Source organism: Saccopteryx leptura, chromosome 11, assembly GCF_036850995.1.
Source record: "Saccopteryx leptura isolate mSacLep1 chromosome 11, mSacLep1_pri_phased_curated, whole genome shotgun sequence".
NCBI lineage: Eukaryota > Metazoa > Chordata > Mammalia > Chiroptera > Emballonuridae > Saccopteryx > Saccopteryx leptura.
Window position 1 is genome coordinate 21,315,930 of NC_089513.1, and position 488,912 is coordinate 21,804,841.

At 48.2% G+C, this 488,912-nt stretch overlaps 1 protein-coding gene and 1 non-coding gene across 5 annotated transcripts; one reads left to right on the forward strand and one right to left on the reverse strand.

The window, feature by feature from the left end:
• Positions 1-81,728: 81,728 nt before the first annotated feature.
• On the forward strand, positions 81,729-421,239 carry ZBTB7C (zinc finger and BTB domain containing 7C). Of its 4 annotated transcripts, XM_066352918.1 has the most exons (5): positions 81,729-81,869; positions 162,440-162,664; positions 281,893-281,954; positions 405,719-406,945; positions 418,748-421,239. In XM_066352918.1, exons 4-5 carry the CDS (start codon positions 405,735-405,737, stop codon positions 419,394-419,396), a joined length of 1,860 nt encoding a protein of 619 aa, XP_066209015.1. In that variant the 5' UTR covers positions 81,729-81,869; positions 162,440-162,664; positions 281,893-281,954; positions 405,719-405,734; the 3' UTR covers positions 419,397-421,239. The 4 variants fall into 4 exon arrangements, with proteins under 4 accessions (XP_066209015.1, XP_066209013.1, XP_066209016.1 ...); XM_066352916.1 differs by lacking the exons at positions 81,729-81,869; positions 162,440-162,664; positions 281,893-281,954 and adding exons at positions 327,583-327,836; positions 379,408-379,553; XM_066352919.1 differs by lacking the exons at positions 81,729-81,869; positions 162,440-162,664; positions 281,893-281,954 and adding an exon at positions 327,583-327,806.
• On the reverse strand, positions 268,603-268,678 carry TRNAA-AGC (transfer RNA alanine (anticodon AGC)). Its single transcript has one exon. It is a non-coding gene; the product is annotated as a tRNA-Ala (tRNA).
• Positions 421,240-488,912: the final 67,673 nt, after the last annotated feature.

The window sequence follows — 488,912 nt, forward strand, 5'->3', positions numbered from 1 at the left end:
CAGGAACAGACAGCCAGGCAATTGTCATGTGGTGCATTAAGTATGGTTGGCAGAACTACCAGTTGCCTGTCCAGATCCATTTTCTCCTTCAATAGTAACGGAATCCTGACTCTTAGCTGGGAACACTGTCACCAGGATAATGATATCTCTCCGGCTTCTTTATCAATGTGTGGTCCCTGGATTAGCTTCTGGCCGGTGTGATATGAATAGAAGCTCTGTGTGGACAATCCGGAAAAACGGCTTTAAAGGGAGGGCCACCTTCGGAACCGGGGCCCCTGCTGGTGTCTGTAATGTGGACCAGAAGGCTGAGTTACCAGCTGCCATTGGGGATCACATGGTGACCTTGAGGATGGAAAGCTTGCAGTGAGGCTGTTGGAGTGGAAAGAGACGGAGCGGATGGCTTTGGTGAGCCAGCCTCACACTGCCTGCCTTCCAACGGTTTCCTCTCCGATCGTGTCAACTTGTGAGCACCTAAGTCGTTGGGTTGCAGGTCTCTGTCACTCACAGCCTAACTAAGCACAAGGTAAGATAAAGGTAAATGCAAGGTGCCATGGGAGACATAGTAAGGTTCTATCTTAGTGTGGATGGTGGGCTGTCACTGGAGACGATTCTTAGACAAAATGCCACTTGAGCTGAGTCTTGAAGGATACTTAAAGTTTAACTAAGAGGTAATGAGTCCTTTAAAATGCTTTTATGAGAGTCCCATCTGGGTAGGAAAATTGTGAAGGATTTGTTCAAATCTAGCCAAAGAGACACTCTCTTACCTTCAAGGAGCTAATAATCGGATCTGCCTCTTAGATAAGTAGCAACTAGCAATAGCTTCCCTCTTCTTTTGTTTTTAGTGTTTATTCAAACACTTGTTAATAAAATGAGTAAGTGAAGCTTTATTGTTTTTATTTGATTTGGAATATACCCCAATAAAGATAAATGTTCTAAGCCCTGGCTGGTTGCTCAGTCAGTTAGAGCATCGTCCTGAAACACCAAGGTTGCAGGTTCGATCCCTGGTTAGGGAACATAAATTAAGTGGCCAATGAGTGCACAATTCAGTGGAACAACAAATAAGTGCTTTTCTCTCTCCTTTCCTCTCTCTATCACTCTAAAATCAATCAATAAAAAGAAAGAGAAAAATAAATCTCTAATTATGCTCAGAAAACATTATGGTGCAAGACATGTAAGACCTCTAGTCTAAAAATTACAAAACATTACTGAGGTATATTAAAGACCTAAGTAAATGGGTTGGGATGGTCAATATTGTTAAGATAGCCAAATTTTCCTCAAATTGAGACCTTTCCAAATTTTCTAACATGATCATTTAATGCGATAATTTTCCTATAAGTGCTGCATTAGGTGCATTCCACACATTTGATATGCTTTGTATTCATTTTAATTCTATTCCAGATATATTACAATTCCCATGTGACTTCTTTGACTCATGGATCACTTGGAAGCATGGTACACAATTTGCAGATATTTGGTGATTCTCCAGATATCTTTCTGTTATCTATTTCTAAGATAATTCCATTATGGTCCGAGATTATACTTTCTGCAATTTCAATTATTTTAAATTATTTTGAAGTTTGTTTTATACGCTATCTTGGTGAATGTTCTGTGTGCACTTGTAAGGAATGTGTATTCTGATGTATGTCATGGTTTGGAATGTAGTTTTAAGCCCAATTAGGTCAAGATGCTTGATATTGTTGTGCAGGTCTGCTAAGTTCTTATTGATTTTCTTTCCACTTGTCCTATTGATCAGCATCACCATGTGCTAACGGAAGGGTCTGGGATGCTAGAAGGGTGCTTCTTCCTATTCCTTCTCTATCGTCAGCTTCCCCTGAGCCTGCCCCCTGAGGGAGCTCTCTCCTTATTCTCTTACCCTCCCCTAGTGGCAGACAGTGTTGCTTGTTGCCTGGGGCTTGTTACCTGGGGCTTGCCAGCCTGGTGGAGGGGATGGAGGGGTGGCAGTAGGGTTATCTGCTGTTTTGTTTCAGCCCAGCCTTGGGCAGGCACTGATCTCTGTGTCTTGGAAGTGAGGTTTTCTCAGTGACCCTGACTTTCTTCCAATAACATGAGACCTAATGGTGTGATCCCAGGACGGCATCCTTCCCCTCCTTTCAGAGTAGAGATATTTTTCTCTTCTCTTTCTCCAGTTGCAATGTGTCTCCTTCACCTGTGTCCTAGGGGCCACGGGGTTGCTGCCCCTCCCCCAGTGGCATAAAGCCTTTCATAGAGTTATGTCCACTCCCCCCTTCCAACCACAAAGGATGGTTTTCTCTGGTCTCCCACCCTGCCCCAAACCTTCCCTGAGTGCCTGGTGGAGATCCCCGGTGAAGGGCTTCCTTGTGTCTGCAACTCACTCCCGGGAGCTCTGTGCTCTCACATCAGCCCACATTCGGCCTCTGCGAATCTTCAAACGTTTAGCTGGAGGCTTCTCGCTCACTTGTGTGGTGTCCCTGTCTTCCTCCTGTGCTCATGGGTGAGCCAGTGCTCAGGTCTTGTCTCCTTTTAGAGGAGGCTGTCTTTCCTTAAATCTCATGCTAATTGTGTTGCCCTGTGACATCAGTTTCTTGCTGTGCTCAAAGAAAGTTTTGATTAGGCAGATTTTTTTTTTTTTTTTGGCTGTCACTTTTTGTTAAGTCAGGAGTGACACTCCTTTCAGCTTTCTACATCCTAGGTGGAAGCCACAAGTCAAAATATATTTTTAGATGATTCATTTTTATCCTGCATCACTTTGGGTTCTTTTCAAAAATCATATTTATCCTTCATGGGTGAAAACTTAGTACCATAAAAATAATTCTCAAGAATATGTGCCTCACGAACTGTGGGATTTTTCAAAAGCACACCTCCAAACATGTTTGGTAATTAGCACCACTTGAGAGCAGTATAGTTTCTTAGGATGAGTACTCCCAACAAGAAGACCCATTTGAATGTTCAAGTTCTAAGGGTTCTTTACATTCTCATTACTGTGTGTGTACAGGAAAACTAAAACATATTGTCTCCTAGATTATGGTAAGATTAATTCACTTCTCCAAGCCTCAGTTTCCTCATCTATCAAATAGGGGTAATAATAATTCCTATACCATAAGAGTATAGTGAGTACATGAAAAACTGAGCACAGTTAATAAGTGCTGGACAAATATTATATTTATTATGTGTTACATGCTGTTGAATCGGCTGATTCTTGGTGACCTTGTGAATGAGTGATGTCCAAAACATCCTGTCCTCACCAGTCCTGCTCAGCTTCTATAAACGCAAATGGCTTCTTTTTTTTTCTTTTTTTTGTATTTTTCTGAAGTTGGAAATGGGGAGGCAGTCAGACAGACTCCCGCATGTGCCCGACTGGGATCCACCTGGCATGCCCACCAGGGGGCGATGCTCTGCCCATCTGGGGCATTGCTCTGTTGCAACCAGAGCCATTCTAGTGCCTGAGGCAGAGGCCACAGAGCCATCCTCAGCGCCCGGGCCAACTTTGCTCCAATGGAGCCTTGGCTGTGGAAGGGGAAGAGAGAGACAGAGAGGAAGGAGAGGGGGAGGGTGGAGAAGCAGATGGGCGCTTCTCCTGTGTGCCCTGGTGGGGAATCGAACCCGGGACTCCTGCACGCCAGGCCGACGCTCTACCACTGAGCCAGCTGGCCAGGGCCCGCATATGGCTTCTTTTATGGAGTCAATCTACTTCATGTTTGGTCTTCCTCTTTCCCTGCTGCTTTCTGTTTTCCCCAGTATTATTGTCTTTTCCAAAGATCCCTGCCTTCTCATGGTGTGCCCGTACTAGGACAGCTTCAGTTTTGTCACTTTTGCCCCCGACATTTCGGGCTTAACTTGCTCTAGGACTACTTGTTCATCTTTCCGATGATCTAGGGTATCCAAAGAGCTCTCCTCGAACACCACACTGCAAATGAGTCATATTTTCCCCTATCATTTTTCTTCAATGCCCAACTTTCGCATTCGTACGTAGTAATTGGAAATATGAGGGTGTGAATGATCTTAGCCTTGGTCTCTAATGACAGCTCTTTGGTCTTCGTGATCTTCCTAATTCTTCCATTGCTGCCCTCCTGAGTCTCAGCCTTCTCTTGGTTTCTTCTATTTACTGTTATGTGCCACTAAAAATGTAAGTTTTTATTATTTTGCTTGAGAGGAATGAACATATTATTATACTGACCTCGTGAAATCGTTAATAACATCCCCTTAGACCAGGGGTCTCAAACTTGCGGCCCGCCGAACAATTTTGTGCGGCCCGCAGACTAATCCACGAAGTTCAAAATATTTTGGATAAAATTAAGTAAGCCTAGGGGCCTACTTGTATTTTTCATTTCTCTAGCATCCTAGCTAGATATTAGCTTAGTTAACAGCAGTTGTGATGCGAACTACAGTTTCTGGTCGTTTTGTGACACTGAGTAAACTGCATGTACGATTGTGCTTGTTGTACTGATTTTTTTTTTGTTTTCAACTGCAGTGAGAAAAGTGTTGCGTAACAGTTGCCTTTTGTAGACCTAGTGCGGCCCCCCGAACGGCTGTGATCTTGCTCTGCGGCCCACATGCTGAGTTGAGTTTGAGACCCCTGCCTTAGACTTTTAAAAGTGTCCTGGCTTGAACAGTAAATTATATATTACTCCACCAAGATCAGATAGCTAGTAAGTTGGGGCAGTAGGATTTGAACCCTGGCACTCTGAGTCAGAACTATGGAAATCACAAGGTTAAAAGTAAGAAGACTCTCTAGGGCTGAAGCCAGGAATTCTCTTTTCTCCCCGCCCTCCGCACAGGCTTTATTTCAGGATGTTCCCCAGCCCGGGGATAAAGCCTCCAGTATACTCTGTATGCAGAAGCTCTCCCCCTCTTCTTATCGACTTCCTGTCCTGTTTTGTCTTGTGTTCCTTGCTCTTACCAGTCTGAGTAGTTCTCATTTTGATCCTGTCACAAAATTCTCATTTAGGATTTCACAATTAGCATTGAAAGGCGATGTTACTTCACCTCAAAGAATTGCCTGCCGTGGACCAGCACGACTAGTAATTGTCCAGGTCCTGAGTGAGAACGGTGGGGAATAAAGAAATAAACTCAGAGAAAAGAACTATGGGAGGGGGAGGTCTCGGCAAGCTGATAGCAAGCCAGACCCATTTGCTTTATTATATAGAGGAGGGCATACGCAAATAAGGAAGTCTCCCATACAAAGTTACATATCTGAGGCATAAACAGGAATCCTCTTAAGGCATTAGTAGGAATCCCCCCCACCATGCATAACTGAAATCAATCAACAGCAGAACAAAGGGTGAGAGGAAGGGCAAGTAAATTGCCTATATAGCAATTTAAGCAAGTGGGGATGGGATGGGAGAAGTAGAAACACTCAGCTGCAGGGCCAACACGGAGGTGTGGGGAACAGCTAAGCCTTTAGCAACTTAATGAAGCAAGCGAGGTGGGTGGATGGGCAGCAAGGACCCTGTCAGCTTACTGCCAGTCCCCTACACTTCTGTCCCCCCAAAATCTAAACTGCAAGGACCCTGTCAGCTTGCAGTCTCCCACAATTGCTCTTGACCTTTTTTTTCCAATGCTGTTTATTACTATTATTATTATTAAATTTAATGCAGTGACATTGATAAATCAGGGTACATATGTTGAGAGAAAACATCTCCAGATTATTTTGACATTTGATTGTGCTGTATACCCCTCCCTCAAAGTCAAATTGTCTTCTGTCGCCTTCTATCTGGTTTTCTTGACCTTTTTAACAAAAAAATACTTAAAATCTGGCTAGTACATTTTCACCTAGAAACTTTAAATAAGTATGGGGGCTCCAGGGACAGAGGGAGGGGATTCTCTGGGGGGTGAGAAAAGGCAGGTGGTTGACATCTATTGAGTGACTTTCTCAGTGCCCTCTGCCCCTTTCTTTCTTTTTTTTTTTTTCATTTTTTCCGAAGCTGGAATCGGGGAGGCAGTCAGACAGACTCCCGCATGCGCCTGACTGGGATCCACCCGGCATGCCCACCAGGGGTCGATGCTCTGCCCTTCTGGGGTGTCGCTCTGTTGCATCCAGAGCCATCCTAGCGCCTGAGGCAGAGGTCACAGAGCCATCCTCAGCGCCCAGGCCATCCTTGCTCCAATGGAGCCTTGGCTGCTGGAGGGGAAGAGAGAGACAGAGAAGAAGGAGAGGGGGAGGGGTGGAGAAGCAGATGGGCGCTTCTCCTGTGTGCCCTGGCCGGGAATCGAACCCAGGACTCCTGCATGCCAGGCCGACGCACTACCACTGAGCCAACCGGCCAGGGCTGCCCCTTTCTTGATAACAAATAGGGACCTTCCTCTTGGTGGGCACATCCCTCTCTCCTCATTCAAGAATGAAGCTGTGACTCAAACCTGGTCAATTAGTGACTTCAAGGACCTATGAGATGAGTCTGGGGACACCGCTGAACCAGTGGGAGTCATCCCAGTGCTTTATTGAAGGTGTTGGGACAGAGATATTCTCTTTGAGCCTTGGGGTTAAATGAGGGAGAGTGGGGCCTGGAGCTACTTGTGGTCATTGTGCCAGCTCACAGGGACATGAGAGAAGGATGCCATCCCAGAGGAAGTGAGAGCCAAAGATGGAGAAAGATGCCCACTGATTATGTTTCTACCCCCCTTGTAGCTGCAAGAGTCCTAATTACTATAAGAATTCTCTAGGGAATGTAGTAATTGTAGAGTAATTACCTGGGTTTGTCTGGGGCACATTGTCCAAAATATCTAACAGTAACACTGCCTACTGGCAGTGGGATAGATTGACTGCTCCTTAATAACTTCCCTGTCTCTCACCCTCTAATGGTCTTTTATAGCACCTCCTAACAGGAAATGGATCCTATTTCCCTACTTCTTGAATCTGGGCTGGTTTATGGCTTAATTGGAACAGAAGAATGGGTAAGAAGTGGCAGTGTACCCGTCCCAAGCCAAGGTCACTATCATGGAGAAAACCCCAGGCTGGCCTCCTGGAGGATGAGAGGCCGTGTGGAGGGGGCCATGGCTCTCCAGACCAGAGCCAGTCAACTCACGTAAGCAGAGCCGCTGAGCCACCTGCCACTGACTGTAGATGCATGAGGCAGCCCAGCAAAAAGCAGAACCACCAAGTGAGCCTAGCTTAAGTCACTGCCTATGAATTGTAGGCTAAATAAATAGTGGTTGTTTTAAGACACTAAGTTCTGGGGTGACCTGTTTCCCAACAGTTAGATAACCGATACTTTTGTTATGACTGAGGTACGTTATAAACATTAGTCAAGCACACTAGCTTTGGAGACAAATCTGATTTTGAGTCCTGGCTCTATAACTTACTAGCCATGTGATCTTTGGCAAGTTTTTTTAAAAAAATTGTCTCTGTTCAAATTTCTCACTTGTAAAATGGGTATAATAATAGTACTTATGGAGCTTTGTTAAGATAGATAAATGGATGATGTGTGTGAAGTACTTAGGACAGTGCCTTGGCACACAATACATCCTTATACTCACGATCTACCTTAGGAATTAGCAGCTGTTATATCCATTTCCACATGAGAACTGAAACTCAGAGGGATGATTTGATAATGCTAGATACCAGATATGGAGGGTGCGCTGTGTTCTGGGATTTTCCTAGGCTACATCTTCCCGGACTAGGGGCACAACCCAGGTGAGCCCAGGTGAGCAGAGACCTGGCCAGGGCCAGGGTGGAGAGAAAAGTCTGCCCTCCCACCTGGAGAGAGCGTGGCGGTGGGACGTGCGGGGTCTCCAGGCTGATGTTCTCAGGGAGGGGCTGAGCCGGGGACAGAAGAGTGAGGAAGGCCTGTCAGCTTCCCGGGAGGCGCCACTTCTTCCTCATTTCTGCTCTTCCCAAGTGCTGAGAAGAAAGGGGACCTGACGAGTGTAATTAACTGGTCACCTGCTCATTCAGCTTCCCACACAATCAGGTCATCTGCCACTGAGCCCCACGGGGCAGCTTGTCTAGACTGTCTCCCTGCCTCAGCCCAGACAAAGCCAGAACAATGGATCATAGAATAAATCAGTCTTGGACTCTATGGTCCTCCAAGAGTAAGAACAATTCCATCCTAATACTTACAGTCAAATTATACTTATACACTTATACATGTGCACTTCTTTTTTTTAAAAAAATATTTTATTTATTCATTTGAGAGAGGAGAGAGAGAGTGAGAGAGAGAAAGAAGGAAGACACAAGGGAGAGGAGCAGGAAGCATCAACTTCCCTATGTGCCTTGACCGGGTAAGCCCAGGGTTTTGAACGGGTGACTTCAGCTTTCCAGGTCGATGCTTTATCCACTGTGCCACCACAGGTCAGACCGATACATGTGTACTTCTATGGTGCTTCCACCTCCATCCCCAGCTCTCCTGCCTTCCCAATCCATCTCAGCACAAACACACACATGCACACGCACACGCACACACATGCACTATCTTTTACCCGAGTAGTGTTTAGACTTAGGGTTTTCATAGTATATTTTATTATTTTCTCTATATTATTTATTGTCTGTTTATTTGCTTCTTATCTATCCTTTCCCATTAAAATATAAGCTGCAAGAGTGATACTTTGTTTCTGATATAGCCTAGTGCCTAGAACTGAGCTTAGCACATTTTAGGTACTAAAAATTTTTTGTTGAATACATGAGTGAATGGATGAATGAATGGCGTGTAGGTGATACAGTCTGGGGGAGAATTGGGTGATGAGTAGGCAATCAACAGTATTATGTGGTTTTGAAGCACCTTTAACTTTTCCAAGCATTCTATGGATGGTATCCTCATCGGATGCTCAGGTCTACGGCCATACCACCCTGAACGCGCCCGGTCTCGTCTCATAGGATGCTCAGAACTACTCAGGAAGATGGCCTGAGACACTGTAAAGAAATCAAGACCCAGACAAGTGGAGTGTCTAAGACTCCAGAACCTGCTGGTGGAAAGTTGAGACTAGCTCCCATGTTCTCCTGAAGTGGAAATGAGCAGCCTGAGCACATAGATGGAAAGTGAAGCTGACAAGAGCAGTTGACAATTGTGCCACCATTTTGATTTTGTTGATCATTTATGTCCCGATCCCTCTCTTCTTGTAGGTTAATACTAACCCCCTGAACTAACTTGCCCACAAGCCAAGGTAGGCAGCACTGTCTTAAACATTTTTTTTTTTTTTTTGCACAAGACCAAGACTTAAGAAGAGATCCTCTGCCTCTATGCTGTCAAATCAAGGTGATGTGTTCTGCCTTCCAAAAAACTCTTGGAATAATGACAGCAAGAGATTTCTAGCTCATTTTCATATTTGAACGACTTTGAAGGCAGTAGCTTGACTGGAGCTATTTTTAGAAACACTAAAAAGAATGCTCTCCCCTCCTTTACCCTCCTTTGATGTTAAACTAACCTTCCCCGTCCTCCTTCCTCTCTCCTCTATCTTCTTCTGAAAGTGTTAGTTTCACTCTCCACCTAAATATTTATGGGAACTTCAGCTGGGAGAGGGGAGTGGTGTTCTGCCAACGTGGGACCAGAGCATTCAGCTGGCTCGGGCTCCTGCACACAGGGTTTGTGCCTGAGAACCTTCAAGAGAGCACAGACCATGTTACTGTGTCTCCTGCAGTTGACAGTATGCTGGCATTTATAGGTCATTTTGGAACTGGGATAAGGGCGTTTTTCTTGCGGCCCTTAGTGACATCTCACTTCTATCTCTTTGATCCAAGGTTTAATCATCTACCTGAAGAACTATGGAATTTATGCCCATTCTCATGTGATTTCAATTCAATTCCTATTTCATGAGCAAAATGTAAAGGAAAACTCTAATTTGGTCAAGGAGTAAGTTAATTAGAACAGTTAAATTACAAAACAATATGGTGTATACCCATCTTTGTCCTCAGTAATAATTCCCAATGATTAATATATTACCTGAGCCACGTTAGGGGCTTGATAAATATTTGTTGAATGAATAAATATGCTAGATGCTAGAAGGGCCAACACCCCAGTTCAGGCCTTCTTGGTGTCTCCCTGGATTACCACAGTACCTTCCCGATGGCTCCTCACTCCCAGCCCCTCCCACCCTAGTCCATTCTCCACCTCCTTACTGCCCCTGCAACCTCTCTAAACAGACATTTATCGTGTCGTGCCCAAGTCTAAAACAAGACTTGAAACAAGTGTAAAATACCTTAACATTCTTCATGGCTCTCCAGTGCCCTCAAGACAAAGTTTATTATGTCCTTCATTTATTCACTGAACTGAAGGCCTCCCTAGGCTGTTTTCTGAACTGTGCTTGAATGCTTCTAGTAGCAGGACCTTACGCTGAACTCATTGTGTATTTAGGCCACTCTGGTTATTAAAAAGTGAGTGAAGGAGCCGGGACTGGACACCAGCACTGTGTGTTAGGGTTCTCCAGAGACGCAGAGCTGATAGGAGACATCTGGTTATCTATCTGTCTGAGGCTTATTGTGGGAACGGGTTCCTGCAGTTGTGGAGGGCAAGAGGTCCCGCAAGGTATCATCTACAAGCCGAGGAACCAGGAACTCCGGTGATGAAGTTCAGTCTGAGTTCAAAGGCCCGAGAACCAGGAGCACCAATGTCTCCAAGGGCAGGAGGAGATGGATGTCCCAGCTTAAGCAGGGAGGACAAATCACCCTTCTCCACCTCTCTGTTCTGTGTGGGCCCACGATGGATTAGCCGATGCCCACGCACATTGGAGAGGGTCATCTGCTTTAGTCACCAGCTCAATGCTAATCTCTTCCAGAAACATCCTCACAGACACTAACTACAGCTAACATCACACCCTGGATCTCTTTCCAAGGCTCTGTCTTCTCAGGTGCAGCTCCCTTCTTTTGAGGAACCCTCAGGAGCAAAGAGTGCCAGAGGTCTGTCTACTTTCCTGGGGAGACAGGCTGTGAAAATTCAGAAGGGGCAGAGGGGAGACCTTCAGGCTCAGGAGAGAGCCCCCCGTGGTCTCTGACTCAGCTGGGGCATGGTTTTCCTAAAGGACAGAGACAGGAAGAGGGACAGGAGAGCAGAAACCCCATTTAAATCACTCCTTTACTAATGACACCTCAGAATGTGGGGGAGAGCACTGGTTTGGCACTCATTTGAGATACTTTGCTGTGTGTGGAACTCCTGGACTGGGCTGAGGGGCGGAGTCTGAGGGGCACGCGGCAGCCTCGCCCCCTGTGGTGGTGGGAGGAAGCAAACCATCACCTGCACGTTCACTGAGGGTCTATGGGTCCAGACTCCGCCCTCCGTTCTCTCTGTGCATACCACACCTGACGATAACCTTGTGATGTGTGGACTGTGATTCCATCTTCACCGATGGAGAAACTGAGACTCTCAATCTAAGTAAGTTCCCTAAGATTTCACAGTGACGGAAAGGAATAAGGGAGCAAGTTAGGGCAGTCAAGTTCCCAAGAGATGCAGGCTTCTCAGGACCTAGCCTTGGCTGCCCCAGAATACCATGTCCACCTCACTCTACTGGCCAAGCAAGTTCCTGCAGTGGCCCTGGATTCAAGGTCAGGGAACTGAGATTTCTCCTTTAGAGGTGAAAGGCATGTGTGTACCAGAAACCTGTCTTGTTTGGGACCATCTGTAGAGATGAACTAGTACAGATTTTTCTTTCTTTCTCCTCCCCCTCCCTTTCTGGTAAAGCTTCAGTTTTCCCAAAGTCTTGCCTCCATGGAAACTCACTAAAGTCTTAATGGCTGGCCACTGGATGAGTGTGCCCTGCTGGTGTATCAGTCAGGATGGACCAGGTTTTATACCATCCCACAGAGGCATTTCTCACTCACACCATGTGTCCATGGAGGTTGACATCTTTACCCTGGGGCCCAGACTGCGAGAGCTGACGCTGCCTAGAGCCCAGCTGGTCCCAGTGACGGAAGGAGAGAGAGTGCAGAAGTGGGTGCCGGCTGGCGAAACTCCGGGCTGGAAGTGACTCACAGTATGCCTACTCACGTTTCCACACCCAACTTTATGGGGACAGGGTGTGCCATCCGACTGGATGGACAACCAAGAATCGACGACACTGAAATGACCACAGGTGCTATTAGTATTTTAACAGAGGCCAATGCCTTAAGCCAAATAACTACATCTCTACTGGGTAACTTTAGACAACTGGGTAAAGGGAGAAATTTTGAGGCTTCCTGGAGACCCCGTCAGAGCCCACCTTACAGCAACTTCTGCTGGTGCTGATGGGGAACCGCCCCGCTAGGGCCAGGCGCCCGTGTCCCCCTGTGCTGGGGTGGGACAGGCTCCCTGTGCAGACTGTGGTGGAGAGGTGTTGCAGGTAAGACGACAGACTTTGTTGCTCCACTATTTCCTTTGAAGCAATTTCTGAAACAGTCCAGAACAGCTCGGCCCCATCTACATTGAAGGGTGGGCTGCACGATCCTTTCTGGGGTCTGCAAGCCTGTGCTTGTGACCACGTGGGGCTGAGGATGCCGGACCCTCCCTGTGAACGCAGGTCCTCTCCCTCTCAGGGAAGGGCTGAGTCTTATATCTTGTCCTGGGTCACTGTCTGGCTATGCACATGTGAGCCTCTGAACGTCTCTGAGCCTGGTTTCCTCATCTGTGAAGTACAAATGGTAACGCCTACCGTAAGGGGCTACCGTGAGGATGAAAGGATCCGAATGAATGACCATTCTCTCACTTGCGCTGCAACCCCGGGCAAGTTACTTAACCTCTCTGTACTTCTGTACTTACCTCCAGGATTGTAGTGAAGCCTAAGTGAGTTAATATTTGTATAGAGCCTACAGCAATGCTTTGCACACCCCTAGCTTTATTTAAGGCTATTGTTAATATTAAGGTATGCAGGGGGCCTCAAATAAACATGAGTGCGCTTCTCTCCTCCCTCTCATGCCCACAGCTTTGGCCGCAAAAGTCTAATTTCTCTGAAGACCACAGAAGTCCAAGCAGCCTGTGTAACTGGCTTCAAATGTTTTACATGGCTTTGCTTCGCCTTTAGGTGCCGGAAAAAAAAAGTAACAGAGACACCTAGTGGGACCTGGTAGCAAATGCTCAGGCACGTCTGAGTGCCTGACTGATGATGGGTCTGGAGCTGGTGGACAGTGTGGTGTCCCCACACTGGGGGCCACAGGGCTCAGGGGCCACGTCAGTGCAGCCTTCACTTGTAGGAAACCCTGCTCGTCCACATTGCAGCTGGCCTTGTCACAATGCTTGGTCCCACCAGAACAACACTCTTGTGGCAGTCTGTCCCTAAGTCAGTTGGCACTTGGATCTGGTCATGGGAGGCACAAGAGAGAAGACCAGTGAAGAGCAGGCAGAGAATGAACGGTCTCAGCACTTTTTGATGTGTATCTTGGAAAGTTAGTTAACATCTCTGGGCTCCAGTTCCCTGGCTGACAAAATGGAGTTAGTAATGCTAACCCTCAGGGTTGTTGTAAGGTTGGTTTACAACAGTGAGTGCTGAAAGTTAAGGGCCAGATTGGCACATACAGAGCATCCAAGAAATGGTCGATGCTGTCATTGTTGTTATTATTTTATGGTATATAAGTATACATGAAATAATTAGGGAATAAATCTATACAATATTGGGCCAGGTAGAAGCCACCATAGCTTAGAGAAGCTGAATGAGAAGCTCATCTGAGAGCCACAGTGGTCGCGTGAGGCCTCATGGGAGAGGCCCAACCCTTTAGGAGCCTTTGGTGGGTAACAGGAGATTGTACTTCTGCTGGTTGAATCAATTATGAGGCTGTATTGGCTCATATAACTCAGAAAGCTTTGATCTAGGAGCATGACCAAAGACCAAGTCTCTTTTTTATAAAAAAAAATTATTGTGATGTATATAAAACATAAAAAAAGATTTAGATAACAACATAACATTCATTTTAGGAACTGAAGCTTCCTAGCCTTTCTTTAATTGCATTTTCCTTCACACTCCACCCACAAAAGCAACTACTATCCTAAATTGGGTGTTTATCCCTCCCATGCATTAATTTACACCATCACCATATCTATATCTATATCTATATCTATATCTATATCTATATCTATATCTATATCTATATCTATATCTATATCTATATCTATATCTATCTATATCTATATAAGGTCTACCGGAAAGTTCTGTCTGTTTTTGGAATAAAACAAAATACAAATTTTTCTTACCATCAATAAACTTTATTAAGTAATATAATTGCCATTATTATTAATGATTTCTTGCCAGCATGAGGGCAATTTGTATATCCCATTTTTGAAAAATGTTTTATCTTTTGATGTGAAAAATTGAACCAGTGCTTGTTTGATATCTTCTTCATTTTTGAATTTTTTGCCCTTCAAAAAATTTTGTAAGGACAAAACCAAGTGATAGTCAGAAGGTGCTAACTTCTGTAACATTTCTTCCTTGTTGAAATTCGAAAAAATTACAGTGGCGTAAATGAACTTTATCAGTAGCCATGGGTACACTATCACTTCACACGTAAAACTAACGTGAATCAACTTTGTTTTAGTTAATTTGCTACATCAGTATGTATACATTAAGTGAAAAAAATAGAGAGGCACACATGCGCCAAATAAACATGTACTTACGTGTCGAAACTTGTGATAGAAACGGACAGAACTTTCCGGTAGACTATATACATATATATATATATATATATATTCCCAAACAACATATGGTAAAATTGCATATTTTAAAATTTTATATAAATATATCATAGAGTATGTATGTATCCTTCTGAAATTTGTAGTTTTTCTTTTTTTTTTTTTTTCCCATTTTTCTGAAGCTGGAAACAGGGAGAGACAGTCAGACAGACTCCCGCATGCGCCCGACCGGGATCCACCTGGCACGCCCACCAGGGGCGACGCTCTGCCCACCAGGGGGCGATGCTCTGCCCACCAGGGGGCGATGCTCTGCCCATCCTGGGCATTGCCATGTTGCGACCAGAGCCACTCTAGCGCCTGAGGCAGAGGCCACAGAGCCATCCCCAGCGCCCGGGCCATCTTTGCTCCAATGGAGCCTTGGCTGCGGGAGGGGAGGAGAGAGACAGAGAGGAAAGCGCTTCAGAGGGGTGGAGAAGCAAATGGGCGCTTCTCCTGTGTGCCCTGGCCGGGAATCGAACCCCGGTCCTCCGCACGCTAGGCCGACGCTCTACCGCTGAGCCAACCGGCCAGGGCCTGTAGTTTTTCTTAATGAATGTTAACTTCTTGAGATGTTCTTGTTGATCTGTGTAGGCTTAGTTTATTTTCACTGCTGTGTAATATTCCATTGTATAAATATCACTCTGACAGGTAATGGAATGTGTGCTTATATATTATTGTGTTTCTAGAAATTGTTAAGTAGTAGGAGTAAAGTGAAAGTATTGCATTCTCAGGACTTCTCTTACTACCTTTCTTTGGTTATACCTGCTATAGTCTCTGTGACTTCATTATTGTGTAATAAATCATTACTTTGAAATCCCAGAGTTTTCTCTGCATCTATGGAGAAACATAAGCAGTATGTACTTTTTGTTGTTTTGCAATAATATTTTTAAACTTTTTGGAAAACTTTCCTAAATTTTTAAATGTCATCTAAGGTATTTATTATTCTACTTTAATTATATTTTACCCTAAAATAAAAGAAAATGTACTTACAATATGCTTTTTTGTGTTTGAGGTTGGACCATTGGCTTAAGAGAGATTAGAAAATTCTCCTTTTCAACCAACAGCCACACTTTCTACATTTAAAGAAGATAAAAAAGATGAAACTGTGATACCAGATGGTTCCCTGACTCATGGAAGAGAGGACTATCTGCTGAAGGAACTAGGTGAGGTTGTAAATAAAAAATGACAGTAGAAAAACTATCTTTCCTTCAACGTTGTAGATATTTATAATCTACTGAGTCTTATACAACAGAAAAATTCTGAATAGTACTACAGCATTCTGTAATTTGTGGCACAATTTTAAGAACCATCATTCAGAGTTTTTTTGTTTTTTTAAAGAATTAACTATTTCAAATGTAGACATGATGGAAGTCTTGAAAAGCCAAAACTTGTTTGTTACGGCTTTTCAAACTAGAATTGAAAAAGCCATTGAAGCATCTTACAGGTGAGTTATCATGTGGTATTGGGAGAACAGATACATACAACAGCTAAAGACCAACAGAGCCCTGTGTGGCTGATGTCACTGGGTGCTCTGTATGAAAAGTCAGTGAGAGAAATCATGGCGGTGTTATTTTCCAATGGTATGGTAACCCGTCAAAGCAAAGATTTAGTTGTCAACAGGAAGTCTGAGTTAATACCTTGTTTGAGTTTCAAGTGGGAACCGAAGCAAGATCAACTTCTTCAGCAAGTCCAGGCTGTAGTATAACCTGCTCAGCCAATTGGGCCTATGACCCAGTGGACACAATGACACCGGAAGTGTCTGTGGCAGACAGGAATACTCTCTGGAGTCTCTGGACAGTGCCAGTAGGAGAATTACAGCACAGGCCTCAAGGATTTTTGAGCAGATTGTTAGTTTGAGAAAGTTTCTGGTTTGGTACTTGGCCTTGGTAGAGACAGAAAGCTTAGGCATGAGATGAAAAGTGACCATAAGGCTTTAACTTACCATTTTGAACCAGGGGTCACCTGACTCACAAAGCCGTAGACTTGGGTGTGTGCAGCAACAATCTAGGATCCAATAGAAATGACATACAGTTGACTCTTGGACAACGTGGTTGTGGGGCAGGGAGCTAGGGGTGCTCACTCCACACAGTCAAAAAGCAAGTAGAACTTTGACTCTCCAAACACTCAACTACATTCAGCCTTCACATCAGTGGATTCAGACAAAAGCAGACCAAAACCAGTATTTTTGTTTGTTTTTATTGAATTTATTGAGGTGACACTGGTTCTCAACATCATGCAGGTTTCAAGTGTACAACTCAATAAAACATCTGTACACTGCATGGTGCACCCACTGCCCCACACAAAGTCCTTTTCTGTCCCCATCCCCCCTCGGCCCTTTGCCCACCCCTACTCTGGTGTTCTGTCTGTGTCTATGTGATAGACATATGTTTTTCTGCTTAATCCCTTCACCTTTTTTCTTTTTTTCTTTTTTCTTCTGAAGCTGGAAATGGGGAGGCAGTCAGACAGACTCCCGCATGCGCCCGACCAGGATCCACCCGGCACGCCCACCAGGGGGCGATGCTCTGCCCACCAGGGGGCGATGCTCTGCCCCTCTGGGGCGTCGCTCTGCCGCGACCAGAGCCACTCTAGTGCCTGGGGCAGAGGCCAAGGAGCCATCCCCAGCGCCCGGGCCATCTTTTGCTCCAATGGAGCCTTGGCTGCGGGAGGGGAAGAGAGAGACAGAGAGGAAGGAGAGGGGGAGGGGTGGAGAAGCAGATGGGCGCTTCTCCTGTGTGCCCTGGCTGGGAATCGAACCCATGACTTCCACCTGCCAGGCCGATGCTCTACCACTGAGCCAACCGGCCAGGGCCTCCACCTTTTTCATGCAGCCCCCCAACACCCCACCCCTCTGACAGCTCTCAGTCTGCTCCATGTATCCATGCCTCCTTCTATTTTGATCTGCAGTTGGAAAACTGTGGTTGGGAATGCAAAAATACTGTTTTCCATCAGCAGCTGCTTGAATATGCTGACTTGAAACCCGCGGATATGAAGGGCTGACTGTATTTGCTGAGAAAAAGCTGAGTATGTGTGGACCTGTGCAGCTCAAGCCCTTGTTCAAGGGTTAACTGTGTGTTAGATCTCGGGCTCACGCGGGTCCAGAAAATGCAAGTAAGTTGCACAAGCAGATAGCTGAGCTTCCTACCGCACTGCTTCCTCTCCCTCAGTATACGAATGACCACTGCCTTGTGGGGAGTTCCTTACGGCCAGCTGAAGCGGAAAAAAAACTCGAGCCCGGGTTTACAGACGGGTCTGCATTCATTATAGTCCTACTTGTGAGTCATTCTGTAGGACAACGACCCCCCCACACTGGGCCGCTCTTACATGTGAGCTAGAGGGCTCCCGGGGCACAGGAGAAAGCCCTGGGGCGGAAAGCGAAAAGAGGCAGTATCCCATTAAGGAGGGGCTTTGCCAGGGTGAGCCGGGTCCGAGCGCGCATGCGTCTGCTGTCCTGTACAGTGGTGGCCTGAAATTCGGGGCACCGACCCAGGCACTAAAAACATCTGCCCAGCTTCAGGGTTCTCGTCTATCTCATCCTCGTCTCTGGAAAAGGAACTTGGTGTGGAGCGGGGCTTCAGTTCTCTTTCCTCTCGTGTTCAAAGCGGAAGACTTTGCCAGGCCCGTGGGAGGCAGCTCCAGCAGGAAGAGCAGGAGGGGGAAGAGAAGGGCCAGGGCTGTTTTCCCAGCTCAGGGCTCAAGGTCAGCTCTTCTGTGGGTGGTGTCGTAGTGGAATGAGTTAAAGTAAGGCCTGTCTCTATGGCCACATCTTTGTCTCTGAAGGACAGGTCCGGTTCTGGGGGACTCGCTGTCCCAGCTCCTGTCTCCGCCCTACAGCCCTGCAGGCCAGACTTCCCACGCCGGCTCTCTGAACCACGTGTGGCATTTGGGAATTCTCGGACACCTTCTTCCACTGGGCCCCTCTCTCCTACCATCCAAGCTTTCTCTTGCACGTTGTCATAGTGTTCCTGCCCAACTCAGTTTGGTTTCTGTTTCCAGTAATTTTTCCTCAAAACGAGGCTTTTTCCTTCTAGAATGCACCGACGGTCGGATCGATCTGAGATTTCCAAGGATATAAACCGACCCTGGCTTGTTCTGTCCATGTACATCCACAGTTAATCTGGCGGTCCACACAACTTGCAGCGGCTGGGACTTCTCTCCTCCACACAGGACACTCTCGGATCTGCTGGCCCAGGTGTCTTCCCAGTGCCACCTTTGTTTTGGGGGGTGAGCATCTGGGAGCGATGGTTTCATTTTTCTTGCCAAGTCCTGTGTGGCTGGCTTGATGCGTTTGTTCATATCCCGGGGTTTGATGGATTTCCTGTCACTCTTTTGGTTGAAGAGATTCTATGTGGTTTTGTTGTTGTTGATGATTTCTCTTATTTTGTTTTTGGAGAGGGGTATCTATTCTGGTCTGCTTGGTTGTCAGGAGATTAAAAAACTGAACTGCCACCATGACCACATTGCCCTTAGTTAATTGATTCTCAGTTAATTGATTCTCTTTCTAATTTTCTAATAAATGTGGATTTAAAGTTAAGGATTTCTCTTTAAATTCTGCTTTTGTTGAAGCCTACAGATTTGATGGGTAAGGCTCTCGTGTCATTTGTTTTGAAGGATTGGGTAATTTCAGTTTTGGTTTCTTTTTTTCTTTTCTTTTTTTGAACCCAATGAGACTTATTTTCTCTGCTAGCTAGCTGTGGAGATTGCAGCTGCCTGCTGTGCCACTGAGAGCCAGCCCTGCTGTTTGCAGAGGTTGAGAGGTTGCACTGTGTTCTCGTCGGTTCCTAGGCAAGAAGAGGGAAGATTATGTGATGACCCTGTGGACTGAACAGGAGGGTGGAGATGGGAGACAGGGAAGGAAAGGCTGTGGCTGTGACCAGGGAGAGGTGGCTTCAGCCACAGGGCCCTCTGTCCTGGGTTTGGTCCCCCACTGCCAACCTAGGATGGTTCCTGCTTCCCCAGGTGTGTCTTGGAACAGTTCCCAATGTCGTCACATCCATTCTCTTTCATTATTCCCAATAGCAGAAGGATCTGGTCCAAAAACTCCCCTGAAGTTGTGACCTGGCCCTACCGCGCAGCTGGCCACCATCCACACCGGTAAACCTCATCATCTCAAGCCGTTGTTCTTGAATCCTCTATATGCCTGGAGTTGTCCTTACTGATCAAATATTCTAGAGGTTTTCAACCAGTTCTAGCAAACTTTTATTTAAATTAAATCTTTGGTAAAATTTCAGTACAAAACAGGCTAAAAGAGGGTAAGGGATTCCCTCAGGAGCTCACCTTTTTTTAATTTGTGGAAATTATATGGCTGCTGTAGAGCTGATGAGGTACTTCCATGAGGCCCCAGGTTTCCCTGGAATAGTTAGAAAGCACGGATCTCTTCAAACTTCTCACTTTTCAGATGAGGAAACCCACCCAGAATGAAAGGAATGAACCAAAAGCACACCTAGAAGGGAAGATCTGAGGAAGAACTCCAGTGTCTTTGTACCTAGAACAACACTTTTTCTATTATAAGCACCTGCCCTCTGATAGCCAGGACCTTAATAGGAATGAGCTTATTAGTTGTTTAAGGAGTTACTTTTCAGGTGGATTCAAGAGATCTTTCAAGATGCCTTTTGAAAAGTAGGCTATGATGCTCATATAACATTTGGGAATGCCTTCCTAGAATCCCCTATAGCTGCACATTGGTGTGTTTAAGGCTCTGACAAGTCCTGCACTATAGAATTCTGTTTATTGTTGCTTAATCCAGTTTTCCCTTTTGGGAGAACAGGTGCTAACTTTGTCTAGATCTACTTGCATTCTACTTAGAATCCCAGAAAATACTTTTCTTGAGGAGTGAATGAATCTCTGTGGGTGGAGCAGGGGAGAACTCAAACATTATAGTAGTGGGTATAAGATTTTGGATATTGTCACCTCTACCATTTCTTTGCCTAGGAGTTAGTTGGCCAGCCTCTCTGGGTGGTACAGGGATGAGGGATAAAGGAGACAGATGAGGAAAAAGCAGCAGGGTAGGTGACGATGGTGCAGACTTCAAATTGCCCAGCAGAATTGTATCTTGTTTGTATCTTTGAGGGGGAAAGTAGCCTGGATGTAGCCAGTGGTCTGGAGTCAGGAAAGAATGCCTAGCCTACTTTTTAATTGTTTTTGCCTCTTTCCTCTCATTTGAGTTCATTTCCAAATACTGTGGTTTTCCCCACTGAAAGTCTTGTTTCTCTACATTCCTGCCAACCCCTCCCTGGCAGGCAGGTCCTCATCACCTCTCTTGTCTGCCTCCAGGCAGAGTACCCTGGCGTCTCTGCCAATCAGGTTGCACACACACAAGCCTGGTCTTCCTTAAAGAGTTTGTGTGGGCCCTGGCCGGTTGGCTCAGCGGTAGAGCGTCGGCCTAGCGTGCAGAGGACCCGGGTTCGATTCCCGGCCAGGGCACACAGGAGAAGCGCCCATTTGCTTCTCCACCCCTCCGCCGCACTTTCCTCTCTGTCTCTCTCTTCCCCTCCCGCAGCCAAGGCTCCATTGGAGCAAAGATGGCCCGGGCGCTGGGGATGGCTCTGTGGCCTCTGCCTCAGGCGCTAGAATGGCTCTGGTCGCAACATGGCGACGCCCAGGATGGGCAGAGCATCGCCCCCTGGTGGGCAGAGCGTCGCCCCCTGGTGGGCGTGCCGGGTGGATCCCGGTCGGGCACATGCGGGAGTCTGTCTGACTGTCTCTCCCTGTTTCCAGCTTCAGAAAAATGAAAAAAAAAAAAAGTTAAAAAAAAAAAAAAAAAAAAAAGAGTTTGTGTGTGCGAATGTGCTTACCTAGACCTTGTACAAGGGTGAGGTTCCCATGCATTTATTTCCATTACTTCTCCAAAGGCTAGGAGAGACAAACCAGATTAAATTCATCACCACAAGAGGGCGCAGCAATTAAGGAAGTTGAAAGGAGCCTGCAGAAACTTATCCCTGAAATGCTTTTTCCTTCCCTGTTCACAGATCTTTCACACCATCTCGGAAATAGGCAAAGTTTGACTGTGAACAGTGCAGAGTGGAGCACTGTAGCTTTGGCCACCATTTGTGACCTCTTCATCACCTTTATTCCAAATGCAGCAGGATTCTGTTAGGACAAAATTCATGGTCACACCATTTCAGTTATGCCTGTGCTTAATCCCAGTGCTTTGAGACCAAGAGTCTTTAGAAGAGGTGTTCAGTCTTGTATTCAGAAATTTGAATTCTAATGGGGGTTTCTTTATAACAGAAAGATGATCATTTGGTTGCAGCACAAAGCAGGGCTGGGGAAAACAGGGCGTGCAGTGAGGCTGTGCTGGGCAAGCCTTCAGGGTCATGGTGCTGACCCTGGCTCAGATCTGCCTCTATTTGCCAGGTCTAGATATATTTTTGATTATATGAATACAAGAGTAGTCTGATTGGTTGTCCATCAACCCTACTCCTAAGACACCATAGTCTATGAATTACTGCCATAGATTCCTGTGCATCGAGGAACCCTGACTGCCACTCCGACTTGCTGCCTATGAAGTTATAATGTTCATTGTGTCTCTGAGAGCCGCTACTGACCTTCTCCAAGATGCTGACATCTTTCTCATCAATGCATTTTTAACAGCCTTAGTGAAGAGTATGGCCTCTAAGTGGTAGGTTCTTGGACCATACCTGGTAAATCCATGGTTAATATTCCACTTCCATAAGCCTTCTGATCTCTCCTTTACCTCTATGTCAGGTCATTCTGGCATCTGCACTTTGTCTACTGGAGTCCAGGCATAATAGCCATCCCAGCAAACCATTCAGGTATTCTTGACACAAATTAAAGAATGCCATAAATGAATTACCCTTGCTTATAAATTCCCCTCTCTGCAGTCGCATAATCTGCCGCCCTCTTGGGCTAGCACCTTTAATATTCATTTCCATTTATATTCCCACATTCTTGCTTGGTTTTGTAATCTTTTTCCTATCTAGACCATTCCTTCGTGAAAGTGATTTTTCTTCTCTGTCTGAGCTTGCTGAGACTTGACCTTGGCTATCCATCAGGAGAATATGAGGGTTGGTGCAGGTTAGCTTGTCTTCAGGAGGACAAGCATCGTCATGTGAAGAAACTGTTTCCGGTGAAATCATTGCACATTCTCCGGGCAAGTAGCGTCTAGTTCCCTCTGGCAAAGGTGAAGGTGCTACCTCTTGGGAAGGAAGGCTTAGGGAATTTCAGAGTTTCAAGGTGCTCCTCAGGTTCATTCATCTAAGTGTCTCCCATCCCAGGACTCGGAGTCCCGTGCTTTCCCTTTCAGGGCTCTGACTCGACATTGACTGTTGGCCAAGGCTCTGCATTTCATCCTCACAGCAGCTCTGGAACCCTTAGCATCAGCTCCTTGCCCTGATTTTCAGCACAGTCTTCCCTTAGGTTGCATGAAGTCAAGACTTCCTGTAATACTGCCATGGAAGTTATCTGTCTAGATTATAACTTAAACTGATTTCCTTGAGGCTATTATTTATTTAAGTGTCTCTAATGCTGTCACAACTATCCATCTCAATCCACAGACCTTGTAATTAACATTGTTCCTATATTGGTTGACTGCCATGACCACTTGATCTCCCGATGCCTTGACCTCCCTCCACCTGCACTTTATCCCAATTAATTACAGTGGAAGTTGAAATCATGAGTCCACCAAATGCCAAGGGATTATTACCTTTCCATCTACCACCACCAATGTAGTACCTATTATTCTCAGACAGGTGGACCATTCAACTCCCTAATTCCATCGTGACAATTGTTCTCCAGAACCAGTCTTGGACAATTGTTTTAGCCTGTGCCTTCTAGAAAGCAGGGCATTAAGCAAGGATCAAAGTGCTGATATTCTATTGTGAAGTGCAAGACCAGGTAGATGAGGGTGAAGAAAAATGGGAAGTGGGTCCATGAAACAGGTAAAACTATACAATATGTTATTGTACTGGCCATTGCTTTACAACGAGCCATGAAAACACAAAAATCAATTGACCTACATGTTCATACTGCACATAAGATTGTCTCCAAAAGCATTTGAAGGAAAAACTTGTCCAAAGAGTAGTCTACTAGGGGAGAAGTGAGGAGAAATTATTTGGCAGTCCCCTTCCAACTTCTATTTTTAGCACATGCTAAATTCTCTGTTAATTATCTGCCTCCACCGTAGCTGCTCAGAAAGGCAGATACCATGCTTTGAGTGTGGCATCTTAACCACGTCTAGAAATGAAGGACACCTCAGCATGGCACATGATACATGTTGGCCTTGCCTGGTTTCCTGCCAGCTTGGGGGTGGGGGGTTGTTACAAGCAGCGGCAGCACCATCGTTCGGGAGACGGCAGAGCCTTGGGAAGGGAGCCAGGACGGTAATCCAAGGAGGCACAAGGTCTGCATCAGACACATTACGCTTCAGGATAACAGGGACAATTAGGTTCATGTTACTCAGTAATTCTTACCGTGGAGACTCTTTAGCCAGATGCAGTTTTGTTACTTTCAAGGGCTCTACATATTATAAATTAAGACATAATTGAACTCACATTGTCCATGAAAGAACCCAGGTGTGCCCCGTTTCATGCAGTAGCTCTGCTCCTGAGAAGTAAGGAGGAGCCCCATGTTTCAAGGTGCCCGGTGGATAACTTCTGTGAAGCGTAGATTTTTTATTTCGCTGATGTGAATGGTCATGCTCCAATAGCAGTGGGAAGAGTTTGGTTTCAGCAGAATAGGTTTTCATAAAGGCCCACATCATCCAATGCTGTTCCTTGATCTCAAAAATATACTTCACTATTTTCCCAGGTCAGACAGAATTTTAACTCATTAGGGATAAAGTCAATGGATTCTACATATTGTACATTCTATTTTTCAATTCTTTAGAAAAAATTTTTATTGAATTTGTTTGGGTGATATTGGTTAATAAAATTATATAGGTTTCAAGTGTACAATTCCATAATACTGATTAAAAAAAATTTTTGTATGCTATGAAGTGAAGTTGAAGGGCATGCATTTTTCTCACGAGATGGTTCCTGGCTTGCAGTTGTGGGCTGGTTTTGTGGCGCCGAGACAGTGACACATACCAGTGGAAGAAAACCAGAGTGAAGCCTTCAGCAACCTTTGATGGCCTCAGGACATGCCAATGACAAGATAAGGGTGAGTTAAGCTCATCAAACTCAGCAGTGTTGACCTCTTAGGGTTTAATGGAGGACATAATCATTGTAGTGACAGCTTCTCATTTCCACAGTACTTTCCACCATGCAGATGTTCTTTTAAAGGCTAAAATTTTTTTATTGATTGATTGATTTTTAGATAGAAAAAGGAAAGGAGAGACAGAAGGAAACATCAATTTATTGTGCCACTTATTTATGCATTCATTGGTTGATACTTACATGTGCCCTGACAGGGGATTGATCCTGCAACCTTACCATGTTGGGATGATGCTTTAACTGACCTACCTGGCCAGGGCTCATTGACTTACAGTGTTTTTTACTGTGCAAATATTAAACGCTTTCTCTATCACCCAGAGATTCATTTTCTCAGAGAGGGAGTTGTACATGAGATTTGATTAGAAACTATGGGTGAAGAATATGATGTTAGTATCAAATACTTGGAGAGCCACTTTAATATACTACTAGAGTCATGTACAACTCTCCTAGCACTCATCAGCAAATCAAGGTCTATTTGGAACCTGAAGCCCAATTCTATCTTTATATTAAAGGGGTAGAGGGAGCCCTGTTTTCTTCCTTGGCTGGTCTTATAAGCAAGTTTTCTGTCTTCCTTATGCTGACTCTTTGCCTGGACCTATGTGGTTTCCTACCCTCTCCTGCTGGAATGACCCCTAGACCTGGAAATCTGTCCTAATGGCTCTCAAACTCAACCGTGCATCAGAATAATCCCAGAAAATTAGAAAAAAAAAAATACAGATACCAAGGATTTACACCACCTTCACTGAATCAGCATCTCTAGAAAGGGAGGCTGAGGATCATTTGTGATTCTGAAAACTCCTCATGAAATTTTATTTTATTTGTATTTTTCCGAAGCCAGAAATGGGGAGGCAGTCAGACAGACTCCCGCATGTGCCCGACCGGGATCCACCCAGCACGCCCACCAGGGGGCGATGCTCTGCCCATCTGGGGTGTTGCTCTGTTGCAACCAGAGCCATTCTAGCACCTGAGGCAGAGGCCACAGAGCCATCCTCAGTGCTCGGGCCAACTTTGCTCCAATGGAGTCTTGGCTGCGGGAGGGGAAGAGAGAGACAGAGAGGAAGGAGAGGGGGAGGGGTGGAGAAGCAGATGGGCGCTTCTCCTGTCCTTATGAAATTTTAATGTTGCAGTACTATCAGGCAATGGTTAGTAATAACATATTTTTACTTGTACTGATCCCTTTGAGCTACTTTCTGGATTCAATTTATTTATTTATTTATTTATTCATTTTAGAGAGGAGAGAGAGAGACAGAGAGAGAGAGAGAGAGAGAGAGAGAGGAGAGACAGAGAGAGAGCAGGGGGGGGAGCTGGAAGCATCAACTCCCATATGTGCCTTGACCAGGCAAGCCCAGGGTTTCAAACCGGCAACCTCAGCATTTCCAGATCGACACTTTATCCACTGTGCCACCACAGGTCAGGCTGGATTCAATTTTTTTTTAAATTTATTTTTCTGAAGCTGGAAATAGGGAGAGACAGTCAGACAGACTTCTGCATGCGCCCAACCGGGATCCACCCGGCACGCCCACCAGGGGGCGACGCTCTGCCCACCAGGGGGCAATGCTCTGCCCCTCTGGGGTGTCGCTCTGTTGCGACCAGAGCCACTCTAGCGCCTGGGGCAGAGGCCAAGGAGCCATCCCCAGCGCCCGGGCCATCTTTGCTCCAATGGAGCCTTGCTGCGGGAGGGGAAGAGAGAGACAGAGAGGAAGGAGAGGGGGAGGGGTGGAGAAGCAGATGGGCACTTCTCCTGTGTGCCCTGGCCGGGAATCGAACCCAGGACTTCTGCATGCCAGGCCGACACTCTACCACTGAGCCAACCGGCCAGGGCCTGGATTCAATTTTTGAGGCCACCTCTAGATGCCTTGTTGGTAAATGAGAGATCCTCGTGGCTTTAATAGAGAAAAGACCATTTATCCATACATTCAACTATGTATGTATGTAACATCCTTCCATCCTTTTAGTGAACAAGTGTTTGTTTTTCTATGCCTACTACAGGGATGATGCAAGTAGAAACCAATGATTACTTGAGCCTTAGCTGTGTAAAACTCTATCAGTTAATGAGTGTCTGCTAGCTATGGAAAATGCTCAGCATTTTTTATAATTGAAATAGAATAAGAATAGAGTTACAGAGAGACAAGATGGTGATGGAGTAGGCAGACGTACCAACTTCCACCTCCCAGAACCAAAGTGGATTACAAACTAATTTTAAGAACCATCATCTGGATAAACCAACTTTGGACTAAACTAAGAGGACTCTTCAACCAAGGAACACTGAAGAAGCCACACTGAGACTGGTAGGAAATGCAGAGAGGGCTGCCCAGCTCTCCGGGGTGAATGGCAGCCGGGAGAGACTCGCGTGGCGGGAAGTGAGTTTAGCAGAGAGGGGAGGGTCCTGAGTCCCGGGAACAAAGCCCCAGCCTATAGTCCCAGACCCTAGAAGAGGCATATGGACAGTATTTAGCTGGAAACAAGACAGTCTCTTTGTGGGAAAGAGACTGATTTCTCAGACCCAGGATTCTTCTTAAAGAGACTGAGCAGAAAACCTCTCTTACAACCACTCACCCAGGGCTCCGGGGGATGGGGAGAGAGGAGAGGACAGGAGTAGCAGGAAGAGAGTGTAATATAGGAGGCACAGGGAGAAGCATTTTGAAAGACAGCCACCCTAACCCCTGGGCCGAGTCACTCCCCAAATCTGAAGTGAATATTTCCCCTGGAAACAGCAATACCAGCAAAGGGAAGCAGGACACCAGCCAAACAAGCTCTCCCGTGTCACTAGGGCAGAGTCACTTAGAAGGAGGGAGCTTTTGGGAGTACAGTAGTGAGTCTTAGGGTCTGAGCTGCAGCGCCCCCACCCACATGGCTGACGGCTCACCAGAGGGCGGGCAGCGGCGGGACATGGAAGCACGATTCTGTTGGCAAGGGTGGAAACTGGCTGACCACCACTGAGGCCCAGGTGTGAGCTCAGTCTTGCCCAGCTGGGGAGAGGAGACGTGCAAAAGTGGTCAAGCCCAGCTGTGGGCCGCTTGCAATCCAGCTGGCAGGGGAAAGGCAGGAGCCCTGGAAGGGGCAGAGACCTGCCCTTGAACAAGGGTGCAGGAGAGCAGCCTCACCCCACCGGTGGAACTGAGGCTTGTGGCCTGAAGCGGGAGCCGGCTCCTCTGTGGGGGTGGAGCCAAAAGCCCAGAACAGGCAGAGTCCCACTACTGAGCGTGGGCATGCAGTCCCACCTGGCCTGTGGAGCCAAGGCTTGTAGCCATCCCATGAGTGGGCTCCTCCTTCAGGGGTGGGGCAAAAGCCCAGAATCAGGCAGAGACCCGCAGCTGAGCAAAGGTGCTCACCCCTGCCCTCAGGGATGAGCATAACGCCACCTGCGGGGGCGGGGTGAAGGTCAAGGCCACCGAGGCTTGTACACCTGAGCACATGATCACAGCCACTCTGGTGAAGGAGAAGTGGAAACCACAGCAACAGCCCCCATGAGCAGGCACCAGCAATGCCCATACACAAACGCCCTAAGCAGCAACAGCAGAGGGGGTGGCGGGCCTGCAGACAGACCACACCTAGGGAACACAGAGGCCACACCCAGTGGACTCCAGTGGCCAAAACCTTCTTTTACACAAACAAAATGAGAAGGCAGAGAAATGAAACACAAAGGAATCAAGAGAAATCCCCAGAAAAGGACCTGAATGAGTCAGATATAACCAAATTACCAGATGCAGAGTTTAAAATAATGATTGTTAGGATGCTTAAAGATATTAGAACAACAATAGATGGTCATTATGAACACCTAAATAAAGAGATAGCAAATATAAAAAAGGACATTGAAATAATAAAAAAGATTCAGTCAGAAATGACAAATACAATATCAGAAATGAAGAACACAATGGAAGGAATTAAAAGCAGGATGGATGAAGCTGAGAATTGAATCAGCAAGTTAGAGGACAAGATAAATGAAGGCACAGAAGCAGAGCAGAAAAAAGAAAAGAGACTCAAAAAATCTGAGGAAACTCTAAGAGAGCTCTGTGACAACATGAAGAGAAATAACATCCGCATCATAGGGGTTTCTGAAGAAGAAGAGAAAGAACAAGGGATAGAGACTTTGTTCAAACATATCATAGCTGAAAACTTCCCTCAATTAAGGCAGGAAAATGTCTCACAAGTTCAAGAAGCACAGAGAACTCCATTAAAGAGAAACCCAAAGAAATCTACACCAAGACACATCATAATTAAAATACCAAAACTAAGTGATAAAGAGAAAATATTAAAAGCTGCTAGAGAAAAAAAGACTATCACCTACAAAGGAGCCCCCATAAGAATGACTTCCGACTTCTCAACAAAAACACTTGAGGCCAGAAGGGAATGGCAAGAAATATTCAAAGTAAAGCAGAACAAGAGCCTACAACCAAGACTACTTTATCCAGCAAGGCTATCATTTAAAACTGAAGGAGAAATAAAAAGCCTTACAGACAACAACAACAAAAAAACCTCAAGGAATTCACTACAACCAAACCAAGGCTGCAAGAAATGCTAAGGGGCCTGTTGTAAACAGATCAGAGGAGAAAAAGAATATAGCAAAAGAGGAATACAGTTTTAAAGAATAAAATGGCAACAAACAACTATATATCAATAATAACCTTGCCCTGGATGGTTAGCTCAGTGGTAGAGCACTGGCCTGGCGTGCAGGAGTCCCAGGTTTAATTCCCGGCCAGTGCCCATCTGCTTCTCCACCCCTCCCCCTCTCCTTCCTCTCTGTCTCTCTCTTCCCCTCCTTCAGCCAAGGCTCCATTGGAAGAAAAAGTTAGCCCGGGCGCTCTGGATGGCTCCATGGCCTTTGCCTCAGGCACTAGAATGGCTCTGGTTGCAACAGAGCAATGCCCCAGATGGGCAGAGCATCACCCCCGGGTGGATCCCGATCGGGCGCATGTGGGAGTCTGACTGCCTTCCCATTTCCAACTTCAGAAAATACAAAATAATAATAATAATGAAATAAATAATAATAACCTTAAATGTAAATGGATTAAATGATCCCATCAAAAGACATAGGGTAGCTGCGTGGATAAGAAAACAAGACCCATACATATGCTGTCTACAAGAGACACACCTTAAAAGAAAAGATGCACATAAGGCACATATGAGAAAGCAATCAACAAACAACTAAGGTGCCATAATGAAGAACTGATGCATCTCATTTCTCTCCCTTCCTGTCTGTCAATCCCACACCAAAAAACAAACCCAAAAGATGCACATAGACTGAAGATAAAAGGATGGAACAAAAATATTTCATGCAAATGGAAATGAAAAAAAAAACTGGGGTAGCAATACTTATATCAGACAAAATGGACTTTAAAACAAAGACTATATATAGTAAGAGATAAAGAAGGTCATTACATAATGATAAAGGGAGCAATCCAACAGGAAGATATAACCATTATAAATATCTACGTACCTAATATAGGAGCACCTAAATATATAAAGCAGACTTTGTTGGATTTAAAGAGCAAGATCAACAGCAATACTATAATAGTAGGGGATTTCAATACCTCACTAACATCACTAGATAGATCCTCAAGAAAGAAAATTAACAAAGAAACAGCTGACTTAAAGGACATACTGGATCAACTTGATTTAATAAATATCTTCAGAACCTTTCATCCTAAAGCAGCAGAATATACATTCTTTTCAAGTGCTCATGGTATATTCTCTAGGATGGAACATGTCCTAGAGAATAGGCACAAAAGCGGTCTCAACAAATTTAAGAAGATTGAAATCATATCGAGCACTTTCTCTGATCACAATAGCATTAAACTAGAAATCAACCACAACAGAAAAACTGAAAAATACTCAAACACTTGAAAACTAAATAGCATGTTATTAAATAATGAATGGGTTAACAATGAGATCAAAGAAGAAATAAAAAAATTCCTAGAAATGAATGATAACGAGCATACATCAAATCAAAATTTATAGGACACAGCAAAAGCAGTCCTGAGAGGGAAGTTCATAGCATTACAGGCATACCTTAAGAAGCTAGAAAAAGCTCAAATAAACAACTTGACCCTGCATCTAAAAGAACTAGAAAAAGAACAGCAAGTAAAGCCCAGAGCTAGTAGAAGGAAGGAAATAATAAAGATCAGAGCAGAAATAAATGACATAGAGGCTAAAGAAACAATACAGAGGATCAATGAAACCAGGAGCTGGTTCTTTGAAAAGGTAAACAAAGTCAATGAACCTTTAACCAGACTCACCAAGAAAAAAAGAGAGAGGACTCAAATAAATAAAATTAGAAACGAGAGTGGAGAAATAACAACTGATACAACAGAAATACAAAATATTTCTGTTGTAAGAAAATACTATGAAGAACTGTATGCCAAAAAACTAGACAACCTAGATGAAATGGACAAATTCCTTGAAACATATAATCTTTAAAATATTAATCTGGAAGAATCAAAAAACCTAAACAGACCAATTACAACAAATGAGATTGAAACAGTTATCAAAAAACTCCCAAAAAATGAAAGTCCTGGGCCTGATAGCTTCACAAGTGAATTCTACCAAATATTCAAAGAAGAACTAACTCCTATCCTTCTCAAGCTATTTCAAAAAATTCAAGAGGAAGGAAGACTTCCAAGCTTCTTTTATGAGGCGATAGTAATTCTGATTCTAAAACCAGGCAAAGACAACACAAAGAAAGAAAATTATAAGCCAATATCCCTGATTAATTTAGATGCTAAAATCCTCAACAAAATATTAGTAAACTGGATCCAGCAATATATGAAAAAGTCATACACCATGATCAAGTGGGATTTATTCTGGGGAGGCAAGGCTGGTACAATATTCGCAAACCAATCAATGTGATTCATCATATAAACTAAAGGAAGGAGAAAAACCACATGATAATTTCAATAAGTGCAGAAAAAAGCATTTGATAAAATCCAGCACCCATTCATGATCAAAACTCTCAGCAAAGTAGGAATACAGGGAACATACCTCAACATGATAAAGGCCATCTATGACAAACCCACAGCCAACATCATACTCAATGGGCAAAAATTAAAAGCAATCTCCTTAAGATCAGGAACAAGGCAGGGGTGCCCCCTTTCACCACTCTTATTCAACATAGTCCTGGAAGTCCTAGCCACAGCAATCAGACAAGAAGAAGAAATAAAAGGCATCCAAATTGGAAAAGAAGAAGTAAAACTATCATTATTTGCAGATGATATGATATTGTATATAGAAAACCCTAAAGTCTCAGTCAAAAAACTACTGGACCTGATAAATGAATTCAGCAAGGTGGCAGGATATAAAATTAATAATACTCAGAAATCAGAGGCATTTTTATACACTAAACAATGAACTATCAGAAAGAGAAATTATGGAAGCAATCCACTTCACCATTGCAACCAAAAAAATAAAGTACCTAGGAATAAATTTAACCAGGGAGATTAAAGGCTTGTACTCGGAAAATTATAAAACATTGATAAAAGAAATCAGGGAAGATACAAACAAGTGGAAGCATATACCATGCTCATGGTTAGGAAGAATAAACATCATTAAAATGTCTATATTACCCAAAGCAATTTATAAATTCAATGCAATACTGATTAAAATGCCAATGATTTACTTTAAAGATATAGAACACATATTCCAAAAATTTATATGGAACCAGAAGAGAACACGAATAGCCTCAGCAATCTTGAAAAGAAGAATAAAGTGGGAGGTATCACACTTCCGGATATCAAGTTATACTACAAGGCCATTGTACTCAAAACAGCCTGGTACTGGCATAAGAACAGGCATATAGATCAATGGAACAGAACAGAGAACCTGAAATAAACCCACACCTTTATGGACAACTGATATTTGACAAAGGAGGTAAGAGCATACATTGGAGTAAAGACAGCCTCTTCAACAAATGGTGTTGGGAAAGTTGGACAGCTACCTGCAAAAAAATGAATCTAGACCACCAACTTACACCATTCACAAAAATAAACTCAAAATGGATAAAAGACTTAAATGTAAACCGTGAAACCATAAGCATCTTAGAAGAAAACATAGGCAGTAAGCTCTCTGACATCTCTCGCAGCAATATATTTGCCGATTATCTCCATGAGCAAGTGAAATAAAAGACAGGATAAACAAATGGGACTGTATCAAACTAAAAAGCTTTTGCGCAACTAAAGACAATAAGAACAGAATAAAAAGACAAACTACACAATGGGAGAACATATTTGACAATGCGTCTGATAAGGGGTTAATAACCAAAATTTATAAAGAACTTGTAAAACTCAATACCAGAAAGACAAACAATCCAATCAAAAAATGGGCGAAGGAAATGAATAGACACTTTTCTCCAAAGAGACATACGGATGGCCAATAGGCATATGAAAAAATGCTCAACATCACTAATCATTAGAGAAATGCAAATTAAAACCACAATGAGATATCACCTCACACCAGTCAGAATGGCTCTCATCAACAAAACAACACAGAATAAGTGCTGGCGAGATGTGGAGAAAAGGGAACCCTCCTGCACTGCTGGTGGAAATGCAGACTGGTGCAGTCTCTGTGGAAAACAGTATGGAGATTCCTCAAAAAATTGAAAATCGAACTGCCTTTTGACCCAGCTATACCACTTTTAGGAATATATCCCAAGAACACCATAGCACTGTTTCAAAGGTGTTTTATCCATTTTGAGTTTATTTTTGTGAATGGTGTAAGTTGGTGGTCTAGTTTCATCTTTTTGCAGGTAGGTGTCCAACTTTCCCAACAGCATTTGTTGAAGAGGCTGTCTTTACTCCAATGTATGCTCTTACCTTCTTTGTCAAAGATGAAATGCACCCCCATGTTTATGGCAGCATTGTTCACAATAGTGAAGATCTGGAAACAGCCCAAGTGACTGTCAGTGGATGAGTGGATTAAAAAGCTTTGGTACATATATACTATGGAATACTACTCAGCCATAAGAAATGATGACATCGGATCATTTACAACAACATGGATGGACCTTGATAACATTATACTGAGCAAAATAAGTAAATCAGAAAAAAATAAGAACTATATGATTCCATACATAGGTGGGACATAAAAATGAGACTCAGAGGCCCTGGCCGGTTGGCTTAGCGGTAGAGCGTCGGCCTGGCGTGCGGGGGACCTGGGTTCGATTCCCGGCCAGGGCACATAGGAGAAGCGCCCATTTGCTTCTTCAGCCCCCTCCCCCTCCTTCCTCTCTGTCTCTCTCTTCCCCTCCCACAGCCAAGGCTCCATTGGAGCAAAGATGGCCCGGGCGCTGGGGATGGCTCCTTGGCCTCTGCCCCAGGCGCTGGAGTGGCTCTTGTCGCAGTAGAGCGACGCCCTGGAAGGGCAGAGCGTCGCCCCCTGGTGGGCAGAGCGTTGCCCCTGGTGGGCGTGCCGGGTGGATCCCGGTCGGGCGCATGCGGGAGTCTGTCTGACTGTCTCTCCCCGTTTCCAGCTTCAGAAAAATACAAAAAAAAATTATTAAAAAAAAAATGAGACTCAGAGACATGGACAAGAGTATGGGGGTTACGGGGTGGGGGTGAGGAGAGGGAGGGGGTTTGGGGAGGGGAGGGGCACAAAGAAAACCAGTTAGAAGGTGACAGAAGACAATTGGACTTTGGGTGATGGGAATGCAGCATAATCAAATGTCAAAATAACCTAGAGATGTTTGCTCTGAACATATGTACCCCAATTTATCAATGTCACCCCATTAAAATTAATTTAAAAAAAATAGAGTTACAAACTCCTATTCTCTATTTGCCCCAATATACAAATGACACAGTGTTGGAGGGTCTTTCAAAGTCCATTGCTTATGGGCCTGGGTGTTTAATAGGCCTTAATCTGTTAACTGAAAGTCCGAAAGTCAGGGTCGGTCACAAGGGGTTCCTGGGAGGCACTAGAGAGGAAGATGCGGGCAGGAGGAGCACTTGGGAGTAAGAACTTTATTGAGGTAGACTAGCGTATATTTTATTCTAGAAGAATAGCCTTTTCCCCTATTATAGTAGGTATGCTCTGTCTTAATGTTGTAGAATTTCTCTCATGAGCATAGATGCAAAAATTCAGAACAAATATTAACACATTAAATCCAACAATTTACAAAGCAATTATAAACCATGACCAAGTGGGATTTATCCCAGGTATGTTTCACAGTCCATGAGAGAAACAGTTCATGAGCTGGATGTTATTAATACCACAAACTTCTACTCTATGAAAAATACTGTCAAGAGGGTAAGAAGACAAGTCACAGCCTAGGAGAAAAAAATTGCTAAAACGTCTCGGATTAAGAGCTTCTATCCAAAACATACTAAGAAACTTAAAACTCAACAATAAGAAACCTGAATTAATTAATCTGAACCTAATTAAGAAACAGACAAAAGACCTGAACAGACACTTCACCAAAGATGATATACAGATGGCCAATAGCTCCACATCATAAGTCATAGGGGAAATTAAAATGAAAAAAAGGAGGTACCGGCCCTAGCCAGTTGCTCAGTGGTAGAGCATCAGCCCAGCGCGTGGAAGTCCCAGGATCGATTCCCGGCCAGGGCACACAGGAGAGATGCACATCTACTTCTCCACCCTTCCCTCTCTCCTTTCTCTCTACCTCTCTCTTCCCCTCCCATAGCCAAGGCTTCACTGGGGCAGGATTGGCCTGGGTGCTGAGGATGGCTCCATGGCCTCCGCCTCAGGTGCTAGAATGGCTCCGGCCACAGCAGAGCAACACCCCAGAGGGGCAGAGCATCACCCTCTGGTGGGCGTGCCGGGTGGATCCCAGTTGGGCTCATGCGGAGTCTGTCTATCTGCCTCCCCCCCACCCTGCTTTTCACTTAGGAAAAATACAAAAAAAAAAAAAAAATGAGATACCAGTACACAGCTACTAAAATAGCCAAAAATAGAAAATCCAGAACACTGACAACACCAAATGCTGGCAAGGATGTGGAGCAATGGGAGCTCCCATTCACTGCTGATGGGAAGCACAATGGTACGGCCACTTGGGAAGACAGTTTGGCAGTTTCTCACAGAACTAAACACGTTCTTACCATATGACCCAGCAACAGCTCTCCTGCATTTACCCAAAGGAATTGAAAAACTACATCTACACAAAACCTGCATGTGGATTCTTATAGCAGTTTTATGCATAATAAAACTTGGAAGCAAACAAGATGCCCTTCAGTAGGTGAATGAATAAACTATAGTACACCCAGACAATGGGATATTATTCAGTGCTAAAAAGAAATGAGCTGTCGAGCCATGAAAAGACATACAGGAACCTTGAATGCATATTACTTTAGTGAAAAAAGTGAATCTGAAATGGCTACATACCATATGATTTCAATTATAGGACATTTTGGAAAAATCTGAAACTATGGAAAAAGTAAAAAGCTCAGTGGTTGCCAAGGGTTAAGGGGGGAAGAGGAAAACGAACCTGTGGAGCACAGGGGCCTTTGGGCAGTGAAACTGTTGTGTTTGATACAATAACGGTAAATACAGGTCATTACACGTTTATCAATATTCATAGCATGTACAACACCAAGAGTGAACCCTAGTGTAAACTATAATTTTGGGTGACAATGACGTGTCAATGCAGGCTGATCAATTGTGACAAATATAGCATTTGATAGGGGATGTTGATGTTGGGTGAGGCCATGCATGTGTGGGGCTGTATGGGAACTCTTCTTTCTGCTCAGTTTTGCTGTGTACCTTTAATTGCTCCAAAAGTAAGGTATTTAAAAGGGGAAGAAAAAGATCTGAAATTTCCACAGAGAGCCTCAGCATTTCCACCCATCCCTCAGCAACTGTAAAAAAAAAAAAAAAAAAAGCAGCTCATGTTTCCTGTTCGGACTCCTAAGTGCCAGGTCTTTGTGAGCGCCAATGGAGTGGTGCCTTAATTACATGGTAATTGCCATTTTATTGCTTTGATTTGTATACATTTAAGAATCTTTGGAGTAGATTCCATCTCCGATGTTCTCTAAAAGTTCGGGCCCCGGGGCATCCAAGTATAAAGCTTCTCTCATTCTCTACTTTCCTTCAATTTTCCTAGTGCTCTTTATTTCTCGAAATTACCACACTGGGCAGGAGAAAGAAACAACAAATAAATCAGATTCCATCAGCTGCAGCACAGGACATTAAGGCATGGTACAGAGCCTTCTTTTGTTAAAACTGACCTCTCAAAACTCTGTCCGGCCAGCTCTATTCCCTGGTGCTTCCCTTACATTGTAATGATCATTGGTACATTCCACTGGACAGCCTAAAATGTGTCTCTGGACAAGTCAGATAGGGACACTTGGATCTGGACAATTCCATGGGGGTGTTCCTGCAACAGGATCCTGGCGAGAGAAAGAAGGGTAACAGATAGTGGGACTAGTGCGGCCCTGCAATCCACTCTCTTCCCTACCAATAACTCGGTCTGCCGAACTCCCATTCAGAACAGAGCTGGGTGCTCTTTACTTGTGTCCCGAGAATGGCCAGAAGACAGGAGGGTGTTTAGTATTGTATCTGGACACAAAATAGCACGTTTGAGCATATATTTCATTATGGATTTATCTCTATTACACAAACATATTCGCTCCCTTCTCCCCCCAAAACAGATCCTTTGACCCATATCAGTTCCAGGAAATACACATGGGTCTCCCTGGTAGTGGCAGGGCTGTGGGTGATATGGCAATGATACTATTTTAATAAGAATTTGAAGATATTTCTGAACTCAGACTTTCCTAGCTCACTTTTCTCATTCATACTTTCATTGACTCATCACATTTTTTAGTCTGTTAGATGCCAGACATGCAGACATGATCTCTGGACCCCTCTCCAATCTTTTCCATTCCAAGAATCTGGGCTTGGCCACTTGCTGGCCTGGGTGACCTTGAGAAAGTTCCTTCATCTCTATAGGTCTCATCTGAGTCTTCATCTTATTTCACAAGATAATAAGAAAACATATGTAAAGTGCTCATCCAAATTCTAGGCACATGTTATATTATTAACATTACTTCACAGCTTCAGTTTCCCTATCAGTAAACTCAGGGGTGGGTTGAGGTGGTCACAGAGACTATTAACTGGACACCTGCCCTGTGCCAGGCACGGTGCTCCGTGCTCTATGAGCAGAGCTCCTTTGAAATCCAACAGCAACCACTCAGGTGGGAATTTTTTTTTTTTTTTTTTTGTATTTTTCTGAAGCTGGAAACCGGGAGAGTCAGTCAGACAGACTTCCGCATGCGCCCGACCGGGATCCACCCGGCACGCCCACCAGGGGCGAGGCTCTGCCCACCAGGGGGCGATGCTCTGCCCCTCCGGGGCGTCGCTCTGCCGCGACCAGAGCCACTCTAGTGCCTGAGGCAGAGGCCAAGGAGCCATCCCCAGCGCCCGGGCCATCTTTGCTCCAATGGAGCCTTGGCTGCGGGAGGAGAAGAGAGAGACAGAGAGGAAGGAGGGGGTGGGGGTGGAGAAGCAGATGGGTGCTTCTCCTGTGTGCCCTGGCCGGGAATCGAACCCGGGTCCCCCGCATGCCAGGCCGACGCTCTACCGCTGAGCCAACCGGCCAGGGTCAGGTGGGAATTTTTATTGATATTTCGGAGAGCATAATGGTCTTTGGGACTCTAGAGTGGTCTCCACCAACTGTGCTGCTTCATGGAGCCCCATATGGTCACCAAGGTCGCTGTTGGCTTTAATAGCCTCTGTGATCTTCATGGCTGCTGGGGTGGAGTGGGAGTGAGGGGCCTGGTGCCCGGGTGCAGTTAGTTCCCACAGCACCTGGTGTGGCTGAAAGGAAATCCAATAGATCGGTGCTGGTGTTCAGTTCCATGACCTCCGTTCTGGTTCTGGTGAGAGCTACCCTAGTGGGATTGATCATAGCTCTGAGATTATTCTTTCATAGCTGTTTTAAGAAGTTTCCAGCAAACAATGAAAGCCAATGTGGTTTCCAATACCCAGAAAATTTCGATTTACTGGAAAACTCAAACCCTGGACATTGTAATCATAGTAGAGGTTTGGTTCAAAGGCTGCTTTGCATGGCATGGCTCTGACCTGTCACACTCATCACCCTTGCCAGAGCCGAGGCCTTACGTCTCAGTAGGGGACGGTATGCCTGACTCCCTTTGTCTTTCTCCAGGTTGAAAAAGCAAGGCATTGGCATCCCTGGGGTGTGGATATCTTTTTATGCCTGTGTGTGTGTCTGTATTGAGGTTGGGGTGGACAAAAGAAAGGGCGGGCTCTAGGGTCCTGTGCCTTGAAATCTCATATTTGGCCTCATCCTGGGCATTCTCACCCTCCAAAAATGAGCTAGAATATCATTAGGAGCATAGCTGTCAGAGCTCACTGCCTAGACTCACCATTTAGTAAGTCTGCTGACCTCTCTATGGTTTCCTTATGTATCAAATAGTAATAGTCATAGGTCCTTTATAACCTTGAAGAGGATCAAATGAGTTAATAGCATTTAGAATGGTGCCCACCAAATAAGTGTCACATAAACTTGATGTTGTTGAGCCCAAGAAGTAGGAAGAAAGACAGCACTCCTAAAAAGGGGTCTAGAATCTTATGAGCTGGAACTGTAAGCGACCTGGTCCCAGCTCTGAACCAGTGTCAGTGACTAGCAGAAGTAAAACCTACAGCCTCAGCTCAGGTCTTTCCCAATGGAGATTTTCTCTCCTGCTCCCCATGTCTGGGTCTCGTGTGGCACCATATTCTCTCTGAAACGTCCCTTGTACAGCATTGCCCCTGGTAGTTGCCCTCTCAGAGGAAGAAGAGCTCCTGTATGAATCATGCTGGTGCCAGCGTTTGGGGTAGACCAGAAGCCTGCACCCAGGGGCGGGATTGCACAGGTGAGTGGAGATGCCCTACCTTCTTGTTGCCTGCCTGTATCCCTGGGCAGGGCACCCTCAATTGACTCTTTGTTCTCAAGACTCTCCCCAGCCCTACCCAGTCTTTAACTGTCCCACAATCTGGGCACAGGGCTTTACTTAAGCCACCAAGCCCTTGCATCAACCACAAGAAGAAAACCACATGTCTTTTCAATTGGGCTCTTTTGTTTTGTATTTTTCCTTTCTTCTTCCCTTGCTTCCCTAACACACACACACACACACACACACACTCATTCTGTTTCTCCAAAGCAGTTTTCCAAAGGAAGTTATTTCATGAAACAAGGCTGCCTAGGTCCAAGGACACAGAAGTAAATGGGTGCCCACAGCCCTCAGGACGCCGAGCGGGCCAGCTAGCCCCTTTCTCCGATCTGGGGGCCTCGCCTCGGCTGCTGTTGGCATAGACTCAAGACATGGGGATGGGACTGCCTTGGGTTTGCAGTTTCTTGGGCCAAGTGGCAGTGACCCAGCCTTAGAGCCCAGAAGCTCTGGTCGCTGCCAGGCCCTGTGGGCTACTGGGTTCAGTGGAGACTGTGGAATTAGCGCTGGCAGCCTGACTGCCCTCTGAGCTGCCCACACTCACTGCACTTCTGGCTGTGGGAACAGGAGGTGGCCTGTCCAGGACTGCCCAGTCCTTTACAAGGCGGGCAGGGAAGGACAACGTGAGTGGGTTAGGGGCAAGGGACGAGCTGCATCAGTGTGGCTGGCTTCTCCGTGCATTCTCACTGCAGGGAAAGAAGGAGAAGGTGAGGTGCCCTCAGAACAGAAGGGTCCTTAGGCGCCAGCCTGAAGTCACAGAGGAAGGTGAGCTGGGCGTTCCGGAGGTCACAGATTTCAGTACTTTCTGGGGCCAGCCAGGCCGGCCCTGAAGTCACAGAGGAGGGTGAACTGGGCGTCCGGAGGTCACAGGTTCCAGTGCTTTCTGGGGCCAGCCAGGCCGGCCCTGAAGTCACAGAGGAAGGTGAGCTGGGCGTTCCGGAGGTCACAGATTTCAGTACTTTCTGGGGCCAGCCAAGTCATCAACATGGAAAATGCCAGATATAAAGCATAAGATACATGGCAGGCCAGCCATGAAATGTAAATTACGGTTTTTTTAAGTCCCTGGCCTGTTGCTCAGTCAGAGCATGGTCCTGAAACGACAAGGTTGCGGTTTTGATCCCTGGTCAGGGCACACACGGTAAGCAACCAGTGAATGCACAACTAAGTGGAACAACAAATGAATGCTTCTCTCTCTCCCTTCCTCTCTGTCTCGCTTAAAACAATCAATAAAAAATTAATTAATTAAGTTTTTTATTTAAAAAAATCTTCTAGGCAGTATATCTCCTGACCAGATACACCTCCAAGGCTGTGAGTTTCCAGCCCTCTTCTGCTGTTCTGACTTAGAAGGGGTGGTGAGGAGAAGTATCAGCGTCCCTTGGGGGATTCTAAAACACAGCTCCGGGTGGGGTGTTGGTAGAACCATGTTTAAAAACACAGGTTTTGGTGTCCAGCTCTGATGAACATCCCTCACTTGCTTCATTTTAGCTGTATGATTGTCGGACAGGTTACTAAACTTGGTCTCAGTTTCCTCATCTGTAAAATGGGGGTCATGAAAGAATCTATCTCTAGCATGATGAGCCACCCACACAGCAAGGTAGCTCAATAAATGATAGTGGGTCACAGTGCGTCCCCTTCTGCTAAACTCATGCAAGGGGCTGAATGCCTTTGGCTGAAGAGCAATCGTTCGGAGGACTGAGGGTTAATATTTTTTGTGGCTCTCTGTGCAAGGAGAGGGGTGAGAGTCAGAGCCAAGGTCAGATCTGTGCAGGCCATTTCCCTGTGAACACAGAACAAACACTCTCTTTGCAGCTGGGCTGTTAATTTTAAATTCAGTTAAGGAAGGCTGGTTGCGGCAGTTTTGCCCTGGGGTCTTGGAATTTCTCACCAGAGCTCTCACGCTCACGGCCAGCTGCTGGTTAGTAGAGGCCACCTTAGGAAGAGTGACCCATTTGCCTTTGATCTCAGCAGAAGGTCTGCTCAACACTCTGGGTTCTGGTGTGTGGGGGCATCCTTAGCAGTGCCTCCGAGATATTTCAGAGAGGGGCTGGACACGCTGGGCTTCCTGACATCCACTGGCCTTCCCTCCCCCACAGGACCAATGCCCTTGAACTGGCAAGTTCCTTGAGAGGTGACTGCCAGTCTCCCGGGACCGCAGCGTCTCCTAGCACAACATAAAGGGAGGCGATGCTGCTGAGCCAACCACACGGAGCTCAGACTTGAAAGGAAAACGGTGGCAGGTTCTTTTCTTCACTTTTTAAAAAAGAATTTTTATTTTACAAAACATTCTTTCACTCGAGTTCTTTAAAATAGAAACTTCTTTGGTTATTTAAAATGAGATTTTAATTTGAGTAGCTCACACCTAAACTGATGAGCTGTATCGATCGGTACCACCCTCCTGTGCCCTCCCTCCCCCTGCCATCCTTAGGACAGCGATGGTGACTGAGACTTGCTTTGCAGCCCACACACGCTCTATGCCGTGTGCGTGATCACAGTCCCTCATCATAGCCACGTCACGGTCAACTGTGTTCTTTTCCCCATTTCCCAGACGAGAACGCGCATGCTGGGAGAGTCTGCTTACTTGCTTGTGGGAGTGGCCCAGCCGAGACCCCCCACGGCCCGAGGGCTGACCCAGTGCTCAGTGCTGAGTCTCAAGACTGGCCAGCCCCTCCACAAAGGCCTTCCTGGCCCCACTAGGAGGGGATGTCCCAGAGCTCTGACTCCTACTGCTCTCCTGGTCAACCTCACACTTCACCCTGGGTGGCAGCCACCTCCCTGCCCCCTTCTTCCCCAGCGCTCACCCTGGACTGGAATCACCTGGAGAGCAGGACCTGTGTCCCACGCCCCTTTGTGTCCCCAACAGTGCCAGCCCCCAGGACGCTTCACCAAGCATTTATTTCAGTTTGATGAATCTTCTCTGTCCCTGAAGAGGGTGCTGACGCTCTCCCAGGGGAAGTCTAGCAGAGTCAGGCCTCTGAGGACCTGGGGTCTCTGGGGGAACTTATGCTATTCTAGTCCAGCCTGGGCAGCACTGTGAGGTGTCCTCTAGGGCTAGTCCCACTCGACCAGATCTGGGAACAAGCCAGAAAGCTTGTTCAAGTGGCCTTGTGGTCCCACAACCTCCTGCTCGGCCCACCTGCTTAGGTCCTTAAAGGCCCCCATCGCCCTGTGGCATAGCCCTGAGTTCAGGCTGTTCCCCTCTCTTAGCCAGTTGCACCACCTCTAAGGTACGGACCCATGCCTGCTTCCTGCGGCCCTGCTTGCAGACCTGTTGAAAGAGGGCAAACCACCGCAGCCGGGCCTCACCCTGCTGGCCGCAGGCTTGTCTGAGCACACGACGTCCTTCCCCCTTTTCTCGGCAGTGGAGCAGAGGTAATAATAATAATTAACCTGGAGCCCTTGGTGGTTTATCCCAGACCTCACACCCAATGTCTCCCTGGATTGTCTGCTGTCCCAGGTAGTAGGAGGAGGTCATTATAATTGTTCCATTGTCCACCTCCACAAATGGGGGCTCAAGTAGTTAAGGAAAGAAGCAGGGATGCCGCCTGGGCCCACCCATCAGGGAGAGGGGCCCTGTGGGCGGAGAGAGCCTGCCTGAGCTAAGAGCTGGCTGTGTTTTACCTGGCTGGCTGCGAGGGTGAGGCTTGGCAGCAATCCTTGGAAGCCCCTGGAGCACTGCTGGAAGGGACAAAGTTATAAAACTGGGGCGAGGGTGGCCTTGCCCGATCGTCCACCCCAGATCCTGCCCGGGGGCGAGGGTGGCCTCGCCCGATCGTCCACCCCAGATCCTGCCCGGGGGCGAGGGTGGCCTCGCCCGATCGTCCACCCCAGATCCTGCCCGGGCGCTCCACAGTTACGTGGGGCACGGGGGGAAAGGGCTGGCTCACTGCTGCTCTCCGGGCTGATGAACTTGGCAGCCAGTTTCCCGGGGAAGTCTCTGGCCGGCAGCACCTGCATCATCTGGTGACCCCACAGGGACTTTCCAGCAATGCAGACTGGGGTGGGGTGGGGGCAAATCTAACTGCTGTCTTCTCTTCTCTCTCTCTCTCTCTCTCTCTCTCTCTCTCTCTCTCTCTATCTCATTCTACTGGGGAAAGAGGTGTGGATGGAGGAAAGGTAACAGTATGTCTCCCTTTGCAGTAACTTTCCTGCATTTGGAATATTTTAGCTCAAACTACCTATGGATCAGATTCTCTGGAAGAAATTAGATTTTGCCATTCTGGGAACCAGGATGACCCACTGCTCACTAAGATGGATGAGCCTTGTGAGGCCTTCAGACAACTTGCCCTTGTCTCCCAACCAGACGCCACTCCGCCCATCCATCGTCACTTGGGTTACATGTCAGCCACGAGGGGCTGGGCTGGACTCCTCATCACTCGGCTGCAAGGGGACAGCCCTCACCTCTAGGGCTAGTGTATGACAGGCCTTCAGAACAAGTGCTGTATAGCTTGTACTTGACAAGGTGTGGTGCCTGAGACTTAGAATCCTTTTACTTCTGCAGAGCCTTAGGCTGCGGAACCTAGCCCAGAGGTTGAGGGCACTTTTGCTTGGGTTTCTGCTTCTGCACACATTTCCCCTAAACCCACAGTCTTGGATGTTCCAGTGTCGTGGGCTGCAAGATATTGAACAATGAGTTGGAGATCATGTATTCCATTCAACACGTATTCAGGAGGACCCTGCCATGTGCCAGGCGCTGTGCTGGGCTCTGGGGATTAAGGATGACCTCTGGGTGTGGATGTGGCTGGTACAGACATAGAATTGAGGCAGCAGGCCTAGTTTATTATGCCTCTGGGTGGATTTTTTCATTGTTAACCAGGTCTAATCTGAGAGGCCCTATCAGGGGAGTTGGACCACAATAAGAGCTTAATAAAATCTTAACCACAGTTATTCCTCCTGGAACTTTCTGGATTGCCTCATCCTGAAGGCCCAGTTTAAGTCCCATCTCTACCATGAAGTCTTCCATTAATTAATTAATTAATTTACTCATTCATCATTTATTCACTCAGCAAATAGTTACAGAGTGCTAACACTTTGATAGGTACAGGTAAGAATACAAAGAGTATAAAGCATGGCCCTGTGCATCTAGATATTGCATTCTGGTAGGGGCACTTACTTCATTCAACAAATATTGACTGAGGGCCTGTCATGGTCTAAGCACCACACTGTGCTAGGGGCATATGGCAATGAACTAAACCGATGTGCATTAGGCCTGGTGAGGGACACAGATGCCTAACCAGTAAATCCTGCTGTATTATGCTCAGTATACAATGGAGGGAGCAATGGAGCACAGACAGGCTTCCTGCCAGGGCCAGAGCAGGTTTCCTTGGGTGGGGGGTGATTCACCTGGTACCTGAATAATCACAGGAGAAGGTGGTGATGGCTCAGTACCTTCCCAGAGGTGCAGACTGGGACCAGCGCACTCAGAACTGCAGAGGCGACCTCTCCCTGCTGTGGAGAAGCCTCCTTAGGAGAAGTGGGCTTTGAGCTGGCCCTCAAAGCTTCCTGAATGGCACCAGCCCACCTGCTCCTTTTCTCTCCAGAAGCATGCCCAGGCTATCTCATAAAGTCAACTCAGCTGTTCCTGCTATGATTATAGACATAATAATTCTCTATCTTGCTTTGTTCTGTTTCATGAGAGTCCCCTGCCCACCTCTTGTTTACTCCTTGGAAGCCTCTGGGGACCATGGCTTCTCCTGGGTCCCCCCAGACCAGCTTGGTCTGGACATAGGGCACTAGTCTAGGAGCCTGGATGGATGGGCAGGTGCTTCTCGCTGTCCCTCCCCAGGACTCACTGCACCCAAGGGAAATCAGTGTAGTGCCTCGGGGTGGGGGACTCTAAAGTAGGTTTGGGGAAAGCTGAGCTTAGCTTTGCCCAGGAAGGGCCTTTAAATAGAGCAGAGGAACATCGTCAGCACAGCCTGCGAGAGAATTCGCTTATGCTTTAGATTATTCATTTATATTGGGAACATTAACTGAATTAAGCTTTGAATAAAAAGGACTCTACTCTCAGAACCGTTGTGAGGACAATTAAAGGGCTCCATACCCTCCCTCATCTCACAGAGATCTGCCATCAGACCACGTGGCTTCATTTTGGAAGCCACTGAGTATTCAAGTAATGCAGGGCAGAAGTAAGAAATAAAAAGAAGCACCCTGCCCACCGTGGAAAAACCCAGGCGGCCACCAGCCTCCTGTGGCTTCCCAGCACCTCTAGGGCTAATGGTGGGCAGGGTGGGCGTGGTGAGCCTATGCTGCCTCCTCTGTTGAGGCCTTGTAGGCAGGACCAGCAGCCATCAGGCCTAAAGTCGGGGCTCAGTCCCCCCAGGTGAGACGGGGCCTGAGCTAAATGGTTTTCCAAGGTCTCCTGTTCGTTGTGCTCACAGGTGGTGAGTACCATCCTCACGTCCTGGTCTAAGGACTTAGGCAAGGAATGCTTCCACTGCTCCTAAAATATCCCCCCCACCCATCTGTCTCCATGCCTGACATCACCTGTAAAAGAGGTTATTTTTTTCAGGTTAAGATATGTCTTCATTGGTGAGTTCCTTACAAAAACACAACTTTTTGTAGTAGGCAAGACAGCATCCTTCTGCACTCAACAATGTTTCTGGACCCCTTGCCTGTGCACAGCATGGCTTCAAGAGCTGGGGACTCAGTGGGGAGCCCAAGTCCCTGCCCTCTGGCTCCCCTGTGGGAGAGGAGACAGACCATAAACAGATATATAATCAATCAGGGACAGCAGGGCTGTTCATAAATGTAGAGTAGGGTGGGGGGCAGTGTGGTACATAGGCCGGTGGCCAGGAAAGACTCTAATATTCAAAGCTTCTGGAATGACTCCAGCCCCCGCTGACCCGTCTCCTTCTGCGGCTGCAGAAGCACTCCAGGCTTAATGAAGCTAAATCCATTGCTTCTGCTGTGGTTACATAGAAGTCTCCATCTTTCTCTGCCCTGTTTCGTGTGTCCCTTGCCCACCCCTTATATTATAAACCCCTTGACTTTGTCATTTCTTATTTATTGAACAGAGACCTGAAAAGGGTGAACCTGAGCCAAGCAGGCTCCAGACAGAGGGAACAGCAGGTGTAAAGACCCTGAGGCAGGAAAAGGTGGCATCTTGGGAATAACCAAGAGTCCGGAGTGCCGTGTGCAGGGAAGGAGAGAGAGAGTGGCCGGAGCTGGGTCAGGCTGTGGGGCTCAGCAGGCTGTGCCAAGGGCCTCTGAGCAGAGGACAGACATGGTATGATGATGCTTTATGAGACCACCTACCATCCAAGAGACAGTCGGGGGTTGGGGGCACCAGCAGCCTTACAGGCCAAGTGTAGGAACTGGGACTTTATCGTGAGGTCAATGGGAATCGGTGGAGGATTTTAGAGTAAGGAGTTAGTCCTACCCAGTACCTGGAATAGAGTGTCCTAGACACACAGAAGGGAGGCTCTACCCCAGAACACACAACTGGACAAAGGTGGAGCTGGATGAAAAGCCAGGTGTTCAGATTCCCATTCCAGTCCAGCAGGAGGTCTCTCCAGAATGATAATCTCAGCCCAGCAGGAGGTCTCTCCAGAATGGTGATCCCCAGCCCAGCAGGAGGTCTCTCCAGAATGATAATCTCAGCCCAGCAGGAGGTCTCTCCGGAATGATAATCTCAGCCCAGCAGGAGGTCTCTCCAGAATGGTGATCCCCAGCCCAGCAGGAGGTCTCTCCAGAATGATAATCTCAGCCCAGCAGGAGGTCTCTCCGGAATGATAATCTCAGCCCAGCAGGAGGTCTCTCCAGAATGATAATCTCAGCCCAGCAGGAGGTCTCTCCAGAATGATAATCTCAGCCCAGCAGGAGGTCTCTCCAGAATGGTGATCCTCAGCCCAGCAGGAGGTCTCTCCAGAATGGTGATCCTCAGCCCAGCAGGAGGTCTCTCCAGAATGATAATCTCAGCCCAGCAGGAGGTCTCTCCAGAATGATAATCTCAGCCCAGCAGGAGGTCTCTCCAGAATGATAATCTCAGCCCAGCAGGAGGTCTCTCCAGAATGGTGATCCTCAGCCCAGCAGGAGGTCTCTCCAGAATGATAATCTCAGCCCAGCAGGAGGTCTCTCCAGAATGATAATCTCAGCCCAGCAGGAGGTCTCTCCGGAATAATAATCTCAGCCCAGCAGGAGGTCTCTCCGGAATGATGATCTCTAGTACAGCAGGAGGTCTCTCCAGAATGGTGATCCCCAGCCCAGCAGGAGGTCTCTCCAGAATGATAATCTCAGCCCAGCAGGAGGTCTCTCCAGAATGGTGATCCCCAGCCCAGCAGGAGGTCTCTCCAGAATGATAATCTCAGCCCAGCAGGAGGTCTCTCCAGAATGATAATCTCAGCCCAGCAGGAGGTCTCTCCGGAATGATAATCTCAGCCCAGCAGGAGGTCTCTCCGGAATGATAATCTCTAGTACAGCAGGAGGTTCCCCACCCTCACTCCCAGCGTGTTCCAAGTGCTGCACACCTCTCAGGTACCATCCATTTAATTTTCAAAACAATCCTTAGATATAGAGTCTATTATTATTTCCATCTTACAAAGCACCGAGGGGTTAAGTAACACATCTGAGGCTACATGACTGATAAATGGTAGAGTTGGAGTTTGAGCCCAGGTAGCCTTGATCAGGGGGCCATGCGGTTAACCAGTGTGCTACAGGGCCTTGCTAAGTTTTCTGGATATGTGGAGAGGGGTGGCGGAAGAGGACCAGTTATCATGGTGTTTCCAGGCCCAAGCCAGCTCCGAATTTGTCTGGATTCAGGCCCCTGTACTTTTCCTGCAAACCCATCATTAGCTATAGGATGATCTAACTGCTAAATATGATGCTGGCTGCTGCCATTCACGCCAGATCTGATGGAGGCCACACCGCCATTCTGGAAGCCAGCAATGGCTCTGCTTCTCCTTAATTACTTCAAGCCTTACTGTCTGTGCTTTTCTCTTGGTTCCAGATGGCCTCTGCATGCATTTTCTGAATCCAGGGCTGGCTTTACATGCTGGCAAAGAATAGTGGACAGTACTGGGGACTGTCTTCAGAGACTTTCCCTTTCCTGCCCACCCGAACCGCTGATCTCCTGATGGTGGTGGTCCTTTGAACAGCTCAGGCTGACTCTATGTGCAAACTACCTACAGTTTCTAATGAATTCACGTGGCTGGGTGCTGTCTGGCACCAAATTAATCCGACTCTCTGGGGTTGGCCCCAGGCAACAAAGGGTACTTTAAAATGCTTCCTGGGGATTCTAATGTGCAGCCAAGTTGAAGACCAAGTTGAGAACCTATCCCAGTCATCTCATTCTATAGAAAATGGCTGTTCAAACTGACAGGGCCATCAGTAGGAGGACTGAAATTAAAATCCAGTACTTTCAACTCCTAGATTAATGTCACTTTCTAAAAGCAGCAAAGGCTGGGAAAGGCAAGTCTCCCTGGGGACAGGCACTTGAACATCAGTGCACACAGATGTTTGGATGACGAGGACGCATTATGAGACTGGACGAGTGGGTCCCAGGGGTGGGGATGTCAAGGAACGGGCTTTGAAAACTGGGCTGGAGGCTTGGTACAAAGGTGAGTAGCATCAACATTCTCGGCCAAGGATGGGTCCTGCCAGAGTCACAGATGTCATCAGTGCAGTTTAAAGGAATAGGTCACAGATCATGCCCTCTTTTTGAGAAAGAAAACATGTGGATGGCGGCCATTGAAGGTGAGGATTGTGCAACCTTCAGCTAGAACCACTATTGCATCAAAATGAGCGCATTCACCAGGAATGGCTCTCCTTGGTGCATTGAATACGTAGAAGAGGACTGTCCTTTCCCGTTGAAGAAGGAAGATTATCCTTTCCCATTGTGACCCCGGCTGTAGGAGACATTGATGAACAGGAGTTGGAGGGCAGTGACTCAGTGCTGGGGCAGTAGATGCAAAGGAGAAATGGCTCCTCACCAGGAAAATTTATCTGCAGCTTCCTTCCTTTGATCTGCTGGGCCAGGTGCCTTGAGAAGATCACCACTGTGCTCTCTCGGCCATAAGCAGTTCAGAATGCTAAGTCTCTTGGGTGGGTTGATGGTATGAATCACCGCATTGAAAGAACAGAGTATTGGATTAGGAATGAAAATTATTGCTTCTGCCAGCTCTGGATGTATTCTGATGTCCCCAGGGAGGCCTGAGTTTGTGTCTGTAAGTGGAGCTGGTAGAAATCTCTACAACGGAGCCTCCTGCCTTCCCTTCTTCCTGTTCTCAGGCAGAAGTCTTTTCAGCTGACAGGCCACCAGAGGGCACCCACAGACAGGGCCTAGGAGGGCACTGGGTTAGTCCGTGGTTGGTGTCATGACACCGAAGATGGAAAAGCAAACACACAGAGTGAAGTGTACTGAGCAGCCCAGGAACCGGGACTGTGGCATCTCAGCCACACCCAGCCCCTGGCCTTTCCCAGACAATGGCTGTGACCACCCTCCCTTCCTGGTTGATACCCCTGTGGCTCATGCACCAAAACAATACCTGCAGGATCTGGCTCAGTGACAAACTGGGATTATATTTGTCCTCGTTTCCAAGGTTAATTTAAAAAAAGTCAAGTCCTCTGTAGATGTGCAAAGACCATGGGTGGAAGATACCACTTCATTAACTCACCATGAATGACAGCTGACCTAGTCCCTAGACTAACCATCTGAATCTTGGGGGCAATGCCAGTGATGGTTTTATGCCAAAACCATACATATGTACCGACATGTCTTCTGAACGTATCACAGAATGCAAATTGTCTGTTTATTTACATGCCTCCAGACTCATGTGGGATCTGGAAAGCAGGAATCATATTACGAGTCTCTTCTAGCCAAACGGATATCTATGTCAAACATATGCAGGCACTTGTTCCCGTTTCTCTGAGGAGGCGTGGAAGACTCAGCACCGTGCTGCCGGATAAGATCTCACATAAAGCAAACCTTTGCGTTCTGTGGCCTGGAATTATTTCCAAGTAGACTGGACCATGACTCTAGAGGTCAGCAAACTACAGTTCCCAAGCCAAGCCTAGACCATTGCTTGCTTTTGTAAATAAAGTTTTATTGGACACAACCATGCTCATTCATTGAGGTATTGTCTGTGGTTGTGTTTGCGCTACTCGGCAGGCTTAAGTAGTTATAAAAAAGATCATGTTGCCCACAGAGCCTAAAACATTTACTGTCTGCCCCTTAAGAAAAAGTTTGCCTACCTGGGTTTTAGGCACATTAGGGTCTGGCTCTGTGCCCTGTGGCACACGAGGAAGGTGTTGCCATGGGTGCCCCCAGGTGTCCTGGGCATGGCAGATCTGCTCTTTGGGGACAGACAGCTCTTCTGGGGAGCCAAGGGCCTTGCGTGGGTCCTTCCAGTTTCCGGCGTTGGGCTGTAGCTCTGGAGTCTCCTAGCACGGCCTGGGAGGGGCTGGCTACCTCAGAGCAACGCTACTGTCTCTTTTCTCTAAAAAAAGAACAAAAACTTTTAAGTAGTTTTCTTGAGATATAATTCACATACCAATCATTCACCCATCTAAAGTATACAATTCAATCTGTTTTCTTTTAATCTTGTCTTGTGACATTTTTCTTCCTTGCTTCCTGTAGTTACACCTGTATAAACTTGTTCTCTATAAAGAGGTTCAGTGAATTCATTCAAGCTCAGGTGTGAGTGAATGATGACAGTGTGACCACCTAGGGACTCAGGGCAGCCTGTCCCATGCTGTGGCCTTCTGTCTCAGGTAGGGTTTCCAGAAGCAGACGCTGAGGGGACCTGGAGGGGCAGAGGAAGGCCCAGGATAGTGACGTATACTCAGCAGGGCCGGGGCCAGCCTAGCTCTGAAGGGAGTACTGTCCAGCGAGGTGTCCTGCAGCAGGCCCTGAGGTCCAGGGGTTTATATCCCCGCCCCTCCCAGTCACCTGGGTGAGCCCCGGGGAGAAGGTATCCTGTGGCTGAGGCCCACCCTGAACAGCTGACAAGGGGCTGTGTGTTGACTACGCCACACACAGCTGGGCAGCAAGTTCTTCCCTTAAGGGGACCTAGGATCCCATCCCTGTGTGTTCCTCACCTTCTCAAAGGCACCCATCACCCAGTGCTCAGCCAACGCCCACCGCCACGCCCCCAGGACCAGGCCTCTCACTGCCTGCTGAGACAGCCTGTCTCCATTCCACAAGGTTTCTTTTTTTTTTTTTTTTTTTTTTTTTTTCATTTTTCATTTTTCTGAAGCTGGAAACAGGGAGAGACAGTCAGACAGACTCCCGCATGCGCCCGACCGGGATCCACCCGTCACGCCCACCAGGGGCAATGCTCTGCCCACCAGGGGGCGATGCTCTGCCCATCCTGGGCGTCGCCATGTTGCGACCAGAGCCACTCTAGCGCCTGAGGCAGAGGCCACAGAGCCATCCCCAGCGCCCGGGCCATCTTTGCTCCAATGGAGCCTTGGCTGCGGGAGGGGAAGAGAGAGACAGAGAGGAAAGCGCGGCGGAGGGGTGGAGAAGCAAATGGGCGCTTCTCCTGTGTGCCCTGGCCGGGAATCGAACCCGGGTCCTCCGCACGCTAGGCCGACGCTCTACCGCTGAGCCAACCGGCCAGGGCTCCACAAGGTTTCTTGGCTTCCCTCTGCTGAGTCCACACTGAAACAGGTGAGCACCTATCTGGGTTCTGCCCACTGGGGCTCCGCAAACGGAAAACTCATCCCCGTGACGATTGGGAGTGTCCCCTCTCTGCTCCCACTCTGTTCTCTCTACCTGGTCTGCATGTGAGACACACCCAGCAGCTGTGTCCAGACTGTCTGGTGAGTCCAGGTCCCTCTGGGGGGCCGTCACAGCTCCCCATGCAGCTCTGTGAGGGTCCCTGCCCGGTGCTGACACCACAGGACTCTGTCCTTGTTCCGGAGGACATAGTTGAGTCATGGTGCTGACTTGATGCTTCACCTGTATCTTCAGCTGTTCCCATCATCTACTGCTAAGCCAAGCAGCCCAGACAGTCCCGCGGTGACTGGCTTCTCAGACCCAAGTATAGAATCTTGTCCTTGTCTTGGTTTGGTTCAGCTCTTACATGTTTCCCAGGGGAATTTTCATCTTAATAAGAAAGGATTAATATCTGATGAGAGATTTCCAGTTGGACCAAAAGTGAATGTTCAGCCCTGGAAGCAGTGGTGTCAGAGGTGGGTCAAGGTAGGTTGAGGCCCCGGGCGCAGAAGAAAATATTGGGTCCCTTTAAAAAAAGAGAGAGACAGAGAAAATAAAAATACATGTTAACCATATTTTTAAGTAAATAAAAAATATTATGTACTATTAATGTTAAAATTGCACATATGAAACCGAACTTGGTGTCATTAAAAAACAAGTGTAAAGTTGGGGTTTTGCGGGGTCCTTTAGAAGTCAGGGCCCAGGGTGCGCACCTGGTGCGCCCCCCAATAAATCTTCCTCTGGGTGGTGTCCCTAAAACACCTGTAAGTAGATAGGTACTTTGGCTCAAATGACTTTGGCACGAAGTCCCCTCCCAGAGAGTTACCTTATTCTAAGATTTGGGGGCAAAAATTTCTATTTTAAACACCTCAGTAACAATATAGAAAAGAACTCAAAATTTACATGAATTACTGAGAGAAATTAGACACTTCAAAAGTCATTTCACACCTCCTTTGGGCAGCCTGAGGCCCACCCAGGCCTCCCTGGAGAAGGGCACATAGTAACTCCCCAGGTAGGAAATACCTGTGTAGGTAATTGTATCATCCACCCAGGTAAAGATGGCCGTGCAGGGCCAAGACACAGATCAGGAAACCAACCAAAGGAGAACCAGACCAACACCCCACCTGCCATTCTAGACCACTCTATTTTTGGAGCAAGGGGCTTGTAAAGCCAGTAGCCACGGCCACCATCACAGCTGCCTGGCCCATGCAGGTTCGCATTTGATTCGGACAGACGGTAATGAAACAACGGATCCAAGACCTGGTGGGCCATCATCTTTATCCTAGCTTGCACCCAGCGGGCAAGAAATACACACAGTGGGAAAACACTTCCCTTTCCATTCAGGGCTCCCAAAGCCACTGACTTATCCGAGTTTCCTAGAATCAAAAATTTCTACCTCACCTGCCTTATTTACCTCTGTTCCCCATCTCCTTCTCCCTGCACAAATTCTGCACAAACTGGCTTCTCCCTCAGCACTCGGCCGTCTTGGCTGCTTCTCCTCTCTGCCACGTGGCCTTTCTCTGCTCTCTCCTCTAATGCTAATCTCAGGAACCGAGAGAGAGCAAGCTCCCAGTCTGCCCCATTTTATAGTGTAGAAATCAAAACCTTTAATCCAATATACAAACAAGGAAGTCTCTGATACAAAGTCACTTAGGGTGGGAAAGCCTTCGTCTTAAAACTAAGCCTTAGGCTATAACGACCTAGCCTGCTTACAGCCTGTCCCTCTCACCCAATGCAAACTATAAGCGAGCAAACATATATATCATATTTACAAACTGATTTGACCAACAGGGCTGCTCAGAGACCGGCTAGTCAGTTCCTTTGTTTTACAGACACAAATACTGAGACCCAGAGAAGAGGAATCACTTGCTCAAGGTCACAGATGGGACCAGATTCCTGGTGCTCTGGTTCTGAGTCTCCCTTGTGGTATTTAATACGGCTGATGCCAAGGAGGGAGGAACCCACTGGTGGGGGGCGGGGGGGGGGATTGCAGGGTTGGAATGTGAGGGTGGGGACGAGCTTCTCTGGTCTGTTCCTCGTGCTCATGGGGTAATGAACACAGATGGAAGTTTCCAGAAGGAGAGCTGCTGGAAAATCCTCATGTTTGGTGTGCTGGGCATTTCCCTGTGGGTTGCCTCCACCTGGGCCAGCTGACCAGTGGCTCATCCCAGGTCTATTCAGTATGTGTAAAGCTAATGGCTGAGCCACCTTCCCTGACTTGAAGAGAAAGCCACACTTCTTTGCCAACCGTTATCTCAGACATTGATTTTTTTTTTAACCCTTCTGATCTATTTGTATGGAAAATAAGACAGCTTCCCCCAAGTTCCAAATGACAGTTCTCTTTGATCCTTCCCCTGGGGCTGTGCTCTTGACCCTGTCATTTGTCAAACTCCTAGGAAACTGGGTGGGATTGGATTTCCAAATCTAGGGCATAGTCCCTGCCTTTGAGAAGCGGTTAGTAATGTAGCTGTGAGAAGCCTAAGCGAATCTGAGAACAGGAAAGAAGGAGAGTGTGGCTCGGGCTGTGTTAGGGAGAATGCTTCCTGGGCATACAGGATGACGGGACTAAGTACTTAGGGAACACTTCTAGAGTAGAGTCACTTGTGCTGCGTCTTAAGGCACCAATACAGAGTACCAGGTTTGGAGGCTGGGGTGCATGTTTAAATTTGGGGTTGATCAAGTTAATTTTGTCAAGGGACCCACCTCCAGTTTCTCTACCCTCCATATTCCTCACCATGGTGTCCCCAGTGCCTAACATTCACATAATTCCCTGAAGTCAGGAAGAGTGTCTACCCCATCAATGAGCATTTTCTTACACTGGCCCTGCTTTGCTGTTTTTCCTGGCTCTCTTCCCGTAGTTGTGAGTCTTTGTAGCTTCTTTTAGCCTCAGTTTCCCTACATATAGAGTAGACAAGAGGTGTATTCTCCTGACCCTTTCTAAGAAGCTTGGGCAGAGATGTGGTGTCATAAACCTGACCAATCTGGCACATAGCCAGTGAAGAATTACACAGCAAAACTTCATTCAGACCACTCTCACCCAGTCTGCCCAGCATGGACAGATAGACTGTGAATTTCAGACAACAGGGCAGAACTTTTTATTTTATCTTTTCATTTATTCCACAAAAACAAACATTTTTTGAGTTCCAAAGAAGGAAGGAAGGCCAACACCAGGCAAGTATAAAAGTGGGCTCCTTGTCACCTCCCCTGAGTGTCTTTGGGCTAGAGCAGCTGGTGGAGGACGTGGCAGTTGGCAATGTGGCATTTGGAGCCAGTTCGGCTGCTAGGGCAAACCTCAACCAAACCAGCAAGTGCTTTTCCAGATGCCGCAAACCGGCCTTTCCAGGCTGGGGAGCGCCAGCGGGCTGGAGGAGGGCCTGCAGTTTCCAGCGCTCTAACCTGGGTCAGGGGCCATCCGAAGACTGAGCTCCCCTTTCCGAGGAGGAGGTCAGGACACTTCCAGGACGAGAGCCCAGGAGGAGCCCGGCTTCTTCGGAGAACTTGGCAGGAGGTCTGCCTTCTGCCCCAGGGCCTGGATCTGAGCGTGGTCCCAGTGTCTTGGCAGGAGGCTGTGTTTCGGTTGGCACTCTCTGTGGTGGAGGAGGAAGCCGACCAGGCCTGGACATCCTGTGCCAGCTTGGGAGAGCTGGGAGCGCCTTTCACAGGAGCCCCGAGCCGAGAACACAATCCCGCCACTTTCATTCAGCACGAATGTCAATGTATTCAGAGCCAGATGTGGCTTTAAAAATGCACAAAAGGAATACAGGGTTTCACCTAACAGAACTTTGCTGGCATTCATCCTTAATGGAGCGGTCTTCACAGGCCATCCAACACAGGCTTCAATTAGCTTAGGCCACCTTCTGGGTAGAGGGGTCTTACTGCAGAGAAATCAGCCACTGGGTCTGGGCGCTTCCTGCTACAGCTGGCTTTGCAGGGGCTGAGTACTCAGTGCCATTGTGCAGTGATTGGCACTTGTTTCCCTGAGCGTAGAGATGGGGGGCCAGCTTGTGGCAAGATGCCTAGATTGGGAGTCAGGGGTTCTGGAACGGAGTCCTTTCCAGCCATTAAGTAGCACATGGCCGCAGGCAATCAATTCCCTCCCTGGCACAGTCTCAGGTCCCTTTAACTTCAAAATTCTAAACAGGGGTGTTTCAAGTGCAAGCGAAGATTATATTTTTAATATGAGAAGAAATTTTGTTGACAATCTCCTATAAAGGGAGAGATTTTTTTTTTGAGTCCATAGACATTTGATTTCCCTTAAAATGATTATAATAGATACAGTTCCAATTGGAGATGGGCAGGCAGAAGGACAGAAGTCCACTCAGACTTGTTCAAGAAACAAGGAGGTTTATTAGCTATCATGCAATCTGCAGTCAGGGCAGGTCTTGCACGGGCTGGAAAGTTATCAGAAATAGAGGCTGCCTCCGTGGTTCTTTCGTTCTGTCCCTCTATCACCAGCTGCTTCTTCTTACCCAAAGGCTCTGCCCCCTAATAAATGTCATATGGTGCTAGCTCAGGGCTTTGTCACATGGCCTTGGGTAGTCATGGGGCTGCTGACCCCCTCCCGCCCATTTGCTCTAGAAACCTCCCCACTGATGCACGGACAGAGCTGAAGGTCTGTGCATCCCTGGCATGTCAGCCTCTGTAGAGCAGGAGAGTAATGTGGCGTCTGCACGGCGGACTGGGAATTTCTCTAGAAAGAGTTGGGACAAGGCAGGTGGAAAACCTATCCAGGAAAGGAACATCTTGGCCACTCTAGACTCTCTCCATTTGGCTCCTGGAATGCACCAATGTGGTTCTCCTCGCTCTCTGATGGTTACTTAGCAACTCCTTTCATGGTCTTCCCTTGCTGGCTGTCCTGTAGGTTTTGCTGTTCCCAGAGGTTCTGTCCTTGATCATCTTCCCTTTGCTAGATCCTGAATAAAAGACCTTGTATGTGCCAGATACTATGGTTGCAACTGAGAACAAGCCACGGACGTTTTCCATCTTCCCAGGATTTATACCCTGGTGATGAAACAAGAAGTAGTTACTGTTGATTATGACAAATCTGTGATGGGACATGAGGAGAGGGGACACTAGCACATAACAGGGGGCTGAATTCCATCCACCCAGGACTCTCCAACTCTGTTTCCAGCTCCGATTCTCTCTTGAACTACAGACCTGTATTCACTGCTGCTTACTAGACATCTCCATCTATAAGCAGTCTTAGATTCAAGCATGTTCGCCATGGAAATAATTATATCCTACTGAAAGCTGTTCTTAATCCAGTAAGACTTACTAGCTATTAACCCTTTCAGTAGTGAGTTTATTTCATGCTTGCTGACCTCCAGGAGTAAGTTTGTTTTCAAAAAATAAAATGAAAGAAAACCAGTTAGAAGGTGACGGAAGACAATTGGACTTTGGGTGATGGGAATGCAGCATAATCAAATGTCAAAATAACCTAGAGATGTTTTCTCTGAACATATGTACCCTGATTTATCAATGTCACCCCATTAAAATTAATTAAAAAATAAAATAAAATTAGTTCCAGTGATAGTTTTATTAATTTAAAATCCTGTTTGTTTGATAACCAAGTTATGAAAATGAGAAGAACATACATTTGCCTTTTTTAAATGTTGCTTTACACATTTTTAAAATAAAAATTTTTGTTACAATCGTACTCTGTATGGTCAGGAGGCACAAAGACGTACATGAACTTTCGTACTACTCGAAGGGTTAATTAATACTGGCTCATATTTCCAGTCTTCCAGGCTGGGCACCTGAAGTCCATTGACTCTTCTTTTCTCTGATCAGCAAAATCCAGCCAGTCACTAGATCTAATCCAGTCTCCCTTAGAGACGTCTGCTGAACAAGCCGAAGCCATGTGATGTGGGACAAGTGTCTCTATCTTCACTGACACCATTTTTTTATTTAAATACACATCATCTCTTCTCCTTGCTATTGCAATGACTTTCAGTTGGTCTCCTTGGCTTAATCCCACTCCCATCCCTCACCCTCTAGTCTATCAACTAACCTGTGTTTACCCAGCTCTTAGCTTATAAAATCTGAAATCTTAATGTTTTGCTATTTGTTTCAGCTCTCTCCCCTCTTCCCAAAATTACATTTAACATTATTTTTTCCCTTTAGATAACCAGTCATCTCAACCCCATTCATTTAGAGTGTGTGCCTTCTTCAATGATTGTCACATTTTAGGGTTCCATTTAAGTTTCCGCTGGGCCCTCTGTTTGATTCTATTGGTGTATTTCTTTCCTCTGTGCCAACACTGCACTTAATTTATACAGTGTTTTGCAAAATCTTAATATTTGGTAAAACAAGTTCCCTGCCAGTTTGTTATTCAGTTGTTTTGGCTATTCTTAGATCTTGGGGGGGGGGGGTAGCATGAATGTTTCCTCAATTTTGTAACAACTTATGCTAAATAAGCACAAACAATTTGGAAGATTGAGCATGTATGACAGAGCTGTGACATTTCAAAATATCAACCCGATTATAAATCCTGACCTGCACAATTGTTCCCGTGCCTTATTAGCTATGAAACCCCTTCTCCTTGGATGGCACTTTGCGATTTTTCAAATCTGACAAAATGGTGAGAGCAGATATAAAATATATATATATATATATATATATATATATATATATATATATATATATATTTTTTTTTTTTTCCGACTCGGATCCACCCGGCACGCCCACCAGGGGGCGATGCTCTGCCCCTCTGGGGCCTCGCTCTGTTGCATCCAGAGCCATTCTAGCGCCTGAGGAGGAGGAAAAGTTTATATATATATATATATATATATATATATATATATTTTTTTTTTTTTTTTTTTTTTTTTTTTTTTTTTTGCATTTTTCTGAAGCTGGAAACAGGGAGAGACAGTCAGACAGACTCCCGCATGCGCCCCACCGGGATCCACCCGGCACGCCCACCATGGGGTGACGCTCTGCCCATCAGGGGGCGATGCTCTGCCCATCCTGGGCGTCGCCATGTTGCGACCAGAGCCACTCTAGCGCCTGGGGCAGAGGCCACAGAGCCATCCCCAGCCCGGGCCATCTTTGCTCCAATGGAGCCTTGGCTGCGGGAGGGGAAGAGAGAGACAGAGAGGAGGGCGCGGCGGAGGGGTGGAGAAGCAAATGGGTGCTTCTCCTATGTGCCCTGGCTGGGAATCGAACCCGGGTCCTCCGCACGCTAGGCCGACGCTCTACTGCTGAGCCAACCGGCCAGGGCCGAAAAGTTTATATTTTAACTCAAGTTTTGCATATGCATAATTTGTTTTATAGGCTGTCCCCCCTCCTCCCCCTCCACATCTCCCTCCCTATGGGCAACCATTTTCAGCTCTGATTATTTGGGTATTTATTTCCATGTTTCTAAATAATATGTCTAAACTTGTATTTCTACCTCATATATTTTTTTCAGTTTTGATTATTAATTTTTAAACAGTCTGCTGAGAATTCCTCTGCTCTGTCCACTCAGGTGCACCCTCCCTTCCCCAGCTTAGATCAATATTGGGAGTTAATGTGAATCTGATTACGTAACACTATGTAGTAAGCCACAGGGACTTTTCCTTCCGACTCAACTTTTTGCTTCTCCTGAAGGTAAAAAGTATCTTGCTTTTTTGTTTGCTTGGGTTTCTACTTAAGCATACCTAATTCAATCACAAAAGCTTCACCAGTTGTCTAACTCTTCCTTTCACAACCATCGGATATTTAATCAATTTTAGCTTCTGAGAAGTCTTCCCTGGAGATTTCTGATGTGTACTCTGATTTGAACTGGAAGTCTCTGGCCTGGTGAACAACAGTCATCCTGACCCCTTCCTTCACCAGGAAATTTCTTTCGTGTTGTATATCCTGCGTCCCATTTCTTCCTTATTAATGGTTTATTTCCAGGTTCTGGGGGGCACGTGTCCTTTGTAGCTTCCTGAGAAGGGATGGATGGGAGGTAAATATTGTGAGAGCTTCCATGTCTGATAAGATCTTTATTCCCTCTTCCTAATTGATTGGTACTTTGGGTGGTTATGAAAGTTTAGTACTTTACCTTCAGAATTTGGAAGGCATTCACCATTCTCTCCAAGCTTCTAGTAGTTAAGGTGACTAACGTTTTTACAATGAAAAGGAGGACAAAAATAAATTGAAGAAAACAATATCATAACTAAAAGAAACATTTTATTCATTGCACCAATAGTACACTATAATATGATAAATGCATAATAAAAACATTTATAATATTTTATGTTGTAATTATGCTTACATGCCTATTAATTTTTAATAATAATTATAAGAAAAAAGTACTCATTTAGATACAAATATGTCACATGACATGCAATGGATCGGCTCTGCATTATCGAATACGGACATTTACAGATTAGTCTTCCAATGTAAAAAAGGAGAACATGTAGGAGAACGCTTTTTGAGGTAGGACGGAACTTACAAAAGGACTGTCCTCCCTAAAGCAGGACAATTGGTCACCTTACTTGTAGTGCTATTAAGAAATTCAAAGCTATGCTGATTTTTGTATACTTATAGAATTTTTTTCTTGATAGATAATATTTGATAGATAATTCTCATATTTCTTAATATGTTTCACCATTGTTCGGAGTACCTGGTAGGTCATTTAAATTTGTCAACTTCAATCCTTCATTTCTGGGAAGTTTTCTCCCCTCCCCTCCCCTCCCCTCCCCTCCCCTCCCCTCCCCTCCCCTCCCCTCCCCTCCCCTCCCCTCCCCTCCCCTCCCCTCCCCTCCCCTCCCCTCCCCTCCCCTCCCTCCCTTCCTCCCTCCCTCCCTCCTTCCCTCCCTCCCTTCCTCCCTTCCTCCCTCCCTCCCTTCCTCCCTTCCTTGGTTGGATTTCTCTTCTCTTTTCCTCTGTTTTTCCCTGGAGCTGCTATTGTTTATATATTGTAACTGCTGGACTAGTCCTCTAATTTTCTTCTCTTTTCTATTTTCTATCCCTTTTGTCTTTGCCTTCTTTCTTCAACTTTGCCTTCTATTCTTCTACTGAAATTTTCATTTCCACTGTGATGCCTTTAATTCTCCAGAACACTTGTTTTTGTTCTCTGAATGTTCTTTTCCTAATCACCTCTCCTTGTCCTGTGGTTCCAATATCTCCTCTTGTATCTCTGAGGATATTAGTTGCAGCCCTTTTATTTTTTTAAATTAAAAAAAAAATTTTTTTTTGTATTTTTCCGAAGCTGGAAACAGGGAGAGACAGTCAGACAGACTCCCGCATGCGCCCCCACCAGGGGGCGACGCTCTGCCCACCAGGGGGCGATGCTCTGCCCCTCCGGGGCGTCGCTCTGCCGCGACCAGAGCCACTCTAGCGCCTGGGGCAGAGGCCAAGGAGCCATCCCCAGCGCCCGGGCCATTTTTGCTCCAATGGAGCCTCGCTGCGGGAGGGGAAGAGAGAGACAGAGAGGAAGGAGAGGGGGAGGGGTGGAGAAGCAGATGGGCGCTTCTCCTGTGTGCCCTGGCCGGGAATCGAACCCGGGAACCCTTGCACGCCAGGCCGACGCTCTACCACTGAGCCAACCGGCCAGGGCTAGTTGCAGCCTTTTTTGAGTTTTCTTTTCAAATCAACTTTGTTTCCTTTAAGTTGCTTTTTTCCCCACTTGATCATCTGGGCCTCTAACTTTCATGTTGTAGCTTTTCACATGTGTCTGGAGACCTTTGTTTGAGTCCTCAAGGGGAAGTAAAAAACAACTAATTGGGAGCTCTGCTTATGAGAGTAGAAATTGTCCGCAGATGATCAATATCAGTAGCTTGATGTTTTTCTTCTTGAGCTGGTCGGAATTGTTTCTGGTCTTGAGGGCGAATGCCTATGCCCAAGGGATCTTGTAGCGAGCTCTGAGCCCCAGTCGGCAGTGCACATGTACTTGCTAATGCTCTGGCTTTCAGTACGAGACTCCCACCCTCAACTACCTGGTGGTCCCCAGTCCGGAGACCTCCTGTTTGCTCCTCTCCAGAGAATAAACCTTCAGCTTTCTTCCACAGAGGCCAGGCAGTCGCCTAGCTGAGCAGAGCTGGGAGGCAGTTTGAGAATCTGTGTCTTGTTCAGAGTTTTGACTATTTTAGTTTCATTTCCCCCTTTATTGCCAAAGATTACTGATGGATGCCACCCCTTTTGGAGTCTTTGGAGAGTTCTATCACTTAATCATATTGTTTCTTGCATTTTCCACTGTTGACCTAGAATTCAGCCTTCTCAGTCCCGACACTGTTGGGCTCTGAGTGGGCTGCAAGGAGGGCTAGACAGGGTCCCCAACTTCACAGAACATACTGCCACTGGGAGGCAGGTCTGGGACAAGGTGGAGTTAAAACTGTGTTACTGGGAAGGAGCTAATTGGTGTTAATATGATGAGGGAGGACAGTTAGATCAGCAACTGCTGGACAGTTGGATCGTGGACCAGGGGATGTTGGTGGGAGATGGGGTCTATGGGGCAGGGAGAAGGGAAAGATTTGTGTTCTGGCTTCTGTCTGGGGCGGGCAGTTGGGCTCCCGGAAGGAAGAGTGGGTGGGATAGATCAGAAAGCAGAATGCCAGGGTTGGATAGAGTATGTGTGTGTGGATAGAGGGGAAGTGTGTTGGATAAAATGATGAAATGGAGGGAGTGACAACAGTGAAAACAAACTTTCCTACTGCACAGTTTTGCCCAGGGCCAGCCCCGGGCCTGCGAGCCATCTGGCAGGACCTGTAATTTCACTTGCATGAAATTGTCTACTTTCCTATCCCTTCCCTCTGCTCCCTTACGACCGCCCATGGGTGTGAGCATGATGGCACTGTGCAATTTACAAAATTAGTACATTCCTACTGACCCCACCCCGTGCTGCCTTCCTGGTGGCCCTGTGATTTCACGGGTGACGTGTTTGGCAGACTCCTGGAAGCCCACACTTTGCTGAGAGATGGCAGGGTCCTTAGGGCTGGAAACCCACAAAGGTTATAAATACCTTTCTTTCTCCCTTTCCAACCTCATGTCATCTCAGCAAGCATTTTACTGAGCACTGTAAAAGGGTGACCACAATCTGATCCCCATCCTCAAAGCTTTCCAGACCTTTCTTTTCCACCAAGAGTCGTGTGTGTTCAAGTGTGTAGGGCACTTTCCAGTTTACACAGAACTTCCCTTTTGAAGCTCACACTGTCCCTCTAAGGGAGGCTGGGAAGTTTCACTGATCCCATTTTACAGGTGAGGAAACCAAGCTGGATAGCCAAGATCATGTCACTGGTAAGTAGGAGGCTCAGGAAAGAATCCTGGATCTTCAAGTTCAAAACAGAGAGTGGTGATGTCTCAGAAAGGAAGAAATATTCAGATCTTAGTCTGAATGGCAGTCCATGGTTCATCATACCAACATTTTAGAAAACTTGGAGTACTTTCTTTATCTCACACTTGGTTTTGGGTATCTCTTAAAGAAAGGAATTAAACAGATCAAGAAACAAGAAGCTAAAATAAGGGGTTGTGAACATCAGGAAAATAGTCATATGTCTGCCTCTCTTGCATGGTACTAAGTCACAAGTACCATGTGACTTGGTCCCTCTGAAAGTTTTTCCACACCCAGTATTTCATGTGAGTCCTACAACCTATGAGATAATAGCCAACATTTATTGAGCTCTTATTCTATGGAAGGCTCTGGTTTGCACACCATTACCCATGTTACTTCATTTCATTCTCAACAACCCTATGAGGTAGGCATTGTATTATCCCCATTTTACAGTTGAGAGAACAGAGGTGTTGAGCATTTTCCCAGGGTCCCACAGCTAGTAAGTTAGGGAATCAGAATTTGATAGTCAGGTGGTCTGCCCAGGGGGTCCATGTTGGCCATGCCATAAAGTGATTGACAAGGAAGAGAGCACTTGAGCGTGGGGACTGGCTCGAAGCTCCATAGCAAGTACTAGGACCAGGGTTTCCCTGGTCTCTGCATGCCTCGTGTCTTCTCTGAAGCTCCATAGCAAGTACTAGGACCAGGGTTTCCCTGGTCTCTGCATGCCTCGTGTCTTCTCTGAAGCTCCATAGCAAGTACTAGGACCAGGGTTTCCCTGGTCTCTGCATGCCTCGTGTCTTCTCTGAAGCTCCATAGCAAGTACTAGGACCAGGGTTTCCTGGTCTCTGCATGCCTCGTGTCTTCTCTGCCCTTCCCATCGCACTGTGCCCAGGAGGAGAGAGCGTAGTGGGTCTGCAGGAGGCAACTCCAACTTCACCCAGTGGGGTAGGGGCTGCAGGGTGTCATATTAGGAGCACCCAGAGAGGCTTGCCTGATTAAAAAATGTCTTTTCTCCCACTTATTATCATAAGTACCTCCAAATTCACAATGAGTCCATCCCAATGCATATAGCTAACAGCAATGTACACTTGTGCACGTGCAAGAATGTTCATGGCAATGTTTTTGCCATAGCCCTGAATGACTCTTCACAACAGAACAGATAAGTGCACTGTGGTCTAGCCAGCAGTGGAGGACGACGTAGCATGAGTTATAAACTGTGGCCCTGTGTCTCTCTCACATGACGTGGAGTGGAAGAAGTCACACCTGAAAGGATAGATATTGAATCAGTGCATTTAGGCAAAGTTTGAGGCTGGTAGAGTTATCTATGGTGTCAGAAGTCAGGATAGGGGCTTGGGAAGGGGGATGTGTGTGGAAGGGGGAGTACGAGAGGGGCCCCCGGGGCACTGGCCGTGCATTGTTTCTTGACTTACATGGTGTATATGCAGGTGCTCACTTTGTGATCATCTATTGACCTGTATATGCATAATCTGTGCGTTTTAGATGTATTATAATTCATAATATAATTTTTTTTCAATCCACGAGTAGCAATTTCAGAAGGGCAGTATGTCAAAGAAAGTAATAATGTACTTGTCTTAGTCTGGGTTTCTCCAGGAGTAGATGCTGAGACAAAGCTTTCAAGGCAGAATCTAACTGGGAGATATTCCCAGGAAGCACTGCGAGAGGACTGGGCAGCGAGACAACAGAGGATGTGTTACGATGCAGGTTTGATCGCAAACGAGGTTTAGTCTCACCAGGAACTGTGGCAGACAGAATCAACATGCCCAGGTCCCCTATGAGGCTGAAATAAGCTCCTTACCCTCAAACTCCTGGCTACCAGCACTACTCCTGGGATGTTACCTTGTCGGCACTCGGGCTAAGAGAGAGCTCTCGGATGGAAAGTCAACGTGTTTTCAGGGAGACGTCATGGATGGGATGTGGAAGCCTGGGTATCTGGAACATGTGGGTGGGTCACTGACAGCTTGTGCTGCAAGAATCTAACATTATGTGTCTCAAACAAATTAGGTATCGGAAGTAGAGTGATCTGCGTGGATTTGAGACTAGAGGAGCCCCAAAGGCAGCGTCTTTGGTTTATTACCAAAACCCCTAGGGGAAGGAGTGCCTGGTTGGCTGACCTAGCACATTTACCTTTAGAATGACTAAGTGAATAAAAATAAAAAAACTGTTACAAAACTTAGCACAGTCCTTAGAGTTCAAGGTATCTGGGCTTTAAAGATACCACAGTGTGCTAGGAATTGTCACCCTAAATTGGATCACACTGTTCTATGTTCACATTTTACTTGTTTGACAAACATTCATTGAGACCTGGAATGTGGCGGGCACGCGCCAAGTGTGCGGATTCAGAGGAAAATGGCGCAGCGTCAACCCTAATGTGGTTTACGTCCAGGACGGGAGGCAGAAGAGAGGCCTCCACCACTTGCCAAGGCATTCTTTCATTCCACAGGTGTTTGTCAGGACACTTGACATACATCAGTGAACAGAACAGATGTAGAAAACCTGTGCTGTGGCCTCCACTCTAGCAGGGGAGACAGACCATAAAAATAAATGTCATAAATGAGTAATTTATAGTGTTTTAGAAGCTGATAAATCCTCTGAGACTGTACTTTTAAATGAAGTGGTCAGCTCAGGCCTCATTGAGACATTACCCTCCAGTGAGACCACCTACAGTTGAATCCTTCTTTTCATGTGTGATTTGTGGGGGGGGGGGGGAGGCAACTTAAATATCTAACACAGTATCATTTATAGAAAATGAACCCAGGAGGCAGCTTTGGAGGAGCGTGAACTGGCTTTGGACACATCGGGTTTGTGATGCTCGCGGTCCTCCAAGTGTAATTAATGTCCAGGAGGCATCTGGACATCTGGGTTCAGAAGGCAGACTTGGGGGTGTCAGGGCACTTGTGTCTCTGATCAAGTCACTCAGAGTGTTCAATGTGAGAAAGCCTCAGGAAGAGGGTGGAGCACTGAGAAACACATTCAAGGTTGTGCAGAAGGAAGTGGGGTGTGCAGAAAGGAGGGGTTCTGGGGACAGCCCGAGAAGGAGGGACCAGAGAGGTAGGTAGGGGGGATACATGCAGCTCAGCAAGTGGACAGACAGAGGGGCTCAAGGAGAAGGGAGATGTCAGAGCACCACACCTACCAAGAGCTGAGCAGGCTGGGGAGTCTGGCCTCCCAGTGTGGGACTCAGAGGCTCCTGGTGACATCAGTGGGAGCCGTCTCCATGGAGCAGTGAGGCAGGACCAGATGGCAGCCAGCTGAGAAGTGACTGGGAGGTGACGAAGGAGTCGGCAAGTGGCGAGGAGCCATTCGGGAAACTTGGCTGTGACCTTGGAGGCGGAGAGGCGCAGAAGACAGACTGGAGGGTGAGAAAGATGCTTGTATGTTCAGACCCGGAGTGGAAAAGCCATCCTGGGTGGGGAGTGCAGAATATTCAAAAGTGAGAGTAAATGATGACAGGGAACATTTGTTAAGGAAGAAAGCATGGAAATAGTGGAGAACGAGGTGGGGGTGGCAGGAGAAGACACGTCAGTGGCCTTTTGACTTTTCAGATCTCTTTGCCTCCAGTTAGGACCATCACTTGCTGTTACAACAATGACATGGGGTGGACAGGATTCGGGTGGGCTCTCTGTTTCCCATATGGGAACTAGAGCGCAGAGAAGTACTATATGCCTGGCCCCAAAACTCCTCAATCTGGGCACTGCCCCCCAGATACCTCACCTTCTGAATTCCTTCATGCACTTCCTCAGGTGCACTTGGGACCATGCGGATGGATGCTGACCAGTCTCCCATGATGCCTCCAAGAATGGACACATGAGGCAGCAAGTGACTTCAGAAGTGGCGCCCACATTTATCCAGATTGGCAGTCTCAGACTGAGAACCACGGAGTATGAGCTGGTGAGACAAGGAGACTTGATTTCTTTGATGACAAGAAGACTTTTCCAGGAGCCGGCATGGGTCGCCAGGATCATCCATCCATGCAACAAATGTTCATTGAGTGCCTCCCCTGCACCAGGCACTTCACCTGGACAAAGTTGGTGGAAGAAGGGAGCAAAGAGCTGTGGACCCTCGAGAGTGTGGAGGCCTAGGTGAGGGACTTAGGTCTGAGTTGGGGACACATCGGGGAGGCAGTGGGCAGGGGGCCTGTGCAGGGGCAGAGGCTCCAAGCCTTCCTTCAAGGCCCATTGTCCCAGAATTTACTCACAAAACCCAAATTCAAAGACAAAAGGATCAAAAATTTTAAGATGGTGCCCTCAGACCATTAGCCCCTCACTCATGGGCCCTTGGGTGACTGCTCTGGTCATTTGCCCATGAAATCCCCTGCCCACGTGTTGTAGCCCCTCACTCCCCTCACCCTCACCCTCACTGCCATAGTCACAGTCACAGTTCATTTAGTTCCTGGTCCTTGCTGATCTACTCGGAGGAATTAGACCAGTGGAAGTTCATTAGGGGTGATACCACCCGCCAGGTGGCACTTGAAAATGTGTGAGTTGTCTGATGTTGTCACAATGACTGGAGGAGTGCTTAAGAAATTCAACAGGCAGAGATAGGAGATGCTAAATGTTTTATTATGTTTACAACAGGCCTGAGCTAACTGATGATACTGTTCCCTACAGAAACACTGCCCTAATGCTGCTTTGTCCGACATGACACGCTGATCCTTCTTCCAGGATACCTGTTCCAGACTGCCTGCCTCATGTGACTCCTTACCTACGTGTCCCAAAGCCTTGTCTGGTCTAGCCCCTGGAAGCAGAGTCCCTGGCTCCTCTGTGTCTACCTTCCTTGGAGTCCCTGTCTCATTGCACTGTGGTCACTGACTCCTACCATCTCCTCCCCAGCTGTAAACTCTCTGTTTCAATCTGAGGGAAAAGCCCTGGGTGGGGAGCCGGCCCATTCCTGGCTCTAGTACTGTCCTTGCCACCATGAGCAGTGAGAACCTGGCAGTCATTCCTCCTCTCAGCCTTCCAGCTGCAAGTTCTATTCCCCCAATTCTGCCATCACCAGAAAACCCTCAAAAACCTCCCTGAAAACAACCCTTCAGCTGACACCATAACCTTGATGATAATGCTACATCCTTGCCTTTATTGCTCTGACTTTTGTCCTGTCCAGCCTTGAACTAAAGATGTAAATCACCTCTCCCTTCCTCTGGAACACCCCAGGTGCCCGCACAGATTAGCACTCCTACCTTATTCTTTCCAAATTGTGGTAAAATATACAAAACATACGTGTTACCACTTTATTTTTAAGTGTACATTTCAACAGCATTAAGTACATTCACAACATTGTACAATCTTCACCACCATCTCCTCCCAGAAGTCATTCATCATCCCAAACAGAAACTCTGTATCCATTAAACAGTGACTCCTCAATCACCCCTCCCTCTAGCTCCTGACAAGCACCATTCTGCTTTCTGTCTGTATGAATTTCTTATGTTAGAATCTTATATAAGTGGAATCATCTGGTATTTGTCCTTTTGTGCCTGACTTATTTCACTCAGCATAATGTCTTCAAGGTCCTTCCATGTTGTGGCACATGTCAAAGTTTCCTTCTGTTGAAAGGCTGAATTGCCCATTATGTGTGTAGACCCATTTTATTTATCTGTTCCTCTGTTGATGGACACTTGTGTGGCCCACCTGTTCTTTTTTTTTTTTTTTTTACAGAGACAGAGAGTCAGAGAGAGGGATAGATAGGGACAGACAGACAGGAATGGAGAGATGAGAAGCATCAATCATGAGTTTTTCATTGCAACACCTTAGTTGTTCATTGATTGCTTTCTCATATGTGCCTTGACCACGGGCCTTCAGCAGACTAAGTAACCCCTTGCTCGAGCCAGCAACCTTAGGTCCAAGCTGGTGAGCTTTTGCTCAAACCAGATGAGCCCACACTCAAGCTGGTGACCTCAGGGTCTCGAACCTGGGTCCTCGGCATCCCAGTCCGACGCTCTATCCACTGAGCCACCGCCTGGTCAGGCCCCACCTGTTCTTTTTTAAAGAAAAGCATTTCTGGATAACACACTGAGTCCAGAGGGATCGAGAGAAGAATAAGCATCAGATCTCCAAGTGCATGGGCTCTCTCAGGAGCCTTCCACTTTAGGAGGGAGAGAAGCCAGAGGGAAGCAGAGGACAGAGGGACTGGTTTGTGGGTGCTCCAGGGCAAAGGGTCATCGCCTCAGGATGCAAGAGGGGGTGAGGTGAGTGTGGTGAGCACAAGCCAGGAAGCAGGCTGTGGGCGTGGCTCCCAGCTGAGGAAGGAGGGTGAGGGAGGAGGTGAAGCTTGTCAAGGAAAGTGAAGAGATGGGGTAGTGATCTTGCTCTTGGTTCAGAAAAGGAAGAACAAGGCCCTGGCCGGTTGGCTCAGTGGTAGAGCGTCAGCCTGGCGTGCAGGAGTCCTGGGTTCGATTCCCAGCCAGGGCACACAGGAGAAGTGCCCATCTGCTTCTCCACCCCTCCTCCTCTCCTTCCTCTCTGTCTCTCTCTTCCCCTCCCGCAGCTGAGGCTCCATTGGAGCAAAGTTGGCCCGGGCGCTGAGGATGGCTCCATGACCTCTGCCTCAGGCGCTAGAATGGCCCTGGTTGCAACAGAGCAACGCCCCAGATGGGCAGAGTATCGTCCCCTGGTGGGCATGCCCAGTGGATCCGGGTCGGGCGCATGTCTGACTGCCTCCCCGTTTCCAACTTCAGAAAAATACCAAAAAATAAAATAAAATAAAATAAAATAAAAAAATAAAGAAAAGGAAGGACAGGAAGGAGGGAGAACAAGAAAGAAAGAGAAACACGAGGGAGAAGGAGTGATCGTGAACACGTGCTATGAGTGGTGAATGTGGACGCCGCAGAAGGAACCAGGGTGCAGGGACTGAGGGGATGTTGGTGGAAGGGGAGGACAGAACCAGCTACACCATTTGCAGGACCCGGTGGAAAATGAAATGCAAGGAAAATGCAGTCAAAGGTACTGAAATACACAGCCTTTTCCATTTCTCTGTGATCTCTCCCAATATATTTTTTAAAAATTTACTACTTAATATCATTATAAGTAAAAATTCCAACACTTAAATTATTAGCATGAATTTTGTCATTTATCCTTATATTGTGCCAGTTATGTACTTATTGTTTTTTATTGTGGGAAAATAATACATTATAGAACATAAAATTTACTATTTTAGTTATTTTTAAGAGTCAGTTTAATGGCATTAAGTACATTCATACTGTTCTATGACCATCACCACCATCCACCATGAACTGTTTTCATCTTGCAGAAATGAATAAAATTTGTATCCATTAGAGTAGCAACAGCCATTCTATTTTCTGTCTCTATGAATTTGTCCACTCTATGTGCCTCATTCACCCACCAAGGGACCCCTAAGTTACTTCTACCTTTTGGCTATTGTGAATAAGCAAAGTCAGTTTTAAATGCAAATGTAAAAGCAATGAACTTATATGCAGAATCACCAAAATTACCTAATTCATATTTCCTACTTCATACCATTCATTCATGTGTATTTTATTCTGACCACAACAGAGGACACACTGGATAAAACTAACTCAATTCTCTTTATTTCACTTGACATGCACACCTACCTCCCCTCCCCTTCAATTTACTGACAGGCAAGGAAGGAAGGACTTAAAGGAAAAGGAAGTTGGGTTGCCCTTTCTTTTATGTCATCATTTTTCACATTAGTGGTTAACTAATATATATATTAGCACACACACACACACACACATATATATATACACATATATATACATAAGTGCCATTGTCATCTTTCTGTATTGAATGCAAGTTCTGGTTTGAATGGAAAGAGTGGCCTCCCAGGCTGTCAGCATCCGCTCACTCAGTCAGAGCTGTGGACATGGAACATGAACACAGGATTTCTGCAGGCCTACAATGTGTGGGAGTTCAGCCCGATTCAAAGGAGGACAAGGTGAGGGTGTCACAGAGCCAAACGGTGAGCACAGCCCATACTATATGCAAATGGGACATTAAAGAGCAGAGGACACAGGTATTCAGCGTATCTCTTCTCTCACATCCATCAATTTGTAGCAAGAATGGAGGCAGATGTACTCCCACAGTTATAGAGAAGAACCAAGAATCCATGACTTTTAGGCCCATTTAATGTGAAAGAGCCCCATGAAGCTGTATGAACCTGAGCAGGTCAGGGCATGCAGCTGAGCCCGGGAACGCTCAGGAAGAGGTCAAGGCATCCTTAAGAGGAGGGAGAGTTATAGTGAAAACTCTCTGTTTTAAATAAGTGTATGTAGGCCCTGGCCAGTTGGCTCAGTGGTAGAGCATTGGTCTGGCATGTAGAAGTCCTGGGTTTGATTCCTGGTCAGAGCACACAGGACAAGTGACCCTCTGCTTCTCTACCCCTCCCCCTTTTCTTTCTTTCTCTCTTTCTCTCTCTCTCTCCTCCTCCTGCAGCCATGGCTCGAATGGTTTGAGCAAGTTGGCCCCGGGTGCGGAGGATGGCTCCATGGCCTCACCCCTGGCACTAAAATAGTTTGGTTGCTGAGGAACAGAACAGTAGCCCCAGATGGGCAGAACATTGCCTGGTAGGGGACTGGCCAAGTGGATCCTGGTCAGGGCACATGCGAGAGTCTGTTTCTTTGCTTCCCCACCTCTCACTTAATTAAAAAAAGTGTATATAATATGCTTTAGAAAGTTTTCTTTCTAATGTATATAATAATATGTATGCATTTTAAGTTCTGATGGCTGGAGGGTTAAACTTTAAATTTCTAGAAAACCTGATCTGTGGCATACCACATACATAAGATGCTATTGTAGCTTTGGCAGCCTATAGAATATGTTTAAGCTCTAGATAATTGCAAAGATAAGCACTAGGGGAGCATGGGCGGTATCTCTCACTTCTGTACAACTGGTGATACTTGGATAAGATACATGTTAGGTGGCAGGTAAATTCTTGTTGGCGGGCTGTGTATGGCTTGGGGAGCAACTTGAAATACTGTGTACCTGGTGGCAGGCCTCGCTAGTGCTACCTACATTTGGAATTGGTTTTCTCTAAAAGCTCACAGAAATGTAAACTAGACATCACAACATTAAGGAGCATGGTTTGCTCTGTGTTCTTCCACAAAATTATCTATAATACATTTTTATTAAATGTTAACTCTAAGAAATTATTGTTGAATGAATGAATGAAAAAGGTCAAGTGAAGATAGGAGACAGCAACTCTGTCAACAATTAGGCTTTCAGTCCCCCCCCCCCCGCCTCCAAACATAAGTGTCTTAAACTGTATGGTGCTTTCCAAGGTAAAGTTCTAGGATTCAGTTAATATTCATAAATTCAATTAAGATTGTCACGGCTTGATAAGAGGAAACGAAGCACATTTATGTAATGTGGAGATACATTTTTACCAGGTATTAAACCAACAGTGTTGACAAAATGGAAGAATGAATGGCAGGTAGAGAGTCAGAAGACACATTCATTCATTGACCAAGACTACTAGATGCCTATGTGTGCCAACATGCTAGGCACAGTGTGGCTTAAATTAGGAATCATGATCCCTAACTTCAAGTTATTAATGTGGAGACAAGTTGGAGACATATGAATAAAACTATAAAAAAGGCAATATTGCCTGACTTATGGTGCCACAGTGGATAAAGTGTTGACCTGGAATGCTGAGGTCACCAGTTCAAAACCCTGGGCTTACCTGGTCAAGGCACATATGGGAGTTGATGCTTCCTGCTCCTCCACCCTTCTCTTCCTGGTCCTGTCACTTCTCTCTCTCTCATTCTATCTCTCACTTTCTCTTCTTTCTCAAAAGTAAATAAAATCTAAAAAAAAAAATTAAAAAAGGCATTATCAGACACAATATTATTAAGAATAAGATTACAGGAGAGACTATGAGTGCCCAGAGAAGAAATGGTGCCTCTGGGAGCCAAAGTAAGTGTTGATATCACATTATTCCTGCTTGTCTACAGCCAGGATGGGCACATCTGCTTCTGCACTCCATGGAGGGGCTCATGGAGTCTTTTAACCAATCATTCATTAAGCAAAATAGTCCTTGAGCACCTACTAAGTCCCAGACACTGTGCAAGGCACTAGAGATACAAAGATGATCCAATAGAGTCCTATCCCCAGATTGCTCATATGGTGATGGGGCAGTCAAGGTAATGGAGAGCAGTGCAGTGTGGCAGTCTGGGTTGGCAGACATAGCTTCATGGTGCCTGGCAAGGACCCACTGCTGCTGCCTTTCCTAACTGGTGACAGCATGTTTCCCATTGTGTCCCAAGATGGCCTCAGCATCCTTCTAGACACAGCAACCAGACAATTGCTACCCATCAATCAGACCTGGCACAAAATATGGAACCTATTTGCTTCCCAGGCAACAGTGGTTATAGTAATACTGCACCCATTTGCTAGGGGAGCACAGAGAAGCAATTGGCTGGCACTTTTTGGTGAAATTTGAATAAGAAGTCATGGAGTGGATACAAATCAAATGGACCTCAGAGGATAAGTAGGTTAGAAATTTCTAGCTTCCTGTTCACTTCCTACACTGTTGCTGACTTATTTGCAACTGGGAGAAAAGATAATTGTCCCTGGGAAACATGACTTTTTTTGGAAATGAGGGTTGCTCAGATCAGGACCCAGATGGGAGTAGCAGAGTCCTGGAAGGGATGGAGCCTTGAGGTGGAGAATGAGGCTGGGCCAACCTGTTGGAGAAAGTCCAGGTCACTGGGCCAACCCTGGGTTTTCTTTGGCAGAAGAATGTCCAGTCTCTATGTACCGGTGCCAAGCAGGCCAGGCACAGTGAGCTCACGGTTCCCCAAGTCCAGGAGCTGGAGACTGAGGGTGGCGGGAAGTGAAGGGCTGGAGATACCTCTAATGGCTTCAGGCTTGCAGCAGGCAGGGCACCAGACCAATGGAGACAGGAAATCTTCTGGGTTTTCAGACATTGTGTCATATGATTGTTTATTTGGGAAGAGAAGCCATGCAGGAAGCATTGGTGCCCCATCACCACCTCGGAGAGAGAAGTCCAGCTGGGGCACGTGCTCCCCTCCACACCCACAAGCCCGTGGGCACACATACACAAAGGCCAATGTCCCTCATCATCCACTCCACTGCTCCCCACTCCATGCATGCAGGTGAGGAGAGCGCCATGTTTCTCTCCAAGGGACCCCGCTCTTCTGTCTCTCTTGGACTAGTTATGACTTGCTGAACCTCAGTTTCCCCATCTGCAAAATGAAGGAAGGAAAACTCCTTTAACCTATTACTTGAGAAAATAGATGGAAAAGGACTGTGAAGAGCAGAGCAGCTCCATCCACATAATGAGTAAATTTTGTCTTTATCACAACCATGCAGGATTGGAGTTACGGAGTCATAGCGTTCCCCCTTCCTGGAGGCTCTCAGTGAGAATCTGTTCCATGTTTCTCTCTTAGCTTCTGCGTTGCCAGCACTCCTTGGTGTTTCTTGGCTTGTAGATGACTCATTCCAATGTCTGCCTCCATCATCACATGGCATTACCCTCTATGTGTCTCTGAGTGTCCAAATTTTCCTCTTTTATAAGGACACAACTCATTGGATTTAGGGCCCAGATAATCTAATATGACTTTACCTTACCTTGATTACATCTGTAAAACTCCTATTTCCAAATAAAGCCACATTCACAGGTTTCAGGTGGACATGAATTTAAGAGGACACTTCAACCCAGTATCCAGGGATTTGGCCAAAATGGAAAGAGATCGCGTTCTAGGAATGCAGTGTTGACAGGCTAAAGGGTTTCAGAGAAGACATGGATAGCAAATGTATTGTTTTATGTTCATGCTATATCATTCCACATGGTAAAGTTAATATGATCTGAAAATGAATGATTGTTCACATTTTCCTGCATACTCTGGGTAAGACTTAGATTTGAGGTCCCCATCAATACAGTACAGGGACAACTTTTGAGAAGTGTTTTTCATGAACTGCAGGATGGATGATTCAATGTAATGAGTCAGTGGTATTAAGGAACTTCAGGGGTAATAACAGCCATATTGTTTCAATACAAGTAGGTTCTAAAGAGACATGATGTTGTGACTTATCAGATAACAGGTCTTCAAGCACAGTTCTTGGCTTACTGCTCCCCAAACCCTTGGAATTTCCTAAGTGTTGACAGAGACAAAAGTGTCTTCTGTTAATAATGTGACTTTTGGACCCTACTCAAGGATGAGGACTAGTTGCCAGAAGAACCCATCTTATGCTTAGAGGTTTAGAACTTTCAGTCTCAAGCCCTGACCTCTGGAGAGGGGAAAGGGGCTCAAGACTGAGTTCAATCATCAATGGCCAATAACTTAGTCAGCCATGAGTACATAATAAAGTCTCCATAAAAACCTGGGAGGACCCCTTGTTGGCCCTTTTTTCAGAGAGCTTCCACGTTGGGGAACAGTTCTAGGTGCACCATGCAGGGTCCCAAGTTCCACAAGGACAGAAGCTCTTTCATTTGGGACATCGCCGTATGTGGCTCTTCTTCTGGCTATTGATTCATATCCTTTTATATCCTTTGTCATAAATCAGTAATCCCGTGATTAAACAGGATTCTTGAATTTCATGAGTTGTTCAGCAAACTAATCGAACCTGAAGAGGGGGCTGTAAGAACCTCTGACTTAGAGCCAGTTGGTCAGAAGCACAGGTAACAACAACCTGGGCTTGTGATTGGCATCTGAAGCCGAGGGTGGCTTTGTGGGACTGAGCCCTTAACCTGTGGAATGTGATGCTATCTCCAGGTACATGGTGGCAGAATTGAAATGAATTCTTGGACACCCAGCTGGAATCCAAGAATTGTTTGTTGGTGCGAGGAAGCTTCCACACACACGCGAGAATTGGGTTCAAGATCCCTTTTCCCAGTGGCATGATGCTGCCTTTCCTCAAGGTGGGAGTTTTAACTAAGAACAGTGCACTTGACAATAGCGAACAAAAAAGAAAATGAAAAGATGGTTTTTGGACTTGAACAGGAAGAGATGGTGCCTGGACACTATGAAGAATCTTTATGTGCATGGCTAAAACAATAAATAAATATGTAAATACCTCTTCTTTACCCATTATTCTATGTCTTCATCATTAAGTCACTATACTTGACATGGGCCATGGTTGCTGTAATGTATTTTAAAGTGAAATTGTTTATGTAGAGAGGCACTCTGGTACTGCTGTTTGCCTAGTGCCCTGCACATTCTGAATAAAAGCAATTCTCTTCTCCTGCACAGACCCTGAGGAGGGTGAGGGCTCCCGATTTAATCGCCTCCTCAGGATAGAAGCACAGCTCTGACCTGGCACCTGGCTAACTAAGGGCCCAGTGAGGGCCCTGGCTCAGTGATAGGTCACTTCCATATTCTCATGGTGGGGGAATGGGGTAAGAAGACAGTATTAACTCAGGGACAAGAGTTATGTAATACTATGACATTTTGCAAAATTTGAGATAACTAGCAAACTGTTTTTCTGATCCTCATAGATTTAGACTGAATCATCCTTGAGAATTGTCCTTGGAAGTTGTGTGGGAGAAGTGTGCGTGTGTACACACTTGATTCAACAATTATTCTCTGAACAATTGGGAGAACACATAGGCACAGAGGCGACTCAGACTGCTAGGGAGCTCGTGAAGGGGGCTGAACTGAACTGGGGCCCCCACCTGCCCTGGCACGCTCAGCTTTGCAGCCATGCTTGGGGTGCCAGTGGCCATCATTCAGCGGCCCAGCTGGTGACTACTCAACTAACCCACAGTATTACTAGAGGCTTGGGAAATGTATGTTTGGGAGGACGGGTTAGGGGCTGGTTCTCCTGTGGAGAGTTGCATCAAAGGGTAGCTCAACAAAGTGTGGGGTAAGGACTCCTGAAAGCTGGGGAGACCAGGTTAGAAATGGGGTACACCATGGAGGGACCTACCTAGAGGGTTGAGCCCTGGTTGCTCTCCCCCAGAATATGGGGAAGTCCTACCTTGTGCACAGCTTCAAGCTGTCCAGTCTTACATTTAATTCCCACAACTCTTTTTATTTATTTATATATATATATATATATATATATATATATATATATTTTTTTTTTTTTTTTTTTTTTTTGGTATTTTTCTGAAGCTGGAAACGGGGAGAGACAGTCAGACAGACTCCCGCATGCGCCCGACCGGGATCCACCCGGCACGCCCACCAGGGGCGACGCTCTGCCCACCAGGGGACGATGCTCTGCCCCTCCGGGGCGTCGCTCTGCCGCGACCAGAGCCACTCTAGCACCTGGGGCAGAGGCCAAGGAGCCATCCCCAGCGCCCGGGCCATCTTTGCTCCAATGGAGCTTTGGCTGCGGGAGGGGAAGAGAGAGACAGAGAGGAAGGGGGGGGGGGTGGAGAAGCAAATGGGCGCTTCTCCTATGTGCCCTGGCCGGGAATCGAACCCGGGTCCCCCACACGCCAGGCCGACGCTCTACCACTGAGCCAACTGGCCAGGGCCTAATGGGTTATTTTCTGATGTAGCTAATACACCTAACCTACTGAGCACCGTAGCTTAACCTAACCTACCTTAAACATGCTCAGGAACACTCATATCAGGCTACAGGTGGACAAAATCAACTTTCTGCTTCGAGTCAGCATCATAAGGGAATATTGTACTGTATATCACTAGCCCAGAAAAAGATCAAAATCCAAAGTACAATTTCTACTGAGTGCTGGGCACTTTCACACTGTTTTAAAGTAAAAAAAAAAAAAAAAAATTAAGTCGAAACATTGTATGTAAAGGACTGCCTATAGCTACACCTATGTACAAATAAGCAAGTTGCAAATGAGTCTTAATAAATTCATTAGATCTCTGTCCTTATGTGTTTCCATACTTCACCATTCTAAAATGACTTTTCGTTCATTCATTAATCTCCTTTTTTTTTAATAGCTTCCATTTATTTTTTTATTCATTTATTTATTTATTTATTCATTTTTAGAGAGGAGAGAGAGAGAGGAGAGAGAGACAGACAGAGAGAAGGGGGGAGGAGCTGGAAGCATCAACTCCCATATGTGCCTTGACCAGGCAAGCCCAGGGTTTCGAACCGGCGACCTCAGCATTTCCAGGTCGACGCTTTATCCACTGCACCACCACAGGTCAGGCTCATTCATTAATCTCTTAATGAGCACTTACTAGGTGTTTAGTGTATGTTAGGCACTGAAGACACTAAGATGGGGAAGAAGCATGAAGTCTTGTGGGGAAAAAATAATTGAACAGAAATTATAAACACAGTATAATAAGTGCTGTCATTAAAATATTAACAATGCATGTTTACAATAGCCAAGATCTGGAAACAGCCCGTGTCTGTCAGTGGACGAGTGGATTAAAAAGCAGTGGTACATATACACAATGGAATACTACACGGCTGTGAAAAAGAAGGAAATCTTACCTTTTGCGACAACATGGATGGACCTGGAAACTATTATGCTAAGTGAAATAAGCCAGGGAGAGAAAGAAAATTATCATATGACCTCATTCATTTGAGGAATCTAATGAACAATGTGAACTGAGGAGCGGAATAGAGGCAGAGGCGAAATCAAAGGGACCAGAGGGAAAGCAGACAGAGGGAAAGGGGATGAGAAGATGGGATCAGAGAAGGGAAAGAGATTAGTGAAATTATATATACATAACACAGTGTTATAGAAAGCAGGAAAGCAAATCCTGGAGGGAAGGGGGGAAGATGTTGGGGGGTGGGAGGCAAGAGGGATGTCGAGGGGAACACGGGGGTTGGGGGGAGATATATTCGGTGGGACACTTGAATCTATGTAAACACAATAAATTAAAATAAAAAATATTAACAATGCAAACCATCCTCATCCTGATTGCTCTTAAATTTATAAGTTTTGTCTGTGGGAAGCAAACTGTCTGGAACATGGAATCCTCCTCCTATAGCTCATGGCATGGAAAGACATTGGACGACCTATAGCTATGGAACATCTTCTCTGAACCAGTTGTGCCTAGAGAAAGAAGAGAACCTTTCTGAGTTAGAGGCATTTCTACTTTAGTGCTCCTGTCTCTCTTTTCTCACCCCCCATGCATTCCTACAGTGCCTTGCTATTCCAGGGCTGGGAATCTCCGAGCACTCCCTAATGCACCTGGCCGCCCATGCTCTGGTTTAGAAGCCTGACCTTGTCAGCTGGGTCAGCAGCACTCCAAATGACTGAAGACCCTTTAATGAAAGGAAACTAGACAGACAACCTAATTTAGCAGGGAGACAGACAACTTAATTTGGAGGGAAGTGGCTTCCAGGGCTGCTGAGAGCAAGGATATTATTTTGCCCCTGGAAACTCTAACAACTTGGAAGACTGACATCCTGAATCTGAAAATCTTAGTTTCCAGGACAGATGTCTTTAGACTTGTACACTCTTTTGAACGGTTTTGGTAGGTGGTTGTTCAAACTTGAATGAATCATATTTGTTTACTAGAAAAAGCCAGACCTTTCTGGAAAAGGAAACACGATTGCACAGCTCTATGTTCCAGATCCCTCTTTCACTTGTGTGCCCAGCTTTGCGTTGTCACGTTCTGTTCCAGAGCGTTTTCCCTTGCCTTTGAGGCTCCCAATGGGTGGTGCCTTGTAGTGGTGCAATTACTACACGAATGAATGAAATGATTAAAAAATAAATCCTTATGAGCGACACGGGAAGAAGTGCCAAGCAAAAGGTCTACAAATTTATTTTTGTGAATTTTGTAAAAGAGGTCATCGATTATCTTCAACGTTAAAAGACACTACTCAGTCTGCAGCAACCCCGCTGCAGTTTCATTAGTCGATGGTCAGAATGGGGACAGGAAGGAAGGATTAGCTTTGTCTCCTGTCTTGGGCGCCGCGCGGCTCAGGTAAGTGCAGCCTGGAAGGCAAACTTTCCTGCGTCTGCGAGAGGAAGCCTGGAGAGAACCCGCTGACATCGAGGGTGCAGTTGCAGATGTCGTGCCAAGGTGAGCAAAAGCCTATGGTTTCCTGTGTCTGCAGGAAGCGCGGAGGGTGAGTTGCAATAGGGTAGAGGGTAAACCAGCTCCTGTTGGCCCTCGCCTGCTGGTGGACAGAACATCTGCGTTGTCTCACCCGCGACCACTCACGTCGTCCCTCTGGGGCGGAGACCCCCTTCTTCTCCCCTCGGAAGGACCCTTTCCAATGTCTGTCACAGCTAAGCGCTGCGCGTCCCGTAGAGCCGTGAGGTGTCCGCGGGGCGGGGCTCGGCGGGGCGGGGAGGATCCAGCCCTCCGGGAGCCCGCCCTTGGCTGCGGAGCTGGGGGACTGGATGCGTTGGAAGGCCTCCTTCTAGGCTGTCCCGCGTGGGAAGGGTGTCCCGGGGCGGGTCCGTAGCGCTCAGGGTGCGGGGTGCGGGGGATTCCCGCCGGCAAACTGTGAGGAGAACCCCGCGCCCGAACGGCCCTCAGTGCAGGTTGCACGCAGGGGTTTTGGCGCCCTGGAGTGACACAAGCCTCTAGTTTCTCGCGTCGGAGAGCTGCTCCCTGGGCTTGCTGGAATTCCGAGAACATTGGGGAAACTTCTCGCCCCCACTCCAAGCTCCTCACTTTACGGTGGTAAAGCAGTCGCTGAGTTGTTTTATTTTCTACCTTCATCGGACTCTGTAAAAATAGCCGTGCGCTGGGCCGACCGAGCCAAGCCCCGCTGCCCCGCTGCCCCGCGCCGGTGTTAAAGTAAAAATACCCGGCGGTCCGGAACCTGTGCTCCGGGTGCCGGAGGGTCCGGCCGGGCCGCAGAGGGCGTCTGGAGACCGGAGAAACGGCGGCCGCCTGGCCCCTTGCCTCGGCCGGGGCTGTCCCTTTAAATCCTGGAGGAGGCAAAGAGAAAAAAGGAAAGGAAGAAAAAAGACGCGGAGCCCCGAGCGGCTGGTGGCTCTGCCCGGCCCCCCACCCCGCCCCCGCGCCGGGGTCCCGCCTGCTGCCAGCCGCGTCTGGAGGTCCGGGGCGCCCCCCGCGGCGCCGCCCACCTCCACAGTTACTGTCAAAATAGAAATTAAGCGGAGCCAAGGAAGAGGTTGAACCGCAGCAAGTGCATGTGTGGCAGGGCGAGGAGGGGGCGGGCACGAGGGAGAGGCGACCACAGACATCCGGGCCCTTCAGCCCAGTGCGCCCCCCGAGCGGGTGGCGCGGGCAGCGCGGGCGCCCAGCGCGGGGCGCGGGGCTGACAGCAGCGGCGCGGGGGGCGGGGCGCCGGGAGGGCGGGGGCGCGGCGCGGGGAGGGAGGAGCTGCCCGCGCGCCCGCGGCCGCTCCGCTCCACACCCGCCAGCGCAGCCGGGCCACGAGACTCTGACAGCCGCGCGGCCCGCGCTGTTCGGGCGCACCGGACCGACAGACAGCGGCAGCGGCGGCGAAGGACGCGAGGACCGCGGCCCCGCGCCAAGTGCGGGAGGCGCGCGGCTGGGTCTGGCGGCGCGCAGAGGTGAGTTGGCTTCGCGCGCGATGCTCGGGCACCGGCTGTGAGTCTCCCTTGCACCTTAGCTGCCGAGGCGGGCCGGGGGTCGCGGGGCTCCGTGAGGGTAGCTGTGCGTCGCCACCGCCGGAAAGCGATGTCAGGGGGCTGTTGCTAAGAGGCCGGCGGTCCGCGCGCCTCGGGGCATCGGCGGGGGGCGGGGGCAGGGGCGCCCCAGCGCGGCTGGTAGGAGGCTGGGGGCTGCGGTGGCTATTCAGGGGCTCCGTGCGGCAGCCATGCAACGGGAGGAGGCGGAGGTGGGAGGGAGGGAGGAGGGGAGAGCCAGCGGAGAGCGAGCCGGAGAGCGGGCGCCGCGCCTCCTGGCTGGCACCGCGGCCCGGAGCGAAGTGGCGCGCGGGGCTGGAAGGGAACTTCTGCGGGCGCGTGCGGCCCAGGGCTTGGTGGCGCCTCCCGGCCGGGGCAGAGCGGGCCTGTTGGCAGCCACAGGTGGTTTCTGCCAAAAGTTTTACCACACATCTGTCGGGAAGGCGCGGGAGCATTTCGGAGGGTGACGGTTTCCTGAGACTACGGTATCCGCACCTCACGTTGTTTTACCTTGAAGATTAGAAAAGCGGCTGGAAGTCTGGAATCCAGCATCTCACAACGTGGCTCAAGGGCTTCCTGGTGGTACCTCCCCGAGGTGGCGCCCTTGCGGGACCCTAAGACCCCTGCTGCTGTTTGGAAGTTGCGGAAAATGGGCGCACGCAAACGGTTCCTCCGCGCCTCGGGAAAGTTAAGCCGAGGCCAACCTGTCGTCCGCCCGGGGCAGCGCAGGGTCTCTTCCTGGGGACCGCGCGCGTCTTAGCTCAGGGTGTGAGCATCTCGTGCTCCTTTGAAAGCGAATCGTCTCTGACCGCTGTGCTGCTTTGTTATTCCGGCTGGTTGTCTGGTTTCGTTAGGAAGAGGACCAGGAGGAGCCAGAGAAAGAGCGGATCGAGAGCAACTCGCGTTTCCTTTGAAACCAGCCGCATGGGATGGTACCCAAGCCCAGGCGTCGGGGGTCCCGGGCCGAAGGGCGCCGGTAGTCGGTGGGGTGTGCTGTCTGCCCGCAGAGCTTCCCAGACTACTCACAAGGCCCGAACTGGGTTTTCTGGAGCATCGGGGACAGAAGGGGAGAAGGGCGGGAAGGGAAGACCGCTCCGAAGAGGTAGATATGCTGTGGTCAGCTCCGGGAGAGTCTCCGAGAAGGCCTGTGGTTTGGCCCCGTTCCTCTTTGGCTGGGGTGAGGAAGCCAGGGTAGCGAGGTTAGAACCGCCCCGGTAGGTCCGTCCTGGCTGAAAGAAATCATTTTCTCCGCAGTGGGTCTGATACCCAGGTGTTGCATGTCGGCACAGAATGCCTGAGACTGGAAACACTCAGGCCTTCATTCTGGCTGGTCCTGCTCCCACTCCCTACTCCCCCGCCCCAAGAAGTCCCTGAGCAGAAGTGTGCCCTTTCTTTAAAGATGCCCACAGAGTTTTGAAGCTGAAAAAGACCCTAGATATTAGGAGTGCTCATTTCACAGATGAGCCAATTCCAGGCCCAAGGAATAGAAGTGAGCTGTCACAGTGTTAGAGGCCCAGGGACACTAGACTTGACATCAGCCTCTCCTGGGCCAGGGTGCAGAGAGATCCCTCAGCCAGGCCTCGAAGGACCTGAGGTCAGAAGTGACACCTACACACCCAAGTCCGCCCAGGGCTCATTATCTGGTACTGTCTATGTCCATGCGCGCTGGCAGATGTGTATTTCCAGGCCTCTGCCCCTGGCTTAAACACATCAGGACTGGCGCTGCACATTCCGGTCTGACACTACCCCAACTCTTCCTGCTCCCTGCTCACCCCAAAGTCCTCATCCTCCTTTTGAAACATAATGGGGCTTGATTAGCCAAGATGAGTCCGCAGCTTGTCTCACTCTGAAGCACCCACTTTCTGTAGGATGCCAGAACTCTGTTTTGCTGGTAATTAGGTTTTACAGATAGTTTTGAAAGGAAGCCCAATTCTGGATCAATTACACTTGGACACAAATGCTGTGCTGTTGTGGATACCAAATGAGAAAGATGAGCAATTATCTGGGAGTGTTGGAATAAATGTTGTTATGAGTATTTGACACAGCTATTAAGACATCAATGAGTGGGTTTTCAGTAAATGTTTTTTATGTTGTATTTTATTGAGCAAACAAAGTGTCTTAATTAAAAAGAACTGGGAGTTAGCCACTTAGATTTTAGCCACTTGTTTCTTACCAGTGTGTATAGGTGGGAAAGATTTGAATAATAAACAGAATGAGTGTTGAGAGAACTCCCCTCACCCCACCCCCAAACAAACATCCGAGGGCAATGCTTTTCCGTCAGTCTATAATGTCATGAACAGTCCAGCGGAATCATGTTAAACCAAAAGACGTCTGGATGCGGTGGGTGCGGTATGTGTCAATCTGTATTAGTCAGAAATGACTTGTAAGAGAGTATTTTGTAAGTTTTACTGCTTGCAAGGGCATGCAGTATTAAGATTTCAAGGCTAATGAAATGTCAGTGAGTATAATTCTGTTTTTGTGAACAGATTAGAATCAATGGCCATGCTTGGGGCTCACATAGAAGAAACCAAGATCTGATATCAGAAAGATATACAATGTTACATTTTGACAGTGCCTTTCACTGTTATGCATGCTCATCTCTCCACTTCCCTAAGGACTCCACAGTTCAGCTATTTGTCTGGGTTACAGGTGTGGAAACTGAGGCAGGGAGAGGGGAGAGTGTTATTTCTATAGTGGCATTCAATGCAGCTTGGGGTTTCTGGGTTGACCAGGGAGCAAGAAGCCTTCTAAAAATATTGCCTCTTGCCCCTTGTCAGCACCGCAAATAAAAAGGGGTGTAGAGGTATGATGGGCTTACAGTTACACCTCATGGGAGGCCAGTCACTCTGATGGGGGCCCAAAGACTTTCAGCACCCCTCCTGTGGGTGAGTAGTTCTCCTCCCTCGCGTAGCAGGCTGTGGGAACCAGGGCTGGGAGGGCCCAGCTGGCTGAGGCTGGGGCGGGGGTGTGGGATCTGTGCCTCTGTAGGGCTGGAGGAGTCCAGGCTATTTATAGCCCTCCGCCTCTCCTGGGAAGAGGAGACTCAAGGGTATGGAGGCATCCTCGGTGCTGACTACCCATGATGGCTGTGCCCCTCGGGAAACACCTGCCACCAAGTTCACCGCGGCGTTGGAGTGACGGGTGTGGAGGGTCCTGCAGGGCTCCCCAGACTTAAGCGGTTCGGGTGGATTTAGGATACAAGGACTTCCTGGAGCCAGTGTGTGCACTGTTCTCAGGCAATGACCCACCCCCCATTTGCACAAAATGAGGGATGCCCTAGAAATCTTCCAGAGCATAACTTAAGAACGTGCTAAGTTGGGGGTAGTTGGCTTTTCTGATAATGACAACAGTGATTTTTATGCAGGAGAAGATTCTGAAAGCGACATGTTATATGTGGTCCCTCTGACTCTGCGCTGTGCCATCTCCGTGTGGTGCTGGTTGAGGAGGTTTGAGGGATGCAGTGAAAGCCCTTTCTGCCCCCAGACCAGTCCCTGATGGTTCCCCTTAACCTCCCACTCTTTAAATCAATACCAGCATCCTCCTTTACCATCCAATAAATAGCAACTGCCACCCCACCAGTTACAACTTCATTCCTGAGACTGCGAATAGTTTCCCCTGGGTTGGTGGAATGAGGGAGGGTGGCAGAGGGAGCAGGGAAAACACTGAGCTTCTCTCTGTTTAGCTCTTCAGAGTGAATTAATCTACTTATGAGAACCATTGCAGAAGCTTACAGCAGGTTTTACCAGGGAGAGAAGACTTAAGCAGGCAGCTCTACACAGAAAGGTGGGCACTGGGCAGCTCCTGGTGAGCCTGGCACAGGCTTTGCATGCAGAAACTTTTAAGGGCTGGGCTTGTGTGTTGCTCACTTCACATCCTCAGCACCCAGCACAAGGCCTGGGCATGGACAGTGTTTGCTGAATGGATGCCGAGGGCGGAGAACAGGTGGATGGGTGGATGGCAGTCAGGATGCCATAAGCTGTGCTCCCTGGCAACGTGAGGGGGTGTCCAGAGGGTGAGGACATAGCAGCAGAGTGGAAGTGGGAGGAGACAGGTTGAATAGGCATTTTGAGAGCCCTGGGACAAGTTGATTGGCCAGTCCACACAACCAGAGATGCTGGGAGCCCCCGGCCATGGGTTCACCTGGCAGGGATGGAGTCCTTCTCTGTGGGCGGTCACAGCACAGTCCGGCCTCACAGAGCGGACAGTGAGTTTCCTTTATTAGCACAGATCGGCCACTTCTTTGCTATGGTCCTGTTGGTACTTAGGGGCTGGCCTCTGGCTGCCTCTCTGATCCCTTTCTATTCTCTCTACTCCACTTTCCTGGATCCTTTCATTTTTTGGATCCTTGGAAATACACCAAGCTCATGTATTTCCCCTGAGCTGTCCTTGTCTGGAGTGCCCTTCCCTCAGCTCTTCCCCTGGCTGGCTTCTCCTTGTCATCTAGGTCTCAATCAGAATAGCACCCTGTAATATATTCTTCATGGCACCCAACTCCATTGGGGTTAGAGTCTCAATTCTCTTCTTGTTTATTACTTGTGTCTTCCACTAGAATGGAAGCTCCATGAGCATGTCCTCAACACTAGAACAGTGCCTGGCATATAGCAGTGCCCAAAGAAATAGTAGATGGTGAGTGGCTAAGCCAGCGAGTGCTTGGGGATGTATGAGAGTGAGTCAAGTCTGCGATCATACCACCCTGAACTCGCCCGATCTCGTCAGAGAGTGGGTCAGCTAGGGGTCCAGTTCTCAGGATCTCCTCAGCCCAGAGCAGGAATAAAGCTTGCTCATACACACTCCGATGTGTAGCAGGAAGGGAAGGTGGTATTCAAGTGGGTATAGCCCAGGAGAGCCAGGGACAAGAGGTGTTAGCCCTGATTCCACAAGGCTGGTTGGCTTAGGTGGAGGGGTCTTCTTTCAGGTGTCATATTTACAGCTGGACCCTCTGGCAGCTGACTGACCTCCAGGACTGAAGTTCTTCTAGCATGCTTGGCCTCTCTCTCTCTCTCTCTCTCTCTCTGTTTATTTACTTCTTTGGTGAGCAAGAGTCCCAAGCATAATGCCATCCTTGGAGAGTCAGGAATGTTGTGTTTTTCCACCAGTTCCATTCATTCGCAGCCTCCTCAGCACAGCTGTGGACAGCTGGCTGCCAGCGTGGATGCCAGGAGGGTTCTCTCCAGGGCCAAGGGGTACACTCAGCTCTGCAGGAATGGGGAATTTCATTTGTGTTTCACACCCTGCTGATTTCCAAACCCACTGAAATGGTGCCTGTAAAAACAGATTCATGAGGAAATTAAAAAACTATTAGCATCCAGTTTACTGCTTATTTTTTTTATTGTAAAAGCAATCAGAGTCATGATAGAAAATTTGGAGAATATGGAAAGGTGTAAAATTAAAACAAAAAGCTGCTACAACATCCTGATTTTGGTGTATGTCCTTTCAGTCTTTTTTTTCTGTACCCACCAATGCCTATATCCATATGCACACACATACATGTACACACATGTACACACGTGTAAACAGAATTAGAGTTAGACATTATTTTCTAAATCTTTTAAACTGTGCCATCTTTTAATAAGCATAAAGGTTTTCTTTTCTCTTGGGAGTCCGAGACATTCTTACTATGAATCATTGATATTTGGAAGAGAATGTATTTTCCACATCTCCTCACCAGCTGAGGTTTCAGCCAACTTTACCTTCTGTAGTTTGAATTAGGAAAACAGCCTCCCCTCCACCCCCACTGCATCAGGCGTGCGGCTGTGGGGAGGAAGGGCCGGGGAAGATCTCATTCTGAGAAGCAGGTAGGAAAGGGGCAGCGTGGAAAGCAGGTCTCTGACTTAAAAGTTCAATGGGTTTTTGGAGGAGGCGAGGTTCTGGTGGAGTCTTGAGGTGCTACATTCCCTGAGACAGGAACTTGAGGGTGCCCAGGCAGGAGGAGCAGGCTGTGTGGACCTTGGAGTTAAGAGAAAGAAAACAGGCTTGCCAGTCCAAGAGGAGGGGGTGCAGCCCTGCCACGAAATGGCAAGAGATGGAGACCCTTCAAACTGGTAGCTTCTCAGGATTCCAGAACAGAGTCCCAGGGGAGGGTGGGTCCTGGGAGAGGATGAGGCCCCACCCTGCCGTGAGGCAGGTACCATCCTCATTAGAAAACTGAGGCCCGAGAAGTTAAGGAATGGTGAGGAGCATGAGTTCAGGAGCCGATCAGACCTGGTTCCTATGGTTCGGCCCCTTTTTTGGAGTCACTTTGGGCAGCTTACTCAACCTAAGCGTCAGTTTCCTCCTCTAGAAAGTGGTGAACACCAGCTTCCTCAGGTGGCTGGGAAAACGAGATGAGATGATATATAGAAACACCCAGCACAGCTCTTTCGATACCTGGAAACCACTCTTTTGTGAATTTCTATTACTCACCTGAAGAAAGAGGTGACAGAACACCAAGGATTAGTGCTGAGAACACTTGAGACTTTGTTTTCTTTCTCTTCCTCCTCCTCAGGCCTCCACCGTACTTATGTCAGGGCCTAAACACTCAGCCTGCGAGAAGGATGACTCTGGGAAGCCGCTGATCACGTGTAGGTAGAATTAAAGTCACTTGAGGGGTGCCACAGTCCTTCTCTCCTTTGCTACCTTCTTGAAACCATCCTGGGTCTTCAGAAGGTCCGTCTAGAAGCCCTGGCAGGGGCACACTGTTCACTCAGCCTGGGCACAGTGGCCTTTCGAATGGAAAGTGTCTGGCTACACAGAGAACAGGACACAGGCCAGGCCAGTCTTGTTGAACTGAGTATTTGGACATTGAATTCCTGGGAACTGAACAGGGTAAGCAGCATATTCCTGGAGGACAGCAACCCAGCGAAAAGGTAATGTGAGCCTTCCACGTGATTTAAATGTTTCTAGTAGCTATGTAAAGAAAAGAAAAGAAAAGAAAAAGGTAAAATAAGTTTTAGTAAGACATTTAACCTAGTATATCCAAAATATTACCATTTCAACCTGTGACACTAGTCACATTTCAAGTGCTTAGCAGTCCCCTAGCACAGTGTGGTGAGCTGGGGGCACAGGTCGGGAGGGCTGGTCTTGGGGTGGGGGCCAGTGCTGCTCGGGGGGCTCTGATGGTGTGGGAAGGCAGCTGGGCCTCTTGGAAGGGGTGTTTCAAAATCACGCAAATTGGGGAAGAAGGAAAGGGTTGTAGGAACCTGACTTTCATCCTGGCTCAGTGATAGTTGAATTGTGTTTTCCACTTTTATGGGCCTCAGTTTCCGCATCTGCAAAATGAGGTTGGATCATCCCTAAGGGCTATTCCGACTCTGGTGTTCTCTAATTCCTGAGTTGAAGATGTGGGAAGCAAATCTAGCCACTTTCTACTTTTGAAGAGGGTGGAGATGGGGCTGGAGAGAAAGTTCGGGCAGCAGAGAGGACTGCTGGGCCCCACATGTGAAAGCTTCTCTTTAGAAAGTCCTGTCGGGACAACTTAGAGAAACGTGAGCCTCTCGAAGAATGGACACTATCCAACCACCACCGTTAAGTTGCCCTTATCGAAAGGTATGTTTGCGGTGCGAGGGGAGCAGATAAGACATTCACTATTATTTTTAAAAAGTGACATGTTTTTATTGTTTCAAATCCTGGAGCTTCCTCTTGTTCCTGGGTCATCCCAGATGGCTGTGAATGGCAGCCATAATAGAGGGGAGGGGCCCGCAGGAAATATTAGAACAAAAAAGGAAATATTTCAGCTCTGTCATAAACCGGCACTTGGCCTTCCCAGAGAGGATGTGGGAAGAGAGAGGGGAAAGCAGCAGGTGTGTTTGGAGGGAAGGGTGTGTCCATGAATGTATTTTAAGCTCCTGAAGTCAGAGGCTCCGGTTTTATTGCACTCTGGCGGGGAGGGATTTGAGGCTTTATCTCCTTGGCACAGACTTCTGGGGAGGGGGTTGGGAGTGGGGGAGAAGGGAAACTCTGAATCTCGGTTTCAAGGGGTATCTCTTCTTTTTTTTTTTTTTTGTATTTTTCTGAAGCTGGAAACGGGGAGAGACAGTCAGACAGACTCCCGCATGCGCCCGACCGGGATCCACCCGGCACGCCCACCAGGGGCGACGCTCTGCCCACCAGGGGGCGATGCTCTGCCCCTCCAGGGCATCGTGGGGCAGAGGCCAAGGAGCCATCCCCAGCGCCCCGGCCATCTTTGCTCCAATGGAGCCTTGGCTGCGGGAGGGGAAGAGAGAGACAGAGAGGAAGGGGGGGGGGTGGAGAAGCAAATGGGCGCTTCTATGTGCCCTGGCCGGGAATCGAACCCGGGTCCCCCGCACGCCAGGCTGACGCTCTACCACTGAGCCAACCGGCCAGGGCCTATCTCTTCTTTTTAAATTAGGTTCTCAATAAGTAACTAGCTGTTACCTGAGGACCGTCCCCGGGACTTCCACATGCAGAGCCGACGCTCTACTGCTGAACTAACTGGCCAGGGCTACCTCGAACCCTTTTTACATGAGGATTTCTCTTTTATATTTTCTGAAACTAGATTTTTATTACTTTTTCACATATTGTTTGCTTTGAATTTTTAATTAATTTTTCCCCCAAATAGGTCAATACTTACATGGTTTAAAATTCAAAAAGTACAAAAGGGTATTCACAGTGAAACATCTTTCTCTCACCCCATCTCTTAGTGCCCTTGCCCCGAGGCAGACACCATTCCTGGTGGCTGCAGTTTGAAGACATTGGTGCATTTGCAGGATACGTATATGTGTGTGCACGTACAGGAGCATGTGTGTGGTCAAGTTTTTCTACCCAAATGGAAGCACGTCATATATATCACATTTCACTTCACATTTTCTACCAAATATTATAATATGTCTTGGAGATACCTGACTATCTGACAATAAAGAGTATCATTTCTTTTGTTTGTGTTGGTGCCATGGATTCCATTGTATGGCTATACCTTGACTTACCTAAGCATCCCTTACAGAGGGATATTCCGATTGTTTCCAGTCTTTTGTTTAGACAGTACCCTTGGTTTTTATCCTGTGATTTTTAATGAAAGTCATCCTTGAGTTTTTTCGAATCTAGACAAATTGATAGCAGTCTGAGCTTGCTGATTTATTGTTTGCAAGATGCTTCAAAGGATACAATTGCTTAAAAGTAGAATAAACAATTTTTGCATTGTACTTCCTGGAAAACGAATCACGGAGTCAACGTTCATTTGTGAAACCAGTGTTTCCTGAGTTGCTACATTGTGCTTGGTGCCGGGCACTGGGCGCTGGCCCAGGGGGTGGCCTGGGGGAGCCGAGGAGAAAGGGCATGCAGCGTGGCGCTCACGTCCTGGGCCTGGGCCTGGGGGCGGGTGGAGGGTGCCTGTCACAGGAGAAGAGGACATATACAGTGGCCCTGGGGGCAGCCTTGATGGAGGTCCATAAACACCACGGGAGTGTTGGGCCCTGTGACATGGGATGGCGAGCAGGGTGTCAGGGAGGGGGCTCTGGGCTGACTGGCATGTGTGAGTAGCAAGATTTCTTTTTTTTTTTTAAATAAAAAAACCTTTTTTATTGATTCTTTACACAGGATTGAGAAAAATATCCATTGTCCTTAGATACTATTGTTTATTTATTATTACTGCTTATTGCATAGGGCTGGGGGAAGGATCTCAGCTTCCTCCAACATCCTTCTGGAATGAGACAGTGACCAGTGCTGGCTGAGCCATCTCAAGGCCTGAGACAAACAGCAAGGTTTCTTGACTACAGCTTGCAGTGCCACGTCCTTGGTCCCTCTCAGCTCCCTCTCTGGGTCACTGCCTATCTGCAGAGCCCTCCGAAGGGCAGGGTCTGGGAGCCCGCTCAGTCGGGCAGACTGTGTGTCCTTGGTGTGTCCCTTCTGACCTTGAAGGCCGTGAAACTCCTCTTTATCCCAGACAAATGGGCTTTACTTCGGCCTGGAGAACAAGGCTCTCCCTCAGGCCATTCTCTTCTCAGCAAATGGGCCATGAGGGCCCAGTAGCCCTGTGGCCAGAGGGGCTGTGGTCCGTGGGGAGAAGTCAACCTACGATGTTGAAGGAAGTATCCTCGAGTGGCCTGAATTAGACACTCCTGGGTGTCCTGTGTGTACCGCTCCATGCTCCCCTCCTGGATGCAGGGGTGTCGCCCTCCCAGGAACGCTGGCCCAGCCCTGGCAGCCTGCCCTCCAGAGGGCTCAGGGTGCTCCCCAGCAGCAGCCCACAGGCTGAAGGTGAACCTTCATCAGCGGGTTTGAAGGCATCAAACTACAGTTGCCGAAGAGCTGCAGGTGGACCCAGGAAACTACCAGTCACAAAGCATCTTTGCTGCTTGTGTGTGTGTGCAAGGTGGGGAGCTGGGGTCCCCAGAGGACCCAGGCACACAGGAGCTCCCACTGCGTTTGCAGCCCTGAGGTGAGTTCTGTGCGGATCAGAGGAAGCCCAAGACACAGTCTTGACCTCAAGGATCCGAAAATCTATTTGGGAAGATGATGATGTTTATCAGACATATACTAGCCTTATGCTGAAGGCCTGAGTGATATAAGGGCTGTAAGACTTCAAAGAAAAGGGAGGCTGGCTGCCTGGAGTCAGCACAGTGTGAGGCTCCCGACGAGGCTCAGAAAGGGAGCTCCGCAGGAGAGCTGACGTCGCTTCAGCAGCTGCTCCGGGGCAGGCACTGCTCGGCTGGGACGCACCCACTGGTTCTCACCTCAGCTTTCAGTGAGAAGCTAGTAGTTCCGTCATAACAGATGAAGAGCTGGGGCTGGGAATGTGTAGGTTAACTTGCTTAAGGTGACCTGACTGCCAGGAGATGCAGAGCCCAGATTCCCGATCCCACGGTCTCTCCACTTCACCTGACCTGACGCTGAGGCTCCTGGAGATGACTCAGGGAGGCGTCCGCCTGTGCGGAGGCGGGGCGGTGGGACCAACGGCCTGTGTCGTGCTCAGGAGGCAGTATCCCCCAGCAGAAAGGCATGCGTGGGAAGCAAGAGGAAACACATGGAGTTAAGGGGGAATTGACTGGAGAATTAATTGCAGCAAATCTTAACTCTCAGAAGCTTGATCCCCTCTCTCCAGTTCACTCTGGTGTGCTCAGTCTGGGATGCTTCAGAGGATGTCACCCTGTCTGTTTCAGCATTCAATGATAAGAATTTAGAAAGAGATAAACCCCTTGATACCAATGATTAAAAAACTATGTATTTTAGTCCAGAACAAAACTGGGGTGATTTTTATTCATTGTCCCATATCTCCTTCCAGTGGCATTTTAGGAAATTGCTTTTGGAACCACTTAAAGCACTGTTGTAAAAACTCAACTGCCAGCACAAAGGAATATCATGACTCTAAAACCAGGTAGTAAGCTATCCTAGCGGTGTGCACTTTGTTTTATAATTCAGAGCAGACGGATGGTTCTTTTCTAAAATTAAATTTATTGGGGTAACATTGGTTAATAACATATAAACTTCGGGTGTGTAACTTTATAATATCTGTCTATTGTGTCTACTCTCTTTCCATCACCATGTATTTGACCCTCTTCATCCTCTCCCCACTCCTCCCTTCTGGATGGTCTTATACTTCAACTTGTATGAGAGCCACGTGACTAGCTAACGACATTGTGGTTCATGGTCAAGGATGATAATTCCTCTTCGTTATACTCGCTCTCTGTGTGGCGTGAGCCGTCATATGTGTTGTTACGGGTGGTGAATGGGCAGGGAACAGAGGAAGTCTCGGGTTTGAGGGCTTAGTAAATCCTGTGTAATGGTTAGGCTGGGAGATGTGCCGAACAGATCCAAGGACCCCATTCCAAGGTGTAAATTTGTATACGTGGATTTATATTCAGCTTTGTAATTGCAGGGTTTCTCTGTCCTAGTACTAACTTACAAATAAATACAAGTCACTTGAACAGAAGAGCCCACCTGTTATTTTTCTGCCTGCAGCCCTTGGGAATCTGTGCCTTAATGAAGTATTAATAGATCCAATCTCACCTGATAAGGTTGTGTCCAGCTCATGCTTCTTGCCTTGACTCTTGCAGAATATAGAAGCATGCACCCTGAGGGCAAGGAAAATGCCTCCTGTTTCTGACTTAGCTCTGCTGTGAGATGTGCCTGTGCCCATTCTGCAAATCGTCTCCTAACTTAGGTGGCAGCTAGTTTCCAGGAGCTCAGAAGTCGTGCTCACAAGCTGGGTGGTGCAGATGAGAAAGCAGAGGGCAGAATTCCAGTCCTTGCCTTGCCAGCCGTTGACAGATGCAGGAGCGGGTGCTTGCTTTTGTCTACCTGGAGCCCTGGGTGTTTTTTCCTAACTGCTTTGTGAGCGGGGCTGGGGGGGAAGAGAAAGGTTGTAAAAGTGAATTATTTGATAAAATAATATTTCTGCTTACATTATAGAAGACGAAATCACGCTATGTTCTATCTTCGTTGCTTTGCCAGAAATTCCTCATGACAGATTCTGATGCACCAGATTGAGCCACCTTGCTGAGTGTCGCTTATTTGCAGAAGTCATTAAAAGCTATTGTTTAACCAAAGGCTTTTCTTTTCCTTCCTTACAATTTTCAAGACCCTACATTTGTTATGGACCTGAGTCAGCAACATTTCTATTTTTGGAATTTTGTTACCTTTTTTCAGATTCTGGACTGCTCTTTGCTCAGAAATGCCTTTTGCCTAGATTTGGGTTGCATGTCTGAAATAATCTTACCACAAAAGGATACATCTTTGTACCAGGACTCGGCCACCTGGGTGACCTAGTTCCCCTTTCTGCCTGCCTGCCTCATGGACAAACCATTTATACCTCAGTCAATCCCTGAGAAAGTAGCCATTTGCCAGAAAAGTAAGGTATTTGAATAGAACACACACACTCTCTCTCCCCTTCCCTCCTTAAATGGGATCATGGGTGAAAAGCACCCAGCAGAGTGGCTGTCACAGAGCCCCGGACTCAATATTATTGACGACTGCTAATATTATAATTATCCTGTTCAAAAGGAAACTGTAGCCTCAGTCCTTTTGTGGTCACGCTCGAGAATCAGAAAGCTCTCTTAGCCTAGTGACCCATTCTGTTGTGTTTTTATACTGCATCTTTCATACACACACGGCACATTAAGAGTCTGTTCATTCTTCGGGTGTGTGTGAAATTCCAATTCCTTTCAGGAGAATTTATGTGTAGTTTTAGAGGGGATAATCGACCAGTTAGTATGTGCGCGCTGATTTTATACACACACGCGGCGCCATTTACAGCACACATTATAACATCTTCAGTCTCTGCCAAGAATGTGTATTTCTTAGCCCCGTGCATTTGCATATTATGGGTTCATAATTTCAAATAGCTATAAAGATCTCTGCAGAAAAATGTAGTCACTGTACTGGGATGTTTTAAATCTCATTGTCGTAGTAGGACCTGGCTAATTTTTGCCCCTGCTAATGTACCAGCCCTATAATTTTTATACACACACACACACACACACACACACACACTCACACACACACACACACACACACACACACTCACACACTCACACACACCCTTCTGACTTTATGCTACTCCTAAGCAAAGATTTAATAGTTGGAAGCTGTGTTAGGCTGTCCATTCCCCAGACGTCATTACCTCTTCAAAACATATCATACCCATGGTGCATTGTAGTATCTCATTACAGATGATCAAAAAGAAAGATTTGTCAAAATCAGTGAACCCGCTGCATCTAATCTTTCCCTGATTTGGGTTCCTCACTTCCCACCTCTCACTCCCACCTCTGGCTTTAGTCATCTGCCCCGGGGTTAGCTGAGCTCTGACAAGGCAGAGAGCACTTCAGAAATTGCTCTTTCAAGCTAACATCACCAGAAAATCCATCCGCCCACACCCACCCTCTAATCAATCATTAGAGAACTTGCCATTGGCTGTGCTTGGTTTGACCAAACAAAATGGAGCAACAGGAAGAAAAGAAACTTAGATGTTTTAAAGATCTTGCAGGTATAAGGCACCTGAATTTTAAAAACAGCCATGGCGGAGGTTTTCTTTTTGAAGTTCAGAAAAAAAGAAAAAAGGATGCCAAGTTGAAGTCTGTTTTACCCCATTTCAGTGTAGGGAGAATTAAATAGCTGAGCCATAGAAGTCTTCGAACGCGACGGATGCAGGGAGATGATGAAGAAACCCGGTCGTGTGGCGAGCCTGGGTGAGGCCAGGCTGGGACCCGCCAGGGCGGGAAGGGGCTCCAGTGGCTTCCGCACTGTGTGCTCTGCTTTGCTCTTTTGGTGTTCAGTCATGAAGTAAATGCAAACAGCACCCTGGAGTTGGGGAACCACGTGCCCTTTAGGGTATCTGGGAGGGTCCTGGCTTCCCAAAGGCAAAGGAACAGCATTTTCCAGCTGCTGGAAGAGCAGCTCTGTGACTCAGGTGCCTGAGGTTGCTGACCTCAGGACACTTGCAATTGTCCTGTGCCTCTCAGCTTCTTATTAAGGGGCATTAGGTTTAGTGTGTGTGTGTGTCTCCAACCAACACTTCCTTTAATTTTGACTTAAAGCTCAATTACAGAAGAAGCAAACACAATCTTCATATTCAAACAATCTTTCTTAATATGTTAAACAGTTTTGTTCCTTTATACGGAATAGAACCTACTTTGTTTTAGAGTTCTAATTCAATGACTAAATTTTAAACAACATATATTAAATTAATATGTGTAGTAATGGAAAGGGGGTGTGAGTGAAGCAGAGACTGGGGAAGGAGGTGGGTGGAAGGGAAAGGAATCCTTTTGTCCTGAGCCCATGCAGGTATATTCTCTTATTTCAGCTTCCCTGCAGAAGGAAGCCATGTGAGCAGGGGGTGTGGTGGTCAGCGCAGGCCCATGGGCTGGGGGGACACGCCCTGGTCAGGGCCCTTCCTATTCACTTAGGTCCCACCACCCTGGCAGGTGGGGCTCTTCAGTGCTTGGACAATAACAGTTCCTCCCTGGTCACCAACAGTTCCCAAATGCCAAGGTACTGTCACATCAAAAGCATATTCATTAGCACATTTGTCCCAAACCATTTCCGGTTCTCATTAGTAGATTGTGCTGAAGCGGATTTCTGAGGTCATCGAGGCCACTGCCCCTGTATACACAACACAGAATATTGTCCCTAGGGCTCAAGGAAGTGATCCAGAGACACTCAGTGGTCATCGGTACAGCTGCGACTGGATCCTGGTCTCTTAACTGTCCAGTCCAGTGGGTGGCCTTCCCATGGCCCTGTCCTGTCAGAATAGCCTGACATGGGTGTGGGAGGAAGTGGACAGAAAGGTGATGTGGAGATCACCAAAGACCCATCTCTCTCTGGCTAGGTTTCTTGTGGACCAGCTCCATAGTCCTGTTTTTCTATTGTAAAGTACCTTCAGTGAGGACACTGCACTATCCCAATCTGATTTTTAAACAGTTCTCATTGTCATCCCTTGCGGGGAGCAGACATCAAGTGGAGGCCCCTAATTTAGACCTCTGTTTCCGAGGCACCGGTCCTTTGACTATACCTGACAGCTCTGAGCAAGAAGTTAGGCCAGAGAGGATTCAGTGCACAAACCACTATTTTAAATCCTGGTAGCATCCTCTTGGCGTGAGTGTGTGTGTGATTAAAAGAAAGTTCTGAAAGACCCCAATATTTTGGGATAGAAAAGAGCATTTCATCTTGAAGAATTCAAAGCCTTAGAAAAAAGTTAGTGAAGACACAACTGTATGTAGATGCAAGTCCTTATTAGATACCCAATAGTGTGGTGAAAAGGGAAGATCTTACACTTTGAAAAGGGAACAGTCCTTCTCTCAGATTCAAGGGCCCATCACAGGGAATTCATCCTGCTGGGAGGCTGACTTGGCCTTTCCTTTCAGCCTTTGCCAGCTGGTGTGGAGCAGAAAGCCAACTAATGGGGCAGAAAGCCAAGCTTTTCTTGTGCTGAGAGCCAGACGGGGAGAAGTAGGTAGACAGAGACCATGAACAGAGGAGTAAAGTAGTGACAAGTAAAACAGTGGCAGTTACAGCTGGGACAGTTGAATGCTTGAGCCTGTAGGAACTAGATGAGCCAGAGGACTGGAGTGTGTTTGAGCAATGATTCTCTGAATGGGGTCCCTGAACAATATCAGTGTCCAACTGGGATCTTGTGAGAAATGCAAATTATTAGGCCCTGCCCCACAAACACCACCTGCACCAGAACTCGAAGGGTGGGCTCAGCAGTCTGGACTTTAGGAGCCTTCCTGGAGGTTCTGGTGAACTCTCAAGTTGAAGAATTGCAGCCGTAGAGAGAATGAGGGGTATGTTAAGCTACGACTGATCCATAACAGCTGAGGGTCAGGATACTGATTATGTATTGTTTTTGGTAATATGGTAATTTGTTAAGTTATGCCTGGTTAATTTAGCGACGAGTTTTAAGATTGTGTAGAATACATAATTCACTGAATTGCATATCAAAAGCCTAATAAATTGGACAATATACTTGGCATTATGACATTTTAAGCCAAAAATATTTTCATGCGTTTCTAATAATATTTAATTAGAGGTGCTTCAAAAAACCGAAACCAAACAGAAAGCCCAAATTCAGGATTGAGAGGCAGTCTCTCTTGGAGACGGGTAGCCCCTGGGCCGAAGAGGACGAGCCCCACCATCGGGATGGGGGAGGACAGACCTTACTCCTTCGGTGGAGAAGCGGAGGCTCAGAGAGGGCAGCTGCAGGAGGACTCGGCGTTCACTCTGAATGTAAGCTGCTGGAAGGTTTTAAGCAGGTGGATGATGTGCTCTGATTATAATTTTTTAAAATTAAAGTATAGTTGACATATTAGTTTCAGGTATACAACATAGTGATTTGACATTTATATACCTTAGAAAGTGATCACTCCGAAAAGACTACTATCTGTCAGTGTACAAGGTTATTACATTATGGACAGTATTCCCTGTGACGTACAGTTCATCCCCATGACTTATTTCTTGTATTCTCCTTCACCTTTGTTACCCATTCCCCCCCCCCCCCCCCCCCGCCTTCTCCCCTTTGGCAACCACAAGTTTGTTCTTTGTATGTTTCTGTTTTGTTTGTTCATTTAGTTTTTGGTTTAGGTTCCACATAATAAATGAAATTATGTGGCATTTGTCCTTCTTTGTCTGATATATTTCACGTAAAATGATACCCTCTACGTCCATTTATGTTGTTGCAGATATAAGATTTCATTCATTTTTATTTCTGTGTAATACCTGGTTGTATGTATGTGAGTATACTACCTTCCATATATGATATAAAATATATACCGTAACTTGACTATTGTAAATATTGTTGCAATGAATACAGGGGTGTATATATCTCTTCAAATTAGTGTGTGATTATAATTGTTAAACCATCGTCTTGTTATTTAAAATTGGCCTCTGAGTATTACCTCCCCGGAATGAGACTGGGCATGAGTAGGAGCAGCTTTTACTTTACATTTAATTTATTACACTTTGTTAGTGTTTGAATTTTTTGACCATGTCTTACTTTTATTATATGGGTGTTAAAAACTCATTAAAAATGAAGCTCTTTTCCAGATAAAGAAAAATTTATATGGAGAATATGTCATACTTTGGAAAAAAATGATCAACATAAATTGCTAAGCAAAAAAGGGACACTTTTTGGTAAGATTCCATTTTGACAAAAATGTATCTATGTGTGGAAAGAGCCTGGAATAATGAATATTAAAATATTATTAAGATTAAACTTTTCTTGTTTTAGCCTATGTGTGTTTTCTAATTTGAACTTATATTACTTTTGTAGTTAGAAAAAAAATAGATTCTAGTTAAAGTAGAAAAGAGCATGGGTGTCATTGGACAACCCAGCAGACTCCCTTGTAATGGGGGCACAGGCCAGCCCTGGGTCTCTTCCTGCGGATGTCCGTAGTTTCATCTAGTACTAGTTTTAAGTAAACTAGCAATGGTTTTCTGTTGAAAATCGTCTGGCTCCAGCTCATTAAATATGGAGCATTTCTGTAGGTGGAGAAGGGATTCTAGGGAAATCTACAAATAGAGGGATAGATAATTCATTCATTTAGTCATCCATGCACAAATATGTATGAAGCGCCCTGTGTGTGTGTGTGTCAGGCACTGTGCTGGGCTCTGCAGATTTAATAGTGCACTAAGGAGAATGTTAGTTGCCTTTGCTCTGGGCTCTCTCTTTTTCAGTATGGATCCAGTTCTTCAGTTTTTATCAGGAGAGAACCCCACTGCACGTGAATGTGGCTCTGGCAGTTGTCTTCAGGCTGGGGTTTGGACCTGGGGTGGCCTGGGTGGAGGTGAGGCTGGTAACCAGTTCAGAGGAATACCTGAGGGCAGTCTGGACCCTCACTACAATTTACTGATGTTTTCCCTAAGCCAGGCACTGTGCGAAGTGCTCATACATGTTTCTAATCTTTACAAAAACCCTTTAGAGGCATGAAAACCAGGCGTTGGAAATAAAGGGCCTGGCTCAGGATCACACAGCTAGGAAGCTGTAGAATTAGGAGCTGAATCCATAGCTTTCCATCTGTCTCCGAGGCCCACTATGTCCACCCTTCTCTCCTGCCACCAGCCTATACAGGTGGTATAGGTGAGCAAGTGCTCACAAGGCCCACAGGCAGACCCACCACACACACACGCACACAAACAGCGACACAGAGAAATGGCATTGAACATTATTCCATGAATAAATGACAAACAGTGATTTTGCAGCCTGCAAAGATAACCTGCTACTCCCAGCCTAAAGGTTCCACATTAATTCAGACTGCAGGGCAATTGTTTAGAAAGTGTGATGACTCAGGGCTGGGCTGAAGTGTTACTTGGTCCAAATAAAGACTGGAGACAGGGGAGGCCAAATGAGTCCTGTAAACAAGATGAGAGAGCACAATATTTGAACTCTCGGAGAACCTCGTTTTAAGTACCAATGTGCCCTTCTCAACAATCCTTTTATCTCCACTTGCTGTAGAACAGTTATAAGAATTACTTCCATGTGAGACGAACTAAGTTGCCCAAATGTCTCTCTCTTCCAGCTCCAACTTCTATGATATTAGTACCTGTCAGTCCAAATGACTTAAAATAGTTTTAAATCCGTTTGCTAAAGCCAGCTACTCTCATGGATCTCCTGGTATAGAAAAGAAAGCAATACAAAGAATGCACAAACACTTTAAAAAGTTCAGCTACTTGGCGGAAGTGTATTCTATTCTTTTTATATGCCCAACACCGACATATTAGTAGATGCTGCAGGGAAGTCTATGTGACAATATTAGACACAATACCTGACGTTAAGGAACATATTCCCTCATTGGGGAGAAAACATGAACGTATGTGAAAGATACAGGACATCCTTGGAACACGGTGGCACACTGCGGGTTCAGATGTTTTGGAAAGAGACAGCAAGGAGAGTGGGATATTGAGGACGGCGTTGTGGTTGAGGTGGGTTTAGAAGTGTGGTTGGTATTCTGATCAGGAGGAGGAAAGTCTTTTAAAACAAGCCGGGGATAGCTAATTAGACCAGTATTCAGGGTGAAAACCGTGCTTTCTGTATCCCTTTGCCAAGTGGTACTAGCCATGATATTACTCTGTCAGCTGATTCGCTACTTCTGACCAGGTTCCTTCCTTGTCTGTTTCCAGGACATGGGGAGCAGGCCTTCCCTCTAGCCCATCTCACTGCTTGTTTCTATGGCTTGAGAGAAGATAGAGGCAGAGACATGAAGGTCAGACCATTGTGTTTTGCAACTTACAGAAACAGGGACGAGATTTGCTGGAGGAGGCAGCTGGCCCTAAGTGATGCTGCAGTCAGACCTGAGAGTTATCTGTGGATTTCAGATAACCAAGTTTTCCAGTTGTCTCCATTACACCTGCCCCATTCAGTTTGAGCATCGATTAAAACGGAGGCTGGCTGATAGGGAGATGCAATGTATTCTTTACCTGTCTCATCCTCTCTAATTCTCCCGGTGGGTCTTTCTGGAATTTTCTTTGGTGCATCACATTTTTCTACCAAAAAATCTCCAAGGAATTCAGATATCTGACCTCCAAATCCACTCTTAACTAGGCTCCTCAGTCTTTCATTTCTGCATCTTTGCATACCCTTAGCCTACCCACATGTCCCTTTCTGGTTTGGCTCATTGTAGCCCCTCAATACAGAATGTCCTTTGTTTCTCTATTAAAATCCAACTCATCTTTAAAAATTCACCATATGTGCCGCCCACTCCAAGAAGTCTTCCTGGATCATCCCACTGGAATGAATTGCTCCCACGACATTGTAGGCTGAGAAAGGAGAGAAGGACGAAGCTGCACGCTGGGCATCCAGGAAGGTTTAGATTTGGCCAAGGAGAGGCTCCAGAGAGGTGTGGGGAATGGGAGGAGAGAAGGAACACCTTGAGAAGTGTTTCTGTAGGGTATCACGTGGTACCTGATGACATTCTTTGAGATGAGGCAAGATAAGACTGGAATCTTTTTTCAATTAGTTTTGGTTGCCAGACTCCACATCTTTGACAGGAGGCCTCACAGAGGTTGGGTGACAGGGATTTTCAGGTTCCCAATTGCATTCTTTCAGCACACTGGATCCCATCTCCCTGCACTCAAGGGTCTTCTGTATATTTCCTGCAATCCTGTGACCTCGATTTTCCAGAACAGCTTTGATTTGTGGTTTGGAAAATATGGTGACTGCGGGTACACCCAGCCCCTGTAGTTTCGATTGCATCCCCCTCTTTGGGACGCATCAGTGCCTCTCTGTTCACTTCCACTGTACTGGTGAGAGCCAGTACTTGTTAAAGGGGTAGCAGGAATGGGCTCTGAATCCAAGTTCACCTGGATGTTGGGTTCATGCATGCTCTTCCCCTGTGGACTCTTGGCATTTGCTCTCTGTTCTTCCCTCCATCTCTTCTTTTTGCCTTGCAGCATCTCGGCTAGAAGATTTTTGCTATTGGAGGTGGTGGGGCAGGGCTTCTTGACCAAGTACATCAGCATGGACTGTCCTTGGAGCAGATGGAGAAGCCTTCTCAATCAGAGTTCAGCTTATGGTGTGTTAACCAGGAGACCCTCCCACCCTTCCTAATTGCATGAGATGGGTGCTGCAATGGTAGACAAAGGGCGGGGAGTGAGAGGAAAGTGGGGGTTAGGTCTCTGAGATCCTTACCTTCTGTTTCAAGCATCATATGATGCTGTGACTCAACCATAAAGGGTTAAAAAAGAGTATATTTGTGGGGTCTGAGACAGGGAGAATCTCCTGGTCGTGGAATCAGGGCAGCTGTAAGACCACTGTGAGGGAGCTTTGTAGAGACACATGGGCCGTGTGTCTGCCACATGGACTGCCAGCAGCATCGCTGTGTGGGCTGATGAGGAGCGAGGGGCAGGCAGCGCTGTGCATGTTTCAAACCACAAATCACGGTTGCAAATATCAAGGGTTTCCTGTGTATTTCCAAACTGCTGGCTGAAGAGGGTAAAGGGAATTTTTGTATGCTTCAGTTGCTTCTGTAAGTCTGTCCATCTCTGCCCTTTTACCTTCCACTCCAAATGGTGAGTGCTTTCTGGGTAGGTCTGCCTCTGGAGGTCATGCTGCCCCTTTCATAATAGTGCATGCTTTTGGAATTGTAGTGAGGGTGACTTTGTATGGGGCCACCCACCCTCTCTGGCCACACCCCGAGATGTGATCTGTAATTGCAGGCTCTTCAAAACCAGGAACTGAAACCCTGACTTGGTCAGTCATGGTGCTGTAATTCAGTGGCCCCTCAGCCTCAGCAGAAGTCCTCAGTGGCTTCCTGTCACACACCGCAGGGCATTGTGGATACCAGTAGGGTCTGTGACTGTCTCAAAGGCCTACAGAAATACTTGAGACCCAAAAAGAAAAATATTGACTACAAATTGAAAAGTAGTAAACATTCACTAAAACCTCTACCAAATATAATATTAGCTTCCCTGTAGCTCACCTCAACTTTGCGATCTGGTAGCAATCCTATTCAGCGTAGGATGTGGATGCCTCGGGTACGGTGGCTCGGACGTGAGGTTGCATCTAGCACCATGATTTCCCCAGCTTCCTGACTACCCACTCCACTCTCCAACAGCTTCTCTGCTGAGGGGTGTGGTGACAGGAGGGGCAAGCCTCACCCATGGGGTTTTCAAGTCCTCAGTGCCAGTGTGATGGGAGCTCCAGGCAGTCTCACTGGTCGCAGGGCAGGCAGTCTGTCTTGAGGATGGGCTGGCCAAGCACACTTCATTAGACTGAGGCAATGAGAAGATGCCTTCTGCTGGGTCAGAGGCTCTGGGTAGACTTGTCCTGGGGTGGGGCTAAACCCCACGCTAACCCTTATTAAGCCTTGTTTCCTATTTCTATCCTTCTTCCCCTCACCTCCTTCTTTGAAGTAGTTCTCAAGTCTTGTTGATTTTACCACCCCAGTATCTTTTGATTTCATGCCTTTGACTCCACTTCCATTTTAACTGCTCTAGTTCAGGCTCTTGTGATTTCAGTGAGTCAGTACAAAAGGGACTGAAGACACTGATGGGTCCCTCCTGCCCACCAGTTCTGACCTCTATGATTACTCAGCCTCCAGGATTATCTTTCTAATATCTAAGCTTGAAGTCCAGCCTCTTCATCACAGCATGAAACCTTTTCAAGCCTGGCTCCCGGGACTCCCAGCCTCACCCAGATACCACAGCCCTGGTGATACTCAGCTGTTTGCTGCTCTTACAACACGCTCAACTCTCTGATGTCTCTGTTACCTCCCACCCCTTTTTCGTGCTTAAAAATATATCTGTAAATTTTTAAATTTTAGACAACGCAAACATCAAAAAGTATAAAAATAAACGCAATAAAGTATTCTCTTATTTTTAAAGCCCTATAGGTTTTCAAGAAGATTGTAATTGAATTAGTTTTCTATGAAAGTTTGTGGTTTGGAGTCATAGCCTGATGAGTGTGAGAACGGACAGGCTGACAATGGACTCCTGGTCTTTAGAGACCAAGGTGCTGTTATATCCAGTTTTGATTATGTCATGGAAGTCAATTGTGATGTAATGTCTATAAATGAAACTTTACATCTGGCCTAGCTAAGAAAATATTGGGCCACATTTGAGTTCCTGTTAAGCAATGATCACCGTTTTTACCTTGATTCCCATTTTTTACCTCTTTCAAGATGCAGGGTGTACCTGGGACATATAGAGGGGGAAAAGAATACTAATTTCTGGGCTGTTGCCTGTGTTTTATTGTTTTAGGCAAAATTTTATTTCCAAACTGTTATTCTGAAAGCTATTAGTATAATTTCTCCTATAACCTAATCTGTGTTTAGGAAAAAAAAAAATTAAGTGATGGCTGGAGTTACGCATCCTTGGTAAGCAACTCTGCACAGCAGTGACACGGATGCATCCTCAAGTCAGTCGTGTGGCTTCTGCGTTATATTCTGTCGGGTTTCTGTGTTACTCTTCTGCGGCTTGGGTACTAGAGAGCTGACTGAAAACAAGTAAAGGATACTTCGATTTCACTTATGTAAGGAGTGTCATCACTGAGGCTGTCTGACAGTAGGTGGTGGGTTTTGAAGGGGCGTTCATGTAATAATGGTAGCTGTCAACAATTTCAGTTTCTTTGAAAGTAAAAAGATTTATATACTCTCTCACTATCAAAAGTGGAGTGAAAAGTTAATCATAGCACAGTGCAGCTTAGCAGTTAAGAGCTGCTTGCCTCATTGTTATTTGTTATCTTTTATTGTTACCTACCCTCTACCTGACACTATAATACATATGTGTGTGTGTATATATCTTCATCAATTGTATGATTGTTTACAATTCAATCACTGACTCTCTGTAAATGGATAATATGCTGGTTTACATGACCATGTGACTAGCATCCCTATGGGAGGAATAATTTAATTGACGTTGAGCTTAGCTATGTGATTACCTTGGTCAGTGGAATGTGAGTGGGAATAATGTATGACATTTTTTTTATATAAATAAATTTTTATTTTAATGGGGTGACACCAATAAATCAGGGTACATATATACATATATTCAAAGAAAACATGTCCAGGTTATCTTGTCATTCAATTCTGTTGCATACCCATCACCCAAAGAGAGATTGTCCTCCGTCACCTTCTATCTAGTTTTCTTTGTACCCCTCCCCCTCCCTCTCCCCCCTTCCCCTCTCTCTTCTTCCCTCCCCCTGCCCCCCGTAACCACCACACTCTTGTCCATGTCTCTTAGTCTCGTTTTTATGTCCCACCAATGTATGGAATCCTGCAGTTCTTGTTTTTTTCTGATTTACTTATTTCACTCCATATAATGTTATCAAGATCCCACCATTTTGTTGTAAGTGATCCAATATCATCATTTCTTATGGCTGAATAGTATATCATGGTGTATATGTGCCAAATCTTCTTTATCTAGTCTTCTATTTTTTTTTTTACAGTGATTAAAGCCTTTAAGCAAACTCTTGGCCAATACAGCAAGAATCCATAAAAGAGTAGTGTCCTTAACATGTTCACCAAGTCCAAGTTGGCCCCAACACCATGCCAAATCCCTGAAAAATGCAACCCAACCCCAGTTCAGTCTGTTAGGAGCTGTCACAAGGAGCAGGAGTCCAGGAAAAGTCCACGTCCAGGAAAAGTCCGTATGGCACTGGAATTGTTGTCACAATTCTATACTTTGCAGCTCACGTCCAAGTCCCAATGACCGCTGCTTCTAGCTGGTAATGATTCAGGTAGACTGGAAAAGCCATCTGCAGCATTTGTGGATATGGAGCTTCTGTTCTCCTCTGCTTGGAGAGATGAGACCAGTTTGCTTTTCCCTGGAGCTCTGTGACTATGGCTTCGTAAAGAGAACCTTGGGATACACTAAGCTGGGTGGCAAAGGTTGATTCATAATAGAAATTGGCAAAAGGGGGAAAGAGAGCTCTAAATTAGGAGTAGGTCCCAGCCTGAAATATAGGTGGGGCATTGAGGTAGGAGGGATAAAGGAAACACTATATATTAAACAAAGCAGCAGAAAATAGGTCTATCAACACCCACAACAGAGGTCTTTGAGGGAAGAATAAAAAACCTGACTATTCAGGCAAGACATAATTAAGTGGCCCTTGTGCAAATGAGATCAGTTTACCTGCTTCTTGGAAGAAATACCCTAGGCTCGTCCACAGTGTCGTAGATGGGGCCGACGGCCCTGGGCACCTTCAGACTTCAGTGGCAAACCCCAGCATTCTGGGCAAGGTTAGGTCATAGGTGGCTGGAGCAGGGCTAGAAGAGACTGAACCCTCCCTTAGAGGAGCGAGGGGGAAGCCTACCTTCCAGTGTCCCTGTTTCCTCACAGCAGAGGCATGTAAGCCTGGCAGGCTTTAGCTCACTGACCTTCCTTTCCACTATTGAAGCAGGACCCAGATGGCATCCTAGGAGACCCATTTGGGGCATTGGAACCTTTAAGGGCGTGTCCTAAAAGCTGGTAGTTTCCCTGATCTCTATTGGGCTTTTTCTGCCTCTAGGTATCTTAAAAGCCATTCTCAGAAGATCTCGCTGAGGGGTTTGAGGATCCCCATCCACCTATATACATCTTTTCCATATATCTGGAGCTATTTGGAAAAAGACAAAACAGTGTTATTAGCTGGATCAAATAAAGAAGGTAGTAGTTTGCAGGCAAAAGAGATTTGGCATCTCCTGTTCATCAGCATTCAAAAGAAATTAAAAAAATTTTTTTAATTAAAAAGCATGATATGGTATACCCATAGGAATTCCAGGATATGACTACCCCCTTTTAAATTTTTTTAAATTGACCTTAAAATATTTGCTGGGTACACTTTAATAATACCTTAACTTTAAAGATTGTAAGAATGACAAAATACAGTAAATGCTTTTGCTCCATATGCAGGAGCATTTTCAGTTTAACTAGTTTAGGAAATCCAATAATAGAACAATGCATACAGACAATGAGCTCTAACATGCTTAGCAGCCTCTCCTGTTCTGACAGAGGTTACTATAAATCCAGAATAGGTATCCACTGTAACATAGGACAACATGTGGACATAGGACTGTTTGCCAAATGAAGGTATATGAGTAACACCTATTTGCCAAAGTTGTCCTGGTAGGGGTCCTTGAAGGTTAACTCCAAATGAAGGGGCAGATTGTAGTATAGGACCCCTTGGACAGGATTTCTCAATCTGCCGTGCTGCTTCCCAAGAAAGTTGAAACCGTTTACACAGGGCTGCAGCGTTCTGGTGATGAATAGTATGAGACTGAATTGCTCGATCTGTCATGGTTGCTCCAAAGAATTTTCTTTTGGGTAGCTTGATCAACAAGGGCATTCCTAGGCCCTGGCCGGTTGGCTCAGTGGTAGAGCATCGGCCTGGTGTGCAAGATTCCCGGGTTCGATTCCCGGCCAGAGCACACAGAAGAAGCGCCCATCTGCCTCTCCATTCTCCCCCCTCCTTCCTCTCTGTCTCTCTCTTCCCCTCCCGCAGCCAAGGCTCCACCGGAGCAAACCAACCCCCTAGTGCTAAGGATGGCCCCATGGCCTCTGCCTCAGGTGCTAGAATGGCTCTGGTTGCAACAGAGCAACACCCCAGATGGGCAGAGCATTCCCCCCTGGTAGGCGTGCCAGGTGGATCCCGGTCGGGCGCATGCGGGAGTCTGTCTGACTGCCTCCCCATTTCCAACTTCAGAAAAATACAAAAAATAATAATAATAAAAAAAAAAGAAAGAAAAGAAAAAAGAAAAAAAAAGGGGGGCATTCCCTTGTGCTAAAGCTCCAGGGAGCATGGAGTGAGCTTGAGTATGTCCTATGAAACATGGAGCTCTATGTTGACATACAAGTCTTTGAAGAAGGAGGAACTGCTGACATAGCTCATCAGCATTTGTCCCTAAGACAGCAGTCTTTATAGTGGAAACACCATAAGTAAATATTTGCTGTCTGTATATAGATTAAAGGGGGAATATGGCAAATGCTGAAAAGCCATGTTAATGGCATATAATTCTAGACTTTGAGCTGATTTTAAGTTGACAGTTTCAATATAAAGTTGTCCATTGATTTGCAGGAGCGATTTGCCATTTAGTGGAAGTTTCCCAGAGCCATTGTTGTTGATCCTTTAAAAAAAGGAACAACAATAATTTTGAGGCTCAAAACCTATAAGCTGTAAGGGTCGCCTATGCCCCTTGATAATCCAGGAGGCAACAAGATCAAAATATGGAAGTGTATTCCATGGGCTATTAGATGGTTCAATGTGCCCAAGCTGTAGCTGCTCTTGTACCAATTGAGCAACTGCCCTAAGGGTCTCCTGAGAAAGGGGCCATTGGTCTACCCATACAGGATTATCTGATTTCCAAGTAATTGGGTCTGCACAATGCATTATTGAGGTAACAGGAGCTACCAAGGCCCCTATGATAAATTTTGATATCCTAATCCACACCTTCTGTTATTGAGTACCACTTCTATGGGGGTGAGAATTCCTTGCTGTTCTTTCCCTAGACCCTTGGTGGGCAAGAATCCCCAATCAAGCATCTGAGTGCTGACTAAACCATTAGGACAGAGAAGCAACACTCCCATATTTTTCAAAACATCTCTACCTCACAAATTAATTGGCCATCTAGGGAGCACATAAGGCTTAAAAAATCCAGAATGACCTTCTTAATCTTCCCAATGTAGAAAACTAGAACTTTGTTGAGGGGATTTACACTGCCCTATACCTTGTAATTCTGTGGCTGCTGCATGAGTGGGCCAGGAAGGAGGCCAATGTAGCTTAGCGATAACAGATACATCAGCTCCAGTATCTAAAAGTCCTTTAAATTTATGCTCATGTATCGTTAGTTCCATTTCAGGGCGTTCCTGACCTATTTTTTTTAAATCCAATTGGCAAAATCAAAGGAGCCAAATCACCAATTTGCTTGGGGCCCCTTTTGCAGGATGTGGCCTGAGAAGCAGAATTAGCATCCTTATACTATTCTTCTGTCTGAATTAGCCGTGAGACACATTATTTTTTTTTTTGATTCATTTTGATGGGGTGACATTGATAAAATTGTCTTCTGTCACCTTCTAACTGGTTTTCTTTGTGCCCCTCCCCTCCCCCAGCCCCCTCCCTCTCCTCCCTCCCACCCTGTAACCCCAACACTGTTGTCTATGTTTTTGAGTCTCGTCTTTATGTCCCACCTATGTATGGAATCATATAGTTCTTAGTTTTTTCTGATTTACTTATTTCGCTCAGTATAATGTTATCAGGGTCCATCCATGTTGTTGTAAAAGATCCGATGTCATCATTTCTTATGGCTGAGTAGTATTCCATAGTATATATATACCAAAGCTTTTTAATCCACTTGTCCTCTGATGGACATTTGGGCTGTTTCCAGATCTTTGCTATTGTGAACAATGCTGCCATAAACATGGGGGGTGCATTTCTTCCTTTCAAACAGTGCTATGGTGTTCTTGGGGTATATTCCTAACAGTGGTATAGCTGGGTCAAAAGGCAGTTCGATTTTTAATTTCTTAAGGAATCTTCATACTGTTTTCCACAGAGGCTGTACCAGTCTGCATTCCCACCAGCAGTGCAGGAGGGTTCCTTTTTCTCCACATCCTCGCCAGCACTTATTCTGTGTTGTTTTATTGATGAGCGCCATTCTGACTGGTATGAGGTGATATCTCATTGTGGTTTTAATTTGCACTTCTCTAATCATTAGTGATGTTGAGCATTTTTTCATATGCCTATTGGCCATCTGTGTGTCCTCTTTGGAGAAGTGTCTATTCATTTCCTTCGCTCATTTTTTTTTTTTTTGTATTTTTCCGAAGCTAGAAACGGGGAGAGACAGTCAGACAGACTCCCGCATACGCCCGACCGGGGTCCACCGGGATCCACCTGGCACGCCCACGGGGGGGGGGGGCGACGCTCTGCCCACCAGGGGGCGATGCTCTGCCCCTCCCAGGCGTCGCTCTTCCACGACCAGAGCCACTCTAGCGCCTGGGGCAGAGGCCAAGGAGACATGCCCAGCGCCCGGGCCATCTTTGCTCCAATGGAGCCTCGGCTGCGGCTGCGGGAGGGGAAGAGAGAGACAGAGAGGAAGGAGAGGGGGAGGGGTGGAGAAGCAGATGGGCGCTTCTCCTGTGTGCCCTGGCCGGGAATCGAACCTGGGACTTCTGCACGCCAGGCCGACGCTCTACCACTGAGCCAACCAGCCAGGGCCCTTCGCCCATTTTTTGATTGGATTGTCTTCCTGGTATTAAGTTTTACAAGTTCTTTATAAATTTTGGTTATTAACCCCTTATCAGACGCATTGTCAAATATATTCTCCCATTGTGTAGTTTGTCTTTTTAGTCTGTTCTTATTGTCTTTAGCTGTGCAGAAGCTTTTTAGTTTGATAAAGTCCCATTTGTTTATCCTGTCTTTTATTTCACTTGCCTGTGGAGACAAATCAGCAAATATATTGCTGCGAGAGATGTCAGAGAGCTTACTGCCTATGTTTTCTTCTAAGATGCTTATGGTTTCACGGTTTACATTTAAGTCTTTTATCCATTTTGAGTTTATTTTTGTGAATGGTGTAAGTTGGTGGTCTAGTTTCATATTTTTGCAGGTAGCTATCCAATTTTCCCAACACCATTTGTTAAAGAGGCTATCTTTACTCCAATGTATGCTCTTATCTCCTTTGTCAAATATCAGTTGTTGATAAAAGTGTGGGTTTATTTCTGGGTTCTCTGTTCTGTTCCATTGATCTATATGCCTGTTCTTATGCCAATACCATGCTGTTTTGAGTACAATGGCCTTGTAGTATAACTTGATATCCGGAAGTGTGATACCTCCCACTTTATTCTTCCTTTTCAAGATTGCTGAGGCTATTCGTGTTCTGTTTTGGTTCCATATAAATTTTTGGAATATGTGTTCTATATCTTTGAAGTAAGTCATTGATATTTTCATTGGTATTGCATTGAATTTATAAATTGCTTTGGATAATATAGACATTTTAATGATGTTTATTCTTCCTAACCATGAGCACGGTATATGCCTCCACTTGTTCATATCTTCCCTGATTTCTTTTATCAATGTTTTATAATTTTCCGAGAACAAGTCTTTAATCTCCCTGATTAAATTTATTCCTAGGTACTTTATTTTTTTGGTTGCAGTGGTAAAGGGGATTGATTCCTTGATTTCTCTTTCTGACAGTTCATTGTTAGTGTATAAAAATGCCTCTGATTTCTGATTATTGATTTTATATCCTGCCACCTTGCCGAATTCATTTATCAGGTCTACTAGTTTTTTGACTGAGACTTTAGGGTTTTCTATATACAATATCATATCATCTGCAAATAATGATAGTTTTACTTCTTCTTTTCCAATTTGTATGCCTTTCATTTCTTTTTCTTGTCTGATTACTGTGGCTAGGACTTCCAGAATTATGTTGAATAAGAGTGGTGATTATTATAATAAGAGTGGAATAATCCCCTGCCTTATTCCTGATCTTAAGGGGATTGCTTTTAATTTTTGCCCATTGAGTATTATATTGGCTGTGGGTTTGTCATAGATAGCCTTTATCATGTTGAGGTATGTTCCCTGTATTCCCACTTTGTTGAGAGTTTTCATCATGAATGGGTGCTGGATTTTATCAAATGCTTTTTCTGCATCTATTGAAATTATCATGTGGTTTTTCTCCTTCCTTTTGTTTATGTGATGAATCACATTGATTGATTTGTGAATATTGTACCAGCCTTGCCTCCCCAGAATAAATCCCACTTGATCATGGTGTATGATTTTTTTAATATATTGCTGGATCCGGTTTGCTAATATTTTGTTGAGGATTTTAGCATCTAAATTCATCAGGGATATTGGCCTATAATTTTCTTTTTTTATGTTGTCTTTGCCTGGTTTTGGAATCAGAATTATGCTTGCCTCATAAAAGGAGCTTGGAAGTCTTTCTTCCTCTTGAATTTTTTGAAATAGCTTGAGAAGGATAGGAGTTAGTTCTTCTTTGAATATTTGGTAGAATTCACTTGTGAAGCCATCAGGCCCAAGGACTTTTCTTTTTTGGGAGTTTTTTGATAGCTGTTTCAATCTCATTTGTTGTAATTGGTCTGTTTAGGTTTTCTGATTCTTCCAGATTGATTTTTGGAAGAGTATATGTTTCAAGGAATTTATCCATTTCATCTAGGTTGTCTAGTTTTTTGCCGTACAGTTCTTCATAGTATTTTCTTACAATATTTTGTATTTCTGTTGTGTCAGTTGTTATTTCTCCACTCTCGTTTCTAATTTTATTTATTTGAGTCCTCTCTCTTTTTTTCTTGGTGAGTCTGGTTGAAGGTTCATCGATCTTGTTTACCTTTTCAAAGAACCAGCTCCTGGTTTCATTGATCCTCTGTATTGTTTCTTTAGCCTCTATGTCATTTATTTCTGCTCTGATCTTTATTATTTCCTTCCTTCTACTAGCTCTGGGCTTTACTTGCTGTTCTTTTTCTAGTTCTTTTAGATGCAGGGTCAAGTTGTTTACTTGAGCTTTTTCTAGCTTCTTGAGGTATGCCTGTAATGCTATAAACTTCCTCTCAGGACTGCTTTTGCTGTGTCCCATAAATTTTGAGTTGATGTATGCTCATTATCGTTTGTTTCTAGGAATTTTTAAATTTCTTCTTTGATTTCATTGTTAACCCATTTGTTATTTAATAACATGCTATTTAGTTTCCAAGTGTTTGAACGTTTTTCAGTTGTGGTTGATTTCTAGTTTAATGCCATTGTGATCAGAGAAAGTGCTCGATATGATTTCAATCTTCTTAAATTTGTTGAGACCGCTTTTGTTAGAGAATGTTACATGAGCGCTTGAAAAGAATGTATATTCTGCTGTTTTAGGGTGAAAGGTTCTGAAGATATCTATTAAATTGAGTTGATCTAATATGTCCTTTAAGTCTGCTGTTTCTTTGTTAATTTTCTTTCTTGAGGATCTATCTAATGATGTTAATGGGGTATTGAAATCTCCTACTATTATAGTATTGCTGTTGATCTCGCCCTTTAAGTCCATCAAAGTCTGCTTTATATATTTAGGTGCTCCTATATTAGGTGCATAGATATTTTTAACGGTTATATCTTCCTTTTGGATTGCTCCCTTTATTCATTATCTATTGACCTTCTTTATCTCTAAATATGGTCTTTGTTTTAAAGTCCATTTTGTCTGATATAGGTATTGCTACCCCAGCTTTTTTTTCATTTCCATTTGCGTGAAATATTTTTTTCCATCCTTTTATCTTCAGTCTGTGTGCATCTTTTGATTTAAGGTGTGTCTCTTGTAGACAGCATATGTACGGGTCCTGTTTTCTCATCCACGCAGTTACCCTATGTCTTTTGATCGGATCATTTAATCCATTAACATTTAAGGTTATTATTGATATGTAATTGTTTATTGCCATTTTATTCTTTAAAACTGTATTCCTCTTTTGCTATATTCTTTTTCTCCTTTGATCTGTTTACAACAGGTCCCTTAGCATTTCTTGCAGCCTTGGTTTGGTTGCAGTGAATTCCTTGAGTTTTTTTTTTTGTCTATAAAGCTTTTTATTTCTCCTTCAATTTTAAATGATAGCCTTGCTGGATAAAGTAGTCTTGGTTGTAGGCTCTTGTTCTGCATTACTTTGAGTATTTCTTGCCATTCCCTTCTGGCCTCAAGTGTTTCTGTTGAGAAGTCAAAAGTCATTCTTATGGGGGCTCCTTTGTAGGTGATAGTCTTTTTTTCTCTAGCAGCTTTTAATATTTTCTCTTTATCACTTAGCTTTGGTGTTTTAAGTATGATGTGTCTTGGTGTTGATTTTTTTGGGTTTCTCTTTAATGGAGTTCTCTGTGTTTCCTGAACATGTGAGATGTTTTCCTGCCTTAGTTGAGGAAAGTTTTCAGCTATGATATATTTGAACAAAGTCCTATCCCTTGTTCTTTCTCTTCTTCTTCAGGAACCCCTATGATGCGGATGTTATTTCTCTTCATGTTGTCACAGAGCTCTCTTAGAGTTTCCTCAGACTTTTTGAGTCTCTTTTCTTTTTTCTGCTCTGCTTCCGTGCCTTTATTTATCATGTCCTCTAACTCGCTGATTCAATTCTTCGCTTCATCTATCCTGCTTTTAATTCCTTCCATTGTATTCTTTTTTTTTTTTTTTTTTTTGTATTTTTCTGAAGCTGGAAACAGGGAGAGACAGTCAGACAGACTCCCGCATGCGCCCGACCGGGATCCACCCGGGGGGGGGCACTCTGCCCACCAGGGGGCAATGTTCTGCCCCTCCGGGGTGTTGCTCTGTCTTGACCAGAGCCACTCTAGCGCCTGAGGCAGAGGCCAAGGAGCCATCCCCAGTGCCTGGGCCATCTTTGCTCCAGTGGAGCCTCAGCTGCGGGAGGGGAAGAGAGAGACAGAGAGGAAGGAGAGGGGGAGGGGTGGAGAAGCAGATGGGCGCTTCTCCTGTGTGCCCTGGCCGGGAATCGAACCCGGGTCTTCTGCATGCCAGGCCAACGCTCTACCACTGAGCCAACCGGCCAGGGCCTCCATTGTATTCTTTATTTCAGATATTGTATTTGTCATTTCTGACTGATTCTTTTTTATTATTTCAATGTCCTTTTTTATATTTGCTATCTCTTTATTTAGGTTTTCGTAATGACCATCTATTGTTGTTCTAATATCTTTGAGCATCCTAACAATCATTATTTTAAACTCTGCATCTAGTAATTTGGTTATATCTGATTCATTTAGGTCCTTTTGTGGGGATTTCTCTTGGTTCATTTGTGTTGCATTTCTCTGCCTCTGCATTTTCTCTTCACAGGAATGGCTGTGATCACGTGCTCGGGTGCACAAGCCTTGGTGGCCTTGGCCTTTGCCTCGCCCATGTGGATGACATTATGCTCGGTCCTGAGGGTACTGGCAAGCACCTTTGCTCAGCTGCGGGTCTTCGCCTGTTTCCGGGCTTTCGCCCAGCCCCTGCAGGAGGAGCCCACTCGTGGAACGGCTGCTAGCCTTGGCTCGCTGGGCAGGACTGCATGCCCACGCTCAGCTCAGTAGCGGAACTCTGCCTGTTCTGGGCTTTTGGCTCCACCCCTGCAGGAGGAGCCGGCTCCCAAGTAAGGCCACAGCCTGGGTTGCACGGGTGGGCGGGGCAAGGCTGTGCTCCTGTACCCTTGCTCAGGGGCTGGTCTCCACCCTTTCCGGGGTTCCCGGCCTTCTCTTGCAGGTTGGATTACAGGCTGCTGGCAGCTGGTCTTCACTGCTTTTGAATGTCCCTTCCTCCTCAGCTGGGCAAGACTGAGCTCACACCTGAGTCCAGTGGTGGCCAGCCGGCTTCCGCCCCTGCCAACAGAACCGCGCTTCTGTCTCCCACTGCTGTCCGCCCTCCAGTGAGCCCTCAGCCACGTGGGTGTGGGCACTGCAGCTCAGACCCTAACACTCGCTACTGTAGACCCGAAAGCTCCCTCCTTCTAAGCAACTCTGCTCTGAGTGCCATGGGGGGAGCTTGTTTGGCTGCTCTCCTGCTTCCCTTTGCTGGTATTGCTGTTTCCAGGGGAAATATTCACTTCAGATTTGGGGAGTGACTTGTCCCAGGGGTTAGGGTGGCTATCTCCCCAAATGTTTCTCCCTGTGACTCCTAGATTACACTCTCTTCCTGCTACTCTGGTATTCTCCTCTCTCCCAGTCCCCCGGAGCCCCGGGTGAGTGGTTGTGGGAGAGGTGTTCTGCGTGGTCCCTTTAAGAAGAATCCTGGGTCTGAGAAATCAGACTCTTTCTCACAAACAGTATCCTGACTTGTTTCCAGCTAAATACTATCCTTACGCCTCTTCTGGGCTCTGGGGCTGCAGGCTGGGGCTTTGTTCCTGGGGCCCAGGACCCTCCCCTCTCTGCTAAACTCACTTCCCGCCATGCGAGTCTCTCTCAGCTGCCGTTCGCTCCGGGGAGCTGGGCAGCCCTCTCTGCATTTCTGCTTTTCCTACCAGTCTCGGTGTGGCTTCTTCAGTATTCCTTGGTTGAAGAGTCCTCTTAGTTTAGTCCAAAGTTGTTTTTTCCAGATGATAGTTCTTAAAATTAGTTTGTAATCCACTTTGGTTCTGGGAGGTAGATGTTGGTACATCTGCCTACTCCAGTGCCATCTTGTCTTCCTGTATGACGTTTTTGATCAGAAGCTTTAGAGCCATTGCTTGTCTGGGTGAGTTACTCTTTACCTCTGCCAAGAAAATGGATGTGTCTGAAAGAGGGTCTGATCTTTTATTCTCAATCCTAGAACGAAGGAGACATATGGTGTAGCCACAGCTGACCCACAACTGTGCTGCAATGTTACATGAGTGAGAACTCTTATTTTCCTAAGCCATCGAGATTTCTTTTATTACTTCAGTACAAACTAGCAAAATCTGATTGACACATCATCCCCTTTATCCTCCCAACATATTTATATAGTCATTTTTGTGAGATAAATATTGAGTGTTTATTTTGTTATGACTATATACATGCTCTTTCCCAGTGAACCATCTGGTATCTCCATGATGTTCCTTTCTTGACTCACTCTTTGTTTTCCCTAGAGTTGATCATTGCATTATTTTTCATTCCTTTATGATTTCATTTGCTTCTTATTACTAATTCAATGCCCAAATTTCTACCAATTGTCTATGTCTCTTTTCAAAATGTTCAAATTTCATTTCATTCAGAAATCTCTTTGTGTCTCTGACCTACTTCCAATCTAGACTGATCTCTAAGCCTGGTACATAGCTATCATCTTGGAGTCACCTTTCACCAGCATCCTTGAAATTCCCTTTGACTCTCTACCATGTTGGATCTTTTGTTTTACGTAATCCATGGCTTCTTGTCTCTTAGTTTACACCCCCGTACTGGTAGATCACATCCTCTAGTAGTTTCCTAAGGGGGTGCATGGGACATAAATTATTTGAAACTTTGTATGTTTGCCAGTATTTATTCTTCCATTACACTTAATTGACAGTTTGACTGGGTATAGCATTCTAGTTTCAAAATTGTTTTTCTTTAGAATTTTGAAGGAATTCTCTCATTCTTTAGATTTCACTGTTATTATTGAGAAATCTGAAATTATTCTGTTACCTGATCCTTACATGCCCTGTTTTTTCTCTCTGGAAGCTTGTAGGAGTTTTGGAAAATAAACATTAAATTCTACAAGTATAAATTTACAGAATTATCATGAAGACAGCACAGAGTTTTCCAAGATACCCCACACTTAGTTGTTTCTATTTTGAATTTCTTATATTAGTATGGTACATTCGTTACAATAAATTAATCCATATGGATATATTATTATTTATTAAATTCCATTCTTTATTCAGATGTCCTTAGTTTTCCCCTAATGTTCCTTTCTGTTCCAGGCTTCCATATAGGATACCACATTATATTTAGTAGTTGTATTTCCTTATATGCCTCTTGGTTGTGACAATTTTTCAGACTTTTGTTGTTTTTGCTGACCTTGACAGTTTTGAGGATCCGTGGTCATGTATTTTGTAGAATGTCCCTGAATTGGGATATATCTAATGTTTTTCTTATGATTAGACTGGGCTAATTGTTTTGAGGAAGAAGATCACAGAGGTAAAGTGCCATTGTCATCACATCATATCAAGGGTACATGCTATCAATATGATTTGTTATTGTTGATGTTCACTTTGATCACCTTACTTGAAAGAGGGTCAGATTTCTTCACTTTAAAGTGGAGCCCTTTACATAATTTTTTATTTGAAAGGAAGTCATGAAGCACAGCCCACACTTATGGAGTGGGAGTTATGTTCACCTCCTTAAGGACAGATTACCTACATAAATTATTTGGAATTTTTCCACACCAGAGATTTGTTGGTGTTATTGCCGATTCAGTTCCAGATTCAGTTCCATTTATGGAGTGGGAGTTATGTTCACTTCTTTAAGGACAGATTACCTACATAAATTATTTGGAATTCTTCCACACCAGAGATTTGTTGGCCATATTGCCAATTCGGTGCCAGACCACCACAATAAAGTAAATATCACAATAAAATGAGTCATACTTTGTTTTGTTTCCTAGCCCATATAAAAGTTATATTTACACTATACTATAGTATATGAAGTGTGAAATATCATAACTTATAAAAACATACATACCTTAGTTAAAATGTACTTTATTTTTTTAAAAAAATGCTAACCATCATCTGAGCCTTTAGTGAGTCATAATCTTTTTGTTGGTGGAGGGTCTTGTGAAAACATACAATATCTGAGAAGTGTCATAAAGAGAAGTGCAATAAAATGAAGTGTGCCTGTCTACATATCTGTAAATATTTCTTTATTAAGGAAAACACGAGCTTGTAACGATGTCTCTAATATTAACCCATTACCACATGGATAATTCTAGCCTTTGCTTCACTATAATTGCTCATGCCAACAGTGAGAAATGGCTGCTACCATTTGTCATCCACTTATTTACTATTCAGTTCCAGTGTCCGTGTGTAAGAATTTCAGAACTGCTAACCTAGACTTCTGTGGGAGACTTTATCAACTAGAGCACAATGCTATGTTCAGCTCCTTTGGCCTTTAGCCTTTGGTACTCTGCTTATATCCAAGGCAACTTAGGTCGGAACCTCATTCCCCACCCCTTTCGGTGAAGTTTCATGTATGCCATACATTTAGAGTCTGTTGTCACATTCTGTATTCTACCCTGGGATATCTCCACCTTCTAAATGATTTAAAATATTTTTTTCATATATTAAGTTTTACTCTGTGTGATGAAAAGTTCTATGGGTTTTGACAAATGCTTAATGTCTTGTGTTTACCATAACAATATCATACAGAATAGTTTCACCATGCTAAATATCCCCTGTGCTTCACTTGTTTCCTTCTTTCTTCCCCCGAACCCTTGCTAACCACTGACCTGTTTACACTCTCTATAGTTTTGCCTTTTCCAGAATATCATGTAATTAGAAATTATGTAGTAAGGAGCTTTTTCAAACTGGCTCCTTTTACTTAGCAATGTATGTCAAAGATTCATCCATAGCTTCTTGTGGCTTGGTAGCGCCTTTCTTTTTTTTTTGTTTTATTTTTTATTTATTTTATTTTTTGCATTTTTCTGAATTCAGAAGCTGGGAGGCAGTCAGACAGACTCCTGTATGTGCCCGACCGGGATCCACCTGGCATGCCCACCAGGGGGCAATGGTCAGCCCCTCTGGGGTGTTGCTCTGTTGTGGCTGGAGCCATTCTAGCACCTGAGGCGGAGGCCAAGGAGCTGTTCTCAGCACCAGGGCCAACTTTGCTCCAATGGAGCCTTGGCTGTGAGAGGGGAAGAGAGAGATAGAGAGGAAGGAAAGGGGGAATGATGGAGCCTGACCAGGCAGTGGTGCAGTGGATAGAGCATCAAACTGGGATGCGAAGGACCCAGGTTTGAGACCCTGAGGTCGCCAGCTTGAGTGCGGGCTCATCGAGTTTGAGTAAAGCTCACCAGCTTGGACCCAAGGTCACTGGCTTGAGCAAGGGGTTACTTGGTCTGCTGTAGCCCCACGGTCAAGGCACATATGAGAAAGCAAACAATGAACAACTAAGGTGTCGCAACAAAAAACTGATCATTGATGCTTCTCATCTCTCTCCGTTCCTGTCTGTTCCTATCTATTCCTCTCTCTGACTCTGTCTCTGTAAAAAAAAGGGGGGGGGGAAGGGTGGAGAAGCATATGGGTGCTTCTCCTATGTGCGGCACTTCTCCTGTGTGCCCTGACCAGGAATTGAACCCGGACTTCCACATGCCAGGCGGACGCTCTACCACTGAGCCAACTGGCCAGGGCCAGTAGCTCCTTTCTTATTGTTGCTGATTAATACCCCATGCTGTGGATACACTACAGCTTGTTTTTCAAGTCATCTCTTGAAAGACATCTTGGTTGCTTCCAGTTTTTAAAAATTGTGAATAAAGCTGCTATAGATATTCATGTACAGGTTTTTACATGGGCAATGGTTTTCAAATCATGCTCCTAGATATATACTGTTGAGTATATATCTAGGAGCATGATTGCTTGATTGTGTAGTAAGGCTATGTTTAGTTTTGTAAAAAAAATTTGCCAAAATGTCTTCCAAAGTGGTGCCATATTTCATTCTCTTCAGCATAAATAAGAGTTGTTGTTGCTTCATATCCTTGACAGCATTGATATTGTCAGTTTTGGGGTTTTAGCCATCAGATGCCATGTAATGATATTTCAGTGTTGTTTAAAATTTCAGTTTCTTAATGACAAATGATGTTAAGCATACTTTCATACTCTATTAGCCATCTATGTATCTTTTTTGGTGAGGTGTCTTTTTTTTTTTTAAAAAAAAAGACTATTCATTTTAGAGAGGAGAGAGAGAGAGTGAGAGAGAGAGAAGAGGGGAGGAGCAGGCAGCATCAACTCCCATATGTGCCTTGACTGGGTAAGCCCAGGGTTTTGTGCCTGCGACTTCAGCATTCCAGGTCAATGCTTTGTCCACTGCAGCACCACACGTCAGGTGGAGAGGTGTCTTTTGAGACCTGTTGCCCATTTCTTAACTGGAATATTTGCTTTCTTATTGTTGAGTTTTAAGAGTTGTTTGTGTATTTTGGATACAGGTCCTTTCTCAGATATGTGTTTTGCAATTATTTCTTTTTTCAGTCTAGGGCGTGTCTTTAATAGATTAGAAGATTTTAATTTAAATAACTTGCAACTTAACAATTTTTTTCTTTCGTATATCTGTGCTTTTCAATACCTTTGCTATTGGGGTTGTATTTTTTTTTAAAGAAGACATGTTTTATTTATTTTCTTTTTTTATTTTCTCTTTTTTTTTTTTTTTAACAGAGAGAGCCAGAGAGAGGGATAGATAGGGACAGACAGAAATGGAGAGAGATAAGAAGCATCAATCATTAGTTTTTCATTGTGACACCTTAGTTGTTCATTGATTGCTTTCTCATATGTGCCTTGACCGTGGGGCTACAGCAGACCAAGCTAGTGAGCTTTCCTCAAGCCAGATGAGTCCGTGCTCAAGCTGGTGACCTCAGGGTCTCGAACCTGGGTCCTCCACATCCCAGTCCGACGCTCTATCCACTACGCCACTGCCTGGTCAGGCTGGGGTTGTATTTTAAAACTCATTAGCAAACCAAAGTTCATGGACATTTTTTACTATGTTTTCAGCAAGAAGTTTTATATTATCATATTTTACATTTGAGTCTACAATCCATTTTGAGTTTTTGTGTAAGATGTAAAGTCTGTGCCTAGTTGGATGTTATATATATATATAAAATGAGTGTCTAATAGTTATAACATTATTTGTTGGTAAGACTGTCCATTCTCCATGAAGTTGCCTGTGCTCCTGTGTCAAAGACCAGTTGACTACATTTGTGTGGGCCTGTTTCCGGGCTCTTTCTTCTGTTATATTGACCTATGTGTTTGTATTTACACTAATGCCATCCTGTCTTGATTACTGCAGTCTTTTAATAAGTTTGGAGATTGGATAGTGTGATTCCTTTAACTTGGTTCTTCTGAATTGTGCTGTGTTATTCTAGGTCTTTGCTTTTTCATATATGCTGTAGAATCAGTTTGTCAGTAGCTACAAAATAGCTTCCTGGAATTTTGACTGATACTGTGTTGAATCTATACATAGAGTTAGAAAAAAAATGACATCTTACTGTTGAGTCTTCCAATCCAGGAACATGTTTTGTTCTTGATTTTGTTTTTATACCCCAGTATTCTGAGATGTCAGAATGATGTGCTTTGCCTTGAGTGGGTCTGTTTTTATCAGTGTGCTCATACTTTTGTCTAAGGGTCCATTTGGCAGGCCTTTTCGATCTGTAAACTCTGGGTCTTCAGTTCCATGACATTTTCTTGGTTTTGTAGATAATTTACTTTTCTTTTCTTTCTTATTTATTTATTTATTTATTTATTTATTTGTATTTGTCTGAAGTGAGAGGCGGGGAGGCAGTCAGACAAACTCCCGCATGAGTCCGACCGGGATCCACCTGGCATGCCCACCAGGGAGCAATGCTCTGCCTATCTGGGGTGTTGCTGCTCCATTGCAACGAGAGTCATTCTAGCGCCTGAGGTGGAGACCATGGAGCCATCCTCAGTGCCCAGGCCAACTTTGCTCCAATGGAGCCTTGGCTGCAGGAGGGGAAGAGAGAGACAGAGAGAAAGGAGAGGGGGAAGGGTGGAGAAGCAGATGGGTGCTTCTCCTGTGTGCCCTGGCTGGAAATTGAACCCGGGACTTCCACACGCCGGGCCGACACTCTATCACTGAGCAAACTGGCTAGGGCCGATAATTTACTTTTCTTGTTTATCTTTTCCCCTGTTTCCTCTTTCTAAGACTTTTATTTGACTAATAGACCTTCTGGACTGATTCTCTAGTTTTCAAAACTTAACTTTTCTCTTCCATCTCTTTGTCTTTTTGCTTTACTTCCTGGGAGGTTTCCTCAACTTTATCCTCCAACCCTCTGTGGTTATTTTTTAACTTATAAGAATTCTCTTTATTTGTTCTCTAAATGTTTCTTTTGATAACATCCTGCTTTATGATTGTAATGTTATTGCTCTGAAGAAATTAATCACACATTTTTCAACTTTTCTTTTTCCCACACAGTCTCTGTTTCTTCCAAGTTGTTTGTTTGGGTGTCTGTTGTTCAATTTGAAGCTTTCTTCAGTTGTCTCATTATTCTTGTTTATATACACATATTTGAGGATCTCAGTGCAGTTGCGATTTGATGTCCACGGGCTTCACCAGAGGATGAGTGACACTGGGCCTTTTTCTTGCAGAATCTTAAATGTCATGAAGTCTTCTTAAATTATGAAATCTTTTCCCATAGTTAGGTTGGGGTCCTCAGAAAGGGCTTATCCTGTCTCTCGTTGGAAGGTATGGTCCTGAGGTTTGATGCTCTGAGTGCCCAGTGGAGAATGCAAATGAATATTCTTTAATTCCCCCATTTTCAGTATAGTAGGTCTGTTCTCCATTCTGCCTGATGTCTTCCAGTCCAGAAAGCCTCTATTTCAAAGAGTAAACCTCCCTCTTCTGATGGGCTGAGCAAGGGACAGATACTAGTCAGGGAAAGAGCCTGGAATTCTAACTCATTCCTAAATATGCTGCCAACCAACCTTCCTCATTTTATTACTCTCCCCTTTTCTCTTGCGTTCAAGAGCAATTGGTACCACCAATTTCTAAGCTGTTAAGAGGGTTTTGCAGTATAAACTGGGTTGGTTCTCACTTCCCCCACTGCTGGCTTAGAATACAGCTGTTTTTTTGGGAGGATGCCCATGCCATTTACCAATTGTCCATCTGATTTCCAGCTTCTAAAATTCTGTTTCATATGTCGCCTCTGCAGTTCTTCCCATCCTTGTATGTTTGTACTTAATTTTCAGAAACTGTCATTCTAGTAGGGTCTGGGGAGAAAGCAGAAGTGAGTGCAGATGTCTAGCTGGCCATAGTTACCTGGTAAGGCTGACAGCTAGCCCGGCATATGTTCTGATGGGACTGGGCTTGGGCCATAGCAGTTGTTAAAGATGTTGACTATTACCTCTGTCCAGACACACGTACTCCTAATCACTCTTTGGGACCAGCTCAGATGTCACCCTTCTGTGGCGCTTTATCTTGTCCTTTCACCCTCTCCTTCGGCCCACCCCCCACAAGAAGTATTACTCATCTTCTCCTGAGCTCATTTTCCTCACTGCATTTACTGATGATAATTTGTACAGCTGTCTTGACCTCTTAGACAAAGAGCTTTGGGGGGGGGGAGGCTCCCTCTTGTTCGTCATTAGATCTCCCCCTACTTGCCCCAATGCTCAGCCTTCAAAATACTTACTAAATGTGTGCAGTGTGAACAGGAGCAAAGCCAGGTGCTTTGTAGGATGACGCTCTGTTGGGAGAGAGGCTTGTCCGGAAGCATCCCTCTCCTATCTGCTGTGACCTGCATGCTGGGCTGGAGTGGGGGGCAGGCGCAGCTGGGTCCCTGAGGGCTTGATCTCAGTCCTGCCTTCATTCCCTTCATTCTCTCTGGGAGCCATGAGCCCTTTTCTGAAGACTTTGTCCACGTGCCTGAGTTTGTGGTTAGAAACACTGAGGACACAGTGGGGATGGAAGGTGTTGCTACGGAAGGAAGTCTGTCCTCTCCATGTTCCTGGGCACCGAAGGCAGGGCCATGCCGGATGGGGGGCTGGTGCCAGTCATGGAGGAGGGTGTCATTCTCCTGTAATTGATGTGCAGGGCAGCTCTCTTCCCCGAGGCAGGCCCAGAGCGTTAGGGGAATGACAGCAGCACTCACAGGGCCCAGCCACCTGGCTGGACGGGTCTCGTGGTGACAGAGGCAGGGATGAAGCTCAGAGTGTACGCCACACTGTGGATATGCAGAGTGACAGCCTCTCGGGCTGCAGGCCCTCGGCTGGGCCACCTCCCCAGGCAGGAGGCTGCTCTCCCTGGCCCTGCAGAGGTGGGAGGGACCCAGAGTGTCATGGCTGAGTGACAGCCCTGCTTCCGCAGTGGGGCCTGGCCTTAGGCTGATTTTAGGCAACCAAGGAGCCTGTCCTCAACCTCAGATGTCTTACCCTCAAATGGAAATTAACCAAGTAGCCAAGTGCAACCGAGTCACTTGGGACGCTAGAGTTTTGCAAACAATCTGCTTTTTAGGTCACCTCTGTGTACTGTGACTGGAGAGACCTGGAAAGCCCTTCCCTCCAAGTCACCTTCTTGGTCGTCATCGTTTCGGTCATAGAGGCCCGGGCTAGACTGATACCCAGTTGAGAAGCAGGTGACTTCTTTGGGTTAAGGACACAGTAAACACGTTACGGTCACTAGTAATTTCATGCGGATTAGTTTAATGTACTGATTAAACTGCTAGAACTAGAAAGAGTTCTTAGACTACCTCTGTTTCAAAGCTTCTCAAAACGTGGTCTAGGGACCAGCAGCATCTACGTAACCTGGGAGCTCATTAGAAATGCACATTCTTAGCCTGTGGTGGCACAGCTGATAGATTGTTGATCTGGAATGCTAAGGTCTCTGGTTCAAAACCCTGGGCTTGCCCAGCCAAGGCGCATGCAACAAGCAGCCAGCGAACAACTAACATGAAGCAACTATGAGTTGATACTTCTTGCTCCACACCCACCTCTCCTCTCTCTTTAAAAATCAATAAATAAAATCTTAAAAAACAACAACAAAAAAGAATTGCACATTTTCCAGTTCTTCCCAGAACTGCCGGAGGGAACTGGGGAGAGGCCCAGCCACCTGCTTTGCAAGCCCTCCAGGTGGCTCGCACGCACACTCCAGTGCTCTTCAAGATTAGAAAACCAGGAAAGCCCAAGAGGGCAAGGGACTTGCCTGAGGTCACAAAGCTAGTTGATGGCAGAGCTGTCATTTTCAAATGACAACTGGAGGAATTAACATTCATGGAGGTCCCTCTCCATGCAAGTCCCAATAGGAGTGTCATCTCACTTAATCTTCACCACAATCTGCAAATTGTCTCCAGTTTGTAGAAGTCGCAGCTCAGTGTGGTTAAATAACACACTGAGATAGAGGTGGGATTTCAGTCCTGAGCTCTTTTTTTTCCCTCTTCCGCACTTTCCTGTATTTGCTGTGTGTGCACATGCGCGCGCATGCAGAGCGTGCTCAGTGGGAGTGGGGCACTCTGAAGGTCATGTTAGGATTCTGAGGGCACGCCTCTCTTGGGAAACAGGGAACTTGGAGGTCCTCTCCCTCCTACCACCTTCCCAGTTGTGCTTCCGGCTGGGTCCCATCTCCAGTCTAGAGGGAGAGACCCATCCAGGCTTTCCTCCCACTGTATCTCCAGCTCGGCCTGAGAACTGGAGTGTTCTTGCTGTTTAAGGAAGGGCCAGAGCCTCACCAAATGTGGCCAGCAGTCAGGACAGATGCGGGTGGGTGAGGGGTCTCCCACAATGTGGGATGGGAAGCAACTCTCCTTTGGAGTTAGAGCCCAAGGGCAGATGGTACACACGCGAAGCCAAACAGAAGAGGAAATTAAAGAGAGACTTGAGTCTCCCTCCAGCTTCCTTTGCTGCATTTTTGGCAGGGATCGGCAAAGCTGGCCTGTAACTTTCCAGTCTGTTTGCTCATTGTCTTGCCCAGAAATACCAGATAAAAGAAACCGTGGAATGAGGAGTGAGGAGCTGGTGTCCCACCCTCAGGATATTCCACCAACATGGACTCTCCCCCAGGCCAGGACTCTCCCTGCTGTCTGGTCGAGCTGTTCTAACAGCTCTCGCCTCTGCCATGGCGTGGGTGGGGTGGTTGGGGGCTGCAGGGAAGGTTGTCTCTGAAGAACCCCTCACCCCTGGCCAGATGTCTATTCCACTGCCTGTCTTATACCTGAAATCCCCTCGTGAGCACCATTCCATTGAGTCCTCAGTGGTCTTGCATTAAAGCAGAATGCCTGAGGAAGGGTAATACCTTGCCGGTGAACGCCTGATCAGATTTTAGTTAAACAGGCAAGGGGCTCAGTGGAAAAGGGCCAAGAGCTCTGAGTGGAGGCTACTGAGAAAGAGAGGGACCAGGCACACGAGGAGCAGGTAGGATGGCAGAGACAACTTTGTCGTGCTCAGAGTCGTGGTGGCGCTGGGAGTCACCCAGAGATGACTGAGAAGGCACTGCCTTGTTCAGTGACACGAGCCGACGGGGACTGAGCCAGCCAGAACTGGCCTGTTGGTTTCTGGGATATAGCTCTGTCTAGAGCCCAGTGTAATTATGGGTTGCTCCATTTCTTACTTCAGGCCTCCTCTTTTTGTAATGTATTCCTGAACTTTGGTTGAATTTTTCCTTCAAGCAGAGGTGACCATCTCTAGAAAGACTTTAAGGTGAGCTCTCTGTGTGGGGTCATTAAACATCTTTTGAGAATCTCCTGGGAACCGGATGCTGAGGAAAGGATGTGAGGGAGGTAAAGGCAAGGAAAACACTCTCCTTTCTCTTGTGGGGTCTACAGCCCTGTGGACAACACTGAAAAGCCAAACAAAGAAGCTGAGATGCAGTTGAGAAAGGGCTCTGCTGGAGCAGCAGGGGTCAGGGAGCAGTGGCCCCAAACTCATCTAGGGAAGGTCGGAGTTGGGGTGTGCGAACTAGGGATTGAGACAGAGTGAGAGGCTGCTAAGCGGACAGAGGAGGTGGGAGTGGGAGAGGTAAGGGCATTCCGGCTAGAGGGCACAGCTTGGGTGGGAAGGAGTGTGGCCCATCCCGGACCTGCAAATATAGCTGAATCATGGTTGACAGGCCGTGTTTAGGGGAGGACCAAGAGTCAGGACAGAGAGGAGGGGCTGGGCCAGGCCATAAAAGGCATTGAACATGGCTCCACTGATGGGTTTAAACTTTATATCCTAAGGGTAATGGGGAGCCACTGGAAAGTTTTATTAGTCAATCAATGCTAATTGTCCAATAAGCAACTCCTAACATCTTAATGGCTTAACCCCAATAAAGGTTTAATTCTACTCCTGAGAAGTCTGACAAGATCTCCAGAGCCACAGCGGAAAGGTGGAGAGGGCACACCAGCTCTTAGTGCCCTCAGCCTGGAAGCGACACCCCCGTTTCACTCACAGCCCACTGGGCAGAACGGGTCCCAGGGCCCAGCCTAACTGCGAAGGAGGCTGGGAAGTGTCTGGAGATGCGCCTATTCGGAGGGTGCACATCGCTGCTGGCTGCCACAGATCTTAGGAAGGTGACGTGGTCGGATGTGTGATTTGGCAACAGAGCGAAGAAGGGGTTAAAGGGCTTCAGGTGTGGAGACTGGGAAGCCAGCTGGAAGTTCTTCCAATTGTTTCTTGAAAGGGCTCTCCCTGTTCTAGAATTCTCTGCAGACTGCAGCCAGGTGAGCATTCAGGCTTTGAAGGAAGAGAGGTGGTGATAGCTGTGAGGGAAGCAGACAGCGCTGGGACTTTGGGAGTCAGGGGCAGGCCTGGTGACAGGTGCAGTCGGCAGTCACATGTAGGACGGTAGGGCCAGGCCCGAGCTGGGCCAGGAGATGTGATTGATGTCTTTAGAGTTTAGGTCCTTGCAAAGTGTGAGCCTGCCAAGGCGGGGCTTGTCTCCTCACCTGCATGTCCTTGGCACTCCTGGGGACCTCAGTTAGTGATTGTGCAGCGAGCGAGCCGTTGGGAAGTGAGTTGTGGGTCTGAGTGAAGTGGCTTGGAGGAAGAAGGGGGGCAGGGTGGCAACAGCCCTGGGAAACAGTGGCATTTAATGGCCTGTATTCCAAAGTAATAAAATCTCTCCAGTGTTCTTAACCTTCATTGCCACCTATTTGTGTCTCCCAGGAATAATGAAAGCTGCCACATCAGAAGACTGTCAGGTATTTTCAGACAAAGCTTTGCTCATTAACTTCTGCATATCTGTGCTCATGTTAATTCAGGGACTGGCTCTGTTCCCATGCCGTCTTCCACTGGTAATAACGAGAGGATGGCGGTCCTCCTGCCCAGATTTTGCCCTGGTTGCCCTGCCCAGTGTCAGGCTCTTACGCCAATCTAAGAGACAATGTTGCATGCAAAGCTGGCAGCAAGAAGGAGACGAGAGTTTGGTGTGAACTTGGCTCCTGTCTGGATGATCTTGGGAAGTCACCCCATATCTCTGGGCATCAGTTTCCTATTCTGTTGGGTGGATCTGGGGGTTTTAAATGAGATGATCTCCAAGTTCTGATTTTGCAGCTCCACAGGCTAGAAACTGAATAGCCAAAGGGTCCAGTTTCAGAACAGGGCTTTTCCAACAAGGCGCTGAAGTAGCAGGAGGCTTATTGGTCGGTGGTCGCCAGAAGATGGGCCTGGGGCTCTGCAGAGCTCACCAGTGGTTCCTGGGGCAGAAACTGGGGATTGTGGAATCTAGTGTGGACTTCTTCCTTCTCTTGCCTCTTTGGAAAATGAGCTTTTCTGAAAAATGGGTGAGAGCTAGATTGTCTCTCCAGAAAGACAAGTGCTACGCATGGGACCATGTACCAGACACCCCCCCCCCTTTATGTTTCATTTCAGGGGCTCATTGCCTCTACAAAATGCAGCTTGTGTCCCCTCCTGCTGCCTGCCTGCCTTCTCTCTCTCAGGTTCTGGGTTTCTTTTAGATTTGGTGCTTGCTCCTGTGTCACGCTGTGGAGGAGCCTCGGGAAGCCAAAGGAATGGCCTCTGGATTCCTGTGAGACTGCGTGAGGTCTTCCCAAAGAGAGGCAAATAGTCACATCAGAGTGAAAAATCAGTATAAACATATATGGTAATGGCTGCTGGCCCTTGATAGGGTGCAAGTGCACATGTGCGTGTGTGTGTGTGTGTGTGTGTGTGTGTTTGTGTGTGTTTGTGTGTGTGTATCTGGGGAGGGGTTTGCACTAGTACTTTGATAATATCTTCTAGAGGGATTCTCTACCTTTTTTTTCTTTTTCAATTAAACTTTTTATTTTGAGATAATTGGAGATTCTCATGCAATTGTAACAAATAATACAGAGGAATTCCTTGTGCCCATAACCTAGTTTTCCCCAAGGCAATAGCTGTCAGAATTATAGTCCAGTATCACTGTATCACCACCAGGTTGTTGTTGTTCATGCAGTCAAGATACAGAACATTCCACCACCACGCGGGTCCTCCCGCTGCCCTTTTCTACCCACCCCCACTTCCCTCCTGCCCTCACTCCCTGCTTAACCCCTGAAACCCACTCATCTCTTCTTCATTTCCATCATTTTATCATTTCAAGGATGTTATGTAAATCGAATCATACAGTATGTTTGTAACCTTTCGGGATTAGATTTTTTTCACTTAGTATAGTTCTCTGAAGGTTCATCCAGGTTGATACATGTATTGACAGTTAGTTCCTTTTTGTTGCTGAGTGGTATTCCATCCTGTGAGTGAAACACAGCTTATTTACTGTTCACCCATTCAAGGACATCTGGATTCCTCTTTGACTCATGGATTACTTAGAAGTATGTTGATTTGTTTCCAAGCATTTAGAGGTTTTCCTGTTATATGGCTGGGATTGATTTCTAGTTGGGTTCCATTGAGGTCAGGGAACATGCTCTGTATAATTTCTTTTCAATTCACTGAGGTTTGTTTTATGGCCCGGAATATAGTCTATCTTGGTGTATGTTCTGTAGGCACTTAAGAAGAATGTACATTGTGCTGTTAGTTGGAGTGTTCTTTAAGTGTTGACTAGGTTCTGTTGGTGGATGCTGCTCTTGAGTTTTTCTATAGCCTTACTGATTGTCTAGTTGTTGTATGAATTGTTGAGAGAGGAGTGTTGAAGTCTGCAAATATAACGGTGGATTTCTCTTTAGTTCTATCATTTTTTGCTTTGCATTGTTGTATTTCTATTATTTGGTGCATGCACATTTAGGATTGCTATGTTTCTCTGTGGACTGATCCTTTATCATCATATAATTCCCTCTCTGTTTCTGGTAATTTCTTTGCTCTGAAGTGTACATTATCTCATATTGATGTAATCACTCCTGCTTTCTTTTGATTGACATTTGCATGACATATCGTTTTTCATCCTTTTCCTTTCTGCCTGCCTGTGTTGTTATATTCAAAGTGAGTTTCTTGTAGGCAGCATATAATGGGTCATGTTTTTAATTGTTTTTAAATTATTTACATTTAATGTTAGTATTGATATGCTAGAGCTTAAGTGTGCAATTCATTTTTATGTTTTCTGTTCTCTCATTTGCGTTTTCTTTCTTCTGCCTCCTTGTGGGCTACTTAAACATTTTTTAGACCCCCACTTTGATATATATATATATATATATATATATATATATATATATATATATATATGGTATGTTTCATTTGATATGTTTTGTATATATGTATTTCAGTGGTTGTTCCACATATTACATTATGTGTGCATAAAACACCACAATCTACTATTGGTGCCATTTTACCAATTCAAGTGCGATGCAGAAAACCTACCGCCCTTATGTCTTTTTACCCTCCTCCTGTTTATAATGTAATTATCTCAAACTTACTTCTAATACATTTAAAACCACATCAGGCAGTGTGATAATTTTTGCTGTCAAATTTAATGTAGAAATGTAAAGGAGAAATAGTCCATTGTATTTGCCTATACTTTTGCTTAGCATGTTTCTTCCTTCCTAATGTTCCAAGGTTTCTTTGTTTATTGGTTCTTTTTGGTTTAAAGAACTTCCTTTAATCATTTTTCTGGGAATAGGTCTGTTGGCAACAAATTTGCTTCCTTTTTCTTCATCTTAGAATGTCTTAATTTCCCCTTCAACGCTGAAGAGCTCTTTCCACTGGATGTAGGGTTCTGGGTTGACAGTTCTTTTCACAGATGAAAAATGTGCTACTTCTTTTTGGTCCCTATGGTATCTGATGAGAAATCTGCTGTCATTCTTATTATGTTTCCCCCTGTAGGTAGGACTCATTACTCTGCCTGTTTTCAAGATTTTTTTCGTTGTCTTTAGTTTTCAGAAGTTTGACTATGATGTGTCGTGATGGGGATTTCTCTGAGGTTATTTTGTTTGAGATTCTTTCAGCTTCGTGAATCTATAGGTTTATGTCTTTTTCCAAAATTGAGAGGTTTTCCACTATTGAGCACCTTTTCAGCTCACCCTCTTTCTCCTCTCCTTCTGGGAGTTCAGTGACAAGAATGCTAGATCTTTTGTTATAGTACCGCAGGTCCTGACACTTGCTTTATTTGTTTTTTCAGTCCATTTTTTCTCTATTTCTTAGTATGAACAATTGATTTAAATGTTTATTTTTGTATTTTTCAATGACTGTTTACATTCAATATCACATTCATTTCAGGGGTACGACCTTATGGTCAGACATTCTATAACTGACAAAGTGATCACCCAGTAAGTCTAGTACTCACCTGGTTCTATACAATGTTATTACAATAGTTTGAGTAATTTCTGTTGTTCTTTCTTCTAGTTCACTCATTCTTTCCTCTGTTCCCCCTGTTCTGCTGTTGACTTTATTTTTGAATTTAGTATTTCAGTTATATATTTTTCAGTTCCAAAGTTTTCATTGGTTCTTTATATTTCACATTTCTTTGCTAGATTTTATTTTTTTCATTGGTTTCAAACATTCTCATTTTCCTTATCTAAAATTTGTTTTTTCTTTGGCATGTTGATAGTTGCTTGCTGAAGCATTTATATGATGGTTGCTTTAATATCTTTATCAGATAATTCTAACAACTCTGTCACCTTGGCACTGACATTCATTGATTATCTTTCTTCATTCAGTTGAGATCTTTCTGGTCCTTAATATAAGTGATTTTGGACATTTTTGAGACTCTAGATTTTACTTAAACTTTCTGCTTTAACTGACTTATTTTCTCCTCCTTCTCCTCCTCCTCCTCCTCCTCCTCCTCCTCCTCCTCCTCCTCCTCTTCCTCCTCCTCCTCCTCCCCTCCTCCTCCTCCTCCTCCTCCTCCTCCTCCTCCTTCTTCTTCTTCTTCTTCTTCTTCTTCTTCTTCTTCTTCTTCTTCTTCTTCTTCTTCTTCTTCTTCTTCTTCTTCTCCTTTTTTCGATATGGTCCAGTGGGAAGATTGGGGCCTCCGCCTCACTACTGCCAGGAAGGGGTTGAATCCAGGTTTCCTACTTGGCTTTCATAAATACACTTCTGGTTGAGAGGGTTTGGAGTGCTCAGTTACTACTCCCCATGTGACTCCCACTGACACCCTGTGGGCTGAGGGTGGGCTCATTACTGCTGAGCAGTGGTGAAAATTCTGACTTTCCATTAGGCCTCCTCTGACACGCTCCAGGGATGGTAAGGGGACTTCACTTCTGCTGGCTGGGAGTGGGAGCCAAGGCTCCACACCTGGCCTTTGCTGGCTTGGATCAGGGTGGGGGCCACAGTGTTTTCTGTGGTGTTTGGCAAGGTTAGAGCTGTTACTGTCTAGAAGTGGTGTCTTCCGAGGCTGCCCCTTTCCTAGTCTTTTTGTTAGAATGAGCAGTCTTTTGGGGGGCTTTTCTCAGTCTGTGCCCATTGATATTTCCAGGTGGCCAGCTTCTTCAGCCCCAAATCTGGAGTACACGAGGCCAAAAGAAAACCTAGGCCTAATGGTCCCCATCCAATTGCCTCTTGTTACCTTTCACATTCTTTTTATATTTGTTTTATAAAAATATCCACGTCTTTTAGGTGTATTTAGGGGAAGGCAGAGGGAAAACTACATCTAGTCTGCATTCTCAGAAGTAGAAGTTCTCTCTACTTCTTTTTCTTTATGACTTTTTAGAGTTGTTGAGAACAGAGTCCATGTACTGGGGAAATTTTTAAACAGTTCAAAGGAATACAGTGAAAAGTCGTCTTCTTTTTCTTTCTCTTTTTTATTTTCCTTAAAATGTCTTCTTTCTTACTGTTGCACCCTGGCAGCTGTCATATGATTCCTTGACCAAAGGCAGGCACTGTCACCAGTGCTCATGGTGTATGTGTGGGTGGTGGTGGGGGGACAGAGAGAGAGAGAGAGAGAGAGAGAGAGAGAGAGAGAGAGAGGGAGGGAGAGTCTCATACTCTGTGTGTGTTCTCTGTCCATACATGGTAGTGGCACCAGTTTAAATTCCTACCAACCATGGGTGAGAGTGGTTACACACCGGTTCAGCACAGTGTGTGTATTAGAACATACTCACTACCCTGATATTGGAGAACTGGATCTCATTCTAGTTTTAATTTGCATTTCCGGCATTGTGTGGGGCTGAGCATAAAATCATTTCATTTGTTTAAAATGCATGAGTGTTTTCTGTTTTGTGGACTGCCAATTCCATTTCTTCTTTATTGTACATTTCTCTGTTTGGTTTTTGGCATTTCTCGTGGACTTGCACATGTTTGCACATGCACATTATTTATAAGGAAATTAGCCCTTTGCCTGCCATATATGTTGAAAATATTCTTTCCTTATTTTTCATTTATCATTTGACTTTATTTTCCAGTGTTAGATATTTAACTCAAATGTAGCCTTTTATAGGAGATGACATTTGGATTTGGGTCATGCTTTAAAAGTTTTTCCTAGTTCAATATTATTACAAACATTCTCCCACATTTTTCTTCTAGCTCTTTTCACAGTTTCATTTTTTGTTTAGGACTTTGATACATGTGACCTAATTTTTTTTTTCAGATTCCTGAGTTGTTGCAATGCAATTAGTTGAAAAGTCTGTCTTATTTCCAGTGGTTTGAAATGGCACCTTGATTTATTATGGGTTTTCTCTGTGTGGGTGTCAACCAATTGCTGGTGGCAGCTGGTGGCCCGGGGAGGCTGTGCTGCCATCTCAGAGCCATCTGCAAGGGCAGGAGCACTCTCAGAATGGGAGGAGGAGCAAGGGTGTCTGCTCCTCCACACCCTGGACTGCTCTTGGTTTGAGGTCATGAAAATGGGCTGAGTTTGTTTCAGGGATGTTGTCCAATCATCTTGCCCCTTGATGGTAGGCGGCCCCTCTGTATGCTCTGTGCATGAACCCACAGGTCTGCTCTTTCCTGAAATAGCTCCTCCATCTACCTTTCGTCCCTATTTCCCTGTCGTATCCTTGACACCCATTCACTGCAGGCTTGTTTTTTTGAACACCCTCCTAAATGTTTGTTTTAGCTATCTCCTACTGCCAAAAATATCCCCATAACCTTAGTTGCTTAACATAACATACATTTATTATCTCACAGAGTTATAATTTCTAGGGGCCAGGGGTCCCAGCACAGTTTAGCTAGGGTCTCTCATGAGGCTGCAGTCAGGGTGTCATCCTGGACTCAGCTCTTATTTGGAAGCCCAGCTGGGGAAGGACCCACGTCCCCTTTCGTGTGGTCGATGGCAGCATTCAGTGGGATTTGTGGCAGCCTGCTTCTTCAAATCCAGAAAGGGAGAACTAGCCTCTAGTGCCAGTCTACTAGCACCATAGTCTTATATAATGTGACGTGATCGCAGGAGTGACATTGTTACCTTTGCCAAGTTGTGCTGGTTAGCAGTCCCAGGTCCCACCACACTCAAAGGAGGGACTCGAAGGTGTGGTGACCAGGAGGCAGAGCTCATGGGTGTCTCTAGCATTTGTCTGCCACAGTGGGTGTTTTCCCTTGGATTCTCTTCACTGTAGTCCACGCTTTTCCACGGAGTCAGGTTAATTTTCCTAAAGCATATCTTTGCTCTCACTAGCTTTTTGCTCAAAAGCCTGCCTCAGTTAAAATGCAAAATCCCTTATATTAGCATTCAAAGCTCCACCCCAGGGCTGCCTGCCAGTATCTGTCAAAATTGTCAGTGCCCAAAGCCTGTGACCCTGACTTTATCCCAAACTCTGCTTTCACGTGACTGAAGTAATGGATGCACAGGCATGATCACGGCACAACGGTCTGATGCAGCAAAGGACTGGTAACAACCTGAATCGGGGGAATGGTTAACCACGTGGCTGTATATCCAAATGATGAAACAGTACACAGACACGACCATAAACGAGGCAGCTCTTTATATTGTCACAGTCTGCACCAGTGGCGCTCCACGTGTGGTTCCTGGACTGGCAGCAACAGGCTCGTCTGGAAATTTGTTGGAAGTGCCCTTCTCCAGGCCCCAGCCCAGATCTGCTGAATCAGAGACCGGACTGGGGGGCCCAGCAGGCTGCGTTTCAGCAAGCTGGTCCGGTAGTTCTGATGCACGCTCCATTTTGACAATTGTTGGTTTACTATATATAATTACACAGAGAAGGGCAGGACAATGTATATAGTATGCCAGCCCTTGTACATGAAAGGTAAGAGAGTCATGTATTTACGTGTATCTGCGTAAACTACCTCTGTAAGGATACACAAAAGACACGGCTAACCCTGGCTGCCTTGAGCTGGACAGTAGGGTGGCTGGGGAGGGACGGAAGGTCACTTTTTGCTGTGTATCCTTTTGTACCTTTTGAGTTTGGACCACTTAATATATTTCTGATTTAAAATATAAAGCCCCCATCCATCTGACCTCAGCCTTTCTCATTCGCTTTCTCTCTCACCTCTGACGTGGCCTCTACATGCCAGTCAAACTTGCCTCTTCACTGTCCCTTGGGTTAGAGTCCCATTTCCTGGCCGCGGGTCTTTGTTGAATTCCCATCTGGAATTCCCTCGCTCTTCTCTGCATAATTAGAACCAGCTGGCCCTTGCAGGTCAGACCCAGAGGCTGCCCGCTTTGGGAAGATCTGCCTGGCCTCTGCCTGCCGTGAGGGTTAACAGCCCCTGTGGCTACCCCATCCTGTCCCTCTCTGACACTCGCTGCTGCACGCTTGTCTTCTTTATTCTAGATGTTGAGCTCTTTGCGGGCAGGGACTTGGACCCGCACATCTTTGGATCCCCAGCACTCAGCGCAGCTTGCAAGGTGATAGCTAAGAATCTCTTAGTAAATATCTAAGCGAACAAGTAAGTGATAGAGGTGGGGACATGGAGGCCTAGGAGGTCATGGACAGTGACTGCTGGTTGCCCAGGGAGGAGAAGCATGAATGTGGGAAGGAAAGATGGGGAGAGGCTGCAGGGAGCAGCTCCTGGTGACTGGCTTTCTATAGCTCTGCAGGGGGTGGGGAGAGGCACCCTTCACCTGGGAGGCCCTGGGATGTAGTTTTATTTGGGGGGGGGGGTGGATTAGTGGAAGAGGAGTTCTTTTAAAAGGACACACTTGCTTTGGGGGGAGGTCAGTCATTGGGTAGAATACATGTCTTAAAAAGACCTCACACAGACTGGCGGGAGGGCAAGCCGCTCCACCAGGGTCTTTTTCCAGATGAAAACCAAGTCAGGAGTGAAGCTATTTTTTAATATTAAAAAGAATATGCCCCTAATGGCCATGCTGCCCCAACCTCCCTCCATCCTGAGAAAGCATCTGACATTTCCTGCACATTTTAATTTTCTAACCAAATAATGAAATAATCATATTGGCTGCTCAGTCATAGGATTCATTTTCTCTTATTCCTGGGCTTCAAAATTCATCTCGTATTTTAATCTGTTTTGAGCTCTTTTCAATTGCCTTGGAGATGGAGCCAAAGGTCCCCTGAACTCCTGTTGCCTGGAGTTGTTTGGTTTGGGTTCCTGTGGGGTATTGCCTTTAATGACAAGCTCCATATTGCAGCAGCAGCAGCAGGAGTTGGGGCGGGGGGCGGTCAGTGGTGGTGGGTCCCACACCTCATGGCTCCCTGACAGCAAATCAAAGATCAAATTCTAAGTCCGGGGATCCTCACATTGTGTCTTATTCTTCAATGGCACCCTGCCCTCCCTTCTCAATTGTATTAATTCCTCAAAGCCCAGCCTCCCATGGAAACCCACTCCCTGCAGCTCTAGGCTGTGGGACCCCTCCCTCCCTGAGTGTCAGCAACACAGAACGCCCCGCCTCTGTGACAACCAGCCTTCCACCTCAGTGACAGCTGCCTCCCGGAGCCTGAATCCGTGTCAGTCTCCTTCTGAGCACTTTGTGTGGATTAACACATTCAGTCTTACACTCCCCTCTGAGGTAGTTATTTGTACGAGTGTCCCCATTATTTTGAGAAGGAGATTGAGGTAAAGAAAGATGAAATGGTTTGTCCAACAGCTGGAGTATATCTATGTTTAGTTTCAACCTGTTTAACTCTTGATTTTCCCGTTTTAGGTGTGTGTGTTGTTGCTTCTGAACCAGGCAGTGAGTCCTCTAGGGGGCACTTTGCCCTTCTAGGTGCTGTGCTGGGTGGCACGGTGGAGTCATTTCAGTGCCTATGGATTGTGGAGCTCCTTGTTGCTGAGAGACCAGAGAGAGGCACTGGGTTAGGACAGGGGGCATGGAGTTGTCTGCACCTTTCTTAGAGCCATAAGGCTGATTTGTGGAGGGGTCTGGGAGCAGGCGGAATTGTCTGAGAACTTACCTATGCTTTAGGTAGAAAGTATCAAGGTGACCCGATGATGCAGGTGACAAGGCTGCCCCTGGGGGGCATGAAAAGTATGGGTGGTAATATTGTTGGGATGAACTGGGTGTACCTTGTGACCACGGGCAGAGGTGAGCTCGCTGGAAAGGGTCCAGCTTTTGAAGATGAGAGAGACCCATATATGGGAAGGCCTGAGCAACGGGGTGTGGTTAGAATCCACTCTGTCCCTGGGTGGGGTTCTTGTCCTCCTGTTGGGCTGTCTTTGTCCCATGAAGATAACCAACCTTGGGGCAGGCATTCACACTTCAAGTCTCAGCTGTCTTATCTGTGTGAAGAGGGGAACTGCCCAGACGGTCGCTGCTGTGGGGGAGCATTGGGAAGGGGACACGGAGTGTGCCCGTGGGGTCAGAAGCTTCAAGGCCGGGCTACTGGAATCCCACGGTGGGAGGCGATTCCCCTGGTTTTCTCCTGGCGTATGGCTGATGGGCTTGTGTGTCTGACCACACTTGCTGAATCCGAGCAGCTTGGTCCTCCCTCTCTCTCTCTGCTTGTTCCATGAGCCCTCTTGGGGTTGTCCCTTCCCCCACATCAGGGTCGGAGCCCCCTCCCTGTGTGGCCTCCCTGGATGCCACTGATGTCCCCACCCTGGGAGATTCTGATTCCATGATCCTGAGTCAGCCTGGACTTGATGTTTCTTGAAAGACTCCCACGGATTCCAGCGAGCCCTGGGTGGGACCTGCTCTCCACGGCACAGCACAGGGCATGCGTGGAGAGAAGGGAGGGGGAGAAGGTCCATCAGAATCTCAAGGACAGCATATGGACCTAGAAAAAAAATGTTCAAGCATGTTTATTAGAAGCTATGCTGTTTTAAGCCCAACACTGGGTACATTTTGCGAGGTTAAATAAAACTAAAGGAGTACTTAAGATCTTTATGTCTATCGGAAGTCTGTACGGGTGAGGTAGCATGAGTCTTTTCTAGGATCTGAGAGTTGAGACTGAGGAGCTTGGAGTTAGGGCCGCAGCAGACTCAGAGCCTAAACACCTGGATGCTGAGGGTGGCTTTGTCATCGCTTGCTCTGTGGGCCTGGGGAAGTTACCTAACTTCTCTGAACTCAGCTTCCTCAACTGTCACATGGGAACATTAGTGCCTGACAGAACCATTGGGAAGAGCAAATGAGATCATTCATGAAAACATTCTGAGAAACTGACACTTCTATACAAATGAAAAACATTGCATAAGAAACAGTGTTTTCTTTCTGTATTTTATCAGCTATGACTCTGGACACTATCCCTTAGGGGTGTTGCCTGACACAGGGAGACCAGATGTCCCAAATTCCTGTGTGCATTCCAGACTTCATCCGCTCCTGGCACCGTGACCCCCTCTCCCCCACCCCGACCTTTAGATTTCATTCCTTCCACTGGCTCTTCGCCCTCAGGACACATGCAGCTCTCTCCCACAGTAGAATAAAACACACCTGTGACCTTCGGGCCCCCTCTGTCTTCCAGCCTTCCCCCTTTGCCTTATGGTCAGGTTTCTGGGACATGTGACTCATGTGGAGATGTCCCTTCTCCTCACCCCCTTCCACCTCTGCCCTAGCAGTGCCGCCAGTGACCCGTGGCCACCAGCTGCTCTGTCCTTGTGTACCTGGGTCCCTGCAGTATGTGCCCCGTGGACCATACCCTTCATGATGCGCTGTCCTGCCTCAGGCTCCTTCACACCCTCCCCTCCCCCTTCGGCTGACCACCTGGTCTACAGACTCCACTTCTGACACGTTTCTCAAACCTGCAGCCTCCGCTCAGTACCCACTACTGCTACCTCGGCTCAGTCCCTCATCTCTCACCTGGACTAGGGGTCTAGCCTCTTAGTGTCCTGACCTCCCTCCCCGGCTCCCTCTGCCTTCCAGGGTCAAGTTCAATACAACGCCCTTTGTGCTCTGACCCCTGCCTATTCCTCCAGCTCATCTCTTCCAACTCTCCCTCTTATGTTTGTGTTCGTTCCTCAAATCTGTCGTGGTGTGTTCTGTGAGTCCCACACTTTGTAACATCCCCCTTAAACCTCCCCTGCCCACTATCATCTAACCTTGTGCCAGAGAAATGTTTGTTGCGTAAATCCCAGCTCAGCTGTCAGATCCCCTCCAGGAGCCTCCCCTGGTTCCCGTGCTCCACCCCCAAACGGGGGTCATCTCTCCTGGCCTTGCGCTGGGCCTGGGCCGCAGCTCCTCACAGATTGCTGCTTTCACAGCTCGCCTCCTGCTCCCGCACGCACGGTCGTTCGTTTGCTTCCACAGGACCCGGGAGCTCACTGGGAGGAGGGTTCAGCACTGGTGTGCTCCCTTTCAAGCTCTTGCTCTCAAATTTGCAGAGCCCGGGGCAGAGTTGGCACTCAATGAATGTGTATAGAATCAGATTCAATCGATTGAGGTCTTATGGAGCAAAGAACGCCTTGGAGCATCTTGACGGGCCATAGTGCAAGGAAAAGTCCACTTACCTTCATATTGTTCATGTGTTTCACTGCCTGGAAGGGAGTTATCTTCACATGGGACTATTTCTAATTCACAGTTGGCAGGAGTCTTGACTTTTCCAGACTTTGCCATGTTCTGGTCTTGGCAGACAGCGGGGAGCTTCCTCCACGAAGGCCCCGTTCATGAAAAAGTCTGAATGTATGTACATCATAGGATGCTGTGCCTAGGCCTGTGGAAGCAGCCAGAATGCTGCAGCTCTGAGCCGGGGAGAAACTCCTGTGTCCTGTTGGCTTTTCTGGGTTCTTTTTCCCGCGTCTGGGTCCTTCTCGTGGTAAGCCCTCCTAGAGGATCGCTGGTTTCTGGTCTCGGGCCTCTCCCTGCCCCGCCTCTGCTCCTACATGGTCTCCCCTCAAGCTCAGCATAGATGATTTCTTGTTCCTATTTTGTAACCACCCTTAGCTTCCTTTCCATGTTCTATCCCACCCTTGTCTCTGGGCAAAAGGACAGGATGGCTAGTTGAAGCCACAAAGCATCATTACTGAAGGGATGCCTCTGGCTTTTGATGGATTTTCAAGGGGCCGCACTTGCAGAGGGGCCTTCTCCAGCCTCCCTGTATGCATATCCTTCATCTGTTGGAAGGCCCCACAGTTGTCAAACTCATTCTGGAAATTTTCCTTTGTACTTTCACATCTCGCTCTCACCATGACATCTGGTGTCTGTCATGTGGTCTTCTTTATAAAATCTTTACTTTTAATTTCCTGTTATACATGAATAAAATATATCTGTTACACAGTTGACCCTTGAACAACTGGGAGTTAGGAGCATTGAGCTCCCGTGCAATAAAATACATGAGTGTAACTTTTGACTTCTCAAAAACTTACGTGCTACTAACCTAACCTCGATTGGAAGGAAGCCGTACCAATGACATAAGACAGTCTAGTAACACATATTTGTATATATATGTATCATATACTGTATTCCAACAATAAAGTAACTTAGAGAAAAGGAAATGTTAATAAGAAAATCAGAAGGTTCATCAGCCAGTTTTTTCAAATTGTTGCAAATCTCTGAAAAATTTTTTTCCAATATATGTAGTAAAAAAAATTTGCCTGTAAGTGGACCCATGCAGTTCCAACCCACACTGAATGTTGTTGTATATTGTAAGATTCTACTGCTGTATAGTGTAATTAGATCACCCCCAAAGCTTTCCTTAGTCCTGGGTGCAAGTGACAAATAAGAGGAGCAAGTTTGGTTTGTCCCACAGGGGGGAGGGGATGAAGCTCTGGTGGAGGAATGTCAGGCACCAGCTGTGGTGGTTGTGCGTGTGCGTTTATGGGTGCTGTGGTCACAGCTCTCCGTCTGCTGGTCCTTGGCGGGGCTGTCCTTCCTGTGCCCCTCGCTGTGGGGCGTGGCTACGAGTTAAGTTCTGATCAGCCTGTGATTGGCAGGCGGGGTTTCACTTCCTGTTGAAGCACTGACTCACCAGGAAGGGCCTTCAGAGCTGGCAGGACAGTTGGCGACCTTGACGATGGTGGCTGCTGCACAGGTCTGAGGCCCTGGGTGACTGCAGCAGGCACAGTCCATGGTGGTTGGTTGTTGTTACTGCAGCCTAACCCACCCTATCCTGACTGGCATAGAGATTGTGCTGTGTAACAAAAATGTCAACTCTGTGCTGCCTGTGTAAGGCAAACATGAAAATGTAAAGGCTGGAGCATCAGTGGGTCGGTACTACAAGCATGAAATCCACCTGTCGCCTAGGCCATGCGATTTCTGAGTCTTTTGTTACTACTGGCCAGCTGGTTTGACACAGGAGGCGGGGAGAGCCTGGTCAGGGTGTGGCAGGGCAAGGTGGGAATACCAGCGAGAAGTCCTGGAGCCCAGTGCAAGGTCCTTGCCTTGGCAGCCACCTTCCGTGCCACTGGGAAGACTGGCCCCAAGCCCTGCACTGCCTGGCGCACCCCGTGAGGATTCCCTGGACCCTGTGAGGATTCCCTGCACCCTGTGAGGATTCCCTGGACCCTGTGGCCCAGAGACTGAGCAGGCTGTCTCCTCCTTGGAGCCTTTCTTTGTCTCTGTTTCACTGTCACCTTTTCTATGTGTCAGCATTGGGGCTCTTGAGAGGCAGAGGTGAGACAGTGGTGTGAGCTCTCTGTTCCCTTCCCCAGCTCTGTGTTTCCAGGGGTTGGACGGAGGGGAATTAAAAGGAAGATAAAGTTTGGCCCTGCCTCTAGACCAGGGGTCCCCAAACTTTTTACACAGGGGGCCAGTTCACTGTCCCTCAGACCGTTGGAGGGCCGGACTATAAAAAAAACTATGAACAAATTCCTATGCACACTGCACATATCTTATTTTAAAGTAAAGTAAAAAAACAAAACGGGAACAAATACAATATTTAAAATAAAGAACAAGTAAATTTAAATCAACAAACTGACCAATACTTCAATGGGAACTATGCTCCTCTCACTGACCACCAATGAAAGAGGTACCCTTCCAGAAGTGCGGCGGGGGCCGGATAAATGGCCTAAGGGGGCCGCATGTGGCCCGCAGGCCGTAGTTTGGGGACCCCTGCTCTAGACCCTTCCAGATCAATTGGGGGGGGGGTGCAGAGTTGAGCAGGCAGAGGGTTCAGAAGTGTGGTGTAGGGTGATGTGTGTTAGGAACCGGGGGTGGGACCCAGGCCGTGAGGGCAGGGGGGCTGAGAGGGTGGAGAGATTGCTCTGTGGCCTGGGCTCATCGGGGAATGCCAAGTCACCGCCCAGGAGCCTTAGTTTCCCCATCTGCTAGATAAAAGAGGGTGGGCTCATTGATTGTTTTTTGATTGCCTGATAATGAGAATGACCAGGGAGACTTATTCAACATCAGGACTTCCAGGCCCCTCCTAGAGGTTCGGATCCCGTGCGTCTGGAGTAGGGCTGGGCACCTGGCTCTTTATTTCTTGTCTGGCCTCCCCTTCCCACCTCCCTTTCGCCCCAGCAGCTGAGATGTTGGGGTGTTGGCCTGAGCAGGCTGTGAAAGGTGTGGGCGATTTGCAGGACGACCCGAGGGATGCCCAGCTCTGTCAGAAAATCACCTACCGCGGCTGGGGCAGGCCACTTGGAAGGGAGATGGGGACATTGTTAAACACTAATTGGTCACTGAATAATTTACCCACCCAGTTCGCAGGACCAGGGGAAGGCTGTTGAACGAGCATGCCCTTTGGAGGAGAGCTGCAGTCCGCCTGGCTGCTTGGAGTTTCCTGGTCAGCCCTGACGTGACAGTGCCTCAGGCTGCTGGAAGGCTGTCTGAAGAGGTTCACTGGTGATACTTTAGGACAAACATGGGAGTTGGGTCTTATGACAGACTGATGACAAGGGCAGCCTTAGTTGGCCTGGTTCCTTTCTTAGGTGGAAAGCCTGCTAATCGAGTCAGCAAACCCAGCAAGGTACCTGGAGGATTCTACACCTTGGGAGTTCTCAGACTTCCTCTGCTTGCTAAAAACGGTGCTGGGCCCACCGCCAGAGCATCCGATTGAAAATGTCGGGCCGTGGCGGGGGGTGGGGTGTGCGTGCAAGAATTTGTGTTCCTAACAGATGGCAGGGTGCTGTGCTGCCGCTGGCCCCAGGACTGCACTGAAAACCAGCGGTTCTGCAGAGTCTGGACTCAGTCACTGCCCCTGGGCACTTGTGCTCAAATTGGGACCTACTTCCACCAACGCAGATCAAGAGAATAGGAGACAGTGAGTGTCAGAGTCCTGACATGAGCTGGAGGTGTGAAGCACCGAGGAGGCTGGGGAGAGGGAGTGTGCGTGGGAGTGGGGGGGCTCCCAAAGCAGTGGGCCGTGAGAGTGGGCAGACCTGGGTAACTGTGCCATGCACTGTACTCACACGGCCTGGGATGGGAGTGGCGCCCCCTGGAGTTGTGCAGTGCAGGGGCTCTGGTGAGTGAGAGGGCCTTGGGGGCTGGGCCTATGTGCAAGGGCACAGACCGGAAAGCCCAGGGTCGGCCTGGGGTGTAGGGCGGAAGCCGGGGCCGGGTGGAGTTCCTGCTGGGGCAGGAGCGGGAGAAGGCTTTATAGGTGATGGTCCACGGAAGGCCTGAAATGCCCGGGTGAGGAGTTTTGGGTTTATTCCATAGTGAACTGGGGACAAATCAATAGCAGCTTGGCTTCCCAAGGCAGACATCTGGAAATGGACTCTTAAGTTTTGAAAAACAGATTTTCAGTAGTAGCTCACAGCCTGTTTGTGTGACATGATTTCCAGGCTTCATGAGATGTCTCTGTTGTTCCCACACAGTCCTTGAAATGTCACTACGAGAGATTATATCCTTTTGTTCTACATAGTACCCTCTCTAAGATGCTTGTTATGAACCAGAAATGCCCAAGAAGAAAAGTCACTAACCTTAGCATGCTATGCTAGGCCACCATACAGGAGGTTTAAGTGTCTGTCTTCTCCAAGAACGAATGGGCAGGGGACCCAGGACAGGTGAGCTTTGATGAACCTGGAGGTGGGGGTGGGGGGAGGACTATGTGTGACAGAGGTAGAGTCCCACAGTTACCTGTCAGAGAAGAAGGAAAGATAGAGTGGGTGTACGGATACCCTTTCACACCTGGTCAACAAGATTGTTCTTGGAGTGGGTGAGGCCGGGGTGCGGGAGGCTGGATGCCCGTGGCATTGAAGGCAGCAGTGTGCTTGGCAGGCTCACCATGGCTCAGCCCCATTTCTTTGGTCCCCCATTCCCCATCTTCCTTTCTCTCTTCAGAACATTGAGGGAGTGTACTGCCCCGGGTTGGACCCAGCCCTGACGCACCAGCCCTCTCCTCTCCTGCTTGCAGGCCAGGTGGGCTGGAGCTGGGGCTGGAGTTGCTGTCAGGAAGCAGGAAATAGGCACCCCCTCGGGTTGTCTTCCCAAGTCCACTAGATACATATGCTGCGAAAACTGAGTAGGAAGAGAAGCTCTGTCCTAATTTTATTTGGGGACAATGTGTTGACAAGGAGACCTCAGATAAGTCCTTTTGCCAGGTGATTAATCACCTCATTTTCCTGTTTCAGAGTCAGGTTTTTCCATATAAGATGGTCTGTAAGTGGGGACGTGGGAACAGTGCACCCAGTGCACGTGAAGTTCCAACAGGAAACGGCGATGAGCAAAGTCATCGATGGTGTTCGTGTTGGGGTTGGTTAGGTCAGCCTGCAGCATCTGTTTCATGGGTCTTGTCGAAGTAGAGTTTTGCCCATAGGTGTGAATTTTATAGATGTGTTCCGCGGTGACCTCACCCTCAGATGATTTTTTTTTTTTTTTTTGTATTTTTCCGAAGTAAGAAGCGGAGAGGCAGACAGACTCATGCTTGCTCCCGACCAGGATCCACCTGGCATGCCCACTGGGGGGTGATGCTCTGCTCATCTGGGGCATTGCTCCCCTGTAATCAGAGCTGTTCTAGTGCCTGAGGCAGAGGCCATGGAGCCATCCTCAGCGCCCGGGCCAACTTTGCTCCAATGGAGCCTTGGCTGCGGGAGGGGAAGAGAGAGATAGAGAGAAAAGAGAAGGGGAGGGGAGAGAAGCAGATGGGCACTTCTCCTGTGTGCCCTGGCTTGGAATCAAGCCCGGGACTTCCACACGCTGGACCGACACTCTACCACTGAGTCAACTGGCCAGGGCCCTCAGATGATGTCTTATAGAGTGATGGTATCTGAGAAACAGGAGGCTGATTTCTGCTCCCGCTTGAAATGTCCTCTCTTCCACGAATTCACTGAAAGAAGGAAAATTTGGAAAGCCCATGAGGTGGCTTGGAGCAGAGATAAAGCCTTTGGGGGAGGGAGACACATGGCCTGATGCCGTGCTGCAGTGGAAGGTGCAGCGACAGCCCTTTGGGCCCGACGCTGCCAGGCGGTGTGATGGCTGTGGGCAGGCCGTGCAACCACTCTGATCCTCGTCCACACTCAGGCCAACCTGATGTGATCATGAGGTAGCTTAGAAAACAGGTTTAGAGTGACAGGAACCTCATAGATCCCTCTCAGTGAAGGCCAGCTTTGCCTTGCTCTCGGCTTTGTCACAAAGGACCAAGACCCTTTGAGGAATGTCCTAAGTGCATTTTCCTGAAAATGCCTAAGATTAGGGTCATTAAGTGGTTTTAACATCAAAGATACATAGAATTAGAGGTAATTGGGGGACAGGGATTGTCTCACAGCCCCACAGTGGGTCAGAGGCTGATCCCAGCCTGCAACTGGATAAAGATGCTATGCCCACCTACTCCCTCCCTCCTTCCCCCCAACACTGCTGGTTACAGAGAGCCTGGGAAAGCTTATTCATTATTCAACAAATTGAGGGAAAGAGACAGGATTGAAGGAGGAGGAGGGTTTTGGGCACAGCTAGGGGCTGTGGTTTTAGGCAGTGTTAGGTGCTTCTTGGTGTGGTAAACAGAACACTCTATTTGAAGTTATAAGACCTGGATACTGCTTTCAGCTCAGCCTTCTGTTGTCTATGTGATTCTGGGCCTGAGCTCTCTGCACCTCAGTTTTCACATCTGTAAATTGGGTATGAGTATCCTTACCTGTCTCCAGCGTTGCTTTGAGGATCAGGAGGTACAGCAAGCTCTAGGCAGACTGAAGACATGGCAACAACAAACAATTATTATTATTATTATAACAGTTTCTGTTTCTCTGTTGCTCTCAGGCTTCCAGAGAACTTTCTCATCTTTTCTCTCACTTGATGTATAGCAGTTGATGATATGATTCGTATAAAGATGTCTAAGGCTGGCGGCTTGCCTGAAGCTCCCTGAGAGCGAGGGGGGAGGTAAGCCTGGGCCCGGGTTTCCAGACTCGGCGAACAGCTTTTCAGCTCACTTGGCATCACTTTGCTCACCTGCTTGTGTATCACTTCCCTTTTAACTTTGGTCACTTCTGTCTTCTCTAAAGTTCAGCTCTTACCTTGACATCCTCCGAGGTACATCTTCATTTCCTGGTGCCTGGTGACCCACCCCACGCTGCCCATCAGCTGCCCACTGCAGTGCCTGCCCCATCCCTGGCAGTATCCTGGGCCTAGAGTTAACCCTCTTGCTCCTATGCCCCATCCAGCTGACTGAGGAGCTAAAGAGGACCACTGCGTGACAGTGTGACTTATATTGGGGATGAGGACTTCCTGGAGGTGGTGTTTCTACTAAAAAGAGTGGCCCAAACAGTGGGCCTTTGGGGCTGTGGCAGGACAAGAAGCCCTACTGGAATTCCTTGGATGCCCCCAGTGCCTAACAGTGGTGGGTGCCCTGTAGGGCTGTGGACATTTGGAGAGGTTGGTGGGGATAGGGACACCATTCGGGCAGATAGCTACTCTGACTGCTTCTGGGCTCAGTTTTATTCCCCCATCAAGCATTTATTGAGCACTGAGTGAGCATCACGCCCGGTGCTTGTCCTGCCCTCAGAGTGCTCATAGTCCAGTGGCTGCCAAGCCAGGTGGACGGACAAGGTTATATATCAGCATCAGAGATGCTCTAGAAACATGCTGTAGAGTGCCCACCAAACCTGGCCTGTGGTTTTCTGGAAGAAGTGACCATTCAGCTGAACCTAGAGGGTCAAATAGAGTGAGAAAGAGGTTGGGCGGGGGCCATTGCACCACTGGTCCCTGCCCTCTGGCCTGTCAGGACCCGAAGGCTCACTTTCACAGACTGAGCGGTCTGGTCTCTGTTCCCAGCCTCCTCTGCGCTCTGCCAGACAGAGAGCCCCAGTGGCTAGGGTTCCGGGTCCTGTGCCCAGCCCAGTGTACCCTGTTGCGGAGGGCGGGGTGGACCAGGCTGGTGGGGAAAATGGGCACTTCTTGGAGACCCCAGGCCCCACAACTACTGCTGGGACCTCTTAATCCATCACTCTGATTGAAGGTTTTATGTCTTCCAGAATAAGTGATTTAACTTATCTTTTAGATCACAGTTGACTTCAGCACATAAAAGGTTCATTCAGTTTGAAGCAATATCTCTGCCAGGAATGGATTAAGAGTAAGAAAACAGTTCTTTCTTAACACGGGCCCAGCTGGGACTTTGGAAACCCAAAATCACTTGTAATCTCCTTTGGAGCATGTCAATGCTGAGAGGCCCTCCTGTAGTCAGTGGTAATATGCTCTCCCTGCTGGGGAAACCCATTGGCTCCCAACCTGGCGGGATGTCTGTGTGGGAGGAGCAGTTTGGCTGGTTGAGATGCACAAAGCCACGGTTCTTTTGAAGCCTTTGAACTTGGGCCCCTCCTTTCCTGGCTGCTGGTTCCCTCCTCCTATCCAGTTCCTGCCCCCATCACCAACAAGAGTCCAGGGACTTGTGAGCAGTGGTGAGTCCCAAGGGCTTCCCGAGTCTGTCCCTGGAATGAGGACCGTGAGGGATATGGAGGAAATGTGAGCTGTGGCTTCTATGCCAAAACGTGCCTATGTGTCACTCCTGTCCATGGTTGGAGGAGGGAGTGTGTGTCTAAGCTGATTCAGCTCTGTGGGGGGCAATTCAACAGTGGCCATGAAATTTTAATGCACAAATCCTTTGACCCAGGAGTTCCATTTTGATGAATTTATCCTACATATTCAGCACGTATAGGGAAGGACAAGGTTATTCATTGCAGTGATGTTTTTGTAAGATCAAAAGATTAGAAACAACAAATGTGTATTAGCAGGAGACTGGACTAACCAAACACAGTACAGCCACGCAGTGGAATAGTATGAAGTCGTGAAAAGGCAGGGGCTGCTTTTATAATACCGACCTGGGATGATTTCAAAGGTGTTGTGGAAAAAGCAAGTGCCTAACAGTGTTATGGTATGGTGCCACATGTATGCAAAAGGGTAAAAAGAATACATAGTGCTCTTTTTTAGGTATAAAGTCTTGAAGGATAGAAACACAAGGAAATATTAACAGAGAGGGACCTAGGTGGATGACAGGGACAGGAGAAAAATTCTTCATTCAATAGTCTTTTGTGTCATTTAAATTTTGAACAACCAAACACATTTCCTGTTTGTGGTAGGCAGAATAATACCTTCCAAATATGCCCACGCCCTAATCCCTAGAACCTGTAAATATGTTGCTTTATATGGCACAAGGGGCTTTGCAGATGTGATTAAAGTTATAGACCTTGAGATGGGGAGAGGATCTTGGAGTAGGCAGGTGGGCCCAGGAGAATCACATGAGTTCTCAAAAGCAGAGAACCCTTCCTGGCTGTGGTCCGAGAGGAAGACATGACCGTGGAAGAATGGTCAGAGAGATGCTATGTTATTGGCTCCAAAGATGCGGGGAAGGACCCACGAGCCAATGAGCGCAGGTGGCCCCGAAGCTTGAAAAGGTAAGGGATGTATTTTCCCTGACAGCTCCAAGAAGGAACACGGCCCAGCTGGTGCCTGTGTTGGACTGGGACCTACAGGGCTGCAAGTTAATAAACTGGTGTTGTTTCATCCACTAAGTCTGTGGTGATTTGTTACAGCGCTCATAGAAAATGAATATGCCAAATAAGAAATAAAACAACTTTTTGAAAGAAGCTCACAGTTCAGTTAGAGGGGAGCTCCCAGCATGTGCAGAGAGGAAGCAGGCCCTGATTTCACTGCAGTGTTGTGCAGTGCGGACTAAGTGCTGTGGAACCCACCTTACTTCTTGAAGGACATCTGGGATGCCCAGTATGGCCTGGCTATGTACAGAGACCAAACACACACACACAGACACACACACACACACACACACACACACACACACACACACACAGACACACACACACACACACACACACACACACACACACACACACACACACACACACACACACACACACCATGGTCCCCGCTCTAGTAGGGGCTTCATGGGAAGTTCTACAGTATCTTTCCTCGCCCTTTAAAACTGGCCCCCGAGCCTGACCAGGAGGTGGCGCAGTGGATGGAGCGTCGGACTGGGATGCAGAAGGACCCAGGTTCGAAACCCCGAGGTCGCCAGCTTGAGTGCAGACTCATCTGGTTTGAGCAAAAGCTCACCAGCTTGGACCCAAGGTCGCTGGCTCAAGCAAGGGGTTACTTGGTCTGCTGAAGGCCCGCGGTTAAGGCACGTATGAGAGAGCAATCAATGAACAACTAAGGTGTTGCAACACGCAATGAAAAACTAATGATTGATGCTTCTCATCTCTCTCCGTTCCTGTCTGTTCCTGTCTATCCCTCTCTCTGACTCACTCTCTGTCTCTGTAAAAAATAAATAAAATAAAAAAAAAAACAAAAAAAAAAACTGGCCCCCGGGATGTGTGTACTATGTCCTCTGGCCCCCACCCCATGGCCTGTTGGGCATGGCATTTCTAGGTCCTTTGCCATCTTGGGCCCCGATGGACTGACCTTCCCCTCATGCCCTGCTTGTGGCCAGCCAGCCTTGAATCCCTTCAGAACTGGAGGACCCAGAACCTCTGAAGAAGCTTGGTTCTGCTCTAAACTTTCATTCTGAAGCACTTCACATGGGCACCCTTCATTGCAGCCTCACTAGAGGGTGGGGTGACTCCGGGTGTCTGCTTTGGGAGGTGTTTGTCCCACCTCCTCTCCTCATAAAACCACACGCCCCATCCTGTAGGGTCTGTTGTAATATTGATATTTTGTTGTCTGCCCATCATCTCGACGGGACCTAACGTGTAACAGAGGCTCACCAAAACCTGTGGGGTGGAAGCATGTAGGCAGCTTCTGTAGTTGGCACTGGGTGGTGCCAGGTGGGCATTAGGAAGGATGCATGAAATAAAAAAAATTAAAAAAAAGAGGGAGACTTGGTCTTTGAGCCCTGTGATAAAGAGACAATTTATCATTGTTCTCCTCTGCCATTTCCTTTCTCCATGGCCACTTTATATAGAAAACGAAGGGGGAAAATGATTGTCTCCCTTAGTCCTCCCTCCCCTACCGTGTATTGCCTGGATGCTGTTGTGACTCTTTGATGAGAAGGAGCCACCGAGATGCTGAGAGGTGCTTCTCAGGTCCTGCCAGCGGCCCGCGGGCCAGCACTATACCCAGGCCGCACTGGAAGCCCCGCCCCAGAGCCCTCTCCTGCGTCTTGTCTCCTCTGCCCTCTCTGTCCCCAGCTTCCCATGTTCTCTGCTCCATCTCTTGAGTCTCCCCTCTCTTGGCTAAATGCACTGTGAGTGTCACGCAGAGGTGGCAGCGTGCACAGCCAGGTGACGTGTGTAGCTGCTGTAGCTCTTGGACACTGGCCCTACCTGAGGGAGTAATCCCACCATCACCTTTGCCTCTGCAGGAGACTCGAAGCAAGTGTCTTCACGCAGGGACACAGCAGGCTCCCTAGGACAGAGCAGCCGGCAGCCAGGGCCCCTGCCCCAGTGAGGAGGGGACTGGGGGCCTGCAGGGAAGTGTGGTGGCCAAGGGGCATTCTTAGGAGTTAGGCAGCCAAGGATTTGAGTCCAGACTCCTCATGTATGAGCTGGGTGACCGTGGGGGCTTTCCCGTGCTAAGCCTCAGTCTACTCGTCTAACAAAGTGGGAGCTGGACTCAGACCTGGGATATCACCGGGATGTGTAGAGTTGGGGTCCAGTTCTCAGCCCGAGCTTGCATTCTGGTCTGGCCCCTGGGGTAATGTCAGCTCTGACTGTGTCAAAGCCCCTGCTCCTGGAGAAGCAGACAGGAAGTGGAGGCAGGTGCCTGTTCGGGGGTGGCTGTGGTGACCTATCCCTGGGAAATGCCTGGCTCTAGGCGGCTGCCACTGTTTTTCAGGGGTTGTGCTCTTTTACTGTCCTGGCTTATTTCTTTGCTGCCAGACCCAGCAGAGATAGGGGTTTGCAGAAGCCCCTTCCTGACAGCCCTCTGGGTGGAATCTTGGGTCCAATTCATTTGTCAAGCAGGACTGGTCAACCCACCACACACATACCCTGCCGGCCTCCTCGACTGCCTTCCCTGCCGTGTATCCATCACTCAGCTGCTTTCCTCTGCAGCCTCCCACACGAGCCTCCCCGGCCTCCCCTGCCCCATCCCTGCCCCCTTCCCTGCCCTTTTTCTTGCTGACCTCAGCGTTTCGCAAACCATCTCCCACCTGAGTCTCAGAGCGCCTTGATGCTTTCCTCCCTGGAAGCCCCCCTCCTGTCGTCGGCAGCCTGGCCTTTCAGGAGCATCTCTTTTCAGCACTGCCCCCTCCCAGCCTGAAAATTCTGAAAGTCTCTTTTCTGACCTCAACGTCCGGGCCCTCTGCTGGCATCCTGCAGGGAATAGGGAAGCGGTGGGCTCATCATGCACAGGACAGGAAGTTCGCATGTTCCCAGGGACACGGAGGACTGGGGATGAAGCGGAGTTTACAGGGTCAGGAAGGAGAAGAGGCCACCAGGAGCTTGCTCTGCAAAGGGGACAGTAGAGCTGTTTGGTGGAAGCTGAGTCCCGCCTGGGACGGAGGAGCACAGGCAGGGGGTGAGGCTTCAAGCTGTCTGTGGGGAGGGGAGGGGAGGGACACAGAGGTTTCTGGTCCAGGGGTGAGCCTGCACCCGGCCTAGTGCCTCTAGCTGACTCCAGCCTGGGGTGGAGGAGCACAGGCAGGGGGTGAGGCTTCAAGCTGTCTGTGGGGAGGGGAGGGGAGGGACACAGAGGTTTCTGGTCCAGGGGTGAGCCTGCACCCGGCCTAGTGCCTCTAGCTGACTCCAGCCTGGGGTGGAGGAGCACAGGCAGGGGGTGAGGCTTCAAGCTGTCTGTGGGGAGGGGAGGGGAGGGACACAGAGGTTTCTGGTCCAGGGGTGAGCCTGCACCCGGCCTCGTGCCTCTAGCTGACTCCCGCCTGGGGTGGAGGAGCACAGGCAGGGGGGTGAGGCTTCAAGCTGTCTGTGGGGAGGGGAGGGGAGGGACACAGAGGTTTCTGGTCCAGGGGTGAGCCTGCACCCGGCCTAGTGCCTCTAGGTGGCTTCCTAGGGAAAGCCGGGAAAAGAACGCCTAATTTGGGAATTGTAGCATCTCTCAGGGGAAGAAGCCAGGCCAGGGCATATTGAAACCTGGGAATCAGTTTGCAGGACATTTCTTTCTGAAACCAGGACTGTATAGAGTTGCAGTGAAACTCTACATCTAAGCTTCCCTTCTAGTCTGGCCCCTGTGGTGATGTCGGCAACTCTGAGGGTCTCTAACCCCAGGGGGAAACCAGCCAGGGAGCAGAAGTGAGCGCCAGTTAAGGTGATGGCTCAAGACACAGACTTCACTTATCCAGGGGTCAGCCTGCAGTCACTCTCTGATCCAGAACGTCGCCGTCAAAGTGAGGGAGAGATGCCTCTGACCATGGAACCATAGCTCCTTATTCTTACGAACACCCCTCCCCTGGCCCTTGCTCAGAGTCCCGTGGTCGCCCGGCCTAGGAGGATCCCAAGCTGCACATCAGAAGCAGGGGGAGCTTCTGCAGGTACAACCAAGCAGGTGGATGGCCTGCGGGCGCCTGACTGGGGGGGCATGCAGAAGAGGAGAGAAGCCAGAGTAGCAGGGACAAATCGCCCGACACAGCAGGACACCTCAGAGAGATGTCAGAGGGCCATCAAGACAAGGCCACATTATGTTTATTTAGCACCTCAGCCACCGCAAGGAACAAAGCTGGAGTGTGTGTGTGTGTGGGGGGGGGGGCGAATAGCTCTTTTTTTTTTTCTGGTGGAACAAAGCTGTGGAGAGACATACACAAACAAATTTTAGGTTTTATATTCTTTGCCCCAAGAGGAAGAAAAATATGTAAACATAAAAAAAAATCTGTTGGTGCAGCAGTGTTGAAACAAAACACATTTTGTTGCTGGAAGGGCAATGTTTAGTTGTCTAGAAAATTCTTGCTTGTGAAATGCCTCATCTGTATGGCTAGATAATGCTTATTCCTGGTGGCATCATGGAGTGTTAAGACGGGAAGAGACCACGAGATTCCATAAACCCACTGACAAATGTTTGTAGGTGAGGCGGTCGAGGTTCAGAGATGTGAAGTGATTGCCCAAGGTTTTATGGCCAGTTGGTGGCAGAATGGGGGCTCACACTTGATTCACTAGAGTGCAGAATGGACTCGGGGGTGGGGGAGCAGGCCTGGGTTCAGACACTGTGTAGCTCAGGGAGGAGCAGCCGGACCGCAGCGGGGTCCCCTCCAGCCTCCTGGACGTCAGAGCCCAGGCCTGGGTGGGAGAGTGGGGGCCGGAAACATCTGCCCAAGGACAAGGTGAAGAGACAGTGTACAGAATGGGGTGGGTCTGGTGAATGGGGGTGGTGCTGGTCCGCCAGGGGAGCTGACCAGAGGTGCACAGGGCTGTCTGTGGCCAGGGACTTGGGAGGGGTGTGAACATGCCCAGTATGTAAGCCAGCCACAGGCATCCCCTGGCCTGAAGAGTTTGACACCTGTTCTAGAACAGCTCACCTTCAGGCATGTCAGGAACTGGTTTGAAAGGCAGCTTACAGCCCTGACGTGGGAAACAAAGAAGAAATGACAAGCTGCTCCTTGTACTCTTGTGAGAACTTGCTCCTGGAGTTGGGTTTTTGCTTTCTGTTTCATGCAAGAGAGGCGGAGAGGGCTCCAAACCTGACCCGTCCAGTGAGAGCCTGTGGCAGCTTCTTACTAAACATCTCCTCACAGACTTCTTATTTCTACTTTTAATAACCACGAGCTCGGGGTTACCAGGGTCTCCTTGTTGCTATAGTGACAGGTGATAGCGCCAGACTTCCAAAGCTCTGGACCCTTGGCTGAGAGGAAAAACAGAATCTGGGTTGCTTTATTTTTGGGTTTGACTGCAGACTTAATGCACCATTGTCCAGCCCTTCCAGCTACGCAGTGTGTGCTCGAAATGTGTCAGACCTCAGCATCACAGAGCAACTGACAGTCTGGGGAGGTGGGCATCTGAGAAGATAAGTTTTACATTACAAAATGATACTACTCCAGTAAGAACATCGAGAGAGTGACAAATAAATAATTATACATGGGGTTATATTGCTGTAACACAGCCTTTGTGGTCCTGAGCTGTAATTCTGTTCCCTTAAATGTGCACTTAGAGTGGAAAATGAGTGTGCGTGTGATTGGTGGTCTGCTCCTTCAGTTACGGTGTTGTAAGCTTCTTTCTGGGTTGTTGCATTACCTCAGTGAACATTATTTTTATTGGTTGGGTAATGTCACATCTTTTCATAAAACATTCTCCTGCTTTGCCCCTTCACTGTCTCTCGAACCTCCGGTTGGTCTCCGTCATGCCGTCCCTGTCAGAATTCTACTCCTGACTTGGACAACTGGCCAGCCTTGTCCCTGCTGCCCCCAGCCAGGATCTCCTCTGCTCTACAGCCTTGCTAATCAGAGGGTGGTGGCAGAGCCCGGGAGCTTGTTAGAAAGGCAGACTCTGAGACCCCATCTGGGACCGACTGAATCCGAATCTACGTCTGCATTTGGAAAAATCCCAGGTGATTCATAAGCACGTTAAAGCTTCATCTGAAACACACCTTCCGTTTGGCCCCAGGATAGAACCAGCACTCCCGGCCTGGTGTACGGCCTGCTGAGCAGAGACCAAAAGGCCCCACCAAATGGCCAGGGGCCAGGAGTGACTAGGGAAGGGCCAGGCCAGCGGACCCGTACAGGTAGTCGGGACAGTGGGCAGCTCTGGGCCAGGGGCCATAGGGAGGTTGGGGAGTGGGTGTGTGAAGGAAGTTCTAAACTCAAGTCCGGGAAGATGCGTGACTGAGAACCGAGGGCCCCGCGGACAGTGGGGTTGGGGTGTGGGCTGGGGCAGTCCCCCTCACTCCCGTCTTAGAGATGAGAAGCTGAGGCACAGAGAGATTAAGCTGCCTGCTCAAGGTCACCAGTGAACAGGTGGTGGAGCTGGGATCCACACCTGACTCTAGAGCCCACGTTCTCGCTGCCCTGCGGTGCAGCATAGGGTAACGGCAGGAGGGAGAAAAGAGTCAGAGGGTGTTAAGCTCCTATGAGGAGCCAGGTACTTTTTTACTTTACTACATAGAATATCCAGTTTGGATGTGGGTATTCTTACCCTATTTATAGCTGAGGGGATCGATTTGTACCAGAGATGAGCAGTTTCCTGAGTTCACATACATAGTTACTAATAACTGGAGTCAGGATTTGAAACCAGGACATTTTGGGTACTGAAGTGATGCCCTTTCTACCTTGCAAACTCCCATCAGCAAGGTATGGAGTTGATCTCTGCTCTCAGAACAGCTTCTCTTCTTCCTGCTTACCTTCTGCTTTAAAACCCACCTCTGCCCAGGGACACATCCCCCTTGCCCGTTGAGGACAAACACAGGATGTCGTAGATATTTTCTCTTATTCCCTACAATCGTGAAGTGCTTGGGTATCAGAAGTTACCTGACTTAGCATTTAATCCAACTGCCTCATTTTATAGGTAAGGAGACTAAAGCCCAGAGAGCTCTAGTGACTTGTCTGAGGTCACATAGCAGCTAGGTGCAGATCTGAGACTCTGGATTCAGCGCTCCACTCCTGACTTTGGGCTGTATTTGTATCTGGTGACTTGGGTACTGAGGGGTCAGCGCCCTGTCAGGTCAGCCAGCACTGGGCTGTTGGGTTGCTAGTCAGTGCAAATTTAGGCTTAAGTTTAGGCTCAAGGATACAATGGATGAACCTCCGTTTTATATAACAAGCTAATAAAAATAATGTCTGCTTGTTATTAAAATTCCACGCAGTGTAGAAGTATGTCCGGAAAGCCCCCCGAATCGGCCCTGGCCAGCCCACTCCCTGGGGTGACCACTTAGTGCTGTCTTCGATGTCTCCTTAACTTTCCTGCCAGCCACTGGATTTTGTAGGATCCATACCACAGCAAGGCTATTTTTAACAAGCATCCCAGGCTTCAGGGGGTTGAGGAGAGGGGAAGAAAAAATATTCCATTTGTATATTTTTAATGTGTGCACATTTGAGAAGGCAGTGGCTTTCCTGACCACCCTGCCAAAGATTTTGGGCAATTGATTAGACTTTCTGGGTGCAGTATAATCCTTTTTCTTCCCCTAATGAGGCTGGAAGGCCAGGGAAAGGTTCAGGTGGTGGTGTCGGCCATGGTGGCTGTCTCAGCTGCTCCCTCCTGCTCCCGCCTGCCTCCAGCTCTCCCTTTCCCGGCAGCTTTGGAAACCCTGGCCGGGTGTCCTGGGGCAGAGGAGCCCTGGGAATCTGACTCCGTGTGCCAGACTCACATTTAGAAATGTCTCCAGCCAGAGCTTGGCGTCTGTCCCTCTTGGGCTCTGGGCAGGGGGTGCAGTCACATGTGCTGCCTTCGAGTGGGCAGATTCTGAGTGGGCAGCAGCCTACTCTGAATATAAACACACTCCTTTTATACTGAGGAGCTGGCAGCCGAGTCTGTGCTCCTCGGGTACTGGGTGAGGCCAAGTGCCGGGCCAGCCGGGCGGTAGGGAGAGGGAAGAAAGATGTCACATGGTTTGAACTGGGCCTCATGGTGGTGGCGGATGGTCTCAGCTCCCTGCCCTCACCCCAGCCCCTATCTGTTTTGCTTCCTCAGGTGCCCAGAATGCTGCCTCTGCGTGAGTCGGGGGCCTGCAGCCCCATGGGGGGGCAGACAGTGCCCCATTCTGGACTTTCCTGTCCTTTCTGCCTCATGAGCTCCCCAGTTCATTCAGAGGCGATCCCGGGAGGAGTTACGGAGCGGGGCAGGGTAGGACCTGGATGTGGGGTCACCTGTGGCAGGTTCTCGCTCCATCTCTCTCTGTCTGTGAGTGGCCAGCCTTTCAGCGTCCCCAGATCACACCTGCAAAGTGTGACCTTAGGTGACCGCATCACTGAAGGCACTGACAGCGAAGGCTCTACAATTTCTTGGTTACCGTGCCGTTTCCCCCATGACGGTGCATGGCGGTGGGTGAATGAGCCTTATGTAGTAGACTGCTGGGTAACCAAAGCCATGCCTTAGCCTTTCCTTTAGAACAATTCCTTTAGGGCCCAGGCTGGGTGGCTCAGTTGGTTAAAGCGTTGTCCCAATACACCAAGGTTGTGGATTTGGTTCCCTGTCAGAACACATATAAGAGTCAACCAATGAAGGCATAAAATACTACATGGAACAAGTTCATGTTTCTTTTTCTCTCTTCCTCGCTCTATCTCTCTAAAATCAATTTTAAAAATTCCTCTAGTGAGGGGCATTCTGGTTCCTTCACTCATGCCTCAGTGTTTACTGAGCACCTCGGGCCCTGGGCTGTTGCTAGCCCCCTGCTAGGGGCTTTCAGCTCTCCTCGTATCCCACCTCTCCGCTCCTCTGCGGGCCCTGGGCTGTTGCTAGCCCCCTGCTAGGGGCTTTCAGCTCTCCTCGTATCCCACCTCTCCGCTCCTCTGTGGGCCCTGGGCTGTTGCTAGCCCCCTGCTAGGGGCTTTCAGCTCTCCTCGTATCCCACCTCTCCACTCCTCTGCAGGCTGCCCTGGGACCAGAGTGGCTTGCTCACCAAATTCAACTCTCTGGAGAGGGGGCTGCCTTCCTGCAGCCAAATCTTCAGAGAGAATCCAAATGTAGTGACAGCACTTCCTCCTACAGCTTGATGCCAGGCGAGTGCCAAGTCCTCACACCCCTGGCAGCCCCACCGCCCTGCCCTGGCCTTCCCTCTTCTCCCCACATCTCAGAGGAAGAAAGCTCCAAGCAGTGGTCAAGAAAGTTGAATAGGCCCTGGCTGGTTGGCTTAGTGGTAGAGTGTCAGCCACGGTGTGCATGTCCAGGGTTTGATTCTTGGGCTGGGCACACAGGAGAGGCACCCATCTGCTTCTCTACCCCTCCCCCTCTCGTTCTCTCTCTCTCCTCCTCCTGCAGCCATGGCTCGATTGGAGCAAAGTTGGTCCCAGGTACTGAGGATGGCTCCATGGCCTCCGCCTCAAGCTCTAAGAAAAATTCAGTTGCTGAGCAACAGAGCAATTTCCCAGATGGGCAGAGCATCGCCCCCTAGTGGGCATGCTGGGTGGATCCTGGTCAGGGCTCATGCGGAAATGTGTCTCTGCCTCCCCTCCTATCACTGAATAAAAAGAAGAAAAAAGAAAAGAAAGATGAATAGATATTTACTTTGTATTTTTCTGGGAAAAACATGGTAAATACACAGTGAATGAATGAATAAGTGAGTAAGTGAATGAAAGAAAGAACAAATGGAAATTCATTCTGCTCCAAAGAAAGTTAAAATTCAGAGGGAAAGAACCTGGCTTGTAGAATGGTGGCACTGTGGACGGCCGGGGACCCCAGGGATCCCGGGCTCAGGCTCACACCCTCCTTTTATGGGAAAGGCCATGCAGGCTCCGAGGCTGGAGGGCTGTGGGTGCCTGCGGCAGACCGTGGAGGTTAGAGGACGGTGAAATCACCAGGATGAGTGAGATCCAGAACCCAACGCAAGGCTGCCCTACTTTCCCTCTGCCATCGCCCTCAGTGTCCCTCGTCCTTGCAAAAAATTGCCTTTTCATATGGTTGGGAGTGGATGGTGCAATTTTTCTTTGAGGGTTAATTGTTTTGCTGACAGCACAGATAATTAGGAATGAGAATCCTGGAGTGAGGGCGACAGCACCATCTGCTGTGAATATGTTTCCACCCCACCTTGTAGGAGGGCTCGGAAGGGCTCCTGTCCTCACCCTCCCTGCCCCCAGCGAAAATTGATGGCTCTAGCCATTTACTTTGGGAGCTAGAGTTACCGGGTGACTGTGCAGCCAGCGGGATCAGCTGGTGACTGGCTTCTAAAGGGTGTAGCCTGTTCTCCCTCCCGCATGGCGCCCAGTGCACAGAGTAGGGCTAAGAGCTTCCAGGCTGAGCGAGGACTCACCATGCCATCTGGGACACGGTGCTAATACCAAGAGGATGCCTTTCTATCCCTCCTGTGACCTGATGTTCTGAGATCTGGTTCTCTGGTGACTGGAGGTGGGCGTGTGGGTTGGTTGCCCCAGCCTTCCATTGCCAGGCAGGAATTTCCCAGGTCGTGACTTCTCTATGTCACTAGGAGCAGGGCAGCTTTGGAATCAAGCAGAGGATCCCACTGTCTGGAGCAGCTGAGATCTTTCTTCAGATGGGTAGAACTTCATGGGCTTTCTTTTCCTTTCATTCTATTATTTAGAGATATGTCCTACATACAGAAGAGCACTGACCTGTCTATGTGCTTTTTGAAGGTAATAACAATTATTTCTTTATTCTTTCAAAGGGACTTCTAACCCCCAGTGCTGCCTTGCTCAGAAATGCCTCAGAGGCTAGAGCCATAGGGAGCCAGGTCACCCAGGAGGCCCAAGGTCAGCACAGCCCCCCACCCCCGAAGCTGTGGCTAGTTATCACAGACAATTTCCACTCTGCCTGAGCTGCTCCTGGTAGCTGGGAGCCTCCACAGCCCTGTCTTCCCAAGTTATCACTCTGTTCTCTCTGCTTTCTCCTCCTAGATCCTCCTATCAGGGAGAAACCTAAGGCATGGCTGTTCTCTCCTCCCCTTCCCCCCATAGCAGGCCGAACCTGCCTCTGTTCCCTTCCTCCTTCTCACTCCTGTTGGCTGGCCACCCCAGGGGTGACATGACATTACCCTAGGACCAGGGAGCTTTCTGGAAAGAATGATAATTGGAAATCAAGGATTCCAGTCTCAACTCTTTCACTAACTTACTGTGTGACCTTTAGCGAGATTCTTGACCTCTCTGTTCGTTGCCTCGTCTTTAAGATACCCTTTTACCTTGCTACTATGAAACCAAATGGGTCCAATGGATGCAGAATAGCTTGAAAGCTGTAAACCATTCTAGGTGTTGTAAGATACTGTCATCGTCGTGATTACAAAAGCCAGGGGACTTCATGTCCCTGCCTTCCTTTGCCACCCCCATCCCTGTTCACGGTGCTTTCTCTTACCTGCGGTGCTGGGTGCCCTGGCAGAGCTGTCCACCTGTCACAGTCCCTTCTCAGCACACTGGCTTCCGGCTGGAGTTTCTTGCCACCCGCCCCCACCACCCCAGGGTCTGAGCCACAGACCTGGCTATCTGTGTCCCTCACTCAGTGAGGTCTGCATCTCCACTCTTGTCTCTTGCTCTGAGTGGAGGTCTGAATAGAGGCTCACCACCAGCCGCAGCTAGGTGGCCTTCCTGGACCCTCCAAACAGCACCCGAAAGCCTTGTCCCAGCGACCTGCATGACAAGAGTTGAGAACTGTCCCCAGGAGACAGGTTCTTGTTCTTTGTGGTCCCAGTGGAGGAGGGAGCACCCAGGTCCAGTGGAGGAGGGAGCACCCAGGTCCAGTGGAGGAGGGAGCACCAGGTCCTCCCTCTTCCCTGCGCAGTGAGGTTCTGTTGGTGGGGATGAGCCAAGCTCTGAATGGCGGTTAGGATGGTGACTGAAGGCAGATCTTTCAGGAAGATGAAATTAACTATGAAGGACAAGAAGACAGGAATAAAGGTGTGTGTTTGCACGTGTGCACGCTGAGGCCCGGGGGTAGTGCTGGTGAGCCTGATATTGGTATTGAAGGAAGACTGGCTGAGGTAGAATTCATATAGTCACTAGGAATTGCAAGACCTACTAATAATAAAGAACAATGAGAGGATGGCTGGAAAGTTCTAGAACAGTTAAAACTTAGACATGTGTTTATGACCCCAGTAACAGAGACCTTTCTTCTTCCTTCAGGTCCCTCTGAAGCACCTGGGAGCTCAGACGGCCGCACCACCCTGGAGAGGTGGGCCAGCTGGGACGCAGTAAGGATGGCGGGGAGCCCTCCCAGGGCCTGACGAGCGTGTGTGATCCACAGCTCGTTGGGCGTGGAGCCTCCAAGTTGGGGAGCTGTACCAGCAAGGGGATTCAAGAAGAACCGATGCTTCAGCTCCCAGCGACATGTACACAGTGTAATGACAGGTAATGAACCTGAGGCTCATCTATTCTTTCTGAATATGACAGGTAGGAGAATAAATACATCAGCCTGCGGGAGACATACAGTGTCAACCCTTGGGAAGATAACTATGCAAACACACCTTGTGAGGCCTGATAACATGATAGGTGGATGCTTTCCAGTTATTCTTTCTGCCCATGTACTGGCTGGAGCCAGGCCCCGGAAGATTTAGGACCAGGTGGGTTCACTTCCTGTGTCTGACGGGAAGGCCTGATACCATTATGTATGTAACACCTCTTGGTTGAAGAACTCAGAGTAACAAGTCATGGAGTCATCATGTCCCGTCAGCTCCCTTGGGAATCAGGGACTCGATGGCAGTGGGGAGACAGGGGCGCAGGAGCTGCTTCGTGTGTGGGTGATTCCGGAGGGACAGACATGGAGACGCTCTGGATGGGAAGCCTTCCTATTGGTTCAGATTGTTCAAATGACAGGGTGAAGCAATACGTAGGTATTCTTGTAAAAAAAAAATACAAAAGAGAGAAAAATAAGGAAAGGGGGACTTTGTTGCTCCCTCCTTCATCCCTCCAAGGATGCCAGGGCAAGCAGCAGATGATCAGGGGCTGGGGAGGTCATGAGTAGGGCTCTTGAGAGCCCAGGAGGGGCTGGCAGACATGGTAGGGATGCCAGCCAAGGTAGGAAGCGTGGAGCAGGTCCCCAGAGCCTCGGAAGCAGGGCCCGAGGCTGTAAGGATGGAGGGGGGGGATGAGACTGGATACCCCAGAAGATGAGCTCCGTTTCATTGGTCCTCTGGTCTTCACTGTGTGTGTTTTACAGTATACCACTCTGGCAACTTCCATGAGGAGAACAGAAGGCTGGGGTGAGAGCAAAAATAGCCTGGGGCCTTGGGAAACTGACCAGGGCAGGGGGAGAGAGCCAATGGCCTGGGGCAGGAGGCCCGAGGGGGTGTGGCAAATTCCATTCCAGTGCAGGCCGCTGTCAGGGTCTACAGGGTTGAGCCAAGGGCTGGGGAGTGGCGGAGTATTAGACTTCTGGGTGGCCTTGATCTAAATCAGGCAGAAAGAGTAAGATGAAGAAGGAATCCAGAAATCTGAGCCCAGCTTTTGGAAATGGATCAACTAGAGGCACCAGGCGGGTTCAGGACTTGGCTTCTGTCTATATGAGAAAATGGAAGGGGAATTGAGTTCCTGGGACCCTGGCAAGGATAGTCAGGGGACTTGTTAGGCCTCAGGAGGCTTAGCTAGGGAGCTGGAAGCTCTTTAGGTGCCTGGGGCTAGCTGTGTCCCTGGGGACCCCAGACCATAGAGTACTGATCCTGGGCTGTTTCCAGAGCCCATCTCTCAGTGGGGCTGGTGGTCTCTGCATCTCAGACTTGACTGGGGACCTGAGCAGGGCTAACTCCGTGGGGCCTCATGGTGGGAGGCGATGGAGAGTACAAGGAGGCAGGAAAGGTCCAGCCTGGCAGGTGGGTGGGTGAGGACTTCCATTATGCGTGAGGCCAGAAAGGTAAGGGGTAACATACGCCTTGATCAAGGCAAGAAGGAGCAGAGGACTTGGTGTATCAGCAGGCTCTTCACCTTGTTTAGCCATATTTACCTAGTACCTATTGTGTGCTAGGCAGAGATGGGAGTCCGTTCCATGGGGAGGAAGTGAATAGGGCAGAGGAAGAATCACGGAGTAGAGACATCAGATCTACTCCTCTGAGCACCTAGGCTCCCTTCCAAATGGGACTATACTTCCAGGCTGGGTGGGAGAATTAAATAAAGTAAAACATGCAAAACACTTGGCACAGCAGCTGGCACCCTAACAAGTGATCGATACATTTAGTTTGCTCCCATTGTTTCACTTTTGGAGGAGCTCACAGTCTGGCAGGGGTGGGAGCAAAGAAGGCTGGGAGAAATGCATCCTGACTCCCAGAGCCGTCCATTGCTAACAGGGTTTGAGACGTGTGCATTGAAAACCTGGTTATCAGAATTCCCCTGGCCGTGGGCGATGTGGTCTAAGGTGGGTCTGAACACTCGGGACCCGTGCCTACACAACACGCAGTGCTTTGGCAGTTGGTGGGCCTGGGGATTCTTTGTTTGTAGGAACTGAGTAAGAGGGGTGAGTCCAGGAGCTTCCGGAAGTGTTTAAAGAGAGGACATTCTCAGAGCGCTTGAGAGGCTTGCCCCCTCGGTGTCCAGCACTGCTCTTGGGAGGAGGGCAGGGTGAGGTGGGTACAGAAACCCAGGCAAGGCTCGGCACCTGGAACAGGGTTGCCCAGGTCAGGCTAAGCATGAGCCACACATATCATTTTTAATTTTCTAGTAGCCATCTTAAAAAAGGTAAACATAGCAAGTGAAAGTATTTGTCATGTCTTTCATTTAACTCAACATGATCAAAGTGTTATCCTTGCAACATGTAATCAATATAAAAAGCATCAATGAGATGGTTTACATTTGTCTTTGAAGTTCAGTGTGTTTGACACTTGCTGCACATCTCGGTTTGGACTGGCCACATCTCAAGTGCTCAATAGCTCATGTGTGGTGGGGGCTCCTGTACTGAAGAGCTCAGGTCTAGAATCTAGGCTAGGATCTTGCTAAGGGGTCCCCAGAGGCAGGCGAATCCTGAGCTAAACAAGGGGATTTACTATTATGTCCTCTTTTTTAAAAATTTTATTTAGAAAATTAAATGTAATGGGGTAACATTGATCAATGAGAGTGCACAGGTTTCGGGTCAGCAGTTCTGTAGCATTTGAGCTGTTGGTTGTGTTGTGCCCATATGGCCTCTGTGTGTGACGCAGCGGGTGAACCCTTAGGGAAATTGGCTGGGCGACCAGAGAGGCATAGACTCGCACTGGCTGGGCTCCTAGCTGCTGCCGGTACTGGTTCTGGTTCTGGGGCTGACCTCAGGCAGTTCCTGAAGCTTCTGGGCCCAGAGGCTTCATTAGAAGTGGAGCTAATCATTCCTATCTTGTTGGGTAACTATCGGGACTAAATCAAATAATGAATAATTGCTCTGTGACATTTGATGACAAGAAATAATCCTTTTCATTTTCCTAAATCAAATGAAAACCCATTTGAGTTCCCCTACTGGCGAAGTTTGGCAAAATTTTCCTAGCAGGCCTTTCTGTTGTTTGTCTCTATCCTTCTGTGTATGAGAACCGGGGGGCTGTCCAGGTCAGGACAGCTAGGGAGGAGGGGAGGCTCAGGCCTTGGTCCAGGGGAGTGGCTGCTGCCTGTAGCCCCTCTTATCCAGACCTGGTCATCTGGAGGCACCAACCCCTGAGGAGCTTGTGCCCCTATGTCAGCTCTGCCGTAGAAAGTGCTGGAACCCCCCAGGCCCTCATCTTTAAGGTATGGACACCACCAAGGTGCTGTGTGTCTGTGGAGTGAGGGTTGTCAGCCACTCCAGACTTGTTACCTAAGCCATCCCAAGGATCTAGGGACCCAACCCAGGGATTCGACTCCAAAGGTAGCATGTCCTTCACCCCCCTCTCTTTTCTGTCCCCCAGCCTGGCCTCTGTAACAAAGGCCCATCCTTCCTTACTGCCCCCTTTCTTTCCCTGGTCATAACAATACAGGTGCCTCCCCCTTGGGGCCAGGCAGGGAGCCCACTGTCACAGACTATGGCTGCTGTTCAGCTGCTCCAGCCGCTGCCCCCCCCACACCAGCAGAAAAGTCACTGCAGTGTACATTGACTCGCAGCGCCCTGATGCCTGGAGCCGGCTCAGGGTCGGCACTGCACAGACTCAAGTTCTCCTGTGCCCAGCCCTCTCGGAAGAATGAATTACATAATTTCTGCCTTCGGGGTTTTTTCTGGGACTCAAATGAGATAGGGTATGTGCATGTCCTTTGTAAAGTTATAAAATGTTGTTGAGATTCTTCATTTGCTACCTGGGGGTGTTTTCTGGTCTGGGAGCTGGGTTGACTCTCAGGGTGCCCCTCCACTCAGCGTCACACGGCGCGTGGGCCGCCAAGCACTGTCCCCTCCCCAGCAGAGAGCCTCGTGCTCCTGGGGGTGCTCCTCCCCGCAGGCCCATGCCTCTGAATTAGCCCCTTGTCTCCTGCTCTCCTCTGGGAGAGGGCAGGGACCTGTGTGTCAACGGTGGCAGTATGTTTCCCGGACATCTGAGTTTGGAATCCACCCAGATTACTGGGAAAGTTCATAATTCTTCCTCTGGGCCTACGGGGAGCGAGGCAGCCACCTATGGACGTCCCATAGGCCCTTCTCTCTCACCTGGCTTGGATCTGGGGACGATTCTGTGATGGGGAAGGAGGTTTGAAGGGAGCGTGGACAGGTAGATCCCAGGTCCTCAGAGCTTGGTGTGGAGGGAGCAGGGTAAGGAGGTACAGGTGGGTGACAGGAAGCTGACTTGTGTGTCAGTGTGCTGGAATCAGTACAAAGTCTACAGAATGAGTGGAAGTTCTCCAGGCATGGGGACTGACATGGCGCATTCAAGGTCGGGTCAACATTACATGACGTGTGGCCGGATTAGGGGTCCCTGGATGCTCACTATAGTGGTTTGTGGGTCCCTGTTGCTGCTGTCTCTTCAGTCTGGGGTGGGGGGGTCTTCCCATTGGAGCAGCTGGATCCTGATTCCTAAGGCTTCTCCTGGGGCCTGAGTGCACAAGGCTATCACAAACCCCAAAAGACTCCTACAAACCAGTGTCATTATGACATCTATTTTAAAAGTTAATCTATGGCACATATGGGGGACAGTGAGGAGGAGATTTTACCGAACCAGGCACATTGAGATAGAGATGTCATCCTGGCTCTTCCTAAGCTCGCTCTGTGACCCCGTGCACATCTCTCAGCTCCCCCAGGTCTTCATGTTTTCATCTATTAAATGGGTATGAGGAAGGGTTGCAATGATTTCATCCTGTTGTTGGGTCTGTGTGCATTTATTTGAAAAGCAAGAGGTGTTATGAATCCTAATCTCTGAAGATTTGAGAGTATTATATGGCAACACCCTTTCCTTGCCAAGTCTGCACTGCGTAATTCTGTTCTTAGTCTCCTTATTGCTTCTGGGACCCACAGGGAACAGCTTATGATATATCACCTTAACATTTTGCAGCAGGGAGAGGCAGGAAGCCACACTGCCCTTGACTGACAACCTTCCTAGGAGTATTTAACAATTTTAATTTTCATGATTCCTCTGCCAAAAATAGTGCCCAACTCAAAACAAATACATTTGTATTTTCTATCTCCTTAATTCGTTTCTAATTTGGGGGTTCTTATTAGCTTAAAATCATCTTGCTGAAATGGTCCTTGGATGATAGAAAAAAAAATGTGAAAACCACAATCTAGAGTGATCGTACTATTTAATTATGCTGATTGGAGCACTACAGACCCCTGGCAAAACGAACCTCTCAGAATAAGCTTGATTTGTGTAATTTGGTTTTTAAAAATTTTGGATGCATATTTATCATGTTGAACTGTGTGTTCTTGTTCTCCTTGAGAGTCTGACTCATCCCCTGAGGGGTGGGTGGAGGAATCCGCAGGCTGAGGCCCTGGGACTCCCACTCAGCCCCTGGAGTCACTGGTGGGCCCGGACCGGAAGGGATGCGGGGTCTCCAGCTTGTCTGTCCATTAAAACGTCTTATTTTAAAGGAAAGGGAAAACAAGGAAAGGTAGAAGGTCACCTAGAGACAACCTAGGGAAGGGCAGGCTGGTAGAATTTTGGACCTTGGTGGTAGGAGAATCTTCCATAAAATCATAGAAAATGGGTAAACCCTGGGTTAGAAATGTGTTTAGAACAAAAATCTAGAGAGTCATAGAACTCTGGAAACACTGGGAGTATCTAGTTGTTCAAAAAGATCTGTGCCCCACCACCCAAACCCGTGGGTCAGTATCAGCTTCGCTACGGTTGGACAACTAGATGTAACGTGATAGGAAGGACACAGCACCACCAGCGAGGTGTTCTTGCCATGATGTTGAAATCTGTTGGAGTCTGTATATCTACCTGCCACTTTATGCAGGGACGACAGGAACATGTGAAACACCATGACAGGGGAGGCTGTCCCCAAATCCAGGCCGAGAGAACCTCCAAACTTCTCCAACAGGATGGTGAGGGGAAAGAAAAGGGGGTGGGGGGAGTGGTGATGGACTAACAGAGTCTTAAGAGACATACCCACCAAATGCACTCTGTGTGGCCGGTCTGAATCCTGATTCAAGCCTACCGGCTGTAGAAAGACACATTTGAGAGAATCAAGGAGGTTAGATGCAGGCTGGGTGTTCGATATTCAGGAATTACTGTTAATTTTTTTAGAGTGTATCAGATTGTGGCAGTGTTACATACCGAAGTGTTTACAGGTGACGTGATATCTGGGATTTTCTTTATAGTGTTCCAGAAAAAAGAGGGTAGGAGAGAAAAGCAAAACACAGATTGTTGAATATTGTTGAAGCTACTTTGGTGATTGCTGATGGGTCGCTGGGGGTTTATTGTGCTCTTCTATTTTTGTGTATTAGAAAATTTCAATAATAAAACATAAAAAAAAATAAAAAGAAATGTTCTTACTAGCTGGCTGAGCCCTGAAATTCCACCTTATTCACCATTAGTGCTTTTATTCATCTAGCTGAAGCCTTTCTTAGTCTGTAATTCACAGCTTCTCCTAGGAGTGTGGTTCACCCTTTAGCAAAGTCATAGGGGGGCAGTAGCCATTCCTCAAGCAAAAGCCCTAGGCAAAAGGGTTCCAGGTAAGGAAGGTTCGGAGAAGATTGTGTTCAACTAAGCCCAACAGTGTCTTCGGAGCCTTGGTTATGCTGATACATGCTGTGCATCTTGGGTGGAGGTGGGCTGTAGCAATGCAGTGTTCCCCCAAATCGTGTGCCATGTGCTTTGAAGGAGATAGAAACCTCCAGCCCCTCCCAAGAAAATCTGAAGAAGGGCAGAAACCTGGGTCCCAGAGCTGTTTTTGTTTACCAACTGGTCATTGGGCAATCACTAAAACTTTTGAACCTCAGTTTCTTTTTTTTTTTTAACCTATAAAATGAGCTTAGTATTACCTGCCACCTACCTTATCAGATTATGAAAGGGTTTCGTACAGTATAAAGCCCAAGGCCTCAGGCTCAGTGGTGCGATTATTCCTCAGTGCCGTTTTCTGAAACTTGATCCACAGCGTTTTCTTGGAAGCTCGTGGGTCTGTGCAGATGGAGTCTAACATCATCCAGAGTATGGACTAGTGTGGGTGCCACATGTGCAAAAGATACAGCGATGGTAAAAACCAGTTCTCTGCCCTTTAGGAGCTTACAATGGAATCGGGGAGGCGAGAAGAGGAAGCAGTAGTGGGGACCAGCAAAGCCATCAACCTCGGGATGAAGGAAAGGTTCAGGTTCAGAGGAAAGAGGATAGCTCCTAGTTGGGGTGGTCGTCAAAGGCCCCCTTGAGGAGGCACCTGACCCGGGCCCTGAGGCCTGGGGAGGATTCAGACAGGCCGTCCTGTGTTGGTTAGGGATCACTCAGTTGGAACACTTCCCTGGCTCCCGCCTCCACTCTCCCACATTCTGCAGCTGAGCACATAAACCTTGTTTGGATTGCAGTCTTATCTGACTTGGGAGCCCAAGTCCTCCCTATCCGGAACTGGGGTCGACGCTCCCCCTGTCCCCCTCCCAACCCTCTCCCTCTCAGTCTCCAGCCCTTGTTTTCCATTGTCCCACCAGAGCTGAGAGAGGCTGAGATTACTCATCCTATACACACTCACTCACTCCTGCCCTCTCTTTTTTTTTGTATTTTTCTGAAGTGAGAAGTGGGGGGGAGGCAGACAGACAGACTCCCACATGCACCTGACTGGTATCCACCCGGCACGCCCACCAGGAGGCGATGCTCTGCCCATCTGGGGCGTTGCTCAATTGCAACCAGAGCCATTCTAGCACCTGAGGCTGAGGCCATGGAGCCATCCCCAGCGCCCGGGGCCAACTTTGCTCCAATGGAGCCTTGGGAGGGGAAGAGAGAGACAGAGAGGAAGGAGAGGGGGAGGGGTGGAGAAGCAGGAGCTTCTCCTATGTGACCTGGCTGGGAATGGAACCCGGGACATCCACACGCCGGGCTGATGCTCTACCACTGAGCCAACCAGCCAGGGCTCTCCTGCACTCTCTTTTAAGTTTTAAAATATACATACAGTATATATAAACCACAGAAATAAAGTCATGAATTGTGACTCAGAGACACCCAAGTCTTCATGTAGAAATGCTTATCATTGTCACCAAATCATCCCTCATAGCAAAGAGAGAAGACAGCCTGAGAAGAAATCTTGGGAAAGGTGAGAGGCAGTTGCTTAAGTCAAGGTGAAAGGATTTGAGGTGCTTCTGGGAGCTGACTTGGTTTCGTGTGTGTGTGTGTGTGTGTGTATGTTTTTCCAAAGTTAGAAGTGGGGAGGCAGTCAGACAGACTCCTGCATGCGCCCGACCGGGATCCACCCGGCATGCCCACCAGGGGGTGATGGTTGGCCCCTCTGGGGCATTGCTCCATTTGCAGCTGGAGCCATTCTAGCACCTGAGGTGGAGGCCATGGAGCCATCCTCAGCACCCAGGCCGACTTTGCTTCAATGGAGCCTTGGCTGTGGGAGGGGAAGAGAGAGACAGAGAGAAAGGAGAAGGTAAAGGGTGGAGAAGCAGATGGGCGCTTCTTCTGTGTGCCTGACCAGGAATTGAACCCGGGACTTCCACACGCCAAGCAGACGCTCTACCACTGAGCCAATCAGCCAGGGCCTGACTTGGTTTCTTGGGTGCAGAGAGCTGGTTGGGGGGGTTCTGACTTCTGCCGCAAGGTGGGCATGGAGTTATTCAGGATGTGGAGAGCCACTCAGGTCTTGTTATCTAAAAACCCACAATGTCCTTTACCTTACACAGCAGGAGTGAAAGTAAGGGCCATAGGAAAGGACAGGGCTGTGGTGAACGCTTCAAGTCAACAAGGAGGCCCAGGTCTGTGCTACAGGAGGATTCAGAGACAAGCTGGGCATATGCCTTGTCCTCAAGAGTCCTGCATGGACAGATCTCAGCCTATTCCTGGCACATCTGAAGGCTCTGAAAGCTATTGTTAGTATTGATATTTTGAGAAAGAACTTACCCAGTGCCTGGAAAAAGTTGGCCCCACTGTGGACTCTCACAACAACCACAGACCTCAACTTCGGGCTCTAAGAGTCCTGGTGTTGAGTTCTGGCTCTGATGCTTGGGGCAGGTGACTTTGATTCTGAGTCCCAGTGTCAGATGGTGTACCAATGCCTCCCTCTTAGGGTGTTTGGGAGGACAAAATGAAGTGATGTAGAGAGAGCTTCTGGCCTCCATGGATCTTTAAAAACTTTTAGTTTTTATCTCTTCACTTTGTGGCACTGAGGAGTAACAAAGCATGGGGCAAGTCGTGCAGGGCCTCAGTTTTCTTATCTGTCAAATAGAAATGATCAGATTATGTGTCCTACTGACATTATTTAACTATGAAGAAATGGGCAATGTATATAGAAACACTTCAAGGAATATAAGGAGTTAGTCAAACATTAAAAAATGCACACCTATGTATTCATATATGGAAACCCACATATGCAAACCATACTCAGAAGACAACATCTGAGTGGCCAGATATGTCCACATCACAGTGCAGGTGGCCTGGGAGGGAGGGAGGGAGCACCTGACTCTACACTGGTCTGTCTTGTGGTTTTGGGCTGTTTCACTTTCCCAGAGGCTATTGGCCCACTTTTCTGGGCCTGCAGCCCTTGGCAGAGGGGGTGTGGGAGAAGCACGTGGCCAGGCCTGGAAGATCTAGCACCCAGCTCTGCCTCTGACAGCGCCCTATCCTATGTGACCCTGAGCAAGTCATGTAGCCGCTTCGTCAGACACAAAAATGAAGGTTGAAGATGGCTGGTCACAGGGCAGTCGGAGGATCCAGCAGCAGGCTGCCATTGTTTCCTGTCAGCCAGGCCTCCTGAACCCAGGGGAACACAAGATTTAATAATGCTCGTTCATTGATTAATATGCACCCTCCCATTCCAGCTGCTTTTTGGGGAGACAGTGATGATTACTTGTATATCAGAGAGGTGCCCTTTAAAGAAGCCTCCCCTGACCCTGGCCCTGCCTTTCTGAGTCAGACAGTCTGTGTTTTCCCGGCCTGCTGGGGACAGTTCAGTGAGCGTTGGGGCTGAGACCAGCCTTCCATTTACCCACTTAGTCTAATTTGCTTTGTAATTCAGCACTCACTCTGGGGCTTTGATTTACAGTTAATGTTCATCTTTAAATGAACACTTGTCTGGAATCTTCCATCAATCAATGGTGGTGACATTGACCTGGCAGCCAGGTTCTGGAGTCCCAAGTCTATTCTTTTCATTACTACTTTTGCCAGTATTTCCCCGACCGGCCACATGAGGAACCCTCCACAGATATACACTTGTTTTAGTTTCAGGCACATGGCAGAGTGGGAAGAGCACAGGGCTGAGTTGAGAGGTAGGAGCTGTCAGCCCCGCTTTGCTGTTAACTCGCTCTGTGACACCAAGAAAGTCGCCGGACCTCTCTGGGCTTCAGTTTCCCACCTGCCCGATGGCCCAGGGCTGGGAGTGGGTTCTTCTCCTGAGTCTCTGACTTAGCCCACACCAGCCCACCCTGTTACGCAGTGAATGAGGGACAGCTGTGTTCAGAATACAAAAATAACAGCTGCTTTGTGTAAGAAAAAAAAATTAAAACACTATAGAACTATTTAACCGAGAAAGCAAAGGAAATTGTGATACTCTCCCTCCTCTTCAGAGAGCATCCCTCTCAACAGTTTAGGGAGGTGTTGCATCCACATCACTGTCTGTATCTATGCTGTCACCATGGATGTGGGAAACTACACCCCTGTTACACAGAAATGGGACCAAGCTACATTTCATGTTCTGCAGCTGATGTTTTTACTTAATATCTTTTAAAATAAAAACTCCTCCTATACCTCACTCTATTTTTTTTATAATGTGGGTATAATTTATTAGTTAGCTAGAATGGATTTCACCTCCTCAATGGACATGGGGCGCTAACAGCCTGTTTTCGTTGTCTGATGGTTGGCCGCCTCCTCCTGCACCAGGAGCAGATCAGAGAGGAGCCCGGAGGGACGCGCATGTTTCGTTTACTCGAGAAGCCACCATCCTTTGCTCATGGTGCTGCCCTCTCTCCTCTTCAGATTCTCCTCCAGCAAGTACTGTGACTGAGCGACACCGAGGCCCAGGGCGCTGCCCCCCAGAACTGGGGGCACCAGGGCAGCACTGGGAGCTGAGTGAGGAAGGCTGGGGGGTGTGACGGAGCTGCAGGTCAGAGTGTGCCAGGTGGGCAGGCAAACCCAAGAATGTGAACCCTGTACTGCATGTGGTCCGGTTGTTCCTGGAACTACCGACTGTCAGGAGCTGAGGGAACAGCGATTCTGGGACGAGTCAGGGAGCAGACCTGGGCACAGCCTGCAGAGGTGGGCAAGCCTGGAGGGGCTCTGGCCTGTCACTGGCCCCATCTTTCCTCAGTCTCAGTTCCCTGCAGTGACGCGGAGGGGGCGGGGGGGCGGGACGGGCAGGCCACTGGGGCACCGGTTCCAGCCTCCCCCTGGCCAGAGGCTGCTGATGCACCCTCCTCCTCAGGCCCAGGCTTGGCTGTATAAGCATCCATTTCTCAGAGAGGGCAGAAGGAAGACATTTTTGGCTCTTGTGCCTGGAATTCTCATTTCCTTTTTCCTCTTGTGTTTAATTGAATTAGGGTTTTGAATAGGGAAAGGATTTATAGAGTTCAAAAGTCAAAATACGTACAGAGGTATACCCTGAACTTGCTCACTCCCATGTCCCCTCTGTCCCAGCCCTGCCCCCTGTCGCCCTCTATAGGCACCATTTATGTTACTTCCTGCTTTATTTTTCTAGTGTTTATGCTAAAATACATAAATTGGAATATATATTCTTAGTTTGCCACTTTACCATACACAAGATAGCCTAATGTTTATTCTGTATCTTGCTTTTTATTTTCTGAGATTTATGTTTTTGATATATCTCCATATTAATACATAGAGCACTGCCTCAGTTTTTTAATAGCTATGCATAGACAAAAATTTTTTTCTTTTATTCTTTTTTTTCTACAGTGAAACATTGGGTCATTTCTAGTTTTTTTTTCTGTTAAAAACAATTCTGCAATCTGATGTCAGTCTGAGTGGTTTTGTTGTATGTATTTGTTTTGAATTACAATCTACCCCAAATCCCTTCTAGAAGTAGGCAGAATATGCCTTATCTATAAAAAGATAAGTGAACAAGACTTGTCCCCAGATTTCTATGCCCAGTCCCCCTGTTCTCCAAGTGACTCTGTCCCCCAGCCCCTTAGCATCCCGTCATCACCAAAATGCCTGCCGGGATGCAATGTCCTCCGCCTGCCCGGACCGCGAGAAATAGTCTCTACTCTCGTTTCTTCCTCTGGGTTCAGGGAAGACTTGAACCCTGGGCCTGAGAGATGTGGAGTGTCTAGAAAGCTTTGCTGGGGTCCTGGATGCAGGGTAGAATAAGACCTGCCACTGAGGAACTTGTGACCCCGCTCGGCCCCTCCCCTCTGCCATCACACAGGGGAGCTGAATGCCTGAAGGTCCTTTTCTATCCTGACAGTCTGTGGTTCTAGGCTGCCACCACACAGTGTTAAATACACGTTTAAAATCCTCAGGTCCTGGTGCAATCAAGGGTCACTTTCTCAAGGAGGTGCTGGTGTTTCTGCATCTCCTGGGTGGCTGGAGTGCTTTCTTCACCTGAAATCAAAGCTTTGACGAAGCTGGCTTGTACGCAGTGATAAAATGACGACCACGTGCTGGCTCCCATTACTCACAAGTACTTTCATTTGGCTACAGATTTGTGCAGTCTTTTCATTGCTAGTGTATGAAGAAGGGATATTTCACACATGTTTCACATTAGCACCGTGATTTAGCTTCTGAGTGAAGAAGAATCAATGCACCAGCCAACTGCTACCCGAGAGCCCATTTATATTGTGTTACAGGCTGCGGCGGCCCCACCTTTGACTGCGATCTTGTCAGAGCTGATAAGGTAATGGTAATAATAACTTACATTTTCATTATGTGGACTCCTTCCCCAGGGGTTGGCTGCCTGCCCCCTGCACACATGCCGTCTCTGAGGTCTGTCTGTTCCTGTCCTGGGTGTGTCCTAAGTCAGTGCGGGGGGGGGGGGGGAGGCCATGGTGAGCCCCCTTAGGGAAGAGATCTCGGCATTGTTTATGAGTGAATCAGTAAATCAGTGAGTAGTTCAGTCCAATGTTGCCGGGCACAGCACCTCTCAAACACAAGGTGCCCACCAGAAACCGCTGACCTGGGCTCCACACCTGGACCCCTTCTCCTGTGAGGAGCACTGCCACGCAGTGTGTCCAGCAGGCCCCTGGCTTCAGCCTCACCCTGGCCCCTGTGCTCTGTGTGTTACATGTCACTGCAGCTGCCACTTCTCCCCACTCCCTCTGCCACTTCTCCCCACTCCCTCTGCCACTTCTCCCCACTCCCTCTGCCACTTCTCCCCACTCCCTCTGCCACTTCTCCCCACTCCCTCTGCCACTTCTCCCCACTCCCTCTGCCCCTTCTCCCCACTCCCTCTGCCCCTTCTCCCCACTCCCTCTGCCCCTTCTCCCCACTCCCTCTGCCACTGCTCCCCACTCCCTCTGCCACTTCTCCCCACTCCCTCTGCCCCTTCTCCCCACTCCCTCTGCCCCTTCTCCCCACTCCCTCTGCCCCTTCTCCCCACTCCCTCTGCCACTGCTCCCCACTCCCTCTGCCACTTCTCCCCACTCCCTCTGCCCCTTCTCCCCACTCCCTCTGCCCCTTCTCCCCACTCCCTCTGCCCCTTCTCCCCACTCCCTCTGCCACTGCTCCCCACTCCCTCTGCCCCTTCTCCCCACTCCCTCTGCCACTTCTCCCCACTCCCTCTGCCCCTTCTCCCCACTCCCTCTGCCCCTTCTCCCCACTCCCTCTGCCACTGCTCCCCACTCCCTCTGCCCCTTCTCCCCACTCCCTCTGCCCCTTCTCCCCACTCCCTCTGCCCCTTCTCCCCACTCCCTCTGCCCCTTCTCCCCACTCCCTCTGCCCCTTCTCCCCACTCCCTCTGCCACCGCTCCCCACTCCCTCTGCCCCTTCTCCCCACTCCCTCTGCCCCTTCTCCCCACTCCCTCTGCCACTGCTCCCCACTCCCTCTGCCACCTCTCCCCACTCCCTCTGCCACTTCTCCCCACTCCCTCTGCCACTTCTCCCCCACTCCCTCTGCCACTGCTCCCCACTCCCTCTGCCCCTTCTCCCCACTCCCTCTGCCCCTTCTCCCCACTCCCTCTGCCACTGCTCCCCACTCCCTCTGCCCCTTCTCCCCACTCCCTCTGCCCCTTCTCCCCACTCCCTCTGCCCCTTCTCCCCACTCCCTCTGCCACCGCTCCCCACTCCCTCTGCCCCTTCTCCCCACTCCCTCTGCCCCTTCTCCCCACTCCCTCTGCCACTTCTCCCCACTCCCTCTGCCCCTTCTCCCCACTCCCTCTGCCCCTTCTCCCCACTCCCTCTGCCCCTTCTCCCCACTCCCTCTGCCACCGCTCCCCACTCCCTCTGCCCCTTCTCCCCCACTCCCTCTGCCCCTTCTCCCCACTCCCTCTGCCCCTTCTCCCCACTCCCTCTGCCACCGCTCCCCACTCCCTCTGCCCCTTCTCCCCACTCCCTCTGCCCCTTCTCCCCACTCCCTCTGCCACCTCTCCCCACTCCCTCTGCCACTTCTCCCCACTCCCTCTGCCACTTCTCCCCACTCCCTCTGCCACTGCTCCCCCACTCCCTCTGCCACTGCTCCCCACTCCCTCTGCCCCTTCTCCCCACTCCCTCTGCCCCTTCTCCCCACTCCCTCTGCCACTTCTCCCCACTCCCTCTGCCCCTTCTCCCCACTCCCTCTGCCCCTTCTCCCCACTCCCTCTGCCCCTTCTCCCCACTCCCTCTGCCCCTTCTCCCCACTCCCTCTGCCACCGCTCCCCACTCCCTCTGCCCCTTCTCCCCACTCCCTCTGCCCCTTCTCCCCACTCCCTCTGCCCCTTCTCCCCACTCCCTCTGCCCCTTCTCCCCACTCCCTCTGCCACCGCTCCCCACTCCCTCTGCCCCTTCTCCCCACTCCCTCTGCCCCTTCTCCCCACTCCCTCTGCCACTGCTCCCCACTCCCTCTGCCACCTCTCCCCACTCCCTCTGCCACTTCTCCCCACTCCCTCTGCCACTTCTCCCCACTCCCTCTGCCACTGCTCCCCACTCCCTCTGCCCCTTCTCCCCACTCCCTCTGCCCCTTCTCCCCACTCCCTCTGCCCCTTCTCCCCACTCCCTCTGCCACTGCTCCCCACTCCCTCTGCCACTTCTCCCCACTCCCTCTGCCACTTCTCCCCACTCCCTCTGCCCCTTCTCCCCACTCCCTCTGCCACTGCTCCCCACTCCCGCTGCCCCTTCTCCCCACTCCCTCTGCCACCGCTCCCCACTCCCTCTGCCCCTTCTCCCCACTCCCTCTGCCCCTTCTCCCCACTCCCTCTGCCCCTTCTCCCCACTCCCTCTGCCCCTTCTCCCCACTCCCTCTGCCACTTCTCCGCACTCCCTCTGCCACCGTGCCGCCCAGCCCAGCCTCCCCTCGGCCAGCCAGCAGCCCAGCAGGTCTCCCTGCATTTCCTCTCACCCCAGTCTTCACACAGCACACTGCAGTTGCTCTCGTCGGTATACTCAGCTGATCACGCTGCTCGTTACTTACGGTAAATCCTCTAATGGCCTCTAGTTGCTTCTGGGATAAAGGTAGAAATTGCTACCAGGGCCCACAGGGCCTGTCCACCTCTGTGGACTCCTGCACCTCTTCCCTCTGGGTTCCAGAACCAGCAGAGCTCTTCCCTGCCCCAGACGGTGTGCACTGCTCTCCCACGGGGCAGGTCTGGCTTCCCTCACCTTCGGGGGTTAACTCCTGTGTGTCTGACCCTCTGTGCTGGGTCGGGCCCCTGTGGGTCCTTATCATAGTTTTAAATAAACATCCAACAGGCTGTTTACTAGCATGTAGTGGCTTGAAGCTAGTAGGGATGCTGCCCAACACCCTACAATGCACGGGGCAGCGCCCCACGATGAAGAAGCCCAAAATGTCAGCAGTGCCCACTGCCCTGGAGAAGGGCACCCTCCCTAACAGGCAGGACGAGGTGCCTAGTAAGCCTTGGTCCGGGAAAGTGGCCTTTCCTGTTTGGGGCCGAGCAGGGATGGAAGCCTGGAGGTGGAGCCTCGGGGCAGATGGGAGTCAAAGCTGTTGGGAGCAAGGAGGAAATTGAATGGGGGAGCCTGATTGGTGTGTATGGGGCTGGGGGGTGGTGGTAATTTCTCTGTGCAGTGTCTTTGCAGGAAACTTACAGATACCAGCATCCTTCTCCCTCTAATTGTTTTTGCAAAGGGCCTTGGGCTCGTTTGGGATTTCCGGCACTCAGGCAGAGATGTGACTAGGCTGGCAGGGCGCGGCCTGGGGCCAGTGTTGCTGCCCACCTGCCAGCAGCTGTGTGAGCAGGCTCCCTGCTCCTTCCTCTTCCAGCTGCCCTTGGGAGGTGTAAGGACTCGGTATGTGTAAATCACACTCCATCCCTCACCCCAGCCCGGCACCATTTCCACCTAGGAAAAGCCTCATAAAAATGCATTCTGAGTCTTAGTCCTGGAGGAGGAAGGATGGGAGAAGCTCAGGAGGGGAGCCAGCGCAGCCTTGGTTAAAGGCATCTGAGCCTCGGGGCTCTTCCCGGCCTCAGAGGCAGCCTCAGGGCCCCTGGCAGCGGGTGGTTCTGGGTACCCACTCCACTCTCCAGGCCTGCGGGGTGGCCCGCAGAAAGCCCCCGAGTCCCAGCCCACCGTGGGAGTTGGGCGGGTGCATGTTCTGCCCTGCTCGGTGGGTACTGTCCACTGAGTACTGCCCACATGGGTCCTGTCAGCTCGTCTCGGGACTGGTCGAGTTCTGCCAAGCGCCTTCCTCCCCTCAGCGGAGGATGCAGCAGCCAGGACTCGGCCTGGGAGGGCAGGTGGCAGAAAAGAGGCTTGTGGATATGGAGTACCTGCTCACGGGATGGGGGCAGGGAAGTGAGGCCAGGCCCCTGGCTGCACGGGAGCATCACCTGGAAGCTGAGAAATTCCCAGTGCCCAGGCGACATCCCAGACCCGTCACAGCCATCTCCGGGGTGGGACTCGGGCCCCAGTCATTCTTCAGTTTCTTCAGCTGACTTCAGCCAAGATTGAGAACCACTGATGTAAGCTTCCCTGGGCTCTCCGATAGCTGAGCCCCTTGGAGGCCTGGCCTATAAGAAGGGCACCAGGGAACCCTGTTGGGGTGCAGGGGAGGGCCTAGTCATGGGATGGCAACCCCTGCGCGGGGAGGAAATGTTGCCTGTCTGACCGCACAGGTGACCAGGGTTTCCATCCGGCTGGCTGCAAGAGGGTTTAGGGAAGAGCTTGAGGACCCAGAGGCGGAGGCTGCCCGGAGCCAGGGCCTGAGGCTGCTCGCACACTCCGTGCGCCAGGCTGGGTGTCTCCTGGTGAGAGGCAAGGGGAGTGGACGGTAGATTTTGTTGTGTGATGATTTGGATACCTGTCTGGTCGTTGCTGCCAGCCTGGGAGTCCCAGGGGAGCAACAGCTGGGTCATAATTATATGTGGGATTTGGGTACTTGTCGCCTTCTCGCTGTTCCCTCCCAGTGCCCAGTGCGAGCAGCCTCTTCTGTCGCCTGGATTATTACCGTAGCCTCCTGATTGGTGTCCCAGGCTCTGCTGCTGCCCCCACTGTCTGTTCTCAAGGCAGCAGCCTTTAGAGTGTGTCAGATGGTTTCCTCCTTTGCCCAGAACCTTCCTGTGGCTCCCCATGCCATCCCAAGTAAAAGCCAAAGTCCCCAGAGTGGCCTGCAAGGCGCCCGTGTCCCTCCTGACCCTCTGCCCACCTCTCCGCTCGCTCCCCCGCAGCCACACTGGCCTCTGGCCTCCAGGCACTCCTGTCTCAGGGCCTCTGCTCAGCTGCTCCCTCTGCCTGGAAGCTTGGCCCCCAGAACTCCGAAAGCCACCTCCTTCCTCTTCTTTAGCTCGAATGTCACTGTTTTGGTGAGGCCTTCCCAGACCACCTGCTTCCCATCTCCGTCTCCGGGCTCTTCACTTCTCTCCGGAGCATCACGTGCTGACACTGTATATGTTGTTTCCTGTCTGTCTCCCACAGTAGAATGTGAGCTCCAAGAAGGTGGGGGTTTTATTCTATTACATCCCCTGGCATAACCCCAGAGCCCGGGACAGTGTCTAGCCTGCAATGGGTGCCCAATATATTTGTTTCTGTTTCCCAGTTTTGGACTCTTGATGCTTAGTACTGGTTCACTCACAACCTTTGGCTCTTGACATTTTGTCCATTGTTTCATGCACAGTCTGCTTTTATTTAATTATGTAGTTATTTTTATAAATGTAATAAGCACCCAAGAGCTCATCACCCACAACAAAACTAGAATTTGACAAAACCTACACCCAGACATATGATCTTGCCTCAGGCACCCCCAGGCCTCCCCACCCAAGGTGATCATCTTCCTTAATTCTGTCCTTATTATTCTCCTGCATTTTCTTTATCTAGTTTTATTGCGTCCATATGTATTCCCAAGAGTTTATTTTCTTGAGGTTATTTTTAGCCTTATACAAAGTCTGTTATGCTGTGTATAATCTTTGGAGTCCTTTTCACCTAATGCTGTATTGTTAAGATCCACCTACGTTGCCGCGTGTGCTGTGGCTCATTGCTTGTGATGACAAAAAGTATTGGTGGAATGAATATGTTTAACTTTACGACCTGCCCCTTACAGTGCCAGGTTCATAATAACAGCTGACATCTATTAACTACTTCCTCTATGCAAGGTACTCTGCTAAGTGCTTTATTAACCCCACTTCCCAGATGGGAAAACTGGCATTCAGGAGGTGAGAGCCCAGCCTAAGGTCACACCTGCATGGCTCAGGGGACAGGGGCAGGATTTGAAGTTGCGTCGTGTGCCTCTAGAGGCCTTGCTCTTGCCACTGCCTCTGTGTGGCACTGTCTCTCTGAATGAATGAATGAGCTCATATACAGATTCACTATCACTGCCAGCCCTTTTGGAGCCCACTGAGGTTCAACACACACACACACACACACACACACACACATTTGGGAATTGCTCACCAATACTTGTTAATTGACAGAAATTTTTTTTTTTAATAATTTTATTTTTTTAATGGGGTGACATCAATAAATCAGGATACATATATTCAAAGATAACAAGTCCAGGTTATCTTGTCGTTCAATTATGTTGCATACCCATCACCCAAAGTCAGATTGTCCTCTGTCACCCTCTATCTTGTTTTCTTTGTGCCCCTCTCCCTCCCCCTTTCCCTCTCCCATTCCCCCCTCCCCCCCGTAACCACCACACTCTTTTCAATGTCTCTTAGTTTCACTTTTATGTCCCACCTACGTATGGAATAATGCAGTTCCTGTTTTTTTCTGATTTACTTATTTCGCTTCGTATCATGTTATCAAGATCCCACCATTTTGCTGTAAATGTTCCGATGTCATCATTTCTTATGGCTGAGTAGTATTCCATAGTGTATATGTGCCACATCTTCTTTATCCAGTCATCTATTGACGGGCTTTTTGGTTGTTTCCATGTCCTGGCCACTGTGAACAATGCTGCAATAAACATGGGGCTGCATGTGTCTTTACGTATCAATGTTTCTGAGTTTTGGGGGTATATACCCAGTAGAGGGATTGCTGGGTCATAAGGTAGTTCTATTTTCAGTTTTTTGAGGAACCACCATACTTTCTTCCATAATGGTTGTACTACTTTACATTCCCACCAACAGTGGATGAGGGTTCCTTTTTCTCCACAGCCTCTCCAACATTTGCTATTACCTGTCTTGCTAATAATAGCTAATCGAACAGGTGTGAGGTGGTATCTCATTGCAGTTTTGATTTGCATTTCTCTAATAGCTAAAGAAGGTGAGCATCTTTTCATATATCTATTGGCCATTTGTATTTCTTCCTGGGAGAAGTGTCTGTTCATATCCTCTTCCCATTTTTTTATTGGATTGTTTGTTTGTTTGTTATTGAGTTTTATGAGTTCTTTGTATATTTTGGATATTAGGCCCTTATCTGAGCTGTTGTTTGAAAATATCATTTCCCATTTAGTTGGCTTTCTGTTTATTTTGTTATCAGTTTCTCTTGCTGAGCAAAAACTTCTTAGTCTGATGTAGTCCCATTCATTAATTTTTGCCTTCACTTCTCTTGTCTGTGGAGTCAAATTCATAAAATGCTCTTTAAAACCCAGGTCCATGAGTTGAGTACCTATGTCTTCTTCTATGTACTTAATTGTTTCAGGTCTTATGTTTAGATCTTTGACCCATTTTGAGTTAATTTTTGTACAGGGGGACAAACTGTAGTCCAGTTTCATTCTTTTGCATGTGGCTTTCCAGTTTTCCCAGCACCATTTATTGAAGAGGCTTTCTTTTCTCCATTGTGTGTTGTTGGCCCCTTTATCAAAAATTATTTGACTATATATATGTGGTTTTATTTCTGGACTTTCTATTGACAGAAAATTTATAGTAGGAGAAATAGACCTTACCTTCTGATGCTTGCCAAGATCTGTCTGTCTGACCTTGTCTTTCTCTGTCTTCTCTCTATTAAAAGAAAAAGTCAACTGGGCCTGTACTCACAGGGGCTGGTGGCTCAGAACCTCTGCCTATATAGTCTGTGCCTTGGGCTTGGCTCCCTGGAGGCCAGCAGGCTGAGGCCCCTGCCCTTGGACTGTGGAAGAAAGAGGCCTGTTCAGGGCACAGTTTATCTCCCTCTACACCAGGGCCCAGTCTGACTGCAGAGGCCTCACTTGGCAAAGCTGGGCATGTGGTGACCAGAGAGGGCAAGGGCCGAATCTTTCAGGGGCCCCTGGCCACTGGGAGCATCTTTTCAGGGGTGAGACTTCTTTTTACATTAGGAACAAACAGAAGTGATTGGAAATGGGAGAGCTGGGAATGGGATGGAGCAAACATTAGAGAACGTCCCAAGAACAATTGCCCCTGATCCACGGGGTGTACTGAGCAGGGCCAAGGTCAGGCAAATAAATGACTGTTGGTGGCTTTGGTCCCAAACCCACCACTGAGCTCGAGTGACCCAGGGTTGGTCCCAGGGATTATGGGGCCATAGATTTTACTCTTCCGGTGTGCAGAATGGCCTGTCCACCATGCCAGCATTGCCCAGGCCTGGAGCAGAGCTGGACTGAAAGCAGCTGGTGGGGAGTTGCTTCATTGATTACTGGGGGAAGAAACAGGAGCCTCTCTAGGAAATCAGACACCCAAGAACAGGGTGGGTGGAAGAGGCCAGAGGCTTCACCTGGGCGGGATGAGGGGGCTGATGTATGGAAGCGGGTGTTTCTAGACCAATCTAGTGAGAGGAGGATGTGGAAGATGTGGCATATGCTTGGCTGGCTAGTATCAATAGGGGACGGCAAAGAGCAGAAGACAAACAGCTGGGGCTCCACAGGTGTTAGGTTTACCCAGCCTCAATTTCCCTCAGCCTCTGAGAGCTAAACCCTTCCAGCTAGGTGCCTGAGTGGCATTGTGGAAGGGGGCAAGGCCTATTGTTAGGGTGTATGCACTTAAGCGAGACCACTTGGAGGGGAGGCAGGGAATCTTCCAGAAGAGGGAAAGGACTGATTAAGGTCAGGGTGAGCTGTCTGAACCCAGGCTGCAGGGAGGTAGAATTCAAATCCTAGAATTGTCCAAGGGCACTTCTAAAATATTGAGGCCCCCAGCCCACCCCGACTAATGGCATCAGAAGTCAGGGTTGGGGACCCAGGAACAGGTCTGTTTTAAAACCTCCTTGGATGGCCCCCTCTTCAGCCAGGATTGAGAACTACAAGGACAGACACTGCTGTGCGAGTACTAGCGTCCCCCCCTGTAGCTGTAGGGCCTGGGCATTGACCTACATCGTCTGTATCAGTGGTCCCCAACCCCCGGGCCATGGACCGGTACCGGTCCGTGGGCCATTTGGTACCGGTCTGCAGAGAAAGAATAAATAACTTACATTATTTCCGTTTTATTTATATTTAAGTCTGAACGATGTTTTATTTTTTAAAAATGACCAGATTCCTTCTGTTACATTGTCTAAGACTCACACTTGACACTTGTCTCGGTCACGTGATACATTTATCCGTCCCACCCTAAAGGCCGGTCCGTGAAAATATTTTCTGACATTAAACTGGTCCGTGGCCCAAAAAAAGTTGGGGACCACTGGTCTCTATGATGGTGATGGTGACAGAATAAGCTGACAGTGTGAGGGCTGTCTTGAGGGTTGATGGAAGTATCAGGCCTGGGTGAAGCTGGCCAAAGGTCTGGGTCAAAATGGTGACTACTGTCTGTAGCAGAGCCTCAAGTCAGAGATGATGACGATGCCTGCTTCCCTTAAGGTCCTGGCTTTGATCGTGACATCCAGCTAGGGACAGTATTTTAACCAAAACTAGTGGACAACATTTGTGGAGTGCCTCTTATGTTCTAAACCAGTTCGCATTTATTATTTCACACAACAGTCATTTGTAATGGATACACATATCCCCATTATACGGCGTGAGTAACTGAGGCCCAGAGAGGTCTGGCAGCTTGCTCAAGGTCACACCAGAGAACCAGTCTCTGGACTTTCCACCACACCACTGTCACCTCCCTGCAGTCATAGCCTGTGTCTGTCTCCACAGGCTGGGGGCTGGGTTCTTTAGACACCCATGCCCCGACTTCGGTCAATTCCTATTCCTAAATCCTTTCATGGAAGGGTCATTCTTTTCAGAGTCTCCCCAGTGCTCCCCTCCACCCCTTTTAACATCCTCTGTTTATCTTCCCTGAAGTTTTCAGTAACATTCTTTTGAGAATTACAATTCTACCCATCTATGAGGTTGAGGAAAAATGAGTAAGGGAGTTGTAGAGCCGGTGGTCTAGGCCAGGCAGGTTCAGACTGGACTCAGGCAGACCATAGAAGAACCATGGAGCCGAAAGTCATTGGGCCATTCCAGTTTACTGGATTCTTGCAGAGGCGGGCGAGTGAACAGGCAGGGGAAACCGCTTTTCTCCTCAGCAGGCAAGTGATCAGGAAAACTGCCCCTCGCGGTGGCGGGTAAGTGATCCATGCCAAGGAATGTACCCTTAGCCTTATTATATAGACTATACACACATGTGGCTTTCTGCCATGTGCTCACGCACTAATCATGCAAAGTGCTTGCAGCCGAGAAACCAGCGAGCAAGCCTAACCACAGCTGTTTCCCCACCCATGGCCACTAGGAACTTCCATTCCTACAGGAGTGTTCTGCTGAGGCCCAGTGCAGGCAGTGGGTGTCCCGGGTGGTGGGTGGTGACAGCCGGGCTCTGGGTGAGAGAACTGGGGAGTTTGGTTGCTAGGTCTCTAGGGCAAGAGGACTCTCCAGAGGCATGAGGAGGGGAGCAATAGGAGCTGCTGGCCCTCCCTGCGTGGGGCTGGGCTGCAGGCTTCCAGGTGCTCAAGTTTTCATGAATGTCTACCCTCCGTCCACAGGGCTGGTCTTCAAGGCCTTTATAGCCCTCTTTCCATTCGTTACTCTTTGGTGGGGAAGGGCCATGAAGCTAATTGTGTTCCCCCCATATGTCAGAGCCTGGGGATTCTCTGGAGTGGGTTGAGTGGAGTGGGGAGGTCAAGTGTAGTGGCCCCCTGAAGAGGCTGACCCACCCATGGCCATTAGGAGCTTCCATTCCTACTGGGAGAGTGGGATTTGGGACCAAACACAGGCTCCAGTCTACCTGCTTATTTCTCACTTTGCCTGAGATGAGGAAACTGAGGACCAAAGCAGGAGGGGGGGTTCTTAGGGGTCCCGGGCTGGTAAGTGGCAGAGCTGGGGGCTCCTGAATACCAAGCCGGTGCTCTTTGCACTCAAACAGGATGGGAGTGAGAAGAGGGGAAGAGGGGGAAATGGCATGACCTTGGACATCATGAGCCTTTGCAGGGATGACCTTCACTCCATTGTGAATCCCAGCCTGTGATCCCCCAGGTTTGCCTTTCTTACCAGATCACAGAGAACCTTTGGTCATTTCCTGTAGCCTAATTCAGTACTGGTGTGCCAATTTACCTCCAACAACTTTCCAGCCACTGACAAGCGGCCGGTGCTTCTCCCCAGGTCAGCTCCCCAGGCACCCGCTTTATGCAGAAGTCGCAGTGTTCCAAGTGTCTGAACGCAACTGGCTTCTGCAATCACACACGTTATGTCCCAGCTCTAATTGGCACTCTTGAAGGCATTCCCCAGGCGATTGATAACATAGGCTTTGACAGCCCGAAAAAGGACAGCAGAGGGCTGCCATGCCCACAGTCACCATGCCCTCCATGAAGGGTTCCTTTTATTCCAAGTGGCTGTGCAGACCCCAGGTGAGGAGGGACAGTTGAGGGAAACCATAACCATTAATAGCCCTGCTCAGATCTCTTCTGCTGGCTGCAAATAATGCCGGCTTGCCTGCCTGCTTGTGAAGTCCTAGGAGAATGGCTCATTAAAGATGAAAGCCAGGGTCAGGGCCAGCACCTCGGGTGGCCTGCAACCTGGACCGTTCTCCCAGCTGTCAGGGGCTCTGCAGGGAGGGGCTTGGTCTGGAGGGGAGGGGCAACTGTGAGCTCTTCCTCCTCTGCTCTCCAAGGAAGCTCAGCTGGAGATACCGTTCTGAAAGAGATTTCTGGAAGGGCGGGGTCTCACACCTGACTGGGGACCCAGTGTCACCCATACCTGTCAACATCAGTCATCCCCTGCCCTGGCTCCAGCTGCTCTCTGAGCATTCAGCCGTTGTTCGCAATAATCCACCCCCTTGTCCCCTCTCCCCCCTTCACTAGACTCCACCACTGGGTAACATTGCCAGATAAGACACAGGACGCCCAGTTAAATCTGAATTTTGGATAAGCAATGAAATGTTTCATTTTTATATCCCACATAGTGGACAGAACATATACTAAAAATTCATTTTGTTATTTACCTGAAATTCAAGTTTAATTTGGCATCTTGTATTTTCACCCACAAATTCATAGGAACCTCACCCACAGAGAAATCTCCCCACATAGAGGGCTGGGCCCAAGAGAGGTGATATCTGTGCTCTGTGGCTCCCATCCTCTGCATGCTCAGCTCTACTTCCCACAGCCCTGGGGATTGTAATAGATGATGTAAGTCTGGGGCAGGCCTGAAACTCTGCATTTCTAACCAGCTTCTGGTCCAGTGCTGCTGGTCTAAGGACAGTACTCTGAGTAGCATAATCATAAAATACTTGTCTTTTTGTGACTGGTTTATCTCATTTAGCATTATGTCCTCCACATCCATTCATGATGTAGCACATGATAGAATTTCTTCTCTTTTTAAAGCTGAGTAACATTTTATTGTATGCATAGACCACCTTTTGCTTATTCATCCATCTGTCCTGGACACTTGGCTACTGTGGGTAGTGCTACTATGGACATGGCTGTGCAAGTATCTTTTGAAGCCCCTGCTTTCAATTTTTGAGGGGTATATACTCAGAACTAAGACTGCTGGATCATATGGTAGTTCTATTTGAACCTCCATACAATGTTCCATTGTGGTTAACACCAGTTTACAATATCACCAACAGTGCCCAAGAAATCCAGTTTTTCTACATCCTCTCCCCAGGGGATTCTGCTGTTGTGAGACTGAGGCCCTTGGGTACAGGGTGGATCTATTCCACAATTTTAGGGGGTCCTATATGTGAATGGGGCCCCCTGGAGCTGAGCATAACTGGCCTGGGAGCAAAAAGCCAAGCTTTGAATTAATTCACAGGTTAAGTACTGTGTGATCTTTGGCAAGTCACTCACCGTCTCTGAGCCTCAGGTCCACATTATAAAGAGGAGGGAGTATTAACTATATGTAACAAAGGGTGGATCAGGTGACCCGTGCATGTAAGAGCTTCTTGGATCTGTAAACAGCCATAGGAATGTCAGACGAGATGACAGTAGAGATCTAGTGAAGAAACTCCATGAAGTGTCAGCCGCTGTGGTTGAGAGGGTTCGAACAGAATCAGTTAACACTGAGCAGCCCTGCTCCATGGCATCACGGAGGAGCTGTCTGCTCACCACTGCCCAGCCTCAACCCAGCACCAGCTTTATATCTGACACATGGCTTAGTCAGTGATTGACTGAGACACTGTCCCAGGAGCCTAGGCACAGGCGAGTTCCCAGGGACAGGCACGTGACACGACCAGAGCTGACTCTTACAGAGCAGTTCCATGTGCCAGCGGTTCAGTTAAGCTCTTTATTTGTTTAATCCTCCCAACACTGCTGTGCGGTAGGTACTGTTTTTATCTCTGCTTTTTAGACGAGGCATAGAGGACTTAAGTAGCTTGCCCAAAGTTCCATGGCTGGAAGGCAGCAGAGCTGGGATTTGAACCCAGGCTAGTAAACATTGCTCTTATAAATAGCCACGTGGCTGTTAAACCATGACATAAATGAGTCAACACTTGGACACTTACTGGATGAATAGAATAGGCTGTGACAGAGGGAGTGACACGACTAATTGTGATGGTGTGGGCGGGAGGACTGGACGAAGCCAGTAGGGGAACTGGGCAGCCATTCTGGGGCAGGGCCAGTGCTGAATGGGGTGAGATGAACATGTGCCCCTGCCTGGCCTGCCTCAAGGAGATCTCATGGGCTGGGGACAGGAAGTCTGAGGACCAGGCAGGGATGTGGGCCAGTCGGTAGCAAGACCCAAGAGAGGACTGGGGCTCCGGGATGTGGCTGAAGCCCAGGCATGTAAGTTCCTCTGATGAGCCCTGGTGAGGGTCGGTCAGGTAGTGGCTCCCTCCTGGGCATCAGACTAACTCCACAGAGCTGGAAACCCTCATGCTGTCCTTGAGAGATGGACAGAAACTGGACGTGCAGATGGAGGGTCAACAGAAACTGGACATGCAGATGGAGGGTCAAGGGCGTCCTAAGTAGGCAGGTGAGCATCATCAGAAGTACAGAGATTCTTGCCCTAACCTGACAAAGTAACTCACTGAGGGTAACTCAGGAATCGAGGCAAGCTTGTTGGGGAGAAGTATGTGGTCTAAGCTGGCTGCCTTTTTTATTTGTGTTCATCTTATCAGTGAAGAAAGATCAGAATGAAGGCAAATTTAAATGGAATTAAACCATTTACCATGCATGCCTCTGGGATCCCTCTGTCCCTGGCTTTCCCTGTATGTGCTAACACCACTGACTTGCTGTCAGACCGATTTTAGTCCCAGTCCCCCCAGCCACTGAGCAGCTCTGTATTCTTGGGCAATGCACTTTACCTTCTGAACTCACTTTTTTCACCTATTGTGTGGAGATGGTCCTAAGCATTGTAGGATATTTGGCACCATCCTGGCCTCTCCTCTAGATACCAGGAGCACCCTCCCAACTCCTGACTTGGTGACAACCACAAATGTCTACAGAGATTGTGAGATGTCCCCTGGGAGGCAAAATTGCACATAATTGAGACATTATAATTGTCCCTGGCTGCCTGTTAGGCAGAGGAGGCTAAATTTCATTCATTCATTCCTTTTTTGATTCCTTTATTTTGTAGGTATTTACTGTGTACCTGCTATGTGCCGGGCACTGGGGGGTTCAGTGTTGAGCCAGACAGGTCACGTGCCCTCAGTCGCTCCTCCCGCAGGGAGGCCGTGGGGTGAGAAAGAGCAGGCATCCACCCCGCCTTGGGATATGCTACGTTGGGGAAGCAATGGTGCCCTGGGAACACAATGGTGCTTGATCTTGGATATTTCACTGGAAGGGGCAGGGGGCTGGGGGTGGAGGATGGTCAAAGGTACCACAGGGTGTCAGCCTGCAGGCGCCGGAAACTCTCCCATTCCTGTTGTTGAGTGAATGAATCTGGGAACAGTTGTTAAAAGGCTGCAAATGACATAATTTACTGTCCACATCAGCTAAAAAGATGTGCACACATTCATCACACAGAAGGGCAGTCACTTTGTGTTGACGTTTGGAGCCAGGGGCCTGCTGATGTGTCTCCCAGGAAGACCAATAATGCAGAGAACAGGTGAGTTTATCAGGTCACCCCGCAGCAGAATCCTGGTGCTACCAGCCTGATTTGCCAAGTGGGATGTTCCCCACCTCAGACTCACCAGAGACCTTGCCAGAGAAGGAGGGGGTACAAACCCTGGGCTTGGAGGCAGAAGTGTCAAAACACGTGTGCTAAAAGAAAACTCAGAAAAGCAGTTTGCCTGTCCAGGCCCGTGGGCTTGGGCGACAGCACCTCTCCGGGCATATTGCTGCTCACCATCTTTGGAGAAAAAAAAAATAGAAAAAGTCTTTTTCTCCCTTGCTTTTGTTAGCACTGGGAAAGAAAGGAAGGCTCTGTGTCCCCACAGTAGCCTTTCTTTGGAAGTCTTGCACGTAGTTCTTTTTTCCACTTGAATCTAACGTCTTAAATTTCTGGTTTTAAAATCCAGACCTCCCTGAACAGTTTGGAAAACAGAAAGTGGAAGGAATGGTTTTCACTTGCTCAGAAGTGGCAAGAAATGAAAGCTCCCCTCCCCCAAACCTAAGAGTAATAAAACAAAGGCAGTAGAACAAAGACAATGGGAATGACAAAGTGAAGCAAGTTTCGAGCACCTGGTGTGGCAGGCACTTTCCGTTTGCAGTTCCCACCAGATCCGTCTCATGGGTGGGAACCCCAAGTCTGACGTCACCCAGATCGCATGTGGTGAAGCCAGCATTCAGATCTTGGTCTAGGAAGAAATAAAAATAAATATCATGGAGTGAGTTTTAAGGTGAAATTTATCTCTCTGCAAAGGGTTGCCCTTGATTCTGAGATTTATGTTCTTTCAATATTTTTGACGAAAACTTACACTCTCTTTTATGATACTGTGGACACAGTAGATGCCGTAGCCCCACCGAGAACAACCCCGGCTGCCACATTCTATAAGTAGCCACTGTCCCCACTTCTCTGCTTCTCTCCCCTTTTTTTTTTTACACATTTGCTTAGGGTTGTGGATTTGTCAGAGAGGGAGGGTGAGGAGAAAGCAGGAAAAATGATAAGTGACAACCCTTAGGGCAGCAGTGGTTTTCTAAGAAAAGATCGTAATTCTGTTGAAAATTGCTGGAGAGGAGAGTGCAGTCCAAGTAGGCATATGCAAATCATATGCAAATTATGCACAGCCCTCCTATTTCATAACCTGGATGTAGCCCTTGGGAAAATGCTAATGGAGACCAGTGGTCTCCAGCAGCCTCCCTCCGTGATCTCCAGGAGTCTGGCCCTAATTAAAGAATATTTTCCCGGCAGTGAGTGGCTCCAATGATCTTTATTTTATAACTTTTTTCTCCTCCCTCATCTCCTCAGCTATGTGGCCCAGGCTGAGAGCGCTCTTCTAATTCCATGGGAAGTGGGGGTAAGGAAAGTTGCCAGAGACCTGCCTGGAAGGTTCTAGAAGCCTCAAGTGGACTTGACCTCTGGAGGGCTGCTGGGGCCACAGCCCAGCTGACTTTCAGAGAAGGGACTCGAGAATTGGCATTTCCATTAAGTTCCCAAGTGAGACCAAGGCTGCTCGCATGGAGACCGTACTTTTGAGAACCACCGGCCTGGAATGAGCAGTAATACTCTGGTTACTGGTATCAGTCTGTGATAGAAATTCAGAATAAACATTTAGAAACTTTTATTGAAGTTTGACCTTACACGGCAGCCAGCATGATTATTTTTCTGTTAACTCATTTCTATTGTCTTTCACAATATGTTGGTCTAAGATGGTTTAGTAGTTAAACAACAGCAAGTCTTGTCACAGATAGCAACGTGGTGACTCTGGCTGAGGGGACCCAGCCTAATGGCCAGGGCTTGGAGCAGCCCCAAGCTGGCGGGAGAATTGGTGTCCATCAAGATACAATGGCAGAAGGGCTCTGGATAGGCTGGGCATGTAGTGAACTGGCCCCAGAAGGTGTTTGGAAATGTTGGGGGGAAGGGTAGGGTGTTGGTTGTCACATAACTACTGGCACTGGGAAGAAAACTGGCATATAATGACTGAGTGCTGGGCACAGGCACCTCCAAGAACTGTACTGCCCTAAGTGCCAATGGAAGCTCTCCTGAGGAACAGTGGTAGCTGAGGAAGGGCTGAGCTAAGAAGCTGGCCTAACTCGAGACCCCCGTCTTCTCTTGGGAGTGGGGAGACTGGGAACAGGGAGGCAGGGGGCATACTGGCCAGAACCAGCTCAACCAGAGTCCCCTTGTTTGTACTTAGTAACCTTGTGGGTGTGTATGGCTTTGCATGGTGACATAGGTACATTGCTGGTACCTAATGGACATGTCCTGCTTTATGCAAAACCAGTATACAAAGGATCCTACGTAGTGAAGGAAAAGATTGGCAGGGGTGATGGGGATAATTCCTTTTTAAAAAGATTAATTGGGCCCTGGCTGGTTGGCTCAGTGGTAGAGTGTCGGCCTGGCGTGCAGGAGTCCTGGGTTCAACTCCCAGCCAGGGCACACAGGAGAGGTGCCCATCTGCTTCTCCACCCCTCCCCCTCTCCTTCCTCTCTGTTTCTCTCTTCCCCTCCCGCAGCCAAGGCTCCATTGGAGCAAAATTGGCCCAGGCACTGAGGATGGCTCCATGGCCTCTGCCTCAGGTGCTAGAATGGCTCTGGTTGCAACAGAGCAACGCCCCGGATGGGCAGAGCATCGCCCCCTGGTGGGCGTGCCGGGTGGATCCCGGTCGGGTGCATGTGGGAGTCTGTCTGACTGCCTCTCCATTTCCAGCTTCAGAAAAATACGGAAAAAAAAATTGTAGGTATCCCTGCTACCTAAAAAAAAAAAAAAAAAAAAAAGTACCAAAAACAGTTTTTGCATGACTTCCAGAACAGCTATTTGCATAAATAGAAAAACCTGTTCTTACAGAGGAAAGTGGCAGTACTATATGTAAAGGTAGTGCGATTTCAGATTGCATTATAAATTGTTTAGACAGTTTAATGGCAATGAATACCATGATAATAAGTAGTTCTAGGCGGAAGGAATCTGGCCTGAGTCTGGGACTTGGCAGCCTCACTAGCCCCTGGCCTGGGCAGGTCCTTTTTAGCTAGGAGAGTTCTGTGACTCTGACCTGCCATCTTTGTAGACAGTGTTCTGACATTATATGGTGACAGTGTGAGAAGTAATTAGTTGTCTTGTGCCTTTGGGCCTCTGGGGAGGCCACTGGCTCTTCAAGCTCAGAATCAGAGAGCATAGAGCCTGGAAAGGAAGGGGCTTAGCATTGATCAACCCCTCATTGTGTAGGGTGGAAGCTGAGGACCTGGAGGCCTCAGATCGGCCCCAAGTGGAGCTTGTGTTAAGGCAGGCAGCGGGCCTATTGTTGGAGGCTTACCGTGTAATGAATGGGATTTGGAGCAATTACAGGGACAGTAAAGCCCCTCATTTGTTTCTTGAGCCAGGCATGAGATTCCTTAGGAGGGTGGAGTGGGAGGGCGGCAGGGAGGTGGGAAGAAGGTAGCAGATAGTTGGCAGATCACCTCCTGCCAGGGCTGCTCTGCGGACTGCCGGTTTACATTTTTATACTGCATGCCTCCGATCCCTGTGCAGCCGTGCATTTTTGTCCAAGGCGCCCCACCTGTTTTTCCTCTGGGGCTCATTCTTGTTGGTTTTTAATGTTGGGCTCTAAAGAGCCTGCTTTTCTGTTTTCCCTTTCAGTGAATACCAACTAGGACATCGTAAAAGTTGCCATCATTCTAGGGAGGGGTGTGCCCACTTCTTCCTGGGCTTGGGGGACAGTTGCTGAGCTGGAGCTGAATAGTCACAGGTGGGGGAGAGAAGGAGGGCTGGTGTGTGGTAGGAAGAGCAACACGGCGAGGTCTGCAGCTCTGTGACATTCCGTGTCAGAGCCTGATCACTGCCAGCGCCGGCATCCTGGGTCATTCGTTCATTCCACAAACATCTATGGAACCCTTCTGCTAACTGGAGAAGGAGGGTGGTGGTGGCTGCACAAGAATGTGATTGTACTAAATGCCACTAACCTGTACACTTAAATATAGTTCAGTGGCAAGTTTTATGTCGTATTTGCAGAGTGGGGCAAAAGTAGATTTACAGTTGTTCATATGGAAATGATACAATAATAAATAATAACACAAGAATAAATTGTTTCATGCACTCACAACTGTAAACCTCCTGTTGCCCCATCCTATTTTTTACTGAGAGAAGGAGGGAGGGAAGGAGAGGCAGATAGACAGAAAGAAAAAATAAGGTCCCTGTTTCCGGGTAGTAGCTGATAGTCAGTCTGCAAACTCCCTCTAACTGTGACCTGAACAGTGGGGGTTACTGGCCACCCCTGGTGGGGATGTCTGGTTGAGCCGCTCGGAGGCCTGGCGTACCCAGGGCGGGCTGAGGAAGGGACCTGGCAGCGGCTACCTGTCTGCATCCCCGTTAAAGGAGACATCTGTGCAACCGAGGGTGCTGGCTGCTGTTAGACAGATTTTTTGCTAAAATGTGATTTTGAGATGTTGCCAGCACAGGGTCAGCGCTCAAGTGTGAATTTCTGTGTGGAACTAATGTTTGTTCACAGAAGTTTTAAGTGGTTAAAACCTTGGGTTGCAACCATGGTGACATCCAGAGCGCGGGCTCTGGTTTTGTTCTTTGCAGAGTGTGTTGCTGAGAGTTTCTCTCTCAAACCCATTGGCGAGCCGCGGCTGCATACACAGCACAAGGCTCGGCCTTCCTCGTGCTTCCTGGGGGTGGCCATTCGTGCTCGTGAGGCAGTGGCGCTGAGGGGAGCCTGGGCCAGTGACTTCAGCTTTCTGAGCCTCAGTTTCTCCGCTGTACCAAAACCCTTGTGAGGCTCTGAGCTCACAGGATGGAGGGCATGGGAAGGGTTTGATCACTGGCCTGGCATGCCGGCTCTCTGGAACTGTCAGCATTGAGTGTTACCAGTCATTGGCTGTTAGCATATCCTGTCTTACAGTGAACAATGGATTGTTATTTAGTGTTTCCCCATGTTAACATTCTCTCCACCCGGGTTAAGTAGCACACACGAGGGGTCCCGCCTCTTCATATGCACATGGGGTCTCTCACAGTGCAGGGCACATGGCAGTGCTGTACCGGTCTCAGTGGATGGCACAGTCTGCTCCGGAACCCCAGCCTGAGCAGTGTCTCCCAGGCAGCCCTGCTCTGGGCCCCCGAGCGGGGATTCTCTGGATGGGTGAGTCCCGCCCGAGTTACTCGCCGGCTGGTCCCGACAGCTCTAACAGTTTTATTTTGGAGCTGTAGCTCTGGCCGCTTCAGATGGGCCCAGGCAATGATGGCCGGGTCACCCAGCAACAGCCACCCAGATAATTACATGGGTTTCAAATTGTTCACCACTTTATGTCCTCAAAGCAATTTCAGAATCAATTTGAGGTTTGACAGGGAGCTGGTAGAGGTCTCACAGGCCTGGGACGGCGTGCTGGGCCTGCTTAGCACTTGTTATAATTCCAGTGGCAAGCCTTGCACACCTGGGGAGCAGGGGCGCTGTCCTCTGCTGCAACTTGGGGAAGAAAAATCAATCAATCAATCAATCAATGAGCACACACCTAATTAAAGGTAACAAAGGCCCTGGGCACTTTATCCCTCCCTGCAGTGTCAGGCCCGTAGAGTGCTAGAAGGAAAACCAGCCTGTCTCAAACAGGATGAAAATGAAGTCCCAGTGCCAGGAGTCAAATCTAGCGAGGTGATCTTTGTTAACCACAGGTGCCGTCCACACTGGAGTGGAGCACGCCTTCCCAGGGCAGTCTTAGCATGGATCTAGAGTTACTCTGCTCCCAGAAGACTAAAGATGCAAAGCTGCCCCTGCTTTGCAGCTGGAGGAACTGTACCCCCGTGCATGGGTGAGAGCCTCAGCAGCTGGAGGAACTGTACCCCCGTGCATGGGTGAGAGCCTCAGCAGCTGGAGGAACTGTACCCCCGTGCATGGGTGAGAGCCTCAGCAGCTGGAGGAACTGTACCCCCGTGCATGGGTGAGAGCTCAGCAGCGGAGGAACTGTACCCCCGTGCATGGGTGAGAGCTCAGCAGCTGGAGGAACTGTACCCCCGTGCATGGGTGAGAGCCTCAGCAGTGGAGGAACTGTACCCCCGTGCATGGGTGAGAGCCTCAGCAGTGGAGGAACACTGTACCCCCGTGCATGGGTGAGAGCTCAGCAGCGGAGGAACTGTACCCCCGTGCATGGGTGAGAGCTCAGCAGCTGGAGGAACTGTACCCCCGTGCATGGGTGAGAGCCTCAGCAGCTGGAGGAACTGTACCCCCGTGCATGGGTGAGAGCCTCAGCAGCTGGAGGAACACTGTACCCCCGTGCATGGGTGAGAGCCTCAGCAGTGGAGGAACACTGTACCCCCGTGCATGGGTGAGAGCTCAGCAGCTGGAGGAACTGTACCCCCGTGCATGGGTGAGAGCTCAGCAGCTGGAGGAACTGTACCCCCGTGCATGGGTGAGAGCCTCAGCAGCGGAGGAACTGTACCCCCGTGCATGGGTGAGAGCTCAGCAGCTGGAGGAACTGTACCCCCGTGCATGGGTGAGAGCTCAGCAGCTGGAGGAACTGTACCCCCGTGCATGGGTGAGAGCTCAGCAGCGGAGGAACACTGTACCCCCGTGCATGGGTGAGAGCTCAGCAGCTGGAGGAACACTGTACCCCCGTGCATGGGTGAGAGCTCAGCAGCTGGAGGAACACTGTACCCCCGTGCATGGGTGAGAGCCTCAGCAGCAGGCAGCCTGGAACACGCCCGGTGCTTGCAGCCCTGCAGGTGGAGAGGCCACAGAGTGCGGGGTCAAGGTGTGGGCTCTGGAGCCAGACTGCCTGGGTTCATTCCTGGCTCTGCCACTCACCGACCAGCTTCCCCCAACTGTTTGCCCCAAGATCTTTACCTGCAAAACGGGGGTGGTCATAGCGCTCACCTCTGGACTCACGGAAGGGTTACCTGAGTCGGCGCACCTGAAAGGCTGAGAAAGTACCTGGCACAGAGTGGTCTCGCTGCTCCTAGTATCCCAGAACCTTTCCCCAGCAAGGGAGCCGGCAAAGCCACCCTCCAATCTGCAAGGAGCAAGTGAAGTTTATTTTTGGTTTCATGTTGCAAAAAGGATATGGAGGCCCTGAGGGCTGAGTTAATCCAAGTTCACAGAGTGAAGTGGAAGCAGAGCGGAGCTGGGAGTCGAAGCCCTTGTTGCTGTCTGGACCTGTGGCCTCGCCGCCCCCTCCTGCCGGCACCCTGCGCTCTGTCTCCCGTCTTCTCCAGAGCCTTGTTCTGAGGCCTTCGGCCCACCTCTACGTTCATGGCCAAGAGAAGCTCGGACATCACCACTTGGTGTGCACTTTGTATTTTAACAGGGTCAACCCCACTGCTGAGGGCATGAACTTGTGGAGTGTCGGGAACCTGCTCACAGGTTTGAAAATATTTTGGGAGGCAGAGAACGTCCCTGGGCCCCTGCTCTCATACCAAATGGCATTTTGTCTACTCAGTCTTTCCGCTGACCCCGCCTTATAGCTCCTTGGGGTTAAAAGGTGCATCCAAGATCTTGTCAAAGGTGGGGCGGGGAGACTTTGGTGACGGTGAACTCACCACCTGGTTTGCTCTTGGCCGCCCAACCTTAGACACAGGCTATTAGGACCGGCCTGTCTTCCCGGCTCCTCCAAACCAGTGGAAGGGCAGGTCAAGAGGCAAGATGGAAACCATGATATCACTGAGTATTAAAGTATGCAGAAGTCGAGAAATTAAAAAAAAAGTTCTCCACAGGGGTTGCAAATCAGTTCCGATGCTCAAACACACGTGAAAGTGCTCCCCGGGGCAGAACAGGTGAGGGGAGGAAAGCCGGAAGCTTTGGTGGCCTGACCCCCCTGCGTGCTGACCTGCCGTCACGGAGCAGCCTTCCTTCTCCCTTCCCTGCGTCATCCTTGCTCCCGTGAACACTAATGGGACTAGTAGATAGACCCTTTAAAAACCAGAACCTGTGCTTGCATTGTGGGCTCTGGGGTTGCAGAGGGAAGTGGTCCTGACGACCCCAGGCCAGAGGACATAGCAGCAGAGTGCATCCAAAGAGTGGAACTGCACATACATGGTTCACAGACACCAGCCAGGTCCAGAGCTTTCCTGGAACTCAGCCATCAGCAGAACTCGATGTCACCTATGGCGTGTGGCTTTTTGGGAAGGGGCTTTTGTGGAGGAATGTTGTAAGAATCCACCTGAGACATCCAAGTTCAGATTTGTACATTCCCATCCTGCTAATCCATGCTAGCTCACCAGATAGAGAGCAGACATCGATCTGGCCAGACTTAGCCAGCTCTCTGTTATTGAACATGCAACAAGAAGAAAAATTGTTATTTTATCTGCTGGCATTAGTGCTCTCTTAGGGAAAGAACTACTTTCATTGAAGAACTACCTTGATAGGTCATTTGGGTGAGAGATGAAGCTTTGAGGGCATGTGCAGAAAGAGAAGAGAAGATACATATATATATGTAGCTATATGTAGGGCAGAACTCCTCTGTGTAAGTACGAGCGGGAATTGGGGTGAAAGGGGAGGGAGAGAGGGAAGGTCCTGGTTGGAGGCTGGGATTGAGTTAGCGGAAATGACCACGGGGGTGTCTGCTTTTCAGTTTATGATTCCTGAGGGCCCTTCCTTCTCCTGAACCCTGAATCTCCCGGGGTCTAGTCCTCTTCACCCAGCCTGTGTGCATCATGCTGGAGGCATGGAGGGACACCAAGGAGAGGGGCTTTGTGTGGGAGACTACAGGACGCAGCTAAAGGAGCATCCTCACTCCATGGGGAAGGGAGGGCATTTCTGCAGAAGCCAGAAATCAGAGGTGGAAGTAACGGAGAAATGCACGCCCCTGAGAATTCTCAGAAATCATGGCAGGATGCTGGCTTCTGCATAGGTCAAGAGATGGCAGCTGGAGCTGGTTTACAAATGTTTCCTGAAGAATCGCATCTTCATTCCCTTGAGGTCTGTCCATCAGGGCGCTGGCTGCTCTCCAGGCGGGTTGCTCTGCCTTCCTCGGAGTGGGCAGCCGTGAGCACCTGCCCTTACCGCCTAGCCCCGGTTCTTCCACGCCAGCAAAGACGGAGAAATCAGTAGTACAGCCTCCCGGGAAAGGTCAATATCATCTTAGATCTGGTAGAAAACACCCAGGGCTTCCACTCGCCATCCACAGCAGTCCGTTTTCCCAGTTTCCATGCGCGCTGGCCTTCCAGCCTCTGCTCACATATTCCCATGCCAGGGCACACTGTGCTGCATGGCAGCAGTTCTGCCCTCAGAAAGCTCATTGTTCGGGAATTCTTTGCAAGATGGAGCCACACTCTGCACCCGCCCCCCTGACCCCCCTCCATATCCACACTTATTACTGCTTTCCACTCTGGCCCCCTTCTTGAGGCCAACTGTCCTGCCCTTTGAATTCTTTTCTGCCTCAACATCTTCTGTCTCTTCCCCTTTCTAATCTGTCACGGGTGCCTGGGTGCCTGATGACAGACTAATAATGGCATTCCTCGCACATGACAAATAAATAACATTACTGCATCCTTGGAGGACATTTGTAGTGGATGATCAAGTAATGAGATGCTTTTTATTTTCTGAAAATTTCATGAAAACCAGGTCAGGCTATGCTCCACTGATATCCTCTGCAAGGTATGTCCTCAGCCTGAGAGGGTCCTGGCTTTGAGGCGAAGCTATTCCGTGGGCTCCTGGGCCTGGCATCCCTGTCCTGGCCATGCCTGTCCCATCCCTTCCCCTCGCTGTGCTCTACCCAGCCCAGCTCTGCCTGTTCCTTCACGGCCGTCTGCTGTGTGGGCAGAGAGATCGCTGCCTTACCCTGGGGTTTGAAAGGAACTGGGGTGGCCTCATCTACCTGTGTCCTCCCCAACATTTTCCCTTCATCCTTTCCTTTCTGGGAGTCACTTGTCACTTGTAATTCCCCCTGACCTCACTCCACCCCATCTAGGCCTGCATCTTTCAGGGGACCTTCCTTCTTAATGTTCCCATACCGAGTGGACAGAGTGCCGGACTGGGGCTGGGAGACCAGGGTTCTTGCTCTGGCCCTGCCACTCACCGGTTGTGTGGCCTCAGACCGCAGCACCCTCAGCTGCAAATGGAGGTTGAATGAGATGTCCAGCTCGGACAGTGCCTGGTTTCTACTGGGGCAGAAACAGCTCTTTCCTACTGCACAGCCTGCACACTCCCTGCAGTCAGGTTCTGTTCACGAGGAGATGTTTCCTACTGCACAGCCTGCACACTCCCTGCAGTCAGGTTCTGTTCACGAGGAGATGTTTCCTACTGCACAGCCTGTACACTCCCTGCAGTCAGCTTCTGTTCACGAGGAGATGTTTCCTTCTGCACAGCCTGCACACTCCCTGCAGTCAGCTTCTGTTCACGAGGAGATGTTTCCTACTGCACAGCCTGCACACTCCCTGCAGTCAGGTTCTGTTCACGAGGAGATGTTTCCTTCTGCACAGCCTGCACACTCCCTGCAGTCAGGTTCTGTTCACGAGGAGATGTTTCCTACTGCACAGCCTGCACACTCCCTGCAGTCAGGTTCTGTTCACGAGGAGATGTTTCCTACTGCACAGCCTGCACACTCCCTGCAGTCAGGTTCTGTTCACGAGGAGATGTTTCCTACTGCACAGCCTGCACACTCCCTGCAGTCAGGTTCTGTTCACGAGGAGATGTTTCCTACTGCACAGCCTGCACACTCCCTGCAGTCAGGTTCTGTTCACGAGGAGATGTTTCCTGCTGCACAGCCTGCACACTCCCTGCAGTCAGCTTCTGTTCACGAGGGAGATGTTTCCTACTGCACAGCCTGCACACTCCCTGCAGTCAGCTTCTGTTCACGAGGAGATGTTTCCTACTGCACAGCCTGTACACTCCCTGCAGTCAGCTTCTGTTCACGAGGAGATGTTTCCTTCTGCACAGCCTGCACACTCCCTGCAGTCAGCTTCTGTTCACGAGGAGATGTTTCCTACTGCACAGCCTGCACACTCCCTGCAGTCAGGTTCTGTTCACGAGGGAGATGTTTCCTACTGCACAGCCTGCACACTCCCTGCAGTCAGCTTCTGTTCACGAGGGAGATGTTTCCTACTGCACAGCCTGCACACTCCCTGCAGTCAGGTTCTGTTCATGAGGAGATGTTTCCTACTGCACAGCCTGCACACTCCCTGCAGTCAGCTTCTGTTCACGAGGGAGATGTTTCCTACTGCACAGCCTGCACACTCCCTGCAGTCAGCTTCTGTTCACGAGGAGATGTTTCCTACTGCACAGCCTGCACACTCCCTGCAGTCAGGTTCTGTTCACGAGGGAGATGTTTCCTACTGCACAGCCTGCACACTCCCTGCAGTCAGGTTCTGTTCACGAGGAGATGTTTCCTACTGCACAGCCTGCACACTCCCTGCAGTCAGGTTCTGTTCACGAGGAGATGTTTCCTACTGCACAGCCTGCACACTCCCTGCAGTCGGGTTCTGTTCACGAGGGAGATGTTTCCTACTGCACAGCCTGCACACTCCCTGCAGTCAGGTTCTGTTCACGAGGAGATGTTTCCTACTGCACAGCCTGCACACTCCCTGCAGTCAGGTTCTGTTCACGAGGAGATGTTTCCTACTGCACAGCCTGCACACTCCCTGCAGTCAGCTTCTGTTCACGAGGAGATGTTTCCTTCTGCACAGCCTGCACACTCCCTGCAGTCAGGTTCTGTTCATGAGGAGATGTTTCCTACTGCACAGCCCGCACACTCCCTGCAGTCAGGTTCTGTTCATGAGGAGATGTTTCCTACTGCACAGCCTGCACACTCCCTGCAGTCAGGTTCTGTTCACGAGGAGATGTTTCCTACTGCACAGCCTGCACACTCCCTGCAGTCAGCTTCTGTTCATGAGGGAGATGTTTCCTACTGCACAGCCTGCACACTCCCTGCAGTCAGCTTCTGTTCATGAGGGAGATGTTTCCTTCTGCACAGCCTGCACACTCCCTGCAGTCAGGTTCTGTTCACGAGGAGATGTTTCCTACTGCACAGCCTGCACACTCCCTGCAGTCAGGTTCTGTTCACGAGGAGATGTTTCCTACTGCACAGCCTGCACACTCCCTGCAGTCAGGTTCTGTTCACGAGGAGATGGAGCTCACAACTCATTTGCCAACTGAAGATGATTGATGTATAAATGGAAAATCAGGAAAGATCTGGTCTGGTGTTCTCAGCTCCGCTGCACACAGGATCGCTTGGGGAGCTTTAAAAATACACAGATGGCCTGACAGGCGGTGGCGCAGTGGATAGAGCGTCGAACTGGGATGCGGAGGACCCAGGTTCGAGACCCCGAGGTCGCCAGCTTGAGCATGGGCTCATCTGGCTTGAGCAAAGCTCACCAGCTTGAACCCAAGGTCGCTCGCTGGCTTGAGCAAGGGGTTACCCGGTCTGCTGTAGCCCCACGGTCAAGGCACATATGAGAAAGCAATCAATGAGCAACTAAGGTGTTGCAACAAAAAACTGATGATTGATGCTTCTCATCTCTCTCCATTCCTGTCTGTCTGTCCCTCTCTCTGACTCTCTCTCTGTCTCTGTAAAAAAAATACACAGATACTCAGGCCCTACCACCAGAGGTCTGATTCAATTGCACTGAGTGGGGCTCTGGCACCTTCGTGTTCTCAAAGCTCCTGGGAGACTCTGAGGTACAGCAAAGTTAGAGCCACTTCCCTACTACTTGCTACTTGAAATCCAGTTCTCAACACAGAGTGTCACAGGGAGCTGGTTAGGAATGCAGAATCTCAGGCCCGGTCCCACTCTTCCCAGCCAGAATGTGCATGTTAACAAGGTCCCAGGGGATTTCTTTGCCATTGAAGGGTTGAGAAGCATGGCAGTCACCCCATAAATGGTCTTCGAGGATTCCCTTTGCTTACAATATTCATTACTTTTACATAAGTGGTCACAAATCAATTTTGGATATAGTTGTGGCAGAAAAAATAATTATATCCAACGTCAGTTAATGTTAAGTAGGAAAATAGATATAACATCTATGCTCTAACCATTTTTGCTTATCAAAGGAGTTGAGCTCTCTCTCCCACAGGGCCTTTGCAAATGCTGTGCTCTGCCTGCTGTATTTCCTATCCTCCTCCCAGCCTTAGCCATTCTCCCTTTTACCTTTTACCTGGCTGATTCCTACTCCCCCACAACTGGACCTTTTGTCCAATTCACCTCCTTTGCCACCCTGATCTCACATTCCACCCACCTCTCTTCCTGTCTCTCCCACCCATTGGTTTCAGTCTTTCCGTGACAGCCCCCAGGGGTGGCTGGAGCAGAGTGCAGAGATCCAGCTTGACAGTTCAGTTCAGCTCTTCACCTCCTTTATCTCTTTCTTTATCTTCTTCATGTCTACGTCAGAAGAGGCCAAGAGAATACCTTTTCTGTCTACCTCACGGGGCTTTGTGGGGAATCGGATGAACTGTGGATGCTAAGATGCTTCCAAAAGTATGAAGAATCTGCACATACCAGTCCTAGTCGTTCTCACTAGTGGTGGTGGGAATGGGTGCTGGAGGGAGCTGTGAGGAGGCAACGAGTCAAAGCAAAGCACAACCCTTTGCCCACGAGAGTGGAAACCCACTTCTTTACCCCCACAAGTACTGCACAGTAGGTGCTCGGTTAGGTCCCCCACACAGGCCCTGGGGAGCCTTTCCCTCTCCTTTCAGTTACCCCCGCCCCGGCCCTTCATTCTTGTTGCCAAGTGACACCCTCCCAGGTCACTGTGTTCTGCCCCACAATGCTGCCCTGTGCCCCAGCCCTACCCCCACCCCACGTCTGTCTGCCCGCCCATCCCCACCCCGGGGCAGGATCTCTGCGGGATGCCTCTTGGAGGAGCGGACAGAACTGAAGCACTCATGTGTGTCTTGGGAGGAGAATGGGCAATGCTGAGTGGGGAGCCAGGAGGCCTCTTTTTCTCAAACCCATGCAGCCAGCTACCTAATTTTGCACTATTTGGACATAGCTGCAGTGAAAATTAAAAAAAAAAAAGAAAGCGAAAAGAAAAAAAAGGCACTGTAAAAGAAAGGCACTGCAAAAACACCCCCCGAAAAACAAAACCAAACCAGTGTGGAGCAAAAGTGCACACAGAAGTACTGTTTTTATTTTTACACTTCTTGTTCCCTGAGGGCAGCTTCTGATAGGAGCCCGAACGCTCAGAGACGGAGCTGCGGAGGGACCTGGGAGCCTCGGTGAGGCAGGGAAGGGGCCCGGACAGAGCCCGAGACTGCGCAGAACTTCCCCCTCCAGCCTGGCCCACCCCTGCTGCGGCCTGGCCCTGCCACAGGGTCCCCCTAGGGTCTCTGGGATGAGGACCAGCCTGCTGGGTGTCCTGAGCCGCTGGCTCCCTGTCTCTGGGTCTTGGTGGCCTCATTTGAAAATGATAAGTGTGTGGCTGGGATTGTTCCAGAAGTGCCCCCCAGCTCTGAGTGGTCATGGTGTGGCATTGGCCTGGGCCATCAGCAGAGAGGGGAGAGTGTGGATGGAGCGCTCAGACACTCCTGGCAGGGTCCCTGTGGGTTGGATTCCCAGCGTGGAGGTGACTGTCATGACAGGAGGACCCTCAACAGCTGAGTGTAGAGCACTGGACTGCCTCTGAGCCCCAGTCGCACATTAGTGCCCATAGCCATGCCCACCACCGAGGTGCCCACAGTGGGAAGAACAGCGGGCATGCCCACCGAGGTGCCCACAGTGGGAAGAACAGCGGGCATGCCCACCGAGGTGCCCACAGTGGGAAGAACAGCGGGCATGCCCACCGAGGTGCCCACAGTGGGAAGAACAGCGGGCATGCCCACCGAGGTGCCTACAGTGGGAAGAACAGCGGGCATGCCCACCGAGGTGCCCACAGTGGGAAGAACAGCGGGCATGCCCACCGAGGTGCCCACAGTGGGAAGAACAGCGGGCAGTGCCCAGCTCCACTCTACAGCAAGACAAACAAGGCAGTGCACTCACAGCTCTTTCCTGATCTTACAACACTTAGTGACTGAAGAAAAGAGATGGAGTTTGCATTTCGTAGGTGCCGCAGGCCTTTAACGTGTGACACAGGCCATACCGAAATTGAGGCATGTGTTTTCATAAAGCACCTCCTCTGGAGCTGCGGAGAGCTGGGCCCAATCGGAGTAACATTTTATCCTCCTAACCAGTGTGTAAACAGAGGGAGAATTCATGAAGTTAATGTTTCTGCCTTCCTGCAGGGACATTTGCAAGCATTGATTTTTAGCTGTGATGTATGCCGCTTGCAATGACTTCTGACTGAAGGGGACAATGCTGTTTGGGAGTCTGTGAGGTTTAAAACATCCTGCAGTTGCCTGGTGCTGTAGCAATGCCAAGGCCCACTCGGATAGCACCTCATTTATTAGGGTAACAGGGAAATGACTGTGAATGCTGCCGTATTCCACACAGACTGCATCAGTGGCTCTAAGCCCGCTGAGCCCACCCTAGCCCAGGAGGGATTTCCTTAGGTGGGAGCGGGCACAGGAGAGGGATCAGTAGGAAGGTCGGAGACTATAGACCAGGGGTCGGGAAACTTTTTGGCTGAGAGAGCCATAAATGCCACACATTTTAAAATGTAATTCCATGAGAGCCATACAACGACCCGTGTACCTTACGCATTATCCAATAAAAAATTTGGTGGTGTCCTGGAGGACAGCTGTGATTGGCTCTAGCCATCCGCAACCATGAACATGAGCGGCAGGAAATGAATGGATTGTAATACATGAGAATGTTTTATTTTATTTTATTTTTTGTATTTTTCTGAAGCTAGAAACGGGGAGAGAGAGTCAGACAGACTCCCACATGCGCCCGACCGGGATCCACCCGGCACGCCCACCAGGGGGTGATGCTCTGCCCACCAGGGGGCGATGCTCTGCCCCTCCGGGGCGTCGCTCTGTCGCGACCAGAGCCACTCTAGCGCCTGGGGCAGAGGCCAAGGAGCCATCCCCAGCGCCCGGGCCATCTTTGCTCCAATGGAGCCTCGGCTGCGGGAGGGGAAGAGAGAGACAGAGAGGAAGGAGAGGGGGAGGGGTGGAGAAGCAGATGGGTGCTTCTCCTGTGTGTCCTGGCCGGGAATCGAACCCGGGACTTCTGCATGCCAGGCCGATGCTCTACCACTAAGCCAACCGGCCAGGGCAGAATGTTTTATATTTTTAACATTATTATTTTTATTAAAGATTTGTCTGTGAGCCAGATGCAGCCACCAAAAGAGCCACATCTGGCTCGCGAGCCATAGGTTCCCGACCCCTGCTATAGACAGCCAGTGCATCAGAGAGCCTCTTTCTGGGGGGGGGGGGGAACGGGTCCACGGTCCCCCAACCATATGTTTCTCCTTTTGTTTTCCTACCTACCTTGCAGGTGCTGGAGAAGCTGTGTCGTTTTATTTCTAAAATCAAAATCTAACAGCAAACACAGCACGTGATGTGATCAGATAACATGTAATGATGCTGGAGGTGGGCTCAAGGATGTTATGGCTTGCTCTTTGTCAATATATCTGGGATATTTTACAATTTTAAACAAAAATATTAAAGAAAAAAGGCAAGCAGTTTGTGTAGTAAGCTGCTGTGTGTGTGAGAAAGTGATGCTTATGAGTATTCTGGCATACAGCCAGCCTGTTTCTAGAAGGACTCACAGGACATGGGGGCAGGGGCTCCCTCTGTGAGGAGACCCAGAGCGCTCAGTGCACCTTCCAGGAGAGAAACGCACATTCCAGTGGTCCCCCTTATCCATACGGGGTACGTCCCAGCATGCCCAGTGGGTTTCTGAAACCACAGATAGCACCAAATCCTGTATACATGTATATGTACTATTTTTTCCTATACAGACAAATCCATGATAAAGTTTAATTTATAAATTAGGCATAGTAAGAGGTTAACAACAGTGCGTAATAATAAAAATAGAAGTTATACAACAATGTACTGTAATAAAAGTTACGAGAATGGTTTTAGGGTCATTCTTAAATAAAACAAGAGTGACCTGAACACAAGCACTGTGACAGTTCATCTGATCACCCAGACGGCTACTAAGTGACTAATAGGCAGGGAGTGTCTACAGCGTGAAGATGCTGGACAAAGGGGCGACTCACATCCAGGTGGGATGGAGCGGATGGCGTGAGATTTCATCATGCTACTCGGGATGATGGGCAGTTTAAAATTTATAACTTGTTTATCTCTGGAACTTTGATTTAATATTTTTGGACTGTGGTTGACAGTGGATAACTGAAACCGTGGAAAGTGAAACCACAGATAAGGGGAAGACTACTGTATGTTCCTTCATGCTTTTCAAATGTTGTCCAGTGTGCCGATGTTACCTGATTTTTAGAACTACCATAATTATTTCCAAGAATGGGAAAAGATAAATAGAGAGGGGGAAGGAAAACAGAAGGAGAAAGTTGATAGAAAAAACAAATGGCCCTGGCCGGTTGGCTCAGTGGTAGAGCGCCGGCCTGGTGTGCAGAAGTCCTGGGTACGATTCCCGGCCAGGGCACACAGGAGAATCACCCATCTGCTTCTCCACCCCTCCCCCTCTCCTTCCTCTCTGTCTCTCTCTTCCCCTCCCGCAGCTGAGGCTCCATTGGAGCAAAGATGGCCCGGGCACTGGGGATGGCTCCTTGGCCTCTGCCCCAGGCGCTAGAGTGGCTCTGGTCGCGACAGAGCGACGCCCCGGAGGGGCAGAGCATCGCCCCCTGGTGGGCAGAGCATCGCCCCTGGTGGGCGTGCCGGGTGGATCCTGGTTGGGCGCATGCGGGAGTTTGTCTGACTATCTCTCCCAGTTTCTAGCTTCAGAAAAATACAAAAAAAAAAAGAAAGAAAGAAAAAGAAAAAACAAATAAAAGGAGGTGGGAAGAGACTCATGAAATGCTGGAACTCACTCTGGGCACTGGGTGGTAAGTTGAGCAGACCCGTGAAGGCTCCCCAGAAACGCAGCCTGGAGGGGAAGCTGCCTGCCGGGCTGGACAGGGCTCGGGGAGCAGCCCTGGGTCTGTTCTGCCCGCCTGGGCTCTCCGGACTCCCGCCAGCAATCCAGGAGGCCGCTGTTGGGGCCGGCAGACTGAGTGGGAACGTGGGCACCAGGAAGGTGGGAATGGAGGGTGGTTGGGAAGGGCCAGGTAACAGGCTCTCTCGGGGAGGAGGTCCTACAGCCCCATCAGGGCCCTTGATCGGAGGGAACCCACTGGCCCGGGTGTGCTTCCTTTCTGGGCACTGACTGTTGGGTGCCATGGAGAAGGACTTATCTGGGAGGGCAGAGTTAACTAGCACCTGATCCCAGGCTGTGCCCTAAGGGGCCCAACACCACACTCCTTCCTGGGATTTTCCAGGTACTCAGAAAAGCACTGTTTCCCCACCCCCTCGCCCCACCGGCCGCTAGCTCTGTCCTCCCCCGCGGATGGCCAGAACTGGGAGAGAGGTGGCTGGACTGTGCGGGGCTCTGCTCCTGCGCTGTCTCGGGCCTGCTAGTGAGACCTCCGGCTCCCTGTGGACTCGAGGCTGCTTTAGGTCTCCTAATGAGCACCAAATTGGGCCAGGTGCACAGAAGGCACTCCCGAAAGGCTTGTTGAATTGAATTTGACCCCCGAGAGCAGCTGCCTTCCTCAGGCTAGAAACATCGCAGCCTGGTTCTCCTTGGCCTTGGGTTCCAGAGGGCAGCTACTCAGTGGGCGGCCAGGGGAGGGAGGAGTGTCCAGTGTCCTGTCCCTGGATCCCCACCATGCTCACTGTCACTAACATGGAGGAAGCCTCTTAGAAGGAACACTGGACTGGAGGCCACCTGGGACCAGGAGTCTAGTCCTATTTCTGTCCCCACAAAACACTGCTCGGCAAGTCTAAAAAATTGTCAGGGATAAGCCCGGGTGACAGCCATCACCCAGAGATGCTGCTTTCAAAGTGTGGTCCCTGGACCTGCACCTTCAGCATCGCCTGGGAGCTTATTAGGGTGCAGATTCTCAGACCCCAGCCTGGACCCACTGAAGCAGAGATTCTGGGGCGGGGCCAGCACTCTGTATCTACCAAGCTTGCAGCTGGTCCCGAAGCACAGTGGAGTTCAAGACCTGAGCCTCTCCATTGTGCAGGAGGAAGGGAGGCCCAAGAGCAGGTTAGAGCGCTTCTGCAGTGACTTTCATGCTCCGCCCTGGGTCTCCTAATCCTGTTCAGTTGCTTATGTTTTATAAATGAAAAGGATGGTGGTGAATGGCGGGGTGGTGAGTTCAGGGCAAGTTACAGATTCTGAAGGGAAGGGTTTGAGTTGGAAATTTGGAAACCCTGGAAACCTCCCTGCCACGCCCATGGGGCTGCTCTGAGGTCAGCTGAGCTCACTGCTTTATGGGTGCTGGAGTGGCTGAAGACCTCTGCGTGGGGACAATGGCCAGGGAAGGGCCAGCTTTGGCCACAGGGAAGCCACAGCCCAGGCAGGTCAGCAGAACGCTTGCCCTGATGCGAGGGTCCTGCCCTGGGTGAGAGGTGGAGGGAGACCGAGCGTGGGGTCGGCAAGGCCTTGCCGATGGCCTTGCTCCAGGGTGCATTCTGTGCTGCAGGAGCGGCCAGCACAGCTGGGAATTGTGCCTCCTTCCCAGCACCGCACCAGAGGAGCTGGCCTGGGGCACCTGTCAAGGGGATCAATGTGCGGAGGCCCATGTTATAATGTTGAGCCAAGCCAGGCACAGAAAAAACCCACCTGGGAACGGGGCCTGGGGGGGAAGGGGGTGTGCAGGATTAATTTAATTAAGTCCTGCTTTGGGACCAAGCTAAATTTAGTATCTGCCTTGACTGCTGGTTTGATTCCTTCCCTGTAACTCCCTCCCATCTGCCCACTGTGCATCCTGCAGGTGATTAATTCAGAATTCTGGGCTGGAATGAGCAGACGCACCTGCTGATTGCCTAGTCCTCTCTCCAGCCTCTGCTCCCTTCTCGCTGGGTCTCAGGAGACAGTGCATTCTGAAACACCAGAGCCCCGTGCTCGCTCTACTCCGGGGACGTAAACACGTAGTCTCTTCTAATGACTCCTGCAGTGGCCACTGCAGGCCCAGCCCCAAGCCCCAGCACCTTGCCGAGAAAGCACCACCACCACAGGCCTGGGCCTCTAGAGTGTTTCATTTCAGTGTTCTAACTGGAGTTAAACAAACAAACAAACAAACAAAGACACGTTGATAAATCATAGCAGTTTTCTGGACCAAATGATGAGCAGTCCAAAGCCTTCGGTCCTGCACCTCCTAGGGAGAAGGCGAGAGGTTCTTTTGCTGTGATTTTTGTTTCAATTCTACCCTTTCCCACTTTGTTTCTTTTATTTTCTTTTTAGGAAATTAAACTTAATGGGGTGACATTGATCAATAAGAGTACGTAGGTTTCAGGTGAACATCTTATAGCATTTGAACTGATGATTGTATGGTGTGCCCATCACCCAGAGTCAAATCACTCTCTGTCACTGTATACTTGTCCCTCTTTGCTCCCCTCCCCCAGCCTTCCCCCACAACCCCCTCCCCCTGGTAGCCATTTCACTTTTCTGTATGTCCACGAGTCTCAGTTTTATATCCCACCTATGAGTGATACCATATAGTTCTTAGCTTTCTCTGATTTTCTCATTTCACTCAGGAGACATGGGCCTGGGTGTGGGGCTGACTAATGATCAGGGCACGCTGTTTTTCTTTGCCCGAGAAGCTTATTGCCTGCCCAGGGAAGGAAGCACAGGTGTCCCCTAGTCCCTTGCTGATGCTCCTAGTGAGCCCCCAAAACCGCTCAGGGGTCCAAACCACCTTAGCACACCCAGATAATGAGGGTCTGTCAGTCAGCCAGCCAGTCAGGGAGTAAACCACGTTCTCAGCTGGTGTGCTGCTTCCTGGCTGGACGTTTGCCAGCCCTTCCAACCACAGGAGCCATTGCCCAGCCCCTCCCCCCGCACGGGCTTGTCACCCTCAGGAGCTTGGGCAGCCCAAGGGGAGGGTACTTGTGTGCCTGGGGCCCTCACAAGGAGCATGGTTGGACCGGGGCCCTGTGGGTGGTTCAGGCCTCTTTTCTCCCTTTTGTGGGAATGCTAAGAGCTGTTATTTATGGAGCACCCACTACATGCTAAGTCCTCTAAATAAATGGCAGTTGTCCCTCGCCATATCACGGTTCACTTTCCGAGGTCTCACCTTACTGCGGATTTTTAAATTGTATATAGCTAATTTTGTATTGCAGATTTTTCACTATTATCACGAGATTGTGCGGTATATAGGTATTTTGTATATTTATTATTTTAATTATTTTTGTGGTAAAATAAGCATTTTCTAGCCCAAAAAATTGAAAACAATATAAAAATATTAATTAAAACATATTAAAAGAATATTACTGTATATTCACTGGTAAGTACCCATATAGAATTTTATGTGTTGTTAAAATTACGTAGGTTTAAGAGTGTAGAAAGTGTTTAAGAGCGTAGGAAGTGTTTATAAGAGTGTGGGAAAAGTTAATAACAGCGTGGAAAACGTTTATAAGAGTGTGGAGAGGGTTTATAAAGCCTTAAAATATATATAAATAATAGATATAAGGCCACTACTCTGTGGATTTTCGCCTATTGTGGGGGGTTCTGGAACCTAACCCCCGCAATAGATGAGGGACCACTGTATCTCTTTGAAAGCACACAACAACCCTGTAAGGAAAGTACTAGCATAACTATTATAGCCCTTATTTTAACAAGTGTGAGAACTGAGCCTTAGCAAGATTAGGTGACCAAAGCAGACAAAATACATCCATATTGCTACATCAACATCAAATTCCTTCATTTTAACTGCTATGTAGTAGTTCCCTATATGAATATCCATATTGTACCTGTCTTTGGTGATACTACTAAGGGCTAATGTGCATTGTTCTAGGAATTTTTCCATGTCCACACATACGCATAGGTCCACATAGACACAAAGGCCCATAATCATGTACCCTAGAATGTAAGCGCCATGTGGGTAGGAATTTTTTTTCTATATTTTAATCACTGTTGTATCCTTAGCACTTAAAAGCATGTCTGGCACTTAGTAGATGCTCAATAAATATTTGTTGAATGAATGTATATGCAAATATACAATTATGTTTTGTGTTTAAAAGATTACATTCTGAAGTGCTTGGTTTTCTTTGCTTAACCAAATGCCCTTCCATGTCAATCCATGTAGATCTGCCTCATTCTTTTCCATTGTTGCATACATTTCACAGATCATCAAACCACTCTTGTTGATAAACATTTAGGTTGCATCTACTTCTTTCACTGTTACAACTCTGTGATTAATAACCTTGAACTTGTCTCCCTGTACATGAAGAACTTATAGAGAACCTAGTTTGCTGGGTAATTGGAGACATGTTCTTATTTCTTTTGATCTCACTCAGTTGCTCCACAAGATTTTTTTAAAACCTATTTACACTCCCAGTAACAGTGTGTGAGCATTCCCACTTATCCTCATTAGTGCCTGGTACTATGTGTTGGATGCTAAGTGGTGTTGCATTGCACTGATTGATGAGTGAAGTTCAATCAACATTTACCACTTTTTTATTCCAATAGTCCAATAGATGTTGATTTTTTCTAAAACCAAATGATATCTATTTTTTAAACTATTTCTTTTTTAGGTATATAATACAATTGGTGTATATGTTGATCTTATAACTAGCAACCTTTCTATTCTTATTTATTCTAATATATTGCTATACTATTTTTTAGAGCACTGTAGAAGGTTATATTATATTTAAATAATGATAGTTTCATGTCTTCCTCTCCAATTTGTAACCCTTTATTTCTTTTTTCTTTTCTTGCCTAAATGTACTGGCTAGGCATGCACAGGACAGAGTTGAATAGAGGCAGAGATGATGGATAATCTTGTGTTGCTCCCAATATTAAAGGGAATACTCCCCATATGTCATTATTAAGTATCATGGCTGCAGTATGTTAGATAACCTTTATCAGGTTAAGGAAGCTCCATTCAATTTCTAGGTTGCTAAAAGTTTAATCTGGAATCACCATTACATTTTATCACATGCTTTCACCCCCTTTTCTGAGATGATTATATGATTAGTCTCCTTTCATCCATTACTCTGGTGAATTCTACCAGCAGATTTTCTAATGTTAAGCTATTATTTTCAATTATTTGAAAAAATTCAAACTGAAAATGATATATATTTTCAAAATATATTTCTTATTGATTTTTTTCAGCTTTACTCATGAATTACATCGGCCTGTAATTTCTTCTCTTTCATACTTTTGTGGTCTGAAGTTTTTATTAGTCTTACAAAATGGGCCTTCCTTTCTTTCTTTCTTTCTTTCTTTCTTTCTTTCTTTCTTTCTTTCTTTCTTTCTTTCTTTCTTTCTTTCTTTCTTTCTTTCTTCCTTCCTTCCTTCCTTCCTTCCTTCCTTCCTTCCTTCCTTCCTTCCTTCCTTCCTTCCTTCCTTCTTTCTTTCTTTCTTTCTTTCTTTCTTTCTTTCTTTCTTTCTTTCTTTCTTCTTTCTTTTTCTTTTTTAGAGAGAGAGACCAGAAGGGAGAGAAATGAGAAGCATCAATTCTTCGTTGCAGCACCTTAGTTGTTCATTGATTGCTTTCTCATATGTGCCTTGACTGGGGGGCTCCACCACAGCCAGTGACCCCTTGCTCAAGCCAGTGACCTTGGGCTAAAGCCAGTGACCATGGGGCCATGTCTATGATCCCACACTCAAGCTGGTGACTCTGCGCTCAAACTGGTGAATCCGTGCTCAAGCTGGCGACCTTGGGATTTCAAACCTGGGTCCTCAGCCTCCCAGGCTGATGCTCTATCCACTGAACCACTGCCTGGTCAGGCAAGCCTTCTTTTCTTATTCTCTAAGAGGATTATATAGAAGATAAAATGGTTTACTCATTGCATGTCAGGGACAACTTGCCTATAAAACCATCTGAACCTCTTGTTTTCTTTGTGGGAAGATTTTAAATTACTTATTAATGTATTTACTGATTAATGTATTTACTGATTATAAGACTATTTAGAAACCATTTTTGAAAAAAAATTTTTTTTTGTAAATCCATTATAGTCTTCTAGGAAATTGTCCTAGATTTTACTCAAGCTTTCAAATATATTGGCCTAAAGTTTTTTATATTATTATCTTTTAAAATCATTATAGCTTTTTAAGTTAGCCCCCCATTCTTTCTAATATTATTTGATTTTTTCTTTTCCTCCCTCTCTCTCTTTTTTTTAAATTTATTTATTTATTTATTTATTCATTTTAGAGAGGAGAGGGAGAGACAGAGAGAGAGAGAGGAGAGACAGAGAGAGAGAGAGAAGGGGGGAGGAGCTGGAAGCATCAACTCCCATATGTGCCTTGACCAGGCAAGCCCAGGGTTTCGAACCGGCGACCTCAGCATTTCCAGGTCGACGCTTTATCCACTGCGCCACCACAAGTCAGGCCTCCTCCCTCTCTCTTTAATCAATTTCACCAGAGGCTAGTCTATTAGAGAGACATCTATTTGCTTTGCTATTTTTCTCTATTGTATCTTTATTTTTTGTTGTTGTTGTTAATTTCTTTTTATATTTCTTTATATATTCTTTGGCTTTATTCTGATTATTTTTTCTAATTTAACTCTTTTTCTAATTATACCTCTTAATGGTATCAAAATTCAAGGATATAAATTTTCCTCTATATATTGCTTTGTCTTTATCCTTCAAGTTTGATAGGTACTATTTTCATTATTCAGCTCTAAGTATTTAAAATTTTCAATTTTTATTTTTGCTTTAATCAATATTTTTAAATTTACAAGTCTAATTTTTGTTTCTTTTTATTTTTTAGGGATAGCTGAAGCCAATGGCTCATAGGTATGGAGACCTAATATAGGTTAAAATGAATACAGACTGAGTTTCTAAATCCATTCAGGTGGGGGAGCTCAGGTCTGGGTCCCAGTGTTTGGGAAACTAATGGCCTAATTCTAGCAGACCTAATTATGAAGGACAGTTTTTCTTATAAAATGAGAACCATGAACACTCATCAGCCCAAGGAATCCACAAATGAATGTGTCATCTCCCAAGGACCAGGACTGAAAAACAAACAAAATTTTTTTTAAGAGTTTGAGAAAATAGTACCCCAAGCTAATATACCACGAACAGATAAAAATTTCTCACTAAAGAAAGAAGTGCTTGCATTAAAAAAATAATTTTTTTAAAAAGGACAAAATAGGCCCTGGCCTGTTGGCTCAGTGGTAGAGCATCCACCCAGTGTGTGGATGTTCTGGGTTCGATTCCCAGTCAGGGCACACAGGAGATGCGACCTTTTGCTTCTCCACTTCTTCCCCTCCTCCTTCTCTCTCTTTTTCTCTCTCTTCCCCTCCCACAGCCATAGCTTGATTGGTTTAAGCACATTGGCCCTGGGTGTTGAGGATGGCTCTGTGGAGCCTCTACCTAAGCTGCTAAAAATAGCTTCGTTGCAAGCATGGCCCCAGATGGGCAGAACGTCGGCCCCAGACGGGTTGCTGGGTGGATCTTGGTCAGGGTGCATGCAGAAGTTTGTCTATCTCACCTCCTCTCTCTTGGAAAAAGAAGGAAAAAATATGGACTAAATCTATATGGTATTTATAAGATGCACATACAATTTCATGACACAAAATATTGAAATCCAAGGGTTGGAAGAGTATTCGTATACCCTGAAGATACCAAAAGAAAGCTGGTGTTGCAATGTTAATTACAATGTAGAAATTAAGGAGAAAAGCATAAATAGAGAAAGAAGATTATTGCTTATTATGAAAGGGACAGTTCACTAGGACATGTAATCATATAATAATCACAAATCTATGCGCCTTACAACATAGCCTCAAAATAAGATGAGCGGAGATCGGAAGAATTGAAAGGAGAAAAGGACAAATCCGCGATTACTGTAGATATTTAGCACACCTTGTAGAAATAAGTGGATAAGGAAATATTGTACAAAGTGGTAAGGCTATAAAAGGTTCAAACAAGACAAGTAACAAGCATCAGCCAATGGATCTATTTATAACCCTGCACCCTATAAATAGAAACAATACTTCCTTCTCAGGTACACATTTATAGAAACAGAGCATAGACAATGCCATTAAGGAAATGATCAGCAAATGCCAAAGAACCAACATCACACAGACTACATTCTCTACCACCATGCAATGCAGTGAGAATTCAATGAGAACTCCCCTCTGCCTTTGACCACACAAGTCACTCTATCGTGGACGGGGCCAGCTCAAGGAAATGTGGAGTAACCCTGAGGTAGCAGGAAGGCTGGGGGCATGTTTCTTAATAGAACTAGAGACATGCCCTTAAGAACTAGAGACTTAATAGAACTAGTGCCCTTTTGTTCAAGACATGCATGATCACCTGATCATGATACTTAGCCAACATCTTCAGGGCATGCTCAGTAGTCTTCTTTGCAGCTGACTACATCAGTATGAGGTAGCCAGAGAGTTCTTACTATACTCATTTTACAGGGGAAGAAACTAATGAAGAGAGCGAAGAAGCTCCCTTACCAAGGTGCTGGAAAAAATGTAAATGGTGGAGCTGAGAGCGGATTAATGCACTTTGACGTCAGATTGGTTGCTTCTCCCATTGCGTTAGCTGTGAATAGTTCACATTCAACTTCAAGTCCGGCTAGACTAAGGTACTAGAGAGCAGACCCTAAGTTGTATTCCTTCCTCTCTCCACCTCCTGGCAATGGAATATTTCAGTGCATACATGTTCAGTGAATTTTGAATTAAGTAATTAATTCCTGAATGGCTATTTGCATTTATTCATGTATAAATAATTCTACTCGCATGTGATACATTGAAGGGAATTTGTGAAAAAACACAAAGCAAAAAGAAGAAAATTAAATCTCCAAATCCTTTCATTAAATACTTTACAAAACATATTATAGTGGCTGCACAATAAGTATACACATGCCCAACATTTATTCAGGTTATTTCCAAATTTTTCCTATCACAGAAAATCCTATGACAAGTGCTACTGCACACTCTCATTATTTCCTGAAGATAAATTCCTAGAGCTGGAGTTACTAGGTCAAAGGATATGAAGTACTATTTAAAGATTTCAACAAATATTGCCAGATTTCCTTCCTTAAAGCTATACTAATTTACAGTCCCCAATGTAAGAAAATACAGATTTCTGTGCACCCTCATTAATATTTTTTTCCTTTTTTCTTCTTTAAGGTAAACTTTTCTTTTTTTTTTCATTTTTCTGAAGCTGGAAACAGGGAGAGACAGTCAGACAGACTCCCGCATGCGCCCGAGCGGGATCCACCCGGCACGCCCACCATGGGGCAACGCTCTGCCCACACCAGGGGGCGATAAGGCAAACTTTTTATTAAAGTATTACATTCATAGAAAAGATGCAGACAGCCCTGGCCGGTTGGCTCAGCGGTAGAGCGTCGGCCTAGCGTGCGGAGGACCCGGGTTCAATTCCCGGCCAGGGCACACAGGAGAAGCACCCATTTGCTTCTCCACCCCTCCGCAGCGCTTTCCTCTCTGTCTCTCTCTTCCCCTCCCGCAGCCAAGGCTCCATTGGAGCAAAGATGGCCCGGGCGCTGGGGATGACTCTGTGGCCTCTGCCTCAGGCACTAGAGTGGCTCTGGTCGCAACATGGCGACGCCCAGGATGGGCAGAGCATCGCCCCCTGGTGGGCAGAGCGTCGCCCCTGGTGGGCGTGCCGGGTGGATCTCGGTCGGGCGCATGCGGGAGTCTGTCTGACTGTCCCTCCCTGTTTCCAGCTTCAAAAAAAAAAAAAATGAAAAAAAAAAAAAAAAAGAAAAGATGCAGACATCATTAGTGTTTGGCTCACAGAGTGAATATACTCACGAACCCAGCTTCTAGATCGTGACATAGAGTATGATCAGCATCCAAGAAAGCACCTTTCAGTCACTACTATCATGCTCCCAAGGGTAACCACTGTCATTTTAACATCATAGATTAGTCTCGACTGTATTTGAACTTTATGTAAACAGAAACATGTTTTGCTACTATGTGCCTGCCTGATTTCATGTGATACATGTTTAAGGATTCATCCTTATTGCTGTATGTAGTTGTATAGTTTATTCTTCTCATGTTGCATTTCATTATGTGAATGTGCCATACTTCATCCGTCTTACTGTAGATGGGCATTTGGATACTTTCTAGATTGGGACAATTACAGCCAGTGCTGCTGCCATGATACTCATGTACATGTCTTCTGGTGAATGATTTTAAGTATTTCTGTTTGCTCTATATCTAGGACTGGAATGACTGGGTCAAAGCACTAAGTATTTTTTATTAAAAAAATTTGCATAGGAAAGCTAAAATCAACAGATAATAGCTAATAGGAAATTCCAGACCATCTGGGTGTTGGGTGTTAGTTGGGTCTGGGGTCCTTCCCTAGCTTAGATATATCATGGTTGAGGACACCTGGCCTGAGTATGTGTAACTGTGAATACATAGACCCTTGTGTTTAAGGTTCATGTATAGAAAGGAGACATTCATAAATATGTAAGTAAATGTGGTCAGAGTTGGAGTGGAGCTAGTCACGTGGTTGTGAAGGTGACTGTGAATGGAGGTTGGGGGTCCCTTTGTGGGGACCTTTGGTTCCAGGTGTGCTCTGATGAATTGATGGGCTGGGGCAGATTGTGTAGGATGTGAGATGCCAGGACAAAATGTTGGGGAGTTTATTTTATAGGTAGTAGGTTGTTACAGAATGCTTTTGAGCAGGTTAGTGCCTTCATGGAAATGTTCTGGAAACATATGGGAAGATAGCCAGAATCCAGTTAATGCTGGATGCAATAGCGTGGACAGAGGAGTCCAGGTTGGGGAGCAAAGAGTGTCGTGGCCTCTGGGTGAAGTCACAGGAGCCTGTGAACCACCTGGGGCCACATTCCAGTGTGCTGCTCCTTTCTCCAGCCTCCACTGTGCCTTTCCTGCCCAAACTCCCTTTTCTGACACTAGCTGGTCTCAGTACCCTTGAGCAAGTGCACATCAGCAGGGTGTGAACTCCTTGGGGCAGGAACCATGTGTGTCCTGTTCACCACGCTATTCCTAGAACCTAGCACAGTGCCTGGCACATAGTAGGTGCTAGATAAACATCTGTGAAACCATGAATGTTTTTTTTTTTATATCACACCTGATTTTGCCTCTCCCCATTCTGCCAGCTCCTTTCAAACGACCTGGGTTTCCTTGTCTTTCAGTTCAGGCTTTGTCCCCAGCCACGATTTCCCTTGTTTCCTTTCTTTAAGGCTCTTGAAACCTGCGTACAGGTGAGGGTGACCAGGTAAACTCACTGCAGAGGCAGGTCCATTTCTTTTCTTCTTGCTTCTGTGAACGTGGGCCTGGGTCAACATGCGCACAGCCCCAGGCTCAAGGTTCCCGTGTTCTGAGCTACCCCCACCCATGACATTGCAGTGGGGAAGCTGCCAGAGGCTCCAGACTGGGGGCGAGGGGCTTCATTTTAGCAGCACCCAAGTGCAGGTTATTTGGATAGAGTGGCCCCTTGTCTCCCCCTAAACCCCTGCAAAAGCCAGGCAGCGCTTACCGCTCAGGAAGACAGAACACACCAGGCCCCATGAGGTCCTTTGTCTTCATTTTGTGTAGATGCTTTTTTCCCAGCAGAGTCTGGACATGATTCACTGGTGATAAAAGCTGCTGCGTCTTGCTGGGTCCGCCTGCAGCCAGATGTGGCGCGATGCCGGCCCCACCTGAAGCTTTGTGTGGAATGAGTTCAGCCTCGTTTCTCTTTCTTTCTTTTTCTTTTCTTTTTTTGCCATTTGACCATGAAATGACTGTGGGGAGACAGGGAGCCTGAAGTATCCAGGCAGGCTGATCTGCCAGCCCGTCTCTTCAGACTAGAGAGGGACCAGGAGCTGTGAGTACTGGATGTACCACGTGTCTTTCCAGGGCTTTCCTTATAACGGTGAAGCAGGAGCCTCTCGCTCACAGAGCAGTCAGTGGTCTGTGTTCCAAGGAGAGGCTCGGGCAGGGGCCCCAGCTCCGTGGGGCTGCCTTCCAGGTGCCAGGATGGGTCCATACCGTGCACTTCCTCCCTCTGAGCACAGGTGACACATGCATGATAGTGTCCTGGCAACCAATTCCTCCTCCAGATAGATTGAAGGGCTCTGTCAGTCTCAAATCAATTTTCTCTGTCCCCAGCAAGATTCTCCTGTTGATGAATTTAAAAACAAAACAGAAAACAAAATCAAAGCCAAAACATCAGAGTCCCTCAGGGGACAGATAGCCTGTGAGAAACCAGTTGGCAACAGAGAGCAGTTGGTTGGTGTTTTCACCGATTGCTACACAGCAAACGTCCCCAGGTATGTGGCTTGAAGCAGTCATTTGGGCACAGTCGCACGGTCCAGGAAGTTGGGCTGGACTCCGCGGGGTTGGGGCTTGCGTCTTCCATTTGGGCCACTCAGCTGGGGCTGGAGGATCCAAGATGGCACCTCTCCCTTGTCTGGGGCCTTGGTGCTGGCTCTTGGCTGGAGCCTCAGGCCTTTTCCTCATGGCCTACTTCTGTTCTCGTGGCCCTCATCCTTCAGGACCTGTCTCTCTCTCCTTGGCCTTTCTCTGTAGGAGGACAGCCTGACTTCTTTACATGGCTGAGACCTGCTTCTGCACAAGTGGAAGCTGTGTGGCTATTTTAAACCCAGAAGGTCACTTCTACCGCATGCTACAGGTCAGTCAAAACAAATCAGATGGCCAGTTGAGATTAAGGGGAAGCGAAATATCCACATATTGACAGGAGATGGTTGTGGTCGTATTTGGAAATAATCAGAGGGAGACATTGAAGTGCTTGCTTTCTGCAGCTGCCCCGCCTGAGCCTAGATTCCTTATCCCGCCCCTCTCCTGCTCCTACCCCCACCCGCACCCCTAGGGTCACGAAAGAGGCAATGCTGCTACCTGACAGGAAAGGGGTTAAATTTTTTTTTTAAAGCTCCAGTGCTATTGTAGTGGTTACAAATTGTGAGTGCTGGAACTCCGTTGCTCATTATCAACCTAATATGTCTGTCTATAAAATTAGCACCCGAAGGAGTGCTGTCTGATTCCTGTCGCAGGAACCTCCAGTGTTGCCGTGAAGCAGGGCTGAATCTAGGCCCCCCATTCCCTCGTTCCGTGTGTCCTCGCCAGCTGGTGTTGTCCTAATTATGCAGCCATAAAACTTGCACCTCACACATTGTTAAACAGCTTATTAGGAGTTCTAGCCTTTCTTAGAATAGCTGCAAATTCTCATTTCTCAAAATCTAAGTTGAATAGCTATTTATTTTGCATGTCTATTTGGGACAGAAAGTCTTCAAGTAAACTTAGGAACCTGCAGCCCTGTTAGGGTCATGTGCACAGCTGGAAAATAAGAACATGAGAACAGGAATGAGGAGGGTTATTTTTCATGAGGTCCAGGAAGAATTTTTATAATATGAGAATTCCGGTAGTCACTTTGGCTTATCCACTCGGAGGTCATTTATTGTCCCGGGGATCCTATGTGTCGTCATGGTTGCTGCCATTTTTGTCATCTGCCTTGTTCTCCTCCAGATCCTCAAATCCCATCCTTCTCTCCTCCTTCCTCCATATCCTGAGTCCATTTCTGGGATCCCATACCTGAGATGTTCCCAAAAGCAAATTTCCAAAATCAGATGAGCCTTCATGGCGAGAAAAGAGGTCTGTAGTTTGTGGGTTCCTGTTGTTTAATGTTCTCACCATCATGCTGTCTAGCAGATGATTGGAATTTCAAGGACTTCTGTTTTTCATTGATTTTAAATGTGATATCGTTAAGTGCTGAGGAAAGAAAGTGGAGGCTCACCAAGGGTGCACTCCTCACTGCCCTGTGCTGTGTATCTGCTTGTTGGAGAACGGTGCTGAGCAGTCCTTCTTAGGTCTTGTGTAGCTAGAAAAAGCACATGAAGTGCAGGGCAAAGAAAGTTCGAAATACTCTTTTTCCCCTTTGAGTGCATAAAATAGTGTGGCTTGGGGGTGAGGAGATCTGAGTGTGGGAACCTCACCTCAATCAAAAATGAATCCTGGCCCGGGCTGGTTGGCTCAGCAGTAGAGCATTGGCCCAGCATGTGGAAGTCCTGGGTTTGATTCCCAGTCAGGGCACACAGGAGAAGCGCCCATCTGCTTCTCCACCCCTCCCCCTCTCCTTCCTCTCTGTCTCTCTCTTCCCTTCCCACAGCCAAGGCTCCCTTGGAGCAGAGTTGGCCTGAGCACTGAGGATGGCTCCATGGCCTCCGCCTCAGGTGCTAGAGTGGCTCCGGCCCCAAAGGAGCAACGCTTCAGAGGGCCGAGCATCGCCCCCCCTGGTGGGCATGCTGGGTGGATTCTGGATTCCAGTCTGGTGCATGCAAGAATCTGTCTGACTGACGCCCTGCTTCTAATTTCGGGAAAATACAAATAAATTAATTAATTAATCCTGAAATTTTAGGCAAATCACCGACATCTCTGGGCTTCAACCTTTCTGTCTTTAATCAGATTTGTATTCCAATCATTTTGGCACATTCTGGGCTAGGCGTTGTGCTGAGCACTGGCCTTAGAGACAGGAAGCTAGGCTGTGTCCTGTGTGCAGGGAACTGAAGGTAATGAATGATGCCTAAGGCCCCATGATACTCGGAATTCCCCAATGCTGCATGTCCTGATGCTATGCAGAGCAGTGCAACAATACTGGCCACTACAGAGGGAAACCACACGGATTAGTAAGTAGTCTGACATCTTCTAGGAAACCATAGGTATAAGAAGTCTAGCATGACATTGGCCGTTAGCATTCATACATGTTTTTGCAAGGTTTGTTCATGTGAGCACTCTACCAGTTCAGCTAGGGCTGGTTTGGTGTCTGTTAATTAATCAATTAATTTTCCATTGCTAGAGACTGGGTCTTTCTATTAATCAGGTCATTGTTCTTGCTCACTTGTGACTCTTTTCTAGTAGTACATATGTCTTGTTGTTAGGAAAAATAACTTTGTTTTCAACTTGAAGGTGACAAAGGCCCAAGAGTAAGTCTCTGTGACAAGAACCAAGGTCCATGTGGGACGGAGTGAAGGGAGGTAGTGAGGACACTTTTGGAAATAGCTCCTCAGCCAGGACAAGATCAGATGCTCACTGAGTTAACAGACACCCCAAACATGAGAGTCAGGGCCCTTGTCTGGGGGCCAGACTCCTACTCTTTGCCTTCTGGCCAAGGGTTCCAGTGATTGTAAGCTAGAGTTTGGGGGAGAGAGGCTGCTGGCCTGGGTCATGTCAGTGACAAAGGCATGGGGAAAAGTGGGTGGAACTGAGATCTACTTTAGAGGCACACACAACAGAATGTGGTGATAGGTTGGATGTCAACAGCGGTGAGGTAGGGGCTAGGGAGGAAGAGGGGCGAGTCAGTGATAATGTCCCAAACTTTCTGGATTGAGCTACTGTGTGGGCCAAGGCAGGACTTACAAAAACAAGGAGAACTAGAGAAGGTTTGGGTGACATATAGACAGCTTAGTTTTGGAATGCAGTTTGACATGCCTGATGAATCATACTGGTGGAGACGATCCAAACCAATAGTTGATTGCAACTCTTCTTCCAAAAGAGGTCGGGTGGAGATGGTGATTTCTGTGAACCTTTGAATCTAACTTGCTATCAATACTATTTCTGTAATAAACTGAGATTCAAGTTTAAAAGAACTGATTTAACAGATATACCATAGAGCATAACTGTTTAGAAGCTGGGACCAGCTGTATACATTCATACCAAGGCTGGTATGGGTTGTTAAGGGGTTGTTTGTTGTAGCCAAAAAAGCGTGAGATTTGAGTCCTAAAATGCTAGTCCTTGACCCGGCCCCATCACTAATAACCATGTGTAACTGGAACAAACAATTTATCATAACGCTTTGCCGATCTGCTTCTCACACTTATCATGAGACAGATGGGTGGAAGTGTTATGTAAAGTATAACATGCCATGAAGTTTAGAGAAAGTTATCATTTTATTCAGGTTACAGTGTGTTACTTGGGGAGATAGCGACAGGGAGGATTGTTTCCCCTTTTGATAGCTTTAACGTTCTCCTTCTTAGCAAAATAACACCTGCTTATCGTAAAAAAAAAAAAAAGATGAAAATACAGAAGAAATAGAAAGAAGGAGAAAATCACCGACATTATTTTTACTACTCTGAAAAAAAAAATCATTCTTAATATTTTGGCATATTTCCTGCAGGTAATATTTTCATGAAAGTTTAAGAGTTAGGAATGATTTCAAATGTAGAAATGTACAGGAAAATTATGTAACTGCTATCCAAAAACCACGAGCCACAATTAACCAGCGTTAACATTTCTGCCACGTTTAACTCAGATCCTTTCTTTTTTTAGAAATAAAGTGATGCCAGTTACACATGGTTATTAGTGATGGGGCTGGGTCAAAGACTAGCATTTTAGGACTCAAATCTCATGCTTTTTTGGCTACAACAAACAACCCCTTAACAACCCTCTTTACTCTGCCCGTTCAAGTTTTCCCCCTTCTACAATATAACAACTATTGTATAATTTTTACTGATCTAAATGTGAAATGGTATTTTATTGTTGTTTTAAACTTTATTGGGATAAAATCTACTTTTCGGTAAATTAATTGAAGGGTCGATCCTTTTTGTACTGATTTCTAATGCCAACTTTACCTTATACCAAGTTTGCATCTATCTATAACTTTCTTTCTGGGATTGCTGTGTCTTTATGGCTCAATTGTCTATCCCTATAATAATAACCTATAAGTCTATTTCTAAGTTTTCTAAGAAGTCTTACTATGTAATAGATCAAGTATATTCAGTATTTTGTCTCCCAAATTCTTTTAGTAACTTGGCCCCCTTATATTTCCATATGAGTTGGATCATTTCTGTCACGCGTCGCAAAAAGACCTTGACAGTAATTTTAAAAATTTGAGATATAATTTACATACCATAAATTTCACTTTTAAAAAGTGTATAATTTGGTGATTTTAAATATATTCACAAAGTTGTGAAACCATCATTACTGTCTGATTCCAGAACATTTTCATCACCCCCAAAAGCAACTCCAAATCCATTAGCAGTCGCTTCTTGGTTCCCTCTACTTTGTTTCTGGAATACACAATCTACTCTGGTCTCCATGGACGTACCTGTCCTCCACATTTCATATAAATGGAATCATGCAACATATAGCCATTTGTGTCCTGCTTACTTCACTTAGCATAATATTTTCAAGTTCATCCATATTTTATCGGGAATCGTATTTTTTTATTATATGGATATACCATATTTTGTTTATCTGTTTGTGCTGATATGAACATTTGTGTGCAAGTTTGCCAGCTGACATATGTTTTTGTTTCTCTTGGGTACATCCCTAGGAGTCGAGTTGCTGGGTTATATGTGTTTAAACTTCTGGGAACTGCCAGACTATTTCCCAAAATGACTGTACTCTTTACATTCTAGTCTTTATGGTATTTTCATTGAAAGTGCATTGGTTTCCAGATGGATTTTGGGAGACTTAGCACCTCAATATTAATTCTTCTCATCCATGAGCCTGATACATATATCTCCATATGGTCAGATCTTCTCCAGGTGGTATGCCTTCCTAGTCATCTTGCTGAAGTGCTTTATGATCTTGGTTTTGGGTGCATCAGTAACAATGATATCATCTTAAATAATAAGAGTTTTGTCTCCAATTATGTTGCTTTGCTTTGTTATTCTTGTCTTATTGCACTGGATAGGACTTTGAATTCAGTGATGAATAATCCTGGTGATAGTCGAAGCCTTGTTAGACTTCTGACTTCAATAATAATGCATCTAAATTTTTATTTTCACATCTAATGTTTGCCATTAGTTTTTAATAAATATTTTTATCAAATTAAAGAAGTTCTTTTCTATTTCTATTTGCTAAGTTATCATGAATAGATATGGAATTTTGTCAAATTATTTTTGCACCATTTGCTAAGCTGATTATATATTTTTTTCGTCTTATCTGATAATGTGGCATATTATACTAGTACATTTTTCAATGATGAACATTCTGTCATTTCTAAGATAAATTGTAGTTGATCATGATGTAATTTCTATATACTGCTAAATTTGACTTGAGACCATTTTAACTAGGATTTTTGCATTTAGACTGAAGTGAGACTGCTCTATAGTTTTCTTTTATCTTCTGTCCTGCTATTTATTAAGGCTACAGTAACCTTTAGACCACTTTTCTAGTTTTCTTTTTTATTCTATTCTCTGAAACAGTTTGCTTGGGATGGAGATTATCTATACCATGAAGATTTGGCAAAACTTGTCTATGAAGCCTTTCTCAGTCTGTGACTTTGGGGAGGGAGGCTTATGTTTCTGACTATCATTTCTGACCATCTTCATTTTCTCTCGTGGTTATTAGTATATATGTAGTTTTTCTTGAATCAGTTATGCTCTCTCTCTCTATATATATATACACACACACACATGCACACACACACACACATGCACACACACACACACATGCACACACACACACACACACACACATATATATACACCCTGTTTCCCTGAAAATAAGACCTAGTGCAATTTTTTTCGAGTTTAGAAATATAAAGACTCCCCTGAAAATAAGACCTAATGCATCTTTAGGAGCAAAAATTAATATAGGACACTGTCTTTTTTGGGGGGGAAACAAACAAACAAACTATATAACTATATATATATATATATATATATATATGGTCTACCGGAAAGTTCTGTCCATTTCTATCACAAGTTTCAACACGTAAGCACATGTTTATTTGGCGCATGTGTGCCTCTCTATTTTTATCACTTAATGTATATATACTGACGTAGCAAATTAACTAAAACAAAGTTTATTCACGTTAGTCTTACGTGTGAAGTAATAGTGTACCCATGGCTACTGATGAAGTTCATTTACGCCACTGTAATTTTTACGAATTTCAACAAGGAAGAAATGCTACAGAAGCATGTCTGTCGCATCCACCATATTCCCTGGACTTAGCACCCTCTGACTATCACTTGTTTTTGTCCTTACAAAATTTTTTGAGGGCAAAAAATTCAAAAATGAAGAAGATATCAAACAAGCACTGGTTCAATTTTTCGCATCAAAAGATAAAATATTTTTCAAAAATGGGATATACAAATTGCCCTCACTCTGGCAAGAAATCATTAATAATAATGGCAATTATATTATTTAATAAAGTTTTTTGACAGTAAGAAAAATTTGTATTTTGTTTTATTCCAAAAACGGACAGAACTTTCCGGTAGACCATATATATATATATATATATATATATATATATATATATATATTTTTTTTTTTTTTTTTTTTAATTTTTTTTTTTTAAGAAAATTGCTTTGGTCCTACAGGGTGTTCCATCACCCTAGGGAGATGGAATGCTTGATGCCAGGAGATAGCTCACCCTGAATTCCAGTCCATTTCCAGGCCGGTGACACCCACTCTGCGACTATCTGCAGGATCGCTGACCCTTCAGAGTTTCCCAAACACTTGCCCTCTTTTCCTATGAGTTACCCCTTAAGTCTTCACCCATCTGAAGTGAAGTGAGAAAAGGAATTTTTTTACAGTCATACTTTGTTATATTGTACTCTGCTTTATTGAGCTTCACAGATGTTGCATTTTTTACAAACTGGAGGCAAGACCCTCAACCAGCAAAAAGATTACAAGTTGATTAATTGCAATTCTCACTTCATTCTAGTGGTCTGGACAGAATCCACACTATCTCCGAGGTATGCCTGTTATGCTAAATATATCCAATTAAAGGATTATTCTTTATTTTGAGATTATGCCCTTTCTATTTTGGGGGAGTTAAAGCATCCTCTTTTTTTAGGAAGTAATAGTGATCCTGGATGGTTTATAGTTGACAGAGAGTAGATAATACCTGGTTTTGAATGTAGCTACGGCAAACCTGGCAACTGTCTGTCAGAACTCCCAGTTTCACTTTTACGTTACTCAGATTAATCGGGAAGCCTAGGAACTCTAGCTCTTGCCCAGTCCTCCATTCCCCCCTTAATCAGAGCGGGTAAGTGAGATGCCCAGGTCACACAGTGATGTGGCACCACCGGGAGTAGAGCCTGCATCCCCTCCCTTCTCATCCCATTGTCCCCCTGCCACCCCCAGATAGGTGGGTGTCTCACCTGTGGACTCCCCAGAAGACTTCACCTCTCTGTCTTTTGCTTTCTCATCTGCAACCCCTGTCCTTGCACCACCCTCCTGCTAGTGGGGCTGAATTGAGACGACAGTGGAAAAGGGCTTTGCCAAGGCCTCTGTGAGGTGAAGGGTCAGAGGCCGCCCTGTCTCTCCTCATAGGCACACGCCAGTGGGGAGTGTCTGCCACATGGAGAAGCAGTTAGTCACAGTCCCTGTGAGAGCAGACCAGTTGGTGGGGGCTGGCCGGGTTAGGAGGGTGATGCCAGGAAGACTGTTGCCATGGTGACTTGGTGGTAGCCCTCCCCAGCTTCCCTAATCCCAACCCCTGCAGCCAGCTTTTTCGAAGCAGCGCTTCCAGCACATGGAAAAGCTGTTTCTCCACCTCTGGGAAACCGGGATTGTGTCTGACAGCTGGAACCCAGCCACTCCAGAGACCCCAGAAGGTCCTTCCGCAAGCTGAGCGTGGGAAGTGAGGCGAGCCTGGCTGGATGTGTGAGGATGTTCTGTGACACAGGGCCAGCTGCGTGAAGTGACATGTGGCGAGTGCTCCTTCCTTTGTTTCTCTCTGATTTAGCCCAGTTTTGTTTATAAAGGTGATTTGATTCTGTGGCCATTTTAAACAATGAGCAACTCAGTCTTATCCACCCCATGGTTACATCCCAGCCTCTGACTGTAATTGATGTTAGCCAGGCTGGCTAATGTTATATCTTACAAAGATGGGCTCATTAATTGACTGGAGAGATGTCACCCACACACTGGAGGTATTAACAATCAGCGGCCAGAAGCAGTGCTGATTCAGCAGCAGTGGGGCTACGGATGCTGTTCAGACCTTCAGGATGAAATCCCAGCAGTGGGATTACTAGGTCATAGGGCACGGATAGCTCTGTGGGTCTCGATATGTTTCGCTAAATATTTTCTCCCAAATGTCGCGCCAGCTCTTGATGTCATTAGCTATTTATGAATGTTCTCATTTCTCCACAGTCCTACAACATTTGATATATTGATTCCATTTTTCATGCTAATTTATAGGTATAAAATGGTACATTATGGCCTTACTTCGCATTTGAGGGAGCTTGAGTGGTTAATTTGCATATTGTTGATAACTGATTTCTTCTACGTGTTGGTTTATTATTTGTATTTCCTCCTGTGTATCATCTGTGTCCTTTGCTCCTTTCAGCTGAGTTTTTTGTTTTGTTTTGTTTTTTTTGCAGCTTTATTGTCACCTAAGCGTCAAGAGTCCCATGGACTGAACACACACACAGTACCCCAGCATTTAGAGCAGACAGCTCCCCAGTATCCCCAACACTGCTTACACCTCGGGGCTCTGCGGCAGTAGGTGGAGGGGGCCGAGCGAGGGTGGGTGCTGGTGTTGCAAGCGGGAGGATGCATGAGCATATCACAGTGTGTGCTGATGCTGTGTTGGTGGTTGTGTGTTAATGGGCTTCTATCTGTTGGGTACATCCAGGAAAACAAGGAAGACTGAGTAATGTTTTTGTGTATTCTATTAGGGGGTATTTATTTAAGAAGTGGACCCAGAGGGCCCACCCTAAAATATGACAATTCTAATGGTGCCATTTTCTTAGTATTTTCACATGCTCTGCCTTTCAAGTGATGTTTGATTTTACCTGCTGCCTGATGTTTCTTGCAGAGGGTTTCTTGTGGGTAAACCTCACCTCTTCAGTGAGAGACTAAGCTCTTTGAGGGCTGGGTGGCAAGTCTTTTCCCCACATTTCCCACAGAGCCTGTCTATAGGGTGGAGATGCAGTAAGTGTTTAAGTCACACCTGTTGCTTGACTTATATCCACCTCTCAGGTGTCTCATCTTTCAACTTCACTCACCTGCTGAAGGGCCGGAAGCACGATGTGACAGGATGGACCAGGAGGCAGGAACCGGGGGCCACATCCAGCTCTGCTTCCTCAAGCGGTATCGCCTTGAGCTGGTCATTGTATCCTCCCATGCTTGAGTTCCCTCAGCTCTAAACTGAGCATCATGGGAGTGAGGATATCTCAGATTCTTTTCTGTCTTCTTGTTCTTCCACATGCTCATGGGACTTCCCAGGGCTAGAACCCCAGCCCTGTAGCCAGACACATCAGGAATGGACCACAGGACAGAGAACGTCTCCTTTGTTGCTCCGGCTCTTCTTCTCTGTCCCCATTCACTGAACCTAAGATGGCACCTGTCCAAGGCATTCTGTCCAGACCACCCTCTCCCATTTGGTGCAGGAAACAGACCTTGATAAGATTTTGGAGACTCAGAGTGACTACATCACTAAAATGCCTTTTCAATACGACCACATCCTACTTAAGGGAGTGTTTGGGGAGCCGTCGGAGCCCAAGCTCAAGCCCTCTGACACTCACTCTGCAAGAAGAGGTGGCGGTCAGAGCTCAGGGTCTGTTTGCCAGCCTGGGCTCCATGACATGAAGACGTTCTGTGATGCAGGGAGTGACTCCAAGGAGAGGAGCCTCCGTGGGTGGGGGAGTCTAGGGTAGGAGGCATCCTTCAGATGAACTCTCATTTTCCAAAACATTGTCCTCTGAAAAAACAGCCCTCCAAAGCCTGTGACTTAGTGCTGTCTTTCCCACATAGCTCTGGCAGCTCCGGGTTGTTATTACAGACTACAGCAATAATCATCACCATGATAATAACAGCACTGAATTTGTTCAGTCTCTTAACTCGGAAATAAATAAGACAGCTGATCCAGGGTGAGTTCCAACTCCAGTCTCTCTACGCCATCATCACTTAATAATGATTATGGAGGCCCCCCTGGGCAAACGGCGCCCTGCCCAACACTCCAGATATTAAATCCACCTAGAAGTAGTGTAATAATGCTGACCCCGTAGGGATGTTTTAAGAATTAATTCCTGCGGGCTCTCCATTCCGGAAGCTCTTCTCGACGCATTCAATCTTAGGAACCCAAGAGTTGGTGACGTTTATGCCATGAATTAAGACATTCTGCTGTTGCCCCTGGAACTCTTCATTACAATCCTGAGTCGATCAATGGCAAAGAGGAATAGTATTTATTAGTTAAGTGGATGCTATTGAATTCTTAATTTAAGTGGCTTTTAATTCAGTGTTTTACTTGCTGTCCTTCATTTTGCCCCTGTTCATACAAATTTGCCCATTAAAGCCTGGTATGAGGCCATGCTGCTGTGTTTTATTATAATATTGTTTTTCTGGAGATTACTTTTCAGCTGGGAAGAAGGCAGAGATTCTCAGAGTGGGCAGACAGGCCAGACGTCCAGGGCTAGAACAGGCTTCTGTGCTATCTGCTGGGAGGAAGTGGGCGATTAGGGAGGGGGCGAGTCAGTCAAACCGCCTTCCAGATAAGCTCCGACAGCTCATTTGGCCTTCACTGTGTTTCTTGCTTTGGTTTTACTGGCTTGAAAACTTCACGGCAGTTCTCCCATTCAGATATGAGTCACAGAGATAGTAAGTGGGAGGCATGGACTGTCTCTGTGACCGGAAGGAGGCTCAGACTGGCTCCTGCATGGGGGCTGCTGGAGTCTGGCTTGACCCTCTTCAGCTGGACACCCAGTAGTAGCTGATAACAGGCACTCTTCATTGCAGGGTGCGCCGTTTATAACAGCTTTACTGATGTAGAATTGAAATACAATGAATTGTACTTGTTCAGGAGTACAGTTGGATAAGTTTTGACTTATACACAACTGTGGCATCAGCATCGTAGTGAAAATAACAGACAGCTCCTTCACCCTAGTGCCCCTTTTAATCATCTGCTCCCACTTCTTCCTGTCCCCAGGGACATGCTGAATGACAGATTTGCTTTCTGTCACTACATATTGCTTGTATTTTCTAGAATATTACATAAATAGAATCACACAGTATGTACTTACTCATTTTTATCTGGTTTCTTTCACTCAACACAATTATTTTAAAGTAATCCATGTTGTGGCAAGTATCAATAGTTCATTCATTTTTGTTGCTGACTGGTGTTCCATTGTGTGGTTATATTATGGTTGTTTACTCACTCACCTGATGGACACTTGGCTATGACAGATGAAATCGCTATGAATGTTCACGTATGGATCTTTTTTTTTTTTGTTTTACAGAGACAGAGAGAGAGTCAGAGAGAGGGATAGATAGGGACAGACAGACAGAAACAGAGAGAGATGAGAAGCATCAATCATTAGTTTTTTGTTGCAACACCTTAGTTGTTCATTGATTGCTTTCTCATATGTGCCTTGACCGTGGGCCTTCAGCAGACCGAGTAACCCCTTGCTCGAGCCAGTGACCTTGGGTCCAAGCTGGTGAGCTTTGCTCAAACCAGATGAGCCCGCGCTCAAGCTGGGGACCTCAGGGTCTCGAACCTGGGTCCTCCGCATCCCAGTCCGATGCTCTATCCACTGCGCCACCACCTGGTCAGGCCATGTATGAATCTTTGTGTACACATGTTTTCATTTGTCTTGCAGAGAGAGATTAAAATAACTGGACTACATCATAGGTGTATCTTCAACTTTTTAAATAACTGCCAAACTGTTTTCCAAAGTGGTTGTACCGTTTACCACTCCCTCCAGCCGTCTCTGATAGCTCTAGTTGTCCCACATCCTTCTCAACACTTGGTATGCTCGGTTTTCTTACTTTTAACCATTCTAATTGTTGTGTAGTGGTATCTTATGCTCTTAATTTTTATTTCCCTTTTCACTGATGACATCATCTTTTTATGTGTTTATTGGACGTGCACATACCTATAGCTACTCTAGCTTTCTTTTGATCAGTATTAGCTTAGAACATCTTTTTTTGATAGTTTTGTTTTCATCTATTTATTTCTTTATATCTATTTAAAGTGTGTTTGTGTAGGTGGCATATAACAGAGTCTTTTTTATCTACTCTAAGAGTCTCCACCTGCACTTACGTTTAATGTGATTATTGATGGTTCGGTTTGACTGACACTCTATTTGTTTTCTGTTCAGCCCATCTCGTTCATTGTTCCCACTTTTCTTTGGATCACTTTTTATTATTCTGTTTTATTTTCTTTGTTAACTTACTTATCTATAACTCTTTGCCTTGTTATTTTAATGACTGCTTTCAGGTTAATAATATAGATCATTAACATTGCATCTATCTTCAAATGCTATTTTGTCATTTTATGTATAGTATATAAAACTTACAATAGCACATGTTCATTTCTTCTCCATTTCTCCTCCTTCCATTTTTTCCAGAGAGGCCTCCTAGGCTTTATGATAATGTTGTCATGCATTTTTACTTTCACATATATTATAAACCCTGTACTAAATTGTTATTATTTTTTGTATAAATACTCAACTATTTCTTAAAATACAGCTATAATTGTAATTACCATTTCTGATACTGTCATTGCTTGATGTAAGTCCATATTTCCCCCTAGTATCATTTTTATTTTGCTTAAAGAATGTCCTTTAACATTCTTGTTATGTGGATGTGCTGATTATGATTTTTTGTTTCAGCTTTCATATGTCTCAAAAGTCTTTATTTTACTTACCTTTACTTTTTAAAGATGTTATCTCGGTGTAGAAAATTCTAGGTTGATAATTTTTTCTTTTAGTGCTTTAAAGATTTGCTCCACTGTTTTTTTGCCTGTGTTATTTTTTTATGAAAAATTAGCTATAATTCTTATATTTGTTGCTCTGAATGTAACATGACCTTCATCTCTGGCTGCTTTTAAGATTTTCTCTTTATTATTGGTTTTGAACAATTTAATTATAAAGTATCTCAGTATGATTTTTTTCATATTTCTTTTGTTTCATTTGTTGAGTCTCTTGGATCTGTGGTTTAAAAATTTCTGTTTTGTTTTTAAATTTAGTGATTTTCTGGTCATTATGTTTTCAAATACTTTTTTCTTTAGTCCTTTCTTTTAGGGACTCCAATTACGCATACATTAGGCTGCCTGAAGTTATCCCTACACTGCACTGATACTCTCTCTGTTCATTATTTTACATTCTTTTATTTTTCTCTGTGTGTTTCTTTTTTAGGTAGCTTTCATTGCTATGTGTTCTAGTTCTCTATTCTTCATCTTTTTCTTTTATTTTTTTAAGATATCTCATCATCCAGTACATTTTTTTGTTTTAGACATTGTAATTTTCATCTCTAGAAGTTTGATTTTGGTTTTTCTTTACATCTTAACTTTGTGAACTTCTGGAATACAGTTATTTAACTTTACTAATTATACTTCACAAATTCTAACTTCTATATTAGTTCTGGGTCTGTTTGGATTGATTGCTCTTTCCTCTTCATTGTGAATCATATTTTCTTGCTGCTTTTTATACCTGGCAAGTTTATGATTGGATATACAGCTATAAAGCCAGTAGCCAGGGCCAGGGCCACTATCAGAGCAGCCCAGCCCATGCAGGTTCGCATTGGATTTGGACAGTCAGTAAAGAAACAAAGGAGCCAAAAGCTGGTGGGCCTTCATCTTTAATCCTAGCTTGCACCCGGCGGGCAAGCAAAAACACACACTGGGCTCCAAAACCCACTCACATTCAGTGCTCACAAAGCTACTGATTTATCTGAGTTTCCTAGAATCAAAGGTTTCTAGCTCACCAGACTTATTCACCTCTGTTCCCCATCTCCTTCCTTCTCCCTGCACAAACTCTGCCCAAACTGGCTTCTCTCTCAGCACTCTGCCATCTTGGCTGCTTCCCCTGGCCACATGGCCTCTCTCTGCTCTCTCCTCTAATGATAATCTCAGGAACCAAGAGAGCAAGCTCCCGTTCTGCCCCCACTTTATATTGTAGCTTCACAACCTTTAATCCAATATACAAAATAGGGAAGTCTCTAATACAAAGTCACTTCTCCGAGGCATGATTGGATTGTACCACCCCACATCAAAAAGGGTGGGAAAGGCTTAATCCCAAAACCAAGCCCCAGGCTACAACAATCCTGCCTGCCCACAGAGACACACATTAATATCACCTGGGCAACGGCCTCCACGTGGGCAGCGCCACTTTAACAAAGTGAGCATAATACATTTTATCTGCCCAACAACAGCTTTATGACTTCTATCTTGTTATGTGCTAGATATTTTTGTATTCCTTTAAATATTCTTAAACTTTATTTTGGGAGTCAACTAAGTTATTGGGAATAGGTTGATCCTGTTGGACCTTACCCTTCAGAGTTGTGAGATGGGACCAGCTCTGTATATAGTCCAGAACTAATGACTTTCCATTACACTGTTAAGACCTTTTTGAGTACTCTAACCAATGCCCTGTGAGTTCTAAGGTTTTTTAGTCTGGCCAGTGGGAACAGCACTATTCCTGCTCCATGTGAGTGTCAGATACTGTTTCCTCTAGTCATTTTGGGTGGTTCTTTCCCTGGCTTTGGATGTGTTTTGTCACATGTGTGCATTGATCAGGACTCTGCTGAATCCTTGCAGGAAACTCTCTGGGGTTCTCTCCCTTTCTGCATCTCTTCTGCCTGGTACTCCAGCCTGTGAACTTCAATTGCTTTGGTCTCCCTGGACTCTCAGCTCTGTCTCCTCAGCTCAGGGAGAACACCAAGCTCTGCTCCAGCTCTACCCTCCTGCTCTTCAGCCTGGTACTCTCTCAAGGCTATCACTGGGGCAATTGTAGGGCTCACATGAATATTTTTTCTCATCTCTCAAGATGCCCAGAGTCTTAAAACTATTGTTTTCTGTCTTTTATCCAGTAACTTGTTTGTCTCAGGCAGGAGGGTGAATCTGGTTTCTGTTTCTCCATCTTGGCTGGAAGCAAAAGTCTGCTGCATTTAATTACTTTTTAAAGCATTTTTATATCCATTCTCTTATTTTGTCCTCACTGTATCCCTAGCCTGTGAGTGAGTTTTAAATTCTTACTGATGGATGAGGAAACTAAGGGCTAGAAAGAGGAAGTGACTTTCCCAGGGCCACAGAAGGAGTCATAGTGGCAAGAGAGGAATATAAAATGTACCTGACATTGTATTACAGTCTCTATACAAGTCCCAACTCATGACACCTCATATAATAGTATGATGAAGAAATGGAAGCCCAGGAAGATGAAGAAATGGTTTCCAAGCCACACAACTAAAAACAAAATTTAAAAAGTTGTTTTTTTAGTTATTGATTTTAGAGACAGAGGAGAAGTGTAAAGCCAGTAGCCACAGTCACAGCCGCCAGGCCAATGCAGGTTTGCATTAGATTAGACGGTAATAAAACAATGGAGCCATTAGCTTTAATCCTAACTTGCACGCAGCGGGCAAGTAAAAACACACACTGGGCTTCAAAATCCACTCATTCAGTGCCCACAAAGCTACTGACTTATCCGAGTTTCCTAGAATCAAAGGTGTCTACCTCACCAGCCTCATTCTCCTTTGTTCCCCATCCTTTGTTTCTCTCTGCACAAACTCTGCACTAACTGGCTTCTCTTTCAGCACTCGCCATTTTGGCTGCCTCTCCTGGCCTCCTCCACGTGGCATTTCTCTGCTCTCTTCTCTAAAGCTAATCTCAGAAACCGAGAGAGAGCAAGCTCCCAGTCTGCCCCACTTTATAGTGTAGAAATCAAAACCTTTAATCCAATATACAAACAAGGAAGTCTCTGATACAAAGTCATTTATCTGAGGCATACTGGGATTCCTCATGAGAGTGCACCACTCTACATCAAAAAGGGTGGGAAAGGCTTAGTCCTAAAACCAAGCCCCAGGATACAAGGATCCTGCCTGCCCACAGCCCGCCCCCAACACACATTAATATAATCACACCCATCCCAAGAAAGAAGGGCAATTAATATTATCACCTAGGCAATGGTCTTCCACATGGGCAGCGCCATCTTTAACAAAGTGAGCATAATATATTTTATCTGCCCAACAAGAAGGGAGGGAGAGAAAGAGAGAGAAACATTAGTCTGCTGCTCCACCTATTCATGCATTCATTGGTTGATTCTTTTTATTGTTTAATTTATTGGTTGATTTAGAGAGAGAGGAAAGGAAAGAGAAACATCAATTTGTCGTTCCACTTATTTATGCATTTACTGGCTGTTTCTTGTATGTACCCTGACTGAGGATTGAACCCACAGCCTATCAGGATGGTGCTCTGTTGGGCAGATAAAGTATATTATGCTCACTTTGTTAAATATGATGCTGCCCATGAGGAGGCCATTGCCCAGGTGATATTAATGTGTGTTGGGGGTGGGCTAAAGGCAGGCAGAATCCTTGTAGCCTGGGGCTTGGTTTTGGGACTAAGCCTTTGCCACCCTTTTTGATGTGGGGCGGTACAATCCAATCATGCCTCAGAGAAGTGACTTTGTCTTAGAGACTTCCCTATTTTGTATATTGGATTAAAGGTTGTGAAGCTACACTATAAAATAGGGGTAGAACGGGAGCTTGCGCTCTTGGTTCCTGGGATGACTAGCATGAGAGAGCAAAGAGCAGAAAGAGGCCATGTGGCCAGGAGAAGCAGCCAAGATGGCAGAGTGCTGAGTGAGATGCCAGTTTGTGTAGAGTTTGTATCTGGGATAAGGAAGGAGATGGGGAACTGAGGAGAATAAGGCTGGTGAGCTAGAAACCTTTGATTCTAGGAAACTCGGATAAGTCAGTGGCTTTGTGAGCACTGAATATGAGTGGGTTTTAGAGCCCAGTGTGTATTTTTACTTGCCCGCCGGGTGCAAGCTGGAATTAAAGACTATGGCCCACCAGTTTGTGGCTCCGTTGTTTCTTTACCGACTGTCCGAATCCAATGCGAACCTGCATGGGCCGGGCTGCTGTGATGGTGGCCCTGGCTGTGGCTTCTGGCTTTACATGCTCTAATCAACTAAGCTACCTAGCTAGTTGAATTTTAAATCTGTAGTTGAATCCATAGCCAGTAGTGCCTTATAATACAGTGTCTCCACTCTTCTAGATAAGTGATCTTTTCATTTGTTTTTAAAGGTTTTTGTTTTTTATTAATTTATTATCTTAAATAGTTATTGGCTATCTTTTATGTATTGGTTACTGTAAAGCCAGCAGCCAAGGCCACCATCACAGCAGCCTGGCCAGTGCAGGTTCGCATTGGATTCAGACAGTCGGTAAAGAAACAATGGAGCCAAGAACTGATGGGCCATTACCTTTAATTCTAACTTTACTAATTATACTTCACAAATTCTAACTTCTATATTAGTTCTGGGTCTGTTTGGATTGATTGCTCTTTCCTCTTCATTGTGAATCATATTTTCTTGCTCCATTTTATACCTGGCAAGTTTATGATTGGATATACAGCTATAAAGCCAGTAGCCAGGGCCAGGGCCACTATCAGAGCAGCCCAGCCCATGCAGGTTCGCATTGGATTCGGACAGTAAGTAAAGAAACAAAGGAGCCAAAAGCTGGTGGGCCTTCATCTTTAATCCTAGCTTGCACCCGGTGGGCAAGCAAAACACACACTGGGCTCCAAAACCCACTCACATTCAGTGCTCACAAAGCTACTGATTTATCTGAGTTTCCTAGAATCAAAGGTTTCTAGCTCACCAGACTTATTCACCTCTGTTCCCCATCTCCTTCCTTCTCCCTGCACAAACTCTGCCCAAACTGGCTTCTCTCTCAGCACTCTGCCATCTTGGCTGCTTCTCCTGGCCTACTCCACGTGGCCTTTCTCTGCTCTCCTCTGCTCTCTCTGCTCTCTCATGCTAATCTCAGGAACCAAGAGCAAGCTCCCGTTCTGCCCCTACTTTATAGTGTAGAAATCCAAACCTTTAATCCAATATACAAAATAGGGAAGTCTCTAATACAAAGTCACTTCTCTGAGGCATGATTGGATTGTACCACCCCACATCAAAAAGGGTGACAAAGGCTTAATCCCAAAACCAAGCCCCAGGCTACAAGGATTCTGCCTGCCTTTAGCCCACCCCAACACACATTAATATCACCTGGGCAACGGCCTCCACGTGGACAGCGCCATCTTTAACAAAGTGAGTATAATATACTTTATCCGCCCAACAGTTACTGTATAAGTTCAGATAAAATATATGGGTGAAAACAAGTATGATTTTGCCTCCCAGGGTCTTTTCTGTAATATGAAAATTAGAAAAGAGTACAAATAAATGCTATAAACTATGTGCTATAATAGTTTGTTCAGACATTCTCTGTTTAAACATGTATCGAAGTTTTAGTTTAAGCAGGTCACAAGCAAGGAGGCTTAAGCAAACCAATTCTAATAGATTATCACATAGAAAAATTTTATAGGAAACAGAATGATTAGGTTATCACTGTTAGACTGGATACAAGGAAAGGATTGTTTCCAGATCATTAGATTCTGACTGACAGTCAGCTGAGTGGGTGGGTAACTGACTTCCCAGAAGAGGTCTTAATCTCATTAAAGTTTATCAGAAAATTGCTTAAGCATTTTATCAATGCTAATTTCTTCCCAGAAGGAGGTTGGGGATTACATCATGCAAAAAGGTTCTGTCCCATACCAGGTTTGGGACTGTGTATCTTTATTAGAATGTGTACAGGATAGAGTAGAGAGAGGGGATGGTGAACTCACCCAGGGGCAACAACACTGTGATAACTAACACTGCGTGAGTGAGGGTTTACTGTATGGCAGACACTGTTCCTTTGCATATCAGATATTAACTCATTTAATTCTTGCATACCATTACGAGGTAGGGGCTTTGACTACCCCCGTTTTACAGAGGAAGAAAGTGAGGCACAGAGGTTAAGTAACTTAACCTCTCAAGGTCTCATGAGTAGGATGTGATGGAAAGGTCAGGAAGGTATCATGAGGAAAGCTGGAGAATCTGTTCTCTGGGTGGATGATGGGGAGGAAAGAATTCTGGGTAGATAGGACCTCCACCCCTTCTCTGCCATTAAGCCATGCTTGTCATCAGGGGTGCAGAGGGTCTGGGCTAGTGGGTCTACTTGCCTCCAGTGCATGACCGGGAAATCTGTTTGGGTTGTGTCTTTGGCTATAGAGATGGTGTAAAGCCAGTAGCCAGGGCTGCCAACACAGCAGCCCGGCCCATGTAGGTTGGCATTGGATTCAGACAGTCGGTAAAGAAACAACGGAGCCAAAAACTGGTGGGCCATAGTGTTTAATCCTAGCTTGCACCCGGCGGGCAAGTAAAAACATACACCGGGCTCCAAAACCCACTCACATTCAGTGCTCACAAAGCCACTGACTTATCCGAGTTTCCTAGAATCAAAGGTTTCTAGCTCACCAGCCTTATTCTCCTCAGTTCCCCATCTCCTTCCTTATCCCAGATACAAACTCTGCACAAACTGGCATCTCACTCAGCAGTCCGCCATCTTGGCTGCTTCTCCTAGCCACATGGCCTCTTTCTGCTCTCTGCTCTGCTCCCTCCACTCTCTGCTCTCTCATGCTAATCATCCCAGGAAACAAGAGAGCAAGCTCTCATTCTGCCCCTATTTTATAGTGTAGAAATCCAAACTCTTAATCCAATATACAAAATAGGGAAGTCTCTGATACAAAGTCACTTCTCTGAGGCATGATTAGATTGTACCACCCCCCCCCACACACACACACACACACACACATCAAAAAGGGTGGGAAAGGCTCAATCCCAAAACCAAGCCCCAGGCTACAAGGCTCCTGCCTGCCCCCAACACACATTAATATCACCTGGGCAATGGCCTCCACGTGGGCAGCATCATCTTTAACAAAGTGAGCATAATATATTTTATCTGCCCAACAGATGGCTAACTCAACCCCTAGCTGTGTTTGCAGACTATGTTTTCTGGTTTGGGCAGAGTGGAGACTGCCCTCCACCTAGACACTTTCAAAGGTACAAGCAAAGTTTCAGGCCAAGGCAAAACCACATTAGCCTAGCTAGCCATGAACGGGCAGCTTGAGTGGTTGCTCTAGCCTGAGTGTGGTTTTGTTTATTTGTTTGTTTGACAGGTTTTTGCATCTTTGCTACTAAGTGCCATAGCAGAGGGAGCGTTGAAAGTGGCGGGAACAGGGGTCCTACTATTGTAGTGTAAATACAGTAAAGATAATAAAGGTTTACAGGGATGCACACAAATTGGTAGTTTCTGCAGTGTTATTTCAGGCACAGGAAAAATCTAGCTTGTTAGAAATCACAGGAGCTTCTGGGAAGAAATTTAAAGAGAATGTTTAAAAAATAATATTTTTTATAATTCATATAAAATTCCACTAAACTCAATCCAACCAGTATATTATTTTTACATATTATCTTCTAAATGTATATAGATGCTGGTGTCTGGGCCATGGTACATACCGACTATTTTGTATTCTGCTTGTTTTCAACAACCAGTGGGTCATAAACATTTTTCATGTTTCTGCATAATTATCATTTTAATGACCACATAATATTCCATTGTGCTGAGGTACTGTAATTTATTAAACCATTCTCCTTAATGTTGGCCATTTATGTTTTCAGTTTGGAGCTTTTATAGATAACACTGCAGTAAGCATTGTCTTGTAAATAGTTTTTTGCTGCTATTGAATTTCTATGAGAATAATTCCTACCAGAGGAATTACTGGTAAAGGACACAGACATCTACATGGCTCTTTCTCTATATGGCTGAATTGCTTCCAAAAATATTGTTTAATACAGTGTCATCACTCTGAAATGTATCTACTAGTTTCATCTAGACTTGAATAGCAGTTAGCAAAAATGTATATACACATATGCAAATTTGACAGATAGAATGGTATCCCAATTTGCTTTAATTTATACTCCTTTGTTTACTAGTAAAGATTACTATTTCTTCATGTGTTTGTTTATAATGTATTGAGTTATCTGTGAATTATCTGTTCATTTATATATTATGGTCTTGGTGGGTTTTTTTTTATAAATTTAAATGGGCTTTTTATAGACTATAAGTATTAATCATTTTTGTCCTGTTTATTCAAATATTTATCCTAGTTTGTTGTCTTCTTTTTAATTTTCTTTATAGAGAAACTTTATATTGTTATGTATAGGAATTTTCATTCTCATTTTAACAAAGAGAAAGCAATTTCTCTACAAATCTTTTGAGTATTTTATATGCTTTCCATTTAATCATTTATTCGACACAGTTATCTAGTGTCTTTCATGGGCCAGATATCCCTCTAGGCTCCAAGGAGATATATGCTTCTCATTTTCTTGGAGTTTACATTCCATTGAGAAGAGCAGCAATAAGCAAATGTGTAACTAATAAGCCAGGTAGCAATAAGTGTTACAAAGAAGAATAAAGAATAACAAGGGGAAACTTTAGTGCTCAGGAAAGAGCACTCAAAGAATGACATTTGAGATAGAGAGGATTGCTGTCAACAGCTGTCATTTGAGCAGAAGCCTGAATAAGGTGGCAGAGGACACAGCAAGTGCAAAGGTCCTGGGATAGGGGACATACCTAGCATATTGAGGAAATAAGGAAGCCATGTGTTTGGAATGAAGCAGACAAGTAGAGAATGGGGGAAAATGAGGTTGTCACCAGATGATATGGAGCCCTGGTGAGAACACTGGATTTAATCTCAGTGAAATGGAAAGCCATTGGAGTTGAAAGAACATGGGAGATATAGATATAACCCGTTACACTTTAACAACATCACTAGATATTTTTATATTTCAATCATTTTGGCTCAATTAATTTTCTCTTTATTTATAATCACATCATATACAAGCAATATTTTTATCTCTTCCTTTTCAGTATTAAATTTTATTACACTGTCTTTGTCTCTTTTTTGACAAAAACTTTCAAGACAATGTTAAATATTTAAATATTTATTAATGATTTCAGTAACAATGATAGTAGCAGGTACCTTTATGTGTTCTGAAATTTAGAGGAATCATTACTAATTTAGTATAAATATGGAGGCTCTGTGTTACCAACAGAAATTCTTTTTATTCTAGGTCTTAAAGTTTTATTAGAAATGGTTGTTGAGTTCTGTAAAATATTTTTAAGTATACATTATAATTGTGATATGCTTTTCCTATTTAACATCCTGATATGATGTAGTATATTAATAGAAATCTTGTATGAAGCAATTGTTGCTTGTAGCCCTCAGGTAACCCTCCTCGTCATGGTGTAATTTTAATGTATTGAATATATTTCTATTCTTTTATGTCTGTACTATCTGTGCTGACAGTTAAGCCTGGTGTCCTCTATGACTATGGAAGATGGCAATTTTCTCTTTACCCTAGATCCACAACAGAAACACAGATTCCCGTATCCCCATCCTTATACCATGAGTGTGGCTAGATCAATATGTACTGTTTTCCTTATTGTAATTGTGTACACTGGTTGTAATGTCCAGCGTAATGGTTGTATGTATAGTTGTAATCATACTACCTGAACAATGTAGGATACTATATTGTTTCTTTCTGACACAACTTTTTATTTTCCCTGGAGTTCAAAATGTTTCTATATTTGATTAGTTTTCTGTGGATTTATCATTAATTCAGCCCCAGATGTTCCTTACTTAGCCAAATGCCTTCCCAATCTTTTCCCTATTATCAGGCAATCTGTCGGTTTCACCTCCTGGTGAAGTCTCTCTGCAGACTTCTGACCTGCTCCGTTCTTGTCCAGGGCTCTGCTACACAGATGTCAGTCAGCGTGGAACCATCAGTCACCGTCGTTTTAAGGATTCCCTTTCTCCCTCTTCTGTTTGAAACTCCTGTTTTCTGAATCCAGTATCTTCTTTCTTATTTTTTTGCTCCCTTCGTTTGACAGTACACATCCTCCACTAGCTTCTAAGAAAAGGTGCTGGAGACACTTCTGCCTCTACCCCTCCATTCTTCTTATTTTAGCTCTTTATTCTTAAACATATCACATAGAAAAGTGGATAAAATCGGCACGTACAATTTAGCGTATAGTTATAACGCAAACACCCAAGTAACCATCATCTATATTAAAAACCCCTGGAAACTCCTTCTCTCTCCTGAGATGTAACTATTAGCCTTAATTTACATGGTAATAATTTTCTTGCTTTCCTTTTATCAATTATGCTTTCATCTTTATCATTTAGACTTGCCGGGTTTTGAACCTACTACAAATGAAATCGTTATACATGTATCTTTTTAGGTCTTGTTTTTAAGTCAACGTTAGGTTTGTTAGACTCATCCATTTGGTTGTATATAGTTGCAGCTCATTCTCATTACTGTATTCCATTTCTGGATGTATAAGGATATACACTAATCTTATATTGCTTCTGTTTTTTGATTGGATCATTCCAGCTTTGAGCAAGTACATACAAACAAACTGCTGTAAATCTCCTTGGCATGTAACCACATGGTATACATTGCTATTGTGTATACAGCAAGGGGTGGAATTGTCTAACGTAGAGTATGCCTATCTTCCTTGTTACTAGACAACACCAAGCTATTTATTTTCAACCTATTCAACAAGGTTCTCAAGCTCCTGGATTATCAGGCTGGACCAAGAGCCTCCCTCAGCTGGTCCTCCTCCATGTCAGATCTCCCTGCTTATCTTTCCTGTACCAGCCTTCACTAAGTTGTCCTCTAAGCCCTGAGTCCAGGTGAGGTCACTTGATGGGCAGGGACTGTAGAGATGGGCACCTCCTAGTGTGGCCAGGGTGAGGGCTCCCTGCTTGCTGGCTTTGGGACACCCCTTCCTCTGGGAGCATCACTAGCTGCTCAGCTCACCCACTGGTAGTTCACATCCCTACACTGGCTATAGTGACGTCCCCACCTCCCCCCACACCCGTCCCCTCACTGGTCTGGCATGTTCCCTTCAATTCCCTTCAACACACACTTCCCGACTGTCCATTGTGGCCAGACACAAGCAGCACGCTGGTCACGGCACTGGGACCTGGAGAGCGACTGTAAGCTTCATTCTAGTTCACTGACTTTACCTGAGAGGGGAAACTGAAGACCAGAGAAGGGAGGAATATGTGGCGATTCAGCAGGAGAGCAGAGATTTAAGCTCAGCCACCTTCTGTTCCTTCTAGGGCCGCTTCCCAAACCGCTTAGGTTGGGGTGAACATTCTTCAAGCACTGCTGAACCCAGGCGGCTAGCTGAGGGTACCTGACGGGGTGGCCAGAGCATTGTGTGGGGCAGGGGGTGGCCAGATGGTGCTTCCAGGCCCTCTTTAGTGGAGAGTTTGATGAGCCCCTTAGAAGGAATATTGGTTCCTACGCTTAGTTCCTCTTTATTGATAATCTACACAAAGAAATGTTAATACTTTTAATTATGAGGTCAGATTAATACTTCATGTAAACGATTTTATTTAGAAAATGCAAACTAATCCCCTTTGCAGAAAGACTCTGTCTTGTGGGCCCTCTGACCTGCTTGCCTGGCTGGGTCTTGGGCCGGAAGAGGGACGGGGAGGTGGTTGCCTCCCAGGCCACATGTAGGACACATTCTGCACCCTGAGGAGGCCCACAGGGAAGGCTGGGTCGCCTAGCTGTGCCCCGAGCGCCTGTGCAGCCCTGCTCCTCAGACCGAAGGCCGGCGAGGGAGCCGGCGGGTCTCCGGAGGCTGCTGCCTCACCAAGTCTTCCCCGCTCCTTCCTGTGGACTCCGAGATGGTTCCCGCCAACAGGGCTGATTATTCCTCAATTTGCTCCAACCTGAAAATAAAGGCAGATAAAGTGAAAATATTCCGGGAACAATGCCAAGCCAAAGGCATTAAATTATTAAGCGATCTCTATCTGAGTAATGGATTTATGCCTTTTAACAACTTTAAAAGAAATATAATGTTTTTCAATACCCTCTTTTAGGGAACTTCTTATAAATGAACTGTCCATTTTATTAGTATTAAAGGAAATGCAGATTGAATCGGAGCTTCCAGAGCGGGTGATTATCTGCAGATTTCTCCTTAGAGCTGGGAAAATTAACAACATAGATTAATCCATGCATTTTTTTAAAGGGGCACTTACAAGATACTGTACAATAAATTGAAAAGTGTATAACTATCCATCAAGGTAAATCTTGGGAATATAATAATTAGAAATCACATAACCATAGCCAGGGAAGATAGGAGCTAAAATTAGATGTGTGTGGCTGTTAGATGTCACCAGAGTGAGTGCTGGCGGTAGAAAGGGGCAGGAGGGGTGGGTCAGCTGGACACAGGAAGAAAGTTGGGGTCAGAGCGAGCTGCCCAGATAGACGGGGTGCTGTGTGGGACACTTGGAGGTGCAGATTGGACGAGGAGCGAACAGGCTTTTTTGGTTGGAATCTGACAGCTGCCTTGTTTTCTCTCCTCCCCTCCTCTGACCCTGGCTGTCTTCACCTCCAGCCTGGCACAGTTCTCTGCTCGTAGTTCCAGATGGTTCGGAGTGCTGTGGTTGCCACCGGAGAGCCAGATGGATTCCTTTTGTGGGGGGTGGGGCATATAGGAAAGGGGGAGAAACACCCTGTTGTTAACTCTAGAGAGTGTGTGTCAGTGTTTGTGAGTCTGTGTACATGTATGTGAGGATATGCACACCTGTGTGGAAGTATGCACGTGTGTGAATATGAGGGCACTGTATGACTGTAGTATGTCTGTCTGTGTGAATGTATCCATGTGTGGGTGAGTGTGTATGTGTGTATATGTATGTATGTGGGGGGTGAGTGTTCCTGTCGAATGCCCTCTAAGCTGGAAAACTGCCTGCACGTCTGGTTTTCTGTTCAGAGCCTCCTGACTCCTGGCCTCCAAGGCAGGGGTGTGGCGGGCAGGGAGCGGCCACCACAACGCCCCAGCTGGGCAGCTCCTGCTCTTCCTGCCGCAGCCTCCACGCTTGGCAGTGCTGTGAGGCCGGTGGGTGGGGAGGGCAATGAGGAGGTGTCCGGCCAGGGAGGGGGTGTCAGGGGAGGGAAAGGCAGGGGAGGCCCCGCCCTGCCTGTTAGCAGCCAGGCCAGCATTCCCATAGCCCTCTCCCAGGGCAAGGACCCAGTGCCATCGGTGCCGGGCAGATGGCAAGCACAACCCTCCCTGCCAGAGGCAGGCTTGGGAAAGGATTTTTTTCCAAGGACTGACCCTTAACAAAGTTACCCCTGGTCAGAACCAGCAACTGGCCTTTGAAATATGGTTCATTTCTCCCATGATACAGATGGGAAAACTGAGGCCCACACAGGTGAAGTGCCAGGATGTGAGTGGAATGCCTGTCGATCACTGTGATTGTCCCTGGCCTTTATTGCCCGAGGTCCTACTGGGTGCCAGTCCTGTCTCCCTGGCCGAGGAGCCACAGTGGAGAACACTCCCTGCACATCTGATTGTGCCTAATGGCAACGACTTCCTTCGTGGAGGGCTGGGAGCGTCTGGCGGTTCCCTGGTGGCCCTCTGCACCCCCCTCTCAGCCCCCGAGCTCTCTCCGTGGCACCCACGCCTTTTCTCCTGTTGCCACATCACTGCACCCCACAGCGCCCGCCCCTGTCGAGAGCCTGTCCGAGTCAGGCTTTCTGTGTGGGCTAAGGAGCTGTGCCCTTCTATGCTCCCTCATCAGGATGCTTCGTTTTGACTCCTGCCCTCTCGCTTTGAGACGGAGGGGGAGAAGGAGAGGGAAGGGGGCCCTTCTCCCTGCCGTGTCCACAAACTCTATGATACCTTCCAGATGGCTTTTTCTTTCTTTTCTAAATTTTCTTATTTTTCCCTTTAGTTACTAGAAGGCAAAGACTAGTCCTGTGAAAATCCTTATGGTCATTACTGTCAATGTACACAGGCACTGTATCATGTAGAGAACTAAGCTAGCAACAGAGACCATAAACAGCAGTGGCTTAAATAATTTCAGTGTTTATTTTTCTTTAGTGCGAAGAAGGCCCAGAGATAGAAGTTCAGGGCTAGTGTGAAATTCCCACAGCCACCCTGGACTTGTGCACCACACCCTTCTCCTTTCCTCACCTGGGCATCTCCGTGGGCCTAGCTGGCGCCTAGAGCTCCAGCTATCATGACTTTTTTTCAGCTATTATGACTTTTAAAGAGCACTTTTTTTTTTATCATCCCACCCAGAAACAGCTGCATACATTTTATTAACCACCTCTCTGCAAAATTATCTTGGAAATGTACTTTTTCAGGTAGGTAAGTCACCCAAGTTTCTACATCATAAAGGGAGCATGCCGAGTAGGGTAAAAAAACAAAGCCGCCGCATCTGAGGCAGGGCCTCTTTCCTGTTCACACAGACCGGAGGGGAGGACAGCCAAGTCTCCCATTGTACAGGTGCACACCTCGAGGAGAAAACAGGTTCAATGGCATGCTCACAGAGCAGGAGGACTGGGACTAAGACCTGGGACTGTCGGTCACTTCTTTGGCCAGCCCATGGAGGAAGTAAGGAGAGATACCATCCCCACCCCTGCTATACACACACACACACACACACACACACACACACACACTCACACACGGAGGATCTGTGAGCAAAAACACACTGCGGTGTGTTCAAGCAGAAAAAATACTCTTGATCCGGTGAGTTCTCCCCCTCCCCACTCCCTTACCTGCAAAGGCTTGTTGACTGGTTGTCTCTGTTAAGCATGTACCGCCTGCTGGCTGGTGGTATGAGAGAGAGCCAGGGAGTCGAGCTGGAGCCCTTAGGGTTGTAGGGCGCACCGTGGTGGTGATTGGAGGAAAGGGTGTGGGTGGGGACACTCCTCACCTCTGTTCTAACACCTCTGCCTTTGCTGCACTGCTGGGTCTCAGGGCTGACCTGACCCTGCGTCTCATGCATCCTTTCTGCAAGCCCCATGTAAAACCATCCTCCAGCTCTTCCTGAAGGAAGCAGACAGCTCTGTGGTCCAGGGCCCAGTGTGCAAGCACGTGCAGTACTGGGCTGGGCTGGTCCTGTCGATTTAGTCTTCAAGATGTGTTGGTTTGGTTTTTATAATGCTGCCGGCACCGTGTCTGGGCTTGGGCTGCCATCTCCAGTGCAGCTCAGGGCTGCAGCCCAGAGGCAGGGGCCCTCGGAACCCAGGTTCTGGCTGCCCTGTCTTCCCCTCCCCTTCTCAGATTTCTAGCTGCGTCGTCTAGAGTTCCGTTGGGTGCAGCGCAGGCACAAGGTCCTGTGCAGATAACACTGACGGAGAGGCGTTCTCGTGCCCTGCAGTGTGGGGGCTGCTTGTAAATGCTGGTGGCGACCCTGTGCCAGTCACATATGTACGTATTAAAACGGGCAGTCCCTTGTGTCCTGTGTCTATGTGGCAAGGCACTCCCCTTCCTTCTGGAACACAGTGCGCTGGGAATTGCCCTGGGGGAGGCGTCCAGGACCAGCCTGGGGAGGTTTTGGGTAAGGCCCCAGCTTCCCCAACCTTGGATTTTTCTCATCAGAGGAAGGGGGATGATACCATTATTACCTGCCTTAGTTATACCCGGAGTGGGCCGAAAGAATAGACAGGAAAAGTACTTTTCAGTGTGGAAGATTCTTGTGCAAAGAGGGTCCTGCTCTCAGACCTGGCAGGTCCTCCTCCCACTCTCTTGCTCCCTTTGGCCAGAGTCCCTCCCTGCGCAAGCAACTCCCGTGCCTCAGTTTCTCTCCGGGTCACCCAGAGTAGAGGCTGGCAGGCAGCGGCCCCAGCCGTGCTCTTTCCTAACCAGCCTACCCTCGCCCCGAGCTCAGAGTGCTTGCTGGAGGCAGGGCGGAGGGAAGGCGGGGGTGGCGGGGTGGCCAGGGCACAGCCTTGGGTGCTGCCCCTACTCAGTGTGCAAGGCAAGCTGCTTTCCCTCTGTGCCTCTATTGTCTCACCTGGAAGGAGGAATAAAATATTTGCTTCCCTGAGTTGTTCCAGGGATTAAATGAGTTAACATCTACAAAGCACTTAGAAAAGTGCCTGGCAACTTAATAACTTTTAACTAGCTAGCTGCTATGGACTTGTTTATGTTTTTGCACGGTTGGATAAAGACCTTCTGAACCCAGTTTTAAGTCGGGACAGGTTGTGAGTCTGAAGGTTGGGTTCCGGGGTGCCTAGACGTGAGGCCAGCATGTAGGTGGAAATTGGAGCTCCGTGGGTCGGCCCTTGGCAGTCTGGGTCCCCAGTTACATCCCCCGCCCTCTGCATGGTGCCCGGCACTCAGGACTCAGTGAGTATGTGTTCCCTAGAGGCAGCCTCGCTGCTCCCACATCCGTAGGGAGGAAGTGAGGCATGGCCACTGCCTGAGCCTCAGCCCAGTGTCCTTGAGCAAATTCTAGGCTCCCAGTCAGGATGCCGGTACTAAGATTTCAGCCATAGCAAAGTGGTGCATTAGTTCATCTCCTCTGCACCCTGGGTGTGTGCCTGAGTTGAACATGATCCAGACTGTGCTCGCTACAGGCCAAGCCCACTCTGAGTGAACCTCACTGTGCTCTGCTTCAGAGGGGCTGGGGCTGGTGGCCCAGGGCGGGCTCCGGTCGGCACCTTCCCGAGTGGGCCTTCCATTTGTGAACATGGCTTTCTGGTCCAGCAGCAGATGTTGGGCTTACAAATGGGCCCAGTGATAAGACCCATGGGACCTGCACCGTGACAGAAACCCATGGAGCAAAGGCTGGCCAGCATCCCCAGCTGCCAGCGTGTCCTCTGGGGTCGTGACAGGAAACCTGGGGGCCTTCTCTTTACCTGCACTGCCTCAGTTCCAGGCTGCATTGCAGTCACCCCCTGGTCAGTCTCTGTGTGTCTCTCGCCATTCGTGCAACCCTCTGTTCTGACACCAGTTGCCAAGACAAGGACCTGGTCCAGGCTCTCTACTGCTTCAAAGCTGTGACCCGCTGTGGCCAAGCAAAGGGGGATGTCATGTGCTCCTCTTCCCCACCCTGCCACCCACTGTGCCCGCCTTTGCACCATTTGAGGTGTGCCTTCTACAGATGGAAGCATCGGCCCGCGTTACAGTGCAGACTCTGTGCAAGCCCGCAGCAGTCATCAGCCCCGTAGCAGACCGGTGCACGGAGTGCTGAGGCCACTGCCTGGATCTGCGTCCTTTCCCACCATCTACAGCAGGGGTCCCCAAACTTTTTACACAGGGGGCCAGTTCACTGTCCCTCAGACCGTTGAAGGGCCGGACTATAAAAAAAAAACTATGACCAAATCCCTATGAACACTGCACATACCTTATTTTAAAGTAAAAAAACAAAACAGGAACAAATACAATATTTAAAATAAAGAACAAGTAAATTTAAATCAACAAACTGACCAGTATTTCAATGGGAACTATGCTCCTCTCACTGACCACCAATGAAAGAGGTGCCCTTTCCGGAAGTGCGGCGGGGGCCGGATAAATGGCCTCAGGGGGCCGCATGTGGCCTGCAGGCCGTAGTTTGGGGACCCCTGATCTACGGGCTGTGTGACCTGGGGAGCCACTGACGCCGTGCACCTCAGTGCCCTGCCCTGGGACGAGGAGAAGCCCCTCATTACAGGGAGGTGGTGAGGAATCGGTGAATCACTCTGTGCGAGCGCTTAGACCAGGGCCTTGCACATATCAGTGCTCATTAGATGTCCATGCTGCCACCATCATTGTTGTTTTTTCTTTCTCCAGCTAGCGGAGGACACATTGTGGGGCAGTGTCTGGGGGCAGGAGCCGGCAGGTGTGCATCGCAGGAGGAGAGATTCAGTCTCAGAACGGGGACTCCGGGTCGGGAACAGCGCTGCCAGGGGCAGACAGCTCACCTTCCACTCTTGCTGCTGCATTTATGAAACAGAGATAATAGGAATCTTAACTCAGCCCCCCGGTCAGGTCCCACACTCGAGGGTCCACTGCGGCCATGGAAAGGGCCTCGTAGCAGAGACTGTTATTGTAAAGGAGGGATGACAGACAGTTCCTGTTAGCCGTAGGAAGGGGGGAGGGTCTTGCACACAGTGGGTGGGGGGTAGGGAGAGCCCTCGCCTGCCGTCTGCTGAGAGCTGACTGTGACAGGGCCTTCCCTTTGGACACCCCAGCAGCGGCCTCCAGCACGGAGGCCGAGTTCCTGCCCAGGCGGCCTCTGCAGCTGGGGGCCTGGGGTGGAGGGGAGGGGAGGACGCAGTGATGGGCCGGCCTGTGGGAGCTGCCTGGGCAGGAATGAAGCACAGGCCGTTGGGTGGGCGGCACAGGCTGGAGCGAAGGCTTGAGCCCGAAGGGAAGATCTCAGACAGAGGGGAACAGATCCAGGATGAGGGGGACACAACAAACTACTTTAAGGGAATAAAGGGAAAAGGTGCTTTTATATCATTTAAACAACACTGATGACAATAAACAATACAGATTTGTTACCAGCAGGGGCCTTGATGAAACTAGGCCCCCACAGGCGTCTTTGCAGGTGCCTGTCAGCCCTGTGTGGAGAGAGCCTGGGCCAGAGGACCCCAGCTTTCACCCAGCACTCACACATGCACTCCTGTGACAGGCCCTATGGAAGGGTTCCCCCGCCGGCTCCTGTGCGGGGTCCTCGGTCCTGGAGCGGCTTCTGTTACAGGAGGAGCATCAAGAAACGCAGTGTACTTCTGCCCTTGTCCCCCGTGGTGTGTGGGGGACAGAGGCAGTGCCCCTGGTGACAGAGCAAGGGATCAGCTGGGGCCTCTGGAGTGTGCCAGCCACCGTCTAGCATGGCTTTTGTGGCTCAGCGGCCCTTTGGGGGCAGTGATTCTCTGTAAAACACCGGGGATGCTACAGGGAGTGGGCTGTGACCCCGACCGCCCAGGCCCGGGGTGAGGGTTGAGGACCCAACTCCACAGGGGCAGCTGAAGCAGATGCTGCCAGCCCAGCGAGCCGCCCTGGGGCCCCCTGTTCAGATGCTGATTTTAGACCAGGCCCGAGGAGGAGCAGGGGCAGGACAGGAGAGAGGCCCCGTGCAGGCGCAGCGCCTGAGTCCTTGTCCACGGTGGGACAGCGGTCTCTCCGCCTGGGCCATCGCCTGTCCTTTGCCGAGGCTCTGTTTACCTCGGTGTATCAGGTTTGCAGCAATGTGGCTTCTCCTAGGGCCACCTCTGGGATGGAACATGGGACTGAAGGAGAGGGCATTTTAAAGTGACCCCTGGCTCCTGGCTGAGAAGTCAGTGCAGGGAGCCATGAGGAAAACACGTCCACTCGCTCTAGAAAACAGGCCTCACGCCCAGGAGAGGCGTCTGGCCTGGAGAGCAGGTGCAGAAGCCGTGGCGCCTCCTTTCTCGCGCATGCTTTGTCCCCCGAGAATAGTCACCCGTCTCTTTCTCCCTTCAACTCCTACCGACTGTGTAGCTCTGGCTACGCGTTTTTCTGAACAGCTCGGTTTGGTTATGTAACTTCCATTACATCGGCCATCATTCTCTCTATAACAAGGCTGCGCGCCCCGGAGACCGGATGGCATTTTCTACCCCCTCAGGCTTCGCCCATGCCAAGCGAATTCACAGAATAGCTCTGTCTCCTTACCGCTGACTGCAGAAAACAAATTTCTCTTCAGAGAAAGAACTTGGAGCGAATAAAAGCTGCCCACTGAGAAGCTGGCTGCCTGCTGAGGTAGCGAGCGCCCTGTCCCTGGGGGTACCCCCAGTCAGTGTGGAGGACCATGCATTGGGGGGCTGGGGAGGGCTCTGGCACCAAGTAGAAAGTTGGCTTGGATGTCTCCTTAGTGGCTGCTAGCATCTAGATAGAATAATGGTGGCAAGCAGGATCCCTTGAGCAGGATTGTTGGGACTGGTCTTTTAAACCCAAATCTTGGAGGAGACTTATTTACTCAATCAATTTATGTATTATTTTATACTGAGCCCACTTTGAAAAACACAAACAAAAATGGTGGCGTTCTGGCCCTGGCTGATTGGCTCAGCGGTAGAGCGTCGGCCTGGCGTGTGGAAGTCCCAGGTTCAATTCTTGGTCAGGGCACACAGAAGAAGCACCCATCTGCTTCTCCACCCATCTGCCTCTCCCTCCTCTCTATCACTCTCTTCCCCTCCTGCAGCCAGGGCTCCATTGGAGCGAAGTTGGCCTGGGCACTGAGGATGGCTCCATGGCCTCCACCCCAGGCACTAGAATGGCTCCAGCCACAACAGAGCAACGTGCCAATGGGCAGAGCATTGCTTCCTGGTGGGCATGCTGGGTGGATCCCGGTCAGGCGCACACGGGAGTCTGCCTCCCCACTTCTAAATTCAGAAAAATAATTTTTTAAAAAATGTTGGTGTTCTGAGTTTTAAAAACACATATGTAGAATAGGGCAGCTAAAAATAAACATGAAGACCATAGGGTCCAGCGATTCCAATTCTGAGTATAAAGAGAATTGGAAGCAGAGACTCAAACAGATGCTTGCACACCTATGTTTACAACAGTGGTATTCACAACAGGCGAGAGGTGGAAGCAGCCCAAGTGTCCATCAGCAGATGAATGGATAAGCAAAATATGCTCTATATATATAACAGAATGTTGTTCAGCCTTAAGAAGAAAGGAAATTCTGACACATGCTACCACAAGGATGAACCTTGTAGACATTATGAGTGAAATGAGCTAGTCACAAATATCATATATTCCTCCACTTACATAGATATCCAGAGTAGTCAGATTCATAGAGACAGAATGTTAAATGGTTGCCAGGGGCTGGGGGAGGGGTGGAATAGGGAGTTAGTATTTAATGGGTATAGACTTTCTGTTTGAGAAGCTGAGAAATCTCTGGAATGGTGGTGACAATTGCACAACTACATGAATGTACTTAATGCCACCAAACTGTAGGGTTAAAAATGGCTAAAATGGTGAACTTTATATTCTCTGCATTCTACCACAGTCACAGTAAGTGGACTTGTAGGGAAGGAAGCCACCAGGCTTTCCAGGCTGATACCACGCAGAGGCACGGGGAGTGCACCGCAGCCTGCTGGCACTCAACCCGGTCCCCGCTGTGCACAATGCTTGCTCTCACCACGGAACGGGCTGATGCGTGTCCAAGTACCTTTTGACTCACCTAGTCCTTCATTTGCCACACACGTCGTCGCAGCTGTGCAGTTTGGAGGCCATTTTTCATCCCAGCCCTACATTCTGACAGCTCCATGGATCCACACACACTTGGAAGCTCAACCCAGAGACAGACCCCTGCACTCTGACGTGGCCCACTAGCCAGTTCTGCTCTAAGTTTAGTGCCAGACCCCTATCTGGCTGTTCTTTAACCACAAGGGATTTGATAGTTTCATTCTGCATAGTCTGAACCAGTGCCCCAAAAAAGAGTTTATTGGATTTGGATAAATCACATGCATTTTGTGCCCTCTAGCTGCTTTCTTTTCAGATTTGACGCTGTTAGGTGTTTGCTTCATTTGTGTCAAGAGTAGTGAGATGTGAAAGAATGTGGGTGGTCTGTGGAAATATCAGCAGCCCTGGTGGAAGGAGCCATTGCCTCCCAGTGCACATGGGAGAGGCCACGACAGATGGGAAAACTCAGGTCAAGAGTGGGTCCCGCCCAACGCAAGCACAGGGTGCACTGGAGTGATTCGGCCCTCACTGAACATTCTGCGGCAAGCTCTCCTGGCCACAATCACTTCCTGACACGCTGTGATTTGGGGATAGAGAAACTATAGTGAAAAACCAAGCCCTGTCGATTGCACAAGTTAAGGACAATGGGATTTAAGATCACACCGGGGCATAAAGCCACCCTGGACGATGTTCTGGTCCTCGGACACACCAGCCGCATTCCTTCCGAAGGCCTTCGTGCCGGCAGCTCCTGCTGGTAGAACACTGCTCTGCCCTTGCTGCTGCTGCTGCTACTTCCCAGTATTCAGGGCTCTGTTCATCTGTGACCTGGGCCGTCCTGGACCACCGATCCAGAGTCGCCACCGTCAGCCTAGCACTGTTCTGCTTTGGGCCTTTGCAGGACACTTCACACCTCTGCTGTGTCCAAGGCCTCATATCTGTCCTTGCTGTGTTTACACCACCGTGAAGAGTGCCTGGCAAATAAGTGAGTCAGAGTCAACCCAGCTTTGCCTTTTCCAGAACGTCATATAGTTGTCATCATGCAGTAGTAACTTTTTCAGGTTGGCTTCCTTTACTTGTAATATATATTTAAGTTCTCTCCTTTTCATGAGTTGATAGCTCATTCCTTTTTAGAACTGAATAATATTCCATTGTCTAGATCAGTGGTAGTCAACCTGGTCCCTACTGCCCACTAGTGGGCGTTCCAGCTTTCATGGTGGGCGGTAGCGGAGCAACCAAAATATAAACAAAAAGATAGATTTAACTATAGTAAGTTGTTTTATAAAGATTTATTCTGCCAAACTTAGCAAATATCCGACATAAAGTACTTGGTAAGTAGTTATTATTATATGTTTTAACTTGCTGTAACTCTGCTTTATAAATTTTATAAAGTAAAGTTACTTCCCTACTTTATAAATCACCATTACTGTGGAACCGGTGGGCGGTTAGAAAATATTACTACTAACAGAGATACAAAAGTGGGCGGTAGGTATAAAAAGGTTGACTACCCCTGGTCTAGATGGACCACAGTTTATCCATTCACCTACTGAAGGACATCTTGATTACTTTTAAGTTTTGGCAATTATGAATAAAGCTCCCATAAACATCCATGTGCATGTGCTTGTGCGTGTGTGTGTGTGTGGGCAAAAGTTTTCAATGCATTGTGTAGATAGATGCTAAGGAACACAATGGCTGAATCATGTGGTGATAGTATATTTAGTTTTATACAGATTTGCCAAACTGTCTTCCAAAGTGTCTTCACCATTGTGCACTCCCACCGGCAGCGAATGGGAATTCCTGTTGCTCCACATCCTCACCAGCATTTGGTGTTGTCAGTGTCTGGATTTGGCCGTTCTGATAGGTGTGCAGTGCTATCTTGTTGTACTTTGACTTTGCATTTTCCTGATGACATGATTTAGAGCATCTTTTCTTATTCTTATTTGCCATCTATATATCTTCTTTGATGATGTGTCTGTTCAGGTCTGTCACCTATTTTTTAATCAGATTGTTCATTTTCTTGTTGAGGTTTAGGAGTTTTTTGTGTATTTCATATAACAGTCCTTTTTGTCGTATGTGACTTTAACAAATATTTTCTCCCAGTCTGTGGTCTGTCTTCTTATTCTCTTGACATTGTCTTTTGCAGAACAGAAAAATTGAATTTTAATGAAGTCCAGCTTACCAATTTTTAAAAATGAATTGTGTTTTTGGTAGAATCTCAAAAGCCATCGTGACACCCATGAGCATCTAAGGCTTCTCCTATATTATCTTCAGGTGGCTTGATAGTTTTGCATTTTACATTTAGGTTTATGGTCCATTTTTATTTAATTTTTGTGAAGGAGATAAGGCCTGTGTCTCGATTCATTTTTTCACATGGGGATGTTCAATTCTTCCAGCTTCATTTGTTGAAGAGACTATCTTTCTTTCTTGTATTGCCTTTGCTCCTTTGCCAAAGATCAGCTAACCGGATTTATGTGGGTCTATTTCTGGGCTCTTCATTCTGTTCCATTGAATTATTTGTCTAGTCGTTCACTGTTGTGATTACTGTAGCTTTATAGTGAAACTACAGGAAGTCTTGAATTCAGATAGTGTCTGTTGTCCTCCATCCAGCTTTGTCTTTTCCCCTCATACTAAGTTGGCTATTCTGGGTCTTTTGCCTCTCCATAAGAACTTTATGCATTAAAAAAAAAAAAAACAGCTTAATGAGATAAAATTTATATATCATGTAATTTATTCATCCAAAGCATATAATTCAATGGTTTTTAATATATTCACTAGCACCACTAATTCCAGAACACTTTCATTGCCCCTAAAAGATAACCCTTACCCATTAGCAGACACTCCCCATTCTCCCTTCCTTCAGCCCCTGACAACCAATTAATCTGCTTTCTGTCTCTATAAGATTTATCTATTCTAGAAATTTCATATAAATGGAATAATATGTGGCCTTTTGTGACTGACTTCTTTCACTTGGCATGTTTTCAAGGTTCATCCACGATGTAACGTATCAAAAAAATTTTTTTTTATGGCTGGATAATATTTCACTGTGTGAATATACCACAATTTATTTTATCCATTCATCAGTTGATGGGCATTTGTTTCCACATTTGGCTATTTTGAATAATGCTGCTGTGAATATTCAAGTACAAGCTTATGTGTCGGCATATGTTTTCATTCCTTTTGGATGTATATCTAGTAGAATTACTGCATCTGGTAACTCGCATTTACCGTTTTAAAGAACTGCCAGACTGTTTTCCAAAGTGGCTGCCCTATTTTATGTTCCTCCTAGCAGTGTATGAGGGCTCCAATGTTTCCACATCTTTGCCAACATTTGTTACTAGCTGATTTCTTGATTGTAGCCATCCTAATAGATAGCTGTGAAGTGGTGTCTCATTGTGGTTTTGATGTGCATTTCTCTACATGGTAATGGTATTGAGCATCTTCTCATGAGCTGATTGGCCCTTTGTTATATTCTTTGGAGAAATGTCCATTCAGATCCTTTGACCATGTCGTAAAAATTGGATTGTCTTTTATTTTTTAGTTCTAACAGGTTTTTATACATTCTAGACATAAGATATATATTTGCGAATTTTTCTCTCATTCTATCATCCTTTTACTTTCTTGATGATGTACACTGAAGCAAAAAAAAAATTTTCGATGAAGTCCCAATTTATTTCTTATTTTGCTACTTGTGCTTTTGGTGTTGTATGACTTGGATTTTTGAATAAATTTTGTTGTGAGCTTATGGTAGCTTTGCATCATGCTAAACTCAACTAAAATTTAAGTTTGTCAAGGGCAGAATTCATGTAAAATTCATCGTCATATCTGTTCCGGCGTCTGGGCTTGTTGACTTGATTTGGATCTGACTTGTACCTGGAGTCAGAATGCAAACACTCATCTCACAAAGGTTTCCAGACACCAGCTGCCTCTTCAGACTCTTCAGACGCTGTGCGCTCACATGCTGAACCTGCGGGCTGAGTCACCGGTGCCAGCGTGGAGCATCCATCAGCTCGTGGGCATCAGAGAGGGTTAAACGACACCGCGTTCGATGAGCCCCCTTTCTTCTCTCTCCCGCACTATAATAAATATCCCCATCTCTATATAAATATATCCAGGGGAATATATTCTATTTTGCCTTATGGGCAACAGCTGCTGTTTTTGCCAGGCTGTCATCTATTTAGTGGTTACTTTTTCGACTTTATTTTTAAACAGTATAACACGGAGTACAGCAACACTGAGCGTGGGACAGATGGAGAACAAATCCAAATAACAGACTTCCAGAGCCACCCTAATATAAGTGCCTGGGCTGGGGTGGGGGAACGGAACCAGACTGTCAGGTTGCTCACAGCAAACAAATATCAATAAATCACAACCTAAGTGGGGAACGGGGAGCAAATAAGGAAGCGGCACACCTAAGCCATTCTTCTGCTACCAGGAGTCTGGGGGGGTGGGGTGGTGGATGAGCCCAAGCTGCCAGGGGCTGCCCAATCGGGCTGAGATGAAAGAAAGTGCCGACAAGGCCCTCCTGGGGCGAGTGACAAGTCCCACATTCAGTGGGTGGAGATGTTAAGGAGCTGCAGGAGCAAACTGGAACGTAGAGCCACAGACATCTCTCTTATCTGGGTAAGGAGGCTCCAGGCTCAGTGCCAGCTAAGATATTTCCACCCCTTCATCTCCTGGGGAATAAGTAGAAGTTAGAGAGAAATGAGTTTGCAGATTGCGTTTTTTTGTTGTTTTTTTTTTTAAAGGAAGAAAGGAAAACTTGTTTTATTAATTTCCTCTAGAACCTCCAGCACTTGGTACAAGCTGGGGCGGGACAGAGGCCTCTGTCGTCCCCAGTGGCCACCTCTGTGCACAGTCCCTGCAGTGGTGGCTTCACTATGACCTCTCTCCAAAGGCTACTCCTGTTTACTTGTCTTTCCAAAGTCGACTAGGTGCTGGTGCGAGGTGCCTTTATATTTTTGGGACTGAACGTTGACATTGTGAACTCTTGACTGAAGTGCTGCCCCTTTCCTAAGGCTCTTGGGCACAGGAAAGCCACCAAGGATAGCTTCAGCTCCCGGCTGTAGCCTGGCTCGTCTTGCCTTATTCTCTCCCTTGTCTTCTGATGACCTATAATCTTGTCCTCCCCATCCCCAACCCATCCCCTTCTCCAAAAAGTGCCCAGATCGTCAGTGTTCAGCTTGATACTTCCATCAAACCACGATCATGTCATAGAACGTCACCTGCCCTCCAGATGGCTCCCTCGTGCCTCCTTCCAGTGAGTACCTTGTCAACAGTAACCGCTGCCCTGATTTCCATCATACAATAGTTTTGCTCTTTTGAACTCATATAAATGGAATCATCCATATTCACTCCATTTGTATTTCACTTGGTTGGCATTTATATTCATGAAATTTATCCATGTGGTAGAGTATGTCAAAAGTTCCTTCTTTTTCATTGCTGTGTAGTATTTCCGATGTGACTATACCACCATTTATTTACTCATTCTATTGTTTTTGTTTTTTGTTTTTTTTGTATTTTTCTGAAGCTGGAAACGGGGAGAGACAGTCAGACAGACTCCCGCATACGCCCGACCGGGATCCACCCGGCACGCCCACCAGGGGTGACGCTCTGCCCACCAGGGGGCGATGCTCTGCCGCGACCAGAGCCACTCTAGCGCCTGGGGCAGAGGCCAAGGAGCCATCCTCAGCGCCTGGGCCATCTTTGCTCCAATGGAGCCTTGGCTGCGGGAGGGGAAGAGAGAGACAGAGAGGAAGGGGGGGGTGGAGAAGCAAATGGGCGCTTCTCCTATGTGCCCTGGCCGGGAATCGAACCCGGGTCCCCCTCACGCCAGGCCGACGCTCTACCGCTGAGCCAACCGGCCAGGGCCTACTCATTTTATTGTTGATGGACATTTGATGCAGTTTTAGTTTGAGACTATTTTGAAAGGAGCCTCTGTGAACCTTCTTATTGATGTTTTTTGGTGTGCATAAGTACAATTTCTGTTGGGCATATAGTTAAGAGTGAAATTACTGGGTCACATGCTTACTTAGCTTTCATGGGTATTGTCAAACATTTTTTTGAAGAAGTTGTATAGCTGTGCAACCTAGCAGTAATTGAAGAGTTTAATTGCATTGGTGTGGTAAGGTGTCACTGTGGTCATACTTTTGCATTTGCAAGGTTTTATGTATATAGGTCATTTTGAAAACCTCTTTTGTGTGCTGCTTATTCAACTATTTTCCCAGTTTTTAGTGGGCTTTCTTTGTGTATTCTGGATGTCAGTCTCCTGTCATGTGTTTTCTGTTTATGGCTTGCTTTTTTGCTCTCTTAAGGGTGTCTATGAATTAACAAGTGTTCTTCATTTTAATGACGTCAAATCGATCAATCTTTTCCTTTTTGGTTAGTGCTTACCCTGTCCTGTTTAAGAAAGCTCTCTGCCTACCCAAGGTCATGAAGCTCTATTCTCCTATGTTTTCTTTTAGCAGCTCAATTGATTCACTTCTCATGTTTAGCTCTATGATTCATCTCAAATTATTATTTTTTTGTTTAGTGTGAGGTTGAGAACAAGGTTTATTTCTTAAAATACAGATATCTGGTTGACTCAGCTCCGTTTATTGTAAATACCATTCTTTTCTCACTGAATGGCGGTGGAGCCTATGCCAGCAGTGACCATGTATGAATGTATTTTATTTCTGGACTCCATTCATTGGCCTACTGTCTATCCTTGCAGTCTGCCTCATTGCTTAAACTTTATGGCTGAAGTCTGGTAGTGAACTTTCTCCAGCTTTGTTCTTTACTATTGCCTTGGCTATTGTAGGTCATTTCCATTTCCATATAATTTCAAACTCACCTGTCAGATTTCACACACACATACACAGACATATGTGGACAGCTCTGCTGGGATTCTAGTTGGACTTGCATTGAATCTATAGATGAAATTGGAGAAAACTGATATCTAAACACCACAGAGCCTTTCAACCCATGAACGTGATACTTCCATGTTAAGTTTTTGACCTCTCTCAGCATTGTTTCACACTTCTCAGGATAGAGGTGGTGCCAGTCTTTCATGGATATATTTCTTAGGTATTTAAATGTTTGCTATTGTAAGTGCTATTTAAAATATTTTATTCTTCCATTTGTTTGTTACTAGCTTGTAGAAAACATCGTTGATATTTGTTTCTTGACCTTGTATTCAGCAACCTTGAGAAATTCATTTACTGTTTCTGGTTGTCTTAACCAAGCAGGAAAATAACCTCTTCTGCAGAATGCTGGGCCTCAATGGATGCCTACAGGCTGTCCAGAAAACCTCTCCCAACAGAAGAGGGGGAAAGAGGGGTGTCCTGGGGGCCCCCAATCATTGGCCACTAGACAAAAGTCCCCCTAAGGTTGCTCTTCACGCACCCTCAAGCTGGGTTGCTTTTTTATTATTTATCGTCCCTTGTCACACTTAAAATGGACACTTACCTCTTTGTTTAGTGGCTAAGAAAATCCATGCAGATGCCACATGAAAATCACCAGTGGTCCCCAAGGAAATGAAATTGACATACCCTCTCTCCTCCAGGGATGTTGGCTGGGTTTCTTGGGGGAAGGGGACCCTCGTGGGGGCTGGGCTATGTTCGCAAGGAAAGGTGGCACTGACACTGAGGAGTGGGTGTGTGCGGTTATTTGAGACCTTGGAACACATGATACAACCACTTACCAACTATTCGCCAAGGTCCTCCTCTGGGCAGCCTCTTGCTTGGTCTTCAAGAGGGATACAGCAGGATATACAGCCCGGTCACTATCCTCCGGGATAATGAGGTAAGGGCCAGCCTACGTGAGACAGGAGGAGGCGGGATCCCTAAACCAGTCAGGAAACCTGGGTTGGTGTCTGGCTCTATCACCAAAGGGTTCAGAGCCTGCCAGCATATGCTTCCCCACTCTGTATGGGCCCTGCCTCCCAGTGAAATGGTAAGGGGAATCCTTGTTCTTCACAGTGCCACTCAGCTCTGAAGTCCTGAAGGAAATGCTCATGATCAGTAGCCAAGTGAGCCGCGGAGACAGTGAGAGCAGTGCATGTTTGGCGGGAAACGTGTGTGGGTTGGGACAGTGGGAGGGTTCAGAGGGAAGGTAGGGTGGGTCTTGAGCAAGAGAGCCTGGGCACGGGAAGGGCTGCAGCTGGAGAGGAGGGGCAGCACTCCAGTGTGACTACTCTCTCCTCAGAGACGCTCGCCCCACTGGAGACTCTGACCCGGTGGAGCGGCCTGGGTGTAAATCAGAAGGTGGAAAGGGCGCAGAAGAGGGTGGGTACCTCGGAGAGCATGCGTGAGGACCACGAGGTGAGGGCCCTATGTGTTTGACGGGCTGAGGCACCTGGTTCAGGCTCAGATGCCCAGGAAAAAGGATTGAAGAGGGTCTGCAGCTGTCCCTGAGAAATCACCAGAGAAATCCTGGGTGGAGGAGATGCCCCCTCAGAGACTCTCCTCCTTTAAACCCCGTCATGCAAAGGCCACTTGGGGATCGTCCTTCCTTCATTTAACCTTTATGGAGCCTTCTCCTGCGGCTGGATGCTGGGGATACACAATAAGTGAGATACAACCCCAGCCTTTGGGAATGACTTACAGGATGGTGCGATGGGTGCACTCAGATGGGAGGGATGAGGATGGGGTGGCCACAGGTCAGTGTAAGCAAGGGGTAGGGTCGGGTGGCTGTGGACAAGTGGCAGGGCCTTGCGGGGGACAGGCCAAGAGTGCAGGTGGGGCGGTGGTGGGGAACTCCAGGCTGGAAATACCTGCCGAGGTGAGGAAGGCACCCCCCTACCGAGCCCTGCCCCCCGCCAGGGCAGTAGGTGCCAGGTACGATGGGAGACTCTGGCTTCATGGACGCCCTTTGCTCCTGGGGTGGGCTGCAGGTGAGAAGCTAGGCAGCGAGTCATCTTCCGCCTCTGCCCAGGCCGTGCCAGTGTCAACAGTGTAGTCAGTGTCTGAGCTGCCCTTCCGTGTCCTCCCACAGGCTGTGTGCAGAGGGGCCAGGTGGGGCGGGTGGGTGTGGAAACAGTGACAAAGGGCTCCTAAAACACACACACCCTCCTCCCAGCCAGGGTCTGAGAACAAGGGCGGGCCGGGCACAGGTGGGGGCCCTAGCTTTCTTAGCACCAGCACCCCCACGCCCTGGGCCCACTGCCACCAAGGCCCTGCCAGCCTGCCTTGTCTCCATCCCCTGCAGCCTGGCTCGGCTCTCCTCCTCCGCTCCCTCTCCCCACCCCAACCCTCTCTATTGATTCACCTTCTCTCACCTGGGAGGTCCCAGCTTGTCCTTCTCTGTCCCTCCCAACCCCACCCACCCCTTGAGCTCAGGTGCAATCCTTCTCAGCCCCCCCAGTCCTCAGTGGCCCCACTCACTGCCAGGGGGACCCTCCAGATTCCAGCCCATCGACCTGGCCTTGGGCTACCTCTGTGCATGTGCCCCGTGCCCCCAAGAGCTGCGAGACCATGGACAGCAGTGTCCTGTCTCATCCCCTCTCCAGCCCCTCCACTGTGACTGATGCACAAAGGGGCCCTCAGTGCTGCCCAGAACACTAGTGTGGTAAGGAAGCATGTGGTCCAGCCTTGCAGTGTCACCCAGGTGTGACTTCTAACTAGGCAGGACCCCAAGCAAGTCACTTCCTTCTGGGATAGGGACTCACAGAGGAAGATGGCGGGCTGGAAGCTTGGGGGGGGGGGGGGGACAGTGCACGCAGCCACGAAGGTGGAGGGAGAATTAATACAGACAGTCCAGGTGACAGCTGGCTGCGCCTTGGATTTATTCAGCAACCTGGGCTCTTTCCAGGGAAAACTGGAACAAAGGCTGCTAGGAATTGTAGTGTCAGAGAGGGACATGGATTAGAATAGCTGCCTTTTATGCAGGCAGCCAGGTGATGGGGACACAGGTGTTTGTCATACGATTTTTTTGAGCCGTTTTGTATGCTGGGAATATTTCATAACAAATTTTTAAAAGAAAAAGGTGCCTGAGGCCAAGACAAAGGAGGAGGCTCTGGAAAAGATGGAGGGAAGGGGGGAGGAGCAGGAGGAGGAGAGGCAGGACACCTGGAGTGCAGGTGGAAGGAGGGGCAGGTTCCAGAAGAGGAAGGAGGAAGCTGCAGGGAAAACCAAAGGCGTGAGTCACTGGGCCCCCACCTGTGTGGACAGGGGCAGAGCCAGAGGTGATGTCATCGTGGGAATGGACAACAGATGAGATTCAATCAGGTTTATCAGAGTACAAAGGAGTCTGCTCCTGTGGCCAGCCTGTGGCCTGGATTGTGACCCCAGGCTTGGGACTGTGCTCCCAGGCACTTGAGCGTGGCTGTTGGGAGAGGGTGGAAAGTTCCTTTATTGTCGTTGTTATGATTTATAAGAAGAAAAAAAAAATTTAAAAGTAAGTGAATCTCCTTTTCAGCATGCTTGGTGTTCAAAGTCCGAATCTCTAAAGAACAGGAGGAGGGATTCACTTGCCCAAAATGTGGTACTTAAGGGACAGTGCCTCTGTGGGCTTCAGGGAGCCTGAGAGGTCAGGCAGGCTCGAGCCCATCTTGTGTGGAGAGAGAGTTCCCCTGCAGGGATGTGATGGCACATTCTACGCATGCGTTGGGCCCTGAGACAGCAGTGCCCAGGACAGTGGCCTGTGCTGAGCCACTCGCCGTTGGCCGCTCCTCAAGTGAATGGGACCACCTTTGTTGCTTTTCATGAATGTTGATCGCCCCGCAGGGTGCCCACCCACAATTTGCCTACCACCCAGGTAGCTTAGGTCATAGGGCCATTATTTAGATGGTTGTCTTATAAAGCCTAAGCCAACTGGGCTCAGATGGCCGGTGGCATCTCTGCACCATGCTTGTGAGGGGAGAGTGTGCCTGTCTCTTCTCTGAGGAATTTCTTATAAAAGGATCCATTTCCTACTAAAGGTCATCTTTTGCCCTGGCTGGTTGGCTCAGTGATAGAGTGTTGGCCCATCATGTGGATGTCCCAGGTTTGAATTCTGGTCAGGGAACACAGGAGACGTGCCCATCCTTGCTTCTCTCTCTTCTCCTGCAGCTATGGCTCGATTGGAGTGAGTTGGTCCCAGGTGCTGAGGATGGCTCCATGGCCTTTGCCATAGGCACTAAGAAGAGCTCGGTTGCTGAGCAATGGAGCAATGGCCCCAATGGGCAGAGCATTACCCCCTAGTGGGCTTGCCGGGTGGATCCCAGTCAGGGCGCATGTGGGAGTCCATCTGACTGCTTCCCCTCCTCTCAAATAAGAAGGAAAAAACAGGCCCTGGCCGGAAGGCTCAGTGGTAGAGCGTCGGCCTGGCGTGCGGAAGTCTCGGGTTCGATTCCAGCCAGGGCACACAGGAGAGGTGCCTATCTGCTTCTCCACCCCTCCCCCTCTCTTTCCTCTCTGTCTTTCTCTTCCCCTCCTGCAGCTGAGGCTCCATTGGAGCAAAGATGGCCCTGGCGCTGGGAATGGCTCTATGGCCTTTGCCTCAGGCGCTAGAATGGCTCTGGTTGCAACAGAGCAACGCCCCAGATGGGCAGAGCATCGCCCCCTGGTGGGCGTGCCAGGTGGATCCCGGTCAGGTGCATGCGGGAGTCTGTCTGACTGCCTCCCTGTTTCCAGCTTCAGAAAAATACAAAAAAAAAATTTAAAGAAAAAATTAAAAAAAAAAAAAAAAAGAAGGAAAAAACAAAGGTTATCTTTCCACTGGACAATGCTCTCCTAATGACTCTGTGGATTTTAATATTACTTATGACAAAAGAGCAGAAACAGGCTGGCAACCAGCCTCTGGCTGTAGATTTTACAGCTGGTGCCTGGTATTAGCTGTTTCACCGCTGCCTGCTTCTCGATGAGGCTGGTGTTGATGCGGAGCCTGTCTCCTTAGGCAGGGCTTGGGTTTGACACCCTGCTCTTGCCCAGCTGCAGCCTGTGCTATGAAGGGGTCACAGAGGACACCAGATGGGAGATGCGGGTGACTTTGTGTCGCCTGTACCTGTGAAAGAGTTCTTTGCTGGTTCTTCAGGACCGATCCATGCTGTAGAGCCTCTTGGAACCCCCGTGTCTGCGCCGTGGAGGAGTTGCTTGCTGTGGACAGGGGCATTTCAGTTATTGTACTCAACTCGACTGGGGAAGCACCTGCCCCTCAAGGGGAGCGGGTGCTGGGGGCCATGAACAAGGGTCGGCCCTGCAGCCAGAGACAGTGTGAGCCCTGGAGAGGGCCTGTGGACCCTGAAGTGGGCAGCATGCTGGGACCTGGCTGCCCAGGGTGGGCCGTGTGTGCTCCGAGCTGCAGAGTGGTAGCTGTGTTGCCGCGGTATGTGAAGCAGGGTGCTGTCTGGCTCATGGGAGTGGACACCCTGCCTAGAGCAGGCCAAAGATCAAAGACTTTCTCTTTAAACATGGTAACTTGGCCACGTCCATTTATCCCTGCGCCGGTCCCAGTCATCCCCTGCCCTTGGCAATGAAGACATTGACAAAGCCCAACTCCACAAGGACAATGAGAACAGGAGAAGAGCTGGCAGAAGGTAAGCGATGTCAACAAATCTGTGGAGGCCGGAAAGTCTAGGGGTGGGTAGTTGTTCATTTAGCAGAGGAGAGCTGAGGCCACTTGCTTCACGCTGGAGGAAACAAGTCATGAGCCGAGTGGGCGTCCTCTAGAAGCTGGAAAAGGCAGGAGAATGGGGTCTCTTCAGAGGGAATGCAGCCCTGCCTGTCCCTTGATGTTAGCCCAGTGAGACCCATTTCAGACTTCCAACCCCGAGAACGGAAAGATAATACATGTGTGTTGCTTTAAGCCACGTCGTAGGTGCGGAGAGCTGTGCAGAGGAGCAGGTGCAGGTGCAGGCTGGAGCCGGAGGCTGGGGAACTCTGGATGTGGTGACTCCCGGAGAAAAAGCAAAAAGGAACTGACAGATTTCTGAACTATTTGGGGAGGGATTTTGGCGGTTCAAGGAGTCAATTTGTATGTAAATAAGTATGAGGTGCATTTAAAGCCTTTTTTTTTTTTTTTTTGTATTTTTCCGAAGCTGGAAACGGGGAGAGACAGTCAGACAGACTCCCGCATGCGCCCGACCGGGATCCACCAGGCACGCCCACCAGGGGGCGACGCTCTGCCCACCAGGGGGCGACGCTCTGCCCACCAGGGGGCGATGCTCTGCCCCTCTGGGGCGTCGCTCTGTTGCCACCAGAGCCACTCCAGCGCCTGGGGCAGAGGCCAAGGAGCCATCCCCAGCACCCGGGCTATCCTTGCTCCAATGGAGCCTCGGCTACGGGAGGGGAAGAGAGAGACAGAGAGGAAGGAGAGGGGGAGGGGTGGAGAAGCAGATGAGTGCTTCTCCTGTGTGCCCTGGCCGGGAATCGAACCCGGGACTTCCGCACGCTAGGCCGACGCTCTACCACTGAGCCAACCGGCCAGGGCCTAAAGCCATTTTTAACATTAGAGAAAGTAAGTTATGCAAGAAAGGAAATAAATGCAGCTCGTCTGTGAGCAATAGCTACGTAGTCACAACACTGTGAACACTGACAATTGACTTAACCAAAAATGGTGGTGTCACTCCACCGGGAAGGCACAGGAAATACGAATGTGGGTTTGAAGGAGGTGGAGTCGAGGGCATAAGAGATAAAAATTCATCTTCCATTATGGGCACTAACAGATAATACTAAAAAGTGGAAATCTAGAAATAGTAGCACGTGCTATGAACTAAATTGTGTTCCTCCCAAATATATAGATTGAATCCCTAAACCTCCAGTATGGCTGTACTTGGTAGAAGTAGTTAAAGTTAAACAAGGTCAGAAGGGTGGAGCCCTGATCCATTTAGGATTATTGTCCTTATAAGAAGAGACGCCAGAGAGCTCACTCTGTCTTGACCATGTGAGGAATCAATGAGAAAGTGGCTGTCTGCAAGCCAGGGAGCAGGCTCTCACCAGATTAGCTGGCATCTTGACCTTGGACTTCCCAGCCTCTAGGACTGGACAAATTAAATTCGCATTGTTTAAGCCATCGAGCCTATGGTATTTGGTTATGGCAGCCCTAGCTAACTAACATTGCATGTTATTTAGAAATATGTTAGTAAAGAACGTAAGAGATATTTGAGAGTGGTTGTCTCTGGGAATTGGAACTCAGTATGGGAAGGGCTGGAGCAAGGACTGATATTTTTCATTGTTGGGCTCTTGCTCCTTTTGATTTCTCAAGCCATGTTAGGAAGTAATTTAATTCTCTTAAAGTTAATCAATTAAAAAACATTAAAGGGAATGTATCGGCTTAGGTAAATGAAAAGTTCAGAAACCCAGTGATCTTCAGGAGTAGTGTGGTAGGTCTCCAGCTCTGTTTTTCTGCTGCTCAGTGCTGCCCTCTGACCTGATGGTAACAAAATGGTTGCAGCAGCTCCGGGCCTTGCACATGCCCTCAACAACTCCAGCAATGGAGCTTCTTCCCCAGGAGATATCTCCTTGCATCTAATGTGACAGAGTTTGTTCCAATTACCGTGGCTGAGCTGAGCTGGTCAGCTTAAGCCAACCATGACCCACCCTGAAACACATTGGCTTCTGGGGGAAGGTAGTGGTCAGGGAGGAAATTAGGGTTCTCTTACCAAGAGGAAGGGGGAAAGACTGATGGGCGGTTGGTTCAACATAGCAAATGTCCCCTACACCTGTGTTCCTGCGGGAAGTGTTTTCCTTCTGCTCCTCGTGAGTTGTTGGTGCCTGCTGATACTTAACAATTGATTGGTGGGTTTGTTGGTTTGATGGCATTTAAGTTAAGTGTCAACTTATGCTCTGTGTGACCCATGAGATAGGGAAGACTGACTATAAAGAAAATGACTTTGATAAGACAGGTTAAGAGAGGGGAGGCACCCTATGCTACCATACAGGGGTTTGGGAAACAAAGAAAGCAGAGATGAATCCACAGCCCTATCTTCTTAGGGGAAGTGGGAACAACTGTGACTCGGCTAGATAATGTTCAAAAACTTCAGCCTTGGGAAGATGGTGTGATCAAGGGACGACTCCTAGACGTTCCCCTGACTCCAAATCTCTCCCAGCCAACCTACTTCAAATGTCTGCCGTGGCATTGTTAGAAACTCCTCTGTTGAAGAATTTTCCGTCACCTCTGGGAAAGTGGTACATTTGGCTATTGCTTAAGCTACGGTGTTAGTTTGCCAAATTCTTCCTAGACAGCTGTAATGAGGGGAGGCCTTGGGTGTGTGTGGTGAGGGGGGAGAGGGAGAAGTCATCCAGCGGGGCGGGGCCCATTCAACACAGGTAGATGTGGGAGGAAGCAGAAGCAGGTGAGGACCCAGGTGGAGGCAGGGCAGCAGCATCAGGCTTTCGTCCCAGGAGAATTACCCTCACCCTGGATCCTGATCAGGGGAGCACCAGACTGCTGTCTACACCGCAGTTACCGCTCTTGCCAAACTCGCCAGCTCTCCGCGTTCCCCCTGACGGATGCCCGCAGCTGGAGGACGCTTGGGGCAGGAAGGTAGCTGTCCAGAATACCCACCACGCCTGCTCCCAGCAGCTGAGCTGAATGCTTTCCTAGAGGCTTGGCTCCCAAACCTGTTTATGCCAGTGGAACTTGCTATTGTAATGATGCAGTTTAATTAAGTAGTATATAAACTAATTAAATACCATTGCAGAGAGAGAGAGAGAGAGAGAGAGAGAGAGAGGAAGTTTTTTCAATAAAAACTAAGTACTAAACAGGAAGTTGCAGGAGTCCATTCAACTCGATTCTGTTCAGCAACTTGAAGTCAGAGACCTCTTGTAAGCCAGGCACTGGGGTGGCAGGGAGAGGGAGGAACAGGAGGGTCCGGAGACCAAGGACACATGACAGTGCCTGCCTTCCAGAGATGATAAGCTGGTGGCAGAGATGGCCACATGCACAAGGAAATCAGACAGGTGAGAGACAGTGTGCTGAGAGAAATGGGGGATCTGGGCAGACCTCTTGCAGGAAGTAGTATCTGTGACGGGGAATCTTGAGGGTAGGCAGGGCTGGAAAGGAGAGTTCTTACATGTCACATGGATGCATGTAGTGCTTCCACTGGGGCTTAGATAGGCGTGGTGGCCTCTCTCAAGACAGTTCTGATACCTCTTCCTGGGACAGGAAGCTGGGTGGGTAGGGCAGTCATGCCATGGAAGTTCCAGAAAAGAGCTGTGACTGGGTTTTCCCAAGCCCCAAAGATTGATTGGCACTGCTGGGGTGGCACATCTCGCTTGGCCTTGAATAGCTACTTTATGCCTGCTGCCCCGGGTAACAATTAACAGTATCCCTTTGCCTCTCAAAAGTGTCCCGGTTGGGACAATAAAATTTATGGCTTTCTTACCAAGGCTCCATGTTGGGAGGGGTGGTCCAGTGCCAGGAGGGTAAGGGTCAGGGGCTGGAGGGGACAGATTTGGCAGCAGCCCTCTCTCAGGGGCTCCCCTTCTGCTTTAAGGGCTGCCTGCCCCCTTTCCCGACATCCATTACCCCATCCGCACTGCCTGTGTGTGACTTGTCATTGGATGTCACTGTCAGATTAGTCATCGTGATGTAAACAGTGGAATTCAAAACTGAAAAGTAAAGTGAATCTCTTTCCCAGGGGCTCAATGTTTCCTTCTACTTGAGAAGGGCCTGGAAATGTCTTTTCTCTGAAAGAAGGGCTGGCACTAAGTACTCCTGCCGCTTGGGGCACCAGGTGGAGATGGAACATTCTGGAAAGCAGGTTTAGATAGAGGGAAGAGTATGAGTCAGAGGACTCAGGGCACCAGGAAATAGGACAAGGGGCAAAATCCACAGAGGCAGGAGAAGGCTCCTGTGGTCACTGAAGACAGACCAGGCCTACCTCCCTGCTTTGCTGTCTGGAGCTCCAAACGCCACCATCCCCTGCCTGACACTGGTCCCTGTGAGGACTCACTGCCCCGCTGCCCGCTGGCGTGCTTCCCAGCAGTTGCCCATTGCCAGCCTTGCAGTCTCAGCCCTGCTCAGCAGCAGAACCGGGCAGGCTGGGCTGGGGGTACCACTGAGGCAGTCCCCAGCCTGTGCCTCCTCACACACCATCAGCCGGTGACACGGGGCACAGAGAGCCCACGTGAGGCCCGGGAGAGCCCGCTTCTCCCCTCACCCCTGCAGGGAGGAGCTCTCACTGAGCCCGTCTCCGAGGGCCCAGCAGACACGAAGACTTTCTTATGCTTGCTTTCCCTTGTGTTATAGAAAAACACGCCTTCCTTCTTCCAAACGGGAACTGTTAGTCAGTGTTATAATACTGACTATCCGTGGTCATTCCCCACACCCACCCGTGCTCTCGCTGAGAGTTATCCACCAGCTGTAGCAGGCAGAACGCAGGGGCAGGGCCCCTCACCGGGCATCGGGACAGGGGCCCCCGGCGGCCAGGGGGCCGAGCAACCATCGCTCTGTCCCAGCAGCTCCGGGCCAGTCCCGCTGCCAGTGCTCCCTCAGCCCTGCCTGCCAGTGCTCCCTCGGCCCCGCCCGCCAGTGCTCCCTCGGCCCCGCCCGCCAGTGCTCCCTCGGCCCCGCCCGCCAGTGCTCCCTCGGCCCTGCCCGCCAGTGCTCCCTCGGCCCTGCCCGCCGGTGCTCCCTCAGCCCTGCCCAGCCCCAGAACACTGCCCTGAGGTGGGACAAAGTGAGTCTGCTGGCTGAGCAGCTGGCTGGGCCTGCAGCCTGACGGGGGAGCTGAGGCCTTTGTTCCGGGCAGGCTCTCCCCTCCCCCTCTCCCAGGCCCCGGCCCCAACTGTTGGCTTTGACTCCTGGCTCAGCCCGCCTTCCTTCTCAGAGCTATTTTAAGATGCTAGGCCAAGGTCACAGATATTGGGACTTCAGGGGCCGTCACCCCCACAGCAATGACTGAAGGAGGGAAGATTTGGTTGTCTTAGGATGCCGCTTCCCAGCAACACACACACAGTTCCTTTCTTTCTGTCTTCCTGTCTCTGTCTGTCTCCTGTCTGTCTGTCTGTCTGTCCGTCTCTCTCTGAATCGGACCTGACCAAAGGGGCCTGGTACCCTGCTGGGCTAGGTGGGAAGGGCTGGACCCCAGTTCACTCTCTGCAGACACTTCCGGGCTCCTCCACGGGGGGCTGCTGAGCCCACGGCCTTCATTCCTCTTCGGGCTCCCTGCTGTCATCATAGGCTGCTTGGAAATGACTCCACACGCTTGCCACCCCATTTCAGGGCACACGGACCTCTGAGCCCCTTCCCAGCCAGGGCAGGGGTGCACCCACCCTCCCGGGTGGGGCTCAGGGTCGAGCAGCCAGCGTGTGCCAGGGGTGGCCCCTAGGAGATCCGCTCTCAGGGCTGTGGACAGCGGCCCCGCGGCCACAGACAAGGTCTCCCCAGGGGTGTCACTCCCACCTGAATGCTGCTCTTCATTCTGTTCAGCAAATACTTAGCTCAGGGTTTAGGGAGGTATACAGTCTGGTTCTCTCTTTAATGGGCAGAGCAGGAGGCATACAGTTGGTCACTGTTTAATTCGGCAAACGTTTACCGGTCACCTACTGTATCTGGATTGGGGGGGTGGAGGGAACAGGAAGTGGCTGGGTGTGGTCGGGCTGGCAGGCAGGGGGCTGAGCCTTTTCTTATTCTCCCTGCCCCCCCCCCTCTGGAAGGCAGGGGGCTGAGCCTTTTCTTATTCTCCCTGCCCCCCCCCTCTGGAAGGCAGGGGGCTGAGCCTTTTCTTATTCTCCCTGCCCCCCCCCACCTCTGGAAGGCAGGGGGCTGAGCCTTTTCTTATTCTCCCTGCCCCCCACCACCACCTCTGGAAGGCAGGAGGCCGAGCCTGGTGCCAGGCTTGTGCCTAGGGAGGACAGATGAAGGCTGAGTCACTGCCCAGTAGCCAGAGCTGTCCTAGTTACTGCGATCATGGCCCTTTTTGTGTCACTAGCTGGGGGTCCTGCTGGCTCCCCTACTTGGCTTTCCCACACTGTCTCTAACATTTTGGCCTGACACGGTTACACCTCCAGTTGGGAGGGTCGGGCTGGCCTCCTGCCCCCCCCCCCCAAGTCCCCAGAATGGGTCCTGGATGCCCTGTAGGGACACAGGATAGACTGTGTGCTGATTTACCTGAGGGTTGTGTTTGGGGGGGGGGGAGCTTAATATACTTTATTTTTTGGAGCAGTTTTAGATTCATGGAAAAAATGAGCATTAAGTACAGAGAGTTCTTATATACCCTCTTCCTCCCTTCTCCCTCCATTTCCCCTGTTTATTAATGTCCTGCAGTAGTGTGGTACATTTGTTACAATTGGAGAACTAATATTGGTACATCATAATCACCAAAGTCCATAGTTTACAGTCCATAGTTCACTCTTGGTGGTGTACAATCTATGGGTTTTGACAAATGTATAATGATGGGTATCCACCATTCCAGTATCATAAAGAGCAGTTTTACGGCCCTAAAATTCCTCTGTGCCACACCTATCCATCCGTCAGCTCTTCCCCCCGGGAGCCACTGATCTCTCACTGTCTCCTTGTGGTCTTTTCCAGAATGTCATATAGTTGTAATCATACGGTACGTAGCCTTTTCACATTGGCTTCTTTCACTTGTGATATATACATTTAAGTTGCCTCCATATTTTTTTGTGATTGATAGCTCACTTCATTTTAGTACTGAATAAAATTCCCTTGTCTGGATGTACTACAGTTTACTTATCCATTCACCTACAAAGGACATATTGGTTGCTTCCAGTTTGGAGCAGTTATGAATAAATTTGCTATAAACATCCATGTGCAAGCTTTTGTGTGGTCATAAGTTCTCAGCTCCTTTGGATAAAACAACTCCTAAGAGTGTGGTTGCTGGGTCCTATGCTAAGAGTGAGTTTTAGCTTTGTAAGAAAGTGTCAAACCATCTCCCAAAGTGGTTGTGCCATTGTGCATTCCACACACAGGGTATGGATTCCATTCCAGGGTATGGATTTTATATTTTTAATGTTAAATTTTTAATTGAATTTATTGGGGTGACATTGGTTAGTAAAATTATATAGGTTTCAGGTGTATAACTCTACGATACATCGTCTGTATACTGTATTATGTGGTCACCACCCCAAGTCAAGTCTCCCTCCATCACCATCTACCCCCTCCCCCTCCCCCACCTCCCTCCACCCCTTGCTCTCTTGCAATCCCTACAGGGTTGTCTGTGTCTATATGGTGTGTTCCTTTGTCTTAATCCTTTCACTTTTTCACCCAGCACCCCATCCCCCCAGGGTGTTGATTTTAATATCAGAGGAAAAGCTAACTGCACCCCGCCCAACGCAGCCCTGCGGGGGGGGGGGGGGGGGGGGTCCTGGGTCTTGAGAGGAGCAGCACAGCCTCTTTGTTACCACAGACCTGAGCTGACCAACCTGAGCCACCCGCCCTCAGTGACAGCTCATCCTACCAGGTCTCTTCTTGTCGGCTGCTGGGCAGCCACTGGTCCCAACGGCACTTTCCACAGGAGTGCAGTCAACTCTCTTTTATGTGCCAGTTCCACACTGGACACGGGGGACTTAGATCACCACAGACAGGGTCCCCCCTTATGGAGCTGGCTGCCCAGGGAAAAGCTGGTTGCAATGGCCTCATGTGAACGCACACAGATGGCAGGCGCTGTGCCAAGAGTGTCTCCACATTTTCTCACTTCATCCTTGCTTCCACCTGTGGGGTAGGAGGTAGGTACCATTATTCTGCCCATTTTGCTGGTGAAGATTTGCAGCAGAGAGAGGTTAAGTCACTTGCCCAAAGCCACACAGACGGTCAATGGCAGGACCAGTGTGACTTTAAACCACAGTGCATTATGGCTTCCTAGGAGTCAAGGGGCCCTACACAGAAATTATAACCTCACTGTCCGCTGGGTCACCTCTCCTGGCTTCCGCGCCTCTGTGAGGCTCAGCCCTAGAGATGAGAGGGCGGAGCCAGTCACTTCAGTGTCGTTGGGGGGAAGGAACACATCAAAGAGCCCCTTCCCAGCCACGTGTGCTTGCTGAGGGGCTGATGAGGGACCCCGAGTAAGCAGGACGCAGCGTGAACCTACCCTCCCACCGTGGCAATGTGGACGTGTGCAGGCCCTGGGCTGCGAGTCTGGAGACCCGGTTCTGGTTCTGGTCTCGTCTTTGGTGTGACTCTGGGCAAGTCATTTGCCCTGTCTGGGCTTGAGTGCCCCGACTGTAAAGGGAGGAATTTCTTGGGCTTCTCTAAGCAGGGATGTTTTATTTTTCAACAGTCAAGAGACTCCGAGAAGAACAATACAAATTTGCATCACATGCTGATTGTAAGTGCTGTGGCAGGTCCTAGAAGAGGAAAGTTAGGCGGATTAAAAAAGAAACCAGCCTGACTTGTGGTGGCGCAGTGGATAAAGCGTTGACCTGGAACGCTGAGGTCGCAGGTTCGAAACCCTGGGCTTGCCCAGTCAAGGCACATATGGGAGTTGATGCTTCCTGCTCCTCCCCCTCCTCTCTCTACCCCCTTCTCTAAAATGAATAAATAAAATTTAAAAAGAAAAAGAAACCAGAGGTTTTATGAGTTTGCATCAGCTCTCAAGGCAGCCTGTCTACAAAGGCTGCTGATAAGAGAACGGTGTTTTTGTTTTTGTTTTTGTTTTTACAGTGACAGAGAGAGGGACAGATAGGGACAAAAAGATAGGAACGGAGAGAGATGAGAAGCATCAATCATTAGTTTTTCATTGCGACACCTTAGTTGTTCATTGATTGCTTTCTCATATGTGCCTTGACCGTGGGGCTACAGCAGACCGAGTAACCCCTTGCTCGAGCCAGTGACCTTGGGTCCAAGCTGGTGAGCTTTGCTCAAACCAGATGAGCCCGCGCTCAAGCTGGTGACCTCAGGGGTCTCGAACCTGGGTCCTCCGCATCCCAGTCCGATGCTCTATCTACTGTGCCACCACCTGGTCAGGCGAGAATGGTCTTTATCGAAAGGCCATGAGGTGACAGGACATGTGTGCACCGGGCTGTGATCTGTCCCAAAGCCCAGGGCCTGTGCGTCTGGGCATCCAGGGCTAAACATCGCCTGACATGGGCATTATTTCAATTTGCACATAAACTCCCATTTGTTCCCAAACCATGCCATCCTCTGGCTGGTCCCTTCAGGGTGACATTGTATAGGCTAAACTTCATACTAAGTTTATAGGCCCTGCAGGAAGAGTTGGCAAAGGCCACTGAGTCCGAGGGCGTGGTGTGAGCATGGCTAATGCTAGCTGGATGACTCTGAGAAAGTCACCCAGTTCTCTGCCTCCGTCTTCCCAACCATAATGCTTCCTGGAGGGAATTTGCAGGCAGGATCCACACCTCTTCATGTCTGTCTGCATCCCAGCAGATATCAGAGACCCTGGGATACAGCAGGTGCTCAGTAAATGGGAGGAATCTATCCTACCTGCCTGACAAATATGTGGGAAAATACAGGTGATACCTGATTTAAGATTTTTCGACTTTACAGCACTGTGAAAGCGATATGCATTCAGTAGAAAACTGTACTTCAAATTTTGAATGTCAATCATTTCCTGGGCTAGCAATTTGTAAGACAATACTCCTCATAATGCTGGGCAGTGGCACAGTTCCTGGTCAGCCCCAGGATCACGAGGGTAAAGAACCGATACTCTGTTTTCAACTTACTAAAGGTTTACTAGACATAACCCTATCCTAAGTCCAGGAGCATCTGTACTTTTTTAAGTATAAAGCATCACACAAATACTGGTTAATATTAACTCATATTAATGCTAATGTTAATATTAGCATTAAGTTGTTAGTCATACAGGTTTGGTTTATACCTAGACTTCGTACTGCTAGGAGAAATCTGGAGGTGGAGCATAGGTGTTCGTGGGCACGTTTGCAGACACACGCAGGCCTCCCACTTTCCAGTCTATACTCGGGGCAGAGAGAGGAGGGACAAGGGTAGAGAAAGGGAGGAACGCTGGACTCACGGTCTGGTCCGGGGCTGTTTCTCCCCAGGAAGCAGGCTGGAGCCTGCAGGGCCCTCCGTTCTTTGGAGATTGCTTCTTTCCCTCCAAGGGGCAACCACAGGCACCTGCCTGCAGAGGTCAGGCCCTGGACAGACAGTGTGGACTGGGCACAAAGCTGGGGGTTGTGGAGATGGAGTCTAGATGATGCCTTTTGGCCCATTTCCAGCTTTTTTCTGGAGATTCGAGAAAACACGTTATTAGTCTGGAGCATTCCTTAATGATCTAACGAGAGTAAGGCAGCCAGGTTGTCGGATTTGGGAGCCCTCACGTCAGGGTCTGGGGAGCACCTGCAAGCACTGGGCTCTTGTCCCGGCTGAAGGGGTTAAGAACTGGCACCTTACCCCTCCAGAGGGGAGATGGGGCCCAACACCTGGTAGATGGGTGGGGTGGGGAGTAACTGTTAGCTTGGAAAGTTGCTAACTTGACATTCTCATCCCAGTTCATAACTTCTTGTTTGAGTTGGAAGGGACCTTAGTGTCCACGCCCTTCTTTTGCAGAGGATACCACGGCTTTGAGCGGGGGAAGAGGCTTATCCAAGTTCCCATCGGCGCTTCCTGTCTCGAGCCTGGTTCCCCTCCCCTGCTTTATACTTGTAACACTGGTTTTTTTTTTAAGGCATAAAAGACATTCCAAGAAAAGAATCAGGCCACTGAAAAAATAATCACACTCACTTGGAGAAGCTGTTATCTCTAATGACCTTTCCAAATTAATAAAATCTGTGAATGCTCAGTTGTTTGTTGCCCACACTGAGGGACAGCTCTGAGTGACTGGCAGGAACTGCACACCCATCTGGAATACTAAGCTGCGGGGCTCCAGGTGCAGCCTGCTGTGGCCCCAGCGCCCGGGAGCTGCTGGTCAGATTCCCTGAGAAAGGCCGCCTCCGAGAGCCTTGAGCAGCCAACTGTGTGCCCAGCCTTGAGCCAGGGCTTGTGGCAGACAAAATATTTAGTGACAATCCCTGACCAGCAGTCCTGCGAGGGACTTCTTGGGATAAGCGACACTTCAGACATGAACATAAGGTTGAACCTAGGCAAGTGTTTCATTGTGGACTCCAACGTTCAGAGAAAGCAGACGTGGGAGGTATCTAAAAAGGCTTGGTGGAAGAGGGGAACTTGATGGAGGTCCCCTAGAAAGAGTAGGACTAGGTCAGGTGGGCAGAGGAAAGGACTTTGTAGGCAGGGAGCACAGAATGAGCAAAGGGTAAGAATGGGGTTGCGATTGCAGCCCGTGTGACTAGGGGAGGAGGAAGCACAGGATAAGGTGAATAGGACTCTGGGTATTAGGAGGCCACATTCTAGAGAGTGATGGTGGAGGTGGGCACAAGAGAATTCTGTACTTTTTGTTTCTCCATCTTCAAACACCTCCGTCTGTGACTACACCGCACAAACACCGTGCTTACAAGCCACAGGTCTCCCTGGCCCAGAGTCACACTCTTCAGTTTGTCCTTAAACCCTGGTGACAGTGTCCCTGTCAAAGCCTGTGAATGGCATGGGCCAATTCGATAAATATAGACAAAAGTCTTGTAGAGAAATTCTATGAGGTTGTGCTATTATTGCAGGGGCATTAAAATATATGTAAAATATAATAACATAAAATTTACCATGTTATTTTTTTAAGGGGGAGGGGAGGAAGGGAGAGAGATGAGAAGCATCAGCTCATAGTTGTATTGCTTCAGTTGTTCACTGATTGCTTCTCATATGTGCCTTCACTGGAGAGCTCTAGCCGAGCCAGTGACCCATTGTTCAAGCCAGCGACTTTGGGCTCAAGCCCCAGTGATCTTAAGCTTCAAGTCAGAGACCTTTGGGCTCAGGCCAGGAACAATGGGGTCATGTCTATGATCCCATGCTCAAGCCAGCAACCCTGCGCTCAAGCTGGTGAGCCCGTGCTCAAGCCAGATGAGCTAGCACTCAATCCGGCGACCTCAGGATTTCAAACCTGGGTCCTCAGCATCCCAGGCTGATGCTCTATCCACTGAGCCACCACTGGTCCTTGTTAGCTATTTTTAAGTGTACAGTTTAGTGGCATTAAGTACATCACATTGTTGCATAATCTTTACCACCATCCATCTCCAGAATGTTTTCATCTTCCCAGGCTGAAGCTCTGTACCCATTAAGCCCTAACTCCCCGCTCCTCACTGCCCCAGCCCCTGGTACCTTCTCTTCTACTTTCTGTCTGTGAATTTGACTACTTAGGGACCTCATATAAGTGAAATCTTACAGTATTTGTCTTTTTGTGTCTGGCTTATTTGACTTTGCATAACACCCTCAAAATTCATCCATGTTGTAGCATATGTCTGAATTTCCTTTTTTTTTTTTAAGGCTGAATAACATTTCATTGTGGGCATATACCCCATTTTGTTTATTCATTCATCCATCAATGGACACTTGCGTTACGTCCATCTCTTGCTTACTATGAATAATGCTGCTATGAACATTGATGTGCACGTACCTGTTTAAGTCCCTTGCAGGAGCATTTTGTGCTTTAAAAAAAAGAGCTTTATACTTTCAAAATGCCAGGTCCGACCGCGGGCCCTTGCTGCTATCACTCCCCGAGACGCAGGTTGCCAGCTGCTGCCCCCTCTCTGAAGGCTCTTCGCCTTGAGCAGAGCTCTGCATTACCCTCTGCCAGGGGCACAGGCTGGAGGCTGCGCTCTGGCGTGTGTGGCCTTTCCCCACACCAGGCTCGGCCCCTTCAGTCTGCACGGTAGCCAGTGTCAATGCCTTTTTGCCTTCTCTCCTTATCCTTAAAGACATCAGTCATTTTGAATTTGTCCCCTACTAAGGTACTAAAGGAACAAGTGTTTTGTGCTCTTGCTAGGTAAGTTCTTCCTCCCATCTTCTAAACTGTATTTAGCCATGCTGGTGAACGACAAGGGGAATCACTCGTGCACTGTTTCCCTCCTTGTCCTGTATCCACCCCCCCATCCTGCATCCTCCCCCTGGCCTACTCCCCGCAGAAAGAAGAACTAACGGACGTCCTGTCTTGAAGCATCACTACCTCTGGGCATTAATTGCCTCTACAGATCCCAAAGTCACTTAAAACACATTAAAGTGGTGACACACTCAGACAGAAAGGCAGGAGAATTCACAGTTCAGGTTGGCATTGTCATTAGCTCAAGTCTTTGGTGTCAACTCCCTCCCGCACAGACCGTCCTGCCTGGCCTTAGTCAACCTCCGCAATGCGTACTCTGGCCTTTGTTGGTTTGTGTCAGCTCTTGAACGTTATTTAAATGTAGTTTGGGGCCCATGCATGCAATTACCATTGTGTTATTATTCAGAACCAGATTGTTAAGATTCAGGCAGCTGTACAAGGAGATGCCCTGTGCTGGGAGGTCCAATTTAGGAAGGCCTTCCGAGCTGGCGCACGGGGTTGCTAGGCAACCCCATGCTACTGAAGAGGAGGCCTCACTCCAGAGTGGGAAGAAGCCCAGTGCCTTCAGGGAATTGGAGGCAGTGGTCAATCTGAGACTGGCATGGCGCCGGGGAGGGGGAGGGAGGCGATGTGGACTGAGTCTCCTGCCTGGGAGGGGTGGAACCCCGCGGGGAGCCCTGGGCGCCCACCCAACTAGCACACTGTGTTCCTGGGAGGGGAGAGTGCTGCTGGGAGTGAGAATGCAGAGAAGGTGCCGAAGCGCGAGGTCAGCCAGGAAACTGCCGAAGGATGCTCAGAGCAGATGCTAATATGCTTCTCCGTCCGTTTCTTCTCTTTGCAGGAAATGAGCAGGTTTGCAGAGAAACTGCTCGCCTGAAATTTAAGACAAAGGCGCCGTTGCTTGTGAGTATGAATTTTGCTTTTTTAGGTCTGTGGTTTGACATGTTCCTCAGGAGTGGGGGGGGGGGTCCCTGTTTAGGGAAGGGGGTATGACTTTGATGGTACTGGCTTTTGGTTCTTCTTCCAGAAGGTGCCTCTGGCTGGGTGGGGCTGGACCCAGGACTGGAAGGCTTCGAGTTGAAGCACATGGTTTGAACCCTGGCTCTGCTCTCTAAGTAGAGAGCACTCCCACTGGCGTGGGAAAGAGCATGCTCCCTTCTGGTTGATTGGCCCAGGGAGAGCAGGATCCTCCAGGGATAAGGAAGGTGTGCATTTTTTTTTTACCCTGAAGCCACAAACAGTTTGTACAATTCTAAGTTTGCTGCTGTGTTGACCCTATTTAGAACAGTAAACTCTCATATAGGCCCTTTAACTGTGTGTTAAACTAAGATCAGTCATGTGACCCACTCCATTCCTTAATCTGAGACTAATTGGCACGTTGGAGCCTCTGAGGAATACAAGAGAAGCAGCAGGTTTGGGCTCTTATGGAGTTGCTGTCAGTCCTGTGTGGGAAGAGAAGACATCTGCACATGAGACCATTAAAAAACTATGGACAGGCAGACAGGCCTGCTCTGGCTCTCATGGCACAGGTGACATGCTAGTAACAAAGAGTGGCTAGGGAAGACTCCCTGGGGAAAGAGAAACTTGAATTGGGCTGATGGAGGAGGGGGAACAGGGCAGAGGGGCCAGGATGGGAATTCCCAAAGGCCTACATGGAGGAGGATGTCATAGACATGGGTCTGATGAGGAGCTGGTGAGGTTGGGCAGAGCCAGGAGGTAAAGGGCTTGAAATGGCTTCATAAGTAATTCATGTGCAGAGAATTAGATGGAATAAAGTGTCCCTCATCTATGTAAATAAAATTAAGTTCCTGCCAGTTTGTCTGTGACTCATGGCATGAAAATGGCCATAATGGATTTTTTGCGTTCACCAAATTCAAGGTTGTACTGATGTCAATATATACACTGGATAGATTGTAGGAAATTCACATTGGGGATCCTCCCTGTATTTCAGACACATACACACACAAACACACACACACACACACACACACACACACACACACACACACACACACACACACACGGCCTTCCCCAGATAGCTGCAAATGCAACCTGGGGCCACCAGACACCCAGGAGATCAGTGATGGTGACACACCCTGACCTCTGATGGACAGCCACCAGGACTGTCTTAGTGTTCTTAGTGTTTACGTACTTTTCCCTGGAGCTGCTTCTCCCACAGGGAGCTCTGTGGTACTAGGCCCAGGATGTGGGGAGCTGGGATTTATTTGTTTCACAAAGGTTAATTATTTGCTCCAAGCAACCAAAGGAAGCTAGTTGGTTCTAAAGCTCAAGAACAACCACCATCATTTACGTAACGTTGCCACTTTGCAGCGTGCTCCACAGGATTGACTTGTGTGAGCTCCACAGAGGCGCTGTCAGGTATTGCCATTTTACAGATGAGGAAACTGAGGCTCAGAGTAGGTAAACATTTTGTTCAATTCACTCAGCTAATGAGAGGTAGAGCTGAGGTTCACACTGACTTTCTGCTGCCCTTAACTCGATATCTGATTATGGGACAGGCCTTCTGGCTCTGCCCCTGCCTCCTGATCTTCATTCTGGGAAAGAGAAGTACTTGTGTGGTCCCACAGGGTCTGGTTGTGGGAACTCCCTGTTCCGGATGGTCCGCATTATGCTGTGCTGACTTTCATAGATATGTAATGTCAGCCGCTGGTCTTTGGGTGGATAAGAAGGTAATTATGGTTCTGCCCTAAAAGAAGGTGGTTCATGCGTGCTTCTGTCACCAGGGGCAACCCTCTGGAAAGACACCAGAGGGCTCCATTTTGAGCCATTGGTGACTGATTTTGGTTGGTTCCCTAGAGGCAGAGTTGAGACCAGGATTCAGGTGCACTGGATGTATCTAGGGAGAACGGAGGGAACACCTGTCAGGGAGAGAGGAAAGCAGGACGGGGAAGGAGTGACTGAGCGAGGATAGGCCAGGGCGAGTTCCTGCTTAGCATGACCCCTGTAAATTGTAGTGCAGTGAGGTCTGTATTGGAGGCAAGCGGCAGGCCTTAGGGGCCCCTCATTAGTCATCGGCGCCCGAACGGAGCTGCTGATGCAGCCTCTAGGGCGTCACCCTGACCATGAGAAGGGTCCAAGAACGTCACAGGTGAAGGCAGCTGGGAGGGGGTGCCCCAGCAGCAGAAGGGATCTGAGTGGGGCATCTGTTGCATTTTCCACAAGGTCTCTGGGCACCCCTGTTGTGAAGACAGCCAGATGTGGTTTCCGCCTGACCCAGCAGTGATTTTCATTCTAGTAAGTTTGCATGTTCAAGAGTATAGGCATTAAAATAGAAACCAATAGCATCAGCTGTGCACCTTTTAACTGTAATTTTATTCTTTATGTTCTTATACTTAGAAGTGCCAAAGGTAGACTGAAAAGTCTTATTCCCAATATTACTGGGGTTTTGTACGACTGACCAGGGGTAGTCTGTGCGCAACAGCAAAGGTGCGGTTAAGCTTCCCAAGGTTCCGTGAGTCTGATGCAGTAACGCCCCCCCCCCCCCCCCCCCCACTGCAGTTGAGGCTATTGCAAGGGGTGGAGCGGAAATGTGCCTTTTCTTTGGAGAGAGCAGTTCCCTGGGTCAGCTCTCGGTGGAGTGCTCAAAATTCATAAAAACTCTACAAACATCTTCAAACTCTTTAGAACCCCTACATGACCCATTGATCTAAGAATTGCAAATTATTATTTCCTCATTACAAGGAATCACATGCAAAGAGTTTGAGAGGCTGTATTACAGCCCTTGAAATGTCCAAATAGTTAAAATAATTTGAAATTTCACTAAGTCCACTTGTTAATCCCAATGACTGCAGTCTCACTGCATTTATCATATCACGCAATTTGCACGTTGCTCGGTGACTTACCGAGATGTGTTGTTCCCTGAGAGTGTTCTGATCTCCTGCAGGGTCAGACCTCGTGAGTCTTCACTGTGGCTTCCTTTCACAAAGTGACTGGGCTATATCATTTGGGGGTCCCTTCCCATCGCAGGGGCGGGTCAGTGATGGGACAGGCGTCTTTGTCGGCGAGCTCCCTGTCATACACGGAAGGTGTCGCAAGAGCGGCTGGGTCATCTGTCAGCAGTCACACAGGAAGTCTACCCTACGTGACAGGCAGGCCTAGGAGACATCCGAGGTCCTGTCATAACTAAGTCTGCTCTGAGCAGCTTCGTTATCGTGTTGCCTTTATAGGCCGTTGGCCTCGTTTGAAGTCCAGACTGTCAGGCTCACCCTGCACGCTTATCTTCGAAGTTTGGTTTTGTCGGTTTTGTCTAGTGTCCACGTAGAACTCACTGGGTAACCGCAGGCCTGGCACGTGTGTTTTTCTCTTACCGGGGAGCTCCCTCCTTCCATTTCTCCTTCATGTTGATGCTCTCTCTCTCGGGTTACAAGAAAATCCTCTAACGTGGGCGCAACCTGTTCAAGCCCCAAGACAGATGTTGGTGGTACCCCCACAAGGCAATGAAAAAAATCTCATTTCCATCCAAGAAATAGAATCATTATCTTGATTGAAATAATATCTTTCCTCAACCTGCAACCAGATAAAGCATCAAATTGGTGGAGTTTCCTTATCACTGCTCAGAGTCAGCAGGACACAGAATAATGGCCTGTCAGCTGCCTCTGGTGGGGCTGGTTTTGTAAGGCAGAGCCTGCAGCTCTTGGCCTGATTTGGATTATACCATGTCGGGTGCAATGTAAAATAATTCCACTAATGACAAATATTATATTAAAAGGGGAGGTTAGTGTAGAGCCTAGAACAGTGTAAACAATCAATGCAGCCATTATTATTACGGTGATTGTTTTTAGTTAGATAACATCTCACAAATGGGAAGTGGCAGGAGAGATTAAAAGCTGTTGATGTTCATATACTTTCAGGATGTGAGTGTTCCAGAACCCTGTGACCACTAGGCCTGAGCTTCCCAGGGCTGCAGTCGGCATCAGGGGCTGGCTGGGCATGAGAAGGCAGAACAGGTCCTAGTTTTGGGTGGAAAACAGGACTTCCAAAGGCCAGCAAACCAACATCGTGGGGAAGGAAACAGAAAGAGTGGTGGGCAGGGAGGCACCATTTCTGTCAGGCAGCTTTGGGCTCTTGGGACTCAGTCTCCTCTGTGTTCAGAGAGGATAATGGGTGTTAGAAGTAGGAGGTGAGGTGATACTTGTGCGAAATTTAGGGTACTGACTGTAGCCTCAATCCTCCCTGTCCCCTATCCACTGTGAGGGGAAGCTCTGCTTCATTCTGGGAATTTTTAAGTGACAGGTATGTTCTAACCATCTTACATGTCTTAATTCACTTAATCCTTACAAGATTGCTACACAGTCTGCCTTTTCTAAGTAAGAAGGAACAGAGAAGTGAAGTGACTTGCCAAGGTCACACAGCGAGTGAGTGGTGGATCTGGGATTTGAAGCCAAGCAGTCTGGTTAGAGCTCTTAAAAACAAAAGAGACTGCATCAGAACTAAATAATATAGTTCATATATGTTGGCTTTTCACCAGGCCTTCAACTATAACCCTGTGAGAGGTAGAAACAATAATAATAACATCTTTGTAATGTTTCAGGAGGCACAGAGGTGGTTCCTGTGGTAGAGGTGAAGTTGAATAACACCCTAGCCAAGCTTCCTGATCTCGGGCACCTGGGGGCTCAGATCCTTTCTTCCCATGGCACCCTGCAGAGCTGCCCCAGCCATACCACACTGCAGAGCAGCAAGGTCTGCAGGACTTGCCTCCATTTACCTGGCCCCTGTGTGGCCCATCCCCCACCTTCCTGCAGAACCCTCCTGGGCCCTTGGGGCTGTGCTGTCTGTGAAGACTTCCCCGGAGAAGGAGCCTCCCCCCCATTCCCGCTCCACTCTCCCGTTTCCCCAGGCAGACATAAGTGAAATGAAAGGCCCTATCTTCAGAATCTTGTTTTCCAGAGGAGTCCTGGTCTGTCAGGGAGCGTGCCTGATTACCATGGTAATCACCAGCCGAATGGAGTGATTTTATAATACATTTCCATCAGAAATATGAACAGGTGTGCAGGGAAATCAACATTTATCAACACGATAGGTGTTAGGAGATTAATAGTGAATTTAGGATTACTCAAGGAAGCAAAAAGAAAAGAAGAAATACTTTTGCTTGCAGTCGGGGTCCTTCCAGCTCTGCCTTGCTCACTTCCTGCCCCCGTCCCCTGACCTCTGAGCCCACCTTGCTCACTTCCTGCCCCCGTCCCCTGACCTCTGAGCCCACCTTGCTCACTTCCTGCCCCCGTCCCCTGACCTCTGAGCCCACCTTGCTCACTTCCTGCCCCCGTCCCCTGACCTCTGAGCCCAGCTCTCTCCTCTCTCCTTTCCACTGCTTGACCAGCAAAGCCCTCTTCGGTCCACTCAGCCCCCAGGAGTCTCTGCCTTCCCGGACCTTCTGCAGGCCTACACTGGGTCTGTGTCCCTGGCTCCCCAACCAGTCAGAAGGTCCCCTGAAGGACATACTTTAATTGACTGTAACCTGGGCCACCAGACACAGACCTGCTTAGCCATCTCTCAGTAGCTGGGTGCTCTGGTCTCTCCCTGGGCCTTAGCGACAGTGAGCCTAAAACACCCCTCCTTCTCAGGGCCCAGGGAGAAACACCACAGTGACTCCTCCCGGTGAGGCTGGAGCCAAGAGCCAGACTGTGCCATTCCCTCCAGAGGGGAGGGCAGCTGCGGCACAGACAATGCACTGGTGATCTCTAAGCCTCAGGGTCCCTGAGCCCCCACCCCCGCCACCCGCTTCTGAATCAGTTGTGCCTCTCCATACCGGAAGCCACACTCCTGGGGCCAGGAGAGGCCTTCTGGGGTGGAGGTGGGGGTTCTAGTGCAGGGTGGGCTAAGGAAGAGGCAGCCTTGCCCGCTGGCCCTGACACTGTGGGCTCCCACTTTGTCCTGGGCCTGCCAGTGTTTCAGACGCAGCGAGTCAGGATTTCTGTCACTGAAAGGCCTTCCTCTTCACTTTCAAGTGGGACAATGCATCAGAGAAGTCGCCAGGCTATTTTGATTTTAATAGAATGAATAATAAAGAGCCCCGAGTGTCTCTCATAACTAATATTGAAGAATGAGTTCTGCCACATGTTTCTCCAGTTGAATCGGCTCCTAAAGAGTTGATAACAAAAGGTTTAAACCCCAAAAAAAGGCATTTCTGCACCAACTTTCCTCTCTTTTAATTCCCTTCTTGTCATGCTTCTCAGTTAACAGTAACTTAAAAAAAAATTCCAGCTATATGAAAAATAGGAAAAGATGAAATGAAGCTAGAACGGGAAGCAGTGAACCCCAGAAGGAGGCTTGATGAGGAGCCCTTGCTTTTGTTCTGCAGTGTGAATGGCTTCATGGTGGGTCCCAGGCTGAGCCTGGTGACGTGGCAGCCGTGAGAGGCAGGGCACCGCCTCCCTCCACAGGTGTCCGCACCAGGCAGGGCCCTGGCAGCCGTGAGAGGCAGGGCACCGCCTCCCTCCACAGGTGTCCGCACCAGGCAGGGCCCTGGCAGGAGACACAAGGCACACTCAGAGGGCGGTGTGAACAGAGTGGGATCCAAAGGTCAGTGCAGGGTGCAGCACATCGGTCGGAGCCAGGTAGTGTCCCCCAACACTGAGTGCAGTTACACCCCTGAGGCCAAAGGAACATGCAAAGGGGGGTACTGTGGAAGGGGCCACCATACCTGGGCTGTGACCCGAGACACTCCGTGCAGACAGGAAGCCCAGGCATATACACCCGACATCCCCTCTGACCTGTCTCTCTCCTGGGACCCTACTGCTGAGCTGACAGGACAGAGGGCAGAGGGCAAGGGTCCCACCACTGTGGTCTGAAGGGGTCAGCCTCCAGGGCACAGGGTGGAGAGTGAGCTGGAAGGACAAAGGGAGGCAATGACACTGGCCTCTTTCTCAAATGAGAGACCAGGGGTGCAGGGGGTGGCCCAGTATTCTCATCTGGGCAGACCTGATATAAGGGCCCATTCAGGGCCTGCAAGCAAGTCCCCAGCCCAGGGAAACATGCCCCTCCCAGCCTGTTTTCCAGGGTTCCCAGTATGTACCAGAACAATACTGTACAGGGGTTCCCCTGGGAGGGAAGAGATGGGGCCACAGTGACTCCACACTGAAATGCCACATCGGATCCCTCACCAGAAAGAGCCGAAGGCGGGGACCGGAGCAGCTCCAGCAAGGTGCCCAGGGAGTGAGGAGTGGGCCTTGAGGAAGGTGCAAGCGGATGCGAAAGGACTCTGTAGGTGAGGAGAGGTATAGGTCAAGGCCCAGAGCACCAAGGCCCTGAGTTCAGCCGCCAGAGACTAGCCTTGGGACAGTTTGCTTGTCCTGGGCTCAGTCCTGTGGGAGCACACTGGGGCCCTTGGGATGGCAGGAAGCTCTCAGCCCTGTGGGAGCACACTGGGGCCCTTGGGATGGCAGGAAGTCTCAGCCCTGTGGGAGCACACTGGGGCCCTTGGGATGGCAGGAAGCTCTCAGCCCTGTGGGAGCACACTGGGGCCCTTGGGATGGCAGGAAGCTCTCAGCCCTGTGGGAGCACACTGGGGCCCTTAGAATGGCAGGAAGCTCTCAGTCCTGTGGGAGCACACTGGGGCCCTTGGGATGGCAGGAAGCTCTCAGTCCTGTGGGAGCACACTGGGGCCCTTGGGATGGCAGGAAGCTCTCAGCCCTGTGGGAGCACACTGGGGCCCTTAGAATGGCAGGAAGCTCTCAGTCCTGTGGGAGCACACTGGGGCCCTTGGGATGGCAGGAAGCTCTCAGTCCTGTGGGAGCACACTGGGGCCCTTGGGATGGCAGGAAGCTCTCAGTCCTGTGGGAGCACACTGGGGCCCTTGGGATGGCAGGAAGCTCTCAGCCCTGTGGGAGCACACTGGGGCCCTTGGGATGGCAGGAAGCTCTCAGCCCTGTGGGAGCACACTGGGGCCCTTGGGATGGCAGGAAGCTCTCAGTCCTGTGGGAGCACACTGGGGCCCTTGGGATGGCAGGAAGCTCTCAGCTCTGCACCCTCCCCCTTCGGGGTTTATGCTGGTGAAAAACTATGCCAGCCAGCAAAGTGACAGCTCGCGTTGATCCAGCCCTTGTGTGGCCCGGCCCGAGCCCAGCCCTTGCCAGTGTAATCTGTTATAATTGTCCAGTGGTCCCCGAGGGGGGTGTCAGAGATGAATGTCACTTGCTCAAGGCCACACTGAAACCCCGATGGCTTGATTGCAGAACTGCCCCCTGACCTGGCTGGCACCTGCCAAGGGTCCCCTTGCTGATGAGAGCCTGCCCCTGCCAAGAAGGGTGCACCATTCATACGTTGGCTTATACATTTAAAATGGTTTTATTCAGAAATAATTTTGAATTGTAGAAAAACTGCAAAAATAAAAATAATACAAAGAATACCCTTATATCCTAGACTCGTCTGCAGTTAAATTTTTACCCCATTTCCTTTATCATCTGCACTCTCTTTTAATTATTCACACACACACATTTTGTCTGAACCAGTTGAGGGTAAGTCACACCTAAATACTTCAGTACGTGTTTCCTAAGGACAGGTGTGTATTCTCTGACATATTCATAGTGTAGTTGGTCAGTAAATGTAACATGCTCACACATTTTGATCTAATTTACCAGTCTGCCGTTTGTGCCCATTTCATCAGTGAACTCAGAATGCTCTTACAGTCCCCTCCAGTAACAGATCCCGTCCAGGGTGGGCTGTTGCATTTAGTTGTTGTGTCTCTGGTCTCCTTTAATCTGGAACATTTTCACAGCCTCCCTTTGTCTTTTAGGACTTTGACATTTTTGAAGAGGACAATGTCCTCTGCTTGTTTTTAGTAAAATACTCCTCCTTTTGAGTCTGTGTGAGGTTTGTCACGAGGTCCAGGTTACGCACTCTTGGCCAGCATCCTGCGTAGACAATCTTGAGGTCTTCTCATGCAAGTCCCTCTGGAGGCAGTTGCTGCGTCGGTCCTCAGTGGTGGTGTTCATTTTGATCTCTCGGTTAAGGTATTGTCTGATTTCTCCACTATACAGTAATTGTCCTTTTCCTTCCTTGTAGCTAGTAAGTTGTCTATGGGGAGACACTTTAAAATCATGCAAGCACTCTGTTCTTTGTAGGTTTTCCCTTGGATGTAGCACCCATGGATGATGGTTAACAGGATGGTTGCCAAATGGTCCTTCTCCAGTTCCAGCGCTGCCTATGTTTACCAATCAGCACTTGGCATTCTACTGTAGCAGCAGAATATATTTATGTTGTAAGCAGTATGCATTTATTACTGTACGCAGTAAAATGTATTTATTTGTCTAACACCTGTGTGGACTGATGAATTCCTGTTTTCCCAAGAGTTTATGATTTCTTACTGTAGTCCATTGGTGCTTCAATTTCCCCAGATTTGATCTGTGGGAGCCCCTGCATGCTGACTCCCACGATATTTTGATAAACTACTGTCCCGGCCTTAGAGCACTTTCTTACTTTCTGGCATAATAAGAGGTTCCATGTTCATCCTGCACCTGCCTTGCACTAGCCTAGCAATCAGTCATGTTTCTGATTTCCTTTTAGTGGGAGTGGTATTAGAGACCAAGCTCTAGGCTCTGAGTGTGCTCACTGGTGCTGAGTGTCTTTGTTTCTAGTTCCTTTCAGGCAACTAAACTAGGAAATACTTGCATGTATATATACATATACATACACATACCTTTCATACAATATATGCATGCGTATACACGTGCACATAAACATTCACATACACTTATATTTTTGTATGTCAGAAATCATGAGTCCAATTCCAATCTAAGAGTGCTTCTTCTCTTCCCCCCCTTCCATATTTCTGTGTCTTTCTTCCTCAGTGAAAACCCAGGCTTGCAAAATATCAACACATTCACTCATTTGCTCCATCCTATATTAAATTTAAAGTAGTGTCAGAATTGCTTTACCCATACCACTGCAATCAACAGAGCTTTTATTCACCCCCAACCCACCCTGCAGTGTTCATAAATAATTTGAATTAATCCTTCCTTCCTTCCTTTTTTTATTTATTTTTTATTTTTCTGAAGTAAGAAGTGGGGAGGCAGAGAGACAGACATGTGGCAGACCGAGATCCACCCGGCAATGCCCACCAGGGGGCAATGCTCTGCCCATCTGGGGCATTGCTTTGGTTGCAACCAGAGCCATTCTAGCACCTGAGGTGGAGGCCATGGAGCCATCCTCAGTGCCTGGGCAAACTTTGCTCCAATGGAGCCTTGGCTGCAGGAAGGGAAGAGAGAGACAGAGAGAGATGGAGAGAAAGGAGAGGGGGAGGGGTAGAGAAGCAGATGGGTGCTTCTCCTATGTGCCCTGGCCGGAATCAAACCCGGGACCTCCACACACTAGGCCAACGCTCTACCACTGAGCTAACCAACCAAGGCCCTTCCTTCTTTTCTTGCCCTTCAGTGTGATTACAGTATTTATTTAAAATATAGTTAAGTCCAGTTTTTTAGTTTAAGTTTTAGGGATTTATTTTTCTTTCCCATTTGTGTTTTTATACATTTTTAATTTGATTTTTTAATACATAGAATAGTAACATACTTTCAAAAGTCAAAATTGGCCAAAAAGTATGCAAGAGATATATCATTCCCTCCTGTACTCCTTCTGCCCACTGATACCCACTTAATTATTTTATGCTTACACTTCTATTGCTTTTTGTAAAGATAAGCACATTTTTATATAGTTTAAATTTTTTCTTTTTTTACACAAAAGATAGCATTTATACATGCTTTTTTGTGCTTTGCATTATGCACTCAATATCTCCCAGAAAACACTTCATACCAGTTCTGATTCAAAGGGTCTTCCTTATTCTTTTTTATAGCTGCATAGTACTCCATGTGTGTGCATACCATGGTTTATTCTACTACTCTCCTTTGTATGACCATTTAGAATCTAAATTTTAGATGGTTTCCTATAGTATATATTTACAAATGATGCTGCAATGCTGTGTGTGTTTTTTATATAGTACTCAGAAGTTTATCTTCAGGTAAATTTCCAGGAATGGGATTACTGGGTTGAAGAATAAATGTGTAGTACTTTTGTTGGGTATTGCCAGCTACACCTTCAGGGGGTTGTGCCAGTTTGCATTCCAACCTGTTTCCTCCCAACCTTGCTGGCTGAAGGTGCTGTCAAGTTCTGAAATATGTGCCAATCTCAGGGGTATGGAGCAGTATTGTAGTGGAGGATTAATTTGCATTTCTCCTATTAGGAGTGAAGTTGAACATTTTTCATATGTTTAAAGATAATTTTTGTATTCCTTGTGTGAGTGGTCCCTTCTTTGGCCCATTTTTCTATTGCCCACCTTTGATTGGGTTTTTTGTTCTTTGTCCCTCAATTCTTAACAGCTGTTTTATGTACTAGTGATATTAACCCTTCAGCTGTGCTATACGTGGCAAATATTTTGTCCCAGCTTATCATTCACCTTTCCTTGCTTATGATGTTTGCCATAAAATTTTATATAGTCAAATTCATCAGTCTTTTATTTTATTGCCTCTGGATTTTCTGTCATAGTCAGAAAGCCTTTCCTTAACACCCAAGTTATATAAGCATTTGGCCACATGGGAACATCATTTTTAATGGTAACATATCATTGAAAAGATAAACCACCTTTTTACTATAAATTCTAAAAGATGGATCGGAGTGCCAGGGCAGAGGGCAGAGGAGTGCAGAGGGAGCGAGTTCCAGGCTGGAGGTGAGAAACCCCGAACCCTGCCGTTTCCAGGGCCGGGAGAGAGGGCATGTCGTCTCTGCCCTGCTGAGGGGGACGCTCGTGCAAGGAACTAAATTTGGCCCTGGGACAACATCTATGACAGGCCCACAGGGAGGGCTGTGGGAACTTCAGAGGAGGGACAGGTCCTTTGGCTGGGCAGGAGGACCTTGGGGCAGCTCGGCGGCAAGAGTGGGGCAGCTGAGGCACAGAGGGCAAATTTAAGGAGGCCTCACTTTTAAGGTCAAGCAAATGCCCGGTGGCACCTGGGAGGGAAGGCCTTCTTAAGTTTCGTACCCTGGGTTCTGCACTTGCCTCCCTGTGGCCCTGGCCTTTCTTTGGGGGTAAATAGGAATAGAGCCAGGGCTTGAGGAAAGGGGGAAATTAAATGGATGGGACTGGGGGGAAATGTCAGTCTGGGGCTGAATGTCGGGAGAGAAGCAAGTACCTTCTGTCCATCAGGGGATTGGCCAAGTCAGGGGGTGGAATGATGGGATGGGGACAAGTCTGGATTTCATTCTGGAGGTGTTGGGAAACTATAGCAGGACTTTTAGAAATTCTGTCCAGCCTGACTAGGCAGTGGCACAGTGGATAGAGCGTCAGACTGGGATGCAAAGGACCCAGGTTTGAAACCCTAAGGTTGCCGGCTTGAGCTCAGGCTTATCCAACTTGAGTGCAGGGTCGCTGGTTTAAATGTGAGATCATAGACATGACCCCATGGTCGCTGGCTTGAGCCCAAAGGTCGCTGGCTTAAGCAAGGGGTCACTTGCTCTGCTGTAGCTCCCCAGTCAATGCACATATGAGAAAGCAATCAGTGAATAAGTAGTCAACGAACAACTAAGATGCTGCAATGAAGAACTGATGCTTCTCATCTCTCTCCTGTCTCTCCCTCTCTCTGACTCTCTCCCTGTCTCTATCAAAACCAAACAAAAAAAAAATTCTGCCCAGTTGGGAGAAATGAGGATGATAATGACCTCTTCCCAGAGTTGATGTCAAGATTAAATACGATAATATAAACATTTTCAGTTGGCATAGGCCTGGCATGGAGGGAAGGCTCAATAAACATTAGTTTCTTATATTTTGAAGGGATTGACTGATTTTCTTTCTTTCTTTTTCTTTGGATTTTTCTGAAGTGAGAAGCAGGGGTGGGGATGGGGGGAGGCCGACAGACAGACTTCTGCATGTGCTTGACCAGGATCCACCCAGCATGCCCACCAAGGGGCGATGCTCTGCCCATCTGGGGCATTGCTCCTCTGCAACCAGAGCCATTCTAGTGCCTGAGGCAGAGGCCATGGAGCTGTCCCCAGCACCTGAGCCAACTTTGCTCCAATGGAGCCTTGGCTGCAGGAAGGGAAGAGAGAGACAGAGAAAAAGGAAAGGGGTAAAGGTGGAGATGCAGATTGGTGCTTCTCCTGTGTGCACTGGCCAGGAATCGAACCCAGGACTTCCACACACCGGGCCGATGCTCTACCTCTGAGCCAACCGGCCAGGGCCCTGATTTTCTTAATCAGGTATCAGGTCTAATGCCCTTGACCCAGTAGGACTGTTCAAATCATGATGTAGGAGTAAAAAATTGTAACAAACAAGACTTGCAGTAAATTAACTATTCACTCGTCTTGCAAAGAGAAGGAAGACAGCGTGGAGGGTTATAAGAAAGCAGGAACTAGAAGGCAGCTTCAGGCTGTCCACATCACAGAATACAAACTGAGGCCCAGGAAGGGGTGCCCAGCATATTAATGACGCACAGTACGTTGATGCTGGTGCTCCGACCTCCGCTCCACCTCACTTCCGCAGCCCGGGGCCGCACCTGCACCGTGTGCCTCCGCAGCGGCCTCTGCACCAGCCCAGTGCTTCCTCCCTGAACTGTGCAGACTGGGAAAGAGAAGAAGCAAAAACCTTGATGGAGGCAAGATACAGGTTAGGGAGAGAACAGCCCCACTTCTCCACCCAGAGACCACATCCCTGGGGGGGGGGCACCACAGGCCGCCAGACCTGTCATTTCCCTCCGCTTCTCCGCAGCGGGCCCAGGGAAGGTTATTCATCCTCTGTGGCCCTGTGTGTCGAGTCAGTCACGTTCAAGGGAAAACAGTAAGACTGCAGCCAGGTGGCCAGCGCTGCCCTCCAGCTCTCACCTACTTGCCTCTCCCGCCAGGCCCTGCTGATCGAGGCTAGGAGGCTGGCTGGCTCCCCTGACCACATCTGAGGAGGCAGGCATGTGTCTGACGGCTCCCTCTCCTGCCTCTCACACCGTCAGGGCCCCTCCTGCTCCCTGCGTTCCTGAGGCTCTCACTGGGAGAACTAAATGACCTTGCAGCAGAGTCCCCAGAGACCCGCCAGCCCTTCTTCCACCATGGCCTGCTCTGCTGGGCTTGTGTAAGTGGCCGCCCGGGTGACTGACATCCTGAAATTTAAGGGATAGTTGTGAACGAGACTGTCTGCCCCTTTCAGTATGAACTACCTGAGGGCCGGGGCTACTTCTCATTCAGCTTTGAATTGCCCGAAATGCTGAGCACGGAGCATCAGTGGTGACCCAGTTGCAGAAATGCGAATAGAAACAGCACAGTCTTTGGAGACAGGAAGATTAAGCTTGAACTCTGGCTGGACGCTTGTTGAGTGGCCTCAGGAAGGACACGTAACCTGTCTGACTTCCATATCCTCATCAGTTAAATGGGACGATCACGTCTGCCTTGCAGGGCCACTGCATCAGATAAGCAGGCAGTGTGTCCAGGACGGAGCCTGACACCCAGGAGACACGTCTGTTCATTCACAGACACTATGCGTCTATGATGCGTCCGGCTGTGGGGCAGCCAGAGGGCAACAAGCGGAGACTCAAGAGTAGTTTTGCAACTGATGTGGAGAGCCCACTCTGTCCAGGTGGTGCTGGGGCAGGGGCTGGGTGGGCAATGTAGCACCCCTGCCCACCAGGCATTGCCATCATTCTAATCATGGGGACAGCTCCTTCCCAGCTGGACAGTTGCGGAGATCAGCTACCAGAATTTGGTGATGGATGATTTGTGGGAAATTTCTCACAGAGTGGAGGGCCTGGCCTAGGTGGGGGATGGGAGAGCTGGGAGGGAGAAGGGGAATTAATTAATTTATAATTAATGAGTTATGTAGCCCTTAGAATATCGCGCCACCTTTTCGACTCTCGGCTTCCTCGCCCATAAATTTCATTCCTTCACTCTGCAGATACTATTTTGTGCCTTCCGCATGCGAGGCAATGTGTCAGGTACTGGGAGTTCAAATGTGATCATGCCAGGGCCCGGGCTTAGGCCAGCACTCTCAGACCTCTGGGGTCCCTGCCCCACCAGAGACACAGCCCTGGCCCGTGAAGTCATGTGGTCTGGTTTGGGGAGTGGAAACAAAGTTAAGAAACAGCAGGGTACGGTCCTCTCTGAAATATGTCCAAGTGCATAGACAATGGCAAGGAAAGGAGACCGGGAGGTAGGAGGCATGTGCCCATGTTGTGGACGAGGAACCTAGACTCAGAAGTGGAATAATGTGCTCAGCAGCATAGAGCTGAGAGGTGGTGGAGTTGAGATTCGACCCCAGTGCTTCCTGACTCTCGGGTCTGTGCTTTTTCCTTACCCCTCACCGTTCTATTGTCTAAGCCCACCTTGTCTCCCCTACCCATCCCCCACGTGGCCATCTGGTCAGCAGACTGTGACACAGACAGACCCCCACAAGAGCCCTGGACCACTTGTAACACTCACCAAGGGCTGCTGGGGGGGTCTGAGCTCAGCCACTTCCCTTCTGTGCTCTCAGATTCCACAGCTGAGAAGTGGACCCAATGAAACAGTTTCTGCCTGACCAGGCAGTGGCGTAGTGGATAGAGCATCGGACTAGGACACAGAGGACCCAGGTGCAAAACCCCATGGTCGCTGGCTTGAGCCCAAAGGTCACTGGCTTGAAGCCTAAGGTCACTGGCTTGAGCAAGGGGTCACTCTGGTGTAGCCCCCAGTCAAAGCACATATGAGAAAGCAATCAGTGAACAACTAACACTAAGGAGACGCAACAAAAAATTGATGCTTCTCATCTCTCTCCCTTTCTATCTGTCTGTTCCTTTCTGTCCCTTTCTCTGACTATCTCTCTGTCTCTGTCAAAAAACAGACAAAAAACCCCTGCTACTTCTAATCTTCCAGAGTGGAGAGGCTATGATAAACATTCTAGAACTGCTCAGAGAAGGGGAAGCTACAAGATGCCAATTTTATGTTTGATGCAGAAGACACAAGACCAATAAATACCATTCTTGATCCATCTTCCATTAAAATATTAACTAGAAAACCGTCGTAGGCAGAGAAAATAATTTTTAATCTTATATTTATTAATTTTAATGCAGTGACATTGATAAATCAGGGTACATATGTTCCGAGAAAATATCTCCAGATTATTTTGACTTTTGATTATGCTGCATACCCCTCACCCAAAGTCAAATTGTCTTCCGTCACCTTCTATCTGGTTTTCTTTGTGCCCCTACCCTCCCCCTCCCCCCTCCCTCTCCTTCCTCGCCTCCTCCCCACCCCTCCACCCCACCCCCTGTTACCATCACACTCTTGTCTCTGAGTCTCATTTTTATGTCCCATCTATGCATGGGTTCATATAGTTCTTAGTTTTTTCTGATTTACTTATTTCACTCCGATTAATGTTATCAAGGTCCATCCATGTTATTGTAAATGATCCGATGTCATCATTTCTTATGGCTGAGTAGTATTCCATAGTATATATGTACCAAAGCTTTTTAATCCACTCGTCCTCTGACGGACACTTGGGCTGTTTCCAGATCTTTGCTATTGTGAACAATGCTGCCATAAACATGGGGGTGCATTTCTCCTTCTGGAACCGTTCTATGGTGTTCTTGGGGTATATTCCTAAAAGTGGGATGGCTGGGTCAAAAGGCAGTTCGATTTTCAATTTTTTGAGGAATCTCCATACTGTTTTCCACAGTGGCTGCACCAGTCTGCATTCCTACCAGCAGTGCAGGAGGGTTCCCTTTTCTCCACATCCTCGCCAGCACTTATTCTGTGTTGTTTTGTTGATGAGCACCATTCTGACCGGTATGAGATGATATCTCATTGTGGTTTTAATTTGCATTAGAGAAAATAATTTGATGGAGGTCTTACAGGACAAGATGAGTAGATTTCAAGTCTTCTCTCTTTTAATCTAGTGCCCTTCCCTTGAAATATTGGCCACCCTCATTTCTTCATAAGCACCTAACAGTTGGTTTTTCTATATTTTTAAAAAAATCATTAGTGCCTGACCAGGTGGTGGCGCAGTGGATAGAGCATTGGACTGGGATGCGGAAGACCCAGGTTCGAGACCCCGAGGTCGCCAGATTGAGCGTGGGCTCATCTGGTTTGAGCAAAAGCTCACCAGCTTGAACCCAAGGTTTCTGGCTCCAGCAAGGGGTTACTCGGTCTGCTGAAGGCCCACGGGCAAGGCACATATGAGAAAGCAATCAATGAGCAACTCAGGTGTTGCAATGTGCAACGAAAAACTAATGATTGATGCTTCTCATCTCTTTGTTCCTGTCTGTCTGTCCCTATCTATCCCTCTCTCTGACTCTCTCTCTCTGTCTCTGTAAAAAAAAAAAAAAAAAAAAAAAATCATTAGCAAGAACGAGCAGTTTAAATAATTTTAGTAGACCTTTATACTTCATATTTTTCCTTGTTGATTTACAGAAGCTTTTTGTATTTGATAGATTTAAACCTATACCTGTTACATATAACGCAAATATTTTCTCCCAGTCTGTTAACTTTTAAGGTGGATTAATGTGGTACTTTTGTCATATAAAAGTCTTACCTTTTAATCAAATCCATCACTATTTTTCTTTTATGACTCATGGGGTTTGTGTCATGTTTGCGAAAACCTGCAAATTGACCGTGTATTTGTCAAAAATAAATTTTGCCAGAGCTGCAGGATCTGACAGCTTCGGTGCAGAGACCCAAGGAAGTTGTCTTGCAGTAAGCAAACCTTTTCTGAGGGCTTCTTTGCAGAGAGCCTCTGACCAGGAGGCCCACAATTAGCTGGTGACCAACCTAGCCCTCACCCTAGGACACTCCACACAGCACCCCAGGTTCTGTGCCAGGCTCTGCCCTTTGCTCCCACAGGGGGAGGCCTAGCTGCTAAGCTCGGTGAAATAAACATTGACCACTGAATTCTCAGAGTATGTTGTCCAGGTCACCAATGCCAAATCTAGGCCTGGGGACATTACATTTTTCCTTTCTGTCACCCTGTCCTCCCCATCTCTCTCTTCCGCACAATCTGAAAGGGATCTGAGAATCCCCTCAAACTGTTTCATGTGGGTGGGCACCTTTATTTGACTGTTGCTGTGTTTTGGGAAACTTTTTACAGAGCCAAATACAGACAATGATCTCTTCAAACATACCATTCAGTGTAATTTTATAAGATATGCAGTAATTGCCCTAGCATTTTCTGAGAAACCTTGAAATCCAGTGGCTGCTCCGTTATAAAAGAAGCAAGAAGCTTGGGAAACCAGAAAAGGACTACTAACCCTATTGGGGCTCATCCCTGCTAAGTCATTGTTTCTGGCAAGGGGGAGAAAGATTGCTTTGCAAAGCTTCTTAGAAGGACCCAGGGTTTCTTGGTGTGTGAGGGCACACACAACCTAGCAATGCAGGGGCTAGCCTTTAACATCCAGAGAGGTGACTCAAGCATGAGGCCTTGCTGCCTCTGTTGTCCCCACACCATAGTGCCACAGACTCTCGGGTACATCTTTTGGGCAGGGCAGAGTAGTGGTCAGTTCCAAAGAAAAGAGGCAAGAAATGGAGACTCTGGTAAGGGAGCAGCTGGCAAGGGGAAGGAGGTGGACCAGAGGCTCAGAATAGCTGGATCTGGCGCCAAGGGTGAAAAGGGCAGAGGAAATGGGTAGGCTGGGGCCTGTGGGAGGAGCAGCCCGACCAGGAGGGGAAGCGGGGAGGGTGTGCGGCTGGGGCCTGGAGAGCACTGGTCCATGGCCAGTTTTCAAAGCAGAGACTCGGGAGTGGGCGGGAGGCCTGTGAGGGTGGAGGGAGGGTCTGGTCTCTGCCTGGGGCCAAGGAGGGACTGGACACACGCCTACATCTGGACAGCCATTGCACAGAAAGCAGGCACGGACAGCTCTGGTAGAAGGGTGGAAGGGGATTCAGCTGGCCAGAGAGGCAGGGCTGAATGGGATTGGGTTGGGCTCAGCCCTGGGCTTCCAGCTGTGGACACCCCCCCCCCGAAGTAAAAGGAAGGGACTCTCGGGCTGAGGGTTGGAGAGGGGATACAGCATTAAGATCTCTCCTCTACCCTATTCAGTTTGGACAATGCTACTGAGCCAGCGCCTTGCTCAGTATACAGGTGCCCAGTAAGTGTTGGTGGCTTCACTGGCTGACTCTCAAAGGGTTTGTTATAATGTGGACAGCAGCTTCTAGGGCCGCTTCAGCAAAACCATTACCAAATAGTTATTGAGCACCTACTGGGTACTGTGTTCTGGACAAGCCTCTGCAGAAAAGAAACTAGAAGTGAGGTGAAATGACCACAAAGAGCAAATATGGAATCAGTGCCCTGAGCAGCCCCTCCCACTCTGACAGCCAACCCAGCATCTCAGCCCCTCCCACTCTGACAGCCAACCCAGCATCTCAGCCCCGCCCACTCTGATAGCCAACCCAGCATCTCAGCCCCTCCCACTCTGACAGCCAACCCAGCATCTCAGCCCCTCCCACTCTGACAGCCAACCCAGCATCTCAGCCCCTCCCACTCTGATAGCCAACCCAACATCTCAGCCCCTCCCACTCTGATAGCCAACCCAGCATCTCAGCTCCGCCCACTCTAATAGCCAACCCAGCATCTCAGCCCCGCCTACTCTGATAGCCAACCCAGCATCTCAGCCCCGCCCACTCTGATAGTCAACCCAGCATCTCAGCCCCTCCCACTCTGATAGCCAACCCAGCATCTCAGCCCCGCCCACTCTGATAGCCAACCCAGCATCTCAGCCCCTCCCACTCTGATAGCCAACCTAGCACCACAGCCGCGCACTTCCTCTCTGGGCAGCACTGACTGTTAGGAGGAGCGTGGTGGAGCGGAGGGAGCCTCACTGGGGTGAGAGAGGGGCTCCAGGCTCAGCTACTTGCCCTCCTGTTCCTCATGTCTAGAGCGCTCAGCACGGCCCCTGCCCCAATTGCCTCGCAGGGCTGTGGTAACAACACCTTACACTGGGGCTCCAGTCACCCTTCACAAAGTGCTTCACCTGCCCAACTTGCTTCCCCAAGCTGCCGTGGGGAGCAACGAAGAGCATGTGGAGGCTTCCTTGACCTGACTGTTTCCAGCAACATGTTCTGAGGTCATTCATCTGCACAGAGCCCTGCCTGGAAGCTGTGGTTAGGACATTTGTACAGTAGTAACCAGGTTCAACGAGGTTACGTGATGTGTCCAAGGATACACATCCAGCTTGTGATGATGGAGCAGAGACAAAATGTCTTCCCCCCTCTCTGCTTCTCATCACAGTGCTCTGCCTCTCCCAACAGAGATCAGGAGACCATGCCAACAGAAGGTTTATCAACTGGGAAGGGCCAGGGCAGTGCCATTGCCGTTAGCTCTTTCCCCCGAGACAGCTCAGGGAAACACCTGAGCTATGTTACTGAGGGCTAGGCCCTCGACACCCCCCCCCCACCTCCCCAGCTTGCTGCAGACGCACCCACTAGATGGGGGGCTGCGTGGTTCCAGGAGATTTGCTCATGTGGCTCCCAGGAAGCAAGACGTGCCCTGGAAGTGGCCTGTTTTGTCTTTAAAAACCTTGCCAGTTTTTCATTCTTCTCCATAATCATCCTAATAGTTTTTAATATAAAAGGAATGCATCTGCTCCAAATAGTTGAATAAAATTGAGCATAAGAAAGATCTGCCACACAGTATCCTGTGTCTTTGTAACTTCTGCCACACACCACAGTTTGCAAGGCAGGGACATGCATTCTGGTCACCCCGACAGCATCCCAGACTGCAGGCGTGCTCATGCCGTTCTACAGACTAAGCAGCTGAGGCTCCAGGTGTCCCAGGTCAGCTAGACGATGGCAGCACGGGGCCCGAATGCAGAACCCTCTCACCCTCCCCGAAGTGTGACATGGATTGAAAAGGACCTAGTGGGGCTGGAGAGGAGCCATCAGGGGAGGGAAGGCTTCCTGGAGGAGCTGGGCCTGAGCTGGGGCACTGCAGACAAAACACAAATGGGGCATGCATGATGCCTCAGAGTAAGAAGGAGGTGGCCTGGCTGGAACCACGGGGAGGGACAGATAACGAGGAGGAAAGAGGGAGAGAGCTGAAGAGTGCGGGCCCAGAATCAGGAGGACAGAACCAGCAAGCCTCTCTGGGCCACCCTGTTTCTCCTCAGGGGTACAGTACTACTACATATGGTTCATCCAAGGCCTGCCCTTGACCCCCTGTGACAATGCAGCGCCCATGCCCCAGAGGCACTGAAGTCCCTTCGTGCCACCTCTCTCTGCTAGGGACTTCGGTTTCTTTTCATCTCACAGGCTGTGTCATTGATCCTCTTGGTAATGCTGCTCAGGGCTGAATAAGACCCTTCTTTCTGCCTTTGGTAATGAGGGACGCTGAGCCTCTAGGGGTTGCCACCCCCCCTGCCATGATGACATCTCTCTACCCCCCATCTCTCCACAATACCCCTGCGAAGGAGGCTGGTCAGGGACCCTGTGTCCTTTGACAAATGAGAAACGGAGGGACTGAAAAGGCAGAGAGTCTGGCTTACTGCTGAAGAGACCTGGTGTTGCAGACCAAGGACAAGTGTCTGGCTCCACTTATATGAAATATCCGGAATAGGCAAACTGAGAGACGCAAACTAGATTAGAGGTTACCGGGGCTGGGGGCGGCAGGGCTTTGGTAAGTTAGTGCTTAATGGTTACAGAGTTTGTGTTTGACATAGTAACAATGATTGTACAACATTGTGAATATAATTAATGCCACTGAATCGTGCACCCAGATGGTTAAAATAGCAACTTTTATGTGGTGTGTATATTACCACAATTTTAAAAAATTGTTCGCAGAACAAGAGATAACCAGCAGAAAAATATAGAAAAAATGTATTATGCAGGTGCAGAGAGCTGGCTTTGAATCCAGGCCCCACTAGGTATTAGTTTTGTGTCCTTGAGCAAGAAGCTACTCACTTCCCTTTCCCTAAGTTTCCTCACCTGAAAAACGAGGTGGTGTGAGGATGAGGTGGGAGGCCATCTGTGCACCTGGCACAGAGCAGTGACCCCTGTGAAGAGGAGCCTACGTGGTCATGACAATCACGTTCATACTTATTATGAAGCGGCTCAAGTTCGCAGCGTTAGGGAGGGGATGCATGTTGGCTGGGGTCCAGGCCTCAGCTTTGAGGTTAATCCTGAGAGCAGCAGCAGAAGTGTTTAAGCGGGGAGAGGGCTGGTGGCAGGGCTCGGAAAGCTCAGTTGACTGCAAGAATAGAGAGGCAGATTTTGTCTCCTAAGGTGTCCTGGCAGGTTTTGGCAAAGACCTAGGTCCTGATGAAGCTACAGTTTTGGGGTTTGATTTCTAAAGGGCCAGGCCCCCTAACTCTGCCCTAGCTTGCTCCTTGAATATGCACAAGGCCACAGAAGGTGGGCACCTGCACAGGGTGACAAGCCCATCCCTGGATACTCCTTGTCTTCTCTAGGACAGCCTATTGGAGAGTTAGGTCCCACCCAGGACATGGATAATGGGAATAACTGGTAACTTTTTGCTCTGGGAAGTGTTGTTCAGAGCTGGAGGCCAACAGGAGACAGGGTGCTCTCTCTTCTGAATTGCTGTGTGACCTTGCACGAGGACCTTTCCCTCACTGGTCTCAAAATGTCCTCTTCTGTGAAATGAAGGGTTGGTGAGTGTCTACCAGGGATGCCGGGACTTTGTGACCTTATTTGTTTGTAAAATATCTTCAAATAAGTTGATGCCATCACTTGATGAACAGGGTTTATGGATTGGTTTGGTTTAAGATTTATTGAGAAGTGATATAGCTCTGCTCCCTTTACCAGCTGGGTGCCTGTTTATTCATCTGTAAAATAAGGACAACAGTCACAATTTCGGGTAGAGGTAGGGGGTCATGAGGAGGACTTAATGAGTTAATGCATGTTCAGTCATTTGATTAGTGCCAAGCATGCAGTAGGAGCTTAATAGATGTCTGCAGCTCCTTCCACATGCAGAGCACAGTGCTGAGCTTCCTGAGAGACCCAGAGAAGGCTAACACCCATTCTCTGCATTAAGAGGGCTTACTGTCCTTTGCTTAGTAATGCATACTTATCCCTTAGGAAAGAACAGCCGACAAGAAAGTGCACCATCCAAGTGTGTGAGTGTAAGTATTGGAGGGGTCAGAAAAGGAGGAAGAGTGAGAACAAGAGAGGAAAATTCTAGTTAGTGACTATGAGTGTGTGTGTGTGTGTGTGTGTGTGTGTGTGGACATGTGTGTGTTTGCCAAAACAACATGTACAACACTTCCCCCAGAACGGCTGTGTTGCCCGTGGCTGTGAGCAGAATGCACCAGCAGTGAGCACAGGAGCAAGCCCTTGAGCACAACCCAGGGTGTGATTAATTTAATTATTTCAGAAGCCCTCTTGGTATTTCATGAGGGTCAGGGCCCTGGCTGTGGGCTTGAATACAACTGCAGCAGGTTTCAATAAAATCAATTAATTTAATTTGATTTGGTTTTATGTACTTGGAGCTGGTGCCTCTTGAACTCTGTATGAAAATTATTGCAGAATAAAAATGCATATTAGTCCCCAAGCCCAGTGTCCTTGGACTCTCTTCAGGGAGCCTGCAGGCTGATCACAATAGCAAGTCCCCCCGGCCTGGCAGGAGCTGCTGCTGCCCATTGCCCGCTGCCCCGCTGGTTGCCCCTGCAGGGTTTATGGGGGCAGAGTGGGCTGTTTGTGTGGCTCTCTCACTTCCCGGAAGCACTTTCGTACCTGGTAGCAAAGTGAATGCATTTCCACTTTGCTTTCATGAAAGGTTCTGATTGGCCTTAGTCACCAGCTTAGTGAGGTCTTTTGTGGTGTTAACTAAATTAATTGAAGGCAATACGCTGCAGTAGACTGAGCCTCCCTGTGCCCCTGAAGAGACATATGAACTTGGACAAGTTCCTTGACTCCACTGGGCTATTGTTTTCTCATCTATAAGTGAGAGGCCTGGATGACTGCTTGCAAGGCTCCTTCAAGCTCCAAGAGTCATAGGTCATAGGACAGTTGGTCTTCTGTCATTTTATAGATGAGGGAACCCCATTCTAGAGTCACAGCCATAGCCACAGGCGGTGACCATACCCAACCACATTCACAGCCATTATAAAGGGTGGAGACATTTTTGCTCAGGCCTCATTTTCCAACCGTCCTTTTCATTTTTTTCCTGTCACAATGCGAGAGATGGCCAAACTGACCTTGGGGCCTCTCCAGTAAAGCGGGGGCTGGCGTCAGTTATTCTGGGGCACCTGCATCCCCTTTCAAGCTCAGTGGCTGTCCCCTAGATCCTCGTGGGAGAGGGCTAGGAGTGGGCCTGTCATTCAGAAACACCCCCCACCGATACCTGAGAATCACCCTTAGCAGTGTATTAATTCCTGCAGCTGCTGAGGGCATACCCTCCCCAGCCCTTCTCCTGGCCTGGCATTGGGAACTGAGCCTTATCTCCCCAGAACTCCCACGTGGCAGACACAGAGTCTGTCCTCTCTACTTTCTCCACACCCCTTACTCATGGAGAGGCACCTGTCGTGTGCTGAGAAGCGCCCTGGACACTCTCCTGACATGGTCTCAGCTAACGCCTGGGCTGGCTCTGCAAGGTTGGCGTGGCTGTCACTGCTTTACTGTTGGGGGACTATGATTCAGAAAGGAGTGATAACTTTTTCAGGGTCACACAGCCACTAAGTGACAGGGCTGTGATTCAAACCCACATCTCCTGAGACTCTTGCACCACATCAGGGGCCTCCCTTATACATAACAGGTGCTTAATAAATCTCTAATGACAGATTATACCATACTTACCAAACAGCAAATGCCACCCAGAATAATATAGTTAATGCATATTTATTAATTTAATTAGTAATTAATATATTCTATATTTTATATAATATATTATTTAGATAATGTATAATTAATTATATATTATAATTATATGCTATGCACAATTAATATAAACAAGTGATATTATTATTATTAATGAAGCAACTATATGTGCCAGGTAACAAAATTCACAAGATGCCATGAGGTGGGTACTTTGTTACCTCCATTTCACAAATGCAACTACTACTGAGGCCTAAAGAAATGACTTGCCTAAGGTCACGCAGAAAATCAGTGAGCTGGGTTTCTCTCCCGCTGCGCAGTGAGGCCCAGCCCCTAGCCTCCTTGTAAAGGAGATCTCAGAGTGGATTGGGGTCCCCTGCCGTCCTTCTCTGTGGCCCTAGGTTTCAGGTAGAAGGTGCTGCTGGCAGAGAAGGAGGGCTGGGGGTGGCGGGGGTGGTGCTTGTGCTTCAGGGACACCGGCAGCTGGCACTGCCCTCCACCCAGCTGATAGCTGCAGCCCTGCTGGCTGCCAGCCTGGCCCACATTGGGCCCTGGCACGAAGTCTTTCCTGGGAGGTGTTGGGGGCGCGCTCTGTTTTCTCCCTTCGTGGTCCCCAGGCCCCCTCCCCACTCGCCATGCTTCAGTGCCCCCCTCGGTAGGAGCAGTTCCTAGGACCACCCGCCCCACTTCCTCCCCAGCGTTAACCATCCGCAGGGGGGGCGCTGCGGCCCCAGGGGAGGCGCGGGGTGAGAAGGTCGGGCTGGGGCAGTGTGAGAATGCGGAGGAGAGGCCCTAGAAACTGGGAGAGAGGCTGGGGCCGCGGAGAGGGACTCCGGGAGGGCCGAGGGGTGGGGCCCCGGGAGGGCGGGGTCGAGGGTGCCGAGATGCCTCAGAGGAGAGGGGGAGGGAACAGGGACTTGGGAGGGCGCGCAGGGGTGAGGGGGCTGCACCGTGGCCCGGTGGAGCGGGTGTGGTTACATCACGTTCCTGACTCTGCTTTCTCAGGAACCAGGCCAGGGGGGTTGATGGAGGGGGGGGGGGGGGGTCCGGGAAGAGGTGGGTGAACCAGTCTGAACCGGCAAGGCAACTTGAGGGGCGTGGGCCCAGCAAATTGGGGTGCTGCCCAGCACCCTCTCCCCTCACCACCCTCGGAAATGTCTGGGAGCCCGCCCCGTTGGTTTTACAGCCCCCTCTCCCCATCCCTGCTCCACCCTCCCTCCTGACTTCCTCTCCCGGCCCTCCCCTCTCCCTGTTGGCTCCTCGGAGGAATAGGTTAGCCAAAGGGAGGCACCAAGCTCTTGCCCTCTGCTCTCCCGCTTCCGCCCCTCTTGGAGAATTCAAATCCTGTTCTCTCCCTTTCTCTTTCCCTGCCCTGCCCGCCCCTTTGCCCCAGGCCCTCTGGGACTTGGTGAAGGAGTTTAGTGAATTACCCCAGAGACCCGCCCGACCCCTCACAATGCCCTTAAGAGGCCTTTCAGGGTCCCCTCTCCTTCTCCTCCAGTCTTTGGAACCGGAGCCCACAGGCTGCCAGGCCTCTGCTGACAGGGAGGGAAGACCCAGACAGCCTTAGCAGGGTAACGAACCTCACCCATCTCCTGGATGTCTGCATTTTGCACAGGGATTCCTGCAATGGGATTATTCCACCCACCCTAACCCTGGCCTCCCAAGTAGTTGCTCTCAAATGTGCAGTTCCAAAGGCAAGACACCAGATTGGGGGGAGGACTTTCAGGGATCCCTTAGATCACATCAAGAAGGCCACCATAGTCACCCTTCGACCCTCCAGTGCCCTGCCCCTGTCTCTCTCCCTGTGGTCAGTTCAACTTCCACTTTATCCCCAAGGCTAGAGTTCTTATTTCCAGGTAGCAAACTAGAAACCCTCCCTGTGGCAATGGGGAGTTTCCTGAATTGCTGGGCTTGTGTCTTTCACAAGCTTGGAGCTCTTAGATCAAGATTGCCACTATCTATACATAAGGGCTGTTATCTAATAGATTAAATAATAGGGATCTTTAACAGAAGTGGACCACAGATATCATCAGTCCAGCCCTGGGTTTTATAGACTGAGACCTCTGAGACCCAGAGAGGGAAGTGACCTACCTGTGGTCATAGAAGTTGGAAGTCTAACCCAACTCCTGGCTCCCTTTCCAGTGTGCTTTAATGTTAGGGTAGCCCTGTGTTAGGACCTGCCTTAGCACCTGCATGGCACAGAGTAGATGCTCAGCAAATACTGGCGAGATGAATGAGCCCTCAGTGGGGAAACTGGAGAAATACATCATTTGGGAAAAGTGAGACGCCTTCCTCCCCCCACCCCCCACCCCGAATCCCCACAGGATTGGAACTCTAGCCCCTTCCCACTAAATGTGCGAGTGAAATGTTTCTCTGACCAGCAGTAACCACCATGAGGAGCCTGGCATCAGGCTGATCACTTCAAGCTCAGTCATTGTGCCCAAAGAGACTGACTGTAGGTCTGGAGGTAGGTCTAAGCCAAGTTGGCAACTGCAGGTCAGAGTGATTAATCCTGGGACTCTTTTCCATTCACTGCCCCCAGCCAGTATCTGAGCAAGTTGCAAAAGGCTGAGGCATGCCTGTTCCTGCAGGGGCTCTTGTCATCCTGGGGCCCGGCCAGGCATTGTGTCAGGAGACCAGCACCTCAGGGCTGGAGGGCCCTGCTGCCGGGCTCTGGGCTGCCCAGGGCTCGAGGGCCTGCCTGCTGAACCTGCGCTGTTCCCGAGGGCTGCTGTGACACTTGGGGCTGGAAAAGCAAAAGTGGGACAAATTCAAGTCAGTCAGCTCCTTTTATTAATTTTAATAAAGTGTGGGGAGAGGAAATAGGCTGAAATGAATGATTAAAGTAATACTTTCTGTTATAGTAGAAGCTCATGAAATTGGATCTTACTGATTTGGAATTTAAGATAGTTAAGCTTAGCTGTAGTAAGAGTTCACCTTTACACTGCCTGTAAACACAGGACCCAATAGTAAATTAACAGCACACATATGATTTAGAGTAGTAAAGATGGTGCGTGTGTGAGACTTTCGTATGATGACAAAGCATTTCCTATATGCCAGGCCCTGTGCTAAGTGCTCTCTATAAGATTAATTTTTTGAATCTTTGTGAGAACCCTATGAGATAGGAATTACTATTCTTCCCATTTAAATTTTTTTTATTTATTTATTCATTTTAGAGAGGGGAGAGGGGGGGAGAGAGAGAGAGAGGAGAGAGAGAAGGGGGGAGGAGCAGGAAGCATCAACTCCCATATGTGCCTTGACCAGGCAAGCCCAGGGTTTTGAACCGGCGACCTCAGCCTTTCCAGGTCGACGCTTTATCCACTGTGCCACCACAGGTCAGGCTATTCTTCCCATTTTAAAGACAGAAAACTGAGGCTGCTAATTGGAAGATGCCAGGATTCACACAAGGACAATCTGGCTCTAGGGTTTGTGCCTTTAAGCACCACATATGCAACTATTTTATGTGTTAAGACAAGGGGGATAAGACAGAAAAAAAACAACAACACACAGTACATGGCCCCTATTTCTCCAGATGCTTCTGATATGATGGGAGAGGTAAACACAGGGCCTGGCATATAGTAGGTACTCAATACGGGAATTAATTAGTTAAACAAGGAGAAGGACATGGATTGAACGTCTTGAGGGAAGAGTGGTTTTGAATCTCTCTGCATCCCTCAGTGATGACAGAGATGACATCTCTGTCGTATGATGACAAAGTGCTTGTGCATCATAAACATCAAATAACCAATAAAATGCCGGAACACAGGTCAGGAGAGGTCAGCAAGCCCAGTCTGGGCATTTCGCATAGAAGAAGACTGGCCAGTGAGAGGGAAAGGGTGTTCTCAAGGCGACAGGTCTTCCTGGGCTGCTGCTCCCTCCATTCATCATTCTGATACCCAGGAAGTGAGGTGCCCAGGAGGAGAAGGCTGTGCCTGACACTCTTCCCCTTGGCCTCTCCTTTCCATCCTTTGCCTTCAGTCTACCCTCTTCCCAACAGGGCAGAGCAAGGGATATGGGGACACGGGGACACTTACTCCTTGTGTTTGTTGAATGAGCAAGCAGCCTTTCCCACTGCCAAGTCAATAATGAAAACCGGAAGTCTTCCAGAAGAGAGCCCCGGAGCCAGGAGAAGGCAGGTCCACCAATAGCCATTTGGAATTTTGTAGCTCTGGCTCCAGAACGCTTCCTCCAAACTCACAGATAGGAGAGTTGAAAAGGGACTTTCAGGTTCATTATCCCCTGTCCACCTCCCAAGACCCTCATTTTGTTGATGAGAAGAGTGAGGACCTGGAAGAAAGTAGTGCTTGCCCAGCGACATGCAGCCCCTTCTCTGCAGAGCTGAATCTAGAAGCAGGACGCCTGCCTCCCACTTTGGACCTGCTCCTAAGTGTTTGGGCCCCTGGCTTTGGGGAAACACGGTTCAGTCCCATGGTCATCCTGTAACCTGTTAGGGCCAACATTATGAGAAAGCCAGCCAGGGCTTGTTTGCATGACACTTTCACAGCCGTCCCTGAAGGCAAACCACCATCATTTCTGATGTGTGCACTTGGCAGCAAGTAAAACAGATCCACCAAAGTAAAGAGGGAGGAGGAGGAGGAGGGGCCGAGAGCTGGTATTTGCGCCTGGTGGGAACCTGGGCATACTGACCTTGTTAGCTCATCTGGCCTAGATACCATCTTGTTCCTGCTTGGCACTGGTCTTTCCAGCCTCTGTGTTCTTCCTTGACAAAGTCCTTGAAGGGAGAGAAAGTGGCACTGTCCCCAGGGCGCTGGGGAAGGTTGCCAGGTCTCTGCTCCCCATCTCCCCTGTGGCTCCAGCCCCTCTCTCCACCCCCAGTGACGCCTCTGGCTGACGCTGAGTGGGATCAGGATTTCTCCCCCAGGATAGAGCACCCACACTTGGGCTCCTGCCATTGGTCAGTTTTGGTTGGGGGGGGCTGCAGATGTGGGCTTTGAGCTGGGAGTTTACGTGTTTAACATACTATATGACACTTTATATGTGTCAGGGACTGTTCTGAGCACTTTACAAATATTGGCTCACGTAATATTTATATGCCAATAACTTTTATGGGTGAGGAAACTGAAGCTGAGAGAGGCGAAAGAATTTGCCTGCGGTCAGACAGTGAGTGAGTATAGAGTCAGGGTGCACAGTCTGGCTCCAGGGTTTACACTCTCAGCCACAATTCCGGCTACCTTTCTGCTGGGACAGCCAGAGTCTTGCCATTTCAACAAATAATTTAACCAACCCAGTCTCAGTTTCCTCATCTATAAAATGGGGATAATAACCCTATATTAATCCCTCATATCGTAACTTTGGGAAATGTGAAGGGCTCTACAGACAGGAGGGCTGGTTCCTATCCAATGATGTCCCAGCTGAGGTTAATTCATCCCACTTCTTGCTTGTCACACCCCCTCCCCCCATGTCCCCAGATCAGCAGGTTCTGGCAGCATTGACCTTGTGGAACTAGTGATTTCCCAAGGAGAATGATGGACCCCTCCCCCCTTGCCCATTGTAATCTTCCTGAGCTCAACCCAAAATCAAACATATTGTCTCGGTGTTATTTAAATGATGTTTCTATTCTTATGATTGATATTTATTATTCTTCTTGCTAGTAATACACTTGTGTATTGGAGAGCTCTTCTTAGTGACTACAGCAAAAGCCACAGAGGGAACCCGGCTGAAGCCCCGCAGCTCTGCTCACCCAGATTTGGTGGTCCCTTTGTCCCTCTCCTCCCCCTCCCTTTGCAATCACAGCATGCCCATTGCAGACCAGGAAAGCTAATACTCCTGGCCTGTGTTCAGAAGGTGCATTATTGCACTCTCAACACCTAAGGCTGGGGAAGCCCTCTGAGTGACAGGTAGGGGCAGTGCCTGCCAAACTGCAGCTGGAGAGAACACTGAAGGGGCCCCTCTCCCCTTCCCCAACCTGCTCTCTTCTCTCCGTTATCTAGTGTCATTCCCACTGCAGAGAACAGAAATTTTCTTACTCTTAAACTTAAAATTTTCCCTGTTGAAGCAAGAAAAGGGGAAGAGGTATGATGGTGGAGATGGGTGTGATTTGAGCTCAGAAAATGTTGCAAGGCTTCCTCTCATCCTATGTTTGGACAGCTCTTGGTGTTCCTAAGAACACAGAGAATTAACTTTGACCGACTGAAACTGGTGGCCATGTCAGCCAATGGAAAATGAGTAGTGTTTAATCCATGACAAGGAGACAGTGAGATAATAAAATGGTAAGTCTTTTATGCCCTGTACTTTTTGGATGCTTTCTTTTACCTACAGGATTTAACTTGATTCTCACAAGGATCCTACAAGGCAAAATGTGCCCATTTGACAGACGAGAAGACTGATGCTGGGAGAGCAAAGTAGCGAGTCCTAGTGAACAAGAAAGCAGAGCCCCATGGGGCTAGTGTATTTCTCCCTAGTCTTGACTGCTGGGCATCTTGATACCAAATCTAGAGCCATGCTAGATTTAAGCACACAGCTCCTGCCGGCATCCCTTCTGGGAGCTGACCTTTAGCCTGACTCTGTCCTTTCTCTCTTACTTTTCCCTTGCCTCCTTTTCCTTTCTTATTTGTTATGTCTGTTTATCTTGCATTGTAGGCACATTCATAATGTCGTTCAAATTCTTCTGAAACAAGATGGGTTATAAGTGCACGAATTCCTACACAGGATGTTGTTGTTAATCATTTCATAAAGTCTCCTGTGGAGGAGATATTTGCAGATTGGCCAATAGCTTCTTTTGTAACCTTGGACACACCCTATTTCCTTAGAGGTAAAGTGAGGTGCAGGTCTGCAGGGGCTCCGGGGGCCCTTGCAGCTCTGACGGTCTGAGTATGCTGTTGTTTCCAACCCTGTTAGAGTCACACAGCTCTGTTTTATATAAAGTAAGATCTAAAAATCTGGTTCCTCTAGTACAGCCCTGTTTGCACTAAACCAGCGGTTCTCAGCCTGGGCAGAGGAGCAAATCCTGGAACCTGGGAGCATCCCCCTTCCCCGCCCAAGATGACTACAGCACACAAATGTCACAGCATCAAAAAGGAGATCCTTTCAAATTCCAAAGAAGTCAAGTCCATATAGCATAGGAAAATAATATTAGAAGTACAGGGAAACCTCATTTATTTGCCTACTTCCTCTATCTGGGACATAGCCAAGAACCAGAGAGAAAAATAAGACCATTTTGAACCACAAAAAAAGACACAGAGCACATGCCTTAGCGCTCATTCTTTGGGGCCTGTGTCACTTGGGGGCCTATTTGCTCTGGGTATATGCACAATTCTAGCATATTTCGTTTTCTGGTTTCACACCTGCGTAAGGCCATATGGGACAAATGAGAATATAGGGTAGGGGACTGCTGATGAAAATGTAGGTTAGTATCAACTCTCTCCACACCTGGTGGCTCTAAGTGACAGCCCAAGCTGATGACAGGCACTGTCTGGTGAGGGGTTCTCTGGCTTTCTGTTCTGCAAACGTCTGTCACATTGTTTAAGCAATTCACTTACAGAGACCAGGACTTCGGCATTTAGAAGTGACAGTGTGGCTCAGAGGTGTAGCACCCCCTGGGGAAGACTTGAAGTGAGGCGGGGAGAAGTGCAGGGTTGGGGGACCCGATGAGTTCATTGCAGAAACATGCCCACCATAAAATGGCCAGTGAGGAAAACGGGGAAAGAGCTGCCTTTGGAAAAGAATCACACATGTGGAATGTTTCTTCAGCACGTGTATATTACTTTCAAGATCAAGAAGCACAAAAGTTTTATTTTCTGAAATGAAAGGAAACACTAGCCCCAAGAGGATTGTAGAGTCAGGGAGGGAACCCTCTAAGGACTAAGCCGGGTGCATTGTGGAGACACGTTGGGAGAGAGGCAGCTCTGGGGTTGCCCTGGCTTCTGGGACGCAGTCACTAGCCATTGTCTCCTAGGGGTCCCGCTTTCTCTGCACAAACTTGGTCAGGCCTCGTCCTGCCCCGGAGAATAGACCCAAGACTTCGTGTGGAGCACCGCCCCACCCCTCAGAGAGCATCGCCCTTGCCTAGGTGTCCCTGAGACTCACTGTATCATTGGTGACAGGCTCCTCTCACCCCCATCAGGGCCTGGAGTCTACACCAGACTGTTTCCCCCTGCTCTGACTGACCTCCAGGCTGTTCAGGTGGACTCCTGACCTCTTGTTGTGCCTGCTTGTTAGGAGCTCAGGTGACAAGGCCACATGTCTGACACAGACATGCGGGACCTGGCTACGGCTTTCTTACTTGAAGCGCTGGCTGCATTCTCTGCCCTAAAGGCTTCTCTGACCCTGCCCCACACACTAAGTGGCCCCAGCAGAGAATACAGGCCCTTGTCCCACTGTGCCCTGCGTTATCTGGCAAGAGGCAGAGAGGCAGAAAGAGAGCGTGTGTAGTCCAGCCCCTTTCCACTCACTAGCTGACCTCACGCGGGTTATCTAAACCTCCTTGGACCTCAGTACCCCTGTCTGTAAAATGGACACACTGATACCTTGGTGGCTTGTAAGGATGAAATTTTTTAAATGTCTGCAAAGACTTTTGTATATGGTCTGACTCATATTAGATGCTCAATAAATGGGAGGCATTACTATAACCACTTCTACTATTACTATTTTTTAAACAAATGTAGATGAATAGTCTGGATAATTTCAAGTATATTCACTGAACTATCTCTTTAAAGGCAAAGAGACCAGTAGGGTGAAGATATTCAGGGTCCAGCCCTTTTGTGGAAGACCGAGATGAGGTTAATGACCACACAACAAGACTGCTCTGAAAGGCTGTGCCTAGCCCAGCTCCAGGATCCAGTCTGCCTAGCTCCCAGGACCTGCACTTCTGTGTGAAATCACTGTAGTGACTTCCCACCCCTGGGCCTCCATTTCCTTTCTGGTAGACGGGGAGGTACAGTGCCCAGAGTGCCGGGGCTTCTGGGAAGTAAACAAGCTAATACTTGTAAAGCACTTAGCGCAGTACCTGACACCCACAATGTGCTTGAGAAGGGCGCCCTGTCATTATTTTCAAGGGTGTCCCATCTTTCGCAAGAGATGGCTCTGGAAAAGCTGTGAAACCAAATCCCTCTTTCCCACTGACTGACTGTCACTTCATGAAGGTTTTATCTTTGCCTATGATCATCCTTAGAGGGTAGTGACTCCGCGCACCTGAGCACCAGGGTCACCATCTCCTCCCGGCTCTGCCGGCTCCTTGCCATGCAGTGGAAAAGAAGAAAAGTTAGGTGGTACAAATAATGATTCCTTATCTGTTTGCCGAATGTAGATTTTGTATCTATCTATCTATCTATCTATCTATCTATCTATCTATCATCTATCTGAAAAGGACCACCTATAATTAGTTCCTCTGTCATGGGAAAATATATATATATATAACTCACAGGATAAACAATTTATATTTCTAGTTGATTTATACCTTTTATCTGAATCTTATTTTGTGAACTCCTGGCCAGGGGCCAGGAGTGGTCAGAAATATTTTGAAAAACTGATGAACACATGGCCTGTCTCTCCAGAAAAAGGAACATGCTCACATACTCATACAACTTTACATATGATTTAGCTGGGGGTTTAAGGGTCCTCTGAAGACCCCCAAGACCCTGTTAAGGATCCTGCTAAAGCCAGAGCCCAGGTTTTCTGTGGAAACAACCCGTGTTCCAGTAGCAGTAGATGACTGGTTAGGCATGCGATCAAGGGTCCTTGTATATATACTCCCTAGTCTGACATGCCAGGCCCCAACCATCTTTCACTGTGTCTTTCCTCATGGGGTGACCACTGCTCTAGCCAGTCTGGCTGGCCTTGGTCCCTCCCCTTGGCTGTCACCTCGCCTTTGTCCCACTTCTCCTCCACCCTCTCATCTACATCTAGCCCGCAATTCAGGTACGTAGTGACCGCCTGTAAGTGATCAGAAGAGGGTTCACGGAGAATGTGGAGCCTGAGCAGAAAGAGGAGAGGCCCAGGCTTTACAGGCAGAGGAACAATGGAAAGCACTCAGACACGAGCTCCTATGGGGTTGAAGTCGGAGCTGGCAGGGAGAGCAGGAGGGAGAAAGAAGGATACACCAGGCTTAATTTTTCCCTCCTGCCTGGTTAAAGATTAAGGAAGCCAGTAGCAGCAGAACACCTTGGCCGGTGAATGAGAAATCCCCGGGTTCGTGTCCCAGTTCTGGCATTGCATGTATACCTTTGGAAGGTCACAGGTCAGTCAACAGACCAGCTTCAATTTCCTTATCTTTAAAATGAGGGGTGGAAATGCTGGCAGCTCTGTAGTAAAACTGACACTCCTGAGCATTGCAGGTGTCTGCTCAAATGTGCAGCCTTTTTGGAAAATGACATTTAGCACTATATGTTAGCAGCCATGAAAACGTACATACCCCTTTCATCTCTTCTCAGAATCTAATCGAAGGCAGTAATCCAAAATATAAGGGAAGTATGCATAAGGGTGTTCACCCCAACATTATCCATAATACAGAAAAGTCCCAATTGTCCACAAGTAGGGAATAGTTACACTTGTAATGGTGTGTTCATTCGGTGATGGTCTATGCAGCTATTAAAAATAGTTGATGCAGAGAACATTTTAAGGTGCAATCCAGCAGCTGGAGAAACTCCTCCTGTTCCCACTCACCCCCCACCTCACACCCGAAAACCTAAGTCAGTGACAATGGCTCTTCACAGCACAGAATCAACATTGGTGGGGGGGGGGGGGCACTAACCAGCAAGGCCAAACTAACAGATTACCAATCACCACTGCTCCTGCTGTGTCAGCAGGCATCCCCTGGGAAGTCTGTGAAAGTGGAAATTTGGGGTTTAGACTCTGAGCAGATCTGAGGTGAGACCCAGGACCCTGAATTGTCACCATTTTCCCAAGAGAGTCTAGCAGAGGATTAGAATTCTGAGAAACATCACCACACTTCAATCATTGCACCCCATGTGCCCGTAGAGCAGTGGTCCCCAACCTTTTTTGGGCCACGGACCGGTTTAATGTCAGAAAATATTTTCATGGACCGGCCTTTAGGGTGGGATGGATAAATGCACAAAATAAAATTATGCAACCGGTGTAAAAACTGTGGTATTTTTAAATATAATTGTCGAACTTACGAGACAAGCATGAAGAGTGAGTCTAAAAATACTCTGAACTACTACTATGTGCTGTTCCCTAGGATTAAAACTGACTTTTAGAGGTGGTCACTGTGACCTGAGTTCAAGTCCTGGCTCTGAGTTGCCATCTTATAAAAGGGGAATAATAATGTACTGACTTGTAGAATCCCTGAGGATTAAATAATGCATGCGAAGTTCTCAGCACAACACTTGCGGCTATGATTATTATGATTACTTTCCTGTCCTTGGGAGTTAATAGTGAGTCTTTTCTTTGATGTGGTCCTTGTAGGAGGCCAGGCCCCTTGTTTTGATCTCCATCATGGTCATTCAATTCTGCCCTGTTCCCCAGTCCAGCCTACAAGCCTCACTTTGAACTTATGGAAAACACCAGCTTCAATGAGAAGGTCCCTGCCACCTTAACAATGTGGTGAAGGTCACTGTGCTGACTCTCCCATCTGGCTGGTTTGGCCCTGGGGAAGGGCTGGGGACTGGCCTAGCCATCCTCAGCACCCCTGGCAATGGCACACTGGCCAGCACTGGGGTGGGGGTGGCAACCTCTGCTGGAATATACCAGAGCCAGTTAGAGCAGACAGTTTTCTGGAGGGTGTCGGGGCCCTGTTGGCTGCTTTATCCAACAGCAAGACCGCTGGCATGCAGCTCCGCCCCAGCAGACAATCGGCTCCCGGCCTGTCTGCTGCCCTTTCCTTACCATCTTCCTCACACAGGATACCCGAGCGAGCACGCCTGCATGCACACACGCACGGCCTGTCCTCGTCTTCCCCATCACTGTCACCAGGAGAGGTCAGACACCAGTGAGGGGACAAGTAGGTACTCAGAAGTATTTTGTTATGCCCAAAAGAGCCTAATCACCTGGTTGGCTGATGGGGCCCTCACACATTTGCAGGGACTCACGAGGGACAGGCCAATTTTCACAATATTTACCAGAGAGAACTTGGGTCAAGGCAAGAGTTTGCAGTTGGTATAGCCTAGACTTCAGCTCCCTGAGTTACCTAGTTCCACAGGGTCCTGTCTTGCAAGTGTCATTTAATATTAAAAGCGAGTTAGTTGTTTGTCTAGGTTGAGGTTCTCAGTTGTTTTGTTTTTGGTTTTCTATGTATAAACGTCCCCTTAAAAAAAGTTTCTCCAGGCCCTGGCCGGTTGGCTCAGTGGTAGAGCATCGGCCTGGCGTGCAGGAGTCCTGGGTTCGATTCCCGGCCAGGGCACACAGGAGAAGCGCCCGTCTGCTTCTCCACCCCTCCCCCTCTCCTTCCTCTCTGTCTCTCTCTTCCCCTCCCACAGCCAAGGCTCCATTGGAGCAAGGTTTGCCTGGGCGCTGAGGATGGCTCTGTGGCCTCTGCCTCAGGTGCTAGAATGGCTCTGGTCGCAACAGAGCAACGCCCCAGATGGGCAGAGCATCGCCCCCTGGTGGGTGTGCCGGGTGGATCCCGGTCGGGCGCATGCGGGAGTCTGTCTGACTGCCTCCCCGTTTCTGGCTTCGGGGGGAAAAAAAAAAAAAAGTTTCTCCAGAAGCAGAGTTCAGTCCTCCTTGTGCTTGCAGGTGAGTCTAGGTGACTCTGCTAAGGAAGAGGGACAGCTCTAGGGTCACTGGGCAAGGAGTCAGGTAGAGAGTGTCACATGGCAGTGTGTCCTTGGGCAGGTCACCTCCCTGCTCCCAACCCCATGTCCTCACTCTACGCAGGACAGGGACTTGGCCTCCTCCATCTGCCTTCATGGTAGATGGTTATCTGTTTATTGTCTTTCCCATGCTAGAAGGTCAGCTCCATGAGGGCTGACAGATGTAGTGTTTACCGCTTTATAGCTAAAGCCTAGAATAGTGGGGGGAGGGGTAGGCAAAGGCAATCAGTACATACCTATGAAGGGAAGGAGGGAGGGAGGAAAAAAGAGAGGGGAGGAGGGAGGGAGGGAAACAGAGAGGGAAAAAGGGAGGGAGGGAAGGAAGAAAGGGAGGCTAGAACTGCCTCCTCTGGCTGGTAGTGCCACCCATTCCTGGACATTGCCCCCACCCCACCCCCTACCCCTTCACTCCATCCCTCACCCCTCCTTGGCTAGGTCCTGGCTGAGCCATCCCCCTCCCCCAGATTCCCAGCCTGCTGGTGGTGACAGGCCCAGTCACCCAGAGCCCCAGCCAGAGCTAGCTGTAGCTCTTGGCACCCTCCCTACTCCCACTGTGGTGCCTGACTACACCGCCCCATATAATCTGGGAAGAAGGTGAGGCCCTCAGCAGCCCCGGGCCCTCAGGCCGAGGCGGAGGGCTGGGACCCTGCTTGCTCTCCTTGTCTATTGTGTGGCCAGCCCTGCTCGAGCCCTTCCCCACACCCCAGCCAGGCAGGGTGCTTTCCCCTCGCTTCCCCACAGAGAACAATCCGTGCACCCTCTGCTTAGCCAGCACCTCCCTCGGAGGTCAGGACAAGCTCCAGCTGGCCTCCCTGCGCACCTGAGAGGGGGAGGCTGCAGAGTATCGGGCCTCCCCCTGGGCCCGCCCTCCCCCCTGGGCCCGCCCTCCCCCTCCAGCTCCCACAGGACCTGTTGCCAGAGGTGGGCCAGCCACAGGACTTAGCTTCTCGGGCTCACCCTTGAAGAAATGGAGTTTGGTCAAGGCATCTGGCAAACTGCCAGTGGGTTCCGGATGACTGGGTCTGCCCCCTCTAAAATACAGTGGCAGGAATACGAAGAGCGTTGGCCACTAACAGATTTGGATAACCTTTGCCACCCTATAAAGGACTGTTAACACCTTGCTTAGACTCAGTTTGTAGCTCCTCTGTTGTTCATGCTAAACCTCAATGAGTTATTATTTCAAATCTGCATTTTAATACATTTCAGTGAAATCTGATCTGTAAATCAAAGGGAATAAAGTTCTCTGTGACAATATAGTACAGAGGACTTCAGAACAGTGAGGGCTTGGAAGTTAGAGGGCCACCACGGGTGAAGCTGGCATGTCCCTAAAGGTGCCACCTCCTCCTCTTGCTCCAGCCAGCTGAGTTTTCTGGGTTTTTTGTGTTTTTTTCCTCAAAATTTAATTAAGCATTTGTTGAGCTCCTAAGAAGTGCACAGTGGGATGTCAGATGGAAACTGACAGTTTTCAGTATGGACTGTTTACTCCAGCAAGACAGAGAAAGAGAGAGAAGGAGAGGGCCACCAACTGGAACCAACTGCCCTAAATTGCAGTGACACTCCTACTATTAGCCTGTCAAACGTGCTGAGATAATGAGTGACCTTCTCCACTCTGTCTCACAAATTTCCTCAAAGAGGGAAGAATTTCATGTACATATTTTTTCAAATACACTTCATATATATTAATATTTTCTTAAAATTATATATTCATATACAATATGTCAGTTTTTGAAAGAATTAATCTCACTAGAGTTTTTCACCCTTAATCGCAAAGGTCTCTATTCTGCCATTCACTCACTTTTTCATCTGGGTCTCAGTTTTCTCATCTGCAAAGTGGGAATAAAAATCCCTTCTTGGTTGTCATGCAAGTCAACCAGGCTAACAGGTTTAGAATGCCACCAAGGCTCTGCATGAATAGAAGCTGATGTCATTCAAGGTCAGGCCCTCAGACCTGGTGCGTTGGGGGAATCTGGCTGCTGGGGTGGAAATCCCCAAATGAAACCAGCCCTGACTTGGTCTTGACCTGGTTCTGTCCGATGTAGGAACTGCTTTTTCTGAACAAGCTTCCGTTTCCACGCTGGTGTAGCAGCAGGTGCTGCAGGGCTGGTTACAGTGTGAGAAGGCCTCAGTCCTCACAGGCTTATTTTTCTAAAAAGCCATCAGGGCCAACAACAGAAGGAAAGCCTCCTCAAAACCATCTCAAATGGCGTGACCAGGTGGTGGCTCAGTGGATAGAGCATCGGACTGGGATGCAGAGGAGCCAGGTTCAAGATCCCGAGGTCGCCAGCTTGAGCATGGGCTCATATGACTTGAGCAAAAAGCTCACCAGCTTGGACCCAAGGTCACTGGCTCGAGCAAGAGGTTACTCAGTCTGCTGAAGGCCCGTGGTCAAGACACATATGAGAAAGCAATCAGTGAACAACTAATGTGTCGCAACAAAAAACTGATGCTTGATGCTTCTCATCTCTCTTACCCTCTCTCTGACTCTCTCTCTGTCCCTGTAAAAAACAAACAAACAAACAAACAAACAAAACTCAAATGCATTATGGCCAGGGTTTTGTTCCTGTTTGCTTAGTAGCATCTGCAAGTTCTTGGAGAACGAAGGCAAATCTGACTGCAGAGCATCAGACCAAGCAGGGCTCTTGGCCATCCTTTCCATTGTCCGCTTTTACAGAGGATAGAGCTGAGGATCAGGGAGGGCATGGGCCATCCACACGGACATGCAGCCCACCAGTGTCAGAGCCAGGACTACATCTATTCTTCCTGTCTCCCAGATCTGGGAGCCTAGTGTACACCACGTACACACACAGAGAGAAAAACTTATTACATCCCTGCCCACAAGCAGCCACCATTCTAGTGGGAGGAACAGTCAAAAATAACTCAACAGGCCTGACCTGTGGTGGCGCAGTGGATAAAGCATCAACCTGGAATGCTGAGGTCGCCGGTTCAAAACCCTGGGCTTGCCTGGTCAAGGCACATATGGGAGTTGATGCTTCCTGCTCCTCCCTCTGTTCTCTCTCTATCTCTCCCTCCCCTCTCTCTCCCCTCTCTCTCTAATAAAAATGAATAAATAAAATCTAAAAACAAAAACAAAACTCAACAGCCTGGCCAGTCGGTAGCACAGTGGATAGAGCGTCGGACTGGGATGCGGAAGGACCCAGGTTCGAGACCCTGAGATGCCAGCTTGAGTGCGGGCTCATCTGGCTTGAACAAAAAAAAAGCTCACCAGCTTGGACCCAAGGTCACTGGCTCGAGCAGGGAGTTACTCAGTCTGCTGAAGGCCCGCGGTCAAGGCACATATGAGAAAGTAATCAATGTTGCAATGAAAAACTGATGAGTGATGCTTCTCATCTCTCTCTGTTCCTGTCTGTCCCTATCTATCCCTCTCTCTGACTCTCTCTCTCTCCCTGTAAAAATAAATAAATAAATAATTTTAAAAAATGAATTAAAAAATAACTCAACATAAGCATGTAATTAAATAAAAGTATGCAAGTTGAGGGTCTGAAATAGATAATTGGGGGGTGGTCCCAGTTTATCGGTGGTGGCCAAGAATGGCCCCTCTGAGGAGGTAACATTTCTGCAAGACTTGCAGTGGGGGGAGATCGTGTCAGGTCAGTGAATTCACACATGGGAAGTCCCAGAACAGGAAGGAGAAGGAGCTGGGAAAGGTCTGCCGGTGCCTGGAGATTGGGGGTGGGCGGCGGGCATATGTAGAGAGAAGCAGGAAGTTTGCTGTGCCTTCTAGGCCAAGGTGAACAGTTTAGGTTGCACTTGAAGTGCCCTGTGACACAACCAAATGCACATTTAAGAAGATTACTTGGGCAGCCTCGTGGCTCTGGGCTGAAGGAGCAGGACAGGAATGGGAGCAGGGGGACCAGTTAGGAGGTCTCTGCAGAAGTCAAGATGAAAGGAGGGTGGGGGGTTGCTCGGCCCAGGGCAGTGGTGGAGGAGGCAGCAGGAAGAGGACGGGAGGGAGATCTATTTTGGAGATAGTCTTACAGAGATGGATGGATCAGCCGGGGCAGGGTGTGGGGTGGGAAGGAGAGGGAGGCAGCAGGGGTGACTCTGAGTTTCCGGCTTGAATAACACTTCAGCCCAGTCCTGTGTGCATTCTCTAGGGAGGACTTGCTCGAGCGCTTTATCAAAGTTCAACCTCCATCTCAGCCTCCCCCTGGCTAATAATAGCTTCTCGGTTCAGAAAGGGTCATTGCCTTGCCTATTTAGCAGGTGGAGAAACTGAGGCACACATCGGCAAAGTAAACTGCTTCTTAGAGAATGAATTGTAGAAACAAGACAAAGAGCCAGAGCTGAACCCCAGGGTCAGCCTTTGGGCACCCGTATCATAAAGACCCTGGTGTCGTGTCCACTTTAACGATTTATCAAGCCGTGTGACCTTGAACACATGAATAGACCTCTCTGAGTCTGCTTCCTCCTCAGGAAAAGGAGAAATAAGAAAATCTACCTCTTGGGATGACTGCAAGGACTAAGTAAAGGGTAGACCCTCAACAGATAATAGTTTTATTACTTCTAGATTGCATGGATCATCTCTGCATCCGCCTGTTGACACAGGTGCATACAGACATTCTGGGTGTCTGTATGTGCTCCTACAGATGCCGTCTGTGTGCCTCTGTTACAGCTGATGCCCAGGCCACTAAGCTTTCAGGTGAAGGCAGTTGCAGATTTGCTCACTGTGCTTCTGTTCAGCTTCTGAGCAGATTGGGTGGTTGCAGTGGGAGCTTTCATCTTCCCTGGAACAAGAGTGAGTTGTGGGTTTGGAGGCAGATGTGAAAAGCCAGGCGCTGGTAAGCCAGACTGTTTCCCAGTGCTCTGACTGACCTGACCCTGGGAGCAGGGTGGGGTGGAAAGGAAGGGGGAGCAGAGGAGCGTGAGTAAGAGGGAGTAGGCCAGAGAGGGCCTAGGAGGGGACCATATCCCAACAGGAAATGCACAATAACAGATCTGGAGTCTGGCCTGCCCAGAGCCCCTTTGAGAGCCTCCCCTCTGTGACTCCTTTATGGTCCTATTCCCAGGAGGCAGCTGGCGTGGAGGCTGAGAACAGGGAGGTGAGGCTGACGGGGTGGTGGGGCAGGACTCCCCACTTTTTGCCCAGAGCCATTCTGAAGGGTGTGTCCCAACAGTGTACACACACACAGTGATTAAGGGGAGGAAGGAATGACATTCACTGTCCACTGTGGGACCAACCAGTGGGCTGGACAGGGGCCAGCTCTCCCCAGGCTCTGGCTGCAGGATCATCAGCCTTGGCACCACCCACAGGCCTACTCAAACACTCCTTCAGGTCCAGGGGTTGGAGCCTGCATGGCCAGTAGCCACGGCCACCATCACAGCCGCCTGGCCCATGCAGATTCACATTTGATTCGGACAGACGGTAATGAAACAACGGAGCCAAGAACTGGTGGGCCATCATCTTTATCCTAGCTTGCACCTGGCGGGCAAGAAATACACACAGTGGGAAAACCCTTCCCTTTCCATTCAAGGCTCCCAAAGCTACTGACTTATCCGAGTTTCCTAGAATCAAAGTTTTCTACCTCACCAGCCTTATTCACCTCTGTTCCCCATCTCCTTCTCCTTGCACAAACTCTGCACAAACTGGCTTCTACTTCAGCATTCCACCATCTTGGCTGCTTCTCCTCTCTTCCACGTGGCCTTTCTCTGCTCTCCTCTAGCATGGGCTCCTCTGCCCCATTTTGTAGTGTAGAAATCAAAACTTTTAATCCAATATACAAACAAGGAAGTCTCTGATACAAAGTCACTTATTTGAGGCATAAATGGGATTCCTCATGAGAGTGCACCACCCCCTATCATGCAACAGTCAAGGGTATGGGGTAAAGCTTAGTCTTAAAACTAAGCCTTAGGCTATAACGACCCTGCCTGCTTACAGCCTGTCCCCCACACCCAATGCAAACTATAAGCGAGCAAACATATGTATCATGTTTACTAACTTATTTGACCAACAGAGCCCCACTAGGAGCGGCTGCCTGGGGCAGGCTAGGCTGGCCACTGCAACTCCCCATTCCTACAGCCTCCCGCCTCCACTGTGCCCTCTGCCCACATCCAGCTCCACTGGGTTTGAAAGAGGTGCTTCAGTCCTCCCTCCCTCTGAAGCAGGCCCTGTCCTGCGCTATCTCCTTTCAGCCAGAAACTGTATTCGTAAACTGGTTCCACCCTGTAGACCCTAGCCTGATGCTTTGTCCACTGGGAGAACCCTGTAAACCAGCTGCCCTCCCCAAACCTTTCCTTCCCCCATCCGACCTGCCCTCCTGCTCACAGCAGCACGAAGTTCCAGGCCTGCCGAGCCCTCTCCCAATGAGCCCTGCCTTCATGATTTTTCTGGGCTCCTTGTCTGCTCTGCAGCAGGAGTCCTGTTCTTTAAGGGACCCCACACAGCGCAGTAGGTACCCTGCCCTACACTGACTGGTCTCCCGTGCTTTATCTCCCCACAAGACAGCAGGCTCTGAGGGTGGCACCCCACTGTACCCGGCCCACCCACCTCCGTCCACGCCATAGAGGCAAACCCGCAAGGTGCACACGAATACTTCTGGATAGATACTGCTTCCATCCAGGTCATGTGTTGGCACCTTTACCTGCCTGGTCATCTGGGAGTAGAGTGTAGAGTTACACTTGATTGGATGTTTGATTAGTGACTCGGTGAACAAAGGGATTTGACTTTTCATTCTTTAGCTTGGGTGTTCCAGGAATACATGGGTTTTGATAAAAAGCTATGGAGTCATCCAATCTTGGAAACTGTCCACCTATTCTGATTAAGTGCCTACCCTTCTGACCTTCAGTGCCTAGTTCCCTGATTTAGCACCCGCCTTGATTCCAAGCCTCTCTCTCCCCTCATAATACCATTCATGGCCTCCCACCATAGCAGGGAGGGTCTGGCCTCTTGTGGAGACCACACCCCACATCTCAGGGTCCGTGGATATGCACAGTTTTAGCACCACAAAGAGAGACCCTCCCCATCTTGCTGAAGCAATTTTTCCAGCCTGAAGCAGGCTCTGCGCAGGGCGTGCCCCTCAGAGGAATGAATCACTGCGCTGGGATTTCAGTCAGGGGCACCTGTTGGAGGAGATACTTTAGTTTGCTCCACTGTCTGAGAGTTCTACCAATCGGAACCCAGTCCTTGGCTTCCGTGGGCCTTCGGGGATTCCTGCTGGCTTTGGGGTGCTTTAAGGCTCATGGCCTGCCCCTGGAAGAGTGGCAGAGGCCACAGAGGTCAGGCCTCTCATTTGATTTGTGCGATAGGCCGGGGCATACAGGGAGATGTTACAAGGAAGAACTCCCCGACTCCTCCCCCATTTCTGAGAACTGCCAGCCTAAGTCCCAAGGAGTTAATGATGGTTTCTCCAAGGTGAAGGTCAGTTCCAGTAGAAAGGGAACTGACAGCAGCTGGAGCCTCCCCTCTGGTGGTTTTCAAGAAGGGTGTGGGGGTTTTAAGGAACAGCTTAGGAGAAGGTGTTCCAGCCGCACCTCTCTGTGATTGGCAGCAGGCCCACCCCGAATGTGAACTGTTGGATCTCTGGCTGGCATGTCTGAGTCAGTCTTAGCACCAAGACAAAGCAAAGGAAAGCCTGTATGATTTGTGTGTTTGTTGGGAGAGGATATGTTAGAGGGAGCCCCCACCTCAGGCCTCGTGACTCCACCTGGGCCAAGCCCAGCTGTGCACCCCTGCCAGGGAGACCTGTGCTTGAATGCTTTCTGTGCAGTGTTTGATTTGGTTAAGTTACACTCATGACCCTTTAAGGAGAAAACATATAATTCTAGTAATTTTATTGGGCTCAGGTTTCAGGCAAATGGAAATAAAATTGCCTCTAAAAATAAAAGACATGCAGAATTGAATAAAACAATAATAATAATAAAAAGCTGCCCTGACTTGAGATAAGTGGTAAGGCATTTTGTGAAATAGTAGAGAAAAAATAAATACACGGAGAACTCAGGAGAAAAGGGGAGGATTTCTTTGGGGGGGAGGACATCCTTCAGCACTCCTACTTTCATTTCAGCTTTACCTTTACAAAAGCTTCATTTGCCTGTTATAAAGTGAGGTATAAGGCGCGACTGGTGAAATTGATCCTTGTCCCGCGCTCAACAGTACAGGTGGACGAAAGCGGCTGCCTGCCAAATACTTCTGGTTGGAGGGAGGGGTGGGAGTGCTTTCTCAAAACCACTCCTGGAATGGCTTAACTCGCCCAGCACGAATCAATGACAACCTCCCGCCGGCTGCGGCAGGCTCCCCTGAGCTGCGCTGCCGCGTGGATTCCCAGCCCGGGACCCTGGCGGCGCTCAGGACACGACCCGGGCAAGAGCGCGGCGTCCCCCGGGCGGCCAGGTGGGTCTGCGGCCTCGGCCAGGAGCGTGGTGCGATCGGGGCTGAGGGAACCAGGCGGCCAGGCCGTGGGGTCGGGGTGGAGAGGACGCCCTGTGGGCGTCGAGGAGAGCTCGTGGGTACCTGGCAGCTGCGCCCCTACCTCGGGCACTGCAGGCATTCTTGCTCCCCGCAGCGGGGACCCTCTGGCCCGAGGGGGGTGGCAACCACTGGCGATCGCTGGGCGGCGTTTGCAAGAAATTTCAAACCCGCGCCAGAGCTGGAGCGTGCTAGGGAACCCGGGACTGGAGCCCCGGAGCTGATGGAGGAGCGTGCGGCCGTGTACCTCCCAGCCAAAGGCGAGAAAGAATCGGAACTCCGCACGAAGCACTCTCTTCGCTTTCTAGTTGCCCGTGTCCCTCTCCCGCAGGCTTTTGGGGTGGGGTGGGGTGCGAAGGGCACACCGTAAGTAATAGAGGATATACATCGTTAGTTTAAATCCCACCCCCCAAAAGCTGATCCTCTTCGGTGTCAAATGCAAAACTTAGTGTGTGTGTGTTGGGGGGGGGGGGGGGGTGGGCAGAAGCCATGGCAACTCCTGGCACAAGTCGAGGTAAAATTAAAAAATTAAAGGCGGGGAGGGAGTGTCAGACGGCTCCCTCCGTGAACCAGAGGGAGTCCCGTCTCGGTCCGGATTTCAGTCGCCTCCTGAGCTGGGCACCCTTCCCTTCGCTCCTGCCTGGGTGTGGGTGGGCAGTAACAACTCCCTCCCCGCAACCCAGTCAAGCCTTAGTCTCCGGGCTCCTTGGGTCCGAGTTCCCGAGGCAGCCTGGGGGTAGAAGTGGGGGAGGGGAGGGCAGGGACTGGCCCGTGCGCCCCCATACCCGCGTGGCAATCCCGGGCGCCTAGTTCCCCGCAGTTGGGCTGCGGCTGCGGGGCCGGGAAGGACTCTGGAAAGAGCTCGAACCCCCTCGCACCGCAGCGCAGAGCATTGGAGCGCGGGGACGGGGTGGGGGGTGGGGGCAGTAGTCTTCGTGCTGTACTCCGGGGGCGTCCCGGTTCTGTTGTCTCTCTCTGGCTTCTGTTGTCCCGGCTGTAGGCCGACGGGCAGGGGACGGCTGCCCTCTTTCTTATAACCCCTGGTACTGTGCTCTGCCCAGGAGGCAGGCAAATTCCCGCGATTCATTGGCCGGCTGGTGGCATACCGCTTCCAATCCTTCTAAATACAGAATTTTGAAAATGTAAAGGAGGTGGTTGAAACAATCAGGCAGTTTTCTCCGGATTCGAAAGATTTTGTAGAAAGGGAGGGGAAGGAAGGGTGAAGCCTGCCAGTTTCGAGTTTCAGCTCAATTCCTTCACCCAGTTAAGTCCTGGGGGATTAAAAGGGTTCGGAACCTCCTTTGGTTAGATCTCCAGGAAAGGAAAGTAGCTCCCCCTCCCTTAAGGCCCAGCCTGGGCAGAAAGGGGAAAGAAACCTACCTGCCCCCCACAAGGACGAGTGGGCTGCCTGTACTCAGCCCCTCCAGATACAGTGTCTGGCAGGTTCCTGCGCTCTCCCAAACTACCACACTGAGCACCACCCAGGGGCAGCCACCAAAGCCTTCATCACCCCCAGTTTATAGATGAGGGACTGAGGTCCATGAGGCCAGGTAAGTTCAGTGCTCCTTACACAGAACCACAGGACACCAGTGCCACACGGGCCCTGAGGCCACCAGCTTGGTCGCAGAACTGAAGGCTTACCCTGCTGTGTCAATGCTGGGAAATAAACCAGAGAGGAGACAGGAAGGGAAGAAAGGGATGGGACATTCAGGGGCCACCTGCCCTCTGCCAGACACTAGGTTTGGCATACATTATCTCCTCTAACCCACATAACCTGTAAGTTAGGAATCATCAGACCCACTTTGCAGATGAGGAAACTGAGGCCCAAAGGATAATTTACGTAAGCTGCCCACCTAGTTAGTGACAGAGCCGGAATCAAAGCTACCACACATCTTTTAGAATCTTACACTTTAGTAGAGGAGACAAGAATCACCCTAATATAACTATAGCACAACACAGAATAGTCTGCATATAGGATATTAACCTTTTTGAACCTCAATTGTTTTTTTTTTCATTCAATCAATCATTTATTTGAAAATGATTATATTGTCTAATATGTGGTTCTAGGCACCATGCTATAAATGCTGGGCATACACAGGTAAGAATATATACCTGGTTCCTGGCCTCTGCAAATGGGAATGGGAATAGCAATAGCAATAGTACATCCTTCAGTGGGTGTTGATTGAGTGAATGAGCTGAGACAGTATGTGGGATGGAGTTATGAAACCCTTTCCATGAAGGAGAAGCAGCAGGAGGCCTAGGAGAAGAGGAGGGGTAGGTAGTTGAAATGATGAGCTATCATATGCTATAGTCAAAACGACTCAGCTCTGGTTCCAGGGGACGCTAAAGTACACACAGTGCCCGTGGAGCTGTTTGAGTCTCTGCTGTTCAGGTTATTGGTTTACGATTGTAGGTTTCAAGATTGGCCATTGGATTGAGCAGGCATCCCCACTGGAGGTGACAAGAGCCCCTGTGCAGCCTCCTCTCTGGACAGTGCCAGCCAGGCTGAGACTCCCCAGGAGGGTGACCTTCCTAATGCATCAGCCACGTTCCTCAGTGGCCATGATGACTTGCCACACTTACAGGCCTGGAACTACAGCTCCAAGTCCCTCACCTTAGCATGGAGAAAGCTTGGCCATGTCTGCAAGACTTGATAGCAAAGCCAGTTCTAGAACCCATGTCTCTTGGCAGTCCACAGTTCTCAGAGCAGCTCCCACCGGCTTGCCAGCACGTTTTAGGGCTCAACTGAAAAGATTATGCTCCATTCGCTCGAATCCCCACTTCCAATGCCATTCCCAGGGCTCCTGTCCATCTCTGTTTCCGCTGACCTGACATATCTGTCCTAATAAAGTGGTGTCAGAGGGATCTTTGACAGAGAACAGCCATAAATATTCTGGGACATTTGGCCTGTTAACTCTCCTTCCATCTTGAGTGCTGTAATCGGTGTAACAAAACTACCTCTAAAATTAACTACCACTTTGGTGAGGAAGGTGCACTGATAAATCTTGCCTGGAAGCTAAGTCCATCTGAGTGATGCTCTAGGGCCTTCCTTGTTCAGAATTGACACCAGCTCCTTGGGGAGGACAGTTTTTCTTCTTCCTTAAAAAAAAAATCTCTTGGTTTGAGGTCACAAGATCAGGCCTGGCCTGTGGTGGCACAGTGTATAGAGAGCTGACCTGGAATGCTGAGGTCGCCAGTTTGAAACCCTGGGCCAGCCGGGTCAAGGCACATATGACAAGTGCCAAGCAACCAATGAACAGCTCAAGTGAAGCAACTACTTCTCATCCACCGCCTCTCCTCTCTCTGTAAAATCAATAAGTAAAATCTTAAAAAAGAAAGAAAAATTCTGAACTGCTTTATACAGCTAATAAAGAAAGTGCAGGTTAAAAAAAAAAAGAGATCATAAGATCATACTGTATTTCATATTGATGTCGTACTGTCAAAACGAAGGCACTTTTCTCCCAATAGTGAGATTATCAGTCTGACCCGAGTGGCTAGCGGCCGCCGGCTGTCCTGTGTTTACAGCGGTGACACAGGTGGATCTTGCGTGGCATGGGGACAGTTGTGTGCCCAGGCCTTGCTCAGCCGTGCAGCCCTACAGGTTGGGCCAGGGCGGGAGCTGCTGGGTTTATTTGCCTGTGGCTGGGAACAGCAGAGATGAATAGAGGGAGGGGAACTGGGGTTGGGAGATCATTGCCAAGAGCCATTTGGAGTCTCTTTCATATTAGTCAGAGATTGTGTTTTTCCTCTCTGGAGCCGCCTGCCTGCCTCGTAGTAACTTCCACGAAGGATTTTCCCCCCAATTTTTGAGTGAGTGGGCGTGTGTGTGTGTATGCTCGTTAGTTTTTGTTTTGATTTTTAACTTGATGGACTTCTCATGACTTAACACACACCAAAAAAAACTTGCTTATGGAATGAGGTGGCAAAATAGGCCCTTTTTATTGTACAATACATTCTTTATGTGATTGCTTAATAAATTACAATATTGATAGACCCTGAGGTACCATGATGGAGTGAGATGGGTAATTCCTTTGAAGGGAGAGTTTATCTTCAGTGGAGCAAAGTTGCAGCATAATTTCACTCTCCCTCTGCACCTCTTGAGGCTTTGTTGAGAAAAAGAGGAATGCATGCTCTCCACCGTCGTCGTACTTCCTTTTTTTCCATCTGGGAGGCCCCTCCATCTGGGCCTTGCTTGGAAAGGGACCAGCCAGAGTGGGCCTCCTTCTCTCTCTGACCCCCCTGCACTCTTCCACCCTGCAGGAAGCCAGCTAGGGAGAGGGAAGCTTCCCCCTCTGGGGAAGAGATCTTCCCCAGTGGTGGCCTGGCTTGGGGCCACATGGGGTGCAGAATAGGAAAGCTGGCATGACTGAAGCCTGCCCCTCCTTGGGCAGGAAACTGGGGCGGGTTATTCTGCATTAGTCTAGAAGTGAGTCCAACCTCTGAACAAATTCTGTGGGCCAACACCAAGGCTCTGGACTGGAAAAATGCCTGATGATAGAATACGTGATCTGTGCCGGCTTTCTCAAATCAGACCCAAACCAAGCAACTGTACACGTGACCCTCCCAAATGATAGCACAGAAATGAACTTGGCCTTCTGGAAAATTCTGTTTTACCTACACACACATACATGCATGCCCTGGGGCCCTTGCTTTTTTGGCTGTGATTCTGGATGACAGTTGTGTTCAGTCGTTTAGAGATAACAGGTTGGCCCATTGGTCTTTGTGAAGTTACTGGTAAAGGTCACTGGAGAGGTGGCAGTGACTCCAGTTCCTGTTGACACCTACCTTCCTTAAGCCCCAGGGAAGTCTCACAGAGGATGCCTCTATTTAGCAGAACCTAAATAACAGAAACTTTTCTAAGTTTCTTTTTATTTTTTAAATAGTAGCTTTATTGAGATGTAATTTACATACCATACAACTCACCCATTTAAAATGTATCACTCAATAGTTTTTAGTATACACACAGAGCCGTGTAACCATTATCACAATAAATTTTATAATATTTTTTCACACCAAAAAGAAGCCTGTACCCATAAGCATTTCACCCCAAATCGCCAGTCCCAGGTCATTAGTATTCTACTTTCTGTCCCTATATAGATTTGCCTATTCTGGACATTTCATATCTGTGGAATCAGATATGTGGCTCTTTATGACTGATTTCTTTTACTTCGCATAATGTTTTCAAGGTTCATCTACTTTGTAGCATGTCAGTGCTTCATTCCTTTTTATATCTGAATAATATTCCTGTATGGCTATACCACATTTTATTTATCACTTGATAGACATTTGGGTTGTTTTCATGTTTGACTCTTGCAAAAATACTGCTGTGATCATTAGTGAGCAAGTGTTTTTGTGGACGTAGCTTAGCATTTCTCTTGGGTGTATACCCAAGAGTAGAATTGCTGGGTCACATAACTATGTTCTACCATTTGGTAGACTGGTTTCACAGTGGCTGCACCATTTTACATTCCCACCAGCAATACATGAGGATTCTAGTTCCTCAACATCTGCATCAACACAAGTTTCTATGGGACAGTGCAGGGCCCCACAGTGTGACACAGGCATTGCTGCTCTCCTTCTGTTTTCCTGAGGAATGCTCTAGTGCTCCAGAGCTCTGGCTGTGGGGCCCACGCCCTGAGCCCCACTCTCTCCACATGTAGCGCTAATGAAAAGTCAGGCCCTGGAAAGGGGAGAAATTGACCTAAAGGGAACTGAATACAACATTCTTAGACATGCTGTTCAATTTGGGGACTTCAGAGACTTGAATAAGATTCTAACCTTTATATTGCCTTAAGTCACCCCTTTGGGGCCACAAAGACACCGTAGCCAGGTGGCAGCTGGTCAGTGCAAGGCTTCCTTGTCCCTTTCTTATGAGGGCCTCGAGCTGCTGGCACAATCCAGTGATTCATCCAGAATTGCTGGGTGCAGCTGGTTGTTCCATTTCACGCTGGTATTTCAGATCCACGATGAACTAATTTTATCCCATTGTTTTATCTGTGGGACTGACCAGGGTAACACTCTTAACAAAGATACATTTGAGCCAAGTGGTACAGGAACTCACCTAGCTTGAAAGACTCAACAATGACAAAGAATTACCCTTTCATCAGAACATGCTGAAATCCTGGTCAGTGATCATTCTGTGACATCATGCTCAATATAAGCAAACCTCGCTACCAGAAATCAATTCCAACAGCTTCTTGGAAGTCATTGTCGTAGAATTTGGCCTGTATGACCCCACGAGCAGCTGGCATCAGGCTCTGCTACTAATTTACTCTTCACCTTCAAACTAGTACTTCATCCAGTAATTCTCAAACCTCACTATAGGTTGTAATCGCTTACGAAACCCTTTAAAAAGATAACAGGTGCCTGGGCCCCACCCAAGAAGTACTGACGTACAATCTCAGGCGAGGAGGAGACCAGGCACCAGAAGGTAGTTGTGATGAAGTCTGAGAACACAGGTTGACCTCTCTGGGCCTCAGTTTCCTTACTCAAAACAAGGAGTTGGATTAGACTGGCCTTCTCCAAAGGGATTCATTGTCAAGCAGAACAGGTCTGTGTGGGTCGATTTTCTTAACAAATTTTATTTATACAGGGGGCTCTTAGCACTGAAAAAAATCAGAGAGCCCTGTAGGAGATGTTGTCTGAAGTTCATCTATGACAATTCTGAGTGTCACATTCTCTGAGGACCATTGTCCGAACTTCTTGGAGGAGCGTTTAGCAGGAGTCGTGCACGTGGCAGTTAACTTGATAATGGGGTCATGCTTTTGAGGGCAGGGCCCTGGCTGGCCAAGTGCACAACTGTGATGGGGCCGGATTTAGCTTGGCACCCCTTTCTCCTCCCAACCCCATTGGGGGCCTCTCTGCCTGCTTCTCTTGAAGTTCTCAGAACTTTCCTCCCCTTCTTCTGCTACTGTTCCTAATACTAGCCCAGTATTTCTTTATTTTTTTTTCTTTCATTCATCCATTTAACCAATATTTCCAAAATACCTCCTATAAATGACAAATTGACTAACACTTCATTTCTGTCCTCAAGGAATGTCCCAGCACACTTTAACCAGAGAGGCAGCCAGTCTGAGCCTAGTGCCTATAGGTGCAATTTCGGGGCTCCTTGATTTGAATGGAGGGTTTTAGAGACCTGAATTCATGGCCAGGATGAGCCATGCCACCTCCAGCCCTGTCTGCACGCTCTGCTCCTCCTCCCTCCCTGGGGCTCTGCCCTCAGCAGACTGCTAAAAAAATGCTTCTGTCTTCCCTGGCCTGAGCCAGAGATGTGCCTCCCCCCGCCCCCACCCTCAACTCCCACACGCTAGGGAGTGGGTGAGCAGGCAGGGTGGGGAGGGAGGGCCAGTTTATTCAGAGATCCGAGCTCCATGCTCTAGCCCTTGGCTCCCACCCCATAACCCTGACTGGACAATTCACAGGACAGCTGTGCTCTACGGACTGAAATAATCACTGTTATTGAAAGCTGTTGGAGGGTGGGGGAGCAGGCGGAAGGGGAAGGAAGGGTCGCGTTTCTGCCTTCCAACAGGAGAGGCAGGTGACGCTGGTGAGCTCCCCTCCCTTCCTGGTGAATGCACACATGATATTAGAGCCGCTGCTTTGGGTGTTTGGAGAGATTTTTTTTTTATATAATGAAGGAAGAACCTTGAAGATGCATTTGAATAGGGATTAATGTCTCTGTGGCTTGGACCTGCAGAAGAGGAGAAATTCTAGAAGGGTAGAGGTTGCAATAAAAGAAACCAGGCTTGATCTGCCGTCTCTCGCTGATTGGTGAGGCCTCCCTGGTCGGCAGTTTGGAAGGGAACAGACTTAGGGTAGATTTCTGGACATCGCTATATTTTCCTTTGAAGTGTGTGTGTGTGTGTGTGTGTGTGTGTGTGTTCGCGCGCATATCTGTCCCGCCGTCCCCTCAGTGAAAACTCTACTTTAAGAATATTCGCTGCCTGAGCTTTGGGGTTCTAACCAGGTGACAGGGACACTGGGAAGTTGTGAGCCGCCCTGAGTGTGTGCTCAACCTCTAGTCTTTCATCACTCCCTTAGGCATTATTTGCAGAGGGCAGAGACACAGACGTTTATTGACAGTAAACTTTTCCCCTGGTATTTTCATGTTCTCTTACTGCTCAAATCTCCCCCTCCCCCACCCGGCTTGCCTATCCAGGAATCCTTCTGTGTTTCAAAACCACACTACCCCCCCACCCCACCCACCCACACACACTTTTAGTATCCCTTCAAAACTCTTGCTTCCCCCTCTCTGATGACCTGACTTAGTTACTAGGAGAAAGCCAGTTCTTTCCACAAATTCACAGTAAGGTGTGTAAGACACTGACTACCATGTTCCCCTCTTTATAGGGTGCCTTTGAAAAAGGAGGCATATGGGTACAAATTTCTACTTCAGGCATGAGGAGAAAGCACAGTGAATCACTCTGAGCAGTCTGTGTGGGAATGGGGACCTTCTAGAAGCACTTTGATCAAGCGCATTGGTACCTGCTTATGAGGCCGGGCGCATGCGCAGAATTGGCCGGGTGGCGGGGGCGTGAATTTAAAGAAGGGTGAGTGAGCAGCCTTGGAGGGCCAGGAAAGCACTGCCCGTGGGTGCATTGCAGGGGAACCCGTGGCTTGGGAAGGATGAGCCGGACTAAATGACAGACCAGAGGTTGATGCTTATGATGTTTGGGAGTAAAAGCAAGAATGGTGCTCCGGAGGACGTGGGCCTTCGGGCTGTGGGCCCTCAGCGGGGCGGCCAGCCCATGTCCGGCCCTCAAGTGCAGCCCACTGTGGGTCCCCAGCTCTGCTGCCCCTCCCCATCTTCCCTCGCCAGGGCTCCTGCTGCGGGCCACTTCCCTGCAGCAGCCCTCCCACCCCCTGCCCGCTCCCGTGGTGCACCCTCTGAGTGACCCTGGCCTCCAGCTCTGGGAAGCTTTTCCAATAACATGGTGGTGAACTCTTAGCAGAAACAGGCGGAGGAGAGGGGCTGTCGGCCAACCCCGAGCCCACGCTGGGATGAATGTCCAGGCCCGGTGAGCCAGGAGAGGGCGGATGGGGCCCTGGGGGGAGAAACACTGACCTACTGGGCCCTCTCCACAGCCAGGGGGGCCATTGTAAGCAATGCCTCGTCAGGGAGGACAAAGGCAGCCCCTCCTGTGTGCCTGGCCTTTCTGGCCCCAGCTCTCTGGCCCCTGCCATCCAAAGGCTGTCATTTGTTTACCCAGTTAAGACCTGAACTTGAAAATGAAGCAAGATACTATAGGCTCAGTGTTACACTCAGCTAAGCAGTCTGGAAAGATGGCGCTGTTCAGAGCCAGAGCAGGGGGGGCGAGGGGCAGAGGCTCAGGGAGGCTTTGGGGCATGCTCCGAGCTGGGCTGAAGACAGCCACATGGCACAGCCTCATAGCACAGAGGCTCTGGAGCCCGGGCCGGTGCAAGTCCCAAGAGTCTGTGGCCTTTGGCTAGGTACTTAACCTCTCTGTGCTGTGGTTTTCCCCTTTGTAAAATGGAGATGAAACTTCGCGGGGTTGTGTGAGAACTGAAGGAGAACTGCTGTGCTCAGTGTGTAAGTGTCAGGAAAAACGGAGGTATCACAATGGCCCATTCCAGGCAGGTGTCCCCTGGTGGCACGAAGCTGGATGGGGGCATCTATTTGGCTGGGATCGTCCCAGGGGGCCAGAACTGTCTGAATTTTTGGCTATAAGCTGAGCATCACCTTGGAGAAACCCACGGAGGCATACTTCCACAACTGGTTTAAGGTGACTGAATTCAAGAGCCACCGTGGTCACAGGGTGGGCTCTGAGCCCTGCTATGACAGGGACAGCGAGAAGCAGCACACCAGAGCTGTCTTTAAGATCCAGGGTGTCAGGGGATAGATTAAAGATACAGTTATTTGGGTGTCTTTAATAAGAAACTCCTTAGACCTAACGATGATAAGATCCTGGCCTGCTCTTAGATTAAGTTCATTGTCAGTGATAGTGAAGAATGATCATATTCACAGTAATTATTAGCGGGTAATAATGGGGGGGGGGATCAACATGAGAGGTAATAAGAAAAAAATAGAAAACATCAGTATGTAAACTTTTAAGTGAGATATCCTTTGAGGATTATAAAAATGATGTGTCACCAAAGAGTAGCCCCCGCCAAGTTTGTAAAGCTTCCCGGAGCACATATGTGTCGCTCTTGGCACAGCCCTTTTGGAGTCACTTGCCCAAAGCACACTGGGGAAAGGTTCGCTATGTCACGCATTTTAATTTTAATTTTTATTTTACAGAGACACAGAGAGAGAGTCAGAGAGAGGGATAGACAGAGACAGACAGGAATGGAGAGAGATGAGAAGCATCGATCATCAGTTTTTTGTTGCGACACTTTAGTTGTTCATTGATTGCTTTCTCATATGTGCCTTGACTGTGGGCCTTCAGCAGACCGAGTGACCCCTTGCTCAAGCCAGCGACCTTGGGACCAAGCTGGTGAGCTTTGCTCAAACAAGATGAGCCTGTGCTCAAGCTGGCGACCTCAGGGTCTCAAACCTGGGTCCTCTGCGTCCCAGTCCGGCGCTCTATCCACTGCACCACCGCATGGTCTGGCATGTCACACATTTTTAGAATGCACCACTGGCTCTAGATTTCCTCCTGGTTGTCCCTATAGTGTCCAGTACTATTTGTATTGGTCCCCCTTCAAGAAGGACTGCTGGCCCCGCTGTTGGGAATGTGGTCAGCAGTCGGCCCTTTAAGGATTGCCTTGGCTGCAGTTAACCTGACCCAAAGTCATGCTGCCCACCCAAGGACACCCATATTCACATAGGGCTCCTCTTGCTCATTAGTTTGTAACTGCCCTGTATACATCAGGGGCTCTGTAAAGGCATGTGACAAATCTGAGGGTGCCGTGTCAGCTCCAGAGGTCCCTGTGGGGTTGGCTGAAACTGGGAGCCCTCATCAGCTTCTCCTCCTCCCTTCCTGTGCCCTCCCTCCGCCTTCTGAAGAACTTGAATGCCCAGGGCACTTCTAACATCCTCACACAGAACTGCCACCCAGTCACTGCCCAGAGCACTAGCCTTGGAGAAACAGGGACTAGAATAGCAAGTATAATCCCCACAGTAACAATCAGGGTTAATTCTGTAGTTCAGGCTCTAAGCTCCAGAAGAATGGTTGCTGTAGAAATAAATGCTGCAAGCTGCATCCTTGAAATAGGATGTTTGCCTAGGAAGTACTATGTAAGATTCTATTAATTTGTATAACACAAACATGTATATTACCGTCTTGTTTGTGAATGTGAAGAGTTGTTTCTCTTGTATTTTATGAATGATGCTCAGCTCTGCGGTCCCTGATGGACAGGAGGTGCTTTAGCCTGCGGACACTGAGATGGTGGCTTTCCTTCAGGGCTCAGCCGACCAGGAAACATGCCAATTAAGGCGAAGCTGTCTGTGAGGCAGCATTTCAGTTGTCACATTAACCCCACCACCTGGGGATCACAGGTTGGGTACTGTCTCCCAAACTCTCCAGGCAAACTGGGCCCCTTTAATTGGTATTCGTTCCTTTGGGGCACGGTGACCTCTACTTGTAATGGCCTCTGCAGGCTGTATAGGACTCCTCTTGCTCATTAGTTTGTAACTGCCCTGTATACAGGAAGTATATCCTATACTGCTCTCTCTGCCCCCTCAGTCCTGAATATGGAGCCAAGCACATAATAGGTGATCATAAATCAGTTCAGTGATCATGTTAAGGTATAGTCACAGGCAGCAGGTGTGCTGGAAGTCTCTGTGCCTGGGGACCAATCGCCCAGGCCACCGTGGCCAAGAGGGGGATGTTACAGCTCAGGTGTTGGTGGCCCCTCTGGACAGAGCCCCAGGGACAGGCTCCCCCAACCATGGATCCACACCCCTTTATTCTGCAGGGAGCCCCAGGAAGGAATAGTTCAACTTTCTTGGGAGTGGCAGTAAGACTATGGGAGTTATATAAGCTGCTCCGACCCCATCTGTTCATTCATTCATTCATTTGTTTACTGGCCACCTTCCATGAAGCTGTCACAGTGCCATAGAGGCACACAGTGTGGGCAGCTTTCCTGCATGGGGCGGACTGTATGAGCAGCTGAATGGGAATCCTGGGCTGTGAGAACTCTCACCTGGAGCCGCCCTCCCCCCCCAGGGAAATCTTACTCGTGTTCATTGACTCTGCCCCTCTCTGGTTCCACCCTTACATTCTGCTGCTCATTGCAGATGCTTCCTCAGAGTGTGTTGTCACCTGTGGACTCGGCTTACTCCCCATGCTCCCAGCCTCTCCCTGCTGTGGCCACTCTTGCCCTCTCAGTAAAATTGGCCATAACTGCATGATGCCCCCCCACACCCTGCTCCGGCAGCTATGTGCCTATAAAATAAAGAGAAAACAACCACTACATCTTCACAAGAAAGAAAAGAAATTACTAACAATCAGTGTAGCCAAAAATAGGACAACCGTAATATCCAGTGTCATATTGCAAACCATGGAGAGGACATGTGTGGACATTGCACAGCAACACAGAAGTGGGATCAGGAAGCACCGGGAAAAGCAGAAACGCTGCCCACATACTGCACCTCCCCGGGCTGCGCTGGCATCACCGTCAGTCCTTGTCGATCCTGGTTTCCAAGCCAGATCTTGTGGCTCCAGTCTCAGCTCTCCTGGCTACAGGACCCTGGTACCTCCCCCCACAGGGGCAGCAAACCTCCTGTTACTGCTGGAAGTTTCCAGGGGCCTCAGTGATTCACCAGGCCCAAGACACAGGTCCACTCAGGCTTCCACTCTCCCGCCTCTGCCACTGCATGGCAAGAGCACCACCTCCCTGGGGTCACCTGGAGCCCTCAGGACACCAGAGCCACCATGTGCCCATCACAGCCCTCCTCCTCTCTCTGTACCCCCTTTAGCCTCAGGGCCCCACAATCCTCAGCCTGTCCTGTAAGCCCTAATTTCACAGACTCGGAGCCCCCAGGTGGGGGATCAGACCCTCAATCTCCCGGTCTCTGCTGCCTGTCTCCAGCCCGGCAAGCTGAGCTCTCTCACTGAAGCCCAGGCTTCCATGCAAACCACTGCCCATCAGTTCCACACACAGCTAAGCCCAGAATCCAGTTTGTATAAATGGGAACATGTGGAATGACAGCTCAGAGGAAACTACGAAATGGAAACAGGTGTATTGAAGTATGAATATGGGGCAGGGGGTTCCAGTGTGCACTTTTCAAATCGCCCTTCAGTATTGTGACTCTGGATATGTATAACATATATACGTGAGCATTAAGCCAGTCTTAGAAAGGTAAAAAGGAGGGACAGAGTGACTGTAGAAGGCTCGGGATGTGCAGCAGGAGCAGGTGGCATGTGCTGGGGAAGGGGTGACAGTGGAAGGAGGCAGGCTGGCAGTGAAGATACAAACACCTGGGCACCAGGGAACTTTCGTAAGGATTTTGTCACCAGGTCATTTCTCTCTCTGCCCTACCCATCTTCTGGATCTCTGTGCCCGGGGTCGCTCTCTCTTACTGGAATGGAAGACAGGGCGAGAACTCTCGAGCATGGCTCTGCAGGAGGTACAGGACCGGGCAGTGGAAGCAGCTGCCTTCCCTGAGAAGAGCCCTGGGACCAGGGGACACCTCTGGGAGGGCCAGGCCAGCCCAAGAACCCTGGCAGAGCCCTGTGGTGCCCACTTGCTCTCTGGACTTCTCAAAGCCCATCTGCCATCTGCAGCCATGCTCCTTCCTCTCCTCAAGTGTGAAAACTTAGGCTGTGTCTTCCCAGCCTCCCCTGCGAGAAAGTCCGGGAAGGCCTGGGGCTCAGACTGTGCGTGTGCTGCCAAATGAGCCCCGGATCTCTGTCCCCAGGTGGGTCCCTGATGGTTGAGGGGAGGGTGGGGCTCAGCACCCCCTGTCCTTTGTTTGGGGTTATGCGGACCTATCAGCTGAGTGGCAGCTTAACTCTCCTTTGCTTCCCACTCTCCCTCCTCCCATCACCTCCCCACAAGTGTCCAGTCCCTCAGCTTGTCCTACCAGCCCTGGTTTCAACATATAGCCTGGACCTCCACTGCCAGCTCTGGTGGTCCAGTGCTCTGGGCACCCACCCAACTCCAGCCTCTCTGCTTCTGCTCTTGAACCTCCCATACAGTGTCTCTCTTAAGAAGCATCATCTCTTTAAAACATAAATAGGATCTATCACTCCCAGCCTTAGACTCAGTGGTTCCCTATTATAATTAGGTTGAATTTTAAACTCCTTACTATGGCCTGAGGCCTTGCTCAGAGGGTGGTCCCGGGACCAGCTCAGACCCCACCTGGGAGCTGCTGAAAACGCAGCATCTTGGGCCCCATCCCAGACCTACTGAATCGGGCAGTGTGCACATTACACAGCCTGAGGGGCCCAGTGAGGTCTGCCCTGTGTCCCTTTGACCTCACTTAGAACCTCACACGGCATACTCAGACGGCCTCTCTGAGCCCCCAACCAAAGGGCCATCCCCCACAGTCACTCACAACCTATTCCTCTGTTTTCTTTTCTTTGGAGTGCTCGTCCCCGTCAATGAAATCATTATTTCTGCTTTTGTGATATTGCATGTCTTCCCACTAGAATGTGAGCTTCGTGAAGGTAGGGCTCAGCCAATCCTCTCCACCACGTTCTCCCAGCCAACCCTGGAGTGGAGGAGGGCCCCGGTCACACCGCCACAGTCACGGGCACCTGTGAGGGATCTATGCCAGGTGCCCGGGCCCACCAGGAATTCACAGTTGGGTTGAGATGATCTACCTGTCACAGTGAAAGTTAGTGTAAAATATAGGAGCTAGCCCTGACCAAGTGGCTCAGATTGTTAGAGCATTGTCCCCGAACACCAAGGTTGCGGGTTTGATCCCCGGTCAGAGCACATGCAAAAATCAACCAATGAATGCATAAATAAGTGGAGCGACAAAACCGCATTTCTCTTTCTCCCTTCCTCTCTCTTTCTAAAATCAATATTTAAAAAAAAACAACAACAAAATATAGGAGCTAAATACTAATGAGAAATGACCCCATTCTCCAAAGGTTATTTGGTTGAAAAATGTGAAGGAAAGGGAGGTGCCCAGTGATTCCAAGGAGGGAATGCTTGGAACGCAGGTCTTCTGAGTGTGGGAATGAGGGCGTCTGCACCTGGGGCTTGTGGTGATGTTCTGGCTCCTCTCTCACCTGGTAGAAACAATCCGTTATCAAAGGTTAAGGAGATCAGACACCCTAGACGGAAACAAGGCAATGGGAGGAGAACAGCCTTCATACAGAGCATGGTTCTCACAGTGCGTTCGCTAGAGCAGCAGCAGCAGCTGGGAACTTGTTGGAAATGCAGAACTTCAGGCCCCACCTCAGACCTGTTGGGGGCAGGACCCAGCCATCTGTGTTTTGACAAGTTCCCAAGTGAGGCATCTCTGGGGCACTAGATTTTAAGAGAGTGATCTGATAAAAAGTATGTCTCTTTTTTCAGTTATAAATTAATACCTTTATTATAAAAATTTGGAAAATCAGAAAAGTACAAAGCAGATTAAGATATTCAGTAATTCCACCACTCATAAATAACTCCAATTAATACTATTAATATTTTGGTATATCTTCTTGCAACTTTTCAAAAAGTATAGATACATTTACTTGACCTAAATTGGGGTTATGCTGGGCATTCTGCTGCTTTGGTTACTTCGCATTTTAGCTGTGGACACGTCCTAATCATTCATAGAAAGTCTCATTTTAATGGCTTCGTACTATTCACTCACATTACTGTATCATAATAGGTATATATTTGGGTAGTTTCCAATTTTCTCTAACTTATATAGCACTACAATGAACAACCTTGGCTCAAAAAAGCTGATTATTTCCTTAGCCTAAAATGCTGGAAAAGGAATGACTAGGCAAAGACTAAATATTTTATTATTCCTATTAATTATTCATATTTCTCGAACTTTTTACTATTTAAAAAGTTTTAACAGGTATGTATGTATTTCTAACACATGTGGCAAAGAAATTCATGTATTAACCCTATAAAAAGAGCCTCCCTAAACCCTATGGAAAGTCATACCGCTCCGTGACTTTCATAAAATGGGAAAAGGACATAGAATTATATATGGCAAATGGCCAATTCGCATAGGAGGCAATGTTGAGCCTCGTTACTAGTGAAAAACTCAAGTTATAGCTCCAAGATACCACCTCTTTTTCTTTTTAACTCATCAATTTCACAAAACTTTGTTTAAAAAAGACAAATTAGACTGGCAAGGGAAAGTGCAGTGAAACGGATATTCCCACTCAGATCTTCTGGAGGAAATATAAGTCGGTAGTTCCTTTCGGGAGAGCAGTTAGTTATGTTTTACCAAAGATTTGTTCCACTAGGATAGCTCATTAGACGTCATACAGGCTCCACCCACAGGTCAGTGTTTTGTCGGGTGAAAGGAGCGAGTTATTTTGTTGTGCAAGAAGAGTGAACTCCGACTCAGGGCATACGATGGTCCAAGCACTGCTTTAACTGCTTCACTTGTGTTAACTTGTTGAACCTCCACAACCATCCAATGAGGGACTACTTATTATTTTTGTTTTAGAGATGAGAAAAATGAGGCCAGAGAGGTTGAGTAACTTGTGTACAGTCACACAGCAGGAGAGTGGCTGAGCTAGGATTCGAGCCCATAAATCTCCCTCTGACACCTGTGCTCTTAACCTCCATGGCAGTCTGCTTCTCAATATGGCAGAAACTGAGAAACAGAAAGGTTCAGTGACAGTCTCCCGAGCCACCTGAGACCAGGAGGGCCTTTTCTTGTCCATTAGCTCATCGTTCCTTCATCCCTTCTGTTACCATCCACATACTGACCTGCCTTTGGGGTCTGGTCAGCCCTGTCTCCAAGATGCTCTCTCTGCTTTTGAAGCGTCCACATTTCAGAGAATATAAGAAAAGGTTTGTGGTTTATAAAGAGCTGAAAACTTGCTTTGTCCCTAGAGGGACTGGTTTGTTCTGGTGTCACCCATTTTTTCTTGAAAATATACCTGCATTTTCTGTATATTGGCTGTTGGGTCATTGGGGCAAAGGGAAGCAGCTGGCTAGATTCATAGCTCTAACCCATTCCCAGGCCGGTTGTATCATGGGATCCTTCAGAAAGGTAAAGGTGAAGTTCTTTCTCAGGTCACAGCCTTTTCTCAGGGGCCCAGAGGTATGGCTGGTGCCATGGGAGGCATAAAAGAATTAGAAAGTAGAGTCTCTGCCCTTGAGGACTGTGACACCCATTGGGGCAGTTCAGACCTACTCTCACAGCGTGACTGGAAGAGAGTGAGTAAGACTCGGTGATGCAGGCCCTGCACTTTCTTCATTCAGACACCAGCTTCTGGTGGCTTAACCAGGAAGGCTTACAGGAGGAGGTGTCACCTGAATGGAGCCCTGAAGGATTTCAGCAGCAACAGATGAGGAACGACAGAAGGACATACCTGGTAGTGGCAGGCTCCGCTATCCTCAGATTAGATGTATGTAGGGGGAGGCAGGATCCAGCCAGAAATGTAGGTAGATCCCTATAGTAGAGGAATTCAAGAGACAGATCAAGGATTGTGGGTTGTGTTTTTTTTTCTGTTTTGTTTTGTTTTTTTACAGAGACAGAGTGAGAGTCAGAGAGAGGGATAGATAGGGACAGACAGACAGGAATGGAGAGAGATGAGAACCATCAATCATCAGTTTTTTGTTGCGACACCTTAGTTATTCATTGATTGCTTTTTCATATGTGCCTTGACCGTGGGACTACAGCAGACCGAGTAACCCCTTGCTTGAGCCAGCAACCTTAGGTCCAAGCTGGTGAGCTTTCTGCTTAAACCAGATGAACCTGCGCTCAAGCTGGCGACCTCAGGGTCTCGAATCTGGGTCCTCTGCATCCCAGTCCGACGCTCTATCCACTGTGCCTCCACCTGGTCAGGCTGTGTTTTGTGTTTTTGTAATCTTTGATTCTTTCTGTTCCCAGCACAGCTTGCAAGAGTCTTAGGACTTGCTGAGGGCTCTTTGTGTGTTTGTAAGTGAACAAATAGCTAAACTGAGGAGGTGACAGAGGACACGGAAGGTATTGTAGTCAGGGAGTGTCATGATTAAGGTGAAGTTTTGCTAAGACAAGTGTTTCTTAGCTCTTGATATGAAGAGAAGTCCTGAGCAGGGTGGTGAAGGACAGACAGGTAAGGTGATGCCCAGTGGGAAGGATTTCACGGCACCAGGACTGGAAAGAGAGCCTGCCAATGCTGGCAGAGGCTGCACCCATGGGAAACCATCGCCAGGTTGTCTTATCATTCCACACCTGCAAGGATCTCTGGGAGAATGGCCACACTCCTTTGGCCCAGGCATCCCAATCCTTGTCCAGGGATTAGGGGACTCTGATAGGCACAGTTTTACACCAAAGATTTGGTCTGGGTCCTGCCTGGCTCTCAGAGTGCTTGCTGGGCCGCCCCTGTGAAGCAGCCTCTGGACCCCGGTGCCTGGGACCTCTCCACCCTGGGTGGGAATGCCCAGGAGATGCGGCTGAGAGGAGAAGCGGAAAGGGCTGTAGGTGTCAGGGTCCTTGGCCAAGGGCACTGTGTTTGTGTTAGAAGAATTGGTTCCACGTGACATGCAGGATGCGCACCCTCCTGATGGGAACAGTGGCAGAGGGAGGCATGGAGTAAAAGCAAACCAAACTGTGCGGAGGCTGGCCAACTTTTTGTCACCCACCCCCAGCACTGTCAGCTGCTCATTGTGTTACAGCAACGCAGGAGTCAGGCTTGCCTGGTGTCCCCGGCCATTGGGCCATGAGAGCTTATTCAGCACGTAAGGGATTGCTCTAAGTATGAGCTAGGCCCAAAGGTGATACACACAGAAGGCTGAGGTCCAGACAGTGGCCAGGATGGCCAGCAAAGGTGAAGGGTCAGACAAGGCAGGAAAGAATTGGCATGAAGGAATCAGACGTGGTAGCCATAGGAAGATCAGCACTTGGCTGGCCCCAGAGCGACTGGCTTAACGATTGGAGGTGAGTGACAGAAAGCAGCAAACTCAGCAGAGAGGGGGCAGAAGCTGACTTTGGGCCTGTTTTTATGTGCCCTGAGGACTAAAGAGAGAGGTGGCCTCAAGATTGTGACTAGATACATGTGATGTGGATAGAAGGGATGGCTTTTTGAAAGCCACAGCTGGTAGCTTCTGAAAAGAGGCTGCTGAGAAATCTTGCCATATTCATTTATTCATAGAATAAGCATGTGTAGAGTAGGCAGCGTGTACCAGAGTCAAAAGATAAATTAGACTCCATTGCTGCCCTCCAGGAACTTGTAGTGGGAGAGACATACTGATATAGGGCTTCTGCCCTTGACTGGACCTTGCATGTGGTACGGGTCTCCCTCCTACCAGGAACTATGATACCAGGAAAAGTGTTTGTGTTGCTGGCCTATTGGGGTGCAGGGGAAAAACATTTTTTTCTTTTTTATCTAGCATTTGATATATGCAGAAGAGTAGCTATTATATACATGTGAGTGACTATATGTTACTTTACTAGAAATAGTAAATTCCCATGGACCCATCTCTTACTTTAAGAAATAGAACATGACTAAAAATATTAAGCTCCTTGGTCACCTTCTCCCATGGCACCCTTCCCTTTCTCCCCAGAAATCATATTGTCCTGGATCATGGGCCTGTCATTTCCTTGCTATTCAGATGGTCTCATCATGTATATAGGACTCTACAAGGTTTTGTGGGTCCTAAAACAATAAAATGTAACATTGCCATATGACTCAGCATTCTGATTCTAGATATATACCTGAAAGAATTGAAAACAGGGCCTGACCAGGCAGTGGCGCTGTGGATAGAGCATCAGACTGGGACGCGGAGGACCGAGGTTCGAGACCCCGAGGTTGCCAGCTTGAGCGCGGGCTCATCGGGTTTGAGCAAGGCTCACCAGCTTGAGCCCGAGGTCGCTGGCTCAAGGAATGGGTCATTTGGTCTGCTGTAGTGCCCCACCCCATCAAAGCACATATGAGAAAGCAATCAATGAACAACTAAGGAACCACAACGAAGAATTGATGTTTCTCATCTCTCTCCCTTCCTGTCTGTCTTTCCCTATCTGTACCCTAAGAAAGAATTGAAAACAGAGACTCAAACATATACTTGCATATGAATGCTGATAACAATGTTATCTCTAAAAGTCAAAAGGTGGAAACAACCCAGGCGTCTGTTAAGAATAGATCAAGCAGTAAACAAATACATATATGTATTTGGAGTATTTTGTGGGTGTGTATGTACATATATGCGTGTGCATATATAATGCAGTTAGTTGGTGTCACAGATGACTCTACCATGCAGTAGAACCAGGTACTTTTCCCTTATAACACAGTCCCATTGGCAACCAAATGCAAATTCTTAGGACCACAGAAAGGACATTTTCAAGGATTCCTCAAGAAAGACGACCCTATTAGCTTTCTGGTTTCTGCAGGCAGGTTTTCCCATGATGGGCACTCAGAGTCGGTGCCCGCACACATGTGCAGGGACTCCCTGCATGGACACCTGTATTCCCTTTTCCTAAGTCACTAAAGCCACTTGAAGCACTCAGTATTTGTGAGACTACAGAATGATCAAGTTCAAAACTTTTCACATTGAAATGTTCATTTTATAAAGAAAAAATTAAACAAGAAGAGGGGGAAGACACTCATAGTCCCACTACTTTGAAATGCAATTCTTAAAACTGTATTAGCTCTCTGTAGTATTTTCCTCACTTTTTCTCTTAGTGTTCTTGAACACACGCAAACATGAGATTTCTGCACGTATACTTTACAAACTCATTTTCTCAACCATCTATAAAACTCTTCTTTTCCTGGAAAAACCGTATATAATTTTAAACCTCTTTATAAGTATAAAGGTAAAACATGTCCATTTTTTTTTTGGAAGGAAAGGAAGGAGGGAGGGAGGGAATAAGAGAAAGAAAATTAAATTATTGTAATCCTGCTACTGGGTGTGATTGCTATAAATATATGTTACTCCAGATATTTTTCCATAAACATATATTTTATTACTATCTGTACAGCACTGCACACTCACAACATGGCATGTTTTCATGCCAGTAAAATATTTACCTGTATTATTTTATTGGCTACAAGTCATTTCATTACATAAATGTATAAGCTCATACTTTATTTCACCTTTTTGGTTGGCCATTTTTAATTTTTTTCATGGCATAACAATGCTGAGATTAATATTGGGTAATAAAACTGTAGCACATACTTAACGATTAGGATAACCAGGAAGTGGAATTGCTGCCTCAGACACAATGTATATAATCGTTTGAGGGTCCCAAATTGCTAACTTGCCTACCAAAAAAAAAAAAAAAAAAAAAAAAATTGCCCTGGCCAGTTGGCTCAGTGGTAGAGCGTCGGCCTGGCGTGCGGGAGTCCCGGTTTCGATTCCCGGCCAGGGCACACAGGAGAAGCGCCCATCTGCTTCTCCACCCCTCCCCCTCTCCTTCCTCTCTGTCTCTCTCTTCCCCTCCCGCAGCCAAGGCTCCATTGGAGCAAAGATGGCCCGGAGCGCTGGGGATGGCTCCTTGGCCTCTGCCCCAGGCACTAGAATGGCTCTGGTCGCAGCAGAGCGAAGCCCCGGAGGGGCAGAGCATCGCCCCCTGGTGGGCAGAGCGTCGCCCCCTGGTGGGCATGCTGGGTGGATCCCGGTCGGGCGTATGTGGAGTCTGTCTGACTGTCTCTCCCCGTTTCTAGCTTCAGAAAAATACAAAGACAAACAAAGAAACAAAAAAATTGTGGATTTGTGTTTCTCCTTTTTTCTTGACTGGCTGTGTCTGACTTTTTTTCTCTGGGTGCATGTGTGTGTGTGTTTTTCTGTTTTGACAAGGTTTGTCTTGAAAAATGAATGAGCATAGGAAACCCATTCACAAGAAGGCCGCCGACTCAGGGACACTGATGTGGCTAAGCTGCCTGTGCAGCCGCTTCACCATCTGTCACAGCTGAGGTTAAACAGAACCCGCCTCCCTGGATCCCCTTCCTGCCAACTCACCCATCCTGCAGGACTCATCCTCCCCTCTGCCTCCTCCCTGCCCTGGACAACGGCAGCAGGACCAGAACAGTCCTGCACGGCGCTCGCCTTGGGTCACCAAAGATTTAGAAGAAGGGGGGAAGTGCCATCTAAGGACGCTTTTGAAGTTTCATATTGAGTTTGTATAAATTAATTGTTAATTTCACAAATATTACATGAATTCATTCTACTCCTTGGAAAAAAGTAAAGCATGAGAAATAAGTTTCCACCGACATTTCCCTCCAGTCCAAATATTCCATTTTGTATCCATGTTGAACTTTTGATTTTGTTGAATCTGGGCTTGTTTTCTATTCTGACTCAAATCCACAAGTGTTCATTGAACCCTGTCCTAGGGGTTATGAGAGGGGCAGGGTCACAGGGATTAGTCAGGCACAGCCTTGGCCTCAGGTGGGGGTGGGTGCAGACTCAGGTCTGGACCCAGACACCTACAATCAGTTTAGAGAGGGATCTTCTTAGACCTCAGAGTTGGAGATCCAGCTACCAGAGGCTGGTTTGCCCCACTGACAGTTTGCACCATCCTTGGCACAGCTCTGTCAGAAAGTTATTCCATGAAATCCAAATTGAATCTCCATGTAGCATTCTGTCCATGGAGCAACAGAACAAGACTATTTCTTTTCTACCTGACAGCCCCATCAGATTGCTAGCAGCTGTGCTGTGCCGTTCCCCCTGCTCCCATCCAGGCTTCCTCCACCTCCCCCCTCCCACTCTGGGCCCCTCCCTGGGTCCTCCTGTCCAAGCACGCCCTCCACAGGACAGGGAACTGCACAGGGAGACCCCAGGCTCAGCAGCCTCCAGGCAGAAGGGAAGGCTGCTTAGCTAGATGGATCCCCTTTCCCGGTCACGCTGGAGAAGAAAGACATCCAGAGTTGTGTATTCTAGGAAGGCCAGACGATGAGGAAAATTATATCTCAGGGGTTCTGATGGGAAAAGGAGTGATTAAGAATCATAATTAATCATTTCACACAGACAACAAGCCTGACAGCAAGGAGCTGCCTAGCACAATTGTTTTGTGGGTTTTGCCTTGTTATCAGCCTCATAACTTAAGCCTTCCCCTAGATGCACTAATTAGGTAATTAGCTTCCCAAAGAGCATGCCTGTTAAAACCATACTGCAGGCTGCATGCAAGGTGCCAGCAACCAAGAGGCTTGTAGAGCTCTGCTCTTCCAACCAGGTGTGTGGCCAGGGCGGCCAGGGCGTGGACAGCAAATACAGGTGTGGTCAAAGAAGTCCCAAAGTGTCCCCTCTGATCAGTGTGGTATGGGACTGTGAGGAACCCCAAGGACTGTGTGTAAGAGACACATAAAAAATGGTCATTCTTGTGCTTGTGAGATAATAATATCGTTCCCATGGATGATGGTGATGATGGTGAGGATGGTGATGATGGTGATGATGATGATACCAATAAATTCAATAAATTCATAGGATAGAAATGATCGCTGAGTTGATATTAAGGATCTCCCACTAACCATGTCCTATAGGCTTGTGGTTATGTCATTTTATCTCTTTGTGCCTCAGTCTCTTAGTCTGTGAGGCAGGGCCACCCTTCCAGCCTGCAGTTCCATTTGTGCTCAGAGATGTGTGCCCGTTTACCATCATAGCTGGGGGATGAGAAGCAGTTAGGTTCCCTAAGTCAGGGGTACGGGAGAGAAGTGTGGGGAGGGTAGCTGCTTGTGAGTGATTTGCTATCTGCACAAGAAGGTGCCTCTTTTATTTATTTTTTTTAATGTAGTATTTTCTTTCTCCTTTCCATAAATAATATGTATTTGAGTCCATTAGCACAGTAACACAGCTCAGTATAGAGCTTCTAGAAAATATACAGCTACAGCCCTTGTCCTGCTCCTCCACTCAGCCCATCCCGGAGCCGGGGCCCTGCCCCATTCATCATCTGGCTGTGTCCCTCCTGCTGCGTGCGTGCGTGTGTGTGTGTGTGTGTGTGTGTCTGTGTGTCTGTGTGTGTGTGTCTGTGTGTATATATATTGCAACATAGTGATGATCATACGGTTTGCAATATTGTATCCTGCTTTTTCACGCATCTTCATGTGCATTTTCAAGTTATAAACTGTTCATAGACATCATTTTTAATGGCTCATGGATCTTTCCAATTCTAGAAAGGGAAAGGGCTCTATCCAGGAAGGGGCACAAGCTCCAGGTTTTCAAAATTGGGGAACCAAGGGTGAGACAGGGCCGGCTAGCTGGGTTCCCTCAGCTCAGGGGCTGCAGGCTTTGGCAGGCCCTTGACCCCTTGCTTCTCCCCTGGACACCCATTCGCCTGTGACGAACCCCGCTGGCCTGGGTCCCCACGGCTGTTGCGCGGACCACTTCCCCTCCCCTCCACCCACGCTGGGAACTACGTGGTCTTTCTCTCCAAGCTCTTCTCCTCTAGGGGGTCTCCCTAATCCAGAACCTTCTGAGGAATGTCTCCTGCCAGGGTCTGTCTAGCTACAGCTCACTGCCCCCTGCCACCCCTACCCAGAGATTCCCTCTCCCCACTTTTTTACACGAAATTTCAGAAACATTTAACAACTCTAGTCATTCCCACAGCAAGGAGCGAGTTCACCCTTGCTGAGAACATAAAAGGAGCAGGACAAATGGGTGGAGGGCTCTGGCCAAGCCCGGGAAGGCCCTGCCCACGGAGTTCAGTCTGAACAGGGTTGCTTTGCCATTGGGATCGTGCCATAAAGGCTCAATAAATACAGTGTGCAGAATACAATGCCTCAGTTTCCCTGGTGGTCAGCCCGGGAGTTCATTCTGGCATCCTTTGAGGGGCGCGCCTTCATTTTGGAGCTGCTGACCTCCCCGCTTACTCCCCTGTCCTTGCCCTGGGTCTTTTAACTTGCTGGCGCTGGGAGTGTGTGACCCTGACACAGAAAAACACTCAGGCAGTGAGTCCGAGAGCCTGTGGTCTGGCCCATCTGTCCCAGACCCACTGCGGGCACGTCCTCGCCTGTCTGAGCTTCAGTTTCCTCAACTTTAAAAGGGGGTCACTAAACTAAATGAGCCTCATGGCCTGTGCAGCTCCATGTGTGTGTCTTGCTCCGCTGACCTAACATTCCTGCTTCGCCAGGCCAGCTTCCTGTGCTTAAATCCATCCCCTGCAAGGTTCCTCTCATCCATTTCTTACTTCCCGCTTTCCTGCTCTTGGTTCTCCCGCATGAGAAAATTCCGGGCCCTGGCACCTTGCAGTCCCTCCACATCAGCCTGCTGCTCCTGTTCCTGGGCGCTTCACCCCTGAGGGCACCCCACTACTCCCCTCAGGTGCAAAGGGCATGGGCTCTGGACGCAGACACCTGTGACCATAAGCAAGTGACTTGCTTCACTTTCCTGGCTTCAGATGTACTCAAAGGAATGACTTTCTTTTTTTTTATTTTATTATTATTATTTTTTTTTTTCATTTTTCTGAAGCTGGAAACAGGGAGAGACAGTCAGACAGCCTCCCGTACGCACCCGACCGGGATCCACCCGGCACGCCCACCAGGGGCAACGCTCTGCCCACCAGGGGGCGATGCTCTGCCCATCCTGGGCGTCGCCATGTTGCGACCAGAGCCACTCCAGCGCCTGAGGCAGAGGCCACAGAGCCATCCCCAGCGCCCGGGCCATCTTTGCCCCAATGGAGCCTTGGCTGCGGGAGGGGAAGAGAGAGACAGAGAGGAAAGCGCGGCAGAGGGGTGGAGAAGCAAATGGGCGCTTCTCCTGTGTGCCCTGGCCGGGAATCGAACCCGGGTCCTCCGCACGCTAGGCCGACGCTCTACCGCTGAGCCAACCGGCCAGGGCCAGGAATGACTTTCTAATGGTGGAACTTCATGAGCTCTGACAAATATTTGGGGGGGAGGTTTTATCTTCCTCAGGGGAGGAGAAAGAGGTGACATTTGTCTAGGCATAAAATCAAACCCCAGGAACCTCTGGGCTTCTTTTGAGAGCAAAGGATGGGGACTAAGGAAGTCAGTTTTACCAACCAGTTCCCCAGCTATTCCCTGGATAGCCTGGGTTCCAGGGAATTTGCCTTTCACTTCATCAGGCCCTGAGCCAAGCTCCCGCTGGAGCCCAGAAGACTACTGATTTGAAAACCATCCCCCAGGGGGTGAGGGAAAGCTGCTTAGAACTGCCTGGGCAGGATCCCGCGTCCGTGCAGTTCAGAAACCTGCCACCTGACCCCAAGCACTCAGGTCCTGCCACGTACCCAGGACCCGGGTCCTCCCCAGCCCAGCCTCAGGCCTCTGCCCGAGCAGTGCTTATTCCCAGAAACACCTCGAGGCTCCCACTTCCATTCTGCCTGCTGGAAAGGTGTCCGGAACCTCCTGGAACCTTCTCGGGGAGCCCACTGTGCAAACTCCTCCTGGCCCTGCTGTGTCAGCCCTTTCCTGCCTACTCTCGGCCTTCCTCCCTCTCTCTTCCTCCTCCTCCTTCACCTCTTCCTCTGCCCCTTTCTGCATTCCCTGTACTCAGCCCTTCCCCACCCCTTCCCCTACTCACCCATCTTCTCCACCTCCCCCCCTCCTTCTCAGTCCTTACTCACCTCCTCTCCTCTCTGCCCTGACCCTTCCTCCCCCTCTCTTCCTCCTCCTCCTTCACCTCTTCCTCTGCCCCTTTCTGCATTCCCTGTACTCAGCCCTTCCCCACCCCTTCCCCTACTCACCCATCTTCTCCACCTCCCCCCCTCCTTCGCAGTCCTTCCTCACCCCCTCCTCTCCTCTCTGCCCTGACCCTTCCTCCCCCTCTCTTCTCTGCACAGCTCCCTCCCTGCATTCTTCACCTCCTCTCCCTCCTCCCTGTCCCCCCCTCTCCTATTTCTTTGGTAAACTTTGCATCCTGGTATTTAAATCTCCACTTGTTTCCTGGTTCAGCTGAGGCTCTGATTCCAATTATATCACCTTCATCCTCACTCCACAGTTCTGGGCAGCCTGACGCTTGCTGAGCCCGCTTATATAACCGTTTCCTCCCCTCCGCCCTTCACCCCTCCCCGGGCCCCTGCAATCCAGGCAGTTTGGAGGTGGGCAGCAAGAGAGGACCCGTCCCCCTACTTCCCCCACCCCCTGCCGCAGATTCCCCTTCCCCGGTTCTTCCTGAGGCAGGTTTGCTCCAGGCTGCCGAGTCCCTGGGTCCAGCCAAATGCCCATGTCCAGTGTCCCAGTGTGTCTGGGGGAGGTTTCACGGCTTCATTAAGGTATAACTGACATGCAGGTGATTGTGTACAGCTTATAGTTTGATAGGTTTGCTGGTGAGAGCAAGACCACAGACAGGGTAGTGGACAAATCAATTCCCCCAGGCACCTCCTGCCCCTCAGTAAGGCTCCCGGCCAGGTACCTCCACCCCCAACCTGGGGAATCATCTCAATACATTGCCCCTTTAGGGTTTTTCGTTTCTGGCTTGCACTGTCTTCCCCTCCTCCTCCCCTAAGCCTCCCTCATTGTAACAGGTTTGCAGCCCTTGTCTGTATGGCAGCTGCCATCTCTGCTCTGCTGGCCTTGCAGGGCTGCCCTTTGGTTGAAGTGCTGCCTTCTTCCTTTTGTTGCCACTTTCGGAACTGCTAGGTCCCCCGGGAGGAGGCCCCCAGGAGGTCTGCACCCTCTGGGGGTGAAGGAGCAGTCAGGTGTGTTCTGACAGTGAGAAGCCTGGGGGAGCTTCAAGCAGCAGGTTGGGAAAGGCTAGGGGGGTGGAGCTGGAGGTTGGGAAAGGCTAGGGGGGCGGAGCTGGAGGTTGGGAAAGGCTAGGGGGGCGGAGCTGGAGGTTGGGAAAGGCTAGGGGGGTGGAGCTGGAGGTTGGGAAAGGCTAGGGGGGTGGAGCTGGAGGTTGGGAAAGGCTAGGGGGGTGGAGCTGGAGGTTGGGAAAGGCTAGGGGGGTGGAGCTGGAGGTTGGGAAAGGCTAGGGGGGCGGAGCTGGAGGTTGGGAAAGGCTAGGGGGCTGGAGCTGGAGTCCTTCAGCCCCTCACAGTGTGTGTGTGTGGGGGGGGGTACCGAGTAGGGGTGGCGGGCGGGGAGCAGGCAGCTCGGCCTATGCCTACCTGGCGTTAACTCGGTGGCAATATTGCTGTCCAGTGAAACAGTTGTCATTTTTCCTTAGCCTGGTTCAGGTCGCAGGATGCCATCAGGATTTTTATCAGTAGGAGTAGTAGTATTAGGTTCTAAAAATGACCATAACAAGAATATTCCAGCTGAGTTCCTATCTCAGTGCCCCTTTTATGAGCACTTGGCGCTAGGCAGTGCCACATGATGTCAGGCGGTAGGTGGCCGGGTTGATCTGCATCAGTGTGTGAGCACCACGCATGTACACGTCAGGATTTCTGTAAACCAGTTAGTTGTTCAACGCAGCCATCTTTACAGTTGGCACAGTGGGAGGATCTCTTCTGGGAAGCTGCTGGTTTTCTTCCATCACACCGCTGATCAGGGCTGGACAATACCTCCTGTCCCCACACCCTGGGGTAGGATCTCCTCGGGGCATTTGGAAAGTGGACAGGGATCTTATTTGGGGCTGTCCCACCCTGGAGGACACTATTGGTATTAAGTGGGCCAGGACCATGATGCCAAGTGTCCTCCTACAAGGCCCTAAAATTGCTGCACCCAAGATGCAAAAGTGCCCCCATTGAGGAGCATTAGGATTCATCGCCGAGCTCCTGGCTTTGTGGAGAAGGTTCAGGAGTTGGTTTCGGTTCTGGCAAAGTGTATCAGGTGCTGAAGACAAGCAATGCTCAGCTCCTCCTCACCCTGGGCCTGCAGTCACCGTGCTCTGTAAGCTCTGCAGTGGGCATGGGTGCCAAGGTTGCCCATATCCAAAATCTCTTTCCAGACTCTGCCCATGTCAGCAGAATTGGGGGCTTGAAAGAAGGGCTTGTCTTCTGAGGAGAGGACAGAATTGAAGGGGACGGGGGCATACCACCTTTGCAAACTGGCCCCAGCTTAGCCTGTGACAGGTGAGCCGCCCTGTTGAAACATGTCTCCTGCAGAGCCGCTGAGACATTTCTCAACGCATCGCCAGCCAAGGCAAGCACTGTGGGAGTGTGGCTTTAGCAGAAGTGAAGGCCAAACCCTGTGATGGCTGGGCGTGGGCTCTTCTTATATAAGCCCCACACCCAGCCGCCTGTCGCTGCAGGGCTTGCCTGCCCAGGGCCTGGGCGGCACTGCAGGTGTGCCCAGGCATTGCACCACAATGCACCCACACCCCACTGGCCTGACTCCTTGTTCTTTGTACCCCAGCACGTCTCACTTGGGGAATGGGCCACCCAGGCAAACTTGAAGCTTGCTGCCTGTTGGAAGACTGACTTCGGAGGACATGTCAGTCCCCAAGTTGCTTGCTTCTCTGACATCCTCATAGCAGATATGAAGAAGGAAGGATCTTCTATTACCACGTACAGTCTATATGCTTTCTATATAGCAGCCACTGGCTGGACCTGATATATATATGTAGATAGATATGTCTTTATTGAATTAGAATTCACATACCATGCAATTCACCCATTAAAAGTATACAATTCAAAGTTTTTAGTATATTCACATAGCTCTGCAATCATCATGTCACCACCATTATTTTTTAGAATATATTCACCACCCTTAAAAGGAAACCCTGTAACTATTAGTGGTCTCTCCTCATTACCCCCTACAGCCCTGGCAGCCACTAATCTACTTTCTGTCTACAGATTTGCTAACTCTGGACTTTTCACAAAAATGGAACCACACAATAGATGGTCCTTTGTGATCAGCTTTGTGCACTTGGCACGATGTTTGGGGGTTCATCCGTGTTGTAGCAGGTGTCAGAGCTTTGTCCCATCTTATTGCCAAATAGTATCCTCTGTGTGGATCTACCACATTATTATTCAGTCATCAGTTGATGGGCATTTGAGATGCTTCCACTTTGGGGCTTTTATGAAGAGTAAAAGGCTGCTATGAACATTCATGTACTGCTTTTTTGGTGGAGAACTATTTTCATTTCTCTTGTGTAGATACCCAGGAGTGGGATTGCTTGGTCCTATGGGATCTCTACTTTACATATATTTTTTACCAATTTCTGCAACTTGCCAAGGCAGCTGTCATCATCCCGGTTTACAGAAAAGAAAGCAAGGCTCTGAAAGGTGAAGAAATATCCCAAGACTACAAAGCAAAAGAGCTGCCTGAGCTGAATTCAAACTGCGCTGTGTGACTTTGTCCTGCCCGGCCCTGTGCGTGCTGCTCTGGGTCAGGACCTTCTGCAGCCCCGCAGGCTGTCACTCACCTGTGCCTCTCCGGCCTTCTCCTCTCTCAGCTCGGGCCTTCTCCTCTCTCAACTCCGTAGTCCCTGATCCTTCTGTCCTTGCCAGAGGCCTTGGTTGCCCTTGATGTCTTTGTTGTTTCCTGGTAGGGTCAGATGCGGTCTCTCATCTCTCATACTGGGAATGTGTGTTTCTGAACTTTGGAAGCTGAAGGCTGGTCTGTGAGCCACTATGACCCTTGGAATTTTCTTCTACTGTATATACCTGCAACCAGGTCTTTCCTGTCATATATTTGCATTTTCTGCCTCCTTTATAAATTTAATTCGTTGAACTGACTCTGATACAATGTAAAACCAAACAGCATTGCTCTGAATTATGTTTTTTGAAAGGCTGGCATTCCTTCTCCATATGCCCCCTTTTTGTGTGTGTTTTGGGCAAATCTAGTGAAGGTGATTGACAGTGTGAGATATAAATGCGTCACAGCCACAAGTCATCACATTTTCTCCCTTCCTATCCTTACCCCCTACCAGAGACAGTGTTCTTCTTGCATGCAAACCTGTCTGCTGGTTTTGATAACCATTTTTGGTTGTGCTGGGATATAATCGTTAACACGGATTACTCATTCTATCAAGCAAGCCCTGTCTCCTTTCTCCAAGCAGACTAGGTTAGTTCATTCCTCCAGTCAGCATTTATTGAGCATCTGCTAGGCTGGAGTATGCTGCAGCTCTGTGATGAAGGTGTATCCTTGTGATGATGAGGTAACAGGAGCTGGGGAAACGGTGTGCTGTGATCATGTTCTCTTACTGTTTGATGGTGACTTTCAGGATGTTCTTCAGTGCTTCTCTGTCAGAAGTTGTCAGTGTCAGAAGTGTTTTTAAGTTGTTTTTTAAAGGCTATCTTTTTATAGCTAGCCTCTTAAGTTTCTTTTTTTCTTTTTTCAAAGTAAAGATTATCTGTTGGCAAGCTCCCGACTTGAGGAGGGTCTCCTGGTGTTAGATTCAGGCCCCCAGAGAGGGAACTGGTGGTTACCTGGGCCTTTCATGGCCAGGATGCCAGTCCCAGAGAGAGGAGCCAGCTGTTCCCAGGTGGCTTGATGTGGTCAGTACTTTTGTCAGGTCATCTAGGGCTCAACTGAATTAGGCATCAAATACATGCTGAGCCCACAGCTATAATGTGGCTCATTTGGGTGGTAACATACACCAGCTATGTGATGTAGAACAAGTTACTTCCCCTCTCTCTGTTTCCTCACCTGTAAAACAGGCATAATAGTAGTATCTACTAGATGAGGTGTTGTGCTGCTTAGAACAGTGCCTGGCATAGAATAAGTCATAGTTGGCTATTTGGAAAACCAAAGCTTATGCCTGCTCTGTCCAGAACAGGAGCCTCTACCCACATGTGGCTATTGAGCACTCGAACTGTGGCCAAGCCAATGCAAGATGTGCTGTAAGTGTAATACTTAGTATTTAAAAAGAATGTAAAATAGCTCATTAACCATTTAAAAAATATTGATTACATATTGAAATGATAATATTTATATTTGGACACACTGGTTTAAATGAAAACTATGTTGTTAAAATTAATCTACTTGTCTATTTTCACTTTCTAAATGTTGCTACTAGAAAATTTCAAATTACACACATGGCCCGCCATTGTGGCTGCCATTGTATTTCTACTGGACAGTACTGGTCCAGATCAATAAAATGTAGCCAAAAGTGATGGTAGGAGGCCAGTGGAGGGAGATAGGGCCTCTGATGAGCAGCAGAGGCTTGGGGAAGCCAGGAAGTGGGCTGGGTTCCCAGGCAGCAAGAAGGAGTCCAAGGACCTGGGCACAAAGTTGTGGCAACAGGTCAGGAAACTCCTAAATGATGCACAGTAAGGCCAGAACACCCCACGACCTGCCCTTCCCCTGCTCCGGACTAGGATGGCTCTTCAGTCCCCCACCATCCCAAAGACAGGGCCTTCCTCCACTCAGGTTCACAGATTTGCTCATCTGTGCCCCCTTTCCAGGTCTCTGGCTTGATCTGCAACCTTGTTTTCCAAAGGCAAGCCTGCGTCCCCCTCCCCCAGCCCCCAGGGGGTTGCTTCAGTCTCCATTACCAAATGAGTGACAAGAAATGCAGCCCCCTTATTAAAATAATGTAATGTCTAACTAAAATAGAAACCCAAGATAACAGTTTTTGATGTTTTAATGACTGGGCTCATTAGACAGACTTCCCACTTAAAATGTCTGTCTAGCAATTAAGGCTAAAAAATCATAAATGATGACCACACCTTCTGTGGTTTAATGGTTACTCTGAAGGCTGGTCTTATTATCTCGGTGATACAGTCTGTGATAAAAAAGAATTTAAGATACTCACCCAAGATTTATTTCCCCATTAGCAAGCTGGAGGAGGAAGGTTAAGAGTACTCTTAAGGTCAGAAACAGAAAGGAAAGGGAGAGGGTGAATAATAAGATGCCTAGAATTTCCCTCCCGCAGAACCAGCCTCCTCCTCGCCCCGTGGGGAGGTCCCGCACTCACTCGGAGGGGTTTAACTTTTGCCTGTCACAGGGAAGTCTGTGAATTGTTACTCCAAGTGACCCCAAGCAGTTTATTTAGTTAATTGTCAAGCATGCAAGGCTGAACTGCAGAATCACTACCTCCAGGAAAATTATTTGCCATCCTAATGTGCTGACGGTGGAGGAAAAGTAAAAGGGACCGCTTGATGGGAAAAGCCTGGGAGGGTGCATCCGCCTCCTCCAACCAAACGTCTGGGTGGGGGGTTGCTGATGGAGCAAAGGGAAGTGAAATCAGTGGTTTGCTGTTGCCAGAGCAAGCGGGGCGGGAGTGCCCCATCCCTGCGGGGACTGGCTCGGGCCTGAGGGAGGAACCTGAGAAGGCTGCAGCGCAGCTGCTTAGGGGACACGCATAATTGTGATCAGAAATAAGGTGGGAGGGGGCACCTTTAGCCTTTTATTAGGCTTGTCTTAAGTGATGAATGATATTTGGACAACTGAGGCCATTAACCGAGCCATTGTACCTGTCCTTGTGGGAGGGGACAGGCTGCCAGCTGCTTGAGATTGGAGTGTGATAACCAAGCTCCTTATCAGGGGGGCCCACTCAGAACCAGCGGGAGCTGCCTGGCCCCCTCCTGCACCCCAGCTAGCAGGAGGGGTTGGTGGGGGTGTACCTAGCCAGTCCAGTTCATTTTCGGATTGCACTTAATCTTCAGACTTGCCCAGTCCCCCTGCAAACTCTGTCAATGCCCTGGTGGAACAGGTGGGCCTGGGGCTTTACAAGATATGTATGGGGCACAGGGGGTGCTGGGTGGTCACGAAGTTTAACCTAAAGCCAGAGTGAGAGTGAGAGTTCACGTAAATACCATCTACAGCAGCGGTTCTCAACCTGCGGGTCGCGACCCCGGCGGGGGTCGAACGACCAAAACATAGGGGTCGCCTAAAGCCATAGGAAAATACATATTTATTATACAATACATTTTTAAATAAAATATGTATTTCCGATGGCTTTAGGCGACCCCTGTGTTTAGTCGTTCCACCCCCGCCGGGGTCGCGACCCCCAGGTTGAGAACCGCTGATCTGGGGCCTCCTTGGTCTGGCTTCACCCGGTACAGAAAGGTTGTGGAAGCCCACAGGGTCAGTGGCAAGGCATTGAGGTGTGTTTGTTCAACAACTTTCAACACTCGACCCTTAGTTATTAAGTATTGATTCTGTGCCAGGCATTGTGCTAGGGTAAACAGCGTGAAAGAGGAGACAGCGTACTTCACATTTATTTTTCTTTGGAGACTATTCAGTGCCCTTCCCTAACACCTTTTCTAAGCAGATCTTTCTAGAGCATCCTAAACAACAGTAACAAAAAAGGTATTCTGGGACCCAGAGACAGCCTGGTAATCTGTGATTAGGAAAACACTACTAAGGTGTGTGTTGGATTCATTCACCGTGCTGGAGCTGACCCATAAAGACCGCCCTTGTCTCCCTCAGCCTGGAGTGCATCCTGTTCATCTCTGCCTGGTGAAATCACACCCAGTGTCAGTTCATGTTCACAAGTTCCCGTCAGAATGAGTCACTTCCTCTCACGTTCTCATGTACTCATTTTGGTACACAGCCCATGGTAGACTTTGGGTTAGCCAACAGTTTGTGGGGTTTGTCTTTACCCATAGATTTTATCGTAGCTGTGAACTTGGCTCAGTTGGTGGAGATTGTCAGATGAAGGATTCTGAGACTTACCGGGAAGACTACTGCGATTGATTAGTGAGTGATGTCTGCTGAAAGGTGCCAGGTAGTAACCCTGTATTAATTAAGACGCTTTTGATTGCAAGTCAAGAAAACCAACTCAAAATAGTTTAAGCTGAAAATACCATTTGGTATAAGGATATAAGGATATGCCATGCATCTTAAAAGCAGGGAAAACACTACAGCCCAACCTCATGAAGGACGGAAACCAGGACAGCCATTGGAAACCAATTATTTCTTCACTGTTTTTCTGGGGCCATGTGCTATCTCATCTTGCTTCTCTCTGTACAACTTAATGATCCTTTCCTCTCTACAAATCAGCTCTCTTTGTTTCTCCTTGCACATGACAGAAGATGGTCACACGTGATCTATATTCATATGACCATCAAGTCTAGCAACATGTACAGCAGTGATTTTCAACCTTTTTGAGCCGCGGCACATTTTTTACATTTACAAAATCCTGGGGCACACCACCTACCAAAATTACACAAAATGACATTCTAACACAGTACATATTACACATATAGTTAATAATATAGTTTCTAAATGTATTTATACTCAGTGGGAAACCTGGGCCTGTTTCGATGAACACAAAAGGGATAGCCTGGCAGGAATGGTAGAAAGACACACACGAAGCTCTTCCTCAACAGTTCTCAGTCTCTCTCTGTTTTTAGTTTTTATGGCAGTGAAGCTTGAGAAGCTCAGCTCACATAGATATGTGGTTGAAAACGGAGCAATGTCAAAATAGCTTTGTTGGCCAGAATGGGGAACTCCTTGGCAACAGATAACCAAAAACTGTCCAAAGGAAGATCAGCAAACTTTAGCTTTAAAGTTAGATAACATTGTGATGCATTGTATATCACCCTCTGCGGGGGCCTCTTTTAAAAAGAAAAAGGTCAAATATCTATATACACCATCAGGATAGACATAACCAGCTGAGGCTGAGGCTTCATCTAGTGGTGGCAACATTTACCTCCAGTCCTGACCAGGATTAGAAATCGGGACCATGGGGAGGAGTAGCAGCTTCAACTACTCGCAGCGGCCACACAATGACAAGTGCGAGGCAGCTGGAGCGGGGACCTTCCTGGGTGTGGATGAGAGGCAGCCTACTATTGGTTCATCGTTAGTGGTCGGGATGAATCCTAGAAGGTGATTGGTCAGTGAGCATTCCCTGTGCCTCCACTCTTCCTGTCGCTGATAGCTGGAGGGATTGTGAGGGGAATGTTTATGTTCGGATGGAGGCAGCTGGCGGCGGGCCGGATAAATAGCCTCTGCTGGCTGAATCCGGCACGTAGGCCGTAGTTTGAGGACCCATGTTTAATTTCCCCACGGCACACCTGACCGTGCGTGTCTCACGGCACACTAGTATAGTATGCGCAGCACATTGGTTGAAAAACACTGATGTAGAGAAAGTCTTGGCTGGTCTAGCTTAAGTCAGATATCTACCTTTGATCCCATCAACTACAGTCAGTGAGTTGGGTTCCTTAATAACCAGGGGAACCCTAGGAGGTGAGAGAAGGGCCAGTTTTCAGGAAAAGAGGGTCATCAAGGGCTGAGCAGACAGGAAGGAGGCTCCTTCCTGTTTATTTGGTGTATTTGCTGAGCACACCTTGATAGTAGTGGTAGAAGCCATAGTGATAATGGTGGTGGCAAGGATACAGAAATAAGTAAGACTTAGACTTCCCTTGAGGGACTGGCAACCCAATAGGGAAAAGTGACATAGGGCCCACACTGACTGCTAATTTCCAACAAGCAGATTTGGGAGGTGTGTGTGTGGGGGGGGGGTAGGATCATTGAATTGAATTGCTTCACCCTACCTCCTTGCTCTCTCCTCACCCATTGCTCTCAAATGCTGCACAAGATGGGACAACATTTATTCATAAGCTTTGAGATCCAGATTTTTTACCTCAGATGAAAGCATCTTGTCAACTGTCCCTTCCCTACTCTCTCCTGCCCCCTAACAATTGGAGCAGCATCCTAGGCCCCCACCCAACCTGACATCCAGCCAGTCCCCTGCCCTCCCTCAAGGTCATCTCCCTGTCAAACATTGTCACATCCTGATAATTATTTTAAAAGAAAATAAAAATAAGGATAAAGTCATGCCAGAGCCCAGGAAGCGATCTGTGACACCACGCCCCCTGACATTATCAGGAGCCCTTATTTTCTTCAGTCAAGTACCCTGCCCAGAAAGCCCATCACGGCCTGAGAACTTGGCAGTTCAGAGCTTCTGTACAAAGTCACAACTCGCCTGACCAGGTGGTGGCACAGTGGATAGAGCGTCGACTGGGATGTCAAGGACCCAGTTTGAGACCTTGAGGTCGCCAGCTTGAGCGCGGGCTCATCTGGTTTAAGCAAAAAGCTCACCAGCTTGGACCCAAGGTCGCTGGCTCAAGCAAGGGGTTACTCAGTCTGCTGAAGGCCCATGGTCAAGGCACATATGAGAAAGCAATCAATGAACAACTAAGGTGTCGCAACAAAAAACTGATGATTGATGCTTCTCATCTCTCCGTTCCTGTCTGTCTGTCCCTGTCTATCCCTCTCTCTGACTCTCTCTCTGTCTCTGAAAAAAAAAAAAGTCACAACTCAGCGTGTGGCCTGCCTTCCAGGGATCAGACCTATGACTCAGTTTCTTCCCTCAGTCTCTCTTGCTTGCTCTTACACATTTTCTTAAAAAAACAAAATTATTTCTTTTGTTTGTTTTCCAATTAGATATTCACAAGTAGCACATTCTTCTCTTTGTCTTTGCTTCTAAAAGAATGTAGCTGTTTACCTGCCTGAATTAAAAGTCTCTTCTAACAAAGAAGTGGGAGAGCGTTCATGGGACCAGTGGCTGTGCCCCCAATAAAGGTAGAGCTGCAAGGTGCTATAGGACAGTGACAGAATTTTCCATAGTAAGTACAGCTTTGAGAAAAAAATGGGTGATTGCCTTGATTGCAATATGGCTTTAGGTGTATTGCTGGGTTCTACGTAAGAGGTATCCAGCTGCTTGACAATTTGCAGACCATGGGCTTTTCCCCATCTGGCTACTCAGGGGAAGCAAGGGTAGGAGACAGACATCGGGCCCTCAGCTGTGGGCTGCAGGAGGTCACCTTGGTGAGACCAACTTGTTCATTCCTTTCTTCACCCAGTAACCAGTTACTGAGATCCCTGCTGTTGACCCTGCCCCAAGACCCTCCCAGCTTACTTTATCCCTCTTTCATTTAGACCTCTGGCTTGATGATCGCGCAGGACTATAAATGGCTTTGCTTTTGCAGACCTCTGCTCACCTCTACATAAAATGGCAACACCACTGCTTGCCACGGACCTGCCTAAGAACGGCCGTGGGAATTCAAGGACTTGTTTTCCTCCAGACCCCAGCGAGCCTGAGTTCGGATGCACAGCATTTTAGGAGTATTGAGATCATCCATTACCTTGCCTAGCCAGCCAGAGTTAAATTACGGCCACTGCTAGGAGGGATTTGGGGGAGATTTTTTTTTTGCACCAAATTTACCTGCCCTAGAGTGAGAGGAATAACCTAGAAATGCCTCACCAAGTTGATATACGCTGTGGAGTGTGGTTGTAAATGCAATTACTGCCTCTCAGGTGGGGCAGCTAGTGTATGGTTGGATGCTGCTTTTCATCACCTTGACTGCCGTTTCCCCAGGGCTGTATCCAGGTGGAGCCATTCTGCTCTGTGCTCTCTTCTTCGTTTCTAAGTGTTCAATTTTAATAAAACAGATATGAGGTCAGGGAACAGAAGTCACTTAAGAAGTAACTGCATATGCAAACCACTGTGTAACTCACTGCAATTGAAAATGCAGTAAAACCTTGATTAACTATACCCCAAGTAACCAGAACTCTCAATTAACTAGGATTTATTTCTTAGAATTCTGCTTTTAGAGGGAAAAGCATATGATAAGAGGGGGAAAATCTCATCTGAGGGATTTTTTAAAAACTTTTTCCAAGGTCTGTCTAGTCTCAATCTTTCTTCTTTCTAATATCCCTTTCTTCTTCACCTCCATTTAAATGCCTATGTGATGAAAATGAATGACAGAGGGGTGACCCTGAAATGTATAATGTCAACTCAGCTCCATCGTTTTACAGACAAGGGCCCTGAGACCTTGGAGTGACTTGTCCTAAGACATGTAGCTGGCGTTTGCCTGCAGCAAAGTCTCTTAAATGCTAGTCAAATGCTACAACTCTGACATGCCAGCGGCCCCAACATTAGCTGCCTAGTCTTGGTAGTCACCAAAATGGCTGCACCTGTGCTAAAAACACGAGGGAACAAATGAGAGGCCCAGCCAGATGATAGCATCATTATCCAGGCAGCCATGACCACATTGCCCATGGGTCCAGAACATCTGACCTTGGGACAACAGTTGGACAGTAGTCAAAACAGTGTGCAGTGTCCATTTAAATTAGCCATCCTTTGGGTTTTGGGTATAATCAACAAGAAGCCTATTAAACTTTAAAAGCCTTAAATCTGACAAGGCTGGATGCACGGTGGCCATTGTCTCCTAGTAAAGACTTCTTCTGGTTTCCCTGGGCTCTTCATCACCTCCTCACCTGTGGACGCCTGTGTTCCCCTCTGAAGGAATCTCTGCCCTGTTTTTACCTTGTAGCCGCCCGTAAGGCCAGCCTCAGAGTAGCCAGTCACTTATGTAACACCATAGGGCGCCAGGAGGACAACCCTCTTCCTGCTCTGGTCCCAGATAGCCACTTGTCCATGATTAGTTTTAAAAGAGTCTTAAATTCCACTCTTTGAGTCATTCAGTGGAGACTTGGTGGATCTCAGGAGGTCTGGGCCAGGCCTGGGCCTGTTTGCCCTTACATGCATTTTTCCCTGCTCTGCTCTGTGTCCTTGTGCTGGCCCAGCCCCTGCGGGTCGACCCCCTGCTGGCCCACCCCCTGCTGGCCCACTGCTGCACTGCCCGAGATCTCTGGCCAGTGAGTTTCTGGCTAGGTTTGGCCACTGAGAGACACCAGCTCGGGGCAGGAGGAATGGAAAAGCTGGGAATCCTTTCCTCTCCCGCGATTCCTCTCTAAGACCAGTGGCATTGCCGTTATGCCTGTGCCCTCTCTGTGCTCCAGCTCCCTTCAGACACCCCACCATAGGTCTGGCACCTGTGGGAAAGCTCAAGTCAGCCCTCTGTTAACACTTTCTCCTCTCAATATTCTCGCAGCTTCCTGCCATTGTTAGTCATGAGTTCCCTCACATTGAATTCTCTGTTGTATGGCCTGGTCCTGACTGGTCCCTGACCAATGGGAGATCCCCATACATCTCCAACCTCAGTGTTCAGTGGAGACCGGCTATAGTTCATCACCTTCCCCCGTGAGCAATATTTGACCCAGGCAGTTTTTCTCTACTTGGTCAGAACCCATAGTTACTCAGTCAGCCCAAAAAGTCAAGTAAAGCAGTCATCGGAAATCAAAGGTATAGGAATACCTTAAATCTCTTATTTTAACTAAGACCATGTCAATGTACATTTCTTCACCAACCTTTTGAGGTCAGTCAGGGCCTTTTATTTGCATGTGAGTCTAGTGGTTAGGGTTCCCCACTGCTCTTGCATAAACCATTGCCATAAATGAGGTTTCTAAAGTAGATTTATTGAAGAACATATGCTAAGCATATTTGAGAGCAAAACCCTCCTTTGTTTCTGGTTTGTTTTCCAATATTTTATTAACTCATCCACACCCGATTCAACAGCATTTTTTAAATCAGTGGTTTTCAACCACTGGGTCCATGGACCAGTGCTAGTCCACCAGAAATTTCATACAGAGCCTATAATCTTCATGCAACATCAGGGTGGTTAACTCTTCGGTCCACGGACCAGCGGTTGAAAACCACTGTTTTAAATGACTCACCTTTAAGTTTGTCACTTTAGTTTGTGTGAAAACGTCAGCTTGCTTCACTTTTGTAGTTCTATTTCATCAGTTTACATTATATTTAATTAAACTGTGAAATAGTAACAAACACACCTGGCATGAACAAGTTTAGGCACAGGACAGTTGCTCAGCTGATAGGTGCAGAAGAGAGAGACCCAGTAGCCTTCAGTGTTCAGGGTGTGGAGCACGTGGTTCAGTAGGTTTGCAGAGGGGATGGGTGTGTTTATTAGTGCAATGAGCCTAGTAAACGGAGGCGACACTCCTGTAATTTAAGCCGGGGCTCTGTGGTTGGAGGTGTGGACCCACTATGGAGAAACAAGCTTTCAGGCTGGTTAGATTGATGGGTCCCTCATTATTGCAATATCATTGCATTAATGACTCCCAGAATGGCTTCTGCTGCCAAGAATTGTATGATTGGCACCTACGCCCTGCAAGTTTTCCAAAGTTCCTTCTTCCTGAGTCCTTATCTCTCCATGGCTTGACCCAAGACTGGAGGAATTGGAGATAAAGGGAGGTGCCGGCTTGAGTGTGGACACTTAGAGCACTGGACTCTTCCAAGTGGATAACAAAGACCACTTGAGTGGCCTCTAAGGTATCTCTGGGCACAGCCAATCAGTGCCTTTTTCAAGGATCCACAATGGGTGAGGAGGCAGAGTCTTCCTGCATGAAGAAGATTACACAGACTGAGACACAAAAATATTGGTCATTGGGTGTTAGGAAGATGAGAACTCTGGCCTGGCTAGATCTTCTCATTACTCTGATTTGGAACGAGTCACTCCCCTCACAAACTGAGGCTATTTCCACACCTGCAGAAGGGAGAAGTTGGACCAGGTGGTCCGAAGATTTCCTCCAGTTCTCCCATCCATTGTGTGTCCATGAGCTCTAATATATGATGCCTGCTCTCAAAGTGCATATAGTCTAGAGCTTGTCCAATACAATAGCCGTGAGCTGCCTGCAGCTATTGAGCACTTGAAATGTGGCCTCTCCAAATTGGGATGTGCCAGAAATATAAATATCAGATTTCAAAGACTTACTACAAAAAATAAAATAAAAATTAACATACCGCAAGATTGATACATCTTGAAACAGTCTTACCTTGAATATATCGGATTAAAATATAGTATTAAAATTAATCTCACATTTTTGAAACTTTTTTTGTGTGGCTACCAGACAATTTTAAGTCACATAGTCACATATGTGGTTTGTGATACACTAATAGAGAGCATGAGCCAGGCAGGGCCTATTGCAGGAGCTCACACAGGAAGGAGGGAGGTTGGCTGGAGTCATCCAACAAGGCTCATGGGAAGGTGGGTGGGCCTGATTCAGATAACAGAGGAGCAAGGGCGTGTCTGTCTGGCCTGAGTTCGAGTGCAGGAAATGCTCATCCTGCATGCAGCCAAGTGACCTGGTTGGCCAACCTTTCTAGAAGCCACTGCTTTGGGAGGGGACCAAAAAGAGCAAAGACTCAGAAGACAAGCTTCAGTCATGCTAAGCATTCATAGTCAACCTCTCTCCCTCCCCTCATGACCCCCTGTGCTCATCCTCCATCCCTCTGCTCCTCTCTTCTTTCTTTTTTGATGCTCCTCACTGAGCATGCTCAGCCCATCTGGGGCCTATAACTGAGAGTGAACTTGGTTTGTTCTTTAGCCTTGCTTGTCTATCTGACCAGTTCAGTGTGCTTACCTGGGGTCGATGATTGTTCGGAAAAGTGCAGAATGGCGCCTAGAGCTCTATAGCTGGCATGCAAATGACTTTTTATTCCCCTGGCAAGAACTCCTTTCAATAGAAACTCAAACCCCAGGATTAGGCTGGGTAGTCAAACAGCAAAGAGAAATCTGTTCCTGGTCGCCAACCAGCCAGCTGGTGGAGTTCAAGCAGTTGAGCACATTTCCGTGCCTGTGTCCTGGGCACCCATTCTTCATAAGTCAGCACACGGATGGCACATGTGACTGGCCTACTGTCTGCCACTGCCTGGCCTTCCCCATTTATGACCTGAGAAAATCCGGGGGCTCATAGGAAAAAGCTTATGCTGTCTCTGGATATGGGTGTTTTCCTGTCGGTTTCCATGCCTGCGTCCCACCCACGGCCCTTCCTGAGCGCCAGCCTTGGCCGTGGTGGGGAAGAGCTTGGGCTGCCCGCCTCAGTGATGGGCTCCCTGGCCTGCCTCTTCCTGCCTGTGTCCTTTTCTCAATCATCAGACTACCTTGATGGTCTTGGGAAGAGAGTAACGCTTAACTTCCCGAGTGGGAGGTGGTGGACCTCAATCTGGCCTGATCACCAGACGGACCTGGGGAGCTTTTAAATTCAGGCCTGGCTCCATCCCAGAGTCCAGTTCATTAGGCTGGAGTAGCCAGGTGGAAGTATATTTTTTAAAAGCTTTGAAGGGTGGACAAAACAATTCCTTAGCTTTAGGACAAAACTTGAATACCAGCGATCCAGATGATTCTAATTAATTGTATCAATATTAATAAGTTTAGGACTTTAGTCTTATCAAGCTCTTTTCTTCCCTCTATAATTAGTAAACTTAACCCGGGGAGATTTTATTCACAGCCTCACTAGGTGAATTGTTTTCAAACCATCACTGTTGTATCCAAATATCTTCTGTGGTTGCCCATTGCCAATCGAATTAAGCTCAACTTCCTTAGTCTGGCATTGAAGAAACTCCACCACCTGACCTCCCTCCTGTCCATTGCCAAGTCCACACCCACAGTTTCTATCACTCCATCGCACCAACCAAGATGGAAACCACCTGATACACCAAACACATCTTCTGTACTCATTTCTTTGTTCCTTTGTTCATACAGGTTTGGGGTTTTGTGCTGTTTCGTTTTGTTTTTTGATAGTTCATCTGCCCCAGTTCTTCTCTGCCTAAAACTTATCTACCTCTGCCTGTTGTTCCTCCGTCAACGCCCGGTGTTTCTGACAGCCCAGCCTCAGAGCAATGTGTCTCTCCTTTGAGCTCCTGTAGAGTCGATTTAAGACTGCATTGTTCACATGATGGAGCCCTTGCTGATTTTTCAGGGCACATGTTTTTTCTCCCTGTTAGACTGTGGCCTGCACATACATGGTCAGAGTTTCATTTGATTGAAAGTGATGTTCAGAGTAAAACCCCGATGAGAAGAATGTGAATGCTGGTGCTGATCACACACATCCCTTTATTTACATATTTATGTAAATCTGCTGCTTTTAGGCTTTTTGAAAAGTAAGTGGTAGCTTTAAAGCATAAAAAGGAAAGAGTGACGTAAATTCAGGAAAGAAGCCAAAAGCAATTCAGTAAGAAACAAGAAGAATCTGGGAAAATAACCCAACCCCTTTGGTTTCTGCCAGTCAATGGTCCTGGGTCCTGTATTGGCACCAGACAGCAACCATGAACAGCTCCCGGGAGCAGGTGGTGGGGGCGAGGGGCGGCACCCTTGAGACCACGCCCCAACCCCTGAGATCCAGCAGGGGCCCAGACACTAGGTAGGCCCTTGAGTTCGCCTGAGTTGATTTGAATGAACTCATTCATTCTGAGATGTGAGTGACTGATAAGATTTTAAAGACACCACTCCCAGGGATGGGCATTTTAATACGGGCTTAAGTCCAGGGTTGGCTTGCCCCAATGGAAGGAAGGTGTGATTGTGGAACTGTAGGCATCAGCCTGCCAGGGAGGTTGGGGGGCTAGTAGGAAAGGGGCTGGGGAACAGAGGCACTTCCTGGCACCAGCAGCCACTACTTCTGCCTGTGCCCTGCCAGCTGCTGCCAACCAATTACATACTTTTAGGTCCTGGTACACCTGAGGAGCTCCGGAAGCATGTGGGAGGGCTCAGCACAGCTGAGCATGATCTGGGAAGCCCGTGCTGACCATGCTGGGTCCGAGTCTGTGAGACCTGGGTCAGCGGTCGTGTTGAGGGGCCTGAGAAACCCTTCAGTCCCTGGCTGCCAGCTCTCCGTGGCCTCCAGGCGTGTGAGGAGTGCCCTATGGAGTGCCCACGTGCCGCCCCACTGGAGGCAGCCCTGAGGGGCACAGGAGCAGTGAGGGTAGGCTGGCGAGGACCCCGGAGCCACCTGCCATTGCTCCTAGGACTTACCCCAAAACCAAAGACAGAACCTCTTCTAATGCGACAGGTGAAATAAACGTGAGGTGAAGTCAGGTGAAACACGAGGGTGGGTGGAGGGTCACTAAAATGCCAGCATGGGGAGGGGGCGGCACAGATTGGGCAGGACCTCATTCCCTGTTGGCCCCATGACCTCTGCTCCAGGCTGCCAGTTCCCTTTCTCTGCCTTCTAAGAGCTGGGCCTCCGCTGGGCTCTGGCCTGCCCCAACGCCTTTCTCTGCCTTCCTAACTGCTCTGGCGCCGGGGCAGGTGCGCACTTCTAGCTTCCCAGTGCGGCACCTAAGCCCCGTGGGACATCCACCTGGAGCCTGGGTGCCGTGGAGGCTGTCTGCCCACAGAAGCTTCCAGAATGCTCAGGTGTGGAGACTTGCCTTAGGCACTTGGCAGGAAAGGGTTGAGGCTCTTCCTGCAATAACTCAGCCAGACGTCTAAGCCGTGTTTAGAGGTCTGCTTCGGCCACACAGTTCGCCATTCACCATGCGGGATTAGGGCACCTTTCCTTCTGGACACGTCCAGACACCTTTCCTTCTCCAGGGGCAAGATAGGAGGCAATAACAAGTTCCTGCTAAAATAAGGCTCTTCACTACCTCATAATCAGGACGGACAGAGGGGTTTCCTTATATGGCGCCATTTACAGTCAGGAGAACTTCTTCAATTTCATCTTTTCTCGGTTCTGAAATGTACTTTGCTGCCAGATTGGGTGGTAAAGCCCCATTACAACAAATTCTATTACAGAGACACATTTCTTTATAATAGATATCCGTGTCCCTGAAAACGGCTTACAGAAACGGGGATCTGCTGACGGCTTTGAGGCAGTATTTTGTACAGCAGGCTCCTCTCGTCCCCTTCCCTGGTTCTGGGGTGCCTTGGCCTGTCTGTGTCAGCAGGGTGGGGCGGGGGAACTCAAGGGCCACGGGTAAAGAGAAGATGGAGGATGCTGAGAGGGACAGGAAGCTGACCCGAGATCAAGGGGCTTACAGATTTTTAGTTTGGTGTCAGTAGCCCCTCAGGATGTTAGTTCTGAAAAGATGCTTGGAAATTAATAATTTTATTTGTTTTTTTTATATGATTTATTTTAGAGAGTGAGGGAGAGAGAAACATTGACTTGTTATTCCACTTATCTATGCATTCATTAGTTGACTCTTGTATGTGCCCTGACCAGGGATCTTGTATGGCATATTGGAATGGTGCTCTAACCAACTGAGCTGTCCGGCCAGGGCTAGAAACCACTTTAAAGCAGTGTTTTATATAGATATCTAGATATAAATAGAAAATACCATATGTATTATATAGAGTTAAAGTGATGTTGTCCAAACTTTTCTTTTGGTTTTACATCCTGGACATAGTTCTTAAAAAATTAAAGAAACACTGGTCTTATACACCAATACATACATTTTCTTTTATTTATTTTTTTAAAGACTTTATTTATTCATTTTAGAGAGGAGAGAGAGAGAGAGAGAGAGGGGAGGAGCAGGAAGCATCAACTCCCATATGTGCCTTGACCAGGCAAGCCCAGGATTTTGAACTGGAGACCTCAGCATTCCAGGTCGACACTTAATCCACTGCGCCACCACAGGTCAGGCCTGTGTACGTTTTCATTTTAAGAAGCTTGAGGTCCAGGGAGAGAAAGCCACTTGTCTGAGGTCATCCAACTCCTGAAATTTAACTCCAGGACATGTGGCCTAATTTCTAGTCCAGGTTTAATACACCCCAGCAGTTTTCTGCATCAGAGTCTTTCTGTGGAAAGTAGTCATAAGTAACATGCACTAGGCCCTGGGAGAGTCACTTAACCCTTGGAGACTCAGTTTTCCCATCTGTAAAATGGGCCACATTCACCCAACTGGGTCGTGGTGAGGACTGTGAATATATAAAACCCATGCCCAGCACATGAAAAGGACCCAGAGTATGCAATTTACTTCCTTTTCCTTCTTCTTCCTTTCCAAATGTCTAGTCACAGAATACAACTCCCCTAACCAATATCTCAACACAAGCAAACACCGTGGAGAGAAGGTGAAGAGCTGGGACTGTTTGCACAGGTCGCCTTTCTCAGCCATGTCTCTGAGCTTGCTGGTTCTCTGCAGAGGGCCTGAGGGACAGCTCTGTTCCATGCTGGGTCCCTGTACATAAGGAACATGATTTCTAGGAATGTAAGTGTGTTGAGAAAACTCCAAAATGACTTACAATTTGATTGCACCTGGAAACCACCATGGAAGAGTTTTACTTGTAGTCTCACCTGTGGAGAAAAATGATGGCTCAGATTCCGCCTCCTGCCCCAAATATTCTCGCACTCTGTTGCCCTGTTATAAGGCTCAATGTGCTGGAATCTTTTCTAAGCAGGTGGTGCCAGGGGATAGTGCATAATCATGTGGCAAATAAATGCTTTATGGGGACTGTTTTAATTTCAACTCACTTGGAACACCCCAGGGCCCCAAACCATCATGACGCTGGGAGGGTGAGGACCAGTTTTCTTCTCTGGAAACCCCTAGAGTACAGACCAGAGTTATCCTTTAGAAATAGCATGCAAGCACCCTGGCCGGTTGGCTCAGTGGTAGAGCGTCGGCCTGGCGTGCAGGAGTCCCGGGTTCGATTCCCGGCCAGGGCACACAGGAGAGGCGCCCATCTGCTTCTCCACCCCTTCCCCTCTCCTTCCTCTCTGTCTCTCTCTTCCCCTCCCGCAGCCGAGGCTCCATTGGAGCAAAGATGGCCCGGGTGCTGAGGATGGCTCCGTGGCCTCTGCCTCAGGCGCTAGAATGGCTCTGGATGCAACAGAGCGACGCCCCAGAGGGGCAGAGCATCGCACCCTGGTGGGCATGCCGGGTGGATCCCGGTCAGGCGCATGCAGGAGTCTGTCTGACTGCCTCCTGTTTCCAGCTTTGGAAAAATGCAAAAAATAAATAAATAAATAAATAAATAGCATGCAAGCCACATACTCCCAATATTCCTCATAGTCTCATTTGAAAAAGAAAGAGAAGTAGGTGACATTAATCTTAGTGATGTATTTTGTTTAACTCAGTATATCCAAAATATTATCATTTCAGTATATAAGTCATGTAAAATTTTGAGTGCTCTACTTAACATTGTTTTTGTACTGTCTTCAAATTCTGGTGGTGTATTTCACACTCATGGCTTATCTTCACTTGGCTAGCTGAGTTCCAGGTGCCCAGTGGCCGCCGATGGCTGGTGGCTTCCGTGCCGGATGGCTCAGGTGTAGTCTGTTGCTGGCCTGGACCTGATGCTGGACACTTGCTGAACTTAGGCGATTTGCTGAGATCTGAGGGGAGGGACTGAGAGGAGCAAAGGAGAGAAGGAGGGCTGTGATAGTGATATTAGAAAAAATCTTTTAGAATGAGCAAAATTATAGCCTTTAAAAATTTTTATTTATTAACTGATTTTTTTAAGAGAGAGAAGAAGGAAGAGAGAGAGAGAGAAAAACCATGGATTTGGTATTTCACCCATTCATGCACTCACTGGCTGATTCTTGCTGAGCCCTGATGGGGGATCAAACCCGTAACCTTGGCAATTCAGAACAACACTCTAACAAACTGAGCTACCCAGCCAGGGCCAACAAAATCACAGCCTGTAAAATGGTCACAAAATTGCCTCCCTTTCACAAGGCTGTTTCAGACTCGTTTGTTGGTCAGGACAGTCCAGAGGTGTGGAGAATCAGAAACCCCAGTCAAAGCACAGACTTGATGCCGCTGTGCTGTGTGCCTGTGGGGCAGGTGGTAATTTGGGGCAGTGGGGGGGGGCATATTAAGCCTCACTGGAAGTGTGGCTGTTCAGTTGGCTTGGGGTTGAGAGCTGGTCCCCTGAGATCTCATTTTCCTTGCAGGAGATATTTCTACTCCCCTTCTTGAATGAATACTTCCATCAAGAAGAAGCAAAATTTCAGCTTTCCTTATTCCTGCATTTCAAGGACTTGGCCCTAAATAAGAAGAGAAGCTCTGTGCTATCTTTGGAGAGGGCTAGTTCCCTGGGGAGAGTGGAATTCAGCTGCCCCCCAGCCCCCTTGTGGGCCGAAGTCCCACCCTCCTCCAGGAGAACATTGCTTTTCATTGTTGCAGCACCTAGCCCAGGGCCATCTGTTGCGCAGAAGGGACTCAGCTGGCATTTGTTGAGTTTGCCTGGGCCCACCTTGGGGAGGAAGGAGTTAAGGGAGGGAAGATGAGGGAGCAAGCATTCCCTTAGCACCTAGTTCGGGTGCCAGGCACTGCACTGGTGCGTGTAGATGGATTATGTGTTCAGCCCGCAGAGAACTGGGGTCTCTGGGGAGGCAGGAACATCTTTACCCGCTGTTTCTGATTTCTGCAGGTGTTGGGGGATTAGCCAACTGAGCACCAACCCGAACAGTCTCCTGTTCAGATGCAGGGAGAGAAAACCTCTGAGGGAAAGAGCAGAAGGGAGTTGTCTGCCCCGCCCCCGCTGGAAGCAGGCCTGAGGTTCTTGCTCTCCCGGAAGCTGCAGATGAAGCCCTCACATCTCCTCCTGGGAGTGAGGAGGTGGGAGGTGTAATAAATCAACTCAGATTGTGCCGTCATCATGTCATCATTGAGCAGACGACCTCAGCCAAGCCCCCAGGAGGGGAAGAGGGGCCTCTCTTGGGCTTCCTGGAACTCCAGGCACCAAACAAGGTCCCTGGAGGTGCAGGCACACGCCTCCTCTCTGGGCTGGCCATGGCCAGGTCCATCCTGCTTCCTGTTGTTGCCTCTGGGCAGGGCACCGGGCTAGAAACCCTCCCACATTGCCAGTCAACCCCAGGCAAGAATGTGAGAAGCTGCGACTAAAACCGGAGGGTCCCCCCTGTGTGCCTGGTCTCCCATAGAAGAAGGTGGGCACGGGCGGGGAGAGAAGGGCTAGGCAGGGAAAGCAAAGGTCTACTGGGTAGGTAGCAATGGGATCTGTGGCGGCACGCAGGCTGCTGAAGCTCAGGTGTGAATTTCTCAGACATGACACCACGTGCTGTGAGTTGGGGGAGTGGTGCCTGAGGACACACACAGCACAGGGGCCTGGACACTCGGGAAATTGTAAAGCACCCCGTTCCCTTCTTTCCTTGTACCTTGTGCAGCCTCCCTCGGCTCTGTGCCCTTTGATAGATGACCTATTTTAATGCTGGCAAAGATGTGATTAAATTAACTCGGAGGGGTCAAAGGATCAAGGAAAATTTGAGACTTTGAAAAAAAATTAAGTGCCAGTATGTGAATAAATCCATGACCCATCACAAAACCATCGCAGGACAGGAAGGGCTTCGGACCACAGGAGACCTGGGTTTCAGTTCCTCTGCTGAGGCAGGTGACTTTGACCACGCTATTTCCTCTCTCTTCCCCAGGCTTTGATTCTGTTTCCTGTACTGGGCCATACAGAGCATCTTTGAGAGTAGCCTCTTACTCTTGTTTTTATTCTATCACCAGAAGGTTTGAAGGGGTTGAGTAAACTGGGTCACTCTGTCCCAGAATGAGTTATATCTTTAATTGACCTGAGATAGCGTGTAAACCCTTCTTTATACAAGAAATGTGCTACTAAACCAGCGTCAGTGTGCGGTTCTCTGCACAGGGATGGAGAAATGTTCTAAGCTGCTATGCTCTCTTGGGGGTGGGGGTGGGGGTCCTTGGTGCTCAGTGGTACTCAGCCATTTATATGACAGACACTCACTGGGCCCCTACTTTGTGCCAGGCCTGCCCCTGGAGGGCTAGATGGCAGGGGAGGGCCCTGTTTCCGGGAGCTCATGTTCCAGGGGGCATTGTCACCAGCCCCTCCAGTAGGCCCAGCCAGGGCCCTGAGAGGCAGGGACAGGAGCTTATATTAGAGTGAAGAGAGAAAAGGGAGGACCGAGGAGAGGGAATGGAGCACAAGCCAGGACCGGGGTGCCAAGCACGGCAGGAGCCCGGGCAGCAGCTGAACCGCCCACACCAGCAGCAGGAAGGCCAGGCTCTCCACAGAGTGGGTGAGGGATCAAGGGTGGGGACCAGGCGGCCAGCCGGCAGCCACAGCCGGACTAGCCCTGCGAAGGGGAACTGCCAGGTCTTGTTGGGTGGGAGGGGAGGGAAGGAGAGGCCTCCTCTCTGTTCAGATTCAGGGCCTGTGTGAATTCTTTGGCCCACACGGGCAGCCTGCAGGGAGCCTGTCTGTACCTGCCTGTCACACTGTGCCTGTCCCAGCCCCAAGGACTCTTCTGTTCCCATTGTTTCCTAAACCCCACACCCCAGCCCAAGAATAAAGATAACCACCCCCTGCCCTGCACTGCCCTCCCTCTCCTCCGCCCGCCCTCTCCTCCGCCCGCCCTCTCCTCCGCCCTCCCTCTCCACCCGGGTGACTCAGGTTGGTGGCCGATGGCAGTGGTCCTCCTCAGCCTGGCTCTACTCAGCTGCCTACATCTGCTGTTGATTTGTGTTGGAACCAGTCGGCCTTCATGTCTCTGCAGCCTAAATTAGGGTGGGTTGTTTTTTTCCTGGATTAAAAAAAAAATGGTACCTTTCTCCCCCTGTGGTGTGCAGATTATTATAGTGTCTGCTTGCTTAGAGGGGACCAGAAAGAGCGTGAACTCGGACAAGTCTGGTTTAATTGCGACGTGTAGCTGCCCGAGGTCTCCTGTCCACTCTGGCTCATCCTGAGCCAAACCAGCTTTCCATGGCCAAATGGGGCCCGGTTTCCACAGCGCTTCCTGTCAGGAAGTTCCCTCGCCCAGTGTGTGCTGTTAAATAGGATCCTTTTCATTCCTTTTCCTCTTATAAACTTCCCTTTCAGGCCATCCTGAGGGAGTGTGGGATGTGGCCAGGCAGGGGGAAGGGATCTGCAGGCCCCGCTCCCCAAAGGGCAGTGGCTCAGGAAGGAAGGCCGGAAGGGCACTGGGCAGGGCCAAACACCTGGAGTCCCTGCCCCAGGACACAGCCCAGGGTGGTTTCCTCCTCTGCCAAGGGTGCCAGCTGCCTCGCCCATCAAATGAGGCTCCAGGGTGATCCCTCTTCTCCCTGCCACACAGAGGAGGTGGTTACCTGTGAAGTGGGATTTGAGGAGTCATGGGAAGAGTACCCCATCCTAAAAATACCTCCCTCCTGCTCCCATCCTAAAAATACACCTGCTGCAAACTTCCCACAGAGCGCGACTCTACCTTTCTCATTTCAGTCTGTGCGTGCATGCTTGCCGCAGCACCCGGGAGGTGCTAGCTCGGCTCTGCCAGCTGGCCCCCTGCATCTGTCCGTTGAGCCCCAGGAAGCTGGCTGCTGCCCTTGGGGAATGGGACATGGGAAGGCTGCAAATCGCTGGGAAAGGTGAGCTGGCCTTGGGTGCCAAAACCTGATCATCGGACAATTAATTGTCCAGGCCTGCGGGGGCAAGGGGGGGCAAGGGGGAGGTCATGTCAGAGTTCACTTCTCCTGGCCCTCGGTTGCAGACTTCATATCTGTCATCTCTGTCATCTCACTTAGTCCTTAGATCTGTTTTGTAACGTGGGTGTTTTTCCCCAACCCCCGTTTTGAGTATTCTTACCCCCTTTTACAGGTGAGGGACTTGAAATTCAGAGAAGTGTGCCCCCATCTCACACAGCTGGGCCTAGACATTACAGCTGTCTGATTCCAAAGATCTAATGCCTTCCTTATACCCCAGCCTGCCTCAAAGGGGCATGCATGCTTCATTCATTCATTGGTTGTCAAATATACATAACATAAATTTTACCGTTTAGGTGTGTAATTTCTGCATCTTAAATACATGAGTTGTTGTGCAACCATCAGCTTGATTCAACTCTCGGAACTGCTTCATCGTCCCAAGCTGAACTCCATACCCACTAAACAGGACTCCCATTACTCCCCCCACCCCACCCCTGACAGATGAGCGCAGGCTCATCTGGTTTGAGCAAAAAGCTCACCAGCTTGGACCCAAGGTCGCTGGCTCAAGCAAGGGGTTACTCAGTCTGTTGAAGGCCTGCGGTCAAGGCACATATGAGAAAGCAATCAATCAATGAACAACTAACAAAACTGATGATTGATGCTTCTCATCTCTCCATTCCTGTCTGTCTTTCCCTATCTATCCCTTTCTCTGACTCTCTCTCTCTCTCTGTCCCTGTAAAAAAAAAAAAAATTCACATATGAGGAGTTTTCCAGAGACTCTAAAGTCATCATTTATGAACCACAAGGACCCCTGGTTAAGCTGCTGTGCTCTCTGGATCTGCTAAATACTACATGCAGTGCTTTTATGTAAAGTGTGTTTTACTGCATGTGAAATAGCTGAAAAATCTCCAGCTCTTGTGAAATTTTCATTCATTTATCCCATGTGTATTAAGAACTTACTATGCACCAGCTACTGAACTGCAGGCATAAAAGGAAGATGACATGGTCCCTGCCCTTCAGTACCTTAGACCCTGCGAGGGAAAAGTAGCTGCAACACAAAGTGATACGAGCCCATTTTCTGAACCAGAAATCTCAAAGTATAATATGATGGGAATTTTGGGTGCACCTGGCTGGACTCTGAGATAGGCTGGGAAAGGGGAGAACTCTGGCTCAGGAAAATAAAGAAAAGATCAGCACAGAAACATCAGGAAAGAGGAGGATGGGGCAGGGAGTAGGGGTGGTGGTCTGGGTCTCTAGACTCTTCTTGTCCAGAAGCTGTTATGTTGGCATGTTTGTACCCCATCCTCCCAAAATGCACAGGTATCTGTTGCCCCTGGCTTCTCTGGGCCTCAGGTGTAGACTTTGAAGGGAGAAATGGGGTATATGAACGCAAAGGACAACTCAGAGGGAATCTGACCTCTTGGGGCTGTTTCAGGATGGGGGTTTCCCTTCTCCAGAACATTGTGTGGCAGAAGGGGTGGCCCCCGCGCTGAGATGGGGCGGGTTCTTTCCAGTTTTGCTGAGGCACTTGACTGGCACCCGCTGGGGTAGGGGGTCAGCAGCCTTCTTCCTCCACTTCCTCCTGCTGCCCCTGGACCTTGACGAACAAGGCAGCACCAATTCTTTTCTAAGGTGACACCATCTGATGAGAGTGTCCTTGTGGTTTTCACAGCTGGAGGCCAGGTACCTGTCAGCAGCCGGGGTTCATGTGCAAGGTCCTGGTGGGGATAATTTAGAACCAGGCAGGCAGGCCCAGTCTTGTTACCTTCCAGAATTCCAGGGCCTAAAAGAATTTCATCCTTCATTCACTAGACCGGAAACTCGTTGTGGACCTTTATTAGCTTCTCTGTGCCTGGCAGTGCCTGGTATACATCATACGTTACTCATTGAGTGGGTGAAAGAATGAGTCCTGGGCTGCCTCTTTGACGGTCCCCAGGTGCCCCCTTGAAGTCACACAGACCTGGGTTTGGGCCCTGGCTCTGCCACAACGAAGCCCTGATGCCTTGGGTAAGCTGATGCATCTCTGTGAGCTCCAGTTGCCTCGCCGATGGGATGGGAAGTGATTCCAGGGCCCTGGTCCGCAGACTGTGCTTCCAGGGCTGAGCGGAGTGCCTGCCACATCCCTTCCCTCCCCTCCTGGCCTTTTAGCAGACCCTCCTTCTAATCTACCACACTGACTCAAATCCTGCCCTTCTTTCTTGTCTTTCTCAGGAACAATAAACACCTCTTTTTTCTGCTTCACTCCCAGGACAATGGGGAGGTCTTATAATCTAGTGGTTAAGAGCATAGCCCTGGAATTGGAAGGAATAGGGTCCACGATAATGCGCATACTGCTCAAAGATGTGCGTCTGGTAATAGAGGCTCCCCCCCAATGGCGGGGGTAATGGTGGGGGAGGTCAGAGTGGCTGACTCGCTTTCTTGGGCCTCTGTTGACCACAGAGCGGATTTCTTCAGCATGCGCCATGAGTTCTCACAGCTGCCTGCTGTGTGCCAGCCCTGGGTAGACCCTGGAGCGTGGCCTGTTCTCTACCTGTTTACGGTCTGGGGACAACCCAGGAGACAGGCGGTGGAGATAGTGGCAGAGGGCTCTTGGCCTGCCCGTGAGTCCCATCAGGTGCAGCGGTAGGGAAGGGAAGAGTCAGTGAAGATCTTTGGAACGGAGGAGGTGTAAGCCGGACCCTGGAGAATGGCTAGGAGCTGAGACAACAGGAAGTGACAGGCCTTTTCAAATGGTAGCAGGGAAGAATTAGGAAACGGGAAAAGTATGCCACCCACAGAAACACCTGGACAGGGAAGAGCCAGTGGTAATGAGACAATGTGTTCATTTATTCAATGAAGCAACAAAAATGTATGAGCACCTCTCTGTGCCATGCTTGCACCAGGGCTGGGGACCCAGGGGTGGGTGGGATGCTGTGTGTGCCCTCCAGGAGTGTAGGTGACCTACCTGGCAGGTGATGTGTGCCCTTGGTGGAGGAGGGGAGGATACAGAATGTGTCCCCTTTTCAAATCATGGCGCCCTGCTGGCTTCTCTTGCTGTGATGTCCTTGGCCTCCACGAGAGGAGGGTCTGTGTGTTCCAGCCCCAAAATGTGGACCACAGAATGGTAGATTGTCATTAAGAGGGCCCTGAGAGGCGCTCCGTGCCCAGAGCTCAGCAATCTTCAGGGGCTCTGACCCGTGTGCTGGGGAGGTGGTTGAATCTAAAGACGACAAGAGCCCACCCCCAGAAGTTCTGATCTGCAGGTCCTGGGTGGAGCCTGGGGAACATGCATTTTTTAATAAGTTCCAAAGTAAGTCAACTGTGGTGATCAGGCTTGGCTTCACGTGGGATGTCCCCGGGGAGTTTAAAATACTGAAGGTCTGACCCCATCTTGGAAAGTCTGATTCAGCTGGTCTGGGGTTGGGGTCTATACACTGGTGGTTTTAATAGCTACTTCCATGATTCTTACATGCAGCCTGGGTATTAACCAAGGACTCTTCTTTATCTAAATATTTTCATTAGTCAGGGTTCTCCAGAAAAGCAGAACCAATAATGTGTGTATGTGTGTGTGTGTGTGTGCATGCGTGTATGTGTGCACACATTCAGAAAGAGAGGTTTATTTTAAGGAATTGGCCCTGATGATTGTAAAGGCTGGTGAGTACAAAATCTGCATGTAGACCAGCAAGCTGGAGACCCAGGGGAAAGTTGGCATTGCAGTTTGAGTCCAAAGGCAGTCAGGAGGTAGAATTCCCTGTTCTCCTGGGGAGCTCAGTCTTTTCTTTCTTAAGACCTTCAACTGCTTGGATGAGGCTCACCTATACCAGGTAGGATAATCTGCTTTACTCAAAGTCTACAGATGTAAATCTTAATTTCATCTGAAAAATACCTTTACAGCTACATTTAGATGGATGTTTGACCAACTATCTAGAAATCATGGCCTATCCAAGTTGGCACAGAAAATTAACCATCATACTCCTCGTTTTACAAATAAGAGAACTGAGACCCGGAGAAACAGAGCAACTCCTCCAGGGCTCCAGACCTGGTTCCTCTATCGCTGATTTACTTGTTGTAGACTTGTGCATCATAAAACCACGAAGAGGCCATCTAGGGAAACTCCGTTCCTCGTTCACAGCAGGAAGCTCTGACTCAAGGAGGCTGACCACCAGTTCCAAGTCCTGCATTCTGGCAGGGAAGAGAGCTGGATCTTAGACCCAAGACTCCCACTGCCCAGTGGCTGCTCTTTTCTCTACTCCAAAAGGCAACATAGTGAGGCTCAAAGAGAAGTACCTTTCTGTGGGGATGTGAACAAGCCCTGCCTCTCTCTCCAGCTGCAGACTCGCTCTTCGGGTCTCGGGAACAGAGGAGAGGGAGCTGTAAATTGACTCTGCTTCTAAGTAAAGGGAAGAGTTGGGAGGCCTCCCGGTGGTTGCTGACCCCCTGCATTTATGTCCAGGCCCCACTGGTATCTATAATTTTGTGGCTGCCTCCTTGATGCTCGGATTTGTGCACTTAATGCCTTCATCCACAGACATGGTCTCTGCACACCCGCCTCTTATTTAGAATTAAATATGGCTTTAAATCAAAGTCCAGCTCGATGGTTGAACTTGTTAATAGCACATCACCCTCCCCTAGGCCCCAAAGGGCTTGAGAGCATCCACATTGATGGGGTGTGCGGACCCCCTGAAATAAGCATGGGATGTTGGCCAGAGATTGTGATTCAGAGTCTGGATGGAGCAGGCTGTGGGCAGACAGAGAACTCCAGAGCAAGGTCAAAAATTATGGCTGGCGGAGCCAAGGTGGGCACTGGGCCAGGCCCCAGGGATGCCCTGCCATGATTGTGGGGCCTCAGAATGTGTGTGGAAGTTAAGGGTTCAGCTGGCTGGGAGATGATACCTGCTGGCAGATGGAGAGAACAGCCACTGCACGTTGGGGACGGCAGACCCCCAAAGGCAGGGCAGCCTTACAGGGGAGCTCCCATGGGCTGCCTGCTAGGGCAGGGTCCAGGCCTAGCTCTCAGGGAAAGGGAGGAGACAGCAGAAAGAGCTGGCAAGTCTTGACCCTGGGACAGTGGTTACCCACCCTGCTTTTTTTATCTGGTGACAGAAAGCAGGCGTTCTCGGATTAGACCCCTTCTCCAAGGGCTCTGGACAGGAAGCTGTGGGGTGTGATGGAAGAGGCCCAGACTGTGTGCTCAGACCCCCAGGCTAGGCCACAGCTACCTGTGTGACCTCGGGGAGGCTGGTGGGAGCCGGAGCCAGGGCAGGAGCTCCGGCCTCCAGGCTGCTGTTCCAGAGCTCTGTCCTCAGCCTCAGCTCGCCAACCAGCGGCTTGGGTTTGCTCCAGCTCAGAAAGTGACCCCTAAGCCCTCCAGTCCTGTGAGTGGGCTGGCAGCCTCCTAAGAGCCTTCCTACTGCTGTGTGCTGTGAAAATGGTATTTCTCTGGGGGTTCCAGGGGGTCCCAGGGCTGAAAAGTTTGGAAAGCACAGCTCCATACTGGTGTGCCCTGCAGGGGTCCTAGTCACACCAGTTCTGCAGGATATTGAAAGGTGTCAGGCAAAGCAGAAAGAGTAAACAAGGTTAGGAAATGGAGAGTTAAAGTAAAACAGTGGTCTGGGTTTTCTCAGAAGGAGGGAGGGAGGGAGGGAGGGAGGGGGTGTGTGTGTGTGTGTGTGTGTGTGTGTGTGTGTGTGTGTGTGTGTGTGTAAAATAGCCAATGTGAATCTCTAACAGGGCTTTGGTATTCAGGTATCTCAAACATTTGTGTCACTTGAAGTTCATAGTTGCAAGTAAGAGACAGGATCTGCTGCTGCTGGCTGTCACTCACCTGAGATTCCTAGTCTGGACAGCAGGGTTCAGCTGTCTGGGCCTGGGTTATGCGCTTGGAAGCTTGCTGCACTGCCACCCGGGGTGGGAGTAGGGGGAGTCCCCTCTTCCCCAGAGGGAGATGGGGTTCTGCTTCCCACCAAGGCTTTCATAATGGGGGCCCTTCCAACCCAAAAAGCCATGTCAGATCTTAGCAGTTGAAATCTTTGACTGTGGAGTCCTCTTCTTGGATGAAGGAGGGAGAATGCTTAATAACGCCCCCAACCCCCACCCAAGGAGCCAGCATCACAAGAGGCCCACCCATGCTGTGCCCTGCTGTGCCCCTTTCATTCCCTTCCCCGAGAGGTCCCCCCTACTCCGGCCCCCTGCCTCTCCCAGTTCCTGTCATGGTTAGTGGTGTGGACAGTGGGCTGAGGTCCACAGGGAAGGCCCCCTGGGTCTTCCCAGGAGACAAACAGTTCGCCTGAGGCTCTCACACCTACTACTCTCAGGCTAATCCAAAAATCCTTGAAAACTTGGGTGCAGGAGGAAAATGTCCTTGGGGGCTTCCCACCGCAGAGTTCCTGTTTAATCTCTCCCAGTGGGAATCCACAGGGCGGCATCAGCAAGCTGGTGGTGTCAGATGAGCTTGGCAGCAGAGACCTACGTTGGGTGGGTAGGGCTCAGTGAGGCGCCCTGCAGTCACCCTGGCCAGCAGCTGCCCAGAGACCTACGGCGGGGTGGGTAGGGCTCAGTGAGGCGCCCTCCAGTCACCCCGTCCATCAGCTGCCCAGAGACCTACGGCGGGGTGGGTAGGCCTCAGTGAGGTGCCCGCCAGTCACCCCGGCCAGCAGCTGCCCCGGCAGAGCCAGCCCTGCTCTGTTTCCCAATGGATCGGGGCCACCTTCTCATCCATAATGGTCATATTGCTCAAGTTTCCGAGATAATTATCCAACCTTGTGCTGACACTGCCTCGGAAAGACCTACTTAAGAGGACTGGATTGCCAGAGATGACTATCACTGTTGTCACCGTCCTTATTAATGAACATTTAAGAAGCTGCCACAAGCAAGATACCATGAAAGTTCTGGTTTGGGTGCAAGAAATAGTGCGGCATGACTTCTACCATAGAGGGTTTTACCTTCTAGTCCTGTAGACCTCAGTTTTCTCAAAATCTACAAAGTGAGGGCATGAAACCAGGTAGTTCCGTGCCTCGTATAACTCTAACTACAGTCCTGCCCAGTGGGCATTCTCTGAAACCTGGGCCACAGCTGGCCATGCAGTTGGCCCTTCCCTCGTTTATGTGGCCACGTCGCCACCTCTCCTTCTTCCTCCCCTCTTCCCTGCCTGCCTTGGCTCCCTTTATCCCGTCTCGGTTTCGACTTCCCTGCCCTCCCTTCTTCCCATCTTCATCACAGCTTTCTCCGCCCCCTCTGCCCCCTCTGCCCTGTGGGACCCTGGAGGCAGAGGGCTGTCCCCTCACCAGTAAAGCAGAAAGGTGCCAGGGTTGAGCAATCCATGGTGACAACAGAAATTCTTTCTCCAGAATTGACTGGGGCAGGGCCGTCCTCAAGCCTGTGGGCTGGGATCTTGAAGCCCTGCGCTGGGTCATGTGATCATGAAGGCCAGCAGAGGCAGGGGGTCTGTACAGGACAATGGAGTTAGTCTATGGTGACCAGATATCCCACTCCACCCGGGACCAGGGGGATTCCCAGAAGGCTGGACTATCAATGCCTAAACCAGGAAAGTGCTGGGAAAACCAAGACACATTAGTCCCACCTCTTGGCTTTGGGTGATAGAAGGAGTTAGGGTAATTTTCAGGATGAGAATGGTGTGTTGTGATCCTTTCTAGGGTTTTGGCTTCTCCCTACCCACTGTTGATTGGGCCGGCGCCCCACAGGAGAGCTGAGCGGTGGGCATCAGAACTCAGGCGTCGGCTGTTGCTGTGGCCCCTTGGTGGGCTGGGCACCGTGGCCATGGCTGGGTGTGCATGATGCATTTGCTGCCACCGTGAATCAGTGGTCTTTTCCCCTCTCCGGGCCTCAACGTCCTCAACTATAAAAGGTTCTGTTTGGTCCTGACATCCTAGAAACTACAGGTTGGCAGACAGTATTCCCAGCTCTTTTCACCTTTTGGATGCTTTCAGTTGGAGCTCCTAGAATGGAACACACCACTGACTCACTGCTTATCCTTCTTAACCCTCGGAGTAGTACGAATGTTCATGCATGTCCTCGTGCCTCCCGACCATCCAGAGCATGGTTGTAACAAAAATTTTTATTTTAAAAATGTGTAAGGCAACGTTAAAAAAAGGCAAATGTGTGTTCTTCTTGTTTCCATGAAATGGTTACCAAACAAACATGATTTTAAGTTAATAAAACTGGAACTGGAACTAATTTCTTTTTTTAAAAAAACCTCACTCCTGGGGGTCAGTGAGCATGCAAAGAACTCACCACTGAAAGGGTTAAAGGACATAGGACTTTACCATCCTGGCTTCATCTCCACATAAGAAAATGGGGGTCGAAGTAACCAGCTCACAGGGTTGTTGTAAAGATTGAGGAACTATATGTAAAAGCCAACTCAATACCTAGCAGATAGTAGGTGCTTAAAAATGGTGTATAAAATCAAAACTACTCCGGATGTGGTCTGACATGCTCAGGGTTCAGTGGTTCCATGAAGTGTGACAGGATGTGTGTTTAGCACAGTGGTGATGTCGTGTGGAAATCCAGTGTGGCACATGCTTCCAGCTCCCGATGTCCCCCCAGGAGTGGGGCAGGGAACCGCTGTCCTCTCCCTTCCCGGGGCACCAACCAGAGGCTCTCCTCAGCTCTCAGCTGTGAATACTCAGGAACAGGATGCAAAGTCTCATTGTGGCTGCATGTTTTATATTTTGAGATGATAGCAATTGCGAAGCAGTATTGGGCTGAAGGTTTTCAGAGAAAATCCTTTCTATTTCAAGTCGTAAGTTGTTGACTCAGAAGAAATAAGGTTCTCCCGTTTATCCCTTGGGAGATTTAACTCGTGAATTTTCTGGTTTCATATTTTGCTCTCCTTAGCTACATATAAGCACAGCTGTGCCCAGCATTACTAGGAACGTGAAGTATACACAAGTGTTAGCTACTCACCGAAGGCTTTGCCCTTCTTTATTACTTATGCTTCCAAGTTATTTCCTCCTTGGGAAACTCAAGGTGATACTGATCATTTTCAGCCAGGCCCATGTTTGCTCAATGAGTCACTCAACAAACACGTGTCAAATGCCTGTTAGTGTGAAGGTCCATGCTCCATCCTGTGGAGGGTTATAGAGAAGCAAATTATTCTTTCCATTGAAGGACTTATATTCGGTCCTGTGAACTCCATCCTTTGGAAGATGAGGAGCCTTTTTAAAGCTAAAAACATTTCATGGATGTTTACCTGGCTGTACCTGTCTTGTGTGATTCAGTAATGTTACATTTTGTACATCTGTGTTGAATGTATCACCACCCCATCTGCACACATGTGAAAACTAGCCACAAATGTGTGTGTTCAAAAGTATTTGTCCCATATCCTAATGGTGTTAAAGGTTTTTATGGGTCTATTGCCTGCCCTTATCTCCAACTGTCTGAGGGGCTTGAGTGTTCAGGACTACTGAAGGGAGATGGGGCTCAGCCTGGAGAAGGTGAGGGCCCCTCTGAGGACGGAGGCAGCTAAGAGGACCATGGTGGGAATGTGTTGAGTCGCTGGCCCCTCAGTGGCAGACCATAGTGAATGTTGGGGCGAAGGAGAAAGGGAGGAAATGGTACTTTCCTGGAGGGATATAAAATAATCCAACTTTTATCTAACCCAGCTCTTGTCTATTTTAGGAAACCTTCCTCACAACTCTTCTTTGCCCCTGGATTCACATTGTTCCTCTTATAATTTGATAACTGTAGCTTTGTAAATTGCCTATCGCCATTTCTAAAGGACCCTGCCTCTCTCACTGCATGGAAAAGTCCTTGGCCCCCAGAGACCGGGACAGGGTGGTGCCCTTGTCTCTGTCCCTGTCCTGTCCCACCCCAGTCCCAGCAATCCACGGCTGCTCAGCCACCACCTTTCACACACCTGGGGTTAGATCAAGCGGCATTTCGCTTCATTCCTGACACCCAATGCTTATCACAGTACTCACTGTGGTCTGTCTACATCTACCCTGACCCCCCAGTACCCCACATCCTGGTGTTACTTCTATCTCTTCTTCCCCACATCAATCATAATAGCTCTCATTTTCCAATGTTCACATGGTAAGGGCAGGAGAGAGGGAAGGAAGAGAACATGGAAGACAGGTACCTAATTCAGGAAGTCTTCCTGGAGGAGGTGATACCCAAGCTAAGTCTTAAAGGACGAGCAGGAGTTAGCCCAATAAAGGTGGATGAGGGCGAAGAAGTTGGGAGGGCACTGGGCTTCAGTGGTGGGGACAGAATGAGCAAGGCCAGGGTGGTGGGAGTGGGTGTGCCAGTAACACCTTCCGGTGGGTGGAGGCAGGCGAACAAGGGCACGAGGGGCCACATGATGGAGCCCAGCGTCAGGCCCCAGTGGTTAGGACAGACTCACTCCTGAGCAAGCGGCAGTGGGGAAGGAGAAGGGGGCACAGGTGAGGAAAGTGGTGCAGGAACCGCGGGCTGATGTCGGGAGCAAGGGAGTGAGAAAGGAAGCCCGCGACCTCAGCCGAGGAGTCAGGTGGGAGGCAGCGAAGGGTGGGCCACGAGTCCCTCCCTGCTCGGTCGCTCAGTGCTCTTCCTTTCTTCCAGGGAACTGGCCTGTTTGTCCCTTTATCCCTCTGCTTCATCCACTGGCACAAACTCCCCAGAAAAGCTAAAAATTCATCTCATCTGACCCAAATCAGAGGGTGGATGCGCTGGGGCTTTATTACACGCTGGTTAAAACGGGTCTTGTGGGAGGGGATGGGCTACATGATAATTGTATCTTTGGTCACCTCCACCCACCCGGCCAGAAAAATGGTGGCGCTGCCTCTGTTTAGACACCGTTTTACAAAAGGGCCCTCCTCCTCCCTGCTACTTTTTCTGATTAGTCTTGAAAACTCAGCCTGTAGGCCTGGGAAGGAGATGGGAGGAGGGAGGAAGCAGAGAAAAGGATCAAGCAGAGAAAGGATCGTGCCCTCCTACCCACCGGCAGCCTTTAGGGAAAACAGCCTGGGCGGATTTGGAGCTATTCTCTGGGGGGCAGGGCTGGCGGCTCGGCTCTGGCTCCTCCGGCTCCAGCTCCGGCTCCGGCTCCGGCTCCGGGCTCCGGGCTCCGGGCTCCGGCTTCCTGAGAGACTGGGGCAGGAGCTGTTTTAAAAGCAGGAGTAAGCAGCTCCCTTCACAGCAATTTCTTTTTATGATTCTTAAATTCCTAAATTGTTCGTTGGGTTTAAGCATACCGTCTATTTGGAACTGAGAGTCAGGAATACCGAAAGAGGGGGCCGTCACTCTGGCTTTGGAAGAAATATTTTTGGAAAGGGTGTGGAGCAAGCAAATAAATCATGAGTAGCATTCAGTATAATAAGTAGGAAGCAAAAGGCCTTTGCAGGCCCCCCTCTCCCACCCTCCCTCCCCGGAGCTGGGTGATGAGCCTGACTCACTGTGGAACAGTTGGACGGCTCACACATGAATGGTCTGGTGTGAAGGTGAGTTGTAGGTCTCAGGTGGCAGTTTTGCAGGGAGTCTGCATGCGAGTAGTTTGATACTTAGTGAGGGTACCAGTCAAGCAGGAAGCATTGTGCAATTGCATACTGTAGCCTTTCTTCTCACCTGCCTTCTCTTCTCTAAATAGTGAGCTGGCAAATCACTGTGGATCTTTCCTTTTCCCAGCCCCCCACTAGGCATGACGGGGTATATGACAGGAGATAAAGGGGGATTAGAAACCACACATGTTGCCTGACCAGGCAGTGGTGCAGTGGATAGAGCATCAGACTGGGAAGCGGAGGATCCAGATTTGAAACCTCAACGTCACCGGCTTGAGCGTGGGCTCATCCGGTTTGAGTGCAAGCTCACCAGCTTGAGCACGAAGTTGTTGGCTTGAGTGTGGGATCATAGACATGACCCATGGTTGCTGGCTTGAACAAGGGGTCACTACTATGACCCAGTCTGCTATAGCCCCCCAGTCAAGGCACATATGAGAAAGTAATCGATAAACAACTAAGGTGTCAAAACGAAGAATTGATGCTTCTCATCTCTTTCCCTTCCTGTTTGTCTGTCCCTTTCCCTGACTTTCTATCTCTATCAAAAAAAGAAACCACACATGTTTATTTGGGGGGGGGGGGTCGGGGAGAGAAGATTATACATGGAAAAGTTATTTGAGACAGTAAATGTGCAAGGGCCAAGGGGTAAGATCTTAACTCCTAAAGGGGTTAAGAGGAATGTGCATTAGTTAGCTGTTGCTGTGTAACAAAAATACTCCAAAACTTTAGCAGCTGAAAACAATACACATTTATTATCTTCATCATTTTTTAAAAATTTATTGATTGATTTTAGAGAGAGGGGAAGGGAGAAAGAGACACACACAGAAACATCAATCTGTTTCTGTATGTGCCCTGACCAGGGATTGAACTGGCAGCCTTTATGTATCAGGACAACACTCCAACCAACTAGCTATCTGGCCAGGGCTATCCTTATGATTTTTCTAGTCAGGAATTCAAGAGCAGCTTAGCAAGGGAGTTTTAGCTCAGTGTTTCCCATGAGATTGAAGTCATCTGAAGACTTGATCAGGACTGAAGGTTTTGCTCCCAAGATGTCTCATTCAGTAGCTGATGCTGGTGGTTAGTGGGTGTCTGGTCACTGCTTAAGTGTCTCTAAACAAGGTGACTGGATTCTCCCACAGCAAGAGTTCTAAGAGAAAGCAAAGCAAAGTGGCAATGTCTATTATAACCTAGCCTAGAAAGCTCGCACCATCAGTTCCCTGTATTCTGTGGTCACACAAATCAGCCTGATACAGTGTGTGTGTGGGGGAGACTACACAAGGAGTGACTACCTGGACATCAGGGTCATGAGGGCCATCCTGAGGCTGGCTGTTGACAGTCAAAGTCACCTTGGGTTAGAGGAGGAGGGTGTCAGAAAAGAAATGAGATTCCAATAGGGTCTGGAAGAGACTGGGATGACAAGACAGGTGGGACTTGAGGTGTGGCAGGTTGAAATAACAGGCGCAGAGGCTGAAATGAGCTTGGTGTGTTTGGAGGGTAGTGCACAGACCAGCTTTACAGAGAGCATCCGGGTCAGAGAGGACTGGGTAATAAGGTCAAGACCAGACTGTGGAGGACCATGATGGGCAGACTGGGACAGTGGGACTCCCTAAAGGGAGTCATTGAAAGTTCTATAGTAAAGAGATGACAGGGTCCAGGTGGGAGCCTCTTCCTTTCTGGGCATCTTGAGTGGCCACTTCAATTCTTTAGAACTCAGTAGCCACCTCTGTAAAGTGGGCAGAACAAATGAGTAACATATGTGAAATAGGTGTTCTGTTTCTTCCACTTTTGAAGAATACAGTTCTCCTGCATGGTCTGCCTTGCTAGTCACAGGAATATTGCTATACAGTTGGGTAGTGCTAAACAGATATGGGCCACCCCTGGTATCTTACAGTTGTGTTCTACAGGACTTGATGGCAGCCAAAGCCTGTTCTCATCCCATTCTCACCTGATCCTCACAACCACCTGTGAGATAGACAGCCCAGGGTCATTAACTCCATTTCATAGACAGAAAAACTGAGCTAGAGCAGCTGAAAGGCCCCAGGACAAATTGGTAGTGATCAGCCATTATCAAAAATCCCATGGCCCTGGCTGGTTGGTTCAGTGGATAGAGCGTCGGCCCTGCGTGCAGACATCCTACGTTCAATCCCTGGTCAGGGCGCACATGAGAAGCGACCACCCAGTCAGGGGACACATTAGAAGCAACCATCTGCTTCTTTTTGTCTCCCTCTCCCCTCCCCTTCCTCTTTCGTAGCCAGTGGCTCAATTGGTTTGAGCGTTGGCCTCGGTCACTGAGGATAGCTCAGTTGAATTGAGCATCGGCCCTAGACAGGGGTTGCTGGGTGGATCCTGGTCAGGGCACATGTGGGAGTCTGTCTCTCTATCTCCCCTCCTCTCACTTAAAAAAAAAATCCCAGCCCTAGCCGGTTGGCTCAGTGGTAGAGCGTCTGCCTGGTGTGCAGGAGTCCTGGGTTTGATTCCTGGCCAGGGCACACAGGAGAAGTGCCCATCTGCTTCTCCACCCCTCCCCCTCTCCTCCCTCTCTGTCTCTCTCTTCCCCTCCTGCAACCAAGGCTCCATTGAAGCAAAATTGGCCCGGGCACTGGGGATGGCTCTATGGCCTCTGCCTCAGGCGCTAGAATGGCTCTGGATGCAACAAAGCAACGCCCCAGATGGGCAGAGCATCACCCCCTGGTGGGCATGCCGGGTGGATCCCAATCAGGCACATGCAGGAGTCTGTCTGACTGCCTCCCTGTTTCCAACTTTGGAAAAATACACACACACAAAAAAAAAAATCCCAAAGATTTGGGAGTTTGTGAAAAAGGGAAGAGAATCCAAATCATTCACGATTTTAAATAGTAATGGCTTTCAAATTCAATATCACATCAGAGAACATACAGGAAAATAAATCTACTTTCCACCCTCAGGGGCAGCTGTCCAACCCCATCTCAGAAAGAACCAGTCACCAGTTTTTAGTATGCCTTCCCAAAGATAGCCCATGTATCTACAAACAAATATATGCATATGGTCATCTTTTTCTTTCCAAATGTGGTAACAAACCACACATGTTCCAGCACGCTGTTCAAACTGCAGTTCAAACTGCAGATAGTTATCTACATAGCCATATACAGATTGCCTCATTCTTTTTAATGGCTGCATAGTACTCCAGCATGTATCTGAACAGCCTCCCACTGCTGTCTTCTGGTCTCTGGGTATAGAATCAATGCTGCAAGGATAACCTTTTTACATAAGGTGGGTACATGTGCTAATAAAACTGTAATGGTAAATATAAGGAAAATTTCTAGATCATCAAATTGTTTTTATTTTGCCAATCTGATTGAAAAAAATTAAAATCTATTTAATTTTTATGATTTTTTTATGACTGAGTGATGCTGAATATTTTTCACTTTTTAAAAAGCTAATTGTATTTATTTTTCTGTGATCTCCCTGTTCATTTTGTTTGTTTGCTTGCTTTGGCCAATTTTTCTAGCAAGTTTTAAGTCTTTTCCTGATTTAATATAAACTCTCTATAAAAGAACTCTATTTGTGTCTTGATTTTGTTAAGGAATTATACAAATGTTGAAGTCTTTATTTAATCAAGTTGATCAGTCTTCTATGGCGTCTGGATTTTCTTTCTTTTAAAAGCATTTCCCCTTTGAGATTCTAAAATAATTTTTCAATATTTCTTGTTCATAATTTTTTTCTTTGACTTTTAAACCTTTGCTGTACTTGTCATTTATTTTACTATAAGGAGTGAAGAAAGGATCCAAGTTTTGATTTGTTTTGTTTCCTACATGATTGGCCACTTGTCCCAATTTCATTTATTAAAAAATATATCTTAAAATAAAAATTGAAATTCCACCTTTATTATATGCTAAATTCTTCTATAGATGAACTTATGTAAGTCTATTTATGGACTGTCTATGACTTTCTATTGATCTGTCTCTCTGTTCAGGATCCAGTACCAAATATTTTATTTTATGGCTTTATAATGTGTTTTTAAATTTAGTAAGGCTGGTCCCCTGTTCCCATTACTCATATGTTTCAAAAATCTCTTGGCTTGTCTTAAATGCTTATTTTTTTTATATGAACTTTAGAGTCAGCTTATCTAATTTCAATAGAAATCCTGGTTGATATTTTTATTGGGATCATATTGCATTTATTGAACTATTGAGGGAAAATTGGCACGTTTACAATATTGTGGCTCCCTATCCAAAAGCAGCGTCTTTAAACTTTCTGTGTATGGATTGTACACATTTCTTAGGAGTTTATTCCCAAGTGTTTGTGTTTATTTTCATTGCCAAGTAAATGGGATCCTCTAACCTAATTTTGAACTTGTCTTTTGTTTGTATAGGCAAGTTTCCAATCATATCTGCTGCAAATAATGATGTTTTTTGCCAACTCTTTTCTAACTTTCTAACCTTGTATTTCATATTCAACGTTTTTGATCTTAAGACTTCAAAGGGGGACCAGCCTTCCTAGGTTTGAGGAAATCACTGAGCCTGTTCCAGCTCATCAGTGGATCTTCCAGGCTTCTTTGGGGCGGGGGGGGGGGGGGATTCTTGTGTCTTGAGAATATTTTCACTCTAATTTATCATAGTCTGGAGACCAAAACTCTTGGCGCAAATGAATAATGAGTCATAGTGGTTGGGGTGGGAAGGGGTGGGTAGTTACTCTGCAAGGTGCTGACGGGTGAGGCACCCTCCTCAGAGGCTGTGAAGGAGTCCAGTCCTTGTGGCTGGGCTCCTGTGGCTGGGGGCACATATGGTACAGGGAGGGACTGTTCCTGCCTTTGAGATAGGCACTAGGGAAACAGGACATTGCGGGGGGTGGAGGGGCCTGACTCCCCGGCCTGAAGGGGACCCTGGCTGCACACAGTGGCCTGACCGTGGGCCCTGCCCAGACACCCACCTGTAACTTACTAGCTCCCACGTCCCTGATCATAGGGCCCAGCCCACACGGATTCCTTCCTGGTTCCTATTGCTCTCAAATAACATGATTCGCTCACCACTGTTTTGCAACCCTATTAATAAGATACTATAGGAACTTAACTCTTGTTCATATCAGTTAGCCTATGGCAAAATTGGTTTTGTTATACATCGATGACTTTAGGTGAAGACTTACTACAGATGCTGTGGGTTAGTCTTACCTGCTCATTGAAGCCAGAGCCCTTCAAAGGCAGGTTTGGGGACTTGTTTAAAACCCCACATGGCGGCGTGAAGCCCAAGTCAAGCATAGGGTGAGTGAACAACATTTGTTAACTGAGTTTCCACTCACATTCTAATTGCCCTGGAACCAAATAGCCCTCAGCTTCTGCAGAGGGGCTGGGCAGGAAAACGAGCGAGCGGAGGAGAGGCTGGCTCGAGTATAAATAGGGAAAGGAAATGCCCGGACATTCCCGGTGCAATAAAAGTTATATTATGATATTATATGTAACTGCAAGTAAGCCTGAAAATTGCAAGCTTCCAGTTTGTCCTTGCCAGCTGAAGGCCAGGCAGCTCTGGTGGTGGATGGCATCTACTTAGAAGAAAAGGGCAAGTTCGAAGGCAAATCTGAGGTTTCACATCCTTTGGATAAAACAGAGATCCTTGAGTCTGGTGACGGGGCTGCTGATCTGGGCTTTGTTTCCAAATTGGAGTGGACAATGGCAGGGGTGCAGAAGTGTTCTTTAAGGCGTAACTAGGACATCTTCCACCTGGCTGAGGCCTCCCGAAGCTGCCTCCCCCGTTGGAGCCCCTAGACACCGATCCCACGCAGAGGCCTGGGGCAGAGAGAAGGACAGGAAGAGGGGCAGGGAGCAGGGCGGGGGTGGGGCTGTGAGTAATGAGGAACAGCTTCATGGGTCCAGAGGAGCAATCTCCTATGGTTTCCAGCCGCCCTTCCCTCCTTCTCCAGGACTGCCAGTTGCTGACAGCTGCCGATTCCTCTTCCATCCAGAACCTTCCCTGACTTCCTTCCCATGGATTCACTTGCCTCTCTGAACTCACTGGGCCTCTGCCTCCGAACCCAGCACCTACACTACTCATTGCTTTGGCCGTGCTCAGCTCAAGCTTCTGGGCCTTACCCTGCTGTTCCCTTTGCGGAATGTTCTCCCACCCCTGCCCCACACCCCTGGCTGCCTGGGGACCTCAGACCTCAGCTCCTGCACCAGGTCCTCAGTAGGGTCCCCTCCTGACCCTGGCAGAGCCCCTGCCTCCTGGCCCCACCCCGACGGGCCCTGTCCACACCTCTGGGCTGGACTTAGCACTAGCATTAGCTTCTGGCTTGACGTGTCTCTGTCCCCCACTCTCCTGTGAGCTCTGAAGGCCAAGAATCCCATCTCTTTCACCCCCGTTTCTCCGGCCCTGAGCAAAATGGATCAGTTCTCTTGGAACTGAGAGGCAGCATGGGAACTGCTTAGGGAAGTGGAGCTGGCTGCTGGGGTTCCAGTCCCAGCTCTAGCTCAGTGTCCCCATGGGGTTGAGAGGCTTCATTGAGAGCAGCCACATAGAATGCTTAGGACAGCAAGTATCACAGAACACTCATGACATCTCTGTCATTTGTTTGATTCTGTTGATATCAGTTGGAGGAAGCTCAGAATTAACCCTCTGCCTCCCGACTATTGTATATCTGCCAAGTTCTGTCCCTGTCTGTTCTCCCACAGCCCACACCCCACACATAGGGCCTGTGAGGTTGTTGGTAATGAATTTGTATACATTCTGGAGAAGTAGCTTCCAGACACCGCCCAGCAAATGGTCCCTGTTTGAGAGTAGGGAACATGCCTGACCTGTGGTGGCACAGTGGATAGAGCGTTTGACCTGGAATGCTGAGGTTGCCGGTTCCAGACCCTGGGCTTGCCTGGTCAAGGCACGTGTGGGAGTTGGTGCTTCCTGCTCCTCCCCCTTCTCTCTCCTCTCTCTCTCTCCTCTCTAAAATGAATAAATAAAGTCTTAAAATAAATTTAAAAAAAAAAGAGAGAGTCGGGAACACAAACCCGAATCCACTTCTTTGCCTCCTTCGGGGGCCTGGCGGGGGACCATGTCCAGCACTTTTCACCAATCTGCCATGTCTCCATGCCAACCTGCGTCTCCATCACTGCCCAGTGTGGCCAAAGGTTGCTCCCACCGTGAACGTCTGCCCTTTACAAGCCCAATATAAGCTATTTATGAGCTTGGAATCCAAGGAGCCAGCCTGGACCCAGAATATAGTTAAGTGGATTAGCTGGAGGTCACCACAGAACCATGAGTGTGTGAGCAGCAAGGGGCCTTCAGAGCCCCTTCTAGTCTCGTGTTAAAAGGAACTGAAGCTCAGAGAGGGAACTCAGCTGGTTGGGGTCCCCTGTAACCCAGTCACAGGGCAGAGATGATGTAAGTGCAGGCTTGAATTATACTTCCGTCCCCAGAAGGTGTGAGCCTCTCTTGGTGCTTCTCAGCCCTCAGTCCTTGTGTTTTTAACCAAACAGAACTCATCCTCCAGCAGCCCTCCTGCCTGGCTCCCGTTTCCCTCCTCCCACTGTGCAGTCCCCGGGCGTGGTGGCCGTGGGGCAGCGCTGGGAGGCCTTGGCACATGGGTCAGGGTGGCCAGCTGTGCAGCCACGTTGGCGCCTGCTGGGAGAGACACTAAAATATCCCCAGGAAGGTCAAAATGCCACTTAACCCAGGAGTTCTCTCACAATCCCTTAATAACTAGTGAAATCAAAGTTGTCCCACTCCTACACAGGGCTGGGGACTTTGGGCAGAGATGCTTCAAAGAATAGTGCTCGCAGGGGGCTCCCCGCCACCCCCCCCCGGGAGTGTGTGATTGTGGGGAGTACTAGACCAGCCAGGACACCTCCTGAGAAGGCAGCCAGAGGCAGTGGAAGTCTGAAATTCAGTAACGCCAGGCCCTAGTACTGTTTATGGGGGGTGAATGATTTATTTTATTATCTAAATTTTCAGTGGTTTAATAAGGTTTAATAAGCCTCCCAGGGAGAATTCTAGCTCAGGAAATCGCCTGTAATAAACATGAGTAGTAAATCCTTTATTTTGAACATAAGAGGTGTGCAATTTTTCTTAAGAGGAAACAAGCCACCACCCTTATCCCCGCCTCACCCTCTGATAAATAAAGGATGACTAAATAATGAAATAACAATAGTTAGAAGGGGCACCACTTTATTTGTCTGGCCCAGACTCCCACAGCCAGCCGCTGTCAGCGGGACCCACCTGCAGCCCACCGCTGGCCCTGGGCCCCTCCGGCTTCTCCAGCTCACTGGAGAGGGCCCTTCTTGCCTTCCGAGGCCCCTTAGAGATCCCCTCTTTCCATCTTTCCTGCAAGGTTACTGCTCTCTGCAGGGGAAAGAAAGCAATGGCTTCGGGGGACATGTGGGTTGTCCAGGAGTCATTTAACCACATTACTTTATGACCTTAACCGCACTTGCCCTGTATGTCCTAATCTGTGAAATGGGGATAATACTGGCCTCACCTGCCAACAAGGAGGTGACAGTGCTTTGAAAAGTAAAGACTTCAATCCACCTCTTGGGTGAGGGGATGGGGGCAGGGGCCTTGGCACGCCCTCTTGGGTTCCTGGCGGGCAGTTGCCATGAAGAGGAAAGGGTTCGTCCAGGGGGTAAATAAACAGCTCAGACACTCATATCCCCATCACCAAAGCCCAAGTGTGGAGCAGCCCTCTCCCTCTCCCTAGCCCATCTCTCAGACCACCCGTTAGGTACCCCTCCAGGCTGTCTGAAGTGTATGCTTTATCCCTGTGAGAACTGAGGGGGGTGGAAGCCCACCCTGGCTTTTGCCTCTCCGCCCACCCCTGCAGGTGTTTCTAGACCCTTTCTGATAAAACTGAACAATGCGGGTGGAGGTGGTGAGGGAGGTGGGGATGGTGGTGAGGAAGGGGCTGGCAGTGCGATGCCATGGACAGAGTCTGGGCTGAAGGTCTGGATGTCCGGGGACTCTCACTGACCTGAAGCTGTGACTTTGGACAAGTCGGTTCACAAGAGCATGAGTTGAAGTTTCTCCTCAGAAAAGTGGGCCAAATAATTCTTTCTGTGCCCAGGGATCCTGGAAAAATGTGTGGGAAAAGGAGATGTGGACAAGCTTTTCTGAGTGTAAAGCTCAGGAGGGCTGGGGCGCTGTTAACTCGGGCATTGGCATAGAACAGGGAAGCAGGGGCTTGAGTGCCTGATCACAGGGGAAAACCCACCCGATGAGGGGACACAGAGGTCTGTCTGTGGCAAGTGTGCAAACCCAGGAGCGCCTGCCTTTCGGGCCTGGCCTCTGCCCTGCCCACCGGTCTCGGTGTGTGTGTGTGGGGCCCAGGCACTGGAGGAGGGCTGGGGGGCGGCACGGTGGGGGGGGCCCAGGCACTGGGGTGGGGGTGGGGGAGCACAGTGGTGTGGGGGCCCAGGCACTGGTGTGGGGGTGTGGGGGAGCACAGTGGCGTGGGGGCCCAGGCACTGGGGTGAGGGCAGAGGGGGAGCACAGTCATGTGGGGCCCAGGCACTGGGGTGGGGGCGGGGGGAGCACAGTCGTGTGGGTCAGAGACCTGCACTCCAGCTACAAGGGAACATCTGGTGGAGGAAGGAAGCTCCGAGCTTGTTTCACAGAAACCAACCAGCTCCAACTCGGGGCCCCAGGTGAGCTGGGGACTATGGGCTCTGGGCATGTCCCGGCAAGGTGGCAGAACAGGTGTGGCCAGCTTCACCCAGCTGTGGGCGCTCTGCCTGGGGTGCTCTGGCAGACAGGGCACAGGCTAGAAGCTGAGCTGGCCCTGCCCAGCCGCCCAGTCTACAGGTCTGGCCCAGCCTCTGGGACAGCTGAGGCCTGAGGGCGCCCTGGGGCCAGAGCTGGTCGCTGCCCTGCGCAGGGGAGCCGCGAGGACAGGGTGGTGCAGGGGCCGGCGGAGGCGGGCCACAGGGAGGAAGAGCTGCTCAGAAGGTGCCGGTAGCGGCCGCCCTGCCTCACTCCCACGTCTGGAAAAGAACCCACATCCCTTCTGCGCCGGTGCAGCACCCCTCGTCGTCACCGCAGCCACCACTTCTGCCAGGTGGCTTTGGAGGTGCCGGCTCAGGCAGTGGAAGAGCTGGATCCTGGAGATGGTGGGACCATTCCCGGGGTAGTGGGAGTCTGCCAGCCGGGGGCAGCCTGCCCTGGGGATTTGGCAGATGGTAGCATTACCCTGAGCCCCAGATTTGCTGAGTTGAGCAGGATAGATAGAATTGTCCCAAAAGTCACACCACCAAGGCAGTCATAGAGGATGGGAAAGAGATGGGACTTGAAAATTAAGTCAATCAAGAAGTCACTTTGCCTCTCTGCTCCCCAGCAAATGGGGATCACAGTAAGGATGAAATGAAGTAATATAAGTGCCTTACGAATGGTAGGGCTCTGTTCCGATGTCAGGTGTCCCCAAGGCAGAGGATTGAGGCCTCCCCATCACCTTTTGTGACTACAAGGCTATCTCTACTCTGTACTTGAACTGGTCTCATTCATTCAGGGTCTACCATATTCAGCTTTAATGGCTTCCTGGGAATGACACAGGCATATAAGAAACAGACCCTGCCTGGAGCAAATGAGATCTGTGTAGTTACTTCCCCATTTCCCAGATAGGCATACCGAGGGCCACGGGAGAATGTATTTGCCTATAGCCCTGCACTTCATGTTCCTGGTAAAACCACCCTAGAACATGGGGCCCCTATTAAGCAGGCAACCATGCACCTGGCTGAGAACACAGGCTTGGCATCCAAACACCCTTCCTCTAGTTCTAGCTCTGACACTGATTTGCCACGTGACTCTGGGCACAGGCTCTTCTTTGTGGCTCATTTTCCTCTCATGTAAAATGAGCATGAAGTTGATATGAGCCTTGTCTGCCTCATGAGACAGGAGATATGGACAAACCATGGGGATAATGCCAAGGGCGGCCCTGGGAGCTTGTAAGGACTGTTCTCAGCATCTGGTTGGGAAGGTGCTTAAGTAGCATGGATCTCTGCAAAACTGTGCGGAAGGCAAATTGGTTCCCAGTATATTCTGACAAAATACCTATTATGGTCTGTGTTCTTCCTGGACTTCAAAATTGCTAACATTAGTTGAGCACCTACTATGTACCAGGAGACATTTTATGTGCCTTAGCTCATTTGATACGTACAGCAACTCTGGGAAGTTGACACTATTATCATCCACTGTGCAGATGAAGAAACTGAGCTCAGAGATGGAAATACCAAGTCCCAGAGGCCATCAGCATGGGTGACAGGCTGTGGACACAGGCGGTCTGAGAGCAGGGCCCTCACCCTCCACCACTCAGCGTGGGCCTCAAGTTGTCTGATGGCCAGCAGCCGACCTCAGCGCTTGCTGACGGAGAACAGCTTCTTGTGCGATCCCGCTCACACATGTTTAGAGGGGGCTCTGGCCTTGCCCTATCTACCCAGCAAAATCCTCTTTCTCCTTCACAGCCAGACAAGCCCCCTCCTCCTGAAAGCCTGTCCAATTTCCCAGCCCACAGGGTCTGGTACCTTTCTATTCATACCTCTCATTTACACTCAGCACGGAGCCCCCACCCCTGTGTGGGTCAGTCTCCGCTCCCTGGTGCACATCCCTCAGCCCTGGCTCTGATCAGATCTCTACTGAGCCCCCCACCCCTGTGTGGGTCAGTCTCCGCTCCCTGGTGCACATCCCTCAGCCCTGGCTCTGGTCAGATCTCTACTGAGCCCCCCACCCCTGTGTGGGTCAGTCTCCGCTCCCTGGTGCACATCCCTCAGCCCTGGCTCTGATCAGATCTCTACTGAGCCCCCCACCCCTGTGTGGGTCAGTCTCCGCTCCCTGGTACACATCCCTCAGCCCTGGCTCTGATCAGATCTCTACTGAGCCCCCCACCCCTGTGTGGGTCAGTCTCCGCTCCCTGGTGCACATCCCTCAGCCCTGGCTCTGGTCAGATCTCTACTGAGCCCCCCACCCCTGTGTGGGTCAGTCTCCGCTCCCTGGTACACATCCCTCAGCCCTGGCTCTGGTCAGATCTCTAACAGTCAGCCTTTGAGGGGAAGAGTTCAGGTTGGACTTTGTAGGGGGCAGTGTGGCAAAGGGGAGTGCGTATCAACTCTGGCACCACGTACAGCTGGGTTCAAAGCCCAGCTCAGACACATGCAGCATCGGGCAAATCACTTACCTCTCCGTACCTTTCCTTTATCCCTAAATTGGAGGTGATGGCACAAATATGGACCTTTCAGGATTGCGTTGGTTGGGGAAAGATTAGAGGCGCCATGGCTGATGTGTTATAGGCACTCGATAAATGGTAGCCAGTATTGATTACTTTGATAAATGTTAGCTGGATTGCTTGCTTCATTTGGTTATTAGAAGAGGACACAAATCTTGAACCTCCTTCTTCCATTTCTAAGTTTCTCTTCTCCAGTTCTGCCTTTATTTCTGATCTATCTATATATTTTTTCTATCCCTTTTGTGCCAAAGGGTTCTATTTTGCACCAGGCCTCTCCTGGCATTGCTTTTTTTTTAGTTTTGTTTTGTGTGAGATAGATTCTTTTTCCTGAGTGTGTTATTCTTGGAGACAGAACTGCCCTGGCTTGGGCAGTGGAGGGAGGGGAGGAGGGCCTGGGCGGGGCATAGCCACCCCTTTGGGACACTGCTGTCTGGCCCCTCCAGGGCATGGGAATCTTAGGGTCACCAGGGAAGCTCCCAGAGTAGAGAGGAGGGGCACTTCTTTCCAAAGAGACAATGAAACACCAAGGTCAGCCTTCGCCTCTTGCCTGGAAAAACAGCCTCCAGCTCCACAGTTGCCCCTCCCTCCACATGGGACAGAGGCTCCAAGCCAGGCCACCGTGAGAAGTCACTGCTGGGCAGACCAGCCTTTGAGTCCAGGGTCATTCCGGCCTGTTGCCCTTTCCCCAGCCACACCCACTTTGCACATTTAACTTGTCATGGTCACGACACACTAGTGATTAGGTTCCTGTGACCACCTGATGACGAGACGAGGCCACAGGAGCCCAGAGGGCTGGGGCAGCCTCCCAAAGCCTCACAGCTCTGCGTTCCTGATTCCCGGTCTCAAGCGGGCCTGGCCACAGAAGCACTGAGGTGGGACATTCAGGCTAAGGGACAGCAGTCTCCATCCCTCATGGGGCATGGATGAGACAGTGACCCCTGCCTGACACATGGTCCAATGGGTTCTGCTCCTCTATTTAAGAAGATGAGTTAAAGCTTGAGGAATTGTGGGAATTTCCCCCCAAAAATAACATTTAAGAACATTTTTATCTTTGGCCCTGGCCGGCTGGCTCAGTGGTAGAGCGTCGGCCTGGCGTGCAGGAGTCCCGGGTTCGATTCCCGGCCAGGGCACACAGGAGAGGCGCCCATCTGCTTCTCCACCCCTCCCCTTCTCCTTCCTCTCTGTCTCTCTCTTCCCACAGCCAGGGCTCCATTGGAGCAAAGTTTGCCTGGGCGCTGAGGATGGCTCTGTGGCCTCTGCCTCAGGTGCTAGAATGGCTCTGATTGCAGCAGAGCGATGCCCCAGATGGGGAGAGCATCGCCCCCTGGTGGGCATGCCGGGTGGATCCCAGTCAGGCGCATGCGGGAGTTTGTCTGACTGCCTCCCAGTTTCCAACTTCAGAGAAATGCACGGAAAAAAAAAAAAAAGAACATTTTTATCTTTAAAGGAAGAAGCCCTTCTTAGCAAGCAAAAGAAGTTGGCTCTAACATCCTGAGGTTTTACTGATTTGGGCTTTTCCCTTAACAATTGAAAGGGCATTTCATTTAGTCTTGTCAGATGGGACGGTCCTGTGAGGGTCAGGACCTTGCAACCCGTATGGAAGTTTCATGAGAATTAGAAAAAGGTGTCATTTCCTCTGTACGTAGTTTTTTAAGAAACTGCTAAGTTGTTCTACGGAATGGCTTAGCATTGATATTCCCGCCAGGATTGCATGGGTGTCTGCTTGCCAATCTCCTTTCACAGGGACACCAGTCATAATGGATTAAGGCCCACTCCTATGAGTTCATTTTAACCTCAGTCATCTCTTTAAAAGTCCTTCCTCCAAAACAATCACATTCTGAGATGCTGGAGGTTAAGACTTCAACTTGTGAATGTGGTGGGGGACACAACTCGGCCTGGAACAGTGGCTGGGAGTAGCCACACATCAGTCTGTGCAGGAGTCAGAGGATTTGTGAAATAAACCAGAGCATTGTCTCGGCAGCAGCACTGAGTCATGCGAGCAGAGTGCTACCCTGTGGCCCTTGCCTCGTAGACGCTGTGTAAGGAAGTAGTGGAGGTAGCTCACGATAGTAGCTGAGTGTCATGTGGCTGTCCATCCTGGGGCTCCACCATTGCACACTAACAAAGTTGAGTTCAGTGAAATCCCACCCATGAGAAGCTACATAGCCTTTGCTAAACAGCATGTGCCCACTGCACCAGAAGCAGCCCAATGCCCAGGGCGTGAGGGGTCTAGGGAAAGAACCTGCGGAACAGGGAAAGCCCCAGGTCATGAATGGCTCTGCACTGCAGGTGGGATGCGGACGAGCTGAGAGGGAGGAGGGCTGGATCTCTGGTGGGGGAAGAAAGCTTAAGAAAGGCAGGGGTGGTGTGGGCAGCGTCCCTACCAGCCTCACCTCCCTTGTCCAGCATCCCAGAGCTGGGTGTCCCCTCCTGGGACCAGGTCCTCTAACCTCAGTCTCCCTCTGTGTCCCTCTGCAGGGCTCTGGCTGAGACCATGGCCAATGGCATTGACGAGCTCATCGGCATTCCCTTCCCCAACCACAGCAGTGAGGTCCTGTGTAGCCTGAACGAGCAGCGGCATGATGGACTGCTCTGTGACGTGCTCCTGGTGGTGCAGGAGCAGGAATACCGCACCCACCGCTCCGTCCTGGCAGCCTGCAGCAAGTACTTTAAGAAGCTCTTCACGGCCGGCACCTTAGCCAGCCAGCCCTATGTCTACGAGATCGACTTCGTCCAGCCGGAGGCCCTGGCTGCCATCCTGGAGTTCGCCTACACGTCCACACTCACCATCACCGCCTCCAACGTCAAGCACATCCTCAACGCCGCCAGGATGCTGGAGATCCAGTGCATCGTGAACGTGTGCCTGGAGATCATGGAGCCCGGGGGCGACGGGGCGGAGGAGGACGACAAGGAGGACGACGACGACGACGAGGACGACGACGACGAGGAGGACGAGGAGGAGGAGGAGGAGGAGGAGGATGAGGAAGAGGATGATGATACAGAGGATTTCGCTGATCAGGAAAACCTGCCTGACCCTCAGGACATCAACTGCCATCAAAGCCCTTCCAAGCCGGACCATCTCACCGAGCAGGCCTATTCGGACACACCCAGGGACTTCCCGGATTCCTTCCAGGCCAGCAGCCCTGGCCATCTGGGCGTGATCCGGGACTTCTCCATTGAGTCTCTGCTGAGGGAGAACCTGTACCCCAAAGCCAGCATTCCCGACAGGAGGCCCTCCTTATCCCCCTTCGCCCCGGACTTCTTCCCACACCTCTGGCCGGGGGACTTCGGTGCCTTTGCCCAGCTCCCCGAGCAGCCCATGGACAGCGGGCCCCTGGACCTGGTCATCAAGAATCGGAAGATCAAGGAGGAGGAGAAGGAGGAGCTGCCCCCACCCCCGCCACCGCCCTTCCCGAATGACTTCTTCAAGGACATGTTCCCGGACCTTCCTGGGGGGCCGCTGGGCTCCATCAAGGCAGAGAATGACTATGGTGCCTATCTCAACTTCCTGAGTGCCACCCACCTGGGGGGCCTCTTCCCACCCTGGCCGCTGGTGGAGGAGCGCAAGCTGAAGCCCAAGGCTTCTCAGCAGTGCCCCATCTGCCACAAAATCATCATGGGGGCCGGGAAGCTGCCACGGCACATGCGGACCCACACCGGGGAGAAGCCATACATGTGCAACATCTGTGAGGTCCGCTTCACCAGGTATGAATCACAGCCTCCTGGTGGGGGTCCCCAGAGGTGCTGGAAGAGGGTCAGAGGCCATGGTGATGACAGCAGAGAGGGACACAGTGGGGGGTGGGTTGGCTGGGATGGAGTGAGACACCCAGTTCAGGGAGGTTTTACTGGATCCTAGATGCACATCAAGTTCATTGCTAGAAGGCGGGCTAGATATTACCTGGTGTGGTGATTTTCAAACTCCTTGTAAGAGCTAAACTATTTTATTTTTAAAAAATTTCTGCCTGACCAGGCGGTGGTGCAGTGGATAGAGCATTGGACTGAGATGCAGAGGACCCAAGTTCGAGACCCCGAGGTCGCCAGCTTGAGCGTGGGCTCATCTGGTTTAAGCAAAGCTCACCAGCTTGGACTCAAAGGTCGCTGGCTTGAGCAAGGGGTTACTCGGTCTGCTGAAGGCCCACGGTCAAGGCACATATGAGAAAGCAATCAATGAGCCCTGGCCGGTTGGCTCAGTGGTAGAGCGTTGGCCTGGCGTGCAGAAGTCCCGGGTTCGATTCCCGGCCAGGGCACACAGGAGAAGCGCCCATCTGCTTCTCCACCCCTCCCCCTCTCCTTCCTCTCTGTCTCTTCCCCTCCCTCAGCGAGGCTCCATTGGAGCAAGGATGGCCCGGGCGCTGGGGATGGCTCCTTGGCCTCTGCCCCAGGCGCTAGAGTGGCTCTGGTCGCAACAGAGTGACGCCCTGGAGGGGCAGAGCATTGCCCCCTGGTGGGCAGAGCGTCGTCCCCTGGTGGGTGTGCCGGTTGGATACAGGTCGGGCGCATGCGGGAGTCTGTCTGACTGTCTCTCCCCGTCTCCAGCTTCAGAAAAATACAAAAAAAAAAAAAAGAAGAAGAAGAAGAAAGCAATAAATGAACAACTAAGGTGTCGCAACGAAAAAATAATGATTGATGCTTCTCATCTCTCTCTGTTCCTGCCTGTCTATCCCTCTCTCTGACTCTCTCTCTGTCTGTGTTAAAAAAAAAAAAAAAAAAAGTTCTTAAATACAATATTAGGTGGAAGGCCAAGATACAAAACAGATCAGAGCAGAGCTGTTCCGGTTAAGGCAGAAGTGGGGCCTCAGCGCACGGCTTGCTTCCTGTTCCATTGTAAAGGGTAGATCCTTGGAGCCATTTGAAGTTCCTCGAAGGAGTGCTGCCCCTTTATTTTGTCTGGAGTGTGTTCAGCACCCCCAGGGCCATTCTAAGGGTATGCCATACACTCTTACCCCAGCCTAGCCCTGAGAAGGCGGAGGTGCTCCATGGCCTTTGTTTACAGGTGAGCAATCCATCTCCCAAGGAATAGGCGGCCACTCATAAGTGCAGCTAGAAAATGGCATAGCTGGGACTTACTTGTATGATGGCAAAGTCTGTGACCAAGAGAGTACAGAGAACTCTGGAGTTTTGTAGCCAACATTGATGGGTGGGATGTGGGGGTCACATTTGTCCCCTGCTAGGTATTGATTGGGAGGAAATGTGGTGTGTTGGCACTCTTTGTGGTCACCAGGGTGAGGCTCATCTTCCTGGCCATGTCCACAGTGGGGCAGGGTCCGGGGGGTGGCCTTGCATCAGGGCTTGGTCATTTCAGAGCCCGCAGGACAGCTGCCCTGTGACCATGACTCACGGACGAGGTCCTTTCCCCACACTGCCAACTTTCCTGTCAAAGACCTCGTCTTGAGAGACCCACACTTCTGCCCAATGTGCTGCTGTCACCTACATCTTCTTGGAAATTTACCTGCAGGAATTGTGGGGGACTCATTCTTTTTCTTTTCTTTTTTTTTTTTTTCTCTCCTTTTTTATAATTTTTGCATTGATTTGAGAGGGAGAGAGAGAGGGGAAGGGAGAGAGAGAAAGAGAGAGAGAGAAGCATCAACTCGTTGTTCCACTTAGTTGTTTCATTCAGCTATGTGTGTGCTTATTGATGGCTTCTTGGACATGCCCTGACCGGGGATCAATACCGTGACCTGGTGTGCTGGGGTGACGCTCTGACCACAGAGAACCCGGCTGGGGCCAAGGGGCTCATTCTTTTGATTGTCTGCAGTGGGCCCAAAGCTTCGGCCTTTGAAGATAAAGTGATATTTTTTTGAATCATGTCAAATGTTGAATCAGGGGCCTTGTTTTTTTTTTTTTGGGGGGGCAAGTTCTATAAAGTAATGAGACCTGCTCTTTTGGGCAGCTTGAAACTCGATCAGCGGTGTCCAGAGAAGGGCATCAGAACCATGTTTGGTGACAGCGGTGTTGCTGAGATAGCTCGGCAGCTCCTTCAGTGACCACTTCAAAGGACAATGCTTGATTGTTCCCAAGGTGGCCTTGGGGTCCCCACATAGCTGCTTCTGTGAGGGAACCCCCAAACAGGATCTCCCCCAGATGCTCTGAGCAGCCAGTGGAGGGAGAGCCGCCAGAGGCTGAGCAGCTGGAACTGAAGTGTGGAGGCTCAGCCGGCCTCGGGGGCCTCTCACTGATGGCCCCGCTGCACTGTGGAGGCTCAGCCGGCCTCGGGGGCCTCTCACTGATGGCCCCGCTGCACTGTGGGGGCTCAGCCGGCCTCGGGGGCCTCTCACTGATGGCCCCGCTGCACTGTGGGGGCTCAGCCGGCCTCGGGGGCCTCTCACTGATGGCCCCGCTGCACTGTGGAGGCTCAGCTGGCCTCGGGGGCCTCTCACTGATGGCCCCGCTGCACTGACGCTGCCCTCTCCCTCCGGCCCCACCTCTTCCTGAACTCACTTGGCCTCGCAGGCCTGGCGAGAGCACCTGAACAGGCTGACAGGAGCCCAGGGATAACAGAAGGGAGATCAACCAGAACGTACTCCAAGGTCAAGTGCAGTTCACTCATCTCCAGCCCCTGACTCCCAGCCCCACCCCAGAGTGACTTCAAACACTTGCCACTCTTCACAGGCCAGATCCAAGAAAGGAAGCCTCTGTGTAGCCGGGACATCTCCTCCCTAATTTTCGGGCCTGTCCCCTCCACACGTGGTGCCACAGAGACACCTCTCCCTTCAGGAGGGACTCAGGCTTCAATGGGACGAACGCGTGTCTCTGGGTACCCGCAGTGACCCTGTCCAGGCCCCCAAGGCCCCCTCTTCATTACCTCTCTGCCCCCCCAGGCGTCTCCCCCACACAGCTTTCTGTGAGGACCACGCCAACCCACAGGCCCTCCCGTCCCTAGGGAGAGTTTTGAACTTGGTCAGTGACTGCAGACGGAGTCCTTGCCCTCCTGACACCAGAACTTGCTCTGAGCAGGCCTCCTGATTTGGGTAGTGGTGCTGGGTTGTGTAGGGGGGCTGCGTTCCAGAGCTCGCCCTCCCAGCACATTCCTGATGATCACTCAGGTGGCTTCTGTACCCGTAGCTGTACCCCTCCAGGTCGCATCACCCGGTGGTGCCCGGGCCATCCAGCCATCTGCCCTGCCCTGGCCCAGGGCCTCCCGGCCTGTCTCCAGCTGAGGCAGCTGCATTCCAGCCGCCGTCAGCACCTCCCCCTCACTCTTCCCACCGGGCCCTGAGCGTCCTGAGAAAGATCAGGAATGCTCGCCTGCCCCCCCCCCCGCTCCCTCTCCCCCCTGCCCAGGAGGCTGGGGGGGATTCTCCTGGCCCCTTTGAATAAGGGGCTGTGTTTCTCACGCGGGCTGTGGGCTGTGGCTCTCGGTGTTGAACGCCTCCCGCCCCCTCTCCTTGGCACATGCTTCACTAGCCCCTTGCTTCCCCCTGCCACCTCCCTGGAGCCACCCTGCAAGGACCCTGTCCCCCCTGCCACCTCCCTGGAGCCGCCCTGCAAGGACCCTGTCCCCCCTGCCACCTCCCTGGAGCCGCCCTGCAAGGACCCTTTCCCCCCTGCCACCTCCCTGGAGCCGCCCTGCAAGGACCCTTTCCCCCCTGCCACCTCCCTGGAGCCGCCCTGCAAGGACCCTGTCCCCCCTGCCACCTCCCTGGAGCCGCCCTGCAAGGACCCTTTCCCCCCTGCCACCTCCCTAGAGCTGCCCTGCAAGGACCCTGTCCAGCCTGCCAGCACCGCCTGTCCAGTTCGGGGCTGCCTGCAACCCTCTGTAGCCAAGTCCCCTTGCAGCCAAGGAACCTTCTTTGTGGCTGATCTTCTGCAGCCACCGTCCATAGCACCTGCCCTCCCTCCCCAGCTGGAGGCTCTTCGGCAGCCATTTAAAACATTAAAATTAATAAAAATTAAAAAAAAAAAAAGCAACAGCTGCTGCCTCTTTGACTCAGAAGTCCCAAGCTACTGCTGAGACTGGGCCCCAGAGGCCGAGGGGCCGTGGACCTGCTGCCCTCGGTCCTCCTCTTAGACACGGCTTTCCTTTCTGAGTCTAGGCTGAGCTCCTGCTCTCTCACCAGGCGTCCTTTCCTTCCTCCTTAGTGCTGACCCACCTCCCATCTCTCATGGGGGCCTACCCTCCCCCTGCAAGGTGGTCCTTTGGCACAGGCTCCAAGTTAGGGCCTGGGGTGCCAATGCCCAGAATGCCCACACTCCATGAGGACATCATTCCTAATGACTTTAGCAGCCACAACAGGGGGACCTGGGGGTCCTTCCAATAGAGCCCTTCTGTCCCTAAAGCCTGCCTGCTGCTTTCATTGTATGATTCTCCAAGAATAGGGACCAAGGCCTCCTCCACCTTGGTGCAAGGACCCTCACCTCTGAATTAGCTCTACCTTTCAGCCAGGCCCACCAGTTGTCCCACCACTGGTTGTTCCATATATGAGACACCCCTGGAGCCCAAGCAGAGACTCAAAAGCTCTGCTTTCTATGGCCCCGTGCTGTCCCCTCTTAGCTCTGAGTCACCACTCTGAGCCCCTCTGCCTGTGCCTGAGTGTGTGTTTACACTCTCTGGGTGTGGCCCAGCATCACCATTTTCTTCCGGAGAAAGGCTACGAGACAGCTGGCAGCAGAGAGACAGCTTCTGCCACCGCCAGTCCTCTCGGCTCCACCTTGGAAAAGAGAAACAGGCCACAGGGCGGAGGCAGCCTGGACTGAGATTCCCCCAGACCCTGCCCATCAGGAATCCCATTCCCAGGAAGTCTGGAAGCAAGCTAAAGGTCAGGTCCACAGGGTTCTGCCAGATGTGGCCCCTGGGATGGGTCTTGAAGAAAGGGAAGCAGGTGAGCCTGGGAAGACGAGAAGGCGTTTGTCCTGTCCACATGCAGAGAGAGGGTGCTGCCCTCGGGGGGCGTGTTCTCTGCCCGCCCAGACTGCAAGTGGCCCCCTGGCTGCACACTGCAGCCTCATCGCTGCCAACGGGGTCTGTCCCTGGGCTGTGAAGACCTCAGAAGACCCTAAACCCTTCTAATTTCTGCCACATGGGTCCCTGAGTGCAGGCAGCCTGTGAGACTCCTGGAGAGCCTGGCTGGGCAGCCGTCCATCCTGCAGCCCCTGCAGCCCTCTGCCACCCATGGCAGCCCCCTGCAGCCCTCTGCCACCCATGGCAGCCCCCCGCAGCCCTCTGCCACCCATGGCAGCCCCCTGCAGGCTACCAGCTCTCAGAGGTGCCCCTGCCATTTCCAACCGGGCAGGTAGTAAAGGCATGAAACTGCAGGATTTGTGAAGGGATCAGCCCCTGAGCAACGGAAGTCTCATCCTGTCCCTGGGAAAAGAGGGACAGCTTTTGCACCCTGAGAAGTCACTCTCTGGTGAGCCATGATCTCACCAGTTTCCACTGGATCCCCTACCAACACCCCCTAAAAGCTGCAGCTCCTAGGCCTCAACACCCACCTCCAGTGTGGGCCAAATGCTGATCACTCCTATAGCCGGCGGCCTGCTGCTCGCCGAGCAAGGCTGGAAGCCTGGCTTCTTTTTTGTTCTGTATTTTCCTTTTAGTCCTCCCACTCCTGGCAGCTCTGGGGACCTTATTAAAATAATGTAATGTCATTAGCAGTGGCAGCAGGAAGAGAGCTGGTCTCAGACCAGCAGAAGCCTGGGAGGATGGTGCTGGGAAAGGATTTGCCTGAGTGGGGGGCCCCCGTGGAGGCCAAGGGTCCCAGGCCAGACCTGCAGCCCCTGCCTTTCACTCAGGGGACGAGCTCATGGGGGTGGCATGTCTTTCTCCATGAGGAGTTCTGCGGCTGGAAGGGGGAGTACAGATCAAGATTTGGGTGCACATGACCAGGCTGGTCCCTGAGATAGGAATGAGATGGCAAACAAGGGGACCCAGGCGAGAGAGGACCACGTTGGATTTGGAGCTGGGAGTTCTGAGAACTGGCCCTGCACCGGCAGTTCAGTGGTCAGCAGAGGCAGATTTGACGGTGGGCGCACCAGGCACGTGCCCTGGGCCCCGACTTCTGAAGGTCCTCACAAAACCCCAACTTGACACTTTTTTTCTAATGACAACGGACCCGATATTTTCTTCTGAACCCGGGGCCTCAACCGACTTTAATCCGCCTCTGGTGGTCAGTCAACAAACGCACCAGGAGCACCTGCTCTACATTCAGTGCTGTGCACCGAGCAGAATACAGGAGCATCTGGCAGGTTCTTATCAAAGCAGGGACCAGGACCATCCGCGCCATGTGCTTCGTGAGGGCTGGGGAAGCAGCCCTGACCCGCAAAGATCTGCTGAATGAGTGAATGTAGAGCTCGTATCTCTCAGTGGACTGGGGCACCTCAGAAAGAGGATTGAGCAACGATCAGGAACCCCCGATTCAGGGTGTGTTTCTGCCTCTAAGTTGCTTTGTGACTTTGGCCAAGGCTCCCCTTTCTGGGCCTCAGTTTCCCCATGTGTAACATGAGGGGGTTAGAGCAGGTATGCCTTAAGGTCATTCCCACTTTAATGATTCCATTCACATATTGCCCAAGTTCAGGAAGCTGTATGACTGCACCCTCTGCCTTCACATTCTCACGAGAATGATGGAAGCGCTGCCTCCATCAGCATCAGTGACCTCAGGCGTACAGCCAGGTGCATGAAGGTGCCCGACATGTGCTAGCGTACTAAGAGGAGTGTCCAGGAGCCGAGCTTTCTTTCCTGCATCAGCCAGGGCTCCTTGCCTGTGAATGTGCTGCCTGCTGCTTCGTCCTGTTATCTGGGCACCTCACGGGATAGGGCTCCAGGAGCGAGAGACAGGAAGTACACGAGGGGCACCTGAGACAGCAGTGCGAGCCCTGCCCTAGAAATAGCATGCATGGGAAACAAAGGCAGCGGTGGTCTGGCCGGGGCGCTGGCAGTGCAGGGAGGAAGGCATGACCCTAGAGCTCTGACCTGCTGGCAGGGCGGTGCGGACACAGTGGGGCCACTGGGGAGCAGGCACTCCTGATGATGGCACTTCATCTTCTGTTGCTCCCTCCTGACCCTCTGGTGATCTTCCTAGAGGCAGTGTTCAGGTCACAGGTGCTCTGGAAGGTCAGGACAAAGGGCCAAACCTGAGTGGACAAGGAAGGGTTTGTGGAGTTTTGCCCTTAAGTTTGACCTTGAAGGGGCAGGGGATTGGGAGTGGGAGACATTTCAGGCAGGGAAGTTGCAAAAGGGAGCTCAGAGATGACAGAGATGGATGCAGGGAGGAGACAGGGTGGACGAGGAGCTCACAGCTGGAGGGAAGGAGCTAGCACGCTTGGCTCTCTGGCGGGACACTAAGGATGGAGAAACGGAGAAATACTAACTAGATACACCGAGAAGGGGAAGGAGCCAAGGTTTACCGAGCATCCATCTCATAATACAGCAGGCTCTGCACTGAGGGAGGGGAGGCTGGCAGTCTCATGTTCATGAAGTACATGTTCAAAGATGCAAAGTTGATCAGAGCATGGCCTGCTGGGGAACAGCATATCTATGTGGTCTGTGGGCACAGCACTATTTACGGGGAGGGGCGGGGCTGGCAATGTAGGTGGGGAGATCTTTTCTCCCAGCTATACTGAGAGATATAATTGACACATAGCATTGCATATGTTTAAAGTATACGTGATGATTTGATATGTGTATATATTGCAAAATGATTACCACATTAAGGTTAGTTAATACTCCTCACCTCACATCACCTTTTTAGTGTGGGTACGGTAAAAACAGTTAAGATCTACTCTCTAAGCAACTTCAAAGTGTGCGCTACAGTCTTGCTAACTATAGTCCCCAGGGGTCCCCAGAACTTAGTCATCCTGTGAGGGGTGGGGGTGAGCTCATAAAGAGCCCCGAAAGCCATGCTAAGGGGCGAGTTAGCACGGAGGCTCCTGGACAGAGGAAGCCTTGGGAGATTTTAAATATGGCCACACACCTCACAGCGAAGTGACTAAGAGCTCAGCCCCTGAGGTTCAGGCTAGAACACATTCCGAATGTTCTCATGCTGTCTCCCAAACAGCTCAGATTCGTAAGGAAGTACGGGTGGAAAACAGCCATAATATATACATTGATGAAGCCAACTAGCAAGAAAGAAATTCAGTTATAAGCCCATTACTCAGATGCAAACACAAAACACCAGAGGTCAAAATGGTACAGCCCAGCTCCCCCTCCCCCACTTTAGAGGTCAGGAGACTGGAGCCCGGGGCAGCTAAGGACCTGACCTAGTTTTTCAAGTGTGCCCAGGTCCAGCCCTGCCAGTGCACACATGCAGTAGAGCCACGTGGAAAGGTCATTATAGGAATAAGGAGGCTGTGTGACCTTAGGAAGCCCATCCCTCTCTGAGGCTTGGTTTCCTGGTCTTGAAAGTGAAGGAACTGGGTTAGATCAGTATTTTCAGGGTCCTGGGAAGTCTACTGCTAATAATGCAGATTACTGGGCCCCCTGACTCAAACTATGGATCAGAACATGTTAACATGCTCCTGGTAAACTAGGTGATCTCTTAAGTTTTTTCCAGGACTAGGCTTTGCCCACTCTACTCACCCCTCTGCCCTGCTCCCACAGAAAGCCTCCATTAGGGACAGCCAGCTCCTGCCCAGGGCTCAGAGCCTAGGCAACGTGCCCCGATTTTCTGGGCCCAGAGGCAGAAAGCTGGCAGCAATGCCCCCTTACAATTGATCTGGTCTTACTTCCTGGTCATCCCTACAGGCCTTGGCTGAGGGTTCCAGGTTTGAAAATCCACCCTTTCTCAACTTCAGAACAGCTTGCAAGCAAACTACACCCCAAATAGCCCCTCAGTCCCCTTTGCCCATCACCGGCTGGATATCTTTGGGAGAGCTGCTTGACTTCTCTGAGTCGCAGCTCTTCCTCTAAGTGAGGAAATTATTCCAGGTGTATCAAATCTAGCTCACACAAACCTAGATTCTCTCATCAGCCTGGACAATAGGAGTTGATATCTGGCCCTAGGTTCAGCTCTGTAAAGAGGGGTTAAGTAACTTGCCTAATGGTGACCCAGCAAGTTTGTGGTGGGTCTCTTGCTACAGCAAGGGCTCCCAGACCCCAAATGGGAACCCCATGCCTACACCATAACTTGCCTCTAAATAACAGCCTTGCAGGGTCATTGAAATGGTATAGTTACCTGCCCATAGCAGGTGCTCAAAAAAGAAAGATATAATCACCTTCTTGGCACTTCTTAAGCATTTGAACCAATAACCATTGAACTGTGATTTAGTTTAGATGCCCTCCTGAAAAGTTGGGAGAAGCTGTGGTTATGTATAACATGCCCTGGATATTGGAAGAGTCATCATTTGCATTGCCTGTTATTTGATGGTGACCCTCAGGGCCAATACTACTAATTATGTGTAATAGTGATTTTGAAAAAAAAATCTATAAGGTTGTGGTGAGACTTAGATGAGGTGATATATTTAAAGCCCCACTGATGGCTCTGAGCGGAGTCACCCACCTGGTGAGGACCAGAGTCACCCAGCCAGGTGAGTGGGCCATGCTGACCACCTAACATCAGTGTTTCCATCAGCGTCTGGGTGAATGGGTGGAGTCCCAGGACATGGCCTTGGACCTGTGCAGCATTGCTCTCAGGATATGATGCACCATGCAGCCCACTGCACTTTCTACAGTGGTGCGGAAAGAGGCCTGGGCTGGGAGCCCACAGGCCCGAGTTCTGGTCCCAGCTCCACCATTGACCTCAGGGTGACCTCGGTGAGTGGCCCTCCCTGGGCCTCAGGTTGCCTAGGCCCCTGGTTCTCGACCTGGTCCGTGGACTAGCTGCAGCAGCATCTGTCAGCTGGTTAGAGATGCAAATTTTTTATTCTCTCCATCCCAGACCTCCAGAATCAGACTCAGTGTCAGCAAGCCCCAGGAATGGTGCTCATGGTCAAGTTTGAGACTCACCGGCCCAGAGGCTCTCAGGCCTCTTCCTGCTCAAACTTCCGGTCACCTAGATAAAGTGAGGGTTACAGATACATAAGGGCAGCATGCTGGAGGTTGCTGAGGGGCAGGGGATTATGGGATGTCACAGCAGGGTCCTATGCGACCTGGGGGCAGTCAGTGGATTGTGGGAGGGGCAGGGGGAGTGGAAGAGAGGAGGGTCTGTGTGTGTGGAGCTCACTTCCCCCTTTCTGCCCACCCCACTTCTCACCCCACCTCCATTTCCCAGGTGGCTCCAGCCTTCCTGTGAGCACAGGTGGAAGGGGCAGGTCTGTTTCTCTGGTCCTCCTCCCCCTTGTCGCTGCCAGTGTACACAAGCAGGTCCTGCCCCGCCCCTGGGGAACGGGTCAGAAAATGAGAGCCAGGGAGACCTCTAGTGGCCAGGGGACACCAGGCGACCAGGACCTCTGCTCCCGTTGTCCTCGGGTTCTGTTGAGGGTGGTTTATTTAAATCTGGCCATTTTAGGGCGGATGCCTGAGCTCCACATCTGTTCCAACCTCAAAGCCGCGCCAGAAATTACAGGCAGACAGTCCACCCAAGCCACACCTGCAGGGAGGAGGTGGGAGACTGGACACACAGCTGCTCGGCCTGCGGGCCTGGCCAGGACAGGCTTCAGGAAGATCTTGAGAGGAGTCCTTGCAGCCAGGCTGATGGGCTCCTTCAGCTGGTTTATGCAGGCTCAGTCTTGAGAGAGAAAAGCCCTGAGATGTCCGTTTTCCTCTCAAGACCACCAGGAGGTGAGCTAATCTGGCGCAGCACAAACCCAGATTCTCTTCGTCAGCCCTGGACAGTAGGAATTGATATCTGGCTCTAGTTTCACCTACGTCAGGGAGGTTAAGTAAGTTGCCTAAGGTCACCCAGCATGCTAGTGGTGGGGCTGCAGCTGGAGCAGGGACTCCCAAACTCCTGGTGCAAGCCTCACCCCTACCCCATACCTTACCTCTGAATAATACCGCTTAAACCCTGAGAAGCTTTGCTGTAGATTAGGCTGCATTCTTCTTGCACCTGGCTCCTTTGTAAACCCTGGAATTGTCTGCAGACAAAGAGCAGAGCCCAGGGCTTGGGGTAAGAAACCACAGTGTGGGGGACTTGAATAAAGTGTGGCAGCTCCTACAGCCTCCCTAGTTGGCCCTGAGGACAGACAGTTCTCACCAGCCAGCTGGGATGGGCCCAGAGGCTTGGGCAAAAACACATGACTGGAGGGGAGTGGGCAGGAGATGAAGGCGCAACCCAGTATCAGAGGCCACTGCCCCATCGGAGGACTAAGGACAGACAGCTGGCTAGTGGGGCTGTCTGTCCCCAGCAGACACACCCCTGACAAAGCGTGGGAGCCTCATTACTCAGAACTTCTGAGTAGAAGGGGTTCTGGAGTGGAGGAGGCCTTTTAGGGCACTCCTCGAGCCCTCTAATCCAGGTGATAGCCACGCCTGTTTGAGGTGGGGCAGGGATGGAAGGTAAAGCCTAGCATGGCTGCCATTCCCGGGGTTTGAGACCATGGCAGTGTAGCGGGTTCGGGAGGAAGGGGAGAGGGGGCAGAGGGCTAGGAGAGGCTCCCGGTATTCCCTGCGGGACTGACCCCGGCTCTGCATTGCAGGCAGGACAAACTGAAGATCCACATGCGGAAGCACACCGGGGAGCGGCCCTACCTGTGCATCCACTGCAACGCCAAGTTCGTGCACAACTACGACCTCAAGAATCACATGCGCATCCACACGGGCGTGCGGCCCTACCAGTGCGAGTTCTGCTACAAGAGCTTCACGCGCTCCGACCACCTGCACCGCCACATCAAGCGCCAGAGCTGCCGCATGGCCCGGCCTCGGCGAGGCCGCAAGCCCGCCGCCTGGAGGGCCGCCAGCCTGCTCTTCGGGCCCGGAGGCCCGGCCCCCGAGAAGGCGGCCTTCGTGATGCCCCCCATGGGCGAGGTGGGCGGCCACCTGGGCGGGGCCGCCGTGTGCCTCCCGGGCCCCAGCCCCGCCAAGCACTTCCTGGCGGCACCCAAGGGCGCCCTGAGCCTGCAGGAGCTCGAAAGGCAGTTCGAGGAGACGCAGATGAAGCTGTTCGGGCGCGCCCAGCTGGAGGCCGAGAGGAACGCTGGGGGCCTCCTGGCCTTCGCGCTGGCGGAGAACGTGGCCGCGGCCAGGCCCTACTTCCCGCTGCCCGACCCGTGGGCGACAGGCCTGGCCGGCCTCCCGGGGCTCGCCGGCCTCAATCACATGGCCTCCATGTCTGAGGCCAACAATTAGGCTGGCCCTGGGCAGCCCAGCCCAGCTGCCCTGTCCCCTCCCACCAGGCCCACCCTGCCCCTTCCAATGGATCTGGACTTAAACACACACACACACACACACACACACACACACACACACACACACACACACATGAAATAATTATCTATCACCATCAGAGGTGTTTTCGGGGCTCCCGAGGCAGCTCCTCCGTTTGCTGGTGTCTGAGGTGGGCGTGGCCTCTCAGCTGGGCCAGCCCCTCCCTGACTGTCCGTCTCTGGCTCTCACACAGGGACCACCGAGACCCATCCTCAGAGGGGCTCCGTGCGGGGGTGTTCTGGAGCACACGGGAGCTGCGTAGGCCGGGAGGTGGCTGGGCCAGAGGCAGCCCAGGGTGGGGGATGAGGGAGGGGCCGGGGCCAAACGTCCTGGGGAGCCCCACCTCTACCGCAGAGTCCCTGCTGACACTGCTCTCTCGGGTCATTTTTCCAGTCTCCAGAGGTCTCAGATCCTTATGGGAAATGCCCTATGGGCAGGGAGGCCGCCTGGAGCTGGGCCTATGTTTCCCTCACTGTCCTGTGACCTCGAGCAGGTCAGCTTTCTGCATCCCGGTTTCACCCTACTCTGGGGAGGGGGGTGCGCTGGTAATTCAGCTTTCCTTGTCCTGCCCACCCACCCAGCCACCCACATAAGCATGCCTGTCCCTCCAGAAACTATTCTTGTGAGAGCAGCAGCTTTGCACTCCTCAATCACTGATGAGGCCATCTGTATTACGGGATTTAGTTTTATCACATTCACTCCTGTACTGGCACAGGCGAGAAATGTGCTCCAACTGGACACTGTCGACACAGAGAGGGCCGGGCAGCTTTGGGGAGCTCCACGTATTCTGTTCTCTGGGCAGGCCACCGTGCATGTGTGGAGCCCTGTGATGACTTTAGCATCTACCCCCTCTCCACACCCCCCCCCAAAGCAGTAGGGAGTCTCTTGGGACTCTTGAGGCCAACAAAGGAGAAATGGGGACCACGTCTTAATACCTGTCAACTGTTAACAACGGCCTCCCTTACCTTGATCCCTGGAAATAGACAAAACTCCTGGTTCCCTTAGTTTAACTGTTTGCTTTTCAAGTTGTGAGCTTCCCTTTGCTTCATATGAACACCCTGGACCTCTCCTCTGGGGATGAAGCCAGGAATGTGGGTCCCCTCCGTGCGGGCAGGCTGAGCCTCGCTCCAATAGGGTTTGAAGGGCTCTGTGGGTGGGGACTGTCCACACACTCTCCCTGCCTCTCGAGTTTGTAGCAGGTCCTGAAAAGGAAGACGGCTCTGCTGGCCCAGTGCCTTCCTGATCTCTCCCCCTCCTGCCTTCCCTCCCTTGTCTTGCTGAGCTGGCTTTCATCTCTCAGTGGCCAGGAAAGGAGGACAGTTCATCTGCATGGATTGTCCAGGGTTGGTGTCCCCAGTCCCAGAGCTGCGGGTCCCAGAGACTTCCTCTCGCCTTGGCTTCCTCCTGAGCTAACACACACGAAAAACAAAAAGGCCAGAGAAGGACACAGACTCTGTCACTCCCCCAGCTCCCCAGAAGAGACCCCCAGAGCCACACACCACCAGATGCCATTACACCCAAAGGGAATTGCTTCAGACACCCTCTTCAGATGTCACCTGCTTGGGCAGCCGCCTCTTAGCTTCCTGTCTCCATTTCAGACACTTGCTAAGGTGCCCGTGTCCCCCGTCAGCCGAGGGACTGGGACTGACCCGAACTGTAAGAGAAAAACAAGGAAACATGAACAAATTGGAATCCAGTGGTACTGAGGCTTTTGTTTTTATTTTGTAAAGGTAATGACTTCTTATAAACTCAATTTTTCAGATGACTGGTTAGTTCTCTTTGTTTTCTCTTGGCTGCAGTTTGGAGTTGTACATTGTAAAATATCCAAAGATGCTGAGTACTGTATGTTCGAGAAGAACTTGAAGCAAATGGGTTGTGGGGTGGGGGGTGGGTTTTGTTTTGTTTCCTTTTTATTATTATTATTTTTTTTTTTTGGATGTTTCGATTTCCCTGTCTGTCTGTGGGAGAACTTTGGAAGTTTTTCTATTTATAACCCTTTTTTTAAAATGTGATTGCTTTATGTAAAATGACACTCAACAAAGTTTGCCTTAGTGATTCAAGGGACAATCTTCCATAACTTTGGTCGCACGCCGCATCCGCCGAGAAAAACCCTCAGCTAATTTTCTGGCCTATTTATTAAACAGTATTAATTGACTTGATAAAATTATATTGAGAGTTGCACTTCTGTGAGAGGTGACAGCAACAAGCCAACCTATAGAAATTCGCTGCTTATGGTTTTGATGATTGGGTGTCATAAAATTGCAATGATGTCAGACCCCTTGACAAAAAAAAACCCACAAAAAACAAAAAACCACAAAGCCTTGACCCTTATATAATAATCTGAAGCACAGTGTTTTGCATAAAACAAAGCTGCACTTACTCAATTCCCTGGTTAAGGTTGACTTCCCCCTTCCGGTTCTCAGTGGGGGGCTCATGATGGGGGGGGCCAGGCTTATCTCTTTACTGGTCTTCTACATGTCAGCATTGTGAGCCACTGTTTGATCCTAAGCTTTTGGACATCTGTGAGCCTGAGGTGTGTGTGTGCGCACACACGCGTGTGTGTATGCATGCATGCACACATGCATGTGCAGGTATATAGTCTGGTGTGTGAGCAAGGACAAGTCGAAGTGTTGCTGACCACTTAAACACAGCCAGTCCTACCATGCCCCTGGTGTGGCGTGCAGAGAGGCCTCCAGTTGGCCCTGCCACCATCTTGGCCTTCTCCCTCTCGTTCCCAGGCACTGGAGTTGGATGTCTTTTCTCACCTGAGCCTTTTTCCCAAACAGCAGATGCTGGATCTAGAAAGAGGTAAGGAAATACACTCTTGTTATTGAATGGGGCCGACTCTCCTCAGAACCCAGAGCGCAGACCTTGAGTAAAACTTCTTTGAATTGCATTTTCTGGATAACCCAGGACTCCCCAGAGCCCTTTCTGTCCGCACTCCCCCGTCTTGCCATGGTGAGCACTCTCCTGAATCTAACGCGGCACTTCTCGGTGCAGAGGGAAGAGCAAACCTGGGTTTCAAATCCAGACTCCTCTGTGCTGTGTGTTTTCAGATTAACTACTTCTCCACTCTGGTCTTCGTTTCCTCTCCTCTAATAACAAAGGGTGTTGAGTCCATCAGAGTTTCTCTAAGTTCTCTACCCAAACACCCCAGAGCAGAGTGGGCCAGCCCACTAGGGGATTAGGGACTGAACTCTAAAGAAATAGCCTGAAGTTACCTTCCTATAATGTAAAATTCCTCTGAAGTCTCATTGTTTGGCTTTGAATGTCATGCTTCTACATTCTATTACATAATATGTATGTATTTGTTTTCATGTAGAAATATCATCTTGATATTTTGCCAGTTACATTACTTGTCTTTTCCCTAGAATCTTCCAGTACAGTCAGAGTGTTTTTTAGCTGCCGTGAAGCTTTGAGAGGCCCCGGCTTATGGCTGAGGGCTTGGGGGTAATCATAGCTCAGCTCAAAACTACGAGGTCAGATGCTCGCTAATCTTCCACTCAGCTTGGGCATTCTAGTATCATTGGGCCCTCATTCTGGGGGTGGTTGTCCAGTGAGGGCCAGAGGTGAACATGGGGTGAAAGCCCTGAACTTGGGGTGCCCCTAAACTCGCCCTGTGAGTAAAATCTCCTCTAGTCCTGGACAGGTGGGTGTTCGTGAATCCGTGCTAAGCGTGGCCGGCTCCCGCAGGCCCCACGGTGCTAAGGGAGGTGGGTGCTGACAGCCAGGGATTCCTCAGTAGAGGAGGGAGGGAAAGATGGGAGAAGGAGGCCGCTGATGACAGGCCTGAGAAGCCTGTGTGCCTTCACCTGGAGAAGAAGGCTTACGGGAAGCATTAGAGCAGTCCCTGAACTTCTAAAGGTAGAGGAAGGTTTTTACCAAAATTTGGCCAACTCAAGCTAAGAGGAGAGAGATTCCAGGAGGCAGCTGGGAACCCAAATGAAGGAAGATAATTTCTAACATCTGGAGGTGTCTCGAGGGGAAAGAGGCCCTTTGTGGGGGAAGGAGCAATCCGTCATTGGAAGGGTTCAGCATCGCCTCTCAAGAATTAGGAGGTCTGCGTGGAAGAAGGGTTCTCAGTCCTCTCCTGGGATCCCTGCCATCTGATTTGGAAAAAGGAGAATCGACATTATCTTGTGACCATAGCAGAAGAAATATGCCAGGGACAGTGGGTGACAAGTGAAAAGGATGAGTTGGGACAGGTTTATGCAACTGACCATGGTGGCCTACAGCTGACACCCACATCTGCCCGTAACCACAGTAACTTGGGGCCAGAGAAACAGGACGGATGCTGTGTAAAAAAGTCCCTGGCTCTGTTCTGAGACCCCAAATATGAGAATAGTAATGAACCAACAGTCTCTCATGTTGGGCCTTTGTAACATGGGGCCAGTGCCTGCCCTTTAGAGGAGCACACAGGGCCCCCGGAAGGGGTCCACTTGCAGGCTGCAGAGGTCCCTGCCACATCCTGACAAACCTTTCCACCCACCCTGTCCCTTCTCATCTGGGACCGTGCCAGCTCTTTCTCCCCGAGGTCCCTCTGAGCTTACTGCAGAAAAGGCACAAGCAGGTGTTACCTGTGTGCACTTGCCCTTCTGAAAGCCTGGGGGGTTAGGGCTTCTCAGGAAAGAGAGAGGGTGGGGCAAGGAGCCTCCTCTGCCACAGGTCCCTCCTCTGAAGGTCTGTCACTGTCCAGGAGCAGCCAGAAGGAAGCCCAGCAGGAGGGAAAAGCAACCTGTCTACGGAGAGTCAGAGACCCCCCAGGGACCTGGGGCCTGGACAGATTCCGAAGTCACGCATGTTAGTATCCAGTGGCCCCACCTCCCAACCCCCCAGTGTCTTCCTCTCACCTTCTCCTGGTGCCCCTCCGTACCCCAATGGCCCTTCAGGATGTGGGCACCCTCTCTTCTCTTTGCCCTCCTCTGTCCAAACCCTAATAGGAGCCACCAAGGGTGAATGTGACTCACGGGCTCCCTCTCCTGGCCTTGGCGGCTCCTGTTCCTCATTCGGGCTGGGAAAAAGGCCCTGAGCCAAAGGATTGCCAGGCCTTGGACAGCAAACAAGGGTGGCTGATTTGGACAGCCGGCCTTGAAATCAGACCATTGGGCAGATATGAACCAGCCTGGGCCTGCCAGCACCCCCCCACCCCCTCCCCCCCCCCCCCGCTTCCCAGATGCAGGAAACATATAGTCTCCTTCCCTCCTTTCAGGTTCCGAGCACTGAGGACTGAGTCAAACATGCATTTCCAGCAATTGATGGGGAGAGGGTTCCCTGGGGAGGCCCTGCTCATTTTCCCTCCTTGCCACATTCTCGGCACGGGCTGCTGTGAACTTGAGGGTGGCACCCTCATGGCCCTAAACCAAAAAATATGAGCTCAGAAATGACCTCACAAATGAGCACAAGACAAAATTGCAAATCTGGACAATCCTTGAAAACCTGAAAACTGATTGCTTCACCTGCAGCCAGACGTGTGCGCGCACATACACATGCACATGCGCATACAGTCGTCAGACAAATGGCACACAGGCTGATGTCATCCCTTCTTGTAACAATAGGACATGTGGCAGTACATGGACAAGGTCCGGCAAGGCCATTTTCCCCATGAGTCTCCCTGCCAGAATATTTACAACACATACTCTCATTTTCACCCCTGCCATTCCTCTGTTTGACCATGAACTCTGATCTTGACAACAGAAGCAAAGGAATAAACAAATAGTTTTCTGGAATAAGGAAGGAAGACAGAGTGAATCAGACCCCTTTCCTAGGCTCCTCTAAAAATGGATACACGAAGCACAAACCTTCCGAGTGACGTGGAGCTTTAGCCTTCTCGCAGGAACGTGACACTCATTGGTCAGCTGAGCTTAGCCCTGGGAGGCACACACCGTGATTACATGTCCCTGTTTGTATCAGTCTGAGTTCTCAGCACACACCAGATCCACTATAGGTAGCTTAAGAAGAAAGGGCATTTATTAAAGGAAATTACGTCCCTCACAGAATGTCTGCCAGGGCCCGAGTCAGGCTTGTGGAGCCACCGAGGGCAGTTGTGCAGCTTCATACTGCACAACAACAGCACTTTTGAAGGGGTGCCATCCACACCCTACACAGATTTGTATATTTGTTACAACAGACGTTAGATTTCTATGTCATAGCCACTTCCCAGCAGATGGCAGCAATGTGTCTTAGGAGAGGTGCCCTTGTCTCATTTTGCACCAAGTCCACAGCCTGGGAGCCAGGAAGCCAGGCAGCCAGGGAGAAGAACCCCACACCCCAGCAGAGGTGTGATTGGGGCTGCTGCTGTTGCTGCTGGACCCCCCACGGACCCCACAGCTCATCCCACTAGCATGAGGCCCGGGACACTGGGGCTCTGCTCTGCGGCCCACCCTCGACCACTGGCCAGGAACAGAAATCTATATAGACAAAGCTCACCCTGGGAGTTTTCCTCCTGACACCTCAGCCCTCTACAGCCCTGGTAAACATTCATTCAATCTCACCCTCCGCCAGCCTATGAAATTTTCAAAACTGCCTTGGCCAGCAGTAAGCTGGTCAGCGTGGGGCATCTCTGCCCCCTCTCTTCCTCTTGGTGGATGCAGCCATCATGGCTCGCTCATCACATCTGGGGACTCTGGACTTGAACCCACACTTTTCTGCCAGTGCTGAGAAGTCAGCTCCATGCTGAGCCTCCCTCCTCGAAGTGGGTCTAACTGGCTTAATCAGCACAGCAGAGCCTGTGTGGTTTAATGAAAACGGTTTTTATTATTTTGCTATTTCAACATTATTCCTATAGGAGCCGCACTCTCTAAAATGCAAAAGTGCATTTTCATTTCCTAATAGCTGGGGCGTCCCACATAGGTGGGCTTTTGTGAGAGACCGGCTGTAGCCAGCAGAGGAAGTGGGGCCAGCACAGCAAGAAATAATGCAGCAAAATGTGCCGGTATGGAAGCCCGTGGATAGAGGGCTCACTACCTCGTTTCCTCCTCCAGACAGAGTTCCAGGTGGCTGGAAAGGACTCTGAGACTCCCTCCAGTTTGCATTCAGACCCAGCCCTCTGCCCTAGGGACACTGGCAGACTGACCCGGGGCTCCTGTCCAAAGGAGTCCCTATGTACTCAGCATCCTTGCTCAGCCTGTCTCTGCTCACGAAAAGGAAGTGAGATCGCCTACTCAGAGGGCTCTGGTGGGGCTAGAGGGGCCTAGGAACCTGCCCTGCCCGCCACTCAGCACCTGCTCAGTCAGTGCTGGCGGCCTTTCTTCTGTAATTCGTCAATAACATTTAAAACAATGGAGCTTACTTGCATTTCCTTACCTTTTTCTCTTCACTTTTCTTTTGTTCTTCAGATGGAGAAGGGAAGGAGGGAGGGAAGAAGAAAGGAAAAAGGGAAAAGGAGGGAGGGGAGGAGGGCAGGAGGGAAGGAGGGAAGGAGGAGGAGATGTACTCATTACTTATCCCAGCGATTATCTGAGCTGTTGTTTTGGATAATCTGACGATGATGGTTAATCGATTGCCAGTCCTGTGGGAAGCCGGAGCGCGAGGTGGCAAGGGCATCCTCTTTCTAAATCAGAATGTGGAGCCGGTGCTTTCTGTGTGCCTGGCACGGGAAGCTGTTCGAAGGCACCCGAGGAGACCCATTCAGCCACAGAACTTCGATTACATGTGGCTGGGCCTCCTCTCCAGGTGCTTCCCAATTATAGCCCAACCCCCTCGGCTCCCCAGAGCACAGCGGAGACCACTCAGGGGCTGACGGGCTGGCACGTCCGTGTGGGGTAGGACACCAGCAGATGCTGCGGTGCCTGCGCCACGTGTTGGGGAAAAAGGGAATCACAATCGGGTCCTAAGAATTAGGCTTGGAAAGATGGGAAGAATCTCAGTGCTGCCTTTTGCCTGGCAGCCTGGCAGCCTGGCTCCTGCCCTGGCCCTGTGCTTTACAGGGCACCCTGTGGGGCACGGGCTCTAAGGAGCCAAGGGAATGTGCTCTCCAGGGCCCCGTGCCCTTCGTGGATAATGCATAGGCAGAGTACCTGAGACCCCCCCACCCCGTTCCTGCCATCCGGCTTCAAGCCTGTGCCCAGCACCTGCATGGGCCTCTTCCAGGTATTTCTTTCTGAGGGCAGACCGCTGCTGGCATCCTCTGCCTACACAGAGGAACAGCCAGAGGTGGCTGTTTGTTGGGGAGGATGGACAGAGCTCAGCTGTGTGGACGGGGTGTTCACATGCAAGACCTCTCAGTATGAGAGGAGGGGGCAGGTGGCTATCTGCTAGCTGACTGGCTCTGCCCCACCAGGAGGACCCCAAGGAATCTGAGGATGTAATTGGGATCTGGTTTTGCAGGTTTTTTATGCTGCTCAGGATAGGAAGACAGAACATAGTTTATTAGCTTGTCTTCTGTGTTTAAATATTTAGACGTGACAGTGGACCTCTATTTGTATTCTTGACCAGGCTCCGCAAGTGTTAGGGAAAGAGGGAGAGAAAGCCATGGTGGTCCCATAAATTCTATAAAGGAAGGGCATGGAGTGTGGACGTGGGGAGGGTGGTGAGGCGGGGCCTGACAGGGCATTTGCATCTGACTTCACCTGAAGTTGCCTGCACTTTATCGAGGAGCAGACACAGCAGAGTGCCAGCAAGAAGGGGCATCACTTTCTCCCACCACTCCCCTTCACCCTCACTCTGCTGGGTCTCCCTTCTCTGACTCCCTATTTTGAGAAGATCTCATATATTTTCTGGGCATGTTCAGTATAAGAAAAGTCTCACTGTCAGTTACTTATGTGGTCCAGCCCAATCCAACATCGAAACCTCCCTCACACCCATCACTGCGTTCCCTTCCTAAGGTCCCTCATGCCGCTCAGCCCTGGAGCAGGCTCAGGCTCCTGCAGTGGGGACAGGAAGAGGAACTCTGGGACTCTGGTCAAGGACTATAACACAACACCACAGACTGGATGGCTTATCAACAATGGAAATGTGTTTCTCACGGTTCTGGAGGCAGGAAGTCCAAGGTTAGGCTGCCAGCATGTTTGGGTTCTGGCGAGAGCCCTCTTCTGGGTTGCAGATGGCTGTGTCCTCAAAACAGAGGGTACAGCAGGAGGATAGCAGGGAGGAGAATTAAGCTCCCTTGTGACTTTCCCAAGGGCACTAATCCCCTCAATGAGGACCCCACCCTTGTGACCTCATCTAATCCTAATTACCTCTCAAGAGCTCCACCTCTTAATACCATCACATGGGGGTAGGGTTTCAGCATATGCATTTTGGGGAGGACAGAAGCATTCAGTCTGTAACAGTCACCTTTCAGTCTTTGCTCTACATCCTCAAACACTCACCAGTTACTGTTTCTGGCTCCTCTGGGGCCGGCAGAGAGGAGGGAGACAAGTGAAGGGTAGGGTCACACTGCAGGTGGACAGTGCCCTCTCAGTTGCAGATGTTCAACTGCTGATTGTTCTTTCCCCATTGGGAACTCTAACCTTACACTGTTACGTGATGGAAAAGAGGCCCAAAATAGCTGATTTCCTAGAATACCTATGGTATCCCCACAAACCAGCCTGAATCCTGGTGGAAATTATGGGTGGGGAATGGCCTAAGCCCCTCTTTCACGCCACTTGGAGCTGCACTAATTATCCCCCTGCCTGAAGGTGGGTCTCTTCAATTGTGTGAGCAGTCTTGGGTCCCAGCATTGGTCACTCCATAAAGGGAGACAAATGACACTCCATAAATGGAGACACCTGCAGGCTCCACTAGGTGACCAGCTGAACTTTGAGACATTTGAACTTTAAAATTCCTTTCCCTGGGGCAAGGCTGTAAAAACCCTGGTGAAAATGAATTAGAACTTCCAACTTGATTTTATTTGGACATCAAGACAAGTGCCTCCTTCATCTTTACAGCGAGACACACATAACAGAGAGCCAATAAGAGCGCTACATCTAGGAACATGGGTAGGCTATTCATTCTCCTTTGAAGGTATCTGTCAGGGTTCTTGCATACAAGCCAGGGGAGATTGACAATGCAGGAGAAAGAGGATTTGTTTAAAGCCTACCGTGGATCGGAGGGCTGACGGAAAGTTGGAGAGCCAGACTCAGAAAACAGGGAGGAAGTAAAGGGGAAGAACAGCAGCCCACCACGACCAGTGAGAGAAGCTGCCCCTCCACGAACATTGCCCCATACTGGGGTCACCCTCTCCCGATGCAAAGTCTCAGCCAGGAGCGTCCAAATAGCCAAGGTGACTGCACAAGTCCCTCAACTTTGGTTGCCAAGAGACAGGAAAAGAATGTTCCTGGCTCTCTTAGCTGCTGCTCACTCCAACCCTCACTTACGGAGGCATCTCACCCAACAGGAGGGTGACTGAATGCAAGATCACCAGCAAGTGACAGAGGTCGACTGCAGAGTGCTTGGCCCGAGAACCATGTCACATTCCACTCCTCTCATCTGTTCATACGAGAAAGAAACATCATCATGGCTTCTGATGCTAATAGCAGGGTCCAACCATGGGCTTAGAGTTTTATATTTCAAAGCCACTTATTTATGATTTGGGGATTTTGGAAAGTTTCCTTAATCATTTATCACTTTCAATCCTTTATTCCCACTGCTCAGGAGAGCCTGATTGGGTTACCAGAAATTAGGAGGCTCGTTTCCAAGCCCTTCTCTGCCCACTGGTTCTCTGTGCGACCAGGAGAAGGTTACCTCAGCTCTCTAAATCTGTATTACACTGCAGATTCCATGCTTCTGCGTGAAGGAGCATTTGTAAACGGCCTTAATTTCCCAGAGGCCACCCTCATCTCTTTCCAGAATTGAGGTTGCCTATTACACAGGAGGTGCATAATCTAAGGTCGCTTGATGTAAATATTATTGCGAATGCGTCACTCCAGGACCTAGACCTCCCACCAGAGATGCCATTCAAGTCAAATTACCAAACCACACACAAAAGTGCTCCTGCTTTGTTTTTCCTGTGTGGTAAGATTTGCTACATACTCTTTCCCCATACATACATACATACATACATACAGACATGACATACACCCATACACATGTGCCTATGTTATCATCACTGTGCCTTAGACTTGCGTGTGTGATTCTATCTGTAAAAGGCTCTTTTTCCTGAAAGAGAAAAATTGAAGGCTCTTTTTCCTTAATTGAAGACACAGAACAAGTTTCTGGGCTTTCTTTCTATTCACACTTCATCTCTCAATTTATTCTGTATGTTGGATAGGTTACCTGCCTTCGACATACCAGCTGACATCTATATACAGAATAGGATGTTGCCAGGAATGTCCAGACACCAGGCAATCCATTTTCCCGGGGAGGGGGGTGACCTGCTATGGAGGGCTGGGAAAGAGAAATGGGGGTGGGCGTGGAGTGTGGTGAAAGGTCACTTTGAAGTGAACACTTGCAGGAGCCTAAATAGATATCTGTGTCTGATTCCAAGTTTTCTCTGAAGAGAAATTAAATGAGGGGAGGCCAAGTTCCCAGAAGCCCCGAGGGTGCTGTGGAGACAGCAACACAGAGAAGCACCCCGGGGCAATGATGGGGCAGTGCATGCTGGGATGTGAGCCCCAGCAGGGACCCGTCCCTGTGTCTCCACTCAGAACCACTCTTCCACTAGTTCCACAAATAGAACTTTTAAAGCTAAAAAGTGCGGTCACAAACCATGCATATTAGAGAATGCGCAGACCTTTATCCCATTAGTGACCAGAAAGTCGGCATTGCAAGTACGTACTTTGACATCAATCTGGAGCTGTGGTTGTCTGAGGCCCTCCTGGTGCTCTCAGTCTGGCCCTGGTAGTGGCTGGAAGGTGGGAGATCCTGCATCCACAGCTGCAGCCTGTGCCCCTCCAGCCCACCCAGCAGTTAGATGCAAAAGAGCAGGATCAAACAAAAAGCGTGCTCGTGGTGGCAGGAGCAGGAGGCAGAGGTGAGGTAGGCACGATAACCCGGCCACACCAGGTGACGGGAAGCAAATACAACCAGTCAGTTGGCTGAGTGGAGACGTGCACTTCAACAGCTACGAAACCAAGCATCATGGCTTGCTTTCAAGCAAGAATTCAACAGGGATCTTTCCTTATGTGAGTTGCATGGAAAATTTGCCTTTGTTTGTTGTCAGCCTTTGACCTATGTGGGATCACTCATAAAAACGGGACTAGAGATTCTGCTTCCATCAGTGGCCAACTAGGATATCTTGGACCAACCCTTGTACTGATGTCATTTACAAAACCTGGACAAATATTTTTAGAAAACAAAACTGCTTGAAGGCATCAGAAAGCAATTGAGGTTGCATGGGTTTGGGGTTGTTTAAGAGACCACCTAAGCGGAAGGGTCTTGATAAAAACCCCAGGCTTTTGGTCAAAATCCCAAAAGGCAATGCCATAGGAGTGTGAGTGAACAGAAAACGGACCAGCGCTCGCCTTGACTGAAGTTATGTTGCACTCCTGAATGAATGAGACTGAACTACTCTTAGCCTAATATCTGCAGGGAGTAAGAGCGAATCTTCTCTGAAAGAAGATAACATTGTTCAGAAGCTCAAATTCATTTCTACTATTTTTCATACATGATGTTTAGCAAGGACATCAAGGTTTTCAAGAAGGCAAAACCTGACCAAAACCAAGATTTTTTTAAAAAGTACAATAGAAATAAACTCACAGAATATCCAGATTTGGGAATGACTAAAAACTTACTTTTAAATAACCAGGATTGATTGATGTGGAATTGAATAACAAGATAGAGGGATTTGGCAGAAACTGGAAAGTTTAAAAAATGTTAAACCTGTAATAACACTGTAATATATGAAATTAAGAATGTGACAGAAGAGTTTCATGGCGGCTCACAGGCAGTTGAAAAGAAGGTGAATGAGCTGGAAGATAGAGAAAAGTGTCCAACTGAAGGACAGAATCGAAAGGATAGAAAAATAGAGAAAAGGGCAGAAGAGACACACAGGATGTATGAAAAGACCCAACATATATGTAACGTCTTAGCAGGAGAAGGGAAAGAGACTAGGTCAGAAGTAAATTTTAAGAGACAATTATTAGGAATTATCCAAAACTGATTAAAGAAATCAAGTTCCAGATTCAAAAGCTATGGGTACCCCCAGGAAGGGAAAATGCATACATACACATCTAGGTACATCAGAGTAGAATTGCTGACAACCAAACAGAAAGATAAGTTTTTAAAAATCCAGAGGGGGAGAAAAACATCTTTAAAAAAGCAGCAATAAGCCCTGGCCAGTTGGTTCAGTAGTATAGTGTCAGCCTGGTGTATGGATGTCCTGGGTTCGATTCCCAGTCAGGGCACACAGGAAAAGTGACCATCTGCTTCTCAACACTTCCCCTTCCCCTTCTCTCTTTCTCACTCTGTTCTGCTTCCACAGCTATGGCTCAATTGGTTTGAGTACACTGGACCTGGGTGCTGAGGATGGCTCCTTGGAGCCTCTGTCTCAGGCACTAAAAATAGCTCATTTGCAAGCATGGCCCATGATGGACAGAGCATAGGCCCCAGATGGGACTCGCCAGATGGATCCTGGTCAGACCCATGTGGGAGTCTGTCTCTTTATCTCCCTTCAGAAGAAGAAGGAAGAAGAAGAAGAAAGAGGAGGAGGAGGAGGAGGAGGAGGAGGAGGAGGAGGAGGAGGAGGAGAAGGAGAAGGAGGAGAAGGAGAAGGAGGAGAAGGAGAAGGAGAAGGAGAAGGAGAAAGAAGAAGAAGAAGAAGAAGAAGAAGAAGAAGAAGAAGAAGAAGAAGAAGAAGAAGAAGAAGAAACAATAAGACAATAAGACAGACAGTTGACTTTTTTTTTTATTTATTCATTTTTTTCAGAGAGAGAGAGAGAAAGGGGAAGGAGCAGGAAGCATCAACTCCCGTACGTGCCTTGACCAGGCAAGCCCAGGGTTTCGAACCGGCAAACTCAGCGTTCCAGGCTGACGCCTTATCCACTGCGCCACCACAGGTCAGGCGACAATTGACTTCTTAACGGAAACAAAGTAACCAGAAGTCAACAGATGCTACCTTCATAATGCTGTAGGAACGTAGCAATCAGATTAAAATTGTATACTCAATAAAATGTTCCCAAAAATGAAGCTAAGTTCATTTTCACACACCAAAATCAGAGAAAATTTGTCACCAGGAAAATTACACTAAGGAAATACTAAAGAGAGTTATTCAGAGAGAATAACTCCCCTTTGGAATCACAGAAATACAGCGAAAAAATGAGAGCCAGGAAGGTCAAATCTGCAGGTAAACCCAAATGAATATTGGCTGTATAAAGCAACGGCAATAACAACAATTTCTAGTAGAATGTAAAATATAAATTAAAATATACACTAACATGCAAAACACAAGAGGAGAACAAATGAAATTAAACTGTTCTAAGATCATTATATTGCCTGGAGATAGTAAAAATACCAATTTATATTAGACTTGTGGATGCATATTTTTATCTCTAAGGAAACTAAGAAAAATCATAAAATATTGCATAACTAACAAGCTACTAGGGGAGAAAGTGAAATAACAAAACAATTAATTTAAAAGCAGCAATAGACTTGCAGTAGGAATGAAGAGCTTTACAACAAAATAAAGTCAGTTACAAAGACATTTTAAAGTTAACATGTTTCACATTCAAGTCTTGGCATATTAATTTGGACTATCCCTTTTTACACCAGTAAACAAGGAATTTCATTATAGTGTGGTAAGTGCTGTATGGGCAAACTAAGGACGATTTGCTGTAGTAGATATCAAGAGTTACAAAGCTTCGGTAATAAAGCCAGTGTATTATTCATGCAAAGGTGCACAAATAAACCAATGGAATAGAATAGAAATTACAAAAATTTAGATACATATGCATATTTGATTTATAACAAAGGTGAATGACAGAGGAGTGCGCAAAGCATCGTCTTTTCAATATATGGAAGTGGGTGAATTGGATATCCATATGAAAAAAAAGAAAAAAAAAGAAAGAAACTTGACTCTACCTCACACCACACATAAAATTCCAGGTGAATTGTAGAAATATCCTATTTCCCCATGTATAAGACGCACATTGTTTTCAAAAGATTTGGGGTCTAAAACTGGGTGTGTCTTATACAGTGGTTGTAGATTTTTTTACTTGCATTTCCCGCATTTTCCAAGCTTGTTTTTGTGCTCATTGTTGAAGACAGTGATTCCTCATCAGATACAGATGAGGACCAACTAATGGATGAGAGTTTTGACGGTGATGAGGAGTTGTATGAATTTTATGATGAATAAAACTTGAGTTCAATAACTTTATGTAATACATTATTTTTCTAATTTCGGGCTTCAAAATTAATGTGCGTCTTATATATGGGAGCATCCTATACATGGGGAAATACGGTAAATGTGAAAGGCAAAACAATAAAGCTTCTACAAGATAAACATTGGAAAGTACCTCCATGACCTCAGTGTAGAGAAGATTTTGTAAACATTCCACTAAGTGAATAAATCATATAGGAAAAGATAGATTAATTAGACTATATTAAAATGAGGAACTCCTCCTGTTCATCAAAAGACATCATTAAGAGAGTAAAGAGAAGCCACAGAGCAGCAGGTATTTGTACACATATAAGAGACACAAAGGGGCCATATCCAGAATATAAAAAGCACAGACAACTCATTTGAAAAAGGAATGGTAACTTGAATAGGTACCTCTCAAGAAAGGAGATCAATATGGCCCAAAAGCATAGGAAAAGTGTTCAACCTCTTTCGTCATCAGAGTAACGCAAATTAAAACCACAATGAACTACCGCTACACAAACACCAAAATGGCTAAAATTGTTTAAACTGACAATATCAAGTGTTGGTGAGAGTGTGGAGCAACTGCAACTTTCACACACTACTGACGTGAGTGCAAAATGGCACGATCCTTTAGAAAACTGTTAATATCAACTGAAGTCAAACACATGCAACCCTTGTGACCCGCATTTCTAGTCCTAGCTGTATGCACAACAGAAGGACCCACATGTTCAACAAAATGCATGTACATTGATAAAGACCATTATTCGTAATTGTCAGAAACCGAAACAACGCAACAGCAGATAAAAACATTGTGATAAACGCAGGAAAAGTAGATCAAGAAATAAAAGAGGATGAAGAGAAAGAGGGAGAGGAGGACGCAAGCTCTCGTCTAGAAAATAATTTCCCATTGTTTTTGTAGCGCACAAAAAAACAACTAAATACAAGCAAACAAAGCACTTCACTAGACTCCCAAGTCAGCGGTGTGGGAAGCAGGAGGCATCAGTGTCCAAAGGAGGGAAGATTTCCGTGGATAGGCTGTTACGGCTGGGCTCAGGCAGGAAGGGCGCTCTGAAGGCCCAGAGGCAGAGGGATTTCAGAAAGCCAGCCCTGAGTCCTGTGGGTTCCAACGCCAGCATGGTTAAAGCTTGCCCTCCTCTCCCTGCGCACTGCTGTGGCTTCCATTGAGGCCCTCAGTTTGTTCACCTGGACCATAGGGGTAACCCCCTAATCTGCTCTCCCTGCCTCCTTCCCATCATGCGTCTCTGAACCCTGACTGCAGTAGAAACCCGAGTCATCTTTCTGAACTGCACACGAGTGCTGTCACTTTCCCTGCTTCCTCCCTGCCCAGAGGGCACAATCCAGCCTCAGGCTGCAGGTACATTGTGCCCAGGCCTCTGCTCTTGCCTGGCATCTCCTCCCCAGGCTCTCTCGGCCTCCCCTTCTGCGATGCCCTTCCGCACCTCGCTCCAGCTAGCAACATCGTCCCAGACCCTGGAGCGGAGCAGGCGCCACCTCGGGGCCTCCAGGCGGTGTCCCCGGGATGAGGCTGCTCTGTCAAAGGCGGGAGACTCCCAGTGGGAAGTAACCCCTGAGACGCCCCCGCCGCCGGCCACTTCCAGGAGCAGGCTCGAGGCGCTCGGTGCAGAGCCCGGGGCGGCCAAGGCCAGGGCAGCAGAGGAGGGGACAGGGAAGAGACAGGGAAAGACCAGTCCCCGCCGGCCGCCCGCAGCCCTGCTGCGCCCCCGTGTGGCCGCCGCGCGCAGCTGAGTTGCGTGGGGAACAAAGCCCGCGGCGGCGGGGGCGGGGCCGGGGGCGGGACCGGCGGGGCGGGGCGTGCTGGGGGTGGCACCGAGGCAGCGTGAGCTCTGCTGCTCGGGCGCTGGGGCCCCGGGTCTGGGTGGGGGTACCCCTGGGAGGACCGACGCCCAGAATAAAAGTAACCACGATTCTAGACAGAGCTGCTGAAGATTACCCAGGGGAGCAAGCAGCGAGGGGAGGAAGCGCTGTGACACCTCACCCAGTGGGAAGGTCACCACGTCCCCTGCTGTCATGCCCCTGCAGCTCCAAACCAAGCTCTGATCAGCTGGCAGAGATCGACTCAGAGTTTGAGGGGGAGAGAGGGAGGGCGACTGCCCTGGAATAGGAGCCTCCGTTCATTTCACGAGGTCCGCCTGAGCCATGCTTGGGTAGATGGCCTCAGACGCCCCACCCTCTGAGGCCTCAGACATGGATAGGAGGAGTTAGCGGAGGCGCAGAGAACTACGTGGAAGAGGGTCCACCACCCAAAGCCCCTGTGCACACAATCAACCTGAAGACTCCACACGGACACCATCTGCCCGCAGAGACTGCGCATGCTCAGAACCTCCTCCTTATAGACAGGAAGAAGAAATGCCCCTGTCCTCAATAAAACAAAACAAAACGAAACAAAACCAAGAGCTGCCAAAGTTGGCAAGGGAGAAGTACTTGCTGGTGAAGATAGGCACAGGTGCTTCCACTCTTGCCCCTGTGCCGTGGCCCAAAACTGGCCATGGGACCCCCCTCCTGACCCGGGTGCTTGGCTAAGACCAGGCGGGAACATCCACCCAGGCCTGACTGGGAGGGGCGGTGGAGGAAAGGATGATGGAAGAGAAACATGCAGACCCTTCTGAATCTATACCCTCTGCCTTTGGACACATAGTTTCTTGGTTGGCTTCATGGACCAGTCCACCTAGGTTCCATGACCCACATGCAGTGGGGACCACAGCAGGTTCCCTTCCACCTCCCAAGGCCAGTCTCTAAGGGGAGAGGTCCCACCTTTTCCCCAGCAACTGACACCCTGCAGGGTGGTCTTGTGGACCCCGCAGGACAATCACTTCAGCTCAGGGGACGCACACACACACTCATCCTGAGCCAGGCCCAGCAATCAGCTGGAAGGGCTGTGGACTCAGCCTTGGCCATGGGATCACATCTTCACCAGCCCTGCCCAGTCTGCCCAAGTTATTATTCACAGGGTGCCCTGCAGCCAGCATTTCCACTGAGGAGGCCGAGGGAGCACCCACTATGGGCACAACCCTGTGTGAGCACTTCACACCATCCTGTCCAGCCAGGGGCTTCCCTCCCTTTCTGGAACATGAGAGTCTACTTTCATTGACTCCAAGTCTCAAACCTGCCCCCACCACTTCTCCCCAGATTCTGGCCTCAAACACAGCCATCTTCCTCTGCGGGCTGTTTCTGCAAATCCCCACCCATGTCTCAGTATAGGCCTGCTGAGGATGTCACTTGAGAACTCTGGATAAAACACAGGCGAGCGTCATTATCAGTTGATTAAATACAAGTGCTGTGGTTGTTTACATCTTTTCTGTGGACATGTAGATACCAGGCCTTTGGAAAAAGAAACCTCCTTGGTGACCTGCTTTCTTGGGAAAGCCATCTTGATTTATATATTTTAGATCAGAGCAAACTTCCGTAAAGGTCCAGATAGTAAATATTTTAGGCTTTGTGGGCTATCCGGTCTCTGCTACAACCACTCAACTCTGGGATTAGGGGGAAAGCAGCCTCAGACAATATGCAAATGAACAGGCATGGCTGGGTTCCAGTAAGACTTCATTCACAACAAGCAGGCAGCTGGATTTGACATACATATATATGCTGACATCATAGCTTAACAGAGCAGGTGAAGTGGGTGAGAAAGACCTCAGCTTGGCCTCAGAACATTTGGTAGGAAAGGATAGGTCTGAAGATCACAGCTAGGTGAATTTTGGTTTCCTAAAAACAGGGGTAACTGTGGATGTATTGACCAGAAACAACTCTCAGAGGCCTCTGTGGGCTGATATTAGCCGTGAGAGCTAAGCACTTGGGAGCACTTTTCTAAACTCAGAACAGGTGTTCTACACATAGAAATTGCCCACTGGGGGTTTAAGGATCATCTGAGGTCTAAATGACAGAGGAGAGGGCAGAGGACGCTGGTGTGACTGGCCTGAGGGTCTGTGCTTGACCTGGTAGGTTCATGCAGAAGCTGAAAACTTTGGAATGTCATCCACTGCTCTTCCTTTCTTCTTTCTTTCTTTTTTTCCGTTCTTTGAAATATTGGTCAGCAAGCTGATGACTTTGCACAGCTCTTTAACTGCTCTGACTTCAGTTTCCACTCTTTTAGCTCCAGCTGGGCTGAAGGCAGCTGCAGAGCAGAAATTCTTTCCAGATCCTTAACAATAGGAAGCAGAGGAAGATCACTCTCTGGTGGGGACGGCCTCGGTTACTAGACCCAACCTTCTCTTGCCTGGATGGAACATTCACAGAACCCCTCTAGCCACACCATAAGGCTACAGGGGGAGGATGGACGTGGGTGGACTCTTTGTCCCATTTCTCTGTTGCCCGGGACATGGTCAGACACTTTAAAGATACTCTGTCTGCACCAGCTCTTCTGAGGAGCGTGCTGGTGCCATCTCTGTCCCCAAAGCCTCTGGGGTTAGGCTACATGGGCATCTGGGCGCCACTCCAGGGGCCGCTGTGTCATTTCCTGGAGACCTTCAGCACACAGAGGTTGTTAGGTGGGGCAGGCCTGTAAAGGCCCAACCTTGCTGGGAAGCTGGGATAGCATCTGAGGAAAGGCGTGAACTTGCTGTCCTGGGACTCCTGTTCTCACAGTTCTGCCTCTGACTTGGAGGCTCTGCCCTTTCCACAGGTTAGGATCCTCCGTTCTGAGCCCACACACTCGCTTCACAGTTGGGAAAACGGAGACCCAGGGAAGGACCGGCAAGCCCTTCTGGTGAACAACACATCCTAGAGTCTGGGTCTCTCTCAAACCTCCATGGCAGGCGGCTTCTTACATCAACATAATTACTTTATTTATTGCTTTTCCCCTCCTTACTCTCCCTTATCCTCCTGTGTGCGAGGAGCTGATGGACCCTCCAGAGGTGGGGCCCCTCCCAGCTGGGGCTCAGGCTGTCGGCGGAACCGTGGGGAGCTGGAGCTGCCCAACAAGAAGGCAGAGTCCTGTCCTCCCCTCCCCAGGGACTGGGAGGGCCAGGGAAGTAAAGAAAAGCATAGGTCAAGAAGAGCAGCCTTCCCAGCCCCGGCCTGCTTGCTCTGCCTCTCCAAAGGGAGGTGACAGGATGTGTCAGCCACCGAGGGAGCCCGTGGGGTCCAGCCCCAGAGCCTGGGTACAATGACCTCATCATACATTTCCAGCTTTTATGGTCTGCCAACAAGGCCCTCAAGTGACGCAGGCTGAGCTCCCTCACAGCCTGTTCTCCAGGGCACGGTGACCTCAGCCCTGTTGGAATGCCACTGCCACTCACACGCCCCCTCCCAGGCCACAGGCTACAGGCCACAAGGAAGAGGCTGGGGCACTGAGCAGGGACCAAGGAGAGTGGAACAGCCTAGAAGGGACAAGGAGTCAGAGGTGAGCTGAGGGTGTCACCCAGGAGGCCAGGAGGCTGGACACGGGAGCAGGGAGTCAGAGAGCGCTCAGCCCTAGAGAGACAAGAGTGGGCTTCGAATGTGAAAGAAGTCATGAACAGTTGCTCGGTGGACCCTCCAGCCTTGGAATCCCCAAAGTGGCCCATCTGAGGCATTGCTTGCTTGCCTAGGCCCAGGGGTCTCATGCAACCAGTCTCCCTACACACACACACACACACACACACACACACACACACACACACGACTTATGCATCCAGATGACAAACCATTAGTATTGAGTTTAACCCTAGATTGGAATGACCTTGGGCAAGATACTTGCCCTCTCTGAGCCTTGGTTTCTTTGGGAAAAAAAGGAGTAACACTAATAGTGTCTTCTTCATAGGACTATGGTGAGCCAATAAATTAGGCAATATATAATGCCTGGCACATAGGGGGCTTTCCGAAAAGAGTAGTCGTTACTGTTACTCAGCAATGAGAACAGGCTAGAGAATATTCAAAACCTCACCCCTACCTTTGTCCCCCAAGTCAGTAAGCAGAGATTCCTGGCAAAGGCAGCACTCTGTCTCCAAGTGTGGCTGTTAGGTAAGGGCAGCAACAATCGAGTGACCATTGGTCTGTCCCATTGGACTTTGGACACTTTAAGAAATCATTTTCCTTGTTTTAACAGATGACACAATTGAGCTTCAGGGAGTACAAACAGGTACTCATAGTGGCACAGCCAGGAGATGACAGAATCAAGGTTTAAACACAGTACTTCACTGCCCAACGCCCATAGATCACCGACCTCTACTTTTCCAGATTCTTGGACTCCATTATGCATATTTGCATTAATTCAACACATTGCTCCCTATGTGACCCTGATCTAGGTATTGTCTCCATGCAGAAAAGGAAGAAATGGTTAGGAAGAGCAACTAAACTGTTCTTTTAAATGTATAAAACAGAAGACATAAGACTTTCCTCCTGGATGTAGCAGTTAGGCTATGAACTAAGCTGTTGTAACAAAGAGGCCCACCATTGCAACGCCATACATTTATCTGGTTCCCATGATGTAGGAAGGTGAGTGGCCTAGACGGCTGGGCAGCCTTGTTCCACGTGAACATTCAGGGATCCGAGTTCTGTTCCTCTTTTTTCTCTGCCATCCTATCTCTGCCACTCTCAGACTGGGGTTCTCACATTTTATTAATGAGAACTTAGTTACATGGCCACTCAGAGCTAGTTGTAAGGAGAATGAGATAACAAAGTCTCTAGTTTAAGGACCATTTGCCAAAACTCTATTGCAGGGAAGGAAGGAAGGAAACATTTGAAGCTATGTAATTTGGGGATGTTTTTATCTCTTAAAAGTGGGAGGTGGATATAAAGTAGTTTCTTTTTTTCTTTGAATAAAGAAAAATCTTTAATATCTTTTTTTTCCAATGAAATCACACAATACAGATAAAAGCGGGGTATCCTGGTGAAGTAAGGCAGGGAACTGAGGGTCCTGCCAGCCAGGCCTCCCCTTCCTAACACCTTCCTTGAGGTGGTTCCCTAAGACACCTCCCAGGAACCCCCAGGCCCAGAACAGTTTGCCACTCATGGTCTCGAAGGTGTCTGAGGCCCCTTTCACACCTGTCTTTCCCTAATGATGTTACAGTCCTGAGGACAGGTGGTATTAGACATTCAGTCAGGGCTATGTGATCTCCCAAAACAGAGCCCCATCTCAGTGGGAGAGATCAGAAGGGCAGAGAGCGCTTAAGAGAAAAAATGGTAAAAAAAAAAAAAAAAAAAAAAAAAAATCCCAGCAGTTGGCCAAGGAGTACTAGTGAACACAGAGAAAATGTGACATTCATAAACATTCTGTTAAAAGGCAGCATTTTAGAGTTAGTCACACTTATTTCAAATCTTAATTCTACCCCTGCTGCAATCTTGTGCACATGACCTCTCTGACCCTCAGTTTTCTCATCTATGACAAGTGCCCACCTGGTAAAATTTCTATGACTATTCAATGAGACAATGCATCTAAGCATTTAATACAGGATTACATATATAAAGTAATCCTGTATTAAATAAATAGTAAATGTTTTGTTACTGTTATTATCTAAAGCAGGGGTTGGGAAACTTTTTGGCTGAAAGAGACATGAACGCCACATATTTTAAATGCAATTCTGTGAGAGCCATACAATGACCTGTGTACGTTACCCATTATCCAATAAAAATTTGGTGTTGTCCCAGAGGACAGCTGTGATTGGCTCCAGCCATTCGGAACCATGAACGTGAGCTGTAGGAAATGAATGGATTGTAATACATGAGAATGTTTTATATTTTTAACGTTATTATTATTTTTATTAAAGATTTGTCTGTGAGCCAGATGCAGCCATCAAAAGAGCCACATCTGGCTTGCGAGCCATAGGTTCCGGACCCCTGATCTAATGGTAGGCATCTTTAGTTAAACAAAAATTGTGCAGAGATTGTTGCAAACCATTCTAACAAGTGCAGATTTCAACTTTAAAGGGAAGAATGGAAAGAGCATAGACTTAACCTTTAGTTATGTGATCTCATATCCTTCCCTGCTATTGCCTTGTTTCTATGTTCCCTTTACTGAAAAATAAACAAACTCCCCAATCCCATTTATGTGGAATATCCAGCAGAGACAAAGCCACAGGGACAGGAGGAGACTGGCAGTTGCAGGAGTAGACTGGCTTGGGGAGAGGGAGGAAGAGGGAGAGACTGCTTACTGGCACGGGGTTTATTTATTCTGGGGCGACGGAAATGTTCCGGAACTAGCTAGAGGTGGCATTGGCACAATGTTGCAAATGTACTCAGGGCCACTGAACTTCTCACTCTAAAATAGTTAATTTTGTTATGTAAATTTCACCTCAATAAGTTATCAAAAGTTTTTAAATGGTGTAATATACATATATATATTGTAATGGTGTAATATATATATATATAATTCAGAACCATTGAGTACTTAAGTTGGATTGCTTTGCGTGTATTTGTTAATACGTTTCATGGATATAAATTAGTAAAACATGTAGGACAAACTTTAGATACAAGTAAAATATGTTTCAAAATAACTAAATGAAAAATCAATGTCCACTGTGTCAGAAAACCCAACTCTTCCCTCCAGAGACCTTACTTTGTACCCAGAATCACCCAGGGCCTCCTTGTTCCAAAGGTCTCCATCCAGGATGCAAATACCAGGCAGAGAGAAGTATCAGGGATGCCCCGCTGAGTCCTCTTGCTGCTTGCATGCAAGGCCGCCCATGGGGGACCCCATTCAGGGGATGCTCGGCCAGTGTTGGAACAATAGTCTCCATGCTAACAGTATCACTGATAGTAAGTAACACTGTCAGGGACCACAGACCCCTAACCCTGGGCTCTGCTCCAGGGCTGCTGCTCCTACTGTTTACTCCCCACACTCAGCCACCATTTCTACACACAATCTCTATGCCAGAGAAGCTGGGTGGACAGAGGCTTCTAGCCACAACCTTTCCTACAGTCTCTAGTCCCGGTGATGGGTGGGCAAGTAATCTCCCCCTTTCCTTCTGCTTGGTAACTTGCACTCCTGTGCAAATAACTTCCTCCCCAGCCACTAACTGGCACAGTAGGACCTGTTAGAATAGGCAGAACTGATCCAGCCCCAAAAGGTCTTACTATATATATTGTCTCCCAAGACAACTGATGCCTTTGCAGCTTTAGATATTTGCATATAAACAACATTTCCTAAAAGATACTTCTCTTCTTCAAGTTAGATCAAGAAGCAACTGGCACTATCATCATTGTCGTCGTTGTCATCATACATAGCTAATATCTGTTGAGTACTACATGCTGAGCTCTCTGCTATCTTACCACAACCTGGGAGGTGAGTATGTTTATTGACCCCATATTACAGATGAGGAAATGGGGTTTTGTCATTCATTCATCCTAGCTAGGAAGACCTAGCTAGGTCTTGTGTGTGTGTGTGTGTGTGTGTGTGTGTGTGTGTGTGTGTGTGTTTGTAGATGCGTGTGTGCTTACCAATGTAATATTTCATCTGGGAAAGACAATTAGTAAAATTATTTACCTTACATTTTTAGTCTTGCTACCTATATTAATTCTTTGACTTCTCCATTAAGTAAGTTTGGAAAATACTCGAGTCAACAAATGATAAGTTAGTAGGAATAGTATTGGACTGACAGTTGAAGACCTGAGTTTTAGTCCCCGCTCTGCCATTTGTTTCATGTATGAATTTAGGAGATATCATGTCAACTCTTTGAGCCTTGGTTTCTTCAGCTGTGAAATGCCAGGTAGACTAAATATTGTCTAAAAATCTGTATTTCTATGTACCAGCCACACTTTACATCCTGAACCCATGAGGCAGGACCACATGTGTGCATGCCCAAGCATAAAACATTTCAGGAGCAACCATTTGACCAAGCCATCCATTTATTCATTCCTTCCAGATGGCTTGAAGGGAACTCTCAGAAAAGATTAGCAGCTTGAAGCAAATGACTGTGAAATCCCTGGGTGAGACAGATGCCCTTAATCTGGGGCTCGTTATTGGATCACCTCGGATTCGTCTCCCTTGTCTGGTCTTAATTTGCTTGTTAATAGCTTGTCCTCTTTCTCCTCCACTTCCTGCCATTGTCCATTCTGGTTTCTTTCAGGAATTGTGGTGACCAAATGTCACTCTTCTGTTGGGAGAGGCAGCTTTGCCCGAGGAGTCCCAGGCCCCGCACGCTACCCCTGCTTCAGTCCAGACACATGGATTGTAGAAGGCAGAGCTGATTATAACAGCTGCCATTTTTATCATCTCCTTTGGAGCCAAATAGTTGACTATTTTGTGGGACTTTAAAGTTTAATGGGTGGCACCTGCCTTAATTGCCTGTTCTGTGCATGGATGCTAGTCAGTCTCTTAGGTGACACTTTCACTGTAATAAAAATAACAAAATAAAAAAAAAATATTTCAGAGTTTCAAAAATCTTGTCAAACCCAGTGTTGATGAAATAATGATGAAACAGGCACTTTCAAATGCCACTGATGGGAATACAAATAGGTATGACCTCTCTGGAAGGCAATTTGACATATGAGTCAAAAGTTTTAAATGATACACACCTTTGTTTGGGCCAGTGTTTCCCATTAGAAAGTTGAAATCCAAGAAATAATCACAAGAGATACAAGGCTGTTCATTAAAGCATGTTTGTGGATGAAAAATGTTGGGCACAAAGCAAATTTCTAAGAATGGGGGACAGAGAAATAAATTATGGTACATCCAAATAAATTATGATACATCCATTACAAATCATATTGTAGAAGAACATTTAATGACATGAGAAAATGCCTGTGGTGCTGTACTATGTGAAAAAATTGGGTTCCAAGATAGTATATGTAGGATAACGCCATACAATCTGTATGTATGTTTGTATTACTTAAAAGCAAAACAACAGAAAGTAAGCATATACACCAAAATGTCAATGGTGGAATGATGATACATAATGTTTATTTTCTTTTCTTATACCTTTTTAAAATGTAACTTTATGAAACAGGAAAAATATTTATATATACATTTCAGGTGATCAGGCCACAGAGGGCAGGCAGGAGGTAAGTTTCCTCTCTCTTCTAGGAACAAGCAGTTGTTTCCTTCTGGCTGCTCTACCCTCAGACCTTCTTCTCCTCACACTTCTAGTAGGAGGCCTATGGAATCGTGCGTGGTGGTGGGTGGCCCTTGGAGTCATTCCATCAGATTTCCCAGGCTATAGGCCTGCTCCTCACCAATAATCCAACCTCTCTGGGGCACTAAAAAGCTGACTCGGTACATTCTTCCCCAGTATTCAGTGGCATTATGTCAGTAACTTGAAACTGACCATGATGAAAGTATTTACACCACAGGAATTGGCAAAAGCTATAATTAGGGCTTTTTTCCTGACAGTCTGGGGTGGGTTCCTGTGATCTCTACAGGTGATTTTGATACACACTCAAGTGTGCATTGGGCAGGACATCCTTAGGCCCCAGGCAGGACCACTCATACCTGTGGGTGCGAGGGCCACGTTCAGGGCTATTCCTCTCTGGAGCTCCATTTGCCAAACAAAGAAATTCTAACTTACCCCTGTCAACCAGAGAGTAACAACCTTACCCAAATCACAGAGGCCCTACTCCTTCCCATTCTCCGCTTTTCCATGGGGGAAAGGTGTCTAAGATTATTACAGCCTTAGATCCTGGAAAGACTGTATGCTGCAGCCTACTCCCACACATACATCTAAATTAAAACGATACAAAAGGGCCCGACCGGTGGTGGATAGAATATTGACCTGGGACACTGAGGTCCCAGGTTTGAAAGCCCAAGGTCACCAGCTTGAGCACAGGGTTGCTGGCTTGAGTGCAGGGTTGCTGGCTTGAGCAAGGGATCATTGGCTCAGCTGGAGCCCCCCAGTCAGGGCATGTATGAGAAGCAATCAACGAACAAATAAAAGCCACAAGTACAAGTTGATACTTCTCATGTCTCTCGCTTCCTGTCTTTGTTTGTCTGTCTGTCTGTCTCTCTCTCTCTTGCTAAAAAAAAAAAAAGGTACAAAAGGAAGTCTACCAACATTCAAATTTTGCTGCACTGAGCGAAGTATCACATACCAAAAATTTAATATTAATAATTCTCCGCCTATTTTTTTTCACCCTGCTTTGCTGTTTCCCTAAATAAATGCTTTGTTGGCCTCTTGAGTAATCAACCCAGCACAAAACTGCCACCAAGAAGTGGCATAAATTTCCATCTGAGGCCTCCCAAGCAAACCCTGGCAGCTCCAGTTCCCCAGACACCTCTTTTCTGCATATTCCTAGAAGGTGGTGAGGGCAAAGGTCCTGTTGATACTAGTCTCTTGGCATGGGGAGCCATTGAGGGGCTGTCAGAATGAGACAGATAATTCTGGCCTTGATCTTACTTACATCCTACAGGACAGATGGGACTTTGGGACCAATGCTCTAAATTTGGATGGTCATTGGAATCGAGCAATGCCCAGGACAGCTGGGCAGCCCCTTGCCAGTGAGGACAGAGACATTTTCTTCCTCTTTCTTCCCTTCAAAGTGCAGGTACAGCTGGACTGTCTTGGGACCCATTAGTCTCCCAGCATCACCTTCTGGCTGTTTGGCCATCGCCCATCACCTCTCATTTCAGAGGCAGGCATCTTTCTACCCGCACTCATAGAAGAGAGCAGTCACATAAATAACTTGCATACAAATAAAACCACTTACATTTGGCTCCATTATGCACAGCATGTGTCAGGAACAGCAGATTTGCTCTTCTAATTTACTTTGGCTGCAATTAATATTAAAACGAGGTGGCAGGGAGCAGGGACGGAGCCTGGCTTTAATGACTTGTCATAAGCAGAAAAGTGAGAGCAGTCAGCAACTGGAATCATGCCCTGTGACTGTGAATGGCTGGCTCAGCAGAAGCAGGACACAAAGCAGGTAGCCACTCCCACAACTGCCCCACCCCGGGGTGGGGGGACCCAGGACAACAGCATCACCCTCCTCTCAACAGTTCTCCATGAAATCCCTGCTTTCCACATGCCTGCTGTCGGGAGAAGACAGAGCTTGCAAAGGATCAGCGTGTCCCCCCAGTTGCATCAGTTCTCAGATGGTGTGCATGGCCACGACACATGGCCATGGCGGGACCTGTGGGTTTCGGCACATTGGTTCCGCTTGCCATGGCTTAGGAAAGAGTTTCAGCACAGAGTAAGGGAGGGAAGCATTACTTTTGAGATAATGTGCTATAATTTACTTTTAAAAAGAAAAGTATCTTTATACTTCAACACTTTATTATTAATAATGGCTTGCAACATGCTTCCTCTCTGCTAATGAAACTCCAGAGTCACCACGTCAAGGTGAGGAAACTGACGCCCAGGGGACAGAGAGCACATCCTGTGTCTTAAGAGCTCCGGGATCCAGAGGATCGTGGCTGGGGCTGGGCCAGTGGCCAGGAATCAGACAGAGATGGGCAAGAAGGAAAAGGTCCATGGGGCCTACTCACTAAGTTGGAAGACAAGACAGAGTCCCTTGTGTGGAAGAAAATCAAACCGCACGTGTGTATAATCATACCCTAAACCGGGTGCCTCCGAAGAGCTAGAGGCCGGAGGAGAGGCTGAGGAAGGGAAGCCGAGCTGGGGTGTCAGGGAAGGCTGCATGGATGAGGGGGCTTGAACACCGTTAAGGTTTTGGAAAGTATTTGGATGAGCCTAAGGGCTTGCCCCCTCACTCCAGATAGTGCACTGGGTCCAGGGTCCAGGCAGACAGAGGGGCAGGACTTGAGGTGAAGTGCAGCTCAAGGCAGCCAAGCGTGCCCCTAGTCTTTCTGTTGGGAAGGAGAGTCCTGCCCACGCAGAGGCCATGAACGGGACAACAGCAGACCGTCCCAGAGCCCCTCCAAGGGCCTGTGACCTCTTTCCGTGAAAGGTGGGATGGCCTGGCCACTTCTAAGCAGTGTGTGGCACCAGGTCCTGACATCAGAGGGCTTGGGTTGGGAGCTGTGGTCCCCGGCGCCTGGTGAGTGCTAGTTACCATGTGAAACCTCTGCTCCAGGCTCCCTTTCTACTCTGGGCACTCTGACAAAGTGGGTTTTAATTTTTCACCAGATCTCTGCATTTCAAAGTCAGAGGAGGGAGGGTGAAGGAAGTGTCTCTATGACTCCAAAGTGGTGGGGCCCTGAGGGCTGATCTAAGGCCTGCTGTGCCCCGGGGACCATGCAGGGCTCCCGCTAGGGCAGAGATGGGCCCTCTTCCGGACTGCTTGTGCCCTGCAGTGGGAGCACCCCTCCCTCACAGTTCCAGCTCTCAGGTTTACTCAACCCAAGGGGAATCTGTACTGTCAAGCACTGGAAGCCCCACTCACCTGGGGACTGGGCCTAGAGTTCAGTTCCACAGTCATTTATTGAGCACTTACTCTAGGCTCAGCGCTGGGCACCATTGTTTGCTTACTTAGACACAGATTGAGTGCCCATTTTCCCTAATACTCACAACAACCCTAGTGTTATAACCTCCTTGTACAGATGGAAAAAACAGAGATCTGAGCGGTCAATAACTCCACGGTCACAGTCAGTGAGGGGGAGCACCAGCATTCCACCCACAGGCTGATGCCCAGATCTCTCTCTCTCTCTGCTCTTCCCCACATGCCCAGGAGAGTCACCCAGGAGAGAAAATTACAGGCGCAAAATAGTGACTAACACTGTGAAAAGTAGCACAGCTACAAACACACAAGATGAGAAAAGGAAAAAAAGCAGGAAGCCAACTCTGCATGGAACTGCACCTTCATTGCTATATTTGACTCTCCTGCAACCATGTGGGGGAAGGAAAGTACCCTCTTTGGACCAACATCACGGAAGTACAACATCACACAAATAAAATGGACATTACTATTGATATGATGTTATAGTCACATTATTTTAAACTGAATCACAAATTCTTCTTTGGAGTCCATTCTAAAGCCCATGCTCTTGGCATATAGCTTGCAAAGAAAAAAAAAAAAGAGTCGTACACACATCAGGATGGTTGCATGTTGCCCTCACCATAGCTCCAGGACCACTCCCAGCATCCCCACTGACCACACGTGGACTCTGCTCTGGCCCCCGCAGTGCCCAGCCATGTCTCTGCAGATACCACCTTTCCTCTGTAGAGAAACTACACATACCCGTGCCAGTCTCATCCTGCACCCTGATCACCATCACTCTTTGGCCCCATTAAACTAATCTTACTCTCTTTGTCAAAAATCATACATTTTCAACCAGCTTCTTTCTCCCTGCTCTTTCCTATTTTCCTCAGAAAACAAGTCTCCTGTCTCTTCTCCTCTCTCCCTTCTTTCCTCACTCTCTCCCCATCCTCTCATCCTACCCTCCTCCAGTCACTTCTTCTTGCTGTCTTTTTTAGTTCATTGCATTTGTAACCTTGGGTCAAGGTTGATAAAGTAAAGTGCTGTGCTAGTAACGCTCTACCTCCAGGGCAAAGCACGTCTTAAGTTTTGAAGTATGTTAGACATGATTAAAGAGCCAGAGTCATCAGCCGCCAGAGCCTTGGACAGCGCCCTGAAGTTTCCCCTGCCTAGCCTATCAGCCGAGTTCTCTTCCATCTAAAATTAAGCCTGCTTATCCTGAGTTGCCTTTCTGGTATGTGCCAGAGTGCAGGAACGTACAACACACAGCCCACTCTCTCTTGCAGCGTGAAATACTAGAAAGCTGCTTTCTGTTACATATGCCCAGATAGGACATTTTAGTGACTACAAGGCAGAGGCAATTTCACGTCAATAAGTTGGATGATTATACTTTAAAAGAAATTTTCCCCATGAGATTCAATCAAGTTCTTTTCCTTTGGGATGAAAATACACAGCCTATAAACATTTTAATTTTTCTTGGCTTGGTTTTCATGGAAAAAGAAAAGGCTTGCTTACCAGTAGTATGTGGTATCACATTGACTTCAGTTTAACCCCTGCCTCTGCTGCTTACCAGCTGTGCAACCTTGAGCAGAGCACTTAAATGCTCTATACAAAATGGGGGTTAGAAATAACCAACTCATTAGGCTGTGTTAGGAGTAAATCAGGTGGCATTTACACCAACAGTGATAGTTAATTTTGTGTAGCAATTTTACTGAGCCTGCTATGTGGTGGCGCAGTGGATAAGGCATTGACCTGGAACACTGAGGTCATCAGTTTGACATCCTGGGCTTGCCTGGTCAAGGCACATATGGGAGTTGATGCTTCCTGCTCCTCTTCCTCCCCTTCTCTCTCTCTCCCTTCTGTCTAAAATAAATAAAGTCTTTTAAAAAAAAAAGTTTAAAGGCCTGACCTGTGGTGGTGCAGTGGATAAAGCATCAAACTGGAATTCTGAGGTTGACAGTTTGATACCCTGGGCTTTCCTGGTCGAGGCACATATGGGAGTTGATGCTTCCTGCTCCTCCCCCCCAAAAAATGAATAAATAAAGTCTAAAAAAAAGAAATGAATTGGTTTTTTAAAAAGTTTTAAAATATTTACTGGGCTGCAGCCCCCAGATATTTGTCAAATATTATTCTGGTTGTTTCTGTGAAGGTTTGTTTTTTTTAATATGAGATTAACATTTTAATTAGTAGACTTTCAATAAAGCAGATTGCCCTCCATAATATGGGTTGGCCTCAGTCAATCAGTTGAAGTCCCGACTAGAACAAAAAAAGACTGACCTCCCCTGAGCAAGAGCAAATTCTTAGCGCGCTGACTTTGAACTTCGTCCGCAACATTGGCCCTTCCTGGTACTACAGTAGAATGCCTTCAGACTCAAACAGAAACATGGCTCTTCAGGGTTTCCAGCCTCCAGCCCATCCTGAAGATTTTGGACTTGTCAGGCTCCATAATTATGTGAGCCAGTTCCTTATAATAGATCTCTTTCTATGTATATGCACATCCTATTGGTCCTGTTTCTTTGGTAATGGAATGGTGCCAGCAGTCCAGAAGTTCCCCAGTCCATCCTATGACTCTCGCAGTAATCTTTTTCTCGGATTTCTTTCATTTTTCCCCCACCCAATAGTTCATCAGTAGATCACTACCATACACGTTGCTTTCATTCAACATTGTGTTGTGAGATCCATCTATGTTGTCGAGTACAGCCTACTTTGTTCATTTTTAGTGTCGCATACTATTCCGTTAAGTAAGTCAACCACATTTTATTTATCCTTTCTACTGTTAATAAACTTGTTGCATGAGAAAGAAAATCTAAATTCATAAAATTTGCTGCGCAGCTGGAGCATGCTTACTTCTTCAGCAGACACTAAAATTGAGAGGATGTTGAAAGGTTATGAATGCATCTGAAAATATTGGTATTACACCAACATAAAAGGAAAATAAACTCTGAGCTATCAAATAATGAATCCACTGAGTGTGAAATACTTCTGCTGACATGAACCAGTTTTATTTATTTTATTTATTTCTTTTATTTTATTTTATTTTATTTTTTTCATTTTTCCGAAGCTGGAAACGGGGAGGCAGTCAGACAGACTCCCGCATGCGCCCGACAGGGATACACCCAGCATGCCCACCAGGGGGTGATGCTCTTGCCCCTCTGGGGTGTCGCTCTGTTGCATCCAGAGCCATTCTAGCGCCTGAGGCAGAGGCCACAGAGCCATCCCCAGCGCCCGGGCCATCTTTGCTCCAATGGAGCCTTGGCTGCAGGAGGGGAAGAGAGAGACAGAGAGAAAAGAGAGGGGGAGGGGTGGAGAAGCAGATGGGCGCTTCTCCTGTGTGCCCTGGCTGGGAATCGAACCCGGGACTCCTGCATGCCAGGCCGACGCTCTACCGCTGAGCCAACTGGCCAGGGCCGAACCAGTTTCAAATCTAACCAAAAAATGTAAAAACTTAGGGACAGCTTATTGTGAAGTAAGCCACACATGAACAAATACAAAACCACAATAAGATCTGGTAAAGAAGCAAGTTAGCAGCCCATGCAACTGTGCTAGTATAGATAGTGCGGCTCTGAACTGTCGTTTTTATGCCCCTGGCCCAGTATGGGTGCACACTTGGCATGGGTGAGGAATGCCTGTAAGGGGACCTCATGCTGTGATAAGCTGTAGTGGCTCCTCAGAGCAGACCCTGCCAGCCGTCTTAAGGGGCAGAAAGAAGCAGCGGATAGAGCTCAAGTCTGCTATTCACATTGTGACCAGTTACCCTCCCTTCTTCGGAACAGCCAGCAACATTTGCTCCAAATCTGCAGGCAGTGTTTGAGGTTTCCTCGAGCTTGAGGTCAAGGTTAGCTTGGCCCTTCCCCATCACGCCACCCCTTGTAAGCCTATGCTGTTAGTAAGATAAATTTTAAAAACCCTTCTTACTGTTTTTGTTTATTGAATTATCAATTTTATTTTCCATTACTATCTTTATTTTAATATACATGTTCAGAGTTTCAGGTGTATCATGGTCTAAGCCAGTTTTGTAAGTTAGCCAGGCACTAACTTTATAAGTTAAGAGTTGAAGTTTCAGGATTTCAACAGTATTTGTTGGGAGGAGACTGGGAAATTGTTTCTACATCACAGCAGGGAAAAGGGAACCAGTATTTCATGAGCGATTGCTCAGTGCCCAGCCCATCTGCGAGCCACCTCATTTGATCTTCATTAACCACCATCCTCAACAACCACTTCCATATTTTCCCCCGCATTTCACAGTCAAGGAGAAGGAGGCCTGGAGAAATTAAGTATTTGCTTATGGTCATATGGCTCATATAACCAGTAAGCAATCATGAGGAATCTGGACTGTGAACTCAGCCGGCTTGGGGGATGACCCAGTTTCATCACTTCCAAGTTGTGGACCTTGGCAAACCATTTAATTCCCCATGGGATGAGGATAAGCATGGTGCCCTCTCCATGCGATAATGTGTGTGAAGGTACTTAGGACAACGCCTGGTCCTAGTGAGCACTTTCTACTAGTAAGTAGTTCTTCTTCAACAGCAGAGCCAGGATTTGGACCAGAGTGGGAGCTTAATCCAAATACCCTAAAACTATAGCCATTTATTTGCTCATGACTGCAATTTGGACAGGACAGTCAGGAGAGAGGCTTGTCTCTGTGCCCACATGGCGTCACCTGGGGCAGCTTTCCTGGGGCTACAGGACCCACGTGGACCTCACAGCTGGACTGGCTGGGTCTCAGCCAACTCTCTGCCTCTCTTTCTCTCTCTGTGGTCTCAGAGCCTCCAGGGTCCCTCTGTCTCTTTCCATGTGGCCTCTCTCTCTCTAGCAGAGCAATTAGACCTCGTCACAGGGCCTCTAGGCTCTAAGGCTCTGTCTGAAAGGGAAGTGCTTTGTCTCTTAAAGGCCAGGCCCAAAAAGTCACAGAATTGCCTCTGCTGAGTTCCATTGGTCAAAGCAAGCCACCAAGCCAGCTTGAGTTGCTGGAGGAAGGCAAATAGACAACAGCTTTGGAAGAGAGGTGTAGCTATTGGTACAGAAGTGGAAGCACCTGTTGGCGGCCATCTTCGTACCTAATTTGCCACACCATAGAGAGTTAGAGTAAGCAAGCCCAATGTGGTTAGCATCATAAGAGGAGACTTTGTGCAGCACTGAGAAGAATGGATAGAACTGAATAGGACTAGAAAAGGAACAAGACGTCCAGTAGGAAAGACAAGTCTGAACAAAACCTCAAAGCAGCAAAGTTCCACAAGATGGTGGAAGCCACACTCTCCGGACTGAAGGTAGGGCCTGTGGAGAAGCTGAACGGGGAAGGGGAGGTGGGGGGGTAGCTGCCCTGAGGAGCACAGATGTCATCCCCAGGGCAGCGGGTAGACACGGCCTCCTCTGGGTGGTGAGTGGCTGGTGGAAGTGGGGTTTCAGAAAGAGCTCTCTGCAGTGTGGGGAGGGGGGATGGAGATACTGGAGCCAGCAGTAACGCCAGTCTGAGGAGAGGAGAGACCAGAGTTGTCCAGAGGGAGGGCGGAGGGGGAGAGCATGTCTTGTTTGTGGTTCTTTGCCGGTGTTTTTCTGTCCTCTCTATGATTGTCCTAGGGCAGGGGAGGGAAAAGACTAGGCCTGTGTGAGCCCCCAGCTCCCTGTGTGACAGACCAGGCTTCCCTGTCGGAAACCTGCATTTTTCAGGGTAGAAGGTGACACTCTCCGCCATCAGAAGTTTGGCCCAATCTATGTTTTCCTCAGAAGGACCAGTTTGTTGAGAGCCATTCTCATTCTTCTGCCCTCAGAGCAGGGCATTAACTCCTCAGTGCTGAGCCAGCATCCCCAGACTCCAACTCCTTCTTCCTATACCTTCCCCCCAGGAAAACATCCCTGCCCAGACTTCCAAATAACCCCCGTCTCCCTGCCTTAAACTATGGTCCCCTGGGTGTCTCCCCTCTCTCCTCGTCACCTGCTGTCACTCCCCGCCCACTCAGAGCCCAGCTGCACCCCCTTCTCTGGGAGGCCTGCCCAGCACCCCCCAGTCACTCTGCAAGCCCTCTGCACTCACACACCCTCACACCTCTGCAAGCCCCAGCACTGACCCCCTGTGTTTTCCTAAGATGTTGTGTGTGACACTGTCGCCTCAACACAGCTACACCGGAGGGCAGGGGCTGTCTGTCTCTTCCGCGTATCTCTGTCCCTCACGGAGCGTAGAGCAGTACCTAACATAACAGTGGAGAAGATAGGTTATTCCTGGCCTCTCTGCTTTCCACACAACTAATGTACACATTCTTGGACAACTAGCTGGAGTTAGGGGACATCAGAGTGAAGCCTAGTGGCCCCCTGGAAATCAATCCGTATCCATTATTATTATTTATTATTATTGCCCTTGATCATTCTTTATCAGAGCCATTAGAAGTGTTGAACTGCCTCTCCATTTGTAGTTTGTTAACAGAGGCAGGGTTGGGAGATGGAAGTCGGAGTTGAGTTGCCTAGAGGCAGAGCCTGAGGCAAGGATTTGGCATCCATGATTGATTGAGCGAGTGCTCTCAGGTCAGGAGCAAGGGAAGCGGAACCTGCCCCCAGAGACCTCAGCAAAGGGTATGGTTTCTGCTAACGTCTATTCTCAGCCTGATGGGGGTGAGGGAGTGGTGATGGTGGTGGGGCTGGTTTGCCTGGAACTGTCTTAGTTTTAGCAATGAGGGTTCTTTGTCCCAGGAAGCCCCTCGTTTGTGGGCAAACACTGTTAAAAGGCCAGGTTTTGTATCCCAGGTCCATCAGTCCTTGGCTTTAGGCAGTTCCTGAGCAGGAGAAGAAGAAGGCTCCCAGGCCAGAGGTGAGCATTCATCCCAAAGGCAGGTCTCTGGTGAAGGGGGCGGATGGCGGTACACAAGCCCAGTAAAGGGATGAGGCGTCACTAACAGCATTCATTCTCCCAGGCGGACCCCTACAAAGCATCCCGCTGTCCCTTCTTACACAGCTGGGAAGCAGCACGAAGCCCCAGCCAATCTGCCGACCCCTGCCGCTGGGGGATGGGCCCCGAGCTCAGCCTCCTGCAGGACCCCTCTCCACGCTGATTCTGAGAACACCTAATAGGTTTCATAGAACCCTGTTGGCTTCCTGGTTGTTTGCGACTCAATTAAATTAACAAATTGGTCTCTTTGCCCAGAGTCTTCCCACCGCCTGTATTTTAGCATATGTCAGTCAGGGAGGCCCAGCGTCTCCAGATGGCTGCGCTCTCTCTCTACAGAGCCGATGCCAGCTCGTGGCTGGGGAAGAGTGTGTGTGGAGAGGCCCAGAGACGGGGACAGAGCCACAGTGGGGAGAGATGGAAAACGAGGCAGCAAGACAGAAAAAAATGAGAGCGAGCGAGGAAGTGGGGAGGGATTTTGAGACAGGAGAGCTCTCTTCTCCCTTGCGGGTTAGCCAGCGGTGCCAGGAGCCTACCCTTCCTCCAGGGAAGCCCGCGCCTCCTGGAGGGTGGGGGTGGAGCCTGCAGAGAGTTTCCCTGCAGGCAGTGGTGGCGGTGGTTCTCAAAGTGTGTTCCCTGGACCGGCAGCATCAGCTGGACTTGGGGACTTGTTAGAAATGTAGATCCTCAGGCCTCACCCTAGCTCCGGAATCAAAGACCCTGCAGGCGGGGCGCAGGCACCTGGGTCTCCACAAGCCCTCCAGGTGTTCCTGATGCCTGCTCAGGAGTTTGAGAACCACACTCCTGAAGCCTCAGGGCTTGATCCTCCTTGCAGCAGAGCCGCCAGGGCCCCACGCAGTGAACTCACCCTCAGTCGTGGTCAGGGGCTGCTGCCTCCCCAGAGGAGTGAGCTGGGTGGTGTCCCCGCTGCGACCATCTTCAGAGCCACTTACACATACCTCTCTAGCCTTCAATTAAACATCGGAATTGGGGAACTAGGAAGAGGAGTGGGGGAATGGCCCAGAGGAAGAAAAAGAAAACCTGAAGAAAAAGATGTTAAAAGGCTTCGATGGGTCTGTAACAGCTCTTAAGGAGCAAGCTCTCAGCTCCTGTCATGCAGGACCAAGATGGAGAGGAGGCACTAATGGAAATGCATGCAGCCTGACCCCGGCTTCAGACGCATTTGCTGGAAGGTCAATTTGGGGATTAATTGCCGTGTGCTGTCTGGATTCTGTAGGGAGAGGGGCAGAGGAAGACAGGGGGGATGGGGAGAGGGTAGAGGAAGCAGAATGGGAAGAGAGAAGGAGAAAGATTCTGGGGATCTGGGGCCCCAAACAGAGGCTCCTGCTCCAGACCTAGAGTTTTTAGAAGACTGTTGTCATTGTCCAGCCATCCACCTTGCTCTTCTGGCTTCTGAGGCTGGAGACCAAGGGGTGGGAGGGTTAATGTGGCCCTGGCTATGAGGCCTGTTCTCATTTCAGCAGGTGTGGATATTAAGTTTGGTCCATGTGCTTGGCGTGGGGTGGGATAGAGACTGACCTCAGACCCAGAGGTCTTTCAGGTCCCGGCAGACAATGGGAGGGAGGAACACAGGCTGGATGGCAATGCTACAGCAGGCATTGTCTGCTGGTCTTTGCATGAACTGGCAGTCCAGGTCCTGTTTAGACCATGCCACCAGGCTCCAGCTTGTTGTAGGCTTCCAGAAAAAGTAGCCACCTGCCACCAGGCTGACCAAATCCAGATGGAAGTAAAAACAGCAGGTCATGCAAGAGAAGCTACAAGAAGCTCTCACACCGCCTGAGTGTCAAGGGAAGACCTGGCTGTAGAAATGGGGTTGGAAAGGGGTTGGGACTGCACCCTGTTGTCAGATCCCTTTAAGAATGGGTCTTGAGTCTCCTCTGTATTCTGATGCCTGTACTCTTCTCTTCTCCTTCAAGGGCAAACATCACGCTGGACACCCTGAGTGAATTCCTTTTATAAGCCCCCCCTACCTTCAGGAATATAGAATATTTATCTTCTCTATTTGACACAGCACAGCTAAGGACCAAAAAGTGAAATAACCTGTGCTGAGTCCCTAGCCAGGGGGATAGGGGATCGGAGGAGAGACAAGGATGTAATGCCTGGGTTCAGGGCTCCCCCTCAGGACAGAGACTCTTGTAGGGAAGGTCCTGCAGGTGGGGAGAGAGGAAGGGAGCTGCAGCTAGCAGGGCTCTCCACAATTTGTATTTATCAAGGAACTCCTTTGGTTTGACCTTGAGCAGCAGCTGCAGCTCTCCTCACCTTTGCCTCCTCCAGATGTCCTCAACACCCTAAGATTTATTTCTGCTTGGAAATAGCAACAAGTCAGTGAAAGAATGCCAGGGGAACTGCTCACTTCCCTCTAAGAGACTCAAAGCCCTGTGTCTTACTTTCCACATGGTACCCTGGGCACCAGGAGAATCTACTGTAGTTTGAAAACCGGAGGTCTCAGGATTCCTGCAAACTCGTAAAAGTGGTTTCTTCTGTTTTTAATGTTCAGTTGAAAAATTACGGTTATTTTTACTTCGTATACTTCTATGTGATTTGAGGGTTCTTTTTTTAAAAAAACAAAGAACAGGTATATCATTTTAACATTTTAAAAATAAGGAAAAATAAACAAAAGGAGAAGTAAAGAGAAATTATTTGTCCCAGACTGTTCACTTTTGGGTTTATGTTACTTTTGTTTTTGTGAGTGGTGCTAAACTCTGAATGCATCAGGAGGAAATGAATTCAGTATTGGGGCTGCTTGGAGCTCCCTTCTCGGCCAAGTAGCCCTACCTGGGAAGGCTGGAGCGCTCTCTTAGAATTGACCAGTGGGCCTCAGCCCTGGTGGACTTTTCCATTTCAGTTGTCAAATGAGGTGGGTGGGTGGAGATTAAGGTGAATTAAAGGATTACAGTTGGGAGTACTTAATCAGATACCCAGTATCTACAGAATTGAGTTTGGGATTGGGGTTAACAGCATGTTCTTGTGAAAAGAGGTAATTATTTTAGCGAGGACCGCTTAATTCAGTGGGAAAGCGGCTTCTGGTTTACTAAGCACTCATATGTGTCAATATCTTGAATGCAGAATTGACAGGGATTACTTCAATAATGACCTGTGCTGGCCTTGTTCTTTTTCATAACCCTATTGATTAACTTGATTTGCAACAGGGTTTTGCTGTCTTTTCTAAAGTTGGAAACAGGAAATGATATGCTGACATAAATTTCCCTGGAGCACAGCCATTCATTTAAAAAAAGAAGCAATGAAGACCAACAGACTTTGTTCAATATATGAGAGATGCAAAACCTCATGATGATATGCAAACTAGTGGGAGGTTGGAGGCAGGAGTGAGGCTAGGAATTGGAGTGCCCAAAATACTGTACTCTTTGGTAAAAGCAAAATAAATAGACCTGGCCTCATCCAGGAGGAAGGAGAAAGGAGAAAATAACCCTGATGTTACCTCCTCTCCTTTAGTCCCCCGCCCCCACACCACTCTGCCACTTGAATCTCCTGTTAACTCTTGACAGCTCCTTTCCTGAGACAGGCTTTGAAAAAAGAGAAGTTTTCTTTGTTTTGTTTTGTTTTTAAATTCTGAGGAGGAGAGGCAGAGACAGACTCCAGCATGTGCCCCGACTGGGATGTACCCAGCAAGCCCACTAGGGGGCGATGCTCTGCCCATCTGGGGCATTGCTCCACTGCTCAACAACTGAGCTCTTCTTAGCATCTGAGGTAGAGGCCATGGAGCCATCCTCAGCACCCAGGGCCAACTCACTCCAATCAAGCCATGGCTGCAAGAAGAGAGACAGAGAGAGAAGTAAGGGGGGGGGGGAGTGGAGAAGCAGATGGGCATCTCTCTTGTGTGCCCTGACTGGGAATCAAACCCACGACATCCATATGCTGGGCTGACGCTCTACCACTGAGCCAACTGGCCAGGGCCAAAAAAAGAGAGTTTTTGAGGGCCCTGCAAACCTGAGGTGTGTTGTGGAGTGGGGAAGGCAGAATGGGCTTCAGAAGGGTAACCTCTGACCTGAGGAAAAAGAGATTTGTGGGTCCTGGAGGGGGAAGGGAGAGAAAGAGGGTGTCCCTAAGGGATGAAATAGCAGGTGCCCAGGTCCAAGGACCCAACTAGGGGATTGGATGGAGTGTAGAGGGCCAAGGCCAAACTCAGGATTGGTTTGATTCCTTTTTGTGTCCATGTGGCTTTGGCACTGTTAGGCTGGTGATGTTGAAAATGGCCAAATGGGGAACCACACTGAGCACACGCTGGATATTAGTGTAGCCTAGTGGGAGTGCCCTGCATCAGGCATCTGGCTCCTTTCAGGGTGATAGTGTTGTCCTGGCTGGCACCAGGTGCGCCCAGAAACAGGGACCTGCAGGGGCTGTTGTAGGCACTCTGAGGCTGCCGTCTTGGGTGCAGGGCCCAGGACAAAGCCAGCCCTTCTAGAAGGCTGGAGCCACCGCTGCTGACCCTGGGGAGGAGAGGTGAGCTGGTACTTCTGAGAGCAGTAGCACTGGAGAGCCCAGAACTTTTGTAAGGGTTCAGATAAATTTGGTTTAAAGCACTAAACCCTGTGTGGTAAAGGAAGAGCGCTGAGGCTAAAGGGGGTTTAGAAATGGGGGGGAGGTAGCAAGCGAAGCCAGCTGTTGTGGTCACTTCTAAAGGTAGGGTTGCCAGATAATGTAGAGGGTGCCCAGTTAAATTTGAATTAATGATGAACAATGAGCAATTTTTTAGTATATATATGACCCAAATGTTGCAGTTCTCTGTTTTCTTCCTCCACCTTCCTCCTCCCTCCTTCTTTCTTTCTTTCTTTCTTTCTTTCTTTCTTTCTTTCTTTCTTTCTTTCTTTCTTTCTTTCTTTCTTTCTTTCTTTCTTTCTTTCTTTCTTTCTATCTGGCAACTCTAGCCGAAGGTGATTACAAGTGTTTTTTATTTCCTCCTGTGATTCTTTCTGTATTTGCCAAATTATCTCTTGAACAGGTATTACTTTGGCATCAGGGGGAAATAATTCTGGTCCAAATCCTACGCTCTAACTTCTGAGAAAATGGCAGTTTTATTGTCAGGTCAGGCTTAGGAGACGGACAGTCTGGAGACAGAAAGGACACTGGGTAGCAGGAGAACCCCGCCAGCACCTTGTCCGGGTTCAACGCCCCCTGACTCTGCAGCAGCTTCCAGACTTATGTCCTGCTCGCCGGGTATCATTTCTGTCACAGCAAATCTCTTTAAAACTCTTCCCCCCCTTCCCTCTAAATCTGTTAACAGCACCATGAGTCTTTTTGCACCTTGAGTCCTTGGGCCTTATAGGTCTTTCCTGTCCATCAAGCTTTCCTGGGAGAAGGGCCCTCGGCACCATCGTCGGCTCACCTCACACACTGAAGTGCTCAGGCATCTTTCCTGTCCAAGGTGCTTATCTCTTGGGACTTCGTTACCAAGAGGTTATATATAAAATCATATAGATACCAAAACGTGTAATATTATTTCAGTGCTCTATCCTTCCTTATTTTTAGCCTCTTTGAATCCTTAATGCAATTCTGGTTAAGTAGACCTATATATGTATATCAAAAGCATCGTAAAATATTTAACACCCAGACCACTGTCAGAGTACTCATCTGGACCTCACTATTTAGCACTAATTATAAACAATCCAGCCTGGCCTTTGTCTTTAATGGTTTCCTAAGTACAAAGCTTCTCTTTCTAATTAGACAGTAAGCTGGTCTTTTCCTTCTCTAATCTGTCAGAGCACCTGTCACAGAGTGGGGCACACATAGCACAAGGTAGTGACATGTCTCAAGCCACTTGTCTCAGGTCCTCTTTTGCTCTCCCTTGCCTAAGTCCCCCCAGTACTCCCTCCACTGTTCAAAACAGGCTCAGTTTCTTTATTCATCACTTGTAACATCTGTATCCCCTGATGGATGAGTTATACTTTTTAATCTATCTATCTATCTATCTATCTATCCATCCATCCATCATCTATTTATTTATTTATTTTATATTTTTATAAAGTGAGAAGCAGGGAGGCAGACAGGCAGACAGATTCCCACATGTGCCTGAACGGGATCTACCTGGCAAGGCCACTAGGGGGCGATGCTCTGGCCATCTGGGGCGATGCTCTATTGCAATTGGAGCCATTCTAGCACCCGAGGTGGAGACCATGCATCCGTCCTCAGCGCTCTGGGCCAACTTTGTTCCAGCCTTGGCTGTGGGAGGGGAAGAGAGAGATATAGAGAAGGGCGGGGGCTGGGAATCAAACCCAGGACTTCTACATGCTGGGCCAATGCTCTACCACTGAGCCAACCAGCCATGGCTGAGTTACACTTTTAAAATTTAATTGGCACATCACTCAGAATCACATTTCTCTCACTATTATTAAGTGTGCCCCAAAAACCTCCATTTCTCTCAAAATCGGGGGGGGGGGGCAGATGGTCTTCAATCTCCTTGATTTCCTGGTGTCTGTGAGAATATTGATTAACATGCATTAGTTATTCACCAATGTTGTTTTATATATAAACTTGAATAGCAATGTTGCCATATAAAGTAATTTTAAAAAATGAAATGTTTCCCCAAATAAAAGAAAGCAACACAAATTTTAAAGACATAGACAAGCACAAAGGCAAAAAACAAAAACCAAACTTTAATACTCATATTGTAGTCATTTTATATGTATCTTCCCAGTATTTTTCTATTTATAGACAGAGATATTATATATATATCTACATATCTAGGCAGAAATATATTTTTATCACAAAGCAAAGGCACATATAATTTTGTTACATTTTCTTTATTAAACAACTATAATAAACATTATCCTATGACCAGTCCCTTATTATTGCACATTTAGGTTACTTCCCATTTTTCTCTGCTATAAATAAGGCTGCATTAGAAGTCCTGTTCAGCCACCTTGTGCCCTCCTCTGCTGTATTTCTGTAGAGAACGAGGACCTAGACAGGAAGTATTTGTAAGTTTAGGCATTTAGTTAACCCGTCTTTCAAAGAGGATTGACTTGTCACATGGCACCCCTGAAAATCTTGGTGATAAGATGGGAGCTTTGCATTCCTCTTCCTCCTGCTCACTCAGATCACTTATCAGGGGGCAACAACAGCTTTTTTCCAGGGGCTCCCTGAATACATCAGTATTTCTAGCCACAAAATTCCATTCTAGCCTTTTATTTAGGTGCTTTTATTTATCTATCCAAAGAATATTATTTTTGAGCACTCACTATGTTCCAGGTACCTGAACTATGTTCAGGTGCTAGGGACACGGCAGTGAGAAAAATCATATTTAAGTTAAGGTTACAAAGAATCTTATTGGAAGCTCTGGGCTGTAGATGAACTTGTTAACTGTAAACTTCATCTTAGTGTGTTTGGGCCTTTTCCTTGTGGAACCGCCATGTTGGATGACCAAGGAAGACTCTATCAAGCTCCTGCCCAAAGGGTGAAGGTCTGGCTGCTAGACTTCTGGGAGCTGAGTTGGGGAGTTGGCACCTGGGAATTCAGACTAAAACTACTCTGCTGGCATTGAAATCTAGAACCACTTACCAACCGGGTGAACATGGGCATGTTGCTTAATCTCTCTGTGCCTCAGTTTCCCAGGCCCAGAGGATAATGATACCAGCACCTCCTAGGTTACTATGAGAAATAAAGGGCTCAGTATCTATAAAGCACTTGGAAATTTTCCTGGCACATAGTAAATGCTCAGTAAGTGTTAATCTTGTAGTTACTCTTGGATCAAAAATGTGGCGGTCAGCTCAGGCAGCCACAGGTTACTCCCATAAAAAACACACCATTTTAATACCTCCGTTCCGGGCTCCTGGCCTTGCTGTCCCTGTCTTAACTATCAGGTCAGACCTTACCTTTAAAAAGTACCTTTGAAGGATGTATCCCTTGCTAAGGGCTTGGCTTAGCAAGGGATACATATATCCCTCTATGTGAACTTGTCTTTTAAAACCATAATACTACAGAACATTTGAAGGATTCAGTTGGACCATCAGTCTTCAAAATAAATGCAAACACAGTGATATTCCCATTGTGCAAAGGTGAAATCAGCATCTAGGTCCTTAACAATTTAATTCTACACCAGCCCTGATGAATTTCTGACTCTTGAACACCATTAGCCCAGAGCAGGCTGGGCAACAGATGATGACCCCAAAAGAGGAACTTCCACTGCTTAGGAACAGACTCTTTAGAAAGAAAGCGTTTTGCTGTCATTTTTATAAAGTAAAGAGCACCTAAAGCACTTGGCTGAGAGAAGTTTTATAAGTTATAAAACCTGCATTTTGACCCCATAGCTGCCCCTCATCAGTGGACAGGTGACTCAGCCTTTCTGGAGGTCAGCTCCCTCATAGTAAAATGAAAGGGTTCCCTTCCAGAGAGATGGCAAAATGTACATTTCCCTCCTCTCTCTCTCTCTCTCTCTCTCTCTCTCTCTCTCTCTGAAACCCACCAGAATGAACAAAGGCCAAAAAAAGAAAAAAAAAAATTCTAACGTAGTATGACTAGGGAATGACCATGATCTCTTATCACAGATTTGACAGGGGGGGGGGGATGCATTTATTCATTCCTGTTTCATTCGTTCAACATTTCTGGAGTGTCTCTGGGGTGCCAGCACAGTTCCAGGCGCCAGGAGCTCCATCAGCTATGTATAGAGAAGACTGAGCCCCGAGAAAGGAGAGCGCCAAGGTCTGACACCTTCTCTGATTCAAAACAGGTACAGATTTCAGATTGTCAGTAAGAAGGTTCATAGGGACTCTGTAGTGAAGACTTTAATCTTTTCCAAAGAGAGGTCTGGTCTTTGCCCACAGCTTCTGGGAAGTAATCTCTAAAGCCCCTGGAATGTCATGCCTGATAGGAATGTTTTTGTTTGTCCGGGTCCTTGGTTCACTCTAGATAGTCCAACAATGTGATTGGGGGGTGGGGAGAAGATTGGAGTAACAGGGTATCAGCATGACCTTTGGAGGGACAGGAGACGGAGAGCAGGTACATGGGCAGTCAACCATATCTATGTGACAGAGCCCTAATAAGAACCCTGGACACTGGGTGCACTGCCCTGGTGGGCAGCACTCTGTATCGTCACACATCATTACTAGGAAAAGGGGCAACTGGAAGGTCTGCACTTGGAACTCTTCTGGACTCAGCCCTGTGTACCTCTTCCTTTGGCTGATCATGATCTGTATCCTTCCGCTGTAATAACTGTAACTGTGAGAGTAACAGCTCTGGGTCAGTTCTGAGCCCTTCTAATGAGTTATCAAACTTGAGGGTAGTCTTGAGGACCCCTGGATTTGCAACTGTTGTTGCAATTAGTGAAGTGAGAGTGGTCTTGTGGACTATGGCTCCATAATGTTACAGGGTCCCTTACCATGGATACGGGATAAAGGGAATGTGTTGCTTGGGACCCATTTTCATGACAGCTGAGGGAGAGCTCGCAAGACTGTGGTCCTGCTACCTCACTCCATTTCCTAATGGAGAACGCCCTTCAGGATGACTCTGTGGTCCCAAAATGAGGAAACAGGCCAAACCAAAAGAGAGCTTCTCCTTCATGGGTGAGTTATGTGCACAGGGGCGAGGAACAGGGGCGACATGATTAGATTCTCTTCTGCAGCTCCTTCCGCATCCCTCCCCACAGGCAGAGGTCACCCTTGGGGGCAGACATCAGTGACCCATCTTCCCACTCAAATTCTAAGTGCACTTAACACACCACTTAAGAAATAAAAAAGAGAAATATTAGGGATGATCCACAAACAGAATTCTCGGACAATTAATGAGCTGGAAAAGAATGTTCCATCTGAAGATGAATAATATGCCTCCCTCACTCCCAAGAATTCTATGCATTGATACTACAAAAAGAAAAGAGACAAAGATGGAAAAAAATATGTCAAGTACCAGTTAGATAAAGAACAAGAGAAGAATTACTCTAGAAAACAAAATACATTTTTAGATTACATTCTCTAGAGCATTAAAATCATAAGGTTTTATAAGACATGCTCAAAAAGAAATGATACTTGAGGATAATAAAATGTAACATTTGCTGAGTATTTACTATGTGCCTGCTGCTGTTCCTAGTGTTTTTATGTATTAGTCATTTAAAACCCACAATACTATTATTTTCTCCATATTACATATGCCGCACTAAACAATCTGTTCAAGTTCACTGCTAAGTGGTGGGCCTGGGCTTCAACCCTAGATGGCCTGACTCTTCACTTCTAGCCTGTACTACCTGATATTTTTGAAAAATTTTTACTAAATAAGGCCACAGTGCAAATCTAAATAACTACTCACAAAAATTAAGGGGTATTTTCAAAATGAGTATGAAGCTATAAAATATCCCCTAATTTTTGTGAGTTGTATAAATATGAAGAGAAAGAAGCTAAACTGACTGTATTATCTGACTGCAATGAACCATCTTTCACTACTCTATCCTAACAAATTAAAAATATGAATGAATGGACAGTTTAAAAGTATATAAAAATCATTCAAAATAAATGAATAAAAAGAAGGCAAATCAAATTAGGAAGAACAAACAATGGGATAGATTGAGAAAGAAAGTTGTCACAGTGTCAGGCTGGAGAGTTTTATGGGTGAATTCTTCAAGGAACAGATTAATTTTGATGCTATTTAACTATTTCAAAGCATTACAGAATAAGGAAACTTTCTGCTCTCCTTCGCCCCCCCCCCCCATTCAGCACGATATGGATGCCTGTAAAGCTGATTATTAATGTGGCAGGTGCACATACTTACCTGTGTGTGCACACAACCTGTGCGTCACATGAGATGCTCTGAGCTCAAGTAATAGAATCCTTGAGTAAAAGTGACTTAAATACCAAGCTATTTACTATTAAACCTTACAGAAGTCTGGGGTGGGTGTTTTCATTACTGGCCCCAGACATGAACGAGACCCTCAGGGACCACTGCCCAGGCCTCCTGGCCTCAGAAGTGGGAGGAGAGCCGGAGTTGATAGGTGGAGGTAGGGCAGGGAGCCAGAACCAACCCCGGAAATCCTCCTTGTGTGGCCCATGCTGCACCGCTTACCTGCACCCATCTTGTGTGCTGGGGTGTTGATGCCCTGTTCCAAGTTAGTGGGAACTCTGCATTGTATCTATTTTTAAATATTTTTGTTTGTTTGTTTGTTTTTGTATTTTTCTGAAGCTGGAAATGGGGAGAGACAGTCAGACAGACTCCCGCATGCGCCCGACCGGGATCCACCCGGCACGCCCACCAGGGGCGACGCTCTGCCCACCAGAGGGCGACGCTCTGCCCACCAGGGGGCGATGCTCTGCCCCTCCAGGGCATTGCTCTGCCGCGACCAGAGCCACTCCAGCGCCTGGGGCAGCGGCCAAGGAGCCATCCCCAGCGCCCGGGCCATCTCCGCTCCAATGGAGCCTTGGCTGCGGGAGGGGAAGAGAGAGACAGAGAGGAAGGAGGGAGTGGGGGGTGGAGAAGCAAATGGGCGCTTCTCCTATGTGCCCTGGCCGGAATCGAACCTGGGTCCCCCGCACGCCAGGCCGACGCTCTACCGCTGAGCCAACCGGCCAGGGCCTATTTTTAAATATTTTTATTATCACCCCTAAATATACCAAATATTTCTGGAAATGAAGTATCTGCCTAAAGTTATATTTCAGATCGGCAGGAAAAATATGACTTATGCAGATATCCATTCTATTTTTTTTAGAAGAAAATAAGGCTTGTTTTCTGCCTCACCCATTCGAGTATTCATTCAAAGGTTAAAATATTGAAGAGAGAGAAAGAAAAAAGAAGCTTACCAGAGGAAAATAGGAATGAATTATAATCTTACAATGAGAAAGGCCTTTCTAAGCATGATGTAAAAAGTACAAGCAATAAAGAAAATGTTTGATACATTTGACCACTTAAAAAACTTGGCCATTTTGTATGAAAAAAGAAGGACATTATAATAAAGTCAAAAGTAAAAATATAAAATAAAAACTGAATCACAGATCACTGTAAAAATCTTATTTATAACACATTGAACAGATAAGTGACTAATCTCTTTTATGTAAAAATCAATGAGAGCTCTTACAAATTCAGGCCCAATAATTAAAAAGTTTACAACATCACTAATACTGACACAAATAAAAAATAAACAAAAATGAGATTTAGCCTGACCAGGCGGTGGCACAGTGGACAGAGCGTTGAACTGGGATGCGGCGGGCCCAGGTTCGAGACCCCGAGGTTGCCAGTTTGAGCGCAGGCTCATCTGGTTTGAACAAAGCTCACCAGCTTGGACCCAAGGTCACTGGCTCCAGCAAGGGGTTACTCAAACTGCTGAAGGCCCACAATCAAGGCACATATGAGAAAGCAATCAATGAACAACTAAGATGTCGCAACAAAAGACTGATGATTGATGCTTCTCATCTCTCTCCATTCCTGTCTGTCTGTCCCTATCTATCCCTCTCTCTGACTCTCTCTCTGTCTCTATAAAAAAAAAAAAGAGATTTACTTGTTTGCTCACAAGATAATACCCAATGTTGGCTAGGGTGTGGGAAAATGGGCACACTCAAATGTTTGTTAATATAACCTTTTAGGAAGGAAGTTGTCAAATCTATTGACAGTTAAAATATTTATACTTATTGGAAGAATCATTTCTGGCAGCATCCTTTGTAGCTCATAAAATTAAAAACAACTCAAATATCTATATGGACTGAATAAAACAAATTGGAATATTTTTATTAAGTCAACAAAATATGGATTGTTTGCCATCTGACGAAGCTTGTATTTTTGTGGGAGGAATGGCACAGCAAGTAATTAAACAGATACCAGGTTTGTTACCAGTGCTTCAAGGGAAATAATCACGGTGATGTTTTATAGCAAAGATTGGCAAAATATGCTCTTAGACCAAATCTGGCCTGCCATTTTGTGTGTGTGTGTGTGGGGGGGGGGGGGCTTGAGAGTTAAGAATGATTCTTACACCTCTAAATGGTTGGGGGGGTGTTAAAAATGAGTGCTATTTCATACTGTGCAAATTATATGAAACTCAAATTCCAGTGTCCACAAATGAACTCTTATTGGAACAGAGCCATGTTTATTTGCTTGCATATTGTCTACGGCTGCTTTTACCGCTGCTGTAGTTGAGTCACTTTCTACAGAGACTGTCTGTCCTAGATTATTTATTATCTAATCCTTTGCTGGGAAAGTCTGCTAACACCCATTTTAGAAGAAATTAATGGAGGACCCAAGAGAAATGGAAACATCTGTCCATGCAAAAACTTGAATGTACACAGCAGCATTATTTTAAGAGGCCCAAAATATCTATCAGTTGTGTGGACAAACAGAATGTGGTAGTTCCAGATAATGGAATCTTACACAGCAACAAAAAGGAATGAACTGTTAATAAATGCTACGACATGGATGAACAAAAACATTATGCTAAGTGAGAGAAGTCAGTCACAAAGGGCCACGTAGTATGATTCCATTTATATGAAATGAGAAGAATAAAGCATAGGTACAGAGATAAAAAGTAGACAGGTGGTTACTTAGGCCTGGGGCCCCCGGAGGAAGTAGGGAATGACTGCTAACGGGGTGATGAAAACGTTCGTAGTCCCCAGTAGTTTCTTTTGGGAGCTGCTGCACCGCTCCTGGACTGTTTACCTCTGCACTTGTGATGGAATAAAAACAGTGTATTTTGTTAAGCTGCTGTAGTTAGGTTACTATTAAGTGAGGCTAAATGTAATTCCCAGATGATACAGTGAGTTAGAAAGCCAGGGAGAGGAAAGGAATGGTCAGATAGTTAGATGGAGAATCAGTATAGCATCTCAGCGGCCAAGGGAATAGAGTTTGCACCAAAGAGGGCCACTTGCTGGCAATTGTAGAATGGGCCAGACGGCAGTTGTAGAAAGGGCATTCTAAGGACAAGTGTAGCAGAGCAGAGCTGTGAGTGAGATGGGAGGCTGGCAGGACAGCGTTGTGTAGTAGAGGAGAGGTCCAGGGAGTTAGGGAGGCAGAAGGCAACACATTTGTCAGGCTGTTGACATGAATGTTAAAAGTGACTGGAATAATGGTGGGGTGAAAAAAAAAAGAAAAGAATGAGAGCCAGGTGCCAAAGAATTATCTAGGAGCTTAGGAATGGGTCCCAGAGAGCAGGACGAGTGCTCCATTTAAAGAGAGTAACAGCCAGCACCCAGACAGCATTTCACCAGCCCGTCTTGTCTTGGTGGTGTCACAGCAACTGTTTGTTTCCATTTTTCCATGGTTGGCCAGATGCTCTGGAATCTCACTCTTGTGATTAATAAAGTTGGACCTAGAAAGCCATGTGCCTATTGACTAGCTTTGTGGGAAACCTGCCTTTCCTAGGACCAGCACACTGAGAATTATATGTTTTTCTTGGCCTCCTTTACCTGGTATCCAGGTAACTGGAAAATCAAATCCATAATCACAAGATTGCTTGATGAGCCCAGAACCAGAATGCTTCAACTAGAGTGATTTTTCAGGAGTGATGGCGCAGATGAACCTCTTTATCTGGGCTGTGTGCACATCTCTCAACACTGGGCCCCAAGTCTTTCTTCAGTTGTACAGAGCCCCTTACGGCTGCTGGAACTATGGCTTCCTTCATGCTGTGATCTGAGCATAAGGATATCCAATAGAGGATAAAGAGTTGACCTGGAATGCTGAGGTCTCTGGTTTGAAACCCTGGGCTTGCCTGGTCAAGGCGCATATGGGAATTGATGCTTCCTGCTCTTCCCCCTCTACTCTCTCTCTCTCTTTCTCATTCTCTTTCTCTCTCTCTACTCTATAAAATGAATAAATAAAAAAACATAAAAAAGAAAAGGATATCCATTAGACATGTGGGCAGGTCTGACAGGAGCATGTTTCTCTCTTCTCAGCAGCTAATTTAGAACCCACCTGTAGCTAGGTAGTGAGACTTCTGTACATGGTATTCTCATCTGTCATGCATTGATTAGTACCATTTTCTCTTTCACAGTGTGATAGTTATTTAGCTTCATCCTTGCTATCAGGGGTGTAATACTGACACCCCGATAAACCAAAGACAAACATGGGTCATCATCACCTCAGTTCTTTCCAGGTTGATATCCTAACTTAAAGTACAGAACCAATACAACTCCTAATGGTGGCCACAGGTGGGCCAAGTTGCCAGCCATCGATGCTTGTGCCTGCTCCCTTCTGCACTGTGGGCACGGGAAGGTCTTCCCCACGGAGCAGGCAAACATTTGCCTGATGTCCGATGCATGTACTTTTTGGCTCAGGAAATATGGCCACTAAACCCATGGGATAACACTTGTTCTGGGTGTTTTCATAGAGAGTAGGGAACTGTTTGGAAAAGGTGAGCAGGTAATATCCTTTATCCCTAGGCACAACTCTGCAAACTGCCTTGAGGTGGCCATCCCCCCCTCCCCAGAGGTGCGGCCCCACTCTGGTCCGAGTGCACCTCTTTCAGACAATATGGCAGCAAGGTACCTGCCCAAGAGGACAGGGGCGTGGACACCTGGGTGCTCCTGAGCAGTGGAGGGTCCTGGAGAAGGGGAGGCTGAAGACAAGACTTGAGGTGCCATGGCAGCAGCCATCAGACCATCAGATTCCTGAAAGGACCACCAGGAAGTAGTCTGGATACAAGAAGACAGTAGAATGGCTTATTCTGAAGGAAATTGGATGTTTGTGGAGCTTTTCTCAAACAGAAGCCAAGTGAAATTGTCAGGAAGAATATGAAAGGGATTGATTATTTTATTGGGAAAAAGGTCAAACCTTACAACTTTTGAGGTCCCTTCCAATGCTGATTTGCCAAATTCTGTGACCTTACCAGACTTGTACGCGGAGAGTATCCCATGTTTTTGAATGTGTGTGTGTTTATGTATATCCTGGCCATTGGTTGTTAAAATCCTCCCAACCATAATCTTGAAATGAGTAGAAGAGTTTAGGTTGCCTATAAACGGGCACAGAACATCATCACTTTGGAAATAAATCTTAAAGCCCCAGGTGTACTTGGCATTGAAAGCACAGAGTTGCCCTGGTTTGGATATGCTAATATGGAAACTAGTTAAGAAATATGAAGTGAAAACAAAGCAAAAGTCAGCAGCATGAGTAGTATACCTCCATCCATGTTTAAAATGCTATATATGCATATAAATACATGTACTTGTATTTATATATTCATACAGAACTCGGGAAAGATACCCAAAAACCTGGTAACGGCAGTTGTGTCTGAGGAAAACTGAGTGGCTGAGTATATGAAAGAGAATTACTTTCCACTAGATTTATTTTTGGTATTTTTTTTTTACTTTGATGCAATGTGCTTCTGTTATCTATCAAAACAATGATGATGATGATGATGATGATGATGATGATAATCCTTCGCTGCCTTATGGAGGAACCCCTGTTAGTGGCAAGTGCAGGAGGGGTGTGAAGAGGGCAGCATCTAGGGGTCCCAGGCAGGCAAATGTCCACATTTAAATGGATTTCAATCTTGCTCAAATTTAGAAAGCATTTGTGGTGACTTACATGTGGAACTAGATTAGTTGGAACTTGAGATGCTCTCAAATGGATCATTAAAAAGAAAAAGGATCTCGTGACTGTTAATAGGTAAACAAGTGGTATCACCTTGTGTTTTGAACACTCCTCTAATGCTTATACTCCTGGATGGGCAGTCCTGACACCTGGGCGGGGTTTTTATTTTGCCACCAGCTAGTGGCATGACCTTGGGCAAGGCACTCCATTCCTCTTGGGCTCCTGGAGGAGTAAGTGCACAGATTTCATTATCGAATGTATTCTGTCTGAATCGGGGTGTGTGTGGAAAAACCACTGCAGAGCAATAAAAACTGAAGATCTTGGGAAATCAGAGAGCCTATCAAGGAAACCACAGCCGAAGCTGGGCTAAGCCTCGAGAGAATGACCATATCCTGTTTTCTGCTGGAGCCTCGGCAGACTTTTCACCAGGTTCCAGTGAATCACCAGATCTCCGTCCTGTGCTGCTCCAGGCACAGCTCGCTGCACAGATGGTGCTGGGAGCCCAGCAACCTCGTTAGGCGGTAAATCTCTTCTCCAGCGCTCATCCCAGCAAGCATATGCTTAATTAGGCAGGCTGTGTGGGACTTCCACAATACCGATGATTGAAAATCAGTGCAGGAGATGGCTCGTGTTCATCTCAAAAGAAAAAAAAGAAGGAAAAGAAAAAAGATACACATATGGATAAGATGTGACTAAATTAAGGAAGCCGATTTTGTTAACCTTTCAATTTTTTATTGTGTACTTAACTTGAGAGAGACTAATTTTAATAAAAACACCACCCTAGACTCTTTTCTGATCTTGTTGAATATGCAAACATATCTTTAAAAATATTTATTGTACTTTTATTTCAAAGGTACTGCATTTATAGAAATGTAATTTTACTTCAAAGGTAATCATGCTTTTTATAGAAAAGAATTAAAAATGCAGAAATATAAAGTAGGAAATATAAAATTCATGAAAGAGAGAAAGAAAAAAAAGGTACCATGTTAGCAGGGTTGCAGTTTATTCAAGTTACACTTAGCTGTGTTAAGAAACCAGAGTTTCATTATGCTATAAAATGTTTTAAATGCTCTGTTAATTCTCATGAGCACCTCACTCCTGGATGGTGTTAGTCATAAGACTTGCTAATGAATAGTATCCCCATGTCCTCTGGTTAAACATGTACTTTTAATTTACAAACTCAGACTTCCCAGAGAGCAATTTCCCACAGAGTGTCAGCTGCTCCCTAAACTTGGTGCTGTCACTGACGGGCACTTCTTTGGATCATAGGCATCATTGCCAAGGTCTTTGAGTCCTGCCATTCAGCTGCATATGCTTCTGCCAGCCCCCTGACCCTCTCAGCACTATGGCATTCTCTACCAGGGCACTTGGCTTCATGTGGGTCCTTCGCTTGCTGCAAGCAGGCCATGGAGAACCAGGAGCATACTGTTTGTCTAACTCCTGTCCAACTTGCCTCAACCTCTCTCTGCCCTGGAAGTAGCCACAGGTAGGGTTTCTCCTACATTCCAACCCAGAAAATGAGCTACTACCCCAGTGCCCTTGGGCTTCCCAAAATGTATTTGTATGTTTTGTGCCTGCCTGGCCAAAGTGGAGAGGAAAAATCTCCTGTATTCTCCTGTGTTCTGCCCCCTGCGCAGGAAAGGTCTGTCTTTGGACTCTCAGCTGTCTCTGTAGGATATCCTCCTTGCCCTAAATCAGCCAAGCTCGACATTCAGTCATGATAGGCAGAAGAGGAAGTTCTTCCACAAAGGAAGAAACTGCATTAGCCCTCAATCTGCTTAAACAGGAGCTACAGGAATTTAGAAACCCTGTTTGTCCTGACAAAGTCTGTCTCTCAAGACTTTTGCCATGCTATAAAACCCTAGTCTGGATATCAAAAGCAAATGATTAACTCTTCCTTTTTCTTACAATACAAACTATAAGTAAAAACATAAGAACTGCCATTTCCCCTGAACCCCTCTATACCTCATTCCCCTTTGTCCAACACAGATGGATTTCATAGGCTGATTAAAGTCAAATGCATGGAGCCATTAAGAAAAAAAACACATTAATATACTTAGAAATATTCCTCCAGTTACATAATTTTTATTGTGCAATTATTCTGGCGACTAGTAAGATGGAATATTTTAAAAAACATGTCTCATGTTTAAATATCTTTTTTTTTTACTGCTTTAGAACAGTTCTGCATATAGTAAGGCTATTAACTCTTTAATGTATCATTTTTCAATAATATGTTTTTTGGTCTTATAAAATGTTTTATGTAAGCAGATATATCATTCTTGCATTTCTATTTCTTTCATAATATTATATTTTGGAAAATCTGTCCCAAGACCATTTAAAATACTCATTTATATTTCTTCCACATTTTTTGATCACTAAGGTCTTTATGATTTTATTTTTTCCCTTTACTATATTGGGAATTTACTTTCAGATATAATGTAAGGTGAAGCTCAAACTTGACTACTTCTAAGTTGATGATTTTTACAGGGTCATTTGGTAAATATTCTAGAAACAGAAATAATGATATTGCTGTATTTGGTGTGGGTGTATTAGTTTATATTTTTCATCACTTAACTTCTTTTGAATGACAGGCATATACAACCTCTTCCATCCCAATGAGTGGTTTCCTCCTGAGTAATCCCTTTGGAAGACTACATGATTATTTTAAGGAAGCTTCCATTGCTGGAAAATTCTTTGCTGATTTCCTTTAGAAATTGTTCTTGGAAGCAGCTTTTGAGCCACATAGAAAACCAGTCTTGTAACTTAATAATACTTCTTTTCGGACCCCAAATTGAATGCTGCAGCTCGATTACCCACCTTATTTGCCAGGGAATCTAATTCCAAATGACTCCTTCCTGTTACCAAAGAAAAAATATACTTGAAAGCATGCTGAAGATGGGGAAAAGGATGGGCCTCAGTTCTATTATGTTTGTTTTAACATTAGTCTTAGGACTTTATAGTAGCATTTGATCAGGTGTGTCTATGCGTGTACACAAATAAGTTTCAATCTTCCTGCTCTATGTATTTGACTGTAACTATAAATTAAAGTCTGATAGAAGCATAAGAAAAAGTCATGTGCTCTTGGGCAGAAGGTGAACTCCTAGAGATACTGACCTCTAAACAAACTCAGTGGTCCTTCTCTCTCCTTCCAGGAAGAGACTCATTGGATCCTGGTCTTCCTAGGTGGAAATAGCAAGTACTTGGAACAGGATAAGCTCTGTATGTCAGAAGAAAAGCCCATGATTCCATTTAATTTTTTCTAGGGCTCTACACACTTTTAACAACAACGTTGACTAAAGGAAAGAAATGCCCAAAGTGATATCCCTCTGGATTTTATACATTTCCCAATTTTCTAATTGCTACAGCTATTGCCAACGAAACACACGAAAGAATGCCCCATAAGGAGAGGTCTTAGAACACACCACAGGATAGGACTGCAAATTTCAGTGATTACAAACAATTAGAGTGGGCAGCCAACATGTAATTTTCCTGTTAGGCATGGGCATAGAAAGAGAAACTACTTGGTTGGAATAGACAGAAACAGAGCCGTTTCCCTTTGTGCAAAAATCATACTTGATCAAGTGGAGATTAAAGCTAATGTATTCTCCCCCCATTTGCTTTTAAAATTGAGGGATGTGGAAATTAGTGAAATTAAATTCACAGCTGCATTAGTTGCAAGTAACAAAAAAAAATCTTATTTGATCTTGCATAAGCAAAAAAGAGGAATGTTTTGGCTTGTGAGGAAAAAAGAAAGCATTAAATATCCAAATAATTGGAGAGCCAGGGATGCAGAGGGGCCTGCAGGAAGGGCTGGAATCATGGCCCCATGTGTGACCAGAACCGTTTCCTTCTATTCTGCATTTTGACTTCTTTCCGGACTTTGGTTCATTCCGCCTCACTGAAGACCAGCCTTCTCGTGCCAGAGTGGATGTCTGTCCCCAACTCCTAAATGTTATTATCACTACTACTGGAGAGATATTGCCTATCATACTGCTTTTAGTTTGAGATTTAAAATTCCTGCTGTTGGAAGGCTACCATTCAAACTATAAATATTGTAGATCTCAACAATCTCTGTACAGATTGGCATTAAATGTCAAAGAAGGAGTACCTTTTCTAATTTCCACTAAGATCCCATATGGGACTTGTAGTGACCCTGGGTAAGGTTCTGATTGGCACAGGGTGGGTCAGATGCCTACCCCTGGGCCAGCCAACTATGGCCATAGAATTGAGATCATCCAAGAACATGGCAGCCTCTAGGATTCTTATAAGTGAAAGAGGAACAGTTTTTAGGGAAAGGCTAGTTCCCTAAAGAAAGGAATATTTGCCTGATGGGCTGACAAAATATTGTCTGCTACAGCAGTTTTGTGAGCCTATTGCACATTTTCTCTCTCCTTTGAAAGGATTTCTTTCTCCTGCTCTTCTTCTTTGCTAAGTTTAAAGTCTAATATGGCAAGGATGAAAGTTTCATATGTTCCCAGAGCCAGCACAAATACTATTTGTTAAAAGAACACATCAATTAATTTATTAGATGGTTAATCTGAGTGTGGAACATCTTTTCTTTTTCATTTCTTACTTCCTTAAACTAAACAGTTAAAGTATTCTCTTTTAGTGAGGATTTGGGTGTGGTAAACTCTCTTGGGTTGTATGTAGGTGTCTATATTTTGCCCTCTCTTGAATGACAATTTAACTGCATATTCTAGCTTGCCAAATATCTTTTCTTGCATTTTGAAGATATTAATCCATTATCATTTGGCCTATGTCGTTGTCAATAAGAAGCCAGCTATTAGTCTGTCATTTATTTTTAGGTGATATCTTTTCTTGTAACAATTCTTAAAGGTTTTTAATTTTGATATTTTTCAGTTTTACTGTGAAGTATCTAAGTGTGGATTTTGGCTTATGTTATTACCTGATACTTGGTACTTTTTAGCCAAGGATATGTCTCATCCCTTAATTCTGGTCAATTTTCAGCTGCCACCTCTTCAGTAGTTGTTTCTCCTTCATTCTCTCTTATTAGATGTATTATACAGTTTCTCTATTTATTCTCCATGTTTTTAAACTATTTATTAAAATGTTTATGTGTTTTGTGCTGCATTTGGAGTGAATTGTAGTACTACCATCTAATTCATGCCTTTGTTCTTTAAAAGTATACAGTGGCCTATTAAGTTTTTAATTTCAAAATATATATTTTTATTTCAAAATTTCTAATCAATTTTGTCATATATAGCTATTCTTATTTCTTCCTGTTTGCTTTTTTTGTCTTTCATTTTATGGGTATGATTTTAGCATGTGACATACTTACATTTAGGTCGTTTTCAGAACAACCACTAAGACTGATCTCTAATGGAGCAAATTTATATATTTTTTTCTTCTCTTTAGATGAGAAGAGAGGATATAGTGCGGAAGATTTCTGCATGCACTTTGACCGAGACCCACCTGGCAACCCTATCTGGGGCCAATGCTCAAGTACTGAGCCACTTTCAGCAGCTGAGGATGATGTGCTCCAACAGAGCTGTCCTCAGCACCAGGGCCATGCTGGACCAACCAACAGAGCCACTGGCTGCAGGAGGGGAAGAGGGAGAGAAGGGAGAGAGGAAGAAGGGAGAAGCAGATAGTCACTTCTCCTGTGCGTCCTGACTGGGAATTGAACCCAAGATGTCCATATGTAGGGTTGATGCTCTATCCACTGAGCCACAGGCTAGGGCCCAAATTTGTATTTTATTTTATATTTTTAGAGAATTAAAAACTTTTTCTCTTTCAATTGTAGTTGACATTCAAAATTTGTATAGTTTCAGGTGTACCAGCAAATTTGTATTTGAATTACTGGTCTCAACTATGGCCTTTCTTAGCCTTAGATTTCTTCAGATGCCTTGTATAATTTTAGTTTCAAATTCCCTGTGGGAAGGACAGTTGTTTCTATTTTCTTTCCTGTTTAGTAGATTTGTGATTGCTTTCTTATTTGTTTCCCCCATTCATACCCCAGTGTCTCAGTCTAGGTCTTATGTATATGAGTCTTATGTATAACCAGTTCTTATATATAGCTGTGGTTGGGTGGCCTGGTGCTATAGTGATATTGCAGATGTTTCAGATGCAGTTTTCAGGCCACTGAAGAGCTTATTTCATTTTCTGGTCATGGGACTGAGGTTCTATCCCTTACCTTGCTGGAGTTTCCTCCTGCCTTTATAAAATCTGCAAGCACACACATTAGTCAACAACACTTTTCTTTTTCAGCTTCCCTCATGATTAGGAAAGTGATCTTGGCTTTGATACTCCCTCATCTGGAGCACATTTGATTCCCATTATTTGGGAGAAGCTGAACACCTAGCCACTGCTGCTGCCTCTTGACCAGAAGCCCAGCAAGCCGTAGCTTCAGCTCTATTTTACTTTTTGATGTTTCTATGTTTTTTTCTGGGTCATGGAGATTTTCATCTTGTTTTTGAACCCACTAGTTTTATTGTAGTTTTATTTTTTTATAGTCATCTATTCCTGCTATACTTGGGAGTAAAGGGGATGCCTCAGAATTTGCCATTTCCACTGAAAATTTCAACTCTATCATTCCACAGTAAAGAACTAAAGGTATATTCCTTAGATTAAATACTAGTGTATGTACTTATTTATTTATACTTTTTATTCCATAAATGATTTGAGGACATTTCACATAGTTAAAATTGTGAAATATAAAGTTTTAAGAAAGAATACCAATTAGAATAGAATACTTAAATTAGGAGGACAATATAAAGTTCACATATTCACATATGCATATTGTAAGGTCCCACATTTTGGGCTGTATTTTTGGCTCTGGGCTTCCAGCATAGCCAAAGTGAGTAACCGCATCAGATCACCTAGTTCTTACTTTCTACAGAGAACCCTTGCCAGTTCTCTGAGAGAAGTCAAGTTTTTTTCTGGTAACAAGTTCTAAGATAAACTGGTCCTGTGTGCATCATAAGGGGACACTAAAAAATGAAGTGGATGATGCCTTCCACAACTCCGTCACATTAGTTTTCCAGTAAATCCCTAAGCCATTCCCACTTAGCTAGCACATGGCTGATTTGGGACAAACTCAGGTGTGAGTCTTTTTTTTTTAATTTTGAGAGTATGTTTTATTAAAGCTGGGGACAGTAAAACAAAGGAAGGGCTTAGGGTAAAGAAGCAACAGGAGAGCACCTAGGCAGTGCTCTGCTTTGGCTCCTAGAAGTGTTGTAGGAAAGAAGTGAGCCAAGGCGGGGCTGCCATCAGCTCACTGAAGAGAGAAGGGGCCTTGGACACAGGTTCAGGGGGAGCCCAGAATGAGCTGCCGCCGCCCACTGCTCCCTGGTTGCAAGTCTCATGAGGGCTCTTAGGAGGAAAAAGTAAACCACCTGAGAAGGAAGAGAGGCATGATGGCCCATCAGGTGTGAGTCTTAATCAGATGTTCGTTAAAGCTCACATACTTCCTCCTTGCTGTGGTTCTGAAAGATCTCCACATATGAACCCCAATAGATCACGCTGAGCAGCATGAGGCAAGACATTACTTCCCTTATTAATTTTATTGTTTTTATTGTTGCAAAAGACAGGAACTCAATTCCAACTAACTTTAGCAAAACAAAATTCAAGTTTTACAAGTGTTTTATTATCTCATGAAACCAAACTAAGTAACTATTTAGACAAGGCAGGGTGGCTCTGGCTGTAGAAACAACTGACTCTTGGGAATCAAACTGCCAGGATCCTCTCTCCATCTCAACTCTCTTCCGTCTTGGGTTGCCCTAACTCCTTCTCTCTCTCTCTGTGGGGCAGCATAGGTGGCCATAGGCAGTTTCAGCCTCACAACCAAAGAGGAAAGAGTACTTCTTCAATGGATCAAGTTGTAACAAACCTCAGAGAGGACTGACTGGTGGTTTGGATCCTATGCTCACTCTGAGCCTCTACTAATATTTACTAAGCATTTACAATGCTCCAAGCTTTGTACTAAGAACTTTGTGTAGATTATATCATTAAATCTGCAGGAGCTACCCTACAGGAGCAGTAGAAAGCAAATAAAAAGTAACCATTTTTCTATAGGTGATTTTGCTCCTGGCCTTGGCCTCTCAGTTACCTGATCTCTCACTTGCAATGATCTTACCTTTCATCCGATCAAGTCATTTACACCCATGGTTGTATCTTTATCTTCAATAACTGCATAATTCTAGTTTTCAGTACCCAATCACTACTTCTGGTACCCTGACTCCAGTGTTCTTGGACTTCACTGGGTCCTCCAATCCATTGATCCTATTATCTTTCACCATCTTAGCAACACTTTCTTTCACTTGTCCCCATCCCTCACCATGTCCTTAATTCTGTGTCTGTGTTTAAAATTATGGCTCACCATTGTCCTAGTTTGGTCTGCTCCAAAACTGATCCTGAGACCAGGATTTGAGTGCAAATAGTTTATTTGGGAGGTGATCCCAGGAAGTGTTGGTGGGGGCATAGGGAAGTCATAAAGGGAAGCCCTCCTTGGCTGAATTTTCTTCAGATTTCCTACTTCTAAATGATGGAGTGCTCTTGCAGATATGTTCTTGTGGCCCCTACTTGCCTATAACCACTTCTCTCTCTTTTTATGAGTTCCACTAGTCTTGCACTTTAATCATCGTTTCTCCCATCAGGAGGTGGGGCCAATGTCTCCTCTCCTTGAATCGGGATGACTCTGCAAGTGCATGACCAGTAGGTTATGGTAGAAGTGACACTGTGCTAATTCCAGACCTAGACCTTAAGACACTGACAGCTCCCACTTTCTATCTCTTAGAACACTCACCTTGAGCTTCCATGTAGGCTGTCTGAGGTCTCTGGGCTGTGAGAAAGCTGGGTTGCATGGAGACACCATGTGTAGGTGTGCTGGCCAACAGCCAGCATCAGCCGCCAGACAGGTGGGTGAAAATGCCTCCAGGCAATGCCTGCATGAGCTCTGTCAACCTGCCCTCCAATTTTCAGGTTGCCCAGCCAAGCCCCCAGACATTATAGGACAGAGATAACTCATCCCCTCTGGGTCTTGCCCCAGTTCTGCTGCACTGAATCTGTGGTAGTTTTATACCACTGTGTTTTGAGGTGGCTGGTAACACAACGATAACTGGAATAATCCATCATTATAATTACTCCTAAACTCCTTTGCCCCTCTCTCAATTCTTTATTTTCATGAAGCAAGAACTTAGCCCTGGCTAACCAACTCTCTCCTTATTCTATGCCTGGAACCTCGTAGCCAAACATGCAGAAAATGCTCAACTTAGATTAAGAGGCAAGTCCCTAAAATGGCCCCTTCCAACATCCTCCCCTCCTTTGCCCAGGCTGTTCCTCCTTGATATGCCTTAAGTGGCCTGTCTGACCCTTTGCCTGGCTAACTTCTAGCAGTATCATCTTAGCTATTGTTGCTTCTTCTTCTGGGAAGCCTGCCCTGATCCCTAAGACTGGGTGAACTGCCCCCCTCACGGATACCTCCTTTAATAAAAAAACCTCCAGGACAAAGACTGTGTCCTATTCCTTCTCTTCCCAGCACACTGCACAGTCCCTAATACAAATAGATTCCTCGGGAGCACTCTGAATGAATGGAAAACTTGGTCCTTTGAACAGAAGCCACAAAATGTCATTGGAGAGATAAGTGTTTCATTAGTTCAGTGAAATGTTTTATATATTGACAACCAATTCCAACAGCCATTAATAATCCTTTATAAAAAGCTTGACAAAATCTTGAAAACTGGTTGGGAGCATACTTAATGACAGAATCAGAAGAGGAAAGAAATTATCAAGTTATATTCCCAAAAGTAGTAGAAAACTTATACATGGACAATGTTTATAGCAGCCTTATTCATAATAGCTAAAAAGTAGAACAAACTCAAAATGCCCATCAATTGAAGAATGGATAAACAAACTGTGGCATATTCATACAATGGAATATTATTTGGTCATGAAAAGAATGAAGTGTTGAGACATGCTACTACATAAGTGGACCTTGAAAACCTTATGTTAACTGAAAGAAGCCAGTCACAAAAGGCCACATACTATATGATTCCATTTTTATGAAACATCAATAGGCAAATCTAAAAAAGCAAAAAAAGTAAATTAGTGGTTGGCTAAAGCTGGGGTAAGGAAAAGGAGGAATGAAAAAAGAATGATGATAGTAAGAGGTTCATTTTGGGGGTTATGAAAATGTTCTAAAATTAGATTGTGGATATACTATACTAAACCATTGGATTGTATAGTTTAAATGGACAAATTGTATGTTATGTGAGTTATATCTCAATAAACCTGTTTTTATTTCTATTTACTTTTTTATTGATTATATTGGGTGACATTGATTAATAAAATTACATAGACTTCATGGGAGCAATCCTATAATAAATCATCTGTATGCTGTATTGTGTCCACTACCCCAGGTCGTCTCCTTCCATCACCATTTATCCCCCTTTACCCTCTCCTACCTCCCTCCGCGCACCTTTTCCTTTGGTAATCACCACACTGTTGTCTCTGAAGTATATGAGGCTTTATTTTTTGTTTGGTCCCTTCACTTTTTTAGCTAGCCCTCTACCCCTTCCCTCTTACAGCTGTCAGTCTGTTTTCTGTATCTATGAGTCTGTTTGTTTTATTTTGTTCATTAGATTTCACATGTAAATGAAATCATATGGTATTTGTCTTTCACTGACTGGCTTATTTCTCTTAGCATAATATTCTCCAGGTCCATCCATACTGTCGTAAAGGGTAGGATTTTTTCTTTTTTATGGCTGAGTAGTATTCAACTGTGTAAATATACCATAGCTTTTTTATCCACTCACCTGCTGATGGGCAGTTGGCTGCTTCCAAATCTTGGCTATTGTAAACAATGCTGCAATGAACGTAGGAGTGCATATGTTTAGAATTGGAATTTTGGGTTCTTTGGATATATTCCAAAAAGTTTAACTCCTGGGTCATAAAGCAGTCATATATATTTTTTTTATTTTTCTGAGGTAAATCCATACTGCTTTCCACAGTGGCTATACTCAATAAAGCTGTTTTTAAGTAGTAGATAATTTGTTATTAACTTATACTTCAATAGGGTGTGAAAAAATACTCTTCTAAATCATCCTGACTTGTAATAGTTGTACTTGGTACTTCTTGGTGAGAAGCCAAATCTCTAAAATTTGGGTCTTGGAAATCCTGCATGCAGAGACCAGAAGGTCCCATGCAGCACTGACCAGCTGATGGGTCAGAAGTCACAATGACAAAATGCTGAAGATGCTAGCAAAGTTGATGCTGCCTGATGAACTCAGGGAGGAGCTGTAAAGGAGGTGAGTAGAAAGATTATGCAAAGAACACAGTCTATTTAGGAAGGAAACAGCAGTCACATTTATAGTGTAACATGTAAACACATATATGGAAATGGACAGCTTGTAGAAAACAAGATCATTTTTGTGTAGCCTTCTATCTTGCTGTCAGATTTGAGGAGTCTTCATTTCAGGCACCAATGTAGTTATAGTTAGGAGTGCTGACCTGGGTTTTAGAAGATGTGTATTCTAGTCCTGGCTCTGTCATTTACTTACCATTCAACAAACAACTATTGTAAGCTTGCTATATCCAGGCTCTGCATCTAGCCCTTGTGACCCAGAGTTCAAAGACAGAGACTTACCTTCAAGGATCTCACTTTTCAGAGAAAGACAATTAAAAAGTATAACTGCCATGACAGAAAGGGGACCTATTTCCTCTTGAGTAGTAAAGAAAGATGTAGGCATGAGGAAGAGGCTGACCATTAATTGAAGTCTATTGTTTTCTTGTTGTTTGCTGTCCCACAAGCACATCCGCTTCTTGAGGAAAGGGAGCCTTTTCTTACTCGTTTTTTTTTTTCCTGAAGCTGGAAACGGGGAGAGACAGTCAGACAGACTCCCGCATGCACCCGACCGGGATCCACCCGGCACGCCCACCAGGGGGCGATGCTCTGCCCACCAGGGGGCGATGCTCTGCCCCTCCAGGGCGTCGCTCTGTTGCGACCAGAGCCACTCTAGCGCCTGGGGCAGAGGCCAAGGAGCCATCCCCAGCACCCGGGCCATCTTTGCTCCAATGGAGCCTCGCTGCGGGAGGGGAAGAGAGAGACAGAGAGGAAGGAGAGGGGGAGGGGTGGAGAAGCAGATGGGCGCTTCTCCTGTGTGCCCTGGCCGGGAATCGAACCCGGGACTTCTGCACGCCAGGCCGATGCTCTACCACTGAGCTAACTGGCCAGGGCCTTCTTACTCATTTCTTAAAGACAAACTTTATTGAGACACAGTCACACAACTCATCCATTTAAAGTATACAGTTCAATAGTCTTTAGCATATTCAGATTTATATCATCACCACAATATAATTGCAGAACATTTTTATTGCTGCAGGAAGAAACCTGGTACCTGGTACTGGTCATTCCCCACCCCACTCTCCTTCTCTCCCTGACCTCGCTACCACTAACCTACTCTCCATCCTTACAGATTTGCCTATTCTGGATGTTTCATACAAGTGGAATCATACAGTATGTGGCCTTTTGTGACTGGCTTCTTTCACTTAGCATAATGTTTTCAAGATTCATCCATGTGGTAACATGTTTCAGAACTTCATTCCTTTTCATGGCCAAATAATATACCATTGTATGGCTATGCCACAATTTGTGCATTCATCAGTTGATGGGCATTTGAGTTGTTTCTACTTTGGGCTATTATGAACAATGCTCCTCTGAATCTTTGTGTACAAGATTTTGCATGGAGTTATGTTGTCATTTCTCTTGGGAGTACACCTACAAGTGAAATTGCTGAGTCTTCTGTTTACTCCATTTAATCTTTTGATGAATTGCCAGACTGTTTTCCAAAGTGAATGCACCATTTTACACTCCTCCCATCAATTTCTCTGTCCTTGCCAACACTTGTTATTTTTTGTCTTTTTGACCACAGATATCCCAGTAGATGTGAAGTGGTCATCTTATTCGTTTTTGTATCTCTAGAGCCTCAAAGAGAACTTGGCCCAGGTAAATGCACAATTCCATATTGAGCAAATTTGAGAACATGGTAGACATTTGTCACTCAGGGGTTTCCCAGCATGTTACCCCCTTGACCTTGTTTGGGGTAATCTAATGATAAGTGATGAGAAGCAAATCTCAATTACAATCTAGAAGCCAAAAATGTTAGCTCCTTATTTTCCCCGCCCTGCCTGCATCTACAGCAAGAAACATATGCCAAACTTCATAAACCTAATGGATCTGCCCCAGCTTCAAAGAGGGAGCTCTGGTAATGCAAAGTAGGTTTGGTGGATAATCTATTCTAGTGGCATTAACAGGTCCTGCAGGGGCATCTGGTTCCAGCAACAGTGCTGGCAGTGCCAGTGGTGGGTGGTACATGTCCAGTGCCATTGAATTGGTAGTATAAACCGAAATATCCTGTGTTGAATGGTGGTGGCCACCTCCCTCAACATGCTCTGTGATCTTAGCTGTGATCCTAGCTGTTGCCCGAACTTGTTTTTGCTTATTGTCTGAGCCTCTTTCTACAGCTTTCCCAGCACTTGTGTCAGCCTCCCAATCTTTTTAACAAATTCCCTTCTTCTTAAGTCGATAATGTCAGTTTCTTCTCTTGCTTGCACCCTAGCTATTACAATGAATACTGAATGAGTGGGTAAGTGGATGGATGAATGGATCAATAGGACTACATGAGGTTCATCAGGCACAAATGCATGCCAGGCAGAACAGAGAGAACAGCTTAGCCACTGAGGAGTGAGAGAGCATAGTGTAATGGGGAAATTGCCAGTTCAGTCTGGCTAGGGTAGTGTAAAGTGGGGAGTGGTGAGGTGTAAAGCTAAAGAGACTAGACTAGGACAGCTCATGATGGGTCTTTTAGGTATGCTAAAGAGTCTTGAAAAAATATAACAATTTAATCAAGATAGTGACATCAGATTTGCAATTAGAAAATATGTTATTAAAAACATCCTGGCACTAGGGAGAATAATGAATTGGATGGGAGCAAGACTGAATACAAGACCAGTTAAATGGCTATAACAATAATTCCAATGAAAGATGACAAAGGTCTGAATCAAGGCAGTAAGCTCGAAGAGGAGGCATTAGATCTAAGATGTATTGTATATTATGGAGGTACAGTCAAGAAGAATTTTGTCTTCATTTCAATATATAGGAATTAAAGAAAGATCATGGATGACTCCAAGTTTTCAGCTTAAGTAAGTCAGTAGATGATGATGCCACTTATGCATGCATGGATTCCTTCAACAAAAACTTAATTAGCACTTATTGTAGGAGGTGCTGGGTACAGACCTGGCCCTACCTTTGCTGTGGTAACAATCACTCTCTATCAGGCTCAGTTTATGAATCTTTTCAGATTTTCCGGGCCTCAGCATCTCTGACCACCTCTGCCTTTTTCTGTTTCAGCTGTTACCATAAGTGACTTAGCCCCTTGTGGTCGGGCTGTCTAAAGCCAACCAGCCACATAACCAGTTTCTTCCCATCACTTCTGGACTCTTGGGTAGGACCCCTGGCTTTCTGAATGGCCATTAAATAATATGGATAACACAGCTGGGCAGTGTGGTTAAGTTAGCTTCCTGTGGGACAATAGTTGGCCAACAGGAGATAGGGGATATAAAGTTCCTACCTTCCTCAGATTGTTCCAAGGCATGATTACTCCATATTGTCTGTTTGAAGATGTTGTGTATGACCAAGGGGGTCATGTTAAGAGACTGGCTGTTTCTCTTCAAGGCTTGTCATTAAGCAGTGGTTATCAAAGTAATGCGTCACCATGCACTGCTCCCCTTCTCCTTTGCCTTTCCCTTGCTGTTGCTGCTTCGGGATAATACGGCCTAAGTAAAGCACCAGCACTCAATTCTTGCATCGGGTCCTGTTCTCTAGGGAATTGGGCTAAGGTATGCCCACATAGAAAAACAGATGATGAGTATGAGTGAACTTAAGTAAAAATTATTCATTCATTCAAAAATATTTGAGTGCCTCTATGTATGTCTTTGAATTAGGGATACTTTGGTGAACCAAACAGACATGCTTCCTGCTCTTGTTCAGCCTACATTCAGTGAGGAGTGGTAACAAATGATAAATTAGCACAGAAATAAATGAGCATGATAATTGCAGATAATCACAACAGGTTTTAAAAAATTAAAGGGTGATATGATAGTGTAACTGGTATATGTGTGGGGGTTCTAATTTGGACTGGGTGGTTGAGGGAACACAGAATAGGTAGAAGAAAAACCCTTGTCTAGGAGGAGGATCAGGTCTGGCACAGAATTTCACTAGAAGGATGAATCTGGAGACAGACACATTGTCTAGTGTTGGGGGTTTAGGTGTGGACAGAAAATCTGCCCCTATTTTGACTGAAATAGTTGGGCAGAACATATGCATAGAAAGTACTGGGAACAGGGAGATTGAAGAGTATCAGTGGCAGGGATGAGGGTAAGACCAGGGACAGGTAGAAGAGTTAGGGAGCAGTGCCAGAGCAGAAAAGGTAGCCACTGTGTGTATAATCCCTGACACTAAATAGCCATAGAACTTTACAGAAGCCTGGTCATTGGTTTCCTTAGCTCCAAAATGAGTATTCATCAAGTTCCACGATTTTATGAAGGTAAGGAGGAGCTGGTATGAAACCTCTACATAGCTATGTAATTTACCCCTAGACCACTGAAGCCTGTAGGACCCAGCAGTAATTGGCTCTCTCCCACCATTAATAATACTCTGGCCATTCATGAGCTAACACAATTGTCAGACTCCTTAAGCAAAACGTCTTTTTCATAACTAAGGACTGTTTACAGTAAGGACAAACAATTGGGGCTCATTAATCCAATCATTAGGACACTGATTATGCATCTATTGTCTACTCTAGTCACTTATGTTAAATAAGCTCTTCAGTCTTCATCAGAACAATTATGCTAAAATGCTTGAAATTTCCCAAGAGTATTATACCTTCACATACTTACCCAGCCTACTAGCAGCCTGGTTCAGTCAATAATGTCACATACAGGCAATTATAAATACGGCACAAGGCCCTATTGTTGACATATGACTACCAAATTATTTGCCCACACAACAGAACTTTGAATCATTTGTATATTTGTTCTTTTAGGGTTTAGATATTGCCCCTCCCAATTATGTCGATCTTAGGTAATATTTAAATGCCTTTAAGGGAGTACTCATTGCATTGGCATTGCATTGTTACACTCCAAGTAATATTTGAACATTCATTGGATTAGCTAATGATCACCTAATCCAATGATCATTTATTTATGCCTTTAAATGTATAGCCAAGAAATATATTAATTATCAGCTGTCTGGAGAATGATGAGAAATACAACTTTTCGCCAAATATTTTTCTCTCAATCAGAGCCAACTTCTCTTTCTCTCTTTAAATTAAAAAAGCCCTACCCATATGGTTTGTCTTCTTGAGTGATTTTGGCCATAAAATAAGAATTTTCCATCATGATCAACCAAATGCTCTTATGATTGGCACCTAACAGATATCTGATAAACACTTGCAGGTTTCAATTATTTTTTTCTTGTATATGCTTTATTCTTGTCTCCATCAGATGTTAAGTTTTCATTTTTAACAAAAACTAGCATGTGAATAAGGTGTGTGTGTATGTGTGTGTCGAGGGAGGTGTACACATCTTTAATATAAGTTCATTTAAAACA

What these genes read in the sequence shown, in the direction of transcription:
- ZBTB7C (XM_066352916.1), top strand. Translation starts at nt 379,519, where the DNA reads ATGGGACATGGGAAGGCTGCAAATCGCTGGGAAAG. An exon ending in GCTGCAAATCGCTGGGAAAG is followed by an intron (nt 379,554 to 405,718) that starts GTGAGCTGGCCT and finishes GTCCCTCTGCAG; the next exon opens with GGCTCTGGCTGAGACCATGG. An exon ending in TGTGAGGTCCGCTTCACCAG is followed by an intron (nt 406,946 to 418,747) that starts GTATGAATCACA and finishes TCTGCATTGCAG; the next exon opens with GCAGGACAAACTGAAGATCC.